The 576,716-nt window shown below is 44.5% G+C and overlaps 6 protein-coding genes, 1 long non-coding RNA gene and 1 pseudogene across 9 annotated transcripts; 6 read left to right on the top strand and 2 right to left on the bottom strand.

Annotated features, from left to right (window-relative positions):
- Positions 1–49,770: 49,770 nt before the first annotated feature.
- Positions 49,771–52,910, top strand: LOC146060163 (uncharacterized). Its single transcript, XM_083173108.1, has 2 exons — positions 49,771–50,326; positions 51,243–52,910. Exons 1-2 carry the CDS (start codon positions 49,865–49,867, stop codon positions 51,798–51,800), a joined length of 1,020 nt encoding a protein of 339 aa, XP_083029234.1. The 5' UTR covers positions 49,771–49,864; the 3' UTR covers positions 51,801–52,910.
- An 85,508-nt stretch (positions 52,911–138,418) lies between these two features.
- On the top strand, positions 138,419–153,247 carry MLN (motilin). Its single transcript, XM_083171108.1, has 3 exons — positions 138,419–138,541; positions 143,773–143,865; positions 153,108–153,247. Exons 1-3 carry the CDS (start codon positions 138,422–138,424, stop codon positions 153,213–153,215), a joined length of 321 nt encoding a protein of 106 aa, XP_083027234.1. The 5' UTR covers positions 138,419–138,421; the 3' UTR covers positions 153,216–153,247.
- A 42,892-nt stretch (positions 153,248–196,139) lies between these two features.
- LEMD2 (LEM domain nuclear envelope protein 2) lies at positions 196,140–221,305 on the top strand. The gene is made up of 9 exons (XM_083173107.1): positions 196,140–197,079; positions 205,817–205,857; positions 206,280–206,355; positions 208,530–208,606; positions 208,698–208,777; positions 209,085–209,230; positions 210,785–210,886; positions 211,022–211,124; positions 219,406–221,305. The coding sequence occupies exons 1-9, from the start codon at positions 196,209–196,211 to the stop codon at positions 219,593–219,595; spliced, it is 1,686 nt and encodes a 561-aa protein (XP_083029233.1). The 5' UTR covers positions 196,140–196,208; the 3' UTR covers positions 219,596–221,305.
- Positions 221,306–233,329: 12,024 nt separating this feature from the next.
- Positions 233,330–444,867, top strand: IP6K3 (inositol hexakisphosphate kinase 3). Of its 3 annotated transcripts, XM_083173104.1 has the most exons (6): positions 233,330–233,498; positions 264,933–265,155; positions 305,789–305,978; positions 315,139–315,311; positions 337,586–337,761; positions 443,846–444,867. In XM_083173104.1, exons 2-6 carry the CDS (start codon positions 264,969–264,971, stop codon positions 444,296–444,298), a joined length of 1,179 nt encoding a protein of 392 aa, XP_083029230.1. In that variant the 5' UTR covers positions 233,330–233,498; positions 264,933–264,968; the 3' UTR covers positions 444,299–444,867. The 3 variants fall into 3 exon arrangements, with proteins under 3 accessions (XP_083029230.1, XP_083029231.1, XP_083029232.1); XM_083173105.1 differs by lacking the exon at positions 264,933–265,155; XM_083173106.1 differs by lacking the exons at positions 233,330–233,498; positions 264,933–265,155 and adding an exon at positions 288,143–288,259.
- LOC146060161 (uncharacterized) lies at positions 444,253–486,919 on the bottom strand. The gene is made up of 3 exons (XR_014470383.1): positions 486,834–486,919; positions 445,990–446,093; positions 444,253–445,367 (listed from the first exon to the last, which is right to left on the bottom strand). It is a non-coding gene; the product is annotated as an uncharacterized LOC146060161 (long non-coding RNA).
- A 28,391-nt stretch (positions 486,920–515,310) lies between these two features.
- LOC146061440 (5S ribosomal RNA) lies at positions 515,311–515,428 on the bottom strand (annotated as a pseudogene).
- Positions 515,429–539,849: 24,421 nt separating this feature from the next.
- UQCC2 (ubiquinol-cytochrome c reductase complex assembly factor 2) lies at positions 539,850–570,348 on the top strand. Its single transcript, XM_083173103.1, has 4 exons — positions 539,850–540,112; positions 567,468–567,542; positions 569,147–569,216; positions 570,156–570,348. Exons 1-4 carry the CDS (start codon positions 539,975–539,977, stop codon positions 570,251–570,253), a joined length of 381 nt encoding a protein of 126 aa, XP_083029229.1. The 5' UTR covers positions 539,850–539,974; the 3' UTR covers positions 570,254–570,348.
- LOC146060158 (uncharacterized) lies at positions 560,686–562,678 on the top strand. The gene is made up of 2 exons (XM_083173101.1): positions 560,686–561,292; positions 561,379–562,678. The coding sequence occupies exons 1-2, from the start codon at positions 561,258–561,260 to the stop codon at positions 562,676–562,678; spliced, it is 1,335 nt and encodes a 444-aa protein (XP_083029227.1). The 5' UTR covers positions 560,686–561,257.
- Positions 570,349–576,716: the final 6,368 nt, after the last annotated feature.

Raw genomic sequence — 576,716 nt, 5'->3', positions numbered from 1 at the left:
ATTTAATGGTGGACCAAACTAATTTATATGCCCAGCAGTTTATTGCTCAAAACCCCACGTCATCATTTGCTAGGTGGACCCCTGTAGATGCAGTAGAGATGATGACGTTTTGGGGTCTGGTGTTTCATATGGGCATAGTAAAAAAGCCAGAAATTAGGCAATATTGGAGTACAGATGTTCTGTACAGCACCCCATTTTACCGTATGGCCATGCCCCGGGCTCGATTTGAGACGATCCTTAAATTTTTGCATTACAACGATAATGCACAGTGCCCACCCAGAGATGATCCCACCTTTGACCGGCTATTCAAAGTCAGGCCGGTCATTGATCATTTCAGTGCCAAATTTGCAGAGATGTACATCCCAGATAAATTCATTTGCATAGACGAGTCCCTTATACATTTTAAAGGAAGGGTTAAATTCCGCCAGTACCTTCCCAGTAAGAGGGCAAGTTATGGCATAAAAATGTATAAGCTGTGTGAAAGCACCTCAGGGTACACCCACATGTTTAGGGTATATGAAGGGAAGGATTCAAGAATTGAACCGCCAGAATGCCCCCCCTCCCTCGTAGGTGTTAGTGGAAAAATTGTCTGGGATTTAGTGCACCCCTTCCTGGATAAAGGTTATCACCTCTATGTGGATAACTTTTACACTAGCATCCCCCTGTTTAAGGCCCTTGGTTCAAGAGGTACAGCAGCTTGCGGTACTGTGCGCAAGAACCAAAGAGGCCTCCCAAAAACGCACATTGCCCAAGTAATGAGAAGGGGTGAAAGCAGGGGAATATGCACCGAAAATATGTTGTTGGTCAAATATAAGGACAAGAGGGATGTCCTTATACTGACAACAATTCACGGAGACAGTACCACCTCCGTCCCTGTACGAGGTACCAGTACCCACACCTCAAAACCTAATTGTATCCTGGATTACAATAGGTACATGGGCGGAGTGGATCTTTCAGATCAGGTACTAAAGCCGTACAGTGCCCTGCGGAAAACAAAAATCTGGTACAAGAAGCTGGCCGTGTATATCATCCAGATGGCACTGTATAACGCTTACGTGCTATTCCGTTCTACCGGCCAGAGGGGGACATTTATGCACTTTCAAGAGGAAGTCATAAAGGGCCTAGTATTTGGGAACCAGCAGGCAGAGGGCCCCAGTACTTCTAGTACTGGCCCCCGTATTGTACCAGGGCAGCATTTTCCGAACGAAATCCCCTCCACTGCAAGAAAGGGCAGGACACAAAAAAGGTGCAAAGTTTGCTATAAAAAGGGAATAAGAAAGGAAACTATTTTCCACTGTGAAACTTGCCCCGACAAACCCGGCCTATGTATAAAGGAGTGTTTTAAAATATACCACACATCTATGGATTATTAGGTTCATCATTTCACCGTGCTTCGGGGGTCTTGCTAATGCCACATAGCACCCACCAACATTCCACCAGAATCTGAGCTGCAAAATCCAAAAATCACTCCTTCCCTTCTGAGTCCTGCCATGCACCCAACTGGTATTTTTTGGTCACATATGAGGCATTGCCATACTCGGGAGAAATTGGGGCACAGATTTTGGGGTGCTTTTTCTCCTTCATACCTTCTGAAAATGAAAATTTTTGAGCCAGAACTGCATTTTTGTGTAAAAAATGTAATTTTTCATTTTCACTGCCCAGTTGTATCAAAATTGGTGAAACCCCTGGGGGTTTGAAATGTACACTATACCCCTAGATGAATTCCCTGAGGGGTGTAGTTTGCAAAATGGGGTCACTTGTGGGGTGGTTCCACTGTATTGGTGCTTTGGGGGTCTTGCTAATGCGACATAGCACCCACCAACATTCCACCAGAATTTGTGCTGCAAAATCCAAATATCACTCCTTCCCTTCTGAGTCCTGCCACTTTTTGGTCACACATGAGGCATTGCCGTACTCGGGAGAAATTGGGGCACAGATTTTGGGGTGCTTTTTCTCCTTCATACCTTCTGAAAATGAAAAATTTTGAGCCAGAACTGCATTTTTGTGTAAAAAAATGTAATTTTTCATTTTCACTGCCCAGTTGTATTAAAATTGGTGAAACCCCTGGGGGTTTGAAATGTACACTATACCCCTAGATGAATTCCCTGAGGGGTGTAGTTTGCAAAATGGGGTCACTTGTGGGGGGGTTCCACTGTATTGGTGCTTTGGGGGTCTTGCTAATGCGACATAGCACCCACCAACATTCCACCACCAAAAATCACTCCTTCCCTTCTGAGTCCTGCCATGCACCCAACTGGTATTTTTTGGTCACATATGAGGCATTGCCATACTCGGGAGAAATTGGGGCACAGATTTTGGGGTGCTTTTTCTCCTTCATACCTTATGAAAATGAAAAATTTTGAGCCAGAACTGCATTTTTGTGTAAAAAATGTAATTTTTCATTTTCACTGCCCAGTTGTATCAAAATTGGTGAAACCCCTGGGGGTTTGAAATGTATACTATACCCCTAGATCAGTGGTAGCCAACCCTAGCCCTCGAGAGCTACCAACAGTTCACATTTTCCAGACAACCTAGCTGCTGCACAGCTGCACTCATTAATCACTGACACATTTTAAAAGATCCACAGATGGAGCTAATTAGCTCACTTGTGATTTTATGAGGAGACCTGCAAAACATGCACTGTTGGTAGCTCTCGAGGACTAGGGTTGGCTACCCCAGCCCTAGATGAATTCCCTGAGGGGTGTAGTTTGCAAAATGGGGTCACTTGTGGGGGGGTTCCACTGTATTGGTGCTTGGGGGGTCTTGCTAATGCAACATAGCACCCACCAACATTCCACCAGAATCTGAGCTGCAAAATCCAAAAATCACTCCTTCCTTTCTGAGTCCTGCCATGCACCCAAATGGTATTTTTTGGTCACATGTGAGGCATTGCCGTACTCGGGAGAAATTGGGGCACAGATTTTGGGGTGCTTTGTCTCCTTCATTCCTTGTGAAAATGAAAAATTTTGAGCCAGAACTGCATTTTTGTGTAAAAAATGTAATTTTTCATTTGCACAGCCCAGTTGTATCAATATTGGTGAAACCCCTGGGGGTTTGAAATGTACACTATACCCCTAGATGAATTCCCTGAGGGGTGTAGTTTGCAAAATGGGGTCACTTGTGGGGGGGTTCCACTGTATTGGTGCTGGGGGGGTCTTGCTAATGCAACATAGCACCCACCAACATTCCACCAGAATCTGAGCTGCAAAATCCAAAAATCACTCCTTCCTTTCTGAGTCCTGCCATGCACCCAAATGGTATTTTTTGGTCACATGTGAGGCATTGCCGTACTCGGGAGAAATTGGGGCACAGATTTTGGGGTGCTTTGTCTCCTTCATTCCTTGTGAAAATGAAAAATTTTGAGCCAGAACTGCATTTGTGTGTAAAAAATGTAATTTTTCATTTGCACAGCCCAGTTGTATCAAAATTGGTGAAACCCCTGGGGGTTTGAAATGTACACTATACCCCTAGATGAATTCCCTGAGGGGTGTAGTTTGCAAAATGGGGTCACTTGTGGGGGGGTTCCACTGTATTGGTGCTTGGGGGGTCTTGCTAATGCAACATAGCACCCACCAACATTCCACCAGAATCTGAGCTGCAAAATCCAAAAATCACTCCTTCCTTTCTGAGTCCTGCCATGCACCCAAATGGTATTTTTTGGTCACATGTGAGGCATTGCCGTACTCGGGAGAAATTGGGGCACAGATTTTGGGGTGCTTTGTCTCCTTCATTCCTTGTGAAAATGAAAATTTTTGAGCCAGAACTGCATTTTTGTGTAAAAAAATGTAATTTTTCATTTGCACAGCCCAGTTGTATCAAAATTGGTGAAACCCCTGGGGGTTTGAAATGTACACTATACCCCTAGATGAATTCCCTGAGGGGTGTAGTTTGCAAAATGGGGTCACTTGTGGGGGGGTTCCACTGTATTGGTGCTTGGGGGGTCTTGCTAATGCAACATAGCACCCACCAACATTCCACCAGAATCTGAGCTGCAAAATCCAAAAATCACTCCTTCCTTTCTGAGTCCTGCCATGCACCCAAATGGTATTTTTTGGTCACATGTGAGGCATTGCCGTACTCGGGAGAAATTGGGGCACAGATTTTGGGGTGCTTTGTCTCCTTCATTCCTTGTGAAAATGAAAAATTTTGAGCCAGAACTGCATTTTTGGTGTAAAAAATGTAATTTTTCATTTGCACAGCCCAGTTGTATCAAAATTGGTGAAACCCCTGGGGGTTTGAAATGTACACTATACCCCTAGATGAATTCCCTGAGGGGTGTAGTTTGCAAAATGGGGTCACTTGTGGGGGGGTTCCACTGTATTGGTGCTTGGGGGGTCTTGCTAATGCGACATAGCACCCACCAAAATTCCACCAGAATCTGAGCTGCAAAATCCAAAAATCACTCCTTCCCTTCTGAGTCCTGCCATGCACCCAAATGGTATTTTTTGGTCACATGTGAGGCATTGCCGTACTCGGGTGAAATTGGGGCACAGATTTTGGGGTGCTTTTTCTCCTTCTTACCTTCTGAAAATGAAAAATTTTGAGCCAGAACTGCATTTTTGTGTAAAAAAATGTAATTTTTCATTTTCACTGCCCAGTTGTATCAAAATTGGTGAAACCCCTGGGGGTTTGAAATATACACTATACCCCTAGATGAATTCCCTGAGGGGTGTAGTTTGCAAAATGGGGTCACTTGTGGGGGGGTTCCACTGTATTGGTGCTTGGGGGGTCTTGCTAATGCAACATAGCACCCACCAACATTCCACCAGAATCTGAGCTGCAAAATCCAAAAATCACTCCTTCCCTTCTGAGTCCTGCCATGCACCCAAATGGTATTTTTTGGTCACATGTGAGGCATTGCCGTACTCGGAAGAAATTGGGGCACAGATTTTGGGGTGCTTTGTCTCCTTCATTCCTTGTGAAAATGAAAAATTTGGAGCCAGAACTGCATTTTTGTGTAAAAAAATTAATTTTTAATTTTCACTGCCCAGTTGTACCACAATTGGTGAAACCCCTGGGGGTTTGAAATGTACACTATACCCCTAGATGAATTCCCTGAGGGGTGTAGTTTGCAAAATGGGGTCACTTGTGGGGGGGTTCCTAAATTTTAGCATCTTATGGTGCCTAGAAACCTACATGGTGCCTAAAAAATAATCTCATAAAAAGGAGGCTCCAAAATCAAGTAGGTGCTCCTTCTATTATGAAGCCTGTGGTTTGGTCAACGTGCACACTAGGGCCACATATAGGATATTTATGAAAACAAAAGAATTGGGGGAATCAATTTTTAGTCACATTTCTCTAGTAAAATGTACTGTGTTCCTTAGAAAAATGTATTAAAATTGCAAATCTGCAAAAAAAATGAAATTTTGAAATTTCACCTACACTTTGTTTTAATTCCTGTGAAACACCTAAAGGGTTAACAAACTTCCAAAATGCTGTTTTGAATACTGTGAGGGGTGCAGTTTTTGAAATGGCATCATTTATGGGGGTGTCTCACATACAAGTCCCTCAAAGTCACATCAGAACTGAACTGGTCCCTAAAAAAATCAGTGTTTGAAATTTTCTTGAAAATTTGAGAATTTGCTATTCATATTGTAAGCCTTCTAGTGTCCAAAAAAATTAAAAGGAAGTTGAAATAATGATGGAAACATAAAGTAGACATATGGTCTATGTTAGTTATTAACTATTTTGAGTGGTATGATTATTTGTCTCACAAGCAGAAAATTTAACATTTTGCAAATTGCTAAATTTTCCATTTTTTTACGACATTTTGGTATTTTTCACAAAAAAACACAGACTGTATCGACCCAAATTTACCACTAATTTGAAGTACAATGTGTCATGAAAAAACAATCTCAAAATCACTGGGATAAGTAAAAGCAAAAAAAAGTTATCCCCACTTAAGTGATACATGTCAGATTTGAAAAAAAGGGCTCTGTCAGGAACGCAAAAACTGGCTCTGTCAGGAAGGGGTTAAGATGGCAGCTGGACATGAAATGCCTATGAGCCAATATTGCCAAGTATGTGGTGTACTGTACCGTGCAGCATACTTACCTACTTTTGAAGGGAGATTAGGAAGGTGAATCCTAGAAGAATATAGGTGTACTGCTATGGGGGGTATTCAATCCCAGGAGCTATTTAAAATAGAATTAAAATAGCGCTTCCCCCCCCCCCCCACGCTTATTCAATGCTGCCATTTTCTTACAGCATTCCAACAGTCGGAATCCAAGATTAAATACCCCCCTACATCTTATAGGTGTGTCATAAAATGACTTACAGATGTAGCTGTGCTCAGAGCCAGATTAACAGTGGACCTGACAGAGCTCCAGCTCCAGGCCCACTCTCAATAGGTATTTTATAGAAGAGGACCGGGGCTTTCCGAGCCCAGCCCTGAGTCGCTAGTAACCCCCCCCCCCCCGGGAACCAGAGATATCGCTGTGCAAAGCTGAAGTGTTTTCCCCATAGGATAACATGGTACCCGCTAATTCTGACCCATACCCAGTTCCAATGGCAGCCAGTTCCCTCCCTGGCATCACAGAAGCTCGTGGTTGATATCTTTCAAACTCAAATTGCTGGGCCTTCAATCTGATAGCAGGCTGGTTCATATGAGTTCATTGGTTCCAGAGATATTACTGGAGAACCGTTTTTTTATTTCTGAAATGTAATTTCATGACTGTTCATGTTCTTTGAGGGCAGATTTCCCGGGAATCAAATGGCCCAGTTTCATGGGACTAAAATTGTTTGGAAGCTCACTTAAAAGTTCTTCAACATTATACTGGTCATATGTAAATGGGTCAGTTGGTTCCGAAGATATAGTTGGTTAAACAATATAGCTGGTTGAAGGGAGGGGGGGGGGGGGGGCGGTGTGGTTCTCCCCCCTTCACACCAGAAAATGCTGGTGCAAAAGGGGCCAACCTGGGAATGTCCCTGCATGATCCTGGGACCATATTCCCAGGTAAAGCCCTGCATTTTCTGGTGTGAAATGGGTATTATTTCAAATAGCCGGGACCTGCAGTGCTCTGAATACAGCCCCCCGCTCTCTGCCCGGCTGTCAATGGCAGTCAATTCTGGCCGGAGGTTACCATGTATTCCCCCTTGGCAAGGAGCATGTAATCCCACATGGCAACAAGCATGGAACCCCTGGCAATGAGCATGTATTTAGGCAGCACTTACTGTATGTAGCATAATTTTTAATAGGCATTATGGTGTTTGGCATAATACATAATGGACATTATGGAGTGTGGCTTAACATGTAATGGCCATTATGGTGTAAATTTTTAATGAGCGCCTTTGGCGTGCAATGTCAGTATTTGTGAAGCATATTGTGAATTTTGGCTCAATCCGTTTGGTATAGTGTGTATTTTGGCTCAATCCATGTGGCAAAATGTGAATTTTTGCCATAATCTGTGTGGCATAATGTGAATTTTGACTCAATCCGTGTGCCATAGTGTGAATTTTGGCTCAGTCGGTGTGAATTTTGGCTCATTCCATGTGGCATAATGTGTAAGAGGCAAGTACTGTATAAGGGGGTTACTATTGTGTTACATGATTTGTATAAGGAGTATATGGTGTGGTAAACTTAGGTGACCACATAAAAGGTGCTGAAATGTTGTCTACCAAGTTTTGGCTTTCAGTATTTTTTTTTGTGACTGGAATGCCGCCACACCCCATAAGTATTTTAGGACATCAGCGTCCAGTGGGTGCACCTTTGGAGGGCACCCAGCAATATATCTCCCTGCATCCTGTGAGTGTCTGAATTTGTGATAGATATATATATATATATATATATATATATATATATATATATATATATATATAATTAGTTGAAAGTATTTACACAAATAGAGACACACCTATGAGCAGACCACCGAACCAGAACACTGGTCACGCCCCCCACATTATTAGGTGCAGGCCACAACCCCTATTATTGCGCATAATATGACCTTGTTAATTTTCAGCTCCAGGCCCATTTAGAACTTAATCTGGCTCTGGCTGTGCTCATCTATCCCTGATCACTCCTGTATGTCATGCCAAATTTGAACCCTCAGCTCAGAATCGCCACAATGCAATGTCGCTGCTCATTGCATTTATATGAGCCGCGGGAACAAATTAGATGTACGCCCATTGCAATGAGATTGTGCAAATCACCACAGGAGTCACAAGTGGTGATTGGCGCAGGATAGATGATTACAGTTTCATCTATACATCCAAATGTATGTATATGATCCCCAAAGCAGTTAGGGGGTGATTTAGGTTGGTTTGCAAAAGCAAACTCATTAGTTAATGGACAAAACTATGGGCACTGCAGGTGGGGCTGATGTAACATGTGCAGAGAGAGTTATACTTTGGTGAGTTATCTTGTTTCTGTGCAGAGTAAATACTGGCTGCTTTAGTCTAAAGGAGCCCACACACGCACCGTTGCCGGCGGTGCGATGCTGTACGATGGGCTGCGCGCTCCCGCGGCACCTCATCGTACAGTACAAAAAGTATGCGCTGCACATACTTTTTGTACTAGCTTTTTCTAGCATAGCATCGCATCGCATGCACATCGTATGCACAAGGCATACGATGCGATGCTATGTGTGCTAGTTAAGCCCACAACGCACGCCGGGATCGGTGCGTGTGTGGGCTCCATTACTCTGCAATTTAGATTTCAGTTTGAACACACCCCACCCAAATCTAAAGCCCCGTACACACGGGGGAGATATATTGCTCAGCAATACATTGCTAGCAATATATTACTGAGCAATATATTGCTCAGTGTCCCCTTTTTATCAGCGAGCAGAGATGGTCGCTGATGAAAAGGAACCTCAGCTGGCAGTGCCGCAGAGGTAATCAGCTGGTCGCAGGAGCAAGCTTCTGCGACCAGCGATTAGAATTAGGCTGAAAACGGGAGGGCGCACCCGGTGATTTATCGCCGGGGCACACACCCATCAATGGCAATATGGTCGCCTGCGACCATATTCCCAGCGATTTCAGCCCCTATTGCCTCCGTGTGTACACAGCATTACTCTCTCTGCACAAGTTATCATGGTTTTTTCCATTAAAGAAAGAGAGACGCATCGGCCAATCACGCTCTCAGCCTCTGTAGCGCTGGAACAGTGCTAAAGAGGCTGTTAGCTGCACCGGAGAAAGCCGGCTCACCCCGCTGTCAGTGCGGGTGAGCTGGCTCTGCAGCAGACAGACCAGCGCTAGATTTCAGTGAAATCTATTTGAGTAGCACAACTACTGCCACTATAAGGATACATATATTTTAGTACTGTGTCCAATAGGTAACATGTATTATATAAAGAGATTCTCACAGCTAATTGAAGTTGGCAATTCCACAATCAGAAGAGAAAGCAGGTTTATTTATTTTATCGTCTATTTTTTAAAGCATGCTTTCTACAGTGACCAGTTGTTTAGTGTTGCTTCCTTATGTTACCTTCCTTTATCTCTCCCACGGTGCACTACCAGTAGCTACAAAGAAATCCCATAAACTTTCTGTAGTGGTGCTTTATTATTAGTGGCTGATGATACTGCTCCCTTGTGACCACAACACTTTCCATAGCTAAAAGCTACAAAAGTTTTACTGGTACTTGTTTCCTAGCACGGCGCCCATCGCATCGTATACCATAAGCCTTACAATGGTATGCGATGCGATGGCACCCGATGTTATACAATTTAAAATTGTATACCATTGTATGCCCTGCAACCTTTTCATACCCCCACCATCCACATTGGCGTGGAGTTGATTTTAGATAGTGTGGCGATAGATCGCCACGCTTCGGGTTGGCGTTTATAGTGGTGGTGGCGTGGGGTGCATTTAACATTGTAAGCACCCATTAGGGTGCTTATTTAATTAAAAATTCTATAGGGGGGCCATTTAACATTGAAAAAACCCATTAGGCTGGTTATACAATTGAAAAACGCATCGCATCGCATGCGGGTATATGGCATGCAATGCGATACAATGCATAAGATGCCATATGACTGAATATCGTGGGCGCCCTGCTAGGAAACAAGTGCCGATTTTTTACTTCCTAACAGTCAGAAGCATCGCTTACCATCATACCTTCCAACTGTCACGCTTTTCGCGGGACCATCCCGTTTTTTGGGGACAGGCCCGCGTCCCACTGATGCCGGCAGTGTCCCACAGCGGGAGGTGGGTGCAGATGGAGGCAGAAGAAGTCCAGTTCCCGTGACGAAAAGCGTGGGGCATGGCTGCTTCTACTCCGACGCTGTGTGTCCACCTATTGGCAGAGATTTCGGTCTGATGAACCCCTCTCGGTCCCTGTGACTGGGAGTGTGGCGAGTCTACACCATCCCACACCTATGCCGTAACACTGATATTCTGCTAATGGCAAGCTGTGATTTTTAAACCCCAATGTACGAATGCAGATTATTTGAGTAAATATATTTTAAATGTGTATGCTCATTTGTGCACTTTCTTTTATTATTCTTTGTATATATATATATATATATATATATATATATATATATATATATATATATATACACAAAAATACAGGAACTTAGTATACAATTAATGAAATAAATAATGGGGTTTTATGAATTTTTCATGAATTGATCAATGCATTTAAGCTTGCAGCCCATCGCCAAGGGACCCCATTTCACTGCAAGTCCTACACTAACAATTGTCTCTCAAGAGCCTGGCAGCTGCTGACACATCATAGCTAAAGTGGACATGTGTTTTTTCCTGGTTTAAAGCTCACCTGCCAAGTACCTTATGGCTTTTAAAGATGAGGCAGTCACCTAACACAACACCTGACTTAGAATTAAAGGGGCAGCTGTCACAGGTTACAGATAAATTAGCTCATCTGGGGTGTAAAAGAAAGCTATGATCACAGTAACAAAGGTTAATTAGAAATTAACCCACATATATAGATACAGAGTACCACAACACTCGCCATCGCTGCGAATGGGGTACAAGCAGCACTCGCCATTCCCAGGTTGGGGTGAAGTGTCCTGTGACCACATGCTCTAATAACAGTGGTGTAGTTAGGTGCCACGGCGCCCGGAGCAAGGGCATGTTTTGCGCCCCCCTCCCCCCCAATATGTCATAGGTGAGGCTCCTGCGCAGTGAAAAGTTGGCACAGACCAACATTATACCACACACCGTAATGCCCATTGCACATTTTAGCGAACTTTGTAATTCCAATTACACATAAGCCCACACATGATGCCCATGACATACTATATAACACTCCGCAATGCCCATGACATACTATAAAACACTCCGCAATGCCCATGACATACTATATAACACTCCGCAATGCCCATTGCATACTATATAACACACCATAATGAACATTACACATTTGACACATAAGTGCCACTTACCTAGATGCTCAATGCCAGGGACTTCATGCTCGATGCCAAGGGGGACTGAATTTGCTCGTTGCCCAGGGGTGCAGAACTGTGCAGCGGCCCGCTCCCGGCCGCTGTGCAGCAAGGTGGGAGGATGGGTGCAGCAGGGTGGGGTGGTCGGTGGGTGGGTGCAGCAGGCTGGGAGGGTTGGTTGGTGCCGCAGGGTGAGTGGGTGCAGCAGGGTGGGATGGTTGGTGGGTGCAGCAAGGTGGGTGGGTGTGTGCTTGCAGCAGGGTGGGTGTGTTAGTGCAGCATGGTGGGTGGGTGCAACAGGGTGGGTTGGTGCAGCCGGGTGGGCGGATTGGTGGGTTGGTGCCGCAGGGTGGGTGGGTGCAGCAGGGTGGGACGGTTGGTGGGTGGCACAGCTCCGGCGCCAGGCTAGCTTCCTGCGCCCGGAGCGTGTGCTCCGCCGGCTCCGGGCTCGCTACGCCTCTGTCTAATAAATACAAATAGAGGGACTCAACACTCTCCATAACTAACTAACTCACCTCAGTTCATGAATTGATCAATGCATTTAAGCTTGCAGCCCATCGCCAAGGGACCCCATTTCACTGCAAGCCCTACACTAACAATTGTCTCTCAAGAGCTCTTGAGAGACAATTGTTAGTGTAGGACTTGCAGTGAAATGGGGTCCCATGGCGATGGGCTGCAAGCTTAAATGCATTAATTGTAAAACCCCATTATTTATTTGATTAATTGTATACATGTATTTGTATTTATTAGAGCATGTCGTCACAGGCCACTTCACCCCAACCTGGGAATGGCGAGTGCTGCTAATTAACTTTTGTTAAGGAGCCCATACACGGTCCCGCGTTCCCGCGCATCACATAGTACGGTACAAAAAGTATGTGCTGCACATACTTTTTGTACTAGGTACACATCGGATCGGATCGCAGTGCATGCACACTGCATTCACTAGGGATGCGATCCGATCCGATGTGTACTTTTAAAGTACAGAACGGACCGAAAAAACGGACCGTGTATAGGGGGCATTACTGTGATCATAGCTTTCTATTACACCCCAGATGAGCTAATTTATCTGTAACCTGTGACAGCTGCCCCTTTAATTCTAAGTCAGGTGTTGTGTAAGGTGACTGCCTCATCTTTAAAAGCCATAAGGTACTTGGCAGGTGAGCTTTAAACCAGGAAAAAACACATGTCCACTTTAGCTATGATGTGTCAGCAGCTGCCAGGCTCTTGAGAGACAATTGTTAGTGTAGGACTTGCAGTGAAATGGGGTCCCTTGGCGATGGACTGCAAGCTTAAATGCATTGATCAATTCATGAACTAAAACCCCATTGTCACATCCACCATGGCTGTCACCCAAGTCCCCTGTGCTGTGCCCAGCCCTAGGTCCTCTATCAGCATACCTCACACACTGGTGCTCACCGCTGCTCTTGTCCCTTGTCCTGGTGGGGTGCATGTCTCCGCACTGTCAACGCATGGTGACAGTGGTACTGTGTGCTCCGGTGCCATGCAGGGCATGAGTGGCGTAAGACATGAACCGCCATGTGTGTTTGTGCCTGGTTAGGCCTCTGACTGAATGCCGGCAACTGCGCAGCTGCGCACGCTCACTGCCGGCTGGATTCTGATGCCTGCCCTGGTGGCCGCCATCTTTCTGGATTCCTCAGCGTGTACTGTGCGGCTCCGCCTCTCCTGTCAATAGGCTATCCAATAGCCGCGCAGCTCACTCCTTAAGTACTGACTGGCCGGGCAAGACCGGCAGTCAGTACAATGATGTCGATGCCTAAACATCATTGATTCCTCCTGGCTCTGTAGTACTCACTACAATCCTGTGCCTCCGGTGAAGTGTCTACTCCTGCTGATCGTCTCACTGCTCTCCAGTGCACGGAAACCTGCTGTCGCCAATGTGGACTGGATAAGGTTAGCCCCCCAAAGGGGTATTATCTTTATTCTCATTCCCGACAGTTATTATCCACGGTCACTCCTGATTGCAGCCACGGTCTAATCCAGCAAGGACATCAGAATTCATCATTTATTCTTTATCCCAATTCTTCAACCGACCTTCCAATTCTTCAACCAGCTTTCCAATCGTTCAACCAATCTTCCAATCATTCAACCAATCTTCCAATCATTCAACCAATCTTTCAATCATTCAACCAATCTTCCAATCTTCCAATCATTCAACCAATCTTCCAATCATTCACCCAATCTTCCAATCATTCAACCAATCTTTCAATCCTTCCACCAACCATCCAATCCTTCAACCAATATTCCAATTCTTCAACCAATTCTTCAATCCTTTAACCAATCATCCAATCCTCCAACCAAACATCCAATCCTTCAACCAATCCTCCAATCCTTCAGTCAACTCTTCAATTCTTCAACCAATCCTCCAATATTCTTTCCAAGTACCAAGCATCATCCTATTCTACAATAAACTATTGTACTATTGACTTTTATCATTACATAATCTACAGTATACTATTTGTGCCACCATTACCGACTTGTATCGCAGTATCTTTATTAAATCAGTTTTATTTTATCTCATTGCTTCACTCCCTTCTGTCGTTGATGCAACAACCTTATATTAAAGCACCCAGCCTCCGTTACACTCCAGCTGGTGCTTCACGAAACGTGATAGTTTGTACTGACTCCATGGATCCAGCATCAGGTGAGGAGCGAGGCACTGCTCCCATACAACAACTTGCGGCTCGCCTGGATCAACAGGAGACTGCTCAGGAGCAAGTCATCCATGCCCTCCAGGGCCTGACAAAAAGACTGGACACTCTTCAAACCACGTTGCAGAAAGGACAGGGGTCAGTAGTTACATTGGCGCAATCGCCTAGACCCATGTCCACAACGACAGGAGTTACTGCTCATCTCCAACTTCCTACTCCAGCTAAATTTGATGGGAACCCCAAAAACTGTAGGGGTTTCATCAATCAATGTGAAATTCATTTTGAGCTTCAATCTTCATATTTCCCTACTGAAAGGACTATAGTAGCTTATGTGATATCCCTCCTTACAGACTCAGCCCTCAATTGGGCATCTCCTTTGTGGGAAAAATCAGATCCTCTGCTAACAGACTATGCCCGGTTTATTTCCACATTTAAAATCATCTTTGATGAACCAGGTCATCTCAGTTCCGCTGCTACGGAAATTCTACGCCTGCGCCAAGGATCCAGAACTGTAGGTCAATATCTAATTCAATTTAAAATCCTGGCAGCTGAATTGGTTTGGAATGAGGAGGCATTTCTGGCAGCATTCATGAATGGACTCTCAGATAAAATTAAAGATGAGCTTGCGGCTAGAGACCTGCCTTCCAGGCTAGAAGATCTGATCTCCCTATGCACCAAAATTGATCTGAGACTCAGAGAGAGGAATCAAGAGAAAAATCGAGCCAATCCTAACCCAATTTTTCTTGCTTCCAAACCCTCCTCATTACCAGCGGAAGAACCTATGCAGGTCAACCGTTTCAAAGTAACGCCAGCTGAGCGTAAACGTCGTCAAGATGAACGCCTTTGTCTTTATTGTGCTGATCCTCAGCATGCCGTCAATTCCTGTCCTAAGAAGCCGGGAAACACCAAAACCTAACCTGTAAGAGAGAGGGCAGGTTAGGGGTTGTTGTTACCTCTCTAAACAACAAAGATTGTATTCTTCAAGTTTCCTTGCAAGTTAAACATCAGCTCAGACAGTTGCCAGCTCTTCTTGACTCAGGAGCATAAGAAAGTTTTATTACCACTGATGTTGTTAAATGTTGGCATCTACCCACCATCCCCCTTCACTGCCCAGTGTACCTTACTGCGGTAGATGGGAGTCGTATACTAGGAGAGACTGTCACATTGAAAACTCAACCATTAACTCTGCAAATTGGTCTACATATAGAGAAAATACAATTTTCGTCATTCCCAAATCCTCCTACCCAATTGTCTTGAGTCTCCCCTGGTAATGTACCCATAATCCCAGTATCAATTGGGTAACATCCCAGGTTCAAACATGGGGTACTTCTTGTACCAAATCGTGTCTCAACTCTATGGCACCTACTTGTCAAGTCTCTCTTCAGATGCCAGAAGGGTTAACTGCTCAGTATCAAGACTTCTCTGATGTTTTTTCAAAACAAGCCACTGACAAATTGCCTCCCCATCGTCCATGAGACTGCTCTATTGAGTTGATACCAGGGAAAAAAAACCCTCGAGGTCGCACTTACCCTTTGTCATTGCCTGAAACGCAAGCCATGTCAGAATATATTGAAGAAAACTTGGCCAAAGGCTTTATACACCCTTCATCGTCACCTGCAGGTGCAGGCTTCTTTTTTGTAAAGAAAAAGGATGGAGGATTGCGGCCTTGTATCGACTATCGAGGGTTAAATTAAATTACTATAAAAAATCGTTATCCACTGCCACTCATCATGGAACTCTTTGACAGAATTAAAGGAGCTACTATCTTTACAAAATTGGATCTTCGCGGAGCCTACAATCTCATCCGCATTCGTGAGGGAGATGAGTGGAAAACCGCCTTTAACACAAGAGATGGACACTATGAATATCTTGTCATGCCTTTTGGTCTAAGTAATGTTTTCCAGTCTTATATGAATGAACTGTTTCGTGATATTCTGTACAAACATGTGGTGGTCTATCTCGACGATATCTTGATATTTGCCAAGAGTCTCCAAAAACTTTGGGAAATTGTCAGAGAAGTACTCTCCCGCCTCAGAAAGAACTTTCTCTTTTGTATACTGGAAAAAAAGGTACTTTTGAGGTTTCGTCCATGCCTTTCTTAGGTTACATTGTATCGGGGTCCGGCCTGGAGATGGATCCAGCGAAAGTGGAAGCCATCCAGTCGTGGCCTCGTCCTCATACTCTTCGAGGGGTCCAAAGATTCCTCAGATTTGCGAATTATTACAGAAAATTCATCAAAGATTTTTCTACCATTGTTGCTCCAATAACTGCTCTTACTCGCAAAGATGCCAAGCCTTCCAAATGGATACCGAAGCTACTGATGCCTTTGTGTTCCTCAAAAAGAAATTAATTTCTGCACCAGTGTTGATTCAACCAGATGTCAGTATACCTTTCACTCTAGAGGTAGATGCCTCTGCCATCGGCGTGGGAGCAGTGCTTTCACAGATTAAAACTGACGGACAGTTGCATCCATGTGGCTTCTTCTCTAAAAAATTCCCCCCTGACGGAACAGAACTACGCTATAGGGGATCAAGAATTATTAGCTATCAAAATGGCTTTGGAAGAGTGGCGGTATCTATTGGAGGGGGCAGTTCATGTTATTAACGTTATTACTGATCATAAGAATTTGCTTTATTTAAAAAATGCTCAATGCCTCAACCCCCGTCAAGCCAGATGGGCATTATTCTTTTCCAGATTTAATTTTAAATTGTCTTTTTTTCCTGGAGCAAAGAATCGGAAGGCAGATGCCTTGTCTAGGTCTTGGGAGACTGAGGAGGAGTCGAGATCCTACAAAGGAAGTCCAATTATCGACCCACATGCTTTTGCTGTAGCAACTGTTCAAGTTCCAGTTCCTCCAGGTAAAACTTTTGTCAAACCTAGCTCAAGGAAACAGATTCTGCGTTGGGCCCATAATTCTAAGTTCTCTGGTCACCCGGGGGTTCAGAAAACCTATGAATTCCTGTCACGACGATGCTGGTGGCCTGCTTTGAAAAAGGATGTTCAGGATTATATTGCTTCCTGTCCTCATTGTGCCCAACATAAATCCACCAATCTAGCTCCAGTAGGTCCATTAAGGCCTTTATCCATCCCCAAGGGGCCTTGGACTCATCTATCGATGGACTTTATTACTGACTTTCCATCATCCGATGGTTATACTACCATATGGGTCGTCATAGTCAGATTCTCTAAAATAGCTCATTTCATACCACTACGAGGTCTACCTTCAGCTCCAAAGCTAGCAGAACTGTTCATTAAAGAAATCTTCAGAACCCACGGGCTACCTGAAGAAATTGTGTCTGATCGAGGTGTACAATTTGTTGCAAAGTTTTGGCGAGCATTGTGTAAAGTGCTTAAAATTTAGCTTAATTTCAGTACAGCATACCATCCGCAATCTAAGGGCCAGACGGAGAGAGTCAACCAGGATGTAGAGACTTTTCTTCGTTTGCATGTTTCCTCCTCCCAGGATGACTGGGTTGAGGTATTGCCATGGGCATTTGGCATAACAATCAGTACCATTCATCTTCTACTCCTTTCTTTGTTAACTATGGCTTCCATCCTAGGGTTCCTGATTTCCAGCGGCTACCTTCAACATCTGTGCCAGCTTTGTCCCTCCAGCAACTTTGACAACACTGGAGGAAAGTCAGGAAATCCCTAACTCAAGCCTCACAAAGGTATAAAAAGTTTGCTGACCGAAGAAGAAGAAGAGCTGCTACTACTTGGAAAGTAGGTGACAAGGTATGCTGTCCACTCGGAATCTTCGTCTTCGTGTGCTCTCTATGAAATTTGCACCTCGTTTCATCGGGCCATTCCCGATAGCACAGATCATCAACCCGGTTGCCTACAAGTTAAAATTGCCAAATTATTTAAGGATTCCCAATTAATTTCATGTATCATTATTGAAACCCCTAATACTAAACAGATTTCACGCTGCATTGTCTTAATCTCTTAAAGTCTTTACTCATAGGGGCGTCGAGTATGAAGTGGCCCATATCCTGGACTCTCGCATCCGGTACAAGTGGTTACAGTATCTAATTGACTGGAAAGGCTACGGGCCGGAGGAGAGTTCTGGACCAATGCCTCTGAGGTACATGCCCCCAGAATGGTAAATAACTTTCATAAAAAAATCCCAAACAAGTCTAAAGAGTGTCCTGGGGCCACTCGTAAAAGGGGGGTACTGTCATATCCACCATGGCTGTCACCCAAGTCCCCTGTGCTGTGCCCAGCCCTAGGTCCTCTATCAGCATACCTCACACACTGGCGCTCACCGCTGCTCTTGTCCCTTGTCCTGGTGGGATGCATGTCTCCACACTGTCACCGCACGGTGACCTTGGTACTGTGTGCTCCGGTGCTATGCAGGGCATGAGTGATGTGAGACATGAACCGCCATGTGTGTTTGTGCCTGGTTAGGCCTCTGACTGAACGCCGGCAACTGTGCAGCTGCACACGCTCACTGCCGGCTGGATTCTGTCACCTGCCCTGGTGGCCGCCATCTTTCTGGATTCCTCAGCGTGTACTGTCTGGATTCCTCAGCGTGTACTGTACAGCTCCGCCTCTCCTGTCAATAGGCTATCCAATAGCCGCGCAGCTCACTCCTTAAGTACTGACTGGCCGGGCAAGACCGGCAGTCAGTACAATGATGTCGACGCCTAAACATCATTGATTCCTCCTGGCTCTGTAGTACTCACTACAATCCTGTGCCTCCGGTGAAGTGTCTACTCCTGCTGATCGTCTCACTGCTCTCCTGTGCACCACGGAAACCTGCTGCCGCCAATGCGGACTGGATAAGGATAGTCCCCCAAAGGGGTATTATCTTTATTCTCATTCCCGACAGTTATTATCCACGGTCACTCCTGATTGCAGCCACGTTTTAATCCAGCAAGGACATTAGACTTCATCATTTACAGTATTCTTTATCCCAATTCTTCAACCAATCTTCCAATCGTTCAACCAATCTTCCAATAATTCAACCAATCTTCCAATCGTTCAACCAATCTTCCAATCATTCATCCAATCTTCCAATCAATTATCCAATCTTCCAATCATTCAACTAATCTTTCAATCCTTCAACCAATCTTTCAATCCTTCAACCAATATTCCAATTCTTCAACCAATTCTTCAATCCTTCAACCATCATTACATAATCTACAGTATACTATTTGTGCCACCATTACCAACTTGTATCGCAGTATCTTTATTAAATCTGTTACACTCCAGCTGGTGCTTCACGAAACGTGACACACATTACTTATTTGATTAATTGTATACTAAGGTGAGTTAGTTCATTATGGAGAGTGTTGAGTCACTGTATTTGTATTTATTAGAGCATGTGGTCACAGGCCACTTCACCGCAACCTGGGAATGGCGAGTGCTGCTTGCACCCCTTTCGCAGGGATGGCGAGTGTTGTGGTACTCTGTATCTATATATGTGGGTTAATTTCTAATTAACCTTTGTTACTGTGATCATAGCTTTCTCTTACACCCCAGATGAGCTAATTTATCTGTAACCTGTGACAGCTGCCCCTTTAATTCTAAGTCAGGCGTTGTGTTAGGTGACTGCCTCATCTTTAAAAGCCATAAGGTGCTTGGCAGGTGAGCTTTAAACCAGGAAAAAAAACACGTCCACTTTAGCTATGATGTGTCAGCAGCTGCCAGGCTCTTGAGAGACAATTGTTAGTGTAGGACTTACAGTGAAATGGGGTCCCTTGGCGATGGGCTGCAAGCTTGAATGCATTGATCAATTCATGAACTAAAACCCCATCATTTATTTGATTAATTGTATACTAAGGTGAGTTAGTTCATTATGGAGAGTGTTGAGTCCCTGTATTTGTATTTATTAGAGCATGTGGTCACAGGCCACTTCACCCCAACCTGGGAATGGCGAGTGCTGCTTGCACCCCATTCGCAGGGATGGCGAGTGTTGTGGTACTCTGTTCCTGATGGGAATTTGGATGGATATATATAGATACAAACAGGCACTCAGGAGACATTTTTAGGATGCAAAAATAAATTGTATTAGGGAACTTTTTGGAGTGTCAGCCCCGTCCTCAGCCGTACCTACAGCAACAAGACACACAAACACATATCATTTATATATTTAACAGCTCACCGCTACCGCACATCCTGGTCCGCTTACCGGAAGTGATCACAGTATACTTCCGGCTGCAGACGCCAGAGACAACCCACAGCCTGCGTTCCACAACCAGGAAGCTGTACTTGGCGCACATCCACAGCGGCAGATACCAGGCATGAGGGAGTTGTCGGGGCCCGGGGCTGGCTGCAACATAAAAAACAAATATATATGAGACTGCATCCCAAACACCTGGCTCCACATGTCCCATTGTCAGCCAGAGCAATCATGGTCTGAGGCAACAGGGCAGCACCATATTGAGGTGTCATGCCCCACTCACTCCCATCCCACAATACACCGGGCTGTCCATTATGCACATGATGGGCAACTTGGTGAATGTTGTGCATATATCAATAAGTCAACTAATATAAGCAAAGGATAAGTAAAGATACACTCACTGTATACAGTCACAGAAAAAAAAACAAATATGCTCTATTACATCAAGCTATTCCAGTTGATTTTCTCATTAAGCCCATTGGGCGAGATAGTCCCTAGACAGAATATCCACTCAGACTCTTTTTTCAATAATTTTTTTGGTTTATTGCCCCATCTCATGGACCCAGCCACATGATCAATTATAAAGTATCGTAAGCCTGAAACAGAATGGCCAGCTTTTCTAAAATGGCGAGCCAACGGCTGATCCACATCCCTGCCTTTGAGGGACAGGTTTATGGCTGACCGGTGGTCTCCAAAAAACACATTTGCTGGCAGAGAGTGAAACTACATTTCTTTCACACACATGCACAAAGACTCCAAGCGAAGTCATCATCTCGTTGTCAGATCTTGCGAGATCCGGACCCTATATAAGTCCTGGTGGCTCAGCAGGGCCACCATTAGGAATCATGGAGCCGGGAATGACCTTCAGTCAGTCCCAGGTGGCTCATCAGCCCCCCCCCCCGAGTACCATTATACACCTTCCCCCCCAAAAGTATCAATATTACTTACCTAGCTGCGGCGGCGCGGCATCGCCCTTGTTCCTGCCTGCTGCACGCCTCCACTCTCTGCGTGTATCTCCTCGGGAGTGCACTCTGTAGAGCGCTGAACCCCTCTGTGTCCTATGCTTGGCGCTCTGCAGAATGCAATGTGTATTTTGCGTGCCTGGCCGGGGGGACGCCCAGTGGGGTAGGCGGTGTGCGGCCGTGGGGTGTGGCACCGTGCTGCTGTCACTGTGGGCAGCTGCCTGGGCCCCTCCAGAAGCTTGGGCCCAGGACAGCTGTACCAACAGCACCCCACTGTCAGCGGCCCTGTGGCTCAGCACCACAGCAGGACTGATGTGTCTCATCTGTCTGAGCAGAAGGTGTTGTGGGGTGTTGTCCTGTCCTGTGTGTGGTGTAGTCCTGTCCTCCTGTGTGGTGGTGTCCTGTCCTCCTGTGTGGTGGTGTCCTGTGCTGTCAGCCTGTCAAAGTTGTACACTTACTGCTGTGGCTGCCACATAAGTGCCGTGTCCTGTAACATGTGCTGTATCAACAGTAGTTACCACCCTGATATGTCTATCACTGTTGAGAACACCACAATCAATTCTTCACTACAAGGTTGTATCCTTGACACTAAAATGTCCTTTGTTCCCCACATTCAATCTGTCTCAAAAATCAAGTTACATACATCTAAAAAAACATATCCAAAGTATGCCCCTACTTTACACAAGACACTGCTAAAACTCTAATCCATGCTCTTATCATCGCATTGATTATTGCACTTACTGGTCTTACTGGTCTTATCCCAATACTCACCATTACAATCTATAATCTACAAAACTGTTCAGTACTTGTGTATTATCACAGGTCCCATCTGATCCCATCTCATTGCATATCATAATGCAGCCCACACACGCACCGATTCCAGTGTGCGTTGTGGGCTTAACTAGCACACACAGCATCGCATCGTATGCCTTGTGCATATGATGTGCATGCGATGCGATGCTGTGCTAGAAAAAGCTAGTACAAAAAGTATGTGCAGCACATACTTTTTGTACTGTACGATGAGGTGCCGCGGGAGCGCGCACCCCATCGTACAGCATCGCACCGCCGGCATCGGCACGTGTGTGGGCTGCATAAGACTTAAGATGGTATGCAATGAGATGAGATGTGCTGCGATGGGACCCGATCTTATACAATTTTAAATTGTATACCATTGTATATGGCATACAATAAGATGAGATGAGATGAGATTTTAAATTGAATAAGCACACTAATGGGTGCTTTCAAGGTCAATTGGCCCCCCTATAAGATTTTTAATTGTATAAGCACCCTAATGGGTGCTTACAATGTTAAATGCACCCCCACGCCACCCCCACTATGAACGCCAACCCGAAGCGTAATACATGTAAAGTATTATGCGTCCCCTCGCGGGGCGTGCTGCGCTCGCCACGCTTCGGGCTCGGTGGCTCGCTGCGCTCGCCACACTATATAAAATCAACTCCACGTCGGCATGGATAGTGGGGGTATGAAAAGGTCGGAGGACGCGTACCGCCGCCCCTCGAGGGCTCGCTGTGCTCACCACGCTTCGGGTTGGCGTTGATAGTGGGGGTGGCGTGGGGGTGCATTTAACATTGTAAGCACCCATTAGGGTGCTTATACAATTAAAAATCTTATAGGGGGGCCAATTGACCTTGAAAGTACCCATTAGTGTGCTTATACAATTTAAAATCTCATCTCATCTCATCGTATGCCATTGTATGCCATATACAATGGTATACAATTTTAAATTGTATAAGATCCCATAAGATGGAAATCGTGGGAGCCGTGATAATACACAAGTACCAACTGTTCTATCAGTAGCTCCATTGGCTACATGTATTCTTACATATTCAATATAAAATATTTTCACTTATACACAAGGGCCATGAACCAAACTACACCAACTTACATCTCTTCTGCCTAGGCGCTGTGCAGCTCGGCGGGTATGTGTTCCCCACATGTAATGTCTTAATGTAATGTATGTAATGCCTTCAACCCCCCACCTTCATCCCTGCTTGATGCTGCACTGTAAATCCACAAAAAATTCCTAGTGTGCGCAAGCATACATGGCCAATAAAGTTGATTCTGATTCTGATTCTGATTCTCTTATCCCAAAATATCTCCCAACTCATCCTCTTCCTTCTTCACAAGATCTATGTCTCATCCACATGAATTACCTGCTCCCATTCACAATTGCAGGACTTTGTTTGGGCTGCACCCACTCCAGTTTCCAAACCTTCAGTCTCATCTCTTCAGGCAAGCTTATCAGCTTCCACAACCGCCAACACTACCTTCATAAACTTTTCCCATCCAATTACATCCTTACTTTACAGCACAAACATGCTCACTTTTTTGTTCTCTTATTTTCCTCCTGACCCCTGACTTTCTTTGCTGGGTCAACATATTCAAAATACCAAGAACCTATGCAATCTGGTGGACCGTTATGCAATACAGAATACCTATCCTTGTGTATCAATGCCTATTTCCTTATAGATTGCAAACTGGCGAGCGGGGCCCTTCTACCATTTGACTGTCTCTAACAACTCAGTTGGGTACTTATGTAATATCTGGGCTCCTGTTTTTCTTATGAGACTGCGTCCCCTCGCCACGCTTCGGGCACGGTGGCTCGCTGCGCTCACCACACTATATAAAATCAACTCCATGCGTAGTTGGATAGTAGGGGTATGAAAAAATGGGGTGCATTTAACATGGGAGCCCAGATAATACATAAGTACCCTCAGTTGTATTTATTCATATTTCTAATTGTAAAGCACAATGGAATCTGCTGCACTGTATAAATAAATACCGGACTTTCTAGATGGTACTAAACTAAACAGAGTTGGAGAATGACATGATGGACTGGACTGCAGTAAGACACAGACAGCTAGATTGTGATAACCATTGCACTGGCGCTTTCTCCAATGGGGAAGTGTTCCTTTATTTCTATCAATGAGTTTTAAATGGCAGAACAGAACTTGACTGAAGCCAATAGGCTAACAATGGTCTCCTGATTGGCTCAGTTATGGCCCTGGGGATCCCCATCGGAAGCGAGCGGCGAATCATTCTGTAAGGTAACCGCCTGGGAGCAGTCATGCCCAGCAGACTCCTGTATCATCATCATTATGCATTGCATTTCCACTTTCTGCTTCTATAATTAAAGTATTATATTTCTATTATCTTCAGATACTTTAGCTTTTTTGGCTTGTATTTAAGCTTCTGCTGAAACCTAATTGCACTCAAAGTAGCAAGAAATGGATGCAGAAATAATAATTACACCTGGTTAAATACAGAGATGAAAGATGTTAACCAGAAAGACAAAGCAAATAATTTAGTAGACACTGAAGATCTCATGTACAAGCCGGTAAGATAAAATGTGGACCACTACTGTATATATGCTTTACAGTCCTTCTCTTCCAGAATACCAGATTTATTAATGCCAACAATGTTATGAACTGTAAACAAAGTCTGAAAAGATATTGTAACCCTCAGTAATGGGTAATTATATACTAGTAGCGAAGTGCCTCCACCTAAACTTGTTTATAGTGTAGCTTAGGAAATCACTGTTAACTTATTTTAGTAATCAGACTGACTACCCTACCTCTCTCTTCTTTTACAGCTTTATAGGACTTAGATTCCACGGATACGGATGCAGTGTGAAAGTAAGTATGCTAACAAGGTTTAATCATTTAAATTCATATACACATATTCTATAGTTCCTATACACAACATCATATATTCTACAAACACATTAATAGCATTTCAAGGATTCTGATAACATTAGTTTCATATACAATACAATCACCTTCTTACACTCTAATTATACCCTAACTATTCACCTTCCTATTGCAGACACCTAAAGTCCCCTTCCCTTCCTAGTCATTATAACTATAATACCCAATTCCCCATAACATAGCCTTATTCAAGTAAGCTAATATCTTATTCTCTATACCTTATATCTGGCCAGATATATAACACTCTGATACATATATCATTCTGATACACAGTCTTAAGTGTGAGCTCATATGTTGGCGCGCGTTGGGGCCCGTGTCCAGTATTTATAGTGAGCGATTACTCTGATCCAGTTAAATTGTCAATGTAGATAGCTTGGATAGTCCCAGAGTGATCGCCTCTACAGTAAATGGTGTATAGGAGTCTATCCGTGTGGGCGTATAAAATAGTAGGATGTAAAGTTATGCACTACATTAGCTCTCACCGGTTAGTTGTCCAGTCTCTATCCGGGCTGTCTCTATCCGGGCTGTGAGGGGTTAACGGTTAGCTATGCTATCCAGCAGGGTTTCTCAATGCTGCCTCGTGATTGGTACACTCATGTCCGCTAGTAGCAGTCACAGTGGCAGAGCAGCGTCTGAGTTACTTTCCTCGCGGCTTGGGCTCAGGGACCACACTCTGGCTTCTAGCTTACAGGTGCGCTGTCGGGTCTTTACAGTGGCAGAGCAGCGTCTGAGTTACTTTCGGCGGCTTGGGCTCTGGGACCACACTCTGGCTTCTAGCTTACAGGTGCGCTGTCGGGTCTTTATCTGGCTCTGGGGCACGTGAGGTGGCGGCGAAGCTGGACTCCGCTTCCCCCACGATGGGAGGGTAAGCTACCAGCCTCAGGTCTAAGCGGCTCCCAGTCCCTCGCCTATAGGGAAGTTCCGCTAGAGACCTGGCTGCTATCGCCGCTGCCGCTGCTGCAGGTCACTCTCTCCGTGCCACCGCTGCGTTGCCTCTCGTCACTCCTGCTATCACCGCTACCCCGCTGTCCGCTGTCGCTGCTCCAAAAACCCGGTGAGGTATGTCCAACAACCAACCCTTCTCCGCTGTGTCCAGTATCTTCCCGTGCGACCTTAACGGCATCCTCTCAGCCAGTATCAGCATCATCCCTGACTCGTGCATTAATACTGTGCAACTAGCTCCAATGTCTATCATCTCACCCATAAGCACGTTACATATTACATTACATGGCCAACAAAATCATACAACACTTTATCTCTATGTAACAATGAGCATATGGTTACATTCTTGGATATAAGGTTACATTCTCTTCCCCTGGTGATTAGGAGAGAGCTTGCTTCCAAATCACCATCTTCATTTATTTATTCTATGCAGATAGGAAATAAGGCCATGCATAAATGGCCAAAGGGTATATTACGGCGGGTATCACACTAGGTTCTCCCAATTTATCATATGTTAGAATTGAGGGCGGCATGCGCATCCTCTGTGGTCTCATATTTATGGTGGCACTAGCAGGACTACCTTGTTCACCCATATCATCTCTAAATCGTTGTTCTCTGACCACATCGCTACCACCCTCTTCCAAATCTGCATATCCCGAGGTATTCTCCCAGGACTTGTTGACGTTACTGTCAGTATCAGAACTAACCTCGTCTTTATAATAATGTCCAGGACAACATTCATCAAACATTTCTTCCTCTCTTTCCCCATCAACAGCATGAGTCGAATTATTATAATCAGTTAGATGTCTGTCTTGCTTTTCCTTGGTATTCCTCCCCAGGTGAAGCCCTTCCATTCTAACTTCTTTACCAATAGGTAACAGGTGCTGTCTATGGTAAGTTAACATTTTTTCTCCCCCCTCCTCAGGTTTTATCTTATATACTGGCAGATCATATAACTTTTCGACTATTATAAACGGATCTTCTCTCCATCTATTGGAGATTTTCACACCTCTGGGGGTCCCAAATTTCCTCAGCAACACCCTGTCTCCAGGGCTAAGCTCCTGTTCCCTTACTTTACTATCATACATCCTCTTATTTTTTAACCCCAATTTTCTTGCAGTTTCTGAGGCCAATTGGTACGCCTCCTGCAATTCTTCCCTTAACCTCTCTATATACTTGCTGTGTGGTAACGCTGAGCTATTCTTACTTTCTGGTTTTACATTCAGGCTAACATCTATAGGGAGCTTAGCTTCCCTTCCAAACATGAGAAAGTAGGGGGAATATCTAGTCGATTCATTCATAGTGCAATTGTAAGCATGTACTAATCGCTCTACATGTCTCTTCCAATGTTTCTTATCTAGCGGGTTGAGTGTCCCCAGCATATTCAACAAAGTCCTATTAAACCGTTCTGGTTGTGGGTCCCCTTGAGGGTGATATGGGGTAGTCTTGGATTTCACAATCCCACACAATAAACAGATTTCTCTAATCAGTCGGCTTTCGAATTCCCTACCTCGGTCTGAATGTAGTCTATTGGGTAGACCATAATGGACAAAAAACTTATTCCATAAAGTATTGGCTACGGTCATTGCTTTTTGATTAGGGGTCACGTATGCCTGAGCGTAACGAGTAAAGTGGTCAGTCACCACTAATATGTGACATTTCTTCCCATCTCCTACATCTAGTGTCAAGAAATCCATACACACAATATCCATGGGTCCACTACTTTTGAAAGACACCATGGGGGCATGTTGGGTAGCCACTGTTTTTCTTACTACACAACTTCCACAGTTGCGGCAGTAATCTTCTACATCCCTTCTCATTCCCGGCCAGTAAAATCTCTGGGACATCAGTCCTACAGTCTTTTCGACACCCAGATGCCCATGATCGTCATGTAGAGTCTGCAGTGCTATGGGTCTAAATCTTTCTGGTAAGACCAATTGGTAGCTAGTTTCTCCATTGGTCCTCTCTATCTTTTTATAAAGTACCCCGTCTCTTATCTCTAGCCACTTCTCTTGTCTCTTCAAGAGTTTGGCCTTTTCTGAGAGTGATAGCGAGGTTGTTCTTCCAGGTGAGCGTTTTTTTTTCTAGTATTAGATAATATACGTCTCTAATGTTACGGTCAGCCAGTTGCGCCCTCTTCATTTGCACTGGCCGAATCATGGGCAACCCCTCCATCTCTAACCGTCCCAACCAACAATAAGACAGGGGTAAAGCCTTTGGGGTGGCACCTAGGGAGCCTATAGCACCAGTACCACTCAAGTACTCATTCACGAGTAATGTATCCTTTTGATTTCTTATTTGCCGACACATTCCTTTTATATCTCCCATTGGAATCTCCACCCAGTCTTCATCCTCACTTGTCGGCTCTGGACGCCCTGGTATTCTAGACAGTGCATCGGCATCAATATTACTCACTCCCGGTCTGTATTTAATAGAAAAGTTGTACAGTGCTAAGGCTGCCAGCCACCTATGTCCGGTCGCGTCTAACTTTGCAGTGGTGAGGATATATGTTAGGGGGTTGTTGTCAGTGTGAATTTCAAATTGCACCCCATATAAATACTCATGGAACTTCTCTACCACACACCATTTTAAAGCTAGAAATTCCAATTTGTGGGTTGGGTAATTCTTTTCACTGCTGGTTAACCCCCTACTGGCGAAAGAAACAGGTCTATTCTTTTTACTGGTTGGGCAAGCCTGGTATAATACTCCCCCTATTCCTTCTTGAGAAGCATCAACATGAAGTATATATGGGTCATTAGGGTTCGCATAAGCGAGCACAGGGGTGTGGGTGAGTTCCTCTTTCAGCCGAATAAAGGATACCTCGCACGGCGGGGTCCACCTTTCCCCAAATAACTCCTCAGGCCTATACAACTTCTGTTCTTTATTGTTATTGTTCCGATTAGGGTTCTTTTTTTTGTTAGGAGGTGGATATCCCTTAGTTAATTCAGTAAGGGGCTTCGCTATTTGCGAATAATTTGGGACGAATCGCCGGTAGTATCCGCAAAACCCCAGAAAAGACCTCAGCTCTTTGAGCTTAGTGGGTCTTGGCCAGGCTCTAACAGCCTCCACCTTTTCCGGATCGGTGGCTATCCCTTCCCGACTCACCACATGACCTAGGTATTTTACCGATGCTTGACACAGAATACATTTATCTATTGATAATTTCAGGCCCCCCTCAATAAGCCGGTCAATCACTTTCAAAAGACGGTCATTGTGCTCTGTTAATGTTTTCCCAAAAACAATTATATCGTCAAGATACACTAGTACCTCCCGATAGTTCATGTCGCCTATAGCCTTCTCCATAGTCCTTTGGAACGTGGCTGGTGCCCCTTTAATCCCCTGAGGCATCTTCAAAAATTCGAAAAAACCCAAAGGACATATGAACGCCGTTTTTTCTTGATCCTCCTTCCTCATAGGGATCTGATAAAACCCATTCCTTAAATCTAGAACAGAAAACCAACCACTCCCTTGTAAACAGTCTAAGGCTTCATCAATCCGAGGCACGGTGTATTGGTCAGGTACGGTGCGAGAATTTAAGGTTCTATAATCTACGCACATCCTTATCTTTCCCGTCTTTTTTCTGGCTACCACTATGGGAGAGGCGTACGGACTTCTGGACTCAACAATCATTTGATTTTCTAATAACCCTTTAAGGTGTAACCTAACGTCTTCGAAATCGGCAGGGGCTATTCTGCGAGAGCGTTCCCTAAATGGACTATCGTTGGTGAGATTTATTTGATGCTCCACCCCTACGGCTACCCCCAGGTCCCACTCCCCTTTTGAGAAACCAGACTCCTTTTCTTTTAATGCTTCTATGAGTTCTTTCTTTTCTTCCCCAGTAATGTCACTTCCGGTGAAGCACGACTCGAATTGGCTTTGCCCTACAGTCACATTGAGTGACCTACCATATTCATAACTATCGTCTCTACAAGTCTGTGTCTGTGTCTCATTACCCTCCTCTGCTAAACACCACTTAGACAATTCCCTATACAATCTGGTATTGGTACCTATAATAATAGGCAGTTCGTTGGCATCTCTTCCCATCTCGGGACATATAAGGGCGACAACAGGGACTGTTAAACCACTCTCTCCGTCTCCTCCCAGCCTTATCTCCACCTCCACATATCCTAAGTATGGGTATTTGTCTACACTTAGTCCCCATATAACTAATCCATTTAAGGGTCTTATAGGAACCTCGGGTATGTACTTCTGATACCATGGCTCAAATATAATGGATACCTGCGATCCACTATCCAACAGTACCATACATCTCACTCCATTTATTTCTGCGGTTACCGATGGTATGGGTCCTAAAAGTCCTTCCGGGATCGAACCATTTCCATTCCACCAAATTTTCCCCATTACCTCTACTTCATTCCTGGGGGGAACTGAGAGGGGCTCACAGTTCTCCCCTACTCGTTTCCCTGATCAGATTCAGGGCTGGCCTGGCCGCCATTATCGTAGTCTGTGGGAGTTGGAAGATTATTCCTGTTCCTGTTAAACTGACCATTGATACACTCAAATGCCCGATGCCCTAGTCTGCCACATTCAAAACATCTCCTATTCACACCTCTATAACCTCTCCCCATGCCTCGGACGGTCAATTCAGAGTCCCGCTTAGCATGGTTATTTTGTACAGTCAATACTTGTTCTATCTTTTTGTTTTGTTCTTCTATTAACTTCAATATTTTATCCTCAAAAGCATCTTTCTCAATGATGGGCTTTACCACTTTCACCTTCTTAACCGTCCTGTCTCTCATTTCTATCAATACTTCTTCCTGTTTAATTTCTTTGAGCAATTCGTTGAACGTGGGTGGAGTATCTCTCAATACTGAACACCTTAATTTCTGTGCTACAAAGTCAGTTGTCTGAGCCCCTCGAAGCAGTTGTCTTATTCTGCTCTTATCTACGTCTCCTCTCTCTATCCCACTCTTTTCAACTATCTTATATAACAGCTTATCTAACCGTATTACATAAGTACTGAGTTTTTCCCCCACTTCTTGAAAAGTATGTTGGAACCTAGCCAGTAGTTCCCCCACGTCTTCTAGTGTCCCATATGCGTAATCTAGAGCCTCTAAATATGTCTCAAGTGTGGCTTGTGGGTTGCTTCTCCTAGCGGCTTGTACCACCCCCATCGCTGGTCCCCTTAGACTTTCGACTATTCTCTGCCGTTTAATCTTATCGGGGCACTGCCATTCTTCTGCCTGCTGTACTGCGGCCTCCTTCCAAGCCTCGTATGTTTCTTCCCCAATAGGAACAGGGCTTATACCAGAGAATAACCTCAGTCTCCTATAACTCCCCTCATAATGCCATCTCTCCAACTGGGAAACTACTCTATCTATGATGGTCTCGAACTGAGCTCCCTTTGTACTAGCTTCAGCGTCTTCAGCGGCATCACCGTCTCTATCTCCCTTATCATTACTGTCTTCTGTAAATACAGGGAAACTTGCCGTCTCTCCGTCATTTATCGGCCATATGACCTGCCATCGTCTCCCTGTCTCCTCATCAGCTACCACCATGGACGGGAGCAAACAGCTATCAAGGTCTTTTTCATTCTCAATGAGGAAAGCGACCACCTTCCCCATGTCTCCTCTCCATCTATCTATAATCTTAGGTCGCACTATCCCATACAACTTATCGATGCACGTGATGACATCTCGATCTGAGTATTCTGTGAAGTTTCCCCCTACAGCTAAACACCTCTTCACGCTCCTCCCCTTCCTGATGCACCATTCATATATATCCTTTTCCGACAAAATACCCCTATGCTCCATCTCGGCAGTGCCTCCACTTGTAACCCTCAGTAATGGGTAATTATATACTAGTAGCGAAGTGCCTCCACCTAAACTTGTTTATAGTGTAGCTTAGGAAATCACTGTTAACTTATTTTAGTAATCAGACTGACTACCCTACCTCTCTCTTCTTTTACAGCTTTATAGGACTTAGATTCCACGGATACGGATGCAGTGTGAAAGTAAGTATGCTAACAAGGTTTAATCATTTAAATTCATATACACATATTCTATAGTTCCTATACACAACATCATATATTCTACAAACACATTAATAGCATTTCAAGGATTCTGATAACATTAGTTTCATATACAATACAATCACCTTCTTACACTCTAATTATACCCTAACTATTCACCTTCCTATTGCAGACACCTAAAGTCCCCTTCCCTTCCTAGTCATTATAACTATAATACCCAATTCCCCATAACATAGCCTTATTCAAGTAAGCTAATATCTTATTCTCTATACCTTATATCTGGCCAGATATATAACACTCTGATACATATATCATTCTGATACACAGTCTTAAGTGTGAGCTCATATGTTGGCGCGCGTTGGGGCCCGTGTCCAGTATTTATAGTGAGCGATTACTCTGATCCAGTTAAATTGTCAATGTAGATAGCTTGGATAGTCCCAGAGTGATCGCCTCTACAGTAAATGGTGTATAGGAGTCTATCCGTGTGGGCGTATAAAATAGTAGGATGTAAAGTTATGCACTACATTAGCTCTCACCGGTTAGTTGTCCAGTCTCTATCCGGGCTGTCTCTATCCGGGCTGTGAGGGGTTAACGGTTAGCTATGCTATCCAGCAGGGTTTCTCAATGCTGCCTCGTGATTGGTACACTCATGTCCGCTAGTAGCAGTCACAGTGGCAGAGCAGCGTCTGAGTTACTTTCCTCGCGGCTTGGGCTCAGGGACCACACCCTGGCTTCTAGCTTACAGGTGCGCTGTCGGGTCTTTACAGTGGCAGAGCAGCGTCTGAGTTACTTTCGGCGGCTTGGGCTCTGGGACCACACTCTGGCTTCTAGCTTACAGGTGCGCTGTCGGGTCTTTATCTGGCTCTGGGGCACGTGAGGTGGCGGCGAAGCTGGACTCCGCTTCCCCCACGATGGGAGGGTAAGCTACCAGCCTCAGGTCTAAGCGGCTCCCAGTCCCTCGCCTATAGGGAAGTTCCGCTAGAGACCTGGCTGCTATCGCCGCTGCCGCTGCTGCAGGTCACTCTCTCCGTGCCACCGCTGCGTTGCCTCTCGTCACTCCTGCTATCACCGCTACCCCGCTGTCCGCTGTCGCTGCTCCAAAAACCCGGTGAGGTATGTCCAACAACCAACCCTTCTCCGCTGTGTCCAGTATCTTCCCGTGCGACCTTAACGGCATCCTCTCAGCCAGTATCAGCATCATCCCTGACTCGTGCATTAATACTGTGCAACTAGCTCCAATGTCTATCATCTCACCCATAAGCACGTTACATATTACATTACATGGCCAACAAAATCATACAACACTTTATCTCTATGTAACAATGAGCATATGGTTACATTCTTGGATATAAGGTTACAATATAAAAATATATAGTCTCCTCAAAATGAAAATGAGAAAGTACAGTATGTGAGCAAATGTGGAGGCACGTGAAAAGCAGCGAGCATAAACCCTGCAGGGATATGCAATCACTCCAATTCTGTTATCCCTATTTCATATTTTCTCTTCTGCGCTTTATATAATTAGTAAACTTTTCCCAGAACCTTTATTCCCAAGTCCACAATATGCAGGAAATGCAGGAAAATACTATTGCTTAGGTTCAATTTTTACACTGCAACTGAAAGAGTGAAGGCTTTTTTTGCACTGCTGCAAGTAATACGTTTATTTATGGAATCAGAGGCAGAACTCTGGGAGGCAATTGAGTCATCTGCCACTGGGCTCCTGTTCCCAAAGGGGCACCTCTCTTCCCCTACAAGTTTGAATCACTTAATTGAAAACCATTGATAACGGTTATGTGTCACACTCTATTTTAAACATGATACACATATTTATATAAGGTGGTGTGTTTGTGGGGGGGACCAATATTTGTCTTGCCTCCGGGCAACTGGGACGTTCTTACGCCACTGTATGGAATGTAGTGACAATCCTGGCAGACTGGATGCTGGCAGTTAGAATACCGACACTGGCATCCTGACTTGCTGCCAGAAGACCGACACTAGAATGCTGATATCAATGAGGATGCTGACCAGGAATCCTGACTGCCGGCATACTGAATGTACTGTATGTATGAAAGTTTAGGCTTTGAGGGGGGAAGTTTAAGATAAGGCACTTGGAAGAGGACAATAGTATACTTACCCCTTTCGGGAATCCCTCCTTCAGAATACCAGCGTTTGTATTCTGAACGCTGGCCTCCAGTCCTCCAGTAATCTGTATGCATTTCATATGTACAGCTCTGTTTGGATACTCTATGAAATGTCTCTATAGTATGTGAGATTGCCTCATTAAAACTCTGCTCCCGATTAACAGTAAATAGCTTTTGTGCAATCCACTGGTGTGTAATGCACATGAGATTATATAGCAATAGTAGTTTCTGCATATTTTATGTAACAAGGCCATTTAACATTGCTTTCATGATGTGGCCGTCATCTATTAAGGAGTTTGTATATTATGTACTTGCGTGAGATTTCTCCGGTTATGCCGGTTTCCTCCCACAATTCCAAATATATACTGGTAGGTTATTTGTAAAGATGAGCGGGTCCGGATCCCCGAGATCCGACAGATCCGAATATCGGGGATCCGGGCCAGATCCGAGCCGGCTCGGGTGTTCCCGCCTGAATTCCGGACCAATAACGAGGCCGAACGTCATCATCGCGCTGTCGGATTCTCGCGGGAGCGGGATCTTATAAAAGACGCACGCGCGCCCGCCATCTTCACTCCAATCTTGGAGAGGGAAGAGGGTGGTTGGGAAGCTCCGTGTGCTCCGTGCTGTGCTCTGTGCCATGTGCTCCGTGACCTGACCTGTGCCCTCACTGCCCTGTGCTGTGCTCCGTGCCATGTGCTCCGTGCTGTGCTGTGCTCCGTGACCTGCCCTCACTGCCCTGTGCTGTGCTCCGTGCCATGTGCTCCGTGCTGTGCTGTGCTCCGTGACCTGCCCTCACTGCCCTGTGTTGTAGACTTGTGGCCTGAGCCCTGTAGTGTGATTTAACTAACTAGGTGCTGCAGTGCTCACACGCAGGGGCTGCAGTGTCCACTGTCCAGGGGCTGTCCTGTGGCCCGTGCCCTGATGTGATTTATTTAGCCCTAAGCCCTGTGTTGTGATTTATTTTATTTAGCCCTGAACCCTGTGTTTTTTTTGTGATTTAACTAACTCAGTGCTGCAGTGCTCACACACAGGGGCTGCAGTGCTGCTGAGTAGTACACTGTGTACAGGGGCAGCATTAATACAAGGGGCTGTGTCCAGTGTGACGGCCTATATCTTATCCATTGTCCAGTGTCACAAGTCACTCACGACATATATCCTGTGTCCTGTCCTGTGTGACGACTGACGACATATCCTGTGTCCAGTGTGACGACATATATCCTGTGTCCAGTGTGACGACATATATCCTGTGTCGTGCTGCAGTGCTCACACGCAGGGGCTGCAGTGTCCACTGTCCAGGGGCTGTCCTGTGGCCCGTGCCCTGATGTGATTTATTTAGCCCTAAGCCCTGTGTTGTGATTTATTTTATTTAGCCCTGAACCCTGTGTTTTTTTTGTGATTTAACTAACTCAGTGCTGCAGTGCTCACACACAGGGGCTGCAGTGCTGCTGAGTAGTACACTGTGTACAGGGGCAGCATTAATACAAGGGGCTGTGTCCAGTGTGACGGCCTATATCTTATCCATTGTCCAGTGTCACAAGTCACTCACGACATATATCCTGTGTCCTGTCCTGTGTGACGACTGACGACATATCCTGTGTCCAGTGTGAAGACATATATCCTGTGTCCAGTGTGACGACATATATCCTGTGTCCAGCGTGACATATATCCATTGTCCAGTGTGACGACATATATCCTGTGTCCAGTGTGACGACATATATCCAGTGTGACGACATATATCCTGTGTCCAGTGTGACGACATATATCCTGTGTCCAGTGTGACGACATATATCCAGTGGCCAGTGTGACGACAATATATCCTGTGTCCAGTGTCACAAGTCACAACATATATCCTGTGTCCAGTGTGACATGTAATGTGTGCCAGCATATATCCTGTGTCCAGCGTGACCTATATCCATTGTCCAGTGTGACGACATATATCCTGTGTCCAGTGTGACGACATATATCCTGTGTCCAGTGTGACGACATATATCCAGTGGCCAGTGTGACGACAATAGTACTTGTGTGGAGGTTCTAACAGAGGAGCGTAGCTACAAGGGGGGGGGGGGGGGGTTATTAAACTGCCACCCTGTCTGCCCCTGTAGTGCTGCTCTGCTTCCAACATGTGCCAGGTTGGAAGTGTAAGGTCCACATGTATGTGATGCCCACTGCTGTCGCCTAGCTTAGTCATCCAGCTACCTCGGGATAACCTTATGGCCCTACTACAGTATATGAAAACGATTTTGTGAGCTGTGAAGTGATCAAAATTGTCTAGAAATGAGTGGAAACTAATGTTATTGAGCTTAATAACACTTTAGGGACAAAAACAGGCCCGAAAACTATTATTTTAGCAATTTTTAGCATTTTTCCAAATAAATCCAGATCCAAAACCAAAACCCGCAAGGGTGGTTTTGCCAAAACCAATCCAGATCCAAAACACGAAGGGAGATCCAGATCCAAAACCAAAACCCGAAAAAGTGGCCGCCGCACATCTCTAGTTATTTGTCTCCTAACAAAATTTACCCTAGAATTAATGTGGTGCATGTACATGTGGTGGGGAACAGTGGCATAGCGCAAAATGTTGGCGCCCTCTCCCCTCTTTCCCTCTCTCACCCCCCCCCCCCCTGTCTTACCTGTCCTGTTTGTGGCCGGTAGTCGGGACTGCAGATCTACTTTGCACACCGAGCGTCCTCCAGGATCCGAGTCCTTATGACAAAATGTCCCTCAAAAAATGGCCGCCCCCTTACAGCAGACCATTTTGAAGTATGCTAGAGGAGGCCGCTGCTGCCCCCTCTAGCATCCTAAATACTGTCTGCTGTAAGGGGCGGTCATTTTTTGAGGGACATTTTGTCATAAGGAGCTAGGAGGAGGCTAGGAGCACCGGGACGTAGACAAAGTAGGTCCCGGCTACGAACGCGGCATAGCTCCTGCAGACCCCGGCGCCCACATTACTCAGAGCCTCCCCGCCACCTTGATGTTTGCCGCACGGTGGCTATACCACTGGTGAGGAATAAAGATTGTAAGCTTCACTGGAGCAGAGATTGATGTGAATGTTCATATATTCTCTGTAAAGCGCTGCGGTATATGTGTGCGCTATATAAGAAACTGTTAATAAATTAATAAGCTCCAAAAATCTGAGAAATTCTAAGATTGCATTTGGAAACTGGAATTGATGTTATATTCAGATGACATTAGTTCCCAGAACCCTGTTCCTGTCTATTGGAAGGAGATATAGCTTATGTGAGTTCTGGCCTCACATGGGTACTAATACTACTAATTGGAACTTAAAGTATAAGTTGTAGGCCACAGTGGCGGCACAGAGTCGGTGGCTGCTGGTGCAGGTAATAGTCCATTTGCATGCCCAAAGGGGGAGGGAACTCACAGGAAGGTGCCATGCACTTGTGAAGCCCACGTTTAAATCACTCCAAGAGTGTGCCTAGCATTCCTGGGGTTGGATTCATCAAGCATTGCATGTTACTTGCAATGCATCCTGCCACTCTCCGCATGCATATTGGCATTTTCTAATGGCATATGCATGAAGATTTTAGCGGAAAATATTGCAATAAGAGCTGTCCTTCGTGATGATAGGACTTCCAGGTATAGGACCCAGAGTCCTATCAGCACATGCCTCCAGTGATGCATATGATGTAAGGGTGCTGGGAGAGATCCGGTTGGATCCCTCTCTGCAAGGAGTCGCAAAAGAAACCCACAGGATCCTATAGGGCAAAACTAATCTGAAGATGACGTTGCCCACTACATCCAAACCCTGGAATATATATAGCATTTCTGGGCTTGATGCATATGGTAAGCAACCAAACCTGGGTTTGGCTGCATTTGACACTTTGTAGCATCTGGTTCCTGGGAAACCCCTAGAGATGCACTGCCGCCTCTTCCCCAGCGACACAAGCCGTGTGCTGTACTATAATGTCACAGTGCAACACCCAGCTCACAGTCACTGCATTTTGATGGAAAGGTAATACCCAGGTGTTAAAGTAGGGGATGGGGACGGGATGGAGCTGAGTTACACCACCTGTAATGGTGAGGTGGAACTAGTTCAACGTCCATCTTGGCCCTTCATAGTAATTCTACCAGAAAAGCATTATAGTTTACAGGGGGTGTGGGGGGGTGACAAAAACTCTACCACTGGCTCCGTCTAATTGGGGGGAGGGGGGCATTAGGTGGCTGAGGACAATGAGTTCCACCACTTCTCCAGGACCACTTTAAGCCTTTATTATACCATGATACAATCTACAAACCCCATATGCCCCTATTGATGCCTCTGGTAGGCATTCATAGGGGATGCGGTCATTTGGTCGAATGCATTATGGTCGAATGTCATTACATCGAATCCATTAGGTCGAATTGCTAAAAGGTCGACATGATTCTAGGTCGACATGGGAAAAGGTCGAAATGATTCTAGGTCGAAAGGTCATTAGTTCGACAGGTCATTAGGTCGACAAGGTCATTAGTTCGACATTGTCTAGGTCGACATTCACAAAGTCGACATGGGGTTTTTCACTGTTTTTTGAGCCGACATGTGCTGACAGGCGGTATTTCATGCCCTACCATCCACTAGGGCGTGGTGGGAGAATAAAATAGTGTGCCGAGCGTAGCGAGGCACCGTGCCCGACGCATCGCGAGCGCAGCGAGCGATGCGAGGGGATGCAGTGCACTTTAAACTGTGTCCATGTCGACTGTGTTGACATTCAGGTAAAAAAACAGTGAAAAACCCCATGTCGACTTTGTGAATGTCGACCTAGACAATGTCGAACTAATGACCTTTTCGACCTAATGACCTGTCGAACTAATGACCTTTCGACCTAGAATCATTTCGACCTTTTCCCATGTCGACCTAGAGTCATGTCGACCTTTTAGCAATTCGACCTAATGGATTCGATGTAATGACATTCGACCATAATGCATTCGACCAAACGATCCCAACCCATTCATAGACAGCTACTTTTTGATGCAGCTATCCCAACACCGAGGCTCTGAATTGCTGAGGTGCACTAGTGTCTGCAAATTATACATTTAGTATGTATTCCCCCATTTATCAAAGTGTTTTTTATATTAAAACTCAGTTATATTTTTTTCTTTATGTATCATATCTGGATAGCTCTGGTTTAAGGCAGCGCTGTCCCTATATCGTGTTTAATATTAATATGCATGTTACTTGAATTTAACAATGAACGATTATTTTCACTTTCATTGCCCCTATTTCAGTTCACCATCTGTTACTGTCTGGTAATGCCTGTCCCTGAAACAGCGGGGAGCCGGGAGAGCTATAGAGAGATACAGGGATATCCTGTTATCCCCAAGAAACGACTGGTGGGAAAACTCAAGTTTTTGCACTTTTCCCCAATGTTTTACAAATGTTTTTTATCCAAATATCCAATACAAAGCACAAGCTCTACTGGGCTTCACCGGATACAAAGCACAAGCTCTACGGGGCTTCACCTGATACAAAGCACAAGCTCTCTCGGAAACCTGTGTGTTTAGGCCCTAGCCTAAATGACGCCCTAGGCAAGATTTTGGCTGGTGCCCCCTAGTACCTCCACTAGTTCCACCTCTGACCCTGCTACCCTTTCCCAGCACCATCAACCCTCATCATAGCAGTCATCATTTTGGTGCTCCTACCCACAATATTTTAAATAGAAACAGAGCACACATTCGGTGCGCGGCCCAAACAGGGGTGTGTTCTTGCTGGGAAGGGGCATGGCCACACAATAGTACCCCCAATTCAAATTATGCCACACAGTAGTGCAACTTTATTCACATTATATCATGCAATGGTGTCCCTTATTCACGTTACATCACACAGTAGTACCACTTTACCTTATGTACATTACTCCTCACATTATTCACCTTATACCCTTAGAAAAAAATCCTGAGAAAATATTGTATTTTAAGCACCTCCATGGCCACACTGCAACCCAGCACAAAGCAGTGTGTGCTGGGCAGAGAAGAGCTGCAGCTGCTGTTGTCACTTAAGGGGAGGGGGCCTGGGGCCCCTACTGGGCCCTTCCATCAGACTTTGGCCTGGGTAACACTGCAAGCAACCACCACAGGACTATAGACTATAGCTATAGTCCTGTGGTGGTTGCTTGCAGTGTGCATTTCTATGTCTGTGTCATTCATTCATTCCCATATTATTTTTACTGTTTGTATATTTTTTGTATTTTGTAAATTTTTGTAACATTGTGTACACATGTATTGCTTGTAATGTATGTATTTTATCTATTTTGTGAGCATTATACTTTTTTGCTCGTATATACTTGTATTATAAAATCTTTGTATTTCATTGTTGTTTTTGGAACTTATGTACTAACTGGGCTGCCGATTTTGAAATCGGGTCCATCGCATCGCATCCGACCATATCGCATGCGATGCGATGTGATGCGATGGACCCGATTTTTCCATAGGATTCAATGTTAAAATGGACTGAGTCCATTTTAACATGGAATTCAATGGAAAAAGGGGTCATTTTCATACCCCTACTATCCAAGTGGGCATGGAGTTGGATATAAACCTGTGGCGAGCGTAGCGAGCCACCGAGCCCGAAGCGTGGCGAGCGTAGCGAGCCCCGCGAGGGGACACAGAATACCGTTCGCTCGCCATGCTTCGGGCTCGGTGGCTCGCTACGCTCGCCACAGGTTTATATCCAACTCCATGCCCACTTGGATAGTAGGGGTATGAAAAGGACCCCTTTTCCCATTGAATTCCATGTTAAAACATTGAATCCTATGGAAAAATCGGGTCATCGCATCGCATGCGATATGGTCGTATGCGATGCGATGCGATATCGCATCGCATCGCATCTGATTGTATGCCTTAAGTTAAGGCATACAATCAAAAAATCGGCAGCCCAGATAATACATAAGTACCTTTTTTTTAAATGTGAATTTTACTGTGCATATGTCACTTTAAATGTTTAATTGTGCAATCATGAGTTTATGATAACTTTTGACCAGTGGGTATATAAGTAACGTCATGATGAGTATGAGACACGCCTCCTGACGAAGTCATACCCTGACGAAACGCGTTGGGACAGATCCTTGGCTGACGCTGACACCTCCTTGACGCTGCTGACGTCTCCCGATCTGCCTGGTCTCGGCCGCGAAGTCCTTACACCGGTCTGGTGTTTCTCCTCCTGCCGCCTGGGTTGATATTCGCAGTTTGACTGCATACACATTGTCTTAAACCTACATGTACGTGAGCTATATTATTATAGTAAAGTATTACTTTTACATTGCTCATTCGTGCGCTTCTCTGTTTTTTTCTACATGTCTTTCTTCGTGGGATATGGTGATTCCCACAACTGAGTAAAGCTGCACTGCATGTGAATTCACTGAATGGACGGATCCATATAAATGCTGGAACTCTTTTGCGCAAATATTGGAAACCATTGTATGTATATATATATATATATATATATATATATATATATTCCACAAAAGGTCCGGCACTTCACACCGCCACCAGCTCCATTATGGTTAACATGGCCTGGGTGCCCCGGTTATCCAGAGGGTCACTCTGGTAGATAGGTACTTGTAAATAAAAAGCGTCACTCCAAGTGCTTAAAAGGTATAGTTATTTACTGTTTGTCAACAGTGTTTCGGGCCGGGGCCCATCATCAGGACAATAACCGTTATTGTCCTGATGACTGAAACACTGCATGAAACACTGTTGACAAACAGTAAATAACTATACCTTTTAAGCACTTGGAGTGACGCTTTTTATTTACAAGTATATATATATATATATATATATATATATATATATATATACACACACACACACACACATACTGTATATAGTATAGTAGTGGCAAAAAGGTGGAGGCTGGCACTGCTAGTGTCCTACCGTCCCCTGCGGGTGTGATAAATGAGGTACTATTTTAGGATGGTATGTTTTTATATGGCAGATAGGGGACACAGGATTCGTGATTCTGTCACACCAGCGTCACTGTCCTTGCATCATCCATTAATCAAATTCAGCATACACTGTATGTAGGCCACACTCTCCTACTTATCCTAATTAACCCTCTATGTACTGCTCGCAATGTGATAGAAGTAGAATAAACTATCAGTTGCATACAAGATGAAAATTATGAAACAAGGAGGAAACATACATAATGAAAATACACATTTACAGCATACTGTATAATATCAGAGAAAGCAAAAGTAAGGATTCCGAAGGCTAACGGAATGAGAAAATATAGACATAGATACGCTAAACAGAAGAAAGGTGCTGTATGATGTGATGACACTGTACAGTAAAATGCATGAAAGAATAGAGGAAATTACTTAGAAAGATTACAGAAACAAGACTGATGCTTTTGATGCAAAGGTGAGGTCTAGGGTGAGATCAAAATCCTAAAATCCGCTTTTTACCGTGTAGACAAGGAACAAGTGTATGCAGTGCCAGTGTAAGCTTTCTCGGGACCCTAGTGAAAACATCAACCTACAGCACTGCCCCCTCAGGAACGTAACACCCAGAAGCAGTGGTAGAGACGGCCCTGAGTGGATGAGCAGACACAGATTAATATATACACTGATAAAGTGCAACATTATGCGTTTTTCCTTTTAGATTCTAGGCTATGTGCCTAGGAATGCTGGGACGCTGACCTGATCCTGCTTTTGGGGTACTGTGTCACTCACAGTACCCCAAAAGCAGGATCAGGTCAGCGTCCCAGCATTCCTAGGCACATAGCCTAGAATTGCTGAATAACATTTGCAGTGCAGCTTCTGCACATGTACAGATCCTTATACACATCGGAAACCAGAATCAGGTCAAAAATTCTGAGTGAAAGCTGAATCAGCTTTTATATGAAGGTATTCAGGGAATTAAGTAAATATGTAACATTTAATAGCTGTATATTGAAGGCATAGTTAGAATACATTTGAATACTTTACATAAATAACATTACAGCACCTTATTTCATCTAAACATATACTTTATTTGCATTTAACCTTGTGCATGGCATGAAGAAATTTTATTATACACATGGAATAATGGATACAAATCTGTATGTGGTACATACATGTATAGTAAAGTAACCTAATATCAGGAAGAAGGTTCAGAAAAATTGTCATATTGTAAATATGGAATTCATTAATTAAAATGTAAACCTAATAAAAATCTCAGCTGCATCAGAACTCTAGGGCAGATGCAGGGCCATGGGCAGGGGGGTGCTGTTGGTACAGCTGTCCCAGGCCCAGCCTCTGGAGGGGCCTGGGCAGCTGCCCACAGCGGCACAGTGCCATTGATTGGTCCTTCCTATTAGCGGCAGCCCAGCACGAAGGTCTGACAGTCGGAGATCCCGTGTCCACTGGGATCAGTTTGCCAACAGTGGAACTCGAGGTGCCGCTGTCATTCTCAAACTATTGGCACTGGAGACCCAGGTGTGAGTACATACCAACTTACTTACCCATTATATCTATTGGGAGGACATAAAACCCCTATAAATTGTTGGGACACTTACCCTTCGCTTTGGGACTGACAGAAATGTGTATAAATCTGTGCACTTGGACTTGTATTAGTCAGGATATAGTAAATACCGATAATTAATACAGATGTTTAACTGTATGTGTTTATTTTTGTGGCTATTTGAAATGTACCCCCCCCCCCCCCCTTTTTTTTTTGCATGCATGCAATTAATTAATTTTATTGTTATTTATTCAATTAAATTGTCTTTTGTGTACACACGGCGCCCACTGGTTCTTTCTTCTTTCTGTGATAAGGGAGGAGGAGGAGGAAGAGAAGTGAGCAAAAGGAGAAGTGGCCCATGGCATCCAATCAACACTGAAGTAACACCTATAATTTGAATAATATAACATTTATACAGAGCAGCTAATTGGTTGCCATGGGCCACTTCCCCTCTGGCTCACTTTTCCTCCCTTATCACTGCCTCATATATCTACCCCGTTACTTTAAGGAACATTGTGACAAAGAACCTAAAAGATCAGATCCATAATTAGGCTCTATTGAAGATCAACAATTGCAGAAATCTAGGGCAGCCTGTACCCACCTCTATATGAGTGCGCATACAGCTATATATAAATAGGTTTGCAAATATGCACAGTAATGAAGCCTGAGCACACAGATCTCACTGAATTGATTAGTAGTTTTTTTTTTTATTCTGACACTATTTAAATCAGAACATCTGTCTTCTATAAATTACAAAACAAGATCATGAATTAGAATGTTATAACAGCAGGGATCCCAGACCGGCCAAAAAAGGCATGATCTTTATTCAGGCAATCTGAGTCTGCTGTCTGGCTCCCAAAATGTCTTTCATCCAGGGTCTGTCTGTCTACACCGTGGCAAAAGCATGTTGCATTGCATGTTGGGCATATTTAAAATGTGAAAAAGTTTTACATTTTGAGATAGGCCAAACTTAAATTTAAAACTGCAGTGTAAAAATTAATTAATGTATTTCTCCCTTGCCAACAGCATATGGCCCTTATTCTGGTCCGTTTGCACAGGGACCAACGTTTTTGTTTCTGCACACTTACATATGCAGGTGCTTGCACCCACAGCAAACATACTGTACACTCAGGACAGTGGGCGGGGGGGGGGGGGGAAGGGGTGTGGGGCGGTAATGGGCGTTCTCATGCTAATGAGTGCACCTTCCCCATCTTTCGATGTTCGGCGACCATCAAAAGATGTGGGAGGTTCCCCCTGCCCTGCTAATGGTGTTACTGTGTAACATCCATTCGCAAGCCCCTGCGAATGAATCAACCTTGTGAATGGGTGGCGCCAGCCAACCATTCGCAAGGCGAGGTTTGGTGGACTTTCAAGGCTGCAAATTTGCAGCCTTGCGAATCAACGAGAATAGTCCCCTATATACTGTTCTAGAGAAACATTTAAAGGAGATGTAGTTGACCACTTTGGGGATGGCTCCAGGCTAATTCACTATTAGTTCCTTCCTCTGGCACAATCGGAGGATGGAGCTAAAATTACATGATTTGCATCATTGTAGCAACACACCCTCTATATGGAACTGCGATTCCCAGTATTATCACCCCATCTTTCCCAGTTCACTAGTGGGTGAGATGTGGAAGGTGCAAACTGTGTAGAACAGTATCCAAGTAAAATTTATAAGATAGCTATTATCCCTTGTGATATTGGGATAGAAAGTGAGTTTGTTGAACTTTTTTTTAAACTTTATTTATTAGCAGTTTCTTATATAGCGCACACGCTTAGCTTCCGTGTCACTCATCCCTCCCTGCACCCAACCGCCCGGCAATCAATTGCTGCAGGCGGCCGGCACTTGATTCCCCTTCCCCCTTCCAGCCCCCCAAACAAGAATTTTCGCGGCCGCCACTGGGACTCGGGAGGGGTGGGCTCTTACTGTGCTGCCTGGGGATGGACGCCGGTCGGCACATGCAGCTCCCGCTGGCACCGCTTACACACTCACACTGACATGAGCCTGCTGCGGAAGGCTCCCGGACGCCGCTTGCAGACACTGACATGAGCCCATACCTCCCAACTTTTGACCTGAAGAAATAGGGACGAGCGTCCGAAAAGAGGGTGGGGCGTATGCAAATGAGGGCGCGGCTTATGCTAATTAGCCACAACCTCATTTTCATACGAGAATAGACGCTGTGCGCATGCGCACAGCGTCTATTCTACTAGTTTGGGGGTCTCCCAACTGCCACCCCCCGCAGCGGGACAATGCCTGCCGCGGGTGGGACAGCGGGACAGGACACGAAAATCGGGACTGTCCCTCTAAAATCGTGACAGTTGGGAGGTATGTGAGCCGGTGCTGCTGCGGAAGGCATTTTACAACCTTCCGCAGCAGCACCGGCTCATGTCAGTGTCAGCAAGCGGCCTCCGGGAGGCTTCCGCAGCAGGCTCTCAGTGTGAGTGTGTAAGCGGTGCCGGCGGGAGCTGCATGTGCTGACCGGCGTCCATCCCCAGGCAGCACAGGGGACTTGACGCTGGTGAGTGCACACTCAGGATCCACTCACTCCATGGCAAGCATGGTACTGGACGCTGGTGAGTGCGCACTCAGGATCCACTCACTCCATGGCAAGCACGTCACCCTCACGCAGCGCCCATTATTGGGCCCAGTAAAGTAGCTGCCCCTGACTGCGCCAGCCGCTCCAGATCTAATGCTGCTTTCAATTCACACCTTCCGCAGCAGGCTCTCAGTGTGCGTGTGTAAGCGGTGCCGGAGGGAGCTGCATGTGCTGACCGGCGTCCATCCCCAGACAGCACAGTAAGAGCTCACCCCTCTCCCGAGTCCCAGTGGCGGCCGCGAAAATTATTGTTTGGGGGATGGAAGGGGGAAGGGGAATCAAGTACCCGCCGCCCGCATCAATTGACTGCATGTGCCGCTGTAAACAAAAATTTTACCTGTCTGGCAAACGTTATCCCCCAGTGCAACAGCATGTAATCCTCGCAGGCATTGAGCAGGTGATCCCCATTGGGCATGAACTCCCCCATGGGAACAAGTATGCACTCCACCGTGGCAAGGAGCATGTAACCCCCTGGTAAGGAGCATGTAACCCCATGACAAGAAGCATGTAAACCCCTGGCAAGGAGCATGTAACCCCTGGCAATGAGCATGCAACCCCTTGCAAAGAGCATGTAGGTAAGTGGCACTTATGTGGCATAATATGTAATGGGCATTATGGCATGTGGTATAATATAAAATGGGCATTATGGCATGTGGCCTAATGTGTAATGGGGATTATGGTGTGTGGCATAATGTGTAATGGGCATAACAGTGTGCGGTATAATATGTAATTGGCATTATGGCGTGTGGTATAATATGTAATGGGCATTATGGCATGCGGCCTAATGTGTAATGGGCATTATGGCATGTGACAAAATGTGTAATGGGCATTATGGAGTGTGGCATAATGTGTAATGGGCATTATGGAGTGTGGCCTAATGTGTAATAGGCATTACGGTGTGTGGCATAATATGTAATGGGCATTACAATGTGTGGTATACTATGTAATGGGCATTTTGGCATGTGTCCTAATGTGTAATGGGCATTATGGTGTGTGGCCTAATATGTAATGGGCATTACGGTGTGTGGCATAATGTCTAATGGGCATTACGGTGTGTAGCATAATGTGTAGTAGCTATCAGTTCAGAAGTGATACTGTCTGCGCTGGGGCAGCCATTAAATGGGACTTCTTGCCATCAATACGCCCACCATCCATCCCTGCTCCACACAACTACTAGTGATTGAGGGGGTGGGAGGGCCCCCAGAAATATCAGTGTATGGGGCCCCAAGATTTCTGTTGCCGGCCCTGTATGTAGGACACGATGAACAAGATGTTCAATAGGTCTAATTGAACATTCATGCTATGACAGCACTGTAACTGGATAATAAATGTGTTTAGGTTAGACCAAATGGACATCCTGTTCATCATGCCCCACATAGATGCCACATTCACAAATACATCCTTGGCACAAATCATATTCTCTTTCTTAAATCAAGGTATCTTTTATAAAGCATGGATCCTCCACTGCCGCTATAGACCATCCGATTCAGGGCCGGATTACAATGGGGGCACAAGGGGTTAGTACCCCTGGGCCCCCCTCTAGCTAGGGGCCCCTTATGGTTGGCATGTATTTAAAAAAATATATTTTTTTATTTTTTAGCTAAAGGTTTTGTGCATGGGAGTGGGGTAGTGCTGCAGTTTCACCTATCTGCCAATGTGACAATGATTAATGGTGCTGAGCATCAGGAGCCAAGGCACACTGATTGCACAAGTGTGCAGTGCATTACTGGGAGTTGACTAAGTCCCATGACACTTTGCACCAGAGGGCAGAGGCTGAGACGTTTGTGCTGAGCTCTGATTGGTGGAGCTCATTACATGCTTCTCAGGCCCATGGAGAACAGCAGCAGCAGCCTAGTCATGGGAGGGTTTTTAATCTGAAGCAGCACTGGGACAAACACAGGCTTTTCATGTGGTATTTATGTATGTGTGTGTGTGTGTGTGTGTGTGTGTGTGTGTGTGTGTATATATATATATATATATATATAGTACTCCCAGAAGCAGCGGCACTCAGAGGCTTGTAAACGGTGATTCAAATGTAAATTTATTGTCTACATGTTTCGGGGTACTTCCCCGTCTTCAGGTCCTGAAGACGGGGAAGTACCCCGAAACATGTAGACAATAAATTCACATTTGAATCACCGTTTACAAGCCTCTGAGTGCCGCTGCTTCTGGGAGTACTACGCATTGGGCTTTTTGCTGACACTGAAGGCACCAGAGCAAGACAACCCCTGGAGGGTCCGAGTGCCGGGTATACGGAGTTGCTATATATATATATATATATATATATATATATATATATATATATATATAGATTCGTGGTTACCGGCACTCCAAGATACACATGACAACTGCCCGGGTGCTGCACTCAAAGAAATGGTTCTATCCTTGAAAACTGAGTAAAATTTGAAATGTTGGAGCTGATTGCGTCTGCGTAGTCATTATTGTGAAGTCCAAAGGAGTGCCACTTACCACACTCTCTCTCTCTCTCTCTCTCTCTCTATATATATATATATATATATATATATATATATATTATATATATATAATATATATATATATATATATATCTACTTTATATATCCCCTGCAGTTACCCATTGACCAAGTTTATACTGCCTTTACTCTGTGTTTTGACAGTGTAATATTCTCCTATACAGTTTGCTGCCAGTAATGACAAGTGCAAGGGGGCCTCCCTGTCTAAAGTGCCACGGGCCCCCCGAAGGCTTAGGCCCCATACACACCAGAAAGATTAATGCAAGATTAGGGTACAATTCGTCGTTCGTAACGACGGTTGTGCATGAATCTTATCACTATCGTTTGTTTTTTACTCACGATTGTGGTCGTTAACGATTGAATGCGCGCTCCCGTCAGCTCGTATGTCGCATTGGCGGTTTTGCCTCCTGCAGCAGAATCAGCCGATCCGCCCGCAGATTGTGTGTTGATCATATGCACATCGTTAGCACATTGAGTGTGCTTCCGTCGTCGCGACCATCCATCCGATCCGTGTTTTCGCGCGAGTTCCTGGACACTCCTACCGCAGCCATATTGCCCCGTGGATGCAGCAGCGAGGGAGCACACTTCTACTGCGCGCACCTGACAGCAGGTAAGCAGGCCACCGCTGACCTCAACACCCCACCTGGGTCCCCGCTGCCCATACCAGGCCACCTCTGACCTCAACACCCCACCTGGGTCCCCGCTGCCCATCCCAGGCCACCGCTGACCTCAACACCCCACCTGGGTCCCCGCTGCCCATACCAGGCCACCGCTGACCTCAACACCCCACCTGGGTCCCCGCTGCCCATACCAGGCCACCGCTGACCTCAACACCCCATCTGGGTCCCCGCTGCCCATACCAGGCCACCGCTGACCTCAACACCCCACCTGGGTCCCCGCTGCCCATACCAGGCCACCGCTGACCTCAACACCCCACCTGGGTCCCCGCTGCCCATACCAGGCCACCGCTGAACTCAACACCCCACCTGGGTCCCCGCTGCCCATACCAGGCCACCGCTGACCTCAACACCCCATCTGGGTCCCCGCTGCCCATACCAGGCCACCGCTGACCTCAACACCCCACCTGGGTCCCCGCTGCCCATACCAGGCCACCGCTGACCTCAACACCCCACCTGGGTCCCCGCTGCCCATACCAGGCCACCTCTGACCTCAACACCCCACCTGGGTCCCCGCTGCCCACCAATAAAGGTGCCCAGATGTATTATGCCAGCCCAGCCGCCAATCTTCCCCTGCGGCCTACCTACCAAATATTATGCCACCACCACTAAATGTAATGTAAAGATGCTAAATGTATAGAAATATGATTTATTAAAATTTCTTAAATGTATAAAAACAAAACATTTATTTTTATTAATTATATACAGTTTAATGAAACATATAATTTTAACTACTATTTATATTAACCAAACTATTGACATTTGAAAAATATGTACATAGACTATTGTCAACTTTTTTTTTTTTTGGCAGGAATGTCCCAGGCACTGGTCAAAGAACAGGAGTTTGTGGAGGCATTCATAGAGAAATACCGCGAACTTGAATGCCTCTGGAAGACAAAGTCGAAAGACTATAGTAATAAAATCAAAAGAGCTCAAGCGCTGCAAGATCTCCTTGAATTTAGCAAGAGCTACAACCCAGAGGCTGATACGGAATGGGTCCGTAAAAAGATCCAGAATTTGCGGACTGTGTTTCTTAAAGAACATAAAAAAATACAGTCTTCCAAAAGGTCCGGTGCTGGTGCAGGAGAGGTTTATGAGACGTCGCTGTGGTACTACCACTTGCTGACCTTCACACTCAGCCAGGAGGTGCCAAGGCGAGGGCTCTGCATGATGGTGGAAGGCGAGGCGGATGACGTGACAGCGGCCATGGATGAAAGTTTCCAGCCGTTATCAGTAAGTACTGGTCCAATGTGTATATCACCCCTTTGCCCCATTTCTTTCTTTCAATCATTTTTTTGTTCCTTTATCCAAAAAGATTTTAAATGTGGTCTTCCTGCCAGGGGACAGCACCAACACCATTGAAATATGCCTTATATTGGTCCCTGACCTGTTTGGCTCGTGCTGTCCCCCGGTACTGCTGGGCCGGCATCTCCAGGGACACAATTGGGGCAACCTCCCTGGGATCATCTGGGTCCTCCGGCGGTGCTGGTCCTGCCGGGCGATGTGCCCTTTCTTTGCGGCGAAGTAAATTGTGCAGGACGCAGCACGCCATGACGGCCCAGTCAATTTTATCCAGCCGGAGGTTGATGGCTGTGTGGAAAATGCGGAATCTGCTGGCCATTATCCCGAATGCACTTTCCACAAGCCGGCGTGCCCTGGAGAGCCTGTAGTTGAACACCCGTTTGTCGTGGTCCAGTACACACTTGGCATAGGGCTTCATGATGTGTTCATGAAGCCCAAATGCCTCGTCCGCAACAAATACAAAGTTCAGCCCATGCTTGGTTTGTTGAGCTGTGGGCAAGTGCATGGTGTTGGAGGCGAGCCTGTGGTAGAACTTGGTGTCCTTCAAAGTTCCACCATCTGAGGCCCGACCATTCCTGCCGACATCCACAAAGAGGAACTCATAGTTCGCATTGACCACAGCCATCAGCACAATACTGAAGTACCCCTTGTAGTTGAAGTAGTACGAACCGCTGTGGGGTGGCTGATTGATCCGGACGTGTTTCCCATCGATGGCTCCTCCACAATTAGGAAGGTTCCACGCCTCATCAAATTCAGCAGCGATGTTTTGCCACTCCTGAACGGTGTTGGGGAACTGAAAAAAAGAGAAGGTGATGTTAACTAATTGTTGTTGTTTTCTTTTCCACAGACAACAAGTACAGAGATAGAGGTGGTCCACACCTCAACCCCTAATCCAACCCCAGAGCCACAAGACTCATCGGGAACAATCTATGGAGTTCCGGAAACCCCCACCCCGCCTCAACTAATTGGCAAAAAGAAAAAACGCAGAACCAAGGCAGTTCCTGAACAAGAAACCGATGATATTCTGGTTCGAGCCGAAGAGGTGCTGCGTAGGCCATCTGATCAGTTTGACACCTTTGGAAAGTACATGGCTGATGGCTTACGGAAGCTACATCCGGACCAACAGATGGCGTTCGAACGCGTCACAAGCGAACTCCTGTTTATGGGCCGACAGGGCCGCCTGTCAATCAAAACCACACTGATGGGGCTTCTTCCATTGCACCAGACGCTGCAACAGATGCCTGCCGTACCCTCACCAGCCATTGCATCATTGCCTTTAAATACCCCGCCCATTAGACAATCCTGTACCCAACCTCAGACCCCACCCCGGTACAGTCACATGTATACAACATTGTTGGGAGACAGCACGAACCTGGATGATACACCGGTTTTGCAAGATTTATGACCGCATCCCATACAATTATTTCGCAGTTGGCATGGAGTAGTATGTAACACGGTGCTTGTGGCGGAGATAATGGCCATGCTGACTTGTTGCATACTTGTAGAACAATGGGGCCGGGACCATTGTATATGCAGTATGCAACAGGTAATCATGAGTCCCTTTCTTTATCTGCGCTACAAGCGCCGTCTCTCTACTGCTCCATACTGCAAGGCAATGAGGCACTGGTTTGGTTTTAAGTTAAAATAATTTTAGTAGTTATGGCACTTTGCCTATGTTTTATATGCTATGTGTGTTCTTTCTATAGGTCCATGCTTGGAGCAGTATGGCACATGGTGCATGTTGTGCAGACAATGAAAGGACCTTCATGCTACAGTGGCGCAGAGTGCAGAGCAATGGGGCCGGGACCACTACTTCTGCACTATGCGCCATGGATGCATGAGGGTGCTTTTGTTGTCCGCGCTACATGCGTCGTCTGCCATACTGTCCCTTGCCGCACGGCAATGAAGCATTTGAAATGCCTTGTTATTTTTAGGGCAATTTGCCTATGTTTTATATGCTATGTGTGTTCTTTCTATAGGTCCATGCTTGGAGCAGTATGGCACATGGTGCATGTTGTGCAGACAATGAAAGGACCTTCATGCTACAGTGGCGCAGAGTGCAGAGCAATGGGGCCGGGACCACTACTTCTGCACTATGCGCCATGGATGCATGAGGGTGCTTTTGTTGTCCGCGCTACATGCGTCGTCTGCCATACTGCCCCCTTGCTGCATTCCAGTCAATTAATATAATGTTCTTGCAATATTTCAATAAACAACATTACTATATAAGCATTTAGGATAACAATATTTAAATCAACACAAAGCACTTTTAAAAATTGTGTGTACTCAATGTGCTGTATGACACATGGTACTTGTGGTACAGACAAAGGACATGGCCACGTGGCACATAGTGCATATCAATGGTGCCAGGACTATTGCATCTGCACTATGCATCACGTGAGGTGGAGGGGACATGCATTATCTGCACAAGCACCATGTGTCATACTGAGATCTACCTCATGTCCGAACAAAGACAATACATTTGCTTTATATTTTTGATATTTGCATAACTTTTTTGGCAAATTTTATATTTATACTGTAAAAAAAAAAAAAAAATTATCAGTATTTGTGAAACTCACAGTTACATTATTTAAATAAAAAAGGTTATCTTTTCACTACAAGTGTGTGGTATATTTTTCCTTACCTTGCAATACTGATGCTGCAGGACCTTCACGATGGCTTTACAGGTCTCCGGGATGATGAGTCCCAACGCTTGCGGGGAGATGATGGATCCAAACTTGAGGTCCGCCAGCGATCGTCCTGTAGCCAGGAAACGGAGGCTCACCACCAGCCGGTCCTCAGCAGGGATAGCCATCCGGTACTTGGTATCCTGCTTCTGGATGTGGGGGGTGACCAGACGCAGCAGCTCCTGGAAGGTCTCATCGTCCATGCGAAGGAAATTGCGATAATCCTGGGGATTATTCTCGCGAATCTCCATCAGCAGGGGCATATGAGACCGCGCTTGTCGTCCCAGGAGCCACTGCTTGGTCCAGCAGGATCGAGCCTTCCTACGCTGGGCCCTCATCCTCCTCACCCTGAGCACAACGTAGGAAAGCAGGAAATCTTGCTGGAACGAATCCATAATTCAAAAAAGCAAAATGGGGGAAAAAAACACACTTTGTTCAGCAATGCAAAAACAAAGCAGCCAAAAATAGCAATGTGCAGCGTTCTGCAGGAATGCAAAAACAAAGCAGGCAAAAATAGCAATGTGCAGCATTCAGCAGGTATACACCAAGCCTCACTAGTCACAAAGCAGAAATGAGGTCCTGCAAAATGGCTCCTAGTCTTGTTACCCTCCTCTGCTAGCCCAGCCCATAATTCTTTGTGTTCTTTTGTCCCCCCCTTGTCTCCCCTCTGGTAGCCCGGCCCTTTATTTACATTCCAAAAACGACCGTGACCAGTGCACTCACGATGCACTCACGAGCCGCACATCCGACTGTCGTACGACCATCATGTGCGATGTCGTATCGTGAGTACATCGTTAGTAAATCGCATGGAACATAGAACACGATCGTTAGCACATCGTTAAAAGGCCACGGGAGAGCGCCGCAGGAAAGTGCACACAAAATCGTTAGCCGATCGTTAGACGATCCTGATCTTTCTGGTGTGTATGGGGCCTTAATCTGGCACTGATCCGATGGTGTATATAAAAGCAAAATAGTAGCTAGCCGACCCCATCAACTGTTTATTTTTTTATTAACAGTTTCTAATATAGGGAAGGAAATTCCGTTGTGATTTACAACTGGAAACAGTGACACAACAAACTGGTTATTTACAGATGAAAAACTTGCGCTTAAGGCACCCCAATGTCAATGTAATAGTCTCCTGCAGCATTTCCAAAAAAGGATCGCTCAGTCCCTTAAAACAACAGTGAACAAACATATAAGAAAACAATGATATATATAAAATTTTGCTTCTATTTATTCAACAAAATTAATTGGTATCACTGGCCAGTGAAGATATAAAAAAATAATAATATATCACAAACAAACATTGAATAGACAATTAAAACACATATACAGACTGATGGACTTAGACCATTTTAACAGCTGATTAGCAATAGCCTTTGTTAAGGTGCCTTGAATTGAGTATTAAAGATTGAAGTTTGTGTTCAGCAGTAACACATTGGTGATGTTGCTGGGGGTATGTTTAAATTGCCTTTGGTGCAGGTTCCTGGCAGAGCCCCCTTATATTTCAGTCAGGTATAGATGATGATGACGCGTTTCCCCGCCTCCTAAACGGTGTCAGCGGCTTCTTCAGATCAGATCGTTTCTCCGCCTAGTAACTTGTTCAGCGGCTTCCTCAGGAAGTATAGTGGTAAAGTAGTGTGTGTGTGTGTGTGTGTGTGTGTGTGTGTGTGTATATATATATATATATATATATATATATATATATATATATATATATATACACTATGTGCTTCAGCAGTGTGCATATGTATACTATGTGTGTGTGTCGGCAGTGTGTATGTATATTATGTGTGTTTGTGTCAGCTGTCTAACTTTCTAAAAATTTCATCTCGGCTACATGATGTGATGTGATGTGATATGATATGTCTGTATGGTACAAAAAACCCTCATGATAATACGCAGACACCCACACTTGGTGGGTGTCTGCGTACAGCTGAGTGTGATGTATACACACATACGTACATGCTTGTGGTGTCTGCCAAGGGGTGTGGAGGGGGGTGCTGGGTGCGAATGAATTTGCCTGTGCATGCGCTCTTAATGTGAACAAAAAGAATAGAGGCGTGTGTGATTTAAGATCAATGACCGCTTGAAGTCTTTTGTGGTAGTTGTGGATGAGGCTCTTTATTTTCTCAGATGGTAAAGCTGCCCATTCTTCTTTGCAAAAAGCCTCCAGTTCCTATAAATTCTTGGGCTGTCTTGCATGAACTGCACGTTTGAGATCTCCCCAGGGTGGCTCAATGATATTGAGGTCAGGAGACTGAGATGGCCACTCCAGAACCTTCACTTTATTCTGCTGTAGCCAATGACAGGTCGACTTGGCCTTGTGTTTTGGATCATTGTCATGTTGGAACGTCCAAGTACGTCCCATGCGCAGCTTCCGGGCTGACGAGTGCAAATTTTCCTTCAGTATTTTCTGATAACATGCTGCATTCATATTGCGATCAATTTTGACCAAGTTTCCAGTGCATTTGTAGCTCACACATCCCCAAAACATCATCGATCCATCTCTGTGTTTCACAGTAGGAATGGTGTACCTTTCCTCATAGGCCTTGTTTACTCCTCTCCAAATGTAACGTTTTTGGTTGTGGCCAAAAAGTTCAATTTTGGTCTCATCACTCCAAATTACTTTGTTCCAGAAGTTTTGAGGCGTGTCTCTGTACTGTTTGGAGTATTGTAGGGATGCTTTGCGGCATTTGCGTAGTAATGGCTTTCTTCTGGGAACTCAACCATGCAGCCCATTTTTTTTTTTAAAATGCCTCCTTATTGTGCATCTTGAAACACCCACTCAACTTTTTTTTTCCAAGAGTCCTATATTTCAGATAAAGGGCCTTATTCTAGTTCACTCTTTCTGACAAAATCCTTCTTAGATGGACAAAACCATCTGCACTGCAGGTGGGGCAGATGTTATTTGTGCAGAGAGAATTAGATTTGGGTGGGTTTTACTTCAAAGTGAGATCTATATTGCAGTGTAAAAATAAAGCAGCCAGTATTTACCCTGCACAGAAACAAAATAACTCACCCAAATCTAATTCTCTCTGCACATGTTACATCTGCCCCCCTGCAGTGCACATGGTTTTGTCCATCTAAGAAGGATTTTGACAGAAAGAGTGAACTAGAATAAGGCCCAAAGTTATTTGTGGACTTTTCTTTGCATCCCGAACAATTTTCTTGGCAGTTGTGGCTGAAATTTTTGTTGGTCTACCTGACCGTGATTTGGTTAACCCCCAGCTGTCTGGCAAATCCATAAAGCATGTCACCATACAGTAGATAACTTTATATCACTACTTGCTCATCCCAGTGCCTTTCCAACAACATTGTTCTGATGTATGTCTAACTTTATTCAAATTTGTCTTTCATTCCCCCCCCCCCCCCCCAGACAGAGGCAGCCCACGCCCCCCCCCCCCCCCCCCCGGTACCCAGCGCTGGGGAGGCTGAGTGGTTCCTGCGGTGGATGGGCAGTCAGCGACACGGTCCCATCTGCTGCAGGGACCCCGCCGCTGACTTCCCATCTGCCACAGGGATCCCCTGCCTGCCCCGCGCTACCCAACCCCGCTGCCTGCCACCCACCCGCCACTGCCACCGCAGCAGTGGGGTGGCAGGGGTGGGGGCCCCAGATGTGTTGGGGCCCCGGGCGACCGCCCCTGACGCCCGTGGATAATCGATCACTGAGAGAAGGTGTCTCAGTACCCAAAGAGGACAGTGGCAAATTAGAATAAACATTGATTGTAACCTGTTACCTTTCGGGATCTGATGTAGACTTGATGGGCTGAAGTTGTAGGGGTTTATTTAATTAAATGGGAGTTCTATTAAAGATGGAGGGCCAAATGTAATATCAGAAAGTGAGAGATTTTAGGAGAGTGTTCCCATTTTTTTTTTTAAAGTGCCAATCATTTACACTGAAAAAACAGGTTGATATTGCCATGTGCTTGATTGCCGCTTTAAAAAAAATGGGAAATCTCGCCCAAAATCTCTTACTTTCTGATTCTCGCACCCAATACATTTGGCCCAGGATATTAGTATAGGCAATCAAATCAGAAGTAGCTTATGGATAAGGAAAAAGCAGAACTGTTTAATACATTTTTCTCATCTGTGTTTACTAGGGAGGAGCAGACTGTGGAATCCCAGGTACCATAAATTGGACAAACCAGCTAGAACTCAAAATTGAATTCATGACAGATGAGATTAAAAAGGAGACAGAAAAATCAAAACAAACAAATCCCTAGGTTCTGAAGGGATTCAGGCTAGGGTTCTAATGGAATTAAAGGAGGAATTAGCAAACCCTCTGTATTACATTTTTGAGAACTAATTTTCATCTGATCAGGTAAGGACTGGACAATAGCAGAGGTTGTACCAATATTTAAAAAAGGAAAAAGGGATGACCCAGCTAATTACAGACCTGCCAGTTTAAAATCAATAGTGGGTAAATTATTTGAGGGAATTTTAAGTAATGGTATCCAAAAACATTTAGAGCTCCATAGTATAATCAGTATTAACCAACAGGGGTTTGTGAAAAATCACTCATGCCAAACAAATTTATTAAGCTTTTATGAGGAAGTCAGCAACAACCTAGACAATGGAAATGCTGTAGACGTGGTCTTCCTTTATTTTGTTAAGGCTTTTGATACAGTGCCACATAAGCGATTGATAAATAAACTGGAGGATTTGGGATGAGGGGTATAGATCTATATAGATATATAGGGTGTATATATATATAGGGTATAGAGTAGGACACTGGCTGCAGGATAGAGAACAGAGAGTGGTTTTAATAGTGCAGTATCAAGTAAGATACCAGTACTAAGTGAAGTGCCACAGGAGTCAGTGCTAGGGCCCCTATTATTTAAGATATTTATTAACAATTTTGAGGTGGGTAAACCTTGGTGTAGTGCCCAGTGTCGTGTAGCAACAAATAAGGCCAATAGTACACTAGCATGTATACGAAGGGATATGGAGAATAGGGACTCAAATGTAATTATGCCACTCTACAAAGCATTGGTTAGACTGCATCTTTAATACGGATTACAATTCTGGGCCCTGCATCATAAATATCATAGAACTGGAAAAAGTCCAATGAAGAGCAACAAAACTAATAAAGGGGTTTGAGAATTTAAACTATGAAGACAGATTGAACAAATTGGGATTATTTACGCTACAAAAGGGACATTTAAGGGGACACAAGCTAAACATGTACAAATATATCAGGGGCCAATATAAGGAACTGTCAGGTAACCTTTTCCCTTTGAGGAAGGACTCTTGCACACATGGGCATGAGTTCAGACTAGATTTAGTACCCTTAGAAGGAAAAAAAATGTTTAAGGTCAAGGCAGCCAAACTATGGAACTCTCTTCCTGGTGAGGTGGTGTTGGCAGACACAATAAATATGTTTAAAATAAGGTTGGACTGTGGCATGGCCTGGCTGAGCAGGAAGCAGGACGCACAGTAGGAGAGCTCCTGCAAGAAAGCTAATATAAGAGCTAAATTAAAGAATTATAAGGCTATCCACTTCAACTGAAGCCGCCCAGCTGATCCTCAGACACCCTCCAGATCAGGGGTGAAGGTGCTGCGGAGTCGGGGAGGGGAGAAATACAGTCCTGCGGATTGCGGCCCTCACCTAGGGCCGCATCGCAACACGGGACGAGACCCGGAGTTAGTTTGAGGTGTGGATCCCTGATTTGGAGGTAAGCGGAGTGCGCCCCTGCCTCCCCCGGTGCTGCTGACCTGTCTGGGTGGCCAGGTGGACGGGAGCTGTGGGGGGAACCCCGTGCGTTCGGCTCTGGCTGCAGCAGCCATATTGGATCAGGCTGCCAGAGGGAGCATCTCTCCCAGCCTGCAATCAAGTTATATGGGGCGGCTGTTCCTGATCCTCACCCTTGCCCTTCACTTGTATTATATAAAGGGTGATTACTACAGCACCCCCCACAACCTACAAGGCAAGGCAAGGGTGCACTTGTCTGTGTGCTAGATGGTTGGGTTTTTGGAGGAGTACGGTCCTGCACTCCTATCCCACTATGAATAGTCACTAAGTTCACCCTCAGACCTTAACAGTTAATAGAATGTGGAAGGAGTAGGTGTGACAATAAATATGGGCGCCAAGGGATTTTAACAGAATTTATTTAACATAAAAGGTATTGAGAGATATAAAAAATATATAAAAACATTTAAAAAAAGAAACATATAATGAAAGTTCTTCTTACCCCTAAGGGTATTTGGATCCAGCAAGGATGGAATAAGACAGGATGCAGTCCGGAGTGTGCACCCTGCTTGTGGCTCCAAATACCTATGCACTGGGCTGAGTCCTGGATTAAGTTGTGGGATACCAGTCACTGTCGACGCATTTCGAGCATCTAAGTGCTCTTCTTCCTGGGCGCAGGAGATTGTAATATGGTCCCTGATCCATTGGTCGATAGATTTAGACCTTCAGGAGGATGCCCTACACAACTCCCTAGACAGTCCACAGGTTTTCGCTACTTACTAGGTGAATATGATTTAAATGATGCATGGCAAGTTAAAAATCCATCCAATAGAGACTACTCTTTCTTTTCTCACCCGCACCAATCATACTCCAGAATAGATTTAGTGTTGACTAACAAGTTGACCCTAGCTTCTATTAATAAAGTCCGCATATTGCCAATGACATGGTCGAATCACTCTCCCCTGTGTTAGGACGGGAGGCTGGGTACAGAACGTCAGGCGTGAGCCCGTAGCTGGGACCGCCGGTTAGGACGGCCACAGCAAATCCTACACTCACTCTGTTGAGTACCTCTGGCAGATGTCAAGCCCCTGCGAGTGCTTGTGTTCACCTGTGGCTGCCACGTTCGAAGGAGCGAGTTAGGCCCGCTCCAACCCCGATGCAGCTAGGTCTTATGTGGGAACAAAGAGCTAGTGATCGTCAGAGGTATGCTCAAGAGATAAAGCTGACTACTGGGCCTAACTGGAGATGACACCCTGTCTGCCGGCACCAGGCCAAAAACGGGAATGCGACCCAGTCGCAATCACAAGTGGAGGGGTACGAAGAATAACCACTAACAAAGACTGGAAACACCAACACTGTATTCCCCAAAACGCCAAGAGTAATAACTGGAACAATACCCTGCCTGACAAGGACCCCCTAGGAGGGAAATAATAACAGAAATCCTGAACAGCCACCACTGCTGACGGAGACCAGCAGGGCAGAGGGAGAAGGCTTAATACTCAGCCAAAATAAAAGAGATAGGCTATTAGCCACACAGATAATAACAGAAAATAAAGGCAATTTGCCTACAAAAAAGATGTTTAGGAAAGTAACCAGGCTCCACAGGAGCACTCACGTGAACCCAGGAAAGGGGAGCTGGATAAATGATGAAAAGGCACCAATACTTCTGCACCACAGACACAGAGAGACCAGGAATCGGGAGCTGAAAGCGTGACCAGGAACAGCTGAAAATAGCTATAACCGGCACCATATTGCCTGCGCCCATCCCTTAAGAAGGATGGTGCAGCCAATCAATGGCACCATTGCAGACCAGGCCTCCAGAAGAATAAATCATCAGGATGACCGAGCGCATGACTCTGCGTCCCCTGTTGCCAAGAAACCACTGAGCGGCTGCAGGGGAATGCCGAGAGCCCTGTGCAGTGCGCCCGTGTTGGATGTCCTGTCACTCCGCCGGGCAGAAGTGACAGACAGGCGGAAGCGCTATGTGCACCCAGCAGTCGGGTGTCCGAGACGCTGACACCCATTTGATTAAATGGGAGTTGGGTTCCCGTAGGGCAGGCATGCCCAAACTGTGGCCCTCCAGCTGTTGTGAAACTACACATCCCAGCATGCCTTGCCATAGTTTCAGCATTCCCTAAAACCAAAACGGTGGCAAGGCATGATGGGACTTGTAGTTTTACAACAGCTGGAGGGCCACAGTTTGGACATGCCTGCCGTAGGGTATCCCGGAGCCCCTGGTGGTTGGGGAGCTACACTCTATCTAACCCTGAGGCCTGTAAAGTCATTCACAACTCTCTATTAGCCTACAATTCCTCTAATGACCCTGATGACACCAATGTCTTTAATCATTGGTGCTCTCTCAAAGCGGTGATTCACGGCTCGGCTATCCAAGTGGCGGCTAGGTTGAAATGAGCACACCTATTAGAGGCTCGTCAATCCAAAGAGGAGGTTTCTAGGCGCACCCTCAGGACAGACAAATCCTTGGTCTTCTCCTTAAAGCCTGTGAGAAAGCTAACACCCTTTCCCTCAGAGAGGTCCAGAAAAATCTATTCCGCTTAAGTCAGAGACTTTTTGTACTTGGGAACAAGGCGGGTCGTTTATTGGCTTGGAAACTGAGGGGGCGTCAGGCAAGGGCTAGAGTCCATTGTGTTTATAATTCTGATGGCTCTAAAGTGTCTGACCCCTTTGACATTGCAAACACCTTTGCAGAGTATTATTGTAAGTTATGTTGTATAAATAATATTATTTTGCCAATATCCATTAACTTGGTGAACATACTATGCATTAGACCAGTGGTGGCCAACCCGTGGCTCTTGAGCCTCATGCGGCTCTCCCCCTTGTAAAGTGAGGCTCCTGCTCCCACTGCTGCCCACCGTCCGTCCCAGTCCCCCCTGCTGCCGGTTCCCTGAATCCCTTCTCCTTCTGAGGGGAGGAGAGCACGCATCGCGCATCTCTCCTACCCCTTACTGTGCATCCTTGTGACTGGGCCATCCGCCAATCAGAGCTCGCGGGCCAGCAGCCAATCATGAGCCGGCCAGCGAGCTTTGATTGGTGGACAGCCCAGTCACAGGGAAGTGAGGAGGAAGTAGACGCGCGGTGTGCTGTGCTCTCCTCCCCTCGGTGACATCACAGGACTGCAGGGGGACACCAGACTGTCCTCTCCCCGCCCGGCAGCAGCAGCAACAACGGTGAGTGCTGCTGCTGGGAAATTTGCACTGTGGGGGCATAGCAGTTTGTGGCACTGTGGGGGCATACCAGCTTTCTGGCACCATAGAGGCATACCCGGCACCGTGTGGTGCATACCTGGCACCATGGGGGGCATATGTGTATCTGGCACTATTGGGGGCATATGTATATATGGCACTGCACTATTGGAGGCATATTTGTATCACACACACCCAAGGGGTCAAAATAAACTACGCCCCTTTTATATGGCGCATGCGCCTTCGGCACGTACATGATGTCGGCTCTTTAGCTTGACTACCGATATTTTTCGGCTCTTTACCTCTGACCGGTTGGCCACCCCTGCATTAGACTATTGCCATATTTCTACTGTCACGCTGTGAAGTTTTAAAATCCAATGACCCTTATCGGACAATACTGGAGTGACAAGTCAGTTGCATGGTATTTTCCTCTTCAACATCACCTTTGATACTCATACAATGGTGTGAGAAGTGTCTGAAATAGGTAAATGTAATTTCACATATTGTAAGAACTTGCTACCAGAATCTGCAAAGAGATTTATTTAAATGTGCACAAGTAGCAAATGTTTACCACCCACTTAACATTTTCTATTCCAAATAAATAGGAAAGGTCAAAAGATGGATAAGTACTACTTGCCTTTTCCTTACTACCGCTACTTCTTATCTTTTTACTTACTACCACTGGTAATGCCATTGCTTCTTTTCTTTTTACTGTTCTTTTTACTGTTGTTGCGCATTCACACTGTTTGCCTGTGACCTAAAGGTACATTTTAACCAATGACCATAGAGCACTGAATGAGAGTAAAAGGTTTATATACAAAGCGTTTGGTTGTAGACCCCACAGCTTCTGATTCTTTGGTTTGTAGAAAACTACTTGGCTTAAAGAAAGATTTTCTTTGCAAAGTAACTCACAGGTGATACAATGGATGTGATGTTGGGGATTTGTAATACAATAAGGGCTACTACTAGAATTGATTTAATGACGAGTCAGTGATATAAAAAAATAGCTTTTTGTGCTACTCTCTGGAGATGCGAATGTATTGCCTGGATATTTGTAAAATGAACGATGATAAGAGAAAAAAAATCAGTGCATTATATCTAAAAGAAAATAGAACAGTTTAGATGCTAAGACATTACCAGGGTATTTGAATACCTACATTTCTGATAAGCAGTGTTGGACTGGGGCATGATGGGACCCACTAAGGGTATGCAAGGGTAACGGTCCATGCTTAGAAGATTATTGAGCACATGATTTGTGCCTCTATAGTAAATACTGCTAGTGCATGCATGATAATGTGTCAGATTATTAATAGCAATGCGCTGTATAAAATACACCATACTCCTGTGCAGTATGGTAACATGTAAAATTCAAGTGCACAGTCTGGAACCTGTTTCCCTTGAGGCAGGGCAGGATTATAATGGGGGCACAATGGGTAGGGCCCATGGGCCCCCCCTCTAGCTAGGGGCACCTTGTGGTTGGCATGTATTTTTCAAAAAAAAAAAATTTTATTTTTTTTAGCTAAAGGTTTTGTGCATGGAAGTGGGGTAGTGCTGCAGTTTCAACAATCTGCCAATGTGACAATGATTAATGGTGCTGAGTATCAGGCAGCGGTGTAGCTAGGTGCCATGGTGCCCAGAGCAAGGTCATATTTCGCGCGCCCCCCCCCGGGTAATGAATTGGGGGCGTGGCTAACATGTGTTGGCATGTTACATTTGAAATATATGACACTGTGGCAGAATCTGCTACGCTATATAAGAACCTGTAACGGAATCTGCTGCGCTATATAAGACACTAACGGAATCTGCTGCGCTATATAAGACGCTGTAACAGAATCTGCTGCGCTATATAAGACGCTGTAACGGAATCTGCTGCGCTATATAAGACGCTGTAACGGAATCTGCTGTGCTATATAAGACGCTGTAACGGAATCTGCTGCGCTATATAAGACGCTGTAACGGAATCTGCTGCGCTATATAAGACACTGTAACGGAATCTGCTGCGCTATATAAGGCGCTGTAACGGAATCTGCTGCGCTATATAAGACACTAACGGAAACTGCTGCGCTATATAAAACGCTGTAACGGAATCTGCTGCGCTATGTAAGACACTGTAACGGAATCTGCTGCGCTATATAAGACACTGTAACGGAATCTGCTGCACTATATAAGACGCTGTAACGGAATCTGCTGCGCTATATAAGACGCTGTAACGGAATCTGCTGCGCTATATAAGACACATATGAGAGATTCACCCCCCTCCCTCTCCCCCACAAATCCCCCAAACCCCATGATCATTCCCATAATTATTTATGTTTAGTAAAAAAACTAAAATCCACCTTGAGAAGAGCAGGCTGGCAGCAGAAACCAGAGTGATCCCCCCTCCCCCCCCCCCCCCCCCGACCCCACCAAACCCCCAGACCCCATGATTATTTCCTTAACTCTTTATCTTTATATAAAAAAAAAAAATCTACCTTGAGGAGCACAGCACCAGCCATTCTGTGTAGAGGCAGGGGACTGGGAGGAGTCTTCCTTATTTCTGCTGCTCAGCGCTGCCCGGGAGCCGGCCCGAGCAGCAGCAGCTTGGCTAGGGACTGGAGCAGGGAGTCACGTGACGTGACCCCATCGTTTTCGCGGCGGCAGGACCAGGTGAGCAGGGCAGACAGGGGCAGGCGCCGGGCATGGCAGCCGCCGGCGCACGCTGCCCTGCGTGTGTGTGAATTGAAATGAATTATTGCAGGGACTCCACTTCATTTGTGAAGGGGGGGGCGGCGCCCTGCGCCCAAACTGCGCCCGGAGCGGGTGCTCCGGTGGCTCCGCCCTCCCTACGCCTCTGGTATCAGGAGCCAAGGCACACTGATTGCACAAGTGTGCAGTGCATTACTGGGAGTTGACTAAGTCCAATGACACTTTGCACCAGAGGGCAGAGGTTGAGACATTTGTGCTGAGCTCTGATTGGTGGAGCTCATCACATGCTTCTCAGGCCCATGGAGAACAGCAGCAGCAGCCTAGTCATGGGAGGGTTTTTAGTCAGAGGCAGCACTGGGACAAACACAGGCTTTTCATGTGGTTTGTATGTATGTATGTATGTATGTATGTGCGTGTGTGCGTGTGTGTGTGTGTGTGTATGTGTATATATATATATATATATATATATATATATATATATATATATATATATATATAGGCCGGCGAGGGGGCGGCGGCACTCAAACAAATAAAAAGGCAGCAGGCAGTATTACTGACGTTTCGGGACACGGCAGTCCCTTTATCAAAGTGCTGGTGAGACAAACATATTTACAATAAGAACATACCTTTATACCAGAGGACCCGTCCACGTAGCCCGGCGTGGCGCCGGGAGGCGCAAACTGATGACGTCATACAACCCAGGCACATCGCTGGATCACGTGGAGGAGATCACGTGGTCTACAACACCAATGAAACAAGGTTAAAACCGTTGCTGAGGCAACTACATGAAAACAAAACAGTGCATGGAAAAAACAGCGCTGTATATACCGGATGAGCAATAAGCAATAGACAATATACATAATCAATTACCATGACAACCTACTCAGGATTAAAACACAGTGCAAAATACATAACACGAGGTTAAATAAGACATCATATATCATACCTGGAGGGATAGGAAAAAAACGAGTGTGTCAATATAGCCAATTAGGAGCGATGTCCCCCAAACATGGTACATATAACACATATATAAATGTATATTACAAATATCTCTCCAGGATAAGCAGCAAGCTGTTAAAAAGATGGACATGATGACATAAGCTGGCCCTGTTCATTATAAAAATTGTGACAAACCCAGGTTTTCATTTAAGTCTCGGGGGGCTAGTGTGTCCAGGCAAAAGATCCAAAATGCAGGTGGATCTTTTGCCTGGACACACTAGCCCCCCGAGGCTTAAATGAAAACCTGGGTTTGTCACAATTTTTATAATGAACAGGGCCAGCTTATGTCATCATGTCCATATCTATCTATATCTACTGTATATATCCCCTGCATACTTGTGTACCCATTGACCAAGTTTATACTGCCTTTACTCTGTGTTTTGACAGTGTAATATTCTCCTATGAAGTTTGCGGCCAGTAATGACTTGCCCCGGGCCCCCTGAAGGCTTAATCTGGCACTGCCTTGAGGAGGGGGTGGGCTCCCAGCTGGAGAGGAGAGGATCAGCGTGAAGCCTACACTGCGAGCCCCCTCCTCTCTGATGGTAAGTAGACTCTTCTGTGCATGTGCAGCTCTCTGGGGACATGGAGCCAGTGCCCTTGTCCCAGGGGCATCTCCAGTGTGCATATGCATATCCCTCAGAAACATCTCCGGCGGATATTTTCCAAGTGATTTGTGTCTGCAATGCAGAGACGCCTCCACGGTGCTCTGTAGGGGTAAGGACAATATATGAGTGCAGTGTGTGTGGTTTGCTTTCAGGCAGTGACATCTACCAAAACATTACCCTCTACCTCTGTTCGCCTGTGATGAACAATATAGATTAACATTATAAACAGTTATTTATATAGTGCACACATATTCCACAGTGCTTTACAGAGCATACTTGTCCATTCACATAAATCTTTGCCCCCCTGTGGAGCTTACAACCTATATCCCTATAATATGTAGGGAAGGGGTAAGAGCAACTGTAGCAAGGCCCACAAGCTCCAACCAGGAGAAAGCTTCATTAGGATAATTAATAAATGTGACCAACAATACATCACAACTCGCAATAAGGTATTAAGCAGCATAGAGAAGCAAGTCCCAATACATAAAGTCACCTTTTAATTTGGACAAACTGGAACATAAACATCTGGACAACCACAGAGAAAATGGACATATTACCACCTTATGCCCATTGTATTCCAGAGAGCTGAACAAATGAGCCAAATGGAGATTGTCATTTGAGTTGTTGACAACTTGCGCCCACTTCGCTACAAATTGAAATTGAAGTCCCATGGCCAAAGAAGTCTACTGGCAACATCTTATTATTTATTATTTATCTATTTATTTATTTACAGTTTCTTATATAGCGCAGCAGATTCCATTGCGCTTTACAATAGTAGACAGTGATAAAACAAACTGGGTAACAACAGACAGATTTGGGGGTTAGAGAGCCCTGCTGCAAGCTTACAATCTATAGGGACATAGGAGGGAAACACAAGGACAGGCTCCAGTAATAGCATAGCAGTCCCACTAAGTTACAAGTCCAGAAGGGAAGCTATATAATACATAAGTGCCTCAGAGGGTTATGCGTGTAGAACTTAAATATGATAGGCTTGCCTGAAGAGGTGAGTTTTCAGGGAACGCTTGAAAGTTTGGAGGCTAGCGGCGAGTCTTATTGTGCGTGAAAGGGCATTCATAGGATGGGAGCAGCCCAATGAAAATACTGTAATAGTGAATGGGAGCTAGTGATCCGTGCAGAAGAGAAACGCAAATCTTGTGCAGAGCTGAGTGGTCGAGATGGGAGATATTTTGTGATAAGTCGAGAGATATATGCTGGTGCAGTATGGTTAATTGCTTTATATGCTAGTAGCAGTGTTTTATATTGAATACGGTAAGATACAGGTAACCAATGGAGGGACTGGCAGAGTGGATCAGCAGACAATGAGTGTCTTGCAAGGAAGATCAGCCTAGCAGCAGCATTTAAAATGGATTGTAGTGTTGAGAGTCTGTTCTTTGGAAGACCAGTTAGAAGACTATTGCAATAATCAATGCGGGATATAATGAGTGCATGGATAAGAGATTTAGTAGTGTCTTGTGTGAGATACGGTCGTATTTTGAATATGTTTTTTAGATGCATGTAACATTATTTGGAGACAGATTGAATGTGGGGAAGAAAGGACAAGTCAGAGTCTAGGATGACCCCTAAGCAACAAGCTTGTGGGGTAGGGTAGATTGTCGAGTTATCAACGGTGATGGAGATATCAGGATGGTAACTGTTCTTAGTTGGTGGGAATATAAGTAATTCTGTTTTGGAAATATTGAGTTTGAGTTGGCGAGAAGACATCCAAAATGAGATGGCAGAGAGACATTCAGAGACTCGGCCCAAAACCACTGGTGACAACTCTGGGGTTGATAGATAGATTTGAGTATCATCTGCATATAAGTGATACTGAAATCCGAAAGAGCTGATTAGTTTGCCAAGTGAGGAGGTATAGATTGAGAAAAGCAGAGGACCTAAGACTGAGCATTGCGGAACTCCGACTGACAGAGGTAGTGAAGAGGAAGTAGAGTCAGAGAAGCGAACAGTGAAAGAGCGATCAGATAGGTAAGATGTGAACCATCTTCAGATGGAAGCTGTCAGATTTCTCAGTGAGACCTTTGAAACAAACATGTCTTCCAATGTTAGAGACTTTGGAGCAACATGCCTCCATTGGTGATTCTAAAGCAGAGAAACCTACAGGTACAGAAGTAGTAGCAACCTCCAATGAAGCAACACAAGGGATGACCCCACTACATGTCTCCCCATTTCCTGTGGGTCCTCTAAGAGCAGAGTGTCACATCTGCAAGTGTCTATGCCGGCACCCTGCTAAGTCCTGTCGCTAACGAGGTTGACGGGTACAAACATTGATAATGTGTACGCGGATTTACTGTCTGGAGTGAGAACTTTCACTGACATCCACACAGAGGCATCACATGTTTATTACAGGAGCCAGAACTGGAAGATTAGCAAGGTCAAACAGCTAAGACCAGATGCCATCACAACTCACAATTACAAATAGCAGAATTCACAGCTATTTTACTCTAAAATAACACAGAGTTCTAGATTGGCTGCACGTTCCTTCTATTAGGCTATAGACATATGTCCAACTTTGCCGATTGGCTTCTTTACATTCAAAAAAATATGATCAAGCAGACTTTACAGAGAGCAATATTTATGTTATAAATATTAGGGCTGACCTAGATCAATTTCTGAATTAATTTGTGAATCCTGAATCACTAAAATCCAGCTACAGTATCTAATAGATTGGATACAATTGGTCTATTTAGATCTAGTTATTGAAGACATTCCAGTGGAGATTAAAAGTGGACTTATTACTCAGTTCAGTGTTTCTATTAGAAGCTGTTTTATAGGGATAGATTTACGCACACATAAACTTACAGGACAGGAAAACTCAGAGCTAAATTAGAAAATAGATGAAGTTACTGTAGTGTCTCAGAAAATATGTGATGAAATAAATGAATTGCCTGGTACACTAATACATGTAATAAAATGTAAGTCACTTGCAAGCAAGAACTGTACTCTTCACTGGGAAGCTAAGGTACTGACATAGTGGACAAATTTGAAAAATGTAATTAAATTAATAACTTTTAATAACACACACACACCCCGGCAAACTTATTTCTCCAGGCAGTAAATAAATAAAGCAATTTCACTGGAATTATTTTGCCTAAATTGTGTGATAGCTTCTCTGAATATGCAGAAAAGAGCCTGAATCAGAGGTGGACGCAGTTACATTTTCAACTTTATATTCAGTGACAGCGGATTTATCAAAATATGCCCATGATGCAGCCATTGGGTGTCATGGCTAAGCTGCTTGTTTAAAGATGTCTCATTGGTTGCACCATTGTATACCCATAATGGTCACGATAAGCCTGCCTTTTTTGTAGCCACCCCATTACCGCCCACAAACAACAGAATATGCTATACAAGAAACTGAATAAATAAATCAGGTGAGTATGGCTGGTGTAATGGTTAGCATTACTGCCTCACAGCGCTGAGGTCACGGGTTCTATTCCCACCATTGCCCTAACTGTGTGGAGTTTGTATATTGCCTCTGTATTTGCGTGGGTTTCCTCCCACATCCAAAAATATACTGGTCGGCTAATTGGCTCGCAATACATTAACCCTAGAATGTCTGTGTGTGTATACACAGTATGGTAGGGAATATAGATTGTAAGCTCCACTGATGTGAATATTCAAATACAGAGAGTAAAGTGCTGCGGAATAGGTGTGCGCTATATAAGAAACTGTTAATAAATAAATCCTTGCAGTGACTGTCACTAACAAATCTCTGAGAAAGTATTATCCACTATTATATTATTTTCTGCCTGTTTCCAGGGACCAGGCCTCTAACTGTTAAGAAACGGATATTATAAGCTCCTGAAATCTCAGCTTCCACTGATCTTTTATCTCTGGTTGTCCCTATTTCTTTCTACCCAAGTGAAACGTTGGAAATAATGGACATCACTGTACACAAATCGAACATGCACCACTAATAAGCTCATATTTACTTTCAATGCGGATCTGAAGATTTGTGAAAAAAATTCTGACCAAAATTCCATTCATGTAGGTTGATGCTGGGCAATTTTGGAGGCTTATAGACATACTCAGATAAAACCTAAAGGTTCACATATCTGATTCTTATTATTTAAAGCTTATTGAAAAAGATTTCTGCCTCCGTCCATGAATGCTGAGAAGTATTTTGATAACTGACATTGGGGCTACTAAAAGTTAGTCTTACAAAAATTCAGATTTGACAGAAAACCTTCATCTGGCTTTTTGTCACTACACTATAGCAGATCAGATACAAGTGCAATTTTCAGCTTTTGCCAGGTCTATTTCTATAAAGAATGGTAAAAGGTTGGGTAAACCATTATCACCTTTTATTTTTGCTTATATGACAGATAATTATGAACCAGTTGACTTGTTTAGCCAGAAATAATTAAGGTTGGCCTCATCAGAGAGATTGCAATTATTAAAACATATATAACTTTAAATCTCCCCCCCCCCCCCCCCCAAAAAAAAATAAACCCAAAAAATTATTTTTTTAAAGAATTCTGAAGATGATTCAATATTTAGGATTACCAAAGTGTTACACAATACAAAAAGTCAGGCAATGGGGGCCGGAAATATCATTCAAATACTGTAAGAGAAATTTTCCATAGGTTGGCACAGCAGCAACATCAAATAAGTGGTATCCAATGAATAGATTTATAGTTAGTCCCTAAGTGGTCTATATGGTTAAAACATAAACAGGGCAAAAATGTAAACAGGTAAAATGTAGAACTTGCTTAGGGCTTAAAAGTTCAAAAGGTCATCAGTTTTAATAGTCTATACGTTTGACATGAGTTTATTTCATTTTTTTACATTGTTTTAAACTTTGACATAATTTTCCATTCATGTGGACATTGTTTTGGAATAGTAACCAGTCCAAAGAGTAGCGAGCACAGCAATCCTGCGAGGTTACATGTTTCGACTAATTTAACGGTACAAAACAATGCAAAACTTTTCCATGTCGACCTTATGACCCAGTCGATCTTTTTCATGTCGACCATTTTTACTGTACAGTAGATCAATTTTACTGTAGATCTATTGAATTACGCCCCAAACGGGTATAATTTCTTCCAGAAATAAAAAAACTTACATTTAAATTGTTCGTTTGATATATCTGCCACATTAAAAATATTATGAATTATTCCAAAAGGATTGGATTTTTTTTTTAGAACTTTTCAGTTCTAACTATTATTCACTGTAATCCTAATATTATGTGAGCCTTTTCTATCCATGACAGGAGCAGAAATTGTTCCTTTGCCGTTTCAGGCTAACTCAGCAATTAGTGCATCTACTGCATTTGCTCTACATTTCTAAGATGCCAGTGATGTCCATTGATTTGAACTAGATGATGCAGTTAATTGTGTCTGATTCTGAGTCGGATGCAATCACCATCACGGCACTTTATTTGGATGGTTATGCGTTACTGGTTGTGACATCTTGCACAATATTTTCACCTGGACTAGATTGTAGACTACTGTTCCAGAGGGGAGGGACAGACAGACAGGAGTGATGCAGATCCTGGAACCCATAGAATTCAGGAGAAGTTCCTGGAGCTATGTGTTAACAGTTTTTTGGCACCCATGATCAAGGCATTTAACATGGATTCCTGGTTGAGTTTCTTTAGGCTTGAACAGAAATAGAAATTAGCCTGCGGACCCAATATATATATATATATATATATATATATATATATATATATATATATATATATATATATATATATATATATATATATGGGAAAGAAAGGGGGGTTTCAGGGTGCGCTTAACCTTTCCTGATTGAACAGAATCTTTCAAGTAAGTAAAACAATTTAATATAAAACTGCCCTAAGGGCATAGCAGTGTACAATAAAGGTTTGGTACAATTACAGTGAATCACAATAAAAATGATATCTTTTTATACAAATGATGTACAATCACAACAAGTGTTTCAATACGCCCATAAGCCCAACGCGTTTCGTCATTTGCATGACTTCATCAGGGGCATGATGCGATAGTTGAACAAGATGATCACACAATTGTAAACGGAGACAAAATTCTCCCAGGCGGTAAAAAAGCGAAGGTGATTCTTAGGTAATGTTAATACAAACGACCAGAAATCCACTGGTTGCTGTATATAATATATGGAATGATAGCACCTCAGGCTCTTTTAAGCGAAAGAAACCTCCTTCAAATATTATACGTATAGTTTTTGCTTGACAAGTCCACCTGGCCTGTGTGACGCATTGAGTGTCGCTGGAGATCGTGCTGTGTGGCTGCTTTTGCTCAAAGACGCTGAGGCGCTGGGTTCCGGAATTGACATTGTGTTCCTGGAGCAGTGAGAGGTCCCGTGAGTGAGCTACAAGTGCCTGCAGCTGGTGCCAGTGGTTATTTGATCTATATCTTGTGGTAGCTAGCCCACACCGGAGGAACACCTCGGTACGGGTTCTACCTTCCTAATAGGAGATTTGCTGTTAGCATTGTCCACCTGTTTTAAATAAACGGTATTACACTATGAAGCGCCCCCTCTATTTGTTTTAGATATATATATATATATATATATATATATATATATATATATATATATGTAGAGAGAGAGAGAGAGCAGGTGTTACAGGAACAATGTGTAAAACAGGAAGAAAGAGGTCAGTCGCACAAGACCACACACTGTGTGTTTTTTATGACCCCCAAATAGTAAAATTTATAGTGGTAATAAATGCAAGAGGAGGTGTGCTACCCCAGGACAGTAAGATATCACAACAAAAAACAGAACAGCGGGAATGTCCTGTTTATATGGGTACACCTGTATTATTAAAATTCAAACTTTTATTAGGTATATATTTAAGAGAAAATACTGCGAAATGTTTAAAATTCACAAGAAGAAATGGACGAACAACGATTAAAGTAGGAAAATGACAATTATTAAAATGAAGGTGGCAGAAAGTAAGCTCTCCGTGATTTCACTTCAATGGTAAGGATGGATTAAGGTGTGTGGACGTGGTGGGTGTTTTTCACAGTAAATATTAAGAGTAATACTCTCCACTCAAGAGGTAATGGCACTGTCACTGCTGAGTATAGATGAACCAGACACCTGGCTGATTACCCTGTTACCCACATAGTAATTGGGACAAATAAATGGGTTGCACTATATGGAGTGTCTGGTGTATATACGAACTATAGATTCTGTGAGGCTGATAAATCCCCACTGCGAGCCCGCATGTGGAGAGTAATGTTAATAGCCTCTAAGTGGCCGACTAACGCTCGTATCCCATCTAAATCCTATTGGGATCTATCAGGCTATTGAGCTATGGTATTCAGCGCAATGCTCTGAGATCACTAGTGATAGACAGGAGCGTGTATATGCCGGCTAGCAGTTCCTATTGTTAGTGCTTAGCCAACCGTACGTCCTCCGTGCCTGATATCTGGGCTCCGTGGCTGGGCACTCTAGAGGTCGGATTTGGCTATCGCTAGTACCTCTTGTACTCCACTACCCTCACAAGGGCTGTGGAATAACGTCAAGGCTCACACACATAATCAAAATAACATCCTAATAATAAAAATAATAAATGGTGATAGGGAGAGCTAGCTCTGTCTGCGCACCGCTAGCCGGCACGCGCTTCGCAGAACAGCTTTTTCAAGGCCTTGAAAAACACCCACCACGTCCACACACCTTAATCCATCCTTACCATTGAAGTGAAATCACGGAGAGCTTACTGTCTGCCACCTTCATTTTAATAATTGTCATTTTCCTACTTTAATCGTTGTTCGTCCATTTCTTCTTGTGAATTTTAAACATTTCGCAGTATTTTCTCTTAAATATATACCTAATAAAAGTTTGAATTTTAATAATACAGGTGTACCCATATAAACAGGACATTCCTGCTGTTCTGTTTTTTGTTGTTACAGGAACAAGCAGAGACCCTCCAGCGGACTTGTGAAAATTTTTACTGTCATAGAACACACAACATTTCGGGGGATACAAACTCCCCTTCTTCAAGGTGTACAATACATGTATTGTACACCTTGAAGAAGGGGAGTTTGTATCCCCGAAACGTCATTTGTTCTATCACAGTAAAAGTTTTTCACAAGTCCGCTGGAGTGCCTCTGCTTATTCCTGTAACACCTACTATCCATTGTGCCCGGAAGGCACCCGCGGCCGTTGATTCCTGCATTCGAGGAGTGCCGGGCTGACACAGCTTCTATATATATAGATATATAGCAGGTAGAAATGAAGCGGCACTCTCGAGACTTTTCTTTAAGTGAATGAACACAACAGCTTTATTCCGACATGTTTCGAGATGTCCTCTCGTCGTCCCTGAACTACATGTTCTAAGAAGACACCTGAGCACAAGTTTTGGTGATTTCCTCGAGGAGTGCCGGTGTTATTGAACTGTGTATATAGATATATAGATATATATCTATATATATAATCGGACAGAGATGCAGGCACTGAAAGCAATCTGGGGCATTTGGGGCCAGAGTGCCTGTCCAGGATGAAACACAGGCACAGGGGTAGGTCAATATTTTGGAAGAATTTACTTCCTTTTCAAGACAAAAACTGCACTTTTTGTAATGAAAAAGGAAGTAAATTCTTCTGAAACATTGACCTACCCTAGTAAAAAAAAAAAAAATCCTTTTTTACTTAGTTTCTAAATTACAACTCACATCGGGGGGAATTTTCTAAGATGTGTATTTATCTACTTCACATGTGATGTTGCTATGGGCAACCAATCAGATCCTGTCTACTATCTTCTAGAGCAGCGGTGGCCAACCCGCGGCTCGCGAGCCGCATGCGGCTCGCCACGCTGAAATTTGTGGCTCCCATCGGGGTTTTGAATTTGGCGCCAATTCGGCTGCCAATTCAAAACGCTGCATCGGCAGCCAATAGGAAACGGCCGCGGCGAGGCAATCAGCGCTCGCCGCGCCGTTTCCACCCCGCCCCTGGCGTCTGACATCAGACACCAGCGGGAGGGCGAGATGTCTCCATGCCGGCGGAGCGCAGGAGGGCTCCTGAAGAGGCGAGAAGCCGCCGGAGGACGGCGCAGAAGACGGCGGCGGGGAGAACAGTTCCGGCGCCGCTGAAGAGGCCAGAAGACGCCGGGATCAAGACAGAAGATCTCCGGCGCCTTCTGGAAGAACAAAGAAGATGGCTCCCGGAGAGGCCAGCGGGGGTGGGAAGCAAAAGAGCTAACGAAGCTCCCCCCAGCGGCCTCTCCCAACACCAGGTAGGGGCCTTTGGTCTCCTACCCCCCATCCACCCTAGACCACCGGGTGTCAGGCACTAGGCCCGTGGGCACATTCAGGCCCTTCCGGCCTGTGGGCGCATTAGTCGGGCCTTCTTGGCCCGTGGCTCATTTGTTTGTTGGGCCCTCCTGGCCCTCTAGGTGGGGCTTTTAGTTAGGAAGCTGGGCCCTCCAGCATAGGTGTTGCACTGTGGGCAACACCTGTGCTGGAGGGCCCAGCTTCCTAACTGTGGGGGCATATGATGTTTGGCACTGTGGGGGGCATATAATGTTTGGCACTGTGGGGGGCATATGATGTTTGGCACTGTGGGGGGCATATAATGTTTGGCACTGTGGGGGCATATAATGTTTGGCACTGTGGGGGCATATAATGTTTGGCACTGTGGGGGGTATATAATGTTTGGCACTGTGGGGGCATATAATGTTTGGCACTGTGGGGGGCATATAATGTTTGGCACTGTGGGGGGCATATAATGTTTGGCACTGTGGGGGGCATATCATGTTTGGCACTGTGGGGGGCATATAATGTTTGGCACTGTGGGGGGCATATAATGTTTGGCACTGTGGGGGGCATATAATGTTTGGCACTGTGGGGGGCATATGATGTTTGGCACTGTGGGGGGCATATGATGTTTGGCACTGTGGGGGGCATATGATGTTTGGCACTGTGGGGGGCATATGATGTTTGGCACTGTGGGGGGCATATGATGTTTGGCACTGTGGGGGGCATATGATGTTTGGCATTGTGGGGGCATATGATGTTTGGCATTGTGGGGGGCATATGATGTTTGTTATTGTGGGGGCATATGATGTTTGGCACTGTGGGGGGCATATGACTGGCACTGTGGGGGGCATATGATGTTTGGCATTCTGGGGGGCATATGATTGGCACTGGGGGGAATATGATGTTTGGCATTGTGGGGGGGAATATGATGTTTGGCACTGTGGGGGGCATATGATGTTTGGCACTGTGGGGGGCATATGATATTTGGCACTGTGGGGGGCATATCTGGCACTAGGGGAATAAAGTTTTGTCATGTGGCCACTCCCCTTGTGTCATATGACCACGTCCCTGGCCACTCCCCCGATCACACCCCTTTTTGGCGCACGCGCCTTGGGCGCGCGCATGATGTTGGCTCTTTGGCTTGACCACCGATATTTTTCGGCTCTTTGCCTCTGACCGGTTGGCCACCCCTGTTCTAGAGGGTGCTAAATAAATAAGAAGTAGATTCTGATTGGTTGCCCATAGCAACATCACATGTGACGTAAAATACACATCTTAGTAAATTTCCCCCATAGAGGTGAGTCATACAACTTATATTTATGTGTACAATGTCACAGTGGTGTACAGCACCCAAAGGTTGTACAATAAAAAGAGAAATTTCTTTTAATTTTTTTGCAAAGGACAGAACTTACCGTGGGGAGTCACACCACTTATATGTGAACATTTCCACAGTGTGAAAAAGCACCCACAGGTTGTACAATAAAAATGACTAATTATGTTCTACAGTACCCATTGTCCCACATTTCAACGTAAGTCGACATGGACACCATGTCAGTATACCGCATCCCCTGTCGCTGCACTCAGCGCACTATTCTATTCTCCCTCCACGTTGCGGCGGAGGGTAGGGTATGAAAAACCACCTGTTGGCAAATGTTGGCTCAAAAAATTTGAAAAACTCATGTCAACCTTTTGACTGTCGACCTTCCCATTGTCAACCTACTGCTGGTGTGGACATTCTGACCCTGTTGACCTTAGCCATGTCCACCTATTTCCTAAATCACTGAACTATAAACCATACGATAGATCAGGTCAGCTCAGTGACTGCAGGGAGTGGACATAGTGTGAAGTGGATACATATATACGGCAGGTCAGCCACTGGAATGAAAGGACACAGATACTGTACATCAGCTCAGCACAGTCACTGGAATGGATGCACACAGTGGATAAAGATAGGTCAGCTCATCCACTGGAGTGAATGGACACAGTTGACTGGACATAGATAGGTTGGCTCACCTACTGCAGTGGATAACCATAATGAACACACAGATAGGTCAGCTCAGCAGCACGGAGTAAGCACAGACCCTAAGACAACACAACTCTCTCCTTGGTTTGCTATGAACTGGTGCCACTTACATAGAACCCAAAACCCATGAGAATCTGACCCCGGGATGATGATACAATATAAAGGGACAATTTAAACTGCGCCAAGAGCAGCTATAAAGGAGTATATAAAAAGAGGTTCCCAAACCTCTTACTGGACCCAGTAAAGAGTAAAGATACCCTTATGTGAGGAAAAGCATTTTAGAACAACATGAGTTTAGGTACGCAATTACATTTAAGCTCAAAAAATACCATTATAGAAGGAATGTTCATCACCTATGTGTGAGTACGGTGTGCCATTTATTTGAAAACATATAAAATTCCATTAGAGGTTTCAACCCACCCCTATGAAACATATTATATCATATTTGTTACTCATTAGTCTCAGTCAACCATCTCTGCAATATACTGCTGAGCAATATATCTCCCCCGTGTTTCAAGGGCTTTACATGTTCCACGAGCTTCTTCACCTGAGACCAAAATATAGAGATATGATAGTAATAGATCTCCCTGACATAACATTGGAATCTTGCTCTGGATTTCCCTGTAAGAAATGCCAGTTGATTGACCATCAGCTTTCCAGTATTTGGATTTAATGAAGACTGAATTGTCATGTTCTAATTAACCAAGCTGAGTTTTTTAAACTGCTACTGTTGCTTTAACTTGTGTTAATCTAATCCTTGCTTTATAAAGACAGTGTCAGAAATGGACGACTGCTCCCTTTATAACAGGTACCAAATGTAACGGTTATATACACAACAAAAGAAAAGAGCACTCTGTATATATACTGTATATGAGCAAGCAAGGGAAGAACACAAACATACCTGGGGTATTCTTTAATCCCCACATCAAACTGCCACATACACCACTGTAGTAATTAGCCATGTAAGGGCTTTACTTATGTAGATAAAGATCTCAAATTTGTCTAGACAACAACATAAATTACTTTGTGATTCTTATTTTAGATGCAAAAGAAAAAATGTTCCCTAAAATCTGATGTGTAATCTGGCAATTAAGGTTCAGTAAAAACTTGCAGCTGTTGCTCATGATGAATTGGTGGGTTTTTAAAAACCTGCCAACTCTGCACGGATCACTCATATGAATTTAATTTGCGACTCACATACCCTTTTCTGTAGTGCCAGCAACTTTCAGAATGTATTTAGTTACTTTATGATTATTAAATTATATTTGGCAACATTCTGGTGTAACTTGGATAAGATCAGATGTTTACTTAATTCCAGATTTATTCAGTTGATACAGTTCAGACTGTTTGAAAAATGTGGCATGTTATAATGGGCACTTAGTTTGTAATTTATTTTGAAAATATTTATGTTTGGAAGTGTTCAATGTGTTAAACTGAAATTAATATTAAGTTCATAGTTTGTGATTTTGATATTTTGTTTTTAATACTTTACAACTTTTCTTTAAAATCATTTTATTGCAGCACAATGCTAATAAAAGAAAGTAATGCCAATGAAACCTTTTACTTACGGTATGTGCTGAAAAAAAGAGTATATATACAGTACCTGGTAGACCCTTTAACATACAGTAAGTCCTCCCACTCTGCTCGGCTCCTGAAATTCTCATTTCATTTACTATTGGACGTATATGTGGTGAATGAATTGATTTTTTATTTAAAAAAAAAACAACTTGTTATCAAATAATTGAATATAGATAACTGAAATAGGTTGGAAGTTTAAGAGCAGAGAATTGTGTACCAGGGAAAAGGGGTCATATTGGAGTATTTCCCATTATAACATTTTATATTTCTGTAACAGAGGGGGGTACTTATGTAGTATCTGGGCGCCCGATTTTTTGATTGTATGCCTTAAGTTAAGGCATACAATCAGATGCGATGCGATGCGATATCGCATCGCATCGCATGCGACCATCGGATGCGATGACCCGATTTTTCCATAGGAATCAATGTTAAAATGGACTGAGTCCATTTTAACATGGAATTCAATGGGAAAAAGGGGTCCTTTTCATACCCCTACTATCCAAGTGGGCATGGAGTTGGATATAAATCTGTGGCGAGCGTAGCGAGCCACCGAACCCAAAGTGTGGCGAGCGAAGCGAGCCCCGCGAGGGGACGGTATTCTGTGTCCCCTCGCGGGGCTTGCTACGCTCGCCACGCTTCGGGCTCGGTGGCTCGCTACGCTCGCCACAGGTTTATATCCAACTCCATGCCCACTTGGATAGTAGGGGTATGAAAAGGACCCCTTTTCCCATTGAATTCCATGTTAAAATGAACTCAGTCCATTTTAACATTGAATCCTATGGAAAAATCGGGTCCATCGCATCGCATCCGATTTGGTCGCATGCGATGCGATGCGATGTGCCCGATCCGACCCGATTTCTAAATCGGGCGCCCAGATACTACATAAGTACCCAGAGGGGTATTGGGGCATTTTTATTCAAATAATATTTTGTATTATTAGAATTGAGCATCCCCTGAATGTGTGTGTGTGTGTGTGTGTGTGTGTGTGTGTGTGTGTGTGTGTGTGTGTGTGTGTGTTTCAAAGTAATTCCTGTATTTTATAAAGGTATATTATCATTATTCAAAATCCATATTTCTTTCTTAGCAATTAATCTCTATTAATCTCCTATTAAATGGGGGCTACAGAATCAATTAATTGATAACATAATTGACTAACACCATGGGTAAGAAGTAATAGGGTCTAAAATAATAAAAAATAATAAAATGGAAATGACTTCATCCAATTTTGGAGATGGATTCATGCAATCAGGGCTGAGCTCAACCCTGATTGGCTGTGGCAATACCTGTGACTTGAATTCCCACACACAGTCGGGGAAGCGCCGCTGGTTAGAATACACACAAGCGGCACTTCTAGTTCGACGTTTAGGCACATCGTTTTATTATTTTAACTCCATAAATTCTGGATTTTACTGGAGAAGCAGACAGAGTAGCGTGGGAGCTGGGGTCAAGGTGAGTATGTATGTATGGGTGTGTGAATGAATGAATGTATGTACAGTAGGTAACCTTGGTCATGCTGTGGAACTACTAGTACCAGGGGCTTTTTAATGTCCCAATTGCAGGGACTTGTGCTTCTCCAAGTCCTAGCATACAGGGGAGGCTTGCTGGGACTTGTAATTCACCAGAACAACCCAAGATTTTATTTTAATTCTGTTTTTCACAAACAAAAAACAGGGGTGGCGGCTTCAGCCCTGGATGAGTGAAGCTTAGGGAAGGCCCTTTATTGTGGGGTTCCCACTTCCCAAGGGAACCCGTCCAGGGCTGACCAGCCAGGGGGTGATGTGTCGGCCGGGGGACCTTGTATAAAAAGCGGTGCTGTTTAAAAATATGGGGAACTTTCTCCTCTTTTTGTCACTCGTGTTTTAGGAACCAGGACCACTCCAAGAGCTCAGTGCTGATTTCTTAAATTCGGTGGGACCCCATTACTTTTCCCCCTGTATTTTGAAAACCAGGACCAACTCAATGAGCCTGAGGCTGGTTTTGCTCGGGAGAGGGGGCCTGTGCCCTGTGCTCTGATCTGTGCATGGTTCTGTGAAACTTACCAGCCTGGACCTGGTCTATTTTATTTTATTTTTTTGCAATTTTTGGCAATAATTAGATTTGTGATTTTGCTGTTTTCTATGACAATTTTTTGGTCACAGCAAAACGTTGCACACTACTACATGTGTGATTTTTGGTAAATGTGCAATTTTGTACGCTTTTGACAAACAAATCATACATCTCTAAAAATCATACCATATTACATTACTTGCCCCATGTCTATGCTGCTAAAAATGGTTTGCCAAAAGTTATCAATATATTATTTTGTAAGATATTTTAAAAAAGTCTCTTATACAATGCTACTGCTTATGGGTTGCCAAGGTAAAACTTGTCACATTGACAACAACACGTAAATAGCAAATGCTGAGTATAATACAATATCAATGAACAGTGGCACCAGCGAGCCTAATTGGGAATAGCATATAACACAATACAGTTCTTTAAGTGATTTTCCTGTCCTGCTACAAAAGTGATATAACATGTACTGTAACCCTGAAATAGGATGAATAAATAGATCTATTTTTTATAAATTCAAAGAAAAATAAAACATAATAGGGTGCATTCTAAGAAGCAACAGACTCAAAGGATTACAACCAAAGCAGAATTGCAAACCTTGAAAGCTAGGAGAATATGACAATAGAACGCACTGCTACATATGCACAAGTAAATGTTTGGAGTCAAACTTCTTGGTACACAAATATTAGTAGTAAGTTACTAAATTGTAATATAGGGAAATATTTCACTGACTAATACATGTTATGTTTTTATTGCATTTATTGGTGGTTCTTAAAGGAAAAGTTTGATATACCGTATTCTCAATGCTCATTCTGTAAATTATTTATAGTTTGTACACCTTAAAAATGTGTCCACTAACCTTTAACTCATAAGCTTGGAATTTTGCACATAAGGGGTGAGATTTAATAGGATGAGAGATTCAGAAAGGGAGAGATTTGGTAAGAAAGACTTTGAAGTGTAAATGATTGCCGCTTTAAAAAAACCTGGAGATTTCTCACCTGAGGGTGGATATTTAGGGCTGAGGGCAATGCTGAGGGGATGAGGAAGGTGATGGAATGGGATGATGAAGCCTTCAGCATCTCATTACATTCCTCATTCCCTCAACACCATTCCCTCGGATGGTGATAAGGCTGGGGGCTGAGGATAGCGATGGAAAATGTATCTGAGAATGGTGATGAGGGCATCACCATTCTCAGATACAGTTTCCATCGCTATCCTTAGCCCCCAGCCTTATCACCATCCGAGGCCCCAGCCATATCACCATCCGAGGCCCCCGGTCATACCATCATCCTCAGCCCCCAGCCATATCACCATCCTAAGTCCCTAACCATATCACCATCATCACCCATAGTCCCCATCATGTCCATCAGCCCCTAGTTACCTCAAAATCCTCAGCCTCCAGTCATTCACCTTCTTCAGTCACAGCCTTATCACCTTCTTCAGCCCCCTGCCCCATCATCTTCCTCACTCCCCAGCCCCATCACTTTCCTCAGCCTCATCTCTTTCCACCCAGACCTGCCACAATGCAGATGGGGGCAATGTGTGACAACATGACCTGTGATATACTATACACCGTTGCATCGCTGACTGTATGTGCACATCCAGCCTGGGCTGCATCTAGGAAGCTTAGTGCTTGCCAGGCCAGCAGCCACATGTGCATTTCTGCTCCTCCTATGCCCCTGGAATCATCACTCTTGAGAAATCTCATGTATAATAATACTCTGAATTGTATGCAGTGCTGTTTCCTACCTTGAGATATAAATGCATTGTTTGGTTACTAATGGTTACCTGTTGAACAACAGATTGCATGTGCTTTAAAGCACATGCAATCTGCTCCCAATCCTAACTGATCTGATGTGCAGCACATCAGATCAGAAGACGATGTGCACGCAATCTGCATACAACCAGTCTAGATTGTACAATTGGGTAAAATATCTTTCTGGTGTATGGCGGCCTTATGAATGAGAGGGGAAGGACTATTTTGTTTATATAGGGAATTTATAAAAACCCAGAGTAAAACAATATAAAATTCACTTTGGTAAACATTTTTTACTGCTCGCTTATGAAAATGAAGTCTTGGTGAAATTATTGGTCTCCCATGTAGACTATATATTGTGGTACGAGTTTCATCTTTTAGAGAAATTGAGTGTTTTAATATGTGTCATTATACTGTTACACTATTGCATATTTTTCTTCTCTTTTTTGGGGTATTTTTTATCCTGCAAAAGCATATTGACTTAGAAGAATATTGTACAACATTAGCACCCAGGGAGCCCTCTGTAAATTTGCTGTGGTATTGTATGTCTTTTGAAGTGGTTCTTCATTCTTCAGAAGTGTCACCTCAGGCTTATAGCGCATGATACCACAGTGCTGCTGTTGCCTGCCGCACTTATCTTATTCAGCGGCGGGTGGCTATGTTATACAGCAGCACAGGCGGCCTTGTCACTGCTCCTCCCTGTCATCTGGCTGCTAGCTGGGGAGGAAGTCGGCTTGAGCAAGCCAGCCAACAGTGTCACTGTCAGTGACGAAGAGCCAGGATTCAGTCGGGATCCAGTCCACTCCACACAGCCAGTATGCGGGTGTGACTGTCACTGAAGCAGGCAGGCTGCAGCTGTCAACTAAGACTAAGAGCTGGGTGGGAAACGCTGCAGCGGCAGCCTGTGAGGGTGAGTCTATGAGTCTGAGTCTATGAAACTCATCTCTTTTTGCCTGACCCCCTTTCACCCCATCCCTCTCTCTGACTGACCCACCTCTCACCCTATCCCTCTCTCTGCCTGACCCCCCTCTCACCCCATCCCTATCTCTGCCTGACCCCCCTCTATCTCCATCCCTCTCTCTGCCTGACCCCACTCTCACCCATCTCTTTTTGCCTGACCCCCTCCCACCCAATCCCTCTCTTTGCCTGACCCCACTCTCACCCATCTCTCTTTGCTTGACCCCCCTCTCTCTCTCTCTGCCTAACCCCCCTCTCACCCCATCCCTCGCTCTTCCTGATCCCATCTCTCTTTGCCTGGCACCCCCCCCCCCCCCCACTCTCCCTCTCTGCCTAACCCCCCTCTCACCCCATCTCTCTCTGCCTGACCCCCCATCCCTCTCTCTGTCTGAACCCACTCTCAACCCATTCCTCTCTCTTTGCCTGACCCCACTCTCACCCATCTCTCTTTGCCTGAACCCCCTCCCACCCAATCTCTCGTTCTGCCTGACCCCACTCTCACCCATCTCTCTTTGCCTGACCTCCCCTCTCACCCCCTCTCTCTTTGTACCTGACCCCTCTCTATCTTACCCTTAAAGCTTCTTACCCCCTTCTCTCTATCCCTGACACCCTCTAACTCTCCCCTCTCATTTCCTCATTTTCCCTGATGCATCCCTCTCTCCGTGACATTCTTTCTTTCTCTCTGACACTCTTGTTTCTCTCTTTCTCCATGATTCCCTATCTCTATCTCTCTCCCTCATTGCCCCTATCTCTCATTCTCCCTCTCTCTAGCTATCTATCTATTGGGGGAGCACCAACTTTTATCTTGCCTGTGGGCGGCATGTACGAACTTACACCACAAATAAATGATATGGGGCCAGATGTATCAAGCTTCAAAAAGTGATAAAATGGAGAGTGATAAACAACCAACCAATCAGCTTCCACCTGTTAATTTCCAAACCTAGCCTGTGACATGTCAGACAGGAGCTGATTGGCTGGTTGTTTATCGCTCTCAATTTTATCACTTTTGAAGCTTGATACATCTGGCCCCTAGTCTGGCCAGAGCTTACTGAAGTTCTTACATTCATTCAATGTAGTATGTACGCGATTAGGAACAGGAGCCCGACAGTTGGCACCAAATGTCATTTTTATGGCGATAGCTGCCTGAGAATGGGACTGCAATTGCCATTTAAATCTATGGTCTTTGCAGTTAAACAAAGAAAAGCTATTTTCCTACACAAGAGCCTTATGTAAAATGGCCTCTAATTAATTGATTTACAAGGCCAGCACCGTTTCAAAATAACCTTTCCAAATATCTATTTAGTTTACCAGATAATTTAGTGCTAAATGACCTAGAAGCTTTTAGTTTAAAACTCTGATTACTGACAGCAGCAAGTTAACCAGGCAATGTGCACACATTAATAAAATGGCAGAAGTGGATCTATTCCGTGACAGTTGTGACAGTGAGTGAAATCCAGAGAGTATAAGAGAGACAGAGTAAAGACATGTGGCACTGACAAAGAGACAGACAGAAAATCAGTGACAGCGACAGAAAGAGGGAAAGCACAGCTGACACTGACAGAGTGATTCTGAGAGAGCGGAGCATGACATCAAGTAGATAAAGACATTATGGTGTACTCAGGCTAGGAGATGGAAAGAGAACACTGCAAATGTTTCTCTACTACTCAATATGTTTCCCTGGGCCAAGAAGTCCTCATTACTTTTTCATTAACAAGCTTTTTACAAAAATAGCAACTAATCAAAATATTGATCTGTGTTGTAGCTGACCTACATCTATGTAGTGGTGCAACAGTTTAAGATGCTGAAGTGAATGCTTAGCAGATAAAGGGTGATTATATAGAAATCTTATTTCCATAAATCTAAATTCATGTAAAAAGTAATAAAGCTAAATTACTAGAAGTTCCTTTAATAAGAGGAGGATATTATAGTACCGATGCAGAGATACATACAATTCAGTTTTGCAGACAGAGGGAGTGGGATGCTCTAAAGCAAAAATGTGGTAGAGCCCCCGTTACCGGAGTTTTTACCGCATTTTCATATGAACTAAAACCCGCATGCCGGGTTACCGCTACAGGGGATATCACCAACAAGTGCTGGCGATACCCCATTGAAGCCTATGGGCTTCTTTTCATAACCCCTGCCACCTCGCACCTCACCCCACTGGATGTACTGCTCCCTCTTCACTTGTGTCCGGGCAGCCTCCTACTAAGCCAGTGACCTCCTCCTCATTTGTATAGTACTTCCCCTTACAGGTGCAGGGAGGAGGAGAAGGTAAACCCTGCAAGCACACTGCCGGCTGCTTCGCAAAGGGCAACTCTTAACGCAAGAGCTGCCCTTTGTGATAATAATCATATATCTTAGTGAAAGTGTGATTATTATGAATGCCATAGCCATGGCTGTGCGGCAAAGTGGAGTGTGTGCTCTGGGGACAATACAAGCCCATGCAACAATAGTGATACAGAATCATATGCAACTACGGTCATGTGCAACTCCATTTGTGTAAACTGGATGTAATGCATACGTCCCAAATGTCCCAAGTGTTTTATGGGACTGTCACATTTTGTTAATTGTCCACCAAGTAGTACAGAGAGCATTAGTGAGCGCCATATATTAGATAGCATAGTGAGCGCCTTATAATACAAAAACCATTAGTGAGCACCATATAAAATACAGAGAACATCAATGAGCACCATATAATACAGAGAGCATCAATAACTGCCATATAAAACAGAGAGCATCAGTAACTGCCATATAATACAGAGAGTGCATCAGTGACACCATATAATACAGATAGCATCAGTAACTGCTATATAATACAGATAGCATCAGTGACACCATACAATACAGATAGCATCAGTAACTGCCATATAATACAGAGAGCATCAGTGACTGCCATATAATACAGAGTATAAGTAACTGCCTTTAATACAGAGAGCACCAGTGACTGCCATATAATACAGAGAACACCAGTGACTGCCATATAATACAGAGAGCATCAGTGACTGCCATATAATACAGAGTATAAGTAACTGCCTATAATACAGAGAGCATCAGTGACTGCCATATAATACAGAGTATAAGTAACTGCCTATAATACAGAGAGCACCAGTGACTGCCATATAATAAAGAGTATAAGTAACTGCCTATAATACAGAGAGCACCAGTGACTGCCATATAATACAGAGTATAAGTAACTGCCATATAATACAGAGAGCATCAGTGACTGCCATATAATACAGATAGAGCATCAGTGCCTGCTATATAATACAGAGCATAAGTAACTGCCTATAATACAGAGAGCATCAGTGACTGCCATATAATACAGAGCATAAGTAACTGCCTATAATACAGAGAGCATCAGTATATGCCCTATAATACAGAGAGCATCAGGGGCTACCATATAATACAGAGCATAAGTAACTGCCTATAATACAGAGAGCATAAGTAACTGCAATATAATACAGAGAGCATCAGCGGCTGCCATATAATACAGATAGAGCATCAGTGCCTGCTATAAATTATATAATACAGATAGCATCAGTATCTGCCCTATAATACAGAGAGCATCAGTGGCTGCCATATAATACAGAGCATAAGTAACTGCCATATAATACAGAGAGCATCAGTGACTGCCATATAATACAGAGCATAAGTAACTGCCTATAATACAGAGAGCATCAGTGACTGCCATATAATACAGAGCATAAGTAACTGCCATATAATACAGAGAGCATCAGTGACTGCCATATAATACAGAGCATAAGTAACTGCCTATAATACAGAGAGCATCAGTATATGCCCTATAATACAGAGAGCATCAGGGGCTACCATATAATACAGAGCATAAGTCACAGAGAGCATAAGTAACTGCAATATAATACAGAGAGCATCAGCGGCTGCCATATAATACAGATAGAGCATCAGGGCCTGCTATATAATACAGATAGCATCAGTATCTGCCCTATAATACAGAGAGCATCAGTGGCTGCCATATAATACAGAGCATAAGTAACTGCCATATAATACAGAGAGCATCAGTGACTGCCATATAATACAGAGCATAAGTAACTGCCTATAATACAGAGAGCATCAGTATATGCCCTATAATACAGAGAGCATCAGGGGCTACCATATAATACAGAGCATAAGTAACTGCCTATAATACAGAGAACTACAACAAGATGGAATTTCCAAATCCTTGGCGCAACACTTGAATACGATAAGTCTGGAGTTCTTTTTTCCAGAGATTTTTCTTATTTTTCAAGGATATTCTCAGTAGTACATGCAAGAAGAGGGGAATCACTGATTAGAAGAGTCTATACCCCAAAATTTATAGAAACGGCAATGAAGGGTGTATAAGTATAGGCGTACCCCTACTCACGGTAAGTAAGGTGATGTAAAGGCCCGTAACGGTTTCTTTGTGATTTTCCTCTGTTCTCTTGATCTTGGTTCTTTTTTGTGTTCTCCGTACCAGATGTCGAAGTAGAAAATAAAAAGGAGGGATTAGTGGATAGTTCTTATCGTGTGATAAACACACCGTGCAGATTCTAATGTGATGAGAATGTGACTATCGTACCTTACTCACCCCGAGATAGAGTAAGATACACACATAAAGGTATCTTTGTGACGCAATATAACAAATGGCTACAATAGAAGGTGGGTATGCGTACCGCACTCACGTCAGTAGGTGCGGGGTATATACCCGTAGCGTTTTCTTTGTTCAAAAACTCGTGTTGGTCCGTAAAGAACGGTGTTTTTCTCCCGAATTTGGTAGTTGGGAGTGAATATGAAAAAAGAGGTAATAAAATCAATCAGTACATGAATCTTATCATGTGATGAACACCCTGTGTAACTCCAGGTAAGGACCAAATGTGACTGTCGTACCTTACTCACCCCAAGACAGAGTAAGATACATGTGTAAAGGTATCTTTGTGACGGAAATATTAACAACGGCAGCAACAGAAGGTAAATATGCGTACCACACTCACGTGTGTAGGTGCTGGGTATATACCCGTAGCGTGTTCTTTGTGCAGATTTCTGTTGATCCGTGAAGCAAGATATTTTTCTCCCAATTTGGTGATTTAGGAAATAAATGTGAAAATAAAGATAAATAAAATTGCGTTTGATAAGTGCTATCTATACTCCTATATATAAATATAGGTAGGTGTAGAGGAGAATTTGGTGTCTTGATTTTATTTTGTATATAAACCAAGATGGAGGTAACACAAGCGTACCGTGACTCACAATGGAGTGTGTAGATAAACACCCATAAAGGTTTCTTTTCATAGAAGGGGATACAGTTTTTTACCACGTGATGTATATAGATATATAGTAGTAAGTACCCAAGGACAAGATGATCAGAGATTTGCGTACCCAAACTTACAGTAATGCAAGTTTTCACCACTTATAATGGTTTCTTTTGTCTTCTATGTGGGAAATAATCCGTGGGGATAATTCCTTCTCCCAAATATGGCCGAAAAGATGTTTTTTTAAAAATTTGTAAGTTCTTTATTCCATAAAAAAGTCAAAAATACAGAAATCCTCCATCCCAACGATGGTCAGATTATACAAGAGTCCAAGAGTAATCACAATATGTCCAGCATAACAATAGAAAAAAATACAAAAAAATAAAAAAGTGTAAAAAATGAAAAAAATACCAATAAAATACAAGGTTTAAAAATACATACGAAATGGAAAAAGATGATGGCTGCTCACTCTCCACAGACCAGTGTGACCAGTTCTGTGGAGAGTGAGCAGCCATCATCTTTTTCCATTTCGTATGTATTTTTAAACCTTGTATTTTATTGGTATTTTTTTCATTTTTTACACTTTTTTATTTTTTTGTATTTTTTTCTATTGTTATGCTGGACATATTGTGATTACTCTTGGACTCTTGTATAATCTGACCATCGTTGGGATGGAGGATTTCTGTATTTTTGACTTTTTTATGGAATAAAGAACTTACAAATTTTTGAAAAAACATCTTTTTGGCCATATTTGGGAGAAGGAATTATCCCCACGGATTATTTCCCACATAGAAGACAAAAGAAACCATTATAAGTGGTGAAAACTTGCATTACTGTAAGTTTGGGTACGCAAATCTCTGATCATCTTGTCCTTGGGTACTTACTACTATATATCTATATACATCACGTGGTGAAAAACTGTATCCCCTTCTATGAAAAGAAACCTTTATGGGTGTTTATCTACACACTCCATTGTGAGTCACGGTACGCTTGTGTTACCTCCATCTTGGTTTATATACAAAATAAAATCAAGACACCAAATTCTCCTCTACACCTACCTATATTTATATATAGGAGTATAGATAGCACTTATCAAACGCAATTTTATTTATCTTTATTTTCACATTTATTTCCTAAATCACCAAATTGGGAGAAAAATATCTTGCTTCACGGATCAACAGAAATCTGCACAAAGAACACGCTACGGGTATATACCCAGCACCTACACACGTGAGTGTGGTACGCATATTTACCTTCTGTTGCTGCCGTTGTTAATATTTCCGTCACAAAGATACCTTTACACATGTATCTTACTCTGTCTTGGGGTGAGTAAGGTACGACAGTCACATTTGGTCCTTACCTGGAGTTACACAGGGTGTTCATCACATGATAAGATTCATGTACTGATTGATTTTATTACCTCTTTTTTCATATTCACTCCCAACTACCAAATTCGGGAGAAAAACACCGTTCTTTACGGACCAACACGAGTTTTTGAACAAAGAAAACGCTACGGGTATATACCCCGCACCTACTGACGTGAGTGCGGTACGCATACCCACCTTCTATTGTAGCCATTTGTTATATTGCGTCACAAAGATACCTTTATGTGTGTATCTTACTCTATCTCGGGGTGAGTAAGGTACGATAGTCACATTCTCATCACATTAGAATCTGCACGGGGTGTTTATCACACGATAAGAACTATCCACTAATCCCTCCTTTTTATTTTCTACTTCGACATCTGGTACGGAGAACACAAAAAAGAACCAAGATCAAGAGAACAGAGGAAAATCACAAAGAAACCGTTACGGGCCTTTACATCACCTTACTTACCGTGAGTAGGGGTACGCCTATACTTATACACCCTTCATTGCCGTTTCTATAAATTTTGGGGTATAGACTCTTCTAATCAGTGATTCCCCTCTTCTTGCATGTACTACTGAGAATATCCTTGAAAAATAAGAAAAATCTCTGGAAAAAAGAACTCCAGACTTATCGTATTCAAGTGTTGCGCCAAGGATTTGGAAATTCCATCTTGTTGTAGTTGTGGTAATTTATGGTTATTGGGTGATAACCAGGAAAAGTACATCTCGCGGGCAGCAGCGCGCCATCACAGGTCATATCCTAGAACTCTTTTGTTGTATTCTATAATACAGAGAGCATAAGTAACTGCAATATAATACAGAGAGCATCAGCGGCTGCCATATAATACAGATAGAGCATCAGTGCCTGCTATATAATACAGATAGCATCAGTATCTGCCCTATAATACAGAGAGCATCAGTGGCTGCCATATAATACAGAGTATAAGTAACTGCCTATAATACAGAGAACACCAGTGACTGCCATATAATACAGAGCATAAGTAACTGCCATATAATACAGAGAGCATCAGTGACTGCCATATAATACAGAGCATAAGTAACTGCCAAATAATACAGAGAGCATCAGTGACTGCCATATAATACAGAGCATAAGTAACTGCCATATAATACAGAGAGCATCAGTGACTGCCATATAATACAGAGCATAAGTAACTGCCATATAATACAGAGAGCATCAGTGACTGCCATATAATACAGAGCATAAGTAACTGCCATATAATACAGAGAGCATCAGTATATGCCCTATAATACAGAGAGCATCAGGGGCTACCATATAATACAGAGCATAAGTAACTGCCTATAATACAGAGAGCATAAGTAACTGCAATATAATACAGAGAGCATCAGCGGCTGCCATATAATACAGATAGAGCATCAGTGCCTGCTATAAATTATATAATACAGATAGCATCAGTATCTGCCCTATAATACAGAGAGCATCAGTGGCTGCCATATAATACAGAGCATAAGTAACTGCCATATAATACAGAGAGCATCAGTGACTGCCATATAATACAGAGCATAAGTAACTGCCTATAATACAGAGAGCATCAGTGACTGCCATATAATACAGAGCATAAGTAACTGCCATATAATACAGAGAGCATCAGTGACTGCCATATAATACAGAGCATAAGTAACTGCCATATAATACAGAGAGCATCAGTGACTGCCATATAATACAGAGCATAAGTAACTGCCTATAATACAGAGAACATCAGTATATGCCCTATAATACAGAGAGCATCAGGGGCTACCATATAATACAGAGCATAAGTAACTGCCTATAATGCAGAGAGCATAAGTAACTGCAATATAATACAGAGAGCATCAGCGGCTGCCATATAATACAGATAGAGCACCAGTGCCTGCTATATAATACAGATAGCATCAGTATCTGCCCTATAATACAGAGAGCATCAGTGGCTGCCATATAATACAGAGCATAAGTGACTGGCATATAATACAGAGCATAAGTAACTGCCATACAATACAGAGAGCGTCAGTGCCTGCCATATAATACAGATCATAAGTAACTACAGTACCATATAATACAGAGTGCATCAGTAACTCTCATATTATAACATGTGTTATCTTATGGGGCCATATGTGTTATCTTATGGGGCCATATGTGTTATCTTATGGGGGCATATGTGTTATCTTATGGGGCCATATGTGTTATCTTATGGGGCCATATGTGTTATCTTATGGGGGCATATGTGTTATCTTATGGGGCCATATGTGTTATCTTATGGGGGCATTCATATGTGTTATCTTATGGGGACATACGTGTTATCTTATGGGGGCACATGTGCTATCTTATGGGGGCACATGTGTTATCTTATGGGGGTATATGTGTTATCTTATGGGGGTATATGTGTTATCTTATGGGGGTATATGTGTTATCTGGCACCGTGGCGGCATATGTGTTATCCGGCACAGTGTATCACAATGTGAATTTTGGCTTATTCTCTGTGTCACAATGTGAATTTTGGCTTATTTTCTGTGACAGAATTTCAATTTCGGCTTATTCTCTGTGTCAGAATGTGAATTTGAATGCTAAATAGACACTGATATATAATATAATAAAGAGGAGGCGACTGTACAGTGCTGACAATGGGTATATAGGACTCTTTTTTCTTGCAGCCCACACAAGACTTAAGGTGCCCATACACGTTACAATTATTGTATCCAATATTGGATACAATATCGCATCTCGATTTTGCGATAAGATGAGATGAGATCTAGTACAAAAAGTATGTGCAGCACATAAGGTGCGCACAGACGCATCAATTATCGAATGCGTTTTGTACTTTTTAAGCACAAATTGCATCTTATGTACAATTATCGGGTGGTGTTTATGGGCTTGTGCGACGCGATGCGCGTTCTCGGGAGCCGATATTGTATGTCTAAAAAAGTACGTGCTGCACGTACTTTTTAGACTACATCTGAAAATTAACATTACAAACATGGGTTCATCACATCACATCGCATGCATCCAAGTGCACATCGCATCGCAAGCTGGAAGAAAAATTGTATAGAACCATTATACAGTCAAAAACGCATAGCACAGTAAAATTGATGCGTCTGTGGGCACCTATACTTTTTGTACTAGATCTCATCTCATCTTTTTGCAAAACCGAGATGCGATGAGATGCGATGTTGTATCCAATATTGGATACAATAATAGTAACATGTATGGGCACCTTTAGACCTTGATTATTCGGCCCAGCTGGGATTTTGAGATTGACATGCCTGATGTATTTAATACCTCCCAACATGACCCTCTCCAGGAGGGACACATTGCTCTGCTCCTGCACTTTCCTCTTAATTTTTTAATTACCATCACCTGTGTTGAAGCACCTTTTTTAGCAATTTACCTGTTTCAACACGGATGAGGTTAATCATACATTAAGAGCAGAGGCGTAGGGAGGGCGGAGCCACCGGAGCTCATGCTCCGGGCGCAGATTGGCTGAATGGCGCCGCCGGCCCGCCCCCCCTCCGCAAATGATGCCTGCCCTGCACTACAAGTGTCACGCCGCCGGGCAGTGTGCGCAGCGCCGGCTGCTGCCCTGCCCGGCTCCTACTCTGCCCTGCTCGCCCGGTCCCTGCCGCCAAGCGTCACAGGCGGTAGGACCAGGGGCGGGCTGACAGTGACACTCCGACCTATGACCTCCTCTCTGTCTGAATTGCTGCTGCTGCTGCTCGGTCCGGCTTCCGAGCAGCGCAGCGTAGCTGCACACTACAGACTCCTCCCACTCCCCGAGTCACCTGTCTCTGACTGCCTCCCTCCTCCCAGGCTACAGCAGCGCCATCAGCCATCCCAAGCGCTGGCTGTAGCCTGGAGGATTAGAAGAAGGTGTGTTGCTGCCGCCCGCTCGTGCCTCTTTAACAAACATCCCATTATTCAAGGTAACTTTTTTTTGTGGTGGATTCGTGTGGGGGGGGGGGGGTTGGGTTGTTTGTAGGGGCTGGGGGGGGGGGTTTGGGTTGTTTGTAGGGACTGGGGGGGGGGTTGGGTTTTTTGTAGGGGCTTGGGGGGGAGGTTGGGTTGTTTGTAGGGGCTGGGGGGGGGGGTTGGGTTGTTTGTAGGGGCTGGGGGAGAGTGAATCTCTCTGGCTTCTGTTGCTGCCCTGGCCTACTGTGCTGTATATATCTTTATATATATATTTATTTACAGCTGTCAGCATGTTATATAGCGCAGCAGATTCCGTTACAGTGTCTTATATAGCGCAGCAGATTCCGTTACAGTGTCTTATATAGCGCAGCAGATTCCGTTACAGTGTCTTATATAGCGCAGCAGATTCCGTCACCGTGTCTTATATAGCGCAGCAGATTCCGTCACAGTGTCTCATATAGCGCAGCAGATTTCGTTACAGTGTCTTATATAGCGTAGCAGATTCCGTTACAGCGTCTTATATAGCGCAGCAGATTCCGTTACAGCGTCTTATATAGCGCAGCAGATTCCGTCACAGCGTCTTATATAGCGCAGCAGATTCCTTCACAGTGTCTTATATAGCGCAGCAGATTCCGTTACAGCGTATTTTATAGCGCAGCAGATTCCGTTACAGCGTATTATATAGCGCAGCAGATTCCGTTACAGCGTCTTATATAGCGCAGCAGATTCCGTCACAGCGTCTTATATAGCGCAGCAGATTCCTTCACAGTGTCTTATATAGCGCAGCAGATTCCGTTACAGCGTATTATATAGCGCAGCAGATTCCGTTACAGCGTATTATATAGCGCAGCAGATTCCGTTACAGTGTTTTTTAAGTTTTTTCTTTTCAAATGTGACATGCCAACACATGTTAGCCACGCCCCTAATTCATTACCGGGGGGGCGCGAAATATGCCATTGCTCCGGGCACCATGGCGCCTAGCTACACCGCTGATTAAGAGGAAAGTGCAGGAGCAGAGCATTGTGTCCCTCCTGGAGAGGGTCATGTTGGCAGGTATGATAGTCAGGGCCGTCTTAAGAGCAGTGTGGGCCCCTAGGCAAAGCAATGCACTGGGGCCCTTACCCATTCTCCCCTCCTAGGGGTGGGGGGTGCTATCAGCAGCAGCTTTGATGTCCCACGGGTGGCAGGGGGTGCTCTATCTTCCATTCAACATGTAGGACCTGGAACAGTAACTTCTGCTGATTACTCCTTTACTGCACAGGCGGTGGGAGGGAGAACATTAACGTGTGGAAGGGGGCACTAAGTTGAATGCAGGGTCCCTTGTAAATTACTTCCAGGGAGGTAGGGGCTGCTTTTTACGCAGGGGAGGGTTGGATAATGGAGTGGGCTTAATATTCGTCATTTTCCGGTGGAAGGGCAGCTTGTTTTACTGCAGATATCTCCATTATCTGGAAATAGATTTCTTATCCTTCAATAGCATAAAAATCTAGAGTCCCAACTATCAGGAGGTGCTGGGAACGTGGGGATCAGAGATCAGGAGCCAGAGCAATCCATTGGAGCTGAAGCAGGGACCGGCTGCTGGAAGGCTGATATCTTTGGTTTTGGGCATGATAAAGACAAGCCACTAGTGTCGACAGAAAGGGGAGAGTTCCAGCTTTTGGCATATACTCTCAGAAAAACTCACAGAACCTGAGAAATCTGACTGGGAAATGCAATTAACAGGTCAGATGTGGACTGCTGCTTTGAAGTTGGATAGCTCCAGTTCCCCAGGGCCGATTTTCAAAATTCTGGTATCCCTGGAAAAGGGGGATCCTCAGCTAGCAAGTGCCCATTAAGCCCATACGAAAAGGCGGCCCTGATGATAGTATAGAGACCATCAGTATATGTATAAAACAGATAATATTTTTGATTGTTGCATATATTGTAAACTCACCAGCTGCTACATAATAGATATAACAGCCACATTTGTTTTTTTTTTTAAACAAAGCTGCATATGGATACACAAAATTAAATAGCAACATATAAATAGAGAGTGTACATAAAAATGTAAAAACATCAACAGGGAAAGAGCAGGTGTGGATGAGAAGTTTTTTTTTTTAAGATCAGAGTCTCCATTTTGCCATTCTGTTAGTATAAACTAGTGTTTACATGACAGCAATGTTTGTTTATTTATTTTTTCTTAATTCCAGATGCAGAATCTCTCTATACCTGTACCGCCAACAGACATGCTTTAAAGATTTCTTTAATCATGCATAGGTGATTTAATCTATATTCATACTTGCCTACCCGACCCTCTCCATGCGGGAGAAAATGCTCTGCTCCTGGACTTCCCTGGTAATGTTTGATTGCCATCACCTGTGCGGAGATAGGTAAAGGTGTTTCACCACAGGTAATGGCAATCATACATTACCAGGGAAGTCCAGGAGCAGAGCATTTTCTCCCGCATGGAGAGGGTCAGGTAGACAAGTATGTCTATATTGCTGGTCACTAATTATCCCACCTGCTTACAAAGACATCCACAAAACATGACCTATTCAGAAAAGTGATTGAGAACTCCTGCTCTATACTTGTTTTATCCTCCCCTTACCAATCAGCGGAGAGGGGGGGGGGGAGACCACAGATCAGTCCTTGAGCTAGTCAAGTCTGGTATCTAGGTCGACACCTGCAAATGGTGTGCCGACAGCCACAATGAGAGTGGCCCCATCTGTACCTGCCTGTATATCAGCATTGAGGACAACATTAATCCTGACCAAATCCCTAACTCTATTTGCTGAAATGCAGCCCCAAACTTGAAAGAAACTGCCATAATGGTTTACTGTTGCCTGCAGACACTCATTATTGAACTACTCTCCAGCCCTTTAGTGAAAAAATTGCCTCTGTTACAGCCTAATATTTAACATATTGAGTAATCACCCCAGAGCACCTGTTGCCATTTTTATGTACCCCATTTCCTATGTTTTTATGCATAGTTGAATCATTTGGCCTTCCACTTTGAAGGTATGGCTTTTTGATGCCAATTCTTCCATGATCACCACTCCTGACCAGACTTACCCAAACAGCATATGGGTGTGCCTGTGGGCCACTAGTTTCTGCCAGTTCTAAGCTGATGAAACTGCTGTGCATCTTCTCATTTCAAAGTGAAATAAGCAAGATGTGTCTTTTATCTGATGCACTAAGTTCCATTGACCAAGCACTGCATCTACAGTCCTCAACATTGTCCATTTGTTGTTGCTTCTTTAAAATAGCTTAAATAGCACATCTTGAAACCCCAGTCTGCCTTGAACTTTTTGCCTTGGAGAGACCTTGCTGATGCAGTATAACCACCTTGTGTCTTGTTGCTTTGCTCAGTCTTGCCATGGTGTACAGTATTTAAAACTATCCAGTCTGGAAGGATTCAAGCTACTACAGAATTTCAGGGTGAAATCAAGCTGGTTTAATTATGTTAATTAGTAAGAACAACTTAGAAATGATTAGAAGAACAATAAAGTCCCCAAATGGCATCTTTGAAAGAAAATGAGAAAAACACAATTTAATCATCTTTGAAACTAGTTTGTGTTGCTGAAGAAAGCTTGTGATGAAGAATTGAAGAAACAAAGAAAACAAAGGATTGCGGCCTCTGAAGATATATTTGAATGAACTTCGGATTATTCCTTGACGGGAATGCTGCAAGAGCTTGAGGTGATCTGCAAAAAAACCCAGAGACAAAGAACTGGAAGAACTTAAACCAGGATGCAAGGAGTAGGAGCGAAGCCCAAAAAGAGGCACCTGTCCCATTCTATTTCAACTAGGTAGCACACGTGGTACTGACAGTGAAGGGTCAGTCACGGAATAGCATCGCCAGGAAGAGGTTGGGTCTGTTAAATTAGGTATGGCCACAAGCTGATAGGTGACTGCTGCTAGGATGGTGAAGAGACAAGCAGAACTGCCCAGGATACCAAGAGAATTTGTGCAGGAGTACCTACAAGAATTCATTCTTTTGTATTGTATTGTATATCTCTATCTACAGTATCTATTTTCTCCCATCTCCAACCCCTATTTCTGCAGGTCTGACCTCTATATGAACCTTCTGTAGAAAATATAACTGTGCTTGCTTGTGGGCTCTGGACTAATATAGACTTTATTGGGGATATTAGAGATTGATAATTCCCTGGCATTTTGTTTAATGTTTGAAGTGATTATTTAGACCAGCGGTTCTCAAACTGTGGGTCCTGACCCCAAAATGGGTCCTGACCTTCTCAGCATGGGGTTGTGACTCCATGTTGCTGACCATCAGGCTGATGACTTTCTAATCTCAGTCAGTGATTCAAGGAGTCGGAAAGAACTGTTGAATTGTCTGTTATTTTAGACTCCTCCCATCACTCTATGCCTCCACAATGTTGCCATGCATGTGCTGTCTGTTGACTACACATGTGATGTGATGACCTTCTGCATTCACTTGCTGGGGACCCATAATTATTTTATTGTCTAATGGGTCCCAGAGCAAAATAGTTTGAGGACCCCTGATTTAGACTAATGTATTATTATTGTGTATGCTTTTTGTGCAATTAAGTTGTTGTTATAGATTTCTTTCCTCCTTACATGTGTGTTTGCGACACCTATGGATCCAAGCAAATTACAGTTCCAATTTTCGGTATCCTCGCCTTTGGGCCAGAACAGTGGAATCGCACAGATCCTGGTAGAGCAGAGGGGCTCATATAGCAATATGGACAGGGACCAATACCAGTCTTGTTAAAGGAACCTTTGTGCCTCAGTCTAGAACACAGGAGGGCAATAAGTGGCCCTCCAGATGCTGTACAACTACACATCCCATCATGCCCTGCAAATGTTTTAGCATGGCTAAATAGCATAACTATGACTAGGCATGCTGGAAAGTATAGTTCTACAACAGCTGGAGGGCCACTGATTGCCCACCCCTAGTCTAGGAGTTGAAACTGGTGATATGAGGCAGCCAGTAGTGCAACGGGAAGCAGAAACTGTCTGCAGAGACAAATAAGTGCTTGTGGCATTAGGCGAGGTGAAAGTTCCGCCTAAGTGTTGGTTTTACAAGGATTGATGCATTCTACAATCAGAGACCAAAGGGTTTTACCTCAGGAAAGTGAAGCCAAAGTGAGGTGATCCCATCAAGTGAGTGGGTTATAGTCCTATAAGAAGAGGCATGCGTATCTGCCTTACGTAGTGTAAAGTGTTCCTAAGGAAGGAGAAGCAATGCCTCAGGCCTCCCAGATCAGTAACACTGGTGGATAGAGGGTTACCTTTGAGTCTGCAGGTTGGAAGTTAAATGTTTTGTATAAATCCACATAAATGCATCACAATTAGGATTACTAGATTGAAGCTCGGCAGATGTCCAGCAGGCATAAACAAGCCAATGTTAAAAATGTGAATAACTGCTGGATGCTTTCTGTGCTGCATAGAAAAAGCTGCTGCATGGAGATCTAGTGTAGCCGTAGTTCAGTGTAAGTAGGGCCAGCCCTGGGTGAAATTAAATGTTCCCTCATGAGAAGCCAGACAGAGAGCTGAAAAAATCTGATGTGGTGCTGATACAACATGGAGGGATGGCTGAGGCCAATGGACCCACTAGAGGAGATAGTTTCAGAATGTGAGCTGCAAGTTATCCCTTACCAACATTTAGCACAGGGTGAAATAATGATGTGCCTCATCCATTATTAAAAGCCACTAGGAACTCCAGTAGGAAACATGTAAACAGTTGGTGTCTGGAGGAATACTTTGTTCTAGTGGTGGAAGAAGCTATGGGCCAGAGATTGACCAGTGCTACTGGAAGAACGTGGAATAGCGATGCCTGAATCAACTTCTCCAACCTCTAAAGGTAGCAGCTATCCAGTGTGCTATACTGGGAGAATCTATTGGAAATGATAAAGAACGGGGGCCTGCTATTCAGACACCCCAGGAGGAGATGCACTACTCTTCTCCATTTGCAGAGATGGAAGATGGGGAGCTAGTAACCAGCTGCCAGGAAATCTACATGGACTGTATGGAAAAGGAGATATCTGTGAGCAGAGCAATAAGTTCTAATGTCACAAAAATAGTCAGCTGGTACAGGCTCTCAGCATATTTGGCTGGGCGAGGCCCAAAGTGAATAAGTGTCCACAGCTGCCCAAATAATTTTGGCTATCATTATTATAAGGACCAGTTAAGGATAAGCAGGAAGTGCTCAGTATTTACAGTGCTAATATTTCTCCCTTAGAAGGTTTTCGAGATCTGTTGCCATTCAGCATACTTTGTGATGGATAGAAAACTTAATGATAAGGAGCAGAAGTCTGAATCCCGGTCTCATAAAAACAACAGTAGCGCAGGAACTGGAAGGGTATGTTGCTCCACTGTAAGGTGCCCGGATGTATTTTGGACTGGCATTGTGTGCAAGATGAATTACCTGCCTCTCTCCAGGAGAATGATGTTCAGCCAGGAAATACAACAGTTATCTCTATAAAGGGAGTCAATAATGCCTCTGTCATTGTGAACCTGATTCCATGTTCCAGTACAGCCATGGTGAAGGTGGTGAGGTCAGAGAACAATGGAATCACACAGATCCTGGTAGAGCACAGGGGCTCATATAGCCATACGGCCAGGGATTGTAAGAATGAGAGGCAAAAGTCTGCCAATACCAGTCTTGTTAAAGGAACCTTTGTGCCTCAGTCTAGGACACAGTCTAGGACCTGTGCCAGCGACGTGGGAGGGGGGGTGAAGTGGGACACGGGGGAGTGGGCCGCTGCTGAACGGGTGGGTGCTCATCAATTTCCGTGGGTGCTCGGGCCCTCAAGCACACACAGAATCGGCACCTATGGATAGTACCCATTGTCCTGATGTGAAGGCGAAAGCAGTGGAGTTTGCAAATCAGCCACTTCTACAGTGCATTACAGGCTTACCCAATGCTGGAGCCAGTGGAAACCCTAAAGACCCACATTGTTACTCAGACTGCAAAGGGTGCATTAACAGAGTGTCTAATTTCATCCTGGGACACATTTATTTGCAATTGAGTAGCATTCTGTTATGTGTTTGGGGAAGGGAAGTGCACCTGTGTCTGTGGGTAAGCTCCTGTCATACTAGGGATCTACTGTGAAACCTTAATAGTGTATTATCTGGAGCCCTGTATTGTTGGACATGGTCTGATGGTCTGCTAGGGATTAATTGTGAGAACTGTTGTTTTGGATTGTATTATTATTTATTAACTGTTTCTTATATAGCGCACACATATTCCGCAGCGCTTTACAGAGTATAGTTGAACATTCACATCAGTCCCTGCCCCAGTGGAGCTTACAATCTATATTCCCTACCACATGTACATGCACACACAGACATTCTAGGGTTAATTTTATTGCCAGCCAATTAACCTACCTGTATATTTTTGGATTGTTGGAGGAAACCAGAGTACCCGGAGGAAACCCACGCAAGCACGGGGAGAATATACAAAATGTGCACAGTTAGAGCCATGGTGGGGATCAAACTATTTATCACCCATTTTGGTCAATAAACCAATGTTGGTTTTTCATCTACTGCTGTGCGTGAGTGATCTGTAACCCTATATCTTCACAGCAACTTTCTAACCTATAAAAGCCAGTGCTCATGTGAACTCTAAACCAGCAAGCCTCCACAATATGCACCAGTGCAACACCTCCCAAATGTCAACAGCAAAATAGCTGGGAATTATGGTATTTCTACCACTGATATTGTAGAGATTATAGGCACATTAGGGCATTGCAGAAAAGGAACACCTGACATTAATAATAATAAATCAACTATTGCTTCTGGGACCCCATCGCAGTGCCACATGTGATATTGAGGGAGGCACTCAGGAGCCACTCAGCACTGTATGCAGGGGGACGAGCCATGCAATCGCACGGGGTGCCAAACCTGCCACTGCATGGATCGTCCGCTTACTGCTGACTACGATTGCCACCAGACTGCTAGCTTCTCAACACCCACCAGCTCCGTCCTCTTTGGAGCAGCTGACTTTAAGCTGCCAGCAGCTCCGGGTGCTCCTACAAGTAGTTCCTCCCACCCAACCCCTAGTACTGCTCTTGGCCGGCAGAGTTTCTCCGAATAACACTGCTGCATGCATCTTAAAGCAGCATTCCTGTTTTAGTAATTTAGGGTAACTCCGAACTCCAGATGTTTTTGTAGGTACAAGATAGATGAGGGCATAATGCATGCAGGGGAGAGCAGAGCATAATAAAAGCAGGGGGGGGGGGGGGCATAACACAAGCTGGGTGGGGGTGCCATAATATAAGCATAACATTTATACCTGTTCCCACTAGGAGCCTAGTCTAGAAACGGCACTGACATATGCATTCAGATCACAAAGCCAGAGTCCCAGAAGCATTCAAGATACATACAGAAAATTGGAAAATGGACCTATAGAGGGGCATTGTGGGACGTATTGGAGGAAGGGGGCTATGTGTCATAAAAGGGGTTCCTGTGATGCATATTGGAGGAGAGAACTGTGTGGGGTGGCATTTAGGGGAGGACTCTGCACGGCTAGAGTCTCGAGTCTCCCTAGAAAGGATTGTAGGGTATGGATAAAAACCGGACCAGGACAAGACCCCCGGACCGACGGACTGGACATCAAACTCTGCATTTTGGAGCTTGTAGTGTCCGGTCCGGGGGGTTTCCCGTCCTGGGGGTGTCCTGTCCGGAGGGGCTGCCTGAGACACCTGTCACAGGGAGAGGAGGAGGGGGGAGAATAAAGCCTCCCTGTATAGCAAAAACCGGACGGTCCGGATCACACAGGAAGGCTGTAATCTTCCCTTCCCCATGTCCCTGGTGAAAGCTATCACAGGGACCCCCCCAGGGTCCAGTCCGGGACCGTTTTTTACATAGTCCCAGGGTTGTAATAGTGACCGGCAGCTATCTAGTTAATCAGGAGATGTTTACCGCTGCCTTTTTTTTTTTTTTTAAATGGGTGTGCAGTAAATAATATAAACACATCTGCTGACATTGGGCATTTGGATGGGTTTATCTATAATGAGGCAATGGAATAATATTCTGATCTGCTGAGTGATTTATTGAGTCAATAAATACTTTCCAGCAGGAATTAAACTGCGTGCCTTTCTCATATTTATTACTTATTACTTATGCTGTATGTCTATGATTCTGTAAGCATAACTTATCAGTGTGTAACCCTACATTTAAATAAATATTTGTTTTTGATTTTTACTACATCCATCCATCCACTGGCACGCTTTATTCATAACTACTGGACTGTAGAGTGATAGAAATTGTCAACATATAAAGCAGGATCCTGGATGGGGTGTATGACATCAGATTGATATTCCTGGCTAGTTGTAATTTACACCCCTATCTACTCATGTCCGCCTCCTCCCACGCTTTTTAATCTCTCAGGAAAGTAGAAACACTTTGTCAGTGAAGTAAGATAGGTTATAACTCCCATCGGCTATCCATCACTCTGTAATTCCTATGCTGAAACCTACATCTTATCATAGGCACAAAACTGCGCTGTCACTGCACCTCCAACATCCACTAGCAGTGATCATTGTATCTATGCACTTACATGACACACATGTATACAGACACAAATCTGGTGCAGCACAAGTGTCTTAACGCAAAGTCTACACAGTCAATGCATTCTATATTGAATACTTTAGGGTCAAGTGTACATAGCAATATAATTTCCATCTGTACATAATAATTAAGTACAATAATGTCATTTACCCCACTTGCACTGTGTATCCTGTAGAATCTGATTATATATTTGAATGTATTTGAAAGTATAAGTAACAGCATCTACTGTACATTGCTTTTTGCAGATTAGTAACATGAAATAAGAGTTTGGGGCCACTTCAGTTAGACCCTGGTTCTGCTAACATGATCTACCTCAACTTTTAGCTTTCAAGGTTGGAAAATCTGCAAAGTTTGCAACCCCTGAGTAGGAAAAAAATAAGGAAAAATCTTTATTTTAATGTAAAAAATGTCAGCACTGTAAATCCCTGGTACACCCCCTTTATATGATTCATTATGGACTTTATTGCGTTTAAAAAGCAGAATTTGACATAATTTGGTCATTTTTCAGATGGTTTTCTATAAGAGGCTCAAAAAAATGGGTTTTGGAGTATTCTATAGATGGGAAATTAGTTTTAGATTCCAGAAATCCTGGGATTGAGCATTTTTCAATCCCAAATTTTAGGATTCAAAAAATGCCCCAGGATTGGCATCCCTAACACAAATATATTTTATTTGTGCATGAAACAAGGTTTCAAAACATAAAACAAAGTGTGTACTTCAAATGGAGCGCCTCTCATTCATCGACAGGAATCGCCAGATTGCCCCCACTGGCGATTGCCGGCGGAGAGGCGCTCCATCTGACTGGGACGCACGTGCGTCTCACACGCACGTCCCAGTCACTCGGCGGCGGGGAGCAGAAACCCTGCCTGTATCCACTTCAGCGAGATGGGCAGGGTTAGGGGGTGTGGGGAGGTGGTGTGGACCAGCGGGGCCTGGCAGGGAGTGACAGGGAGGTGGCGGAGAGCCCTGTCAGAACGGGGTGCACAAGCACCTCGCGTGCGTGCTGCCCCTTCTGGCAGCTAGCGGAGGCTGGCGGCTGGTGATTCTATCGCCAGTCAACGGCTGAATGAGAGAGGCTCCATCTGTATCTCCGGATCAGACCTTGAATGCTAAACAATCATTTTCATGCACATATTTAGTGCCAGTTACAGATCATTTCCCCAGTAGTGCTGTTACAGATGTCCTCAGTAGTGCAAAGAAAAAAAGTACATACGTTTGGAAACAAAACATTTTAAATAAAAAACTGCTGTAGCTCTCCACAAACCTTATGACCATTCTCAAATGCACATTTATATTCTTGTATTAGTTCTTCTAAATCATGGCAAAGTACTTGATACTTCCTATCAAAAATTGTTTGGGTTAATAAGATCATATATCATGTACTTGCATTTCACTGCTAGTGTTATTAGATATCTAAAGGACTACCTTTGAACATTTCAAAGAGAGTTTAAAGAAGTAATGGATGGTACACCTACTCCCAAATCAGAGAGATAGATTGCAAAGACTCTTGAAACTGGAAGAGTAAGTCCATCAATAATGCTTCAGGTGAGCTCTTCAGAGCTGGTTTGATAGAGAAAATAATTGAAGTGTTACAGAGAATTTGTTATATTTAAATTTTCCCTCTAATGTCAAGCAATAGTTACAAACCCCTTGTTGCTATACAGGTTGGGTCTCGCATATCCCAAAATGTTATATATTTGGGGTGACTAAGATAGTTTCAACTTTGCGTTCTGAGGGTTCAATGTACATAAACTTTGTTTAATTCACAAAATGATTAAAAATATTGTATAAAACTACCTTCATTCATATATGAAGTGTATATGAACCATAAATGCATTTTGTGTTTAGACGTGGGTTCTATTTCCAAGATATCTCATTATGTTATGCAGGTATCCAAAAACATGAAACAATTCAAAATACTTTGGTCCTAAGCATTTTGAATACGTGAGACTCAACCTGTAAACATACTGGATTCATTATAAATAGGTTATTAAAGTGTAGTCACCCATTAAATTGATCCAGTGCCAAAACGCACATGTACTGTACTAACATTTAAAAATGAATATGAAAACATGTTAGTAAATGTATTTTTAGCCACTGAAGCACAACATTTAAATTGCCATTTAGTAAATATACCCCTAAGTTTCTTTCATGGTTTTATGTGAATAGAAAAGCTTTGTACCTATTTTAGGTATATTAAATTATTGTCTCTAGTAGGCAGGACTAGTTTCTAGAGAAGGAACTGGGTTAAATCAGTGTTCTGGCAGAGAGCTAATGCCACATATTGCTGCTAAGGTCCTTTCTCATGGACAGAGATTTGCAAATTAGCACCTTCACATTTAGAGTTTGGCACTTCCCAGATCCACATCTCCTTACCATGCACAATCCTGGGAATTTATGGACTTCGGAACCGTCTGCTGAGAGAGGAGAAAATTATTCTACATAAGTTAGCTGGGCAATGGTTAATTACCCTAAGTTTTAGGAATTGATTATATTGATTACTGTGTTTAAAGTTCCAGGTGAGACTGGAGAACACACATTTTTTTGGGAACATTCTGACACAAATATGTGTGGTGGATTAGACATCAGAATATAGAGGGTTTATTTGCAGGATCTCAAAGACATTGCTGCCTATTTGTTCAGTTGCCAAGTCATACATCCTTTTTGTTTACTATTATTTACATTTATCAGAATGGTAGGGACAAGAAATGATGGGTTCTATGTACTTAGCCTTGGAGAAACTGTAGCCCATTTCTCAACAAGTTTAAGCTATTTAAAACTCATTTTGTATGATAAATGATGCTCCTTCCAATCAGCTTCCAACTGAAAATTTTCAAACAAGCTATTTGACTACATTTACATAGCTCAAACTCCTTGATAAATGGGCCCCATGTACTCATACATTAGAACAGAATGGAGCTGGAAAGACATTTGAGTAGGACCAATCACAATCTGTTTTACTGATGACATACTGTAAGAAGGATCTGTAATTTAGGTGGTTCCAGTTACTGGGATCTCTTATACTTCCTATGGTGGTTTTCTCTTTGATCTTCTGTAAAAGCTAATGTTCTTTTAGTCCAGTACATTTTTCAGAGATCTGCATTTTTCATACTAATCCTGTGTATTCAGGTCTAACCAGACCGAGGATGTGTACCTAATAAACAGTCACATAAGGATAGAAAACAGAATTTACCTAGATAATCAGTGGTGTCTCTTAACTCTCCGATCAATATCTGATCTCAGCTTTCATTCTTCTCTGATTGGTTTACATCTCTGGACAAAATTCTAAGTGCAATTCTTTATAACAAATTATATTTTCAGTCATAGTTTAAAAAACTAAACAAAAAAAGATGACTTCCTTTGAAACATGGGGTTTTGTCTTATTAGGATAGCATAAGGACAAGATACAGGACAGACAAGATTCCTTCATCTGTTGTAGTTTCTACTAGCGGTCAGATTTGCTCACAATGGTACATGCAATACCGTGTAAAGAGCAATACCAAGAATTATCTTCATTTATAAAACTTATTTTTGTTTTCATTTTGTGATGCTTTCCTAACATAATGCACTTTTACAAAAGTATCTAAAAAAAAACTAGAACGTTTACTGTAAAATAATTACCTTAACTGGGGTAAACACAAAATATTAATTAAAAACTAAACTATGAGTCACAAACATACTTTAATTTAATGAAATTAAAAAAAAGAACAATGCAATATTCAGTACAGCTTGCCTGTGGCATTCCTACATAGCCATACAGTATAACGGCTTTGGAACATCATAAGACCTAATACATCATTTGCATTTATAGATATTTTATTGTAATTGTTTTCCAAAAGAATTTTCTTCCTGATATCCATATTTAAAAAGAAATTGACACATAATTGCAGTAGCGTTACAATGTAAGCTATGCATGTCAGGGATGTCTCCACAATTTAGCGGTTGCCGCGTGACTTACACATAGGGTAAGTATTGACAGAACGCTGCAGTGATTACTCCATTATAGGAGAGCATACACATATAACCATTAGTATGTCTTCATCCTGCACAATCTGCTATACCTGATTTGTACAGAAAATAAGCTGTGTTCTGGCCTTTCACACATAATGATGAATAATATTCCAGATGTCAGTATTAATGATGCAGGTAGAAGAGTAATGGCAATTGAAATGAGCAATTTAGAAGCCATATGACCCTCTTCCTGGCTTACAGACAGAATGGGAACTGATAAAAGTCAATAAATAAGTGAGAGCTGGACACCTTCCCAGTTACATGTGCATTTTTCATTTAGCTACAGAACCAGTTCATGAGACTTTCCCGCAATACAGATTCTTATTACACCCTAGAAACTGACATCAATCACTTTACATTTCTGAGTCAACTACATAATCTTCCGCCATCCTTTTGAACTAGTAGCCCATGAGTACATGTCCAGTTGTTAGACAATAACATCTCTCATATCAATCAATTAGTAACAAGGTTTTGTCTGTCAATAAGTCATTCTCTATGGTTGCATGACTTTGGGAAATACAAATGGTTCTTTGATTGTGGCTCCAGCCCCTGTAAGCACTGCTTACATTTCTATTGTCATTCTCTGTGGTTACTGGCAGTAGTCCTGAGTGGTGGTGATGCCTCCGTGAAAATTGACAGTTTATCACAGTATATGAAGCTGGATCCATAGACTACGTGCTGCAGCTTGGACTCGCAAGCACGCAACAGTCAGATTGAGTGTTGTGACGGGTTAGATTTATTATTATTAATAATAATAATAATAATAACCGTTTCTTATATATAGTGCTGTGCACACATATTCCGCAGCGCTTTACAGAGTATAGTTGAGCCTTCACATCAGTCCCTGCCCCAGTGGAGCTTACAATCTATAGTCCCTACCACATGTACATGCACACACAGACATTCTAGGGCTAATTTGTTGGGAGCCAATAAATTTACCAGTATATTTTTGGATTGTGGAAGGAAACCAGAGTACCCGAAGGAACCCACGCAAGTACGGGGATAATATACAAACTCTGCACAGTTAGGGTCATGATGGGTATCAAACCCATGACCTCAGCGCTGTGAGGCAGTAATGCTAACCATTACACCATCCATACTGCCCAAGATTCCAATGTTTACACCAAAAAATGGCCACTAATTCAGAGTTCTGGTCTACTGACTGAGTTATGAATGCACGCAGTATTCTCTCACTGTAGACTATTTGTACATAAAGGGCTAGTTTTTTTTATTTTACTGACGGATCTAGTGATTTTTTCACACTGTGCATGCCTCTGAACTTTGAGTGACTACTGGCCATTAAGAGGCATAAATCCACTGCCAGGTGTAGCTACTGTAGGTGGCATCTGTGAGATTGTAAGATTGGTGTGTTGTGAGCATGCAGAGTTGCCATACATATCTACTTCTGTTGGCTTCTCCCAGAGAGCAATCACAGCAACTCCTGTCAGGGAGTGGGGCTGGGCAGTCCGGGGAAATGCTTGTGATTAATGGGCAAGGGCAGGGCTAAGTTACTTAATCACATCTTTTAGCCCATCACTTTTCACAACATTGCTGCTATTGGAGTGCATTTATCTTCATCCTGCCTGCCTCACTAGGAAGTGATAGGATGCGGGAGAGCCACCTACTCTTCTGGGGTAGCAGGGCACTACCCTAAAAATCATGAGAATCTTCCAGCTTCCAGAATGGCAAAGAAGAAGATTAGAATTGCATATTTCTAATCTATCTTTGGTATAGAACTGGTGCTCAAAGATGCTGGAACAGGAAGGGGGGGCAATGGGGCAACTACCCACCCCCTATAGATTTGATATGCGCTAGTAAGAGAACTAAGTTGCAGGGTGTAGTGTGCCCACCAGCTGGTTAACACTGGCAGTGTCAAGATGGTTATAATCTCCTTCCTCCCTTTCCACAGCCCCTCTACCTGCCTCCATGATCCTACTCCATCCTGCACCCAACTGACCCCCTACAGTGTTTGGCTAGTTACTGTGGGCTGGCAACTCCTGTGGGAACAGCCCTGTGGGTACTTGTTTCCTAGCACGGCGCCCATCGCATACCATTACATAAGGTATGCGATGGTATGCGATGCGATAATCGGATAAATGAGCCGGATTCTACAATTAAATATCGCACAGCATCGCTTACCAGCAAATGGCATGCGATGCGATTTTTAATTGTACAACCCTGATGGGTGCTTACAATGTTAAATGCACCCCCATTGTTCACACCACCCCCACTATCAACGCCAACCCGAAGCGTGGCGAGTGTAGCGAGCCCGCGAGGGGTGGTGGTACGCGTCCTCCGAACTTTTCATACCCCCACTATCCACGTCGGCGTGGAGTTCATTTTAGATAGTGTGGCGAGCGCAGCAAGCCACCGAGCCCGAAGTGTGGTGAGCGGACGCGGAATACATGTTAAGTCATCCACGTCCCCTCGCGGGGATCGCTGCGCTCGCCACGCTTCGAGCACGGTGGATCAATGCGCTCGCCACACTATCTAAAATCAACTCTACGCCGACGTGGATAGTGGGGTTATGAATAGGTCAGAGGACGCGTATCGCTGCCCCTCGCGGGCACGCTGCATTCGCCACGCTTCGGGTTGGCGTTGATAGTGGGGGTGGCGTTCACAATGGGGGTGCATTTAACATTGTAAGCACCCATCGGGTGCTTGTACAATCAAAAATCGCATCGCATGTCACTATATTGTATGCGATGAGATGTATAAGATGCTGTAAGATCAAAATCGTGGGCGCCGTGCTAGGAAACAAGTACCGCCCTGTGCCCTTCTCACATCCTGCTCCCCTCAGCTCACCCTTGTCATGAAACCTCCTTTCCTTGCAGCAGTCCCTGATCTCCCTTATTTCCAGGCATGTTCCACTGAAAATGTACCCTGTAAAGTCAGTTATGCTTTAGTACCTTCCATTCACAGCCTTAGCCATGGTGTGAGCTATTATATATTTATTAACAGTTTCTTATATAGTGCAGCAAATTTGGTAGGAGTGGATACTGTTTTTTCATCATCTATATAAAGTCACTTACATGTTACACTGTAGTTATGTTTTTACGCATAATTATTATACAATTAGATACCTTTCTGTGGCAGACATCTTTGATATCTACAGTGCTATTCCTGATTCCCATCACAATAGTGATTATGTAAGCCATTGTAGTCTATGGGCTGCATATCTCATATTTACCCCATAGGGTGGTATTCATTGTGATCTGATATTTCAGAAGTCAGAAGTATTGGCACATACCTATTCTCAATGTCGTCCTCCCCCCCCCCCCCCCCCACCCCCCCAATATTCAGATTGAACTTTTTTGCTTCTGATGAACAGGGACTTTTCAGCATATACCCCAAATCCAAAACATAACTGGTACATCTAAAATGCTTAGCATCACTACCCCTATTAAAACTATAACACTCATGCCCTAATAACCCTAATACCAAACCTCACCCTAATACCAAACAACTAAGCCAACTATAATTTCTATGCATTTGATAAAAATGGTAATTGTGAATTGTACAGTAGTATAGGTTTTGGCAACAGGTGGTGCAGTAGAGGCACCCAAGAACACAATGCAGAGCAGTAGATTAACCAGGCTGGAACTGGATTGTTAATGTGGTAACTAGAAAAGCTTCAAAAAGTGATAAAATGGAGAGTGATAAACAGCCAGCCAATCAGCTCCTACCTGCCAATGTTACAGGCTGGGTTTGAAAAATGACATATAGGAGCTGATTGGCTGATTATTTATAACTCTCCACTTTATCACTTTGTGAAGATTGATACATCTGGCTCACTGTTTGGAAATAATCAGTAAGTACAGGTTATACCCCTTTTACACCGCACTAATAACTGGAGATGTGCGGGCTCAGATTTCTTAGATCAGAGCCCGCATGAACGGTAGCAATCCTAGCCCAGATCAGGGCAGCGCTCGGAGCTTCCCGTCTGACTTGGATCCGGGCAAAATGTCATCGACCAGCGTCGGATTCTTGGGAGATCACAGAATCCCTTAAATTGCGCTTCCCCACACCGCCATCTTCACTCCAGTCTAGTAGCAGGGTGGGAAAGGGTGTGCTGCTGCTGTGTAATGTCTCTACTGGGGCCTCTTCTCAGTCAGGACAGGAGACGGATGGGTGTGCTGCTATATATACTACTACTACTGTCTCTCCTCTCTGGTTCTGCTCAGGGTGAACCACCAAACCATAGCAAGGACGACTGTGTTCTCTGCTGTGTACTGTCTCTCCTCCTCTCTGCTGGCCTCTGCTGTATATTCCACTGGTGCTGCTAGTGCCTGCACTGCGTAGTGGCTGCCAGTACCTACCTACCTACCTACTCTGTATTATTCCAGTCCACTGGTGCCACTGCCAGTGCCTACCTATTATTACACCTACTTCTGTAATAAATTCCAGTCTGCTGGTGCCCTGCCAGTGCCTACCAGTACCACGACCTAGTATAGTACCTATATATTTAATTCTAGTCTGCTGGAGCCCTGCCTACCAGTACCTACCTACTGCAGTATATAATTCCAGTCTGCTGGTGCCCTATCAACCAGAACCTATCACAGTATATAGTTCCAGTCTGCTGTTGCCACTGCCTACCAGTACCTATCGCAGTATATGATTATAGTCTGCCGTTGCCACTGCCTACCAGTACCTATCGCATGATATGATTCCAGTCTGCTGTTGCCACTGCCTACCAGTACCTATCGCAGTATATGATGGGGCAGACTAGATGGGCCAAATGGTTCTTATCTGCCGTCAAATTCTATGTTTCAAATTCTATGTTTCTATGATTCCAGTGTGATGTTGCCACTGCCTACCAGTACTTATCGCAGTATATGATTCCAGTCTGCTGTTGCCACTGCCTACCAGTACCTATCACAGTATTTAAATCCAGTCTGCTGTTACCACTGCCAACCAGTACCTATCGCAGTATATAATTCCAGTCTGCTGTTGCCACTGCCTACCAGTACCTATCGCACTATGTAATTCCAGTGTGATGTTGCCACTGCCTACCAGTACCTATCGCAGTATATAAATCCAGTGTGCTGTTGCCACTGCCTACCAGTACCTATCGCAGTATATAATTCCAGTCTGCTGTTGCCACTGCCTACCTACTGCTGTACATAATTCCTGTATGCTGGGGCCACCCTACTGACATGTATAATTGCACTCCAGTGGTGCTGTCCTGTGGTATAACTCCACAAAAATAATGGAGAACCAAAATATGGAGAATAAAAAAAATAGGGAAAAAATAAGCAGGGGTAAGGACATCCTCCCTTATACATCACCTGAAGACCCTTCATAAATCAGTGTTTAGTTCAGGAACTGTGGCTAGGACCATCAGCAGTCCAGGGACACCTAAATCCCTTGGTCCTTTTGTTGTATCCAAGCACCTGAAAAGCACACCAGCAACTCCCCCCTCGTCAAGTTCCTCCTCGATTGGTGGGAGTCCTGCAGGCCATGTCACCATCATGACTGACTCCTCTTCTATCCGGGATTCCTCTGGAGGATCCTGCAGCGCTACGCCTACTATTGCCACTGCTGCTGTTGCTGCTAGGAGTCTGTCATCATCCCAGAGGGGAAGTCGTAAGACCGCTACATCTTTCACTAAGCAATTGACCGTCCAACAGTTTTTTGCCATGAGGACAAGTATGACAGCAGTCATCCTATGGCAAAGCGGATAACTGCGGCTTTGACAGCTATGTTGGTGTTAGACATGCATCCGGTGTCCGCCATCAGTGGCGTGGGATTTTGATGGTTGATGGAGGTATTGCGTCCCCAGGACCAAATCCAGTCTAGTTTTCACTTCACTAGGCAGACGATACCCGGGATGTACAGAGACGTACAAGAAAGTATCCTCAGTGCCCTGAAAAATGCTGCTGTACGGACCACGGACATGTGGACAAGTGGATCAGGGCAAACTAAGGACTATATGACTGTAACAGCCCACTGGGTAGATGCAACGCCTTCCGCAGCAACAGCAGCAGCATCTCCTGCACGCCAGCTCCTGCCAAGGCAGGCTACACTGTGTATCACCTGTTTCAGTAATGTAGCTTTCACATCACACTTTTAAAACGGTATATTGCCGTTTTTTTGCCTTTTAAAACGTTTAAGGCTGCAGTGTGAAAGTGTCATAGTTGAAATACCATTTAAAGTTAACTGGTATTTCAACACGTTTAAAAAGCAGAGTCCTACCCGTTTTAAAGCCAATTCAGAGCCGTTTTTTGTGCTGTCTGAATGGCACTGAAATGGTATTTAGTAAAAAATAAAGGTTAGAGCACTGTGATAGGCTGTCCCTTGTCTTGTGTCCCTTCCCTGAACCAGGAAATAAGCTGTGGGTAGAAACGTGTTCAGAGGTTAAACGGCTTGACTGGTGATGTGAATGGTACTTAAACAGTATTTTTAAATGGTAATCTGCTGCAATATGAACACTAGACCCGTTTAAAATACCATTTAAAATTACAGTTTTTCAAAACGTTTCAAAATGTTTTATGTGATGTGAAAGCTACATAAGAGGCACAACACCAACCACCTCGTAGCAAAACTGAGGGAAATCATCTCGCAGTGGCTTACCCCACTTAGACTCTCCTGGGGATGTGTGGTGTCAGACAACACCAGTAACATTTTGCAGTCTTTGCACATGGGCAATTTACCATGCCATGTTTTGCCCACACAATAAATTTGGTGGTGCAGCATTTCTTCAGAAGTGACAGGAACGTGCTGGAGATGCTTGCAGTGGCCCGCCAAATTTGCGGACACTTTTGGCATTCTGCCACTGCCTGCCGAAGGCTGGAGCGGCAGCAAAAACTCCTCAACCTGCCCTGCCATCAGCTTAAACAAGAGGAGGTGACGCACTGGAACTCCACCCTCTATATGCAGCAGAGGATGGAGGAGCAGCAAAAGGCCATTCAAGCCTACACGGTAACCTACGACATAGGAGGCTATTTTCCATTTTGTGCAAGGTTCTCCAGCCGTTTCAACTTGCCACATGTGAAGTCAGTTCCGACACTTCCAGCTTGAGTCAGGTCATTCTTCTGATCAGGCTGTTGCAGAAGCAGCTGGAGAAAGATAAGGAGGAGCTAAAGTGTTGCGATTCCGCAAAGCCTGTAACTCTTGTCGATTAAGCCCTCCATACGCTTTGCCAGGATACGAGGGTGGTCAGTCTGTTAAAGTCAGAGAAATACATTCTGGCCACCGTGCTCGATCCTCGGTTTAAAGTGTAGGTTGTGTCTCTGCTTCTAGTGGACACAAGTCTACAAAGGTTGCAAAAACCTGCTGGGCAGGAGATTGTCATCTGAAGTGGACCGTGACACGGCCACAGCTCCTCTTTCATTTTCTCCCACACCTGTGGCTGTGAGGAAAACAGCTGCGATTTCCCACACAACATACTGGCGGGGATGCAGGGCAGGCAGGAGGGAGTTTGAACATCTGGTCCGGACTAAAGGACCTGGCAACAATTGCTGACATACCAAACAATTAATCCAAACTGTCTTGAGCGCTTTTTCTTCCTGCTGCTGTTTAATCCTAATAGGAAAAATTCAATCTTTTTCCCAAAAAATCATCTAAAAAGTTCACGGGACGTGCAAGGTGGATTCTTCCAATCTGGATCACAAAAATATATAACTGTCATGGATTTCTTTATAAATAACACAGTCTCTTTATTTTAAAAAACAAACCAATACAAATAGAAAAAATTAATGAAAAAATTGATTCACATATATGTAAAAAAACGAATAAAACCGTTCCCTGTTTCACAGAAATAAAAAGAAATTTGTAAGCTCACCGGACCTCCTGGGGGTATTCAGTTAACCTTTTAATCCACTGTTGTTAAATATTTCTATTATGGCAGGACCACTGCCGCTTCTACACTGGTACTTTTCCTTAGGATGACACACTGCCACTGTGTCAATCCGTCAGGTTTTCCCTGTGTGTAGGGGTTTTGTAGTGGTAAAAAGGAGGGAAGGAGTCCTTCTGAGCAGGCGTGTGGGCTTTAAGATGATATTCCCCACACTGCCCTCCCATCCAGAAACTGCCTGCGCCCGCAGTCTGGTGGGGTTCACGGCAGAGAGTGTTCAAGGTAGTAGTGACTCTGTTCTCCGGCTCAAAGATCTGTCAGAGCCGCCCGGGCCGCTGATGTCACTCAGGAACAAATATCGGCTTCGGCACTATTCCCCGTGTGTCCGGTGGCTATCTTCTACAAACTCCGGCCTCCAGCTGCTCACCAACTAGTTTCTACCTGTAAAAGGTCTTTCTCAAGGTTCTGTTTTATTGTTTTTTTTTACATATATGTGAATCAATTTTTTTCATTATTTTTTTCTATTTTTATTGGGGTTTTTTTTTTTAAATAAAGAGACTGTGTTATTTATAAAGAAATCCGTGACAGTTATATATTTTTGTGATCCAGATTGGAAGAATCCACCCTGCACGTCCCATACAAAATTTCTTAACCTATTTTTCCAGTGCTGTGGTCAATCCTTACGTGTACTTTTTTAACAATTGCTGACATGTCTACTGTGGATTAGAAAAAAGAAGAAAAAAGAAACTCGGGTGGGGTGCACTCTTAATCCCCAAGATGAAGTTAATCTAATAAAATGCTTACATTCATTTATTTTTTTTATTTTATATTTTTGTTGATTTTTTGATGCTGTGTAAAATAACCTAAACCTAAACCTTTAATTGTGAGGCTTTGAAGTCCAAAGCAAATTCCACCTTGAAAAAGCTGCAGGGGCAGCGAAACGCGTTGGAAATTTGGTACACCCATCCAGCTGCCTTTCTACATTTACACCCTTCTCAGTCTGTGCCTACAAGCAGTGCTTCCCAAACCAGACTTCCCACTGGGACTACATACACCCTCTGGAGTGCGGGATCCTAGGACGGGCATTACCATCTTTGTGGAGGAACGTCACCTCTGTAATACTGCCGAACCAGGACCCCACATCCACAACCATCTCTGGAGTGACTCCGATATAATATTACCACAGAGGTAATACAGTGGTACATCCATCCTATACCACTGTTCACCCATCACCAGGGTGCAATTTCCTTTTGAGCCCAAAAGAGGACAGGACACAGCTGAACTGAGGTGACCTTTTTGGGACTATTATCCCCCACGTACAGAATGCCGCAGCACTAATTTCTTGTATACCTACATTTTATTCAATATTTTTATTATTGATATTCTTAAAGCCACAGGTTAAAAAAAAGTGTGCACTGATAATATTACCTTGTGAATATATATTTTTTAACCACAATAAATATTCATGTTTTAATCCATGTAAGATTGAGCAGTACTGTATAGCGCGACCACCCCATTTTTTCTTTTTTTCGTTGTAAGGGTGTGACACCCCTTTTTCCAGGTTGCAGCTTGGCAAGGCACACCCCTACTGGCGCCCTTCACAGATACCCAGGTATCCATCCCTGTCCCAGTGGAGCTTACAATCTATATTCCCTACCACATGTACACGCACGTACACACATTCTTTTTTTTTTAGGGTTAATTTTGTTGGGAGCCAATTATCCTACAAGTATATTTTTGGATTGTGGGAGGAAACCGGAGTGCCCGGAGGAAACCCACGCAGGTACGGGGAGAATATACAAACTCTGCACAGTTAGGGCCATGGTGGGGATCGAACACATGACCTCAGTGCTGTGAGGCAGTAATGCTAACCATTACACTGTCCGTACTACCCTGTAACATGTAAGCATTTTATTAGATTAACTTAATCTTGGGTATTAAGAGTGCACCCCACCCAAGTTTATTTTTTCTTCTTTTTTCTAATTAAAGGTATTATAACTCGGGGGTGCACCACTGACCATCACATATACAATGCAAGACCCAACGGGTTCATGTTGGGATGTGATGTTAATATCAATTTAATTCTGTAAATAACAGTCAGTTATGTCCCCAATTTATCTACTTAATACAAATTATTTCTAAACACATAGGGCCTTATTCTGGTTGGTGCGTTAATTTCCGTATACAGGGGCGTACTTTCAAAGTGGGCTAAACTGGGCGGAAACATGGGCGGACACGGGGGAGTGCACTTATTTTGGTAGGCGTGCATTCGGACAGCACACCGAATGCACGCGAACAAAAAGGCAAGAAATATGCAGTGTCCATAAGCAAGTATTGCTTTGCGGACACCACTCGGTCATGCGCTAGGCCATCGGAACGCCTAATCACTACAACCAATGTCAGGTGAACACAAAACAATCCACTCCTTTACTCATTCCTTGTTAATTACACGCTTGTCACTGCTTCAATTGGAACCATTGCAGCTTAAATGGAACATTACTAAAAACACACATATATGCTGCACTTTTCACACACTTTTACACTGCAAATAATGAACACAACTTCATAGTAATAATACAAATACGGAATGGGATTATATGGTCGACGGTGTTTTGGACGAAGCCGTTAGTCAGACTGTACGGTTTTATCCAAAGTGTATAGATAGACAGTAGCATATGGTCCATCATAGTTAGATCGAAATATGCAAGGTCTTACGGCAGAAAGGTAGACCGCTATTAGGTCGACCTGTATCTAGGTCGACCGCATTTTTATCGACAAGTACGAGGTCGTTAATCGCTAGGTCGTCCGCTATTAGGTTGACCGGTAAATATGTCGACCGTTTCAAGGTCGAAAATTACAAGGTCGATCAACAATAGGTGGACCGCTATAAGGTCAACAAGTGCAAAGTCAACTGTTTATGATTTGAGCACATTTAGGATGCCTTACACAAGGTTCACCGTTAATAGGTTGACACATAAACCACGTTCTACAGCAGTATTCTGACGTGGCACCACAAGTGCCACAATGACCTGGCACTGTGCAGCGCTGCAAACACCCATTACACCGTCACCCATGAAGCTCTCCACCCCTGGGATCCCTCCATCTCCCTAGCTTCACCCATTAAATACGGCACACCTATTGCCGGCTAAATGCAGACTCCCCAAGTCTCCCCATAGAGTCACACAGGCTCCCGTCTACATTTAGAAGCTCAACTCCACTCTAGCGCATTGCCGGGCCCTATCATGACTGCGGCGCCCAGTAGGCAGCTGCCCAGGGTGCCGGGATCTCGGGGGGCGCTAAAGTCTGCCTATCAAATATTCGCGGATTTCTGTGGAGGATCCCTGTTGTACTTAATGCAGCTGGCTGCTGTGGAACCTCTGAGACCTCCCCCACACTTTCCCTAGAGGCATACTTCCCTACTTTGGTGCCTAAGAAGACTTATACCGGCCCTTGTGGCACCACAAGTACCACAATGACCTGGCACTGCTCAGCGCTGCACACCCCCATTACACCGTCACCCATGAAGCTCTCCACCCCTGGGATCCCTCCATCTCCCTAGCTTCACCCATTAAATACGGCACACCTATTGCCGGCTAAATGCAGACTCCCCAAGTCTCCCCATACAGTCACACAGCCTCCCGTCTACATTTAGAAGCTCATTCCACGCTAGATGATAGCGCTTTGCCGGGCTCTGTTATTACTGTGGCACTACAAGTGCCAGAATGACCTGGCACTGTGCAGCGCTGCAAACACCCATTACACTGTCACCCATGAAGGGCTCCACCACTGGGATCCCTCCATCTCCCTAGCTGCACCCAATAAAGACGTCACCCCTAAGCACCCCTATACCTGACTAAATCCAGACTCCCCAAAGTCACACATCCTCCCGTCTACATGTAGACCTCAGCTCCACGCTAGTTGATAGCGCTTTGCCGGGCTCTGTTATTACTTATAGTGCCACGTCAGATGATTAGTGCAGAGTATTGAGAGTGGCAGGGTGTCATTACCGTCATGAATAGGTGCTACAAGATTGCCGATCATGTTAATGTCGAACTTATGTTACAATCGACCTATAAGGTTTCGATGTCATGTAAGTGTCGACCTTTACAGTGTCTGTGAAGTGGTGGCGACCTAAGTTCTTCGATCTTCCCGTGATCGACCAAATGACCGCATACCACATTAACATATACATTTCATGTCTGACCTCAGTTTTATTTGGTCATTGGTGTACAAATCTGCATTTACCTACTAAATCAGACTTACTAAGGGCCTTATTGTGGTTGGAGCGTCCGGGCCGTACGCGTACGTCCCGGGGTTTTTTACGATCTGCGCATGTGCAGATACGCTAATGCGCCGGCGCGAACACTCCACAGCGCTTACGGCCGGTGTCTCAACGTGCGAAAAAACCTGTACGCGAGTGTACGGGTAATGGGGCGGCATAGGGGCGTGTTGATGGGAGCAGCCGAAATAATGAGGGAAAATGGGCGTAAATATGGGCGTACACAGGGGTGTGCACCAAAAATGAGCGGTGCTACTACCGCACGATCGACTAAGGCACCGTTCATTTCGGACACCAAACAGGCGGCCGCCAGCCGCCAGCTCAAACCACCCCTACAGATACCGCATGCCAGCGTGCGCCTGAGTTGGCTAATTAACGCTGATTACTACTCAAACACATACACCTGAATGTAATAAGCAATGCTGCAGTCTATTAACTCCAAACCATGATTTCACTGCCTGCAAGCCACACATACAGCACGCAAACACATTGGAAGCTTATGTTTCTATACTTCTCCACATTTATTGGTTTGGTTAATTTAAGGTAAGAATCTTTTTATACGCTAAGGTAGGTATTTGCTAAACACACACATTCACTACGTGCTTTCATAGACTTTACGCAGTAGCACACTCAATCTACACAAGTCGACATGTGTCAACGTGTTCACTCTAATACTAACATAGATAGTGATTAAAATGCCACATTAGAACATAACAAATATACATGTAATGAGGGTTCAAATGTAGTTTTATTAGGTCTTTATTAAGGTAGACAATTGAGTTAATAGAAAACAATAAGTGAATAACAAATAGATTAATTAATCAATTGTCAGATTAGTAGTTGAGAGGCAAGATTTGCAGGTCCATATATGTGAAGGGTATGCCAGCGTGCACGGACGTACACTCACTCTCACGAGCGGTGACATAAGCTGAGTTTTCCATTGAAAACAATAGGGACCCATCCGTGCAAACTGGCGTACGCTCAGATCTCCGCAAGAAGTCGGTGGGGAGACGGAGGAAAGACGGCCGTACACGGCGCCGTACGCTCAGTTGTACGCCTGTTGTCGGAGTGCAAGGGCTGGCCCGTCCGCGTACGTTGCCGTACGCTCATTTGTACGCCACTCCCCTTCTACGGTATTTCTGCCCGTACGTAAGCGGCTGATTTGTGGGTGGACTTAGCCCTAACGGCCGCGTACGGCTAGCGTGCGGTAATGGCGAACGTACGCACGTTTGGCCGCTCCGAGCAGAATAAGGCCCTAAGTGTGGCTGTTTTTTTTTCTATAAATTTCCGCAGCTAGGGGCGTGGACTATGCGCCGCACGGTTGACGCTGCCGTACGGAACGCGGCCGTACGAAACGCAGGGTGTCGCTGATGTACGCCAATTACAGAAATAGGATATAAAGGTGTGTTAGACCAATGCAATGTTGTTGCACATATGTCTGCATCTCTATCTGAGGAAGAGCAGGAGTGGCAGGACCTATTTGCCCGCATGGACTCCAGCACCACCTATGTCCCCATCAACCCAGACCAGCCATTGGGGGAAGAGCAGCCAGATGGGCCATCTACATCAGGCCAATCGGCAGCTGGCCCATCTTCAGCCTCAGCAGAATCATTGGGAACACAGCAGGTGGCTTCCCAACAGAGTAGCCTGGCCAGCACTTCGAGTACAGCGACAGGTGGCCGTGGCCGTGGCAGTGGCGGTGCCAGTGGTCGTGGCCGTGGCCGAAATAGGGCAACAGAGGAACCAACCACCAGAAACATGGCATTCGAACCACAGGAGCTTGCCATCCTGGTGCCCCGCGCACGGGATTGGATCGAGTGTCCACAGGACCGGTTGACACACACAAGGAGATGGAAGATCTGGGAGGACATAACGGCGGAGATTAATGCGGTGGCTCCACAAGTTCGTGAGACGGAGCACGTTAAGAAGAGGCAAGTTCATGTGTGTTACATTTGAGCAGTACAAGACCAGTAATGTTTACATTAGATATTAGATGGAGTTGGTCAATGGGCGGTCACGTTGCTTGGAGGCACAGACATGTTTGCCATGTCATTCAATTGATAGTTATTGTAGGGTGAGTGTGAGTGTATCTTCTAAGGGTTGGTTTTCAAATTTAATATAATCTAAGTTTGGTGTCATGAGGCACATGTTGTATTATGTTGCAGATTGCACTGGGTGCTACAGCAAACATGAGGAGTGACATGTATTAGGGAAGCGGTCATCTATTGGAATGAACTTAGGTCTACAGTCATTAGGTCGACCCCACTAGGTCGACTGGCAGGAAGGTCGACATGAGGAAGGCCGACTGGTCATAAGTTCGACATGGGGTTTTTCAGTGTTTTTTGAGTCGACATGTGCCGACAGGCGGTATTTCATGCCCTACCATCCACTAGGCCATGGAGGAGGTTATTAAAGCTGTGTCGAGCGAAGCGAGCGATGCGAGGTTCCGATTCTCATTGCCAACTGTGTCCATGTCGACTGTGTCGACATTCGGATCAAAAAACATTGAAAACCCCATCTCGACCTTATGACCAGTCGACCTTCCTCATGTCGACCTTTATGTAAATTCGACCTTAAGTCATGTCGACCTTGGCCCATGTCGACCTGAAATCAGGTCGATCTTCCTGCCAGTCTACCTAATGGGGTCGACCTAATGACTGTAGACCTAAGTTCATTCTGACAGATGTACCGATTCCATGGATTAATATGTAAACTTTGATTGCAGGTGGCACGACTTCAAAACCAACCTCAAGAAGAAATTGACCCAGCGGTGGGAACACAGCCACACCTCTGGGGCTGGCCCCATGCCAACAAAGCTGCAGCTCACCCCCCTGGAAGAGATGGCTGAGTGCTGCATTGCAGTCGAGGAGGTCCGGGGGGTGAGCACCATGGACAGCGAGGCCCCAGCGGAAGTCATGGCTTCTTTGCTTGAAGGTAATTATTTGCCATGCCATAAGGGGATGCAGTTAAAATCCCGGCGGTCGGGATCCCGGCGTTCAGAATCCCGACGCCGGAATCCCGACTGCCGAAATGCCGACACATTCTCCCTCCTGGGGTGACCACGACACCCCTGGAGGGAGAATAAATTAGTGTGCCGAGCGTAGCGAGGCACCGGGCCCGCTGCGTGGCGAGCGCAGCGAGCCCGCAAGGGGGGGCGATCCACGTCCCCCCCTTGTCGGCATTTCGGCTGTCGGGATTCCGGCATCGGGATTCTGAACGCCGGGATCCCGACCGCCGGGATTCAATACTGAATCCGCCATAAGTAGCTGGTTCTAATTTTGCATGGAATGTGTTGTAATTGTAATGTTCTCTTTCACCAGCATCCCCACCGCTTGGTCAAGAAGCTCTTGAGGAGGTTGAGGAGTCTGTGCCACCTGCCACCAGTACCAGGCCCCTGCAGCAGCAGCAGCCACTGACCGCGGCTGAATTGGCCACGTGGGGGCAGGTGCTTGGCAATATTCACCAGCAGGGAGAGTCGGCATCAGAGCGGGTGCGTAGGACCGAGGAGGTGTTGCAGGGTTTGGTCAGCAGCCAGCAGACTATCGCTGGGAGCCTGCAGGCTATTGCTGAGGCCCAGCAGGCCATGGCTGGCACCCAGCAGTCAATTGCTGCTAGCCTGCAGGTGCTGTCTGATCAATCCCTGCGGCAAAATGACCTCCTCCTCCACCATAATGAGCTTATGGTGGAGCTAGTTGCCAGCAATAGGGTCCTAATGTCATCCGTTTCTGGTGCATTACCACCATCAGCACTCCCTGCTGCCAGAGGGGGAAGACGATCCACCCCCTCCCCAGCATCTGCTCCACCTGGCCCACCATCTGACCGTGGCCGTGGCAGAAGAGCTGCTGCATGTGGCAAGGAGCCTGGCAGGGGCAAACGTGCCCGCAGATAAACTTGTGTCCGCATTAATCTCCACCCTTATGTCTTCCCAAATCTTTCATTGAGCTGTGTTTGTCAGCTTCCTGTGTCCAATTCCGTGCAGAGGGTACCCACATTTGCCCTCGGTTCGAATGTCATGTTTGGTTCCCCTGTTGCCCTCTTTCGGCTACCATTACTGTCTGCTGTACTTGAAGTGTTGGTGCTATACTTTTGTTGTGAAGCCACCTGATGTGTTCCTAATGATTCTGCTGTGGCTATGTATGTCTAGAATACATGTATTTATTATATATTATTTTATTTTCTTCCTGCTATGCTACCTTTTATTTTGTGGCGATTTCTAATTTATTTTATAAGTTCATTTAATAAATGTTTTTTTGTTGCCCCCAAATGTGTGGTTTAATTGATACAAAACCCAGTCAGGGTTGAAGTGGCCTGCAGAGTATTAGGCTGTTCACTTGAATTATATATTATACATATATATATATATATATATATATATATATATATATATATATGTTACCTCATACTGCACAGGACTATGGTGTAGCTAAAAGGCAAATGGTATACGGTCATTTGGTCGATCACGGGAAGATCGAACGAACTTAGGTCGCCACCACTTCACAGACACTGTAAAGGTCGACACTTACATGACATCGAAACCTTATAGGTCGATTGTAACATAAGTTCGACATTAACATGATCGGCAATCTTGTAGCACCTATTCATGACGGTAATGACACCCTGCCACTCTCAATACTCTGCACTAATCATCTGACGTGGCACTACAAGTAATAACAGAGCCCGGCAAAGCACTATCAACTAGCGTGGAGCTGAGGTCTACATGTAGACGGGAGGCTGTGTGACTTTGGGGAGTCTGGATTTAGTCAGGTATAGGGGTGCTTAGGGGTGACGTCTTTATTGGGTGCAGCTAGGGAGATGGAGGGATCCCAGTGGTGGAGCCCTTCATGGGTGACAGTGTAATGGGTGTTTGCAGCGCTGCACAGTGCCAGGTCATTCTGGCACTTGTAGTGCCACAGTAATGATAGAGCCCGGCAAAGCGCTATCAACTAGCGTGGAATGAGCTTCTAAATGTAGACGGGAGGCTGTGTGACTTTGGGGAGTCTGGATTTAGTCAGGTATTGGGGTGCTTAGGGGTGACGTCTTTATTGGGTGCAGCTAGGGAGATGGAGGGATCCCAGGGGTGGAGAGCTTCATGGGTGACACTGTAATGGGTGTTTGCAGCGCTGCACAGTGCCAGGTCATTGTGGTACTTGTGGTGCCACAAGGGCCGGTATAAGTCTTCTTAGGCACCAAAGTAGGGAAGTATGCCTCTAGGGAAAGTGTGGGGGAGGTCTCAGAGGTTCCACAGCAGACAGCTGCATTAAGTACAACAGGGATCCTCCACAGAAATCCGCGAATATTTGATAGGCAGACTTTAGCGCCCCCCGAGATCCCGGCACCCTGGGCAGCTGCCTACTGGGCGCCGCAGTCATGATAGGGCCCGGCAATGCGCTAGAGTGGAGTGGAGCTTCTAAATGTAAACGGGAGCCTGTGTGACTCTATGGGGAGACTTGGGGAGTCTGCATTTAGCCGGCAATAGGTGTGCCGTATTTAATGGGTGAAGCTAGGGAGATGGAGGGATCCCAGGGGTGGAGAGCTTCATAGGTGACGGTGTAATGGGTGTTTGCAGCGCTGCACAGTGCCAGGTCATTGTGGCACTTGTGGTGCCACGTCAGAATACTGCTGTAGAACGTGGTTTATGTGTCAACCTATTAACGGTAAGGCGTCCTAAATGTGCTCAAATCATAAACAGTTGACTTTGCACTTGTTGACCTTATAGCGGTCCACCTATTGTTGATCGACCTTGTAATTTTCGACCTTGAAACGGTCGACATTTTTACCGGTCAACCTAATAGCGGACGACCTAGCGATTAACGACCTCGTACTTGTCGATAAAAATGTGGTCGACCTAGATACAGGTCGACCTAATAGCGGTCTACCTTTCTGCCGTAAGACCTTGCATATTTCGATCTAACTATGATGGACCATATGCTACTGTCTATCTATACACTTTGGATAAAACCGTACAGTCTGACTAACGGCTTCGTCCAAAACACCGTCGTTCTAATACTCGTCGACCATATAATCCCATTCCGATGGCGCAAATTAATTTATTTATTTTTTCCAAAAATTCTATGTTTTTTAACCTTAATAAATAGTTAATTACAATTCGAAGTTGTCTGTGTGTTTTTTTAAAATGGAAAAGTATATGTGTAACTTGTTTATAATCTTTTAAATAAGCAAACTGTACATACTGTATATAGATTATGTTATGTTCACATGCTGTAAGGGTTAATGTGTGTAATGAATATAGTAGGAATGTGTTTCAGTATATATTAGGATTTAATTGATTGAAATAGACAACAATCCCTTTTTAATGAGGTTGCCTAATTGCATAAGTGGGTCATGTGTTCGCTGTGTGTGCTCAGAAAAATAGTGTTGTATTTGAGCGTAAATACTCCGCATCGGTGCCTACGGCCAGGTTCCCGTACGTTCTAACGCGGTAATACCGTGCTTACGCTGTAAGACCGTGCAGAATCTGTACGTGTCCACCGCACACGCAAGGTTTTTAGGTCGTCCGTACACACGCCCAATTCTTAAAGAGTGAGTCCGTCCGAATGCGGAGGCTCAATGGGCGTTTCGACGGACGATGTCCGCATAGCGTTGTGTGCGGCCCGCTCCGTAAGAAATCGGGAATGTACGCACCGATCAGAATAAGGGCCATAGTGCAGTTTCCCCAAAAACTTTTCCTAGTTAATGTCTACCGTCGATGCACTGGATGCTATCACCATTGAAAAAATGGTGGAGTATTACTTTAGTGACAGTCCATACCTGACCTGGCAGGAAAAAAAGGTAGTTTGGAGGCCCCTATAAAAACTGGCTCTATTTTACTTTAGTTGTCCACCCGCCAGTGTGTACTCCGAAAGAGTTTTTAGTGCAGTGGGGAACCTGATCAGTGAGCGGTGTAGGAGGTTGCCTCCACAAAATGTGGAGATGATGTTCATAAAAATGAATGATCAATTCTTCAATGAAGACCAGCAATTGCCCCCAGAGATCATAGAGGGACCTGTGATTGTGGAGTCCAGTGTGGACGAATTGATAATCTGTGAGGATCAGGAAGTACACACTGAAGAGGGCGAGGAATCAGAGGAGGAAGATGATGAGTGACAATGACATCTTGTCATTGTAGATCCAGTTTATTCAGGGAGAGATTAATTGCTTTTTTTGTGTGGGGGCCCAAACAAACCAATCATTTTAGTCACAGTTTTGTAGGCCCTGTTGCTGAAATGACTAGTTTGTTAAAGTGTGCATGTCGTATTTTCAGAACATAAGGGTGGGTTTGAGGGCCCAAGGACAATTGCATCTTGCACCTCTTTTTTTGACCATTATGTGCTTTGTGGGGCCTAGTTTTTAAAACTGCCATCCTGTCTGCCGCTGCAGTGCCACTCCTAGATGATCCACTTTTTTTGCCGCCCACTTGTGTGGCTTAGCATAGTTATCCAGCTAACTCAGTGCACACTTTTGCCCTAAAAACAATATTGTGAGGTGTCAGGTGTTCAGAATAGACTGAAAATGAGTGAAAATGAATGTTATTGAGGTTTATAATAGCGTAGGAGCAAAAAAAAAAAAAAAATTCTGCAATTTTAGTGTCAGCTCCAAGTGTTGCTCCCCCCCCTGCCCCCATTGGTATACTGTATGCTATGCAGAGTGTAGTGCCAGAACTGAAAGTACCAAAAAAAAACATCAATGTCATGCGATTGCCGACTTTTACTGGTGTGTGGCTATATTGGCCCCAATTGATTGTTAGATGATAAAAATAGAGATTGTGTTTAATAAAAGCTAGAAAATGACAAGCATTCATTCAGCCCGTACGGTGGTACTGTATTTAGTTGAGCTATCCATTTTGCGTCTAGTTGTAAGAGGCAAGAAGAAGTCCAAATGTGCAGTCTCTTATTAGTAGTCCAAAAGCCCATGTAGTAGTCCAAGTCAGTCTTAATGCAGTCTCCTCTCTCTTGACCCACCACAGGTCAGCACTAAAAGTGTATAGAAGAGATAGACAAAGGTAAGTCAGAACATTTTACTAAAAGTAGTATACATAAACTTACATATTAGATTACATCAACATGCTCACGATGAACAGTGATCTCCCTGCTGGATGGTTTATATGGAGCCTGCAGTTCAACTGCTCACAAGTCGCAATGTCTCTGTTCATTCTCCTGTAATCTCCAGGATCGAATACGGGATCGAGTGTGACGTAACCAAACTACTGCGTCCTCTACTACTTTGCAGTGATTACAGGGAAAACACCCTTTCATTTTGTCTAGCCAGGTATAAAAATGATGACAAATGGCTAGACAAAATGAAAGGATGTTTTCCATGTAATCACTGCAAAGAAAAGATAAATTGTCAAACAACATCTGTCATATTTTGAAGGGTTTATGCAGGGCAATATATGTTGAAAAGGCAAAATGCCATCTTAAAGTCAGACGTTTAGAACACAGAAGTATCCTTAACAAATTGGATAATTATAGTGTGCCACATCATTTTTTAAATCGTAATGGCAGAGCATTAAATAACTTTAGCTTTAAAGCAATTGAGCATGTTACATTTGATAAAAGGGGAGGGAATTTATCGAAATTATTAGGAAAAATCCTTTAGATAAATAATTATATATAATTATTAGTTTTTTGGGCTGGGGAGACTCAGTAAATCTGTAGAAATGTATGGTATGACAGGTCAAAGATGGCAGCATGTGCTTGCTTGTGATATGCTTGTATCTATCTAATCATGTGCCTTCTTTATTTACCTAGTATTCTTCTGTTGTAGTTCTCTGAAGTGTTCCGAGGATGTTGCAAAAAAACACTTTAATCAGCTTGTATCTTTAACAGTTTGTAAAACCCCTCTATCATCAGCATCTCCTTTTGAATATAAAACACATAAGATATTTTGCCAGCAGGCTTTACCACAAGTATACCTAATAATTGGCCTATATCCTGGAGTTTTATTATTATTATTAGGAATTAGCTTCTGTGCAAAAACAGTTGTTTTGATCTGTTGTGATTTTAACATGCTTCAAAATATTCAGGGTAACCCTAGGGACTCATTAAGTGGAAATCACCTCATACTTTGCTCCAAGCTGCTTGAAAAGCTGTCTCTTTTTCTGTATCAAACTGCTGACAGCCAGAGAAATGTGTATCTGCTAAAAAGGGACTAATCATGTATTCTGTTTTACCTGGTCAACAGCTTTGATTTTGTTTTTACATATTAATCAATACTATTAAATACTATAATACTTTATATCACATATATAATGAATGGTTTAGTTAAAACCTTCATTGTTATTAATATTATCTTTTATTTATTAAATGCCACAAGGGTTCCACAGTACTGTATACAGTAGTTACTTATTTCTGCACACTTGTTACGTACGAGAGCACAATTTATAAATATATAAGGTCCTCATGCAAATCCCATTGCAACTGCATCTTTGAACGCAGCGGATCTATAAAATGCCGCATTATGGTTGCTTAGAATGTCTATCAAAATGATGCTGCTGAGGCCATTGCAACTGTATACACAGATGTATCCACTGACTGGGGAATGCCCACAAAATGCTTACAACATGCATGCATTTGTCAAAATGCATGCGCCTCAGTTCAGAAAAAACATCATTTTTTTTTACAGGCAAATCATAAACATTTACATACACTAATTTAAATGAAATGCTAAAATGTATCTAGAGGACAATGATGTTAAATGATTGAAATATTGCTTTTATGCCTCTACTCAGGCCCTATCCATTGATTTGGTGGATTGCAAATATAATTTAGATGTGTCAAACGATACTGAGATCTATTCAGAAAGAAAAATGAAACCAAATTGTTACCTTTACTCTATATTGCATCAGTTGAATGCAATATATTGCATAGTGAAGTTGCAGTTCATATATACTTACCTTCCTTAAAGAAGTGATCCAGTATGCAGGGCTCCGTCAATGTTGTCTTAAGTGGCAGTCAGCAGCCAGGTCTCTTTTTACGCATGCTGAGGTCATAGAAGTCTGCAGGCATGCCCAGCGATAGGGGGGGTGGGGGGGTCAAAGGGGACAGCTGTTCTGGGCTCCAACAATCTGAGAAAGCATGGCTGCGGCAGTGATGTACTCAGCAAGCTCGTTCCTCATCACAATCGATGTTCCATAAATTGCAAACAGATAAAAAAAAAAACAGATAAAAAAAGCCAGAGGATTTCACAGGTGGACCAAAACTAACAAATGGTTCATTTTCCTCTCATCCGAACTGAGCTGGAATAAAGAACCAAGTGTTCCTTATAGCATTATGGTATTATTCTCTCCTGTAGAAAAGCCCCCTCTCTCTCAACAACAAGTTTATGATGGTTGCCCTTCCTCAGGGTGTAATTGATAAGTCTTATTTTTATACCCTAACGATTAATTCAGAGGTGGAGTTCAGCCCTGACTTCCTTCTCAAGCAGGAATTAAAACACGGTATCAAAATAGGACTAAGTAAAACTGGAAATCGGACAAGACCCTGGAATGGGGGTGTCCTGTCTGAGTGGTGTGATGAGATGGACTTGATTAAGTCTATCTCACCTTTAAAAAAATGTGAAAAATGTGAAATGGGCCAATATGACCCATTTAACATCATAGATGTCCCCGTCGTCACCCCACGATAGACGCCAACCCGAAGCGTGGCGAGCGCAGCGAGCCCGCGAGGGGCGGCGGTGCGCGTCCTCCGACCTTTTCATTCCCCTACTATCCACGTCGGCGTGGAGTTGAGAATAGAATAGTGTGGCGAGCGCAGCGAGCCACCGAGCCCGAAGCGTGGCGAGCGCAGCGAGCCCCGCGAGGTATACAGGTATACGAGTCCCCTCGCGGGGCTCGCTGCGCTCGCCACGCTTCGGGCTCGGTGGCTCGCTGCGCTCGCCACACTATTCTATTCTCAACTCCACGCCGACGTAGATAGTAGGGGAAGGAAAAGGTCGGAGGACGCGCACCGCCGCCCCTCGCGGGCTCGCTGCGCTCGCCACGCTTCGGGTTGGCGTCTATCGTGGGGTGGGGTTTACGTCGTTAAATTTGGGGGTCTAGGGAATATTTTACATTGAATCCAATGTAAAATCGGGTCCCAGGGACCCGATTTACATTTCAAATCGCATGCGATGCGATCGACCCGATTTTTCCGACACGACCACCCCGATGTAAATCGGTGTGGCCGTGCTAGGAAACAAGTACCAAATACTATAATACTTTATATCACATATATAATGAATGGTTTAGTTAAAACCTTCATTGTTATTAATATTATCTTTTATTTATTAAATGCCACAAGGGTTCCACAGTACTGTATACAGTAGTTACTTATTTCTGCACACTTGTTACGTACGAGAGCACAATTTATAAATATATAAGGTCCTCATGCAAATCCCATTGCAACTGCATCTTTGAACGCAGCGGATCTATAAAATGCTGCATTATGGTTGCTTAGAATGTCTATCAAAATGATGCTGCTGAGGCCATTGCAACTGTATACACAGATGTATCCACTGACTGGGGAATGCCCACAAAATGCTTACAACATGCATGCATTTGTCAAAATGCATGCGCCTCAGTTCAGAAAAAACATCATTTTTTTTACAGGCAAATCATAAACATTTACATACACTAATTTAAATGAAATGCTAAAATGTATCTAGAGGACAATGATGTTAAATGATTGAAATATTGCTTTTATGCCTCTACTCAGGCCCTATCCATTGATTTGGTGGATTGCAAATATAATTTAGATGTGTCAAACGATACTGAGATCTATTCAGAAAGAAAAATGAAACCAAATTGTTACCTTTACTCTATATTGCATCAGTTGAATGCAATATATTGCATAGTGAAGTTGCAGTTCATATATACTTACCTTCCTTAAAGAAGTGATCCAGTATGCAGGGCTCCGTCAATGTTGTCTTAAGTGGCAGTCAGCAGCCAGGTCTCTTTTTACGCATGCTGAGGTCATAGAAGTCTGCAGGCATGCCCAGCGATAGGGGGGGTGGGGGGGTCAAAGGGGACAGCTGTTCTGGGCTCCAACAATCTGAGAAAGCATGGCTGCGGCAGTGATGTACTCAGCAAGCTCGTTCCTCATCACAATCGATGTTCCATAAATTGCAAACAGATAAAAAAAAAACAGATAAAAAAAGCCAGAGGATTTCACAGGTGGACCAAAACTAACAAATGGTTCATTTTCCTCTCATCCGAACTGAGCTGGAATAAAGAACCAAGTGTTCCTTATAGCATTATGGTATTATTCTCTCCTGTAGAAAAGCCCCCTCTCTCTCAACAACAAGTTTATGATGGTTGCCCTTCCTCAGGGTGTAATTGATAAGTCTTATTTTTATACCCTAATGATTAATTCAGAGGTGGAGTTCAGCCCTGACTTCCTTCTCAAGCAGGAATTAAAACACGGTATCAAAATAGGACTAAGTAAAACTGGAAATCGGACAAGACCCTGGAATGGGGGTGTCCTGTCTGAGTGGTGTGATGAGATGGACTTGATTAAGTCTATCTCACCTTTAAAAAAATGTGAAAAATGTGAAATGGGCCAATATGACCCATTTAACATCATAGATGTCCCCGTCGTCACCCCACGATAGACGCCAACCCGAAGCGTGGCGAGCGCAGCGAGCCCGCGAGGGGCGGCGGTGCGCGTCCTCCGACCTTTTCATTCCCCTACTATCCACGTCGGCGTGGAGTTGAGAATAGAATAGTGTGGCGAGCGCAGCGAGCCACCGAGCCCGAAGCGTGGCGAGCGCAGCGAGCCCCGCGAGGTATACAGGTATACGAGTCCCCTCGCGGGGCTCGCTGCGCTCGCCACGCTTCGGGCTCGGTGGCTCGCTGCGCTCGCCACACTATTCTATTCTCAACTCCACGCCGACGTAGATAGTAGGGGAAGGAAAAGGTCGGAGGACGCGCACCGCCGCCCCTCGCGGGCTCGCTGCGCTCGCCACGCTTCGGGTTGGCGTCTATCGTGGGGTGGGGTTTACGTCGTTAAATTTGGGGGTCTAGGGAATATTTTACATTGAATCCAATGTAAAATCGGGTCCCAGGGACCCGATTTACATTTCAAATCGCATGCGATGCGATCGACCCGATTTTTCCGACACGACCACCCCGATGTAAATCGGTGTGGCCGTGCTAGGAAACAAGTACCAAATACTATAATACTTTATATCACATATATAATGAATGGTTTAGTTAAAACCTTCATTGTTATTAATATTATCTTTTATTTATTAAATGCCACAAGGGTTCCACAGTACTGTATACAGTAGTTACTTATTTCTGCACACTTGTTACGTACGAGAGCACAATTTATAAATATATAAGGACCTCATGCAAATCCCAATGCAACTGCATCTGAACGTAGCGGATCTGTAAAATGCTGCATTATGGTTGCTTAGAACGTCTATCAAAATGATGCTGCTAAGGCCATTGCAACAGTGTACACAGATGTATCCACTGACTGGGGAATGCGCACAAAATGCTTACAACATGCTTGCAACATGCATGCATTTGCCAAAATGCATGCGCCTCAGTTTAGAAAAAAACATCATTTTTTTTACAGGCAAATCATAAACATTTACATACACTAATTTAAATGAAATGCTAAAATGTATCTAGAGGACAATGATGTTAAATGATTGAAATATTGCTTTTATGCCTCTACTCAGGCCCTATCCATTGATTTGGTGGATTGCAAATATAATTTAGATGTATCAAACGATACTGAGATCTATTCAGAAAGAAAAATTAAACCAAATTGTTACCTTTACTCTATATTGCATCAGTTGAATGCAATATATTGCATAGTGAAGTTGCAGTTCATATATACTTACCTTCCTTAAAGAAGTGATCCAGTATGCAGGGCTCCGTCAATGTTGTCTTAAGTGGCAGTCAGCAGCCAGGACTCTTTTTACGCATGCTGAGGTCATAGAAGTCTGCAGGCAGGCCCAGCGATAGGGGGGGTGGGGGTCAAAGGGGACAGCTGTTCTGGGCTCCAACAATCTGAGAAAGCATGGCTGTGGCAGTGATGTACTCAGCAAGCTCGTTCCTCATCACAATCGATGTTCCATAAATTCCAAACAGATAAAAAAAAAAAAAAATAACAGATAAGAAAAGCCAGAGGATTTCACAGGTGGACCAAAACTAACAAATGGTTCATTTTCCTCTCATCCAAACTGAGCTGGAATAAAGAACCAAGTGCTCTTTATGGCATTATGGAATTAGTCTCTCCTGTAGAAAAGCCCCCTCTCTCTCTCAACAACAAGTTTCTGATGGTTGCCCTTCCTCAGGGTGTAACTGATAAGTCTTCCTTTTTATACCCTAAGGATTAATTCAGAGGTGGAGTTTAGCCCTGACTTCCTTCTCAAGTGGGAATTAAAACACGGTATCAAAATGGGACTAAGTAAAACTGGAAACCGGACAAGACCCTGGAATGGGGGTGTCCTGTCTGAGTGGTGTGTTGTCTGGGGGTGCCTGTGATAGGTTTCACCAGGGACGTGGGGAAGGGGAGATTACAGCCTCCCCGTGTAGTCTGAACTGTTCCGTTTTTTTCTACATGCCCGGCCGGACCATACAGGCAGGCTTTATTCTCCCCCTCCTCCTCTCTCTGGTGACAGGTGTGATGCACAGGGACAGGGCTCTGAGCTGGACGCCAGGGGGGTCTGCACATGTGTGGTTATAGCTGACCACCTGCCGACCCCGCTGACCACACTGCCCCGGCAGCAGTGCAGTGTGTAGCCTAGGCTACAATGGGCTACTGACATCTCAGAATGGCGTTAGCCCAGGGACGCGATGTGCTGCTGCCCAATGTTGATACATTAGGCAGCTTCGCATCCCCCATAGAAACCTATAGGAAATGCGGCCGGCGGTGGTGGTGCAGGAGGAATCGCAGAAAGATCGGAGAATCCTGCTGCGGTCCCTCCTGATACATCCAGAGGATACTTTTTATTTACAGCTAACCCACGAAATCGGCTGTTTTCAGGGATTTAGCCTCAAATATTGAATGATAAATGGGCCCCTATATCTCTTTGTGTGGGTCTGGGATTCAGGGGTGGGTGGGTTATTGGGGCCCCATAGATGTAAGTGTACCAGATTTCTGTTGCTGGCCCTTGCTGCAGGGGATGCTGGGAAAGGAAGGGGGCAGAGGAAATGCCGGGTGCCAGGCATAGAGCAAGGAAGCATTGAGTTTCCCTACCATTTTTGCATTTAAGTTCATATTATGCTATCCTCAGGTGGCAACTCTGAACACATTGGCGAAGCAGAAAGCAGGGATTCTCATTCTTCATGAATCACACTAATCATACTAAAGTATGGTGACGTGATCCAGGCACAGAACAGGGGTCCCCACCAGTGTTCCCTCTAAGCTGTGCACGTGTGCGCGTGCACACAGCTCGACGAGCGTGCGCACAGACATTACAACAGAGCGCACAAAGCAGCAGTGGTCCCTTTTTGCAGTTGTGGACTCCATTAATGTGTGTTTCACCCATTAACTACATTGTGTGCTGTGTTTTGAATGTTTAAATGTTTAATATCATTTTGAAGTGAAGTTAACACAAATGCTGAACATCATTTTCCCGTTATATATAAGTGACGCACAAAAATTTAAATTTCCTTCCAAAGTTGCACAGCCAAAATCTTTTGCCGCACACAGCCTTCGTAAAATTAGAGGGAACATTGGTCCCCACTGTATGATTAGCATACCCATTTACCCCAAAACAGGTTTTTCCCTGCTCTATGGACCTCATTCCACAGTATGTTTACTTATCTTTAATTTGCCTTACTGGAGAGAAAACTATTTATTTGTTGTACAAACTGTCAATAAATCCATTGGCAGGTGACAACCATGTAAAGAAGAAAACCAAGATCTAATACTGGAAACAAGCATTAGTAGAATAGCAATCCTTTGATGGTAGTACCATATATTATATGATCAAGAAATGTGTATGTAGCTGTATTTATATAGCTCCAGGAGTGATAATGCAGCATTAATGTGGACATTTTTCTTAAAAATGTGTTCTCATGTGATGATGGAACATCATGACCCTGAGCTCTACCAGTATCAGGGCAGCGAGGAATCTCTTTGCTCTATACCAGTTGACAACATGAGAGCAATAAAAGTGATTGTTTCCAGGGGCCAAAGAAATCTGTATCTGTGTCAGTCCTATCCCTCCATCCCTGGTATATAAAAGATGGCACTGACTCTATATACTGAGATGTGCTGTGAGTCACAACCTGTGCTTTACATACAAAGGAAGACACAGAACAGTGAGTAATATATTGTATATATTCTTAAACTGTTTACATTTATCTTACACAGGGCTCAAATTGCTACATCTAGGGCATCGTTGCTCAATGGTAATATAGTTAATAGTTTTATGCTAATATTAAGGTTTTTCCCTATATTCTGTATTCTTTTGACTGAAAAGTAGAGAGAAAGTGATGTATACAATATATGTAGGTTGCATAATGAATTTTGCCTGTGTTCAATGTGTCTTAATGAAACATAATCTCTAAGATGTGCAGTCAGAATGTGTTGCTGTACAACTTCCTCTGCACGTCCATGAGGGGCAAACAATAATCTGCGCTGCTGGTGGTGGTGAGATGCTGGAAATATAATTGGAAAGTTGGCAGCCAATGGCCGTCAAGACTTCGTTAAAATTTAACACTGTTACGGAATATGCTACAGTACTGAATTTGGGGTTACTTTTACAATAAATATTGTTGTATTACATATTATATATATATATATTATATGCATGTTTTGTGGGATGCCAACAAACCATTAGCCCAAAAAAATCAAAGACATAAAATTAGAATGTGATGCCCTTTTTATTTATAAAATGTGTGTATATATATATATATATATATATATATATATTATCTTCACAGTACCTGCCTCTTCCCATATCTAGTAGAACCTTGGTTAACCCCAGTGGCATAACTATAAATTTTGATCCCCCCCCTGCCAAAAAAGTTCCTGGTGCCCCCAAAAAACCCCCAGGGAAGAATTCTCGTGCCTCATAGGCGTGCTGCCTTTCTGCCAGCCTGTGCAGACATACATTCAGGGCATGCTGTACGTGCAGAAACCTCCATCATCCGTTCAGCCTATGCTTTTGGTAGGGCAGAGGGATAGGATGCGGTTAAAATACCGCCGCCGGAATCCCAACCGCCGCAATGCTGGCACTTTATCCCTCTATGGGTGTACACAACACCAATAGAGGGATAATAAAATAGTGTGCCGAGCCAGGGGCGCCGATTAACGTTTTTTCTGGTGGGTGCTCAACTACCCCCACCGTCTGGGACAGAGGCATACGGGGGTCCAGGCAGAGCAGTGGGGTCCGTCCCTGCAGCGCTGGGGAGGCAGCGGGGTCCCAGAAGCTGATGGGCAATCAGCAGCTGGGGTCCCTGCAGCAGATGGGAACTAGCAGCTGTATTAATACTTCTACTAGTTCCCATCCGCCGCAGGGACCTCCGCTGCCGACTTGCCCTTTGCTGCAGGGGCCCTGCTGACTACGGCAAGCGGTGGGTGAGTTACTGCGTCAAGCTGAGGGTGAGTTCCGGGCTGCCGTGGCCGTGGGTGCTCATCATTCTCCATGGGTGCTCGGGCCCCGGAGCAGCCACGGTTTTGGCGCCTATGTGCCGAGCATAGAGAGGCACCAGCCCACTGCGTGGCAAGCACAACGAGCCTGCAAGGGGAGGAGATCCACGCCCCCCCCTGTCAGCATTGCGGCGGTCGGGATTCCGGCGTCTGTATTCCGACGTTGGGATTCCGACCGCTGGGATTTCATACTGATCCCAGAGGGACATTCAGGAGGAAATAAATCAATGAAAAATCAACAATTTTAATAGAACCCTCAGACACTGTTCTATTATCAATATGATTTAAAAAAAACATGGGGATGAAGCATGTGGGGCATTCTGGCTGCACACATTATGGCTTATAAAGGCACATATTACAAAAATTGTGGCTATGCAAATTAGCCCAGGAATGTAGACGTTTGTGGATAATACAGTGAGTGTTACTTTTTTAGGCCAATAACAAGCTTTTGTATCATTTAGTTGAGTTTGAGTCCCTTTTTTATTCTATTGATGGTTGATTTCACATTTAGAAATTCAAGTAGAAACCAATGCACCATCAAAACCAGAATGCAACTGATTAACTCTTAGTAAATTAGATATTTGGGATAGAAACACAGTAGTCCATTTTGTGGGAATGTTGGTTCTATTCTGGTCACTATTAAAAATAAATAGCATTCTGGCTAATTGGATCTTACAATAGCCTGTATTATATACATTTAAAATAATGGAACTGAAAATATATAACTGTTGATACAGATATGGAAGTTATTGTTTTTTTACCATATGCGGTAATTTCTTGCCACAGTTACTATATGTTATATTTAATTTGGCCTCTTCCTATTACAGCAATGGACTCACGAAAAGTGTTGCCAGTTTTGCTTCTTACATTTGGTATCTGCATGTTGGCTGAGAAGACACATGGAAGTTTCCTTCATTTTTTCTCTCACAGTGATGCTTGTAATATGCAGGTAATGGGATCCTTAAAATTCATAATTGACCAGGTCTTTTACTGAAAACCGATGCCCAGCATAGCTGAAATGCAGTCAAACTAAAGAGCTTTGCATATGTGCTTTTACAGGGTGATTACGGCTGTCTGTAATTGTCCTTAGATTAAATACAGCTACTGCAGTGCATCTTGTAGCAAATAGGTGGTGATACTTCCAAAGAATTTCAATATAGCCATATACTTGTAGTATGCTGTAATTTATTGTAGAACAAGACTGCCATAAACTGTGAAGTTATTATGGGTTTCACACACACACACACACACACACACACACACACACACACACACACACACACACATTGTGGCAGACAGCATACTTCCACATGAAGGTAATGTGGAAGATCCAGTCCAGTAGCAGCAGCAGTAGCAGGGCTAGGAAGATCCAGACTGGGTTTTCCTAGGATGTATTGTGAATCGCTGACTGATGAGCAGCACCTGGCGCTTCCTGTTATATGTGTGTTCAGGGCAAAAGGACATGGTTTCCAATGGCAGTTAGTGCCTGGATAATAGGCTGTCATGGGTCAGGGGATTACGTTAGGGATTCTATGGAAATACCCTTATTGTGAAAACTGCCATGCTGTAACTTAAGAACTGCCAATCTGTTATCCTGGAATGCTGTCTAGCTGCTGAAAATAAAGAAGAAGACTTCATCTTTTAACCGGTGTATGTGATTCCTTGTCACAATATATGTATATATGTGCTGTCTATCGAAGGGCTTAATAAAGTCCTGAAAGCTTGTATAATGGCTGGAGTCTGCTAATTTTAATTAACTAAAAATTTGGAATGGATTGGATATACTGTGTGTATATATATATATATATATATATATATATATATATATATATATACTGTGATGAGTTGAGCACATACACTGGATCTATGCATATGTGGGAAAGTCTGACCCTTAAGGTGCCCACGCATGGTGCTATTTGTGTTAAGTGCGACTTCAGCTATACAAGGTGTGCACAATTGAACTTCGATGCTATGCTATGCAATTTGAACTTTATACACTCTGCTATTTGAACTACATAAGATATGGACTAGACTACAATATGTAATTTAAATATGTAACAGTACATATTGCATGCGATTCCCTACACAGCATGTGATTTGACGACTCGATGCGATATAGTACAAAAATATGGGGAAGAGCCACCCGGGGACCCGCTGACACGTCGCTGGCTGCTTAGCAAAGGGAAGCTCTTAATGCATGAGTTGTCCTTTGTGATAATAATTGCATATCTTAGTGAATATGCGGCTATTATCGATGAGGTAACCAGTGTGAGAAGTGGGGCGGCGGATGTTAGTGCATTCCCCTCTTAGGGCGTGATGTACTAAAGGGAAAATGCGGTAAAATGGGGGTTTTACTGCATTTTCCTATGTACTAATACCCATCCGCCCCATCTTCGTCTGGCAGGGTAGCGCCACCCTCTGAGTGGCGATACCCTATAGAAGCCTCTGGGCTTCTATCGCCGCCCGCCGTCCGCGCGCCCCCCCTCCCGTCCTCCTTTGATCTCCTCCTCCCCCAGCAGGTGTCACAGCCGGGATGACATCCGGCTGCAGGGGGGAGGAGACGCAGGGGGACACTGGCATGTGACGGAGACCCCCGCAGACCACATCACAGGTATCGCAGGGGTCTCCGTCACCGCAACCCGATGCTAACCGCATATGTTAGTACATATGCGGCAGCATCGAGGCGGCTGTCAGGTGAAGGGCGGCAATGTATGTTAATACATCCCGCCCTTAGTGATGTTACAGAAAAAGAGGGCTTGTCTAAAACAAATATATAAGAGCCCCATCTTCTGCTGATAAACTGTCCATACCATCCAGATGGTAGACTACACAAACAAGTACTGTATGTGTGTGTGCTAAATGTTTCTCTGTTTTATTTATAAGAGAACAGTTTTACATTGACATTGCTGTATGTCAATTTAAAAAGTATTATGATATTTTGGTATAATAAACTCGATTTAATAATGTTCTGTTTTTGCAATCTTTAAGAATTCATGTAGTGATGTATACCAGAACATGTAATTAAAAATTATGAACAGTATAAATACAATCTAAAGAATAATGAACCCTGGTGTACTTCATCTTTAATGCATCTTGCCACACAATATATTTGCCAGACCTTCCTATCAAACTGTAATTTCTCCAATTTTGCAGTTACTATTAATATTTAATCACTATAGGAATAAAGGACACTGATCCTCGTACAAATGTATTTTGTACCATAGGGTGACCTAGATTAAAGTATGTTGCAGAACAAATAGGACACTGAATGTATGCTTATATTTGGACAACATTGCAGGATTTATTGCATACAGCATGGAAAAGTTGTACGCTGTTAATGTTATCTCACTTGGTAAAATCTCTCAGGAATTTAAGTGGCAAAGTTCACGGGATCGGTATGATAAGTTTACAATGATGCTGTTGACAGCATAATGTCAACCAGAGAGTTCCAATGCAGTAGTAATGTTATTTAAAGCATTTTACAGTGTGTGCATCATTTCTTTAAACATGATGCTTTACAATAATGTTTAAAGTTATAATGTCGACACAGTTAAAATCCTTCACTTAATATAACTACTGCATCAGCAGGCTCTGGTTGAAATTATGCTGTTAACATTTTGACAGTATCGACTAATTAATGACCTGCTTACAATGTGAGTGTACTCTTAGCATATGCAGTATCTATAGCAGTGGTTATCAACCTCGGTCCTCATTACCCCACACTGCATATTTTCCAGGTCTCCGCACAGAATCACAAGTGATATAATTAGCTCCACCTGTGATCTTTAAAAATGTGTGAGTGAATAATGAGTGCACCTGTGCACCTGCTGGGAGACCTGGAAAACGTGACCTGTTGGGGGTCCTGAGGACCGAGGTTTAGACCCACTGATCTATAGGGACAAAACTGTACTTGTAGACATGTGGGTGTGAACTGGATCGCTGGTCCCTATGACAAAGCTCGAACCAATTAGCCCTCCAATAATACCATATGTTAGGGGGGAGTAACCACTGTGATTACATGTAAAGAGCAGCAACCCCATCAGAATTCCCCATCCGTTGCAGGCAGCCCTATCTCACCCTACATTTGTGGTACACAGCCTTATAAGGCTGCAAAGAAATTCACAGATCCAGCTGTACTGTAAGTGCAGCTACTGTATATGCTAATTAGACAGTGATTTGTCTTGTGAAGTAAAGGCATTGCTGCCTACCCCACTTCATCCTCCAGGTGACTCCAGGTTCAGTGCACAGTCTCCTGCTGTCTAAAATTGTACATTAACCCTCCCCCCCCAGTTACCTTGACTGCTGTTGATGCTTAGCAGCCCCTGATGTCGTCTCAAAGCAGCCCCTTGTTGGTCCCCTGGCAAATTACTGCTTCTGCTGCTAGTGTGAGATATGGCAGAATTTTTATTAATGATCGTTAGTTAAAAGCTCAAAAAAGGATACAATGTAAACTTTTCAGATCTGTTTTCACCAAAAGATGATCATTAAAGTTAGTCTGTAATTTATTATCATATGAGTCCTACAAGTTGCAGGCAGTGATCACGATTAAATAATATCTAATACAACACAAAAAACATACTTAGCAACATATTCTCAATTGACCCAGCAATAGTTATATACTCAGGGTTGAATTTCCACAAGGTCAAATTGCATTTGGAATTTATTGCATACGCATCAGATTTATAGTGTATATTGGTCTCAGTGAGAAGAAATAAAATGATCACAGCAAATATATTGCAGTATTGTAGACAGCAATGTTACTATCAATATTTCCTGAAATAAATTGTTACTAATGTTATAAAAAATATCTCCTACCAAGCATTTAAGAATAGATATGCCCAAATGTGCACAGTAGCTTTGGCGAAGGGCAACAGTACATTCTACTAAGAACCATAATCTCCCTGAAACCAGTTTTAAAAGCAGGCAAGTATGGCTAAAAGACATGCCTGACTAAGAATGAATGCAGCATGAATACACAATTTAAATGCCCATGTGTTTCAATCAATATCTTTGATTACAGACTATTTTATTGTCTAAGGCAGTAGTTCCCAAACTTTTATGAATCATGGCACCCCTATGCCAATAGTTTCTTATTGGTAAAAATGTAAAAAAAAAAAAATATTGAAATTAAATAAATTGTGTGGTACTTATGTAGTATCTGGGCTGCCGATTTTTTGATTGTATGCCTTAACTTAAGGCATACAATCAGATGCGATTCGATATCGCATCGCATACGACCATATCGCATGCGATGCTATGCGATGACCCGATTTTTCCATAGAATTCAATGTTAAAATGGACTGAGTCCATTTTAACATGGAATTCAATGGGAAAAAGGGATCCTTTTCATACCCCTACTATCCAAGTGGGCATGGAGTTGGATATAAACCTGTGGCGAGCGTAGCGAGCCACCGAGCCCGAAGCGTGGCGAGCGAAGCGAGCCCCGCGAGGGGACGGTATTCTGTGTCCCCTCGCGGGGCTCGCTACGCTCGCCACGCTTCGGGCTCGGTGGCTCGCTACGTTTGCCACAGGTTTATATCCAACTCCATGCCCACTTGGATAGTAGGGGTATGAAAAGGACCCCTTTTCCCATTGAATTCCATGTTAAAATGGACTCAGTCCATTTTAACATTGAATCCTATGGAAAAATCGGGTCCATCGCATCGCATGCGATATGGTCGGATGTGATGCGATGCGATGGACCCGATTTCAAAATCGGCAGCCCAGTTAGTACATAAGTACCAATTGTGTTTATGTGTAATCAGTAGGGTCAGTTATGTGGTGAGGGACAGGAATTGCTGCTGTTTCTCCAAATTGCATTGCTGAAAGTCACAAGCACTGGTTTTGCCTATTACATAGCCACAGCGAAATTGAATTGTTCCTTATCCACCAATTCAAGGCACCCTTTCAAGTGTCCCAGGGCACCTCACACAGTTTGGGAACCACTTGTGTAAGGGATCGACCATTCGTAATTTAGTTAATTTCACTGAATAAATAATATAATTGTCTTAATTGTATTTTAGGCATTACTACTCCTACGCATAGACAATCTGAGTTTTTATTGGGCACACTGAATTCCTTTTTTTTTATTTCATTATGCTTTTAGTGAAATCAGGATTGAATTATTGGATTAATGTTGATAGTTGGTTTATTCTGTGCTTTTTATCATTCAAACTGAAGAAAGGAGGACCATGCAAGAAGTTCCTGCAACAAAGATCAGAAGGTGGGGACTTACGAGGTTCAGGAGGTTTGGAGGAAGAAAGCATTATAAAAGTAAGTTATGCTATTTTCCATTCACTTTAACAAATAGCATTAGCATAAGAATATTTTTTATTTTAAATGATGGGTTTCCCCTAGCTTACTTGCTTTTGCGAGCAGCACTCATGTTGCTAAGGTGCTTTTTCCAACATTTTACAAAACATAGAAATCAAATTAAAAATGTTTTTAATGTACCTCAAAATAGTGTAAAGACTTAACCATGTGACACTTAAGAGCATCCAATACTGTGCCACTAACAGACTTCTGTATTATCATTCTACCCTATTTGCCACTATTTGGAGGTGTAGGATGATTTCGCAACTTCATCTGTATTTCTCCAAAGTCACTTTTTGTACAACAATTGTGCAATATCACCATGATGCCAATGTATGTCCATTTCTATTTGAATTTCACATTTCTCAGGTGTGTGCATTGCCACAATGATGAAAACATTCTGTAACCAAGTAACATTCCAACTCTAGTTTTATCCAAAAGCATTCACACTCAGAGTACGTATGGCACCTTATTCAGTTTAATTCGTTAGCATGCATGTTTGCGCGCACACAAAGGGGAGTGTTGGCAATGGTATACAAAGGGGAGTGGACTGAAACTACCCACACACTTGCATGCTTCTACATACATTCGCAAGAGAACCGGAACATGCACTGTGCAAACGCACACAGATACACACAATGCTATTTTTTCCCACAACTTGTAGGCATAAACACACACGAACCCATTCAAACGCTGCAATCCAATTATATCTATTGACTAATTGTCTAATTATTACCTCATTGTCTAAATAGAAACTAATTAAATAATTAGTGTCTATTATCACTTTATAAATAACTGGTTATTACGTTTCCTAATTTAAGTTTCTATCCACATCCAGACAGCAAGAGTTTGTAAAGTGAATGTTATTAAGGTGTTACATATACGCACAGACACATATATATATATATATATATATATATATATATATGGACAAACAACAAGGGAGAGAAGGAGCGCTTGATAGTGCATTAAACGATTTATTAACAAGGTTAAGAACATCAATTCCAGGTGCAGATAAATTGAACCCGTACCTAAACAAAGAACACTGTGGGCTGGTTACCACACGGCATATAAACAAATACCACGGCAGATCAGCTGGGCACCCGGGATTCCAAAGTCTCTCACAGACTGCGTCCTTTCCACACGCTGGCCTGCGGTGCAGCAGAGGCGAGGATGTTTGAGAAGCAAGAGGATTCCCGGCATCAGCGAGTGAACAGCGTGAACGTCAGCAGGCCACGCCCTAACGCGTTTCGTCAGGATGACTTCGTCAGAGGGCGTGGCTAATGCTTGACGTTCACTAGACTTTATACTCATGTTGCTGTCAATCAGCTTACAGAGGCCGGACCGATTCGTCCAATGGCAATAGAGTGGGATGCATCTCGCACGCTCAGTCACATATTGCCTGTTAAAATACTACGGAGTCCCCGCTGTATTTTTCTCAAAGGGCATTGATTCTTCCCACAGCATATTTATGTAAGCCGCTCGTGGGTTACTTGCACCTGAGAGATACACGTATGTGTATAAAAAAGAGAGAAAAATTAATAAAGAAATCATAAAACAACATTTATATAGACTAAAACATCTCCTTCTAAGGAAATGTTTACATACAAAAAATGATTAAAATCACGGCATATATCTCATAAAAATCACAAGAGGGAGTGAAAGATGCATCACACTGTACAATCGATATTGTATAAGAAAGCACCAAAAAGACCTAAAAAACATTGTTTAAAAAAGGACCATATTAAAAGATAGTAAGTTTATACTAAAATCATTAAAACATCAATTAATTAATAAAAGGCGTAATCTCAAAGCCTTCGTTAAGACCTGCTGGGATAAGAGTACCCAGCTGTAGGATCCAATGTGTTTCCCTTCTAATAAGGAACTTATCCCAATCACCTCCTCTTTTGTTTTTCTTGACTAATTCTATACCTTTGAAGGTAAGACTGGATGGATCACAGTTATGATGTTCCTTGAAGTGTCGTGGTACGCTATGATTGGTGACTCCATGCTTTATATTTCTTAGGTGTTCAAAGATCCTGATTTTAAGTGATCTTTTAGTCTTCCCAATATAGCGTAATCCACATGCACACTTCAACATGTAAACTACATGTGTAGAATTACAGTTAATGAAGTCCCTCGCTTTTAGCTTGGAACCATCAATATCTGCACCTCTGATGACATATTGGCAGGCTTTGCAGCTATTGCAAGGAAAGCAGCCCTTAATGTCTAAGAAGGTATTAGACATAGGTCTGACTTCAAGATTTTGTAGCTGACTTTTGGAAACTAAAGATTTAACTGTATTGGCCCTTCTGTACACCTTCTGTACACCATCCTATATATATATATATATATATATTTAGATATGAAGCATGAAAGGTACAATAGTGTTTAAGGTGCAATAGTGTGCTTACCGTGGGCCTGCATTGAGTAGATTTGTTAATTGGTTAAAAAGAGAAACTTGTATGGTGCATGGGTGAATAATGTATGCAGTGCAGAATTTTAGCTATTGTGCATGCTGATTGGTGTTGTGAAGGTTGGTCCGCTAAGCTCCAGCCCTGCTAGACCCGAGAGTCACTTTTTTCTTGCGAATGATTTTGAGCACGAAGCACTGCGAGTGTTCGCACAGTGTTGCAAAGCACTTGTGGTCAACACTCTTGTATATGCCCCAGCAACCCCCCATTTCTGCCCTTTTTCGAGGCCGTGCCAACAGAAACATGGACATCACACCTACATTGGTAGGGCTTGTTCGCAAGCATATTTCTGTTCGCACGGGTGCAAGTGTGTATGGGTGATCAAACCTGCACATGTGCACTGCGGGCCATACGCATGCGTACTAAGCTAAAACCAGATGCGTGGGAATTCGCATGTGAAGGAATAAAACAGAATAAGGTCCATGGTTCCCATATTATTTTTGCTATAAATATGCAGACTTTGCTTTAAACAATAAAGCATCATCTTTAAAGGCATAATGCCTAGATCAGGGGTGTCCAAACTTTTCGCAATGAGGGTGAGATTTGGTGAAGTGTAAATGTGTGGGGGCCGACCATTCAGCCTGACATTCTTTGAATCAATATTAGATTTAATACTCACAAATGGTGACAGGATATCAGACATATATGTGGGTGAGAACCTGGGATCCAGTGATCATCAAGCAGTATGGTTTAGTATCAAGGCAGGGTTCAACTCCAGTCACACAAAAACTAAGGTGTTGGATTTTAGGAAGGCTGACTTTGCAAAAATGGGGAGATGTTTAAGCGACTCATTAGCGGATTGGATGAACTTGAAAGGAGTGCAGGAGAGGTGGAGAAAATTAAAAAGTGCAATACTAAAGGCAACGGACCTTTGTATCAAAAGGGTTAAGAAAAGTACCAGGAAAAGGAAGCCAGTGTGGTTTACTAAAGAGGTATCAACTAGTGTAAAAGCAAAAAAGATGGCCTTTAGGACATACAAGCAGACTCAAAATAATAATGACAAAGAAGTGCATCTTGCCAGACGCAAAGAGGCTAAGAAAGTGATCAGGCGTGCCAAGGCACAAGCTGAGGAGAAAATGGCTCAGTCAGTAGATAAAGGAAACAAAACTTTTTTTAAGTATATAAGTGAAAGGAGAAAATCAAATGGAGGAATAATAAGACTGCGGACAGACACTGAGAATTTGGTGGAGGGAGACAAGGCAATTGCAGATCATCTAAATAATTACTTTTGCTCTGTATTCACTATAGAAGGAAAAGGAAAGGGACCACAGTTAAGTTGCAAGGACATTCATAAAAATAAGGTAGATGGAGGTACATTTACTAGGGAGAAAGTCCTAACAGAACTTTCAAGACTGAAAGTGGATAAATCAATGGGGCCAGACGGAGTGTATCCAACGATACTAAAAGAACTAAAAGATGTGTTGGTAGCGCCATTAACAGATTTATTCAACCAGTCACTAGATACAGGTGCAGTTCCAGAGGACTGGAGAAAAGCAAATGTAGTTCCACTGCACAAAAGCGGAAGCAAAGAAGAAGCAAGTAACTACAGACCAGTGAGCCTTACATCAGTAGTAGGGAAAATAATGGAAACACTATTAAAAGAAAGAATAGTGGAATACCTTAAATTAAACAACTTACAGGATCCAAAACAGCATGGTTTTACTGCAGGGAGATCATGCCAAACAAGTCTCATTGACTTTTTTGACTCCGTGACCAAAATACTAGATGAAGGGGGGGCTGTAGATGTGGCATATCTAGACTTTAGTAAGGCATTTGACACTGTCCCACATCGCAGGCTGCTAAATAAACTTGAAAGTGTGGGATTGGATTATAAAACAATTAAATGGATAAGAACCTGGTCGCAGGATAGGAAACAGACAGTTGTAGTAAATGGAGTGCATTCTATGGAGGGACATTTTACCAGTGGAGTACCCCAGGGTGTGGGTGAGAACCTGGGATCCAGTGATCATCAAGCAGTATGGTTTAGTATCAAGGCAGGGTTCAACTCCAGTCACACAAAAACTAAGGTGTTGGATTTTAGGAAGGCTGACTTTGCAAAAATGGGGAGGTGTTTAAGCGACTCATTAGCGGATTGGATGAACTTGAAAGGAGTGCAGGAGAGGTGGAGAAAATTAAAAAGTGCAATACTAAAGGCAACGGACCTTTGTATCAAAAGGGTTAAGAAAAGTACCAGGAAAAGGAAGCCAGTGTGGTTTACTAAAGAGGTATCAACTAGTGTAAAAGCAAAAAAGATGGCCTTTAGGACATACAAGCAGACTCAAAATAATAATGACAAAGAAGTGTATCTTGCCAGACGCAAAGAGGCTAAGAAAGTGATCAGGCGTGCCAAGGCACAAGCTGAGGAGAAAATGGCTCAGTTAGTAGATAAAGGAAACAAAACTTTTTTTAAGTATATAAGTGAAAGGAGAAAATCAAATGGAGGAATAATAAGACTGCGGACAGACACTGAGAATTTGGTGGAGGGAGACAAGGCAATTGCAGATCATCTAAATAATTACTTTTGCTCTGTATTCACTATAGAAGGAGAAGGGAAGGGACCACAGTTAAGTTGCAAGGACATTCATAAAAATAAGGTAGATGGAGGTACATTTACTAGGGAGAAAGTCCTAACAGAACTTTCAAGACTGAAAGTGGATAAATCAATGGGGCCAGACGGAGTGTATCCAACGATACTAAAAGAACTAAAAGATGTGTTGGTAGCGCCATTAACAGATTTATTCAACCAGTCACTAGATACAGGTGCAGTTCCAGAGGACTGGAGAAAAGCAAATGTAGTTCCACTGCACAAAAGCGGAAGCAAAGAAGAAGCAAGTAACTACAGACCAGTGAGCCTTACATCAGTAGTAGGGAAAATAATGGAAACACTATTAAAAGAAAGAATAGTGGAATACCTTAAATTAAACAACTTACAGGATCCAAAACAGCATGGTTTTACTGCAGGGAGATCATGCCAAACAAGTCTCATTGACTTTTTTGACTCCGTGACCAAAATACTAGATGAAGGGGGGGCTGTAGATGTGGCATATCTAGACTTTAGTAAGGCATTTGACACTGTCCCACATCGCAGGCTGCTAAATAAACTTGAAAGTGTGGGATTGGATTATAAAACAATTAAATGGATAAGAACCTGGTCGCAGGATAGGAAACAGACAGTTGTAGTAAATGGAGTGCATTCTATGGAGGGACATTTTACCAGTGGAGTACCCCAGGGTGTGGGTGAGAACCTGGGATCTAGTGATCATCAAGCAGTATGGTTTAGTATCAAGGCAGGGTTCAACTCCAGTCACACAAAAACTAAGGTGTTGGATTTTAGGAAGGCTGACTTTGCAAAAATGGGGAGGTGTTTAAGCGACTCATTAGCGGATTGGATGAACTTGAAAGGAGTGCAGGAGAGGTGGAGAAAATTAAAAAGTGCAATACTAAAGGCAACGGACCTTTGTATCAAAAGGGTTAAGAAAAGTACCAGGAAAAGGAAGCCAGTGTGGTTTACTAAAGAGGTATCAACTAGTGTAAAAGCAAAAAAGATGGCCTTTAGGACATACAAGCAGACTCAAAATAATAATGACAAAGAAGTGTATCTTGCCAGACGCAAAGAGGCTAAGAAAGTGATCAGGCGTGCCAAGGCACAAGCTGAGGAGAAAATGGCTCAGTCAGTAGATAAAGGAAACAAAACTTTTTTTAAGTATATAAGTGAAAGGAGAAAATCAAATGGAGGAATAATAAGACTGCGGACAGACACTGAGAATTTGGTGGAGGGAGACAAGGCAATTGCAGATCATCTAAATAATTACTTTTGCTCTGTATTCACTATAGAAGGAGAAGGAAAGGGACCACAGTTAAGTTGCAAGGACATTCATAAAAATAAGGTAGATGGAGGTACATTTACTAGGGAGAAAGTCCTAACAGAACTTTCAAGACTGAAAGTGGATAAATCAATGGGGCCAGACGGAGTGTATCCAACGATACTAAAAGAACTAAAAGATGTGTTGGTAGCGCCATTAACAGATTTATTCAACCAGTCACTAGATACAGGTGCAGTTCCAGAGGACTGGAGAAAAGCAAATGTAGTTCCACTGCACAAAAGCGGAAGCAAAGAAGAAGCAAGTAACTACAGACCAGTGAGCCTTACATCAGTAGTAGGGAAAATAATGGAAACACTATTAAAATAAAGAATAGTGGAATACCTTAAATTAAACAACTTACAGGATCCAAAACAGCATGGTTTTACTGCAGGGAGATCATGCCAAACAAGTCTCATTTACTTTTTTGACTCCGTGACCAAAATACTAGATGAAGGGGGGGCTGTAGATGTGGCATATCTAGACTTTAGTAAGGCATTTGACACTGTCCCACATCGCAGGCTGCTAAATAAACTTGAAAGTGTGGGATTGGATTATAAAACAATTAAATGGATAAGAACCTGGTTGCAGGATAGGAAACAGACAGTTGTAGTAAATGGAGTGCATTCTATGGAGGGACATGTTACCAGTGGAGTACCCCAGGGATCTGTACTTGGACCAGTGCTCTTTAATATCTTTGTTAGTGACATTGCAAATGGTATTGAAGGGAAAGTATGCCTTTTTGCAGATGACCCAAAGATATGCAACAGAGTAGACACACCAGGAGGGGTAAATCAAATGACTGATGATCTAAGTAAACTTGAGAATTGGTCAAGAGAATGGCAACTACAGTTTAATGCTAAAAAATGCAAAATTATGCACTTGGGACTCAAAAACCCAAAGGCTCAATATAGTATCAAGGGTACTATAATGGAAACTACTGAGGAGGAAAGAGATCTAGGAGTCACTATTTTAAGTGACTTAAAGGCAGGGAGGCAATGTAACAAAGCAATGAGGAAGGCTAGTCAGATGCTTGGTTGCATAGGGAGAGGAATCAGTAGCAGAAAAAAAGATGTAACAATGCCACTTTATAGGTCATTGGTACGACCTCATCTGGAATACTGTGTCCAGTTCTGGAGACCATATCTTCAGAAGGATATAAATACATTGGAGATTGTACAAAGAAGGGCAACTAAAATGGTTCATGGCCTACATCACAAAACTTACCTGGATAGACTAAAAGATCTTAACATGTATAGTTTGGAGCAGAGAAGGGAAAGGGGGGACATGATAGAAATCTTCAAATATGTCAAGGGTTTTAACATAGTACAGGTGGGAAATTTTCTTCAAAGGAAAACAAGTAATAAAACACTAGGACAGGCATGTCCAAACTGTGGCCCTCAAGCTGTTGTGCAACTACACATCCCAGCATGCATTGCCAAATTTTTTGAATTCCCTAATAGCAGAACTGGGGCAAGGTGTGAACGGACTTGTAGTTTCACAACAGCTGGAGGGCCATAGTTTGGACATGCCTGCACTAGGACATGCACTGAAACTGGAGGGAGGTAGGTTCAGGGGAAATGTTAGAAAGAATTACTTCACAGAAAGGGTAGTGGATAAGTGGAATAGCCTCCCATCAGAGGTGGTAGAGGCTAAGACAGTAGAACAATTTAAACATTCTTGGGATAGGCATATGAATATCCTTACAAAGAAATAAGGATTAAAAAGGGTTGAGTTTACCTGAAGGGTAAAAAAAGGGGCAGACTAGATGGGCCAAATGGTTCTTATCTGCCGTCAAATTCTATGTTTCTATGTTTCTATGAATCATTATTGACATCAGAATGGTCCCCCACTCTGCCCCCATTCACTCTATGTCCCCCAGCCTGCCCCTTCACTGTATTTCCCCCAGCCTTTCCCCATTCACTGTATGTCCCCCAGCCTGCCCCTCCTTCACTGTATGTCCCCCATTCACTGTATGTTCCCCACTCTGCACCCATTCACTCTGTCCCACAGCCTGCCCCCCTTCTCTTAATGTCCATCAGTGCCCTCCATTCATTGTATGTCCCCAAGCCTGACCCTCCTTCACTGTATGACTCCCATTCACTGTATGACCCCCATTCACTATGTACCCCACTCTGCCCCCATTCACTGTATGTCCCCCAGCCTGCCCCTGCTCCCCCTTCTCTGAATGGCCATCACTGCCTCCATTCACTGTATGTCCCCCAGCCTGACCCTCCTTCACTGTGTGTCCCCCTGCCTGCCCCTCCCTTCTCTGTATGTTTCCCAGCCCCTTATGAGAGCCAGAGGAAGGAGAGGCAAAGCAGGCACTGCAAGGACAGGAGATGCTTGGGCTCCCGCTGCTGCCCTCGTCCGCTCTGCATGTTACGGGAGTAAGCTTCCCCCCTCCTCAAACACTGCTGTCACTGTGATTGTGCAGTAGGGTGATATACGATTGCAGCAGTAGGGGTAGGGCGCCAAACACATCTGACTGTGGCGGGCGACACCTCCGTACTGCAGCAGACAGCAAGGTAAAGGCGCGCTTGCCGGGGCCCCACCTTTAGTGTCTGGTGCTGTGCTTCCCACATCTGATGCTCTGCCCGCTTCCAGCTGGAGGCTGTGGGCAGCTTGAAATGACAGCACGGGCCGCAATTGACCCCCGGGCCTGACTTTGGACATGCCTGGCCTAGATGGTAAAACTCCTTCAGCTAGCTGGTATTCTGCTTTCCACATAATGACTTTCAACATGGTGATTGTCGGCTAAATGCTTGGATCTATTATGACTGATGTCCGACCATGCGAATGTCCTGGCATTGTTTAATAATTTTGAGCACCCTGAACAGTAAATGTTGCTTTCTCCTTTTTTCATCAGCTAAAGGCTCCTGTCGAGATTGAGCTCAGATTGGACTCACAGCAGATGGAGAACTTTCAAAACATTGTAGAAGACATGTTTGGTGATGGTGAAATTCAAAAGCCTTAGAATGCAGCTTTCCATTCCCCATTTTGCTTATTTGGTTACCTGCATTTGCTTTCATATAAATGTAATTGTCACTTTATCTGTGTCTAAATTAATAAACATGCTTCTATGAAATATATATGATGTATTATTTATATTACACTTTATATATTATATATATTTATATATTATACATACATATATAGATATGTCTAGTGTCTGTGTGACTCCGAAACACTGCCATCTGTTGGCAGCAAGTGAAACTACATCTACAAGCTTTGGAAGCATTTGCTTTGAGCAGGCTTACACTACCATCTGTTGGCAGAAAGTAAAACTACATCTACTACTGTAGCTTTCGAAGCATTAGCTTAGAGCGGGCTTACTAGTTTATTTATATCTTCTCAAGTAAATTGGAACTTGTATTTGAATCTCATCTTTAGTTTATCTGACCACCTCCTTACCAGTGTTTGAGCTCCAATCAACACATCAATACTTTTTTCTAGATTAATGGAGCTTAATTTTGAAATATGTTAGTTGTGGTGATTTCAATAAGGGTTGCGTTAAAATCAGAATTTAGTGATACGTCCTGCCGATAAGGGTGAACTTTTCGTATTGCAGAATTGGCGTGATTACAAAAAAGCAATCAAACAGCAATTTTTAGATTCTGAAACGTACTGTGTGAACCCTATATATATTCAATTAAAACTAAGGTTAATGTATGTATTAAGAGAGCTTTACAGAGTGGTTGGTGGATTTTTTTAACTGTTTGACATCCGTAATGTCCTTAACTATACAAACTTCCCAAGGTCCATAAAACACTGCCAGGCCATCCAATCATATCAGTCCGGGAGACTCTATAACAGCCTATTGCGCAGTTTGTGCTCAGTTTTCTGCAGCCAGTTGTGTGTACGAAACCTAGATAATTATGTGAACTGGTGATTTCTTGATGAAATTGAAAAACTACAATGCTGATCTTGAGCAGTATTTTTAGCAAATCTTGAAGTTAGTTAATTATATACAATCCAACTTCATAGGGCAGGCACATGGAATTGACGGGCATTGAATTGAAAGAGAATCACTTTTTGTAATACGTTTTATAAACAGCTGTCTGAGGCCCCTATTGGCTCGGTATATATGATTATATTCTGCCCATGTTTCGTCCTAGCATTTTACAGTACTATAGGATTATAAATTAAATTTTTGGGGTGACACAAGCAAATTTTTGCCAGATGGCTACTTATTTGAATGATATCAACAGCCCATGGAAATATTCAGCTTAAATTGAAGTTAGCATTTATCTTGGAATATCTCTGTGTACAAAAAGGGCTCCAAAGTACCATCGGGGTCCGTTAAAGCAGCTACTATATGCACCCATACTAGGTCATGTGATTCACTTGATTGTCTGTTCCTGTGCACTTGCCTATGTGGGATACATTGTAACTGGATGCACGCAGGGGGTTTCTGAGTACCAACACTGAATAACACTGTGCTGGGTGGAGATCGTGAACTGGCTTACAAAATCGAGAGTCCAAATGGATTATTAGATTAGATACATTTCACCGAAAGGCCTGAATCGGCACTCACCTTTCCTAGTTTTGCGGTGCCCTATGGCTTGTGACCACATTAATGCAGTGGCGTAAGTTCGTTCCAGATGCCCGGAGGCAAGATATATATTGGTGCCCCCCCCCCCCCCCCCCCCCCCACACACACACACACACACACACACACACACACACACACACATACACAACACAACAATAAAAACTTATATAAAATATACTGTACATATCTGTTAAGAAATATAGATAGATAACACATATATTTCTTAGAACTCAGCCACAAAAGCAATATTGTTGGCTTTTAAATAACTGATTTATACTTGCATGGGGAGGAGAGGTGCCCCCTTGGGAGCAGGAGCCTGGCGGCAGATGACTCCATTGCCTCCCAGAGTTCTGCCTCTGCATTGATGATTAGTGACAGGTGTGTTGTTAACTGCTCACCTTTAAAAGCATAGGGCCAGATTCTCTAAGCTTCGAAAGTGATAAAATGGAGAGTGATAAACAGCCAGCCAATCAGCTCCTAGCTGTTATTTTTCAAACCCAGCCTGTGACATGGCAGGTAGGAGCTGAGTGGCTGGCTGATTATCACTCTTCATTTTATCACTTTTGAAGCTTAAAGAATCTGGCCCATAGTCTGCTGTGAGCTTTAGACCAGATAGCATGCCTGGAATCAAACATTAATGTGATAGATATGTATATTGTAATTCTTTTGATCAATAGTGTTAGGACCTGCAGAAAAGTGGGGTCCCGTGAAGGGGGCTGCAGGCTTAAATGCATTGATCAACTCATGAACTAAATCTCCACTATTTATTAATATCAGTTAATTAAGTGAGTGCAGACCCCTACAATTTCTGTTTAAACAATGTGGTCACAAGCCATAGGGCACCCCAAAACTAGGAAAGGTGAGTGCCAATGTTTAGTGTATAATATATAGATATGCTTTCCCTGACATGACAACGTGGCCTCCGCGCTCCGAAACGTTGTCCTTCCTGCACATGGATTAAATATCCTATTCACTACACCGTTTCTGAAGTCTCAGAGTGCCGCTTATTTCTTCTTTATATATATTTAGGGGTCTTGAGGACCGGCACTTAGAACATCCAGTAAAAATAAATGATAAGGTGCCTTCCACAAAAAGGTATATAGCTGCGATTTCCAAGTAAATGAAAACAGGAGGCGGCACTCAAAATGACGGTGAATAACTGTATTAAATCATAACAGTGCAAAAAAGTCAGTATTCATTGTCTAAAGTTTCGGAGCTGACGCCCCTTCCTCAGGACAACTGACAACTCAACATAACCAAACAAAGGTGAAGTGCAGAAAAGTGCACTTCACCTTTGTTTGGTTATGTTGAGTTGTCAGTTGTCCTGAGGAAGGGGCGTCAGCTCCGAAACTTTAGACAATGAATACTGACGTTTTTTGCACTGTTATGATTTAATACAGTTATTCACCGTTTTTTTGAGTGCCGCCTCCTGTTTTCATTTACTTGGAAATCGCAGCTATATATATATATATATATATATATATATATATATATATATATATATATATATATATATATATATATATATATATATATATATATATGTGTGTATATATATATATATATATATATATACATATATATATATATACATATATATATGTCGGGGAGTATGCAGTGGCACTCAGGAGACTCTTCAAGTGATTTATTTAATACAGTGATGTCATCTCCATGAGCCAACGTTTCGGGGCAGAACAGGCCCCGTTTCTCTCAGCTTGAAAACGGGGCATGTTCGGCCCCGAAACGTTGGCTCATTGAAATGAAATCACTGTATTAAATAAATCACTTTGAATATTTGAGGAGACTCCTGAGTGCCACTGCATACTACCCGACCTATTGCTTACGTCATGGGGGGCACCGAAGCGGCTGCATAAAAAAGCAGAGTGCCGGACCAATACAAAGATATATATATTATATAGTGATAAGAAAGCACATACACTGGATCAGATGTAGTCTTGGTCTTTATTTTTGCAGCAGCTGAACAGCATACCAGGTAATCAACACAGCAAGAAAGTTTACAGCATTGCAGCATACAGGTCTTACAGCATAGTACACACAACAGAAAGCTCCAGTAGTCCCTACTGTAGCCCACACCCGGCCTATCACTTAGGCAGCTATTCCACCATCAACAGGGCTGGTGCAAGCTACTGCTCCGGTAGCTTGCACTGGCCCTGTTGATGGTGGAATAGCTCCGCCTTAGGTGGGGGGAGGCGCCCCAGCGCTCACCTGCCCCACGGGGGGGGGGGAACGACTTTGCAATGCTGTGGTTCCACAGAGGGGTGGGGGGGATTGCCCAGTGTGATGCGCCATGGCAGGGTTGATGCCGCTATGTCACTCCACAGGGGGGGGGATGCGGCAGCCCTCATCCAGTGATATGGCAGCTTACACTTCTTATCACTGATGTGTCGTGTTGCTGTGTGTATAACCTGTACAGCGGAAGCTTGGGCTGCATTCTGTACATGTCGGACTGATGCCAATGTCCTGGCACAAAGCAGGGGAATGAGACGCTCAGCTGGGGGAGGCGCTGGGGTCAGCCTGTGCCAGCTGTCTATCTGCAGGGGGGCAATGCGCAGGCCACCACTGAGTTACTCAGGGGGGGGAGGATTGATAGCCACTCACCTCCCTCGTGGGGGGTCCCTGCTCCCAACTACCGCCCCCCAGTGGCCGTAACCCTAGGCAAATGCCTAAAGCTGCCTAGTGGTGGCGCCGGCCCTGACCATCAAGAGCAATGACCCTTTGCCCTGGAAACCCTTATATCAGGAGAACACAGATGCTGCTTAATCAGCCCAAACCAGATCACACCAACTAACCTGGACTGGATCTAATTTTCCAGCCGCTGCTGATCTAAAACCTGGTCACAGTATCCTTATGTGGAAGTATGCTTTATATGCATATATATCCATTAAGCGTTCACACTCCAATCAAAGAAGAATTTACTGGGGTGTCACCCTTGATAACCCAATTCTTCCATGGAAGGGGAGATCCATATATATATAAATTTTTTGAAGAGGCTTTCACCAGGGCTTATATCAAAGCAGTTTTTATTCAGGCATCTAAAGTGATATTACGTTTTGGTCCTATCAGGTATAAGCATCACGCAACAGGACACAGGACCAGTGGGATCAGCAGCGTGCTGATCCCACTGGTCCTGTGTCCTGTTGCGTGATGCTTATACCTGAAGAAGGTCCTTGATAGGACCATAACATTGTAATATCACTTTAGATGCCTGAATAAAAATTGCTTTGCTATAAGTCCTGGTGAGTGCCTCTTCAAAAACTATATATATATATATATATATATATATATATATATATATATATATATATATATATATATATAATGCAACAATGACCCAGCACTCCAATATACAGCCAATATGTGCCCTGGTGCCCCTCTGCGAGGCCAAACGGCCACAATACAGGATACAGTCCCAGGAATCCGGGGGAGGGTGAGCGGCAAGATCAGCGCTGCATGACCCGGCTGCGCCGGGCAAGCTCTGCTAATGTGGTGTCTAACAGTATGGAAAAGTTAGGAATATTATTCAGCGCACACCAAAGGCGCGCACGCTCCATAAGAGGGGGCATGGCCATATAAAAAGGGGGCATAGTCACATAAAGCTAGAGCAGTGGCTTCATCACAATAGGGGTGTGGCCACGAATGCCATAATACCCGATGCACATGATGCCACACACTGTAATGCCCATTACACATGATGCCACACACCGTAATGCCCATTGCACATGACTCCACACACCGTAATGCCCATTACACATTATACCACACACCGTAATGCCCATTAACATGACACAACATACCGCAATGTCCATTACATATTATAGCACACACTGTAAAATAGCTGGTTTTGGATGCGTTATAGCCATAGTAGCTACAGGGCTTCATTACCACAAATTTGCCAGGGGAGCTATAGCCATTAACTGCCGTTTGGGAACTCATAAGTAAACTCCGATAGTGTAAAGTTAGGTACACACTATACGATACACTGCCAATATAATTAACATACACTGACCGATATAAGGTATACACACTAGACAATATGCACCATTTCATACACTTCCCCAATAATTAATGTATTATTGTTGCAATATGCATCATTAAATGCTAATAATTTGGATTTAAAAGCAATTCCCACAGGAGCCCGCAGTGGCTGCCCCACACTTACATGCTGCATGGTAAACAGCAGAGCAGGACTGTGACTATTCCGCGTAGGGAGGCAGATTAGCAGCTACTGGTTACCCCCTAAAGCCAGAGAGGAGCAGATATCATCCAAGGTTGGTAGCCGCACAGCATTCTGGGAGTTGTTGTCCCCACACCACCACCACCACCAGTCAGCTACAGGTGGCACATCTTCTGCCTGCACACACTGTCTGGCAGTGGCGACCCTCTGTGATCCCGATGACTTCTTTCACATGACTAATTGATTCTGGTGCTTTCGTTCCCCACTTCGGGACACTGCAGCCAAATAGCCGCGACCCACTTTGAAGATAGACGGGTAGTTCGCAGCTCTATGCCGAATGTCTCATCACTGCCATTCTGCCGGTGGGTTAGTGGCCGCGACGGAGTTAAAAAATAAATAAATAAAATGACAGCGTGGGGCACATTGCACCCTAAATACTTGCCAAGCCTAACATTCCCTATAGCCGGGTGTCAGCAGCTACACAGTCTCCTGTGTGCTGCAATGAATGTCCATGAATTCTCCTCCATCTCGGAGGGGGAGAAAAAAAAAGTTAATTGCTCAAAGTTCACCATACCCTGGTGTCCATCCAATTAAAAATCCACTATGCTGCAAGGAGGATTTTCAAAAGCGTGTATTAAGTCAAGGTCAACAAGTGAAGCGAGTTGTAAGATCGCCCCCTCCAATATAGCCTTAAATTTTTTTTTTTTAAAGCATATCTGAAGAAGTCCATAAATTACAAAAGTTTATTAAAAAGTCTCTTATTGCAAACAATGGTAGCAGTTATTCCAGATCCACTGAATAATTTCAGAAACTTGGAAATGTAGCAAAATGAGAAATCCAACGCGTTTCTTCCCTTCCTGGGACTTCATCAGGGGTCTGCGAATAACAAGAATTACTTCAGACACCTTTTCATAAGCAGGTATTCGCAACAAGCTGGTTATTGGGTCCTTGTATAGTTGAAGTGCCTGAGGCACGGAGTGGAGTTCTAATTGATTCTCCTCAGAGAAAGTGTGAGAAATATCTCTATTCTTCTTCTCCTATAGATTGGTTGAATAGACCAACTTGATGTGAAAATAATTTCCTTATGGGCAGTATCGCTTGTAATCTTTCATTGGGATGGTAAATGTCAGCACTGGGGTTTCTTGTGTTCCCGGCTGTGACCGTGGTGGACCAGTGGAGGGCACTGGAAAGCAGAAATCAGGAGGCTTGATGTATGACATGCACGGATAACCAGGGCACAGCAAACCAGAGGGCTGGCGGAGACCAGAAGCAGGGGCGCGGAGTCTAACTTGCCAGCGGTATACACCAGGAACTATGGACTTAGCTGCGTCTGACAAGCAGGTCACGGCCCCCTGCCCTGGTCCTCTGGACGCAGGCTGGGACTGAGGACACTGGAGACTTGAGGGTATGTCTTGAGAGGCCTGGGAGCCAGGGATGACAGTGAGCAGCCTGGGAGCTGCGAGATAGCCTGGGAGCCGGAGATGACAGTGAGCAGCCTGGGAGCTGCGGGACGGCCTGGGAGCTGGGGATGACAGTGGGCAGCCTGGGAAGCTGCGGGACGGCCTGGGAGCCGGGGATGACAGTGGGCAGCCTTGGAGCTGCGGGACAGCCTGAGGTGTAGATGTCGGTATCCAGAGGGAAGTTTAATAAAGTCTCTGGGAGCACGTCAGTGCAGAGTCGACCAGGGATGTCGGCATTATGGATGGGATGTGACAAATACTGTGGCACAGCAACTGATGGTAGTCAGAGATGACACAGGAGGTACAGTATTGGTCACTAGGAGATGGCAGTAGCTGAGAGTCGACCTGGAAGTTGACAGTGCCTGTCTGAGATGGAGAAAGTCACTGATGGTAAAAGCAATGTGGCCTGGGAGCCACTGGAGTTTAGCCTGGAAGCTAGCGAGGGATTGCTAGCCAGTGCCAGCGGTGTCCTCTGCTGGGGATAACTTGCTCACTCAACCGCAGAAGTGGAATTAGCAGGAGTCTCTGGAAGATGTACGGAACCAGGTAAGTAGCAGCAGCAGCAGGACACGTGGAGATGGTATCGCTGGTAAGACTGGATAGCCAGGAGCGTTGGGAACTTCTCTTGAAACAGGAGTACACGCAGGGAAAAGATAAGAGCAATTGTTTAAGGCAAGGAAGTTAGGCCCAAGGCCTGAACTATATCCCTCTTGCCTGTTCATGATTTGCTGCAAGCCGTGGCATCAATCAGAACCAGGAAGTGTCAGTGTACACCTTGATTCTGCTACAGGTGTACAGGTCACAGTTCAGGCCAGCGGGCAGTATGATTGGCCACAGGTGTCATGGTGGCGCCCATACTGCATGGGCCCAGCGTGAAACTGGCATCGCCAACTGCCCACGGGGGCACAAGGGACTTCACACCAAGATCCACCACCTGAGGCGACACAAGCATTGGACCTGCAGCGCAGGGCAGACCAGCGTGAAGGTAGGGGACGCGGTCGCAAACGGGGCTGCGCACCGCGGTTTGTGACAGTAAATTAGTAAATGAGACCTCTCAATCTTCATAAATTGCCATACCTTTGTTACCCAGGAAAACCCAGGGAAAGTTCCCGTTGAATTTTGCTGTCTTAGTTGAAATACAGAATCGTTCAATTCGATACAGAGTCTGAAGTTTGTTCAGGAGGCATTCACACCTTCTAGACAAGTGTTCAGGTCAACAGCTCTGCATGAATGAGGTCATTCAATACCAAGTGTATTAGATCGATAGATAGATTGATAGATAGATATAGTGGGGTAACTCCCGGAGGCAATGGAGACTTTTGCCGCCAGGCGTTAGCCATCAGGGGGGCGAGTGACAGGAGAACCCCCCGCTCTGTACGGGTCTCCTGTCACTGCGGCCCCAATGCTCTCCCTACTGCAATACACACTGCACTCACTCTGCATCACATCAGATGGCAGTGCCGCTGCTGCAGAGCTAGTGTGGACAGCTGAGCGACGGCTCAGCTGTCAATTGATAATTGATCCTGTAGCCAGCGGCACCCTGATTGGCTGCCCAGAGGAGGAATGACGATGGATCCCTGTGCACAGAGCAAACTCAGCGATGGCACACAGCGCTGACTTTGCTCTGTGCACACAGGAATCCACCGTCCACCTGACGTGATGCCGAGTGAGTGCAGTGTATATTGCAGTAGGGACTCTGAGAGCATTGGGGCCGCACTGACCGGAGACCCTTACAGAGAACGCGGCACGCGGGACCTGTGCTGCTGTAAGCTCCTGCTCTATGTAACCCAAGCCAGTCAGCAAAAATAAGACTGGCTGTATTGTACGCAATATATATATATATATATATATATATATATATATATAGGAGTGGATGGTCCGGCACTCGCTGTTGCAGTGGGTTAATGCTGTGGTGCCTTCCCCAGGATATCTGGTCCAATGTATAGCGTGGTGGTGAGGGCGGCACTCATCAGACTTGTTTAATGCAAGTAAAAGCCTTTATTTATCCGACGGCGTTTCGGGTAGAGACCCGTTTTCAAGGACATACAAAGTTACACTGAGCCACATTTACATTTATATACATTGCAGAACCCGCCCCACAATAATCAGCTCACAGCTGAACTTACCCGGTCCTCCGGCGTGCAGGCGCCATGTCCAGCAGACGGAAGTGTGCTCCCTTCCACTGCCGTCCCCCCGGCAACTGAGACCATTACTCACGGTCCTCGTCGCCCGGAAGTAGCATGTGTTCACAGTAGAACACCCCCGTCTGTCCGTCCTATGGACTACCTTCACCCAAGTCCCGGGGCTTACGCTGTGTTGCTAAGCAACCACCATACAAGTGAAGAAAAAGGAAAAGATATAACTGTAACGAAACAAATAAATAACAGACAAATATTAGACGTCACATTTAAAAATTGTTGCAATGAAAAATAAACATTGCCCAATATGAGAATAAGTTAAAACATTTTTTATATATATAACCTATATTGTGGTATAGAAGAGCGTTTAAATGCGGCAATTTGCATCTCTGACAGTTCAGATGACATAAACATTATACACAGCTTCAGGTCCACAGACCCTTTTATTATATGCTGTAATTCAATTATTCCTGCATTAATATACGCCTGGACTAAAAAAAAATTAAAAGGCCAAGAAAAAGCATTTTATATTATTATAATTATAATTAATAGCCCAAGGTCTAAATATTCCCATGGAAAAAAGTTTTTTTACACAAGTAGTTGACAGGAGAGATATAAGGTATCAAGGAATTAAAGAAAGCACTGAAGGCCCAGATTTTTGTTTAGGCCTTTGGGGGCGATGGTTTGTAGAAAGAAAATCCATCTACTCTCCTTCTGCAATAATTTTTTATTTCTATTACCTCCTCTCAAAGACAGGGGGACATGGTCAATGATCATTGATCTCATACTAGCCACACTATGCCCAAATTTGATACAGTGTCGGGCGACTGGTTGTTCACTGTGGCCACTGGTTAGACCCTGATGGATCCCTGACCTATGTAGGGCCATACGCTCCTTAAAGGAGCGTTGGGTTTTCCCCACATAGGTCAGTCCACAGGGACAGGTCAAAGTGTAAATGACATAGGTAGAGTGACAGGACAGTGGGAATTTTATTATTATTTTCTTCCCGGATGGGGGGTGGTTAAAGGACGCACCTACTGCCATGGAGCGGCACGTAGTACACCCCAGGCAGCGGTAACACCCATTTTTCCTCCCCAGGAAGGGTGTAGTTGTTTTCTTTTTATCCCATCCTGAAATGTCATATTTCACTACCTGATCCTTTATACTCTTCCCTCTTGTATAGCTAGGTAACAGCTGAGTATTGAGTAACAAGGGGAGATCCTTGTCAGTGGCCACTGCTGGCCAAAATTGTTTGGCCCTAATGACATTGTGTTTACTGGACGTGTTAAATCTATTGACACATGGAATTTTATGTTTTGTCTTGTCCTCTGTCGCTCTCTCACTATTCAAAAGACTTGCCCTAGGAATTTTTAATACCTTCTCTTTGAGGGTGGTCAGTTCTCTCTGGGGGTATCCTCTCTCAATGAATTTAGTCACCATGGCAGTTAATGCCGGTTCCACCTGTTCCTCTACGGATGTTATTCTCCTTACCCGCAACATTTGCGAGTATGGGAGCCCTTTACGTGTAGCTACAGGGTGAAAACTCTCGTTCCTCAAGACCGTATTCCGATCTGTATCCTTTACATATAAAGAGGTGTTAATCTTTTGTTGGTCAATTTCTATTTTTACATCCAAAAATTGGACAGTAAACACACACTGTTGGACTTGTTATGGTCTTGTAATAGACCATGCAGCTGACTGACTTCTCCTCTCCAAAAAATCAATAAATCGTCTATGTAGCGGCGATAAAATAAAACATCGGATTTTAAAGTTTTATCAATAAAAAATAAATTTTGTTCAATATGGTGCATGAAAATATTGGCATATGCCGGGGCCACCGGGGACCCCATAGCACAGCCCGCCTCCTGTAAAAAAAATTTGCTATCAAAAATGAAATAATTTCTAGTCAGGATCAAAGTCAGCAGCTGCATGATCAATGCCACAGGTGGGCCATTATAGTCATCATTGGACAAAATAAATTAATGTACTGCCTCCACACCTGCCCCATGTGGGATGCAGGTGTAGAGGCTAGTCACATCAGCAGTACAGACACAATTTAATTCAGAAAGAGCAGTATTAGTTTGTAATAATTCAAAATCTTGTAATAATGAAGTGGTATCCTTCAGATACCCATCCATTTTTTGTACCAGTGGATTGAGGATGCTATCCAGATAAATGGCTATTGGATGAAATAAGGATCCCCGGGCCGAGATTATGGGGCGACCCGGGGGGGGCTTGCTATCCTTATGCACCTTTGGTAGTGCGTAAAATAAAGGCACTGTTGGATAATCTACTTTTAGTGCACTCCCCAATTCACTGGTAATTAAGCCATCACTGATGGCCAGATCAAGTATCTGGTCTAGTTCCCTTTTATAGTCCCCTGTAGGATCCTTTGGGAGGCGGCTATAGGTGTCAATGCTATTAAGTTGACGATAACATTCATTTTTATAGTCACCTATATTTTGCACGACCACCGCTCCGCCTTTGTCCGCGTTGCGGATAATAATGTCCTGTCTTTGTGATAAGTCCTGGTATCGTGAGGTTCTGGTGATGTAAACCAGGTTTCTTGTCCTCCATTCCCATCTGTTGTAATAATCTTGTGAAGGTTTTGATCGAGGGGTTCATTGATACGGGATCAAACTTAGATGCTGGCATGATTTTCTTCAATTGTGAAGGCAGCTCGTCAACCTTGATAGATGTGTCTGGTTTCTTTGTAGTTATCTGTTTGCCAAAGTGTTCTTTTAGTCTGAGGGATCGATTAAACTTAAAGGTGTCCACTCTCCATTGGAATGGGTCCAAATTACATGTGGGGATAAAAGAGAGTCCCATGGAGAGAACTTCTCCCTCTGCCTCAGTTAGTGGTGAGTCTGATTAGTTAAATACTAATGTTTTGCTTTGCGAGGTGGACAATATCTTGTTTTGTCTCTTATTTTGTCCCGACCTCCTCGTCATCTTCCTGTTGGTAAATTCGGGGGGCCACGCTCGGTTACCCCTAAAGGGCCGCTTGTTTGCCCAGAAGACGATGGCAGTGATTCACTCTCACTCTGGGAGGTGCTGGAGTCTTGCATATAGGCTGGACCGCGGCGGTTGCGGCGATAGGAGTTTGGCTTTCCTTTGTACTGCTGGCCCGCAGTTAACCAGTTATAAACTTGTTTTTGATCGTAGTCAGCCTGGACCTTACGCATTTTTTCTCTTTTAAATGCGATTAGGTCCCTCCTATACTTATCCATCTGTGCCTGGATTTTTTCTATCCAGTTACCTCCTGTGTCCTTCATCAAAGTCTCTTTGTGAGTATGTTCAAATTCTGCAATTTTCTGTTCGTATTCTTTATGTTCTCTTGTTGCCTCCTCGATCACCAGGAGGAGCAAATCCATCGAACATTTGTTTAAAATTGCAATCCACCGGCGACAAAAGGTGACATTGTTTTCCCAATTGTGGGCGTGTTTTTTACCCGGAAGCCGCGGGGGATTTGTTTCATGGGAATATTTTTCCATGGGAATATTTAGACCTTGGGCTATTAATTATAATTATAATAATATAAAATGCTTTTTCTTGGCCTTTTAAAATTTTTTTTAGTCCAGGCGTATATTAATGCAGGAATAATTGAATTACAGCATATAATAAAAGGGTCTGTGGACCTGAAGCTGTGTATAATGTTTATGTCATCTGAACTGTCAGAGATGCAAATTGCCGCATTTAAACGCCCTTCTATACCACAATATAGGTTATATATATAAAAAATGTTTTAACTTATTCTCATATTGGGCAATGTTTATTTTTCATTGCAACAATTTTTAAATGTAACGTCTAATATTTGTCTGTTATTTATTTGTTTCGTTACAGTTATATCTTTTCCTTTTTCTTCACTTGTATGGTGGTTGCTTAGCAACACAGCGTAAGCCCCGGGACTTGGGTGAAGGTAGTCCATAGGACGGACAGACGGGGGTGTTCTACTGTGAACACATGCTACTTCCGGGCGACGAGGACCGTGAGTAATGGTCTCAGTTGCCGGGGGGACGGCAGTGGAAGGGAGCACACTTCCGTCTGCTGGACATGGCGCCTGCACGCCGGAGGACCGGGTAAGTTCAGCTGTGAGCTGATTATTGTGGGGCGGGTTCTGCAATGTATATAAATGTAAATGTGGCTCAGTGTAACTTTGTATGTCCTTGAAAACGGGTCTCTACCCGAAACGCCGTCGGATAAATAAAGGCTTTTACTTGCATTAAACAAGTCTGATGAGTGCCGCCCTCACCACCACGCTATATATATATATATATATATATATATATATATATATATATATATATATATATATATATATATATAGTGCAGATAGGTAGATAGCACTCTGGAGATTTTTCAAACTACTGCACAGCGGCAGTCAAATGATACAAATAATGACAGTAACACTGGGGTGTGTCAACGTTTCGGGCTTCAGCCCTTTAACAAGAGATAAGCTTATCTCTTGATAAATGGCTGAAGCCCGAAACGTTGACACACCCCAGTGTTACTGTCATTATTTGTATCATTTGACTGCCGCCGTGCAGTAGTTTGAAAAATCTCCAGAGTGCTATCTACCTATCAGCACTACATTTTTCCCATGGATTTGGGAATGATTGGCACCGGAGTTGCTGTACCCTGTTGGATGAGTGCCGGGACCTCTTCTTCTACATATATATATATATATATATATATATATATATATATATTTTACCCAATAGTGGTATGACGCCTAAGGTAAGAGTGTAAATGTCCAAATACAATCTGTAGGATCCACATCCAATGAAGCAAAAAGGAGATCTTCCAATATTTGTTTATTCGACTTCACAGGATTATCAAGAGAAAAAAACGCTTGTAGAGAAACCCAACGCGTTTCATCTCACAAAGACTTCATCCGGGGAACATAACAGTCTTTCGGTTAATGTTTAACGTATGAATAAAGTTGGAAACTTCCTTTATTGTGGTGATGTCTCTCAGTTTTTATACATGGGACGTAGTTATTCTTTAGCCCTATGTATTTAATATACCAATTTCCATTAATTAGTTTGTTATAAGAAGCAGTATACTGCATATAACATTGCTGATTCTGGTATTTTAGTTGGCCTCCTCTATTATGGAGTTAATGACTGAACCTAAAATACGGGTGACAGTCCTTCATCCGGCGGTAAAAGTACAAAATCTCCAATGGGACTTCTGGTTGCTCCAAAGAAGGCCAGCAAGGTACTAGGGGTACCTTGTGGATCCACCTGAGGCCCTGAGGTTAGGGTGTCACGGTCTGGAGGAGACTGAAGAGTAGCAGGTTTAATATAAGTCTTTCTCATAGAAGAAGCCCCGGAGGATAGAACCAGCTAGGGAAGCCGCAGAGAATGATAACCCAAAAGGATAACTGGGAAACCGGGATGGACTTCAAAGAAGAAGAAGAGGACTTGTCCGGGAAACTTTACCAGATGACTGGACCGGATTGTGAAGAAGAAGACTTGTCCGGGAACCTTTACCAGATGACTGGACTGGATTGTGAAGAAGAAGAAGACTTGGCCGGGAACCTTTACCAGATGACTGGACCAGATTGTGAAGAAGAAGACTTGTCTGGGAACCTTTACCAGATGAATGGACCGGATCGTGAAGAAGAAGACTTGTCTGGGAACCTTAACCAGATGACTGGACCGGATGCAGGTAGCTGGTACTAGATGAAAAAATAGGATTTTAATACCTACCGGTAAATCCTTTTCTCGGAGTTCTTATGGGATACAGGGAATTCGTTCATAACGATGGGGAAAAGAGTGTTTCCGTAGGAGACAGGCACATATAAACTTTCATACAGGGTGTACTGGCTCCTCCCCTCTGCTCCCCCCCATCTAGCCAGCTAATAGAAAACTGTGCCGAAGGAGAAGAACAATATGAGAGAAATATGTGTAATATTTAATGTGGTGAGATTCATCCAGCACACCCAAACATAACTTTCAACAAACAGATACCCTTGTAGCGACCACAAACACGTGGAAGTTTTAGGGCCTTATAGTATGTCAACTATTGACAACATTTGTAACACTTTGTGTCCCAACTGGGACAACTTTATAAACAATGTCACCTAAGTGACAACACACTCATGAACAGCTGAGTTACATGATGTAAACGATAAGGTTATACTAGTAACCTTCACCCTTGTTAACCGTCAAGGAACCAGGGTAATGAAAGGACCCAGTAGTGGTCCACAGCTCACCAGAGTGAGTAAGGCAGAACTCCGCACAGAGGCGGGCACCCTGTATCCCATAAGAACTCTGAGAAAAGGATTTACCGGTAGGTATTAAAATCCTATTTTCTCTTACATTCTTATGGGATACAGGGAATTTGTTCATAACGATGGGGATATACCAAAGACATCAGAACGGGCGGAATGTGCGGAGAATGCCGCAGCACCGCTTGTCCAAATTGAGTATCTTCAGTGGCCAAAGCATCAAATTTGTAAAACTTGACAGAAGTGTGTTGGCCTGACCATGTAGCGGCTCTACATAATTGTAAGGCCGACACTCCTCGGGCAGCCGCCCAGGAAGTCCCCACTGAACGAGTTGAGTGGAGTTTCACCCCAGCAGGCATAGGAAGCTTTGCTACCACATAGTGTAAGCCTGTTTGATGGTTGCACAGATCCAGCGTGCAATAGACTGCTTGGAAGCAGGGCGCCCGATCTTTTAGGCATCATATAAGACAAAAAGTCCTTCAGTCTTACGAATTCTTGCCGTTCTCCGGACATACACCCGGAGAACCCGAACCACATCCAAGGCTGTCGGCACCTCAGACTGAGGGCCACTAGCAGAAACCACAATTGGTTGGTTCACGTGGAATGCTGACACCACCTTGGGAAGAAAACGCGGATTAGTGCGTAATTCTGCCCTGTCTTCATAGAAGATCAAATAAGGGCTCTTGCAGGTTAACGCCACCAGCTCAGAGATCCGCCTAGCCGAGGCTAAGGCTAATAAGACCACCGTCTTCCATGTAAGATATTTTAAATCTATCTCCTCCAGAGGTTCAAACCAGGAGGATCGAAGGAACGTCAGAACGACATCCAAGTCCCATGGTGGAGTTTGGGCCACAAAAGGAGGCTGTATATGCAAGACGCCTTGAAGAAATGTCTGCACTTCAGGTATATTAGCCAGCTTCTTTTGGAAAAAGACACACAGTGCAGATACCTGCACTTTCAAGGAGCCTAAATGCCCAGATCCAAGCCAGATTGAAGGAATCTGAGGAATCTATCAAGTTTAAACTCCGCCGGAGCAAACTTCCCTTGTTCACACCATCCTACATATCTCTTCCAGATATGGTGGTAATGTGCAGCCGTTACCGGCTTCCTAGCACTCGTCATAGTCTTGATGACTGATGTGTGAAATCTGTCACAAACCGCAGCAGATCTCACCATCTGAGACATCGGTCGTTACCTTCCCGATGGTCTGTGCTGCGTGGGAGGTCCGTTGTATGCATGACACTTGTGGTCAGCTGACTGCACTGACCAATTCCACTGACCAGCAGCCTGACACCTGAACCACACACCTGTGTCTGAATCAAGGTGTGTGAGTAATCATTCCAGTGTTGATTGGTGCTGCGGCTTGCAGCCAATCATCAGCAGGCAAGGGGGATATAGTTCAGGCCTGAGGCCTGACTTCCTTGCCTTGAACAATTGCTTACCTGTTCCCAGTGTCTCCTGTGTCAGAGAAGCTCCCAAGGCTCTGAGATCTCCAGGCTCTCCTGTGTCTCTAGTTCCAGCGTACACCTGCACCTGCGATACCTACCTGGTTCTCTCCATCTCCAGAAGACTCCTGCAATTCCATCCCAGCAGTTGAGTAGCAGTGTTCCGCTGCAAAACATCATTTGGCTTTTCAGCCCATCAGTGACTTTTCCACCTTGTCCTGAAAACTGCCGACAGACTCTGTCGACTCTGGGGTTGACTACTCCCTGCTGTGCACGTAGTGACTACTCCATCTTCGTCCTATACTTCCAGCAAGTACCCCAGGGCCTTTCCTCATCTGTCGACACCACGGTCGACATCACCAGTCGACATCTCCTGCAGTTCCCTGACTGCACGGCCACCTGTGTTTCATCAAGGTCATTCCTCCAGTGCAGTATCCCTAGCGGGCCTGCGTCCAGAGGACCAGGGCAGGGGGCCGCGACCTGCCTGTCAGACGCAGCGAAGTCCAAAGTTCCTTGCGGGACTCCCTGGTGAATACCGCTGGCAGGTTAGACTCCGCGCCCCTGTTCCTGGTCTCCATCAACACTCTGGTTCGCTGTGTCCTGTACCCCTGTGCATGTCAATACTTAGAACTCCAGCGTTCTGCTATCCAGCGCCCTCCACTGGTCCACCACGGTCACAGCCGGGAACACAAAAAGCCCCTGCGCTGACAGTTTGTTCAAGGCCGATGGACTCGGCTCAAGACCCCAGTGTGGGACCAGCGGTCATCCAAAATGTTACCGCTCGGATAGAGACTCAAGAAGCCACTCAGCAGCGAGTGATAAAGTTCCTCCAAGAAGTATCCAATCGATTGGACACATTGCAGCAATCATTGCCGACTCCTGTGTCAACTGTTCAGGGGAACATTTCATCGCCAGCTTCTTCTTTTTCTCGTCTCCAGCTACCAGTCCCTAGCAAATATGATGGCGATCCAAAAAATTGCAGAGGGTTTATCAACCAGTGCCAGATCCAGTTCGAACTACTTCCGCACAACTTCCCCACCGCCAGAATCAAAATAGCTTACATCGTTTCTTTGCTAACTGGCGCCGCCCTCAACTGGGTATCACCTCTGTGGGAGAGATCTGACCCTCTATTGTCAGATTATGACAGGTTCATTCAGACTTTTCGCCATATATTTGATACGCCAGGACGTTCTGTCTCAGCATCCACGGATATACTACGGGTCAAACAAGGGTCCCGGTCCATGGGACAATATGTGATCCATTTCCAGACTCTGGCATCCGAATTAAAGTGGAATAATGAAGCCCTGACAGCTGCGTTCTGGTTGGGAGTGTCAGATCGCATTAAAGACGAATTGGCAACCCGCGATCTTCCTAAGTCTTTGGAAGACTTAATTTCATTATGTGTCAAGATTGATCTCCGCCTCAGAGAAAGGGGTCAGGAGAAACAAAAGAAGTTAATTCCCAAGTTTACTCCCCGAGTACGTTCGGAGTCCCCAGGGCGTGAAGAACCAATGCAAATAGGTAGATCACGCTTGACTCCTGAGGAACGTTCCCGTCGGCAGCGCAATAAACTGTGCCTCTACTGTGCTGCTCCCAGTCACTTCATCAATGAGTGTCCCGAGCGGTCGGGAAACTCCAAGGCCTAACCTGTAACGGAGGAGTTAGGTTAGGTCGTATTTCCAAGTCTCCTCTCTGTAACAACGTCATCCTTCCAGTGTCCCTGGAGACCCCTGCTGGACCCAGATCAAGTTCCGCCCTGGTCGACTCCGGGTCAGCAGGGAATTTCATATCTCAGCCCCTGGTCACCAAGTTGCAAATTCCAGTGGTGTCTTTACATCCTCACCTCTCTGTCACAGCAGTGGATGGCAGCAAGATTCCTGGCAGTGATGTTCGCTTCCGTACCAAGCCTGCTCACCTGAAAGTGGGTACCCTACATCAGGAGCTAATTGAATTTCTTGTCATTCCCAAGGCGTCCTATGACATAGTGCTGGGCCTTCCGTGGTTAAAACTCCATAACCCCAGCATCAATTGGTCACTCCTGCAATTAGAACAATGGAGTCCCCATTGTCATCAGTACTGTATCAGTCCTGTCCTACCCATGCGCTCTGCCAAAGCTACGTCCCTTCCCGGCCTACCGGATGTCTACCAAGACTTTAAGGATGTCTTCTGTGAACAGTCTGCCGACGCACTACCGCCCCACCGCAAGTGGGACTGTGCCATTGATCTTCTCCCAGGGAAGACCCCTCCTAAGGGGCGAACGTATCCGTTATCGTTTCCTGAGACTCAAGCTATGTCAGCTTATATTCAAGAGAATTTACAAAAAGGATTCATCCGTCCTTCGAAGTCTCCGGCTGGCGCAGGTTTCTTCTTTGTGAAGAAAAAAGATGGTGGTCTCCGACCATGTATTGACTACAGGGGCTTGAATACCATCACAGTCAAAAACAGCTATCCCCTCCCGCTAATCACTGAGTTATTCGATCGGGTGAAGGGCGCCACGGTCTTTACCAAATTAGACCTCCGTGGGGCGTACAATCTGATACCAATCCGAGAAGGGGATGAGTGGAAGACTGCGTTCAATACGAGAGATGGTCACTACGAGTATTTAGTGATGCCCTTTGGTCTCTGCAATGCCCCAGCGATCTTTCAACAATTCGTGAATGAGATCTTCAGAGATATGTTGTATGTGTGTCTCGTGGTCTACTTAGACGACATCTTAATCTTCTCCAAGGACCTGCATTCCCATCGTTCCCAAGTTAAAGAGGTACTCACCCGTCTCCGCCGGAACCGGCTCTATGGCAAAATTTCCAAGTGCACATTCGAGGTACCCTCAGTCCCTTTCTTGGGGTACATAATTTCTGGCTACGAATTGAGCATGGACCCAGAGAAGTTGGAAGCCATAACTGGGTGGTCGCAACCCACTACGCTAAAAGCTGTACAGCGTTTTATTGGCTTCGCCAACTACTATCGAAAATTCATTCGAGGCTTCTCCACCCTGATCGCTCCAATCACTGCGCTTACCCGAAAGGGAGCGAATCCATCCGTCTGGCCTGCTGAGGCTACATCTGCATTCCAGCTCTTGAAACAGTCTTTCATCACCGCACCCATCCTATCACAACCTGATATGGAACGACCATTCTTCCTAGAGGTGGATGCCTCCAACATCGGGGTAGGTGCGGTACTGTCCCAGATGTCTGAAGATGGGAAGCAGCACCCCTGTGGTTTCTTCTCCCGGAAGTTTCTGCCTGCAGAAAGAAATTACTCCATAGGCGATCAAGAATTACTAGCTATAAAACTAGCTCTTGAGGAATGGAGGTATCTTCTGGAAGGAGCTAAATTCCCAGTGACAATATTCACTGATCACAAGAACTTGTTGTACCTTCAATCCGCGCAGTGCATGAATCCTCGTCAAGCCCGGTGGTCCTTATTCTTTTCCAGGTTTACCTTCAAAATTCTGTACCGTCCCGGTACCCAGAACGTTAAGGCTGATGCCTTATCCCGCTCCATGGAGCAAGATCCACCAGAGCCGGAGGATCATCCCATTATTGACCCCATCACATTTGCTCCTACGCAAGTTTCCCCGGTGCCTCCGCCCGGCAAAACCTTTGTACCCCCCGAACTCCACCAAAGACTGCTGTCCTGGGCTCATAAGTCGTTATTCTCTGGACATCCTGGTGTACAGAGTACTCTCGAGATTCTGCAACGGTCTTACTGGTGGCCACAAATCAGGAAAGATGTTAAAGAATTTGTGGCATCCTGTCCCGCGTGTGCACAACATAAGACACCCCGTCAGAGTCCTGCTGGCAAGCTCCATCCCTTGTCCATCCCGACGCGTCTGTGGACGCACATTTCTATGGACTTCATTTCTGAGTTACCTAAGTCTCAAGATTACAACACAATCTGGGTGGTAGTTGACCGATTCTCGAAGATGGCCCGGTTCATACCTCTCTCTGGGTTACCCTCTGCTCCCAGTCTGGCACAACTCTTTGTGCAGCATATCTTCAAAAGTCATGGCCTGCCAACGGAGATTGTCTCTGACCGGGGGGTGCAGTTTGTGGCACGTTTCTGGAGAGCATTATCGTCTGCACTTCAAATTAAACTGAAGTTTTCATCAGCCTACCATCCGCAGTCCAATGGCCAGACAGAGAGAGTCAACCAAGATTTAGAAACCTTCCTACGCCTGTATGTCTCTTCTTCCCAGGATAATTGGGCCAAACTGCTCCCATGGGCAGAGTTCGCTCATAATTTCAGGTACCACTCCTCTACGGGCTACTCCCCCTTTTATGTCGTCTATGGTCAACATCCCAGAGCACCCAGCTTCGAGACGCTACCAGCAACTGAAGTCCCGGCGGCTACTGCAGCCCTAAATCATTTCTCGCAGATTTGGAAAGGAGTACATTCCAACCTGAATGTGGCTCTCCACACGGAACCTTTGTTTAAAGGTACCTTCCATGAAATTTGCGCCCAGATTCATCGGTCCATATGTTGTTAAGCAAATAATCAATTCTGTGGCGTACAAACTAAAGTTGCCCAAGTCCCTGCGTATTCCCAATTCTTTTCACGTTTCCTTGCTGCGTCCCCTTATTCTGAATCGGTTCCAAACATCTTCTCCAGTATTACCCAAAGTCCACACTAACGGAGGAGTAGAATTCGAAGTGGATAAGATCGTAGACTCCCGTCATAGATACGGACGCCTCCAGTATCTCATTGACTGGAAAGGATATGGTCCTGAGGAGAGGAGTTGGACCAATGCCGAAGATGTTCACGCCCCTCGATTGAGGGAAAAATTCCACAGTGAGAACCCTTCCAAGCCCAAAGGGTGTTCGGTGCCCACCCTAAAAGGAGGGGGTACTGTCACAAACCGCAGCAGATCTCACCATCTGAGACATCGGTCGTTACCTTCCTGATGGTCTGTGCTGCGTGGGAGGTCCGTTGTATGCATGACACTTGTGGTCAGCTGACTGCACTGACCAATTCCACTGACCAGCAGCCTGACACCTGAACCACACACCTGTGTCTGAATCAAGGTGTGTGAGTAATCATTCCAGTGTTGATTGGTGCTGCGGCTTGCAGCCAATCATCAGCAGGCAAGGGGGATATAGTTCAGGCCTGAGGCCTGACTTCCTTGCCTTGAACAATTGCTTACCTGTTCCCAGTGTCTCCTGTGTCAGAGAAGCTCCCAAGGGTCTGAGATCTCCAGGCTCTCCTGTGTCTCTAGTTCCAGCGTACACCTGCACCTGCGATACCTACCTGGTTCTCTCCATCTCCAGAAGACTCCTGCAATTCCATCCCAGCAGTTGAGTAGCAGTGTTCCGCTGCAAAACATCATTTGGCTTTTCAGCCCATCAGTGACTTTTCCACCTTGTCCTGAAAACTGCCGACAGACTCTGTCGACTCTGGGGTTGACTACTCCCTGCTGTGCACGTAGTGACTACTCCATCTTCGTCCTATACTTCCAGCAAGTACCCCGGGGCCTTTCCTCATCTGTCGACACCACGGTCGACATCACCAGTCGACATCTCCTGCAGTTCCCTGACTGCACGGCCACCTGTGTTTCATCAAGGTCATTCCTCCAGTGCAGTATCCCTAGCGGGCCTGCGTCCAGAGGACCAGGGCAGGGGGCCGCGACCTGCCTGTCAGACGCAGCGAAGTCCAAAGTTCCTTGCGGGACTCCCTGGTGAATACCGCTGGCAGATTAGACTCCGCGCCCCTGTTCCTGGTCTCCGTCAACACTCTGGTTCGCTGTGTCCTGTACCCCTGTGCATGTCAATACTTAGAACTCCAGCGTTCTGCTATCCAGCGCCCTCCACTGGTCCACCACGGTCACAGCCGGGAACACAAAAAGCCCCTGCGCTGACAAAATCCTTTCTCTGTTAGGATCAGCCGCTCAACCTCCAGGCCGTCAAACGAAGCTGCTCTAAGGCCTGGAAGACGCACGGACCTTGCATGAGCAGGTCTCTTTGCAGAGGTAGACGCCACGAGTCCCTTTGAAGACTTAGAAGATTTGGATACCACGTTCTTCGTGGCCAGTCTGGAGCCACTAGGATGACCTCGGCTCCGTCTCTCCTTATCTTCCTTAGCACCCGAGCCACTAGGGGAATCGGTGGGAAGACATAAATCAGGCTGTTGAACGCCCACGGTATTGAGAGGTTGTCCACTCCCTCAGCCTGAGGGTCTCTCGCCCTGGAGAAGTACCTGGACACCTTCCAATTGTGTCTTGATGCCATCATGTCTACTAGTGGGTTCCCCCACCGAGCCACCAGAGCACTGAACACCTGGTGGTGTAGGCTCCATTCCCCGGGGTGAAGCTCGTGGCGACTGAGGAAGTCGGCTTCCCAGTTGTCCACCCCGGGTATGAAGATGGCCGACAGAGCCTGAGAGTGACTCTCTGCCCACGACAGGATCTTTGTTGCTTCCCGCATGCAGGACCTGCTTTTGGTCCCGCCCTGCATGTTCAGAAACGCCACAGTAGTGGCATTGTCTGATTGGATGCGGACCGCACGTCCGCTGAGGAGAGGGGCCGCCTCCAGGAGTGCATAATACACTGCACGTAACTCCAAGTTGTTGATATGGAGACGTGTTTCCAAGAGGGTCCATTTGCCCTGAAAGGACTGACCCATGGTCACAGCACCCCATCCCAGGAGGCTCGCATCCGTGGTGACTAAGACCCAATCTTGGATGCCAATCCTTCGCCCCGCCAGCAGGTTGGGCGTGTGGAGCCACCACTGGAGTGACAGTCTCGTCCGAGACGACAACACAATCTTCCCATGCATCTGAAGATGTGAACCGGACCATTTGCTCATTAGATCGAGCTGGAAGATCCTGCTGTGGAACCTCCCGAATTGGAGGGCCTCGAAAGAGGCCACCATCTTTCCTAGAAGGACAATGCACTGATGCACTGACACCTGGGGTGTTTTCAACAAGTCTGTGACCAGCTGTTGAATGGCCACAATCTTCTCTTGTGGCAGGAACACTCTCATGAGAGCCGTGTCCAACACCATCCCCAGGAACAGGAGTCTCTGAGAAGGGATCAGAGAGGACTTTGCTAAATTTAGGAGCCAACCTTGACCCAACAGGGTCTGCATGGTAATCTTTAAGGCCACCTGCAATTCCTCCGACGACCGAGCCTTTACAAGCAGGTCGTCCATCATCTCCGCTATCACCTTGGTGAATATGCGCGGGGCTGAGGACAGGCCGAACGGCAGTGCGCGGAACTGATAGTTATCGTTCAACAACGCAAACCTCAGGTACTTTTGATGAGGTGGCCAAATTGGGATGTGGAGGTAGGCGTCCTTCACATTCAAGGATGCCAAGAACTCCCCCTCCACCAGTGCCGCTATCACGGCCCGCAAGGACTCCATCTTGAACTTGGTCACAGTCAAGAATGGGTTTAGGGATTTTAGGTTCAGTATTGGGCGAACCGACCCGTCCGGTTTTGGGACAACAAACAAGTTTGAATAATAACCCTGCCCCCTTTCTAGGGGAGGGACCGGGGTTATTACTCTGGCCTGCACCAGTTTTTGGATTGCGTGCTGCAATACCATTTGGTCCACTGGGGACACAGGAAGGCCTGATTTGAAAAACCTGTGAGGTGGTTGTTTTGCAAACTCCAGCTTGTAAACGTGCAAAATAAGACCCCATACCTAAGAATTGAGGCACGAGGCTTCCCAAACATGGCCGAAGAACGCCAGTCTGGCTCCCACCTCGACCGGAGTTATTAGTGGAGCCCCACCGTCATGCTGCAGGTTTACTTGCAGCTGCCCCGGATGGCCGCTCTGTGTTGGCCGAAGCAGCAGGCTTCTTGAATTTACCTCGGGAACCTCTGGCTGCATTTGAACCGCCCCTGGCTTTTGGGTGGAATTTGCCGGTCCAAAAGGACTGCTGGGTGTGAGAAGGGAAAGGACGCTTGGGCGCCTGTGGGGTCGGTGGCAGGAAGGTGGACTTCCCTGCTGTGGCTTTAGAGATTAACTCATCTAAATCGCTGCCAAACAAGCGCTCACCTGTGAAGGGAAGGTTTTCAACCCTCCATTTGGAGTCAGCGTCAGCCACCCACTGCTGGAGCCAGAGGGATCTGTGACCCGATACCGCCATGGCTGAGTTACGGCCGTTAATGGCTCCTAACTCTTTCTGCGCCTCACACAGAACTTTAGCTGTGTCCTGAATATGGTGTAATTTTTCAGACACCTGCGCCACTGTCATATCACCCAGAAGGCCTTCCTGAATCTGGGAGGCCCATGTATATATAGACTTATGCCATATAACAGCTTGCTAAAACTGGACGCTGGCACGCGCCACTAGCAGTGAAAATGGACTTAAGTGTATTTTCCACCTTTCTGTCCGTGGTGTCTTTCAGAGAGGAAGACCCTGGTACTGGAAGCACCATCTTTTTTGCTAAACGAGACACAGAGGAATCCACCTCAGGTGGCTCCTCCCACACTTTCCGTCCCGCAGGATCAAATGGAAATGTGGTTGTAAATTTCTTAGCAACTTAAAACCTCATTTCTGGGTTTTTTCACGCTGACTTAAAAGTAGTCTCCAAGTCAGTCTGCTCAGGGAAAACAACCTGCTGTTTTTTTCTGAGTGGCAAAGAAGGAATCCCCTTCAGAGGACTCAGTACAGTACAATATAACAGTACTTTCAGTGTATGCAGGCAAGTGCATAAGTACACAAGCGCTAAAAACCTGATACTGTCTCTGCTAGCAGATTCCCTCTGTTCCACACTGCTGAGGAGTGTCTGGAGCAGTACAATGGCGATTCCAGCAGCCAGGGAAGAAGCAGGAAGCAGGTTTTGGTGCCCTCACAGAGCTATGGTCACGCTCTGGGTAAGCTCCGCCCTGCATTTTTATACTGAGACTGACATTGAAAAATGTCCAACCCGTGGTAAACTGCCCTGGACAGTACAGGAGGCAGTACCCTGTCCCAGTGTAAGCGGGGGGTTGCGCGGTCCCTGTGAAGGGCACCGCCGATACCGCCGCCGCCATCTTGCCATACAGTAACCCGGGGGCCCCACGGCGGGGGACCCCGGGGTAGTACTCACCACACGACGTCTTCAGACTGGACTAGGGGTGTGCGGCATGCTAGGGGTGTGCGCGCTGCAGCGCAATGCCCGCGGTAACATCACCCACGCAGGACAGTGGTCCTGTGGCAGGGACAGCTCGGTACCATGAAGTGGCCTGCAGCTGAACCCTTCCCCCAGTCTCCCATGACGCAGGACTGCTGTTGAGTCCAAAACAGCAGTCCCAAAATAATAAAGAAAATAAACAGAAGACAAACTCTCTGGAGCTCTTCCTGATGCGTGCTTCTCCTGAGGCACATTTTCTTAAACTGGCTAGATGGGGGGGGGGGGGGGGGAGCAGAGGGGAGGAGCCAGTACACCCTGTATGAAAGTTTATATGTGCCTGTCTCCTACGGAAACCCTCTTTTCCCCATCGTTATGAACGAATTCCCTGTATCCCATAAGAATGTAAGAGAAAAATTATTTAGAACTGGCCCTGAGGGACAGAGCTGGGGGGCGCTCACCTAGAGTGCTGCTACACTTGTTTTCTTTGTATAAGCCGGTACTAGATGCAGATGACTGGCAGAAGGTGCAGGTATCTGCCACTGGAGACTGGTAACTGGCAGTAGGTGCAGGTAACTGGCAGTGGGTATGAGTAACTGACACAGGATGCCGGTAACTGGCAGCAGATGCAGATGACTGGCAGCAGGTGCAGTTAACTGGCAGTAGGAGCTGGTAACTGCCACAGGATGCAGGTAGCTGGCAGCAGATGCTGGTTACTGGCAGCAGATGCAGGTAACTGATACAGGATACAGGTAACAGGCAGCAGGTGCAGGTAACTGGCAGCAGGTGCTGATAACTGCCACAGGATGCAGGTAACTGGCAGCAGATTTAGTTTACTGGCAGCAGATGGAGGTAACTGATACAGGATGCAGGTGACTTGCAGCAGGTGCAGGTAACTGCCACAAGAGGCTGGTAACTGGCAGCAGATGCAGGTAACGACAGCAGGTGCTGGATTGCAGGTAACAGGTTCACTAAAGAGCATGAGCTGGAGCACAGGTTGAAGCAGGGGCGGATTGGGAATTAAAATCAGCCGGTGAAATATCTTGAAGCAACCCTAATGGGAGGGGTGGGAGTGTTGTTGCGCGCCCAAATTTTTTAGGGGGCGTGGCCTATCGATATGGGGGTGTGGCCTATTTCAACGAGCTGCTGGCTATGTCCCCAGCCCCTCAGGCTGCAGAATAGGCGTATGCGTACAGCGTTTATTCTGCAGCCTGTGGGGCTGGGGAGATAGAGACGGGGGGGGTGTGTGACAGGGGGTCTCGCAACACAGTAGAGTGGCAGGGTGGAAGAGGATGCAGGGAGGGACAGGGGGATGGAGGGTGGCGCAGAATGCTAGGAGGGGAGATGCAGAGAATGAAGGGAGTGAGGACTTACGCAGGGTGGCACAGGGCGCAGAGTGTGAGGGGGGCATGGTGGCACAGGATGCAGGGTAGGAGGGGGAATGCAGAGTAGCAGGGGATGCAGGGAGGAGAGTCACAAAGTGGTGGAGGATGCAAGGAGGGGAGACAGTGATGCCAATTATACATATGCCACACACCGTGATGCCCATTATACACATGCCACACACCGTGATGCCCATTATACATATGCCACACACCGTGATTTCCATTATACATATGCCACACACCGTGATTCCCATTATACATATGCCGCACACCGTGATGCCCATTATACATATGCCACACACCGTGATGCCCATTATACATATACCGCACACCATGATGCCATTATACATATGCAGCACACCATGATGCCATTATACATATACCGCACACCGTGATGCCATTATACAAATGCCACACACCGTGATGCCCCATTATACATATTCCGCACACCGTGATGCCCATTATACATATACCACACACCGTGATGCCCACTATACATATGCCAAACACCGTGATGCTCATTATACATATGCCTCACACCGTGATGCCCATTATACATATACCGCATACTGTGATGCCATTATACATATGCCACACACCGTGATGCTCATTATACATATGCCTCACACCATGATGCCCATTATACATATGCCTCACACTGTAATGCTCATTATACATATGCCTCACACCGTGATGCTCATTATACATATGCCTCACACCGTGATGCCCATTATACATATGCCACACACCGTGATGCTCATTATACATATGCCTCACACCTTGATGTCCATTACAATATATGCCGCACACCGTGATGCCCTCGGGGCGGTGCGGGGGTTGCTGCCGCTACGGCAGGGGGGGGGGTTGTTGCTGTCGCCACAGCCGGTGGGGGCGGGGCGGCACGGGGGTTGCTGCCGCTACGGCAGGGGGAGGGTTTGTTGCTGTCGCCACAGCCGGTGGGGGCGGGTCGGCGGGGTTGCGGACACTACTCACCACCGCCTCCGTCGACATCCAACGGCATTGCCCAAAACAAATATGGCCGCCACATATGAGCATTTAATATATGCATATATGCGACGGCCATATTTGTTTTGGGCAATGCTGCCGCTTGTGACCAGGCTGGGCTGCGGCCGCTTCTAACGAAGGTAAGCGGCCCAGCCAGAGTGAAATCTGGTCCGGCCAATCTGCCTCTGGGTGGGACACAATCAGGGAACAGGACTGCTAACAGACATGGTTATATACCAATGCGCTCGGCGGCACAACCATGAGAGCAGAAAAATAAATGGTACTGGCAGGGGCGCACGGCGATATCTATATAGATATATATATATATATACATACACACACATATATAAATATATATACACACACACATACATATAAATATATATATTTATATATATATATACACATATATATATATATATATATATATACACACATATATATAGGTGGGTGAAGAGACAACAGCGGCACTCTGGGAATTTTTTGAAAAAGTATATTTCAGCAAAAAATAGCACTGCACTGCACATTAACCTTGACAAAGGGGTGTCATATACCCCAAAACGTTGGAAGCTATTTTTTGCTGAAATATACTTTTTTTAAAAATTCCCAGAGTGCCGCTGTTGTCTCTTCACCCACCTGCATTTACCTGTTCCGGAAGGCACCTGGGTTACCTGCGTTGCTGGAGGAGTGCCAGGCCTACACCTCTATCTCCACATATATATATATATATATATATATATATATATATATATATATATATATATATATATATATATATATATACACACACATATATATATATTTATATATATATATACATATATACACACATACATACATATATATACACATATATATATATATATATATACATATACACACACACACACATACATATATATACATATATATATACATATATATATACATACATACATACATACATATATACATTTTTCTGTTGCTGGCCTGCTGCCCAATCCGGCTCCCCAGCCCAGCGCGCAAAACAGTCCGACTCCTGCACGCTGCTGCAGCTGGGGAGCATCACAGGCTAGGCAGCACTTCATCCAGACCGTGGGAGCAGCTGTGTGCGCTCGCGTATGCGCACCAGCCCTCCCGCGCCCATTTTAAGTTTGGGAGCATCCGAGGCCGCGGCCATCTTTAATAAGGGAATAGTGCTGCGGCCGCGGACAGCACGGAGACAGCTGTTCGGCGGGCCGCGGCCCTGATAAGGAGGGTGGGCGGCCACTTCGGCTTTAAAATGTGCCGGCCCACCGGGAAACGGCCCGGTTTCCCGGTGGGCCAATCCGCTCCTGGGTTGAAGCTTCCTCCCAAGGGATTGACAACATCTGAATACCCCAGAGAGATCAGCTTTATCTCCCTGGGCTGATTTCAATTGGTGGAGCTGAAATGAGGACCGGTGCTATTGGCCGGCTACAACAAAATGGTGGCACCCGGACAGGAGACAGAAACCTACTCCTGTTCCCCCACCGGGAGCGCACGCCTGAGGCCCCGGGAAGATGGTCGCGGCCAGGAGGACTGGACCGCTCCGCACCCGGACAGAAGGCCAGCAGGCCCCGCCGCCGGATATGGACAGGTAAGCGGCCGGGAGGGAGACCCGATTTGCGGGACCCTTCCGGCCATTCTGGGAGGGTAGGCAAGTATGAGATAGATAGATAGATAGATAGATAGATAGGAATAAAGTGGCTTATCCGTCTTAATGTCAAAAGCCTTTGTTAATATTTTATATAATATATTATCACCAGGGCTATTTTTGTGCAGGCTCTAGCAGGAACTGTGGCCCTTATTCTAATTCACTCTTTCTGACAAAATATTTCTTAGATGGACAAAACCATGTGCACTGCAGGTGAGGCAGGTGTAAAACCCCACCCAAATCTAATTATCTCTGCACAAGTAACACCTGCCTCACCTGCAGTGCTCATGGTTTTGTCCATCTAAGAAATATTTTGTCAGAAAGAGTGAACTAGAATAAGGGCCACAGTTCCTGCTGGAGCCTGCACAAAAATAGCCCTGATTATCACCAACACATTATGCAGTGTATTTGCCGAGAGTGACCAATCGTGAGAGTTGCCAATGCGCCTTCTTTTGTAGTATACAATAAAAATCAACTGATGATCTGTGGATATTTAAAGAGCTGTTGTAAAGTACACAGGATTATTCCAAAGACAATGATTTTGTTTCCATGACAATGGCAATGCACTGTTAGAATTTCAGAGATATGGGAGGTAAACAAAAAATTTCTTGATGAAAATGAAAAGTTGTTTTTACAATGAAGGGGAATGTAAAGGCACATACACACCGGACGATTTTGAGCTGAAAGCAGCTCACTTTTGCTGTTTAACCTGTTTTCAGCTCGTGAGGAGCAGTGAGTGCTGATGCGTACCCCTGAAACATCGCTGGGTGAAGCCCGTATTACCAGCAGATGAGCAATGGTGTGGGCGGCTTTATATGGCATCCTGCTATGGGAAGCCATCCATCCCCTCCGCCGCAGGTCAGACCAGCGCCGCTCCACCTGCCCCAGGCTTCTGCGGACGCCGGTCCGGGCGTAGATTAAGCAGCGAGCAGCGTTATACGCCTGCCGCTTCTCATTATTTGAGACATATGGGCCCCTGGGCCCCAGGCGCCGGTCCATTACTTGGACCAACGCCAGCAGCTCTTCATTAGAAAAGGGGTTAGCCCTTGATGAAGACATATTGGCAATGGCGCAGTTATTAATTGCAGGTACATATATAAGTTTTGGTGGTTGTTGATTGGTCTAAAACCTAGTTTTTTTATTGTTAACTTTATTAATCAATCCTACATTAACAATATGTATGCGAATAAAAACTTTCGCGGACCGTTCCGATATGCACACCATAACATACATTATGCTTTCAATGTAGAGAGAGACGTACTGTATATACAGTGTGCGAAAAATTATACACGCAACCATCTACTAATACATACGCTGATAACAAGGCACATACAACATGTTGGTGTATGACAAGTTATTCCACATAACAAAATTAAGGAAAGCATTGTAACGTTGGTATGTTAATACATTGGTTTAAGAAAGCATACACATACTCCCACAGAGACCACATGAAAACACTCATCATTGGAATGACATGTGCACACATTTCAACATGTAGCACACAATGGTCAACAACTTGTGTATGTGCATTGTACAGGTGAATGCTCAGGTGCGTTGAGACCTGCGTAATTTCCACGGTAATTAACGGCGGAAATTATCGTCGGGAAATATCGGCGGAAATTAGCTACTACATTGCGGTGAAAAATATATGCCCCCTTGTTCAAGGCGGGAGATTACCATATAAATATCCAGTCAGATGCTGGCCATAATTGCTGCAAACATGTCTAGCTCAGATGATTCCGCAGCTGAGGACGCCCTACAAAGAGCACGAGCAGAATCCCTGCTTGAAAGTTTGAGGCAGAGGGAGCAGGAGCGGAGAAGGAGGGCCCAAGAGCAAGGGGGCCCCTCACTAACAACGCCACCAGCTCCACAAGGGCCAAGCAACCAGGCAGAACAAGAGGTTGCATCTTTCCAAACATGTGAGACCCAGCAGCTGCATGGTGAGAGAACTGGGGCCACCAGAACACGACCTGCACCATCTAGGCCGAGTACTGAGCAGGATACCACCACCAAAAAGAGAAACCCTGCATTTCTAGAGGCAGAATTGAGAATTTTAGTTCCCAGGGCACGAGAATGGATAGAATTACCTACCAGGAAGCCGGGTGCCAGTGCAAGGAGAAAGCTTTGGGAGAAGATCACAGAGGAAGTGAACCAGGTGTCAACAGTGGTCAGAGATTTGGCATCAGTGAAGAAAAGGCAAGTGTGTTTGTCCCCCTGATAATGTCATATGTGTGTACATATGACATTATCAGGGGGACAAACACACTTGCCTTTTCTTCACTGATGCCAAATCTCTGACCACTGTTGACACCTGGTTCACTTCCTCTGTGATCTTCTCCCAAAGCTTTCTCCTTGCACTGGCACCCATGTATGTGCCATGTATGTATGCACTGGCAAACATGTATGTTTAGAGAATAATAGAAAGGTGTGTTTGTAGATAGTGCTACACTTCAATGACACATGTGAACACAACCATGTCTAATAACCCACATTTATATATGAAACATGCACCATTGGTGTGATGTGAGGTTATGGGCACAGTTCTGCTCATGTGAAGTATGTGATTGGACAACAGAAAGTGTGTTGTAGAAAAAGAGTTGTAGTAACAAGTTCCTGATGATGCTACTGAAACAAGGATTTCAAAACTGTGCATATGTAGCTGGTGAGAAACTACACATCCCAGCATGCCTTCCCATAGTGAAATAACTCCATATTATCAACACTGTCAAGCTATGGTGGGATGTGTAGTTTCACAACAGGTGGAGGTGCATAATTTGCCCATGGTTGCTGTCATTTCTGCATAGTGAGATATGTATGTGTATTTAGTGGCCTCATGAATGAGATGAGACACTGAAATGCCTCATAATGGAGACATTAATGTGTGTGTGGGAAACATATGCATTAAAAACATAATATCACCCACACTAGGAAATGTAACGTAGTCATGGTGTTCACTAGCACAGTGGTGCACATATCTCATGTTGATTTATTTTGATTTGTATTTGTAGGTGATCAGACTTCAAAACTGGTCTGAAGAGGAAGATGACTGACCGGTACAACCACAGCATGTCCACCGGGAGGGGGCCTATCCCTGAGAGTTTGGAATATACCCCCCTGGAGCAGGACTCATTGGATGTCATTGATGTGGTCGAGGTCAGGGGGGTATACAATATGGATAGTGAGCTCCCGGCGGAGGTCTTTGCTGGTGCTTTTGATGGTAGGTCACAGTAATGCATGCATTGTTTGTGGTAAGAGATATTGTTTGTGTATGTGATGGTGACATTGTTTTCAATTTTGATCCTAGAAGAAGCAGAAGCACATGATGAACCGGCAGCATCTTCCTCTTCAGAGCCACAAGTGGAGCAAGTGGTCCAGCCTCCACCAATACGCCAGACCCATCCAGTGGCCTCATATGATGGCAGGTTGTTGGAGATGCTGGAGAAGATAGAGCAGCATGGGATGGAGACTGGAGAACGTCAGCATCAGTTGGTTGAGTTCATTGGCATTTGGAAGGAGACCAACACCCAGCAGTTTTAGGCCTTCCAACGCCAGAATGACATTCTGGTGGCTGGCATGCAAAGCATTGCCCAACAACTCAGCCGCCAGAATGACATTCTGGCGGAGCTGCTGACCACCGCCAGGTCCCAAAGGGACAATCACCCATTTGCTGGCCCACCCCAAGCTGCTCCACAAGCTACCACCTCTGCTGACCCTCCTCTGTCCACTGGGTCAAGACGGCGCAAGCCTTCAGTGCCAAAGGCCCCTGTCCCCAAGGACCCATCCAAAAAGGGGAAAAAAGGGCCAAAATAATGACACCTGGGTCACTTCCTCTGTGTTTTGATCCCAAAGTTTTAAATTGCACTGTGTATCCACTTCCTGAGTTGGCCATCTATCCATTTTCGTGCAAAGGGCAGTAAAGTGCTTATTTTGACCTCTAGAAATGCAGGTTTTATTTTTGGTGGTGTGTATCATGCTTAGTATTCTCCCTGGTTGTTGCAGGTCGTATTCTGGTGTCCACATTTCTTTCACCATTGCATTTGCAGGGTAACACATGTTTGGAGATATGCAACCTCTTGTTCTTGCTGATTGTTATTTGTGTCAATATTTTATATTTTATTTTTATTTATGATATTAAATTGTCACATAAGCTGTGATGCTGAACAGCAAATAAATTTAATTTCAAAATTAACACACAATTGTTGTATGTGTAATTTCTTGTGTCAAACAAATAATACATTTATGTGTACTTACTGACCAGGGTATTTTTGTGCATTTATTGACGTGTTGTAGAAGTTTCCCATGTCTAACCCTCTCCATGGCCATTCACATGTTCATATTCAACTTTTCCCATCTAATTAGTTTGTGTCAGCACATGTGCAGAGCAACTTAATAGGTGAGAAAGCAGTTTCTGTGCAGGTGAGGTAACTCCTACATTAGTAGGTAAAAGCAGGTCCAGAACAATGAGTTCGTCATGGAGTGGGTGAGGTAGGCAAACAAGGGTCAAAAGGGACATTTGTGTAGGAATGCATATGTGTCCTCCCTAAAAAAACAGTCATGTCTTGGTACAGGTATGTTAAAGATGTGTGAGTCGACCAAACATGATAAAATTGATTGTGAACAAACATGTTTAAATATTGTAACATATATGAGTTTTCAGTGTCATAAGCAGATGTAGGAATCCTTTGTTAGAGAGATGTGATTGCAATAATGTGATTGGTGGCATTTTACATCCAGAGTGTAGTAACATCCAATTCATAGCAGATCAGAAAGTGGTACAGTTATGTATTTTGGGTACTATACAAAGATTGTGTGCAAAATAGTGGCCATGGCCTTAGAACATTGCTGGCACATCCTTGTAGGTCTTAGATGTGGTTTATGTATTTTTCGCAAAATGAACAAAAATATGTTTGTATTAGTGATAACGTTGACACATGTCGACTTGTGTAGATTGAGTGTGCTGCTGTTTAAAGTATATGAAAACACTTACTGAATGTGTATAAATGTTTTAAAAATACCTACCTTAGCATCTATAAGCAGGTCTTAAAATGATTGTTACCTTAAATTAAACCAACCTTTACATGTAGAGAAGTGTAGAAAGATATGCTTCCAATGTGTTTGAGTGCTGTGTGTGGCCTGCAGGTAGTGAAATAATGGTTTGGACTTAATAGGCTGCAGCATTGCTTATTACATTCAGGTGTATGTGTTTGAGTAGTAATCAGCGTTAATTAGCAGACCCAGGCGTCCGCTCTCATGAGGTATCTGTAGGGGTGGTGTGGAGGTGGCGGCCGCCTGTTTTGTGTCCGAAATGCACGTTGCTTTGGCCGATCGAGCGGTTGTAGCAGCGTACATTTTTTGTGCACACCCCCGTGTACGCCCATGTTTACGCCAAGTTTTCCTCATTATTTCGGCCGCTCCCCTCAACACGCCCCTATGCCGCCCACAATGACCGTACTCTTGCGGACAGGTTTTTTCACACGGAAACAACCGTCCATGAGCGTTACGGAAGGTACGCATGCGCAAATCAAAATAAAACCCGGAACGTACGCTTACGGCCCAGCCGCCTGAACCAGAATAAACCCCACAGTATCTACAGCCCCATGAGGAATGGGTTATACTTGCAGAACAAAGGATGATCACCACCGTTTAAGGGGGGTATTCAATTCTGGGTCCCGGCAGTCGTGACCCTGGCCTGCTCTTGGCCCACTCGCCTGTTTATGGGCAGGTGGCATTCAATATCTCGTCTGACGATCAGTGAAAAAGGGCAATCCACGTCTGTTCTCGGCAAAACAGGCCCAAGAGCGTGTGCAGAGATACCTCTTTAATGCTGTCGGGAAAGACAGCATTGAATAGGTGCCCGTCACTATGTCCCCTGTCGGAAATAGCATTGGGGATAAAATACCCAGCTAAATATTAAATAAATATAGGGAGGTGGTAAGGTGTTCTCGTAGAGTATTTCTTGTTTTTGCTATATACACACACACTGCTTTATACAGATGGAGCCCCTCTCTTCATTGCCCGGCTCTCGCCAGAACGTCCCAGCTGGCGAGAGCCGGTGGAGAGGGACTCCATCAAACTGGGACGTGCGTGCGTCTCACATGCACGCACGTCCCAGTCCCTCGGCGGCTGAGCAGTGGGACCCTGCCCATCTCCGCTTCAGGGAGATGGGCAGGGTTGGGGGGGGGGGGGGTCGGCGATGGGGACCATTGATGGGCACTAGGGAGGTGTCATTCGGCGGCGTGAGCTCCGTCACCATGTGGTGCGCACTTCTCGTACGTGCGCGCCCCCTTGTGGGAGCTGGCGGATGGTGGGGGCTGGCAATGGAAGCGCCAGTCCCTGCAAGAGCGAGAGCTGCTTCATCTGTACATAGACTCCCACAAGTACATATTTACACTATTCTTGTGTTGTTAGCTCCTCCAGCTTCCCCTGGGGTTTTGCAGTGTACTCGGGGTGCCGACAAGTCGGCAGGGCCTTGGTTAAATAAAAGGGGTGGTCGCGCCCCCCATGGGAGAAATAAACAAAACCTGTTATTTGTGCAGGGTGGCTTGTGGGTGCCTCCCTGCACACACACAGAGGGAGAGAGAGGACAGGCTGCCACTGCAGCAATCTCTCTACCCAGCTCAGCGCAGAATCGGACACAATTGAGAGACCGGATATTCCAAGCAATAATCGGCAAATTGCATACGTGCAGGTCAGAGGACATCCTTAGTGCTGGGTGCCGGACGGCTCACCGACAGTCGGGATTCCGACAGTCATTACTCCGACGTCCACGACCCCCATAGAGGGAAAATAAAATAGGTGGCGAGTACAGCTCGTCACCGTGCCCGCGGCGTGGCGAGCGCAGCGAGCCCGCAAGGGGCTTCATTGTGCTCCCCCCGCTGTGCAGTCGGGATTCCGACGTCAGAGTAATGACTGTCGGAATCCTGACTGTCGGTGTGTTATACCACACCCTTAGTGCTCACATGTGAATAACAGAGTGCAGTGCAATGGCATAATCATTTGCATATGACAGGGGTCCTCAAACTATTTTGCTCTGGGACCCCATTATACAATAAAAATAATGACAGGACCCCAGCAAGTGACTGCAGAAAGGTCATCGCATCACATGTGTAGTCAGCAGACAGGACATGCATGGCAGCATTGTGGAGGCACAAAATGATGTGAGCAGTCTACTACATAATAGACAATTCAACAGACTGTCCAGACTCCTTGAAACACTGACTGAGATTAGAAAAGTCATCAGCCTGATGTTCAGCAACATGGAGTCGCGACCCCATGCTGAGAAGGTCTGGACCCACTTTGGGGTTAGGACCCACAGTTTGAGAACCGCTGGCATATGACATTGCTATTAGTTGAGAAGGCTTTTTCAATCCATGGGAACTTCAGAGTGGAGACAGGAAGGTGACCTAAAGTCTCAGAAAAGAGAGGAGGTATCATGGGCGTGTTTCAGATTGTGCCAGCAATCTCATGTATAGCACTGCAGCTACAGTTGCCATATGTTAAAAGTAATGAGGGGGGAGACTCTGCACCCAGATGCAAAACACTAGTCTGACACTCAATTCCTGCAGATTACTTGTGTTTAGACACTACATTTTGCACTGGATCCTTCAGGGGACGTGTTACACTGTTCTGTTACTCCTAGACAGGGATTGGTTAATGCTAAGGTCCCTGACTCAAAGTAGCTCCCAGCAAATATAAATCAATTCAAGGCACTACTGTCACTGTTAGCTGAGGGACCCCTTTACACTGGAGCTATACAGCCTTAATTAGGGCCAGTCTGTTGTACTCGGCTGAGATGTCTGACAGGGATCCACTTCTCCCACCTGACTACTGTCCTCAGCCTGAGCTCACTGTGAATTCTTTACTCTGGTAATACAGGGGGCTGGGGGCTGATGGTGTAGACCTGGCTCTATTGGACAACACACTGTTATGCAGAGGGTATGGTAGCCAGACTCATGTTTGCTGTGTGTTACTGGTACAGTTAGTTGCAGTGTCTTCCTCTCTCCATCCTTTGCGGAGGGGCCCCTTCCAGGCGCGTGAGGCTCTGTGCTGCGACTGCTCCAGGTAGTGGCCTGGCACTACCCAGGACTCTCTCAGCTGAAGCTTCTCCCACCTCCTGGCGCATCCTTGTGGATGCCGAGCAGGACTGCTCTCTCTCCCTTTCTGACATTAGCAGTATTCCTGCCGGTCCTGCTCAGCAGTGCACACTTCCCCTGCAGGCAAGTATGTCTGGCAGGCTCTCTGGGACTGCCGTGTGGCCGGGCTCTCTGTGCCATTCACTCCTCACACACGCTCCTTCATGCTCACCCGCTGTCTCCCTCCTCAAACACCAACTTTGCGCGCTTCTTCTAGCGTGCCACCCCCATGACCCTGTGCTCCATTAGCCATTCCGGCCCCCTTCCTTCCAAGCTGTCAGTTATGCAGCTGGGATGATCCTGCCATAGCTGGGAATGTTATAGGGGCCTGAACCTAATTAACTCTCATGTGTCCATACAGTGGATGGATGCTCCCAGGGTCAGTTTGTAGTGGCTAGCAACCCTGTGGGGTGCTACATATACATAAATGCCAGCAACAAGCCCATCAGGGGTTCGGAATATTACCTCAAAATCCATCATGTTGACACAAGAACGTAGGCATGGTCATTATAGTTGTTATTTAATACGTATACCCCTCTCAGATCGCAAATGCTGGGTTGCACCCGGGTCGCCTGACTCGGGTTACCCGTTCAGACTGCCCAGCAAACCGGCTCCAACCTAGGTAAAGCCCTCCTTTTAACCCAGCTCAGAATGCCGGAGACCTGGGTCGACCCAGCAAAACCCCGGGTTGGACCAGGGTTATTTGTGTGGTGTGAAAGGGGTATTATATAGCGCACACATATTCTGCAGCACTTTACAGAGAATATTTGCCCATTAAAATGAGCAGTTGTCTTTAGAATTGAAACAAACCTGCTTACAGCCAGTAGTTTCAGCCTACCAATTTATACATGGTTGATTAAAATCCTCAATAATGAGGACTGGACATTGCTTTGTTGCATTTTGTAAATGTATTAGTAATTGAGTTTCATTACAAACTGTTATGCTTGGTAACTTACAACAAAATCTAATCAGCACTTTATAATGTCTGTGTTGCCATGTACATCTACACATACAGGGGGTTATGCTGATCCACTCGGAAAGTCACAATCACTCTCTAATGGACAAAACCATGTGCACTGCAGGTGGGGCTGATGTAACAAGTGCAGAGAGAGTTAGATTTGGGTGTTTTATTGTTTCTGTGCAGGGTAAATACTGGCTGCTTTATTTTTACACTGCAATATAGATATCAGTTTGAAGTACACCCCCACCCAAATCTAACTCTCTCTGCACATATTACATCAGCCCCACCTGCAGTGCATATGGTTTTGTCCATTAGAGAGTGATTGTGCCTTTCTGAGTGAATCAGAATAACCCCGGATTCCACATTGTAACTTTCCAGAGTGACACTGTGGCCCTTATTCTGATCGGTGCGGCCCGATCAGAATATGCGGCCGCAACCGTGCAGGCGAATCCCCGCCTTCCATACGGATCGCCACCTGCCGTCCGTATGCGGATATGTGGCGATCCGCATGAAATTGGACGGGGATACGCCTCCTCCATGGTGGGAGCAGCCCCTGCATTCGATGGTCGCCGAACATCGAATGCAGGGCCGCACGCTCCACCAGGTCCCGCAACACAAGACCACACGGACACTTGTCCGTGTGAAATCATGTATGGGGGCGGGCAGCTGACATCCGGCGATGTCAGATGCCCGCCCCGTACCCACGCGTCACGGCCTCATTACCATGCATACGCCCCGCGTTTGCATGGGAACGCCCATGAAACGGGGGGCGTATGCATAGGGTAATGAGGCTAAGTAGCCCCTCTACGCCCCCTGTGCGGCGTATAAAGAATCTGTGCGGCGAAATCGCCTGCACATGCGCAGAGTGACCTCTGCACATGCGCAGACGATCAACATCGGCGGTCCGTCCGCATGCGGGAATTTCCGCACCGATCAGAATAAGGGCCAATATCTACTCACAATAAGTAAACAATATTTTAAATATAGACAAGCCCATTATTACTATATATGCCACCACATTCCATCTTCATTGATCCAATAGTTACAACTACCATGTCATATCAGTAATTAACAGTGGTGTTTTTTACCCCCCCCCCCCCCAGGTAAAATCCACCACTGTTCTCTGCCTATGAAGCCAGCTGCAGTCTGTGAGACTGCTCTGGCTTCAATGTGACTGGCAGTGACTTCCTATTGACCTGACCAATCACTGAAGGTAGTCCCATTGGGAGGTGTTCCCTCCCTCCGGGATGCCTCTCTGTGTGCAAATGCGGTGCAGCCCCAAAAATGGGTTCCGATGTGGATGACACTGTGCATGCGCCAGACTCGGGAACCTGATTAAGTCTCCGGGGCTGCTGCAAAGGCAGCACATGGAGGCTTGGGCCAGCGCATGCAAAGTATGTATGAAGTTACTGCGGGGACCGGCGGCTGGGACCGGGGGGGGGGTGGTGGTTCTGAGCGCATCGTGTCAGACCCCTCCTCGGCAAGGGTAAGAGCCACCACTGGTAATTAATGTTCCTCTATTTTGTTATCAGATGTGGCATACTTTTTTCAACTTCTTCCTAAAGGCCCATACACACTTCACGATTTTCAGCTCAAAACAGCCATTGAGTGTGTATGGCCCAGAGATTGCCTACTATGGGGCATATGTATTAAGCTTTAACAAGAGATAAATGCCCCATAGTAGGCAATCTCTGGGCCATCAGCTCCTTACTGACTTTTTTCAAACAGCTAACTGCCATGCTACAGGCTATGTTTGAAAAAAGTCAGTAAGGAGCTGATTGGCTGGACGTTTATCTCTCCTTATCACCCTTGCATTTATCCCTTGTTAAGGCTTAATACATCTGCCCTAATGTGAGTGTATGTGGGGTTTATTATTATCACTTACCATGGGTGTGGTATATGGTCCCGACAGTCGGGATCCCGACAGTCATTAGCCCAACGTCGGGGTCCCGACTGGCCGGACTCAGACAGCATGGCGAGCGCAACAAAGACCACCAAGCAGTCCCACCAAATTACAACTCCAGAAGAGAAGCTATATAATACATAAATGCCTCAGAGGGTTATGCGTGTAGGAATTAAATATGATAGACTTGCCTGAAGAAGTGAGTTTTCAGGGAAAGCTTGAAAGTTACGCATCCTCCGACCTTTTTATATCCCCACTATCCACGTCGGCGTGGAGTTGACTTCATATAGTGTGGGGAGCGCAGCGAGCCACCAGCGTGGCGAGCGTAGCGAGCCCTGCGAGTGTACGCGCATTACTTCACATGTATTCCGCGTCCCCTCGCCACGCTTCAGGCTCGGTGCGCTCGCCACACTATATAAGAACAACTCCACTCCGACGTGGATAGTGGGGGTATGGAAATGTCTGAGGACGCGTACCGCCGTCCCTTGCGGGCTCGCTGCGCTTTGGGTTGGCGTTGATGGTACGCGTGGTGTGGGGGTGCTTTTAACATTGTAAGCACCTATTACGGTGCTTATACAATTATTTATCTTATAGGGGGCACATTTAACATTGAAAACACCTATTAGGGTGCTTATACAATTTAAAATCGTAGGTACTGGTTTCCTAGCACGGCGACCGTCGTATGCGATGGGACCCGACCGACCCGATTTTCGGGCTTTAAAGACGTTTTTAACGCACTTTGAAAATCAGTCGCATCGCATGCCATTATAATGGCATACAATGCGACCGACACGACTGACCCGATTTTTACATTGGACCAAATGTAAAATGCCCCCCAGACCCGATTTTTAATTGTAAACCTACCCTGATGGTTAATTATGTCAAATGCCCCCCCATTGTTAACACAACACCACGATTCACGTCAACCCGAAGTGTTGTGGAGCGCTGCGAGCAAGCGAGGGGCGGCGGTACACGTCCTCCGACCTTTTCATACCCCCACTATCCATGTCGGAGTGGAGTTGATTTGATATAGTGTGGCGAGCGCAGCGTGCCCGAAGTGTGGCGAGCCCCGCAAGGAGACGCGTAATACGTCTGAAGTAATGCGCGTCCGCTTGCCACGCATCGGGCTCGGTGGCTCGCCACACTATATAAAATCTACTCCACGCCGACGTGGATAGTGGGGGTATGAAAAGGTCGGTGGACGCGTACCGCTGCGCTCGCCACGCTTCCGGTTAACGTTGATCGTGGCGTGGCGTTAACAGTGGGGGGGGGGGCATACAATGAAAAATGGGGTCTGGGGGGCATTTAACATTGGTTCCAATGTAAGAATCGGGTCGGTCGGGTCGATCGCATCGCATGCGATTTGGTTGCATGCAATCGACCCGATTTTTGCGACCCAATTTTATACAATTAAAATCGGTGGCGCCGTGCTAGGAAACAAGTACCAAATCGTAAACCATTGTATATGCCATACAATTCGATGGTATACAATTTAAAATTGTATAACATCGGCTAACATCGCAACGCATACCATCGTATGCCTTATTGTATGCGATGCGATGGGCGCCGTGCTAGGAAACAAGTACCCTTTTTTGTATTGCTTCATGAGCTGATGTGCCTGATTCCTTAGAACGAATACTGTACTGGAGTGTTCTCTGCTGTATTTGTGCTCAGGCACCAAATTGTGCCACCAATGAAAACGTCGGTAATGTTTTCGAAAGGAAGAGCAGCTACCGTATTACTCTGCATAGATGACACTCCCAACTCCGTCCTACTCTCCTGCACAAATATGGCCGCTGGTTGCAGGATTCACCCGCGTGCATTCCTAGGCTCGCGCCTCTCCCAGCATGGCGATGCAGTGGCGGCGCAGAAGGAGTGACGTCACGCTAGTATACGGAACTATGTCGGACGACGACAGGCTGAGGCGTGAGCTGGTGTCTCTCGGCTTCAGGCCGGGACCGATCACCGACAGCACGCGCGGCGTCCTGCAGAAGAGACTCGAGAAGTTGCGCCGCGAGGCTGCGGGGCGCCGGGACTCCTCCGGGAGCAAGGAGAGGCGCAGTGGCGCAGGCGGGGGGCTCTCCTTCCAGGGGCGCGTCGGTGACCCCAGACTGGTGGAAGATGAAGAAGACGAGGAGCCGGAGGATGGTGAACAGGAGCAGCGCCGCTGGGAGACTCACAGATCTGACCTGTTGCCCGGTCTGCATAGGCAGCCGAAACCGGCTGAGGAGCGGCTATCCTGGAGCAGGGAGGCCCGGCCGCTGGAGCGCAGCTGGGACGCAGGGAGCAGAGCGGAGGATGCCCTGTATCCCCGGAGAAGTGTCACTACCCCGGCACCCCACACAGAGTACAGCGGTCTTTGGCGGAAGGATAGGGCCAGCTGGGCAGAGGACTATAACGGCAGCTCCCGACTGGGTTGGAGGACGGGAAGCACGGGAGGCGGCGGTGGCCTCTCACACACGTGGACAGTGGACAGCCCGGTACAGGGGAGAGCCCGGTACAGATGGGAGCAGCCCGACACTACGGACGGCCTCCTTCACACAGGGGCACAGACCCTGAGCCGGGAGAAGAGCGCTCATCACAGGCCGCACTGGGCCAGGAGCACCGAGTACTATCTGGCCGTCGTGCTGCGGCTGCTGTGCGCAGCGCTGCTTGCGGTCTTCCTCGGCATCTTGGTTGTGAAGAGCGGGGTGCTGAGCAGCCAGCAGGATAGTGCCTGTGAGTATAGCGCGCAGCACCAAGCACCACTGCCCCGCACACACACTGCCTGCTTGTTGTCACTGATGAGAAGACTGGTTCACCAACACCACACAGTGCACACACTGAGCTGAAGGACTCAACTCATTGGTTAGTTGGCCAGTGTCTGTTATGTAAGGTTAACTCGTGTGTTGAGTATTGGTCAACACATGAAAAAAAGGTTGTTATGGTCTAGGTCAGGCATTCCTAACCACAGTCCTCAAGGCACACCAACAGTGCAGGTTTTGTAGATATCCAGGCTTGAGCACAGGTGACTTAATTAGTATCTAAGGGATTCTGATTAAACCATCTGTGCTGAAGCCTGGATATCAATAAAACCTGCACTGTTGGTGTGCCTTGAGGACCGTGTTAGGGAATGCCTGGTCTAGGTTGACAAGCAAAAGTTAATGGTCGACACATGAAAAGCTGTAACATGGAATGGTCTGCGCTACCTAGACGAGCAGCTCTTAATATAAATAATGGGATTGGGTTATTGCATTATGAATCCTGTGTATTGAATAAATTGTGACACCTGAAAAATAAAATATGTTCAACACCATGGACACAGGGAGAACATGCGGCCTGGAAGCAGGATAAACCTGCAAAAGGCCGGACAGCAGGCTGCCACAATTAAATATATTCAATATACCGGTACATGATTCAGATTTTACACTTCTTCAAAGTGCTCCATCCCAATCCTGACACAAGTTTTTCATGTTTTTTTTTTTTTTTTTTATTCAAACTAACTTATTACTTCATGATCCAAGTGGGCCTAGAGTTAGATTATAAAAGTGTGCTGGGGACACAGTACACTTACATGGAGTCCATGTCGGCAGATTTCAACAGACACCAAAAAAATGAGAAACTCGTGTTGACCATTGACAAGTTGTAAATGTTGACCTATATCAAAATTATCCCACACAGGATAACTGAATGAAATGTCTATTAAATGTAATTTAACCACAATTTATAGGTTAGTATGATCAGGTCTATCAAATGTACTGCTATTCTTGTAAATGTATAATTGTAGTTTTATACACTAGACAGTGTTTTTTTTTTTTTTTTTTTAAGTCAAAATGCTCCTGCTCGTAATCCTCGTAATCCTCAATCGGCCCTTCATGTACAGATGATGGAGGACAATGTTGGCAAGAGCAATGCAGAAAGCAGCAGGACCCCTGCGTGGCTTCAGTGTTTGATTTTGTGTAGAATAGCAGCATCTGCATGCCAGTCAAGTTGACTGCAGATATAACTAGTATCCTAATTGTATATGTAAACTGGTCCTTAACCTTGTCTAATAACCTGAGGAGTATAATACCTAGTGCTCACCTTACATGAGAGATGTAGTGGTATGTGGGAGAAAAGAAGTGGAGTCAGTTGTGGTTTTAAAGTATTGGTGCAATTTATTAATGCTAATGATTACCGAAAAATAAAAAATGCTAAATAAGTGCAAATTAAGAAATGAAGATAAATGAAAAATATATGTGGAATGTACATCCTGGCAATATACTCTGGAATAGGCCAGCTAGGTATCACTCTGTGTCCACTCACAGGTGACCGCAGCGGCCTCTGTTTGGGCACGATAGGGGGAGCTGGAGTCAGCACTAGGTGCAATTGTAATTTGTGGGTTGCTACAGCAACCGGGGGTGTGCTGCTTCCCAAGGAAGTCAGTGGTGGGTGAGGTAATGCTGGTAGTCTGAGTCTGTTATGTGTTTGGTTATACACACTTACAGAGAGAGTTCCAAATGTTGCAGATGTCTGTAAAAGTTATGCAGCAAGCGGCGTCCCGCTTGCTGCACTTACCCAGCGGTGTGAAGATCTTGTCCGTGAGTCTGTCTGTGCGGATGCCTGCCTGGGTGCCCGCACTGGGTAGCGGTGTCACCCGGCTCCACAGATCGGGCTGGCGAGATTTTCGGGTTCGCCGGCTCTCGCGAGATTACGGCTAATCGGGTCTTAGCGCTCTGACTCCCGGCCGGGAGGCTTACTGTGGAGGGGGATCAGGATTGCTGGGTGCTTTCTGGTGTGGATGCTAGTGTAGTTCCAACGCGTTTCAGCCTTTTTCCAGGGCTTGCAATGATTCTTTCATATTTGAATAACTGCAGAGGAACACATTGTTTATAACTTATTGCCAGTTACTTTTGGTGCCATTTCTCACACACCAGTTTTGACTGGGTGTGCATAAAACTGGACAAAAGCTGTCAGTTTTTTTGCCGGCTGTCAGCACCTTTTCTCATGCATCGGCTTGCTGCCGATTTTAATCATACAGTTTTTAAAAGGTATACAGTAGGCATGTGCAGCAGGTGGGTGTGGGTGACAAAGCACCATTATCTGATTAATTATCAAACAAATGTTAAAGTAGTGCAAAAACTTCAAAAAAAAAAAATATATATATATATATATATATATATATATATATATATATATATATATATATATATATATATATATATATATATATATATATATATATATATATATATATATATATATATATATATATACATACATACATACATACATACATACATACATACATACATACATACATACATACATATATATATATATATATATATATATATATACATACACATATATATATATATATATATATATATATATATATATATATATATATATATATATATACATACATTTCTCCCAAAACTGTAAAATCTTAAATTCAAGGCAGACCCTTTTCCAAGCCTTTCGAGTGGCATTTCTACAGTATCTTTATATATACCGGTACATGATTCAGATTTACACTTATTCAAAGTGCTCCATCCCAATCCAGACACATGAAAAGGTCTTCTCGTTTGTCCCTTAAAACATTTCTCCATACAACTAATACCCCTTTCATGCCAGAAAATGCAGGAACCCACCCGGGAATATGGTCTCTTCATTTTCTGGTGTGAGGAGGAGGCGGGATCGTGGCGGAAGTGGAGAGTACACACCCCGGGTTGCTGGTCCTCAGTGCAGTTCGGGGATCCACACAGGCGGTGGGCGCGGATGACCGGTCAGACAGCAGGCGCAGATGATGCAGCTCTCCGGCTGCAGTGAGGGCACTGGAGAGATGCGTCGCCTACATAAGCCTCCTGTCCTGTCATCTGCACCTGTGTGGATCCCCGTCTGACATCATGCATCGAGTCCCGTCAACCTGGGTAAGTACCCCTACCCCTTTTACACCATCCAGGACCCCGGGTTGAACTCAGGAACAACCCTTCTCCGGGAACTTTACACACCAGTGCTAGCCGCGGCTTGTTCCCAGGCCTAACCTGGGAATTTAGACCGGTGTGAAAGGGGTATTATGAAATGAGTCTCTCAGTGTAAATCAGTCACTCCTGTTGACACTGCAGCACTTGTAAAAATGGACTGTGGGCAGCTACAACTGAGTGAAAAGTGTGTGTGTGAAAAAGCACTACTAAAAACTTGTGTTTCACTGAGTTGCGGGGAGGAAAGACCCTTTTTTTTTTTTTTTTTTTTTAAGCTGACCTGAAGGTAGGTAAGCAAGGGTGTGGTATGGCCTCCTGACAGTCAGGATTCCGGCGGTCATATTAGACTGATGTCGGAATCCCGACTACCAGGACTTTGATAGGGGGACAAGCGCTATGAAACCTCCGGCAGGCTCAGGTTCTATTCTTGGCTTCTATTCTCCCTCATGGGGGTTCATGGACCCCCATGAGGGAGAATAGCCCCTGTAAGTCAGGATCACATCTGGTAAGCAATGTAATAATGCAATGAGAAAGGGAAGTTGGTTGCTTGGATGCATAGGGAGAGGAGTACGTAGCAGAGGAAAAGTAGTAGTAATGCTACTGTATAGGCCATTGGTATGGCCTCATCTAGATTGGTATGTTCTTTTCTAGAGGCCATATCTTCAGAAGGTTATAAATGCATTAGAGATGGTACAAAGAGGTGCAACTAAAATTCAGCATGGTCTACATCATGGGTCTTCAAACTGCGGCCCTCCAGATGTTGTGATACTACAAATCCCAGCATGCCTTGCCACAGTTTTGCTATAAGGGAGTGTTAAAACTGTGGCAAGGCATGCTGGGATTTGTAGTTTCACAACATCTGGAGGGCCACAGTTTGAAGACCCATGGCCTACATCATTAAAACTTACCCAAAATAGACTAAAGGATCTTAATGTGTATAGTTTGGAGTGGGCAAAAGGGGGACCATGATAGAATCTTTCAAATATAGCAAGGGCAAGGTACAGGAGAGAAGTTTTTATAGGAAGATACATATTGTAACACGGAACATACACAGAGATTGAATTTGAAATTACTTCACAGAATGGTAGTGTATGGTGGAATAGCAACCCATTAGAGGTGATGGAGAATACACACTAGACCAGGCATGTCCAACCTATGGCCCTCCAGCTGTTGTAAAACTACAATTCCCAGCATGCCTTGCCACAGTTTCGTTATTAGAGAATGCTAAAACTATGGTAAGTCATGCTGGGATGTGTAGTTTCACAACAGCTGGAGTGCCATAGTTGGGACATGCCTGCACTAGACGATAAAAGAACATACACAGCCACTATATCTTTTTTAATTACCTGGATTTCTGCATAAATTAGTCATAAAATGTGTTCTGATCTACTCTAAGTCACACCAATACAAAACAGTCTACATAAACGAATACCACACATACAATTATATGTTTTCCTGTTTTTATTGAACACACCATGTAAACCTTCACAGTGCAGGGTGGCCAAAGTATGTGACCCCCTAGGCCAGGGCTGGGCAACACCGGCCTTCCAGATGTTAATGAACTACACATCCCAGGATGCTTTGCATTAGTTTTGCTATGTGGCCATGCTGAAACTGATGCAAGGCATGCTGGGATGTGTAGTTCATCAAAATCTGGAGGGCCGGTGTTGCCCAGTCCTGCTTTAGGCTAATGACTTCTCCAAGAGCTAATCGGAGTCAGCCAACCTGGAGTCCAATCAATGAGATGAGATTGGAGGTGTTGGTAAAAGCTGCTTTGCCCTATAAAAAAATCACACACACCAGTTTTGAGTTTGCTATTCTCAAGAAGCATTGCCTGTTGTGAACCATGCCTTGCACAAAATAGTTGACTTGCATAAAGCTGGAAAGTGTTACAAAAGTATCTCTAAGAGCCTTGATGTTCATCAGTCAACGACAAAACAAATTGTTTATAAATGGAGAAAGTTCAGCACTGTTGCTACTCTCCCTAGGAGTGGTTATCCTGTAAAGATGACTGCAAGAGCACAGCACAGAATGCTGAATGAGGTGAAGAATCCTAGAGTGTCGGCTAAAGACTTACAGAAATATCCGGAACATGCCAACATCTCTTGATGAATCTACGATGCGTAAAATACTAAACAAGAATGGACTTCATGGGAGGATACCATAAAGGAAGTCACTGCTGTCCACAAAACAAACATTGCTGTATGTTTGAAGGTTGCAAAAGAGAACTTGGATGTTACACAGCACTATTTGCTAAGTATTCTGTGGACAGATGAAACCAAAGTTGAGTTGTTTGGAAGGAACTTACAATACTATGTGTGGAGAAAAAAAAAGGCACAGCACACCCACGTCAAAACCTCATCCCAACTGTGAAATCTGGTGGAGGGGCCATCACGGTGTGGGGCTGCTTTGCTGCCTCAAGACCTGGACAGATTGCTATCATCGATGGAAAAATTAATTCCCAAATTTATCAAGATATTTTGCAGGAGAACTTAAGGCCATCTGTCCACCAATTTGAAGCTCAACAGTAAGTGGGTGATTCAACAGGAAAATGACCCAAAGCACAGAAGTAGATTACCAGAATGGCTTCAACAGAATAAAATATGGCTTCTGGAGTGGCCCAGTCACAATCCTGACCTCAACCTAATTGAGATGCTGTGTGCATGACCTCAAGAAAGCGATTCAAACCAGACAGCCCAAGAATATTGCTAAAATTAAACCTTTTTGTAAATGGTCCAAAATTCCTCCTGCCCGTTGTGCAGGTCTGATATGCAACTATAGGAAATGTTTGGTTGAGGCTAAAGAACCAGTTATTAAATCCAAGGGATTACATATTTTGTCCACCCTGCACTGTGAATGTTTACATGGTTTGTTAAATAAAAACATGAGAACATATCATTGTTTGTGTGGTATTAGTTTAAGCAGACTGTCTAATGTGACTTAAATAAAGATTTTATGACTAATTTATGCAGAAATCCAGGTAATTCCAAAGGGTTCGCATACTGTATTGTTTAGTGTATGCACAATGTAGTTAAGAACCCGTGGGGGTGTGTTATTAACTATGTACAGATGACGGAAGAAATTGTTAACTATGGCCATGATGCTCACCAGCATCCGCAAGTGTCTATGCACTTGTTCCAGCCGCCACAGATATCACTGGGCACACGTTGTTTACCCAGGGGTGCCCCAGGTTGCCAATTTATAAAATGTGTACAAACAGAAGCAAATCCTGCCCTTTTACCACATTACTGACCCGAAGAATCGCATATAAAACCACTTAATGTTATTTATTCTGCTTTTTGGGGTGCCATGAAAAAATGTGTTTACTTTAGGGTGCCGTAATTAAAAAAAGATTGGGAACCCCTGCAGTAGAGCATTTTTAACATGATTAAAATTACAGGCTCAAATAGGTTTTTAGATTAAAAAAGGAGTGGACTAGATGGGCCAAGTGGTTATTATCCATCATCAACTGGTTAGCATTACTGCTTCATAGGTCATGGGTTCTGTTCCTACCATAGCCCTGTGTAAAGTTTGTATTTCCTTCCTGTGCTTCCTCCCACAATCCCAAAAATAAACAGGTTAATTGGCTACCAACAAAATTAACCCTAGCGTGTACATGTGGTAGGAATACAGAATGTTAGCACCACTTGGGCAGGGGCTGACGTGAATGGCCAAATAGTCTCGATTAAGTGCTGCAGTATACGTGTGTTTATATAAATAGTAATAAATAATTCCAAATGTTTCTTTGCAAAAGAAAAACTGATTCTTCGGACAAGGCGCCCTTTTCATTGATATAAAGGTTCAGTTTGATCGCTCAACTGCCCACTGTTGATGCTTTCGATGGTACAACCCCATACACAGCATGGTTTGATGAACTATGGGTTTGTCAAGGGTATTTAGTAATGCATTGCTTTAGTCACCATCCTTAAAATTGTTCATTTTCTGCTACAATAGCCTTTCTATGGCATCAGTGTCTCCGCTGTGTACAGTGACTAATGATAGCACATGAACTCCTATATCCTTGGTCGCCATTAAAATATAGTGACCTTCATAATGGAATGGACATAATGCTTATGGTTGTAACTGTCTACAGTGCAGAATGCTAAGGTAATGGCAGATTATTTTCATGAATAATGGGTGAAAGGCTAAATAACCAAATAGATGGGCACTATAATTGGGATACGGTCGATGGGTTGACCATAAGTTGGTCGACACATATGTTAGGTTGACATGGGTTAGGTTGACAGTCAAAAGGTCGACATCTAGGGTGTGTTGGGAGAATAAAGTATTGCCCAAAGCATGGCGAGCGCAGCGGTGCACTTTAAACTGTGTTGGTATTCTGGTCAAAAAACCATTTCTACCTTTTGACTGTTGACCTTGTCCCATGTCGACCTAGACCCCTGTTGACCTAACGGTATGTCGACCTAATGACTGTCGACCCAATGATCCCGTTCCCTATAATTCACAGGTGATATGTCAGAATAATCTGGATCCATTGCAATCACATAAAGGAATGAAGGGACAATTAACCAGATAAAAACTTTACTATTAAAATCAATAGACATGCACAAAATGAAACCGCATACATAAGTGCAGGTACAATAAGAGAACAGGGGTGTAAGTTTACTTTATCTCACCATATGGTGCTTATGCAGGTGGTGAGTCCTGGGAGGCACTAGTTTGCACCACTGCACAGGCTTGATAAATCAAAAGGTTTAGCAATAGAATCGCCTCCAGTCAGCGTGATGGCATCCTCATAACATGTTTCTGAGTCTGTCCTTTTTTCAGATGTGGATGATGAATAATGGGTGCACAAACTGTCCCCATAAAATAATAACCCTTTGCAGTGGTCTGTTTTTTTAGTAACTCTGGGGTGATTAGACGAGCAGAGATGGCTGTAAAAAGTATTCATTTTTGTTTTATTGCTATGTTTTAACTAAATGGGCTTTTGTGGTGCATACCATATAGGGGGATTAGATCACAAATGGTATTGAAAAACATCTTTAAATAAGAGACCAATAAATTAAATGACCTACACAGACCTTCTATGCCCCAAAAAAGTGGGATGTTAGCAGAAATCAGACTCCATTTTTACCACAATTTTGTGTTTTGGCATCATCCAAGCAGAATGCCGGTTCTCGGGACTGAAAACTAGCTTAACTCACAAATTGGCGATCTCCCTCATAATGGTGCCCCTTTCCAGTGTTATTAATACTGCGCTGACCAGGGATGGGGAACCTTTGTCCCTCCAGCTGTTAAACTACACATCCCAGCATGCCCTGCAACAGTTTTAGCATGGCTAAATAGCAAAACTAGCAGAGCATGCTGAAATGTGTAGTTTAACAATAGCTGGAGGGTCAAAGGTTCCTGACCTAAATGATTACTAGTGTATTATTTTGGCTAAAGTGATAACACTGCCTTGCTTGGCTAATATAGAACCAGTCATTGCAACAATCCATGAGTAGTTTGTATAGCGGAAGTCATTATTCACTATATATTTTGTCTTTCAGTGAAATTACTTCCCTCTGACTGTGAAGGCAGAAAAGACTCGGTAAGATTATTATTATTTTGTTTTTATTGGCTTATTTTTTTATTTTTGTATGGCAGGTATGTAATCTTTATCTATCAGCACAGATGTGAAAATTATTGCCTGTCCAATGCTAAACACTCTAACAATGATGTATTCACATTCTTCTCTGTATTGAGCTTTAATATTTATACTGTTTGCGAGTGTTGTAGGTTTGTTATGTAAATAAAATTAGTGTTGCTACCAATTTCTACAAAGATGTTAGTATGAAAGCTTAATTTTCCTGGAGCCCTTTCTTACAAATGTTACATATTTGTTGTGCTATATGATTCTGAATGTGCCCGGTTTTGTAATGTAGAGGTTTCAGAGCTGTACCCTGGCTAGTTGAGTCATGCCGTTATGCTCCCTTGAAATTTTCCTGAGCACATTTATTTTGTTTACTGCAGTTTTGCAAAGCCAAGGAGAAGCAAAACATCCTCCAAATATTGTCAGAATTGTATGATTTTCTGTCCATAGAAGCTGGTGAGTTCTTTCATGTAATGCTTCTGTGTTATAAATCTATTGTAATCTGCCAAGTAAATTTGTTTCTAAACCTTTCCACTGCAGGTGCTGGTGATAGTGTATCTATCTGCATTGTTACACTGCACTTTTTAGGGATTGAAAAATCCTTGCACTTATGAGTTGATTTTATATAGTGTGGTGAGCGCAGTGAGCCCCCGAGCCCGAAGCGTGGCGAGCGGCCGTGCATAACTTCACAAGTATTACGCGTCCCCTCGCGGGGCTCGCCACGCTTCGGGCTCCGTGGCTCGCAGCTCTCGCCACATTATATAAAATCAACTCCTCCACGCCGACGTGGATAATGGGCGTTGATAGTGGGGTGGAGTTAACAATGGGGGGGTCATTTAACATAGTCATTACCCATCAGGGTGGGTGTACAATCTAAAATCTGGTCTGGGGGGCATTTAACATAGGAATTAGGCATCTGGGTGCATGTGCGACTTAAAATCGATTTAAAATCGACTTAAAAACCCAGTGTTGACCTTATGCGTGTGTCGACCTTGACCCGTGTCGACCTTACTGCCTGTCGACCTAGTTGTTGTAGACCTAACAACCCACACCATAGATTAACCACACAACCTTCCGGGGGTCCTTCGGCAGGTACTAGAATGTACATTACATACCTTTCATATCTCCATACCCACACTTCAAAATGTCCACTTTGACTACTGTGCATAATATAGTAATCGCTATTTTTATTGAAATAGCGAAGTGCCAGTTGCAGGGATACCATGAGTTTTTGGTCGAGAATGAATTCAAATTACCGTTTCCACCTCCTCATGACTCCACTTAATAAAGATCTATAAATACCATACAATTTGCATCCTTTTTTTTTTTTTCATCTAAATTTCTTTAATAAGAATCTATTTCGACACCTGAGCGTGTGGATGCTTTGTACTGCTACCGATACTCTGTAAACTACAGTACTCAATCAACAACAAAGAATCGCATGTTGAACTATTGACTGATCTGTTTGCCATGCTGATACCATAACTTGCTTATACTGTAGTCTGTTATGTTTTAGCACCAGATTTGATTAAGCCTAATTCAAATTTTCTGTTTTCCTACATTTAAGGGTACTCTTTACCTATATGGGCGCCAGCGATTGAAATCGCGGGTAAATCGCGGGTACATCAAAATCTGCTACCCGCGATGACCGCGATTTTCCCATAGGGAACAATGTTAAAAAGGCTGATTGAGCGCGATTTTCATGTAAAATGCCTCAATGCCCGCGATTTGGCCATAGGAATCAATGTTAAATGGGCCACAGAGCCCAAATAGGCACAATTAACCCTTAAAATGTCCCCCCAATTTTTTAACGCCACCCCACGATCCACGCCAACCCGAAGCGTGGCGAGCGCAGCGGTACGCGTCCTCCGACCTTTTCATGCCCTACTATCCACTAGGGCGTGGAGTGAGAATAGAATAGTGTGGCGAGCGCAGCGAGCCACCGAGCCCGAAGCGTGGCGAGCGCAGCGAGCCCCGCGGATACCTTCACAGGTAAACGCGTCCCCTCGCGGGCTTCACAGGTGTCCGCGTCGCCACGGACACCTGTGAAGCCCGCGAGGGGACGCGTATAACTGTGAAGGTATCCGCGTCCCCTCGCGGGGCTCGCTGCGCTCGCCACGCTTCGGGCTCGGTGGCTCGCTGCGCTCGCCACACTATTCTATTCTCACTCCACGCCCTAGTGGATAGTAGGGCATGAAAAGGTCGGAGGACGCGTACCGCCGCCCCTCGCGGGCTCGCTGCGCTCGCCACGCTTCGGGTTGGCGTGGATCGTGGTGTGGCGTTAAAAATTTGGGGGGACATTTTAAGGGTTAATTGTGCCTATTTGGGCTCTGTGGCCCATTTAACATTGATTCCTATGGCCAAATCGCGGGCATTGAGGCATTGAACAGTAAAATCGTGTCCATCGGGCCTTGTAACATTGATTCCTATGGCAAATCGGGAGCATCGCATCGCGGGTACATTTATGGCCGGCCGCGACGCGACCGACGCGATTTCCATGTTTAACATAAATGTACCCGCGATCACCACGACGGGCGCCCATCTAAGTAAAGAGTACCCATTTAAGGGTAAGATCACTTTTAAACTACTAATTTCTTTCCTAAACTTGTTAACTCTAATTTTTATGTTAGGCAGATTTGAGTGTGAAAATCCATCTGGTCTGAGTAGTAAATGTGTCCCAATTAACATTGCAAAAGAACACGTAATGGTAAGTACCAGCATAAATTGCTGTGGTATTTTTTAAATATCTGGGATTGTGACACTTGCCTTAACAGGTTTTTTTTTTCTTTTTTCTTTAGAACGTTAGTGGCCATGCATCTGAGAAATTTGATGCTGCTTTAGACTGGATGCTGACCAGTGATGGCCATCTTGGTATATGGTAAGTGATCCATTTAAAAAGGATACACAGTGACTTTTTGTCCCCTACATTACAGCATGACCACCATATATAGAGGGGGGAATTCAGTTGTTGGTTTTCCTGATCTCCCACTAAAAGTGACGGGAGATCAGCAGGCACTATTTCATTGGGTTTTGGTTGCGCTTATTGCACTCAATGACTTACTGCACCAGAATGAAATGCTGGATGGGGTGCAAAAAAGTACCCCCCATGGTGTTCATAATTGGAGGTAATCCTTTAGTCTTTAAGTAGTTGCATGATATTGATTTGTGTTTTTTGCTATGGTTAGGGCAAAAGGTGAAGATGCTGAAGACACTGTCAATAAAAGAGCTGATGTCTTCTGTGTTGAATCATCACGACCACGTCTAGGAATTACTTGTCGAATGAAGAATGCATTCTACACAGCAATTTCTAATCTCTTTCTGGCTATTCTTGGTAGGTGTTGTTTTTCATTATGTTACCAACTATAATGTATTATTAGTGCTTTAAGAATTAAAGACCACAATTTGTGAGTTAGCCTTATATGAGGGTCGTTTGATAGGTTTGGTAAATTTTCAATGAGATGGCTCAACAATCCCTTCACACCTGGAAAGTTCCACTCTTCTAAACCACCCTCACGGGCCAAATTGCAGCCAAAAGTGAGGTGTTGTTCAGTTGCAGGTTGAAGTGAGCAGTTTAGCCGTTGCCACAACCATGAAAAACTAAATCCATATTGTGCAATCTGCAGGATTTTTTTTGTCTATTTGTGAGTGTGGAAAAAACTTCGCTACACTTTGTCGAAGAGGCAGTTAAACCAATGCCTGGTGAAATTGCGTCGTGGAAGGCAAAGACTCTTTTGTCATGTGGAAAGGTGATCGCCGCTGTGGTTTGGGAGTAATTCTCCTAATTGACAATTTGCAAACTATTAAGACAATAATAGGAGAGTACTTCACAACATTATTGGATCCGTATTGAAAGAAGAGCTTGAAAATGTCCAGTATTGGCAAGCTAAAATGTGCTCTTCCACCAATATAATGTGAGGTCACATAAGTCGACCCTCGTATTGGCAAAATTACAGCAATTGGGCTTTGAATTATTAATGATCCATCCACCCTATTCTCCATATTTGGCCCCAAGTGACTTAATCCTCTTTCCAAACTTGAAAATCTGTCAGGTGGGAAGAAATTCTCATCGAATGAGGAAGTCCTTGCTGCCGTCAGTATTTTGCAGCCTATGAGGACAATTGAAACTGACTGCACCAAGAGTATTGCCCTTAAGGGCGGCTATGTTAAGAAATAATTTTTTTGTGTTGTACTTTCTTTTTTACTACACTTAGCAAATGACCCTTGTAATTGGTTAAAGGGTTAGGGCTAACCTGTCCAAATCCACAAGTCCCATTGCCCCTTACTCTTCATCGCTCTCAGGTAAATTGAACTGTGTTAATGATTATCTATACATATGAAGTGAGGTTTATTTCCAACGGAAAATGTATATTAAATAAAAAAAATTAAAACCCGTTTTTATGACTAGATGTCTGCAGAGTACAAACCGCTTTTCCCTTTGTCTTGGATTTTGGGAGAGCAAGGCTGGTGGGCAATAGGCAATTTCTGTCCAGAAATACACCTCCTACTAATGCCCTTGATTTTTTTTAAAGGGTATGTTCAGGCAGTGTTAGAATGTATTTCTGGAAAGTGCTGCACAGTATGTTTGTGCTATATAAATAATAGCTATCACATGTGGACATTGTTACATTTTGCCTGTATCCTCTGGTCCCTACAGAGACTCACTTAATCCCAATCTAATCCCCACCACCAACAACCCTGGTACCAGCTTTTTACCTCTAGCGAGCTCCAATTGAAGTGCAACAGTCTTTCCATTTAGCTAATGTGCAGGGTAATCATTGTCCTGGAAACTTTGCTACAGATTGAGAAATTGGGGCTGGTTTGGCATTTGGATTGTATGTTTGCAACCACATGGCTTAATGTATTAACAGCTACTTTTTCCTGACAGGTATTTTCTTTCTTTGGGTACTGTTAGTCCTTCTGAGATCTCATTGGCAAAGGTTGGAGGAAGAGGAGAAGCATATGTTTGATATGGTTGAGAAAATCATTGGTATGTAAGAGCATTAGTTACCCAATAATAGTATGACACTGAGGATGGAAGGAATGACTATAAACAAACTTGTTATATCTAAGAAAATGGAGTGAAAGGGTGTAAATATTGCTTTTATTCCCTCTCAACTTTTAGATGCTGTAAAATGTCATTACAAAGATTGGACTCTTGGAATCGAGCAGAACGCGTATGTTGGGATCTTGCATGTGAGAGACACATTGATAATACCAGCAGACAGGTAAGGAACAATCTGTAGTATCTGCCTCAGCACACCACGGTGTTTGTGTGTCAAGCAGTGAGAGGAGCAGAGAAGTTGCACATAGGAACCAATCTGCTTAAAGGTAGCATTTATCAAGTACATTCTATTAAATAGCTAGAATGTTTGCTTTGGGCAACTTCTCTTTTCACTGCTGAGTATCTAGCCCGTTTGTGATAAATACTTGGCTAAGGCAACACTAGTCTTCCTTGCACAGGCATTGTTCATACTGCAAATTACATGTATATTGCAAATACAGGAAGTTACTCCCTCTTCTGTGCGCCTGACTAATGCTGCTGGAATACATACTGTAGCTAATAGCATTTCTGTTGAACATATAATATTCTTCACATACGATAGCCAATGTTTAACTACACTATCCCAGCATGCCCTTCCAGTTTTCCCTGTTTGGCCATGCTAAAATCGTGGCAGAGCATGTTGGCATGTGTAGCTTCACAGCAGCTGGAGTTCTGCAAGATGCCTACATGTATACTAAGATGTGTATATATCCCATTGCTGAAAGTGGCCGTAGAATAAAAATCCTGTCTCATATGATATGGAAAGTTGCAAATCCAAATTATATATTTAAACCATTTTCCACATACAGTAGTATTTGTTTCTGTTAATTCATCTGTTCTCAAACTCTCGAACTGACAGCTTTGTTGGCAAAGCTAAAAAGCATGCAAATGGAAAAAACGGTGCTGCAGGTGGGGCAGATGTAACCTGTACGCAGAGGGAGTTATGGTGTGTACACACGGTGAGATTCCCTTGCTATTTGACTTAAGTGCTATACAATCTTTGCTATCTGTACTTTTTACATACAATTTATACAATCTGCATTAGATTTGCACTATATAGTCCTTGCTGCCCTGTCTATCTTGGTTTCGATTTGTGCTGTCACGGGAGCATGCATTGGGATCACAAGGTAAAATACCTGTGCGATCTGCAGTTAAAATCTAATGTCAAATCTCAGTGTGTACACAGCATTAGATTTGTGAGTTGAGTTCAATGTGAAATCTAAATTGTGGGCTACATGCAAAAGCAGACCGTATTTAGTCTGCAGAGAAACGAATATTAATGTATATTTGCTCCTCTTGCATAGCAACATTGTTTGTCCCAGACACGAAATTACTTGCTTTTTTTTTTTTTGCTTATACTGAATACATGTCCACAAGGCACTCGGAACAGTCCATGTTTTAAAAATGTTTATTCTTAGTTACTTGATGTATTATTACTTAGTACCTCAGTCAGTTTGATTTTTATGCCGTCTGTTGAGGGTGCCTTGAGGACCAACTTTTGTTAAACCCTGCCATAATCTCTTTATGGTCTTCCAGATACATGCTTTCAGTATAATAGGAAATTTAGGGGTAGATTTATTAAGCTCGGTGAAGTGATAAAATGTCTGTTTTTTATCTCCGGCCAATCAGCTCCTACCTGTCATTCGTCAAACCAAGCCTGTATATTCACAGTTAGTAGCTGATTGGCTGGTGATAAAAACCAGACACTTTATCACTTCACCAAGCTTAATAAAGCTACCCCTCAGTCTTATGTTAGGCGGTATTCATTTAAGATCCTGGCGGGCAGGATGCCGGCAGTCAGAATATAGACGCCGGAATTCTGATCCTGGAATCCTGACTGGCAGCATCCTGATTGTAAGTATGCAGGGAGGGTAAGGATCAGGTTATTGATGAAGGGGGGAATGGTTAGGCTAAAGCACTGGCGGGGGGGACAGGGTTAGTTTGTGGGGAGAGGTAGGCTACAGCGCGGCAGGGATTGTGTGCGGGATATTAAGGTTAAGGTTAAGCGGGGAGGACTAGGGTTATACTGTGGGAGGAAGGTTTAAATGGGGAGCAGGGGGAAGGTACATACCCTTATTCATCACCACTGCAATTAATATGTATGTATTCTATTGTGACCTTATAGCACTTTTGTAAAGATTACTTTGTAAAGAAGGATTATTTGGCCATGAGATGGAGAAGTAGTGGGGAAATAATTAAATATCCAGACCATGGGAGTGGTTTACCAGGCAGAAAGAACATTATGGAAAAGAAAAAAAGATGTAGTTCTCAAGAGCTAACTGAAAGGTTGCTTTTTAGGATAACTGAAAACTGAAGAATGAAGATCAATTTAGACATGTGTAGAACAGGGGTGACCAACCCATGGCGCTCAAATCGCATGTGTCTCTTTTGTTAGAGATGCAGCTCTCGCACCCTGTTGCACAGTCAGAGTAGGCAAGCACCAGTGCCATGGGTGTAAGCCGGCACACAGCAGAGAAGCACGCAATCACTGTGTTCTCTGTTAACAGTGGCTGTCACCTCTTCTAGCTGCCCCCCTCGCACTGTCATGCCGCTGAGGTTTCTGTTAACCATGGCTGTCTGCGCTTTCATCTGTCCCCTGCCATGCTGACATGCCGCTGAGTTCTCTGGTGAGACAAGAGGGCTGGGTTCAGATTTCCTGCCTCAGCAAACCCAGCCCTCTTGCTTGCATGACATTTTATAAAAGGGGGTGTCAGGGAACACCCCTTTAGGGGCCATCTTTATTTAAGCTCTTATGTGGTGTGTTTATGCTGCTCTCCACAGTGCTTCACCCTATGGGCCAGCTTCTCTCCTGGGCTTGTAAGTTATTTAGTCACTAGTTCTGGGGCCTGATTCAGGCTTAGCCTGCAAATGAGTGCTGCGATATAGTAATGTCTCATTTGGCGTTTTGTAGTTCTTAAATGGGTTGCCAAGATTAAAATAAATGTATCACAAGGTGTCATATACTATATACATTAAATGGGCTACTGGTTTATAATAAATATAAATGTGCTGCTAGTTTGAAGCTGAGGTGTCACAAGATGGTTTCATATAGCATAAATGTGCTGCTCGCAGACGGGCCACAATCCATTAAAAAAATGTTTTAAGCTTATTGGCTCTAATTAGTTGGCCACCCCTGGTGTAGAAGCTTAGATCTACAGGTGATCTTTTCAGATATAGAAGTGAAATGCGTTAACCAATAAGGAGTATCACTGCTTAATTATGTCATGAGTCAATATTAACAACTGTACCCAATGACTAGGAAAGAGAGTACACTATATGGACAAAAGTGTTTGGTCATCTGACCATTACAACAATAGGAACTGTAATGGCATTGTATTCAAATACATATACGTTAATATGGAGTTGGCTTTCCCTTTTTGCAAAAAAAGAGAAAAAGGACTAACCTAAGTTAGTGTAGAGCGCTTATCCAGAGTTTATTTTGTCAATAAGCTGCTGCTTGAGGGAGTAGTCAGCTCCCAAATAGGTAAAGGTAAAAAAGACAAAAAGAAGCAGCGCTGATTTTTATCCAATCCACATGTAGTTAATTTAATAACGATTAAACATATTAAAATACACAATAGTAAAACACAAATATATGAAACTGTATAAAATCAATTGAATGGACCCAATTTAAATAGTCACCAAGTTTGGAGAATGGTATGTCCTGCTCTGATCTCAATGGAGAAATATGATGGAGTCCGTATTAGCCAATTGATGGTATCCTGTAGATGTTTGTAATGGACTCAACCGATGGCACAGTTGGAATTAGCCGGATCGGGAGTCCTCACTGCTGCGAGGTGGCACCTTGACAAAGCAGTGAGTGCACTGCGAAACGCGTTGGTGCTTGCCCTGTGGACCCAATCTTTCCTTAAGGAGACACCTTTCTATACCGAAGGACTTGTCCCACCTGCTGATACATCTGATCGGAATACCTTACCCCTGGAAGTCTCTTGCCATTCACAATATGGACACCTGTCACTCGCAGCAGTGAGGACTCCCGATCCGGCTAATTCCAACTGTGCCATCGGTTGAGTCCATTACAAACATCTACAGGATACCATCAATTGGCTAATACGGACTCCATCATATTTCTCCATTGAGATCAGAGCAGGACATACCATTCTCCAAACTTGGTGACTATTTAAATTGGGTCCATTCAATTGATTTTATACAGTTTCATATATTTGTGTTTTACTATTGTGTATTTTAATATGTTTAATCGTTATTAAATTAACTACATGTGGATTGGATAAAAATCAGCGCTGCTTCTTTTTGTCTTTTTTTTTTTTTCCCCTTTTTGCAGCTATAACTGCTTTCACTCTTCTTGGAAAGCTTACCACAAGATTTTGGAGTATTTCTGAGAATTTGTGACCATTCTATATAGCATTTATGTGTTCAGGCACTGATGTTGGACAAGAAGGCTTGTTTGTCAATCGCTGTTCCAGTTCATCCAAAAGGTGCTCAGTGGGTGGGGGGTCAGGGCTCTAAGTGGGTTAGTAAAGTCCTTTGTGAGGGATCCGCACTGTGAGGGATGTACAAAATATTGTCTAAAAATGCTAGCATCACTCACATTTTTAATATAAATTCAAATAAAAAAATGTGTAAAAATATAGATTATATTTTCTATATAAGGTCAACATTACAGTTCATGATGAATACAAATGTTTGCTTAGTAATTTTCACACCTATTTTGACAAATTATTAAACCAAAATAATTGAGTTTTGGCACCATGGATACATACTCACACAGATCATTTTTAATAATACCCAATGGTATAACATAACATTTATTTTATGGAATAATAAAAAGTCTTCTAGACGGCCTCCTAAAAAGACAGAATATATAACAAAGTTTCACTGTTTAAAACCGTACTGTTTGCAAGCGTGTGGTCAGCGCATCTCTCACCTGCGCCTCTGTGCGCTCGTGCAGCTGCTGTTGGTATGAGCTAGATTGTCCCTCCGGTTTGGAGGCAGGTGGGGAGCAGACCTAGGATGATCTGGCTGGTCTTTGCTCACACCCTTCCTTGCCTGAGTCTGATGTCGGAAACAGAGCAGCTGGCGCCTCTCATACTGACACCTCCGCTTGCCTGCTCTCTCCCCGGAGTTCTCTAGCCGCAGCTGATTCCACTCCGGCTATGTGAGTTCAGGTTGATTTGAAAATGTTCACCTGTTTTACCTGGAGTATCGGTGAATATGCAGGTTTCTGTGCTGGATAATCGGGGTGCCACTTGCTGGTTGTACCTTTTATTTTTAATTTAATATTAGCTCAGCAACTTTATTCTCTATTTTATATTTCTATTCTAAATATATATATATATATCTCCCCACAGTAGTGTCTTCAGCGCCCTAGTTTCGTGATGTCCTTTAACATTAATTCAAATAAAATAACTTGAATAAAAACATAAATGAATTCAAAATACACTTGAAGCTTCTTTAGTTTTTGAAGAATATTTTCAAATTCTTTACATCAACACCCAACGTGTTTCGTCTCTCTTGGAGACTTCATCAGGGGTTTTATTCTAAAATCTAACATACATTTATAAGACATCACATACAAAACACAATTTTTACTAAAACAATGATTTACATGAGATAGAGATATATATATATATATATATATATGTGTGTATATATGTGTATGTATATATATATATATATAATTATAATTTTGTTTGGCGTTGGGCACACCACCTGGATACAATTCCTTGTCGGGTGCCTTCATCTACAGCAGGCATTCTCAACCACGGTCCTCAAGGCACACCAACAGTGCAGGTTTTAGTGATATCCAGGCTTCAGCACAGATGGTTGAATCAAACTAGCTCAGGTACTAATTAAGTCACCTGTGCTCAAGCCTGGATATCTCTAAAACCTGTACTGTTGGTGTGCCTTGAGGACCGTGGTTGGGAATGCCTGATCTACAGGGTATATAGACGACAGATTGACACGGCACTCCAGACCAGATTTCAAACTTCAGTAGATTTATTGTGCTCAGCAACGTTTCAATACATGTGTATTATCTTCAGGCTCAATTTTTACACTTTTTTAATATTCTTTATTAGTGCCAAATTTAACACTAGAATATAGGGGTCGTTCTCTTTTGAATAAATATTTTGACAAATTCACTTGGCACTCAAAGGGGGGTATTCAATGTCAGCCGTGCCCCTGTCCCGTTCTCGCTTTGCTCGACTTGAGCTCGGCAGTCAGGATTCAATGTCCCGGCCACCGAGCGGTGAGAAAGGGGCGTGGCCGCGAGTTGAGGACGGAAATAGACAAGCTCCGGCCGGGAGCTTGCCTATTTCCTGCCTTTCTCGGCAGAACGAGCCCGACAGCTTGTGATGTTGGGCTCGTTCTGCGGAGTACCCCTGTTCAATGCTGTCGGGGAAGACCGCATTGAATAGGGCCCCACAGCCATCTCCCCCGTCGGGAGATGGCTGCGGGAGCACGACACAGATTGCATACCCCCCATAGGGTTAAAACACCTGAATTCAATAATTAACGTGGCAAAATATTTTTGCCCATATAGTGTATGTACTTCCTTAAAATTGGAAATAGAGGATAGCCACTACGGATTACAGTAATCCTGATGTTATGACTTTTCGTCACCAGTAATTTCGTAATTAACAAGAATACAACCACAACTGATCACTGGGAGTTTTTGCAAACTATTAAGAAAAAAAGAATTTGCTTCAAATTTGGGGGCTTGTTTAGGTCTAGCGGGAATCTGTGAGTGTGGCTGCGCGGTCTCCAGGCAGGGGTGTTCAAAACTGAACGCCCCTGGGGGGTGAGAGGGGAGGTGTGTGTGTTGGCGATGGGGGGTGATGGTGTAATATATATATATATAATTTTATTTTATTTTATTTTTTTTTCTGGTTTGCAAACCCCTCCCTCCTCTTTGAAAATCCTGCATTTGCCACTGCGATGAGGGACAATATTCCATACATCCATATAGGGAATGCTTGGTGTACAAAAAAAGGCTGTGTTGTCCGTCGGGCTGCCACTAAGAGAGGAGATAAAACTACATCTCTTTCTCACACATACACAGAAGGTGGCAGACTAGCTTTTGAAATTTTGCTTTGAGTGGGCTTACTAGTGGATGATTATATAATGAATATCAATGAAAGCCGCTTAATAAAATGTAGATGAGAAAAAGTATTTGCATTGTTAATCAAGAGAAGCAATGTACAGATGGAGCGCCTCTTCTTTATCCCTAACCCTCACCAGATCCCCTTCACTGGTGGGGAGGCGCTTGCGCGTCGCTGGACGGTGGAATCTCTGCCCATCTCCACTTCAGGGAGACAGGCAGGGTTAGGGGGGAAAGCTCCATCTGAACGTGGCGCGTGAGCATCTCATGCAGACGCCCCCTTCCAGCGGATGGCAGGGGCTGGTGATTCTATCAGCTATATGAGAGGCGCTCTATCTGTATTTCTCTTTATTCCTTGGCTTGCACAGAATATGCTGCACTATATAAGAAACTATAAATAAATGTAATTGTGTGCTACCTCAGTCTTACAGCAACACCAATCCTGGAGTACCACATCCAAATCTGGGTCCTACGAGTATCTAATAGAGCCACACGATAATGGCTCTAACTAAACATACCTTAACTAAAAGCTACCTGCCCAGAGCAACCCATAATGTGGCATGTTGGACTAGCTTCTCCTCCTAATGCTAGCTTCCTTCTGCCTAACAAAAGACCTATTTTACCTGCAGATGCTCAATTAGTTAAGTGATGTATGTAACCCAGGATATCTGAATTATATTATCATCTAGTCATCTAGATTTAAATCTGATAACTGATATCACACAGTGTTGCTGGGGGAACCAAATGTGCTTTTCTTTATTCCACAGTACAGTCCAGACTTGGCCCCCTGCAACTTCTTTGTGTTCTCACAAATCAAGAGCTAGATTTGTGTGTGTGTGTGTGTGTGTGTGTGTGTGTGTGTGTGTGTGTGTGTGTGTGTGTGTGGTTAGTTTTGAGTAACCAGAAGTTGCGATGGAGACCTTTATCCTGTATGTAGAAGACCTATCTGATGTGGACTGGTTCAGCTGCGTCACTAAGTGGTTTTAGTGCATGCAACTCTGCAAACACTGCTTTTCATTTATTCAAAATAGAAAAATGTAATTTTTTTTAAATTACTAGTTAAATGTGTCATCTTACTATATATGTATATTGGTAGATTTATATATTGTTGACACTAATTTTTCTATTGTAGGCTTTTACACTGTACACGTGTTTTTCTCTAGTGCTAATCTAGTGCTTTTAGGAGCAAAAATAGTCATTTGGTTATTTGTTGGCTATGGATCTGAGAGGAAGGTAGAGAATAATCAGTCTGATATCCCAAATATGACCCTGAGCATATGTAATATGCATACAGTTTCCTTTCCTATACACAATTAAGGTGGCTTTGACAGTACAGATTTGTTAATACAAACGTCTTCAAAGGTGTGTAACATTCTGTTTACAGGAGACGCTTGAAGAAAGTCTGGGATCGTGCAGTGCAGTTTATTGAGGATAATGAGTCCCGTCTCCGCACAGAGTCACAGCGTGTAGCTGGAGCAGATTTGATGGTGTGGCGCTGGACCCATACACGAAGTGAATACCCCAGAGAGAGGACGACTTCTCCCTCACTTTTGTCCTCTACCATGAGGGAATGATGTTTTGGGCATTGGTAGTGGTATCCTGACACCAGTGAATTCCTTGCTTCGGAAATGTAAAACTGAAGTTGACATGATGTGAGACTAATGATGCATACAGTAGTTAAGCAGAATTAATCTTGCTTTTACAAAAGTGCATTACATGTATGGTGGGTGTACAGATCTGCTTGTCAAAATAATGCATACAATGTACAGCACCATTAAGTGATAATATGAACCTTTACAGGATTTGTATACATTTACACTGCAGGAAGTAAAACAGTGGCACATAGAGAATTATATTTTTTAAATATTTTGTTAAATATTTGTATCAATGTTCTGTTTGTTTATGGCTTAATAAAAACTCATTCCTGCATCGGAACCCATATTTGGTGAGCTGTTAGGTAGCTCTGCTCACTGTACTTGTGTTCATCGTTTCTTAAAATTCATTACACTGTCCAAGTTTCTCTGTATTTCATAATATAATAGACTGCATAAAAGCTTATTATCCTCCAACTCTCTTAACATGACCCTCTGCTGTTCTTTGAGTGTAATTGCTTTACATATGGGAGGGGGAAGTGAAGGGGGTGGTACATGAGATGTTGTAATTTGTTCTAGCAGGGGCTCATGGGAGATCTATACACTTGCTATCTCCTCGCATGACTGCTTCCATTCTAGACAGTGGTTATTCCTGCGCAGCAGAGATGTTGTTTATAAGCAGCAGCACAGAGGCAGAAAATTCAATTATTGGAGAATAACATAGCACCTGCACTACTAGAAGTAACCTTTGCAATGCCAACACTTTATTTTTATACTTGTAAAATAGCTGAATAGTTTTTATATGCAAAATAATGCTGAAATTCCATTATGTTTGACACCATACACAAGAGAACAATGAAATGCAATTTAGAAATATTGCATATATCTGTGCATTGACTAATTGCAACTCCAGTTTGTCTGGTGCAGTGGTTCTCAAACTCGGTCCTCAGGACCCCACACAGTTCACGGTTTCCAGGTCACCCGACAGATGCACTGATTACTGACTGACGCATTTTAAAAGATCCGCAGGTGGAGCTAATTATCCCACTTGATTCTGTGAGGAGACCTGCAAAACATGCACTGTGTGGGGTCCTGAGGACCGACTTTGAGAACCTGTGGTATAAGAATATTTTTTTTTCAAGCAATATTGGGGAGGAGATCAGATCTGTGTTTACAGTATGAGAAATGTAATGTTTTCATAGTTGGGTGCATATATATTTGGACCCTGGAACAATTTTTATAATTTTTCCACTGAACAACTTCAGCAGATTTGAAATTAAACAATGGAGAAGCAATTTAACTGCAGATTGTCAGCTTTTAATTAAAGAATATTGTATTAAACGTTTAGGAATTGCAACTATTTTTGTATACAGTCTGTTTTCAAGAGCCCACATGTAATTGGACAAATTTAAAAATCCAAAATACAGTGTTCATTTTTAATCCTTTGTTGAAAATCCTTTGCAGCCAATGACTGTCTGAACTTTCAACCCATGGACAACACCAAATGCTTTGTATCCTCGTTGCTATGCTTTGTCTGGATTTTTCTACAATGGTCTTCAGTTGTTTGTCTGTGGGTCTTCCTCTTTGTCCACCGCAAATTAAATACATGCTTGATTGGTTTGAAATCAGATGCTTGACCTAGCCATTGTTGAATGTTATAATTATTTGCCTAATAAAATAACAAAACACCTATGGTTGCTTCTTTGAAATATTTTGTGTCATTCTACTTCTATACAGTGAAGCAGTGTCCAATCAACTTTTCTGAATTGCCTGAATCTCAGCTGACCTTTTATCCCTATATACTTCAGAATTCATCTGGCTGCTTCAGTTTTCTATTCCATCAACAAACACAAGTGACCCAGTGAAATTGGAAGCCATGTGTGTCCATTCAATCATACTGCCTCCACCATGTTTTGCAGACTATTTAATATGCTTCAGATCTTGAGACCTTGAACCTTCTCAATACTTTTTTCTTACCATCCTTTTTTTACAGGTTGGTCTTAGTTTCATCTAGTATCTAAAGAATACTGTTGCAGAACTAGTCTGGCTTTTTTTTTTTTTTTAGAATGAAAGTGTAATCCATTAACTTGTTCTCAAGGCTTATGAATGGTTTCCTTCTCGTGGTGAACCTTCTGTATTTGCTCTTGTAAAGCCTTCTCTTTGTGGTAGAATAGATAATGAACTGCCTACCTCCCAGGAGAGTGTTCTTTTCTTACCATGGAAAGGATCACCCACATCCATGCTTTTGTGTGTTTCCAAGCTCCCCAATTATTCTTTTCTACTTAAATGTAGATTTGACCACTCTTAAGCTTCCCGTTATCTCTCTGATGAAATTTAGCTTTTTTTCACCAACAGATAGTCTGTTTCACTTGCACTGAATGCTCCATAGTACACATGTTGTTGTGGGTGATAGCAGTATATGCAAATCTCACAGTTGGAATAAAGTCCAGCCCTTTTTCCTTAAATGCTGAAAAAATATCAACCTAGAAATTGTTCAGACCTTGCAACAAAACTGCTTTTAAGTTCGTTGTCCAATTACTTTTGGTCTCTTTGAAAAGGAGGTGACTTAGGGAAATAGCGTTTTATGGATCCCAAGCATAACCAATCAATGTAGGTTATGTATGGAGAATATGATTTTCAATACCTCTGACAAATTTTAAATTCTCTAGATAACAGGCCAAGTGGTTGAACTTTGCCACAAGGCCTTTGGCCTGGTTGCAAAGACGGTGTGTTAGTATACACTGCAGGAGGTCATGTATCGAGGGCTCTTATCTTCCTGTCCATTCCCATTAATGTGTACAGAGGTATTGAATTCTTCTGAAGAAAGGTGATTGCCGTGTCTTTGGAAGGGCATTTACTAAGGTGTGGTCCATAAAACTGGCCAGAGTATTTACAAGTCACAAGACTTCTTCAAACCTAATGAAGCATTTAATTAAGTAGCCCTGCTTGTTGAATGAGTTAGAACCCCAAAATGGTGAGGCTTTGAAATAGTTTCCAGGGGGGCGGGAAAGGGATACGAATGAAATGTGTCCAGCACAAAGTGAACACTACCTGAAGAAAAGTCGGTACTCTTTACCTAGAACGGCGCCCGTCGCGGACATCGCGGGTACATTTATGTCTGGCCGCGACGCGATGCCCGCGATTTCCCATTGAAACCCATGTTAAACATGGAAATCGTGTCGGTCGCGTCGCGGCCGGCCATAAATGTACCCGCGATGCCCGCGACGCGATGCTCCCGATTTCCCATAGGAATCAATGTTAAAAGGCGCGATGGACCCGATTTTACTGTTAAATGGCTCAATGGACCCGATTTGGCCATAGAAATCAATGTTAAATGGGCCACAGAGCCCATTAACCCTTAAATGTCCCCCCCAATTTTTAACGCCACCCCACGATCCACGCGAACCCGAAGCGTGGCGAGCGCAGCGGTACGCGTCCTCCGACCTTTTCATGCCCTACTATCCACTAGGGCGTGGAGTGAGAATATAATAGTGTGGCGAGCGCACGCGGATACCTTCACAGGTAGACGCGTCCCCTCGCGGGCTTCACAGGTGTCGGCGTCGCCACGGACACCTGTGAAGCCCGCGAGGGGACGCGTCTACCTGTGAAGGTATCCGCGTCCCCTCGCGGGGCTCGCTGCGCTCGCCACGCTTCGGGCTCGGTGGCTCGCTGCGCTCGCCACACTATTATATTCTCACTCCACGCCCTAGTGGATAGTAGGGCATGAAAAGGTCGGCGGACGCGTACCGCCGCCCCTCGCAGGCTCGCTGCGCTCGCCACGCTTCGGGTTCGCGTGGATCGTGGGGTGGCGTTAAAAATTGGGGGGGACATTTAAGGGTTAATTGTGCTTATTTGGGCTCTGTGGCCCATTTAACATTGATTCCTAGGGCCAAATCGGGTCCATTGAGGCATTTAACAGTCAAATCGCGGTCAATCAGCCTTTTTAACATTGTTCCCTATGGGAAAATCGCGGTCATCGCGGCCATCCCGATTTACCCGCGACGACCGCGATTTTTACCCCCGACGACCGCGATTTCAATCGCTGGCGCCGTTCTAGGTAAAGAGTACCGAAAAGTCTGCTAAGATTGAGTGGCACATCAGTATATTAGTGTGATCTCTTCTTCAGCAGAAAACTAGGTATCTTACATAAGCGGCTTTCTCATTCTTTCTCTTTCTCCTTTTTATTTCTGAAACTATTGCAATATAAGATGTCTCCATACCATAATATTTCCCTATAAGCTTTGGAAATCTTTTAATTTAAACACATCTTATTCTCTGTGTTTCTTGATGAATTCAAGAGCCAGGGAAGTTACCGTTTGTGTGGTAGTTTGTGTCCTTCCTTGAATGTTTTATTTAAAAAGGATGTGAGTGATTTTAACCGTGCTGCCTTTAGTGTGGGATGTCTCTCGCTGATAGACCCCTAGTAGTAAATGAAATGTGTATTGTGCTAAATGGCAAAAGAGATCAGCATGTGGGACGAGAGAGTGAAAAAATTAAATTAATTTTATTAATTTATCAACCGTGTGTTGCCAATAACTTGGTCATAATTTTTTTGCAGTGGGTAACAGTTGAGCAAGTTAATGGCCTGTTTCAAGGACAGAATAAAAATGAAAGCTAAATAAAATCAGAAAACTATAATGAGAGGAAGAACAAGAAGAGTTTGGGTTTAGGCTGGTATGAGTTCAAATGTCCGTTTATAGTTCCTACATTACAAGGGAAACACAATGCCCAATGAAATTTAAATATAAATATCAGTCCCGCTATTTGAATTAACCCCTTCAGTGATAATCCTGAGAATTTTCCGGGCTATGCTCCAGCGCCCAGACTGGCAAGCCCGGAAAATTATCGGGTTTACCACTGTCTGCGTGGTTTAGTGCCGGGCAGCGCTGCTGAGCTCAGCTTCAGCCTCTTTCCCCGCCAGCTGTGTGTGGCATGGCTTGCTAACGTCACGCTGCACACAGCCGGGGGCAGGGCCAGGCATCAGCTAATATAGTACTCAGCTGTGCTGTCCAGCACCGGGAGACAGTGATGGTTTTTTTTTTTAGGGAGCGCAGGCATCATAAGGAGTCCATATATAATTTCCTTTGTGAAGGCAGTGAGATTTTAAATTTACAGGGGACTATATATTAAACATCTGTAATTCCTAAACGCTTCCTCCAATTTGGATGTGCATAACCTCAAATGAAAGCTGATTAGTCTGCAATTTAAAATCATAGTATACCTCTTTCCCACTACACAAATAACCCGGGTCCAACCCGGGTTATTGCCAGGTTGACCTGGGTCACTGTGCAGTGTGAAAGGGCCATTTGAAAAATACCCAGTCCAGCAATCTGACCCGGGTAAAAATAAGGGTTTTACCTAGGTTGCTGGGCAGTGTGAATGGGTAACCCAGACGACTGACCTGGGTTCCGTTCACTTCTAGGGTGGAGGAAGCAGCGTCACCTTAGTGTTGCCTCTGCCCCTGCATGACAAGCCACTCCACCCCTGGATGCCGTCAGGCAATGAGCCCAAGCTAGCGCAGCTGCTGGATTACTCCCGGGACGGACCCATGACCAAATCCCGGTTACAACCCGGCATTTGCAATGTGAATGCAGCATCCGTTATATAACTGCAACTTGAATGTTTGTGGTAAATCGCTAAAATAGCAATTTCTCAGTGTCCAAATGGTGGACAAAGGGCGTTAGACTTCTATTTCTGTGCCTGTGTAAAACGAATACATATAACATATGACAATGCAGTTTACCAATGCTCTAATTATAAATCTTTTCATTAGCTGTGAAAAACCCCAACTGCGAATGAACATGCTGTGCTGCATAAAAATAAAGCTAAGTATCTACGCAACAAAGTTAGTGTTGGATAAAAGCAGAGCCTCGCGTACGTTTCTGCTCGGTCCATTTCCCTCCATATGATGCATCCTCCAGGCAAATATCTTCTAAAGGCAGAAGCGCTGAACCATAGCAAATGTGCTTTTCTGAGTATTTATGAGGTTTAGAGAGGGGACAGAATCTCAGATTACACATAGCAGCTATTGTAGCTACAGATAAACCTCCTTGCAGTGCCCATTATGTTTATACTCTTAATCAATATTTAAAGTTATTTAGTGGGGAGTATGGTAATTTTTCATTATGAGCCTTCATTATTTCCAGTTGGAGTACATTATGCACATGTACATAATACTCACCACCACGGAAGGTTGTTTCTCACTGTCGATTTGGCAAGATTAGATTTAGCAGAGACATAGAGGTATATTCACAGTGTCAGATCCACTCCAACATTCTTTTGTACGTATTTAATGCAGCGGACAAATCCGAATGATGCGGGAGGCCAGTGGATGGGAGCTGTTGCTGCTCCCTGCCTCAATCCTGCATGCCTGCAGCCTGATGTAACCCTCTCGCAGTCAAGATGCAATGAGTTTGCCAAATTCTTTGCAGATAAAGTATCTATCATCCGGGCTGGAATCCCCACAGTGACACCAAAGGAGTTCCAACAGACCAAGCCTGCCAGTTTAAGACACTTGCCTTCATGGGACATCTTTGACCAAGTGGATGTACAATGCATTGCTGGAATTTCCAGACTGTTGCGTCCCTCCTCCTGTGATCTGGACCCTGCCCCATCCAAGCTTCTTTTAGGGTGTATGGAAATAATCGGCCCTGCATTTGCAAAAATAGTTCAATGCTCTTTGCAGACAGGCGTTTTTCCCGAACCACTAAAGGAAGCAATAGTCAGACCACTTCTTAAAAAATCTAATTTAGACCCTGACTGCATGACCAACTACAGGCCAGTATCAAATCTTCCTTTTCTAGGAAAGGTTATTGAGAAAGTGGTTGCAACTCAACTAGAGACCCACCTGTTAACCCATGACATTTATGATCCATTCCAGTCAGGATTCAGGAGAAGACATAGCACAGAAACAGCTCTGGTATGTGTGCTCAATGATCTTCTAAATGCAAGGGATAGAGGAGACTGTTCAATCCTAATCCTTCTGGACCTCTCTGCAGCATTTGACACCATTGACCATGGGATTCTAATTGAGCGCCTGAAGAATTTCTGTGGCCTGGGTGGCACAGTCCTTAGCTGGTTCAAATCATTTCTCGCTGGCAGGTCACAGAGAGTTGCATCGGGAGTATACTCTTCACCACCAGTGCCGTTGTCTTGTGGTGTCCCACAGGGCTCTATACTATCTCCCATGCTTTTTGCAGTATACATGCTTCCACTTGGTGACATAATCAGACGTCACGGCCTGGTCTACCACTGCTATGCAGATGATACCCAACTGTACCTGTCCTTTGCTCCAGGCACCGATAACACAATAACAACCTTAAATTGCTGCCTAGCTGAGCTCCAGGAGTGGATGAGTGCCAGTTGGCTGAGACTGAACCCAGATAAAACAGAAGTCCTGATGATAAATCACAGGACAAGACGGCAGCATAGCCAACTGACAGGTCTTAAGCTGGGGGGCACAGCACTAAAAAACTCTGATCATGTGCGGAATCTTGGTGTTGTCCTGGATAATGGCCTGACACTTAAACATCAGGTGTCAGCCACAATCAAATCCTCATTCTTTTATCTGAGAAACATAGCCAGAATCAAGCATTTAATTCCCTCAGAAGACCTTCCTAAAGTCATACATGCATTTATATCATCACGACTAGACTACTGCAATGCTCTCTACCTGGGTCTTCCAGCAAAAGAATTGCACTGCTTGCAGCTGGTACAAAATGCAGCCGCCAGACTATTAACTAACCCGCTCCTGCCACATAACTCCCATTCTCTACGCCCTTCACTGGCTACCTGTAAAATGGCGAATCGTTTTCAAGATTGGCTTACTCACTTTCAAGGCCCTACATGACCAGGGCCCAAGGTACCTGCAACAGCTGCTGATCCCTTACTGTCCTACTCGATTACTACGATCCACTGAAGAAGGACTACTAACAGTACCCAGAATCTCCCTGAATTCATCTGGGGGTCGAGCTTTCAACTTTGCTGCTCCAACTCTGTGGAACTCTCTTCCTCGCACAGTGCGAGAAGCGCCCACTATAGAATCCTTTAAAAATAGACTAAAGACATACTTATTTACTCAAGCATTTCACTGACATCTACTGTTAAGTTTGTTTTGTATTTCGAGCTGTAAAGACAATGGGGGACATTTACCAAAATGGATTCGTAGAAAAAAGGTGTATTCGTAGGGAGAAATACACCTTTTTTTTACGAATTTGTATTTTCGGGATTTACAATCCCAAAAATACAACAATTCGTAGTCCTAAAGATGGAACATTCGTATTTGTAGTTACAAATACGAATGCCCTACACCATCGATAGGATACGACAGAAATCACCATTCAAAAGAATGGTGGTTTCTGATTTACTAAGCAGCCGTACTGACAATACGGCTGCTTAGTGGTGTGAAACACCCACGCAAATACGACAGGAAAATAGAACACCATTTTCCTGTTCTATTTGCGTTTTAGCCTGCACGGATCAGTCAGATCCGTGCAGGCTACAGTGTAAAAAAATAGAAAAATAAATATAAAAAAAAAACGGCGTGGGGTCCCCCCCACAGCCATAACCAGCACCAGGCTGAAGGAGCCGGGGCCGGTAATTAAAAATCAGGGAGCCCGACAAATAGGGGTTCCCCGATTTTTAACAACCAGCCCCAGGCTCCAGGTCCGGGGCTGGTTCCCAAAATACGGGGGACAAAATGAGTAGGGGTCCCCCGTATTTTAAGAACCAGCCCCAGGCACAACCAGCCGGCAGGGTAATGTCACAGCCGGGGGACACTTATAATATAAGGTCCCGCGGCCAAAACATTCTCCCTACCGACCAGTCAGCCTGGCCAGGGGCCCTGGGGGAGTGGGGACCCCCCCAATGAAGGGGTCCCCCCCCTCCAGGACTTACCTGACCAGGCTGAAGCCTGGTGCTGTCCTCGATGCCCCTGGGCGGTGGGCATCGAGCTGATAAATGTTGTAAAAAAAAGATGAACCTATTGTTTTTTACTGTGGCACTACAAGTGCCAGCAAGCCTCCCCAGCAAGCTGGGACTTGGAGAACCACAAGTCCCAGCCTGCTGGGCATTAAAGGGCCCGCTGGCACTTGTAGTTCTACAGTTAAAAAAATAGTGCACAAAACACACTGACACACTTTTAAAATAAAACTTTATTACACACAAAGCCCACACATACTAATACTTACCTATCTTCTTCCCATAGGTCGCCCTGGTCCTGTGTCGGCGTCTTCTGGTCCTGTGTCGTCTTCTTCCTCCATGTCGACCGTCGCTGTCGCCGTCCGGATCCGACGAAATCCATTTGGGAAGCTGTGGAAGGAAACCATACTCACCTGTCCCAGCGCGACGTAGTCCAGGTAAGGGTCTTTGCAAAAAAACAAACCGACACCCCGAAACCAGACCGGACTGACGGAGACGCACGTGTGTTTGTTTACATCGTGCGGCTCCGCCTCCCGAATGCCGCTATTGGCCACCTTGCGGCCTAGCGGCTCCTGATTGGCCGCGAGGCGGCCAATAGCGGCATTCGGGAGGCGGAGCCGCACGATGTAAACACCGTGCGGCTCCCTGCTTGTCCGGCTGGATTCGGGTGTTCGTTTTGTTTTTTTGCAAAGACCCTTACCTGGACTACGTCGCGCTGGGACAGGTGAGTATGGTTTCCTTCCACAGCTTCCCAAATGGATTTCGTCGGATCCGGACGGCGACAGCGACGGTCGACATGGAGGAAGAAGACGACACAGGACCAGAAGACGCCGACACAGGACCAGGGCGACCTATGGGAAGAAGATAGGTAAGTATTAGTATGTGTGGGCTTTGTGTGTAATAAAGTTTTATTTTAAAAGTGTGTCAGTGTGTTTTGTGCACTATTTTTTTAACTGTAGAACTACAAGTGCCAGCGGGCCCTTTAATGCCCAGCAGGCTGGGACTTGTGGTTCTCCATGTCCCAGCTTGCTGGGGAGGCTTGCTGGCACTTGTAGTGCCACAGTAAAAAACAATAGGTTCATCTTTTTTTACAACATTTATCAGCTCGATGCCCACCGCCCAGGGGCATCGAGGACAGCACCAGGCTTCAGCCTGGTCAGGTAAGTCCTGGAGGGGGGGGACCCCTTCATTGGGGGGGTCCCCACTCCCCCAGGGCCCCTGGCCAGGCTGACTGGTCGGTAGGGAGAATGTTTTGGCCGCGGGACCTTATATTATAAGTGTCCCCCGGCTGTGACATTACCCTGCTGGCTGGTTGTGCCTGGGGCTGGTTCTTAAAATACGGGGGACCCCTACTCATTTTGTCCCCCGTATTTTGGGAACCAGCCCCGGACCTGGAGCCTGGGGCTGGTTGTTAAAAATCGGGGAACCCCTATTTGTCGGGTTCCCTGATTTTTAATTACCGGCCCCGGCTCCTTCAGCCTGGTGCTGGTTTCGGCTGTGGGGGGGACCCCACGCCGTTTTTTTTTTTTATTTATTTATTTTTTCTATTTTTTTTTACACCTTGCAGCCTGCACGGATCTGACTGATCCGTGCAGACTGCTAGAAATAATTCGTATTAGCGGCCGTATATACGGCCGCTAATACGAATCATTACACCATCGGAGGGTTACAAAGCAGTCGTATATGACTGCTTTGTAACTGATCCTCCGGAACACGACTTTGCATACGACTTAAACAGTCGTATGCAGTCGTAGGGAAACTACCAATACGAAAAACTAGGTTTTTCATATTGGTAAATTTCCCCCAATGTGTGAAGCACTTTGAGTCCTATTGGGAGAAAAGTGCTATATAAATATCATTATTATTATTTATTATAATCCAACATCAGTGCCGTCCTCCCTGCCTCAATCCGACGACATCTTTTCAAGTCAGATTGAGATTGTTGGAAACGGGACCTAGACCTGTCAGATTTGGCCCTGTTTCTGACAAAAGCAGGTGGATAGGCAGCTATTCCGCCACTCCACCTGGTTTTGGATAGGTCTGAACCCCTTCCAACCTATTCTAATCAGAAACTGCTATCTTTTCGACAATATGGCAATTCAGACTGGAATTGAATTGACCCCATAGATGTTACATGTACATTAAATGACCTTTGACTTAGCCCTAATATAGGGGATGTGGTCATTAGGTCTATAAGAATTAGGTTGACACATGAAATAGGTTGACATGGATTAGGTCGACATGTGTGGCTTTTAGTTTTTTTTTTTTTTTTTAAAGGTGGTTTTTCATACTTTACTATCTACGTTGCCATAGAGTGAGAATATTATACTCTACCGAGCCTAGGGGGGGCACAATGCCCGAAGCATGGTGAGTGAAGCGGTACACCTAATCACTGTCGACCCTATGACCCATACCCCAAATATATAGCAACTACCAATAACTGGCATTTCTATAAATATGAAGCAGTCACTACAAATGTCAAGCAGCTACTGGCAAACATGAACAACTGAACTTTCTATTTCTTGTTTAGCACACGCTCGGTAATGCACTTGGGGCCCAAAATGCACTTGGGGCCCAAATCAGACCTGCATGCTAGGCTGCATATATTCGCTGCCTAGCGAGGTTAACGCCACCCTGCCGAATGCAGGCCCCCTGCTCCATCTGGACAAAGGGTTAGGTGGACACCGTGTTTGTCCACCAGGGGGCGCTCAATAGGAGCAGTTAGCTCCCAGCAGCTGCGCTGTCGGTATTAGTCGTACCCGATAGGAAACTAAAAGGAAAAATTGAACACAAGGTTCTCTGGCAGCGCTTGATGAAGATTAAATAAATTGTGAATGAGTAGAATAAAAAAGGATGATTGGATGATCTAGTACAATAGATATTTTATTACACTATTAAAATTTAAGACTGAAATGAGTGTTCAAATTAAATTAAATTTATATTGAACATGGTAAATTACACACCAATGAATACATTCCACATGTTGGACCTGTTTTTGCAATCCTGGAAAGGAGCAATTGTTGGAATTGAAACAGTTAGTATTGCATGAGTATAGTTACCACTCCATGAAGGGTGCTGTTTATGGAATCAATAAAGGGGAGTCCTCCTGCCAGTTGGCTGGATGGAAATTTGTACCAATTGTATCTGCAAAGGAAAGTTTCTCCTGGATGTTTACGGAGACAGATACTTGAGCCCAGTCGGCAAGGAGGAAATGTAACTCCCAAGTGCTGGATCCTCTCTATTAAATGACCTGGGATGGAGTAGCTGTAGTTTTCCACAGTCACTGGAGGTTTTCCAATCAGTTTCCCACAAGGAGATGTATAATAGTGGAGTGGGATATCCAAATGGATTGTGTCCAAATGCTTGTACAATCAAACATCGCATCGCATTTGGTGCCATGCGATCCTATGCAATATTTCATTGTATAAGCACTCCTGTGTAGTTAACATGGACATCGCATCACACGCATCGCACAGCACTATAGACGGTGCGCGATGTGATTTTCCTATGCAGAATAGCACACTAAGCTATTTGCTTAGTAAGCGCCGTGCTAGGCAACAAGTACCGATCTTCCTTATCAGTACATGTTCAAACTAGTGAGGGGGTCATTTAACGATGTGTGGGAGCATGCATCATTAACGTCGCCGCCTGCCCAATGCGATGCCAGCGCATATGTACTAACATGCGGCTGGCATCACAGTGCAGTGAGTCATCTCCCTGCTGCCTGCCTCTCCCTTCACGCCAGGGACAGCAAAGCAGGCTGTCCCCGGTGCCTCCTCCACCCCCCCCCCCCCCGCAGCTGGAAGGACGTCCGGCTGCGTTACTAGGAGGAGGAAGGGCTTACCTTCCGGGTCCAGGAGGACCTAGACTAAGGTAAGCCAGAGGGAGAGAGGGTCGGCGGGTTTGCGGCTGAGCTGTCAGGTGGCGATAAGAAGCCCATATGCTTCTAAAGGGTATCGACACCCAAAGGTGGCGATACCCTACAATGCGGTAGCGTGGCGGCGGGGTTTTAATACATAAAAAAATATAGGAAAATGCGGTAAAACTGGGAAAAATGCAGTTTTACCGCATTTTCCCCTTAATACATCCCGTCCTGATGAACGAGATAGTAAAAGATATTGCGATATATTTTACTATCTCGTCTGGTGTGCATGGGGCTTTGAATGCACAATTAGGACACCAGTCACTGAACTCACACTTTAGCTGTCTCAAACACCTAATGTTCTTAACCATTACTTTCTGTCCTTCTCTATAGTACTATCTGCGATCCACTCTGTATGGAGGCTAATCCTGGGTCATTGTCCACAGATACCTGGCCTTGCAAAGCTTCACACGGACACTGATTGTTGACTTTCCCATTGTCAACCTAATGCTTGTGTTGACCTTCTGACCCTGTTGACTATTGTGTCAACCTTTAGGGATCGACCTAGCGACCATATCCCTTGTGTAGGTACTTCTACCACATTATAATTATTATTAATATTTTACTTTCTCAGTTCTGTAGATGGCATAAGATCTGGCATCTACTAAGAGGCACTACTCTTTGCTATGGTTTGTTCATCACTATGAACATCCCAGACACTGAAGACAAATGGTGTTAACATAATTTACAAAGTTTTCGACCCATTAGAACTACACATAGTCACACAGCTGTTGTTTAATAGATGTTTAATAGATACTCACTGTAGAACATACAAAGGTATTTAACGCTGTTTGTCAGCTTGCCATAAACTGTCCCACCCTTACAAAGTGAACTTCTGTCTGGCACAGGACATCCCTCGTCGCCACCATCTCCTCTCCAACGTTCCATATCCATGTCTGCAGCTGTCCCCGGTGCCAGTCACCCCGCTTGGAGCAACAAGTGACATTTCCCTGCTGCTGAGCGCCCAGAAATTGTGCACACATCACATCAGTGCGATTGCTATAGCAGGCATGGAGGAGGCGGACATCAGCGGGCGCTACAGAGGTAGGGATAGCCGTACATACACGGTGCACAGGATACACTACTACTATAGCCTGTATACTGTATATAACGCTGTGTGTCTGCACCGAGCCTCTCCCATCTACTGTATGGTCACTGGACATTCCGTCCCAAGCGCTATAAAAACGTCAGCCCTTGGCGAGAATGCGCTGTTCTGGGGGTTCGATATCATCTTAATAAGCGTGAGACAGTGCTGGCTGAGAGCCGTCATTTATCCCTCATTAGTAAGTAGTTGCGGACAAGTCCCATTGGCATATGCGAATATGGTACACGGGTGTGCAGCAGTGTGAATAACTTACTGCTCAACAGCGTACACGCTGCCAGTGCGGACGGTATTGTAGTGTACAGTACTGTATGTAGAGATAGTATAATAATACCATTATGTATTTATCTGATAGATAATGCTATCAGATAGATAGATAATGCTATCAAATAGATAGATAATGGTATTAGGCTATCGATAGATAGATCGATAGATAGATCGATTGAATGAAATAGAGCAAAATTGTCACAAAAGTGTGCCTGCATTTTATCTTTTATATGAACTTGTAAAGCTTTAGAGAACACATTAGCAAGGATACTGCCATTATTTCAAGTGTCACGTGCATTTTAGTTCTAGTAATATGTGTGTTGGTTTATCTGGGAATGTTAATGGGCATTGTGGCACTAAGGAAATTTCTTGAAAATAGTGGTGCTGATTACTGATAAATAGCTATCTGTGTGGGAAAAGTGACCACCAGGGTCCATTTGAATTGATTTATTAACAGTTTCTTATATAGCGCTTACATATTCCGCAGCACTTTACAGAGAATATTTGAACATTCCCATCCGTAACTGCCCCAGTGAAGCTTCTATCTATATTCCCTATCACAGGTACGCGCGCACACAGACAATCTAGGGCTAATTTTGCAGGGAGCAGACTAGCCTACCAGTATATTTTTGGAATGTGGGAGGAAAGCGTAGTACCCGGAATAAGCCCATGCAAGTACGGGGAGAATATACAAACTCTGCACAGTTAGAGCCATGGTGGGAATCAAACCGATGGCCTCAGTGCTGTGAGGCAGTAATGCTAACCATCACACATTTTTAATTAGAATGATCAGAATCAGTTTTCGCCATATGCAGCTAGCTCCAATCAGCCCAAAATAAGGTTAAAAATATCATAACAACTTTTTATTATGTAACAAAGTACTACACCTTTAAAACAGGTATATCACCATAAGGAGGATAGGAGCATGACTTCACAAAGCAGGGGAAACATATTATGATTCTGTTACTTCTTATTTTGCATTTGTAAATGACTCACTGGGTTCTAAAAATGTCTACAATGAGCAGGATAGATGGACGTGTTGCCTTGGCATAATTAAGGGGCCCATACACCTGTCATTTATTCAGGCAATTCTCTCACTATGCCGATGACTGTATCAAGTTATCGGCAACATCCTCACTGATTTCAACACTAAAATTATCAGAATCGGCAAGTCTGGAAATCAGCAGCGAGGTTGAGGGTCCAAGCCACCATGGCAGCAGCCATGAACTCGCATAAAGGTGCTCACTGCCCCATACCATTGATCGAGGCAGCTGCATGTGGCATATCACTTCAACTGAAGTAGCATTGATATGTACTGCCCTTGCAGATCCAGCCCACTTCTCATTCATTACCTGAGCTCATTCATGCTCACAGCCACTATTAAGAGCCACTTGAGCCTTGAGCTGAATGGTCCAAATGTGAGATGCACATGAGCTGTGGTCAGTGCTATGTGGACTGGGGGTAATATTACTGTCCTGACCAAATCCATATTATTTTGTGACTTACAGCTGCCATCTGTCCTGTATCTCAAGAGTTATCTGTTACCTGGCCTTACCTGTTCCCCAATTCCATGCTTTTCCTGCCTCCCACCTGTCCCGTATGTTGTGGGACAGTCACGATTTTTTAGGATTGTCCTGCGTTCCACCCCCAGCTGGCAGTGTTCCGTGGCGGAGAGGGTGCAGTTAGGAGTTCCTCGTCACATGCTGCTCTGCTGTCAATGGCACAAGCAGAGTAGGTTCTGGGGTAAGCACAGACTGTGCAATGGGGAAAATCATTTCATGGGGAGTGAGTTGTGAATGGATTTTGCTATACGCTGAATGGATTTTTCTATATATCGCTGATCAGCATTTATAGCAGAGCAATGGGGAATAAATGCTCTACGCATGCGCACAACATTTATTCACAGTGGGAGAGGGGACATGTCAGCAGCTCCCAGAGCACTGGCCATGCGACCACAGTGTCGAAATGAGGCATGGCTTTTTGATCTTGGACATTTCCTGTGAAATGGTCCTTTTTCTGAGACCACACCCCCTTTCAGGATCGGCCACCAGATGTGAAAATGTGGGGAGGAATGCTAACTGCAGCCTGTGGTGCTAGCTGCTGAGTAGCCACCTGGGGAACCTTCCTGTGTGACTTCTGAATTCAGCAAGTCTCTCAATGCTGTTCCTGCACAGTGTTCCAGCATATCGTGGATGATTCTAGGTGCAATTCTCTGCTTCTTATTAGCGTACAGATGCACAGATTACCCTGAAGAACCCAGAAATGGACGTTGCCATGACTCTCTTCAGTCACCTGACTCTATCCACCACTCAGAATGCTTTATCCGGATCACTTGACTGCAATACCAATTAGCCAATGCCCCCATACACCTTTCCAATTTGGGCTAAATTTCAGATGGATCGAGCCGAGAACAGGCCCAAGTCGTATGTGTCTGACATCCGATCCGATACACGGTCCAATGCGCATCGGATTGGACCTGGAAATCATACGTGTCGGACCCTCTCCCAGGGGCAGGGAGCGCTGATTGCATGCGATAAATCGCATGTTGAAGAGCCGCATAAAATATAAATGGCATGCGATTCTGGGGGATTGTATAGGACTTCTCCAAGGGGAGAAGTTGCATAGTGTATGGTCACCGTAACACTCAGCACTATAAATTCCACTTCCTGACTAGCTCAAATCGACCTTGCATCATCGCTCACAGTCTTAGCTGCATGTTATCTGAGCTCCTGGAATCTGTAATAGGAGGAAAAAGCTTCTGAGTCAATTGTCCAATAATTTTTGGTCCATGGAGAAAGAGGGGGCTACATATTCCTAAACCATTCCTTCAATTTGGACCTAAATACCCTCAAGTTAAAGCTGATATTCTCTGCTTAAAAACTACAGTATATATCTGTACCTTGGAAATGTTTTGGTAAACAGCTAAAATAACATAAAATTGTTTTAGTGTTCATATATACAATGAATGAACCTAACTATAGTCCTATGTATTGAAAAGTAGAAAAATTGCATCACTTTGTGAGGAAAATAGAATTACAGTTTTAAAACGTATGCTTGATAACTGATGTTGGCCGAGCTAGGCAGCTGGTCAACGTCATGCTGTTATGATATCAGGCCTGTTTTTATGTGGAAGCCTGGAGCTGTAGTTCCATCTACCCTATTGTTAATCTGGTCCAATTGGATCCTTCCTATCTAGCTAATCTAATCTAGCACTCTTTCCCATAGGCAGTAGTGGGATACCAATGCCATCCTAAGATGAAAGGTTCCCACAGGCAAACTTCATATACTTTCAGTTTTCTGAAGTTTGCTGAATATTAGCACATCTAATATTGAACAGGCAATTTTATAGGAAAAATGCAGAAACTATCATTTCCACATGTGTAGTGGCCCCATAAGGGATCACATATAGGCCCCATAGTACTTAAGGTAAAATTGTGGTAAATTGGGCCCTTACTGGGAGAATATAACTCAGGTTTAGGCCTTGAGTCAATGCTAGAGCTGAGCAAAGTTAAGAATTATGCAGTTATCTGTGTCTAGTATCTTAGGGTTTCATACCGCCCTACATTTCTGATGCCTATATAGCAACCGCTGAGTGGGGCTGAAAAAGGGCTTTGCCTCACAGCATCACCCTGAGGTATTGACAGCACTCCTGGAAATGCTGAATTCCCAGTTGATATGTGACGTGATTCTTGGATACATTTTGTTGCACTGCAAAGCAGGGGCAGAGTTATAATGACTAGATTTATGCCCGTTCCATCAGGAACACCTGCCCTTGGGATCACCCACAAGTCTCTATTTAATAGTGGGCAAGTAAGGTTAGAGAGTGAGGCACCACCCCACTTTGATTTCCCCATTGTGCCTTTAGTCAAGTTATGTTCTAGTTCAGTGGTTCCCAACCTTTTTTCTCTCCCGTACCCCTTGATTAGGCTTTTAATTGAAGCGTACCCCCTCCTCTCAATTTGAAATATAGACAGTACTTACGAGTGGAGAGGAAGTGAACGATATGCCTATCCTTATGCATGTCCTTATATTAAGGAGTAACGGATAGGAATTGTGCCCTTCCATGTCTGGCCGCTGGTTGTGTATCGTCTCCAGGGTTCCCATTAACACCTGTAAGATTAATGCCGCTGCTTCCTCCACCTGTGTCAGCACAGGGCAGATGATTGCTGATGTCTGAGGGCAGCATGGGAAGCTCACGTGGATTTATAGTCAGGCAAAAGCACCAGGAGACACTGATGATGCTGATGACGCTGAAGACAGAACCATAAGTGACAAAACATGGTTCTTCTCCATGGCAATGGGTCTTCTTCTGTCATCAAAATACTTTTTTTCATCTTCCGTCATTACCAATATTATTTTCAAGTACCCCCAGAGTACCCCCAGGGGTACTAGTACCCCAGGTTGGGAACCACTGTTCTAGTTAATGGCAAGGTCTCTGGTAATATCATGTTTTCCCTCACCCTGAAGGCCCTTATCTTTTAATCAAGCCTTTATGGGTCTGAAAACTCCTGCTCATAATAGAGGTTATGATCACAATTGTGCTTGAACACAAAAGCAGAAAATAGTTCACTGCTTGGCGCGACTTACATTTGCATTTTGTGGGCATTTGTTAATGTGTACATTTCCCCCAACATGGCAAATCTATGTTTGATTTCTGCTACCTCTTCTAGTAAGCAAAAAAAGGAGAGAAAATATGAAATAATATTTAAAAATAATTTCTAAATTTTATGTGACAGTTGTACAATATTAAGTAATTGTCCTACTACATTACATGAACACATTAGTGCTCCTGCCACTTGACTCTTATCACTATCTACAGTACAAAAATACACCTACATTAAGAATATTTCTATGGCGATATGGAAACAGCTATATAGGTGAACAGCTCTCTCTCTCTCTCTCTCTCTCTCTCTCTCTCTCTATATATATATATATATATATATATATATAGAAAGAAAAAAGGATGCGCACCATAGTGTAGTATTTAAAGTTTAAAAGTAGAAACTTTACTGAAGCGATTAAAAACTTACACAAGTACAGGTGTTATAAGATATATAACACATAAGCGCATATTACAGGTATATCACCACAAGACAGCTCTCAAACAATTTTGCGCTGCACTCTCAGCCTGGATCCCGGACCAGCCGCGTCACTGCGTTGCCGCATCACGACCTCCGTCCTCCAGCTCCGCCCAAACGCGTTTCGTCCTACGGGACTTCGTCAGTGGGTGTGTCTATCTCACGGACACCAAGGGTATATATAGCAAGTCAAACAAATTAATTAATTGCCGCTTTGCATTCTGGGATTGCCTGACTTCCAGTCATTCAATTGAGGACAGGCAGCATACTCTATTTTTCTAATGGTGTATCATTCTACAGCTGTATTACGGCGGCCATTTTTTTGAAGATTCTGACCCCAATTACTGAGGCAGCCATTTTACTATTACTTTTATTTGTCCCGGCATTTCCAGAAAGCAGCGCGTTTACAAAACTACAAAGGAATAAACAATATATACATAGGATACCTAAATCCATATAAATTAAGTATACATCCAATATTCAATACAAACGAGAAATTTCTATATTTCTTAAATCGCGTTCATCATCAAAAAGAAACGATTATGCAGTACAATGTTAATATTCAGACAAAGAGAAAAAAGTGCATATATATAGCAGCATATTAATAAAAATAAAAATAAAAAAATAAAAAATACATAAGTAATACATGTCTAGTACTGTATATAAAAACATATATGAGAACATGTATAAAAAACAAGTATAAAAATGTATAAAAATTTATAAAAATTCTTGGACGCTCATCCAAATAATTCATTATTCTATACTAGTTGATCCAATCTGGAAAAAGGGGAGAATACAAAAATAACAAAGCAAGAAGATAATAATATTACAGTTATTATTCTTAATCTTTTATAGAATTATGTAATTTATGTGGAAATATTTTATTGTATCCAAAAAAGTTATTATTGTTATTTGAGGTAACAGCCTGGTGCCCATTGGTGGTAATTCCCTAACTGAACTTTTTAAGGGCGGTAGGGATGTTGCCATCCAACTACTACCATCCCAGATCAGAAGGTGCAGCCCACCAGCAGTTTGGACCCAAACTGCCACCTCCACAATAGATATCACAAATGTCAATAATCGATGGTCAGAGAAATGGTGTAATATCGCAATTTTCATTAAGACCACCTGGTACCAGTTGATGAGATTTCATGGGACCCTTCTTTTAGCTGGTGTACAATAGATATTGAAGCTTTGTATACTAGTATCCCACATGAAAAAGGGATAGATGCGGTAAACCAATATCTTCTTAATGATCCCCTATTAAGTACCAATAAAAGAGAATTTATACTGGAATGCATGAGATATATCTTGAAAAATAATTTCTTTAAATTCCAGGACCAGTTCTTGGTGCAGAGGTGCGGGACCGCTATGGGAACGCCCTTTGCACCAAGTTTCGCGTGTCTATACCTTGGCATTTGGGAACAAAAATATATTTTTGATAATCAGATGAATCCCTACCTACACCATATAAAATTATTTAAACGGTACATTGATGACGTGATAATAATATGGGGGGGTACCCCAAGTGAATTTCATGATTTCGTTAAATTAATACATGAGAATGACTTAAACTTAAGGTTTACATCAAACTGTCAAAAAGAAAAAATTGAGTTTTTGGATTTAGTGTTAGACACGTCAAAATGTAATGTGGAAAACAAACAAATAAATACATATACATACATTAAAAGTGTTGATAGTAACAGTTACGTCCACTTCGAGAGTTGTCATCTAGACAAGTGGAAAAGTAATATTCCATTTTCACAATTTGTGAGATTAAGACGTAACTGTCAGGAAGATTCAAAATTTGTTGAACAAAGTGAAATATATGGTGGTAGGTTTAGGGAAAAGAAATATCCTGAGAAACTCATTAAAAAAAGCATCGATAGAGCTAAGAATTTACCAAGAAGAGAACTGTTGGACTATAAGAAAAAAGAATCGCTACCAGCTAAAAGTGAATTTTTTGTACCTTTTGTAACAAGATATAATGATAGAAGTGGGGAAATTAAACATATTCTAAAAAAGCATTGGGGTATCCTTTTACTTGACCCCATCTTGGGAAAGGTTTTACCACAACAACCTCAGGTTATTTTCAAAAAAGCGCAATCCCTAAAGGCGAGATTGGCGCCGAGTTTTCTCCCAGCAACTGTAGAAAATAGTACATGGCTTAAATCCTCTAAAGGTTTTTTCCCCTGTTCCAAATGTTCGGTGTGTCAATTTGCAAGTAAAGAAAGGTTGACTTTCAAAAACTACAACAATGAAAAGAGCTTTTTTATTAAGAGCCTTTTAAATTGTCAGACTTGTAGTGTAATTTACATGTTAGAATGTCAATGTGGGGCAAAATATGTTGGAAAAACTAAAAGAAATCTTAAATTGCGGATTCTTGAGCATAAAAGAAGTATAGTGAATAAGGACCCCCATTCAAGTGTTGCACGGCATTTTTTGAAATGTCAGAAATCAAGTCTCAAGAATTTTTCCTTTAAAGGGATAGAACATGTAAAACTAGATGAAAGAAAGGGCAACCTTCATATTAAACTGGCTAAACGGGAAACCTGGTGGATACACCAGTTGAACACACTGGTACCAGGTGGTCTTAATGAAAATTGCGATATTACACCATTTCTCTGACCGTCGATTATTGACATTTGTGATATCTATTGTGGAGGTGGCAGTTTGGGTCCAAACTGCTGGTGGGCTGCACCTTCTGATCTGGGATGGTAGTAGTTGGATGGCAACATCCCTACCGCCCTTAAAAAGTTCAGTTAGGGAATTACCACCAATGGGCACCAGGCTGTTACCTCAAATAACAATAATAACTTTTTTGGATACAATAAAATATTTCCACATAAATTACATAATTCTATAAAAGATTAAGAATAATAACTGTAATATTATTATCTTCTTGCTTTGTTATTTTTGTATTCTCCCCTTTTTCCAGATTGGATCAACTAGTATAGAATAATGAATTATTTGGATGAGCGTCCAAGAATTTTTATAAATTTTTATACATTTTTATACTTGTTTTTTATACATGTTCTCATATATGTTTTTATATACAGTACTAGACATGTATTACTTATGTATTTTTTATTTTTTTATTTTTATTTTTATTAATATGCTGCTATATATATATATATGCACTTTTTTCTCTTTGTCTGAATATTAACATTGTACTGCATAATCGTTTCTTTTTGATGATGAACGCGATTTAAGAAATATAGAAATTTCTCGTTTGTATTGAATATTGGATCTATACTTAATTTATATGGATTTAGGTATCCTATGTATATATTGTTTATTCCTTTGTAGTTTGTAAACGCGCTGCTTTCTGGAAATGCCGGGACAAATAAAAGTAATAGTAAAATGGCTGCCTCAGTAATTGGGGTCAGAATCTTCAAAAAAATGGCCGCCGTAATACAGCTGTAGAATGATACACCATTAGAAAAATAGAGTATGCAGCCTGTCCTCAATTGAATGACTGGAAGTCAGGCAATCCCAGAATGCAAAGCGGCAATTAATTAATTTGTTTGACTTGCTATATATACCCTTGGTGTCCGTGAGATAGACACACCCACTGACGAAGTCCCGTAGGACGAAACGCGTTTGGGCGGAGCTGGAGGACGGAGGTCGTGACGCGGCAACGCAGTGACGCGGCTGGTCCGGGATCCAGGCTGAGAGTGCAGCGCGAAATTGTTTGAGAGCTGTCTTGTGGTTATATACCTGTAATATGCGCTTATGTGTTATATATCTTATAACACCTGTACTTGTGTGAGTTTTAAATCGCTTCAGTAAAGTTTCTACTTTTAAACTTTAAATACTACACTATGGTGCGCCTCCTTTTTTCTTTCTATGCATTTTACAGATTGGGCTGAGTTGGAAGGGCCCTAATAGGAGTGCAGCACGGCCTGATTTTATATATATCCTGGACATTCTCCTGCAGACATCAGCGCTTAAAGGATAAATTGGTTTTTGGATATATATATATATATATATATATATATATATATATATATATACTGTATGTGTGTGTATATATATATATATATATATATATATATATATAGGGCCTTATTCTGATCGGAGCGGCCAAACGTGCGTACGTTCGCTATTAACGTACGCTAGCCGTACGCGGCCGTTAGGGTTAGGTCCACCCACAAATCAGCCGCTTACGTACGGGCAGAAATACCGTAGAAGGGGAGTGGCGTACAAATGAGCGTACGGCAACGTACGCGGACGGCCCAGCCCTTGCACTCCGACAACAGGTGTACAACTGAGCGTACGGCGCCGTTTACGGACGTCTTTCCTCCGTCTCCCCACCGACTTCTTGCGGAGATCTGAGCGTACGCCAGTTTGCATGGACGGGTCCCTATTGTTTTCAATGTAAAACACAGGTTATGTCACCGCTCGTGAGAGTGAGCGTACGTCCGTGTACGCTGCCATACCCTTCACATATATGGACCTGCAAATCTTGCCTCTCAACTAGTAATCTGACAATTGATTAATTAATCTATTTGTTATTCAATTATTGTTTTCTATTAACTCAATTGTCTACCTTAATAAAGACCTAATAAAACTACATTTGAACCCTCATTACATGTATATTTGTTATGTTCTAATGTGGCATTTTCATCACTATCTATGTGTCCCCATATTGCTGTTACTTTTACATCAAGTTATGTTGGTGTTTCTGTATATGTACTAAATTATGTCCATAATTACTTTGTCCACAATGTGTAACATGTATACCTACCCTGATGTTATGTGTGATGTTTTAATCTAACAACATTAAACATGCATGCATTTTCACTATGTGTTATTTTACTCAAAAACACACACATTCACACATCAATCATTACCCCTCACCTCAAATTACAAGTATAACGTACAGTACACATCTGTATGTACCTACCCTTACAAGCCCTCTAACATATTTATTAGTAAAAACACAGGCAATTTCGAACTGTACATAAACGTTTATTTTGGGCAAAAATAATAAGGGGGGGGGGGGATAAAAAAAAATTAAATCCGGGCCTCCAACAGTCCAAACAGTATCTGGAGGTACAGGAGGGTCAGTACTATCTCCCTCATTAGGGCTGCCACCTCCTCCTGCTGCTGTTCAGTGTCTGTAGTGAAGGGATAAAAAAAAAATAATAATATATAACATACACAAATGTTTGTTGTATTTGTACATAATAAAAAGTTCAGAGTTATGTGTGAAGGCCACATACATTTTGAAACTACATTGAAGATGGGTCTGCTGTAAACACAGTACTAAAAAATAATATGTTAACACACACATACTGTACATAGTAAATAACATTAATTAAATTACTCCTTCATGGATGAATGTATGCTGTATCCCAATTGGTACTTTGGTTTTGGGGGACTGTCCTCTAACCTCACAATTAGGCTGTGCTATTTAAGGGTTATGACATTGTTGTGGCTTAAGCACTCCTTACTATTTTAAATTTAGGACATTGCTGTACAAATTATAGGCCTACAGCTATGTTTGTAAAGCATGCATCCGCATGGCCTCACACACTATTAACAAAACAATCTCTACATTTATGTTGCACATCATGCTGGGAACTGGGGAAATTGTGTGGGACCAAGCTTGAGCCATTGTCTCGGCCTCCTCTTCCTCCTCCTCCTCCTCTTCCTCCTTCTCCTCTTCCTCTTCTTCCTCCTCCTCCTCTTCCTCCTTCTCCTCTTCCTCCTCCTCTTCTTCCTCCTCCTCTTCCTCCTTCTCCTCTTCCTCCTCCTCTTCTTCCTCCTCCTCCTCTTCCTCCTCCAGGGCTGCCTGCTCCTGGGCTGCCTGGTCCCGGGCTGCCTGCTCCCGGGCTTCCATGCGTGCCCTTGCCCGTGCTGAAATGTTCATGTTGATGACATCGAAATCGAAGATTGGGTTGCATAAAAAAGGGGGAAAGAATAATTCACATTAGTCATAACCTTCCAAATTATCATTGCTGTTATATTTCCGACATTTATCATGCAAACTAATTGATATGCTACACCCAAAAACTGAGCAACTACTTAAACCCCCCCCTATACACCCCCTATACACCCCCTATACACCCCATATACACCCCCTATACCCCCCATATACCCCCATATACACCCCATATCCCCCCCATATACCCCCCATATACCCCCATATACACCCCATATCCCCCCCATATACCCCCCATATACCCCCATATACACCCCATATCCCCCCCATATACCCCCCATATACCCCCCATATACACCCATATACACCCCCATATACACCCCCATACTCAGGAACATATTTATAAAAAGTACACAAAACATTGCTAAAATACGCTGACATACTAGTAATCAAAACTTACATCGGGCAATATGGCGGCGAAGGCTGCTGAGAAAAACCGGCTGCCGCCGGCGCAGGTCTGACCAGCGCCGCTCAACCTGCCCCAGGCTTCTGCGGACGCCGGTCGTCGAGAAGATCAGGCGGCGGGCAGCAGTATACGCCCGCCGCTTGTCCGCATTTCTAACATATGGGCCCCTGGGCCCCAGGTGACGGTCCATAACGTCGACCAGGGCCAACAGCTCAGGGGTGGAAAAGGGCCTAGCTCGATTACACGTCATAGTGGCAATGGCGCAGTTATTAATTGCAGGTACATATATCACTTTTGGTGCTTGCTGATTGGTCGAAAAAATTGTTTGTTTGGTATTAACTTTATTAATCCCTCTTACATTAACAAACTGGATGCGAATAGAAACTTACGCGGACCGTTCCGATATTCACACACCACAACCAACAGCATGCATTCAATGTAGAGATGAACTGTAGGTACTCTTTACTTAGAAGGGCGCCCACGATTTTGATCGTGGGCATCGTTAGTAAAAAATCTCGGGCATCTCGGGGATTGAATGCACTAAAAAATCGGGTGCAATCAACCGACGAGATGCCCGAGATTTCCCATAGGAACAATGTTAAATGTCTCAATTGACCCAATTTTCCTGTTCAATGCCTCAATTGACCCGATTTTTCCATAGGAAACAATGTTAAATGGGCCACAGAGGCCAAATAGGCACCCTGAAGTGTATAATGGCCACCCGAATTGTTAACGCCACCCCACGATCAACGTCAACCCGATGCGTGGCGAGCGCAGCGAGCCCGCGAGGGGCGGCGGTACGCGTCCTACGACCTTTTCATACCCCCACTATCCACGTCGGCGTGGAGTTGAGAATAGAAAGTGTGGTGAGCGCAGCGAGCCACCGAGCCCGAAGCGTGGCGAGCGCAGCGAGCCCCGCGAGGGTACGCGGACAGCTGTGAAGCCCGCGAGGGGACGCGGATACCTGTGAAGGTATCCGCGTCCCCTCGCGGGGCTCGCTGCGCTCGCCACGCTTCGGGCTCGGTGGCTCGCTGCGCTCGCCACACTTTCTATTCTCAACTCCACGCCGACGTGGATAGTGGGGGTATGAAAAGGTCGTAGGACGCGTACCGCCGCCCCTCGCGGGCTCGCTGCGCTCGCCACGCTTCGGGTTGACGTTGATCGTGGGGTGGCGTTAACAATTCGGGTGGCCATTATTCACTTCAGGGTGCCTATTTGGCCTCTGTGGCCCATTTAACATTGTTTCCTATGGAAAAATTGGGTCAATTGAGGCATTGAACAGGAAAATCGGGTCAATTGAGACATTTAACATTGTTCCCTATGGGAAATCTCGGGCATCTCGTCGGTTGATCGCACCCGATTTTTTAGTGCATTCAATCCCCGAGATGCCCGAGATGGGCGCCCTTCTAAGTAAAGAGTACCGAACTGTATATACAGTGTGCGGAAAATAATACACGCAACCATCAACTTATAACCACGCTGCTTAAAGGGGGCACGATACACCGATTTCCATGGAGAGGAGTACTGTATTTACAGTGTGCGGAAAATAATACACGCAACCCTCTACTTATAACCACGCTGCTTAAAGGGGGCACGATACACCGATTTCCATGGAGAGGAGTACTGTATTTACAGTGTGCGGAAAATAATACACGCAACCCTCTACTTATAACTACGCTGCTTAAAGGGCCACAATGCGACATGTTGCTGTATGACAATTTCATACACATTACATATGTAAGGAAAGCATTGTAACGTGATGTTTTGAAATGTGACTCACAAAGCATACACGAACTCCAACAGATACCAGCTGACAACACTCATCATTGGAATGACAGGTGCACACATTTCACGATGTAGCCCACAATGCTCCCCAACCTGTGTATGTGCATATACAGGTGATTGATCAGGTGCGTTGAGACCTGCGTAATGTAAGCGGGAATTATCGGCGGGAAATATCGGCGTAAATTTGCATCTACATTGCGTGGAAAAATATACGCCCCCTTGTTCATGGCGGGAGATTAACATATAAATATTCAGTCAGATGCAGCCCACAATTGCTGCAAACATGTCTGACTCAGACGATTCCGCAGCTGAGGACGCTCTGCAGAGAGCTACAGCACAATCCCTGCTTGATGCACTGAACAAGAGGGAACAGGAGCGGAGAAGGAGGGCCCAAGAGAGGAGTAGCCTGCAAGATCAAGCGGGCCCCTCAGTAACAGGCCCTGTTGAACCTCCACCAGCTCCACAAGGGCCAAGCAACCAGCCAGAACAAGAGGTTGCATCTCTCCAAACAGGTGTGACCCAGCAGGTGCATGGTGAGAGAACTGGGGCCACCAGAAAACGTGCTGCAACATCTAGGGTGATGACTGAGCAGGATACCACCACCAGAAAGAGAAACCCTGCATTTGTAGAGGCCGAAATGCGAATTCTAGTGCCCAGGGCACGCGAATGGATTGAATTGGCAACCAGGAAGCCTAGTGCCAGTGCAAGGAGAAACCTTTGGGAGAAGATCACAGAGGAAGTGAACCAGGTGGCACCAGTGGTCAGAAATTGGGACGCGGTGAAGAAAAGGTTAGTGTGTTTGTCAGGGCAATTTTTCAGCAGTCTCCAGCAGGAACTGAGGCCCTTATTCTAGTTCACTCTTTCTGCCCAAATATTTCTTAGATGAACAAAACCATGTGCACTGCAGGTGAGGCAGGTGTTACTTGTGCAGAGATAATCAGATTTGGGTGGGGTTTTACACCTGCCTCACCTGCAGTGCACATGGTTTTGTCCATCAAAGAAATATTTGGGCAGAAAGAGTGAACTAGAATAAGGGCCTCAGTTCCTGCTGGAGACTGCTGAAAAATTGCCCTGGTCTTTGTCCCCCTGATGTCATATGTGTGTACATATGTTACATGTATGTTTTGAGACTAATAGAAAGGTGTGTTTGTAGATAGTGCTACACTTCAATGTCACATGTGAACACAACCATGTCTAATAACCCACATTGATATATGAAACATGCACCATTGGTGTGATGTGAGGTTATGGGCACAGTTCTGCTCATGTCAAGTATGTGATGGGACAAGAGAAAGTGTGTTTTTGAAAGAGTTGTTGTAACATGTTCCATATGATGCTACTGAAACAAGAATGACCAAACTGTGCACATGTAGCTGGTGAGAAACTACACATCCCAGTATGCCATTCCATAGTTAAATTACTCCATAATAACCACATTGTCAAGCTATGGTGGAATGTGTAGTTTCACACCAGGTGGAGGTGCCTAATTTGGCCATGGATGATGTCATTTCTGCATAGTGATGTATGTATGTGCATTTAGTGGCCTAATGAATGAGATGAGACACTGAAATGCCTCCTAATTTAGACATGAATGTGTGTGTGGGACACATATGGCAAAAAAACATAAGAGCACCCACACTAGGAAATGTCACGTAGCTAGGGGTACCACATAGTCCCTTTAATTCCGGACACATATTAATTACACAGGTTCTGTGGCTGACTGACTTCAAGACTCCACTTCACCTAATTTTAAACTGCCACAGAACCTGTGTAATTAACATGTGTCCGGAATTTAAGGGACTAGGTGGTAACCCTACACGTAGCACAGTGGTGCACATATCTCATGGTGATATTTGTATTTTTAAACTTGTAGGTGGACTGACTTCAAAAGTACACTGAAGAGGAAGATGACTGACCGGTACAACCACAGCATGTCCACCGGGAGAGGTCCTATGCCTGACCATTTGGAGTATACCCCCCTGGAGCTGGACTCCATGGACGTGATTGATGTGGGGGAGATCAGGGGGATCTCCAATATGGACAGTGAGCTCCCGGCGGAGGTCTTTGATGCTGCTTTTGATGGTAAGTCACAGTAATGCATTGTATTTAGAAAGATATTTTTTATTGCGTATGTGATGGTGACATTGTTTTCAATTCTTATCCTAGCAGAAGCAGAAACCCCGGATGTACCGGCAGCATCTTCCTCTGCAGAGCCACAGGTGGAGCAAGTGGTCCAGCCTCCACCAAGACGTCGCCCCCAGCCCCAGCCACAGGAGACATGGGATGAGAGCGTGTTGGTGACGCTGGAGAGGATCGAGCAGCAAGGGGTGGATGCTGCGATCCGTCAGCAGCAGGTGGCGGATTTTCTGGCGGAGTGGAAGGCCACAAACAAGCTGCAGGTTGAGGCCTTGAACCGCATTAATGAAACTCTGGCGGCTGGCATAGTAAGCATTGGCCAACACCTCAGCCGCCAGAATGAACTTCTTGCGGAGCAGCTGTCCACCGCCAGGTCCCTAAGGGACAATCCCCCATCTGCTGCCCCACCCCAAGCTGCTCCCCAACCTTCCACCTCTGCTGACCCTCCTGTGTCGACTAGGGGAAGACGCCGAAAGCCAGCTGAGCCAAAGGCCCCTGTCCCCAAGGCCCCATCTAAAAGGGGCAAAAAAGGGCCCAAATGAGACCTGGTTCACTTCCTCTGTGGTTGGAGGCCAAAGGTTTAAATTGCACTGGACATCCGCTTCCTGAGTTGGCCATCGATCCATTTGCGTGCCATGGGCATGAAAGTTCGTATTTTGACCTCTACAAATGCAGGATATTTTTTTTGGTGGTGTGTATCTTGCTTAGTATTCACCCTGGTTGTTGCAGTACGTATTCTGGTGTCCCCATTTCTTTCACCATTGCATTTGCAGGGTAACACATGTTTGGAGATATGCAACCTCTTGTTCTGGCAGTTTTTTTATTTTTGTGTCTATTTTATTTGTTTATTTGATTTCTTACATTAAAGTGTGAAATAAGCTGTGATGCTGAACAGCAAATAAATTTCTTTTCCAAATTAAATCAAAATTGTGGTCTGTGTAATTTCTTGTGTGAAACAAATACTAGATTTATGTGTACTTACTGACCAGGGTATTTTTGAACATTTGATGAAGTGTGGTAGAAGTTTCCCATGTGTAACCCTCTCCATGGCCATTACCATGTTCCTATCCAACTTTTCCCAGCTAATTAGTTTGTGTCAGCACATGTGCAGAGCAACTTCATAGGTGAGAAAGCAGTTTGTGTGCAGGTGAGGTAGCTCCTACAGTAGTAGGTAAAAGCAGGTCCAGAACAATGCTTTCCTCATGGAGTGGGTGAGGCAGACAAACAAGGGTGAAAAGGTACATTTGTGTAGGAATGCATATGTGTCCTCCCTAAAAAAAGATGTGTGAATGGGCCAAACATGATAAAATAGCTTGTGAACAAACATGCATAACTTTTTAAATATATATGATTTGACAGTGTCATAAGCAGATGTAGGAATCCTTTGTTAGAGAGATGTGAGTGCAATAATGTGATTGGTGGCATCTTACATCCAGAGTGTAGTCAAATCCAATTCATAGCAGATAAGATAGTGGTACAGTTCAGTATTTTGGGTACTATACAAAGATTGTGTGCAAAATAGTGGTCATGGCCTTCAAACATTGCTGAAACATCCTTTGTAGGTGTTAGATGTGGTTTATGTTATTGTATCCTAAATAGAAAACCTATGTTTGTATTAGAGTGAACACGTTGACACATGTCGACTTGTGTAGATTGAGTGTGCTACTGTGTAAAGTCTATGAAAGCACGTAGTGAATGTGTCTAACTGTTTAGCAAATCCCTACCTTAGCGTATATAAGCAGGTCTTAAAAAGATTCTTACCTTAAATTAAACAAACGTTTAAATGTGGAGAAGTATAGAAAGAGAAGCTTCCAATGTGTTTGCGTGCTGTGTGTGTGGCTTGCAGGTAGTGAAATAATGGTTTGGACTTAATAGACTGCAGCATTGCTTATTACATTCAGGTGTATGTGTTTGAGTAGTAATCAGCGTTAATTAGCAATCCCAGGCGCACGCTGGCATGCGGTATCTGTAGGGGTGGTCTGAGCTGGCGGTTGCCGGGCGCCTGTCTGGTGTCCGAAATGAACGGTGCTTTAGGCGATCGTGCGGTAGTAGCACCGCTCATTTTTGGTGCACACCCCCGTGTACGCCCATATTTACGCCCATTTTCCCTCATTATTTCGGCCGCTCCCATCAACACGCCCCTATGCCGCCCCCATTACCCGTACACTCGCGTACAGGTTTTTTCGCACGTTGAGACCCGGCCGTAAGCGTTGTGGAGTGTTCGCGCCGGCGCATTAGCGTATCTGCACATGCGCAGATCATGAAAAACACCGGGACGTACGCGTACGGCCCGGCCGCTCCAACCAGAATAAGGCCCATAGAGAGAGAGAGAGAGAGAGAGTCATAAATAGTATAGAGAGGTAAAATGTAATAAATAATACATTATAGTAGGATTAGTGTGTTTAACAATCAGTCCCTCTGTATAATATCTATATAGAATGGACAGGTGAGTAACCTGCTTTTTATTTTAATTCATTACTAATACATGAATAGACAGAGGGGCCTAGGAAGTTGTAACAGGAAGGGAATCCCTATCTGTAAGAAACAGATGAGTTTACAGAGTGATGAGCAGTTTGGGGCGAAGTGACACAATGCTGTCTACCACTGTGGAATGTGTAATGAAAATAAAGTGTCTTCACGTACATGTAATCTTCAGCTTGTCACACTATCTGCGGGATTTATCCCCAGCAGGGGTATATTAAGTGGGAGGAATTATGGCTACACTGGGGACATCTGACAGCTGATACAAGGAAGTAGACGAAGCCGGCAAATTCTGAGAGGCATTTCTGTTAATGTGAATGCTGTTAATGCTGTTGAGGCTTTCAGAGCATAGTTTTAGTATAATAAAGAAGAAGAGGCAACAAGTAGAGACACAAAGTTTCAACATAATATAAAGACATTCAGCTCAGGCAGTCTGTGACTTGTCAGCTCTATGTTTAACTGACTCCACAATGGTAAAAGCATCAGTTTCAATGCTGCAGATAAAATACAATTGTTTTAACATTTTGTGCTCCATTTCTAAGGGGCCTGTCTGGAATTTTTGGTCAAATTTCCATGTAAATGATAATTGCTTGTCACTGCATATCACAATAACTATTTATCAAAATTATTTTGCAGGGACAGTGGCTCCAATACGACCACATTATTGCAAAGACTAAATAATAAAGTGATAGCAGTCTAGATAGCATGCTCAGGGCTTGATTAAAGGTTCCAGGTGCCCGAGGCTAATACCCTTGTAATACCCGGGTGATAGCTAACATGCATGGAATAAATTAGGACTTCTTTTTATTCCTAGGTGGTTACCTGCTAGGCGCCCCTCCCCCAGTCCTGGCACCCTAGGCTGTAGCCTATTGGTTAACCAAGCATCAGTAATGCATGTGCAAATAGAGGCTGCCCGAGATTCATCTTTCATCACAAAAAATAATAATGTGAAAATCGAGCCTGTACATTGTATTTTTTAACAAAATCTAAAGCTGGCATTAGCTATTTATGCCAAGCTCCGAATAGATAAGCTTTTTGTCTTCTATCAGGTACAAACTCTGGAAAGTTTTGATGCATATAAGCACAGTCCATACAAATCAAGTGGGACTGCGGTGCCGTAGGTCCACAGCGGATATCTCCTTTATCTGCTGAGGACCACTTCTATACATTTAAGGGACAACGGGCCTGATTCTGGTTCACTCACAAAAGCAAATTCTCACTCTAATGTAACTGATGTAACGTGCAGAGAGAGAGAGAGAGAGAGAGAAATTTGGGTGTTATTTTGTTTCTGTGCAGGGTGAGTACTGTTTGTTTTATTTTTAAACTGCAATATAGATATCAGTTTCAAGTACAAACCCCACTCAAATCTAAATTTCTCGGTATATGTTACATTTGCCCCCCCCCCCCCCCCCCTCCGACAATCCCTGCAGTGCACATGGTTTTGTCCATAATAGAGAGAATTTGCTTTTGCGAGTGAACCAGAATAAGGCCCAATATGTATTATGGCAAACCTCAGATAATAGCAATTTTACAATGCTTGACCATATTATCTTGCACATCCCACCCAGTATCATGCCTCTCAAGTTGGGCAGTTGTGAGGTATTTATTTATTTATTTATTTACAGTTTCTTATATAGCGCAGCAGATTCCGTTGCGCTTTACAATAGTAGACAGTGATAAGACAAACTGGGTAACAACAGACAGACTTGGAGGTAGGAGGGCCCTGCTGCAAGCTTACAATCTATAGGGATATAGGGGGGAAACATAAGGACAGGCACCAGTAATAGCATAGCAGTTACAAGTCCAGAAGGGAAGCTATATAATACATAAGTGCCTCGGAGGGTTATGCATGTAGAACTTAAATATGATAGGCTTGCCTGAAGAGGTGAGTTTTCAGGGAACACTTGAAAGTTTGGAGACTGGTGGAGAGTCTTAATGTGCGTGGAAGGGCATTCCATAGGATGGGAGCAGCCCGATAAAAGTCCTGTAATAATGAATGGGAGCTAGTGATCCGTGCAGAAGAGAGACGCAGATCTTGTGTAGAGCGTAGTGGTCGAGATGTGAGATATTTTGTGATAAGTGCAGAGATATATGCTGGTGCAGTATGGTTAATAGCTTTATAAGCAAGTAGAAGTGTTTTATATTGAATACGGTAATATACAGGCAACCAATGGAGGGACTGGCAGAGCGGATCAGCAGACGATGAGCGTCTTGCAAGGAAGATCAGCCTAGCAGCAGCATTTAAAATTGATTGCAGTGGTGAGAGTCTGTTCTTGGGAAGACCAGTTAGGAGACTATTGCATTAATCAATGCGGGATATAATGAGTGCATGGATAAGAGATTTGGTAGTGTCTTGTGTGAGATAGGGTCGTATTTTGGATATGTTTTTTAGATGCATGTAACATGATTTGGAGACAGATTGAATGTGGGGAAGAAAGGACAGTTCAGAGTCGAGGATGACCCCTAAGCAACGAGCTTGTGGGGTAGGGTAGATTATCGAGTTGTCAACAACGATGGAGATGTCAGGATGGTAACTGTTCTTAGTTGGCGGGAATATAAGTAATTCCGTTTTGGAAATATTGAGTTTGAGTTGGCGACAAGACATCCAAGATGAGATGGCAGAGAGACAATCAGAAACTCGACCCAAAACCACTGGTGACAACTCTGGGGTTGATAGATAGATTTGAGTATCATCAGCATACAAGTGATACTGAAATCCGAAAGAGCTGATTAGTTTGCCAAAAGAGGAGGTATAGATTGAGAAGAGCAGATGACCTAAGACTGAACCTTGCGTAACTCCGACTGACAGAGGTAATGAAGAGGAAGTAGAGTTAGAGAAGCGAACACTGAAAGAGCGATCAGATAGGTAAGATGTGAACCAGGAAAGGGCTGTATCATTAAGACCTAGGGAGTGTAGTGTTTGTAAGAGAAGAGAGTGATCAACAGTGTCAAATGCAGCAGAAAGATCAAGAAGAATAAGTAGTGAGTAATGGCCTTTAGACTTAGCCGTTACCAGATCATTCACCACTTTAGTCAGTGCTGTCTCAGTGGAGTGTTGAGAGCGAAAACCTGACTGAAGTGGGTCTAATAGGGTGTTAGAGTTAAGAAAGTTTGTGAGGCGAGAGTAGACAAGTCTCTCCAGTAGCTTGGAGAGGCATGGGAGCTGAGATATAGGACGATAGTTAGAGAGAGAGTTAGGGTCAGAATTCTGTTTTTTTAGAATAGGAGTTATCACTGCATGTTTGAGCAGAGAAGGAAAAGTACCAGTAGTAAGAGAGAGATTGCAGATTTTAGTTAAGGTTGGAATAATCACAGGAGATAGATTTTTAATGACTTGCGCAGGTATAGGATCGAGAGGAGAGGTAGTAGAGTAAGAGGATATGAAGAGTGCGGATACTTCCTTTTCATGTGTGGGCTCAAATGAAGAGAAAGTGCCAGAGGGTTCAGGTGGGAAAGAAAGCGGGTTAGAGGTTGTGGAGCATACCATTTCATCTCGGATGTTATCAATCTTGTCCTTAAAGTAGGAGGCAAGTTCTTGTGCACTGATAGTAGCCGGTGGGGGAGGAGGGGGAGGGTACAGAAGAGACTTAAAGGTGTTAAAAAGTCGCTTAGGGTTGGTGGCATGAGAAGAGATGAGAGATTGGTAGTATGTTTGTTTGGCAGTGTCCAAAGCATTGCTGTAGGAGTAGTAGCTAGTTTTATATGCGAGGAAATCAGTCGTACTACGAGATTTGCGCCATTGGCGTTCTACTTTACGTGAATGATTTCGTAGTTGTCTTGTAGTTTTGGTGTGCCACGGTTGGCATCTAAGCCTACGCGGGGTGTAATGGGTAGCTGGAGCCATGTCATCAAGGGCTGTTTCAAGAGTCTGGTAGAGGTGGGAAACAGCAGAGTCAGGAAAGGTAAATGTAGAAATTAGTGAGAGCTGTTGTTGCAGGGAGGTGGTAAGTTGTGGAAAATTAATTGCATTAGTATTTCTGCGGGTTAGAGTAGGCTTGCATGATTTCAGTGTCAGTGAGCTTGGGGTAATGGAAGAGAGTGAGAGGGTAATGAGATTGTGATCAGAGAGAGGGAAGGGAGTGTTAGTAAAATCAGAGACTGAGCACAGCCTGGTGAAAACAAGGTCAAGGCAGTGGCCTTCCTCGTGAGTAGAGGAGTCAGACCACTGGGAGAGGCCGAGAGAGGAGGTTAGAGAGAGGAGTTTGGAAGCATGCAAAGATGGTGGACTGTCAATAGCAATATTGAAGTCACCCAGGATGACAGTGGAGATGTCAGAGGATAAGAAATGGGGGAGCCAGGCAGAGAAATCTTCTAGAAATTGAGTTTTGGGAAGCCCAGGTGGGCGATAGATAGCAGCAACACGCAGAGAGAAAGGGAAAAAAAAACCCTAATAGAGTGAACTTCAAATGATGTAAATGTGAGTGAAGGAGCAGATGGTAGAACTGAGTATGTGAAGTCTTGTGACAGTAATATACCAACCCCACCTCCTTTACAGTTACCAGGCCTGGTGGTGTGAGTGAAGTGGAAACCACCATGTGACAGTGCTGCAGGCGAGGCCGTGTCTGATTGTGTGAGCCAGGTTTCTGTAACTGCCATCAGGTTGAATTTGTGAGAGATAAAGAGGTCATGGATGGATGTTAATTTATTGCAAACAGAGCATGCATTCAATAGGGCATATTTAAGTTGTTTGGAGTGTGGTGGGAGGCATGTGATATTAATGAGGTTAGCCGAATTTCTAGGCATACAACCAGTAAACTCTGAGTGGGACAGGTGGTTTGGGCCTGGGTTTGGTGATATGTCACCAGCTAATAAGATTAGAAAGGAGAGATAGATAAAGGTGGATGTTTGTGTTTTTTTGTATTGGTGGTGGGATGTGGATGTGAAAGTACAAGTAGAGAAGTAAGTAAAGAGCTCATGAGTGTTTAGAAGAGGGGAGTGAATAATAGAAGAGGCAATGTGCACAGAGTGGTGAGTGTCAGGGAGATGATAGGATGAGTGAAGTTTGGTGAAAATTCCATGTAATGAAATGAGAAGTAGCAGTTTGGTGAGCATGATGTAATAATGTGTATTGTATGATCCTGATGTGGATATACCTCGCATGACATGGCCATGCCCTCACCCGATACCAAAAATTGGTATGCAGTATTCTGTAGCTCTGCAGAATTCTCTTTAAGATTCCATGAGCAAAACAAATGCATTATAGTACTGTATGTCTTGAAAAGTTTATATGAACACATTTTTAAGATGTCTTATTAAAGCAGTTCAGAAATGAAATTGTGTCCGGTAAAAACCAGAACCACTCCCCCGTAATAAATACACATCTGGCATAAGAGTGCAAAGGAATCGTTTTTGGAAATGTTTTACTACATTCACCTTCAATTTGTCAGATGGACTTGAGGAAAGTAAAAAATATATAGCGACAGTCTCATGGTGCAGTAAAAAAAACAGACAGCTTTAGAACTACTGTACAATAAAAGCAGCTGCTGCAGTAGAAAGAAAGGCTTCATGTAAAGGCGGTTCTACAGAAGATTGTTATGGAGCAGCTATCACAAATAATTAAAATGTCCTAGTTTAAAATACACTAGCAGTACAGTATTCCTGGTTTGTCAAAAGTTGTAGATACAGGAGCTGTAATAAGTCATATGTAATGGAATAGCTCATTTTATACAGCTGCTTATGAAGCAAGGAGCATCTGATCCAGTGAGCAGCCCGACTTGGGGAATTAGCACTATTACTCAGGAGCATAACCATTTAAGTATTTTATTCAACTTCTCCAGTGGCTTCTGCAGCTGCTGCCCTCTGCTTCCCACAGGGCACGTCTTCATTTCTGTTGCTCCTCATCTCCTACATTTCTCTGTGAAATTCAGTAGGGCATAGCCGGGCCGATCTTGAATTATACATATGATGCATTAAGGTCCATACACACTGGGCAATTATGCCCAGCATGTATGGACAGCTATGATGCCAGGGAAAGCCGCTCAGTGCATACACAGTAAGCGGCTTTCCCCCTGCCTGGCGCCGTCCTCAATGCCACTCATCTGCTGGTATTACCAGCAGATGAGCGGCTTTCCCGGCGATGATGCGGGAGTGCGCAGCAGCGCTCATCGCTGGGGCATACACACTGGCCATCTTTGAGCTGAAAGCCGCTCAAACAGGCTGTTTTGCGCGGCTTTCAGCTCAAAGTTGCCCAGTGTGTATACTGCACAGAACTGTGGTGTAGTTTCTGCAGTTTATTGCTGTTCTGGTACATTATCGAAGCCATACTTACTGCAGTGTGTATATATATATATATATATCAAATAGATAAGGTGGAGAGATAAAGTAGTACCAACCAAACAGCTGCAGTCATGTTTCAAACACAACCTATAAAGTTAGAAGCTATTTGGATGCTACTAGCTCTGTCTTCACTTTATCTCTCTCTCCAATGTTCTCCCCATTAGTTCCAACAGCATCCTACCGCCAGTAGCTTTACAGTAATTAATTGGTGTGTACCCTGTAGGTGGCTTGGAATCAGTATACTAACTATTCATTGAAGACATTTTAAGACCATCAACTGATGAAAATAAAATTTTGCGTTTGATGGACCTCTTTGCACAGATAGCAGTTTTGTCATACAGCAGTTGCACAGATGTTAGTGTACACATGTTTGCCTACTCTCAGTCAGATGAATCTTTGCTCTGTCTGTGTGGAATGGACGTTTCAGGGCAGGAACTGTGCAGCAACAGTACAATTGCACAGAGTCATTCTACCTTGTAAAAGTGCTGCAGGAGTGTAACTAAAGCTCAGTGCAGGGGCATAACTAGACCTTCCTGGGCCTCATACAACAATGGACTGGGCCACCTTTTCAGCCCTGACATTTGTGCAGGGGGCGTGTGATTGGGGGGCGTGAACGAGTTGGGGGCCTGATCTTGCACCACACCCTCGACTCTCCTAGACGAGTGAGTCCAGTTTTGGGGGGGGTTTGCATTTGCTCAGATAGAAATCCTGGAAGTTGCACTGTGCGTGGCTATCTGGGCTTTCCCTGTGCCCGGATCGGCCCACCAGTCCACTTTTATGAGTGTTCACCATGAACATGTCAACCTTTAGTTTGTGTCGACTTTCTGTCATTGTCTGCCTAGGGTACTTCGACCATCCTTAGGCGTCGACCTGGTCACTATTGACCATTAGTGGTAGACCTAGACATTGTCGACATGTTGACCGGATATCAATCGTAATGTTTCTGGATCTTCCCCTGCATTCAGACTCTGCTTGTATGCATCGGCACCACTCCTACTCATCATCAGCATGTGAATGTTGCTATCATCATTATTATTGCACATCTGCACCGGCTTTATTCAGGATCCTTCTGCAACCCAATATACTTCTCAATAACCCACAATTCCTCAGACCTTTTTAGCCTATGTGCACCAGTTGCCTATGAGTTACACACACAAATCCTCACGTGAAGACATATGCCTGCCTATACAGTTATTCTACAGCAAGTAGGTATAATTATTTTCTACCTAATACTAGAGATGTGCAGGCTCGGATTCCTCAGATCCGAGCCAGCACGGACGTCATCAATCCGGGCCCGGATACGAGCAGCGCTCGGCGCTTCCCGCCTTACTCGAATCCGGGCGCACGGGCAAAACGTCATCGCCCGGCGTCGGATTCTCGCGAGATCACGGAACCCTTAAATTCCGCAACCTCGCGCCGCCATCTTCACTCCAATCTCGGAGAAGGGAAGGGTGTGCTGCTGCTGTGTGTGGTCTCTGCTGGGGCCCGTGCTGCTGTGTACTGTGTCTCTGCTCAGTGATCAAGACATCACCATTGCAAGGATGACTGGTGCTGTGTTCTGTCTCTCCTTTGTGCTGGGGCCTGCCTCTGCTGAGTCTGCTCCTGTATAGTCAGTCACAGTGTGATAGTCCACTGGTGCTGCTAGTGCAACTGCCTGCCCTGCACTGCCTAGTGTCTGCTGCAGTCTGCTCTCTGCTGTTGCCACTGGCTAGTGCCTACCAGTACCTATTGCAGTATATAATTCCAGTGTGCTGTTGCCCCTGGCTATCAGTACCTATCACAGTATATAATTCCAGCTTGCTGTTGCCACTGGCAGTGGCTACCAGTATTTTATTTATTGCAGTATATAATTCTAGTCTGCTGTTGCCACTGGCTACCAGTATTTATCGCAGTATATAATTCCAGTCTGCTGTTGCCGCTGGCTACCAGTATTATTTATCACAGTATATAAAAATCCAGTCTGCTGTTTCCACTGGCTACCAGTATTTATCGCAGTATATAATTCCAGTCTGCTGTTGCCGCTGGCTACCAGTATTATTTATCACAGTATATAAAAATCCAGTCTGCTGTTTCCACTGGCTACGAGTATTTATCGCAGTATATAATTCCAGTCTGTTGCCACTGGCTACCAGTATTTATTGCAGTATATAATTCCAATCTGCTGTTTCCACTGGCTACCAGTACTATCAGTCCAGGGGTGCCCACATGTGTGCTGTATCATCCAGGGGTGCCCACATGTGTGCTGTATTTGTCCAGGGGTGCCCCCATGTGTCCTGTATCAGTCCTGGGGTGCCCGCATGTGTGCCATATAATTCCAGGGGTGCCCCATGTGTCCCATATCAGACCAGGGGAGCTGCCCTTTTTTTAATGAAAATAAAATTAAGGTGTTTTTTTTTTTTTTACTGCAAGGGCTGTTAAATGCGCTGTAGTCCAGGGGTGAGCCAAGAGTGCTGTATAATTCATGGGGTGTTGCTAAGTAAGGTGTGCTGCTCTTTTTTATAATTAAAAGAATACACATTTTTATTTTTACTGCAGGAATTTGTCTGCTGTATAATTCCATGCCTGCCGCCATGTGTGCCATAACAGTCCAGGGGTGCCACCATCTGTGCTGTATAATTCCATGTGTGCTGTATCAGGTCAGGGGTGATGCTAGGTGTGCCGTATCAGACTAGAGGGGATGCTAAGTGTGCCATATCAGTCCAGGGGTGATGCTAAATGTGCCGTATCAGTCCAGGGGTGATGCTACCTGTGCCATATCAGTCCAGGGGTGATGCTAGGTGTGCCGTATCAGACTAGAGGGGATGCTAAGTGTGCCATATCAGTCCAGGGGTGATGCTAAATGTGCCGTATCAGTCCAGGGGTGATGCTACCTGTGCCATATCAGTCCAGGGGTGATGCTAGGTGTGCCGTATCAGACTAGGGGGGGTGCTAAGTGTGCCATATCAGTCCAGGGGTGATGCTAAATGTGCCGTATCAGTCCAGGGGTGATGCTACCTGTGCCATATCAGTCCAGGGGTGATGCTAGGTGTGCCGTATCAGACTAAAGGGGATGCTAAGTGTGCCATATCAGTCCAGGGGTGATGCTAAATGTGCCGTATCAGTCCAGGGGTGATGCTACCTGTGCCATATCAGTCCAGGGGTGATGCTAGGTGTGCCGTATCAGACTAGGGGGGGTGCTAAGTGTGCCATATCAGTCCAGGGGTGATGCTAAATGTGCCGTATCAGTCCAGGGGTGATGCTACCTGTGCCATATCAGTCCAGGGGTGATGCTAGGTGTGCCGTATCAGACTAGGGGGGGTGTTAAGTGTGCCATATCAGTCCAGGGGTGATGCTAAATTTGCCGTATCAGTCCAGGGGTGATGCTACCTGTGCCATATCAGTCCAGGGGTGATGCTAGGTGTGCCGTATCAGACTAGGGGGGGTGCTAAGTGTGCCATATCAGTCCAGGGGTGATGCTAAATTTGCCGTATCAGTCCAGGGGTGATGCTACCTGTGCCATATCAGTCCAGGGGTAATTCTAGGTGTGCAGTATCAGCCTAGAGGGGATGCTAAGTGTGCCATATCAGTCTAGTGTTTGTGCCGCACACTTGTGTGGCTTATCATAGTTATCCAGCTACCTCGGTGCAACCTTTTGCCCTAAAAACAATATTGTAAGGTGTGAGCTGTTCAGAATAGACTGTAAATGAGTGGAAATGAATGTTATTGAGGTTAATATAGCGTAGGAGCAAACAAAAAAAAAAAATTCTGCGATTTTAGCAGTTTTTATGCTTTTTTAACAAAAAAATCAGAACCCAAAACCCAAGAAATCCAAACACAAAACACTTAGGAGGTGTTTTGGCAAAACCCATTAGAACCCAAAACCTCAAGGTAATCAGAACCCAAAACCCAAAACCCGAAAAGTGGCCGGTGCACATCTCTACCTAATACCCCTTTCACACAGAAAATGAAATTCCCGGGTGAATCTGTTCCACCCGGGAATTTCATAAAATACAAGGGTCCTTTGTCTGTGTGATAGGGTCAATTTGGATGTCAAAAAACCCTGTGTAATTGAGCAAATTACCGGGTGTAAATTTAAGGCCCGGAGATTTGCTCTTCTGTGTGAAGGGGGTCTGACAGCACGCTGCTGAATAACCCAGAGCTTCAAATGCCTGGTACTAGTGGGTTGGGATCGTTTGGTCTACTGCAAGTTGGTCGACAAGCATTAGGTCGACACCATTAGGACGACATGGGGAAAGGTCGACGCGGTTCTAGGTCGACATGGGTCTAAGTCAACATGGGTTTAGGTCAACACAAGAAATAAGTCGACAGTGTCTAGGTCGACAGTCAAAAGGTCGACATGGGGTTTTTCACTGTTTTTTTGTGTGCTCGGCACACTATTTTATTCTCCCACCATGCCCTAGTGGATGGTAGGGCATGAAATACCGCCTGTCAGCACGTCGGCTCAAAAAACAGTGAAAAACCCCATGTCGACCTAAAACCATGTCGACCTAATGGTGTTGACCCAATGCTTGTCGACCAACTTGCTGTAGACCCAATGAAAGTATCCCATAATTGCCGGGTTATTCAGCCACGGCTGTCTGAAGCGGTATTAATCTTCAGTTGGCAAAGAAATATGAGCTAATTAATAGGCTATTATCTTCCTGACTGTCCCAGCCAACCTACACAATACTTAATGTACACCACAAGTTCATCACCGATAATAACTTAAATTTCACTCCTCTATTTTTCACTATCCCTCTAAATTAACTTCTTGACCTTAACTTTCATTCCCTTTCCATCAATGTGATCAGCCATTTATTGAACAAGATCTGTGCTTTTTGCTGCAGTTACATCTGTATCTTATGCTAATGCTACAACTGATTTTATATGAAGTTAAATGCCCCATTCCACCAGCTTTAGAGAATTTTCATCTCAGAGTTTCTGCACCATTGGACGCACCATCGACAATTGCACAGGTTTAGAATGTGCTTCTGTGTTGGGTGGTTCAGGGTCTTTGGACACAGCCACTTTGAGCAACATGTCTGCATTGTCTTAGCCACTCCCCTTGTGCGGCATTGGTGATATGGGCCACAGTAGGCCCTTAATTAATGTGAGCTACAGGCCCATATGGATGCAGCACGGCCGGTGTAATGGTCAGCATTACTGCCTCACAGCGCTGAGGCCATGGGTTTGATTCCCACCATGGCCCTAACTGTGCGCAGTTTGTATATTCTCCCTGTGGTTGTGTGGGTTAGATAGATTGTAAGCTCCACTGGGGCAGGGACTGATGTGAATGTTCAACTATTCTCTGAAAAGCCCTGCAGAATATGTGTGCGCTATAGAAATAACTTAATCAATTATTTGGCACTGCGTGCTCATAGCATCTGTTCCCAGGAGAAGTACAGGAGGCATGCCGGCAGCACCCAGAGCATTGTACATGCCCCCACAGTGAGGCATTGCTCACGATGAAGCCACTCCGCCCACACGACTCCCAAATTGGTCAGCCTCAATATTGGGAGATATGAGTTTGCAGCATTTGTTTGATCTTGATTATATAAATAAAGAGTATCTGTTTATACTTTCTGCTGCTCCTATATAGCGTATCTGCTAATAGATTACAAATCTAGGTCACGGCTTCTTCCCAGGGGCCATTGGTGGTTTGCCATGAATGTCGAGCTTGGTAACCTCCAGTTGGAAATGCAATTTTTAGTTTTTTTGTATGAAAAAATGTGGGCAATTTTACTGTTGTGAATATACTTTGCTTTTGAGGGTGTTAACCATGGTGGTTCATTTCTGGTTTATCCTACAAGTATGCATTAAGTTGAATATTTAGCCTGAATTTTCTGGACTATAACTATGATCTATTTTAAGTCCTTTAATGGTGTTGGACTGAACAAAGACTATCAGCAAATGCAGTTAATAACGCCAGTATGCACGTAGGTTTGCGAAAATTGCAAAATGCAGTTCTTCCAAAAAGATTTATGACCTGGGGTTCCTTCTGCCCATGAGCCAAATGATGCACATTCCGTGGGGACACATGCCATGGGGTCCAACTGAACCCCTCTCAGAGATGACTGTGAAAAGAAGCCAATAGGCTTCTATTAGGCAGCACAATCTAATTGTCTAGTGTGTCCAAATCCTAAAAAATGTTGCATTCTGGAGCTTGGTATATATGGGAAATGTGTCCAAAAAGTATTGCCTCATTTTAGCACAATTCGCCATATAGTGATATGTATCTTGTTATTATATAAATATATAAAGTAGATGCATCTTCAAACCTACTATGTCCTTGAAATAGAACAACATTTTTGACAGGTCAGGAGGATTTTGAGAGGTGTGCAGCATACTGTGGTAATCACGTATTATCGCTGGCACCAAACTTAAGGTGCCCATACACCACTGCGATGTATCACAGCAGTGTACAGGCCACCTGACCCCCCTGAGCTGTCCTTGTCCCCTGCTGCCAGGAGGGGGGGCCAAGTCGGATGTCGGAAGGGCAGCAGCTCCGGCTTTGGTCCAATGACCTTTGATTTGGGCAGATTTCTCAGCCAAATCTGCAGAGATCGGGTGAAAGTGGCCTATATTGGTCAAGAGTATGGGCACCTTTACAGGGGTAAATTTACTAAAACTCCTGAAAATAGCAGGAGCCGGGCACCTCTCGTGCAGGAGCCTGGCAGCAGATGACTCCATTGCCTCCCAGAGTTCTGCCAACGAGTCCATGCTAAAAGTCTGGAAAGGCATGCAATCATAGGAATGCCTTCACTTCCTCTGCCTGTGCATGTTTCTGGCCCTTTACAAATGAAGCTAATGTACCTTATTCCACTAACCTATGAAGCCTAGCACTTTAACATGTATGGTAATTGCAAAGCTACATTGGTGCTGCAGAAATGCTGTTTTGCACTTTATAAATGACCTCTTCTCTGTTTTATGGGCATAGTGCTTCTAAGAGGTGTTGTTGTATGACTTTGTCATTCTTAAATATCAACCTTAATTATTGTATGTTTGTATCTGATTACAGATTAACAGAGAAAACTGTGACATCTGTGGACCGAGGATGGGTATACAGGGCATGGAGATTGAAGCGTCTATACATTTACTACCACTAAACCATCAAGTGGGAGGCCACACAAGCATGCTGGTCTATGACAGTGATACAGTCTGCAAACCACTGGTATCCCAAGAACAAAGATTCTATGAATCACTACCAAGAGAGATGAGAAATTTTACCCCCAAATATAAAGGTCAGGAATGTCTCCACATCATAGTAGAATTGTCTTCTTACTTTTCCTCCTACTCTTTCTCTTCTTCTTCCTCCTCTTTTTATTTAGTAACAGATATATATATATATATATATATATATATATATATATATATATATATATATTGTGACAAGGATCACAAACACAGGATCTCAGATGACAACTTGGTAGTTTATTCATCAGCAGGTACAGCATAGCTGGTGACATTCATATACAGTTGGTATCACAGGCAGTAGCATACAGGCATAGCAGACTCCTAAAAGTCTCCAATGGTCCCTAGTCTAACCCACAACCCCCAGCCTATCACTCGGGCAGATAGTCCACCATCGAAAGCAAGCAGACAGTGCCATGGGAAGCCTTAAATCAGAACATCCCAGGTGCTGGGATTCTGCTACTGCTAATAAAACCTGGTCTGGCTCCTCCGCATTACTTTCATGTGGGGGGATGCTGACTCTGCCACACTCCTCCCCCCTTAGCTTCAACCACCCTGGGGAAGCTATACAATTTTCAGGTGAGTTATCAGACTCACCCACCCCTACTTGTGTCATCTGTCTGGGTACACCGCCCTCCACCACCTTCCAGAGGTCGCCCACCTCGCCATCTTCCTCCTCCCCTAGCTTCACCATAGGGTTGCTTGGAGGACCTACAAACCTCCTGGAAAGGGCATTGGCATTGAGGCACTGTTTCCCTGGACGATGCCTCACCTCAAACTTAAATGGCTGCAAGGTCAAAAACCAACGGGTCATCTGAGCATTCACCTCTTTGTTTGTATACATTCACAGCAAAGGTGCATGGTCATAACATAATAATAAATAATATCTTAGTGAATCAACTGCCCACTTAATGCCCAAGCACTCCTGCTCAACAATTGAGTACTTGCACTCTCTGGGCAGTAATTTACGGCTAAGATAGAGGATGGGCTTCTCATCTCCATCTACCTCTTGGGAGAGCACTGCTCCTAATCCTGTCCCAGAGGCATCCATGTGCAACACAAATTGTTTTCTAAAGTCAGGAGCTTGCAAGGCTTGATACACAAAGCTCATCTTAAATCCTGCCAAGCAGTTTCCACTGGTCTAGACCGCGTTATTTTGTCTGGGGACTGTTTCTTCAGACATTCGGTTAGTGGAGCCTTTCTTGCGGCGAAATCCCAAATGAACCGGCGATAATATCCCACCAGACCGAGATATGTCCTAAATTGTGACTTACATTTAGGTTTAGACCAGGTGAGAACTGCTTCTACCTTACTAGGCTGAGGATTAACCTTTCATCTGCCTACAATGTACCCCAAATACTTGGCCTCAATCATACCAATGGCACATTTCTCATGGGTTGGCAATGAACCCATGTGTCCATAGAGACTGTATGACAGCTTCTAACTTTGGTAGAATTGACTCCACTTCAGAGCTGAAAATAACAATGTCATCTAAATATGCAGGCGCATATGCCCTGTGGGCCCCAGCTCCTGCTTTCTTTTGAAAGAAAAACACTGTTTTTTCCAATGAAGATAACATAAAATTATTCAGAAATACACTCTATACATTGTTAATGTGGTAAATGACTATACTAGCTGCAAATGTCTGTTTTTTAGAGGAGGTAGAGGCCCATTTCCAGCAACCATCACTCCAGTGTTCTAATGGTACATTGTGTTTGCTATCACGTTAGAAGACTGATGGGTGATTAGAAAACCCTTGTGCAATTATGTTAGCATAGCTGAAAACGGGGTTGTTAATTAGATAAGTTATAAAACTGGCCTTTCTTTGAGCTAAATGAAAAGAGAACAAAATTTTGCAGGGCTAGAGTTTTATGGCCCCCATAAATCAGCAATCACAATTAATTGCTTCTCAGATCCAGTGATTTCTTTCCCAGATAAATGGTTTCTACAATCTATTTAACTTGCCCACACATTGCAGATTTGTTTCAGTGATCGTCAGATTTTTCCTGTTAGAATGCCCACACATACAAAATGAAACTCCAATAAAACCAGATTTTTAAACATGTTTAAAAATCTGATTCAGCAATCGATTGGCGATCCCTATTAATTTTTGATTGAGATTGCCAAAAGGGGGAGCCCACACATTAAAGATTAATTGTGCCACTCATCTCCAGAACAGAGGATTGTCACAATTAATTGCTGATGTATGGGGCCCATTACTTAATCATTGTTATTTAATACAAATAAAAATAAGAAACATAGAATAATAAAGTAGACCAGCGGTTCTTAAACTGTGGGTCCTGACCCCAAAGTGGGTCCCGACCTTCTCAGCATGGGGTCGCAACTCCATGTTGCTGACCATCAGGGTGATAACTTTTCTAATCTCAGTCAGTGATTCAAGGAGTCTGAAACATCTGTTGAATTGTGTTATTTTAGACTCCTCCCATCATTTTGTGCCTCTACAATGCTGCCATGTATGTGCTGTCTGCTGACCACACATGTGATGTGATGACCTTCTGCAGTAACTTGCTGGGGTCCTGTCATTATTTTTATTGTCTGATGGGGTCCCAGAGCAAAATAGTTTGAGGACCCCTGAAGTAGACTATACACCTGTCTTGAGACCACAATTATAAAAACTAATAAAAATATAGAAGTAAAGAAAACATAAAACATATATGAGACCTCAATACATAAAGAACCATAGAGGCATGTGTTAGTAGGATGTCAGTATGGCAATCAGTAGGATATCCAAACCAAGGCCCTTATTCTGATTGACGCGGACTTTACCGCGTACTTACGGATCGCGTCTTTACGGCGTCTGCGCATGCGTGGCGAACGCTACGCGCATGTGCCACGCCTTGACTCGGTACCAGTTCGGGCAAATCCCGTCCAAAACTGTTCACCGCTATCAGTCGGGAAATAGGGGCGTATTATGGGCGTCATGCGGAATGACACATGGGCGTAGTTTCAAAGTGGGCAAAACGGGGCGGAAACATGGGCGGACACGGGGGAGTACACTTATGTTGGGGGGCGTACATTCGGAAACCACTCCGAATGCACGCGATCAAAAAGGGCAGAAATGTGCGGTGTCCACAAGTGTACTATTGCTTTGCGGACACCACTCGTTCATGCGGTAGGCGAACGTACGCCTAATGACTACAACCATTAACACCTGAACCCAATAGAATCTACTCCTTTACTCATTACTCACTAATAGGCCGCTTGTCAGTGCTTTAATTGAAACCATTGCTGCTTCAAGGAAACCTTACTAGTCCCCCACATATGCTGTACTTGTCAGACACTTTCAAACTGCTAACAATGGACATGACAGAATATTAATACTAGCAATACACATGTGTTACTTCATAGTGGGTTGTTTGGCGTAAATACTCCGCTTACGTGCGGTAGCACCGCTTGGCTCCCGTTCGGATGCGGTATTCCCGAGCATACTCTGTAATACTCTGTAATACCGTGCCGAATCGGAGTGTTTCTCCCGCACACGCATGCTTTGTATGTCGTCCGTAAACACGCCCTGTTCTTAAAGAGTGAGTCCGTCCGAATGCGGAGGACACGTGGGCGTTTCTACGGACGATGGCCGCACGCGGCAAAACACCGTGGCGTGCGGACCGCTCCGTAAGAATGCGGGAATATCCGCACCGATCAGAATAAGGGCCCAAGTGCTTTACATAGAACAAGTGCTGGCTTATTTAGTTTGTCCTGATTCCGTTGTTAGTGGTATGCAATGCTGTACCATCATATGAACAGTTAATTAGTCTCTATTAGGCTTTGTTAGTAATAAAATGAGGCAGGATTAGTGCACATGTATTTCAATGGCATACCATATGGTTACCTTGATTCATGGTCATTTCCAGTTCATGTCTGGACAGTCCATAAGAAAGATACCTTACAAAGTCACGGGATGTTGGATTGTTTCTGTGCCTCCCAGTTGCTGATGCTGAATGTCCTGTATGCAACTTTATCCAGAGTGTGCACTGGTATGGATACCGTAACTTCGGCAATGAGTGAGATAGTTGGAGCTCTTACGCGTTTCCCCGCCTGCTGTAGGCCTCAGCGGCTTCCTCAGAGAGATACACTATCTGCTGTGACATCTGTATGCTGCAATGCTGTAACCATCCTTCACTATGCTGTTACCTGGTATGCTGTTTACCTGCTACAAAATAAAGATCCAGACTTCGTCTTATCCAGTGTATGTGATAACTTGTATATATTATATTATATATCATACATATATGTAGTATATATATATAAACTGAAATGCTCTGTGGAATTTCTAAATTGGCAATAATGAACACAAAACTGTTGTCACCATGTACTTTGTGAATCATAGATAGGCAAAAATAGATATTTTCATCTGTTGCCAGGAATAAAAGTGGACAAATTAAATGAGCAGAAATGAGGCAGAGGGAAATGTGACACAGATAAGAGAGGGGGAGGGGAGAGTGACTAAAGCACACAGAGCCTCCTCATTGGCCCCAGGAAATCTTTTCCAGATGCCAGCACTGTACGTCTTCTACACTAAATATCCACAGACACATTTTCCGTCTATGAATAGAGACTTATAATGAGGGATGATATAGAACAGCAGCAGTTGGAACTGTGCGAGTGTGAAATTTACAAAGAACTGATCTTTCAGAGCATTAATATAGGGACTATAAGTGCATAATACAGTTTTGTGAACACATTATACAAAATCATAACAAATTTGCAGTCATATTATTTATATGCCCATATCCGGTATTGTAGAAAATATTCTTGGATACATTTATTTATTTATTTATTCATACTATTAAAGTAGTGAGTGAGAATGAACTAGCAATCACAAGATTCATTCATTATGTGGAGCTACTTTAGGATTAATGTGGCAGAGGGAAGAAGGTGCAAAGTGAGTAAGAAGGTATAAAAAGTCTAATCACAGATGCTTAAACATCTGCGCTGCATTTAGCCTTCCTATAAGGCATAGGTTACAGTCTTAGTATAACCCTTTGCTTACTGTTATGGAAAAATAAATGGAGCTTATATGAAATTAGAGAAAGTCTCTATGTACATGAGATACCTGATTTCCAATGCCCTGTGGGAAGCATGCTGTCATATATACTGACAAAAATAAAACTTTATAGCCGAGACATAAATATGTTGAGGTTAACATAAAAAGATAATAAAACATGAATCTGCTTCGTAGTATTCAATATTAATTATTGTTGTTATATTTTTCTTTCTGTAGTTCCCTTATGTTTTGCTGTGCTGTACAGGCAAATCTGAGCATATCATAATAACAATAGTATAATAGGTGGACATACTGTACTGTAATCTGATTTCCCTATTACTTTAGTGCAGGGCTCTCTTTTATCATTTTATTCATTTGATTTGAGGCATTTTGTGATTATGACAAGGTCTCTAACCAGCTTTTAGCAAATTACATTTGTCTCCAGTGTCTAATTAGTGTGAATATATGCAAATCGTATGAGAGGATACGTTTATTTGGTACGTATATGTTAGTTGGGCGGCCACTATAGTTAGTACGCTCATACCCCCACTATCCATGTCGGCATGGAGTTGATTTAATAGAGTGTGGCCAGCGAGCCCCGCGAGGGTATGTGGAAAACTAAGCAAATAGCTTAGTGGGCGCCCAACTAACATATAAGTACAGGTTGAGTATCCCGTATCCGTATATCTCTTATCCGAATTATTCCAAAAACCGTGGTTTTTGGAATCATTCGAATTTATTTTTTTTTTTTTACCCCCCCTAACCCTCTTTTCATACTTACCAAGTCCCAGGACGTCCACAGCAGGCCTCCGGCATCGTCTCCAGGGTCTCCAGCGGTCCCAGGAATGCATTGCGCGAGTGTGCGCGCGCGCCGGTGACGTCACCGGTGCGCGCGCACACTTGCGCAATGCATTCCTGGGACCGCTGGAGACCCGGAGAAGATGCCGGAGGCCTGCTGTGGACGCCCGGGGACTGCGTGGATGCCGAGGGACCACCGGACACCATCAGGGGACAGGTAAGTATGGCTAAAACAATTTATTCCAAAAACCGGAATATTCCCCTATCCGGAATGCTCGTGGTCCCGAGCATTTCGGATAGGGGATACTCAACCTGTACAGTTTATTTTAACATACATTAAAAATGCACATAGATCGGAAACAAGCAAGTACAATATGGTACAAAATACATGCAGAAGAGACAATGGACCCACTATTGGTGATATAACAGACGTAGGAATAACAATAATCACTGAGAATACAGCCAAGGTAAGAGATAAATATAAGCAATCAAAGGAGGGTCAGGGGGGCGAACCATGCTTGCCTACTTTTGAAAACTACTTTCAGGGAGATTATAGTTGGTAGTAGAATTTTGCACAGTGCCCCTTTGAGGGGGCATATCATGCTCCACCCAAAGGGCGTGTCTAGTTCCATATATGGAGAGATTGTGAAAAGAGATTGTGAACGTGGCACCTAGAATTCTGGGTGTGTACTGCTACATCTGAAAGGAATCTTTTAAAATGACTTATATAAAAATGTAGATGAGCCCCAAAGCAGTTAGTAAGAGCTACTATACTTTCTAAAGTGCTGGTAAATTGTGCTGATGATTCAATGTAAATGTATCTATCTTTCATTCCCTTTTCCCCCAATAATGTAACAGTGTAATGTGGGCTAGGTGAAATGAGGAAGATTGGTAGACTAATGGGAGATTGCTGCTATTTCAGGGAGTCTCCTGCAGAATGGAACAGCTAAATAGCAGTTTGACATGCACGCTCGCTTCCAGCCAATTAGGGAAACATCGGTCCACCGTGCAAATGCGTGGTGAACTGAGAAATTTAGAATAAGGCCCTTAGCCCAAAAGTGAGGCCCAAAGAAAGTCACAGTTATCAACACTAGCTAAATTAATATTAATAATATTAATATTATTTATATAGCGCTCTTTCTCCAATAGGACTTAAGGCGCTTAACAGATAGAATGAATGTAATACAGTACAGAAAAGCTTTTCATAAACAATACTTAAAGGACTGAAGGAAACGCTTGAGTAAATAGGAAGGTCTTGAGTCTGTTTTTGAAGCATTCTAGAGTGGGGGTCTCTCGAACTGTGCGGGGAGGTGAGTTCCATAAAGTCGGAGCTGAATGGCTAAAAGCTCGACCCCCAGATGAATTACGGGAGTTCCTAGGTACTGCTAAAAGTCCTTCATCTACAGACCGCAGTAATCGGGTGGGGCAGTATGGAATCAGAAGCTGCTTCAGGTACCTTGGGCCTTGGTCATGTAGGGCTTTGAAACTCAGTAGATTGATCTTGAAAATGATTTGCCATTTTATTGGCAGCCAGTGAAGGGAGTAGAGAATGGGAGTAATGTGGCTAGAGCGGGGCTGTTTAGTTAACAGCCTGGCAGCTGTGTTTTGTACCAGCTGTAATCGGTGCAGTTCTTTTGCTGGTAAACCAAGGTAAAGGGCATTGCAGTAATCCAAACGAGATGATACAAATGCATGTAAGACTTTTGGCAGGTCTTCAGATGGGATTAAGTGTTTGATTCTGGCTATGTTCCTCAGATGAAAGAACCAGGATTTGATTGTGGCTGATATCTGATGTTTAAGTGTCAATCCACCATCATAAATTAGTATGAAAAAGAATAATGTTTAAAGTTCCATTGCAATATCAATGTGCCGTGTGAACTACATCCGCTACTAACAAATCTGTTAGGTACTTGTGTATTTTGGCGGCGCCCATCGCATCGCATACCATAACGCATACGATGGTATGCGATGCGACGTGATATCGTACGATAGTGCACGATGGCATACAATTTTGAAATTGTATGCCATTGTACATGGCATACAATGCCATACGATGCGATGCGATGCGATTAAACATTGTATAAGCACCCTAATGGGTGCTTATACAATGTTAAGCACCCAAATGGGTGCTTACAATGTTAAATGCACCCCCACGCCACCCCCCCACTATAAACGTGAACCCGAAGCGTGGCGAGCGCAGCGAGCCCGCGAGGGGCGGCGGTACGCGTCCTATGACCTTTTCATACCCCCACTATCCACGTCGGTGTGGAGTTGAGAATAGAATAGTGTGGCGAGCGCAGCGAGCCACCGAGCCCGAAGCGTGGCGAGCGCAGCGAGCCCCGCGAGGGGACGCGGATACCTGTGAAGCCCGCGAAGGGACGCGTTTACCTGTGAAGGTATCCGCGTCCCCTCGCGGGGCTCGCTGCGCTCGCCACACTATTCTATTCTCAACTCCACGCCGACGTGGATAGTGGTGGTATGAAAAGGTCGTAGGACGCGTACCGCCGCCCCTCGCGGGCTCGCTGCGCTCGCCACGCTTCGGGTTCACGTTTATAGTGGGGGGTTGCGTGGGGGTGCATTTAACATTGTAAGCACCCATTTGGGTGCTCAAAAGCACCCTTTAGGGTGCTTATACGATTTTTGGTCGTATAGGGGGTCAAAATCGCGTCGCATCGCATCGTATGCCATCGGGTGCATGGCATGCGATGCGATCTGTTCGTCGTACGACGGACATCGGGGGCGCCGCCAAAATACACAAGTACCATCTGTTATATAAACTGTGACAGCGCGGGAAAGTACTGATGACTTATGTCAGATGTGAATGAAGGATGCATCATTTTATATTTACCAGTGTTTTACCATAACCCTATCTGTGACAAGCAATTAATCCAGGAAGGAGTATCATCTACATAAGGTATCATCAGGAATTATGTTTGTTTGTTTGTTTGTGTGTATGGATGTTCTACAATAACTCTCAAAAGCTTTAACTAATCGTCTTCATACTTTGCACACTACCTTAGAACAGTCTAAGTTCGAAGATGGGTTTAATCGGATGACCGCTTAAGGATGCTGTCATAAGGGTCCATGCTATTTCTGTTGTTTTCATGCATTGTGATATGTCACTGGAAAGCTTATGACTTTCTGAATACAACCAGGGCTGCTGAAAGTGCTGCTGGGCCCCAGTAAAAATGGGGTATGGTCAATGGGATGGGCATGGCCACGCCCCTGCACACAAAAAAATTGCAGGGGGTGCTGCTGCAGCTGCCTTTTTCCCCCCACTCAGCACATGTCACTGAACAGCGTGTGCTGAGCGGGGCAGAGAGGCAGCCTCTGCTCTCTACTCCCACTGCCTTGTCTCTGCAGCAGGGGAGGGAGGCAGGGGACCTGTGCCCCTCCAACAGACCTGGGGCCCGGGTAAAAAGCACCCGCTTCCCCCCCCTCTCCACGGCACTGAATACAACACAATAAACAGACTCTCTTAAGTGGATGCTTAAACACTTGAGTGGTAGGTTTTCCTGGGGCAGGACAAACCTATCAGGACAAGTTTGTCCTGCCCCAGAATTAGTCACCACAGAAAGGGCAGTCACTGCCGGCTTAGGCTTTGCGGCCGCTTGGAGAAGTTTGGGCCACCTGAAGGGGGGAGGGCTCGGGAGCGCTTGGGTGTTTGGGCGCTCAACCATTCATCTTTTCAGGTATTCCTGTGTTTGGATGCATGAACACGAATGGCCAAACCTCCCTGAGCATGGGGTGGATTGGTGACAGGGAGGATCAGCAATGGGGGATGGTAGTGCGCCAGTGGTTCACAGCTGGAGGTACCACTGGCACTCCCTTACTTTAGTGAGTGCCCGCTCCTGCAGCGCAGCTCAGCCCAAACAATTTCCAGCCATACCATTGAAAGGGTTATAGGCAGGGCTTAAAGTGGTCCTGGAGAGGTGATGGAACTCCTTTCCCCTAACACCGACCCTCCCACCCCCACCCCTCCTCATTAGGTAGAGCCGAGACCAGTGCCAGTGAATTTGTGCCCTACCTCCCATAAAGGTATAATAATGGTCCCACAAGGAAGTAGTGTGGTCACACAATAGTAACGCCAATTAAAATGACAACACACAGTAGCACAATCATATACACATTACACTGCATGTACTGTAGTGCCCCTGATTCATATTAAATTACACAGTAGTGCTCCTTATACAAATAATGTCTTCAGTTGTGCTGCTTATACACATCTGTCTCTGTTACTCCAGCAGCTCAATGTCCATGTTCCCCAGCAGCTCCATTTTCTGTGTCCCTCCAGCAGATTCCCCTTCTCTCTGTGTTCCTCCAGCCCCCTCTCACCCTTCAGCAAGCAGAGAGCCTGCTCCTCTTAGTGGCCCTTCTTCATTTCAGCGGCACTGACTGTATGCCATAACATACACAGTGCCAGAAGAAGAAGCCGCTGGGAAAGGCTTTTCTGTTGGAATTACTGTCCAGGGCTGTAACAGAGGTGGAACTCAGTTCCCCCTACCATTAGAGGTGGTGGAACTCAGTTCCACCCCGTTCCGCCTCACTTTAACCCCTGGTTATAGCCCTATAAGGGTTCATTAAATGAAAAAACATCTTCACTTTACAAAACTTTTGAGATTTGCATGAGCAAAAACTTTCGCCTGTCCGTCGGTTGTGAGGGGAATCGGCAGTGGGGTGGAGGATAGTACTGGGCGGGGTGGCATCACAGGCGCTCGGTAAGCTGGGAGCTTTGCAGCGTACCAAGCAGATTAGAACCAGGGCCTATGTGACAAGCAGTAGCCCCGACAGCATGAATAACGTCTCCCTTCTCCTTTTAAATGAAACTAGAGAGAGGGAGACACCACTGAATGCTGAGCTTGGCGCACAACACCGGTCCTGCCTCCATGTATTTGCTGACCAACTACAGTAGCAGCGGCCAAGTCCAGAAGGAGAGCAGCAGCAGCCACTACCAGTGTTCTTTGCAGGTGTGGATTATTAGATAGACAGTGTTTACAGACACAGTCAATTGGTCAAATCCGAAAGGTCAACACAGGATGAAATGGTTGTCAATGTCGAAATGTTGACATGAAAAATGTAGACACATGCAAAGGTTTAATTTTTTATACTCACTGCACTCGCAATGCTTCGGGCTTGCTGCCTTGCTGCACTTGGCACACTATTATATAGACCCTCTATACTGACATGGATGGGGAAGTAGGAGCAATCAGGAAAAACTCATGTCAACCTTGTCATGTGTGTACAGCTTTCATGTCAACCTTTTGACCAGGTTGACCTATTGCATGTTGACCTTTTTCTTGTAAAAATGTTGACCCTGTCGACCTGTTGCATCTCAACCTTTTGGGATAGACCAATTGACTTCCTATGACACTGTAGATCTATCAGTGCTCTGCATCAGGAGCAAAGACTGTAAATCCAGATACAGATCAGACATGACATTTAATGCTACTTTGGTTGTATGCACATTTTTAAAAGGTTCTACTTAAGTAATACATTTCAGTCTCATCAATGTGCTATTTTTTAATTGACTAAAATGACATTTTTTTTCTTAAAGTATGGTAGTGTACAGATGGAGGGACCAAATAAACTGCAGGATAATAAAAGCTGAGCATTGATGCTATTGGTATGCATGATATCTATTGTACACAAATCACTTACATTATGAAACAGTGGCGTAAGTTTGTTCCAGTTGCCTGGAGGCAAGATAAAAATTGGTGCCCTCCCCCTACACTTTATATAAAAATATGTTATGTATATGATGTTGAAAATAACGAGAGTGTGACTTCTAGTCCTGTTAAGAGAAGTCAGCCACAGAATCCTTATAGACAGCTTTCACTTAAGTGATTCAAACATGCAGGGTAGAAGAGGTGCCCCCTTGGGAGCAGGAGCCCGGCGGCAGATGACTCCATTGCCTCCCAGAGTTCTGCCTCTGTTATGAAAGATACAAAAAGACGAGTGGGGGTGCTTGTGCACTATGCAATCATTACTGCTAACATAATATTAATTTCTATTTATTATATCTAATTATCATATAAGAGGTTGTTAGAATATATCTAAACATATAAACCCGCCCACCAACGTTGAGGTCACCTCTGTGGAGCAGGTCCCTAACACTCGGGTTCATGGCCGGGCACCCCCAAACCAGCCCAGCCAACACCTTCCACCCTCTCCTGAGCATCAAATTAATGAAATATAGCAGTGAAGTGTTAAAGAGAGGTGGTACCCAGTGTAAGGTATGTGGAAGCAACTATTCAGTATTAAAGGTATTATAAAAGTAAAAAAAGTGAAAAAATACATTGATAAAAGACATACTAAAAAGTGGTGTCAAATGTGAATCTGGGGGGGGGGGGGTGGAATTCACTAAGATGGGAGTTCTATTTCACATGGGTTGCTATGGGCATCTAGTCAGAATCGATTTCTTATTTATTTAGCATCTTCTAGAAGAATCTGATTGGTTGACATAGCAACATTTCATCCGAAATAGAACTCTGAAGTTGCCCAGCCCGACAAGCTCAGGAGGCTATGCACCCAAACATTCACCCCAAGAAAACTTTCACTATCGGATGTAATGCTACTCGAGTTTGGCGGCTGTGCAGTAACACGAGCATGGTCTTGTATGCGATTGCCCCTTTAAAAAAACGTCAGAGTTCACCGGCCTTGCAGGATGCGTGAGATCAGCTCTGAATCAGACCCTAAGTCCTATTATACCTATATGTGAAGGGATCACATATAGGTATAATAGGACTTAGGGCCTGATTCAGAGCTGATCTCAAATGGACAAAAACATATGCACCCTAGTTGGGGCAGATTAAACATATTCAGAGAGAGTTAGATTTGGTCAGGGCCATCTTAACACATTGGTTTATTGGGCAGCTGCCCTAGGGCTCCACAATTCTAGGGACCTTCCAGCAGGGGTTTGCTGGTGCCTCTGGAGTTTCTTGTGATGCCAGTGGAGATTGTTGACCGGCTGCTTTGGTTGTGAATTACACAAAATCAGAGCATTTTTACTTTGGTAGGGGCCCCAGCGCATTGTTTTGCCTAGGAACCACAATGCTTTTAAGACAGCACTGGGTTTGGTTTTTGGGGGTTTAAACTGAAATCTAAGGAAGCTGGAGGTCTATGTAGCTGCTAGGGGAGCGCTGGGCATGCCCCACAGAAATGAGAGGATGTTGGGGGTATATGTAGGGGAGATTCTGATTATAGTAGGGGACACCTGTGTAAAAATTAACTTTTTAAGTTGGTCTGTTTCAAAACTGCCCACCAGAACCTGGTCTGTTCATGTGGCGATTTTTAGTAAAAATTCAGAGGCAAATTCCGAATTTGCAATTAATTAAATCGGCGATTTGTATACTTTATTATGGGAAAACATCTGGATGCAAATTGAAGTGCGTATTATAAATTGGCTGCGTCACAACCATATCTTACAGGCAAAGCTACCCTTACCCTGCTGCCAGTAAGAAACATTATACTGTGAACTAAAGTGTCAATTATCACAGGCTTAACTAAACCAGTAGCTCTATCGCAGACTGTTCCATTGCTGGTTGTTCTCCATTCCATTTCCAAGAGAAGCACCAAAAAGGTACAACATTCAAGAAAGAAAGGTCAGTCAGCATTGATTCAAATTGAAAATAGTTTCAGAATGACATTTTGATGATAAAGTAGTCTGTCACGGCCTGGACTGTCTGTGTTCCCGGCACTGACCTGGGTGCGCCAGTGGAGGGCGCAGGGAACTGGAAGCGAGGAGGCTTGAGATAGCTGGAGCTCATGCACGGAGAGAGGAGAGAGCTGAACTGCCGGGGACACAGGAAATTGGCTGAGACCTAAGGTAGAGGCGCGGGGTCTAAGCCGACAGTGGTATTCACCAGGGACCCCCGCAAGGGGATATGGACTTAGCTGCAACTGCCGACCAGGTCGCGGCCCTCTGCCCAGGTTCCCCTGTGACTTTAGCAGAGTTTGGATAACAAGAGTCTTTAATGGGGTACGAAAACCATCGATGGTGATCGATGGCACTGAATGCTATGCAGCAACACGGAGGGTTCTTGAGAGTAGTGGGATGCGGCCTGGAAGCCGGGGATGACGTGAAGGTAACACAGGGGGACACTGGAGACAATGAGGAATACCGGAGCGGCTAGGGAGCCGATACTTGAGATCACTGGGGATCGCTGGAGCGGCTAGGGAGCCGGTACTTGAGATCACTGGGGATCGCTGGAGCGGCTAAGGAGCCGGTACTTGAGATCACTGGGGATCGCTGGAGCGGCTAAGGAGCCGGTACTTGAGATCACTGGGGATCGCTGGAGCGGCTAAGTAGCCGGTACTTGAGATCACTGGGGATCGCTGGAATCACTGGGGCGGCTAGGGAGCCGATACTGGGGATCACTGGAGCGGCCTGAGAGCCGAGAGGAGACGGGCACGGAACCCACGGATAACCGGACACTGAGCAATTAACCTGGGCTGCACGAGAAGACAGGATCACACGGCAGATGGAAACACGTGGAGACTTCTGGCAGGAGTAGAATGACCAGGACGCTGAGAGTAACACAGGTGACAGCGGACTCAGGAAAACCGGACCTCTGGAGCACGTGGGGAGTCTTGACAGGAGCTTAACGCTGGAGAACTCACAGGTAAACTGACGAGTTGTTCAAGACAAGGAGGAGACTGTGAGCTGGGTATTTATCCCTCCAGGTGATTAGGGAATCAGACGCAGGTGATGGAATTAGCCGCAGCAGCAGCACACAGACCAGGAAGTGAGATGGAGTTTACCTGGATCATGTGACCCGCAACTTGATCAGGGAATACACCTGGAGCTTACAGTGACGCAGGGGTGACTTGGAAGCAAAAGACATCACGCCAGGGATTGCCGAGTGTGCCGGCAGCTGACCTACGGAGGACACTACCCCAGCGTGCCGGTAAGGGGCGCATGCGAGCAGTGCGGGAACCGGGGTTCATGACAGTACCCCCCCCTTGGGCTTACTTGGATTGTCTTTATGAAAAGCTGCAATCAAACGGGGAGCATGCACATCTGCAGCATTGATCCAGCTTCTTTCTTCCGGGCCATAGCCCTTCCAATCGATGAGGTATTGGATATTTCCATATCTTTTGCGAGAATCCACCACCTTATCGACCTCGAATTCAACCCCTCGATGGGTATAAACTCTGGGGAGCTCAGGAGTAGTACTTTGGAACCGGTTGAGAACAAGAGGTCGCAATAAGGATATGTGGAAGGAATTTGGGATCTTCAGGTATGGTGGTAGCTTCAGCTTATAAGCTACGGGATTGATCCTTTGGATCACAGGGAATGGCCCAATGAATCGGGGGGCGAACTTCATGGACGGGACTCGAAGGCGGAGATTTCGAGTGGAAAGCCATACCTTGTCGCCAGGCTTTAACTGAGGAACTGCTCTTCTTTTACGGTCAGCAAAGAACTTGTATCTCTTTGAGGCTTTCTTGAGAGAAACATGTACATTTTTCCAAACTTGCGAAAAATGTTTGAGGGTGGAAGATGCGGCAGGCACTTCCAAAACTGGTAAGGGCTCAAAGATCGGTGGTCGAGGGTGATGACCGTAGACTACGTAGAAAGGAGAGTAGCCAGTAGCTGTGTGGTATCTGAAGTTGTGGGCAAATTCAGCCCAAGGCAGCCAGTTGACCCAGTTGTCTTGTGACGAGGACACATACAGGCGCAGAAATGCTTCTAGGTCTTGGTTAACCCTCTCTGTTTGCCCATTAGACTGCGGATGGTACGCTGTGGAAAAGTTCAATTTCACTTTCAGGGCAGAACAGAGAGCTCTCCAAAAGCGGGCTACAAATTGCACTCCACGATCGGAGACAATATCTGTGGGAAGTCCATGAGTTCGAAAGATGTGTTGGATGAAGATCTGGGCGAGCTTGGGAGCAGAGGGCAGGCCAGTCAATGGAATGAAATGTGCCATTTTGGAGAACCGGTCTACCACCACCCAGATGGTATTACATTCTTGAGACTTTGGGAGTTCAGAAATAAAGTCCATGGAAATGTGCGTCCAGGGACGCGTGGGAATGGGCAATGGAAGGAGAGTACCTGCAGGGGACTAACGATGGAATTTATGTTGGGTACAGATAGGACATGAGGCCACGAAATCCTGGACATCCTTTTTCATGTGAGGCCACCAATATGACCGGCGAAGAATTTCCAGGGTTTTGTGAACACCTGGGTGACCGGAGAAGGGCGAGGCGTGAGCCCAAGACAAGATTTTGGGCTGGAGTTCAGGTGAAACTAGCATCTTTCCTCAAGGTGGCACAGGTGACACATGGGTGGCCGCAAAAGCCGTAGGACTGATGATGGGACGTTGTTCTTGTAGCACTGTGTCATCTTCCATAGAGCGGGACAGTGCATCGGCTTTTACATTCTGGGACCCAGGACGATAGAAAATTTTAAAACTAAATCGTGAGAAGAATAAGGACCAGCGAGCTTGGCGGGAATTAAGACACTGGGCGGTCTGGACGTACAGTAAGTTCTTGTGATCTGTGAAGATGGACACGGGAAACTTGGCCCCTTCTAACAGATATCGCCATTCTTCCAGTGCAAGTTTAATTGCCAACAACTCCTGATCGCCAATGGAATAGTTTTTCTCGGCAGGGAGGAATTTCCGGGAGAAAAACCCACAGGGGTGCTGTTTGCCATCGTCTGTGACTTGAGAGAGCACAGCCCCAACACCCACATTAGAGGCGTCGACTTCCAAGAGGAAAGGTTTGTCTGTATCTGGCTGCCGGAGAATGGGTGCAGAAATGAAGGCTTGTTTTAGCAGGTGGAATGCGGACAAGGCTTCTTCGGACCAGACAGCTGGATTGGCACCTTTTTGGGTGAGGGCTGTGATGGGGGCGATGAGGGTGGAGAATCCTTTGACAAATTTTCTGTAGTAGTTGGCAAAGCCAATAAAACGCTGGACTGCTTTGAGAGTGGTTGGTTGGGACCAACTATCGATGGCTTCAAGTTTTGCGGGATCCATTCGCAACTCTGAGCCGGATACGATATACCCTAGGGGAACTTCGAATGTGCACTTGGAGAGTTTACCGTACAATTTATTAGCACGTAAACGGGACAGCACTTCTTTGACTTGAGACCGATGAGACTGGAGATCTGAAGAAAAAATCAAAATATCATCGAGGTATACAACAAGATATTTGTATAGGACATCTCTAAAAATTTCATTGACGAATTCTTGAAAGACGGCAGGTGCATTACTGAGACCGAAGGGCATCACTAGATACTCGTAATGCCCATCTCTAGTGTTGAAGGCAGTCTTCCATTCGTCGCCTTGGCGAATTCTGATTAGGTTATACGCCCCTCGGAGGTCAAGCTTGGTAAAAAATGTTGCCCCTTTGATACGATCAAATAGTTCAGTGATCAAGGGAAGAGGATAACTGTTCTTGATGGTTATCTCATTGAGGCCTCTATAATCTATGCATGGGCGTAACCCTCCATCTTTTTTTTTCACGAAAAAAAATCCTGCACCAGCAGGGGAGGTAGAGGGTCGGATGAACCCTTTCTGGAGATTTTCTTGAATGTATTCAGACATCGCTTTGGTCTCAGGGATTGACAGGGGGTAGGTACGCCCCTTAGGAGGGGACTTCCCAGGGAGGAGATCGATGGGACAATCCCATCGGCGGTGTGGAGGCAGAACATTAGCGGCTTGTTCACTGAAGACATCACTGAAAGAATGATATGCTGATGGAAGACCTGGAAGGCTTTTGACTGTGGAAGATCGGACTGGAGTTACTTCAGTCAAGCAATGTTTCTGGCAATAATCGCTCCATTCCACAATTTGGAGAGATCTCCAATCGATACGAGGGTTGTGGAGTTGTAGCCATGGTAATCCTAACACAAGATCGTAAGAAGATTTAGGAATGACCAGGAAGTCCATACATTCTTGATGAAGTACCCCTACGTGGAATGAGACAGGGACTGTCCGATACACAATATCACTCCCGTGGATCCTGCTTCCATCCACCGCTGTGAGGTAGTGAGGCTGGGGAAGAGGCAGGATTGGGATTTTGCACCTCTTTACCAGCTCGGCTGAGATAAAGTTCCCTGCAGCCCCGGAGTCTGCCAGGGCTGAAACTTTCAGGGTACCCACAGGGGACACAAGGGCAACAGGTAGAATTAAGTCATTGGTGGGAGGAGCTTTACTGAGACAACCTAACCTGACTCCCCCACTGCAGGTTAGGACTTGGCGTTTCCCGGACGCTCGGGACAGGACCCAATGAAGTGACCGGGGGCGGCACAGTAGATACATAATTTTTCTCTTTGTCTCCTGGACCGTTCATCTGTAGATAACCTAGATCTACCTATTTGCATAGGTTCTTCTGTGGAGGTTGTCGCAGGACGGTGCTGAGACGGAGGCGGGACTCGGGGAACTACTTTCTTTAATTTTTCTAAACCTCGCTCTCTTAGGCGCAGGTCTATTTTGACACACAAGGAGATTAAATCTTCCAGCTGCTCGGGGAGATCTCGGGTGGCAAGTTCGTCTTTGATGCGCTCTGAGACGCCCAACCAGAAGGCGGCTGTTAGCGCCTCATTGTTCCATTTGAGCTCGGAGGCAAGGGTCTGAAACTGAACCACGAATTGACCCATGGAACGAGAGCCCTGTTTGATACGGAGAATTTCTGTAGAGGCTGACACAGGCCTTCCTGGCTCATCGAATATCCGTCGGAAGGTAGAGACGAATCTCTCATAATCGGTGAGAATTGGATCAGATCTTTCCCAGAGGGGTGATATCCAATCTAGGGCAGAACCTGACAGCAAGGAGACAATATATGCTATCTTGGTTCTGGCAGTCGGAAAGTTCTGTGGTAAAAGTTCAAAGTGAATGTCACATTGGTTTAGAAAGCCTCTACAGGCCTTGGGATTGCCATCATATTTATTAGGAGTAGGCAGCTGAAGACGAGGGAAATATGAGGAAGCATGAGTGGCAGGCTGATTAGATACTGGTGGCGGAGGTGGCCGGAGGGACTGCTGGAGGGAATCCAGACGAGTGGACACATCCTGGAGGTATGTAATCACCTGCTGCTGCGTCGCTTCTTGCGTCTCTATACGCGAGGTGACATCTTGAAGACCGATGGTCGTGTGCCGAGTCCATCGGTCTTGAACAATCTGTCACGGCCTGGACTGTCTGTGTTCCCGGCACTGACCTGGGTGCGCCAGTGGAGGGCGCAGGGAACTGGAAGCGAGGAGGCTTGAGATAGCTGGAGCTCATGCACGGAGAGAGGAGAGAGCTGAACTGCCGGGGACACAGGGAATTGGCTGAGACCTAAGGTAGAGGCGCGGGGTCTAAGCCGACAGTGGTATTCACCAGGGACCCCCGCAAGGGGATATGGACTTAGCTGCAACTGCCGACCAGGTCGCGGCCCTCTGCCCAGGTTCCCCTGTGACTTTAGCAGAGTTTGGATAACAAGAGTCTTTAATGGGGTACGAAAACCATCGATGGTGATCGATGGCACTGAATGCTATGCAGCAACACGGAGGGTTCTTGAGAGTAGTGGGATGCGGCCTGGAAGCCGGGGATGACGTGAAGGTAACACAGGGGGACACTGGAGACAATGAGGAATACCGGAGCGGCTAGGGAGCCGATACTTGAGATCACTGGGGATCGCTGGAGCGGCTAGGGAGCCGGTACTTGAGATCACTGGGGATCGCTGGAGCGGCTAAGGAGCCGGTACTTGAGATCACTGGGGATCGCTGGAGCGGCTAAGGAGCCGGTACTTGAGATCACTGGGGATCGCTGGAGTGGCTAAGTAGCCGGTACTTGAGATCACTGGGGATCGCTGGAATCACTGGGGCGGCTAGGGAGCCGATACTGGGGATCACTGGAGCGGCCTGAGAGCCGAGAGGAGACGGGCACGGAACCCACGGATAACCGGACACTGAGCAAGTAACCTGGGCTGCACGAGAAGACAGGATCACACGGCAGATGGAAACACGTGGAGACTTCTGGCAGGAGTAGAATGACCAGGACGCTGAGAGTAACACAGGTGACAGCGGACTCAGGAAAACCGGACCTCTGGAGCACGTGGGGAGTCTTGACAGGAGCTTAACGCTGGAGAACTCACAGGTAAACTGACGAGTTGTTCAAGACAAGGAGGAGACTGTGAGCTGGGTATTTATCCCTCCAGGTGATTAGGGAATCAGACGCAGGTGATGGAATTAGCCGCAGCAGCAGCACACAGACCAGGAAGTGAGATGGAGTTTACCTGGATCATGTGACCCACAACTTGATCAGGGAATACACCTGGAGCTTACAGTGACGCAGGGGTGACTTGGAAGCAAAAGACATCACGCCAGGGATTGCCGACTGTGCCGGCAGCTGACCTACGGAGGACACTACCCCAGCGTGCCGGTAAGGGGCGCATGCGAGCAGTGCGGGAACCGGGGTTCATGACATAGTCAAAGTCACATTACTCTGATTGGTGAGTGGCCATCTCTACCGACATATACTAATATGGGTATGAAAATGGCAGTGCCTGGTGACTAAAGCTTGATACGCATTGGACGGAATTTTAAAACAGCCGTGTGATGTCAGCTCGGGGCCCCGAACAGCCATTTCTATTGCAACCACAAAGTAAGTCCTAGGCTACACACAGACTACACTGTTGTCCTATCCCCACTGTAGAGAACAACGCTAGCCCTGCTGCTGGCTCCGGGCTGCGCACAAGATCTTGCCATAAAAGCGAGATCTCGCACATGCCCAGAGAGCTGACTGGGGGAGAGAGGGAGAGTTTTTTTGAATGTGCAGGCCTGAGGGGGCGCTGATAAGGAGAGCCATGGAGACATGAAATAACGGCTCTCCTTATTGGCTGATCCCTGTATAATACATCACAGTTATAAGGGTGCCTGCTTCTCCACGTTATGCAGGAGAAGCAGGGCCCATTATTTTTAAAACATAAATGGCTGCTTAATACACCTGTCCCAATATATCCAGAACAGAATAGTGCAACGTGCGGTGCTTGTGAATTATCCGGGCGCCCGATGTTGAAATTATATGACAGTACATTAAGAATACGATGCGACGCGATGCAACGTGATTTCCCTTGAAATTTCCTTGAAGACAAAATCGCGTCGCATTGTATGCTATTGTATGGTATACAATGCCACGCGACGCAATGTGACGCGATTTTAACCCATCCCGCCCAATTGTAATCCCGCCCTCTGCCACATCTGGCAGAATTTCACTCTGAGGGAGTTTTGACAGGAGATAACAAGTGGTTTGCTGTGGTGCTGTGTATGAGACTTTTCGTGAGGTAATTTTTTAGGAATTTTCATTCAATTTCTTTGGATATTGGCATATTTTGTCCCTTTCATCCTATTTGACAGTATGGCTTTGCCGGGCAGTATCTTCAGCCTCCCCAAGACGGAAGAGGATACTGTGAAGTTCATGCAGGACAATGGGCTTCTTCCATCAACAGCTACCTGTCCAAATGGACACCCAATGCGCCTGTCCGTGAATGAGCGGAAATGGCGCTGCTATATAAAAAGCTGTGGCAAAAAGCAAAGTCTGCGGGCCTCACTATTTTACCCTGGATGCAGACTTCCAGTCATGACAATCCTCAGGTTTATTTTCTGCTGGAGTGAGGAACTTACATCCATAGAGTTCTGTGATAAACATCTGAATATCTGCAATAAGACGGCTATCTTCTACAACGCCTTGATGCGGGAGGCGTGTCAATGCAACCTCATGTCCCAGCCTCAACGCCGTATTGGTGGAGCAGGCAAAATTGTGGAGATAGATGAGTCGCTGTTTGCAAAGAGACAAGCGAATGTCGGCAGAGTTCTCCCACAGCAGTGGGTCTTTGGAGGAGTGTGTCGCGTAACAGGGGAATGTTTCATGTTGCCTGTGGAAAAGAGAGATGCGATGACCCTGATGACCGCAATTGCAGAGCATATCGAGGCTGGCACTACAATTGTAAGTGATTGCTGGCGTGCCTACAATACCGCAGAACTGGAGTGGGCTGGATACAATCATTTGAGGGTCAATCATAAATATAACTTTGTGGACCCGGACACTGGAGCACACACACAAAATATAGAAAGACTATGGGGATGTGCAAAGTGGCGGAACAAAAACGCCAGCGGGGCACAGCCCGCCATCACCTTGACTCTTAGGGGGACATTTACCAAAATGGATTCGTAGAAAAAAGTTATATTCGTAGGCAGAAATACACCTTTTTTTTACGAATTTGTATTTTTGGGATTTACAATCCCAAAAATACAACAATTCGTAGTCCTAAAGATGGAACATTCGTATTTGTATTTACAAATACGAATGTCTACACCATCGATAGGATACGACAGAAATCACCATTCAAAAGAATGGTGATTCCTGATTTACTAAGCAGCCGTACTGACAATACGGCTGCTTAGTGGTGTGAAACACCCACGCAAATACGACAGGAAAATAGAACACCATTTTCCTGTTCTATTTGCGTTTTAGCCTGCACGGATCAGTCAGATCCGTGCAGGCTACAGTGTAAAAAAATAGAAAAATAAACAAATTTAAAAAAAAAACGGCGTGGGGTCCCCCCCACAGCCATAACCAGCACCAGGCTGACGGAGCCGGGGCCGGTAATTAAAAATCAGGGAACCCGACAAATAGGGGTTCCCCGATTTTTAACAACCAGCCCCAGGCTCCAGGTCCGGGGCTGGTTCCCAAAATACGGGGGACAAAATGACTAGGGGTCCCCCGTATTTTAAGAACCAGCCCCAGGCAAAACCAGCCAGCAGGGTAATGTCACAGCCGGGGGACACTTATAATATAAGGTCCCGCGGCCAAAACATTCTCCCTACCGACCAGTCAGCCTGGCCAGGGGCCCTGGGGGAGTGGGGACCCCCCCAATGAAGGGGTCCCCCCCCTCCAGGACTTACCTGACCAGGCTGAAGCCTGGTGCTGTCCTCGATGCCCCTGGGCGGTGGGCATCGAGCTGATAAATGGTGTAAAAAAATAGATAAACTATTGTTTTTTACTGTGGCACTACAAGTGCCAGCAAGCCTCCCCAGCAAGCTGGGACTTGGAGAACCACAAGTCCCAGCCTGCTGGGCATTAAAGGGCCCGCTGGCACTTTTAGTTCTACAGTTAAAAAAATAGTGCACAAAACAAACTGATACACTTTAAAAATAAAACTTTATTACATACAAAGCCCACACATACTAATACTTACCTATCTTCTTTCCGTAGGTAGCCCTGATGTCCTGTGTCGGCGTCTTCTGGTCCTGTGTCGTCTTCTTCCTCCATGTCGACCGTCGCTGTCGCCGTCCGGATCCGACGAAATCCATGGAGGAAGCTGTGGAAGGAAACCATACTCACCTGTCCCAGCGCGACGTAGTCCAGGTAAGTGTCTTGGCAAAAAAACAAAACGAACACCCCGAATCCAGCCGGACAAGCAGGGAGCCGCACGGTGTTTACATTGTGCGGCTCCGCCTCCCGAATACCGCTATTAGCCGCCTTGCGGCCTAGCGGCTCCTGATTGGCCTGATAAGACACTTACCTGGACTACGTCGCGCTGGGACAGGTGAGTATGGTTTCCTTCCACAGCTTCCTCCATGGATTTCGTCGGATCCGGACGGCGACAGCGACGGTCGACATGGAGGAAGAAGACGACACAGGACCAGAAGACGCCGACACAGGACATCAGGGCTACCTACGGAAAGAAGATAGGTAAGTATTAGTATGTGTGGGCTTTGTATGTAATAAAGTTTTATTTTTAAAGTGTATCAGTGTGTTTTGTGCACTATTTTTTTAACTGTAGAACTAAAAGTGCCAGCGGGCCCTTTAATGCCCAGCAGGCTGGGACTTGTGGTTCTCCAAGTCCCAGCTTGCTGGGGAGGCTTGCTGGCACTTGTAGTGCCACAGTAAAAAACAATAGTTTATCTATTTTTTTACACCATTTATCAGCTCGATGCCCACCGCCCAGGGGCATCGAGGACAGCACCAGGCTTCAGCCTGGTCAGGTAAGTCCTGGAGGGGGGGGACCCCTTCATTGGGGGGGTCCCCACTCCCCCAGGGCCCCTGGCCAGGCTGACTGGTCGGTAGGGAGAATGTTTTGGCCGCGGGACCTTATATTATAAGTGTCCCCCGGCTGTGACATTACCCTGCTGGCTGGTTTTGCCTGGGGCTGGTTCTTAAAATACGGGGGACCCCTAGTCATTTTGTCCCCCGTATTTTGGGAACCAGCCCCGGACCTGGAGCCTGGGGCTGGTTGTTAAAAATCGGGGAACCCCTATTTGTCGGGTTCCCTGATTTTTAATTACCGGCCCCGGCTCCTTCAGCCTGGTGCTGGTTTCGGCTGTGGGGGGGACCCCACGCCGTTTTTTTTTTTATTTATTTATTTTTTCTATTTTTTTTTACACCTTGCAGCCTGCACGGATCTGACTGATCCGTGCAGACTGCTAGAAATAATTCGTATTAGCGGCCGTATATACGGCCGCTAATACGAATCATTACACCATCGGAGGGTTACAAAGCAGTCGTATCTGACTGCTTTGTAACTGATCCTCCGGAACACGAGTTTGCATACGACTTAAACAGTCGTATGCAACCGTAGGGAAAATACGAATACGAAAAACTAGGTTTTTCATATTGGTAAATTTCCCCCTTACATGCAAGAATTTGTGTGGCGAAAGTGCCTGGCGGGTGACAGCCCATTTACACGCATTCTACTGTACATGCACTAAGTTTGTTGGCTAAGTAATTACGCCTATTAATGATTGTATGATATGTGTTCTTGTTGTTCTAATTTATTGCTGATATATGATAATTACAGTTATTCCTTAAATTCTGTTGTCCTTAATGTGTCAGATATGAATGATATTTATGAATGATATTGGATGTTCACAACCAGGCCACTATCAACGTGAACCCGAAGCGTGGCGGGCGCAGCGAGCCCGCGAGGGGCGGCGGTACGCGTCCTCCGACCTTTTCATACCCCCACTATCCACGTCGGCGTGGAGTTGAGAATAGAATAGTGTGGCGAGCGCAGCGAGCCACCGAGCCCAAAGCGTGGCGAGCGGACGCGGACACCTGTGAAGCCCGCGAGGGGACGCGGATAGCTGTGAAGGTGTCGGCGTCCCCTCGCGGGGCTCGCTGCGCTCGCCACGCTTCGGCCTCGGTGGCTCGCTGCGCTCGCCACACTATTCTATTCTCAACTCCATGCCGACGTGGATAGTGGGGGTATGAAAAGGTCGGAGGACGCGAACCGCCGCCCCTCGCGGGCTCGCTGCGCTCGCCACGCTTCGGGTTGGCGTCATTAGTGGGGTGGCGTTAACAATGGGGGTGGGATTTCACTTTTGTCACTTTTTGGGGGTTTTGGGCATTTTTTCATTGAAAAAAAAAATATGCCGCCGCATATGTACTAACATGGAATGTGGTGTGCGGGGGGTCTCCGTCACCTCCCTGCCCCCTCCTGCATCCCTCACGCCGGGGACAGCTAAGAAAGCTGTCCCCGGCGCCTCCTCCTCCCCCTGCAGCCGGAAGGAAGTCCGGCTGCGTCACTAGGGGGAGGAAGGTGTTACCTTCCGGGTCCAGGAGGACCTGGACCAGGTAAGAGAGGGAGGGGGAGAGGGGGTTGGCGGGTTTTTCGGCGGAGGCGTCGGACGGCGAAAAGAAGCCCATAGGCTTCTATAGGGTATCGCCACCCAAAGGTGGCGATACCCTACACTGCGGTGATGTGGCGGCCGGGTAATAGTACATAGGAAAATGCAGTAAAACGGGGGTATATATATTTTTTTTTTAACATAATCATGTGTTCAGTAAGATGGGTGCAAATCTCAGTCCAGAAATGTAATGAGACTTGAAAGACACTGCCAGATCTTGATCTCTTGTGGGCATGGCTGACACATTCTTTGTTGGTGAAAGCGTGGAAACTTGAGACCAGGCTAAGATCATTTATTGACGTCACAAGTTCTACAGTTGTCAAATAAAACAAACTAATAAATTCCTGTTGATCATATGTCTGTTGACAGTGGATTAACATACTGCATAAACCCCTAGAATAGATTCACCTTATTCAGAAAGACAGATAACCAATGCAATATAACAAAATACATTTCAGAAGTAATATGTTTTGGTTATCCTATTGTTGCAATCTTTTTTACTATTGCTTAACCCAGTGGTTCCCAAACTGTGGGCCTTATTCTAGTTCACTCTTTTCCTTCTTAGCTGGACAAAACCATGTGCACTGCAGGGGGGCAGATGTAACTTGTGCAGAGAGAATTAGATTTGGGTGAGTTATTTTGTTTCTGTGCAGGGAAAATACTGTCTGCTTTATTTATACACTGCAATATAGATCTCACTTTTAAGAAAAACCCCACCCAAATCTAATTCACTCTGCACAGGTAACATCTGCCCCACCTGCAGTGCACATGGTACCATGCATGGTGACCGGGGGTAAGTTACTGTGTGTATTGCACTGCGTGGTAAAGGAGACAGCCGGGCAGAGCGGTGGGAAACCCTGCTGTCTCAGAGCAGGTTCATCTGTATGCGGCGTGGCTATTTCAAATGATATGCCGGCTCTCGACTTGTGAGCCAATCGGAGCTTGCGGCCTGGCAGCCAATCAGGCAGCAGTGATGAGCATCGGGAGCTGAGGCACACTGAGTGCACAAGTGTGCAGTGGATTACTGGGAGTTAACTAACTACTAAGTCCCATAAAACTTTGCACAAGAGGTCAGAGGCTGAGAGGCTTGTGCTGAGCTCTGTACTCGTTATGGGAGGGTTTATAATCAGAGGCAGTGCTGAGCCTGTGAGGTCTCCTACTGAGCAAGATTCAGAAGGACAAAAATAGGCTTTCCATGTGGTGTATACTCTATATATTTTTTCTCCCCCCTCTGCAGTTACCCATTGACTATTGATCATTTAACCTAAGCCCCTTATGGGCACTTCCCCATTAGAGCTTTCAGATGATCAGCCTGTTGTACATTCTAGATCCCACAAGACATCTAATACCAGCAAGTTTGTACATACCCTCCCATGTCATTTTTTCCCTATTCTTTCTGACCACCTCCAGTTGAAGACCACATATACAGTATTATAGGTACAACTCTCTGATAATCCAGCTGCCGTGCTAGCACGCTTACCCATGGGGTTTACATGTATTCAACCAACAACTTTGGAGTTTACATGTACTCTCTTATCGCAATGTTCCTACCTTTGCTTTAGAACGTGTCCTTAAATTTGAACGTACCTCCTAGTTTATTTGAACTAGTCAGTGACATTATACATGTATGATCTACATGCAAGGCTTTGCTGCTAATATGGGCACTTGCTTTTATCTGCTATTTTAGTGACTCTATGGACTTTTATACTGCTGTTACTCTGTGTTCTGACAGTGTAATATTTTCCCATGTAGTTTGTGGCCAGTAATGACAAGAGGGAGAGGGCCCCCACTGTCGAAAGTGACCCAGGCCCCACCAAAGGTTTAATCCAGCCCTGCCCGTACATATCTTTAACATTAGTCCTAAATCTGTTTATACTCCAAGCAAATATAGACCTAATTCCTTTCTACTAAAACAGAGCTCCATTCATGTATTGTAAAGTGTACTGTACATGTCAATATATATTAATTTCTCGTCATTTTCTATTGCTGTATGTATATTGAGAAAGTTTGAACCACTCAATGATAGGCTACAATCAGTCTTTTTATTTTACTAAGCAGTTGTGTAAACAATAACACTAACATATTTGTTATGGATCCCTAAATATGTGAAAACATTCTTGAAAAGCCATCATTTTTAGGAAACAATAAGGTTCTCATACCCTCCAACTGTACCGATTTAGCCGGTACAGTACCGTTTTTAAACGGTCTGTACCGGCTAAATCATAGTGTACCGAATGTACCGGTTTTTGGGATCCCGCGCTGGTGTCAGTGCGGGTCGGGTGGGCACTGATGCTGTATCGTCCATTGCGGGTCGGGTGGGCACTGGCACAACAAGCTGGGCCACAGAACGGTAACTCCTGCTGCTCCAGTGTTGCCGCCTTCTCCTCCCCCGCACGCCCGGGACGTGTGCTACGTCGCTTGCTCTGAATGACACCCAGGACAGTGCAGGAAGGGAAGCGCCGCTCAGTCAGTATAATAGGGCTTTCTGTGCAACTACATGTGTGGGTGTATCGGTTAGTTTCTCATCGTGGAAATGATCCAGCCACTCTTCTCCCTGTGCTGCCGTGCGCACGGGCAGCACAGGGAGAAGAGTGGCTGGCTGCAGTGAAGAAGACTGACTGAGCGGCGCTTCCCTTCCTGCACTGGCAGTGCATGCGACGTAGCACACGTGCGGCGGCTGAAGCTCGCACCGGTCCCGGGCGTGCGGGGGGAGGAGGAGAAGGCAGATGAACTGGTAAGACCAAGTGGGGTGTCTTGGGGGGTGGATGACTGCTCCCACTACAACACTACCGTCTCCTTTTCCTCAACTTAACTCAGTAGTCGCATCTGCTGGCAAAGTTTTGCAAACATGAATCTCCTGTTGCAAACTACAAGTTCCAGCATGCACTGCTGGCCACTTGGAGCTGGGGATCCACTATAGTGGTGCTGGTTTGGAACAGCAGATGGGTAACTGTAGAGAATGACATCCGATGCTGGCTGAAAGGGGAGGTCCACAAGCAACAGGACCAGGGACATCATCAGCATAGGTAACCTGGGTACATATACATGGGGTGTAGTAGTTGGTGCACAGTACACATTCAGAAAGGGGACGTGGCTGCACCTTATTTTTTTATACCATGGCCATGCCCCCTTGTTAATGGCCACGCCCTCTTTCTGAATGTGTACTGATTTCTTATCTTCAAATGTTGGAGGGTATGGGTTCATAATAGGGGCTTATTCCAAGTTGAGTGTATTGAAATAAATAGGGATGTTCATCCATATGCAGAGTTGTGGATTAAGGCCATGTTGTTTCTGAGAACAGGCCACATAGGAGTTGATTCAGATATGGGCTCCGTGCTGTAGCAGCCTTTACTGCTAAATTATGCAAAGATAGCAGGAAGTGTTTTGTGTAAATAGATGCCTCCTTCATACTTGTGTGATCATCTTCTATGAACATAGGATTACTTACATCTGAGTACCCCTCATATTATTAAGGATGGTCAGCCTGTTCATGCTGCTGGTCCAGGAACCGGGGTGTCAACAGTCTTACCACAGGTAATGGCCAATGGGGGGAGGTGTGGCTTCTAGGAAATGTATGTGAACCAGCCACTCTGCACAGGAGAGCACTAGTCCCCATTGTGGTGGATTGCTACAGTGGAGGAGGAGGAACTGAAGGAGAGGAATCTGCTTAGTGCGATCACTTGGCAGGAAATTGCGCCACAGCGCACCACACAGCAGAGTTTGCCATATTCTGTGCTGGGAAGAGAAGCTGCTGCAGCAGCTAGTCCACTCTCCCTTCATAATGTACCTCTGCAGCAGTGTTCGGTAAGTGTTTTTGCCCTGACCCCCCACAGGCCCCTCCATCTGACCTGGGCATGGATAAAGAGTACCTACTCCCACGCCTCTCAGCACACTCTCCAGAAAATCCGCATCAGAAAATGCAGACCTTGGTATCACCAAAACTACAAAAGGGAGGATATACATATACCTCATTTCGTAAAATGCTACCTGATGCAACTCACTACTCAAAATGCCTCAGGGGCACTTGTGCATGCACAGGGCCACAAACATTGGCAATGTATGTAAACCATGTGTGTAAACCATGTGTGTGTGTGTGTGTGTGTATAGGTCTGCTACTCAGCACACGTTACTGTTCTCAATCGGAGTGTATGTAGATGGTAAATTATGGAAAAGTAAAAAAAGGGAGAAGTCATTACCATGTCAAACTTTTGCTTATGTCAACATTTTGGCAATGTCTACCTTGTGCATTTCATTCTTTTGTCAATGTCATCCTTTGGATGTCGACATATTGACTGGCAACCTAGACATTGTCGACCTTTTATCTGGACACCCTGAGAACAAAGCTAGGCCCATCCAGTGCCAGACTGGTGCCAGAAAGACCCACCAGGGAAATGCATTGGTAGGGGCCCATGTTTAGGGGTGTGACCAGTCTCCAGAAGGGGTGTGGCAGCCACCATATTGGTTTGTCTAGCCATTAAATACAGGAACAAGAGATAAATATAGCGCAGAAACATGATCCAAGTAGCAGTCCAAGCAGCAGCTCCACACCGCAAAACTATGACTTATCCGCACAGCAGCGATAGCAGATTAGTCCTCCCAATTCCACAGGGATCCCCACTGCAACCCTATCACTTATTCCACAGAGCAGTGATAGTGCAGGAAATCTGTATAAGTCCACACAGCACTGGACACCACACACAGGAGAGTAGTTGGGCCCACACAGGGAGGATGATGCGTTGCACAAAATACCTATATAGAGTTTTCCCCCTTAGCCCAGGATAGTGACTAACATGAGGAGTTGACCTGCGCAAGCTCTCTTGAAACCTTGTAAATTCCCATAATGCTGTGCTCACCTGGGCATACAGCTACATGATTGGTGGGTTCAAGCATAAGGTCTATCCCTCCTTCCTCCCTCAGCTGTCACTCTCCTGCTGCCCACCTGCTGTGTCAGGTTCTGCAATGTCTGATAGAGTTTAGAGGCACAAATGGGAGCAAATAATAGGGATTATGACCTGTTAATTGGTTCATGTGCCGTTTGGTGAGATGCTATACTTTCCCCCTGGATACTTCCTGCGTGACCATATAAGGATAACAGCATATGATATATAGGGTAGAAGTCCCATGAATACACACAAACACTTGGGGAATAATGACATAAGCATGACGGACACGTGGGGAACAGAAGGGCTAAAAAGTACATTAATCACTACACAGAATAAAATACAGGTCGAGTATCCCATATCCGAATATCCGTTATCCGAATTATTCCGAAATACGGACATTCCAGAAAGTGAAAAAAAATTTTTTTTTTGCTAAAAACTCACTGGGGACATTTGTAACAGCATCACTGGGGACATGATATGTAACTGGCACTATATATGTGCAAGACAATGATTGCTTGGCATTCAAATTCAGTGCTGAGATAGTACACACATTTTGTTTCACGTTTTGAAACCTTGTTTTTTGAACAATTAAAATATATTTGTGTGTATTTTATGTGGTAATAAAATATATTTGTGTGTATATTATGTGTTTATACAGCATAAATGCAAGATACTTCAAAATACATCATTGAAATATTAAAATATTCCGAAATACGGAATAATCCGTTATCCAAAATTCTCCTGGTCCCGAGCATTTTGGATAAGGGATACTCAACCTGTATCATAATTACAGTTTTACCATCATACCTTCACAATATGTATAATGTATAATTAAAGTGCAGAGTCTGGAAACTGGTCTCATGAGGATCAGGTGGTCCTCCAGGCTGTAGGGCCAGTCCAACCCTGGGCCCACCTATCCAGCTGGGACTCTGTGACCCTACTCTCAAAGTATCACGACAATCACAATCCTAACCCTTTAGGATTTTCTATATTCCTGCATCGAAATATGTCCAGTAATAGTTAAATAGTCCTGGACATCAGTTTGGAGGAATTATACCCCATTTCTCCATACAAAACAGTTTAAATTATGTAATACATAGTTACATAGTAGGCGAGGCTGAATAAAGACTTTCGTCCATCGAGTTCAACCTAGTAGTACGTATATTATGTTTTTATATTATAGATTATGTCTCTTATTCATACCCCTGTATGATATTGGCCAACAAGTGCTTATCCAACCTTGTTTTGAACACATTTATTGTATAAGCCAACACCACCTCTCCTGGAAGAGAGTTCCAGAGTTTGACTGCTCTGACTGTAAAGAATTTTTTTCTTCTAACCATAGAAAATCTTTTTTTCTACTATTCTGTATTCATGCCCCCGCATCCTTGCTTTCTTTCTAGTAGAAAACAGGGTGTTTGACAGTTCCTTATATTGGCCCCTGATATATTTGTACATGTTGAGCATGTCTCGCCTTAGACGTCTCATTTCTAATGTAAATAGTCCCAAATTGGATGATTTCAGAATTCAGAATTTATTTTCCCATCAATGATGGCAGGGTGTCTTGGGCCATATGCAGCAAAACAGGCCCAAACCATGATACCACCAACACACGTGTTTCATAGATGTATCTGAGTTTTATGCTGGAATGCAGTGTTCTCCTTTTCTGCAAACATAGTACATTTACCCCATAGTTTTGACACTCACAGATATGTAAATTTGGATAATTTTTCTCAATAAAAAAAAAATAGACACGTCTACATTTTTTATGTTATAATGCTGTATGACAAAAATTATAAATGCAAAATACTGAATAGAGTCCTATTGAATATTACAGTACTTCACTAAGATCTAAACATACCCTTTTGTTGCGACTTCTCAATAACAACCTTTAAATTATTCCCCATTTCTTGTGCCACTAACAGGGGACAAATTGAGAAGAGCAGCATCACAAATTTGGAGGATGCTCAGTGTGCATTCTGCAGGATGAGTTGTATTGACTATACATGACTGATGTCCACAGAATATATCACATATCTATTAAACTGGTCAAACTTTGTTATTATTAGCTTCTCTATTGTATGTTTGCCATGCTGCTGTTTGGTGATATGATTTCAAACTACGGCAAATGTTTTCTCCTGCCACCACATCTCCCAGGCCTTCTTGAGCATACTACTTAACTCACACCATTTCCCATAAGCTTTTATAAAAGAATAGTTTGTGTCTCTCTTTACAAGATGACGACCAAATTGAATGTACCATTATTACATCACGTATTGCGGGGTATTGTACAGTGTACCTCATTACATTCCTCATTAGCTGCTGGTACAGATTGTCCTGGAGTCTCAGATCTGTGTTATACTATCATCAGCTGATTTTAGATGAGACAGAATGTTAGTGTCCAGGATCCTGTTACTGCTCTCAAATCCCACATGGGACCGACTTGTGGAAAGCATCTAGTATTTAGTTCATCTAGCACAAACATGTTCACTCAGCACAGATTGCAAAATATCTGCTTCACTGTCTCTCAATGGTACCATAGTAGTTAAAAGATACCCAGCTTTCTACCTGCAATCTTTCCTATATAACCGGTGCTTTCTCTCTGTTTTAAATATGCCCTGAGGACTCAATGCTTTTAGAAGAGAATTTGCTCTCATTAAATATGGACTCTTTGGGCTTGTTCGCACCTATATAATGTTAGTTCACTATTCAGGCAGTATCGCCTGAAAATAGGATGAATACTTTCTTATTGGTTCATATACACCAGTGCATTTAAAATGTTAGAATGCAGCATTACAGCACAATATTCTGTATTTGTAAAAGTGTTGTGCATGTAAAACGAATACAAATTGGTAATATATATATATTTTCCAAAAAATGGATTTTCTTATTTTGGAACATGTTTGGGAATTTCCATTTTTTTATACAATAATTTTCTATGGAGAGTGAGCTTTTATGTTAGGTAGAAATTTGTAAATACCGGTAATTAGCGCATATCACTGAAAAGCATAATATATATTTTGAACCTAATTTCCCTGCCCTCCTCCTTAGGTGCTCTAGTCCTATGGTTTTAATAATAATGTTAGAGCTTATAATGATCATTGGTTACATTTTAGGATCTCACAGAAAGTTACAAGTGTCTCGGTGGAACTGTAGTTGATATTAGGTCTTGCGGTACTGGTATCCATTTGTGTGGAGTTTGAGTTTCTCTGTGTGTTTCAGTTTCTACCCACACTTCAAAGATACATTGATGTGTCAATTGGCTTCTGACCAGGGGTGGATTGGGAAATAAAAGTGACCCTGGAAAAATTTCTAGAAGTGGGCTCATGTGGGCGCCACCAAATCAAATATAGCCAGAACCAACACCAAAATAGGCGGGATTAATACATCACTACACTTGTGTACAAGATGTTGATTTGTATATGCTTTAAATATATCTTTAAGCTGCTGGAACAAAAACACAAACCTTCTAATTTCAACAACTCACTATAATAAACTCCAGAATATCACAAATATCTCCATCACTCCTGCAGTGAAGCCCAGAAACCCCCACAGATAGCTCCTCTCCCTATAACAGATGTCATACTGGATATAGATGGGCGCCTGTCCAGTGTGTCACTAGCCAGGTAGGGGGCATGACACAACATTTCAATGCTCTACTTTAGTGACAGGAGCCAGCTGCTGCAGTGTGACATTCTCCTCCTGTGCAGCCTGGCGGGTATATGTTCTCTGTGTGCTAGTATACATACCCCTGCCTATATTGTCACCTACCTGGCTGCTGAAGCGACCAGTGGCGCCACAGATGGCTGCCTAGGCGCTGTGCTGCTCGCCGGGCGTGTGGTCCCCGCATGTAATGTCTCAATGTAATGTATGTAATTGCCCCCCCCCCCCTTCATCCCTGCTTGATGCTGCACTGTATATCCACAAAAAATTCATAGTGTGCGCAAGCACACATGGCCAATAAAGTTGATTCGATTCTATTCTAAAGTACTCACTCCTTCAACAGAAAAAGAGCTGACACTGCAGAAATCCCCATCTCCAGAGGCAACCAGCATCTCCAGAGATGGTGGACAGGCCCTTGAAGTGATTAATATGGGGTCCCTGCAAGGCAACACTCCTTCCCAATATGTGACACCCCTTTTTTGGCAGCTGCACCTCGGATTAGCAGAGGTGTTAATCCAGAGTGTGCACCAGTATCTCCACACCCAGTGATGCCTCTACTAAAAATTTAGATGAGTATTTGCAGTGTCAGGTATTCTGCTCTGCGATCCAGCAAAGATTGTGTGGAAAACAAGAGGGGGATGGGGCCACTACTCTGGCCAGGACCACATCTTGAAAAGTCATTGGCTGACAGTTGGCCACACATTTGCATCAGCCTACTAGGAATCTTCCCTGTGAGATCTATGGAAGATCCGCCCCTGCTTTTGCCTAAATTCAGCGTAAGGCCCCCATACACTTTGTGATTTTGGCCTAAGTCTGGCGGATCAGGCTTAGAAATTGGGTGAAATCAGCCCAGGGGCCAGATTCTCTAAACTTCAAAAGTGATAAAATGGAGAGTGATAAACAGCCAGCCAATCAGCTCATACCTGCCATGTCACAGACTGTGTTTGAAAAATGAGGAGCTGATTGGCTGGCTGTTTATCACTCTCCATTTTATCACTTTTGAAGCTTAGAGAATCTGGCCCCAAATCTGATCCAATGCGTGCCCCTGTGCACATCAGGTCGGGATCAGAGCATGCAGAACATAAGATATATCTGTATTGGATCCCATCAGCGGCACGTCATGGGTGATTTTTATGGAACTTAATGTACAATGTACGTTCTGTCCATAGGTGTGTGCCAGCGGTGCTGCACCTCTGGCACACACCTATCAGCAGGTCTGGCTAGCATCAGTATGGCAGCAGGACATTTGAAAAGAAAAACATTCAAAAGGTGCTAATCAGTTTCTGCCCATTCTTTTGAATATTTTTTATTATTATTCTCCTGCCCCAGCCGCTTGGGAGTTTTTACATACAATAAATTGCATGTGAGCCTCCTGGGAAGATGCCAGGTGGCTCACAGAGGTGCTGGATGCAACTTCTATCCTTTGAAAACTCACGTATGGGGCCTTTAGTGTGTGTATGTGTGAAGTAATGTATAATACAACCTCTAATCCCTTTCAGTAAAGGCCTATACTGCTTAATGCCAGTCTTGGTACTTTATAGTGGCAGGTTTTACATAGGACTGCAGCAGTCCCAGCTAAATTCACCACACATCCATTGAGCCTTCTTCATACCAATAAACTGTCTCCAGTATGTTGGCAGAGTAAACCACACTTGACTCTCTCTGCTAATCACACACCAGACTGGCAGTCTATTGGCCCCCATACAATAGGCCAACTTGTCCGAAGGACAAGTCGGACCTAATTATACTGACAAATCCCCGGGGAGGGTCACACACGATTTGGCACTTGATGTGCCAAGTTTTGCATGTGATAAATCGCATGCGATTTATCACATGCAGTCCCCGGGGAGATGCAGGTGGCGGGAGCCGGGAGACGTGCGGGACAGGGGGGATGCAAGCAGGGAGCCGGTCTGGAGAGGCAGTGGTCAAACTGGTCCGGGCGGTGAACGCCGCAAGGGGACCAGAGACAGGGTAGCTTAGGGAAGCCGGGCAGCAGAGGGCGAATATAGCAATAATTGAACAGTCAGTGATTGGCTGAGAGCTCTCTCAGTCAGAGAGCTCTTACCCAATCACTGGCTGTCCATTGATTTCTATGTGCCCGGCTTCCCCTACGTTACCCGGTCTCTGATCCCCTCTCAGCGTTCACCGCCCAGGACAGTGCGCCCACTGCCTCTCCAGCCCGGCTCCCTGCTTGCAGCCTTCCTGCCCCGCTCGGCTCCTGGCTCCCTCCACCGAAGGTACCTACACACTGTGTCCCCTGCCCGCCTCGGGCTGCACATAAAATTTAACAGATCTTATGTGCAGCCCGTCCGACCTCCCAACTCCGACAAGATGAGCACGGGACCACAGATCGGATGGGACGTCTGCACATGCAATTTGGGCCGATTTCACGGCCCGAATCGGGTGAAATCGGGCTCAAATCGCATAGTGTATGGGGGCCTTAAAGGGAATAAATCTCCAGGGAGCTTTTTATGTGAAGCCACTTCCATTGTGCCTCGGAACAAAGGAAGGTCTGCTGGCGCTGAACTTGTTTGTCCACGGGATAAATGCTCGTGATGTAAATGAAGATATGAAAAATAATAATAAAAAAGTAGTGAGATAATTTAGGAGTGAGAGTGCTTTCTAGTGGGAAAAGAACACTCTGGGTGAGGGATTCGTACCAGAACTCACTATTAACCTATTACCGGTATCTTTTTATGGGTCCACCCGTGTGTGAAATATGGAAGACAATACCAATGGTGAAGGAAAATCTCACAAAAGGCGTACCATACTCACTGAATGATCAGGAGTATTCACGCACATAAAGGTATCTTTATCAGTGTACAAGATATGCAGTATCCAGAACAGATGCCTACCGTACTCACTGAGAACGCAGGCAGCATACACACATAATGGTTTCTTTGGAAGACAAGTGGCCCACTCTCCAATAAAGCCCTCAGCCTCAATGGCAGGGGTATATGCAAAAAAGGAGGAGGACCGGTCTTAGTGAAAAATATTTAATAAGGGAACAACTGATATGTGGCCTTTTGGCCAATAACCACAAAGCAGAAGGTCCAATGAATGACAATAAAAACAGAATAAAACACTCACTTTTCTCACTTTATAACGCACCTATTAATAGTGAGTTCTGGTACGAATCCCTCACCCAGAGTGTTCTTTTCCCACTAAAAAGCACTCTCACTCCTAAATTATCTCACTACTTTTTTATTATTATTTTTCACATCTTCATTTACATCACTAGCATTTATCCCGTGGACAAACAAGTTCAGCGCCAGCAGACCTTCCTTTGTTCCGAAGCATCTACCAGAGAGGATTGATCAGTGGTCCTCCAGTTTTGGTTTGCGGCTGCAAAGACTTTTAGCGCCTTGGGACTTTTCAATCACTTTTTTTTTTTTTTACTTCCATTGTGCCATTGTCAACAGGCTTATCATACCTTTGGTATCCGGATGATAGTATTATGCTGTTACGCTTTAATCTCCCGCAAACTGTCTTCACCTACAGCAGCTGCCTTTCCCAGGTAGATTAGGTCCACCCAGTACCCAGATGTCCCCAGGTCTTTAAGTGGGCAAAAACATTATCGGAGGCTGGGCAAGGGCAAGGAAGGTACTGGTGTTAGTGATACAGAAGGAAGGACCAGACACACAGGACAGACAAGGAGTAAGGACTGGCTGGAGCACACCACCACCTGTGACTGGCAGGGGATCACTGTGGCAGATGTAACAAGCTAGCGACCATGTAGTGTAGATGTTAGCATATGGCTACTGGGTACTGCAGTGGCAAAGGTGATTGCGATCCAGTAGCTAATGGCACCTCCATGCCTGTGCGGGTAGACAGGCAGACAGACAACAGGACTGGTTTGCAAAGCTGTACTGGCTCAGGCAGACAAACAAGACAGACAAGGAATAAGGATTGGCTGGAGCATGCTACCACCTGTCACTAACAGGGTACCACTGTGGCAGATGGTACAAGCTAGAAAGTAGTGTAGTGGAGATGTTAGCGTATGGCTACTGGGTAGTGAATTGCAGTGGCAAAGGTGATTGTGATCTAGTAGCTGGTGGCACCTCCATGCCTGTGCAGGTAGACAGACAAGCAGGACTGGTTTGCAAAGCTGTACTGGCTCAGGCAGACAAGCAGGACCAAACTGCAGAGCAACTGTAGTTACAGATGGTCAAACAGGCAACAGGATCCTATAGCAGAATAGTCGATAACAACAACACAGTGACAATACAGGACTGACAAGAATACACAGGTGAATACACTAGGGCAGGGGTAGGCAAGTCATTTTTAAAGTAGTCCAGAAATTTGTAATTATTTTGATCGAGGGCCACAAAATCAAATATCTGTAAAGTAATCATAACAAGTTTTTATTAGTTTTTAATACTACATTCCTTAAAATGTAAGTATAAGTTTCAGCACCAAATTAAAAACTTGAGGCTTAAGGGGGCGATACCCTTCAGTGCGGTATCATTTTTGATACATTGGAAAATTCGGTAAAACCGGGGTTTTACTGCATTTTCCATTTGATACATCTCGCCCTAAAACTTTTCTAGACGTTACGAGACGGCTCCGCCGGGAAGCTTGATTTCCCCTTGAGGGAGGACAGAGCTCTCAGTCCATCTCCTGTGCCTTTATGTACAGCATGTTTGCCAGGTCCTTGGGGCTCCTCCACACTGCGGTGTACGGAGGACTGGGATGCACCTCAGCCTCCACATCAGCAGTATATAGGAGTATGCAGGAGTACTCAAATTACAAAGGAGTTCTAGGGGTAACACAGGTTCTACAATTACAAGTAGTTCACAAGTATTCAGGGCTTGTCCAGAGTATAACCAGCATTAGGACAAGGGTAGGCCCTATAGGCTCTTGATGAGCTGGTAACATAGGTTGACAGTCAATTGTTCAACACCAAAATAATGAAATCCACAAGGTTGACATTGTACACATTTTTGGGGACTTTTTAAACTTGAAAATTCAAATGGACCATGGTAATGGTAAAGTTTGCAGATAGCAGCGAGGCACCTGTCCCAAAGGGGAGAGGGTTATAGCAATAACGGCCGGGGTCGTTGATGCTAATTAAAGAGGCGCAGCTGTGTTTAGTTGAATCAATACACAAATGTTTGCATCTCAAATTAGATGAATTTATTAAAAAGCATCAATTCCTAATAACATATTTCCAGAAGTGCACTTCATAATAAAAGATAAAAGGACAGACTGGCAATAATTATAGATGTAGAGTAGAGATGTGCAGACTCGGATTCCAGAGATCCGAGCCCCCACGGACATCATCATTCCGAGCCCGGTTCCGAGCAGCGCTCTGAGTTTCCCGCCTGACTCGGGTCCGTCCGCGTGGTCAGAACGTCATCACCCAGCGCCGGATTTCACGAGGCTTTAAATAGCGACTGCTGCGCCTGCCATCTTCACTCCAGTCTAGTAGTGGGTTGGGAGAGGGTGTGTTGGTGCTGCTGCTGGGGCTTAAACTTGAGCTTGACCTTGAATGCAATATTTTTTATTCGCTGGGGCTGTCTCTCAGTGCTGCTGTGTAGTCTAACTGTGTACTTGTAGTACTACTGTCTCCTCTGTGTGGTCTACCTCTGGTGTGCTGTGCTGTAATTATTTTATTCGCTGGGGCTGTCTCCCTCGGTGCTGCTGTGTACTCGGTTCTCATCTCTGCTTAGGGTGGGCTCTCCCTAGCAAGGAGGACAGTCTAACTGTGTAACTGTAGTACTACTGTCTCCTCTGTGCTGGGGCCTACCTCTGGTGCTGTGCTGTAATATATATTATATGAATAATTAATTATATTATATATAGTCCACTGGTGCTGCCTGCACTGAATCTATTTAGTTACTCAGTCCACTGTTGCCACTGGCAGTGCTACTGCCTACCTAGTGTACCTACCTAGTAAATATAAAGGGGGTCCCCCCCAGGCTTCACCCGTCCAAGGCTGAAGCCCGGAGCTGTCACTGGCATTCCTGGCCATTGAACGCCGGCCTGATAGTGTTAAATCATTCATACATAACATTGCTTTATAATGGGCCCTCTGGGACTTGTAGTCCACCTGTTAAAATAATGTTAAAATAAAACACACACACAGAAAAGTACAACTTTATTACACACACAAATTCCTCAATTTTACACCAATATACTTACCGAACCAGGGTCCAGCGCTGCCCTCCCTCCTCCACAGCCAGCTCACCCCGCACTGACAGCAGGTTGAGCCAGCTTCCTCTGGCACTGCTAACAGCTTCTATAGCGCTGTCCCAGCAGCTGGTTCAGATTGGCTTGTGGGGCCTGAAATGTATCATTTATCCATGGAGCGCCAAGCATGCAGGAAAGTTCAGTGATGCCGCGCAGGAGGCTGGGACAACAGGCGGGCAGAAGGGAGATCACGGAGGTTGCTGCTCACTCCTCCATGTCGGAACAGGGAGTACATTTTAATGTGCTTAAATAGTGCAACCGTATTCTAATCATACTTTCATACTCTTCCGAGATTGCCAGAACACTTCCGAAAATCAGAAAATAAGTCAACTCTCCTGGAATGGCCAATCTGATAATAATGTGTGAAAATATTTTGAAGTTATACATAATTACAAAAAATAACTGTAATAGGTGGAATTAAATAGTGGTAAAAAAAAAATATTTTTGAATTGCATTTCATTTTCATTTAGGACTTCAAAGTAAATGTTCTTTGTGTTCCAAAAACCTCTTTATGCTTTTTTGTTTTACAGGGATAATATTTGTGTCACTGAGGAGGGACAGTCATGGGCATTTAAATTTAATTACCAATCCTAATGCCAGCTCCACATTTGATACTTCTTTGACATTGTGGCATAAGGTCAAACAGCAGATGAGTGTTGGCTCAGACTTGGAAAAGTGCACCAGAAAACAGAGTTATATGAAGACAGCTGTTATGGAGAGGTGAGACATATTTCCACTATTTTATTCTAAACACACGCACGCAGGCACACACACATACTCACATGCACGCACATACATGCAAACATACACAAACAAACGCACATATTTGTGTATAAGAATACTGTACATCATTTATAATTATAAATGACCAACATGGATTCAGGCGTATTTAACAAAATTGAGAGAAACCAATCTATAAATAATGGTAAATCCTTTATAATAAAAGGCTAACTGTGCTCCTCACCTTTATGGGGGGAATTCTAGTGCTTTGCTCCCACTTACACTACCGCTGCACACAGTCGCCGGTGCTGATATTACAGACAGGTTGGTAACTAGTATAATATATTAGACAAAAAAATGTAATAATGTATGCGGGAATGTTTTCATGATTCTTCAGGGATAGTGACTACCTATTTTGGCAAGGGCGTAACTACCATAGGTGCAAGGGGTGCAGCTGCTATGGGGCCCAGAGCTGAAGGGGGCCCATCTTTACTGTCTAAGTAATATGATTTACATACCTTTGTCACAATCAGTTGCTAAATAAGGTTCCCTTACAAACTTTTGCTATGGGGCCTACGGATATCTAGTTACGGAATCCAGGTTCCCAGAATCACTGTGTCTTCTTCTGCATGCTGTTTTTAGCAAGGAGATAATTTAGTGGGAGTGTTAAGAAAATACAAGATGTGCAAAAACAAAAAATCACCGGGAGAGTCAGGGGAAATGCTGGCATGCGCAAGCGTTTTAGGGGTGATGTCAGCTTCAGGCCGTAAATGCCTGGATTTATTGCAGCCTCTGGGAAGTCCAGGGCTACCCGGCACTTGTGATGAATGGTGACCAGTGGAAGAAATAATTTGACGGTAATCGGCTTGCGACAGGATTAGGACATTTTCACCCGGCTGGGAAGTCTTCGCACAGAGTACACATTCATAACAAGATGGGATTTCACTATAGCCGGGCAGCGTCTACCTGTTCGCTGGATGCTGAACATTTGCTTAGCAGGGATCAGGTCTGAATTAGGACCCAAGGGTGTACATAGGGATTAATATAAAAGACATTACTTTATATTTACCATTTATATATTTTTCTCTATTGCTACCATATATGTCTGGATCTGCGTGAAGCATTTATTTTTATTAGGGGGAAATTTACTAAGATAGGAGTTCTATTTTAGATGGGATGTTGCTATGGCCAACCAATCAAATACTATCTAATATACTCTAGAAGGTTCTAAATAAATAAGTAGATTCTCATTGAATGCCCATAGCAACATCCCATGTGAAATAGAACTCCCATCTTAGTAAATTCCCCCCTGAGGGTGAGATGTACCAAGCCTTAAAAAGTGATAAAATGGAGAGTGATAAAACATCAACCAATCAGCTCCTATCTGTCACTTTTTCAAACACAGCCTTTTCAAGCTTAGTAAGTCTGTACTACTATATTGTTGATAAGGTGATTTGAGTGCCTGAGCATAGGGAGCCATCTACATAGAGCAGGCATGTCCAAACTTTGGCCCTCCAGCTGTTGTGAAACTATACACCCCAGCATGCCTTGCCATAGATTTGGCATTCCCTAATAGCAAAACTGTGGCAATGCATGATGGGACTTGTAGTTTCACAAAAGCTGAAGGGCCATAGTTTGGACATGATTGGCATAGAGGCATCACTAGGTGCATGGAGTGTGGTTCGCAACTTGGTGTCACCCTTGAATGCTCCTCCTCAGTGACTGGAAGCTGGGTGCATCACCATTACATTCCCGTTCAGTGCACAGCTCCTGTCAATGGAGATAAGCCAGCAGCCCAGGGGGAGCCTATGGGGACAAACTGGCAGTTTCAGGAATGCTGTGCATGCACCTGATTAAAAAAATGGACGGGTGCTGCTAGGCAATGCTCCACTTTGGACACACACAGAAAGCTCTCTTGGTGCACCCGGTATCAACAGGCTCAGGGACGCTGCTGCAAATGTGGTTACTGTAGCTTATTGGAAAGAGATGTTGGGCAGTGCTGCTGTAAATAGACCTTTTGGTGCACTCTGCCAGAAAAGGAATTGGTGCTCTCCCCATAACCAAAACCAGTAATCATGGGATACATACGGAATATTGGCTATAGCGATGATGGCAGTCAGAATACAGATGTTGGCATCACAATGGAGGGAATTCTGACAGGGCTCAGATACATATACTAATCCTATCCCTCCCTCCTCTTGGCCTAATCCTAAACCTCCCCCCTGCCGCCTAACCCTGTCCTTCTCGGCTAGTGCCTAACCCTGATCTACCTAACCCAAAGCCTAACCCTCCCTCCCCGCAGCTTAACCTTAACCCCCTCAAGCCTAATCCTAAACCGCCTCCCTGCAGCCTAACCATATCCTTGTCCGCTAGTGCCTAACCCTGATCTACCTAACCCAAAGCCTAACCCTCCCTCCCCGCAGCTTAACCTTAACCCCCTCAAGCCTAATCCTAAACCACCTCCCTGCAGCCTAACCCTATCCTTGTCCACTAATGCCTAACCCTAATCTACCTAACCCGAAGCCTAACCCTCCCTCCCCGCAGCCTAACCTTAACCCCTCCCAAGCCTATTCCTAAATCCCACCCTAGTGCCCAAACCTAATCTTGTCCTCGGTGATTTTAAACACATGCCACAACCACGAAGTAACAGACAATTAAAAAAAAAAAAGCATAACACTATTTAATGCCTTAGTTCTAGGCCCAGTCACCATATGATAAAATCATCTATTTTCAAAATAACTAATAACTGCATTATTACAAAATGTAAATGCTATTTCAGTTTTTTTCATTAATCACACCCATTGACATCTGATCAAAAAAGCGTATATTTAAATGCATTCTTAATGATTTGATTCAGTGTGTCTTTCTGCCGTCATCTTTAGTATTTTTATAATCTCGTCTGAATTCTGGCTAAGAATTAACAGTTACAGCAATGTTATGTTGTATAAATAACAAGGTCCTCCACTGATACATATTTTGTGGAAATTCTTCCTGGAGCAGGCACGGATTAATCAATGCTTCAGACAATTTGATGCATTCATTTGTTCCTGTGAGCAGATACACTATTCACTGTATGCCCTACGGAGATTGTTGAGAACCGCTGGTGTAGTTTGTGCAATTAATTCTGACATTCTTAATCATCAAGTGCCAGTCTCAGAGAGACCTGAAGTGGGTGACTCTTGCTACAAAGAGTGTGACTCATGAAATACATAAACATTAAACTGATTCACTTGGAGTACTTAAATACATACTGTGAATTTCTAAGTTTATACTAAAAGCAGGTTTACTAACTGACATGGTGGGCGACCATCTCAAACAACCAGTTAGTGGGCAGAGCTTATTGCAAAGCAATGTCACTAACAAGAAAGCATGCTACACCTGTTCCCGCTGCTGCCGGGTCTCTAAACTAATCTCAGTCACTCTTATCTTACACCAATCATTGCATCATGATGTAACCCCGCCTGCTCATGATCCATGTTTATTCTGGGCATTCACTAGTGCAGAGAATACTTGCAAAGTAAGAATAACCCTAGTTTTCATAGACCGTTTCAGGGTTTTAAAAATGTCCCTGGGCGTTTCCCCGTTTTTTAAAATATTGATAACATGCTCATTATGGGGCCATTTCATAATTGCACCCAAGTTGGCAGTAATTACACTAACATAATAGCATACACAGAACTAAGCGCTTATAGGGAAATTATGCATATCTATGCAATGTCTTTGCCCCCATCCATTCGCATCATTTCATAGAGGTCATAATTAACAGTTTGCACATCCATGTAAAATTAGATGGATCTCTGAGCATAGCCTGCAATTTTATCTGCAGCCCCTTGACAAGCTCTCACTAACCTTAGCCACTGCTGTTACTAACGCAGTTACACCTTAGTGGAAATGCAACTGTATGGTTATGACACAATCGCTCATAGATGTGTGTGCTTATGCTTTGCTGTACTGTATGCAAAACAAGATAACATGCAAGAGCTGTCTGGATACCTCTCAACTGTCCTGATTACAGCTGGACAGTCCCACTAATTGGACATTGTCCCCCAGTATCCTGCTTATGGTTGGGGAGCAGGTGCTCACTGTGGTACCGTGTGGCATCTATCAGTGCAGGGACAGGAGCCAGGGCTGCCAAGCTGCTTGGGGATCACTGGGCACACCACAAAAATTATGGAAACTGGATTTGTGGTGCCTGGTCACACCCCCTCTACCTATGGCCATGCCCATCCATGTTTGTGCAAAATGTCATACATCTCTGCATCAGGCCCTATAATTCCTCTGGCATTGTATATAACAGAGCCGGCCCTAGCCTAAATGATGCCCTAGGCAAGATTTTGGCTGGTGCCCCCTAGCACCGCCACTAGTTCCGCCTCTGACCCTGCTCCCCTTTCCCAGCACCATCATTTTGGTGCTCCTACCCACAATATGTTAAATAGAAACATTGCACACATTCGGTGCGCAGCCCAAACAGGGCTGTGTTCTTGCTGGGAAGGGGCATGGCCACCCAATAGTACCCCCAATGCAAATTATGCCACCCAGTAGTGCAACTTTATTCACATTATATCATGCGATGGTGTCCCTTAATCACGTTACATCACACAGTAGTACCACTTTACATTATGTACATTACTCCTCACATTATTCACATTATACCCTTAGAAAAAAATCCTGAGAAAATATTGTATTTTAAGCACCTCCATGGCCACACTGAAACCCAGCACAAAGCAGTGTGTGCTGGGCAGAGGAGAAGAGCTGCAGCTGCTGCTGTCACTTAAGGGGAGGGGGCCTGGGGCCCCCACTGGGCCCTTCCATCAGACTTTGGCCTGGGTAATTTGTACCCCCTACCCCTTTCTCTTGGCACCCCTGATAATACCACACAGGAATGCCCCTTACACATGACACACATTATTAATGTCCTTATAACCATAATGCCCCTTACACATTATGCCAACCTTTATTAATGCCCTTCATACACATAATGACACACATAATGCCCCTTACACATATGTTGCACATTATTAATGCCCTTATACACATGACACACATAATGCCTGTTACACATATGTTGCACATTATTAATGCATTTATACATGACACACATAATGCCCCTTACACATATGCCGAACACTATTGCACAACCAACCCATCCGCAGACAGCACTCGCACAGCCGCTAACACTGTGACCTCTGCCTCGGCTTGGATACAGATGTTTCCTCATAAAACCTTACTGTGTGATAAAACTCAATAGGCCATGCCGCTCCTGGCCAGTTCTGCTAACGTTGGGTGCCTTTTTTTGCTGAAAATTTTTCTTATTTGCATTGTTATGTGCCCAGGACACACAAGGAGCTTCCGATTATTAAAATGATATTTGGCATGCCTATATTCTGCATGTGACTGTGGCTGTACCTGCATACGGAATGCTATGTTACAGTGATTTCCATGAATACACTATTTCATATGCAGATACAGCCTCACTCACACACAGAATATAGGCATGCCAAATATCATTTTAATCAGCAGCTTCAAATGCCCTAGGCAATTGCCTAGTTTGCCTATGCCTAAGGCCGGCTCTGGTAGATAACTGTAACTATTCAAAAGGTGCACACACACCTGGTGTGATCTGCTCCATGTGATACTTAACAACAGTGTGTGTGTTTTGAACTAGATGTGATGTGAACTAGTACAAAAAGTACGGGCTGCACTTACTTTGCTCGATGCTGGTAACAAAAAATATGGGGGGACCCCTTTTCTTTTTGTCCCCCATATTTTTGTTACCAGGACCATTCCAAGAGTCTAGAGAAATACCGGGAACCCCTAATCAGTTTCTCCACTGTATTTCTGCAACCAGCACCAGCTCAAAGAGCCTGGGACTGATTATACTTGTGGGGGGGGGACTTTTTCTCCTAACAGTAATACATATGGGGCCTAATTCAGCATGGATCACAAAAGCAAAAGCAGTTGCTGTGATCAAATAGTCTCCGCCCAGACAGAAAGAAAAAAATGCACATTGCAGAAATTGCTAATGAATTGGAAATGCTATGCATACGCAGTTCTATTTGTAAAAACCAGAACATCAAATAGTCCTTTTATCTGCACCAGTCCAGGGCTTTCACAATTCTTCTAAACCAACAGGCTGGAAGTGGTTACCGCTTGTGGGGTAGATTTATTATAGCGGCGCTAAGAGCGCCGCTATAACACTCCCTGCTTCGACTCATTAGCTAGGCGAAGCAGAAGGGGACACCGACAAGATCCGAAAAGATCTACTAAGATCTTGCTGCCGAAGCGGGGGAGCGATAACTCCCCCCTCCGGCGATGTCCCCTCCAGCTGACAGCGTGTCAGTTAACATTGAAGCGCTGTCTACTTCCCCCCGGCCGGCTGGACTGCGCATGCACGGGATCTCGCTACTCACGCGAGATCCCAGTGCAGCTCAGCGCCAGCAGCAGGGACAGCGCTGTCCCTGCTGTAGGTATAGGGCATCGCCGCCTGCAGCTGTCGAAGTCGACAGCTGCAGGCGGCGGAACAGTCAGCAATGCTGACCGTTCATAAATCAGGCAGGAGGCAGGCGCGCAGTACGAAATATCGTAGCTGCGCTATGCCTCCTGCCCCACAGCGCCGCACGTTAGACACCCGCTCGGCGGGTGTCATAGATCAGGGGAAGCGCTATCCCCTGCCATAACGCACGGGGATAGCGCATATTCCCCTGATCGCCAGAAAAATGCCTTTACTCGCTTACTATTTGACATACACGCCCACAAAATACCATGTTTCCTTCCCTTAAACTTTGGCTTCCTGACAAGCAAAATGCAATTGCACTGAAGTAGAATGTGTATGCAGAATAGGGTTACCACCTTTGTGTTAAGTGATTCCTGGACAGTGGCCTGCCCCTTGACATATCCACAGTCCACCTATTGACCCACCCCCAGCCCCGCCCCTTGACCCGCCTTATCATTTTTTTTTAACCTTTGCTTTAATTCTATTCATGATGCACACCGTAAAGCCAGTTACACGTTACGTCACACACTGTAATGCTCATTACACCTTATGCCACACACGCACCGTGATGCCCATCACATGTTACACCATACATCGTAATGGCCATTACACGTATACCACACATCATTATGCTCATTATTCGTTATGCCAGGACTCAACAATTTTTTTGTAAAGTAGGGAAAATGCACCTCAAAAAATGTCACCATAATGCCGATTACACGTCACACACCCATTACATAGTATACCACATGCCATAATGCCCATTACACATTATGCCACACACCATAATGCCCATTACTTGTTATCCCATACAATGCCCACTACATTATGCCACGCACTGTAATTCATATTACAAGCTAGACCAAACACTTTAATGGTCATTACATGTTATCCCAAACATCCTACTGCTCATTATACATTGTGCCACACACTATAATGGCCACTACATATACCACACACCGTAATGGCTATTACATATTATGCCATATAAGTGCTGTTTACCTACTTTTTCATTTCTAGGGGTTTTTAACTCAATGCCTGTGACTTCATCCATAATGCCAGGGCCTTCATGCTCGTTGCCACGCAGGAGTTGCAAATGCCTGTTGCCAAGGGGGAGAGCAAATGCCTGTTGCCAAGGGGGAGTGCAAATGTTCATTGCCAAGGGGGTGTGCAAATGCTCATCATTGCCAAGGGGTAGTGCAAATGCTTGTTCCAAGGGGGAGTGAAAATGTTAATTGCCAAGGGGAAATGCAAATGCTTGTTACCAAAGAGGAGTGCAAATGCTCATTGCCAAGGGGAGTTTAATGGCAGAATGCGGCAGGCAGCTGGAGCTGGGCAGAGTGCAATTCTGCACAGCCTGGTGGTGCCGGTATATCATACACCAGTGTCCAGAGTCCGATTCCCCGACATTGTATAGTCTGGAAACACCACCCAGACTCCGGACATCAGGCTTTATTACCGGACTATCTGAAGTAATCCCGGACGGGTGGTAACCCTAATGCAGAATAATTTGCAAATTGCGGTCACGTAGTGGCAATGAAAATGCTGCACACAAACAGTCATTTGATAATCGACTGAATTGCGTTTTCTCAACTTAGCGATCCATGCTGATTAGGCCCATTGTGTATAACTGAATATGTTGGAAGAGGTAGATGAAGAGCATCAGTGTACTTCAGGTACCTAAAACGGACAATAACTGGCAGCTGTGTGTAACTCCTCACCAAAAATCTATCCTGGTCATCTGAGCCACACTATCAGAGATTAGAATGTTACATAGGATAGTGACAGGAAGAGTTATTTTAAAGTAATTTAAAAACACATATTGTTACAATCTCCTGCAAAGCTATGCTAGAACTAAAACTTTCTAACAGGCAAATTTTACATAGGGAACAATGTTAAATGGGCCAATGGAGCCGATTTTTCATTGTATACCCACCCTTATGATTATTTTGCATGACAAATGCCCCTCCCCCCCCCATTGTTAAAGCCACCCCACGATGAACGGCAACCCGAAGTGTGGCGAGCGCAGCGAGCCCGCAAGGGGCGGCGGTACGCGTCCTCCGACCTTTTCATACCCCCACTATCCACGTCGGCGTGGAGTCGTTTTTATATATAGTGTGGCGAGCGCAGCGAACCACCGAGCCCGAAGCGTGGTGAGCGCAGCGACCACGGCGAGGGGGGACGCGCATTACTTCACAGGTATTACGTGTCCCCTTGTGGGGCTCGCTGCGCTCGCCATGCTTCGGGTTGCCGTTCATCGTGGGATGACGTTAACAATGGGGGGGGGGGGAGCATTTGTCATGTAAAATACCCATAAGGGTGGGTATACAATGAAAAATCGGCTCCATTGGCCCATTTAACATTGTTCCCTATGTAAAAGTCCATCGCATCGGTCGCATCGCATGCCTTAACGATGGACGCGATTTTTTTAATTGTCGGGGAAAAGGCTAAAAATAGCCCTAAAATCGCGTTGGTCGCGTCCATCGCATACCTTAACTTAAGGTATGCGATCACCTACGATGGGCGCCGTGCTAGGAAACAAGTACCGTTTTTTGTTATGCTCTGTCACCAGGAGTGTGTACTGAGGAAAGACAATGGAAACATACATAGATACATTTTTCATAAATGCATATAGAATTGTAAAAACAATCACCATCAATTTAACAGCTGTTCCAAGTCATCTTACAGAGCTGAGAAGTGGTTCCATTCTGAAGTCTCATGCCAGAGCAGCAGCCCTGGGCAATCTCCAGGTGAACAAGCTTACAACCCATGGGGGCTTCATTGTCATCAACAACATCTGTCTCGTATGTTCTCTGAGTGCCATCAAAACAAGTTATACAGTATCCTTTTAAAGATGTGTTATAAGGTTAAAGGTCCAGAATGGAGTTCTAGAAAACTTTCCGCATAAATTGATGTCTTCTGATTATGAAGGACATTGAAGCATAATATATCTCACATGCTATATATGATTTGTTTGTTCTTAAAATCAGTTAAAATGACTGCGAATCCAGAACCTCTAATATAAACCATTCCATGCTAAACAATGGCCTCTCCTAAATTTCCCATTAAGTTTACAATTCCAATTAACCAACTTATTGTTTTCCCTACTACCATTTACTTTTCAATTAATTCTATGTAGGTAACTGCATTAGTAAATGAAATGTAAAGTTTGGGATCAGAGGATTGTGTGCAATGTGGATGGGGCTGTATTGTCTGTTCTATGGAGAAGAAGATAAACAGAGCAGAGATACATTTTGTAATGTAAGATAATGCCAGTGCGTTAGATAAAAGCAAAGGGTCAAATAGAACGTCAGCATATAATGCAGTAAGCGGTTTAGCCGCTGTAGCCCCTGATAGTGTCCCTATTTTTTAACTGCGCAGTGACACTTTTCTTTATCTGCAAGATGAATGCACCTCTCAGTATGTTAGTATTTAGGATACAATAAAACTGAGTTATGGCCATACTCATGAGTTATTCTGCTGTTTGAGGTGTTAACTGACTTCTCATCCATTGCATGAACTACCTTAATCAAATATTTGTGTTTGAGTAATGTGCACTATAAAAGACAAATCATGTCACTCTCACATCAATTTATTCCATTCAATTTAGTATATTTATAATGTGCAGTAGGGGGTAAATTATCCCATTAATATACTGTACAGTACACAAATTAAGAAGGTCAACCGAAGTCATGTTTAATTTTTTGGGGAATGGTGGGATACGTATTACAGCATTTCACGATGATATACAATTTATAAAGTGATGTTTATGAAAATGCAAAAAAATGGTGTCCAAAACTCAGTTATATCCAGACATTGGGCCTTATTCTAGTTCACTCTTTCTGACAAAATCCTTCTTAGATGGACAAAACCATGTGCACTGCAGGGGGGCAGATGTTACATGTGCAGAGAGAATTAGATTTGGGTGAGTTATTTTGTTTCTGTGCAGGGTAAATAATGGCTGCTTTATTTTTACACTGCAATATAGATCTCACTTTGAAGTAAAACCCCACCCAAATCTAATTCTCTCTGCACAAGTTACATCTGCCCCACCTGCTGTGCACATGGTTTTGTCCATCTAAGAATGATTTTGTCAGAAAGAGTGAACTAGAATAACCCCCATTGTAACAAACAATGAATTTGTATTTTGTAATCATTTTATAAATGTATACTACAGTATGCTCATGCTCTTTTAGAATTGCAGCTTAAATGTATATGCTTTTCTCCAGGATAATCCAATGCATAAATGCAGGAAATTATATACATATGACTATATTATAGATAATGCAGAATAAGTGAAAATATAATGCATTGAGCATTGGCATTTAATGAACATAATTTCAATCAGTTTTGTAAATATTAGAAAATGGAAAATACTGTTGGTATGATGCAGTAAGCTGTTTGAATTATTATAATAGATAATTAGTAGGCCAAGCAGTACAAATGCAGACTGAGAGATGGATCTACAGGGATGGGGTCCTAGGGTGCACACCAATTGAGAAGTGCGACCATGCGGAGACCTTTCAGTAGAACTGCATACAAAGTCAAGGTTACAGGTGCACAAATCAAACTCCCAATGCTTTATTATCAGCGGGGGGGGGGGGGGGGGGGGGATAGTTATGCCACTGCATACATTGCCTCCCTCACATACTGTACAAACATGTACCTCATACATAAATCCATAATGTACATACATAGTACCTCCCCTATACATACTTACATACTGTATATACATACATACAGTACCTCCCACCCTTATACATACTTACATACTGTACATACATACAGTGTCACCCACATACATACATAAATACTGTACATACATAAAGCGCCTTCCTTATCCATAAATTCATCCATCCATCCATACAGTGCGAACAAAGAGGCAGAGGTTCCATGGGACACAATCCCCCCTCCCAGTGCACATACCGCTGGCCATCACACTGCAGCTGCTCTTCTCGCAGGGTCTGTAGCTTTGGGGGGCACAGCAGATAACCGCAGCTCTTGGTGGCGCTCGGTAAAACTGCAAGTAGAGGCCACTGATGTGGAGAAGCTGTCGCCGCTTTCCCCGCTGTAGTGGGGCTCAGACACCTTATGTCCCAAGGTGGTGCTGCGACTGGGGGGTGATTGCATGAGCCACAGATTATTAAAAGCCTTGAGAGCCACGGGTCGGCCTCCCCTGATCTAGAAGATACAAAAGGTGAACTGACTATATGGTTATGAAAGGGCTTAAGATAAGTTTGTCACAATCTATTTTTTTGTTTTTGATTAAGAGGAACAATATTAGTGATAGTCGCTGGCTAGGTTCTAGAGGTACTCTATTGCCCATGGTTAGAATTATTAAATAAATCATGTTTTGGGTTATTACACCATGGTTTGGTTTGTCACTAGGTAAGGAAGATTCAGGTAGCAGTTGATGGACACAAGGTGACCTAATGATTGTGGTCTCTTTACATGGTAAGTCAGAGATTAGAAATAAAAGTCTATCTACTCCATTACTGTATTTCCAGAGCCAAGAAACAGAACATAAAAAAACTAAAACGTTTTGAGTAGAGCTGGTTAGTGGCAGTGACTTCCTTGACTGTCCAGAGAGTTTACATATATATTTCAAACAGCTTTTTATACATTGTTTACTATACAAACACATACAGTAAAGCAGTTTTTTTTTATGGGTCGTGTTATATGGGGTTGTGTTACCATGAGATACTATGGTGGTACTAAAGGTTCAAGAAAAGCTAAGAAAACAGTTATTCAGCATTATAAATATACCTCAGGAATAAGAATTTCAGGGGTAAGCTAAGTAAGTGATACTGTATATATGGCTGTTGATCAGAGTATGCATACGTTTTCCAAACAACCCAGGCATGTCACACCTGTGGTCTGTCCCTGGTTAGAAATGACCACAGGCATAGGGGCTCACTTGAAGATGAACGTGGGTGCTTTACCAGGGGGCATCCTTGTAAGAAGATCGGAGGCGTTACAACAGCAAATAAGTATAATTCAACAAGTATTTATTAGGCATGCAGATGATGGAACAACAGTGGCAGTTGGTAATAAAGTTGGTACCGGTATCACAGTAATAGCAGCAGGGTATCACATGCAGATAGACATAGGTATACTGTAATGACCATAACGATGCAGTGTGGATACACTGATGAAGTCCAGATATACAGCATATACAAGAATGCAATCAGCACATTGGACAGTTGACGCAGTGTAGAAACTCTGATAAAGTCCATATATATATATATAGAGAGAGAGAGAGAGAGAACAGACCCTTGTGTCGCGCCACAGAAATTAGGATAACTGTGTGGGTGCCGCCTAGCTTACAAGATCTTCTGCTGGATAGGGGATGGGGGGAAATATGGAGTACAATCGTAAGTTGGCATCCCTTGTGTTGATCTTCACAATTAGATCGATCAAGCCTTAAGTTAGTTCACTCTAGCAAATAGAAGAAAGTCCATATAATTTTAAATGTTTATTAAAAAGTCTCTTATTCCACACAGTGGTAGCAGTTATTCCAGATCTTTACAAATTTTCATTGAGATATTTCAGATACATGGAAATAGTAGATGAGGATACCCAATGCGTTTCGCCCCTTAACGGGACTTCATCAGGGGTTTACGGATCATAAGAATAATTATGGACAGCTTTCACAAGAAAAAACAATTCATAGCAAGGTGGTTAAATGCGTCCTTGAACAATTGAAGTACCTTTCTCAGGCCAAAATGGTGATGAAGGCTTCAAAAGATCTGGGAAGACCCAATGTATGATTTTGATGGACCCAGGCTAATTCCTTGGTGGATTTTGCTTAATTGGATTAAAAAATGATAAATTCATTACAGAGTCTGGGATTGTTCTAGACTCTAGAGGCAATTCTCACCATCTATAGGTGTGCTCTGGTCACAGGTTCTGTCTGAATAAGCTCAGGATCTGATTTAGCATCTATTGAGGCTATTCCCCCTTTTGATAAAGGTGCAAGGGTGCACCGAAATGGCAGCCGTCAAGGGACGATGCTATGATGCAAGCTGGTAGATTTGCAGGTCCTTGGAAGGAGCAGAGTCCACTGGAGCAGGAAACCTGGAAGCAGCTTAGTGGGTGAACCATACAGATAACACAATCTGTAGCACTGGCTGAGATCCAACAGGTGACTGGAATAGACATGGCTGCTTCCATGTCTAGGAAAGGTGCGGAATGTTGTTTGTACAGCACATGGATGTGGCCTATGACAATTGCAGCTGCATGGAAGCCGCAGGAGCCAGGAGCTGAGAGGCAGACATGACAAGCAGGGAATGCTGCACAGCTGTTGGGACAGCAGCATCCAGGGAGCACAGGAGTGACTGATGGAATACAGTACTGCGGCCTGCAGGACTTGAAGTGCAGTGGGAGTCTTGTCAGACACTTGAGAGGTACATATGTCAGTTTTAATACCCAGATTGTGACAAGGCATTATCTGAGATGGTATTCATAGTACTGTACTAACTTTAATGTACTGTCTTTCTCATCTGTGGATCTAAATCTGTTTGATAATTTCATTAAGGCTATACATCCACACAAATGTTTCATTATTGTATACAGCAGTGGTCAAGGAACAGGGGTAATTTACTCCAAATGCGGTAAAAGTGAAATTCCTGGGGGTAACGGACAGTTGCTCTGCCGAGACACAGCCGGGCGTGCATATGAATCTATATGCATGCCCGGCTGTGTCTTGGCTGCACAACCGTCCATTACCCCCAAGAATTTCATTTCATTGCATATAGAATCTATATATATAGATTCTATATGCATGCCCAGCTGTGTGTGTTACAGTACTGTAGTGTACAAGGATCTTCAGTGCATCAGGCGCTTGTGTATAACACGCTTCCCTGTTTGATACCCGGGGCTCTGCCTCCAAGTCCACCCGCTTCTTCAGTAGAGTTGACTAATTGCTGCGCTATCTCAGCAGCGCGCAGTCTGTACTGCCACTGCGGCACAGAGTTTATGGTACTTCTTTACTTTCACGGCGCCACTAGAAATCGCGGTCATCGCGGGCATTGAATGCACTAAAAAATCGGGTGCGACGCGATGCCCGCGATTTCCCATAGGGACCAATGTTAAATTTCTCAATGGACACGATTTTCTGTTCAATGCCTCAATTGACACGATTTTTCCATAGGAAACAATGTTAAATGGCCCACAGAGGCCAAATAGGCACCCTCAAGTGTGAAATGGCCCCCACAATTGTTAACGCCACCCCACGATCAACGTCAACCCGAAGCGTGGCGAGCGCAGCGAGCCCGCGAGGGGCGGCGGTACGTGTCCTCCGACCTTTTCATGCCCTACTATCCACTAGGGCGTGGAGTGAGAATAGAATAGTGTGGCGAGCGCAGCGAGCCACCGAGCCCGAAGCGTGGCGAGCGCAGCGAGCCCCGCGAGGGGACGCGGATACCTTCACAGGTAAACGCATCCCTTCGCGGGCTTCACAGGTATCCGCGTCCCCTCGCGGGGCTCGCTGCGCTCGCCACGCTTCGGGCTCGGTGGCTCGCTGCGCTCGCCACACTATTCTATTCTCACTCCACGCCCTAGTGGATAGTAGGGCATGAAAAGGTCGGAGGACGCGTACCACCGCCCCTCGCGGGCTCGCTGCGCTCGCCACGCTTCGGGTTGACGTTGATCGTGGGGTGGCGTTAACAACTTGAGGGTGCCTATTTGGCCTCTGTGGGCCATTTAACATTGTTTCCTATGGAAAAATCGTGTCAATTGAGGCATTGAACAGAAAATCGTGTCCATTGAGAAATTTAACATTGGTCCCTATGGGAAATCGCGGGCATCGCGTCGCACCCGATTTTTTAGTGCATTCAATGCCCGCGATGACCGCGATTTTCTATCTGTCCTAATCTAGTGGCGCCGTGAAAGTAAAGAAGTACCGAGTTTATTTGCTTGGTTATAGGCTTCTGTCACGGCATACCCATCTATAGTCTAGGGGAAAACATTTGAACAGACTGTCATCTTGAAATACTGACACTAATAGTTGCCTAGACATCACATTATCAATGGCTATACCACACACAGCCTGGCAGCCATTGATGATGATGATAATGATGATGATTACCAAAATTTGTCATCGTAGTCATCATCAATGGCTGCCAGGCTGTGTACCGTACTAGAAGGATATATCATTTCTGTGGGTACAGTGTGTATTACAATTATATGATTTCCTTACTTTCAAATCAAGGTGGTACTATCGGCGTATCTAAATATATTGTGGGGTAAAAAGTAAAAAAAATACCCTGACCCCTGGTACATATCATAAGGAGAAAATTGGAGAAACTGCATTATTTCACACCTGCCTTACAGTACTCTTAGAACAAACCATGGTTGTGGATATACAGTAGCCTAAGGACAATATATTTTCTCTCCCAAAACCCCAGAATTGGCAGAGCTTACTGCAGGGAGCCAGTCAGGCCTGGTGTTCAGGAGTCCACCAGTTTTGGTGTTGTTTTAGGCAGTGGAGAGGATATGATGTTACAAATTAGGCAAGGATAGTAAATGAGCATATAGGACCCTACTCATTCACAATCTGAAGTGGAGAGACAGGGGTTTTACATATGGGAACAATTAGCATGAAACAGTGGATTAGGATGACAGCTGGTAAGTTTTGATAAATAAGTGGGTTTTGAGAATTAATTTATATTTTTTGTATAGAAGTTTGAGTTGGTTAAGAAGAGAGTTCCAGTGGTAGTGAGCAGCACATGACAAATCTTGGAGGCAGAAGTGGGAGGAAGTAATCAGCTGGGAGGAGAGCCAGTTCCCATATTACAATGGGAAAGGATTGGTTGAGAACTTTGTAAGTAAGTATGAGAAGCTGAATTGTGATCTGAAGAGGAAGGAGAGACAATATAGGGCTTGTAGCAGATGGTAGGCAGATGTATTACATAGGAGAGGAAGATAAGCATAGCAGCAGTATTAAGAACATATTGGAGTGAAGAGAGGTGGAAGACGGAGGCCAGATATTGTAAGATGAGGTTATAAAAGTTTAGCTAGAGATGACCATTAAGTGGATGGGATTCTTAGTTGCCTCCAACATGGGAAAGGGTCTGATTCTGGAAATATTTTTGAGATGGAAATGGTAGAAATGTGAAAGGTACTGAGCAGTTTGAAGGAGAGGGAGATGATGTCAAAAGATAATGAAGTTGAGAGAGATTAGGTTATTTGGAATATTTTCAGCTCAGTGCTAGACATGTAGTGCAGATTTATGGGGGGAAATTTACTAAAGGAAATTTGTAAAAAAAATAGGTGTATTTGTATCCAGAAATACACTTATTTTGACATTTACTATCCCGAAAATACGGCAATTAGTATTCGTATTGATGTGCTATCAATACGAATACGAATTGCCGTTTTTTCGGGATAGTAAATGTAAAAAATAAGTGTATTTCTGGATACAAATACACCTATTTTTTTTTACAAATTTCCTTTAGTAAATTTCCCCCATGGAGTGAAGGATTTGCAGGAAGAGAGGGTGGTCCACAGAATCTAGCTTCTCCTGATGTGATTCATTTTTTATGTAAGTTTGAAACTAAGAAACCACCATTGATTTTTTTCAAAGTGCTAATCTTTTTAGTAATGTGTGCAAGGAAGAAGATATTATGGGGGGAATTTACTAAGATGTGAGTTCTATTTCACATGGGATGTTGCTATAGGCAACCAATCAGATAATATATATATTATCTTCTAGAAGGTGCTAAATATATATGAAGTAATTTCTGATTGGTTGCCCATATCAGCATCCCATGTGAAATAGAACTCCCATCTTAGTAAATTTCCCCCTATGGATGTGATGTGTTTGGTTGTTAGACTGGGCCAAGACCATACTTTTTTGCTGTCCTTTCTGGGAGGGTGCAGTTGGGGCAGTACAGTGAGGGAGGCAGGGACAATGCATGGTTTTACTGGGTTATAAGGGGTTGGGATAGGGGGTGGTGACAGTGATTATTCTGGCTACAATGACCTGATGATTCAGTATGCACCATGCTGGACCAACCACTTTACTTGGGTGCAGCTCTGGCTGTTCCGGGAGAGTAGGCAAGTATGGACCAGACCTTGGATAGTCCTGCATTCCCTTCACAATGGAACAATAATTAAATGCTTTAATAAATTCACAGTTAATTATATTAGACTGTAACCTAGTATATCAGTCTGAATTAGATTATAAATGTAATTATCCACGTCTGACTTAATGCATAAATCACAGTTGGCTGACTAGGCACACGTAATATTTTAAAAAAAGGAGCATTTAACAATCATAATCTGTAATTCCATATGTCTTGCAGCCAATAATATATAGAGAGAGGATATTTATTTTTCCAGTGCAAATAAAACGCCTGCAAATATTCAAACCTTTGGCTCAATTGCCTGTGAACAGAGTATCTGAATTTCCATTAACAGGGGATTTGAAATGCTCTGGGTTTTTTTTTTTCATTCTGAACGATGGGGAAAAGCAGTGAAGCATCCTGTAATTAGACTGTGAATTATGTATTTCCGTACTGTCAGCATAAGGCAGCTGTACACGGCCAGAGAATTTCTAGTGGGCGGCTCTCGTTTTTATTCTCAGGACCTTATTGTCTGGCAGCTGAATGTGTTTGGGTAACGATGTATTCAGAATACATGTACATATTTCCATTTTACTGGGTGACTGGTGAAAAATTCTCAGCAACTGCTCAATGTTGACAACAAAGAACGGCAAAACAAAAAATGTTCATGCCTTACTAATACCATGTATAATGCGCTACATTACGAGGATGTCAGTGTTGAATGAATTAGAATTTGCAGTTTCAGATTTTAAGGAAAAACAGTTTTTCATTTATTAGAATTCTGTTGATGCATATGAGAATAACACAATACATAACACTGAGCATCATTTCATCCATGAAAATATATTAGTTTTAATTACATTTATCTAAGAACTTTCTTCACCATTCATTTTACTGTGTAATGCTCCAATCTTCTGATATATTAGCACAATCAATAGGAACGCAGCTGTGCACATCATTAAATAAACTACACATCTATAAAAAGTCAATTAGATCTAAGTTATATGGTATGTGTGCAATTTCGCTTTTCACAAACTAATACTGAAAAAAATATTTTTGGTGGGTTGTAGCATTCTATTTTTTTGTTTGATTTTATTTTTCCTGACTGAATTAGACACAACAGGGCTGTTTAATTAATGGGGCATACCCACGGGGCGATTATAGCCCCATTTCTAAGCCATCTGACGAAATCGCTCCTTGTATATGGCCCCCCGACAACGGCGATGTGTGGTCCCGCGCGTTGCTATCGCCTGACTAGATTTATACTGCATGCTGTATAAATCTAATCATTGTCCGTGTTCTCTCTATTGACTACACAGGCAGTGACAGATTGCTCAGCACACATTGCTGGTGCAGAGATCTGTGCTGAGTGATCTGTGCTTAACTAGATCGCTCAGCACAAAACTCCCATTGCCCCGTATGTAGGGGGCGTAAAGCTTCTATAAGTTGCTTCTTGGATGATGATGTATTTCCATGTGAGCGAATTAGATCAATAAATTAACTGATTTGTTAGCTGAAATATTTAAAAGATAAAACAGTCTGTATGTACAGATGGAGCCGTGGTCAATGGGCTTAGCGCCACATCGAGGCAATCCAACTCGATGTGCTGTATGCCAAGACAGGGATGCACGGGTGTGTGAGCTGCTCGCGAGCGTATCACAGGCATGCGCACCTCATTTGCACAGAGTCGCGCTGAATGGCATGCCAGGAGCCGTTCAGATGAGAGCAACTCCATCTGTAGTGCAAATAGCATTTTTATGTTGAACATTTAAATAATTGTAATAAAGAATGAGACTGATGCTATCACTTATATTAAGTACATTTTTAACTCCATTCCCCTAATTTGTACTCCCCTTCTGTATCCTCACACCACAGCTCACTATCATTGAAGCAGCTCCATTGTTTGCTTCTTTACTCCAATAGGGAATACACATAAGTCATATGGTACTAGGTCCAGCGTGTATGGAGGGAGTTCTAGCACTGCAATCTGCTTCTCAGCCAAAAACGTTTACAGATAGAGCATTGTTGGCTGGTACATTATTATTACATCCTGATAGAGGATGAAACTATTTTTCCACAACTTTGGCTTCTTTATTCTGATTCTTTTCAGTGCCTACAACATTTTTGTAGTACTTAGCTAATAGCCTGTCATGTCAGTTGCCCACCCCGGCGCCCACGTCACCGGGCGATTTCCATGGGAATGCCCAGTGTTTTCATGGGAACGCTCATGAAGCACTGGGTGTTCCCTGCCTGCATCTGCACATGCACAGAAATGTGTCTGCGTTTGCGTAGACACACCCTGTCGGTGCCCGTGCAAACAAATGGTCTGGCCGAATGGACCAGAATAAGGGCCTATGTTTCATCACAAGTAATAACTAAAAAAAATGGAAATCCACTTTGATTTGTTCCAAAATGTCTAATGTGCTTTTGATTTTTCTTTCTGCTTGGCAGTGAGAAGCATTGGAACCATCATAGCAAAATCTTTTGTCATGTTCTTGATGCAAAAGTTGCCTAACAGATTCTTTGGCTATGTTTACCATTTCTGCTATCTTTCAGATGCTGTTCCAATGGTCAAGTCGAATAATTCTCTTTTTTATTAATATTTTCTTATTTTTTGATGTGCACGTGATATACACGCTCAAACACATGTACAAGTGACAAACAATATGCCCCGTAAGTCGCCCCTACCATACGGAAAGATTCAATTAGCTTTTGGTTTAGTTTTTCAAAAAATGTGAAGTCATCAGTTGTTCTATTTTTGAATTAAGCATTTTTATGGTAAAAGCCAAGGAGTTTTTCTAACAGTAGGTGGGAGATGAAAAACAACTGGACAAAAACTGACAATACAAAATTCAATTGAAAGATGTACACAGACATAAAATTGAACAGTGCAAGTTTTATCCTTTTATGAGGGGGATAAAAGCCTGGAGAGGATTGAAAAGGGAGAAAGGTAAGGGCAGGGCAAAGATGTTTGCAGAGGTTTGTCCACAAGTCAGGAGAACAAAACTATGGAAACCTAGGGGATTTTATATGTTGAGAAGAGGTTGGGTAAACACCAAGTCCAAGAGGCATGTGAATTTATGCAAATATATTACTTAGGATACTTGTAATATACTCCTTTTAGTAAATAAGCTATACCCGATTACATACTGTAAAGAGGAAATAAGTCTTTTCCAGGAAGCCACAATTAGGAAAGTTGCAGCATACACATGATGGCAACATAATTTGAAGACTGGTACTTATGTAGTATCTGGACGCCCGATAAAAAAATCGGGTCCATCGCATCGATCGTATGCGATGCGATGCGATGGACCCGATTTTTTCATCAGATTCAATGTTAAAATGGAGTCCATTTTAAAATAGGATTCTATGGGAAAATGGGCCCATTTCATTTCCCCACTATCCAAGTGGGCATGGAGTTGGATATAAACCTGTGCCCGAAGCGTGGCGAGCGAACGCAGATTTCTTAAACAGTATTCTGTGTCCGCTCGCCGCGCTTCGGGCTCGGTGGCTCGCTACGCTCGCCACAGGTTTATATCCAACTCCATGCCCGCTTGGATAGTGGGGAAATTAAATGGGCCCATTTTCCCATAGAATCCTAGGTACTTGTGTATTTTGGCGGCGCCCATCGGATCGCATACCATAACGCATATGATGGTATGCGATGCGACGCGATATCGTACGATAGTGCACGATGGCATACAATTTTGAAATTGTATGCCATTGTACATGGCATACAATGCCATACGATGCGATGCGATTAAACATTGTATAAGCACCCTAATGGGTGCTTATACAATGTTAAGCACCCTAATGGGTGCTTACAATGTTAAATGCACCCCCACGCCACCCCCCCACTATAAACGTGAACCCGAAGCGTGGTGAGCGCAGCGAGCCCGCGAGGGGCGGCGGTACGCGTCCTACGACCTTTTCATACCCCCACTATCCACGTCGTCGTGGAGTTGAGAATAGAATAGTGTGGCGAGCGCAGCGAGCCACCGAGCCCGAAGCGTGGCGAGCGCAGCGAGCCCCGCGTGGGGACGCGGATACCTGTGAAGCCCACGAAGGGACGCGTTTACCTGTGAAGGTATCCGCGGCCCCTCGCCACGCTTCGGGCTCGGTGGCTCGCTGCGCTCGCCACACTATTCTATTCTCAACTCCACGCCGACGTGGATAGTGGGGGTATGAAAAGGTCGTAGGACGCGTACCGCCGCCCCTCGCGGGCTCGCTGCGATCGCCACGCTTCGGGTTCACGTTTATAGTGGGGGGGGTGGCGTGGGGGTGCATTTAACATTGTAAGCACCCATTAGGGTGCTCAAAAGCACCCTTTAGGGTGCTTATACGATTTTTTATCGTATAGGGGGTCAAAATCGCGTCGCATCGCATGCCATCGGGTACATGGCATGCGATGCAATACGTTCATCGTACGACGGACATCGGGGGCGCCGCCAAAATACACAAGTACTGAATCCTATGTTAAAATGGACTCCATTTTAACACTGAATCCGATTAAAAAATCGGGTCCATCGCATAGCATACGATCGATGCGATGGACCCGATTTTTTTATCGGGCGTCCAGATACTACATAAGTACCTGAAGACTTTTTTGGAAAATCTAGGATATGCAGCGAGAGCATGATGTATTTTAAGGCTTAAGGAATCCTTAAGTTAATGATTTAAGAAACCAAAGATAAGACCTCTTTCCAGAAGGGTTTAGGGCAGTTTCAGTAGACATGCAGAAAATACCTGAGCTGTGCACAGTTCCATCAACAGGAGTTTGAGTCATATGCATAGATGAAATTGCAATGGTGGGACCATAATACTGTCATGTGTGGCATTAATGGATGACATCGAAAATGTGAGTACATTGTGTTGAGTCAAATCATTCTACAAACTATAAATCCCATTGTGATTGAAAACGGTCCTTCTCACTACAAAGTGGCAGATAGAAGGGAGGGAAAGAATTTTGATGTATGACCTTTAGAAAATGTACATAGATGTGTGACCACTGAAGCTGGTCTACTGTACACTGAATATATGTAGTAAGCATGTTAAAAAAAAAGCCTGATCTGAAGATAGTGGTCAACTCTAACACATTGGAAAATGAAAGGAAAACCCATGATTTTGGAGGGTGGGTTAGAAGCAAAAAATTCACTCTTTACCACATAGAGGACATGTGAGTAGAGAGGCCTGGAAGAAATGGCCAAATTAGAGAGAGAGAGAGAGAGGGACTTTCAAATGTGTCCATAAGGCCAGGGAGGTTAAAGGGAGTGCAATGCAGAAGGCCTTCGTATAGTGGGGAGCCACAAAATGGAGCACAAAAGAAAACTGATAACTTCCAGTGTGTCAGTGTACACACTGGGCCTTATTCTAGTTCACTCTTAGAGGCAAATCCCTTCTTAGCTGGACAAAACCACGTGCACTGCTTTGGGTGAGTTATTTTGTTTCTGTGCAGGGTAAATACTGACTGCCTTATTTTTACACTGCAATATAGATCTCACTGAAGAAAAACCCCACCCAAATCTAATTCTCTCTGCACATGTTTCCTCTGCCCCACCTGCAGTGCACATGGTTTTGTCCATCTAAGAAGAAATTTGCCTCTAAGAGTGAACTAGAATAAGGCCCACTGTGTGAGCCTTGCAGATTAGTAGTATTTGGAAGTTACATATGCCCTGATGACCTGCCATAAAGATTTCTGCAGAATATGCACTTGGATCCTTGGCTTTTTAGCAGACCAAATAAACTGCATCACTCATTTAAAAAAAAAAAAAAAAGGCACAACACTCATTTTTTAAATAAAGTCACAACCAAAAGTAATGGGGACTGCGTGGAAAGGCTGCAACAGGTGAGGGAGGTTTTATCATTGTACAGTAATTGAGATGATCTGAGCCAAGTTCACTCTGACAAAATCCTTCTTAGATGGACAAAACCATGTGCACTGCAGGGGGGCAGATGTAAAATGTGCAAAGAGAATTAGATTTGGGTGAGTTATTTTGTTTCTGTGCAGGGTAAATACTGACTGCTTTATTTTTACACTGCAATATAGATCTCACTTTGAAGTAAACCCCACCCAAATCTAATTCTCTCTGCACAAGTAACATCTGCCCCCCTGCAGTGCACATGGTTTTGTCCATCTAAGAAGGATTTTGTCAGAAAGAGTGAACTAGAATAAGGCCCATAGTGACATAAGCTGTGTACACACGGGGGCGATAGGGGCTGAAATCGCTGGAAGTATGGTCGCAGGCGACCATATTGCCAGTGATGGGAGTGTGCCCCAGCGATAATTAGCCAGGTGCGCGCTCCCGTTTTCAGCCACATTCTAATCGCTCCTGCGACCAGCTGATTACCTCTGCGGCACCGGCAAAGGTTCCCTTTCATCAGCGACCATCTCTGGTCGCTGATGAAAAGGAGAAACTGAGCAATATATTGCTCAGCCATATATTTCTCAACAATATATGGCTGAGCAATATATCTCCCCCGTGTGTACGGGGCTATAGTGTTGTGTGACTGAAAACATCTAAGTCTTCTTACATGCATTTATTTTGAAGTTAGAATTGATCAAGAAGTGCTGGATCTCAATAAGAAGTTTTAAAAAAGAGGCTAGGGTGTTTATCAATGGAAGATCATCTACATAGAGTGCTAATTTGTGATTATTTCATGACATATAGAAACCCATTATATCTGGATTCAGACCAAATTATCTATGCAAGGTTCTTAATCGTAAGGGCAAAAACTAAAGCTGACAGAGGGCAGCATTACATTAAGCCATTCACCACAGGTAGAAGTACAGTACACCCATTAACTTGGGCCATAACAGAGAAATTTGTTCCGAAAGCTTTATACAGCAAGAGCCCTCATCCATATGGTCAAATGCTTCCTTTGCATTTCAAGAAAGGAAAATAACTTGGAAACCTGCAGTTTAAAAAAAAAAATGTTGATAAAAGCATAAATGGGTCAGTATTGTCTGCAGCTTGTACAAAACCCACCTGGGATGGGAAAACTAACTTTAACCTACTGTATTTCCAAGAGTTTTAGAGATGATCTTAAGGTCCATATTCAACAGCAATATTTGATGATGGCTACCACAAAGGGAAAGATATTTTCTTTCTTTGGGAATAACAGATATTGTTCCTCTCATTATTGCAAGATCAAAGGAGCCACATACCATCTAAAATTAAAGTAAGGAGGCAGGGTAACTTAGGGGGTTATTCTAGTTCATTCTTTCTGACAAAATCCTTCTTAGATGGACAAAACCATGTGCACTGCAGGTGGGGCAGATGTAACATGTGCAGAGAGAATTAGATTTGGGTGGGGTTTTTCTTCAAAGTGAGATCTATATTGCAGTGTAAAATAAAGCAGTCAGTATTTTCCCTGCACAGAAACAAAAAAACTCACCCAAATCTAATTCTATCTGCACATGTTACATCTGCCCCCCTGCAGTGCACATGGTTTTGCCCATCTAAGAAGGATTTTGTCAGAAAGAATGAACTAGAAGAAAACCCCTTAGTGATCAGTATGCTAGTAAACCTCATATACAGTAATAAGAGGAAGGGAGGCCATTCAGGCAAGGAGCAGAAGCCACTTTCATGGAGTTCTCCCTTCACTCCAATAAAGTTAGGTAAATGTAAGGGTTGTTCAGGCTCTGTACTTATAAGATAGCATTCAGGTATGTGCCACTGTTACTAATCTAATAGCAATATGAATCACAATAATTCAATAAATCAATGCTTTACATGCCTTCCTGTACTCCACCTCCATTTACCATGTACTACCCTGTGGCCTCTTCTTTTGAAAACTTTTTCTGTGGTTGTGTAGTATTTTTTTTAGAAACACTAATTTTTATTTTTATTAATGAAAAAATAAAGGAAAAAACAGCAAACGTATACAAAAAAGACACGCTTTGTATATAACAAATAATACATGCTGTAACATATTCAAGAAAAGTAAATGATGAAATAAAGAAAATAAATACAGGAGGGGGGAGAAGAGAAAAAAATTAAATGAAAAGATCAATAAACACAATATAATTCAAGTAAAATATAATGAAATATCAGTGTGGGGAGAGGGGAAGAGCGGAAATGATACCAGGGGACCCACATCTATTGGAATGTTGTACAGCACTATTTAATAAATTTGTAACATAGAAGCAAGAAAATGAATGCGGCTGAACAAAGCATTTTGTACACACTTCCAATTTTTAGCTATCAGAGATTTAGCAGCATTGCATATATGTAATGTGAATTTATCTTGAGGCAAACTTACCTCTGTAACCGGAGCACATAGTGGTCTATGGGTATTGAACCTGATATAGGCTTGCCAAAAACCTAAGAAACCAAGGACCAAATTTATGTCCAAAATCTTGAATAATCAGGCAAGACCACCACACATGAAGAAATGTACCCACTAGGCCACAATTCCTCAAGCACAGATTCAAAGAAGAAGGAAGGGTAGATGGAGTGGAGCTTAGATGGAACAAAATACCATCTGGTGTAAGCTTTGTAAACATTTCTCTCTGATAGCAACACTTATAGAGGCATTAGCTATTCTCAATCTTATATTTGCCCAATCCTCATCATCCAACAGGATGGAAGGTCTGAGTTACAGGTTAGTACATGTGGTTCCCGATCCGGTGGGTCGGGGATTAGAATGGATCTATGTATAATAGCATTGTTACCCTTACGACCTACTGAGGATTAGCAAAGACATTCCAATTGGGAAAACTCCCTTAATTTGCTAGTGGGAAATTGGGAATTAACAAAACTCACAATTTGTGTATATCAGTACTGATAGGATTAAAAGAGTACAAAGGTATTTTGTAGATCCGAGAAAGATTTTGGGGCAGAATGGCCTTTTATATGGGAGAAACTCTTGATCTATAGTTTTTCCGTAATTTGGCCATAGATCTATTAGTTCCCGGAGGAAACCTAGGATGATTCCAAACAGGGGACATAGGAGAGGGAAGCATGGCTAATGGTGTGTACACACGGTGAGATTCCCTTTGCTATTCGGCTCGAGTGCTATGCAATCTTTGCTATCTCTGTACTATTGGCATACAATTCATACAATCTACATTCGATTTGTACTATATAGTCATTGCAGCCCTGTCTATATGGGTTTTGATTTGTGCTGTCACAGGAGCGCGCATCGGTATCGCAAGGTAAAAAACCTGTGTGATCTGCATACGATCTGCATGCGATTTTGACTATATAGTCAAAATCTCATGCTGATTGTACCCATGTGTACACAGCAAAAGTCTAATGAGGTGCAAAGCTTGTTTCATAAGCTAATGGTACACACTTGTACAATGTGCATGAGATTTTAAATATATAGTCAAAATCTCATCTGGATCGCATGCAGATCACATGGGTTTTAACCCTTGCGATCCCGATGCGTGCTCCCGTATTGCAGCCAGAAAGTCTTGGCTGCATAGACTATATAGTGCAGATCTGGACTATATAGTCTAAATTGTATGCAGATAGTCTAACTTATATATACAGTATAGTCTAAATTGTATTATAGTCTAAGTTGTACAAGTGTGTACACACCTTTAGAGTGAAACAAACAGACGGAATCACTTTGACTGATGCTGGCCTAAGTGGTTTGGTCAGCCAGTCCAAACCATCTAGTTGACCCTTTTGAAGCAGAGCATTTTCTAAATTGACTCTGAAGGGAGCGCCCAGAATAAAGGAGGCCTGCGCGTCTGCAGATCTGTGATGTTGAGACTGAGGCGGCCACTGGCAGGCAGGGGGAGCAGCTCCTTTCAGGCTGATCCCGTGCGGTTAAGAGAAGAGAGGCACAATGCAGCCATAATGCGGCAGAGCTGCCTCCTATATTTATAGTGAGGCACTGGGCTGGCTGTAGGCAGAGCTGCAGAGTGCAGCTCCTCTCACGCAGTTTTCCGGAGACTATTTTGGCAGGGGGCAGCAAAATTTATAGTTACGCCACTGGCTGCAATGTTTCATAAATCTGCAATATTCTTAAAGAAACTGTGTGTTTGTGCCTCTGCTTTTATCACTTTGTTTAACGTATATTGGCAAACAATATTGAGAGCTTTGAGTTAGTCACAAATGGTTGGAAATGAGTGAAAATTAATGTTTTGAGGTTAATAATATTGTTACCACAAAAAACATGGCCAAATTACATGATTTTAGCTTTTTTTCAATCAAGCAAACCATAGTTAAGGAGAAAGCTAAATTTTTATTGCAAACATGAGGAGACATGAAGCAGTAGTTAGTCATGCTTGTTAGTGTTATACATCTGTAAAGTAGTTCTATATACAGACGTGTCCGCAAGGATTGTTGCTTCGCTATGCATCACGGCATGTCACGCTAAATTGTACCTTCTGGACCCCATGTAAAGTTAATGAATAGCAGGTGCACGCATCTATGAGGAAACGTCTATATTTCTTGAGATTTTATCCAATGCGAATCGCGGGCAAAAGGTAAGGCATATTGGTTGCAAATAAATCTAGTTTATAAGATATTCGCCTCAAAGTGGCACCCAGAAAATATGGATACATGAATGAATAATAGGCACTAATTTTTCTAGGGATAAAGCCTGTTGGTGCCATCTCGGGATGCAGTTAATATCCCGGCGGTCGGGATCCCGGCGTTCAGAATCCCGACGCCGGAATCCCGACCGCCGAAATACCGACACATTCTCCCTCCGTGGGTGTCCACGACACCCCTGGAGGGAGAATAAATTAGTGTGCCGAGCGTAGCGAGGCACCGGGCCCGCTGCGTGGCGAGCGCAGCGAGCCGGCAAGGGGGGGCGATCCACGTCCCCCCCTTGTCGGCATTTCGGCTGTCGGGATTCCGGCGTCGGGATTCTGAACGCCGGGATCCCGACCGCCGGGATTCAGTACTGAATCCGCCATCTCTGCATACAGCAAAAGCACCAATAATTGTCTACAGTTTTCTGTGCCAAGTGCTGCGTGCTTAGGTGTACTGCCACATCTTGTTTAAATTACATTTTTATTGATGAGATAGATTTGGTTATATATATACATTTGGATATATTTGGACAGAATTAACACTAAAAAAACTAAAATATTTGCAATACAAATATATGTGTGCATCCATCATTGCAGTATTGTAATGTTTAGCTATAATTAAGTAAGACCAATCCAATATACAGTATTAAGTTACATCCATGAAAAGGCCATGTTCTGGATATTAACAAACCCTATATCAGGCATGTCCAAACTATGGCCCTCCAGATGTTGTGAAACTACACATCCCATCATGCCTTGCAATAGTTTTAGCATTCCCTAATAGCAAAACTGTGCAAGGCATGATGGGACTCGTAGTTTCACAACAGCTGGAGGGCCATAGTTTGGACATGCCTGCCCTATATAATGAATATACGAATAGTGTCAATTGTATTCTTTAATTGCATGTGTTACAAAGAAACACCTTAGTAACACTAAGTAAGAGTTTTTAGGTTGTACCATAATATTAGGTGTGAACATTATAGAAAAGTTGTATTTAATGTAGGCGATAGGGTACTGATGTAGGGTAGCCAGACCTTCTAAAATTTTTTAGTTGACTTTTCTTTGTGTGTCATTTCTGCCCAGTCCATCATAAATAGATATGATACTCTCGGATGCATCAAAGTTAATGTAGGTGTGTCTTCGTTAATCCATTGCAAAAGTATTATTTTGTTGGCTGTTGCTGCCAATTTTGTAAGTAGTATGCGGGTACCTAGTGGAAAGAGGCCCATTGTAGTAGACTGATATTTATTCCAAAACGCCCATGATTTATTCACAGTAAATTTAATACATAATGGGGGTGATTCAGGTTGGTTTGGAAAAGCAAACTTCTTCTTTAATGAACAAAACCATGTGCACTACAGGTAGGGCTAATGTAACATGTGCAGAGATACATTTGTGCCAGGAAGTGAATATGGAAGTATCACTTGGGACATTTGTCTGTATATATTATAATAGGGCCCAACAAGTTATTACAGCATAAACAAAAGATTAGTAAGTAGATAGCAAGATTTTGCTGGTGAAAACATCCAGGTTAACTTTTACAGAGCATGGAGAGATTCGTCATGGGCACTCACATGTAAGTGCAACATAGTAAAGACATGGAAATACGGGTCAGCAAACCCTGAAGATGTGTCAGATACAGTATGGTAAATTGCATCTCTGTTGCATATCACATACTCTATGCTAAAGAATGGAAGGAGTTGAGTCCCATATGCTGGGAGCACATATCCACAATACCGGACCTACCCATACGCTACATATAACATCACATGTTAAAATACATGCAACGGAAATAAAGACACATAAATGTAATGTATATCTTAAATGTATATTGGTTTGTGTGCTGCAAAAGTTTACATTTAACTCCATATAAGCCCTAGTTGATGGTTTCTTTGCACATAGTATTTTGAAATAAAGACTTTCAGTATTTGTACATATAACCTTCCTGTTAGGCGTGCTGCTGCTAGTTTTGTTATGAAGCTGTTTCTAAGCAACCTGTACTGGGTTTTCAGTGCATCAATTACACCTGCACTGATCCACTGCTCCCTGCTGGTTATACAGTACTTCCTCTTTTGTTACCCAGTGAGTGTCAGCAGTGGCTTTGCACTGTGCAGTCTGTTGGTCAGTGTTCCAGCCTGAGTTCCCAACAATATGCCTGCTGTCCAGAATCCATGTGCAGCTGCCTTGCCTTAGTTTGCTGTTGCATTTGCTGTCTGCCGCTGGTCCCTGTTTTAAGTCCAGCACCAGTCCCGTGTCCTCTGCCCAGCCCTGCGGTAGACCAGGAGGTTGCGATAAGTGCCCCCTCTTTCCATCATTGTGCCCTACTACTATTCTGTGAGAGATTCTATTTAGAGTTATATTGTCTCTCTTCCAGGTCAAGTGTCTTTTAAGACACTTGGGGCCAAATGTAATAGGGTGAGAGTTTCAGAAAGTGAGAGATTTTGGGAGAGTTTTTCCCTTTTTTTTTAAAGCGGCAATCAATTACACTGCAAAACCAGGATGATTTTGCCATGCAATGGATTGCTGCTTTAAAAAACATGGGAAAACTCTCCCAAAATCTCTCACTTTCTGAAACTCTCACCCTATTACATTTGGCCCTATGTCTTTGTACTTGTTCATTTTTTTGTGTAACATTTTCATGCATTGTTGCATTTACAAGCATTATACTCGCGAGTTACTTTTGTTTAACATCTTCATGCATTGTTGCATTTACCAGCATTATTCTCGTGAGTTACTTTTGTTTAACATCTTCATGCATAGTAACATTCATTAACACTGCTTGTGTGTATGTTCTTACAGTATTTCCTATACCTGTATTGCAGGATGGTTTTCCATATTTTGTATGCAGAGCAGTGGGGTCATTATTTCTGTGGTTTTACCTCTTGACTAGGCCTCTAGGACCCATTTGGGGTTCGTTCCTCAAATTACTTATTAGGAACAATTCTGTTTGCTTGTTTGTTTACTCAGTTTTAGTTAGTTTTTCCTCTTGTCCACTTTAGAGGTATTAGGTACCTTGTTCCCTTTTTAGACCTGGTGGCACCATCCTAGGGCTGGACCTAATTCGGCCCCACAAACTTGGCTATTATAGGTGAAGCCTTAGTACTGCAGGTGCCTCTGGGGGGATTAATAGAGTCAGATGTGGTGCTGTGGTCAGTCTCCTTCCGTATTTGTACACGGGTACTCCCCAGAGTCATAAAACATACATTGAAATTAAATATGTAGTCAATAAATAAACAATACCAACTGATTCTATGGGAAATTTACTTAAATAGTAGTTCTACTGAAGATGTGATTTTTCCCATAGCAACCAATTAGCGTCTACTTATTTATTTAGCACCATCTAGAAGATAATACTGTGTTGAATAGAACGCTCATCTTAGTAAATTAACCCCAGTGAATTTAAGCTTAAATAACTATAACTCCATTGGCTGACAGTCATTTTCAAGATGTGAGTTACCAGATTAAAGAATTATGTAACATTTACAATATGCTTAGTATATAAATGCCTTAGTATATGAAACAACCCACTGCAATGATTCCTTAACAGTGTGTTCAGGGTATCTTCTATTGGAGAATGTTACATCGAAATATGTCTTCCCATGCATCCTTGATTTAAAGATGGGAACCCGGCAACATGGAGATGATGCATCAGAGGAAAAGAAAGCTCGACACATAAAGAAATGTGCTCAGAGCACATCTGCAAGTCTGGGTGTGAGAATTTGCGGCATGCAAGTAAGTGAATACCTTACAGTACATCCAAGACCATGCTGCATAAATTCATAAGCCCAAATCCTTCTATTGCTCTTTGCTTTTCTGTACATAACATTCTAACATCTCAATACAGGAGATACAGTATGAATAAACAGGGAAAAAAATGTAACTACAAAGTTAAGTAAATAATAGAAATGATATTCAATGGAAACTTGATGTTCTAATTAGGCGACGGAGAACATTGATTGCATTGACAGCTGTTAATCCCGATCTTATTTGTACTCTATGTATGGCTCAACTTTCCTTGGAACACGTAGGTGCGTGCCATCCGGGCCAGTAGTATCTATCTTACAGAGGTATAAATGTAACATGATTAGGACACATATATAAAATACTACATTAATTTAGGTTTAGTCATACATAGAGTACTCATGTTTAAACACTCACCGTTCTGGAATTCTGCATCGGCACTGCAGCTGTGGCAAAAATCACCAGGAATATGGCTGCGTCAGCACCATGTTTACAGATGCCTGTATAGTTGACTGGGAGAATGCCAGAATTACTGCGTTATAGAGAGCACAGGCCCTGTACAGACTGCACGTGGTCCACCTCCTCTGTTAATTCACCCCTGCATCAAGAATATGTGCCACTGATATTTATATAGTTCAGTTATAAAAATGATGTGTTAAAAGTATTACAAGCTCATATAACTATGCAAAAACGGAAAATATAGAAAAAAATGACAATGCACACATTGCAGGCGCACATTTACCTGATTTATGTCCAAATGAATATTAGCCATGCAAAACAAAATAGCCTCTTTGAACTATTAGAATACAACATTTATTGCAGTTATAACTGTAGCACCCCAAGGGTACTAATGTTTCCTGTATTTTAAATTGTATACAGTATATCTGTGAGATGGTATAATGGATCTAGATTGTTTAAAAATTTGCACCCTATTATATGTGTGATTTTTGGCCAAATATCGCACATGTGACGTGCTATATGGTGCAATTTTCTAACTGTCTATAAAATAAAACCCTATTATATATCACTCTCTACCCTGAGTTATGATATCCATATAACCCTTATAAGCAACAGAAGAAAAGTGTCAGTATTAACCAAACAGGAAGTGAGAGAAAAAAACAATTGCTTTCAATTGCTACATTTTTCTTTTTTACCCCCCTGAATTCTGGCACACAGCACCAAGTGGCAGTTATATGTGTCCCTGCCAAATTTCAGCTAAGTACATCCAAAGATATTTGAGGTGTGTCCCCTTAAACACCATGCCCCATTAGAATTCTATTTATTCAATTCAGCCTTAACCACTTCAGTGGTGGCATTTCCTGGGGCAGGACATACCTACCAGGGCAGGTTTGTCCTGCCCCAGGGAAACCCACCACAGAAGCTGCATATAGGGGTTTATTCTAGTTCATTCTTTCTGACAAAATCCTTCTTAGATGGACAAAACCATGTGCACTGCAGGGGGGCAGATGTAACATGTGCAGAGAGAATTAGATTTGGGTGAGTTTTTTTGTTTCTGTGCAGGGAAAATACTGACTGCATGATTTTACACTGCAATATAGATCTCACTTTGAAGAAAAACCCCACCCAAATCTAATTCTCTCTGCACAAGTTACATCTGCCTCACCCGCAGTGCACATGGTTTTGTCCATCTAAGAAGGATTTTGTCAGAAATAATGAACTAGAATAACCCCCATAGTGCTGCAGCCAGAAGCAGCAGCAGCGCCGAGCAGCCACTCGTAAAAGTTATATTATGAGTTCACTAAGGGGTAGAAGGGAGCTGGCATAATGGAAGCAGAGTTTAGAGGCATTAAAGAGTGGCATATAAGGGGGTCTTGAATTTAATTTGTTTTTGGCTAACTGAAAAAAACAGACTTTACTATTCAGTTGCGACCATTTTCGACTGGTTTTTAATCATGTTTCACTTTTTATAAGAGATAAAAAGTGCATCGGCGAAACATGACTAAAGAACAGTTGAAAATTCATGCAATATTAACAAAACATGTGAAACAGTGAGTAATTTGCAGATCCATGTGTTTTTTCGACTGCAGGATTTTTAGACAGTCAGAAAACTGTCAGTTTAATTGAATAGACTGAACTAAAAATGGCATGAACAGAGGGTTTTTCAACTGTCAAAAAATCCAGCACAGCATGGGACATTTTGCATTCCTATACCATCCCACGAACTGCTCCTCCGATTCAGGACACCAACCACAACACCCAGCCCACAGGTATTGCTCCTGACACCAGAAACCACAGATCTAGATTCAAGCAAACCCGACAGACATTCAGATATTGACCTACCCAACCCCTGAGCGCCAGCACTACCCTTTCCTTTTTTCATTGCTTTAGGAGGGATCAGGACTGCCCCTGCACCAGTGCAGACAGCTAAGGGTTGACACTCTCAGATCGCTGTGCAATCACCCCCCTTTCCAAATAGGAATCAGTAAATACGCCATATTATAAAATCTGCCGTATTTGTATTTTGGGAAACATATGACCATTGGAGGTCGTACTCCTTCCTATTAAGTAAATTTCCCCCAAAGGGTTAATGTGTCATGCAACCACCACTGCGGGCGGGGGGCGTGGGGAGGCGGTGGGTAGTCTTGCCCATGGTAACACCCAGCTTTTCATGGGTGTCCCCATAAAAACACTGGGCATTCACATGACGCGGGTGCCGGGGACAGGCAGCTGACATCACCCTCAGAGCATCTTAGTTTTGCACGAGCCTTCCACATCATTTGATGGTCAGTAGCCTATGGGTTGTTTCCTCATAGGCTGTGAATGGATGTTTATGCTAAACATCCATTCACAGCTGTGCAGGGGAATTCACCGAAGCAGCACTGCGTGTTAAGCGGAATAACCCCCTTTGGCACTCCAGAGCATGAGCAGTGCAAAAACAAATAAGATATATTGCACAACCAAGCGTACTTTTTCTGACAATATTGGCTTAACCCACAAAAAGCATCATGAGGCCCCGCTTTCACAGACTGTATTCATATTGAAAAAAAATCAAGATCAAACAAGCTTTTGATGACCATCTGCTCAACTGGAGATTTCTGTCCCTTAGCTCAATGTAGGACACCTGCATTGCAGGACCCTGCCTTGTAACAGCCTAAACCTAACCCTCCTCCCCCACAGCCTGACCGTAATTCTCCCAACTCCTCCACAGCCTAACCCCAGTTTTGCCTAAACCTTTCAATTTGCTAATTCATTTTGGAACTTTAGTCATGCGAGGTGCAATAAGTAATGGAATACTGTTTTGTAATGAAATAAAAAAACAAGGTATAAACTTTGGTGGATAAAATACGTGAAATCTGCTTTTATTGTTTTTTTTATATGTGGTTGCACAGATGCAAGCAAGTCATCATGGTCCAGATGTATCAAGCTTCAAAAAGTGATAAAATGGAGAGTGATAAAAAAACAGCCTATCAGCTACTACCTGTAATTTTTCAAACACAGCCTGTAACATGGCAGTTAGGGTTTTTTGGCTAGCTGTTTATCACCATTTTATCACATTTTGAAGCTTGATGCATCTGGCCCCATATGGGCAAAAATCCTAATTTTCCTTTATGCATGTGGTATGAAGACAATTAAAACTGACTTGCGCTAAACTCTGCGACAGCCCCAAGGATTTCAGATGAAAGACATCAAAATGAGTGGAATTTTAAAACAATTGCAACCATACACTTAAAATTTTAAGTGTAAATAGTAGAGATCTTCAGCTCCAGAACTGAGCTCCGACTTTCTGAGTTTGACAAAATCCGAGCTCAGTTAGGTTTACCAAATGTTAAATAAAATATGAAGCAGCATGTCAGTTTCCCATGGTTGTTGGATCTTGTGTCTGTATTTTATATAATGGTGGATAGAACAGAACATACAGTATATCATCTGTTTTATCTATAAAATTAGCAAAATATGATGTACTGTAAAGCAAGGAGAAAGGACTTCACAAGTGCAGTCAAACAGAAGGAAAAAATGAAAATATAAGGTGGGAAAGGGAAGAAAACTAAATATAAAATGTGTAGGTGTAATCCTTCACCGCTTTGAGTCTATGTCAATCAGTATTACAATCAATATAGTCTGAAACTCAGTATTATGCTAAAATATGGAAATAGTTTATTGTTGCATATAACTGATTTTAACACAACAGCATGCAATTCCAGAGTGATTAGCAATCAAGAATCAATACTCAAAATTCTTAAATATGTCTTCCATATTTTTTTGTTCTGAGGGAGACCCGTAATCAAGTTATATTCAGAATTGATGGCCAGTCTCACTGCAGATAGATGTCACATGGCTCTCTGTTTTAAATATGTGTAAAACTCCTTTTCAGGTAAAAGGTATTAAGGTATTAATGTACTGTATAATTAGGATGAGATTGGGGGATCCTGTATTTTAACCAGGTTGTAAAAATTTGGTGGGGTTAGATATTTCAGGTAAAAGGTATTAAGGTATTAATGTACTGTATAATTAGGATGAGATTGGGGGATCCTGTATTTTAACCAGGGTGTAAAAATTTGGTGGGGTTAGATATTGGGGGGGGGGGGGGGGGGGGGGGGTATTCTAGTTCACTCAGAAAGGCACAATCACTCTCTAATGGACAAAACCATATGTATTGCAGGTGGGGCTGATGTAACATGTGCACAGAAAGTTAGATTTGGGTGTTTTATTGTTTTAGTGCAGGGTAAACACTGGCTGCTTTATTTTTATGCTGCAATAGAGATATCAGTTTGAAGTACACCCCCACCCATATCTAGCTCTCTGCACATGTTACATCAGCCCCACCTGCAGTGCATATAGTTTTGTCCATTAGAGAGTGATTGTGCCTTTCCGAGTGAATCGGAATAACCCTAATTGTGTCAAATGTAGCTGTCCCAGATTCTAAAGAAAGTATTTACTGAATGTCCTTTTGTTGGGAAACCACCTATCAGTCCATATGGAAGATAAAGAACAACTTCTCCTCAAAAAGGACCAGAGAGTGAAGGTCCAATGTTGCAGAATACATTTTTTACCAGCAGGAGAAAGTGTCATCGCTAAGTCTAAAGACCATTAATCACTTCTTATTCACCTAGATCTCTCTGCTGCCTTTGACTCTGTTTACCACTCTCTTCTTTTACAAACACGACTATCCCTAGGTCTTCAGGACTTATCCCTTTCTTGGTTCTCATCCTACCTCTCAGCTACCTCTATCAGTTGGAGTACAGCAAAGCTCAGTCTAAAGCTGGGTACACATATATGCAATCATCGGGCCATTCTTCTGTTCTGGGACGAACGGCCGTTCAATTGCATAGGTGTGTACGCTGTCCCGATTCCTGCTGTGCGATCGATAAACGGTCTTGTCCATCCATACTCGGTCAGTTGAAGGTTCAGTATTGTTTATTATTCATCCGACCGGACGGGCCCATATCGGAAAAAAAGTACAGTGTGTACTCACGTTCTAACGATATGCTGGCCGTTCTTGCGATTGTACTCCGAAAGCTGGAACGTGTGGGCGTTGACTAGCTTCATGATCTCTCCTACAGCACAGCATGTAAACAAGAAGCGTTCACCTCTCCCTCATTACATTTTCCTGTCATAACATGTAAATTTAAAGAAATAATGGATGAAATACAGTATGTATGCCTTCATACCCATTATTCTTTATAGCATTTCAATAGGGAGTATATATTAAATATACAAATATATATATTTGGGGTGCGTGTCTACATGTAGTCAGATGGTGGGGTGATTAGGGACAGACGTATGGCAAACCGCTATAGAGATGGGGTGCGCGTCTACATGTATTCAGTGGCTGGGTGACTAGGGACAGATGTACGGCAAATCCCTATAAATATGGGGTGCGTGTCCACATGTAGTCAGCCGGTGGGGTGACTAGGGACAGGCAAATCCCTATAAAGATGGGGTGCGCGTATATTATTTTGCATATCTTTATTTACCTTCGTGTATTGCTCCTGTAGAACTTGGGTGATGGCATTACAGGTCTCAGGCATTATTAGTTCCAGAGCTTGAGAGGATATAGCGGTGCTGTACATCAAATCCGCAAAGGTTGCTCCCAGTAGCCAGGAAACGTAGCAATGCCACCAGTCTCTGCTCAGCTGAAATAGGCCTCCTGAAATAGGTGTCCTCTTTTTGAATTAAATGGGTAACTAATGTCATGAAGGTAGGGTCATCCATGCGAAGATAATTCCTGAAGTCATCAGGGTTGTTCTCCCGTATCTCCTGTACCAATGGCATATGGGAGAAGGTGTCTCACCTCAGAAGCCAGTCTCTGGTCCAGCAGCTGTGATTCTTGCTCCTCTTTTTTTTTTTTTTATAGACTGCAATGTTGTGGCCATAGCAGCAAGAATGCAAGTGCAAACCTTTCTTTTCCTCAAGCTCATGATGGAAGTGATAGAAAACAAACGGAACGAACGAACGAACGTACGTGCATGTTCTCTGCACAGCCAGCACTGATGTAAAAAAGAAATCGCTTTTGTTTAGGTTCTGTACTCATGCCTCTTTGTTTTGGTATGCCCTTAACCCAGCCCATTATGATAATGTTGTTTATATATGTGTCAATAGCCCGAATCGAGAGAACGTGTACGGTGGTACAATCTTTTTCTTGCGATTGTTTGGACGGGTGTAGATCGGACATCGCAAGTAAAATTGTATAGGTGTGTACGCGCGTATTGCCTGGTGTTTGTGGACGGTCGGTCGCGTGTATGGTTTATCGAACGCTCGCAAGAAAACAGGGATTGTATAGATGTGACCCAGTTTAAGGCTCTTTGCTTTTATCAATCTATACCACATCTCTTGATAATCTAATCTGCTCTTTTGGATTTCTGTATCATATGTACATAGATATTTAAATGTACCTATCCTCCCCAATATGTCAGCATCTGTATTGGTCTGTGTCACTGAATGCCTTTCAGCCATTTCAACTTGTATGTCATCTCACTACCTCAAATTTAATATTCCCAAAACAGAATTAATTATACTGCCCAATAGTATTTACCAGCCTGATATCTATATCACTGTTGAGAACAGGACAGTTAATACTAGGGTTGCCACCTCTCCTGGATTTCCTGGATTCTCCCTGAATTGGTGGCAACCCTCCAGGACATTCTTGCAGTCTCCCAGATTCCAGGATTCTCCTGGAATCCAGGTGACTTTGAAAGCCTCCACAGCCTCCCAATTGAGTGTGCACACTGTCAGGGGCATAGGGAGGGTGTTCCAATGGAGCGCGAGCTCCAGGCACCAGAAAGGCCACAGGGCATGTACAGTGTGTCTCCAGCACTTGCGAGTTGCTGCCCGCCCCACAGCTTCCTCTGCCTCCAGAAATATTTAAACAGGGCTGCAGGAAAGGAGAGGACGGAGGAGCACTGTGTAGCCAACAGTTTAGGATGCTGAATTAACACTTTCTCCCAAAAACTGAGCCACAGAGGAGAGATAAGCCGGCTGCTACTTTGTATCAGTCCTATAGAAAAGCTGTCTGTGCTGTCAGCTAAGGAAATGATGAGGCCAGTGTGGAGGGGAGGATTTAAGTGTGGACGGTCAGTGTTTGGGGCAGATATGCATGTTAGAGAAGTGAGGGGGTGGGGGAGGTTGCTGTGAAGTTGTTGTCACTGCTGTCAGGGTGAGGGGAGGATGTATGAGGTATCTCTGTGTAGGAGTTGTCAGTAGGGCAAATTTGTTATTAAATGTAACAATAGGCACTTCAATACATGTCTGTATTAGAGGCCATGCCCTCTTTCACAAAGAAGCCGCACCTGTTTTACAAAGCCATGCCCACTTTTCCAGGAGCGAAGGTGAGAGAGTTGGATCTCCAGGAATCGAAGATGCCTGAGGTGGCAATCCTAGTCAATCCATCCCCACAAGCTTGCTGCATAGGTGTCATCCTTGACTCTGAACTGTCCTTTGTTCCCCACATCAAATCTGTCTCAAAATCATGTTCCTTATATACAGTGGTAGCTCCAGAGGGGAGGCTGCAGCACAGTGCAAAATTCGAATAGGGATGGTAGTTGCTGTGCTCTCATATTTAAATTTTGAACTGTGCTGCAGTCCTTCCTCTGAAGCCTCCCCTGCACATATCAAAACAACATTATTATGACCATATCATACACAAGACACTTAAAAAACTCTATTCCATGCTGTCATCATCCCATGTGTTGGTTTAATGTAAATGGTTAGTAACCAAACTGCACCAAAATACATACAGTACATCTCTTTGATATCTAATAATATCTACATACCCACCCTCTTTGCTCTTTACATGATCTATATCTGTTTAGCTATAAAAGGGGCATGCTATTCATTTCTGTATGTACAGTGCATAGAGTAGAGCAGACACAAAACTGTATAGAAGCAGCAATACATACCGAAGAAATCAACATGTTAATTTTCTTCATAAGCTGATTTGGTGCTTAACATCACTGGAGAGCCATGATCTTCTACAGCTGGGAGAAAGTGCATTGCAGTATGTCAGTGCAGGAGGTGGTCCCTAGGAGACAGCAAGAGCTGCGACTGACCTTTGTTTACCATCACGGAGTACAACTATGTGCAGGTTAGAGAAGGAAATAGGCTTCTCATCAGGATTTATCAGCTTGATACTCCATGGAAAGTTTAGCCTGAACAAGATTTTTTCATGCTGGGTGCCCCATCAGCAGTCTCAATAGCAGAAGGAGGCTTGCGACTGGTGTCACAGCATACTGGACAGTTTTAATGGTGGTTGCTCCAACTGTGTCTGGAAGATCATCAGTGGTGATAATTCCTGGCTCTAGAGTTTTGACCCTGAAAACAGTTGTCCCAAGAGACGCCAGTTGGAGGTGTGCCAACACAGAATTCCAAAAGGAGCACAGTGTGGTGAAGCAGATTTTGGCTGTGTATTTGGGCAACATCAATCATGTAGCAGTGCACTATCACTGTGAACTGATTCACCAACCAATGCCTGCCACAATTTCTAAGCGCTATCCAATAACTTGTGCTTATTGTGCCCTTCTCCATCATAACAATGCACTTGCCCACAAGTCCAGGAAAGTGGTGGATTTTCTGTTCCATGAAGGCATCCAGGAGCTTGGTGATCTGCCATAAGGTCCAGACTGGCCCCCTGGGACTACTTTGTGTTCCCAAAAAACAAGTGCAAGATGCATAGGATCTGTTTTGAGTCACCGTGGTTTAAGTGGAAACCTTCATCCATGATGTAGAAGACATACCTGTACCAGACTGGTCCACAAAGTGGTTTGAGTGCATGCAACTTTGAGTAGACTCCTATGGTGAATACTTTTTTAAATATAATACCTTTCGTGCATCCAGAAACTTATTTCACAACCCTTGTATAAAAGCAGAATAAATGCAAATTTGGAGTAATCTGTCTAGAGGATTCTCTACATTGTGGATCACTCTAAGGTGGTATTAATGATACTTCATGAAAAGCTTGCCCAATAAGTACATTCTGAAACAAAACATGTGGAACAATGTGGCATTTGAAAATAAACCAATATTTTTTAATGTGCAACCGCCACAACTATTGACACTGCCTACTATAGGATGCAGGGTCTTAACCAGTAAAGGTATTCACCAATGCCTGCTGTGTGACAGGTTGGACTTGGCTGCCTTATTGACCAGGTCCTAGATCCTAAAGGGGCATCAGTCTTAAAATTTCTGGAAGTGCTGCAATTTTTTTTCAGTTCACATTGCAACAGAGATAATCATTTTTTACAACTGCTATGTACTAAATCAAACTCAAAGGGTCAATGTCCCTGAGAGGTATATAATGGGGGGTAATGGAGGACTCTTTCACATTTTTGAAAGCTTCCTCTTAGAAAATTAACACTGCACATGCGTACAGTATCAGTATCAGTTTCCATAAGCTGCTGTCCTAAACCAATGTAACATAGGGGTCAGACCGTAGTCCTAACTGATAATAATGGACACTCTTATCTGCAGTGGTAGAAGTAGCCTTTTCCAGGAGATTGTTACATAGCAATGACACATGAACTGCTATTTCTGCATCATTTTCTGAAAAATGTACAATAACGGAAAGGATTGGAACAGGTGAATTTGAGAGGATTTTTAGGTAGATTCGATTAGTTAACCAACATAGCTACTGCGTCCACTAAATTGCTGGCAGTGTCTGGTTGGTGGTGCTCCCAAAAAGATGTTCAGCACTATAACTGAAAAAAGGGGGGTCACAAGGATGACTACAAGAGAACATAAAGAAGGTTTTTTGGGGCACGCTTGCATTTTTTTTTTAATGTAAAAGTGAAGATTAATATAAAATATAAATTTTAATGTATTTGAAACTAAATATAAGAAGGCGCGTCAATTCACAAACATAGCACTATTAATAAGCAATACTAATTCTGCAGTCACCGTGTGGTGGTATTCCAAATAGGAATACCGAGAAATATGCAAAATGATGGATTAATGTATGAACAGTAGATGGTGGACAGCAGAAGGGAGGATCCACCATATCCACCAACCCACCTTAACTGTTCAAGGGCAAACGCAGGATTTTCAGAAGGGGGTTTCCAGAGGGGCGGAGCAAAGCACGGAGATGGACACTTAGGTGACCCAGTATATGCCGGGTCAGTTAAAGTATTATAGATAGACCAAATGTATATAAATAATAATAATAAAATATATATACATATATATATATATATAAATATATATATATATACACATACAGGGGCATCAACAGCAGTGTAGACCCCTGGGCATAACAATGTATTGAGGCCCCTACAGATCCTCCAGTGGTAGGGGTGGGGTAAGCATTGATGTCCCGTGGGTGGTAGGGGGTATTATATCAACCGCTCAGCATGTAGGGCCTGGATCAGTAATTTCCACTAATTACCCCTTTACTGCACAGATGGTGGGAGATGAGGTGGGAGAAGGGGGCATTGGGCTGAATGAAGGGGTCCTGATACATAACTTCCAGGGTGGTAGAGGATATTTAATATGCAGAGGAGGGGTGTATAGTGGAGTGGGCTCATTATTCATAATTTTCTGGTGGGAGGACAGCTTGCTTGACTGCAGATATCTCCAGTTCCCGGAACTCGATTTCTTAGATTTTAATGGAATTAAAAACTAGAGAATCTCACCTACCAAATGGTCATGGGGACTAGGGGATCAGAGTTCAGGAGGCAGCGCAATCTGCCAACGAGGATATAAAACTACATACCAGATGTGTGGAGCTGGAGCAGTAACCAGCTGCTGGAAGGCTGATATCTCTAGTTCTGGGCACAGTAGAGACAAAGTCATAGTGTCCCTTAAAGGGGAAGAGTCCCAGCTTTTGGAATATACCCTCAGAAAAACTCTGAGTCAGACAGAACCTGAAATATCTGACTGGGAAGAGCAATTAACATGTTTGGATGGGGACCACTGCTTTGAAGTCAGATTTCTCCGGTTCCCAAGGGCCGATTTTTAAAATTCTTGTACCTGTGGAAAGAAGGGACCCTAAGCTTTCAGCCTAGGACCCTTAGACTCCTGGAGGGGTTTCTGGGTACTCAGAAACCCCCCTGCGTGCGCTACTGCTGTTGGCTCTAATTTTCTGTGCCCTCTCATCAGTTGTGCCGTATTTTACCTCCCTGCAATGCTGTGAGGTAACAGGGTGAGCCACTGAAAGCACCTCAGAAAGCAGAGGTACAGTACCTCTGTTTCCTTTGGCATCGACACTGGTGCCCTCTCATCCTGTGCCTAATACTACCACACATCACTGGGCCGCCTGACCCCTTCTCGATCTCAGCAGCTAAGCAGTGATTGGCTGGATCAGTACCCGTGGGGGAGACGCACTGTGAATATCCAGTGTTATAATTTTTTAAGAAAAGTAGAAGCACCTTCTGTCCAGCCAAGGTTCTCAACCTTATTCTACTATTTTCACCATTTTTACTATTTACTAATCTTTACCATTCACTTTCTGATATCTAGAAAATGCCATTGAGGGTTTGTTTCATTAATATTACCCCACTTATTGTTTGGAATCTATACCATTGACTGTACGGACAGATGCTGTCTCTGCGTGTGTCATACGTCACAAATTGATAACTACCTGGATTAATATTATGCATTTGTGCTTATTGATTTTGATCTAAACCTTAACCAGATAGTTCTTGTTCATACATTAATCCATCATTTTGCATATTTCTCGGGTATTCCTATTTGGAATACCACCACACGGTGACTGCAGAATTAGTATTGCTTATTAATATTGCTATGTTTGTGAATTGACGCGCCTTCCTATTTTTAGCTTCAAATACATTAAAAGTTATATTTTATATTAATCTTCACTTTTACATTTTGTCACATTTTTTCAAGCGTGCCCCAAAAAACCTTGTGTATGTTCTCTTGTAGTCATCCTCGTGACCCCCCCTTTTTTCATTTTCTGAATAACCAGATTCATACATAGACCACAGTTGCCTACTTTTAGGCTGTCCTTTCATTCAGGGACTGGCAGCAGCGTGACATGATAGGTGTGGGGGTAAATGGAGGAAGTCCATGTTGGGATCCATGGCAACTGTGTTTTAGCCCCTGCTTTGCAATGCAGGTATTACAGGCATTGCACAGCAGGGGGGGTTGGGCCATGATCAAGCGATTCATCATTTGGTCCCCAAACTCCTCCTGCTGAGGGGGGTTGCAGAGACTCAGGGTCTGGGAGGTGGGCCAAACTTTTTGGGGTGTCTCCCAGTCATTGGTAAGGTTAGGCAAGTATGAAATGGACCCCATAGTACTGGTTGTTATTGTAAGATGAATTTAAATGCAATATGAAATACAAAGACTTATCTACTTGATATAAATTAGCTAACCAAAAGCTAAACTAAATTTCAGCAACTAACAAAACACCTAACAAGGCAAGAGGCAATGGATGTGCAAAGTTCCTGGGAAATAATTACAAGCAAAAACTGAACAATAGCCCAGACTACTGAATCACAGAACTTTACTGTAATTGACAAGAATACAATAATTACAATGAATGTGAAACGCAGACTATACGCTATAAACTCAAACATGCTGTTATGTCCAATAACCAAAGTCAGAAAGTAGACCAGAGAAGCCATAACTATATTACAGAAACACAGACACAAGCAGGACTCTGCACAGCCGTCCATAAACACTGGCACATTTTGGTTGAGATCACAGGTCGGGTGAGCAAACACCGGAGGCCAATTTGCAGAGATCTGCAATCAGATAGCCACTGCTCTGACAGAGTCAAATCCCAGTATGTGCCTGTCTGCAAATGGCTTGCTAATAGATGGCTGAGCTGCAAATCATTTTGCAACTCAAGCACCATCAAATGATTTACCCGGTGTATGTGTAAATCTGACCCTTCCACAAGTCTGTGACAGACACAGGCTGATTGAGGCAACAGCTGACATCACATACGGCAGGTAACCACCCACAAACTTTGACAGTCAATTAAATGTTTGACATGTGCATGTTTATGATAAAGCTTCTATAGATAGATAGATGGGACATAAGATTTGAGTGGTAGGGTTTTTTGTCAAGTTCCAGATGGAAAACAGATGTTTGTTAAGTAGCTTCTGTTTGTTAATGGAAATATTATTAGATCAGTTTTTTTAAGAATTGTGTTTGATGTGGCAAAAGGACATCAAAGATGAAGTGGCAGAAAAACGTTCAGTGATGCAGGCCAACACAGATGGTGAGAAATCCAGAGAGGATAGGTTAATTTCAGCATCTTCATCATAAATAAATATTATACTCAAAGCCAACGGAGTTGTATTGTTTTCAAAGAAAGGTGGTGTGTATAGAGAAGAGCAGAGAGCCTTATATTACTTCATCTGAGGAAGCATAAAAGGGGAGGACCGTGGACTGGAACACTGAAGAGTCATTTCATAAGTTTTGAGTGACATTGGTAAAGTACTAGTAATGGTGGGCAGTGTTGGGTTATTTAAGCGCAGGCTGAAATTGCTGTCCTTAGCATTTAGGCAGCCAGTGTAAATAACAGTATATTTGGGGTAGGTATGAGAAGTATGCAGGGAAGTTTTTGGAATCATGACTGATATTGTGCCAGAAAGAGAATTGCTGATCCCCCCATCATATTCAAAACACGGATAGCATAAAGGGCAATGACTTGAGTAAGGGGCATAGCCACAGAATAGTATCAACTCACATTGCACCACACAGTAATGTCCATTATTAACATTACACCACACACACATGAGTCACATTTCCCTTTATACTGTATTCAGCAAATTCCAAGCTTTAATTAGGTCACCAAAAAAGGTGAACACATTGCTGTGGTCTCCACCTGGAACAGAAGAGCTCATGCGGTCATAATAATAGTGTCCAGAGCACTTTATGGGTTTTCTGACCTCACTGAGTACATATAGGCAGCTATTAAGCATTATAAATAGCAAGTTATCATTTCAATATTTATTATGATCATTAATTGCTGTTAGGAACAAGACCTATTGTATAACATGTTGGATTCAGCAATCCCTGAGGGCAGAGGGCTTCTACCACAAAGCCCATCGCGTGGCACTCCCACTAGCCTGAACTTAGCAAGCTACAAGCAAGATTGTAGCTGCATGCTGCTCCCAGCCCGTGTTTTGAAATTAGCCAAATCCAGTAGGCAGGCAAGGTAGGGAGCAATTCATGTACTATGTGGGGCTAAGATGATGTTGGCAGAAGATGATGAATAGTAGAATAGAGAAGTTATAATGCTAAAGGGAGCATGTTGATAGGAGTATAATAAGACAAGGAATCGTGATGGGGCAAAAGGGGAATAGCAATATCCATTCCCCCTCAAGTAGGATAGTAGAGGGCCTGTAATGGATATCACAATGAGCTATTCATTTTACAAAAAATGGCCCTATTAAAATTGTACAATAGTCACCTCATGTAAAATTCTGCTTGACCACCTATAATTTAAAACTAGCACCATTTTATACTGCATATTTGTGCTGATGTGCTGTACTGTTACTATAGTAATTTACAAATGCCTTATGGATTGGTAACAAACCCATTTTAATAACCATTAAACAGAACATACATATGGAAAAGAATGATTTTTTTATATGCATAGTAAAATGATTTGCTCCATTCACAGATGAAAGGACTCTCCTGATTGGCTACCTAAGGAGTGTTGCCCGTACTTTGTTGGCCCAAAGCAAGGGGCCCCTATCCAAATGGCTTTAGAGGGACACCCATCTACAGCAGTTAATTTAAGCCACATAATAGTGCCCTGGTTCATTAGTGCCCTAGTTCATTTTCTGAACCCTAGTAGTGCCCTGGTTCATTTAATGAACCATAGTTGTGGCCTAGTTCATACTCTCGTACATTGTAGGCGTGCCAGTATACTTTTATGCAGCACAATAACCCAAATTCACATTTTGACATACAGTGCCCCAGTTCATGTTACGCCATATTACAATGCCATTAGTTCATATTATGCCAAACTATAGTGTATATACTTTATATTGTTCCACATCACAGTGTCCTAGTTCATATTATATAATATTATAATACCGCTCCAGTTCTTTTTATTTATTACAGTGAGCAGGGGTGTATAGCTAGATATATTTTAGAACCGCGGGCAAAAGTTTGTAAGGGCTCCTATGCACCAACCAATGGTGAAAATGTATATAGCACATGTAACTTTGACATGGAAGATGAGTTCCCCTCAACTTTGGGCTCCATAGGAGCTGTACTTCCTTTACCTATGTTACCTTTATGTTAGATATACTGTATCTACCGGTCTGTTAAGTAGGCAGGCCAACCAGACACTGTCTCAGGTCACTTGGAGATCAACTTAGTGAGGGCCTAAGTAACAATGAGGTGGATTAAGCTATTTTTATGTGGAGCTTTAGGCCTCACCATGACAGCATGATGATGACCAGCCACCAGCAGCCCACATGCACAGGCGTAAATCATAAGTATTTGTATTTCTATTTTCCACACAAAATAATGCAATTTTTATACTTTTATATATTTAGGGAGACATTGAGGCTGACAGTATCTACATGTCTACATTGCACTACACCAATACAGCACTTGAACATTTGCAGCCCCAGCCCAGGCCCATGAGACCCATAATCCAGCCCTGCAATTAGTGTATGTTTTTTTTATTTTTTTATCCATACATCAAAACAGAAGATTCCAGGCAAACATATATTATGCTCATGGCAGAGAGAAAAAAATCTGTAAATTATAATGTTATAAATACTAAAGGGGAACATATTATTTATACATATTTATTTATTTATTAATTCATTCATTATTTATAATACTAATGCTTTTAAGCTTTATTAAGTAAGGGTCACATATTTTAATGTTCTGTTTATAAGGGGACACATTTTTAATATTAAGATGCACTATCTCTCTTTATTCATAAGAAGACACAGTGCATTTTTCATATCTGTAGGCACAAATTAAAAAAATATATATATATTTTATTGGAGCTTAAACACAAATTGACAGAAAAGAGTATGTTTGTTGTACAACAATGGTGCCCGTGATTGTATCAAGACCAAGACAATAAAAATAAAATAGCAATATTGCCTAAATGCAATACAGTAAAGCAAATTTTAGACACAATTTAATTACATAAAAGTATATCAATATTTATTTTTTTAAGTAAATGGGCAATCCAGATTTACCTATCAGTTTGGGATAATTTACATGTGCCAGTTATTAAACCATTTACCCCCATATGTTTGTTTCATTTACTGGAAAGTGCTACCTTCCCTTAACCAATGATCTTCTCCACATAAGTAGGCTTACAAACTGGTACTATGATTGTCAAAATCTATTTGCAGAGTTTGTTAAAGAGGCTTGGTGAAAGAGTTAAAATTGTACAGTTTCCAACCCTTTACTGCTTTTCATTCGTCAACCTCAGTCATCCATCAACCCTTCAACTCTGGCTTACAGGAGTTGCCCAGAATAAACGGGTCTGCAGAGTGGATGTTGATCCTTTACAGCTGCCTTTAATTGAAAATGCTGTCCCTAAAGGCTGAGCCGATAAATTTGCTTCACTGGAAGGTTTTTTGGAAGGCGGCTGAGGTTTTTTTATCGATCGGCTGTGCCAAGGCCCTGTCTGTTTCTACTCGTTTACTTTGTAGGATATTGATCCCATTTTCACTGTGAGCCCTACTGTATGTCTGAGTTATAAACCGTATTTTATTTTCTTAGGAAGGATGTTGCATTTGGTTAGCATAGGAAAATTATATACATGCTATGTCATTATATTAAACATTTGCTTAATCTTAAAATATTTAAAAAATTATTACTGCTCTTATATGACCTGCTTTTTTGAAGCCACCCAAGAACTTCAGACATTCAGAAAATGTTACTGTAATATGTAAAATATATATATATATATATATATATATATTTATACAGTATATATATATATAGAGAGAGAGAGAGAGAGAGCGAGAGAGTACTCACTCCTCACTGACCTCCCACGGGGTATGGAATAACTTAGAAGAAAATTTAGTGTATTTATAAATCCATTGATTTTAAATTGTCATGTCAACGTTTCAAGGCTCTAAGCCTTTTCATCAGGACAAACAAGCAAATAAAACTGCATATACAGATGGAGTCAGCCTCATTCAATGCCGGCCCCCGCCAGATCCTCTCCTCTGGCGAGCGCCGGCGATAGGGATTGGCAGGGACGTGCAGTCAGGGGAGGCAGGGGAGGCAGAGCCTCCCCTGCCATAATGATGTAAATAATAAAAAGAAGATATTTATATATCTTCTTTTATTATTTTCATCATTTCTACCGTTAGACTGCTGCATGTGAGGAGGGTGGGAGGCAGCGGGAGAGGTGCCTCCCGCTGTTAACATTAAAACTACGGGCAGCGGGGGGCGGGTAGGGGAGGGCAGGGGGCAGGGTGCAGCAATGGGCTGTAAAAGCCCATTGAAAATGAATGGGGAAGCGGCATTCATACTTGTGCTGCAATGACAGGGGCACCAGTATGAACGCACGCCCCCAGATGTGATTGGGTCAGCGGATCCAGTGCTGGATCCGCTGTCCAATCACACATATGTAAGGCCCACCTGGTGACGAGGCAGCAGCGCGGGGAGTCCGGAGCCGCTGGGAGAAAGCCAAGGACAGGACAGGTGAGTCTGCTGGCAGAGGAGGAGGAGGGGTGGGGGGGATGTCCGGGAACGGCCAACAGGAGGGAGATGCGCCGCTGCGCGCCTCGAGCAGGACCCCACAGCGAGCACTTTCACTGCCCCTTAACAGCGGAGCCCCGGCACGTAACTCTAGGAAGGGGGACCAACGGGAAGCAGTCCCCCGCCCCCTCCCGCACCTCCCCGACAGCAGCTGGACCTAGGTGCCGCAGCAGGAGAGGAGACCGTGCCCACCTGTGACCCGGCAGAAGCAGCCGACACCAGGGACATGAGCCAGCAGCAGCACTAAGGAGCAGCAGCAGCATGGCTTTCGGTAAAATGCCCTAATTAGTTAGTGTCCCCAGTAGTAGCTGCCTACAGTCACTGGGGGAAGGTGGCCTAAGTGTGACAGGTGGGTGGAATGTATATATGAATGGGACCAGTGTATGTATGTATGAATGAGTGCGTCAGTGAGTGCATGTATGTATGTATGTATGTATGTATGTATGAATGAGAGCTGCAGTGCCTGCATGTGAAAGTCAAGTGCATATATGTACAGTAGGCACTGTATGTATATATGTGTGAGGCAGTTACAGATGTGTCCTCATACAAAGTTCTACTTACGCCCCTGTCGCCACTGCTATGTATGAATGAGCGCATTAGTGCATGTATGTATGAGTGTCAGTGCATGTATATATGAGTGTCAGTGTATGTATGTATGAATGAGTGCGTCAGTGCATGTATGTATGTATGAGTATCAGTGTATGTATGAATGAGAGCGTTAGTGCATGTATGTATGAGTGCGCAGCACTTGGTGGTAATGGCTGCCTGTGGTCCAGTGCGGGAAGGTCAGTGCCTCCCCAGGCACTGACCTCACCGCACGTCACTGGGGATTGGGACGCTTCAGGGAGATGGGCAGGGGTCGGGCAGTGAGGGAGACCGGCGGCGATGGCGGGGACCCGGGGCAAACTCTGTTGCCATGGGACACGTGAGTGTCTCAAGCGCGCGCACCCCTTTCGGGAGCCGGCCACTAGCGGGAGCTGGCGACACTCTCGCCAGCCCCTGCAAGAACTAGGTGGATAGATGGAGTATCTGTAGTGCTATGCACAGGACTTTGCACAGCACTATGGGACCAGTGTTGGTTCACTCGCTGTTCAGCCCCTGCCCTGATTGTCTACTGATTGTTTGCTGAACTTACTGTAGCATTCAGATAAGAGTTGGACATTAGAAGACACAGAGGTGCACTATTCTATTAAGGGGAAACAATAGGGATTTACCCTGGTTTTCTGCCCCAAGTTTTTTTTCTTGGTCACTTCAATTACAAAGCATTCTCTCCAAAAATAAATATATAACACTTTTGGGTGAAAACACACAATATTCACGATTGTGATCATGAAAATGGGTCTGTTATCAGGGATTTTTTTTCTCCTGCCAAAGTCAATAACTTTGCACTAGGACAAGCTCGTACTCTTTTTTACTATGCTAAAGTATATTAATGAACCACTTTAAGACATCCTGACATAATTTTAACTAGATCGAAGCATCTTCATACGTTTCGTTATTTTCATCTAAAAAGCGAAACTTCAGGTGTCTTGCTGGAACGGAAGATATTAACTTAGAGCAATATGCTTTTGCACGTCTAGTCGATTTTGAATATCTCAATTTCAACTTTTTCACTCCGCCCTAATATATATATATATATATATATATATATATATATATATATATATATATATATATATATATCACAGACGTTTGTGCGGACTGGCACTCACTCCTGCTAATGACCAAATTGCCCCGGTGCCTTCACAACATGACGCAATAAAGAATAGAAAAAGAGCGGCACTTGGAGACTTCCAGTAAGGTAAGATGTTATCCCATAATTGGGGTGAAAGCGAAAGCTCCAACATTTTGGGGGGTACACAGCCCCCTTTGTCAAGGTGCAGAACATTCTGCACCTTGACAAAAGGGGCTATGTACCCCCGAAACATTGGAGCTTTTGCTTGCACCCCAATTTTAGGATAAAGTTTGTTTTGCACCTTACTGGAAGTCTCAGAGTGCCGCTCTTTTTCTATTCTTTATTATAAGGGCACGGTAGTGCCCTTATATTAAGGCTGAATCCAACAAACTGATTTTTCCCATAGGGAACTTTTTGGATGGGGGCATGGTGTTTGAGGGACTACACCTCAAAAGTGACTGGACGTACTGAGCTGAAATTTGGCATGTACGCGTAGAATTGTCAACCGGTGCAGCGTGCCAAATATATATATATATATATATATATAACATATATATACAGATTCCATTGTGATCTGGCACTCCTGCTACAGTTCAACTATGGGCCAATAATAGATTCCCAGTGAATGTTACCACAGATCCGGGACTCGCCAACAGCAAATGACACGACCACACACATGATCTTTTAGGTCAAGATTTCAGGGGCAATTTATTCTCCTTTCATCAGAACAGGCTGTCCTGATGAAAGTGTTAAATAAAATGCCCTTCAAATGTTGACTTAAAAGATTGTGTGTATTCATTTAATTTGCTGTTGGTGAGTGCCGGTTCTGTGGTAACACCCACTGGGAATCTATCTATATATGGTTGTTTGGCAGTGCGCCCATCATGCACACTATGTGTTCTAGTTGCGTCTCTGCCTGCCCGGTGGTCACTATGGAGATGCATCCCGAAAGTGTCCACCGGGCAGGTGGAGCACATGGAACGCACGGGCGGCTGACGTAATTTCCGATGCTTGGCTGTGTGCGTGCACTCGACCATGGGCTGGCATGAATGGATGCAGCCATGTTTGCAGGCAGGCAGAAGACCCTATATGGCGTTCTGCTCAGGGTAAAATTGTGTAATTGCATTCATTAAACTGTGGCAATAAAAGTATGCATTGGTTGTATATAAGTGTTGTTAGCCTATGGCTCAAGTATGAGCCAAAGATTTCAAATATTGATTCAACAGTCCATGAGACCTTCTTCAAGTATTCAGTAGTCAACTAGTGAAGGTTCATAGTTTATTACGCACAGCTTCTCCTGGCACCAAATCTAATGTGCACATCTGGATACAAATATACAATTATATTACATGATTATTGCTTCTTCCCCCAGTCTCCCACCCACAGAAATCCGTTTGTTAATTGATACAGATGTTTCTGACCTGCACTGAAACCCAGGAGCTAGAAATTCAGTCCAAAACAGGAACCTCCTTTTGCAGCAATATAATTAACTATTAGAGCAAGTGAGAAGACAGTTAATAACATATTGATTATTAAGAGTAATTTAAAAATTAGGTACTTGTGGAGTATCACGGCTCCCACGACCTGCATCGTATGCAGATCGTATGCTAAAAATCGCATCGCATCGCATGTGGCATACGATGGCATACGATGCGATGCGATGTTTTACCGATTTTTGACCATTTTTGCTCAAAAATCATATGCCATCGCATCGGATGCCAGAAATGTGCATCAGAATGCATTGAAATGTGTATTAAACTTGTGAAATGCCCCCAAATGCCATTTTTCATAGTGCACCACCCCCACTATCAACGTCAACCCGAAGCGTGGCGAGCGCAGCGAGCCCGCGAGGGGCGGCGGTACGCGTCCTACGACCTTTTCATACCCTCACTATCCACGTCGGCGTGGAAAATGCTCAAAGATCGGTAAATTATCGTATCGCATCGTATGACATCGTATGCCACTACATATGGCATACTATTTTTGAGCAAAAATGCTCAAAAATCGGTAAAACATCGTATCGCATCGTATGACATCGTATGCCACTACATATGGCATACGATGCCATGCGATGGCATATGATTTTTGAGCAAAAATGCTCAAAAATCGGTAAAACATTGCATCGCATCGTATGCCATCGTATGCCACTACATATGGCATACGATGGGAGCCGTGATACTCCACAAGTACCAAAAATTAAATTTACTACCCTGATTTTTAGAGTAGAGAAACATCATGATCACTATAGAGACCAAAAGTGCAGAAAATATATAGTCAGGTCCAGTGCTTAAAGTGGTCCAAGGGAGGTGGTGGAACTCAACCCTCTACACCCACCCTTTCGGGCCACACCCATAGCACCTCCCACCTGGAATAAGCCACGCCCCTAATGCCACCCTTACATGGTAGCAAGGGTATTCAGTGGTGGGCGGGGGCAGGTATTCAGCAGGGGGCATCATAAAAACATAAAGGCCCACACAGTTACCTAGTACGCCTCACAAATCAAGCCCAAACAATGACAGGATACTGAAATCATTATATACTATCTATCTGTAATGCCAATTACAAATTATGCCGCACATTGTGATGCCAATTACACATTACACCCCACACCGTAATGCCCATTCCACATTACTACAAACACCATGATGCCCATTATGCCGCACAACATGATGCCCATTACACATATGACCCCACAGTGCCAGATACATATGTCCCCACAGTGGCAGGCATGCCCCCACAGTGCCAGTCATACCCCCACAGTGCCAGATATGCCTCCACAGTGCCAGATATGCCCCCATAGTGCCAGACACATACATGCCCCCAGAGTGCCAGACACATTTATGCCCCCACAGTGCCAGAAACAGATCTGCACCCACAGTGCCAGATATGCCTCCACAGTGTCAGATATGTAACAACAGGTGGCAGCAGTGCTTTTACAACTTGTGGAACTTCCTAACTGAGATCCTCTGAAGTAAAGGAATGATTGTCTACACTTGGTGCTCCTTAGTGAGGTGTTGGGGGTGGCATCAGCTGATACAGTAAACGGGCGGGTTAGAGGAGGATAGGGGCATTCCGGGGAAACGCACAGGGGGGTTTTTCCCACAAAGAGTAGTCTGCGTTGGTGGCAGGGAGTGAGTACTGGGAGGCAGGTCTGGGGGCATCGGTACAGAGGATACCTGGTGGCTGCAACAAGGTGCAGGCTCCTGCCCGTCACGATCAGGTCTCCGGCCGTCTGGAAGGCTGGCTCTGGTCACTCTTCTGCAGGAGAGCGGTCTAGTGGGGCAGTGTTGCCGCACTCAGCCGCGCTACTCCTGCCCCGCTGTACTCTGCGCTGGCTTCTCTCCCCGCTGGCTGCTGGGCTCAGTCTCCCCACGCTGCTTCTTCCGGGACTGCTCCACTTCCTCTTCTCGGGGAGCCCGCCGTCCCTCAACACTGGTGACCGGCTGCTCCTCTCCCTACGTGCTCAGCCTCCGTCATGCGGTGGGGGTTTTCACAGCGCTCGCTCCGCTCTGTCTGGCCGGGCGCCCGCTGTCAATCACCGCTCTCCGGCAACGAGATGTCGGGTCCCCCGTTTCCTCCTGCAGCAGTGCGCTCAGCGGCCCCTTCTTCCTCCTCCCCTTCCGTCACACCACGCTTCTTCTCCCTTCCTCCGCAGCCCTTTTTCCCGATCCCGCCCGCTCTTCAGGCTTCCCGGACCTCTGACCCCCCAGAGGCTGGTACCTCCCCTCCTGCTCCATTGGTTCCCCTTTGGCTGTCAATCAGTCTGGGGGTTCTCTTTCGCGCCCTCCACTGAACGGGGTATTAACCCCTTGAAGTCCAGGTTGGGGTGCCACAATAGGCGTGCTCCGGAGGCTGAGGTCTAATATGAGCCAGCCTCCTGGAGGAAATTTAAATATAATTGTGGCCATGCACGGTGGGTGGAAGGAGGCGGAACTGAGTTCCGGCTTCAATTACAACTGCCGGAACTCAGTTCCGCCCCGTTCCGGCCCACTTTAACCCCTGGTCAGGTCCATAAATATTGGGACATTGACAATATTCTCATATTTTGGGCTCTATACACCACCACAATGGATTTGAAAAGAACCAGACAAGATGTGCTTTAACTGCAGACTTTCAGCTTTAATTTCAGGGTATTTACAAATCAGGTGAAGGGTGTAGGAATTACAACGGTTTCTGTATGTGCCTCCCACTTTTTAAGGGACCAATACTAATGGGACAAACTAAACAATCCTATATCAAACTTTTTTAACCTTTTGCAGTCCAATTTTTTTTATTTTGCAATTCAGTCTGATTTATATGTTTAAATTAAGGGTACTTGTTTCCTATCTGGGCGCCCGCTACTTTAATTGCGCACCATGCTATTCTCCGTATGAAAATCGGATCGGATCGCATCGCATCGGATACCACAAATGCACATACACGATATTGAACGATGCGATGCGATGCGATTTCGTTCCCGCTTTTATGGTTGGCCCATAGGATGGCCCATCTGTAACACTACTGTATTTATTTAACCCTTCAAAGCCCTCCCCTTGTCACATCTGCACAGAAACACAGTATTGACGTCAACCCGAAGCGTGGCGAGCGCAGCGAGCCCCGCGAGGGGCGGCGTTACGCGTCCTCCGACTTTTTCATACCCCCACTATCCACGTCGGCGTGGAGTTGAGAATAGAATAGTGTGGCGAGCGGACGCGGATACTTCACAGGTATACGTGTCCCCTCGCGGGCTTCACAGGTATCCGCGTCCCCTTGCGGGGCGCGCTGCGCTCGCCACGCTTCGGGCTCGGTGGCTCGCTGCGCTCGCCACACTTTCTTTTTTTTTTTTTTTTTTTTGTATATTCTGTTTTTATTGAAAGACACAGATATAAATTGAAACACAAACAGTAGGACATCATCCAATGAATTAGACAAATTGAGATATAACGATATATATCCATACATATGCTATCAAAATGATGAGTCCCAAATCGCTTAACTCCGTATCAGTATATAACAAGATAAATGAATAGGGAAGGGAGAAAAGGAAGGGAAATGAAAGATAGGAGGGGGTGACCTAGAGCCGAGAGTATAGAAGACCAAAGTAATAGTATATATGTATCGTCTACGAATCATCCATCACAGCTTACAGATGAGGAGATATAATCTTTATAAACCTTAGATGATTTATACTCTATCCACGGGAGCCACACAGTTGTGAACTCAGATGCTCTGTCTTTTGAACCCAAAAGCATGTCTTCCATGTCCATATAATAATCTAGTCTAGAAAACCAGGAATTTCGGGTGGGAGGAGTACGTGATTTCCAGAAAGTGGGGATCACTGCACGTGCAGCATTACCAAGATGGCGTAATACTGATTTCTTATAGGCGGATATAGACATGGAAGAGTGGTTCAGCAACCAGAAAGCTGGGTCTATGGGGACAGGAGCATGGAGAATATCTGATGAGACTGTTAATACATCCTCCCAAAAAGTTTTAATAAGGGGACAGGACCACCATATATGTAGCATGGTTCCCAGGTCCTTATGGCATCTCCAACATGTGGGGGATATAGATGGGTAAATAGCGTGCAGGAGTGAGGGGTATCTATACCATCTCATCAATATTTTAAATTGTGTTTCTTTTACTTGTACACAGATGGAGCTTTTATGTGTTTTGAGAAAAACAGACTCCCATTCCTTCTCTGATAATGAGATTTTTAAATCTCTTTCCCATTTTTGAACAAAGAGAGTGTTTGTTTGGGGGTTGGTCCGTTGTAATATCTGGTATAGGGAGGATATTACATGACTAGGGTGTGTAGGTGAGACACAGAGTCTTTCAAATGTGGACATTTCTCTTTAAGCCTGTCTAAAAATACTACCCGTGAGCAGGAAGTGTCGTACCTGTAAATACTTCCAGAAGTCAGTTCTTGGTATGTCCCATTTTGTCTGTATGTCTGAGAATTGTTTTACTCCAGATGTCTGCGACATCTGGCCCACTCGGAAGAGGCCCTCTAAGGCCCATTTCTTGTAGTCGGAGAGAGTGCGGCCGGGAGGAAATGCAGTGTTGCCTAGAAATGAGGTAAGGGGGCCGAATTCTGTAGACACTTCAGGTCTCTTGCGGAGCAATTTCCAGCAGGCTAGTGTTGGGGATATGGTTGGGTGAGGGTGCGGGAGCTTGGGCAGGGTCGGGAGCCATGGGAAAATCTCAGGGTACTGCTGAACACATAGGCTTTCTAATACTACCCATTGCTTAACCTCCCGACTCCGCGTCCAATCCAACACCCTACTCAACAGGATGGCATGGTGATAATGTTTTATATCGGGAAGACGAAAGCCGCCCTGTTGGGGTGAGCGCGAGAGGATCAGTCTGCTGATCCTGGGTCGTTTCCGAGACCAGATAAATTGTTGGATCAGGGACTGTACTGATTGGAACCAGGAGTTCGGGATGTGGATTGGTAATGTCTGGAGAAGATAAAGTAGTCTAGGAAGGGTGTTCATCTTTACAACATTAATTCTGCCCAGCCAGGAAATCTTATTGTATTGCCACCTACAGTAGTCGTTTTTGATTGATTTCAGTAATGGATAAAAGTTTAATGGTAATAGGCGGGAAAGGTCGCTGGGAATTTGTACCCCAAGGTAAGTTATGTGGGAGCTTTTCCAAATGAATGGGAAAGAGGTTTTTAAGTTATCTACCACCGTAGGGGGAGTGGAAATATTAAGGGCATAGGATTTGGTTGTATTGACCTTGAAGTTAGAGAGTGCGCTAAAAACATCCAGTTCACTCATGAAATGAGGAAGTGAGCTGGTGGGTTGCGTAAGAATTGTTAACAGGTCATCGGCAAATAGGGCCAATTTATAGTTGGTGTCACCTACCTGTAGGCCTGTTATCTGGTCGTTTGCCCTAATGGCCCTAGCTAAAGCTTCTATGCAGAGTACGAATATCAGAGGGGATAGGGGGCAGCCCTGTCTCGTACCGTTGCTTATGAGAAATTGATCTGAAAGGATTCCGTTGACTCGCACTTGTGCTGAGGGTCGTGTGTAGAGGGATAATATTCTATGGAGTGTTTGTGGGCCTAGTCCAATGTGCTCCAGTACAGCCCTCATAAAGTCCCAGTTAACCCTATCAAAGGCTTTTTCAGCATCAGTTGATAGTAAGATGGTATGGATTTGATTTTGAGATGCTAAATGTATGAGGTTAAGAATTTTTGTGGTATTGTCCTTCGCCTCGCGGCCCGGGACAAATCCCACTTGATCGTTGTGAATGAGCGATGGAAGGAAATCATTTAGTCTAAGGGCTAGTAGTTTTGCAAAAAATTTAAGGTCCACGTTAAGCAGGGAAATGGGTCTGTAACTGGAGCACACCGAGGGATATTTCCCCTGTTTGGGGATAACTGTGATTTGGGCTTCCAAGGATTGATTGGAGAAGTGAGAATTAGCGGATATCGAGTTAAAGGCGTGTAACATTCTAGGAGCAAGTGTTTCTTTAAATACCTTGTAATAGGTCGCTGGAAAACCGTCTGGGCCAGGGCTTTTACCTGCCGGTGAAGAAGATATGACCTGTTCCAGTTCTGGTAAAGTAAAAGGTTTTTCTAGGGAGTCTCTAGCAGAGGGTGTCAGCTTAGGATATGCCACTTTTTCTAAATATAGCTTAGATTTCATCAAATTAGAGAGAGGGTCAAGCTCAGGGGAAGGGTCTCCAAGATTATATAGTGAGGAGTAGTAATTCCTGAAACAGGCTGCTATTTCTTGGGATTTGAAACAAAGGGAGTTAGTATTGTTTTTCATAGTGGGAATAAAGGAGGCCGCTCTTTGGGATCTAAGGGCTTGTGCCAGAAGACGGCCCGGCTTGTTGCCCCATTGATAATATTTATTACTGCATTTACGGAGGGACAGTTGGGTTTTGTTATGAAGAAGTGTCTTCAATTGTGTTCGGGCTTCTGTAAGTTCAATGAGATCAGTTGGTGATAAAGAAGATTTGTGAAGGGTCTCTAAACTATGGATTTTATTTAATAGTGTAGTGGTTAAGGCCAGCCTATTTTTTTTCATAAAAGAACCCAGCTGGATCAATTTGCCCCGTATGACACACTTATGTGCTTCCCACAAGGTTACTTTTGAGATCTCCTCCGTATCATTGGTGGCGAAATAGTCAGATAGCGTCTTATCAAGTTCACTTTTGCAATATTTGTCGTGGAGGAGGGTTTCGTTGAGACGCCATGTCCATTGCCTAGGGGAAGACGAGGGGATTGCGAGGGTCATGAACACCGGGGCATGATCTGACCAGGTGATGGTGCCAATGGAGGCGTCAACCAAGAGTGGGAGGTGTCTGTGGCTTAGAAACAAATAGTCCAAGCGTGAGTAGACCTGGTGCGGGTGGGAGTAGAATGTAAAATCTCGACCTTGGGGGTGCAGAACTCTCCAAGAGTCTGCCAGTTGGAGTTCATGTAGTGCCCTTTTTACTTGTCTATGTTTGCGTTCGGAAAAATAGGGAGTGACAGGGGCAGTGTCAATAGTTGGGTCTATGGACCAATTTAAGTCGCCTCCCATTACTTCGATGCCCGTACAGAGAGATTCTAACCTTGGGAGATGGGAGTTGAAAAACAATGGTTGAGCTTGATTGGGGGCATAGAGAGCTATGAAAGTGTATTGCTGAGAGAATATTGTGCACGTTATTACTAATATTCTACCAGGGACCAATTTATGGACCTGAATATCGTTTAATTGAAGGGATCTGGAAAAAAGTATAGCGACCCCCTTGGATTTTCCTTCAGGGTTGTTGGAATAAAAGGCTAAGGGGAATCTGTGATCAGTAAGAGAGGGGGGGCGAGCGGATATTTTGAAGTGTGTTTCTTGTACTAAGGCTATATCTACCCTATCCGACCACAGTGTCCTGAGCAGTTGGGACCTCTTTTCAGGAATGTTAAGTCCTTTGGCATTCAGAGAAACAATTTTAAGTCTACCCGGGACAGACATCATATCAAATAATTATACCACACAATTGTATCCTCGGCTAGGTCAGTGGGGGAAGGGATGGGTGAGAATAGGGAGGGTGAGAAAAGAATAGAGTGAATTACATAAAATGTGAACAATAGTAACAAAAATAAACCCGCCATGGGGTAACCTGTAGTGTTGTCTACCAGGAATCCCATAGGGCACTATGGCCGTGTGCGGGAACGGGGTAAAGGGGCCACTACAGACGGCACTTTAGAAACTATAAACTTGCAGAAATTTAGAAATAACATTGACTAAACAGTTGTCAATAATAAACGTATTATATAAAGTTTTAGGCATATATATCAGACCTGAGCGGGTGCATTGGATGAAGTAATATCGGGTAGCTCGCAGAGAAGTACCTTTTTACCCCTCTTTCAATATCTGGGGAGTCCGTACCTCAGTAAACCTAAAGAAGGAAGTCTATTTTCCATTCGACCAGAGGAATCGAGATCAGGTGGTGGGAGAGTCAAGGTTGGTAGCAGAGTTGGCGGGGTCTTTCCTTTTGGGAGTATGCACAACCTGCCATGGGGTTCCATTTCTAGGTGGTTGTGGAGGGTGTAGGTCTGGGGGGTTGAAGTCCCAATCAGGAATTTTTATGGGTGGAAGACCGAGATTGGAGCAAAACATAGGGAGATCAGAAGGGGAGTGTAGGGAGTGGATTTTTCCGGACAAAGAGACCTGAAGATTGAAGGGGAAGCCCCATCTATATTTCAGCTGTCGTTGACGGAGTTCATCTGTGATGGGTTTGAGGGCTTTCCTCTGTTGGAGGGTGTGCCAGGAGAGGTCCTGGAATATGGTGATCGTTTCACCATTGAAGTCTAGTCCATCGAGTCGACGTGCCTTGCTCATAATCTCTTCCTTTTGGGCATAGTAGTGTAGGCGGCATATGACATCTCGGGGACGGTCTGTAGAGAGCCCTTTGGGTTTGAGGGCACGATGGGCTCTGTCAAATGCTATAGTATTCGCTGGATCTTTTCCCAAAACCTCGTTGAAGATTTTTGTCAGAGCATCCACTAGACTAGTGGGAGGGACATCTTCAGGGATGCCTCTCACTCTGATATTATTTCGTCTCCCTCTGTTGTCCAAATCTAGTACACGTGAGCGTAGTGACCGGATCTCTTGTGATTGAGCTGTTATGACCTCGCAGAGGGATCTTGTGAAGACGTCTGTAGAATCGCGGTGGTCCTCCAGCACATTTACCCTGTCGGTAAGCTGAGAGACGTCATGTTTAACAGATGTCAGCTCTTTGCGAATAGTGTTCTGAATGTCCTGGTTGGTGGGTAGGGTTTTCATGTAGGCGAGAATGTCCTGGAGGGTTTTATCGCCCTGAGAGAGCAGTATGGGTTGCTCCATCGGTATAGAGGGGGCAGGTGATGCGGCTTGGCAAGAAGAGGGGCTTGCAGAGGAGAGGTCTTCGGTGACGATGGCAGGGGAGGGATTTAGGAATGATCTCATTCCTTTCTGGGATACGGTCTCGTTAGGTCGTGTCGTATTTCCTTTTTTCCTTCCAGTTTTGACCATACTGAGGTTAGGACAAGTAGGTTAGTCAGGTCATGGAGCAAGTAGTTTAATAGCCAGGAACTGCGGAGTTAGTCATCTGGTGAAGCCAGTGCGGTGGCCCCTAGTGGAATAGCGTCAGCAGGCCATCAAGTCGGACCTAAGTGGCGATGAAGGGAGCTCATGGTGGTGTTAGGTCGTCGCCACGATTGAGCTTGTGTGGGGCACCACCACCTCCTTGGTATATAACAGAGGTCAGGCGGCCTCTTGTATTAATTGCCAGGGAGTAGAAGTTAAGTATTATGCTGAAATAATTCCTGTGTCTCAGAGTTTTCAGTAGAGTCACTAGAGGGAGCTCTAACCCAGGAGGTGTCCTTTCTTTCCAGACTGTATTGTATATACTATGTAAGTAGGAGAGTAATTAGGGCAGGGAGGCTCACTAGTTTAAGGTATAAGCCCAGAGATTTTCCTCCTCAGTGGCATGGGCTGTGGGTCTTGTTATAAACAAAGTTCTCAGTTGTGGGATAGCAGGAGCAGGAGACCTATGCAGTTTTACAAGCTGGTCCCCACCATCCCAACTCCCATCCAGGGGACTGTGCAGCACTTCACCTCAGGGGGGGGGGGGAGGTAGGTCTGTAGTGGCAAGAGGGGTGCAATTGGTACCTGTGTTGCTGTGCAGGATTGTGGGGTGCCGGACCAGCCAGGCACCCTGTCTTCAGTAGCAGGCACAGAGGGCTGGAGCGATTTCCAAGATGGCCGCCGTCTGCTGTATAGCCCTCAGCCTGCAGCTCTCAGTGGGCTCCAGCAGGCTCTGGAGTAGTCTGCAATGCCGGCCTGCTCGAGCCCCGGCTCTAGGAGGACCCAGGGGGCACTTGAGAGAGGAGGTGGGGTCCCTCAGCGCCAGCGGAGGGCGCAGCAGCGCGTCCGCGGCGGTTCTGGATCTCCGGCCGGGAGCAGCCTGTAAATTTAGTCCCCGGCTTCTATCAGTTAGTAGGCCTCAGATCGGGGGTATGCGCCGGACGGCTCCCCCTGCGTCTCCGGGCTCTGCGGTCGGCTCCGATGGCGGCAGGTCAAGTAGTGGGTGAGTGGATCTGTGCAAGGGGGCTATTTAGTTGGGTGGGTGCCCAATTTTAATCTTTTTTCCGTGGGAGCTCCCTGGCTGTGCGTCCTGTCCCGTCCGCAGCTAGACCACGCCCCCTCGCCACACTTTCTATTCTCAACTCCACGCCGACGTGGATAGTGGGGGTATGAAAAAGTCGGAGGACGCGTACCGCCGCCGCTCGCCACGCTTCGGGTTGACGTCAATACTGGGGTGGCGTTAACAATGGAGGCGCATTTTAAACCATCAGGGGGGGTTTCCTATACAAATCGTGGCTTTGCGGGGTTATTACATTGAAATCAATGTAAAATCGGGTCTCAGGGACCATTTAACATTGATTCCAATGTAAAAATCAGGTTGATCGCGTCACCGCATGCGATGCGATCAGATTTAAAATGAAATCGGATCGGATAGCATCGTATGCCATCGAGTACCGAATCCGATGCGATGCGATCCGATTTCATTACGGTGCCGTACGTAGAAAACCTGGGCGCCCAGATAGGAAACAAGTACCAAATTAAGAGTACATTTTCTTTTATTATTCAAAAATGGTCTACATTAAATCTTGAATGATATTAATGTTGTTTTAGAGTGGCTCACCACTGGATCTGCTGCACTAGGGCCGTTGAGCCTGACTAGACTATGGACCTAAAAGGGTTAATACTTTGTTGCAAATTCTTTGCAGTCAATTACAGCCTGAAGTCTGTAATGCATAGACATCACCAGCTGCTGGGTTTCATCTCTGGTGATGCTTTGCCAGGCCTCTACTGCAAATGTCTTCAGTTCCTGCTTGTTCTTGGGGCATTTTCCCTTCAGTTTTGACTTCATCAAGTGAAATGCACGCTCTGAAGCATTGGACTGAATATGAGCAGATAATATTGCCCGAAACACTTCAGAATTCATCCTGCTGCTTTTGTCAGCAGTCACATTATCAATACATATGAGGGAACCAGTTCCATTGGCAGCAATACATGTCCACTACATGATACTACCACCACCATGCTTCACTGATAAGGTGGTATGCTTTTGATCATGAGCAGTTCCTTTCCTTCTCCATATTCTTCTCTTCCCATCACTCTGGTACATGTTTATCTTTGTCTCATCTGTCCATTGGATGTTGTTCCAGAACTGTAAAGGCTTTTTTAGATGTTGTTTGGCAAACTCTAATCTGGTCTTCCTGTTTTTGAGGCTCATCAATGGTTTACATGTTGTGGTGAACGCTCTATATTCACTCTTGTAAACTCTTCTCTTGATTGTTGCCTTTGACACATAAACACCTACCTCCTGGAGAGTGTTCTTGATCTGGCCAACTGTTGTGAAGGGGTTTTTCTTCAACAGGGAAGTAATTCTTCTGTCATCCATCCACAGTAATTTCCGTGCTTTTGCGGGTCTTTTGATGTTGCTGAGCTCTCCGGTGCATTCTTTCTTTTTAAGAATGTTCCAAACAGTTGATTTGACCTAATATTTTTGCTATCTCTCTGAGGGGTTGGATTTTTCAAAGCCTAATGATAGCTTGCTTTATGATAGTGACAGCTCTTTGGCTCTCATATTGAGAGTGGATAGCAACAGATTCCAAATGCAAATGTCACACCTGGAATCAACTCCAGACCTGCTTAATTGATGATGAAATAACGAGGGAATAGCTCACACCTGTCCATGAAATTGCTTTTGAGTCGATTGTCCCATTACTTTTGGTCCCTTAAAAAGTGGGAGGCACATATAGAAAACATTGTAATTCCTACACCGTTCACCTGATTTGGATGTAAATACCCTCAAATTAAAGCTAAACGTCTGCAGTTAAAGCACATCTTGTTTGATTCATTTCAAATCCATTGTCGTTGTGTATGCATCATGCACTAGGCAATTATAGATCCCAGTGAGTGTTTCTACCCCCAGCTGTGGGTGGCACCACCAGTGGCGCCCTTGGCAAGTGCCATCATGGCCAATGGGCAGATACACCCCTGTGTACTATTGATCATTACCTTTAAATTTGTTACAACACTCCATTGCCTGCTCCCAGTGCTGCAATACTTTACAACCTCTGAGGTGGAGCAGATACTTTATATTGAAATAGCTGCATTATATGGATTTTTTTTATTATGTTATTACATATTGTTCTTCCCTGTGCCACCTCGAAGGTGCCATTTACTGCCACAAAATTGAGTACAAAAATAGACATGCATTCTCACAGTGCCCAGCTCTTTGGCAGAAACTAGAGTTTCTTAGACAAAGCTATCTGCAGCAAAAATACTAGTACCTTTAAAGTTAACAGAAATGAAAACATACTTTTTGCCAACAGAAATTTAATGTGTGAACATGATGATTTCCAAGCAATGTTCCCTCTCAGGTCTCAGCAACGGAGAGACAAATGTTTCCTCTAAGTGTACTACTGTATGCGAAATGGAATTGGTGTTTATGTATGTGCTATGATATACTGCCTATTCTCAGCACTTCCCATCTAGTACATCATTCCTGGCAAATGGGCACAACAAAATATAAGGTCGTTTTCAAGACAGACAGACCAGTAAACTGAAGAAAAGCAAATCATAAATGTGTGGATGACCTCCTAAGATGCTGAAGCCCCTGGGCTGACCATGTATAGGAAGGGGGGACCGCTTAGCACACATACTGTATATGTGATCATGTATGTAATATATCCTGGATGGTTCCCCGGGGATCGGGTGAGTTGAATACAGTGGGCACCATGTGTTGTCCGGAACTCAGCATGCTTCGCACACCTTTAAATTCAGCAATTTTGATTTACATGCACTACAACATGTATTTGCTTTCTTTCTCAGCATACAATATTTACATTTTTTTTTTATTATATTTTATTAAATATTCTGTGCATTTCATACATTTAAGTGTATTTTTAGAATAAGAATATATAAGAAGAAAATTAAAAAATACATCAAATACATATAATACAAGTAAAATTATTTTCCATTATACATAATTTGGGCAAATCATTTCATTTTGTGAATAAATACAACGTTGTACCAAACCTACTCTTATCTGGTTGTATATATGTTTGTTTTTTGTGAATTTCATTGTGAATCGTATTTATGTGCCTTGATCTATAATTTTCTATCTTTCATATCCTAAAGGTGAGGGTGTATTTAAAAAGGGTGTTCTCCTAACCGTAGTGTCTCTGTATTGTACCAAGAGGTTTGTATTATGACTTGTCTAAAAGAGTATTTTATTGTAGGGGTTAGTGATTTAACTTATGGTAGACATATGGAGAAGAATTTCTTTGCCTTTACTTCTTTTTTAAATGACATTTCGGGCCAATCCATTTGAAATAAATGTATGATACAGGGTTCTAATAATTTTTATATTGTAGTATTGTGGGAGACCCATTGGGATAAAAAAATTTACGTGCTTTAGCAAATATCTAGAATTATTTTCTGTCCAGAAGATATGCTTATTGCATTTGTCTGGGGAGATATATCCCAGTGGGCCCATTTTGAAGTAAGAGTGATACTTACATATATTGTATCTAGTCAATATGAATCTATTAATTTCCTGCCAAAAGGCGTTGACTTCTGGGCATTGCCACATACAATGCAGTATATCTGCATCAGGTGTCTTACATTTGAAGCAGGTTGCATCAGATGCTACTGTATACCCATCTGCCATCTGCGTTTAGGTGTATAGTATGCTCAATGTAATAATTCTCCGTGTATGTGGCAGAGACCAGAATTTTATTTAAACGAACAAAAGCTGTTAGAATCATATTTATTGATGTATCAGGAAGATCAACTGACCACTTTGTAAACCCTGTATTTACTCCTTCTAGAGATATTTGTCTCTTGAGGTAAAAGTATATTACAGAGGTTTTATTTGGTCTGTTGCTTGAATGTCTTATCATAGTATCTAAGCTTCCCATATTTTCTGATATTGGTATTTTGGCTAGAACACTTGAAGCATAACTTCTTAATTGGAAATACACAATACACAAACATAGGTATCGAAATATCAGCATATTTTTCGCATAATGACTAATAGGGCAGTATAGCTGTGTATCCTGCATCCATAATATGATATACAAGACATAGTCCTGCCTTATTATAGTCTCTGGTCAGCCTGGCATCCTGAAGTATCCGTTTGTCCGTTGATATGTTGTAGAATAAAGATTGAAACAATGTGTTATACTTGGACATTCCCAATCTGCAACGAGCAAGTCGCCAGGCTGTACAGGTTGACACCAATAGCAAATTGCCAGACACCCCTGGCGGGTATTTTGATGGTCTCATATGTAACAAACTTGGTAAAGGTATTTCGGGACAAAATGCTTGTTCTAAGGCTATATTTACATAATTTTCAGTCAAATGTATCCAATCAATTGCATATCTGAAGTTTGCTACCAGCGTGTAGCTCTTAATGCATGGGAAGTTTATACCACCTAATGAAGTTTGTTGAGTCAATTTAAACATTGAAATTCCAGGTTTTTTCCCTTCCCATATAAATTTTCTGATAGCTTTGTTTAAGATTTGTATATCAGAGTCTCTAATCAACAAAGGTAGCATTTGTATAACATATAGCAGACGAGGGAAAGAGATCATTTTTACCAAATGACTCCTTCCAATATAGGATAGCGGTAAAGAGCACCATGATTGAAAATCTGGTAATATTTTTGCTATTATGGGAGGATAATTTGCGTGGTAGACATCGGCTGGATACACAGTTATGGTTAGACCAAGATATATAAGAGAGTGGTCTGCCCATAGAAATGGAAAGTCGTTAGGCCATCCTGTTTTTGCACCTTTATGTAGCGCTAATGCTTTGGTTTTTAATTTATTGACCAAAAATCCTGAGATATTCTCAAATTCGGACAACAGTCTTAGTAAACTAGAAAAAGCTCTTTGAGGATTGGCAAAGTATAGGAGTAGGTCATCAGCATATGCTGGTACTTTTAGTTCCGTAGATCCAAATTGTATACCCTGCCAATCAGATTGTAAATTAAATAATCTGATGAGTGGATCAATAGCCATATTAAATAATTGGGGAGATAGTGGGCATCCCTGCCAGGTGCCCCGAGCCAGGCTTAAACGAGAGGTATTTAGGCTGTTTATTCATAAAAAGGCAGTTTATAAAGCATATAGATTCCGAACAAGAGTAATAAAGCCAATCCCTAGCCTTTGCATGTGGAATACCCTCAGCAAGTGTGGCCAGGACACTCGATCAAAGGCCTTGTCAGCATCGCAACTCATCAACAGGTATTTACCCTTATCCTGAAGTTGCGATTGTGTCAGGGCCGCTATCACCTGGCGGATATTGTGTACTGAAGATCTACCACGGACAAAGCCTGTCTGTGAAGGGTGAAGTAGTTTTGATAGAACTAACTTGAATTTATGGGCTATAATAGTTGTTAACATTTTCTTGATTTAATAATGAAATGGGTCTATATGAAGTCATGTGGTTTTGGTCCTTCCCCGTTTTTGGTAATACAATAATCCTGGCATGGTTAAAACTGGCCCGCGGTACCAGAAAGGATATAATTTAAAAAAACAAACAAATGTGGTGTTAAATGTGGTAACAATAACTTATAATATTCCGCACTTAATCCATCTGCACCAGGAGATTTTCCTTTAGATAGATTTTTTATTATTAATTTAAGTTCTAATTCGGTAACAAGAGTTTAGCTCTTCTCAAAAAGTCCATGCCTAAAGTTGGGCAATCTGGAGGTGAAGAATATAAGTTTATATAGTATTCTAAGAAAAAGTTTATATAGTATTCTAAGAAAGCATCTGCTATTTCTTCTGTCTTTTTATTATGATGACCTTCTTCTGAAACTATATTTAGTATACGAGTGATTGGGCATCTTCCTCTGGCAACCGATGCTAGTAATTTCTCCGATTTATTTCCCCAACAGAAATATTCATGTTTTTGAAAGTCTAAATAATATTGAGCACTTTCCGTACATACTGTATCGTATAGTGCCTTTGTGTCAAGAAATATCTGTCAAGATTCCTGGGTATTGTTACTCAGCATCGCAGCATAGGAAGAGGATACAGCTGTGCTGAGTTCTATGTACCAATTATGTAACTTTTTTCGTTTAGCCGCTACATACTGTATGCTATTATGTGTCCACATATTATGGATTTAGATGTGGCCCAAAATAGATTTATATTGTCTAAATGCTGAGTATTATCCTCCACATAGTTTAAAAAATTAGAGCAATTGCTCGAACCATGTACAGATGTAACAGGTCTTATCCTTGCTGGCGATCCGCCAGCAACATGCTGCTGGTGGATCGCCAGCAACACAGCTCCTCTATCTGACTGAGACGCGCGTGCGTCCCCCACGCACGCGCGTCTCAGTATCCGGGCGGCGAGGCGGACGCAATACTCTCGCTCGACAGGGCTGGGGGGGACCTCTGGCCACTGTGGGGGGGTGCGGTCGCCCGGTGTGGGCACCGGGCGACCGAGGGCAGCACCGTCGGAAGGGGACATGCGCGCACCTCGTGTGCGCGCGTCCCCTTCCGGCATACAGATGGCGGCGGGGCAGGGGATCGCCATCCCCTGCAAAGATGAATCCCGCTACATCTGTAGGAGCGTTGTCAGAAATTGTTATTGGCTCTATTTTGGATCGATTTACTCTTGCTAATAGTAATGTGGGTATATGCCAATAATCATTTTGTGTAAATGTATATTGAGGGTGGGAGTAAAAAGTATACAACTATCTGTTGGATACTGATGTCTCCATGGGTCTGAAAACTCTAGGGAGCTCATCAGCATCAGTAAAGCTGGCGGTGTGTGATTTATCCAGAGATTTGCTGAAGCGTGGTATTAAAATCTCCCCCTAATATAATTTGGCCTTCTGCCCATTCCTGTAAGTGTACAAATAAGTCAGTGAAAAACACTGTATTGGGTCCTGTAGGGGCATATATTGTAGCAATTGTAAACAATTTGCCTTCTAGTTTTATTTTAAGAGGTAAATACCGACCTTCAGGATCATGTAGTTTGTCTATTACTTAATAACAGAGATTTATTTATAATTATCATAATCCCTCATTTCTTATAATAAAAGAAGTAATAAAATATTCTGTGAACCAGCTATCTCTAAAAGTGTTAGGGTCACCTTCCTTCCAGTGAATTTCCTGCAAAACTGCTATATCAGGTTTAAGGCATTTTAAATGTTGCAAAACTTTTCTCCTTTTTCAAAGGAGAGTTCAGTCCTTCTACATTCCACGATAAAACTTTTATACATGTGCGAGTGATAGGTGAATTATTAGAAAATGTAGTCATCTTAACCTATACCAATTTTTAGAAATATTATAATTAACTTCAAAAATATAACAATGACATGACCCATCTCAGTGAGTGGGGTCATTGTCTTAAATAATAGTGTCCATTTAGACAACCGTGTACGTGATTCGTGATAGAAAAAGTTCTGAATTTTTTGAGCCGGATAGGTAGGCCCACAGAGCCACCCATTTTGCTCAAAAACAGTGTCAAATAAATATATAAAAAATAACTTTTTGTTCAGATATATTCCTGTGACATTACATGCACTAACATGAGTAACAAAAAAGACAAATAGTGAGCATAATATTTCCTTTCTAAAAGATACTTTCATTGTATTTAAGTCCAGGGACCATATACTTGCGGTATCATATCTTTATCAGTTCCCATTCTTGGATGTAGATACTGAACTATTGAGGATCGTGTTCACCAACGTTTGAGCTGAGGAGACCGTTTCAAATAGATATGTTTTGCTATTATGAGTTATCCTAAGTTTTCTTGGTAGAGAAGCGCAAATTTTATGGGGAAATTGGCTCTAAATTGCACACCCTCAGTAATGAAAGGTGCCATCTGCTGAGAATAAATGGGTTACACAGAGAGAGAGGGTGCAAATGCACTATGCTATCATTACATTATAATATAATATATAATAAGAGGTTGTTGGTATATCATTGGCCAGTGAAAAATTTGGGGTTGGCATCTGGGCGTGGGGGGCCCCGGGCTGCTCTGGCTGGACTGTCTCAGGGCATCACAACTTAAATACACAGTCACTTTTTATATCCTGTATGTCTATTATTTATGTATGCACTTTTTATTTCACATACTCTCTACCTTCAAACATATAGTAGGGACCTCCATACTTATAATTTTACCACTTTACTATCCCTATTCTTTATTGTGATGCCCTGGGGGGTCCTTAGCTGGATCGTGTTTCAGGGTTCCCTGCGTCCCAGGTGGTGACCCCAGAGTGTTAGGGACCTGCTCGACAAGAGGTGACCTGGACGATTGGTGGGCAGGCCAATATCACTGGCCAATGATATACCAACAACCTCTTATTATATATTATATTATAATGTAATGATAGCATAGTGCATTTGCACCCTCTCTCTCTGTGTAACCCATTTATTCTCAGCAGATGGCACCTTTCATTACTGAGGGTGTGCAATTTAGAGCCAATTTCCCCTACCATGTATCTGTGTAGCAATACACACCTGAGGTTTGCGAATGCCTCAATCTAGATTAGCACCCCTCCCCCACCACCCTATATGTTTTTAAGCAGGGAACCAGCATGGACTGCACTGAGACAGAGGCATAATTCCAAGTAAGTCCTATTTATTTGTGCATAGTGTCAGAAAAATTTGGGGTTGGCATCTGGGCGTGGGGACCCCGGGCTGCTCTGGCTGGACTGTCTCAGGGCATCACAAATTAAATACACAGTCACTTTTTATATCCTGTATGTCTATTATTTATGTATGCACTTTTTATTTCACATACTCTCTACCTTCAAACATATAGTAGGGACCTCCATACTTATAATTTCACCACTTTACTATCCCTATTCTTTATTGTGATGCCCTGGGGGGGTCCTTAGCTGGATCGTGTTTCGGGGTTCCCTGCGTCCCAGGTGGTGACCCCAGAGTGTTAGGGACCTGTTCGACAAGAGGTGACCTCTTATTATATATTATATTATAATGTAATGATAGCATAGTGCATTTGCACCCTCTCTCTCTCTGTAACCCATTTATTCTCAGCAGATGGCACCTTTCATCTCTGTGAAGCGCAAATTTTATGCCAGCTTCAAAGAGGGTTTTATAGGATGGAGAGAATTCTTTCCACTTTGTTGCTACCTGAAGTGAAAAATCTTAAAATAGGAGCAGTTTTTCCACTTGATACTGCAAATCTCCCTTTTTCCTATGAGCATCTAAGACTTGGGCTTTATCCTGATAATTAAAAAAAATTAAGATCACAGGACGGGGTCTGCGACATTCGGTTTGGTTGTCTGGGCCAATACGATGGGCCCTTTCAATCAACACAGTACCAGATTCTAGTAGGCAATGTAGTTCTTGTGAGATTCATTTTGAAACCAAGTCCATCAGTTCTCTTTGCTTTACCGATTCCGGTAAGCCGATCAGGCGCAGATTATTCCTTCGGTTCTGGTTTTCTAGATCTTCTCATTTATCCTGTATAGTTAGTATTGCAGCTTCCTGAGATGCTATGGGGGGCTTAGCCATAGGCAGCTCATCTTGTATGTTAGATATTCTTTGTTTCGACCAATGAATCCATATTCCTGAAGCTTTGTAACTGCAGATTCAATTGCTTCTTTAAGGCCAGCTAATTTTTCATCCAGCAAAGGTGACAATATGGCTGAGATTTCTTTGACTGTAATGGCCGCAGTTGCACTGTAGGTACTGTAGGGGAATCTGCGCCTTTGGATGCGGCAGGGTTAGCAGAGAGGCAGGTGGAATAGCTATATAAGAAGATTGGTGTTTTTTATCTTTCCCTTTAGTGGATGTACCCGCTTTGCCGCTCCTGGATGACTTTCCCACAAATGTTTCCATTGCTGTCTGCTTATATATTAGCAGTCTCTTAATAGAGATTTGTTAGATGTCTACCAGCAGTTTAAGGTAATGAGGCTTGTTATCCTTGATATTGCTATATACGATTTAAGTCACTTTATCTCAGTAAGGGAGAAAAAAAAGGAAAAATTTTGTTCAAGTCTGCTTATATGTATTAGCAAAGGATTAACTACTGTATCTCTCATAAGCTGCACTTGCCGCAAGCCTTTAAGATATTTGATTATAACTACTGCACCTCTTCCTGGATCTTTTGCTCTTGAGCCATTTATTTATTTCAATCAATCTTTGGTATGCAGTTTTAAATCTGTTAAATGGCAATATAACGTGCTTCCAAGGTATTGCAGATATGTATCACTAACCCAGTCTAGATTCCACTTTACCATCTCTCAGGTTTGGAGACTGTTATGGTGAGAATTATAAGGTGTCAGTCTCTCCTTTCAGGCTGTTACTCAGCCACTATTTTAATTAGTCTCCTGAGTGACGCCTGCTGCTGTTCGGCCACTTCTCCTGCCCCTATAATTCAACTTAGGGCTCTCTCAGTATCGTGGGGAGCATGCAGGCACTCCACTGTATCCCCTACACAACAGTCAGCGTCCCCCTCTGCTGCCACTGCCGAGCACCACCGGCACTGCCACATGACCAATTTACCTCACCAGTGAGGCGCTTGCATACTGGGACCCTCCTCTCTGTTCTCCCAGGGTGAATAACTCTGTGCCGGCAGAAATCACTTCGATAGTGTCCTGGTCCCGCAGCTGCTGCCCTGTCTCGTGGCTTCTCTGCACTCTCTGCTGGTTCCAGAAGCTGCTGTCCAGCCGCGTCTTGCACCGCCAGTATCTGAGGTACATGGTGCTTGTCCTGGCAGCATGATGTATGCACTAGCTGCTGGCGTCTCCTCCATGTGCCTGATTCCAGGTAAGTCAGGATGTCTGTGGGGAGCTGGAATCTCTCTCTTCTTACCCACATATATCTCATGGGTTCCCTAGATAACTGGGGAGCCGTGTCTCCTGTTTTTTGGCCACTTTTAGCTGGTTAGCAGCCTCCGGAGCTGAGAGATCTCTGAGATGTGGCCATCCCCTAGGTCTGCCCACCGGAAGTCTACACACTGAGGCAATATTTACATTTTAATTAAACAGGTCCTAAAAGGAAAATGGTTGTTGCCACAACAGACACATTTAGTATGGGCTAGCTCCTTGTAAGCTGGCGGCTGAGCATGAGTTACAGATAGGGAGAGGGAGTAAGAGGAACACCATGTGTTCCTCTGGGCAAGGGGTCAAAGAAGCATATGGAAAGGGGATCAAAGGAACTCTTGGGGAGGAAAAAGCTAGAGTTACACATGGAGATATAGGTCAGAGGCATGGTTGGGGGACCAGAGGAAAATATATGTAGAGGGGGATCAGAGGCATAATTGGGGTGACAGTGATCAGGGGCACTCACAGGGATGAGGGCAGATGTACATATGGGAAGGGGAGATGATAGGAGCACATAGGGACCTGGGGGCATATTCACTCATGGGGAGGGGGATCAGAGACATACTTAGCAGGCAGAAGACAGACGTACATATGGGTAAGAGAGATGATACAGTATGTGCGCATGGAGAGATAGGAGGCAGAGGCACTCATGGGCAGGTTAAGTTGCAAGGGGCAGGGGCAGATGTACAAATGGGGATGAGAAATGATAGGTGCAATTGGGGAGGCAGCAGGTAGAGGCACACATGGGGAGGGCATTGGAGGAAGTACTGTTTATATTAATGGAGATGATATGAGGTAGGTGCACTATTTGGGGGTCAGGTAGGTATAGGGAGGGAAGATAATAGGTGCACATGGGGAGGTAGGAGGCAGAGGCACTTACAGTATGTGGAGGGGGTTCAGAGGCACTCTTGGGAGGTGCAAGAAGGTGCAACAGTACATATGAGTATGGCATATGATAGATGCATATGGGGAGGCAGGGGCAGTGAGGAAGACTTGCATATATTAGTGATAACTTATGGAAACAGGTGAAGGAGCATTAAGGAGAGATAGGGACAGGGACATACAATATATAAAGCATTAGCTGTAATAATTTCCTGAAGTATGAAACCTTTTATGAGAGCAAAGCTACTGTAGTACCTCTCTTGGCCTTTTTGCCAACAGAAATTGAATGTGTGAACATGATCATTTCCAAGCAATGTTCCCTCTTAAGTCTCAGCAACAGGGCACTATTTAGGGCATCACAGATGGTGTAATTGTTAGCATTACTGCCTCACAGTGCTGAGGTCATAGGTTCGATATCCACCATGGCCCTAACTGTGTGGAGTTTGTATATTCTCCCCGTGTTTGCGTGGGTTTACTCCGGGCACTCCGGTATCCTCCCACAATCCAAATATAGGTCAATTGGCGTCCAACAAAAATTAACCCTAGAATGTCTGTGCGTGTGTACATGTGGTAGGGAATATAGATTGTAAGCTCCACTGGGGCAGGGACTGATGTGACTGTTCAACTATACTCTGTAAAGCGCTGCGGAATATATAAGAAACTGGTAATAAATAAATAATAAATAAATACTATTCTCCTGACTGACATTGTCACTCACAGCAGAGCTCCCTTTTGTCATAGTTTAATGTTTTGTACATCTAAACTGTCCTCGACAAATGCTCTATAAAGTGATGAAACTCACTTCAAAATCCCCTACAACGATTCAGCCTGGTGCTGATGCGCCATGTTTCTCCTCCGGCTGTCTCTACTGTATATGCCAGAGATCTTGCTATTCTTGCTACTAATATATATAATTTGTTATACAACATTGTACATATAACCATTGGCCAGAGAGGTAGAAGTGGCAGGAGGCTACCACTTACAACTTGGTTCTCAGCGCCATCTTTTCACATAGGCTCAATGGGCAGTTACCATGGGCCCCACTATCCCATGTCAGCCAGAAACCCCCCCCCCCCCCCCCCTCCACAGCTTGAAACCGTGTTAGGTTATGCCTGAAACCTCCACAGCCAAAGACAGCAGTGATGTAACTATAATTCCAACGGTAGCCTGGGGGCATAGGGGTTGCTCACACCATGGCCAGTTCCAAGAACATTTGACACTTAATATATGTCTGATTGGCAGCTGAGGGTAGTGATTGGCGGCCAGGTTGCTCGCTCCGATTGACTCACGAGCTGGTGCCATATTTGAAATGGACTCTGGATTTACCAAAGAAAGTTATACTGGGTGCATTATATGTAATTGTCACTACAGGGGGCATTATATGTTTAGGTTGTACTACAGTGGGCATTATGTGTATAGGTGGCACTACTGAGGGTATTATATGTATAAGTGGCACTTCTGGGGGAATATTTGTATAAGTGGCACTAATTGGGGCATTATGTGTATAGATGGCACTACTGGAAGCATTATTTGTATAAGCGCCACTACTGGGCATTGGGGCAGATGCATTAAGCCTGGTGAAGAGATAAAGAGATAAAATGGAAAGTGACAACACACCAGCCAATCAACTCCTAACTGTCATTTTTCAAACAGCTGATTGTCTGGTGCATTATCACCTACTACTTTATCTATTTACCAGGCTTAATACCTCTGCCCCAATATATGTAAGTGGCACTAAAAGGCCATGGGGGTGCAAAATTTATGGTAACGCCGTTGACGGGCAAAAATGCCCAAAAGCCACCTCCACCTATCTTGAAGCCAGGGGCAGTAATGCTTGAAAATACCCCCCCCCACCCCCCCTCCCAGCCTGTGTCAGGTGGTGATGCCCGAACATCCTGTAACATGCAACCACTGGCTGGTACTGTATGCCCAACCCACCTTACCTTCATTGCAAGCAGCACCCGGAGCTGTGTATCTTTACCCCTGCAATTCCCATGGGGCTTTGAGAGCTAGCTGGCCTACTGGGTGGAGTGCTGCTGGTTTCCTCCTGAATTGAATCCTGATAGCTACATCGCCTTCAGGTAAGCATACGGTGTGTGTGTGTGTGTGTGGGGGGGGGGGGGGGTTGAGAGGTTGGCACACTCAGGGAAAGCTTGTGATGGGGGTGATCATCAGTAGCCAAGCATATAGTCGTGAGCTGGGCCCCAGTTCATTGCTTGCCCGGTAACACTTTCTTTGCTGCACTAATGTTAATTAGATCTTATAACACAGCTCTATGCATAGCAACTTAAACTTTTATGAATGACTTACTCCACATGCTGGACCCAAGGATTTAAAATTATTAAAAGAGTAAGAAGCTAGACCCCATTTGAGGGCACTATATATTAACAAACTAATTTTACTCTTCACCTGACAAGGAGCAACAAGAATGTCAAGAAGCATTGCAATTATCGATGTTTATTATCATTTACCTATCTGGCTGTCAAAGTCTGATTTATTGGCCTAGAGTAAACAGGTCCTCCTGTTGATAAAATACACTATGGTGGACATAGTGCCAATGTTTGTGCAGTTGAGCAATTTTTTGTGCAAAACAATGGGCCTTATTTTGGTTCATTCTTTCTGACAAAATCCTTCTTAAATGGGCAAAACCATGTGCACTGCAGGGGGGGCAGATGTAACATGTGCAGAGAGAATTAGATTTGGGTGAGTAATTTTGTTTCTGTGCAGGGAAAATACTGACTGCTTTATTTTTTCACTGCAATATAGATCTCACTTTGAAGTAAAACCCCACCCAAATCTAATTCTCTCTGCACATGTTACATCTGCCCCACCTGCAGTGCACATGGTTTTGCCCATTTAAGAAGGATTTTGTCAGAAAGAATGAACCAAAATAAGGCCCAATGTGTGATGGTTTACACATTTGCATATGACAGCTCTATGGCTTGAGATTACATCTGTGACAGATTGCAGCCACTCATGATTTGCCTATTTCCCCTTTCTGTTCTGTCCAATCTCTACTGAAATCCTTTTATTACGCAAAAAATCTCTGTTTTAAAATACATTTAGTAGGGTTTGAAGAACTGAACTTTTTTACCTTTTTCCCCAAAATGTATTTAGATACGCTGATGTTACCCCCTTGATTTGAAAGGAAGGGAATCATATAATACAAAATGATTTCTGATGGTCCCCGTTTCACAATAGGAACATATGTATGGGAAACAGAAAAAGTGCATATAGTGACGTACGGTTTTAAGCACATCAAATGCAATAAATGACATCCAGTAAAATACATACAAAATACATAAAAGCAAGTATGAATTGTTTGGATGGATAGGACAGGTAGCAATTACTAGTATAAGAAAACTGTCAGATGAGGTTAAAAATAATATCTTGTTGAACACCACATGCAAGGCAGGGAGGATGGTGCGTACAGAAATGGGAACGCTTAAAAACAGTACTATTTTTCTTCCATTTTGGGGCAACCCAAACTTTTCACCAAATCAATATACAAATATTTTCAGAACATGGTATTTAGGAGGGTTGAAAAATGTAGCAAGCGTATTAAAAAAAAGACTCCTTGATCCCTCTTATAGAACTGAAAGTTCCCACATTTGCAAATACCAAGTTTTGTTTATTCTCACATACAAAGCTATGCCCAGTCCATAGCAACAAAATACCGGACAGATATCACATTTGGTCCACTAGATAAAAATACATGATTAGGGAAATTCATGTCCACATCACAGATATATGATGGATGCCGATCACAGATAAAGTTAGACCAAAAGCCCAAAGGAATGTTGAGATGGCAATTAGATTTCCCAGATTTAAAGATGCAAAGTATGTTGAAAGCATATAGCCATTTAAATGATAATTTGGGATCGGCTTCATACGTTGAGATGCATCAGAAATTATTACACAGAGCGTATCTTACCCCAAAACTTAAAAGTCTAATTGGGGAATCTGCAGATGATAATTGTTACAAATGTAAAGACCCTGACGCGGATTTGATTCACTGTATGTGGTCATGTACGTTGATACAAACACTCTGGTTAGAATTACAAGAATACATTAGGCAGGTTCTACAAATAGATTTTACAATTTTTAGAACTTGGGTGTTCTGGGGGATATATTCGATAACTGATCAGAAAAGATTGTCGATGGGATGATGGGAGGCTGCTCATTAAACTGGCGGCAACCACAAAAAAACAATATTATCCCAATGGATCGCATCTATAACACCTTCTATATCTCTAGTGTTCCCTAGAATTATTCATCTGTTTCTCATGGATTGGACAGAGACAGCACTCCAAAAAGATAAGCTAACCAAGATTTTTTTTGAGGTATGGCTACCATATATACAAACCCTATCATTGCCTTTAAAAACAGTGCTTAAAAACTCCTTTTCAAAGACACCTTGGTATTCACAAGAAATGCTAAAAAATAATGAACCTTCTTTTAAGAAATATATGTTAGGATAAGAGATTAAATATAAAGTAGAAGAAGATTGGAAATAGGAAATAGGGAATAGGAATATATGCCAACTTTGATGAATGTCTAAAGCATGTAAAATCATATAGTGGTGAAGAAATGAAGTGCAATTGTGATTTATATTTCTAATGTAATGTATTTGATTGTCAATAAAATTTATCATTTAAAAAAGAAAACTGTCAAGCAGTTCTAAAAGCACTTGTTAATGGAACCCAGCGCAAATCTGCACAACACATCTCCCGCTCCAGCCTCCACTTCCTGCTGTTGACCAATGCGTTTCCATTCGAGTGGAATCTTTTTTAAGGTCTGTCTCCATACCTGATCTGATCCTATATATAGCGTCCACAGAGGTCCAGTGGTGTCGCTGTGACTTACGGACTACACATCCTAGCGACCCTTTCAACCTCGGGATATGTCCATCCCATCAATCAGTGTCACCCAGTGATCTGGCATGGATTCCCCGCTGTCATAACAACAGCGGATGCTCTGCCCGGCTGCACGGCAGCGCGACCATCCATTACCCTCAGGAAGTAAATTTTTACCCCATTTGGGGCAATTTACCCTGGTTTCCCAACCACTGGAATAGAGCATCAAATTACCATTATTATTATTATTATTTTTTTCATTAGAGTAGAAACTCAAGTTGTTCCTAAAGAATGAATGAGGCAGCACTAATTGGTTAGAGCATAAACACTGCCACACTCTGACCAACCATCGAGGTCTTCTGTTGATGTCAGGACCAGATCAAGGGCTTAATGGACCTGGAGCTGAACATGTTCAGAGGCCTGCTGTTATGAGAAGTGGAAGAGGTGTCTCCCTTCCCTAAATATATAAAAGTACAAAAATTGCATAAATGCGTATAATAGGAATGCAGTTTTAATACTTATGATTTATGGCTAACCATGTGGCCACCTGTTCTTTGTTTGGTGATCATTATGCTGCCTGGATGATCAGCCTATTTTTATGTGAAGACCTGGAGCTGCAGCTCCATCCACCCAATTGTTAATCTGGCACTGCTCTTGGTGACTATTTTTTATATCTTTTATTTACTGCTGTTACCACTTTCTTTATAGGCCTCCCTCTTATTCATATTATTTGTCTGACTGACTTTTCCAACAAAGTCAACTTATGTAGTTCTACACAGTTCGAATCACAGAGGGGTCAATTTAAAAGTGTTGATTTGGGGCAGAAGTGGTATCAGCACTGTTTTCTGCTCCTCTACCATGTATGAAGGAGATGTGCGCTCCGGTTGCCCCTGAAGTATGCTATGTGCCCTGTCATTATTGGTGATGCAATTTTTAAGATAGCATGCCAGTAGCATGGGGCAATGTATGAACGGTCAGCAGTTCTGCAGGAGCTGAGAATTGCTGAATCTCAGTAATTGAGAACTGTATATTAGTTTCAAAGTCAAAGCAGCTGTAGATTGCACTCTGATTAAAGAGATAAACTGGAGACAGATACAGGTTTGGACCATGGATGCAGAGAGACAGTAGAGCTCATGATTGGATCATGGTTGCAGAGAGACCGTAGAGCTCAGGATTGGACCATGGTTGCAGAGAGACCGTAGAGCTCAGGATGGAACCATAGTTGCAGAGAGACAGTATAGTTCAAGATTGGACCATGGTTGCAGAGAGACCGTAGAGCTCAGGATTGGACCATGGTTGCAGAGAGACAGTAGAGCTCAGGAGTGGACCATGGTTGTAGAGAGACAGTATAGCTCAGGACTGGACTATGGTAGTAGAGAGACAGTATAGCTCAGGATTGGGCCATGGTTGCAGAGAGACAGTAGAGCTCATGATTGGACCATGGTCGCAATGACACAGTAGAGCTCAGGATTGGATCATGTTTGCAGAGAGACAGTAGAACTCAGGATTGAATCATGTTTGCAGAGACACAGTAGAGTTTAGGATTGGATCATGGTTACAGAGAGACATTAGGGCTCAGGATTGGACCATGGTTGCAAAGAGTCATATACGTTAAAGATTAAACACTGGTAGCAAAAAGGATACATTCACACAGGATTAAAACAAGGTTTGCAGTTACAGATACAGATACACAGGATTGCCAGGACAGGAAGAGGGCTGAAAAATGCACAAGTAGTAGTATTAATGTTTTGGATTTGTTTACTGGAAAAGTCATTGTATTCAAAACAAAGCACAGGGGCAGTATGTTAATGGATGGAAAATGGAGGTTTGTAAATGCTGTATTGTTGGACATCCCAGTATAAGAACAATGCTGGTGAAAGATGTGTAGGATATGTAGTCTGTATTTGCACTTTTTTAAAGGGTTTCTAGACTCTCATACACATGATCACATGATATTTAGTAAGTAAGTAAGTTTTATTTATATAGCGCACTTTCTCCAACAGGACTCAAGGTGCTTTACAGACATTAAAAATAACAATGCACATACTGTAATACAAAGTGGTATCAGTACAAGGAACAGGCAACAATGGCAGTACATATATACATCACATGTACAGATATGCACAAGACGCATTCTAATAAGGGACACGGACATGGGGAAAATATTTACCGAGCTGTGCAGTACCCAGACAGCCATTCAGTGGCGCCACATGGTGATTGCACAGCCAGATAGGGAGCCAGTAACAGTACATATATATATATATATATATATATATATATACTAGATGTACTCTAATGAGGGACACAGACATGGGGGACATATAGGGGGAAATTTACTAAAGGAAATTTGTAAAAAATAGGTGTATTTGTATCCAGAAATACACTTATTTTTGACATTTACTATCCCGAAAATATGGAAATTCGTATTTGTATTGATAGCACATCAATACGAATACGAATTGCCGTATTTTCGGGATAGTAAATGTCAAAAATAAGTGTATTTCTGGATACAAATACACCTATTTTTTTACAAATTTCCTTTAGTAAATTTCCCCCATAATTACTGAGCTGTGCAGCACCCAGGCAGCCATTTAGCGGCGCCACATGGTGATTGCACCAGCCAGCACCGTACATATAGAACACATTAGAACAGTACAAGGTACACAGAACTAGACATAACACAATTAAAGCACAATTCTTAGTACACAATACAGCTGAGATATAAGGAAGTGAATGAGAATATATGCTGGTATAGATTGTAGGGGAGTTAAGGGCCCTACATACGCAGAGATGTGTGCCAGAGATACAGTACATAACGGGAGATTCAGCACAAGAGATTTCACTCTTGTGGCTCATTTCAGACAATGAGCCACATACAGAGAGATTTGTGTCAGAGATTCAAATTGGGAGATTCAGCACGGGAGATCTCAAATCTGTCACGACTGTCACGACATTTTGCAGCTGGCTACTCGATATATATATATATATATATATATATATATATACATATACATATATATACATACACAGTATATATATATATATATATATATATATACACATACATACATAGTATATATACATATATATATACACACATATATATATATATACATATATATATACATATATATATATATACATATACATATATACATATACATATATATATATATATATATATATATATACACACAGTATATATATATATATATACATACACAGTCCCCCATAATAAGTTTTAATCATAGTCCCCCATAAAAAATGTTAATCATAGTCCCCCATATAAAAAGTTTTAATCGTTGGTGGTATAGTGTGGCATCCCCCTCTCCCCTCAACCGTTGGTGGCACAGTGTAAAAAAAAAAAAAAGAATATACTTACCAACTCCGGTGTCTTCCAGCGTCGCGTCCTCTCACTGCAGCTTCCATCTGACTGCAGAGGGCGGGCGCGGCACCCGGCAGGTCCAGGAAGCTGGGCTCCTCTTCAGCTGGGCTCCGGCGGCGAGGCTTCCAGGCGGCGGCGGGGCTTCCAGGCGGCGGCGGCGGGGCTTCCAGGCGGCGGCAGCGGGGCTTCCAGGTCGGTGGCAGCGGGGCTTCATCTGGGCAGCGTGCTCCGGCATGACAGTCGCTCAGATGGCCCTGCTCATCCCCGCGCCACACATGCGGGAGATGAGCAGGAGCATCTCAGCGACTGTTATGAATTGACTGACCGGGCCATTCTGAATCTTGTGCAGATTCAGAACGGCGGGGGCGCGCATGTAAATCGCTGTGTGGGCTATATACACAGCGATTTACATGCATTTTCAGGCATTTTCTGAGCGATTTAGTAAAATCTCTCAGAAAGTGCCTGAAAATTGTGCTGTGTGTGGGGGCCTTAAGAGAGCTGTAGTTGAAATACAAGAAGAGTGATATTGTCCCACTGTCAATAGATCTTGATTGAATAAGTCATGCTTTGTTTCTCACTTCTGGAGTTAATTCTTAATTCGTTTATATCAATCATCACAGTTTTCTCAACTGAGTTATTCTTCTTGACATTACTTTAGTAAATTTTTTATCTCTACATTGAATTCATCTTCTTCCTTCTTTTCAGAAATACTATCTGCATTGGCATTCATTATTTTAGAATAGTACAGGATGAGAATCTCTTATCCAGAAATCCATTATCCAAATTATTCTGAAAACCGTAGTGTCCAGAATGCACTTTTTTTTCTTTTTTGCTAAAAGCACTACTGGGGACATCTGTAACTGGCACTACTGAGGACATGATATGTAACTGGCACTACTAAGGACATTATATGTAACTGGTAATAAATATGTGCAAAAAAATGACTGCTTAGCATTCAAATTCATTGCCTGAGATAGTACACAAACATTCATGTTTTTAAATTTTGTTTCATGCACAAATACAATATATTTGTGTGTATTTCATGTGTTTGACGTGTTTATACAACATAAATGCAAGATACCTCAAGATACCACATTGAAATATAAAAATATTCCAAAATACGGAATAATCCATTATCTAAAATGCTTCTGGTCCCAAGCATTTTGGATAAGGGATACTCAACCTGTAATCCCTCATAACCACAGAAGAGTGAGTACTCCTTGACAAGATATGCAGATAAATCGCTTGTGGAGTGGTCAGGGCTACAAGTATGTGGGTCATAGTCATTTTAGCCTAAAGACATGCCCTCTTGGCGCTGCCCCCTACAACCCCTGCTGTTTTAACTCTCACGCTCTCCTGAAGAGGTGTTTTAAAAGTCAGGCAAATATGCCTGATATCCTGCTTAGAAATAAAAGATAATAATAATAATAATTATTATTATTATTATTATTATTATTATTATTATTATTATTATTATTATAAAGGTTGGATCCTTTCGCTCAGGTACTAGACATTTTAAAGACCCTTATCTTTAGTGGATTTCTTGATGTCCACTCCTTCTAGCTTCCAGCTACACAAGTGAAGTACATAAGTAACATTTAACAATAAAGTTTCTCCGCAGGAATACATTACCCGTTCCTAATTACAGCCTCAGATAATAAGAACTGAGGCACACACATTACTGAGGCTAAACTATGAGGATATGAGATGAGGAAAAACTCAGCATTTTTAATTACCATTACTTTTCTCCTTTCAACAATTATTTCATAATCTTTTGTTTCTAAGATTTTGCTAAATGTACTAGCATTAATACTAATTATGGTAATAATAAGATATTCAAATTTGTATAGTAATAACAATTTTTTACATGGTATCAAATTAAAATGGAAATAATTGAATTGGTACAATTTTTAATGTAAAGTGTTGAAAAAAATATTTTGTTGACCAGAGAGCACAGTTCTATCCTGTCTCAGTTTATTTTATAGTCCTTTCCTATTTCAATAAAGAAAATAAGCTATTATGGTACATGAATCAAAGGTACTCCATAATGTGGGTGAGGTACTCCATAATGTGGGTGAGGTACTCCATAATGTGGGTGAATAATTTTTTGGTTGCTTGTTATGTCTGTATTTAATTTTTTGTTTCTTTGTTTCTGTGAAGAATTGCAAAGCTAATTGAATGTGTGTCCAGCTGTATCCTGTGAATCATTTCCTTCAAAGCCATGTCATATGACCATTCCACTTCAGTCTTGTGTTGTGGGTATAGTACGGTACATTTTATGCATTAGACCTCATGCTTAAAATGCATATATTCAAGTTCTGGATCCCATCTCTGGACCCATTAACTGTGAATCATAAAGGGCCTTATTTTGGTTCATTCTTTCTCACAAAATCCTTCTTAGATGGGCAAAACCATGTGCACTGCAGGTGGGGCAGATGTAACATGTGCAGAGAGAATTAGATTTGGGTGGGGTTTTACTTCAAAGTGAGATCTATATTGCAGTGTAAAAATAAAGCAGTCAGTATTTTCCCTGCACAGAAACAAAATTACTCACCCAAATCTACCGTATTTTTCGCTCTATAAGACGCACCTGACCATAAGACGCACCTAGTTTTAGAGGAGGAAAAAAGGAAAAAAAATATTCTGAACCAAATAGTGTAACCAAAGTGCTTCACAGCTAATATAGGATTAGCAATTCCCAAACTACACATATTATGCCCTATTGCTCTGTTACATGGACACTCATGTGGCTAATAGAAGTCAGCAGATTATCATACATGGGGTAGGGAACACTTACATAGGATCCCACCACGTGAGGTTCTTAAGGGGTCACACCAATTCAGCATGGTGAAGCCTGTTCACCCACAATTGAATTCCCCTCTGGGTCAAGAATTGAATCAGCGACCTCTAAGGCGTGGAGGTAGCAATACTAGCCACTATGCCAACAGAGTGAGAGATAAAGGGTGCCGGGACACAGAGAGTAGAAAAAGAGAAAGGGAGGAGTGTGAGCAGGAGAGAGGGAGAGAGGAAGAACGGATTAAGAGTGTGAGAGTGTCAGGGAGCAAGAAGGAGAGACAGGTTGTCAGGTAGAGAGAGAGAGTTTGAAAAAGTTTGACTGGATTCCCCCTGGCAGTGGCAGATCTGCGAATGCACTCACTCACCAGCTGCTCTTCTGTGCTGGGCTGTACGGCTGCCCAGCACCGCGGTCCCCTGCTCCCCTCCGTGACTCTGAGATGAGGCGTGCTTTGCTGCTTTCCAAGTTCCTGGGCGGCGGCGGTGCCAGGATTTACTGCTCCCTTGAAGGTGCGGCCTTTAATGCTCCCCGGGCGGCACCAGCTCCACGCACTGGTCCATGAGCAGTGCCATGCCGTCCGGACCTTACTTCTCCCGAGTCCCCTGCGCCGCCGTGCTCCGCTGCTACCCGGGTGCCGCCAGGCTCCACTACTTCTCTGGCGGCGCCGGGCTCCATTACTCCCTGGACGGAGCCAGGAGGTAATGCTACCTTGCTCTGTGCTCCACTGCTGCTGGGTGCCGCCGGGCTCCACTGCTTCTCTGGCAGCGCCGGGCTCCACTACTCCCTGAACGGAGCCAGGAGGTAATGCTGCCTCTGTGCTCCACTGATGCCTGGCCCTTCTGAATTGTGTGAAATAGGGCAGCGCGGCAACATTAAAAAGAAAACTGCTGCTGCTGCCGACCTGACCTTGCTGCTCCAGCACTCTGAGATGCCGGGCAGCAGAGAGCAGTCCCGGCGCGGTCAAACTGCACTGGCTCATCCACGTATTCGCTCCATAAGACGCACATGCTTTTCCACCCACTTTTTTGGGGAGAAAAAGTGCGTCTTATGGTCCGAAAAATACGGTAATTCTCTCTGCACATGTTACATCTGCCCCCCCCTGCAGTGCACATGGTTTTGTCCATCTAAGAAGGATTTTGTCAGAAAGAATGAACCAAAATAAGGCCCAAAGAGTCACTGACCTGGGAAGTTATATGGCATAACTCTGTACATTAGAACTGTTTTTGCTGGTACTAAGGGATCAAGTAATTAAGTACCAAAAAATTGTCTGTTATATGGTGCCACCACTAGTTATCACTACATTAAAAATATATATACTTTCCTCTTTGTTTATTCTTAGAGGGAAAAAACCCTTGTTAATATCTTCTCTAATATTAAATTTAATAAACGCATATCATATTTCAGTCATAAAGGTCCTTGCGCACTGAGAGACAATAATAACTGTACTAAGGGATCCAGTAGCTGTCTTGTCTCTGGTCATCATCGTGCTATCAGGGTACTAATTGTAATCTCCCTGACAGATTTACAGTCAGCACACTTGGTTAGATCCTTTAGTTTTGATAAAGATAGCGTTAGGGTACATTCTCCAATTGAAACATAACCTCAAGAACAGTATTATAGTTTGAAAGTAAGGGATGACTTTATGTAAAAAAGGTAGCCCCCTATGCTCCCTATCTCCTCTGACAGCTTGGAGGATCCCTGTGACGGGTGAGCCTGTGGTAGTCTTGCCGCCACCACAATCTTGTCTATCTCCTTGCAATTCCCCAGCTCTAACTGTGTGCATGTCAGAGGTCTCCCTTCACAAAGGGACTTAGCTCTCTAAGACTCAATTCTTTGCTGCAGTTGCAGCCCCAGGGGTTCTGCAACCCACATCACCAGCCAAAATACTACATGCCATATGCTACAACAGCTTAGTGGCTGCCCCTCTCTCAAAGTGACTGCTTGCTTCTAGAGTCCTTCAGCGATAGAGGCTGCCCAACATTTGGTATTGCCATTTGGACACTGGTTCTGGAATACCGTGATGACCTCTGATGACTTTGTTACACATTTCAGCTGCACTGGAGGTACACACATCTCTGCTGCCTGTATTTTACCATATACTGCAGTGCTGTTATTAGCATGACTAGTCTTCAGTCCTTTACCGATATCACTGTATCCTACTACTGAGCTGTTGCTATGTCTGTAATGGTGTTTATTAGCTTTTTCACTAACATGCCTACCCAGCACAGTGAGTTTTACTATCTATCTGTGGCTCAGCCACTTTCTCGTCTTGGCTGCAATACAGTAGTAGCACCACTGACACCTACTGGCGACACTTGGAATTGCTCTTTTCTACAAAAGGCTTGATCTCTCTGCACCCACATGGTGGCCAACCTACCAATATTCCTGCATATATCTCTCCTATCTTTTGATAACAGATTTTGAGTAGAGCACTGTCACCTAAGAGGGATAAGGTTAAAATAAAAGATTCAACCACGAGTTCAGACATGTTCATTTCTTAGATCAGCAGAGACCCCTACAATGTGTACCTGTTTTGCAGCCCCAGCTGAGGCTCTGGTCCTATTCTGGGTCAAAAAGTGAATATGGAGAAATAATAGATTTTTTTTAAATGGAAAAAAATGTCAGTATACATTCAGAGCTACATTTGTCTACTGGCAGACATCTCCCATATTGCGACCCATCTCACGGTGTTGTCAGAGATGATGAATGATGTGATTGGACAGCTCCAGGAGACAATTTCAAGCAGTTAACCTACTAGCAATTCTTTCCCACCTCGACTTAGATAACAGGGGACGCTTTTACAGGTATGTGAACTCTCTGAATATGTCCTTCATGTCAGCATTGTAGATGCCTTTAATGAAATCTTGGACGATAAGGCACTTCACCCTTGTAGCACTCAAACATATGATGACTCCACTATTACATAGTCAAGAAGCAATTTCTCAGTAGATCCAGTTCATTAGACTCCATTCCATTTTAGGGACATAATAAACAAATCTTTCTAAACCCATCGTGGCACATGCTTTAGCAGTGAAGACTCCTGATCTTGGACAAGGTCATGATCATCAAAAGATGAAATATTGATTCAGATTCCCTGTGTACCACCAGGTACTACAGGATGGAAGCAACTCATCCCAGGGCTGGGGCCTCATCTACACTTTAAGTCCCGAAGTGAAAAAAAAACATAGACATCCTCAGTTGATTCTCAGATCAACTGAGGATGTCTCCACGCTTCAGAGCGATCTTAATAAATTAGACGGGTGGGCAAAAAAATGGAAAATGAGGTTCATTGTGGATAAATTCAAGGTTATGCATCTTGGGAAACATAACCAATGTGCTAGCTATAACCTAAGCGAGGAGGCACTGGGTAATTCAGAACTTGATAAGGACCTAGGAGTCCAAATAGAAAACAAACTGGGGTGTAGTTATCAATGTCATATAGCAGTAAATAAGGCCAACAGGATACTAGCATGCATAAAAAGGGGCATGGAGACTAGGAACTCAAATGTAATTATGCCACTGTACAAAGCATTGGTTAGACCACATCTGGAATATGGAGTACAATTCTGGGCCCCACACTATAAAAAGGACATCATAGAACTGGAAAAAGTCCAAAGAAGAGCAACAAAGCTAATAAAGGGATTGGAGAATTTGAGCTATGAAGATAGATTGAACCATTTAAATTGTTTACGCTAGAAAAGAGACGTTTAAGGGGGGACATGATTAACATGTTCACATATATCAGGGGCCAATATAAGGAACTGGTAGACCTCCTTTTTACTGTAAGGAAGGACTCAAAAACACATGAGTTTAGATTAGAGGAAAGAAGAAAAAAAATTTTACAGTAAGGGCAGCCAAATTATGGAACTCTCTTCCTGGAGGTGTGTTGTCGGCAGACACAATAAATACATTTAAAATAATGTTGGATTAACATCTATTGGTTAAAAACATACAGTGGTACAATCAATAATCATGGTCTGTCCTTGAATATATCAGCACTACGTATAGCAAGCGAGGAAGCTAATACACCAAGGTTGAACTGGATGGACATGACTCTTTGTTCAGCCTTAAATATTTTTCAACTATGTATATTCCTTGTTGATCTGGAATCGTTCTTCTCCTGATTGGTGGTAAACTGCTTTTTATTATATTGAACAATCTTTACCACACCATTGAAACCAGAACTTGGTGAGGTGCCTACTTTTTTAGGATGTCCCAGATTTGCTCTTAAAGGATATCCCTGATTGATATTGGTCTCTAATGATGTTTGACTTCTTTTTACATGCTAGTCATGGCTCAACTTTTGTTCATATTGATTTCTTTTTGAAGGTTCCCTGGTTCTGTTTGTTCTACTAGCAAATTAGGTCATGTAATAGGACATCATAATGTTTGGTTCTCTTTTGTAACATACAAACTTATTTCATTTTCTTTCCTCCATAGGCTGTGTCATAGGAGATCATTCAGGTGTAGTGTGTGTCATAGGTCATTCATGCACAAAGTTGCGCATGGGCACGACCAATTCTGCACAAGTGTCAGTGATTGACAGTCTGCTGCAGTTTGGGGGCAAGAAGGGGTGGTGTAGGTTTCTATATTTGAAAATGGCGGCGTGCTACATACATTTTGCGGGTGGCGAGAGGTTGTGATCTCAGATGTAGGGCAATGATTTTCTGGCCTCCTCGATGGTGGGAGAGAGATCCGATTCTGCATCCTAGCTTCCACAGCTTGGCTCACTTAATGCTGCAGAAGGGGTGTGCTTGTAATAATAACCTCCTGCTACATTACAATAGGAAGCAGGCAGTGATATTATATGATTTATAGCATTACTCCTCTTAAAAGGTTGTGGCTGCCGCTGGCTACCCCCAGTTAACGTTTACCTATGCAAATGTTTTGCCTGGCTGTAAGAAGGTTTAACCATCTGGGGTGGCTTTTTTGTGTGATTATTTGCAATGCCTCTCTCATTTAAAAAGTATTATATTGTACATCTTTTTTTTTTTTGGTAAATATTGTATATTTTAGGCCTGAAGTTTATTTATGTCCACCCCCCCTTTTTTGCCTGTTACCAGGACACACCAGGACGACCCGCTCACGATGCACATCGTGAGCGGGTCATCAGTGTTTCTTCCGACCCGCTCACAATGACGCGGGGGGGCACGATGTCCACCGTGAGCGGGTCCGATCCGATGGTGACCCGCACCCGAGAGTATGGTCGTTTCCAGATCCTACCTGCTGCAGGTAGGATCTGAATAACCACCGACCAACTGCGGGACCGCGCATCGGATCGGATCGGTATCGGTCTACACCAGGACAGAAAAGGGCCCAATCACCACACAATCTACATCCAAACGGTCAGAATTGTGTACCCAGCATTATTGTTGTACTTGCCTATGGTTGGATTTGGGTCTATACTATTTGCCTACAAAATGATTTGTCAATGCAAAAGATCTTAAAATCCCTGAAAAATGGCACCAGGTATTACAATCTGTTTAGGCTGTGCGGGCCGATGTGGTGTTTGTCCAGGAAAATGCAAAAACAACAGACACTGCGCTAAAATAGAAGACAGACTTTATCTAAATAAATAATATATCTAATAAAATAAGATATATAAATTAATGGATCATAATGAAAGAAACCAGCACATGGGCTGTGAGTCCTTAGTAAAGAAGTTAGAACAGTTGGTAAATGTATCTGATTAGGCCCATTAAATAGCAGAGGTTAGTGATGTATTTGCTCTGCTATTTAATCTAATTCTGGATTCTTCAATTAATCCGGCTTAAATGCTTATAATTTGTGTCGAAGAATAAGCTGTTTTTCAGTTTCATGCTATTATGTTTTATTAACCCCAATTTTGATTCTTGTTTATTTGATCCAATATTTTATTATGTATATTAAAGTCTGTCTTCTATTTTAACGCAGTGCCTGTTGTTTTTGCATTTTTCTCTTCTGTGGTTGAGTATCCACACATCACACTGTAGCTTAAATAGAATAGCAATTTTATTTTCCTCCTTTGGGCAAAATACGCTGGGGCCCTTTTGAGTGCATAGCCGCTACTGTATCTGTTTGTTCCTACTGTTTGTCCAGGAGGTCTGCGCTAAATTAGGCTCAGCCACTAGCTTATCTAATTCATTGTACCCACACAGGTTTACTAGTGATAACCCAGTAGGAAAGATGGCTAGGAGAGTCCAGGTCTCCAAGCTTTCCTCACATATACTAGATGCAGGGTGGGATCTTCTAGGGAAAGGTAAACTGACCTTCCTATTATTTGAAATACCCCGCTGTGACGTCACTTCCGACTCGCCAAGATCTTACGAGTTCAGCCTTGCCTAGCTGCTGCCAGCAGCCGCTGACAGTCCGCCCGTAGCACTAATCAATGAAGTGGCCTGGGGGGCACATGGCACCTTGCCCCCCGGCCCAGCCCGCCCCTGCTCAAAGGGTTCGCAAATATGCGCTATAGCCCATATTTTACCCAGAAATACCTTCCAAGGACTCACTTTTATAAAGGGACCCATTCTGTTCGGATCAAACACGCAGCGTCGGCGAGTGTGACAGTGGCCGCAGAGGGGATGGCAGGTAGATGGTGGGCTCCTGGCAGCGAATGAGGTGCAGACAGGGAGGGGGAGCTCCCAGCTTGGAGGACGGCAGCCCTGTCACAGGGGTCCAGTAGAAGATGCTCTCAGCAGCTTCCTGCAGACCTCCGGCACCTGGTCTCGGCAGCCCCATCTACTAATAATCACCACACTGAAGCAGCAGCACAGGAACGCTGCTTGCTCCTGTATTGCTGCTTGAGTGCTATGATTATCAGTAGATGCCAGCGCTGGGGATACCCAGACAAGGAGCTGAAGGTCAGGTTAACCCCTGGCAGAGAGCATGTTAACTCCATGGCAGAGCAGGTTAACCCCAAGGCAATGAGCAGGTTAACCCCATGGCAATGAGCATGTTAACCCCATGGCAAAGAGAAGGTTAACGCCATGGCAATGAGCAGCTTAACCCCATGGCAATGAGAATTTACCCCCGGCAGAGCATGTAACCCCATGACAGAGCATGTAATGTTAATTGGGCTGTGGGGTGTACCTCGGGCGCTCCTGGGGAGGCTGCTTGTCTGGAGAACCGTAAAGTCTAACCTTAGAAAGACTTATAAAGTGAGATATGGTTTAAAAAAGGGGGTGGTAAACCAAACTTAGCGCTTCCCTTGTGCCGACACCAGGAGAATATAAATGAAAGGTACAGTGTTATACTTACTTTTTATAGTCTGCGACGTTATGATCCCTCCAAGACCAAATAGATAATTCTCATGTGATCGATGTTCCAATATACGAATATGAAAGATAAGCAAAAGACAGCAACGTGTATATCTGTGGGTGTACCCCTTCTTTTCTAAATAATGGTGCGTAGACAATGGCTGCGCACCTCACTTACACATATGAGATGCGGTCATGCATATAATGCAGGGGTTCCCAAACTGTGTGCCGTGGCACCCTGGGGTGCCTTGGAGGACTTGTAGGGGTGCCCTGGGTTGGTGGTCCAGGATCAATTCAAGTTATTTATGTCTAACATTATAGTCAAATTGTGCACAAGAAGAAGTGAATACTGTCTATTACCACATTACTGATCCTAAGGATGAGATATAAACACAATATATTTAACTTAATATTTGTTTTTAACTTTCTCAATGAGAAACCTGTAGCCTAGGGGTGCCGCAAAATAATTCTGATGCTTCGGGGTGCCATGATTTCAAAAAGTTTGGGAACCCCTGATATAATGGTTTCTTTACTTAAACATGGGTGGCATACCCGTACTCACGATGTGCTGTCGTTTTCTGCTCTCATCAAGGTATCTTTACAACTTCTCTTTGTAAATAAATCCAGTTTATTGGCTATTACAAGTGGTTTAAAAAATTTCAACAATTCCAGGAATTGTTGGAAAATTGTGTCGGAGAACATAATCAAGCCTAGAGCGATAACAAACGATTTAGAGACTATTCAAACTCTAGAAACCCATTGCCCCAAAGAGGAAGAGCCCCAGGGTATCGAGACCAGCATTTATCTTACCAATACCGGCGAAGGATACCTTCTTACCAGTCAAGAGGTCGTAATTACCGTACACCATCCCCTGACCGACACACTACCAGGCATTTTTTAGAACAGAAAGAGGGACCTATACGTCCCCGTTTTCAGAAAAACGAGGAGCTGTTCGAACGAATAGACTCCCCGCAGGCAACGAAAATAAGTTTCAGTGGAGAGGAAGAGGCACAAGGGGGGGCCGAAAAAAGCCCCCAAAAAAGGAAAAGTGCGTACAACCAACCCAGCCAGAGTCAGGGGTTATTGACATCTCTAAGAGGCAGCTACTTCCATCGCAGAACACACTTCTAAGCAAAGGCCTCAAATTTGCACCTGACAACAACGTGAATAAATTTGATTTATTTATTGACCTAAATAAATATATAAGAAGTATCACCCTACAACGTCACTTCCTTAAAAACCCTCCACTTGAAAATCCCCAAAAAAAAGACTCCACCAAGAGTCGCTCTTCCTTCCCGTTTCTACCCGGTAGAATCCAGGGGAAGTTATATTGATATCTTTTACGACACGGTCAAAGATGATTTCAGAAAACTTAAAACGATCAACACGAAATATAGTAGTAATGTCAATCCTCAAGAAAAACAAGCGATAAAAATCTTCAAAAAAGATAAAGGGATTATCGTGAAGAACGCTGACAAAGGAGGCTCAGTGGTAGTACAAACCACTGAGAACTACCTCAAAGAAGCTGCCAATATACTTGAAGATGAATTAACATACACTATACTTCTCGAAGATCCAACCACAGAATTTCAAGAAGAACTGAAATCACTATTGACTAAAGCCCTTAAGGATAATTTCATCTCAGAGGAAGAATATAAATACCTGTTCGTACAATATCCGATCATGCCTGTGTTTTACCACATCCCGAAAGTGCATAAGAGCAAAGAAAACCCCCCCGGAAGACCCATTGTGGCAGGGGTACAATCTTTAAGTGCCAATTTATCACACTTTATTGACATCTTACTACAGCCGTATGTACAGCTCAATAAGTCACATCTGAAGGATTCCACCAGTGTCTTACAAAAACTGGACACGGTGGTCTGGCAGGAAGATTATTTCTGGCTAACTGTGGACATCCAGGCCTTGTATTCCTCGATCCCTCACGACAAAGGGATTGAAGCAGTCAAATTGGTACTCACGAAAGACCCACTTGTGTCAGAAGAAGAAAGTAAATTCATCCTGGCTAGTATTGAGTATATTTTAAAACACAATTTCTTTGAATTTAACGGCAAGTTTTACCTGCAAAAAAATGGCACAGCAATGGGGACCAAATTTGCCCCTTCATATGCGAATTTGCTGATGGGGGTCTGGGAAGAAAGGCATATATACGGCTCCAGATATGAGCAGAATATTTGTTTTTTTCAAAGATACATAGATGACCTGATCTTCATCTGGCAGGGCACCGAGGAAAGTCTTTGTGAGTTTACCAACTACCTCCAGGTGAATAACTTTAACCTTAAATTTACCTCCAAGTATGACAACAGGAAAATTGACTTCTTGGACCTTTCCCTTTGTGGCACTCCTGGGGAGAAAATATCTACAAGCACATACTTCAAGGAAGTAGATGCCAACAGCTACATACCCTATAATAGCTGCCACCATCAGAAATGGAAGGATGGGATTCCATTCTCTCAATTCACACGCATCAAGAGAAATTGTACCAAAGAAGAAGACTATATGGTTCAATCAAGCGTGCTTGCAAAGAGGTTCCAAGATAGAGGCTACAACCCAATGAAGATTGAAGATGCAAGGAGAAGGGCTGGTGAACTAGACAGAGGGACCATGCTAACTGGAAATCCCCTCAACAGGAAAATATACAACCCCACCAGTCGTCCCTTCATCACACAGTACAATAAAGAAAATGCACTTATCAAGAAAGTACTGGAGAAAAACTGGAATATTTTACAAAAAGACCCCATTCTGGGACTCACCCTACCACCGAAACCTAACATCATATTTCGGAGAGCACCGAATCTTAAAAATCTCATTGCTCCGAGTCAATTTACTGCAGAACCTACGGGAGTAGTGAAGAAACAACATTTTCTAAGCGATCAAAACAAATGCACTCCCTGCAGCAAATGTATTTGTTGCAGGTTTATGGAAAAGAAACCGTTCAAATGGATAACAGATGACAACAAAAAGGGTTTCTCCCTCAAGCATCCATGCACATGCAACTCTACCTATGTAGTGTATAGGATTACATGTAGCTGTGGCCTATTTAACGTTGGAAAAACGAAGAGACAGATCAAAATCCGTGTCCAAGAGCATATGAGGAATATAAAACACAAAGTGATGACGCATAGCCTTCCTCGACACTATGCCGAAAAGCACAACGGGGAGATCAACGCCAAGAACTTCATGTTCACAGTACTGGAACACATCCCAGTTCATCCGAGAGGGGGCAATAGAGAACTCACGTTGTCAAAAAAAGAATCCTTCTGGATCTATACCATTAACTCCCTATGCCCGTTGGGCCTTAACGAGAATATTGACATAGCATCATTTCTATAAACATCCATTCTACTATTATTCTACTATTCGTTTCTTCTTTCCCTTCCTTTAAAATCTATTTCTTATCTAGTTCACACAGTATAGTGTTTTACGAGAAAATAAGATACGACCTTGGTTTACGGGATATATGTCCACTGGATTGTACATATGGAGTCTAGGGAGTTATAAACCTCTATCAAAAGTGGAACAAGATTAGGACTGCTCGAGATCTCCCACAGTTTCGAGTACGATTAATCACCCTCCACGGATAGTCTAGTCTATTATTTACTTTCATACCCTCTATGTTACCTCTAATATTTACGTACTCCTTGATACCTCGGATTTTGTTACCCCCACCTACGTGTCTGTTCACATTGAGCCTCATATATTATTCACCCTCCATGGATAGTTTATTATGTACTTTCACACCTTCTATGTTACTTCTAATACTTATGAACCCCTTGATACCCCATATTCTGCTATCCCCACCTACGTGTTGGTTCACATTGAGCCTCTAATATTGGATATGCTGAGCCCTCCATTATTGGCTATACTGAGTCCTTAGATTTATTCTAGGAGGGAGTTATTGATAGATACATTATTTACACATATATCTTATTTTTTATTTTTATATTTATTTTTATATTTATATTTATTTTTATTTATTTTTATTATTATTATTTTTTATTTTTTATTATTTTTATTTATTTTTATTTATTTATTTTTATTTTTATTTTTATTTTTATTTATTTTTATTTTCATGTTTATTTATTTTTATTATTATTTTTATATTTTTATTTTTATTAATATTTATTTATTACCCATTTATATATATTTTATATATTATATTTCTATCCGGGTGACACTATCCACCTACACCCAGCACTTATTATGTAGCTTTCAGGGCCCTTAATGTCCTTTACACCCGGGGACATAGTTAAATGTAACACTGTCTCTATTTGGGGACAATATTATTTCATTCATTTTTTCACAATTATGTTAGCTCACTTGTTTCTATATACTAATAATATTTCACATCCCCTGGCGGTACCTCATACCGTTAGTTGGACTCCGGGGACACAATAGAGGTTGCTCCAACACTTAGTACACTTGGAATCTAGGAACGTCCAAGCGGAAGTTTAGTTTCCAGGGACATTATTGATGTGAACATTAGGTTCACCTGCCTTCACGTTATACACTTGAACTCCCGGTATATCTCAAGTGGCTTATACCTATGCCTCCTACTGCTTAGAACAGTAGGGTACTTACATACTTGGTTAGTTATTAGACTTAATGTATACATATTAATACACGCTGGCCGGATGTTGTCACTGGCCGGATATTATTACTGGAACGCATAAGTGGAACGCAATCAGCGTTCCGGAAGCGCCACTTAGGTTTCATTTTAGCACCGTTCTGGCTCTATTCATAAATTCCTATACTTAGTAGCCGACACTGGCCGTAAGAGGTCATTCTAACGTGAAGAGGTTAGCGCTGATATGGCTACATTCATATACATTGACAACACGCTAGCCGGAAGTTGTCACGAACCGGAAGGTGTCACTGAAACGCAAAGTGAAACGCACTAGCGTTCCAGAGGCACGTTTTAGGTTTTAAACAGTGCTCACATGGTTTCTCATTTAATTATAAGGTGTCCAGATCCACCTCTGTTATATAGCATTTATACACTCGTTTATCCAGCTTTTTTGGCCAATTTTTAGACTCTATATGATTCCGGCCCCTTTTTTCCTGACAGGAAGTGAGGTCACGGTTAGAGAGGTATATTAAGGTGCCCTATCCAGCCATGAGCACACAGGCTCCTGGAGACTCCGTGATACTCGGTTGACACGCTTTCTAGGTAAGGTTACCCTCCCTGGGACTCCTTATATAGGGGATTGTATTGGTCATTGCTTTTTGGTCTCATTAAATTTAAATTTGGTTTATTAAGGTGCCCTATCCAGTCATTTGCATATTAACTCCTGGAGACCCTGTGATACTTGGTCTACACGCTTTTAGGTAAGGTTGCGCTCCCTCAGACTCCATATATATTGGTAATTTGATATGTCATTGTAATGTGTGATTTTGGTTACACCATAGAAATTGCACTTATTTGTGAACAGAGGGATACCCAATTTTCTTTTGTATTGGTGTCGAAGTTCTTCTGCCCACCCCAAAGGGTATGTTAATTTTGTGATTTACACATTTTGTTAGTTTATACCTATCCCACTATGTCATTGTAACGTTTGAATTTGGTTACATCTTAGAAATTGCATCCTATTGTGAACAGAGGGATATCCTAAAAAAAAAAAAAATTTTGTGTATATGTGATCCCATTGCTGGTGTTGAAATTCATCCATCCACCCTAAAGGGTATGTCAATTTAATTTTATATACACACTGTAGGCTTATATCTGTCCTCTTGTGAGGAACACTAGTAAGATGTCTATCTAATCTCACTTCAAAGGTTATAGACACACCCGCTAGAATTCTGAAGAAGCCCACACTGTCATTTGTGTATTGATCTATGCTAACCCTGCTTTTTGGTTAAAGAAGACCACATCCATTCCGGTATGTCTTTTATGTATTCTTATACTAAATTACATCGTTAACTAAGAGGAGTCCTTCAACATAAGGCCCTTTTATTATAAAAGTGGTACTTAATCTCCCATACTAGAACAGAGTGGCCCCAGCCGGTAGACCTTTATCCACTCTAATTGATATGTTAATTGTTTCCACTACTGATGTGGTATTAACATTTGAGTATAATATCAAATATTAAATATTTTTGTTTACCCCCATAGGTTATTTCAATCTAAGCCTTTTATAAAAAGAAATTTAAATCTTACCTATAAATTAAGTTGGTGATCTATCCTAATTAGGTATGTGACATTTATTACTATAAATGCTCAGCCCACCACTTTATCCATCTCCTCCTCCTCACACTCTTGAACAATCTCCATTTCCTCCTCCACACCTCCTTGAAAGAACTGCGCCTTTCTCTAGACATATTTTATATTTTATATATATATGTATGTTTTTTTATATATATGTATGTTTTTTTATATATTTTTGTTCATGGATTATCATCTGTATGAACTTTATGTTATCTATATGTAACGGCATGTTTTACCACTTACATAGATTGACTCTCTGCCCCTGATGAAGTCCTAAGGGACGAAACACGTTGGGCCGTGGATTCACAGTGTATGTGGCACACTTCTGAAAAATTCTGAACTAATGAAAGATTCTTTTATTGTTGGATGAACTTATAATAAATATTGTTCTGCTTTTATGAAAAATACGTTTTTACTTATTGTATGTTTAGCCACCAAGTGGTACATCAAGCGCACCCCTATTTCTTTTTCTCTCTATATATATATATATATATATATATATATATATATATATATATATATATATATATATATATATATATAGCACAACAAAAGGAGAATGTAATCTATATTTGGACAGAATCCCCTCTGGTGAAAATCAAAAGCTATTTGAAGTTGCGCTACCTCACATCCGGCAAGTGGAACGCATAGACACGGACGTGATCTTCACTTCCGCGATACACCAAAGCCGAACTTCCGGTCATGTGACTCAGACCGGCGCCCAGCAAATACGGATCAAACAGCATCACAGGAAGCGCACATACAGCCTCTTACATATATGAGGCATAGACAGAGGGGACCTTTATTATCTTAAGTTTGATTACGCGACTTTCAGCATTATTGGCGCTGTACTTATAAAACAGTGTAATTGTGAACAGTTTTAAGAGTGTTTTGCACAGTGCACCCCTATGTACCCCTATACCCAACTAAATTCAGACGCTTTAGCATCTAAATTTAGATGCCCCCTTCTTAGCGGTTTGCAGGGAGTCTGGATTTTAGCGTGTGCCGGGGTGTCTAGTTTAGAAGCCCCGTACGTTAGCGGTGTGCCGGGGTTTCCTATTTACATGCCCCCATTGTCAGCGGTTTGCAGGACTGTCTATTTCACGGTGGAACTACAAGTACCACAATGACCTGTCAGCGCTGGGCAGCGCGCACTGCTGCTGCCAGCTCTACACTGATAACGTAGATCACATATGTAAAGCAGCCACGCGCTGCGCTGAGAACAGCTAGAGCGGCACGTGCACAGTTAAACACAGAGTCTGGCAAGCTGCCAAGTTTCAAACCCAGACTGTGCGCGCGGTACAAGTACAAGTACCATATATATATATATATATATATATAGATATATATATATACAAGCAAAAAATCCGGCACTCCGCAGTTAATTGTTGATAATACTTGCTCCGGTGCCTTCCCAGGTCATGGACCAAATATATTGTAGATGGCAATAAGGCGTCACTCGGAGACTGGATACAATTTCAAAGATTTATTGTGTGGTGACCGACACCAGTGTTTCGAGACTACAGCTGAGGACGAGCTGTAGTCTCGAAACACTGGTGTCGGTCACCACACAATAAATCTTTGAAATTGTATCCAGTCTCCGAGTGACGCCTTATTGCCATCTACAATAGATATATATATATATACATTTATTAATGCTCTGTCTACAACATGCTGACTGTGCATCACCAATTGTGCAGTACATTTATTATTTCGGATAATGGCATTTATATGTTCATTACCCTCAGCCTCAGTAATGAGTAAAGTTTTACACACAATTCGCTTCTTACGCACAGAATTCCCAAGGCTGGTCCGGTCACAGGGTTTGGATTGTATCTGCAGGTTGGCTGTGGGTGTCCTGGGTCTCTTTCACCGACGCGTTTCGCTGTATAAGCTTTATCAAGGTGATGCTTCTGGCATCATGGGGTAGTGTTTTTATACCCTCTCCATTGGAGATAATAATTGCCACCTGTTGCATGTTAATTGGTGTGAGCTAATCTCATGAACATTTTCAACATACATACCTATTCCTGATGTTAACTATGTATGTTGAAAATGTTCACGAGATTAGCTCACACCAATTAACATGCAACAGGTGGTAATTATTATCTCCAATGGAGAGGGTATAAAAACACTACCCCATGATACCAGAAGCATCACCTTGATAAAGCTTATACAGCGAAACGCGTCGGTGAAAGAGACCCAGGACACCCACAGCCAACCTGCAGATACAATCCAAACCCTGTGACCGGACCAGCCTCGGGAATTCTATCCCACCAGCCTGCAATTTGGGACATTACCATCCATTACCAGGTAGAGCACCAACCAACATCCTGCGCTCCCTGGTCCCATACAACACAACCCCAGGTAGAGCACCTATCAACAACAAGGAGGTCCCTGGACTGGAGATTACCTTTCTCCTAACAAAGTCATTATTGGGACATCACTACAGAGGCATTCTAGGAACGGACTCAGGACTGTACAGCATATTGTGGGTGACTATACCATCTCACACATTACGCATTGTGGTATCAATGTTTTTATGGGATATGTAATCCTTTCAATTTTATATTTTATTGGTCACATATGGTCTGTAATTAGCAGTGTATGTATTATTATTTATTTATTAACAGTTTCTTATATAGCGCACACAAATTACGCAGCGCTTTACAGAGCATAGTTATAATCAAAAACACATAACAAATTACAGTACAAGACAGTTTAGGACAAGTACATGGTTAATACGGATAGTTGCATCAGGGGACAGGACACTGAAGCAATCATCAGGGTGGCAGTGGTTTATATATTCTAAGAAAGGCACATGAGGAGAGAGGGCCCTGCTCGTGAGAGCTTACATTCTACAGGGGAGGGTAGACAGACAGGGGTGACACAGAAGGGAAAGAAGTGAGCTTAGACAGGTTAGTATGAGAGATGGTCAGGTTTTATGCAGGAGGGTGGGAAGGGGTCAGCTTAGTCTTTGATATTTTAAGTCTAAAAAAGCGCTGGGTCATCCAAGAGTAGACAGCAGAGAGACAGTTGGAGATATGAGTGAGGATAGAGGGAGAGAGATCAGGAAAGGAGCGGTAGGATTTCAGTATTAACAGCATAGAGGTGATAGTGGAAGTCGAGTGAGCAAATAAGCTCACCCAGAGAGGACGTATAGAGATAGAGAAGAAGAGGGCCAAGAATAAAATGTTGGGGGACACCTACTATCAATGGAAGAGCAGTGCACTTACCAGATCATCAGTCAGTATCCAGGGGTTACTCTCACAGATGAGGAAGCTGCTTCTCAGGTCATGCTGAGTGTCACAGCACACATGGTTCAGCTCTGAATTATTCAATAGCAACCAAAACCTGGAAAAAGTTGGAAGCCACAAGCAAAAGCTCACCCATTATTGATCACTCCGTCCTGACAAACTTTAAGTAACTGCAATACACATTATGATTTGCTTTTTAGACCAAGGTTTAACAGAACTTTAAAAAGTTTTAGATACTTCTTCTTATTAATTATATAATTAAAGAATCCATAAAATAATAGATCTTGAGAATTGCAATGTAAACAATACAAGGAACTGAGTTTTTTTTTTCCATTTTTCATGTGAGATTTTGTGAGATTTGACCCAATTCAGGTGGATTGAGTCAATTTATCTGACAAAAGCTGCGTACCCACGTACAGATTTTCTGTCTGATCTATCTGGTGGGAACAAAAACCTGGAAATGTATGGGAGCAACTGACAATCAAAAAATTGTTCCCAAATGCTTGAAAACAGTCAGTGGGCCTTATTCTTGTTCACTCTTTCTGACAAAATCCTTCTTAGATGGACAAAACCATGTGTACTGCAGGTGGGGCAGATGTAACATGTGCAGAGAGAGTTAGATTTGGGTGGGGTTTTACTTCAAAGTGAGATCTATATTGCAGTGTGAAAATAAAGCAGCCAGTATTTACCCTGCACAGAAACAACATAACTCACCCAAATCTAATTCTCTCTGCACATTTTACATCTGCCCCCCTGCAGTGCACATGGTTTTGTTCATCTAAGAAGGATTTTGTCAGAAAGAGTGAACTAGAATAAGGCCCAGTGATCAGTCAGACAAATTGTTTCTATCATTCTGATATAACAAATTTATCAAAGCAGATATTTTTTTTCTGTTTTCCTGCTTTTGGGTGGAAATGTTTGATTATCATATGCTCCTATACATTTCCAGGTTTCTGTTCCCACCAGATAGATCAGACAGAAAATCTGTACGTGTGTACGCACCTTTAATCTGATGTGCCTGTCTGACAAAATCTTATGTGCCTGATGTGTAGGACCAGGGCCGGATTAACAATGGGCCTGATGGAGCTATAGCTCCAGGCCCATGCTCCAAATAGGCCCATAGCTGAGGGCCAGGGCTTTCCAATGAGCCTTGCCCCGCATCGCTAGACCCCCGGGAACTGGAGATACCGCCAGGAAAGCTGGAGCGTTTTCCCCATAGGATAACATGGGACCCGCTAATTCTGACCCCCACCCGGTTTCAACGGCATCACAGAAGCTCGAAGTTGATCTCAGATGGGCCTTCAATCTGATACCAGGCTGGTAAACAGTTTTTTTTTCATTTCTGAAATGTAATTTCATGGCTGTTCATGTTGTTTGAGGACAGATTTCTCAGGACCCAAACGGCCCAGTTTCACAGGACCAAAATCATAAAAAAATCATTGGAAGCCAACATGTAAATGGGTCAGTTGGTTCCGAAGATATAGCTGGTTGTTTAAAGGTGGGGGGGTAGTTTTCTCTCCTCCTCACACCAGAAAATGCAGGGACCAGGCTGGTGTAAAAGGGGCCAGCCCGGGAAAATCCCTGCATTTTCTGGTGTGAAAGGGGTATTATTTCAAATAGCCGGGACCTGCATTGCTCTGAGTACAGCCGGGCAGCCCCCTGCTCTCTGCCTGGCTGTCAATGGCTGTCATTTCTGCCCTGCGACGGCTGTCCCACAGTTTCCGCAAGCATGTATTCCCCCTTGGCAATGAGCATGCAATCCCACTGTCACGGTGCCTGGCGAAGCACCCCGTGACGCAGTGGACTGAGTGGGGTGTCACGTTGCCTGGCGAGACACCACGTGACCTCCCCGACTGCGGAAGACGGACAGATAGGCGTGAGCCCAGCAGCTGGGACCGCTGTTTAGGACGGCCACAGCGAAACCTACTCTGACTCTATTGAGTCCCCCGGGTAGGTGGTAAACCCCTGCAGAGAGCTAGGCTTCGCCTGTAGCCGCCGCGTTCGAATGAGCTGGTTAAGCCGGCTCAGACCCCGATGCAGCCAGGTGTTAGGAAATGACAAGGGGAAAACGACCACCAGGGGGTAACACAAGAGGAAACACTGACTTACGGGCCTAGCTGGAAAAAAACCCTAACTGACCGGCACCGGGCCAAGGACGGGACAGAGCGACCCAGTCGCAAACACCAAATACACGGGGAACACAGAATACGACAACTACTCCCCAAAACCAGGGAAAGGTGGAAAAGAGGGGAACCCCTGCCTGACGACACTGGGGAGACAGAGAACTGGAGGGAGGAACGCAGAGGAAACAATGGGATAACCTCCCGGGGGGTAAGGCCACGGCGGGCCAAAGATGTAAAGAGAAATATCACCGGGCTCCCAAAGAGCACTTACGTGACCCACTAAAGATGAGAACCGTGGAATCCCCGCAGGCTCCGACCCGGGATGAGATGGAAACAGGAAACCCAAACGGGACCAGAGGACTAGAGAATCCAGGCACACCAGGAACCAGGCAATCTTCAGGCACGGACAAGAGAACTGGAGACCAGGCAAAACAGGACTACCAGCGACCGGGTATATAAGCTGCAAAGCTATAACCGGCGCCATCTTGGTTGCACACATCCCTTAAAAGGGATGGTGCAGCCTATCAGCGCCCCTTGTGCTGCCGAGCCCCCTGCCTGTAGCGTGGCCGAGCGTAACCCTCCCGGGACGCGGGACTCCGTCGGGCGGAGGTGACGTCACCCCGCCGGGCGGAAGTCCCGTCCAGACGCTCGGTGGAGCAGGGCGGAAGCGCTGTGTGCGCTGCCCACACAGCCTCCCCCTGCCGTCGAGCGCGAGCGCTCCTGACAGTACCCCCCCCTTGAGGAGGGGTCAACAAATCCCTACCACCGGGTTTGCCAGGAAACTCCCTAAAGAAAATTCTCTTAAGATTGGGAGCATGCAGATCTTCATCCAAGACCCATGATCTCTCCTCCGGACCAAAACCCCTCCAGTGAACAAGAAACTGAAGAGAACCTCTGGAGATCTTGGAGTCCAGTATCTTTTCAACCCGAAACTCTTGCTGTCCCCGAGCGGTCACAGGAGAGGACCTAGCAAGAATCGGACGTGGGAACCTCCGTGAAAAGAATACTGGTTTAAGTAAGGATGCATGGAAGGTGCTGGCGATCTTGCGGGACTTAGGCAGCAGAAGACGAAATGCCACCGGATTCACCCTCTTGACAATCCGATAGGGGCCGATGTACTTCGGCCCTAACCTCGCCGATGGTTGGTGAAGCTTGATGTTACGGGTGGATAACCAAACCCAATCTCCCACCTTAAACCGGCAAGGCCGCCTGGATCTGTCTGCGCACACCTTTACCTTAAGGCCCGCCTCTTTAAGGGCCTCATGGGTTCTCTTCCAAATTCCCCTTAAACGAGCAGCCGCAGAGGCTGGAGGAACAGGGGTTTCCGGTCCAAGAGCATTAGCTCGAGGATGATATCCATACACCACGAAGAAAGGTGAGGCCTTCGAAGCTGAATGGCAAGCGTTATTATACGCAAATTCCGCAAAAGGAAGAAGCCCCACCCAATCATTCTGTAATTTGGACACAAAACACCGTAAATATTGTTTTAATGACTGGTTCAGGCGTTCCGTCTGTCCATTTGCCTGTGGGTGGAAAGCAGACGTGAGACTGGTCTTAATTCCAAGAGAGGCGCAAAAGAGTCTCCAGAACTGAGCCACAAACTGTGGACCACGGTCTGACACAATATCTGCGGGTAAGCCATGGAGTTTGAAAATATGTTGAAGGAACAACTCCACCAATTCTTTGGCCGAGGGTAGCTGTTTCAAAGCCACAAAGTGCGCCATTTTGGAAAATCTGTCCACGACCACCCAAATGAGTTGACAATGGGAAGAGACAGGCAAACCAACTATAAAATCCATGGCCAGATGTGACCAAGGCCTGGAAGGAATGGGCAAAGGTAGCAGTCTCCCCAGTGGCCGGGCTCTAGGGACTTTAAATCGGGCACACACCGGGCAAGACAGAACAAATTCTCTAGTGTCCCGTGACATCCCCGGCCACCAAACCGACCGGGAGAGAAGATCAAATGTCTTGGCCACCCCAGGATGCCCAGCGACTCTAGACTCGTGCAGCTCTGACAATACCTTGCGCCGCAAGGTCTCGGGGACGAATAATCGAGACGCAGGCGTCTGGACTGGCGCTTGGGACTGCGCCTGATGGATGAGATCCATCAAGGACTGATTCAACCCCACAAGGAAAAAAGAAGAGGGCAAAATGGGAATTTTGCTGGTCCTACTCTCGTGTTCGGGAAGAAAACAGCGTGAAAGGGCGTCCGCCTGTATGTTCTTAGAGCCCGGTCTATAGGAGATAACAAAGTTAAACCGCATAAAGAATAGCGCCCAACGAGCTTGGCGAGCATTGAGTCTCTTGGCAGTCTCGATGTACTGTAAATTCTTGTGGTCCGTAAGAACTAAGATCTGATGAACCGCACCCTCCAACCAGTGCCGCCATTCATCAAAGGCCCATTTCACTGCCAGCAACTCTCGATTGCCTACATCGTAATTGACCGCGGCGGAAGAAAATTTCCTTGACATATATGCACAAGGATGCAATTCGAGAGATTCAGAGTCCCGTTGAGATAGAACAGCTCCAGCCCCAACCTCGGAGGCATCCACCTCCACAATGAACGGGAGTTCCGGATCTGGGTGTCTCAAAACCGGGGCAGACATGAACGCTTTCTTCAAGGTCTCAAAAGCTTGCACCGCCTTAGGAGACCATGTAGCCGGGTCCGCTCCTTTCTTCGTCAATGCCACAAGAGGAGCCACAATAGAGGAAAATGACCGAATAAAGCGTCTATAATAATTGGCAAAGCCCAAAAAACGTTGGATGGCCTTCAGATTAGTGGGTCTAACCCAGTTCAAAATGGCTTGGAGTTTCTTCGGATCCATCTGAAATCCTCGGGAAGAGATGATATATCCCAAGAAGGAAACTTGTGGCATCTCGAACTCGCACTTCTCCAACTTGGCGAACAAACGATTCTCCCGCAGTTTCTGCAAGACTTGTCTGACCTGGTTTCTGTGCTCCTCCAAATCCTGAGAAAAAATCAAGATGTCGTCCAGGTAGACGACCACAAATCTACCCAGAAACTCACGGAGGACATCATTGATAAGATCTTGAAAAACGGCGGGGGCATTGGAGAGGCCAAAGGGCATTACTAAGTACTCGTAATGCCCCGTCTGAGTACTAAACGCCGTCTTCCACTCGTCTCCCTCTTTAATCCGTATAAGATTATAAGCCCCTCTGAGATCAATCTTGGTAAAGATGGTGGCAGCACGTAGCTGATCAAAAAGGACCGAAATCAAAGGAAGAGGGTACGTGTTCTTGACAGTAATCTTGTTGAGAGCACGAAAGTCAATACAGGGTCTAAGGGATCCGTCCTTCTGGCCACAAAGAAGAAACCCGCACTAAGGGGGGACTTAGAGGGTCGGATAAATCCCTTCTGAAGACTCTCCTGCACATAGTCCTCCATGGCCTTCGTCTCGGGAAGGGAAAGGGAATATAATCTCCCCTTGGGTAACGGAGCATTGGGAATCAAATTAATAGCACAGTCATAAGAACGATGTGGGGGAAGACTGTCAGCCTCCCCTTTAGAGAACACATCCGCAAAATCCCTATAAGGGGTAGGGACCGAAGAAATTGATACTGAGGCTTGCAACAGAGAAAACTGAATACAATGCTCCGAACAAAAAGGACTCCAGCGGGCAATCTGTCCCGCTTCCCAATCGATAACTGGATTGTGTCTCACCAACCAAGGATGACCTAAAACAATGGGGACCACTGGACACGAAATGAGAAAAAAAGAAATGACCTCAGTATGAGTGAGCCCGACAGTGAGACCCACCGGGGGGGTCTGATAGCAAACTGCCCCATTGGGAAGAATATTCCCGTCAATCCCTCTAAGGGTAATGTGCCCTTCGAGCTTAAGAAAGGGAATACCCAGCCCACGGGCTATCGAAACATCCAAAAAATTCCCGGCCGCCCCGCTATCAAGAAAGGCAGTACCAGAGAAGACCTTTTCAAGAAAGGAAACCTGACAGGGAGCTAAAATCGAGTTTTGGGAGGAGAAAAGCTGCAGGCCTAAGTGAACCTCCTCCTGATTCACTTGGCCTGAGCTTTTACTGGCTTCACTGGACAATTCCGCAGGAGGTGACCCTTCCCTCCGCAATATAGGCACAGGCCCGTACTAAACCGCCGAGCTCTCTCTTCGGCAGGAATACGGGTGGCTCCTACTTGCATAGGCTCTTCGTCCTCGTCAGAAACAGCCGAGACAAAGGGAAGAGGCCTAGCTTGTGCACCCCGCTCTGACCGTCGCTCCCGGAGACGGCGGTCAATTCGGATCGCCAACTCCATGAGTTTATCCAAGGAGTTGGGAACCGGATATTGAATTAGGCTGTCCTTGATGGCATCGGACAGACCGTAACGGAACTGACTCCTGAGAGCCGGGTCATTCCAGCCACAGTCGTTAGACCAACGCCGAAATTCGGTGCAGTACACCTCCGCTGGATTTCTACCCTGCTTGAGAGCCCGCAGGTGAGTCTCTGCAGAGGCCTCCCGATCAGGATCATCGTAAAGGAGTCCTAAGGAGCTAAAGAAATTATCCACTGAGGACAGAGCGGGACTATCAGCGGGTAAACCGAATGCCCAGGTTTGTGGATCGCCTTGTAACAAGGACATAACCAACCCCACCCGCTGGGACTCGGTACCAGAAGACCGGGGTCTAATCCGAAAATATAACTTACAACTCTCCTTGAAGTTAAAGAAGGCCTTACGATCACCAGAAAAACGATCAGGCAAATTCATCTTGGGCTCAGCGGGCCCAGAGTCCAGGGAGCGACCCAGCTGTTCCTGGGAATTCACCTTAAGGGACAACTCCCGCACCATCTGGGTTAACCCCTGGACCTGATCTGCAAACGCCTGCTGTGTTGGATTCATAACGGAAATCCAACCTAAAGTTGCTATATAAGAATACTTTTATATAACCTGTATGGCCGGTTATAATGTCACGGTGCCTGGCGAAGCACCCCGTGACGCAGTGGACTGAGTGGGGTGTCACGTTGCCTGGCGAGACACCACGTGACCTCCCCGACTGCGGAAGACGGACAGATAGGCGTGAGCCCAGCAGCTGGGACCGCTGTTTAGGACGGCCACAGCGAAACCTACTCTGACTCTATTGAGTCCCCCGGGTAGGTGGTAAACCCCTGCAGAGAGCTAGGCTTCGCCTGTAGCCGCCGCGTTCGAATGAGCTGGTTAAGCCGGCTCAGACCCCGATGCAGCCAGGTGTTAGGAAATGACAAGGGGAAAACGACCACCAGGGGGTAACACAAGAGGAAACACTGACTTACGGGCCTAGCTGGAAAAAAACCCTAACTGACCGGCACCGGGCCAAGGACGGGACAGAGCGACCCAGTCGCAAACACCAAATACACGGGGAACACAGAATACGACAACTACTCCCCAAAACCAGGGAAAGGTGGAAAAGAGGGGAACCCCTGCCTGACGACACTGGGGAGACAGAGAACTGGAGGGAGGAACGCAGAGGAAACAATGGGATAACCTCCCGGGGGGTAAGGCCACGGCGGGCCAAAGATGTAAAGAGAAATATCACCGGGCTCCCAAAGAGCACTTACGTGACCCACTAAAGATGAGAACCGTGGAATCCCCGCAGGCTCCGACCCGGGATGAGATGGAAACAGGAAACCCAAACGGGACCAGAGGACTAGAGAATCCAGGCACACCAGGAACCAGGCAATCTTCAGGCACGGACAAGAGAACTGGAGACCAGGCAAAACAGGACTACCAGCGACCGGGTATATAAGCTGCAAAGCTATAACCGGCGCCATCTTGGTTGCACACATCCCTTAAAAGGGATGGTGCAGCCTATCAGCGCCCCTTGTGCTGCCGAGCCCCCTGCCTGTAGCGTGGCCGAGCGTAACCCTCCCGGGACGCGGGACTCCGTCGGGCGGAGGTGACGTCACCCCGCCGGGCGGAAGTCCCGTCCAGACGCTCGGTGGAGCAGGGCGGAAGCGCTGTGTGCGCTGCCCACACAGCCTCCCCCTGCCGTCGAGCGTGAGCGCTCCTGACAGTACCCCCCCCTTGAGGAGGGGTCAACAAACCCCTACCACCGGGTTTGCCAGGAAACTCCCTAAAGAAAATTCTCTTAAGATTGGGAGCATGCAGATCTTCATCCAAGACCCATGATCTCTCCTCCGGACCAAAACCCCTCCAGTGAACAAGAAACTGAAGAGAACCTCTGGAGATCTTGGAGTCCAGTATCTTTTCAACCCAAAACTCTTGCTGTCCCCGAACGGTCACAGGAGAGGACCTAGCAAGAATCGGACGTGGGAACCTCCGTGAAAAGAATACTGGTTTAAGTAAGGATGCATGGAAGGTGCTGGCGATCTTGCGGGACTTAGGCAGCAGAAGACGAAATGCCACCGGATTCACCCTCTTGACAATCCGATAGGGGCCGATGTACTTCGGCCCTAACCTCGCCGATGGTTGGTGAAGCTTGATGTTACGGGTGGATAACCAAACCCAATCTCCCACCTTAAACCGGCAAGGCCGCCTGGATCTGTCTGCGCACACCTTTACCTTAAGGCCCGCCTCTTTAAGGGCCTCATGGGTTCTCTTCCAAATTCCCCTTAAACGAGCAGCCGCAGAGGCTGGAGGAACAGGGGTTTCCGGTCCAAGAGCATTAGCTCGAGGATGATATCCATACACCACGAAGAAAGGTGAGGCCTTCGAAGCTGAATGGCAAGCGTTATTATACGCAAATTCCGCAAAAGGAAGAAGACCCACCCAATCATTCTGTAATTTGGACACAAAACACCGTAAATATTGTTTTAATGACTGGTTCAGGCGTTCCGTCTGTCCATTTGCCTGTGGGTGGAAAGCAGACGTGAGACTGGTCTTAATTCCAAGAGAGGCACAAAAGAGTCTCCAGAACTGAGCCACAAACTGTGGACCACGGTCTGACACAATATCTGCGGGTAAGCCATGGAGTTTGAAAATATGTTGAAGGAACAACTCCACCAATTCTTTGGCCGAGGGTAGCTGTTTCAAAGCCACAAAGTGCGCCATTTTGGAAAATCTGTCCACGACCACCCAAATGAGTTGACAATGGGAAGAGACAGGCAAACCAACTATAAAATCCATGGCCAGATGTGACCAAGGCCTGGAAGGAATGGGCAAAGGTAGCAGTCTCCCCAGTGGCCGGGCTCTAGGGACTTTAAATCGGGCACACACCGGGCAAGACAGAACAAATTCTCTAGTGTCCCGTGACATCCCCGGCCACCAAACCGACCGGGAGAGAAGATCAAATGTCTTGGCCACCCCAGGATGCCCAGCGACTCTAGACTCGTGCAGCTCTGACAATACCTTGCGCCGCAAGGTCTCGGGGACGAATAATCGAGACGCAGGCGTCTGGACTGGCGCTTGGGACTGCGCCTGATGGATGAGATCCATCAAGGACTGATTCAACCCCACAAGGAAAAAAGAAGAGGGCAAAATGGGAATTTTGCTGGTCCTACTCTCGTGTTCGGGAAGAAAACAGCGTGAAAGGGCGTCCGCCTGTATGTTCTTAGAGCCCGGTCTATAGGAGATAACAAAGTTAAACCGCATAAAGAATAGCGCCCAACGAGCTTGGCGAGCATTGAGTCTCTTGGCAGTCTCGATGTACTGTAAATTCTTGTGGTCCGTAAGAACTAAGATCTGATGAACCGCACCCTCCAACCAGTGCCGCCATTCATCAAAGGCCCATTTCACTGCCAGCAACTCTCGATTGCCTACATCGTAATTGAGCTCGGCGGAAGAAAATTTCCTTGACATATATGCACAAGGATGCAATTCGAGAGATTCAGAGTCCCGTTGAGATAGAACCGCTCCAGCCCCAACCTCGGAGGCATCCACCTCCACAATGAACGGGAGTTCCGGATCTGGGTGTCTCAAAACCGGGGCAGACATGAACGCTTTCTTCAAGGTCTCAAAAGCTTGCACCGCCTTAGGAGACCATGTAGCCGGGTCCGCTCCTTTCTTCGTCAATGCCACAAGAGGAGCCACAATAGAGGAAAATGACCGAATAAAGCGTCTATAATAATTGGCAAAGCCCAAAAAACGTTGGATGGCCTTCAGATTAGTGGGTCTAACCCAGTTCAAAATGGCTTGGAGTTTCTTCGGATCCATCTGAAATCCTCGGGAAGAGATGATATATCCCAAGAAGGAAACTTGTGGCATCTCGAACTCGCACTTCTCCAACTTGGCGAACAAACGATTCTCCCGCAGTTTCTGCAAGACTTGTCTGACCTGGTTTCTGTGCTCCTCCAAATCCTGAGAAAAAATCAAGATGTCGTCCAGGTAGACGACCACAAATCTACCCAGAAACTCACGGAGGACATCATTGATAAGATCTTGAAAAACGGCGGGGGCATTGGAGAGGCCAAAGGGCATTACTAAGTACTCGTAATGCCCCGTCTGAGTACTAAACGCCGTCTTCCACTCGTCTCCCTCTTTAATCCGTATAAGATTATAAGCCCCTCTGAGATCAATCTTGGTAAAGATGGTGGCAGCACGTAGCTGATCAAAAAGGACCGAAATCAAAGGAAGAGGGTACGTGTTCTTGACAGTAATCTTGTTGAGAGCACGAAAGTCAATACAGGGTCTAAGGGATCCGTCCTTCTGGCCACAAAGAAGAAACCCGCACTAAGGGGGGACTTAGAGGGTCGGATAAATCCCTTCTGAAGACTCTCCTGCACATAGTCCTCCATGGCCTTCGTCTCGGGAAGGGAAAGGGAATATAATCTCCCCTTGGGTAACGGAGCATTGGGAATCAAATTAATAGCACAGTCATAAGAACGATGTGGGGGAAGACTGTCAGCCTCCCCTTTAGAGAACACATCCGCAAAATCCCTATAAGGGGTAGGGACCGAAGAAATTGATACTGAGGCTTGCAACAGAGAAAACTGAATACAATGCTCTGAACAAAAAGGACTCCAGCGGGCAATCTGTCCCGCTTCCCAATCGATAACTGGATTGTGTCTCACCAACCAAGGATGACCTAAAACAATGGGGACCACTGGACACGAAATGAGAAAAAAAGAAATGACCTCAGTATGAGTGAGCCCGACAGTGAGACCCACCGGGGGGGTCTGATAGCAAACTGCCCCATTGGGAAGAATATTCCCGTCAATCCCTCTAAGGGTAATGTGCCCTTCGAGCTTAAGAAAGGGAATACCCAGCCCACGGGCTATCGAAACATCCAAAAAATTCCCGGCCGCCCCGCTATCAAGAAAGGCAGTACCAGAGAAGACCTTTTCAAGAAAGGAAACCTGACAGGGAGCTAAAATCGAGTTTTGGGAGGAGAAAAGCTGCAGGCCTAAGTGAACCTCCTCCTGATTCACTTGGCCTGAGCTTTTACTGGCTTCACTGGACAATTCCGCAGGAGGTGACCCTTCCCTCCGCAATATAGGCACAGGCCCGTACTAAACCGCCGAGCTCTCTCTTCGGCAGGAATACGGGTGGCTCCTACTTGCATAGGCTCTTCGTCCTCGTCAGAAACAGCCGAGACAAAGGGAAGAGGCCTAGCTTGTGCACCCCGCTCTGACCGTCGCTCCCGGAGACGGCGGTCAATTCGGATCGCCAACTCCATGAGTTTATCCAAGGAGTTGGGAACCGGATATTGAATTAGGCTGTCCTTGATGGCATCGGACAGACCGTAACGGAACTGACTCCTGAGAGCCGGGTCATTCCAGCCACAGTCGTTAGACCAACGCCGAAATTCGGTGCAGTACACCTCCGCTGGATTTCTACCCTGCTTGAGAGCCCGCAGGTGAGTCTCTGCAGAGGCCTCCCGATCAGGATCATCGTAAAGGAGTCCTAAGGAGCTAAAGAAATTATCCACTGAGGACAGAGCGGGACTATCAGCGGGTAAACCGAATGCCCAGGTTTGTGGATCGCCTTGTAACAAGGACATAACCAACCCCACCCGCTGGGACTCGGTACCAGAAGACCGGGGTCTAATCCGAAAATATAACTTACAACTCTCCTTGAAGTTAAAGAAGGCCTTACGATCACCAGAAAAACGATCAGGCAAATTCATCTTGGGCTCAGCGGGCCCAGAGTCCAGGGAGCGACCCAGCTGTTCCTGGGAATTCACCTTAAGGGACAACTCCCGCACCATCTGGGTTAACCCCTGGACCTGATCTGCAAACGCCTGCTGTGTTGGATTCATAACGGAAATCCAACCTAAAGTTGCTATATAAGAATACTTTTATATAACCTGTATGGCCGGTTATAATGTCACGGTGCCTGGCGAAGCACCCCGTGACGCAGTGGACTGAGTGGGGTGTCACGTTGCCTGGCGAGACACCATGTGACCTCCCCGACTGCGGAAGACGGACAGATAGGCGTGAGCCCAGCAGCTGGGACCGCTGTTTAGGACGGCCACAGCGAAACCTACTCTGACTCTATTGAGTCCCCCGGGTAGGTGGTAAACCCCTGCAGAGAGCTAGGCTTCGCCTGTAGCCGCCGCGTTCGAATGAGCTGGTTAAGCCGGCTCAGACCCCGATGCAGCCAGGTGTTAGGAAATGACAAGGGGAAAACGACCACCAGGGGGTAACACAAGAGGAAACACTGACTTACGGGCCTAGCTGGAAAAAAACCCTAACTGACCGGCACCGGGCCAAGGACGGGACAGAGCGACCCAGTCGCAAACACCAAATACACGGGGAACACAGAATACGACAACTACTCCCCAAAACCAGGGAAAGGTGGAAAAGAGGGGAACCCCTGCCTGACGACACTGGGGAGACAGAGAACTGGAGGGAGGAACGCAGAGGAAACAATGGGATAACCTCCCGGGGGGTAAGGCCACGGCGGGCCAAAGATGTAAAGAGAAATATCACCGGGCTCCCAAAGAGCACTTACGTGACCCACTAAAGATGAGAACCGTGGAATCCCCGCAGGCTCCGACCCGGGATGAGATGGAAACAGGAAACCCAAACGGGACCAGAGGACTAGAGAATCCAGGCACACCAGGAACCAGGCAATCTTCAGGCACGGACAAGAGAACTGGAGACCAGGCAAAACAGGACTACCAGCGACCGGGTATATAAGCTGCAAAGCTATAACCGGCGCCATCTTGGTTGCACACATCCCTTAAAAGGGATGGTGCAGCCTATCAGCGCCCCTTGTGCTGCCGAGCCCCCTGCCTGTAGCGTGGCCGAGCGTAACCCTCCCGGGACGCGGGACTCCGTCGGGCGGAGGTGACGTCACCCCGCCGGGCGGAAGTCCCGTCCAGACGCTCGGTGGAGCAGGGCGGAAGCGCTGTGTGCGCTGCCCACACAGCCTCCCCCTGCCGTCGAGCGCGAGCGCTCCTGACAGTACCCCCCCCTTGAGGAGGGGTCAACAAACCCCTACCACCGGGTTTGCCAGGAAACTCCCTAAAGAAAATTCTCTTAAGATTGGGAGCATGCAGATCTTCATCCAAGACCCATGATCTCTCCTCCGGACCAAAACCCCTCCAGTGAACAAGAAACTGAAGAGAACCTCTGGAGATCTTGGAGTCCAGTATCTTTTCAACCCGAAACTCTTGCTGTCCCCGAGCGGTCACAGGAGAGGACCTAGCAAGAATCGGACGTGGGAACCTCCGTGAAAAGAATACTGGTTTAAGTAAGGATGCATGGAAGGTGCTGGCGATCTTGCGGGACTTAGGCAGCAGAAGACGAAATGCCACCGGATTCACCCTCTTGACAATCCGATAGGGGCCGATGTACTTCGGCCCTAACCTCGCCGATGGTTGGTGAAGCTTGATGTTACGGGTGGATAACCAAACCCAATCTCCCACCTTAAACCGGCAAGGCCGCCTGGATCTGTCTGCGCACACCTTTACCTTAAGGCCCGCCTCTTTAAGGGCCTCATGGGTTCTCTTCCAAATTCCCCTTAAACGAGCAGCCGCAGAGGCTGGAGGAACAGGGGTTTCCGGTCCAAGAGCATTAGCTCGAGGATGATATCCATACACCACGAAGAAAGGTGAGGCCTTCGAAGCTGAATGGCAAGCGTTATTATACGCAAATTCCGCAAAAGGAAGAAGACCCACCCAATCATTCTGTAATTTGGACACAAAACACCGTAAATATTGTTTTAATGACTGGTTCAGGCGTTCCGTCTGTCCATTTGCCTGTGGGTGGAAAGCAGACGTGAGACTGGTCTTAATTCCAAGAGAGGCGCAAAAGAGTCTCCAGAACTGAGCCACAAACTGTGGACCACGGTCTGACACAATATCTGCGGGTAAGCCGTGGAGTTTGAAAATATGTTGAAGGAACAACTCCACCAATTCTTTGGCCGAGGGTAGCTGTTTCAAAGCCACAAAGTGCGCCATTTTGGAAAATCTGTCCACGACCACCCAAATGAGTTGACAATGGGAAGAGACAGGCAAACCAACTATAAAATCCATGGCCAGATGTGACCAAGGCCTGGAAGGAATGGGCAAAGGTAGCAGTCTCCCCAGTGGCCGGGCTCTAGGGACTTTAAATCGGGCACACACCGGGCAAGACAGAACAAATTCTCTAGTGTCCCGTGACATCCCCGGCCACCAAACCGACCGGGAGAGAAGATCAAATGTCTTGGCCACCCCAGGATGCCCAGCGACTCTAGACTCGTGCAGCTCTGACAATACCTTGCGCCGCAAGGTCTCGGGGACGAATAATCGAGACGCAGGCGTCTGGACTGGCGCTTGGGACTGCGCCTGATGGATGAGATCCATCAAGGACTGATTCAACCCCACAAGGAAAAAAGAAGAGGGCAAAATGGGAATTTTGCTGGTCCTACTCTCGTGTTCGGGAAGAAAACAGCGTGAAAGGGCGTCCGCCTGTATGTTCTTAGAGCCCGGTCTATAGGAGATAACAAAGTTAAACCGCATAAAGAATAGCGCCCAACGAGCTTGGCGAGCATTGAGTCTCTTGGCAGTCTCGATGTACTGTAAATTCTTGTGGTCCGTAAGAACTAAGATCTGATGAACCGCACCCTCCAACCAGTGCCGCCATTCATCAAAGGCCCATTTCACTGCCAGCAACTCTCGATTGCCTACATCGTAATTGAGCTCGGCGGAAGAAAATTTCCTTGACATATATGCACAAGGATGCAATTCGAGAGATTCAGAGTCCCGTTGAGATAGAACAGCTCCAGCCCCAACCTCGGAGGCATCCACCTCCACAATGAACGGGAGTTCCGGATCTGGGTGTCTCAAAACCGGGGCAGACATGAACGCTTTCTTCAAGGTCTCAAAAGCTTGCACCGCCTTAGGAGACCATGTAGCCGGGTCCGCTCCTTTCTTCGTCAATGCCACAAGAGGAGCCACAATAGAGGAAAATGACCGAATAAAGCGTCTATAATAATTGGCAAAGCCCAAAAAACGTTGGATGGCCTTCAGATTAGTGGGTCTAACCCAGTTCAAAATGGCTTGGAGTTTCTTCGGATCCATCTGAAATCCTCGGGAAGAGATGATATATCCCAAGAAGGAAACTTGTGGCATCTCGAACTCGCACTTCTCCAACTTGGCGAACAAACGATTCTCCCGCAGTTTCTGCAAGACTTGTCTGACCTGGTTTCTGTGCTCCTCCAAATCCTGAGAAAAAATCAAGATGTCGTCCAGGTAGACGACCACAAATCTACCCAGAAACTCACGGAGGACATCATTGATAAGATCTTGAAAAACGGCGGGGGCATTGGAGAGGCCAAAGGGCATTACTAAGTACTCGTAATGCCCCGTCTGAGTACTAAACGCCGTCTTCCACTCGTCTCCCTCTTTAATCCGTATAAGATTATAAGCCCCTCTGAGATCAATCTTGGTAAAGATGGTGGCAGCACGTAGCTGATCAAAAAGGACCGAAATCAAAGGAAGAGGGTACGTGTTCTTGACAGTAATCTTGTTGAGAGCACGAAAGTCAATACAGGGTCTAAGGGATCCGTCCTTCTGGCCACAAAGAAGAAACCCGCACTAAGGGGGGACTTAGAGGGTCGGATAAATCCCTTCTGAAGACTCTCCTGCACATAGTCCTCCATGGCCTTCGTCTCGGGAAGGGAAAGGGAATATAATCTCCCCTTGGGTAACGGAGCATTGGGAATCAAATTAATAGCACAGTCATAAGAACGATGTGGGGGAAGACTGTCAGCCTCCCCTTTAGAGAACACATCCGCAAAATCCCTATAAGGGGTAGGGACCGAAGAAATTGATACTGAGGCTTGCAACAGAGAAAACTGAATACAATGCTCCGAACAAAAAGGACTCCAGCGGGCAATCTGTCCCGCTTCCCAATCGATAACTGGATTGTGTCTCACCAACCAAGGATGACCTAAAACAATGGGGACCACTGGACACGAAATGAGAAAAAAAGAAATGACCTCAGTATGAGTGAGCCCGACAGTGAGACCCACCGGGGGGGTCTGATAGCAAACTGCCCCATTGGGAAGAATATTCCCGTCAATCCCTCTAAGGGTAATGTGCCCTTCGAGCTTAAGAAAGGGAATACCCAGCCCACGGGCTATCGAAACATCCAAAAAATTCCCGGCCGCCCCGCTATCAAGAAAGGCAGTACCAGAGAAGACCTTTTCAAGAAAGGAAACCTGACAGGGAGCTAAAATCGAGTTTTGGGAGGAGAAAAGCTGCAGGCCTAAGTGAACCTCCTCCTGATTCACTTGGCCTGAGCTTTTACTGGCTTCACTGGACAATTCCGCAGGAGGTGACCCTTCCCTCCGCAATATAGGCACAGGCCCGTACTAAACCGCCGAGCTCTCTCTTCGGCAGGAATACGGGTGGCTCCTACTTGCATAGGCTCTTCGTCCTCGTCAGAAACAGCCGAGACAAAGGGAAGAGGCCTAGCTTGTGCACCCCGCTCTGACCGTCGCTCCCGGAGACGGCGGTCAATTCGGATCGCCAACTCCATGAGTTTATCCAAGGAGTTGGGAACCGGATATTGAATTAGGCTGTCCTTGATGGCATCGGACAGACCGTAACGGAACTGACTCCTGAGAGCCGGGTCATTCCAGCCACAGTCGTTAGACCAACGCCGAAATTCGGTGCAGTACACCTCCGCTGGATTTCTACCCTGCTTGAGAGCCCGCAGGTGAGTCTCTGCAGAGGCCTCCCGATCAGGATCATCGTAAAGGAGTCCTAAGGAGCTAAAGAAATTATCCACTGAGGACAGAGCGGGACTATCAGCGGGTAAACCGAATGCCCAGGTTTGTGGATCGCCTTGTAACAAGGACATAACCAACCCCACCCGCTGGGACTCGGTACCAGAAGACCGGGGTCTAATCCGAAAATATAACTTACAACTCTCCTTGAAGTTAAAGAAGGCCTTACGATCACCAGAAAAACGATCAGGCAAATTCATCTTGGGCTCAGCGGGCCCAGAGTCCAGGGAGCGACCCAGCTGTTCCTGGGAATTCACCTTAAGGGACAACTCCCGCACCATCTGGGTTAACCCCTGGACCTGATCTGCAAACGCCTGCTGTGTTGGATTCATAACGGAAATCCAACCTAAAGTTGCTATATAAGAATACTTTTATATAACCTGTATGGCCGGTTATAATGTCACGGTGCCTGGCGAAGCACCCCGTGACGCAGTGGACTGAGTGGGGTGTCACGTTGCCTGGCGAGACACCACGTGACCTCCCCGACTGCGGAAGACGGACAGATAGGCGTGAGCCCAGCAGCTGGGACCGCTGTTTAGGACGGCCACAGCGAAACCTACTCTGACTCTATTGAGTCCCCCGGGTAGGTGGTAAACCCCTGCAGAGAGCTAGGCTTCGCCTGTAGCCGCCGCGTTCGAATGAGCTGGTTAAGCCGGCTCAGACCCCGATGCAGCCAGGTGTTAGGAAATGACAAGGGGAAAACGACCACCAGGGGGTAACACAAGAGGAAACACTGACTTACGGGCCTAGCTGGAAAAAAACCCTAACTGACCGGCACCGGGCCAAGGACGGGACAGAGCGACCCAGTCGCAAACACCAAATACACGGGGAACACAGAATACGACAACTACTCCCCAAAACCAGGGAAAGGTGGAAAAGAGGGGAACCCCTGCCTGACGACACTGGGGAGACAGAGAACTGGAGGGAGGAACGCAGAGGAAACAATGGGATAACCTCCCGGGGGGTAAGGCCACGGCGGGCCAAAGATGTAAAGAGAAATATCACCGGGCTCCCAAAGAGCACTTACGTGACCCACTAAAGATGAGAACCGTGGAATCCCCGCAGGCTCCGACCCGGGATGAGATGGAAACAGGAAACCCAAACGGGACCAGAGGACTAGAGAATCCAGGCACACCAGGAACCAGGCAATCTTCAGGCACGGACAAGAGAACTGGAGACCAGGCAAAACAGGACTACCAGCGACCGGGTATATAAGCTGCAAAGCTATAACCGGCGCCATCTTGGTTGCACACATCCCTTAAAAGGGATGGTGCAGCCTATCAGCGCCCCTTGTGCTGCCGAGCCCCCTGCCTGTAGCGTGGCCGAGCGTAACCCTCCCGGGACGCGGGACTCCGTCGGGCGGAGGTGACGTCACCCCGCCGGGCGGAAGTCCCGTCCAGACGCTCGGTGGAGCAGGGCGGAAGCGCTGTGTGCGCTGCCCACACAGCCTCCCCCTGCCGTCGAGCGTGAGCGCTCCTGACAGTACCCCCCCCTTGAGGAGGGGTCAACAAACCCCTACCACCGGGTTTGCCAGGAAACTCCCTAAAGAAAATTCTCTTAAGATTGGGAGCATGCAGATCTTCATCCAAGACCCATGATCTCTCCTCCGGACCAAAACCCCTCCAGTGAACAAGAAACTGAAGAGAACCTCTGGAGATCTTGGAGTCCAGTATCTTTTCAACCCAAAACTCTTGCTGTCCCCGAACGGTCACAGGAGAGGACCTAGCAAGAATCGGACGTGGGAACCTCCGTGAAAAGAATACTGGTTTAAGTAAGGATGCATGGAAGGTGCTGGCGATCTTGCGGGACTTAGGCAGCAGAAGACGAAATGCCACCGGATTCACCCTCTTGACAATCCGATAGGGGCCGATGTACTTCGGCCCTAACCTCGCCGATGGTTGGTGAAGCTTGATGTTACGGGTGGATAACCAAACCCAATCTCCCACCTTAAACCGGCAAGGCCGCCTGGATCTGTCTGCGCACACCTTTACCTTAAGGCCCGCCTCTTTAAGGGCCTCATGGGTTCTCTTCCAAATTCCCCTTAAACGAGCAGCCGCAGAGGCTGGAGGAACAGGGGTTTCCGGTCCAAGAGCATTAGCTCGAGGATGATATCCATACACCACGAAGAAAGGTGAGGCCTTCGAAGCTGAATGGCAAGCGTTATTATACGCAAATTCCGCAAAAGGAAGAAGACCCACCCAATCATTCTGTAATTTGGACACAAAACACCGTAAATATTGTTTTAATGACTGGTTCAGGCGTTCCGTCTGTCCATTTGCCTGTGGGTGGAAAGCAGACGTGAGACTGGTCTTAATTCCAAGAGAGGCGCAAAAGAGTCTCCAGAACTGAGCCACAAACTGTGGACCACGGTCTGACACAATATCTGCGGGTAAGCCGTGGAGTTTGAAAATATGTTGAAGGAACAACTCCACCAATTCTTTGGCCGAGGGTAGCTGTTTCAAAGCCACAAAGTGCGCCATTTTGGAAAATCTGTCCACGACCACCCAAATGAGTTGACAATGGGAAGAGACAGGCAAACCAACTATAAAATCCATGGCCAGATGTGACCAAGGCCTGGAAGGAATGGGCAAAGGTAGCAGTCTCCCCAGTGGCCGGGCTCTAGGGACTTTAAATCGGGCACACACCGGGCAAGACAGAACAAATTCTCTAGTGTCCCGTGACATCCCCGGCCACCAAACCGACCGGGAGAGAAGATCAAATGTCTTGGCCACCCCAGGATGCCCAGCGACTCTAGACTCGTGCAGCTCTGACAATACCTTGCGCCGCAAGGTCTCGGGGACGAATAATCGAGACGCAGGCGTCTGGACTGGCGCTTGGGACTGCGCCTGATGGATGAGATCCATCAAGGACTGATTCAACCCCACAAGGAAAAAAGAAGAGGGCAAAATGGGAATTTTGCTGGTCCTACTCTCGTGTTCGGGAAGAAAACAGCGTGAAAGGGCGTCCGCCTGTATGTTCTTAGAGCCCGGTCTATAGGAGATAACAAAGTTAAACCGCATAAAGAATAGCGCCCAACGAGCTTGGCGAGCATTGAGTCTCTTGGCAGTCTCGATGTACTGTAAATTCTTGTGGTCCGTAAGAACTAAGATCTGATGAACCGCACCCTCCAACCAGTGCCGCCATTCATCAAAGGCCCATTTCACTGCCAGCAACTCTCGATTGCCTACATCGTAATTGAGCTCGGCGGAAGAAAATTTCCTTGACATATATGCACAAGGATGCAATTCGAGAGATTCAGAGTCCCGTTGAGATAGAACAGCTCCAGCCCCAACCTCGGAGGCATCCACCTCCACAATGAACGGGAGTTCCGGATCTGGGTGTCTCAAAACCGGGGCAGACATGAACGCTTTCTTCAAGGTCTCAAAAGCTTGCACCGCCTTAGGAGACCATGTAGCCGGGTCCGCTCCTTTCTTCGTCAATGCCACAAGAGGAGCCACAATAGAGGAAAATGACCGAATAAAGCGTCTATAATAATTGGCAAAGCCCAAAAAACGTTGGATGGCCTTCAGATTAGTGGGTCTAACCCAGTTCAAAATGGCTTGGAGTTTCTTCGGATCCATCTGAAATCCTCGGGAAGAGATGATATATCCCAAGAAGGAAACTTGTGGCATCTCGAACTCGCACTTCTCCAACTTGGCGAACAAACGATTCTCCCGCAGTTTCTGCAAGACTTGTCTGACCTGGTTTCTGTGCTCCTCCAAATCCTGAGAAAAAATCAAGATGTCGTCCAGGTAGACGACCACAAATCTACCCAGAAACTCACGGAGGACATCATTGATAAGATCTTGAAAAACGGCGGGGGCATTGGAGAGGCCAAAGGGCATTACTAAGTACTCGTAATGCCCCGTCTGAGTACTAAACGCCGTCTTCCACTCGTCTCCCTCTTTAATCCGTATAAGATTATAAGCCCCTCTGAGATCAATCTTGGTAAAGATGGTGGCAGCACGTAGCTGATCAAAAAGGACCGAAATCAAAGGAAGAGGGTACGTGTTCTTGACAGTAATCTTGTTGAGAGCACGAAAGTCAATACAGGGTCTAAGGGATCCGTCCTTCTGGCCACAAAGAAGAAACCCGCACTAAGGGGGGACTTAGAGGGTCGGATAAATCCCTTCTGAAGACTCTCCTGCACATAGTCCTCCATGGCCTTCGTCTCGGGAAGGGAAAGGGAATATAATCTCCCCTTGGGTAACGGAGCATTGGGAATCAAATTAATAGCACAGTCATAAGAACGATGTGGGGGAAGACTGTCAGCCTCCCCTTTAGAGAACACATCCGCAAAATCCCTATAAGGGGTAGGGACCGAAGAAATTGATACTGAGGCTTGCAACAGAGAAAACTGAATACAATGCTCCGAACAAAAAGGACTCCAGCGGGCAATCTGTCCCGCTTCCCAATCGATAACTGGATTGTGTCTCACCAACCAAGGATGACCTAAAACAATGGGGACCACTGGACACGAAATGAGAAAAAAAGAAATGACCTCAGTATGAGTGAGCCCGACAGTGAGACCCACCGGGGGGGTCTGATAGCAAACTGCCCCATTGGGAAGAATATTCCCGTCAATCCCTCTAAGGGTAATGTGCCCTTCGAGCTTAAGAAAGGGAATACCCAGCCCACGGGCTATCGAAACATCCAAAAAATTCCCGGCCGCCCCGCTATCAAGAAAGGCAGTACCAGAGAAGACCTTTTCAAGAAAGGAAACCTGACAGGGAGCTAAAATCGAGTTTTGGGAGGAGAAAAGCTGCAGGCCTAAGTGAACCTCCTCCTGATTCACTTGGCCTGAGCTTTTACTGGCTTCACTGGACAATTCCGCAGGAGGTGACCCTTCCCTCCGCAATATAGGCACAGGCCCGTACTAAACCGCCGAGCTCTCTCTTCGGCAGGAATACGGGTGGCTCCTACTTGCATAGGCTCTTCGTCCTCGTCAGAAACAGCCGAGACAAAGGGAAGAGGCCTAGCTTGTGCACCCCGCTCTGACCGTCGCTCCCGGAGACGGCGGTCAATTCGGATCGCCAACTCCATGAGTTTATCCAAGGAGTTGGGAACCGGATATTGAATTAGGCTGTCCTTGATGGCATCGGACAGACCGTAACGGAACTGACTCCTGAGAGCCGGGTCATTCCAGCCACAGTCGTTAGACCAACGCCGAAATTCGGTGCAGTACACCTCCGCTGGATTTCTACCCTGCTTGAGAGCCCGCAGGTGAGTCTCTGCAGAGGCCTCCCGATCAGGATCATCGTAAAGGAGTCCTAAGGAGCTAAAGAAATTATCCACTGAGGACAGAGCGGGACTATCAGCGGGTAAACCGAATGCCCAGGTTTGTGGATCGCCTTGTAACAAGGACATAACCAACCCCACCTGCTGGGACTCGGTACCAGAAGACTGGGGTCTAATCCGAAAATATAACTTACAACTCTCCTTGAAGTTAAAGAAGGCCTTACGATCACCAGAAAAACGATCAGGCAAATTCATCTTGGGCTTAGCGGGCCCAGAGTCCAGGGAGCGACCCAGCTGTTCCTGGGAATTCACCTTAAGGGACAACTCCCGCACCATCTGGGTTAACCCCTGGACCTGATCTGCAAACGCCTGCTGTGTTGGATTCATAACGGAAATCCAACCTAAAGTTGCTATATAAGAATACTTTTATATAACCTGTATGGCCGGTTATAATGTCACGGTGCCTGGCGAAGCACCCCGTGACGCAGTGGACTGAGTGGGGTGTCACGTTGCCTGGCGAGACACCACGTGACCTCCCCGACTGCGGAAGACGGACAGATAGGCGTGAGCCCAGCAGCTGGGACCGCTGTTTAGGACGGCCACAGCGAAACCTACTCTGACTCTATTGAGTCCCCCGGGTAGGTGGTAAACCCCTGCAGAGAGCTAGGCTTCGCCTGTAGCCGCCGCGTTCGAATGAGCTGGTTAAGCCGGCTCAGACCCCGATGCAGCCAGGTGTTAGGAAATGACAAGGGGAAAACGACCACCAGGGGGTAACACAAGAGGAAACACTGACTTACGGGCCTAGCTGGAAAAAAACCCTAACTGACCGGCACCGGGCCAAGGACGGGACAGAGCGACCCAGTCGCAAACACCAAATACACGGGGAACACAGAATACGACAACTACTCCCCAAAACCAGGGAAAGGTGGAAAAGAGGGGAACCCCTGCCTGACGACACTGGGGAGACAGAGAACTGGAGGGAGGAACGCAGAGGAAACAATGGGATAACCTCCCGGGGGGGTAAGGCCACGGCGGGCCAAAGATGTAAAGAGAAATATCACCGGGCTCCCAAAGAGCACTTACGTGACCCACTAAAGATGAGAACCGTGGAATCCCCGCAGGCTCCGACCCGGGATGAGATGGAAACAGGAAACCCAAACGGGACCAGAGGACTAGAGAATCCAGGCACACCAGGAACCAGGCAATCTTCAGGCACGGACAAGAGAACTGGAGACCAGGCAAAACAGGACTACCAGCGACCGGGTATATAAGCTGCAAAGCTATAACCGGCGCCATCTTGGTTGCACACATCCCTTAAAAGGGATGGTGCAGCCTATCAGCGCCCCTTGTGCTGCCGAGCCCCCTGCCTGTAGCGTGGCCGAGCGTAACCCTCCTGGCGTCCCCCGTTGCCTGGCAACCGCTGATCGGCTGCCGGAGGACGCCGGGGAACACGTGACGCGGGACTCCGTCGGGCGGAGGTGACGTCACCCCGCCGGGCGGAAGTCCCGTCCAGACGCTCGGTGGAGCAGGGCGGAAGCGCTGTGTGCGCTGCCCACACAGCCTCCCCCTGCCGTCGAGCGCGAGCGCTCCTGACACCCACATGGCAATGAGCATGGAATCCCTGCCAATAAGCATTGAACCCCTGGCAATGAACATATAGGTAAGCAGCACTTATGTAGCATAATTTTAAATAGGCATTATGTTGTTTGGCATAATATGTAATGGGCATTATGGTGTAAATTTTTAATGCACGCCATCGGCGCGCAATGCCCCTGTTTATGAGGCATATTGTGCATTATTGCTCAATTTGTTTGGTATAGTGTGTATTTTGGCTCAATCCATGTGGCAAAATGTGAATTTTGCCTTAATCTGTGTGGCATAGCGTGAATTTTGACTCAATCCGTGTGCCATAGTGTGAATTTTGGCTCATTCCATGTGGCATAATGTGTAAGAGGCAAGTACAGTATAAGGGGCTTACTATTGTGTTGCACGATTTGTATAAGGGGTATATGGTGTGGTAAACTTAGGTGACCACATAAAAGGTGCTGAAATGTTGTCTACCAAGTTTTGGCTTTCAGTATTTTTTTTATGACTGGAGTGCCACCACACTGCAAGTATTTTAGGACATTGGCATTCGGCATTCTGTGGTTGCACCTTTGGAGGGCACTTGCCAATATATCTCCCTGCATTTTTCCTATGCCAGCCCCCTGCCTTTTCCAGGCATATATTAGTTAAAAGTATTTACACAAATAGAGACACACCCATGAGCAGACTACCTAAACACTGGTCCTGCCCCCCACATTATTAGGTGCTGGCCACAAACCCTATTATTGCGCATAATAGGCCCTTGATAATTTTCAGCTCCAGGCCCATTTAGACCTTAATCTGGCACTGTGTAGGACACAATGCACAATCCCGTGCCATTGGGTATAACCAAGAGATTGCAATAGATTGATCCTCCTGCACATAGAATAGCTCTTGAGTCAATCAGGTCCAATTTGTTGAACAATAAGTTGGACAAGTGTAAGGGGATCTACGGCTCCATCCTAATCACACCCACCAAAAGAAGTGATGCCACTACCAGCAGGTGTCATGCTGTCCAGTAATCTAGAGCTCGGTGGTATGGGACCAGTTTTTATCCCTGCTCAGACATAAATAAAACTTGCATGCCCATGCAGCTAGAGTGAATATTGCTTCAAAGTATAATTAAACACTCTTAGCACTAGGGAATTTAATTATACAGAGATCGCTTGGGGCTTCAAGAAATTATATTGATATTTATGCTAGAAGTCATTAATGGTGCAGGAAGTTCTATTTAAGCTATGTGGCTGTTCTATATTTTTTAATAACATAGTTCAAATTACACTAATGACTGAATTAATGAGAGTATAATACCCAGAAAAAAAGAAGTGACTAAAATATTATTTTATCTCATTAATTGCTACAAATTCATGATGGTTATTTACTAAAATTGTTAAAAGTTCAAATTCTGCCCTAGCGTTGCAGCAATCCCCCATTTAATTTTAATACATCTGGCCCTAAAGGCCTAAAATTTGTTTTGAAAGTGATAAATACAAGGTCTGTAATGAGACACCATGCAGAACTGGTGCATGGCGGTGCTGTAGGGAAGCATGGGTGGAGAAGTGCCTCAGCTACACGTTTCCATCAGCTGCAGTGGCCTGTGAGCCTTTACAGTGTATGGATCGAGCTGTCCCTTTTTACCTCGGTCGAGGTTTGAGATGGAGCGTACATTCAAGCAACAATGGGCCAGATTCTCTAAGCTTCAAAAGTGATAACATGGAGAGTGATAAACAGCCAGCCAATCAGCTCCTACCTGCCATGTCACAGACTGTGTTTGAAAAATGTCAGGCAGGAACTGATTGGCTGGCTGTTTATCACTCTCCATTTTATCACTTTGGAAGTTTAGAGAATCTGGCCCAATATGCCATAAATTTTGTGTTAAAACTCAGGAAATCGGGTACCGAGGCCCTTGCCATGCTCCAAAAGGCCTTCAGATAGGAATCCTTGTCCAAGGCACAAATTTACCAGCAGAGAAGGCAGATAAGGTGTCATGGATAAACCACGTTGGTCGACCTTCAACAAGATGACATGAGCAAAGTATGGACAAAGGGCACAATGTTTTGAACATTTACCATCGTCTGAGTGCTAGAACTGTAACAGAAATGTAGGTACTTCATGTGCAAACAGAGATGTAGGGTGAATTTGGTTTTAGATCTAGAGCCAAACCAAACTCAAGTCTGTGGCGCTGTTTTGCAATCAATGTAGGAAATGGTAAGCAAATATGAACACTTAGGGCCTGACTCCGACCCATTTGTGACGCTGAATATACTGTCAGCCTAACAAACAGAACAGCGCTACCCCACCGAATGCCCTCCTCCCCCGCGCTGCCCGCATCCCCTCACTAGCATGGGAGGGGATGCGTATGAGATTACATCCCCTCGCATGTGGCCGAAGGGTAGAGAATTCTCTTCTCTGCCCTTGGGAAATAAAATTCTGTCTGAACTGACTTAATTTCCTCCGCAGATCTCCGCTTGCTAGAGCTGGAGATATAATAGGATGAACAAAAACAGACAGCATACTCTGCGCTGGTGTACTTACTTAGTTTATATATAATTCTCACGCTGCTCAGGAATACGCAAGACATTATTTTCAAAGGGCAGAATTCAATGAGAATTATCGCGATGTGCAGTGAATCCTGTTCAGGTGATTCTTAATCGCCACAGTGAGCTGGGGGACGGCGGCAAGCAGGGAGATGGAAGCTTCCCTGCCTGAACCGGACACTGTGGGGCAGAAGCAGGGCTCCCGGGGACACAGGCAGCAGAAGCTGCCCCCCGCGAGAGCTGGCAGGGGACAGGGGTAGGGAGCCACTGCACTGCTCTCGTTCATGTATATGTAATGAGCGGGAGCAGTGTGAAGTGAATATATGAATAGGTAATGAGCAGCTCTCGGCTCCCGGCCCCCTGCTTTGTGTAAAAAAAATAATAATTAAAAATTAAAAATATATTCATGTGCTGTAAGCAAAATAGTGTGCCCCTTCACATAATAAAATTTCTGATTTTTTTTTACACCAATTTAAAAAAAACTAAAACTTTATTTTAAAAGTTCACGTTCCAGTTCACCATAAAAAGATGGCGATTGCTACACGGTGACACACGTCGAAAATCAATTAGAAAGCAATTCGCCATCTGATCATTGAATACACTCACGGCGAATCACATTGAAAAACCCATTGAAAAATCACAGCGAATTACGGCGACTATCAGACAGCGAATTGTCCATCATTCACTGTTCGCCATCAGCGAATAGTGCATATTGAATAGGCGGAATCAGTTTTTCACCTTAGAGCACGAAAATAGCACACATTCGCCGTAGAACATGGCGAATCAGCCTCATTGAATACTGCCCTAAGAGTAAATATTTTTATAATCATTTATTATTTATTTCATTTATATAATATAATATGAAATACAGTGATACTAAATAGCAGATAGTGGGCCAGATTCTCTAAGCTTCAAAAGTGATAAATTGGAGAGTGATAAACAGCCAGCCAATCAGCTCCTACCTGCCATGTCACAGACTGTGTTTGAAAAATCTCAGGCAGGAGCTGATTGGCTGGTTTTTTATCACTCTCCTTTTTATCACTTTTGAAGCATAGAGAATCTGGCCCTATTTATGAAAAATCTAAAATATACACAGTAATAACACATAAAAATATAATAAAAGCAAGAAAATATTAATTATATACGGCAATACAAATGTACAATAATTCTGTTTCTTAAAAGATTGCTTATTATAGAATAAATAATTAATAGGTGCAGTCATTAATAAGCTGCCTTTGGTTAGTGAATTAGTATTTACAATATGTAACTTAGCCAATGCTGATGTAAGTAGCTGTAAGGCTTTCCAGTAGTGATTAAAGGGTTAGTCATTGGTGAAGACTTGAATGCAACGAGAACTTTCAATTAGCGTGTATGCAGACACACAGAACAGTACCTTTTAGTTGTGTATCTTATAATCCTTAGATATAGGCTCACCTGCATCTGCACCCACTTCCAAGGGTTGGAGAAAAAAGCATAGTGTATATGCTGGTGAGTTGTGCATTGATGAGTCTCACTTGAAAGGGCTCACAAGCTCCATGCTCACAGGTTCAGCAATAGTTGTGGGCGGCGTTCACCTTGTGCAGAAAGGCCGCCATACTCAGCAGCGATGTGCAGCAATAGTGTAGTGGAGGCCGGGATGGGTGAGCACAAAGTCTGCTGATGTACTGCTGGAGAAGCCTGGAAATCGCATTGGAGTATGGCATGAATGGCAAGAGGTCATCGCAGCAAAGCCGGAGGGATCTTTATATAGAAATAAAGGGGGGGGTCCAAGCTGTTATCTTCCATAATGCGTAGAGAAAACTCATTCAAAACCCCATAAGCGCTACCTCAGATTAAGATGTATATACCAGCACCATAGGATTTAACATGGAATAATATACATAACTTAAAATTGAACAAATAGCTGTTGTTCCATGAGGGTCGTCCTCAAATCATCTGTAAAATAATACCCAAAAAAAATCCACATTTGGAGTAATTTTTGGAGATAAGAAGACAACAATTGGTGCAATATTTCTCAGAAAGATGACAAAACAATTTATTCAACAAGATGCAGTCACAAACATATGATGTATAGAGCACACTTTATAATTTCCCAAGGCAATCACAGCTGGGCTCTTCATTCAATAATCTCATCTCCATATGAAGTGTGGTACTCTCTGAAACCAAAATGATCTCCAAGGCATCCAAACCTCGTTTTTATTAGGATGTGAAGGAGACCAAAAAGTGGAGAGACAATTGGTGCAATACGTTCGGATTGCAATAAAGATTTATTTAAAAAAATGCACTCACATAGAATCGAATATTAAAAGCATAAGAAATGTCCAAAAGGCAATCACTGCTGGGCAATTGCTCAAGACCTGGTTTCTCACTAACGCTGGAGTGGAGGGAGATGACTGGAGACCAAGTACCAGCTCGAGGGGCCAGATATCCAGGTAGAGGGATCGCCAAACAGAATCTCCAACTGGGACCTTCACACACTTAACGCGTTTCGGACAATAGAAAGGCTGTATTCCTCCACAAGGAAGGAAGGGGGGAAGGTGGCGCTGTGACCTGTGTTGGTTCACTAGCAGCTGCTGGTGGATGTTGGGTTTGTCAGACCCGAACTATGCAAAACAGAAAAAAAGGGGGGACGCAGTGCTGGCTAAACCATGGTGTGTGGTAAGGATTGCACTGATTGTACAATTTAAAAACAATACATTTTATTGAATGACATGACCAATAAGAAATATATTTAAACCGGTACAAATTGCAGCTGGCCTTTTTGGGGGATTTAAAATGAAATGTGAGGACTTTCCATTCCTATTGTGCCTGGGGTCAGGACCATAAAGTGCAAATGCATACAAAGGTTTTGGATTACCATTCACCTGTAGATAGAAGGCTGTGGTGTGTGATGTTACTCCCTAGGACTCAAGGCCCGAGTTGCAGTTTGGGCCGAGTCACCTTCCAGAGTCGGGGAGTCACCCAGAGCTTGCATATCCAGAAAATGTTGTTTGGAATCCTTCCAGGTGATGGGCAATGTACAAAGTGCGGCAAAGAGGTCCAAGAAGAAAAGGGTCCAAGGCTGGTCTGGAACAGTCCAATAAAACTGGGTATGGGCAAACATCTGACGCATTTCGCCGTCTCAGCGGCTTTATCAAAGGATAAAGGCAATTCGGACAATGGTGTCCTTCTTCAGAAGTGTGTGTATAGTCCACCAAAGCATATATTTATACCTCCTGACATAAAATTGCAATATTTAGTTTGAAGACTTGGCAGGTTTCCCACGGCAAACAGTTCCACCGCGACTATGGATGCCGTGTTCCGGAAGCGGAAGTACATAATTTCCCATATCCGGAATCCGCATCTGCGTGTCATTTGCGTGTCAACAGAGATATCCGGTCTGGGTTTTTTCTACATACTCACAGAAGAATTTGCGTTCCACCGCTTGGAACATACAAATGTGTCAACATAACGATACATGTCCATCTGTCTGGGGGAGTGTTTCTAAAAAATGTGCAAAATAGGCAAAGATGTAGAAATTTGGGTACTTATGTAGTAACTGGGCTGCCGATTTTGAAATCGGGTCCATCGCATCGCATCGCACCCGACCAAATCGCATGCGATGCGATGCGATGCGATGGACCCGATTTTTCCATAGGATTCAATGTTAAAATGGACTGAGTCCATTTTAACATGGAATTCAATGGGAAAAAGGGGTCCTTTTCATACCCCTACTATCCAAGTGGGCATGGAGTTGGATATAAACCTGTGGCGAGCGTAGCGAGCCACCGAGCCCGAAGCGTGGCGAGCGTAGCGAGCCCCGCGAGGGGACACAGAATACCGTCCCCTCGCGGGGCTCGCTTCGCTCGCCACGCTTCGGGCTCGGTGGCTCGCTACGCTCGCCACAGGTTTATATCCAACTCCATGCCCACTTGGATAGTAGGGGTATGAAAAGGACCCCTTTTTCCCATTGAATTCCATGTTAAAATGGACTCAGTCCATTTTAACATTGAATCCTATGGAAAAATCGGGTCATCGCATCGCATCGCATCGTATGCGATGCGATGCGATATCGCATCGCATCGCATCTGATTGTATGCCTTAACTTAAGGCATACAATCAAAAAATCGGCAGCCCAGATACTACATAAGTACCGAAATTTGTTTAAAGAATAAATATCATAACAAAAGTACATAGATAAAAACAGTAACGGAAAAGAGCTGTAGGAATGAATAATTTAGGTTAAAAAACATTTTAACTCAAAATCATTATTAAGGCCATTGGGGATAAGTGATTTAAGCTCATATATCCATTTCATCTCTGCTTGGGATAATCTCTTTTCTAAATTTCTACTTCTAGTCTTTGGCAGTATTTGTTGGATCCCAGAAAAGTTTATTATAGAGCACTCCTTTTTGTTGTGAATGGCCTTAAAATGTGCCGACACAGAATGTGTGTCGACACCTTTTCTGATATTGTAAATGTGTTCGGCCCATCGAGTTTTGGCATTTCTACTTGTTTTCCCTACATAAAACAAATGGCATGAACATTCAATGAAATAAACAATATTCCTGGAGTTACATGTAATAAAATCTTTGATAGGGTAAGTATGTCCATTAACCACAAAATTAGTAATTTTACTTCCAGAGCGCTTAACCGTTTTACACATTAAACACATTAAACACATACCACATTGATGAGATTATTGAACGAAGTGCCCAGCTGTGATTGCCTTGGGAAATTATAAAGTGTGCTCTATACATCATATGTTTGTGACTGCATCTTGTTGAATAAATTGTTTTGTCATCTTCCTGAGAAATATTGCACCAATTGTTGTCTTCTTATCTCCAAAAATTACTCCAAATGTGGATTTTTTTTGGTATTATTTTACAGATGATTTGAGGATGACCCTCATGGAACAACAGCTATTTGTTCAATTTTAAGTTATGTATATTATTCCATGTTAAATCCTTAATCTGAGGTAGCGCTTATGGGGTTTTGAATGAGTTTTCTCTATACAATATTTCCTATGGTGATTGACAAACACCATTTTCATTTATCACCCTAGCTGCACATCCTCTTAGCGCTGGTTTCTAGAAATACCTTTTTTTATATCTTCCGTAATGCCCCATGAGGTTTAAATCCGTCTCTGTAGGGGACACGTATTCCGCAATGGAGTGCCTTGTTAGGAGGGGGCATGGCCTTGTGACCAATAGGCCATGCCCCTTGTTGTGCACTGTTTTGTGAGCTTATCATGACAGAGCAGCTACATCTGAGGCTGGGCTAACCCCAGATTATTCCAGGCACTGAATACAGGCCTTTTGATATGCATGTAGTGTCCATCCACTGCTGCTCTGTACACGCTGCAGCTAGGACAGCATTGCACAAATTGTCTTCCAGCCTTCTGTGGGACACTGTGGACCATGGGTTGCATATTGGGACAGGCCATGAAAACAGGTTGTGCTGAAATTGTGGCAGTTGGATGGTATGAATATGGTCCATGTAATACAGTCTTTCCTTTTATTTCATAAGCTATTAAACAACATTCATGGCTTAAATTATTCATGAGAGTTTAAAATAAAAGCATTATGATTTGGACACTCCCAGAAAATACTAAATGCCCACAAAGACAAATTTCATGCATGTTGCTTAATATCAGAAATATTTTCATATAATTAACTGCATTTTCATTATGGAATTCAGATTTTTTTTTTTTGCTCTTAACCTAAATGGTTAATGATATAAATGCTGCAAATGTCAAATGACAAAACTATATGTAAATATATAAAATAACTATAAGGCTATAAGTATTCAACAAATGACATAAGGAATTGCATAGTGTTAAGGTCTGTCCTGCGACTGTCAGGAGCAGTAGGAGTACAGTATGTCAGTCTCAGGACAAACGGTAATACTGTACATTGATATATAGGTTCATGGGGCAGAGTCTGGGCTGAGGTCCTGTAGAAAGGCCCGGACAGTGATTTATATAAGACTCCACATGTCTGCTGCTACTGATACATGTCCTAGTTTCCCGCCAATGGCTCCCACACTGTGGGGGACAGAGTGAAGGAGTGCACTAAGGCAAAGCTGGAGACAGCTTCAATATAGTAGTAACCATATAAAACACTAGAGAATATAAGAAAGTTGCTAGCTGTCACACAGTTGTGTCTTTTGAGAGTATTCATTGACAGCTAGAGGCCTGATGCTGAGAGTGTTGTGAGAAGAATAGTAAATGGAACATAGCTGTAAGTGTTGTTCACATATACTGTAATTTTGTAACAATAGTAATGTAATCCGTAGCTTTCACTGAATACAGAGTATAGCGGAAAATGAGGATTCTCTCACAAATTGTATCTTGTGTATTATGAGGATGTAAATACTTCTGTATCATACAATTAATAATAGAAAGCACATCGCGGTTGTGTGAGTGAGTGAGTGGGTGAGTGAGTGACCCCATTATGGGGGGGGGCAGTTAAAACCATTGTTTCAAGTTTGCATTTTATGAATAATACAATATAATAGGTATGCATTTGTTAGGTCCAGTGTCTAGGTCAACAAGCATTAGGTGGTGAACAAGCCATGGTTCGACACCTGAATAAGGTCGACATGCATTTTTCATGGGTTTTTTTATTCAAAAACCAACTTATTCAGATATATATATATATATATATATATATATATATATGGGTTGGGATCGTTTGGTCGAATGCATTATGGTCGAATGTCATTACATCGAATCCATTAGGTCGAATTGCTAAAAGGTCGACATGATTCTAGGTCGACATGGGAAAAGGTCGAAATGATTCTAGGTCGAAAGGTCATTAGTTCGACAGGTCATTAGGTCGACAAGGTCATTAGTTCGACATTGTCTAGGTCGACATTCACAAAGTCGACATGGGGTTTTTCACTGTTTTTTTACCTGAATGTCAACACAGTCGACATGGACACAGTTTAAAGTGCACTGCATCCCCTCGCATCGCTCGCTGCGCTCGCAATGCGTCGGGCACGGTGCCTCGCTGCGCTCGGCACACTATTTTATTCTCCCACCACGCCCTAGTGGATGGTAGGGCATGAAATACCGCCTGTCAGCACATGTCGGCTCAAAAAACAGTGAAAAACCCCATGTCGACTTTGTGAATGTCGACCTAGACAATGTCGAACTAATGACCTTGTCGACTTAATGACCTGTCGAACTAATGACATTTCGACCTAGAATCATTTCGACCTTTTCCCATGTCGACCTAGAATCATGTCGACCTTTTAGCAATTCGACCTAATGGATTCGATGTAATGACATTCGACCATAATGCATTCGACCAAATGACCGCATCCCATATATATATATATATATATATATATATATATATATATATATATATATATATATATATGAAAGAACATACAATATAAAGTCAATTATAAAATGAAATAGGATTATTCAAGAACATTCCAAATATAGTGCATTGGGTTCTTCAGATATGCATTTCCATTAATAACTCCAACATACAACTGTTTAGTTCAAGATGTGCCACATATAGAAAACTCCTTATCCCTATACGTTTCATCCTTTAGAACTTCATCAGGGGAAAGTTTGTACAAAGCAAATCTTCAATATTAGCAGTGGTGAACTGAAATGGGGTGGATATTTGTAACCACCAAGTTCACAGGGTATACAGAAAACAGAGTTCTTAACAGTTTTCTGATTATAAATGGATATCGCTCCAAAATGCACAGAAATGTGGAAATTCTCTATTCAGAATCTGCTGTATGTCACAGGTCTCAAAGCCAGTCTTGAGCTCTATATTAACTTGTGTAGTTCAGGAAATCCAACCGCCAAAACCATTTACCATGTAAAAGATTATTTACTCTAGGACTGTAACATTGCCATCTCTTTATGCTACTTCAGTCTGTGTCAAGCATAAGTCAACTTCAGTGTATGCATATATATATATATAATTGAGTCTCTTTAAAACTATATTAACTATATATCTCAGTACCGTATATATACAGTGGGTGCAGGGTGTGGGGTACCATTGGTTTATCCGTAATGGGTTCATGGTGTGATAAGCTCTCCATAGGCCCAGCACTGGTTGCACAGCTGCAAATATGACTGGATACGCATATACGCATTAGCACTGGCGCTATGGATTGCAGCACGGGCACTAAGGGCCTTATTCTAGTTCACTCTTTCTGACAAAATCCTTCTTAGATGGACAAAACCATGTGCACTGCAGGTGGGGCAGATGTTACTTGTGCAGAGAGAATTAGATTTGGGTGGGGGTTTTACTTCAAAGTGAGATCTATATTGCAGTTTAAAAATAAAGCAGCCAGTATTTACCCTGCACAGAAACAAAATAACTCACCCAAATCTAACTCGCTCTGGACATTTTACATCTTCCCCCCTGCAGTGCACATGGTTTTGTCCATCTAAGAAGGATTTTGTCAGACAGAGTGAACTAGAATAAGGCCCTAAGTTCCGGAGACCTGTGCATGTGCAGCACATGGGAGGGGCCAAATATATGTCACAATATGTTCTATGATTATAATGTGAATAGTTCTGTTTATTAATGTTATCTGAAGATTAGATCTAAAAATATATAACAAAATCACGACTGAAACATTAGTAGTAATTCACATTTACTTAATGGTTTTAAGTTGTAATGGGAAACTATCAATAATTGAATAAAGTGCTCCACTTACATTTTCATCTTTAGGTCTACCAAGCAGACAGTGGGCAGTTCCTCTGCAGAGATAAATACAATGGAAGGAGGTTGTCCATTGAAGGTTTCCGTCAAGCTCTGTATACATACCTGCACAATGGATATCGTTTCAGGTCTGAGCTTTTGGATCCCATTATTTTTCAGCTAAAATCCCTTAAGTCAGTGCTGGAAACTAAAGGATCATACCGATTCTACTCAAGTTCACTTCTTATAGTCTATGAAGGAGAAGACACAGATTTCTGTTTACAGAATATGGGAATATCATCAGCCTGTCAAGGTACCAGCCATGATAAGGTAGATGTGAGAATGATTGACTTTGCTCACACCACTTTTACAGACTCTAGAAACAGTTTGACAGTCCACAAGGGGCCGGACCATGGATACATTTTTGGCCTTGAAAGTCTTGTGAAGATACTTCGTGGTATACGAGACAGTGAAAAGCAATAGCATGATTGATGGGATCATCAGCTTTCAATGGAACAAGACAGTGATGACGACATTGAAGCATAATCTCTTACAGTAAATATTCAAACACTTGCATAATAAAAACAATGTTGTCTGGGTCATTTCGATAAACATTACTTTCTTCTGTGTTAGCAATTTTGCAGCTTGTTTACAAATGTTTAAAAAATTGTTAACAAAAAATTGAGAAGCAATAAAAAAGGCATCATCTACAGAACAGAATATTCATTGATAGGAAGGTGTAAAATGATTTGTATTTTAGTTTATCATTATAATATACCTATTTCCTAGTGAGGTGTGAAAAGTCTACGTCAAATATTTTTCTATCGTTTGAACTGTTCCATACTGACCAATAAGTAAATGAAAGAGTTTTTTTTTTAATCTGCTGCATGTTTTTATTTTCTTCAAGATAGATAACAAGCTTCAGTTATTTGGACACTACCATGAGATAGCATAGAGCACACTGTATACTACAAATGATCATATTAAACATTTCCTACCTGTATTTATATTCTATTATATCCGTATAATGATTGTTCTTGCAGATCAATAAAACTGAGTACATATAACCTATGATTTTGTTTTAAATTTAAACTAGTAGAGATTCATATAACTAAAATTCAACCCATTTGATATGTATTGAATACTATGGGTGACATTTAATGGGATGAAATATCTCGACCTTTGCAATTTTAAGTACAAAAAACATCTAAATTCACACTGGAATCGCCAACGTGATAAGATGCAAATTGTGGTAAAAATCACATTTGTACAGTATCACAGAGCATGCACCAAAGTAAGACTTTACTGGGATTTCAAGCTGTGCTGTTCAAGCTATTTTGAAGATGCAAAAAGAAATAGACAATGTTGAGGACTGTAGGTGCAGTGGTCAGCCACCATACATCAGATGAAAGACACATCATGCTTACTTCCCTTCATAATAAGAATAAGCACATCAGTGCTATCAGCTCAGAACCAGTGGCAGACACCAGTGGGACCCCAGGTACACCCATCTACTGATGTATATCCAGAAGTGGTCTTCATGGAAGAATTGCTGCCAAAAAAAACAATACCTTCAATGTAGAAACAGGGTCAAGCAACTCAACTATGCACAAAAACATAGGAACTTGGGAGCAATAAAAATGGCAGCATGCTCTCTGGACTGGTGAGTCAAAGTTTCTAATATTTGTCTGTAACAGAGGGCAGTTTGAGTTTCTGCTAGGAGTGTGCACCGGCCACTTTTCGCGTTTTGGGATTTGGGTTCTGATTACCTTCAGGTTTTAGGTTCTAATAGATTTTGCCAAAACACCCACTCAAGGTTTTGGATTTTGGGTTCTGATTTTATTTTAAAAAAGCATTTTGCTCCTACAATATTATTAACCTTAATAACATTCATTTCCACTCATTTCCAGTCTATTCTGAACACCTCACACCTCACAATATTGTTTTTAGGCCAAAAGGTTGCACCAAGGTAGTTGGATGACTATGATAAGCGACACAAGTGGGCGGCACAAACACTGGACTGTTATGGCACACTTAGCATCACCCCTGGAATGATACAGCACACTTAGCATCACCCCTGGACTAATACAGCACACTTGGCAGCACCCCATGAAGTATACAGCAGGCTTGGCGCACCCCAGGAACTATGCGTCACACATGCGGGCACCCCTTACCTGATACAGCAGACATGGAATTATACGACACAGATGGCAGTACCATTGGACTGATACAGCACACATGGCAGACATGGAATTATACGGCAGACACGGCAACACTCCTGCAGTAAAAAAAAAAGAGAAACTTTTTTATTCTTTTAATTAAAAAAAAGAGCAACACCCCATGAAATATACAGCACACTTGGCTCACCCCTGGACTGATACAGCACACTTAACAGCCCTTGCAGTAAAAATAAAAGAAACAGTAAAACACCATTTTTTCTTTTCATTAAAAAAAGGGCATCTCCACTGGTCTGATACGGGAAACATAGGGGGCACCCCTGGAATTATAGGGCACACATGCGGGCACCCCTGGACTGATACGGGACACATGGAGGCACCCATGGAATTATACGGTACACATGCGGGCACCCCTGTATTTATACAGGACACATGGGGGCACCCATGGAATTATATGGCACACATACGGGCACCCCTGGACTGATACGGGACACAAGGAGACACCCATGGAATTATACGGCACATATGCAGGCACCCCTGGACTTATATGGGACACATGCGGGCACCCCTGGACTGATATGAGACACATGCAGGCACCCCTGGACTGATACGGGACACATGGGGCACCCCTGGACCGATATGGGACACATGCAGGCACCCCTGGACTGATATGTGACACATGGGGGCACCCATGGAATTATACGGCACACATGCGGGCACCTCTAGACTGATACGGGACACATGCGGGCATCCCTGGACTGATATGGGACACATGCGGGCACCCCTGGATTGATACAGCACATTTAACAGCCCTTGCCATAAAATATAAAAAATAAGAAAACACCTTATTTTCTTTAAAAAAAAAGGGGGGGGGGGGCAGCTCCCCTGGACTGATACAGGACACTGGCCAGCACAGCTGGACTGATATGGGACACTGGGCAGCACAGCTGGACTGAAATGGGACACTGGGCAGCACAGCTGGACTTGTAGCAGGCAGCCCTTCAGTAAAAATGTAAAATGTTTTTTCTTCTTTCTTCCACAGCAGTTCCATATAGCAGCCCCCTTAGTAGTGCCCAGGGCCATCTTAACAGCAGTGTGGGGCCCTGGGCAAAGCAATGCGCTGGGGCCCTTACCCATTCTCCCCTCCTAGGGGTGGGGGCTGCTCAGGGGCAGATTGGGCCACCGGGAAGCCGGGAAAACTCCCGGTGGCCCGCGTCCCGCACCACTCCCAGTGGCCGATTTCCAACCAAACCGGGCTGGTACAAGCCGTCCCCTGCATTACATATACTGTGTGTGGCTGTCAGCGCGGCTGCTGTGGCCGCTCTCACAGTCAGAGGCGGGCAGCTCCACCTCCTCGAGCTACTCAGCTGCTGAAGGAAGCAGAGCTGCAGGCTATGACAGTGAGAGCGGCCGCAGCTGCCGCACTGATCCTCCTGCAGCCAGCGGTAAGCACAGCGGGGGGAGCGCAAAAGTCAGAGAAGTGCTCCCCTCCGCCGGTTACTGTGCGTTCATTTGTGCAGGGCGGATTTAGGGGAGGGAGTGAGGCGCGCGCACCCGGGCACGTGTCTCCCGTCATTTCTGACGGCCGGCGCACACTGAAGCATCCCGCAGAACTGTCCAGCTGTGCCAGACTGTTCCCTCACAGTCTCCCGCCTCCCCGGCTTTCACTTCCTATTGCCGGGCCTTGATGTCACAAATTAGTAACTGCCCCGGCGATGCTTCCAGGAGCAGCTTCACAGAGCCAGACTAGCTACTCACATGGACGGATGACGGCCGGGTCCGCAGGTAACAAGAGGACAGATCCCTGGCTGCCTTATGTAACTGTACTATTGCGACAGGGCAGGAGGATAGCGGGGGTGGGGAGGTTCAAAGTAACAGTTACACATGTACTCTGGGGATGGCATAGGGTAGAGAGATGTATGCACAGTGATACCTGCCTCTCTCCCCCTGTATCTGTTTCTCTCTCCATCTCTCTCTTCCTCTATCTGTTTCTCTCTCCATCTCTCTGTTCCTCTATCTGTTTCTCTCTCCATCTCTCTGTTCCTCTATCTGTTTCTCTCTCCGTCTCTCTCTCCCTCCATCTCTTTCTCCATTTCCAGTTCTTCTCTGCTCTCCATCTCTCTTTGCTTTTTATCTCTTTCTCTGCTCTACATCACTCTATCTCTCACTGTTCTCCATCTCTCTCCCCATCTGACTCTCTCCAACTCTCACTGCTGTCCATCTCTCTGCTCAGCATCTCTCTCCATTTCTCCCTGCACTCCATCTTTCTCTCTCATCTTTCTCTCTCGGCTCTCCATCTCTCTCGGCTCTCCATCTCTCTCGGCTATCCATCTCTCTCGGCTATCCATCTCTCTCGGCTATCCATCTCTCCCTGCTCTCCATCTCTCCCTGCTCTCTCTGCTCTCCATCTCTCTCTGCTCTCCATCTCTCTCCATCTCTCTCTCTCCGCTCTCCATCTCTCTCTCCGCTCTCCATCTCTCTCGCTTTCGATCTCTCTCTCTGCTCTCCATCTCTCCGCTCTCCATCTATCCATCTTTCCCTGCTCTACATCTCTCCCTCCATCTCTTTTTCCATCTCTCTCTGATCTCCATTTCTCTCTCTCTGCTCTCCATCTCTCTCTTTGGCTATGGTATTCAATGCTGTGGGTAAGCGGTGACAGCGAGCAGAGCTTCCTGCTCGCTGTCACCACTCACCCTGTCAGTATTCAACGCAGCCCCCTCATCCTGTGACGGCAAGGATTTCCCCAGAATGTTAAATAGAGCGAGCGGCCGGCGCGGTTAAACAGCGAGGATCGCTGGTTTTCTGCAATCCTCACTGTTTAACCCCCTCGCCGGCCGCATTGAATACCTGCCTATGTCCCGACTCTCTCTTTTCGCTCTTTATATCTCTCCAGTCTCCATCTCCACTTCCCTTTACGCTTTCTGCTCTCCTTTTCTTTCTTCTCTCCTTTTCTATCTCCGCTCTCATTCTTCTCTCTCCCTTCCCTTTCTCTTCCTTCCCATTCTCCTTCCCCATTTCTTTTTCAATCACTCCCCTCTCTCAGATTTTTTGTTAAACCCCCATGTTTTTTTTCTGCCTGTCTCTCCCATTTACTGTATACTTTCCCTTTATTTCTTACCAAACCCAATAAGCCCAATTAAACCCCTCTACTCCTTTACATAGAGACCAGATATCTTCTGCATCTCACACAATGCCACTTAATACATCTCTCTTTAAACCATTTTCCACCCTCTCCACATCATCCTCTACTTATCATTCTCTCTTCATCACCCTCTACCTCTCCCTTCAACCCACTCTTGGTCATCCTCTGCCTCTCCGTATTACCCACTGCTTGATTGCTGTCACATCTCTCACTCCCTGTTATCCTCTTTGTCCTCCACAGCTTATCAGTCACCCTCTCTTTCCCCATCACCACTGGCTCTCACTGTCATTCTATATACTTCCACCATCCATGATCCTGTGAGGCCATGCCCTTTTTCTGAAAGAGTGTGCACCCTGGCACCGCTATCCACCCTTTCCCCTATCATAGTGCCCCCCCTGTAATTTTTTCTGGATCCGCCCCTGCATGTGTGCAAGTGCCCGAATTCCCCAATCCTTGTGCAGCAGCTGCTAGTAGCGGAGGTGCCACATCCTCATGCGGTGGCGCCTACCCCGCCCGATCCTGGCATTTAAAAAGAATACATACACAGTATAATATCTAATGTAGCGGCGCCTGGGAGGACCCAGCATCCTCCGCAGTCCACTCCTACCTGCTCCTTTCTCATTGAATATAGGGCGTGACGTCATCAAGTTTGCCCGTCATTCAGTGAGGAGCATGCAGAGAGGATCCTTAGAAGAAAGAAGACAGAAGGAGAAGAAAAGAGAGGAAAGACAGAAGCAGGAGTAGAAAGAAGAACAAGCAAATGGTAAGTGAAAGAAAGATAATGTTGGCAGGCAGACAGTGGCTGATTTAGAGGGAGGACAGTGCACCAGTGTAAAAACATAAGGTACTCTTTACCTAGCACGGCGCCCATGATTTTGATCGTGGGCATCACAGGTAAAAAAATTGCGGGCATTAAATGCACTAAAAATCGGGTGCGACGCGACCGACGCGATGCCCGCGATTTCCCATAGGGAACAATGTTAAATGTCTCAATTGACCCGATTTTACTGTTCAATGCCTCAATTGACCCGATTTTTCCATAGGAAACAATGTTAAATGGCCCACAGAGGCCAAATAGCCACCCTGAAGTGTGAAATGGCCCCCACAATTGTTAACGCCACCCCACGATCAACGTCAACCCGAAGCGTGGCGAGCGCAGCGAGCCCGCGAGGGGCGGCGGTACGCGTCCTACGACCTTTTCATACCCCCACTATCCACGTCGGCGTGGAGTTGAGAATAGAATAGTGTGGCGAGCGCAGCGAACCACCGAGCCCGAAGCGTGGCGAGCGCAGCATGCCCCGCGAGGGGATGCGGATACCTTCACAGGTATCCGCGTCCCCTCGCAGGGCTCGCTGCGCTCGCCACGCTTCGGGCTCGGTGGCTCGCTGCGCTCGCCACACTATTCTATTCTCAACTCCACGCCGACGTGGATAGTGGGGGTATGAAAAGGTCGTAGGACGCGTACCGACGCCGCTCGCCACGCTTCGGGTTCACGTTGATCGTGGGGTGGCGTTAACAATTGTGGGGGCCATTTCACACTTCAGGGTGCCTATTTGTCCTCTGTGGGCCATTTAACATTGTTTCCTATGGAAAAATCGGGTCAATTGAGGCATTGAACAGGAAAATCGGGTCAATTGAGACATTTAACAATGTTCCCTAGGGGAAATCGCGGGCATCGCGTCGGTCGCGTCGCACCCGATTTTTTAGTGCATTCAATGCCCGCGATGACCGCGATCGGCGCCGTGCTAAGTAAAGAGTACCAAATATAATAATGTCTATGGGTGGGGGCAGAAGCAGCCTGGTTTGTGTGTAACACACAGGGCCGAAACTACTGGTGTGCCAGTGGTGCCTTTCCCTTTGGGCACACCATCTAGCAGCACTGTTTGTCCACCACTGGTGATGAAAACGGCAGATGGGGAGAGGAGTAGAGCGCAGCACAGAGAGCGCTCCTGCTCCCTGGCCCTCTTGGCTGACATTTCAAATATCGTCCTGGCCGCCAGCCAATCGGAGCTAGCGGCCGGTACCAAATTTGAAATGTCTGTTTAGAGGTGAGTAGGAGCATGCTCTGCAATCTCCCCAGCTGTCGGACTCATCAGCAGCATCAACTCCCCACAGCAACAGTGGCGCTGAGCTGAATATAAATTACTTCCAGGGAGGTAGGGAGTGTTTTATACGCAGAGGAGGGTTGGATAATGGAGTGGGTTTAATATTCGTCATTTTCCGGTGGAAGGGCAGCTTGTTTGACTGCAGATATCGCCATTATCTGGAAATAGATTTCTCGGCCTTCAATAGTATAAAAACCTAGAGTCCCAACTTTCAGGAGGTGCTGGGAACTTGGGGATCAGAGATCAGGAGCCAGAGCAATCCATTGACACAAATATAAAACTGTACACCAGAAGTTTGGAGCTGGAGCAGGGACTGGCTGCTGGAAGGCTGATATCTCTGGTTCTTGGTATGATAGAGACAAGCTGCTAGTGTCGACAGAAAGGGGAGAGTCACAGCTTTTGGAATATACTCTCATTAAAACTCTAAGTCAGAGAGAACCTGAAAAATATGACTGGGAATTGCAAATAACAGGTCGGATGTGGATTGCTGCTTTGAAGTTGGATATCTCCAGTTCCCCAGGGCCGATTTTCAAAATTCTGGTATCCCTGGAAAAAGGGGATCCTCAGTTATCAGCATAGGGCCCTTATACACCTGGGGCCCCTGGGAAAGTGCCCATTAAGCCCATATGAAAAGACGGCCCTGGAGTGCCCACATAATAGCACCCTTAGTAATGTCCCCTTAATAGTGGTACCTTCAGTAGTTCCCCCTTAGTATAGTTTCCATCACAGTAGTTCCCCCTTAATAGGTGTATCATGGCCGCTCAGTGTATGTAACCTTTAGTGTATGTACCCTTTAGTTTTCCCGGTCCAGCAGCCCCCATTAAGTTATGCATCCTGTTAGTTCCCCCTTGTTTGTCCCCCCTGTAGCCCCATAGCTTCCCCTCTGCTGTTTGTACCCCCCTGCAGCCCCCATAGTGTCCCCCTCCTGCTGCAGACAGCACGCATTCCCCTCTGTAATTTTTCCCCCTTTCAGCCCCCATAGTGTCCCTCTCCTGCTGCAGATAGCATGGACACATCCGTGTTGTCTGACTTTCACACACAGACTGAAGATGGCGCCGGAAGCCGGGACTGGTACTCTTTACCTAGAAGGGCGCCCACGATTTTGATCGTGGGCATCGTTAGTAAAAAATTGCGGCCATCGCGGGTATCGCATGCACTAAAAAATCGCATGCGATGCGACCGACGCGATGCCCGCGATTTCCCATAGGGAACAATGTTAAATGTCCCAATTGACCCGATTTTCCTGTTCAATGTCTCAATTGACCCGATTTTTCCATAGGAAACAATGTTAAATGGCCCAGAGAGGCCAAATAGGCACCCTTAAGTGTGAAATGGCCCCCACAATTGTTAACGCCACCCCACGATCAACGTGAACCCGAAGCGTGGCGTGCGCAGCGAGCCCGCGAGGGGCGGCGGTACGCGTCCTACGACCTTTTCATACCCCCACTATCCACGTCGGCGTGGAGTTGAGAATAGAAAGTGTGGCGAGCGCAGCGAGCCACCGAGCCCGAAGCGTGGCGAGGGGACGCGGACAGTTGTGAAGCCCGCGAGGGGACGCGTATACCTGTGAAGGTGTCCGCGTCCTCTCGCGGGGATCGCTGCGCTCGCCACGCTTCGGGCTCGGTGGCTCGCTGTGCTCACCACACTTTCTATTCTCAACTCCACGCCGACGTGGATAGTGGGGGTATGAAAAGGTCGTAGGACGCGTACCGCCGCCCCTCGAGGGCTCGCTGCGCTCGCCACGCTTTGGGTTGACGTTAATCGTGGGGTGGCGTTAACAATTGTGGGGGCCATTTCACACTTCAGGGTGCCTATTTGGCCTCTGTGGGCCATTTAACATTGTTTCCTATGGAAAAATCGGGTCAATTGAGACATTGAACAGGAAAATCGGGTCAATTGGGACATTTAACATTGTTCCCTATGGGAAATCGTGGGCATCGCGTCGGTCGCATCGCATGCGATTTTTTAGTGCATGCGATGCCCGCGATGGGCGCCCTTCTAGGTAAAGAGTACCCCGGGACTTATATAGAGATCCGGTCTCGCGAGAATCCAACGCGGGATGATGAAGTTTTGGCCTCTTTTTTCAACCCAGATTATCGGCGGGATGGATGTGAGCGGCTCGAGAACGCCTCAGATAAGGTAAGTTCCCGGGGTTCGGATCTCTAGGATACGAACCCGCTCATCAATAGTTTCTGCAGGTAAATATGAAGAATTATTCTGAAGAGAATGTCAATCATCATGGCAAGTACAGACCTCAGATATGCCAACTTTTTCCAGGTGGGACATGGATGGATGTGATATGATGCCGTCACATCCAGTAACAAGGACTATGCCCCTTTATGTGACAACCAGATGCTGCAAATCAAATATTTATTGTCTCTGATGCCATACCAGACCGAAAAACTAGTGGAGCCAGCAGAGGTCAGGCATGAGAATCAAGATGAGAACCTTCCAGCACTGCTGGTCATTCTAGATCCGCAATATTTTTTAGTTACTTTCCAGTTTTCTGATTGGGTGTTCAAGTCTATTTGAATAGAGAGCTGGGTAAGTAGAGTGAATGTTTATCTGCCCTTTATCAGTTTTCAGTTGTGTATATGGGAATGTGAAGAGCCATGGGATCTCACACTGTATCAATGCTTCTTGTTTGAACTGGCATTTCTGAGCAGCTTAAGGGCCAGATGTATCAAGCTTCAAAAAGTGATAAAGTGGAAAGTGATAAACAACCAGCCAATCAGTTCCTATCTGTCACTATGGAGTATACAACAGAACAAGGACCAGCACTATGGGACACAGATGTACAATATTAAGCCTGATAAAGTGATGATAAAGCAGTAATAAAGTGGAAGGTAATAACACCTCCAGCCAATCAGCTGTGTTTTAAAAATTACAGTTAGTATTTGATTGGCTGGTGCATTATCAGACTCTAATTTATCACCACTTTATCACTTTACCAGGCATAATACATCTAGCACACTGTCACTAGACCTGCTAACTGGCTCAGATCCCCATGTCACTTGCTGTAATCCCAGTCCTGGGAGTTTTCTCACTTTCATGGACCACTGGTATGCTTTACAGAAGGGGTGGGGAACCTCAGGCCCTGGGGCCGTATGCGTCCCCCGTAGCCGGTTTCAGTGGCCCTCCCACCCTTTGCCAGGAGTCAAGTACAGGGGAATTCTCGCAAGAAGTTGGTAGTTCTTGCGAGATTCCTCTTAATTACCAGCAGCCGGAGACTGTCAGTCCTATTCAGTGGCAGCCGCCAGAACGTGAAACGGCTGCAGCAGGACAATTTGTGAGAGAAATTTTTACATATGGCCCCCGAAGGATTTTTTTCCCCATACAAACGGCCCTTGGCACAAAAAAGGTTCCTCACCCCTGCTTTACAGAAACAACCCGCCACACACAGATAAAAGAAAAAAGAAAATGCAGATGCACATTCTATAGTACTACTACTAAGCATTGCTAATCAGAATAACTAATAAACTCTGCAATCTAAAAATAGCAACATTGAGGTGGTGTGTCTGATGAAAGCAAAGTCACAGGTAAACAAGGACTAAAAAAGTGATGGAGGAATGTGAGGAATTAATGGTTAACTTGCCACTGCCATTGATGTGCCTCATTTGTCACTATGATCAGGATACCTTTATGTCCCTTTGATATTTAGTCCGCCCAGAGCCCTAGTTATGTAAACATGTGCATTTATTATATTTACACAGGGTTGCCTACCCTCCCGGAATGGCCGGAAGTCTCCCCCACTGCGCCCCCTGATCACGGCTGTCTCCCCCTGACGTCGGCATTTAAATGCCGCAATCCGCGAGTCTCAGAGGAGGGGGTGGAGCTAAAATGTCACATGAAATGGTGATAAAAATTCTGTGTTTTTTTCAAACAAAATAAAATCTCATTACTAGACAGCAGTAGTCCTTAACAAAATGAAAGCAGATTACCGCTTTCTCCTTGTTAAAATACCAACAGGTGGTGAGAGAGATGAATGATGGTGCAGTACTTTGTTACCGCAGATGAAAAGATTGTGCTCCGTCACTATGAGGCACCAAGTCACTTTCTCAAAGCCAATACAATCCTGTTTCTAGACAAAGGCTGTCCTTGAAATCTCACTGCATACAAATCCCAGTAGATGGATTCGTCATAAGAAAGAATGGTAGTATACAATAGTATTTTCCTACTACACATTAAAAGAACCATGGGCCTTATTCTGATTGATTCGCTCCCCTGCGTGTTCCCGCAGGGGAGCGATGTTTTGCGACTGCGCATGCGCATAGTCAGTGATGCGCATGTGCAGACGTTGTGTGCGAGCGGCCACAGCAAATTGATTATTCGCCGGCGCTCGCACACAACAGTGCGGACGGGGGGCGTCGGTTGCAGGCCGAGGGATTCACACATGGGAACGTCCAGTGTTTCATGGGTGTTCCCATGAAACACTGGGCGTTCTCATAGTAATTCTCATAGTAATTCCCCAATGACGTGGGTGCGGGGAGCAGGCAGCCGACGTCTGGATTATTATGCGCCGAGCGAGTCAAGCAAGCCCCAGTAGAACTTACAATCTATATTCCCTACCACATGTACACACACACATTTATTATATTTTTGTTAGGAGCCAATCACCCTACCAGTATACTTTTGGATTGTGGGAGGAAACTGGTGTACCCAAAGGAAACCCAACATTGACCAGGGGGGATTACATGCTTGTTAGTAGGAATGGAACCCATGACCTCAGTGCTGTGAGGCAGTAATGCTAGCCATTACACCATCCGTGCTGCCCCTCCTGTGATTATACAGAAAAAATGATGGTTCCCGCCCCGGACTGATCTGTATGGGATTTTTCTTTTCATAAAGTTGTTTTACTGCACAGCAAGGATTAGAGTTAGTATACAAAAGAATAAAGGCTGTATAAGAAAACATAATGGGGGAAATTTACCAAGGCAAATTCATAAAAAATAGGTGTATTCGTATACTGATATACACCTATTTTTTACACATTCGTATTTTCGGGATTTACTATACCAAAAATACACAAATTCGTATTCGTATTCATGGCACATTCGTATTTGTATTTACAAATACGAATGGATACGCCATCAGAAGAATATGAATAGGAATCACCATTCAAAAGAATGTATTGAAATACGACGGCTAATTAGCGTCAAACGGCCGCTACTTGCCAGCAAAATACGCCAGGAAAATAGACTTTCATTTTCTGGCATGTTTGGCAGAAGCTTGCACGGATCAGTCAGATCCATGCAGGCTTCAGTGTAAAAAATAAAAATAAATAAATAAATAAAAAAAAACGGCGTGGGATCCTCCCTCACGGCCGTAACCAGCTCCAGGCTCAAAGAGCCGGGGCTGGTTTTAAAAAAATCAGGAAACAATTGACATAGGGCTCCGCTGATTTTTTTTAAAACCAGCCCCAGGCTCCAGGGCCGGGTCTGGTTCCCAAAATACGGGGGACAAAATGAATAGGGGTCCCCCGTATTTTAAGAACCAGCCCCAGGCCCAACCAGCCAGCAGGGTAATGTCACAGCCGGGAGACACTTATTATATAAGGTCCTGCGGCCAAAAGATTAACCCTACCGACCAGTCAGCCTGGGCAGGGGTCCTGGGGGAGTGGAAACCCCCCCATTGAATGGGTACCCACTCCAGAACTTACCTGCCCAGGCTGAAGCCTGGTGCTGTCCCCGGTACTCCTGGGCTGATAAATGGTGTAAAAATTAGAAAATTTATTGCTTTTTGTTGTGGAACTATGAGTCGCAGCAAGCCTGGAATACATACTGGGACTTGGAGAACCACAAGTCCCAGCAGGCGGCCCATTAATGGGCTTCCTGGGACTCTTAGTTCCACAAATATGGTATACAATGGGATGCGATGCGATATTGTACAATAAAATATTGTATCGCATCGTATGCCATACAATGGCTTACAATGTGATGGTAAAGTATACGATTTTTTTTTATTGTACAACCACCCTGATGGGTCCTTACAATGTTAAATGCCCCCCCATTGTCAACGCCACCCCCAGGATCAACGCCAACCCGAAGCGTGGCGAGCGCAGAGAGCCCGCGAGGGGCAGCGGTATGCGTCCTCCAACCTTTTCATACCCCCACTATCCACGTCGGCGTGGAGTTGACTATAGATAGTGTGGCGAGCGCAGCGAGCCACCGAGCCCGAAGCGTGGCGAGCGGCCGCTCAATACATGTAAAGTAATACGCATCCCCTCGCGGGGCTCGGGGACTCGCTGTGCTCGTCACACTATCTAAAATCAACTCCACGCCGATGTGGATAGTGGGGGTATGAAAAGGTCGGAGGATGCATACCGCCGCCACTCGCCACGCTTCGGGTTCGCGTTGATCCTGGGGGTGGCGTTGACAATGGGGGGGGCATTTAACATTGTAAGGACCCATCAGGGTGGTTGTACAATAAAAAATTTTATACCATCGCATGCATCGTATGCGGCTATATGGTATGCGATGCGATTGGGCACCATGCTAGGAAACAAGTACCGGAAATATTGTAACTTGTTTCCACTTTTGTTACACTGTGTTGTATATGTCAGCAAAGTAGTTGCCGTTTCTCCAGGGATCTGGTCACAAGCTGCAGTGATGTTATGAGCTGAAATTTGGTTGTAGTTTGTGGGGAGGTGGGAGGGCTGTAGCCGTATGTGAAGCTGATGGTGATGCTAGTCTGCTCCCCTCCGTCCTACAACCCGCTGTGGGCACCAGATGGTGAAGATGACCCGCTCTCTCGGTATGGTATCTGTCCGGAGCAGCCATGTCTCTCACCCGTGACTGTGGTCACTGTGTTTCTGGCACTTAATCGTGGCATGTACACGGCAGTGCTGCGTCTCTCACCTGCGGCTGAAGTCTGCTGGTGCCCGTGCTCCTGTAGCGATCTCCTGTAGGTGCTGGGTGGCGAATTGTCCTGCCTTTGTCAGGCTTGGCCAAGTGGGGTATTTTAAGCAGTACAAGGGTACATAAAATGCTAGCAGCGGGCTATGCCACACACACTGATGCCCATTACATATTATGCAACACACTGTGATGCCCATTACACATTATGCCACACACCTTGATGCCCATCACAGGTTATGCCACACACTGTGATGCCAAATACATTTTATTCCACACACCGTGATGCCCAATACATGTTATGCCACACACCGCAATGTCCATAACATGTTATGCCTCACACCGTGATGCCCATTACACATTATACCACACACCATGATATCAATTACACGTGATGCTATGACTGGACTATTTTTTTTTTGTTAAATGAACAGTGCGCGCCATGCTCATTACAAGTCACATACCAATTGCTTATTATACCATATGCCATTATGGGCAATACACATTATGCCAGGGCTCACAATGTTTTGCACGTGCTGAAAGCACGTGCCAAAAATTTACAGTGTAATGCCTATTATACGTCACACACCCATTACATAGTATACTACATGCCATAATGCCCCTTACACGTTATGCCACACACTGTAATGCCCATTACACATTATACCAAACACTGTAATGCCCATTACATATACCACACACCATGATGGCTATTACATATTTTGCCACATAAGTGCCACTTACCTACATGTTAATTGCTGGGGTTTAATGCTAGATTCCATGACTGACACACATTATATAGGGCATGGGGGGCCAGGGGAGGCAGTGGCACACTCTGACTGGATGGCTGGAGATGGGAGAGAGGCAGGGTATGCCATCAGCTGCAGCCGGCAGCAAACCTTTTGGTGAGTGGTGTGACTCTGTGACTGGTGACTGTCAGCAGCGTGCCATGCTTGTATGCGCCATGCTTGTAAAATGGCGCTAGGTGCAGCCTCAGCGTCTGTGAAGCCTTTTGCGCATGCGCTGGCCCATGGCCTGCCAGACCGTGAGTGCCTCCTGTTTTCAAGGACATTGTATAGTACGGGAATGCCACTCATCTGGATTTCAGACACCAGGCTTAATTACTGGACTATGCAAAGTAATCCTGGATGGGTAGTAACCATAGGGGAGATTCTGGTTGGTTTGCAAAAGCAAACTCCTTCTTTAATGGATGAATCCATGTGCCCTGCAGGTGGGGCTGATGTAACATGTGCAGAGAGAGTTACATGTGGGGGAGTTATTTTGTTACTGTGCAGAGTAAACACTGGCTGCTTTATTTTTGCACTGCAATTTAGATTTTAGATTGAACACATACCACCCAAATCTAACTCTCTCTGCACGTTACATCTGGCCTCTGTAGTGCATGTGGTTTTGTCCATTAAAGAAGGAGTTTGCTTTTGCAAACCAAACGTAATGTCTCACACGCACGCGCATCCTAGTTTCCAGACGGCGCTGCTGCGGGTCCCTGCCCGTCTCCACTTCATGGAGACGGGTAGGTATAGGGGGGCGGCGAGAGGCACCGGGGAAGGCGGCGGGGGAGGTGGCGATAGAATCGCCAGCCCCTGCAAGAAAGAGCCCGGCTCCATCTGTATGCTGCATTGTATCTCTGTGTGACGTACACTCACATTGTTAACTATATACTTCATACATACTAGACCAGCTAGTCTGAGGGGGGGGTTTCACCTTACGGTGTACACTCTGCGCTAAGGGTATACCTTTTAGAAATGTTTGTCGAGGTTATATATCTCCTATATTGATACTCCCTCCTATGCAAACCTGTTCCTAGCCCAGTGGGAATCAGAAACTATATGGAGCCCTGGAGAGCATAATGAGAACCTGCGATTCTGGGGAAGATACATCGATGATGTCATCATAATATGGGACGTAGATGAAGAAAGCTTGGAAGACTTCATTAGGAACATCAATAAGAACAAGATAAACTTAGAGTTCACTAGTACCATCAGTAGGAGTAACATCAACTACCTAGATCTAAATATATTCATAGAAGAAGGTAAGATGGAAACAAGGACGTATATAAAACAGACCGACTGTAACAGCTACCTGGATGCCAAAAGTAACCACCACACACAATGGCTGAAAAATATTCCAGGAGGTCAGCTTAGAAGAATTCGTAGAAATTGTTCCAAGACTGCAGACTATGAAGCCCAATCAGAACAACTGATTAAGAACTTTAAAGAGAAGAGGTACAGCCCAAAACTCCTACAAAGAGAAAAAGAGAGAATTGGAGAATTGGAGAGAAAGAACTTACTGCAAACCAAAGTGTGTGAAGAAGACGCAAGGAAACAGGAAGGACTTACCTTTATTTCGGAGTACTCCTCGCAGAGTAGGATGCTGGAAAAGAGCCTAAAAAAGCACTGGCATGTGCTACAGGCGGACGAAGAATTAAAAGAATTCCTCCCAGAACGTCCTCGCATTATCTATAGGAGAGCAGGGACTATTAGAAATAACCTGGTCCATAGCTACTTAAAACCACCTACCCCGATATTTAATATAAGATCCATCACCCACACCAAAGGGTTCTCTAGGGGGGCGTGGCCAAGACCGGCATGGAGTGAGAAGCAACTCGCCTGAGCTCTCCCTCCACGATCCTGAGAACCCATCCTGAAGGGACCCTGCCCGGGGTATAACAAGATACATTTGCAGCGGAGCATCCCCCCGAATTGCGGCACCCACTCCGGTGCTCCTGCGTGACCTGAAGCCCGAGTATCGCAAAATACTTTCCCTGAGCGCGTGAGCTGGGATCTGACGGCGCCGCCATCTTGCGACTGGCAGCGGGACCGTGCATGAGAGCCGCCCTGCTCGCCGGCGCACCAGAGACGCCCGCTGCAGCCGGAGACCAGGAGACCAGGTACTGCCGCTCCCGGATCAAGCCCTGACCCCGTCGCCGCCTATACACGGCGCAGTGAGCGGACGCTGTTTGCCGCGAGGCGGAGCAGCGGCCGCCATCTTGCCTCTGCCTGGCCTCCTGTGCCCGGTCTCCTGCACAAACACAGTGCCTCCCCACATAACACCCGCAGCAGGCGGGGAGAGGGCCAACACATCTGGCATAAAACAAATGAGCCCTCCGTGCTAGACTCCCCGCACACTAACCTCTGTGACTCTCCGCACAGCACTCGGGGTGGCTGGGGGGAGGACTGTCCCCTCGCTGCCTACTGAATCCTACAGTGAGACAACAACAGCAGCACAGCATATAACATCCAGGGCAGTCAGAAAGAAAGCTGATCCCCCTGCGCCCGGAACTGCAGCATCAGAGGGAGGCCATACCCTGAGCACAAGCCCCACACAGAGGAAAATTTGGGAACGCCGCCCTGCAACCCCATACAACAGTGCCAGGTACAGTGTGAGACTTCCATAACTGTGATGACAAACAAACAGGTCATACTCCCCTGGCAGACCTAATGGCCCCAGAAATATTGTACTAAATCTGCGCACTAGATTGAGGTTACCACACTCCTCTCAGTGCCCTGTGGAAATCGCCCAGCTGTCCCCCTAAGCTCCTTGGGATCCCCTACTTGGACATTGTGCCTACTCCTTTCTACTTTTTTTCTATTCTTAACACATAAACCCCTCAATTCCTGGAGGTTACCTTAACACTGGGACAGTAACTGTTTCAACAACTATCTAATTAATACCAGCTCGCCCTCTGGTGTTCCTTACTGGTACCGCAATGGTGAAAGGCAATCAAAACTCAGCAGCTGCCAGGCTGGAAAAATTCTCCAGGCAGCCACCTCAACCTAAACAATCTGAGGATACGCAACTTGCGTCCCCACCTACCTCCTCGGCCCCTGCTGATGAAACCCCCGACGACCCCTTTCAAAGGGTTCTTGATGCAGTTACGGCCACCGAAACAAGACTGGCAGATAAGATAGGCCAACTGCAATCCGACCTATCCATCATTCATCATGACCTCCAGCGGGTCCGGGAGAGGGTGGACGAGGTGGAGGCGCGCACATCCACGTTGGAGGACACAGTGGCCCCCCTAGACAGACGTACAGCTACCCTTGAGTCCCAAATGCAGGCAGTTCACAAGAAAATGACCGATATGGAGGGTCGCCTTAGGCGTAACAACATCCGATTTGTGGGCCTGCCTGAAAAGGAAGAGGGAAATTCACCAGAACAATTCCTGGAAAAATGGCTCACTGACTTTTTTGGGGCAAAGGAGTTCACTCATCAGTTCGCGGTTGAGCGGGCGCACAGAGTCCCAACCCGCCCGCTTCCACCTGGAGCTCCGCCACGCACGTTTCTGGCCAAAATTCTACACTATCGAGACCGGGACACTATCCTCCGCCTGGCCCGTACGGCGGGCCCCCTCAAGTGGAATGGGTCGCCCATCTCAGTATTTCCTGACTTTGCGGTGGACGTCCAGAAGGAGCGGGCGCAGTTTGTACCGATAAAGCGGAGGCTTAAGGAACTTAACATACAATACAGCATGCTCTTCCCGTCACGACTGAGAGTTATCGCTGACGGAGAAACGAAATTCTTTGCAACACCACGGGAGGCGGCGGCGTGGCTTGACAGGCACAGACCACAGAGACGTGCGCTTAACAATGACTGATAACAGGCAACCATCACCCCTTTGAATACAGTGGGATAAGTAACTATCTTGTTAAGTTGCCTTTGATATGCTTACGTTATGTTCCCAGGGACCGCAGGGTGGACGTCTCTTGATGCGAAACTATATGTCAGTTCATACTGTTTAGGAAGCTCCCCTTCTATTATAATTTTATACAGGTGCCCCGGGCGGACATACCCAGTCATTATAGAGGGTTAGGGAGGGAGATCAATGACCGGTAGTCATTATATTCTTTGCCCCCACATCACCTATGATGACCAGGGTTTAGTTGGGTAATGTTACTTTTTTTCATGTTCTTAAGGTGAAATTCTCACCTACCTTTAGCTTGATAGTGTTTTGTTCTTTGGGATCCAAGTATGCCGCAGTTGGGTATTGGTATGCGGGGAGGGGGTAGGGTTTTTGTTTTCCTATTGAATAATAGGACTGTGTATGCTATTGTTTTTATGTTTTTGTTTTGTCAGCAAGATTGGTGCATAATGTTTTTATTTAGTTCTGCAGTGGTGAAAAAACTCCAGGTACTATGGCGCAGGTGCAGGTGGTTGGTTTATCTGCTTACTCCCCTTCACACTAATAATATGACATGGCCTCATTAAACTTCCTCTCCTGGAATGTGAGGGGTCTCAATGACAAGGTGAAGAGGTCCCTGGTAATTAGGCAATTAAAAAACTACAACTCAGACGTGGTGTGTCTCTTGGAAACACACCTAGCAGGGAGTAAAGTGTTGTCCCTCAAAAAGCCCTGGGTTGGATGGGCATACCACTCTACCCATACCTCCTCCTCCAGGGGAGTATCTGTACTCATTAAGAAAACTGCTCCTTTTTCCCCGTTAAATCTCCAAATCGACCCCTGGGGTAGATATGTGTTCATAAACTGTTTAATAAACTCTCTCCCTATACTATTGATGGCGGTATACATTCCTCCTCCGTATTCTCCCTCTGTCCTTAAAAAGGTGGCCGAATTCATGGCATCTTACCCCAGCACGGCCTCTATATGTATGGGAGACTTTAATAATCTGCTGGACCCCACAATGGATAAGGTCTCTATGAGACAACATCCCACACAGATTAGGCCATCACACTTCCCGGGAGTAGTAGCAGAGATGGGCCTCACGGATGCTTGGAGAGTGAAACATCCTACCTCTAAACAGTACTCGTGTTTCTCCCATTCCCACACCTCCTTCTCCAGGATTGACCTAGCACTGATTACACCAGACCTGGTGCCTAGGATCCGCCACACTGCGTATGAGAGTAGAGGCATCTCGGACCACTCCCCAATTACGCTCCACCTAGATTTCAACTGCCAAAAAGGTCAGTCACTGTGGAAACTTAACCCCTTTTGGCTGACCCGTATGGGTACAGGTTTGGACCTCGAGGCGACATGGAAGGAGTTTTTTGAAAAAAACTCTGGTACTGTGGCTGCGGACGTCCTGTGGGATGCCTTTAAGGCCTTTCTTAGGGGGACCCTGATTCAAAGGGTCTTCAACCTAAAAACGTTCTATAAGAAACAAGAGACAGAACTAGAAACACAGTGTGTTGAAACTGAACTAAAATACCTCACGGATAAATTAGAATCCTCCAAACTAGAATGGTTGAGCGCCCAAAAAAATTGGAAATCCTATCTTCTAGACAAAACCCGATACAAATTAATGTTCACCTCCCATTCGACCTATGCTTTTGGGGATAGGCCGGGCAGCTTTATGGCACGACTTATGCGAGGGGAAAGGGGCCCCAGTACAGTTATGGAACTTCACACAATGAACGGCCAAGCAGTCACTCAAACCCCTGACATTGCCAACGAATTTGTATATTACTATAGAAACCTTTATACCTCCAAATCCACATCTGAAGTGGAGGATCTTAAAACATACCTATGCAACATCCCACTCCCTTCTCTATCCATTGAAGATCGCAACTTCTTGGACTCTCCCTTTACACTTGAAGAAATAATATCCGCTATACAGGCCTCCCCCAGTGGCAAGGCACCGGGCTCTGATGGAATCCCATCTGAGCTATACAAGAAACACATTAACTTCTTTGCTGCTCACTTATTGGGCATTTCCCAACAAATATTCGGTGATGGTAGGCTCCCGACATCAATGTCGGAGGCTATAATTATCGTCCTCCCCAAACCAGGCAAAGACCCTTCATATCCCGATTCCTACCGCCCTATTTCCCTGCTCCCAACAGATATCAAGATACTTGCCAAAGTTTTGGCTGCTAGACTCAATAGAATCATAATGCATATAATTCACCCAGACCAAACGGGTTTTATGCCCAATAAAACCACCTCCATTAACCTCCGACGACTGTTCACACACCTACAGGCTCCTAGAGAGGAACAGTCCATCTCGGCCATTGCCTCCCTGGATGCAGCAAAGGCATTTGACTCTGTCGAGTGGAATTATCTTTGGGAGGTAATGGACCGTTTTGGTTTTGGACCAAAATTTATTGGGTTTACTCAGTCACTATACGCTTCACCGACAGCTAGGATATCGGTGAATGGATACTTATCCCAAACATTTCCCTTGTTTAGAGGCACTAGGCAGGGTTGCCCCCTCTCCCCCGCCTTATTCGCCATAGCCATCGAACCCTTGGCCTGTATGATCAGGGTAAACAATAATATTGCTGGCCTAAAAATAGGGACCAGGGAAGACAAAATAGCATTATATGCTGATGATATCCTCCTATTTATTCATGACTACGCCAAATCGCTCCCCCTAATATTCAGTACCATTACGGAGTTCGGGCACCACTCAGGATTATTAATCAATTGGTCCAAATCCTCTATTACACCACTTAAAGGGAATGTACCGAACCCTCCTCCCATGCAACTCCCACTCCCATGGTCTGACACCTTTAAATATCTAGGAATATGGGTTTCAAACAAACCCAGCTCTTATATCACACTGAACCTTCTCCCACAAATAACCTATCTCCGCACAAAAACGCCACTTTGGAGCAAACTACCACTAACGGTCACTGGAAGAATCAATCTGGTAAAAATGGTCTTCCAACCGAAACTTCTCTACATTCTCCAGCAAGCTCCAATATATATCCCCCAGAAGCACTTTAAAAAAATCGAAAGTCTGCTCTCCTCTTTAATATGGGCAGGAAAACGCCCTAGGGTTAGCATTCAAACCCTCACTAGACCCAAAAATCTAGGTGGCCTGGCCTTACCTGATTTCAGGTACTATTACTATGCAGCTCAGCTGTGCTTTACATGGGAATGGTTAAATATAAAAGATACTAATACCCTACACATACAAATGTTTGCCCAGCACTCCTCAGTAGGCTCCCCACTACAAACTCTGTTAGGCGGTTCCACAAAAAATATTAGAATCCCCTTGATCAGACAAGCAATTATTATATGGCGGCTGGTTCATGGAATTATGGGGGGCCAAGGATGGGACCCAGAGATATCCCTACTTAATACCCGTGCCCTGCCCGAATTGGCTTCTCTAGAAGTAGACAGCACATGGAATAGGTGGAGTGTATCCAGTTTAGGCGACCTGTACCAAAACAACACCTTTAAAACCTTCCAGGAACTACAGGTGGATTTCCCCATCCCCAACTCGCAATTCTATAGATACCTCCAAATGCGACATGCCCTCAACAAACAAGTGGGACCCTCACCAGGTTCGCTTATCAATAACTCCCCTCTTAAAACATTGATCCAAGGGATCTCGGGAGGGCACCTGGTATCTACCCTATATTCGGCTATACAACAAAAATTACACTTAGATCTTCTCCCCACCATCAGGTCAAAATGGGAAGCTGACCTGGGAATCATGACAGATGAAATATGGTCAAGCGCCTTGGAGGCTCACAGGTTGTCCACAACTAGTATCAGATTCCAACAGATACAGTACTATATTTTACACCGGGTGTACATGACCCCGACATTACTGCATCGTATAGGGGGATCCACTTCCTCGGTGTGCCCCAGGTGTGATGCAGCAGAGGGTACCTTTTTCCACTTACTATGGTCATGTCCTAGCATAACTACATACTGGAAAGCTGTCACTGACTTTCTTAGGGATGCGGGTATCCCCGGCAATGCGATCACCCCTGGTTCTTGCCTACTCTCGGCTTTCGATGAAGAGGCCCTCACTGCTACGGATAGGAGGTTTATGATCAACATATGTGCTCTAGCCAAGGTGATCATAGCTAGACTGTGGATGAGGGGTGAGGTCCCGAGTATAACAGCATGGACCTCCCTGGTCAACGAAACAGCGAGTCATGAAAAATTTGTTTACCTGTCCAGAAATAGTGAGAAAAAGTTTCATTCCATATGGTATAAATGGTTGGAGTCTACCTATGCAACAGGAAATACTTCCTAATACCAGCGCCTTTGGGTTAATACTCTATTATACGGCAAATCTTCTAAAGTGAAGTGGGACCAACAATATTGCTCTGTGCTAGTTGATATGTGAACATACCCTCTAATGGTTGTTGATGCCTTGTACCTCTACAATTACAAATGCTCCATATGGCAAGGTGGCACTATGGCATCCCACGGGAAGAGCCCAACACACCCCTTGTACCTTTCTCTTGAAATACTCCCTATAGATTACCTGCACGAGATGCGCCTAACTCACACCTGAAGCTAATATACTCTCTAGAGATGTTTGTTGTTCTTTAATACCACGAACCGTATATTCAAGGAATACCAATATAAATGTTGTACCACTGTATGAATATATAGCCATTATCCATTATATAGTACTTCTGCACAATGTAACCCTCTAATGGATGAGGGAGTTTGTAATTAAGTACTAAGTCTTGCTTGTATGTGTACGTTTGTTCTTGTTTTGTTTTTTATGTTTTTCTTTTGTTATTAATGCATAAAAAATCAATAAAAAATTTATTGAATTAAAAAAAAAAACAAAGGGTTCTCTAGGTGTGGAATTTGCACAGCCTGCAAAAAAACGTACAATAAGGATACAAAAATGACCAAGAAAGTCACGTCTTCATCCAATGGAAGGGAATTGATCATAAGAGACCGAATCACGTGTAATACCACAGGAATAGTGTATATGTTGGAATGTCCTTGTGGGATCCAATATATAGGGCAAACAAAGCGTAAGCTCCACACAAGAGTACAGGAACATCTATGCAATATAAGGAATGGAAAGGACAACCATAGCGTGTCGGCACATTACAAAGAAAAACACGGAAGTGACCCCAGTACCCTAAAATTCACAGGTCTCAAGAAAGTGAACATACCTTGGAGAGGAGGAAACCAAGAGACACTACTTGTTAAAGAGGAAACTAGGTTAATATACCATATGGGGACCCTCGCCCCCAAGGGCCTCAATATTGACTTTGAAATCTCAGCCTTTCTAAAATAAAATAGAGATACTATGTGAAGGAAAATAAAAATAAGACGATCCAATAGTATAATTACCATCAACATCTCACCATTTTTATAGGTAGGATGCTATAGCTTAGCAATTAAAAATTATAATTGAAACCTTTTAATATAAAAAGCTCAGACCACTATTACAGGTGGCAATCAAGAATTAATATCCAGGTCCATAGCTTTAATAAGAGCCACCCCAGAAAGCTAGGATCCTTGTCCACCTAAAATGTATATAGATTAACCCTGTAATGCGCATAGCTCTATATCATCCATCAAATAAGGGATGATTTTGACCATTAGGATGTGCAATTCTATAATTGTACACACAGCGCCACCTTAATATACACATGATTCATGATATCAGCATTAATATAAATATTATAGGTTGTTATACCCCTTGTGTCCAAAGTCCCACCCCCTTCCTTATGTATTCAATAACATCCAATAATCACCTTTGAGAAAAACGGGACTGAGAAGCTGAAGGAACTTCATAACAATGAATTCCGCTGAATAGAAGCATCCTACAGTTACAGCTATATGTGAACAAGATTAGGACAATCAGCATAACAAGAGAGATAAGATGCGATGAGAAGACAGCCCGGTAACCAGGGCAACCGTCCATAAACAAAAGAAGAAGAGACGCAAGCCGCGCTACTAAGGGCGGAAGTAGATCAAAGACGCTGCAGTATGAAAAGGGCGGAAGTGACGCGACGCCCAGTGAGTGACCAAGCGCTGGAAAGATGACAGCTGCCCAGTAAGGAACAGTTAGGTCACGCCGACTCCGCCCACCGCCCAGCGTGAAACGGAGCGAGCACACAACAGAATAGTGACAGCTGGCAAATTAGGAACTGACAAGTCACGCTGACCCCGCCTACCACCAGGGGATAAAGGGAGAAACGGGGAAGGAAACCAGTCACCGCGATCATCCTGAAGAAGCCAGTTACCTGGTGAAACTAGTTGACACATCGCTGCACCTGGACCTGCTGAGTATTCCTCTGGTCAAGAGGATACTGACAGGAGTCTGCCGGCAGACACTTCCACGTTACCTTTACCCCACCGGAGAATCAGGTATCAAGCTTTAGTGGATAATCCACTCTAAATGGAGACTTGCTTTATCATAATACTGCCCATATATGAATTGGACCAATTGCTGAGGACAATTACCCCCAGTGTGTCTCCCTGTTTGTATACCCCTCTGTTTGTGTATATCGGTACTAGAGCCCATGTATGCATAGATAATTTATATGTGCATGTTTTTACATGAATTTTTATACTATTTTTATTGAGGCAATTTATGCCTTTTAAAACTACCCATTATATTCCGTGTTTTGTGTTTTAATTAAAATACGCATGTACCTTTAAATAAAAATCATTATTCTTTCAAAGAAAAACTAATAGTGGTGATTGTATCAATATAGGAGATATATAACCTCGACAAACATTTCTAAAAGGTATACCCTTAGCGCAGAGTGTACACCGTAAGGTGAAACCCCCCCCTCAGACTAGCTTCAACAAGAGGTACTGGTAGTATACCTCTACACTCATTGCAGCAGGGTTACCATATATAGTCCACGGCGCAACTCCTCCCGAAAACCCACCCTTCTATACTAGACCAGCTGTAGGCAACCTGTGGTCCTCCACCTGTTATGAAACTATGGGTGAGATTTAATGCCACCCGAGTTCAGCGGCAGTGCGAGATGTCTGCAGAACTCAGATGTGTTTTTAAATGGGAATTAAGTTACAATGCGAAACCATGCCTTGTAAGTTAATTCCCCTTTTAAAAAATGTCCAAGTTCAGAGTCCATCTTGGGCGGCATTAAATCTCACCCAAAAAGTACCAGCGTGCCTTGACACAGATTTTCTATTAGGGAGTGCTGAATCTGTGGCACAGCATGCGTGGACTTGTACAGCTAGAGAGCCACAGGTTGCCTACGCCTGCACTAGACGATATGCAGAAACATATTGTTAATGACAGTATTATCATACACATTGTCCGCAAAAATCATCTCATGTGTACCCAGCTTTAGCCTTCTTATGTAAACCAAGCTGTTTGTTTTTATTTCATATCAAGCAATACATTTACAAAAAAAATTATAGGTAGTTATACATGTAGGTATTCTTATTTCACCATTGGTTGTAACCAAATTACATGATATTTTTCTATTTCATATCATTGAAACCACTGGATCGTGAACCCCAAAGTAGCAGTATTTTAATTTGTGTATTTTTTTTGTTATTTATGTAGTCTCCAAAGATAAACCTTGGAGTTCTAATAGGCTGCTTACAACTAATGAAGCACTACTTTCAATCACCTACACCTTTTTTCACAGTGATTAGCTTTTATCACAAAAATGTTTGTAGCTTATGGTATTAACGTACAACAGTGTATATTTAGTACAGTATTGAAAACATCCAATTTAGTCTCCAAGCTTTTATTTAAGGTTACATTTTATCATGCTGAAAGCGCCAATGTTGTTCTGATGAACGTTATCTTTCTGCCACAGTTTCTATAGCACACTAAAATGTTTATGGTTATTATGGTAAGAAGACCTCATCTTTTTGGGACAGAATGTAACAGTTTTAATACAGAAACAAAGAACATATGAAGTTCGCCTGCATAAATATACTGCATAGTATTAGAGTGCAATGTTCTAGGTAACTCCGTGGCTAATTACATCTGCCCCTAATGTGCCCAAATCTTCGCATCTTCCCGTACTATGGGCCTTATTCAGATCTGAGCTCAGTACAAATTTGTTTGGAAAATGGGCAAAACCCTGGAGGTTATTCTGGTTGGTGCGTAAATTTCCGAATTCTTTCGGAGCGGTCCGCACGCCACGCTGTGTGGACATCGTACGAAGAAACGCCCACCGGTCCTCCGCATACGGACGGACTCACACTTTAAGAACAGGGCGTGTTTACGGACGACATCCAAACCTTGCATGTGCGGTGGACACACACATATTCTGCACGGTCTTACAGCGTTTGCACGGTCTTACCGCGTCAGAACGGACGGAAACCTGCCTTTCAGCATATATTTGTGTGTTTTGTAATGGTCCATTTAAGCTGCAATGGTTCCAATTGAAGCAATGAAAAGAGTGTAATGAGTAGAGGAGTGGATTGTATTGTGTTCAGCTGACATTGGTTCAGGTGCGGCCGTACTGATTGGGCATTCCGAATGCCTAGCGCATGACCGAGTGGTGTCCGCAAAGAAATACTTGCTTATGGACACCGCATATTTCTTGCCTTTTGGTTCGTTTGCAGTCGGTGATGTTTTGTCCGAATGCATGCCTACCATAATTCGTGCACTCCCTCGTGTACGCCCATGTTTATGCCCAGTTTGGCTCACTTTGAAACTACGCCCCTGTGTACTTCCGAATGACGCCCATAATACGCCCATATCTCTCGGGTGAATGCGGTGCACATTTCTGTACGGTATTAGTAAGAACGAGTACGGAGACCTTGCGTGGCACATGCGCATAGCATTGCCCACGCATGCGCAGACGGCTAAAAAACGCCATCCGAAAGAATTCGGAAAATTACGCATTGACCAGAATATATGAGTTATTTTGTTTCTGTGCAGGGTAAATATATGCTGCATTATTTTTACAATGCAATTTAGATTTCAGTATCAGCACACCCCACCCAAATTTAGCTCTCTTTGCACAGGTTACATCTGGCCCACCTGCAGTGCACATGGTTTTGCCCATTTTCCAAACAAATTTGTACTGCGATCAGATCTGAATAAGGCCCTATATACAGTATGTCCAGGTAAGATCGTATACATTTCATTTTATTCTTAAATATTCTGAGAATATGGGCCTGATTCAGACCCTCTTGCAGTGCTGCGAATTCGCAGTCCTGCTGACTACGGAATGACCGTGCATGTGCACGGTACGCTGTACGCATGCGCAGGTTTCCCTTGCCGATGAAGCCAGTGATGGATGTTCGCATGGTGACTGACAGCTATTGGGGAGATTTGTAGGTGGCACCCTGTCCTTTTCTGGGAGTGACACCTAAAAACACAGACGGGCCTGACCGTGACGTGGTAGGGCCACTGACGTCTTCAGTGGCCTCGACCTCCCCATGGCCATCGCAGCACTGAGTACATCTACACTCACTCGGCGATGTGAACAGGGGGAAAACCAAAGGTGAGTGATTGCAAATGATTTCCCCCCTGTGCGCACAGCTACGAACATATTTACAGCTGGCCCGTTTGCGGTCAGATAGACCGCATAATGACAGAGGGGATTCAATGTCCCGCCTTGCCGCCTGCAAAGGGGGCGTGGCCATGAAAACGGCCGTGGATTGTCGATCTGCGGCCCGGATAATGACAACCCACGGCCGTTATCAGCAGAATGGGCCCGACAGCTTCTGAAGTTGGGCCCGTTCTGCCGTAATTCCACATCAATGCTGTCCATAATGACAGCATTGAATAGGGAGCCGCCTCTATTTCCCACATCGGAAATAGCGGCACTTTGCATACCCCCCTATGTCTCTTTGACCGTAAATAATTGTTTATGTAACTTTGTACCTTGTTTACCCAATAATAAGACACTGTCTTATTTTCTTTCTTGGAACAAAAACCACCATAGGGCTGTTTTTCAGGGTAGGGCTTATTTTAATTAACATTGACAGCAATTTCAATAAACAGGTAAGTGTGAACAAAAAAAATCTGCCTTTATTAAAAAATGGTCATGTCATCTTCTTAAATAACATCATCATAAGTGTCCAAAACCTGAATTCCACCCTGGATTTCTTGCGCCTTCATTTCCTTCAGGAGAAGTGGACCCAATCTGTCACTTCCAGCAATATAGCTCTCCTTAAATGAGCAGGTCTTGTCCAGGTAGCCTGCTCGTAGTGCATTGGCGACACAGCTGTCAGTAATTTTATCCCATGACTTCTTCACCCAAGTCACGACCTCTTGCAGAGGGGGCTTCACAAAGTTTCCACGCTGATTTCTTTCCATTCTATTTTCAATGCAGTCATTGACTTCCATGCTCAAATAGTCATTGTCCTTGGCTTGTTTTTTGCAATATCAAGAGTCTGGCGATAGGCAGTCATTCCTGCGGGAATCAATACTTGATCTACAGTATTCTTCTCTCTGCAAGTAAGTTCTTCATGTCTTAGCGTGTAGTGTGGTGAGTGCTGGCTGAATCCCAGACTAGCAGACCTCTTTGGTCACCTCTCAAAACAAGTGGAAGTATTAAATCCAACCACTTCCTTATAACTGCTTGTGGGCACCAGGCTTTTTTGGTTTCAAGAAAGTAAATGCCTGAAACACGTTCAGTCTTATCTTTCTTGCCCTTACTGATGATTAGCAGTGTGGCTTTCTTTCCATCCAGACGAATTGCCAAAACACAGGTAACCCATGCACTTTCATAGCCAGTGGTGGGAATGTAGATTGACGTGGCACCCCTGTGATGTCGTTTGAGATCCTTGACCCATACACACACTGCAGTTTCATTCGAAGCGATCATATTGCAGGTTTGGTATTTAGAAAAGTCGATCCCATCAACAAAGGACTTGAATGCAAGTGCACATTTAATAACTTCAACATCATCTAGCTTAAACAGTGTTGTTGATCTTCCTAGAGACAGTTTATATAGCTGAAGGAAACTGTCTAACCAGTGTTGTGATGCTTTGAATCCTTCTGGGACCATTTCAAACTGTGGTGCCATTGCAAGGGCAAATGCTTGAATATCAGCCCTGCGCACAACCAACAACTTTGATATCCTGTCAGCAATCCATTCACCAATGATGTCTTCCAGCTCAGGATATAAGAATTTGCAGACCTGATCCAGACCTGCGCTTCTTAGCTTTTCCCTCATCCAACTGCTGAGTGAGGTTTTTGTACTCCGCTCTCCATTTTCGGACCATTCAGATATCCAACATCTTTTTCTTTACAGAAAGCTGAAAGATTCTTGCCCTCTGAGTCCTCCACAATTGCTTTCTTGTATCCCCATCATGCCCCCATTCCTGATTTTGCCCCCCAGTGTTAGGAACCATTAATAATGGTTCAGTTCTGTCTTGTGTTCTGTTCAGTTTGTGTTTGGCATTTGACTCTCTGGTGGCCTCCGGTGGTCAGTCTGTGCCAATGCAGCTTAAATCGTCTGGAGACTTGATTTATTCACAAGGCTGATTGATAATGAGCTCATTATTCCTAATGGCAGGTTGGCTGGATATGTCACATGTGTGCTAATCACCTGAGTCCTTCTTAAGGCATTCTCCCCAGCAATGCAGAGCCGATGATAGCTTCTGGTTTCCTGTTTGCAGTTTCCTTTTCCTGTTGCTGAGAGCTGCAGTCTTGGGCTCCCTGTTGGGCATCTGTCAGCTCATTGCTCCCTGCAGCTTGTCCTGGCTGTACTCCTGTCCTGGTCTGGATTGGCCTAGTCCTGTCCTGGTCCTGTCAGAGTTTAGTCCTGCTTCAGTCTGGATCCGATTCCGTCCTGATCCGGTCCCGTCTTGGTCCGGTCCTGGTCCAGTCTTGATCCGGTACTGTCTTGGTCAGTGTATCACCATCCAGTCGTGCCAAGTCACTCCTGGCATGCATGTTACCATCCTGTGCTGCCGGAGGGTTCAGTCTGGCCACGTAAGTGCTCTAGTGGAGCCTGGTTCCTTATCTCTTTATTTCGGTGGGCGGGCTGCCCGTTATCCTCAGTTATCCTTATTATTGTCCAGGTCCAGCTCTCTGTAATTCGGAGAGGCCCACGGTTGTGGGCTAATGCCTGTTTTGGGGTACCATTTCTGTATGCGTACTGTTTTATGTTTGCGTGTGTTTTGTTTGGTGGCACCCCGTTATTACTCGGTCCGTTGCTTGTGACTCAGTCACACTCCCTGTCCTTGGCCTGGTGCCGCTAGCCAGGTTGTTTAGTCCTGATAGGCCCCGTTAGTTAGATCATCCTCTTGGTCCTGTCCCTGATGGTCGCTGAAGGTTTGTACCATCCTAAAACCTGGTTGCATCGGGGTTGGAGTGGGCTTAACTCGCTCCTTCGAACACGGCGACTAAAGGAGAAGCCTAGCACCTCGCAACCTACGGTCACCTGCCCGGGATGGCCAATAGAGTCAGAGTAGGGTTAGAGGTCTCGGCTGAGGGCTCAGCCCACCACCATCATCCACATGTGCCTGTCACGGTACTCCCTAACACCCAGACCTGCATTTACCGAAAACACATTATGCTCTCAGTCCTGCCCCTCACCTTAAACTTTCAGCACAACTCCCCCTATCCTTCTGCATTTTTCAGCCTTTTGGGCTGCTGCTGTCACTCCGCTCCCGCCTGTGTACCATACAGATGCCGCTTGGTTGGTGCGTGGTGACGTCATGTGCAATGCATCCCTGCGACCGGGAGTCTTCAACGGTACCGTGGCTGCCGCCTATCACAGCAGCATACATTTCTCCATTTCATGCAGGGCGGGGTGAGGGGGATAGCGGCGGCGGAGCTGGGGGCATTGTACCGATAGTTTAGCACAGAGACTCAAGAAAATGGGGATTTCGGTAGGGCTTATTTTTGGGGCAGGGCTTATTTTGGACCGTTGTCCAGAAATAAGGGTAGACCTTATTTTCGGGGTAGATCCTATTATTGGGGAAACACGGTATTTGTAATATATATTATATTAATTATTAATCATATAATATTAAAACTAGTCTTAAGGCCCGTCCGACGGACAGGCAAAAGTTTATGCTTATGCAATCCTTGTTCCACCTACCCTTGCCAACCCCAGCAGGGCAAACGCTGCTGCAGCAGACACAGCAAGTCTACAACTATTAACCAACCCTTCACAACCACAGCAGGGCAGAATCTGCTGCAGTAGTCAGAGCAAATCTCCAACTATCCACTTTCTGTGCGGTTTGCCACCATCAGCTCCCGACTCAGAGTCCCGAGTACTATCTGTGTGTTCCAGGTCTCTGCTAGCAGACATCACCATCGGCTCCTAAGCCATATCATCATCGGCTCTCAAGCTGTATTACCATTGGCTCCAAAGCCGCATCAACATCGGCTCCTAATCTGCTCATCGTTGGCTCCTAAGCCACTTCATCCTCGGCTCCTAAGCCGCATCATCATCAGCTCCTAAGCTGCATCATTCTCTGCTCCTAAGCCGTATCACCATTGACTCCCAAGCTGCATCACCCTCAGCTCCTAAGCCACATCACCCTCAGCTCCTAAGCCGCATCATCATCGGTTCCGAAGCCGCATTACCATCAGCTCCCAGGCTGTGTCCCCATATGCTCCCAGGCTGCATCACTATCGTCTCCAAGGCTGTATCACTATCGGCTCCCAGGCCGCATCACTATTGGCTCCCAGGCCACATCTCCAATTCCCACAGGCTTCCAGACCTAATACCCTCCTGGACACCAGTACACTGATACACCATCATCATATATTCATTTTCAAGTCATCTAGTATACTTCTCCCTGAGTATCCTGTATCACCAGCATCCCAGCTCATTGGTAGCAGTACACAGAGGACCAGGGCAGGGGCCACGACTTTCTTGTGCTACAGACATCTCAAGTTGCTCCATGTCATTCCGCTTCCTAAAGCCACCTAGTTTCAAGTATCCAGCGCCGTGCACTGGCCCACTAAGATCACAGCTGGGAACACAGAACTGGGAACATTTTTGTTGTCTTTAGCTTTAGGCATTTGCTGAAAGCCATGGCCACTGGAGGGCGCCCCTTGTTCAGCCCAACATTTAAATTAAGCATTGATGGCAGCAGTTGGTCCTGTGAGTAGTTGTTACCCCAGCAACATTTTTTTTAAACAATGCTTTTCTGCAGGTTTACGGGAGTAGCAGGGGAAGCACTTCATTCATAAGTTGCAGCGGTGCTAGGGAGCCTCCTGGCCAGCGGTAACGACACCAGGAATCAGCGGTAGCAGCAGAGTCAAGTGCCTCACCACTCATCAGCAGAAGTGGGAGCAGGAACACCCCCCCCCCCACCACCGACAACACAGCCAGCGGTAATATGTTGTTTCTGGGGCTGGTGCAGCACCCGAAGTAGTGGGACGTAGTAGTGGATAAAATGTGCTGGGGAGGATGGGGGAGGATGGATATATGGATGCATGTATGGGACCTCTTAACCTGAGAGCAGTTTTTTTTTTTGGGGGGGGGGGGTGGATGGGGTTGCGAAAGATTTGCCTAAGGTACTGAGAAGCCTTGCACGGGTCCTGGTTATTCCACATGTAAAGGTATCTTTAACATTTACAAGATCCTACAGTATATGTGTGTATATATATATATATATATATATATATATATATATATATATATCTTGTATATGTACTTGGCTAGGACTTCCTAAGGGTGTGAGGAGAGAGTTATTAGGTACCTATATATATATACAGTATATATATATATATATATAAAAAAACAGAATATCCAAGGGATATGAGAGGCAGCACTCCTGATGAAACTTTAAAAGTTTTTATTTCATATGTCACCTGACATTAGTTGGTATATAGTACTGGGGTACAACTGCAAATGATGGAATACGCAGGTACAACAAGACATGGGTTTCAGATTAATGACTGCTGCGGTAAAGAAATGCTTGGACCTTGACAGAGAGACCTTACGACATCCCGACTCCAGTTCAAGATTGAAGAATATCAATAGGGTGGTTTTTCCAACAACTTACTCTACTAAGTCCAAGATGATCAAGGCGGCAGTTACCAAACACTGGCATATTATTAGTACAGACCCAGTCATTGGACCTGACTGTACCCAATTACCGCTATTCAGCTTTAAACGCAGCCTTAATCTCAAACAACGGATTACATATTCTGACATTAGTCCCTCTGTGAGCACAAATAACACATAGCTAAGAAGACCAGCTGGATCATACAAATGCACAGGATGTGCGAATTGTCCCTTTGTCATCACAGGAGAACACCTTGTACATCCTGAAACGGGTGTAAAATATAAAATATTCCACCGATTGAATTGTGAATCTAAGTTTGCAATTTATGCCATTTTGTGCCCGTGTAAAAAAATCTACATCGGTAAGACCATCAGAATGGTCAAGGAGAGGATCTCCATGCACAGGTCCTCAATTAAAAAGGCACTAATTGGCATCGATTAAGCCACTCCACCAGTGGCTCGCCACTACCATGAAGCAGGACACTCTCTACGAGACTTTTCTTATATTCCGGTAGACCACATACCGCCGTTGCGGAGGGGGGGTGATAGACATAAAATTCTTCTCCAAAGAGAATGCCAATGGATAAAGAAACTAACAACTTTATCACCCTTTGGCCTAAATGAAGAGTTCCCGTTGTCATCCTTCCTATAGATCTCCAACCGTTCTCTTACAAGAGACCACCCTCAGTCCATGATTCTGAAACATCGTCTTGAAGTTAGCACATCCCCCAGTGGATGAATGATAGTTAAATATGCTACATATGGTGATCGTCATCCATATCCCCTGATATGGGTGCTTTTCCTTGGGTGATATGGATATCTAATGTAATGCTTCCTTGTATATTTTTTTATATATTTTTGTTACGTTTACAGCAATTTTTGCTGATTTTTCTCTCATATTTTTTCTCTTATATTCGTGGTATTTGGCTATATATAATTTTTTTACAAATTATCACTGATTGGTGGTCAGAGATTGCGCAGCTCTTTGGCTATTGTGATGCATATGCCATCCAAATTACCCCCACCCTTTTCCCAATGTACACTTTCTACCTTTTTATGTCTGAGGTCATGGTAATTTCAAGAAGGAAAGGAGTTGCGCTGAGGATGCACACCAGAAAAAGGAGGATCTTTTGCAAGGGAGAAAAAGGAATCCTTATGTTTTAAAACTTATACTTTTATTAGTTTTTGTTAAAAAGAAGAAAGATATATACTAAACAAATCCACACAGGCTTGTTCTTTCTTCTTTTTAACAAAAACTAATAAAAGTATAAGTTTTAAAACATAAGGATTCCTTTTTCTCCCTTGCAAAAGATCCTCCTTTTTCTGGTGTGCATCCTCAGCGCAACTCCTTTCCTTCTTGAAATTACCATTACGATTTTGTTGCCCGGATAGCACCCATCGCCGATATAAACAAAATAACGGCACCAGAATAATATTTCCTTAAACAAAACTCAAAGGATATTATAGAAAAACGTGTGTGCGGACCCTCAACCCCCCTCCCTTGCCCCCATTATCTACTGTATGTCTGAGGTCATCCAGATGGTCCCTTATGGTTACAGACCGCAATCCCTGAATCCTGATGAGGCTCGGCACGGTGGGCGACACTGAATGGTGTCAACTGACCGGTGCTACGAGATACCAGGAGATGCCTTGGAATAAAACCTGTACCAGACAGCTGCCTTACAATGATACGTCTAAACCTGATGAGACCCGGCCCTGATGGCTCTGCTTACTGCAGCGTACATTAGTGGCAGCGGGTTACCAGGGCAACGTAAACAACTAGCTGTCCTAGTAATGCGTCATCATGACGCCGAGTTAAGGGAGGAGTAATCTTCCTGACACGGAGGATCCCCGGCGTATAGACTAGTGGGTGGATGCGCGATGACGTCATGACGCATCGGACGCACGCCCACGTCACACAGGCCGAGCTCCGTGACACACACGGAGGTGTGTATTGTTCCATAGTCCCTGATTGGAACACAGACCGGACACTCCATATTTGGAGATCCGGGAGGCGGTAATATGCATGCACATTAACACGGAGTAGCGCAATTGGACCTAATAATCTACACAGTGTGGTGTGAATTAACCTGATTACTGGCTGCTATATATACGTGTCTGGGGCACTGATTTAGTGTGGGTCAGTCCAGGATGAAGGCTGGATAAGCCGAAACGGGCTCCGTTGACTGCCATATTGGTGACTATGTTCCATTCATTAATCTGAAACCCATGTCTTGTTGTACCTGCGTATTCCATCAGTTGCAGTTGTACCCCAGTACTATATACCAACTAATGTCAGGTGACATATGAAATAAAAACTTTTAAAGTTTCATCAGGAGTGCTGCCTCTCATATCCCTTGGATATTCTGTTTTTCTACAAATTCTTCAGGCTAAATCTGCTCCCGCTATACCAGTAAATTGTAATGAGTGCTCACCCCCCCAAGGTTTCTCTATATATATATATATATATATATATATATATATATATATATATATATATATATATATATATATATATATATATATATATATATATATATATATTATATCCACCTATTAGCCCACCTTTAAGGAAGGGGTAGGCCTATGTCAAAATGTAAATGTAATATTAACCATTAAAACCTTGTTCCAAATATATACCTCCTAAATATATATTCTGTTTAATACAAAGTCATATTTTTATGTTAAATGAGCAGGTTATAGATGTGGCCGGCATTTCTGTGCCTTCCACCAGGGTGGAACGCATACGGCCTTATAGGACGGAAGCATGTACTTCTGGGAATCAGAGAGGGTTACCATCTAGCATTAGTATTGGAATGCACAACCATATTCCCGTAAGTATAAACCGCACCTTGGAAGTGCAGTCAAACCGTAATGCAGGTGCCCTAAGGCGAGCTCAGAAACCTCCCATGGAGCAGAAGGGCATTGTCTGTTTGCATCGTCGTGTAGTATAATTAACATAGATGAACATAAAAAAGCTAATATTTTACTTAGATAAAATCAGTCACGGCTGGGCCCACGTTCGACAATGTAGTTTGGGCCCCCAGCCTAAAAAACTTGCATCTCTTTGGCGCCTTCACGGTCATGGAAGAAGGTGCCTGAGGGAACAGAAATGTCTGTCAGGCTGCCAAACTGATTCCACAGATTCTGCAGTTATACTATGACTGTCTGTTAAGTAAGTCTCGTATTTTTTCTTTCACATTTTGGAACTATTGCACTCTGATATGAACTGATGGTTGCAATTGGACATGATTTAAGACATTTTGGGGGAAATTTACTAAGATGGGCATTCTATTTCACATGGGATGTTGCAATGGTAAGCCAATCTTGTAGAAGGTACTAAATAAATAAGAAGTAGATACTATAGCTATGAATATATATGGGAAGCGGTCATCTATTAGAATGAACTTAGGTCTACAGTCATTAGGTCGACCCCACTAGGTCGACTGGCAAGAAGGTAGACCTGACTTAAGGTCGACATGGGCCAAGGTCGACATGACTTAAGGTCGAATTTGCATAAAGGTCGACATGAGGAAGGTCGACTGGTCATAAGGTCGACATGGGTTTTTCACTGTTTTTTGAGCCGACATGTGCCGACAGGCGGTATTTCATGCCCTACCATCCACTAGGGCGTGGTGGGAGAATAAAATAGTGTGCCGAGCATAGCGAGGCACCGTGCCCGAAGCATTGCGAGCGAAGCGAGCGATGCGAGCGTCCGATTCTCATTGCCAACTGTGTCCATGTCGACTGTGTCGACATTCGGATCAAAAAACAGTGCAAAACCCATGTCGACCTTATGGCCAGTCGACCTTCCTCATGTCGACCTTTATGCAAATTCTACCTTAAGTCATGTCGACCTTGGTCCATGTCGACCTTAAGTCAGGTCGACCTCCCTGCCAGTCGACCTAGTGGGGTCGACCTAATGACTGTAGACCTAAGTTCATTCTGACAGATGTACCGATTCCATATATATATATGGTACTTATGTAATATCTGGGCCTCGTGGGGCTCGCTGCGCTCGCCACACTATATAAAATCAACTCCATGCGTAGTTGGATAGTAGGGGTAAGAAAAAATGGGGTGCATTTAACATGGGAGCCCAGATAATACATAAGTACCCAATTGTATATATATATCTATATAGATATACATAGATATATATGGGGGGCAGCATTTACATCACTATCAATGTGTGTGTGTATGTGTGTGCGCGCGAGCGCGAGCTTGTCCAGGATTTAAATTTGATGTTTACAAGACTCCTTGCTCAGTATTTTGAAATTGTCTGGCTGGCTCTGCTGGTAATCAGTCCTCACAGCAGCTGCTCTAGTGCTTCCATCAGGCAGCTGAGCACCAAATCCTTCACCCAGCATTAAGGGCCTTATACTGATTCACTCTCAGAGGCAAATTCCTTTTTAAATGGATAAAACCATGTGCACTGCAGGTGGGGCAGATGTTACATGTGCAGATAGAATTAGATTTGGGTGAATTATTTTGTTTCTGAGCAGGGAAAATACTGACTGCTTTATTTCTACACTGCAATATAGATCTCACTTTGAACAAAAACCACACTCACACTACAGTGCACATGGTTTTGTCCATTTGAGAAGGAATTTGCCTCTGAGAGTGAACCAGAATAAGGCCCTAAGTGCTTGACCAGTAGCTGCAGCAGACCAACTAGAAGGGTGATATTCTACCTTATCCACCTTTATTTTTTAAATGATAATGGCAATGGCACTGTTGCTGCTGCCTTGCTGGTACCTGCCAAGTTACTTCACCCCTGCTCTTCTCCTCCCATATCCTGATTTTTCTTTTCTGTTACCTGTGGCCAGGGTTGGACTAGTTCACAGGGGTACAGGAGAAACTGCTAGTGGGCCCCACTGCCTGGAGACCAAACCCCTCCTACAGATGGAGTACACTCATCTAGCCTGCCTATGGCGTTTGGCCTGCCAACTCACCACATCACATCTAGTCACAAGGCAAGCGCAATTAGTAGCACAGCTTAGCGTTTGGCGCTACCGGATGAGTGCAATACCAGCAATCATCCACCAGATGTCACTTTTTAAAATCTCCACTGCACATGCGTTATATGGGTAATGCAATCTGGATTGCGTGTGCATGAAGTGACTATTGAAATGCACTGTAGCGCAAGGGAGCACTGTTTACATATACTCAAGTGCACTGGTCGCTATCACCAAGTGTTGTAGGCTAGTGGCTAAGCGCGCTGCTCTGTATGTTGTAGGCCCAAGTTCAATTCATAAAGGGATATTTTTTATTTTATTAACACATTTAGGTAAGTAATATTTAATATAACTAGGCACACACAAAAAGTCCTGCTTTCCTATAAAGCTTTCCATGCATCTCCATGTGCTGAGCAGCGCTCATGCTTTCTCTACTATAATGTACTGTATACCGTAGCGCCTTCTCCCAGCCACACTGACTGAATGTTATAACGGCCCTACCTTTGCATTCACACCAACCTCTTTCTTTGTGAAAAGAGCAGTCTACTGTACCGCAAATAGAGAATGGAAAGCTTGTGTGCCAGAAATGTGCTCATGAGTGTATGTAAAGAGTGCTCCCATTCAGATGCAGCAAAAAAGACACAAGAGCATCCCATAGTGGATTAGTGTTCAAAGTATTTAGCCCACCTCACCATCGCCTCTCTTTACCATTTCCTGAAAGACTTTTCACAGAGAAGGAGGTTGACGTGAATGCAATGGAAGAGGCTGATGCAAAATTCAGTCGATCTGGCTGGGGAAGGCGCTATACAGATGTCATGGATAATGCGTACTACTAACCATTACACAGCATGCTCTGTGGTTCATGTGCATGTAAAGAGTGACCCCATGCACACGGAGCCGTAATACCATTCACTGAGAATGAGACCACAGTTTCAGCTACATGAACTGCAGGCCGCAGTTATTGTTTGCCTTGGAGACCGGGACACTACACGGCCCATTTGCCTGAGCTTGTATTATACAGCACAATTGGAGCCGCAGCAATATTCAAGGGAATGAGGCGCACAAGCGTCTCGCGCGTAAGCGTGTCTTACACATAAGTGCATCTCTTGGCGAATGGCACGGTTCCATCTGTATATCAATCTGCCACTAGTTTGGTGGAGCATTAGTCATATTTATTAGGCAATATGGATTGCATTGATATTGTATGGCATGAATCCAAGCACTACGAAAGTGGTGCACCAAAGCCCTCGCAATGGCGCGCTGGTGGTATATTTATCAAGGTGCCCAGACCATGCTAACTCTAATGGTTAGCCAAACTCTGTAGCATCTGGCCACACCCCTTCTGGAGACTGACCACACCATACAAATGGACCCCTGCCACTGCATTTCCCCAGTGGGCTCTTCATGTCCCAGTCCAACATTGCCTGCGGCACAGCAGTATACAGTATAATGAATCAAACTGATAAATTACAATGTGCCGGTTATGGGCCCTTTAATTTCAACTGGTCCCGGTACAATGTACAGTTTGCGCTGTCACTAGTTCCGTTCTCAGCCTGTTTTCCAAAATCACACGGATAAAAATGTCTGGTTGCAATACTATAGTCTTCACATCAATTTGGAAATTTTGCAATACCTTGAATTCATTAATAGAATTAAGTTCAACTTCATATCCTATATTCATTATAAATAATGACAGAGGGGTACTGCAATTTCAAGGAAAGATGGGGAAGGGGGCAATATTTATCTTGGCTGACGAACTTATGCCTCTGTAATGCACAAACCATGGCAAAGTTGGGGGGGGGGTAGTACTATACATCCTCCCACAGACGGACCCTCGCTGTGCCTATTTGTTGGTTTGTAATGTATACCTCAAGATGTACGGTAGCTCTGTTATTTCAGAAACTTGAGCACAACCACAGGCACATTAAGAACACAGGGGGTTATTTTGGTTCACTCTTTCTGACAAAATCCTTCTTAGGTTGGCAAAACCATGTGCACTGCAGGGGGGGGGGGGGGGGGGGCAGATGTAAAATGTGCAGAGAGCATTAGATTTGGGCGAGTTATTTTGTTTCTGTGCAGGGTAAATACTGACTGCTTAATTTTTACACTGCAATATAGATCTCACTTTGACGTAAACCCCCACCCAAATCTAATTATATCTGCACAAGTTACATCTGCCCCACCTGCAGTGCACATGGTTTTGTCCATCTAAGAAGGATTTTGTCAGAAAGAGTGAACTAAAATAACGCCCACAGTACCAATTTTCACAGACTTCAAAGTCATGTTTGCCTCCTGCACTGAGAAGGAATAAAACACTCTTACAACAGCTTCATGCTGAAAATGCTTAGTATGTGCAGATACAAGAATTGCATATGATGTGACTGTTGTGTGAGTCAGATAAAATTAACCAAATACGTGCATTCTCCTGCATACAGTCCTCTATGACTCATCATATGATGCCTTCATTTTAATTCCAAGCATGATAGTGTGGCTGTTCATGTTGCTTTTGTATTCCTGCATCTATCCCTGTTTTATTCCCCCAGCAAACGTGCTTAGAATCACTGACCTGTGGCACATATCATATTTTCTTGTTTGTTATTCTTCTGTTCACATACATGACCAAAGCCGAGTACATACTAGAGCAATATCGGCCCGATATGTTGACCTGTCGTCTAGCTGGGGCCTAAGGATGCCCTGTGTGCAAAGATGCAGGGCACATTCTGCCATGCCATTCTGACTGCCATGCAGTGTCCCCACCAACAAAAACCTGTATGCTAACCACTGAATCAGGTCGTAAGTACTATAATGTATTTGATAGGGCATCGTCTGGCCTTTTCTAGGGCTAGATTTGCCTCTTTTGAGCTATGCTCAGTTATGAACTGTTCTTATGCTATATGACGCCTATTTATTAAGGTAAACATTCCAATCCAGTCTTTCTGGGAATTTACATATATTATTGTTTCAGGGCTATTTAACAAGGGGGAGTCTGTAGCAAATGTCACAGATAATTTTCTATGGGCATTGCAAAAATGACAGATTTACTGTGAGCACCAAAAAAATGGAGCTTTTCATGATCTGATGACTAACTCTGTCTTTAACTGGCATTAAATATTGCAGCCTACAGGCTACATATCCACTCATGTACATTAGGCAAGTCCTGGCAGTAAATTCATAGCAGCTATGACGTTACAATTTACTCTTCGCCGGAACACATTTTTTTTCAACAAATCTTACGAAATGGCACATATATTTAAGTTACTTATGCTGCAATATGCAGCAATGCGAAATAATACTTAATGGGGGGAAAATGTAAGATGGTTCAAATGGCCAATTTAACATCTAAGGCAACACTATAATATGGAGATCATAACATTTGATGAATATATTGTATAAAACTAGAAATTAGCTTTATGGTCTCTATTTAAGTGCATATAATAGGATCTTTTGGGGATCTCAAACAATTGCCCACAAATTAGTGCCATTGCCTTATTATTATTATTATTATTATTATCATTATTATTATTATTATTATTATTATTATTATTATTATTATGCATTTAGTAGTCATAGTAGATGTATTTTAAAAAAAACAGGTAACTTGCTTATTGTACTTTATCTGGAAAAAAAGGTAGAACAAAGGATCACAAAAATATTTACGCACTGAACAGGTTAAATGGTTTTGTAATTTTCAAAATTCCCATTACATGAATAAAAACAGAAAATGCAGTCAGCATGGTGTTACTGTACATAGCCAATGGGAGATCACACCGCTAAGTGTTTTTCTGCTAATAGAAAACGGGACTGCCAGAAGGGTGAAATGGGGTGAAAGGTGACTTGGATGCAATCATGTTCTGCCTACTGATCCGATAAAGGTAACAGTAAGGCAATATTAAGCACAGAGCAGTAAAAAGCTTATACAAAATACTTGTGATATATGGGATTAAACAGTGGATTGTGCAGTATGATAATAGCTGTATGACTGTGTATACTTCTATGCTTGTGTCAGAACGCTAAAAGGAAATTTTTCGCCTTTCATAATCAGAAAGTGTAAAGGATTAATGCCTCTGGGAGGGGAAAAGAGCCATGCAGAGTTCCAAAAGATGAACCAGGGAGATGATGCATAAAAAGATTCAGTGAGTATATTCTTATCTGAGCTACAAACCTTTTCCCCCACAGCAGAAAACTGACAGCCGAAAGCACCCCCTCCTTTCCTGCAGTGTCTCACTACAGTATAGAGACAGATACGCTGTGCTGGAGTGTGTGTGTGGATTGCAGAGTATGTGAGTATTTTTCAGAGGTTAAGGACTGTGAGGAAAACAACATGTTTGTTAGTAATGAAAAAAAACATTTAATAGTTCCAAAAATATAGCAATTATTTAATTTAATATTACAAAACAATCCACTACCGTCTCTTAAATCAACATTATATAGATTGTAAGCTTGAGAGCAGGACCTTCCTTCCGTTTTTTTATTTTGATTTGATTTTTCCAATTGTAAAGTGCAACAGAGTTTGCTAAATTATATACGCAACTGTTAATTAAAATTAGATTATATTAGAGGATTAGATGTTTGCATTTATGGTATATTAAGGTTGCACTTATCTGAAGAGGTTTTCAAGATTGGGGTCGAAAGGGCATTGGAGGGGTGAGCTCCGTGGATGCATTATACGGTGTATATGGTATGATGACCACATCACAACAGTACTCAGTGGGGGTGGAGGGGGGGCGGGGGGTCAAATGTTGATTTTTTTCTTTGTTCCCTTTTTCACTCCTATTCTGCCCTTTTTTCACAACTTTTATATGTCATGATATTAGTATGATATTCAATTCTTTCCCATCTTTTGAAAGCTGCCATTTTTTTCAACATCTTTTATTGCACAGTGATTATCAATGGTATTCCTATTCAAATGTTTGGTGATAAATTTCACACTTTTTAATAGTCGTCTAAACTTTGGCATTTTCTCTTTATTTACAACTGCAGTGCCGGGCCGTATTTGTGGATCCATGCCGCAGTTTTGGGTCGTATTTGGGGATCCACTCGGCACCCTCTGTACCCTGTCTCTATGCCTCTTTGAACCAGGGCATGCAGGTACATCGCCTTGATAGAATTAAGTGCCAATCTGCCCGACAGACAGTGAGCGAGGGTATCAGGGAGACAATAAAAGAGAGACAGGGAGTGAGTGAGGGTATCAGGGAGCAAATGGGACAGAGACAGGGAGTAAGAGAGAGACTGTCAGAGAGAGGGAGGAAAGAAAGAGAGAGTGGAAGTGTGGGGAAAGACGAGGGGAGCAGAGAAAGGAGAAAGAGAGACTAGAAGGCTGATGAGAGAGATATATATATATATATATGAGAGGTGAGATGAAGGGGGATGAGAGATTGTTGAGAGATAGAGAGGGGTACGTGATGAAAGAGAGGGGAGAGAAAAAAGCTGCTGTTGTGTTGTGTTCAAGCATAAGTGAGCATAAGCTGACCAAGGGCAGGGAGGCTTGTATAGCAGCTGATGGCCTACTGCTACTACTGTGTCCCGATGGGTTGAGTGGGTAGGTGGATGGGATGCCAGTGGCTGCTAGTGCTGTGTAGAAAAGGTAGCTTCTGGACACTTTAACTCCTGGGGGAGTGGTGTGGCAACGGCTGTCTGCTGTGGTGTGGGGAGACATGGGTGCTCTCATCACAGGTATACACTGAGTGGCAAATTATTATGACCACTTGACACTTATATGCAGATCGTGAAGTGTTCGAGAGCAGCAGTTATTAATGTTTACAGAGAGTGGATTACCAAGCAGAAAACCGGGTCTAAACGTCAGGCTTGTGGTCGTCACAGGCTACTGAATGCTCGATCTGAAAGGAGACTTGCCAGAGTTGTCCAGCCCAACAGAAGAACAACAGTAAGTCAAATTTCAGGGAATTTTATTAAGGAGCAACTGCAAAGGTCTTTGAATGAACTGTTCGCTGCACATTACACCGTATAGGCTATGGAAACCGACGACCTGTCCGAAAGCCTCTACTGTCTGCCTTGAACAAGAGCAGACGTCTCCAGTTCGCAAAGGAGCACAAGGATTGGACAGTAGAAGACTGGAAAAGGGTCATGTGGTCCGATAAATCACATTTTCAATTACGCCATGCAGATGGCAGGGTGCGAATATGGAGAAAACAGCATGAAAGCATGGACCCCAACTGCATTGCCACAACACTTCAAGCTGGTGGAGGAAATATTATGGTGCAGGGGATATTTTCTTGGCATTGTATGGGTCCTTTGATTCCTGTGGAACAATGTCTGAATGGCCAAGGGTATTTGAGTGTTATCGCAGATCAAGTACATCCTGTTATGTCAATGGTGTAGCCTGCCAGGGACAGATACTTCCAGCAGGACTGGACAGATACTTCCAGCAGGACAATGCTTCATGTCATAAAGCTGGCATTGTCCTGCAGATGGTTCAAAGAGCATGACAGAGACTTTACCTTGCTTAGTTGGCCTACACAATCACCAGATCTCAATCCAATTGAGATTCTGTGGGATGAGATGGAACCGGCCTTCAGGCAGCTGGATCCATTACCATCAAATCTTAAGGAATTGAAAGTCCAGTTCATCGGATATGGTCTCAAATTCCTCATACCACCTACCAACATCTCATAGAGTCCATGCCAAGAGGAATCCATGCAGTATTAAGGGTCCAACATTGTATTGAGAGGGTGGTCATAATAATTTGGCAACTCAGTGTATATTGCACTATGCCCTCCTGGTGTGTGTGTGTGTGTGTGTGTGTGTGTGTGTGTGTGTGTGTGTGTATATGTGTGTGTGTTTGTGTAAATAGTGGTGGTGTGACAAGAGGGAGGGCCCCCTTAAGTATTCTGGGCCCCCTACATAAAGCTTAATCTGGCCCTGGTAACAACAGCAACCTTCTAAGTATTCCTAAGGTTATTTCAAATAAGACATGGTCGACTATACTAATGAAAACAAATTTGCCGTCACTGGCTGGGATCAGGGCCGGCTCACCAATTGGGAGTTATTTATCAGATGGACAAAGCCATATGCACTGCAGGTAGGCCTGATAACATTTACAGAGAGAGTTAGATTTGGGTATTTTGTTTCTGTGCAGGGTAAATACTGGTTGCTATATTTTTACACTGCAATATAGATATCAGTTTGAAGTACAGCCCCCACCAAATCTAACTCTCTCAGCACATGTTGCATCAACCCCACCTGCAGTGCAATTTTGTCCAATAGATAGTGAATTTGCCTTTGCAAGTGAACCAGAATAACTCCAATTATGCGAGTAAGGTGCCATAGTAATTAGGGCACTGACAGTGTCTTCTTCATTGCTGTCAGCATCCTTATTACTATGGCACCTTACTGTGCAGCTCAGTTCATAATTCGAATAGGGGAGCATTAAGGTGCCCATACACGGTGCGAGGGTGCTGTGTGATACCCTGCGCGTTCCTGTGGGCATCCCATCGCACAGCACATAAAGTCTGTGCAGCCAGTGTTTTTTGAACTGCAGGTCCTGATCACATCCCATCGCATGCAAATTGCGGTCTAGTTCAAACCGCACAGGAATCTTGTACCATGTATGAGCACCCTGACCCACTGCCATTACAAACAGATTCAGTGGCAGTTGGTGTGGCTCTCCTATTTGAATTTTAAACTGTGCTCTGGAACTGCAACTACTCCCCACACAGGTGCAGTAGGACTCTGATGTGTGCACAGTACAAAAAAAAAATTCTCAGCTGCACAAACATCAGCACTGTACCAACTGCTAAATCAGGCGCTATGTACTTGTTATTGGCAGTGTACGATGTTTAATGGTTAAACCCCATGGTTTAGTCGTTGATGGCTGGGTGCTACACAGACCTTAGCCAGCGGGCTGTCATCACTCCATAGGTGCCCATACACTGCCTGTGACGTCTCGCAGCAGTGTACGGACACCTGGCAGAGTGTGAGCCGCCGGGACCTTCCCGGAGGCAGGGACACATGCGATCCGTTGTGATGGACCGCATGCGTCCCTGCTTACCGCCCGCCTCACCGCCTGGAGGAACGGGTGGTCAGACGGCCTGCCGGTCTGACCACCTGGTCGGGTCCGATGCACATGGGAATGCGCATCGGACCCGACGGCATGTCAGGAGGAGGTGATTTGGTCTGATTTAACAGGCCGATTGGTCGCAATCGGCCGAAATCGGACCAAATCGCCTCGATGTATGGGGGACTTTATTCTCATATTGGTGTAGGGTATATGGCAGGTTATGCAGCATTTACAAACAGAGTATATGGCATATAGGCCTGATTCTGATTACCGAAGGTCCCCCTTCGTACGGGGGTTTGATGTTGAAGCTGTGCACATGCATATGCAGGGTTTCTGTGTGGGTCTCTGCGGCACTCGCAAAGTGGGGTGCGAAGGAGGCGGATAGTGGGCATTTGCATGCGAACACCCTGTGTTTCCTGTACATACCCACCAAAATGCTGGGTGCGCCCAGGAAAATGCTGGGAATCCCCATGCAAACACAGGTGGCAACTAGAGAAATCATTTGATGGTTGGTCACCATCAAATGATTTTGGGCCCACGTGCAAGCCTTAGAATGGATGTACTGTATATACAAATCATCCATTCGCAGTGCGGTGGGTATATTTACTGGGTGGCAGATGGCGGACATTCGCATGGTCAGCAGGCAGCGTTTAAAGGCTTGCTAAGCAGCGAGCTACCGCTGCTTAGCGAGCCAACCAGAATCAGGCCCATAGTAGATAAGAGGTAACCATTGTTTAGTAACCGCAGTTTAACTATAGCATTTTCATCTATTTCAAAATGGGTGTGTGGTTATACAGTATATACAGTATACGTATATACAGTATCTCCCATTCACAGTGTTGACATGCGAATACCAACAAGTTCATAATGTCAACAGGGATCTTGTTGACACTGCTGTCATGGCAACATTATGCTATTGACATACTGATTTTTTTGTCATTCTGTCCATAATGCTAACCTAAACTCTACCCCTAACCCTTATAACAACTTTAATCTTAAAGCTTCTCGTAACACTCATGAAAATGTTGACATCCTGCCAATGGACATTTTGAGGTGTCAGTATTAATGATGTTAACATTTTGGACTTAATAATGTCGACCTCAGAATTTTTGTAGCATAAATAATAAGTTAAAATGGAAACATTGCAGTCAGATCTTTTTTTAGTTGATGCAAAGAAAACACCTTTAAGACAAATTCCAAAATATGCGCTGATCCAGAAGTTATTTGTTAATGCGATTTAAGAGGTTTAAACAGAGATTTTATCTTTGATATATACAGAAGAACAAGTAGGGGGAATTAAGATTCACGAAGTCCAACAAACTCACACTATGCTCACAGTTTCTTTGTTATCCCTGAATCTGGGATCTAATCCCCAAACGTTATTACTAAATTCTGGAATTAGTAGTTTTATTGTTCTGCATTAAGAAGCACTACAATACTACAAAATCTTTTGATGAATTTGGATAATGAGACTGTGCAACATTGAAGACCGTGTTTTTCATTTGTTAATCCTTTTTGTTTCTTTTGGTCTTTTGCAATAACTTTACAGGATTCCCTCCTTATTCTGACCTGCGAATTAATGTGCACACCATGCAAATGGATTTGTACGCTGTGCGAAGACATGCGAATATGTTCAAAACCCTTTGTTACAGGCTCACCATGAAATCATTTTTTCACTGGACAGCAGTCATCGCAGGCTCACCGTAGCCCTGGACTGAGGGTCAGATGAATCAAGCTTCAAAAAAATGATAAAGTGGAGAGGGATAAACAACCAGCCAATCAGCTACTACCTGTCATTTTTCAAACCCAGTCTGTAGAATGCCAGTTACGAGCTGATTGGCTGGTTATTTATCACTCTTCATTTTATCACTTTTGAAGCTTAGTACATCTGACCCATTCTCTGCAGCTGCAAAGAATACAGACATATCTAGCCTGTTTCTGATGTCACACACCCTTCGCTAAAATACTTAGGCAAGTCTGCCTTTTGCCTGACACTCCAAGCATTTTTTTCTGGCACGTTTGGCATTTTTCTTGGCACTCCCATGAAAAGGCCTGTGGACATTTGACATTTACCTGCTGCATCTACTTCTGCAGTGAATCCATCTCCTCGCATGACAGCAAAATTGGTTTCAGTGAACACTTCTTAGCAAGCCAACCTGAATTAGGCCCTTTGTGTGTTTGATTCATTTATGAAGACATCTTGGAGTGCACTCATCCTGGCAGCCTGCGTTATACAGCTCCCCCACCCCCAGCTGTAGTCATCTGTCTACTGTGTGCACTACTAGACTACTAGTCCCAGCACATCTTTCAAACCCAATGTGTTGGGACTTGAAGCTAGAGAAGCATAGCAAGTTATTTTTTGGCACACATGTTCAGTCAATGGGCGGGATGCATTAACTTCCGACTGGTGCATCACACCACACATCACTGGGTTCTGCATTGTTAATAATAGCATATGCAGTAACATATGCAATTATTAATGAAAAGGACAGCTCTTCCAATAAGAGCTGTCCTCTGCGAAGCGCCGATGTAGTTGGACTTCTGGGTCTGTGACCTGGGAGTCCCTCTGTGCATACCTAGAGAGACAGTGGCCACGGAGCATGCTGGGAGGGATCTGTGATTGATCCATCAGACAGCAATGCGGAACTAAGCCCATAGGCTTCTATAGGGTAACAGAGAAAGAAAATAAGACTCTTTCTCTGTTTGCATTTCATAACTGACTCTGGGGACCACCGCCCAATAATAGATTGGGTAATAATTATCTGTTTTCTTCTTATTACTGTCGATCCTCTCTTGGATGCACTTAATAGTAAGGGAAGGACCCAGTGTGGGTTCAAGCCCCCCCCCCCCCATATCTACTATAGGGTAACACCAGTTTTTGTTGGCTATACTCTCTGCAGTGAAACCACATCAGGAGTGGTTTAGTGCATTGCAGAAAAAAAAACAGGGGTTTTGCCAATTTTTTTCATTAACCGCTTTGGTGGTATGCCTGCAAATTTTCTGGGTTCAGCTGTGCTGCCACAGTGGACTGCCCCAGAAAATTTGTGGGCATAAAACAATACAGCATGTAGATATGCACAGTGGCAAACGCAGGATTTTCAGAAGGGGGTTTCCAGAGGGGCGAAGCAAAGCACGGAGATGGACAATTAGGTGACCCAGTATATGCCGGGTCAGTTAAAGTATTATAGATAGACCAAATGTATATAAATAATAATAATAATACACACACACACATATATATATATATATATATATATATATACATACATACATACATACATACATACATACATAACAGCAGTGTAGACCCCTGGGCATAGCAATGTATTGGGGCCCCTACCGATCCTCCAGCAGTAGGGGTGGGGGAAGTTTTGATGTCCCGTGACTGGTAGGGGGTATTATATCAACTGCTCAGCATGTAGGGCCTGGGTCAGTAATTTCCACTAATTGCCCCTTTACTGCACAGATGGTGGGAGATGGGGTGGGAGAAGGGGGCATTGGGCTGAATGAAGGGGCCCTAATACATTACTTCCAGGGTGGTAGAGGATGTTTAATATGCAGAGGAGGGGTGTATAGTGGAGTGGGCTTATTATTCATAATTTTCTGGTGGAGGACAGCTTGCTTGACTGCAGATATCTCCAGTTCCCAGAAATAGATTTCTTAGATTTTAATGGAATTAAAAACTAGAGAATCCCACCTACCAAATGGTGTTGGGGACTAGGGAATCAGAGTTCAGGAGGTAAAACAATCTTCCAACAAGTATATAAAACTACATACCAGGTGTGTGGAGCTGGAGCAGTAACCAGCTGCTGGAAGGCTGATATATCTGGTTATGGGAACAGTAGAGACAAGCTACTAGTGTCCATCAAAGGGGAAGAGTCTCAGCTTTTGGAATATATCCTCAGAAAAACTTTAAGTTAGACAGAACCTGAAATATCTGACTGGGAAGAGCAATTAACAGGCTTGGATGGGGACCACTGCTTTGAAGTCAGATATCTCCGGTTCCCAAGGTCCGATTTTTAAAATTCTTGCACCCATGGAAAGAGGAGACCCTCAGCTTTCAGGCTAGGGCCCTTAGACTCCTAAGGGGGGTTTCTGGGTACTCAGAAACCCCCCCTGCGTGCGCTACTGATGCACTATGCACCTACATACTGTACTTCCCCCCCTAACTTGTCCATCCAGGCACTCCCCGCGCCGCAGATCACTCCCCTCCACTGCCACTACTGTAGTGCAGTCCGTGCCACCACAGATCACTCCCTTCCATTGCCATCCGCTGTTGATGAGCATTTCAGCATTACTCTGTTCTAAACACCTGAGCACACTCCCTGCCGATGATGGGCACTCCTCCCCCTCCATGAGCGGTCCCAAACTTTTCTGAGTGGCCTCTCGGGGCTGCTGCTACTGCTGCTGCTTCTGGCTGCAGCGCACTACCTGCAGAAGGTAGTGGCTGCAGCTTGAGCGGTGGGTTTTCTTGGTGCAGGACAAACCTGCCCTGGTAGGTTTGTCCTGCCCCAGGAAAACCCACCCAGGAAAACCCAGCCTATGTGTGAACATTGGAATGTCTGTGTTTATAGAGGTAGTATGTCAGCCTTTTTAGCCCAGATGATTTAGAGGGATGGGGGGAAAAGTAGAACGATGATTTGCACACAATTTGTTATTATCAATCTTATTTTCTGGATTTTCTGGACCACCTTTTGATATTTTGTGTGTGTGTGTGTGGGGGGGGGGGGGGGGGGGGGGGGGGAGAGCTATCCGGGCAAAGAGAGTACAATTTGGTCAAAGAAGAAGAAGAAAAAAATATTTGCACTATGGATGTGCACCATAAAGATACATTAAAACTTAAATTGTTATTCATTCCTAAAGTATTAATTCCTAAAGTAAAGGGGAAAGTTCTCTGTGTTCTTTTAGCAAATAGGATCACAGATGATGTCCCTTTTTGCCACTGTGAAATTAAGGGGTTAAAATTGAAAACATACATCTGCACATACATATATTGGTGAAGTGCCAAAACTGCACTTTTGAAAAAAGAAATGTGTATATAGATTTAAAAAAGCGGGAATATGCTGACTTTTTACTTAATTTCTGCTGGCAGAGGATTTCTGTTTCTCTATTTTAGTGTGTTACTATTCTGAGGATTAATGCTAGATAGTGTGTAATTTACTATCTCTTCTTAAGTCACCCATATGTTTTAATACTCAGAATTTTGATGCAACTAGAAATAATTGACTCGGACACAAATAACTGGACTCGTACTCGAATTTATTCAATAGCATGGCTGGAATGAATTAAATTAATCAAAAGTGGCCAAGAAGCATGGCCCCTCGGTAATAGCTAATGCGTAACTAAACAAATGGGCGTGGCCATAACCACGCCCTGCGTGACCTTACCGAGTAGCTCCATTTTCCCTAAATTGGCAGAGCACTGGTCTCTCCCTAAGATGGTGACCTGGTCCTCCCCTAAGGTAGGGGAAATGCTAGTCAATTTCTGTCACGCTAATCTCTTTCCAACCGAGGAGCCATGCTCTCCGCCAAAACAAGGCCGCCAAAGCAGGTCGAAGTCCGCCACTTATAACCTCACCCCTCTTTTCCCAGCACCTCCAACAAGGCTGTGACAAACAGCTTCATACCCTCCTTGTTTAAATGAACTCCATCCGCTCTATAGAGTTCCACTGCCTCATACTTAATCTCTGGGTGCTTGATTACAACACCTCCAATGCTCCACACAAACTTGGACACTGCTGCATTAAGCTTCTTCCTGACCCTATCCAAAGCAGCACCTCCTTGTGTCCCTCTCCATACCCTCCTCGGAATCACCTCCGACCAACATAACTTTACCTCAGACCATCTTTCTTTTATGCATTGGAGATCATTCTTCACCGCCATAATTAACTCAACGCCCTTGCATGACCCTAAGTCATTGCCACTGGCATGAATAATTAACACATCTGGAGCACCCCACTTTACTTCTGAGGCCATCAACAAATCCCATAGCCTAAACCAGGAAAGACCCCTAATCCCGATCCATCTAACCCTACGAGCCTCTGCTGACCTAATCTCGTGCTTTCCTGCCCAGTAGACATAAGAGTGCCCCACAATCCACACCCTACCCACCACATCAGCCAAACCTATAACAGAATGATATAAAACACATTAGAAACTTATTTATAAAATTCTATGCAATAGCAACAAGCCAGGGTAAGGTGAACTCAGATGATTAGGCTACCCAGATGGATGTGAACAACACAAAACCTCAGATTTTAAGAGGAAAAAAGTGAACCGCCATCCAATCCCCCTTGATAAAAGGCAGGCGGCTTATGGCCCTGGGTTACCTAAAGAACAAACTCGCCAGGAGCGCGCTCCCTATAATCTATTCCCCCTTATGCATGACTTATAAGCAGATGATTTCCAACGCCCTAAGCGCTTTATTGACTCTTCTGACCCTCATGATGCTGCTGCGCAAGTAGCCGCTCCTATCCTGAAGGAATGCGTGCCGTACTCCTCCTCCGGAAGACCTAAAGCCACTAGGCATTTATTGAAAACGCTGGAGAACTAAAATTTAGTTAGGGGGGATTTGTCCCTATGTATTAACCACTGAGCCCCCCCTTGCGGCCTAATTGCAGCAAATTTATTCGCTATTTCAACAGGGCAAATCTCCTTATTCCCCACCGCCTTTATGGATATCCAACGCCCCCTCCCCAACTGATCCGTCTTTGACCTCTGTATCTTTATTAAAATAATGTCCTTCTTTATCAAAACATTTTCCCTCAATACCCCGGACGTCAAGCACGTCTTATTCTTTGCTACCAACTCCCCCACCCTGAATGCCCCAAAAAACGCTAAGACAAATGCCAAACTGAAAAGTATCGCCTCAAACTCGTCTATTGCCACGCCCAATACCGCTGTAACTAGCTCCTGAAGCAAACCCAAGTCAATGGGCCTTCTCAGATCCCCCTCCCCCTTTTGCTCTTTGGCCCATCCTTTCAACGCTTTTGATAGCAGAAATGACTTGGTTGGGTCCCTAAGACCCTTCAATTTTGAAAAGTAAGCAATCCCGGCCAAAACCCCTGACATCGCAGCCCTAGACCTACCCTCCTGGTGGCATGTCCAAACAAACTCCAAAATGCCCTCTTCTTGACACTTACCCTCACCCAACCTTGCTGAAAAAACCGACCACTCATTCCAAGCCGCTGAATAAGTCCTAAGCAAACTTGGAGCCAACGCCTTCAGAGCTAAGCCTTCAATGCCGGCTCGATGATCTGCCACAAATTAATAGGACATATCAACCCAACATGATCTACCTCTGGGGCTAACCTCCTAAACCTATCCCACTGAAACCTGGACAAAGCATCTGCTATCTCATTATCCACCCCTGGAACATGCCTTGCCGAAAAATAAATATTTCCCTGCAGACAACGAAGAACTAGATGCCTAAGCAGCCGCATGGACCTAGGGAAATCTGACCTCTGATTGTTTATTGAATGGACCACCCCCAAGTTATCACTCCAAAAAACTATATTGCTATCTGCAATCTGGGGCCCCCAAAGCTCTACCGCAACTATTATCAGGAACAATTCCAACAGTAACATGCTACTCGTGAACCCCCTCAATCTCCACGACTCTGGCCAAGCCTCCGCACACCATTGCCCCTTAAAATAAGCCCCGAAACCAATAGCCCCCGATGCATCAGTAAATAACTGCAATTCCGCATTCTTTACTGACTTCTGCCAGATTCTAACCCCATTGAAATCCCGTACGAAACAAAGCCAGACTTTTAAATCCTCCTTTAATTCTCGTGAAACTCTCACCAAATGATGAGGCTTCTTAACCCCTGCTGTTGCTCTTTCTAATCTGCGGCAAAAAACCCTACCCATTGGAATAACCCTAGAAGCAAAATTGAATAAACCTAGCAAGGACTGCAACTGCTTCAAGGTAACTTTCTTAGCAGCTAAAAATGCTTCCAACTGCTCCTCCAAACGTTTTACTTTCTCCTCCGGAAGCCTGCAAATACCCTCTGTATCCACTTCAATCCCCAAATATGATAATCTATTAACAGGGCCTTCCGTTTTCTCCTCCGCAATAGGAACGCCCAATACCCTAAATAACGCCCTGACCAAGAAAAGCAAATCACCACACACCACACTATCTGCCGGACCTATTAACAAAAAATCATCGAGATAGTGTGTTACCCCTTGCTGCCTACAACCCGCCTTAATGCACCATTGTAAAAAACTACTAAAACATTCAAAAAAGGAACAGGAAACCGAACAACCCATCGGCAAACATTTGTCAACATAGATTCCATCCCCCAACTTAAAACTCATATATTTGAATGATTCGGATGCAACGGTAAAATTCTGAACGCTGACTCGATATCTACTTTGGCCATCAGCGCCTCTTTACCATAACCCTGCACTAAAACCAACGCCTGTTCAAACAATTCGTAGCTAACACTACAAAATTTCTGATCTAGTGCATCATTCACCGATCTCCCTTCTGGATATGACAAATGCTGTATCAGCCTATATTTCCCAGGTTCCCTCTTAGGCACTACCCCCAGCTGAGAAATGCACAGGTCCACAGTTGGGGGGGCTCCTTAAAAGGCCCTATCATCCTACCCAAACTCACCTCACTCTCAACCTTTTTCTTTACCACCTCTGGGAAATCTCTAGCTGACCTCAAGTTCCTACCCGCCGATGCAATCACCCTATCAACTATTGGTAGACGAAAGCCTACTGAAAACCCTTCCAACAAAAAGGCAGCCTCCTCCCTAAGAGGATAGAGCCTCAACCATCTTTTTAACTCATCAATCTTAACTGGGGACTTTGCCTTGCCTAACGCTGGGCCTAGCCTCCCCTCTCCCAGCTGTTTGGCTCCCTGACCTTGCACACTCCTTTGCGGTGTGGCTTCCACTGCAGAGCATGCACACATGCCTATACTTGCACCCCGCCCCTCTTGCGCACTGACCATTGTTAAAGGCATAGCACTTTCCTCTCCCAGACCCACTGTACCCTGACCTACCAAGAAATGGCTGCTTATGAACTAAGCCCCCCTCACTCACACCCCTTGCCTGCTGGGTAACTTCTAACCAGACTTCCACGTCTTTGAACCCAAAACTAAAAACCTTTTGACCGTCCTGCTTTTTTCTAAAAAGTTCATCGTACTGTCTCCATGCGTTCAACCTCCCTGACGTGTACATACTATGTATTAAATGAAAGTACTTGAACATGTTCATATGCTCTGATGGCCTTGTTTCTGTATAACAGGCCTGTATAACACATAAGCCCCCGCCAGCCAATTAGAATATGACCACCTAGCCTCCTCAGCTGCAGGGCCCTTTGCCTTTGCAGCGTCCAATGCAGTTTTTGCTTCATGTGTTATGGCAAAGATATCCACAAAATGGCCCTTTTTTATCTTATCCCTGATCTTAGATCTTAAACCCCTCAATATAGCCATATTAGAGCAATGCACAGCATCACCTGGCACATCCGGACCAACCTTAGCTGCACTGCTGGCTACACTCTTTGAACTTCCTGCTCCCTTCTTTTTTCCCCTAATCTTCTGCGCAAAGTATTTCATGAGCTTACGTGGCCTACCATCCGAGCTGGATGAATCTGTGGAACTGTCTGAATTAGTCCCTGCTGCTTCCCGCTGCGCCGCTTGCGGTATCTCACCTGCTCCAGCCGATGATGGCCCCGCCTGCTCCTCTGTTCGCACGACATGTCCTTCACTGCGCAGTGCGCCCACCGCGACTTGACTCGATGATTCTAAGACATCAGACACGCTCCCTGGCCCAGCGTTTGTTGAGACTGCCTGCAAAGGAATGCTTACAGAAGCTGGGTTTATAACATTTTCTGTCACCACATTCGTCACTATGGCCTCCTCCACAGTGCCTGTACCCCTTGAAAGGTCGCTGCCCTGTGCCACTTGCTGCCCTACCTCATGGGTGCTAGGGGTCCTGGCCACAGGAGGTGGTGGGGGGGGGGGGGGGACTGCAAAATGTTTTGCTGCCCGAGGTTAGATACCCCCTGGGGTATCCCCATTCTATAAAACCCCGTGGCTGGTTGCACGTAACCCGGATTGAAAGCACACAATTGACCCTGGCTACCCTGGCCTGCTCTGCCCCATGACCCGCGGTCTGGTACATGGGCTGCTGCGGGTTAACCTACTGCGGCCATGCAGCCAAATTTCCTTGTACACTCTGCTGACTGACTCCCGTATTAAAATACGGCGACCAGCTGTTAAAATGGGCTGACTGAACCGCAGCAGAACTATCAGTAACCCCTCTTAACTGTTGCAGCGCTGTGGGCAATGCCACAGGCACAGGCCTAGACATCAACACTGGAGTGGATGGCGGGGGGTGCAAAGATGGCCAATTGTGATGCCCTTACCCTGACTACTGGAGTAAAAGCCCCCCTAACTGACTGGGGGGATTGCCAATCATCCACCCTGACCTCTGCCTGATCTCTCACAGGAGACAGGCTTCCTAAATGTGCATGCTGATGCGAATCCCCAGCCCCTGAGGCTGTAGGATTGCTCCCTGAAATTTGATCCCCTGCATCCAAAATGGCCCCCGGAGATAATGAGGGGGGGGCTAGCAGCCAATTCAGATCCCCCAGTCCCCGATATTAAATCCCCCGGGGCAGGGCTACCTCTCAAACTGTGTGCCCCACTGCCCTGCGTCCCCCGAGCCAACCAGGCCTGCAGGCCTGATGGTGAGGGGGCAGGGCGTGGCGTTCCTTTTATCGCAGCCGCCATAACACCTTCATTTTGCACAGCATGACGGGCAGCCGCCCGTCCTGCTGAACTATTGCACCCACGCGCCCTCCCTCTGGCTCCTGCCGCGTTAGCTGCGGGAGCAGGGACATTGCGCGAACCCCCCATGGCTGCTGCAGCCGCGAGCCGCGCTCCCCGCGTCACACGGGAAGCGGCGGCTGACTGAAGAGGCCTGGCTGCCTCAGCCAGCCTCTGGGACGGGGGAGCGCTGCGGAGCGGACAGGACATATTCCACTACCTACAGAAAATTTCTACCTACTAAAGCTGCGGCTAAAACACCTGACAGATGCAACTTTTATTTAGCCCACTAAAATTTAAAGAATGCGGATAGAAAAGATATAGATAATAGAGGGGTAGAATAAGAAGGGAAAGGATAGGAAGAAACTACACAGAATGGTATAAGAATAATAAGGAAAAGCACTTAGCCTAGTCAGACACCGAAGGACAGCAGTCTTCAGGGAATCCAAAAAATGGCAAGAGGAATAATTTACCTCAGCCAGCCCTTATATTAACTCCTAACTCCTCCCCCTCACTCTACTCTCACTGGCTAGCTGAGCTAACTGCACCCAATTAACAACCCTGACTAAAACACCAATCCAAAAGAAGCTAACAATTCATACATAACAGGGTGCTTATCTCCTCTCAAGCTTAGGTAAGCTTTCGCTCCTATTTATTTGATCACACTGGATATCTCACTGGATACTTTTAGTATTGTGTTAGCAGCTTGTTGGCATACAGCCCAGGATCTGTACTTTTGTTTAATTTGATACAGTTTGTGTCAAGTACAGTTGTTACTTTGTATATGTTTTCTTTGATCATGTATCACTTTAGTTCTCAAATACAGTTTATTTTTCTCTTTCTAGTCAGTGGTCAGATGTTTGGCAAAATATGGGAGAGGAGTGGATTAGTTTTCATCACTCTTCTGAGGTTTATTCTTCGGGAAAACTATTCCTTCACATCATTCACAGGCATATGAATTTTACATTTCTATTTTAATAGGTTCAATAAGATAGAAATTTACATGTTTCTGCTTTGGTGATGTTTAAGTGGGATTTTTACACCATTTTTGCACACTGATTTTATTAGGTGTGTAGTGGTCACCTCATATATGTCATATTTTCACTGTTTGTCATATGATCTGATATCTGGATCAACAAGTTTTATTGTTTTGATCTTTAGTGATATTTTTGATGGTCTCCAGAATATCTATCAATTATAACAGTGACAAGGGTACTTTGTTGGTAATATATCTGTTAGAGTGTATATTTAGAATATCAGCATTCTATATATCTGTTGCTGTAATTGTATCACTTGTGTCACATTTACTCTCATTCACTCAAATGAATTTTGCTGCCATCTATTGGATGTTCTCCAGTTTAGCAGGGTGCCATTTATATTGAGTACCCCTTATAGTAAATCACTCTTAGCTGTACCTCTGTCAGTCTCTAATTTAAAGGAGAGAGTATGCCTGTTATTCAGGTCTGCACACATTTAATACCCTTCAGAGGGTTCTGTCCCTGGTCATAGAGACCACTGTTTTCCTAGCTCTGCTTAATCTTAAGGCTGCAGTAGTAACATTTTAATCTATATGTATTACATTTCTCACAAACTTAACAGTAGCCTATTGTGTACACGTGTTTCACCAATGCTTCATCAGGACACAAATTCTACACGTGTTTCACCAATGCTTCATCAGGACACAAGCCTTTTTAGTCCCTCTCTACCATACATCCTGTATCTAGTTTCTATGTAATAACAAGATGCTTGCAGCATGCCGGCAGTTTAAATCTACGTTTTAGGCACTCGGGGCCAGACACAATGGGGCAGATGTATCAATCTGTCCATAACGTTTGTATTATAATGTTTTCTACTTCTCCTGGCATAACATTTACTAGCTGGGACTGTTATCACCCTAATGTATCATTCTGACATTAGTGAGTAATGTTAATCATTAACTCACCTCTTCTCCTTATTTGTCTTTATTTTCATTTCTATTTTATCATCCTCTTCTCTCTACACTGCACTTGTCTGCTTCTAATAACCCATAATTCCATTGCTGCTATGGGGCTTGGGGGTGCCTGAGGCAATCCCCAGCACCCTCTTCATTTTTTTCCATTTTTTTTATATTGTCGCTTCTCCCACAAGAGAGTTCTTAAAAGTAAGTAAATATGTGGTTATCTCATGTACAACAAGAATTGGGGACACACTGTGGCATATAAAATATATTGGCTAGGAAGCCTAAATATCTGATTTTAGTCCTTTGCTATTTGTAGTGAGTGATGACTAGTGAAATATAATAACTATTGTCCCTTTTGTGGTTTCATTTGTAAATATAAGCAGTACGGTGAGAAGATCCAGGTGCTGCAGTGCAATTTTATCCTGCAGCACTCAGCTCCTTTTACAGAAGAAGAGCAAGCACTGCAGACAGCCCCATCTCCGGGGCAGACAGCAACTTCACACAGGGATTTCCACTGGACCTCAACCTTTTTATATTAGGCCATACGACTTTTCGGGCAGTGTATTAGGAGAAATGCAGTGTCATCAAGAGAAAAAGGTGAATGAGGAAGGGGGACTACTATTGGGTATAATCGGAGGGTGGAGAGGATGTGGCATTTAGGGGGCTTCCAAAAGCCTTAATCCTGCCCTGTCAATGCATCATAAGGCTTTTCTACAGTGTAGGGATGTGCAGTGTACCTGACTACCTAGAAACATCTCATGCACTGGCACTATTGCATGCACCAGGGTACAGTACTTTTAAAAGGAAAAATGCAGATTACTCCTAGGTATGGTCTTGTCTAGGTCTCACACTGCTGACTCTTCCTCTGCCTTTACTTGCTCCTCACTTTAGTTAATGGAGAGTGGTAATCTGTTTAACAGAGATAACAGCATGTGATTGCATTTAATGCCCAGATTAAGGTTAGGATGTATCAAGCATTGGAGAGATATAAAGGGGGTTATTCTGGTTGACTCGCTCGGATGCAAATTCGCACCCTTGCGAGTCAACCAGAATCCGCCCTGCGAATGGTGGTATGCCCCCCCCCTCGCACACCGGGATCATTCACCCGGCATGCGAATGGATGTTTTACATAAACATCCATTCACAGGCTAGGGGGAACATCCCACATCTTTCAATGGTACGTGCACACATATATAAAGTGAATCTAAGGTCACTTGTATATGCGTGCACATTCAGAAGGAAGTGGACGGGCAGCTGACCTCCGGTGATGTCAGCTGGCCATCCCCAGCGCCATCATCACTGAGAGATTAACATGGGAATGTGTGACAATGCCCCTGTGACGGTGTGGTGTGATGGTGTACCTGGACCTGGACTTTCCGGCTTCAGATCTTCACAGCCTCTTCTTGGAAGAACCTGCGGCAGGGGATGGCACCACCCAAGGAGGACCCACAAAAGCAACACTACTACAGTTAGCAGCGACAGTAATTTATTTACCACCACACGGACTGACCGCTGCAATATTTCAATAAGTTGCAAGTGATGTAACAAATACTCAACAAACAGACATTTCCTGAAAGCATAAAATAAAGCAATAATTACTCCGGTATTCTAATTCTGTATGGACCATGGTGGTTCTAACTGTCATCCGCCAGGTCGCACTATTTAACTTGTCTATATCTAGTTTCACTCTCTCTGGCCCTACAACCAAATCTAAACGCTTTAACAGACTTAATGCAAATTATTATCAAATCAATCAACATACACTGTCATGGAATACCAGTCACTGGCTCAAAACAATGGTCCCTCGTTGACAGGTCCTCGCACGTATACAGTCCCTATAATAGTGTGCACACTTATACCACTTTCACATCGCAGACCCGTTTTAAAAACCGGTATTTTAAAACGGTAATTAAAACGGGTCAGAGCCTTAATAGTGGCCAGATTACCGTTTTAAATGCAGGTTAAGTGTCATTCACATTGCAGTTGAAACGTTTCATTCTGAACACGTTTCAAGGCAGAGTGTGACCATTGCCTGTCATTAAAAATGGCCCTTTTGTTCAGTGCATACTGGCCCACACCTATGACGTTTTAACAGCATAAAAAGGAGGGGGTGGGGGCTGCTCTGATCAGTGCAGCAATCATGGAGGACAGAGCACATGTCTCTGCTGTATTTGTGATAACATCAGCTGTACTGCTGCTGGATTCAGCCTGTGAGAGGCTGTTGCAGCTCCTGACATTGTGCTGCTTGCTTAACCGCAGATTGAGGAGGAGGAGGAGACTGCATTATTACTCAGAGAGTCAGAGGAACTTGCAGAATTATTTGCATGATACAAACCGATCCCAGCGAGAACACCACCGCAGGAGGCGGTCTTATTTAACTGCGATGATGCAGACCATCATACGGGTCAGTGTGTCGACCAACCGAAGTTTATGGTCGCATCAACGTCCAAGCGGTGAAGTCTTTATGCGAAGTGTGATGAACTTTGAAGATGTGCAGTGGAAGGCGCACTTCAGAATGTCGCGTGACACATTCTTATATCTTTTGGACCTGCTGACACCATCCCTAAGTCGATCTGCAACCAATTTTCGGCGAGCGATAGAGCCAAGCAGGAGGCTTGCAATAGCACTGTGGTGGTACGCCACTCCTGGCGAATATCGATCAATATCGTGTTTATTTGGAGTAGGCCTCTCTACAGTGTGCAATATTGTCCATGAAGTCACCCGTGCATTGCTGGACATCCTGTATGCTAGGTTTATTCACCTACCTCAAGGTGAACGCTTGGATGAGACCATTAATGGCTTTGTCTCTCGTGGATATCCCCAATGTGCCGGAGCTATAGATGGGACCCACATACCGATAATTGCGCCTCATGATAGTGCGGCGGATTACCATAATCGCAAGGGCTGGCATTCCATAATATTACAGGCAGTCGTGGATCATAAGTATTGGTAAGCATGTTTTTGGGTGTTTCGGTGGTTGTGGAAGGGGTGAAATGTTTTTGGCCTCTGCTGACTGTCTGACTTGCCTATGGTTCCTCTCCTTCTGGATGAATTTTCTCTGTTGGTGGAGGTCACTGGTAATGCTTGATTGCACTCACCTGTGTGGAGCAAGGTATTTCATAATGTTTCCACACAGGTGATGGCAATTATCCATTACCCGGGAAGTGACGCAAATGAGAATATTCATCTGGAAGGAGAGTGTAGTTCGCCAAGCATTCCAAACATGTTTAAATTTACAATAAATCGTTGTTTCTTTATAGCTTCACTGATGTATTCATTGGGTGGCCCGGACGATCACATGATGCCCGTGTTCTTGCCAACTCGGACCTATATCGTGTTGCTGAGGAGAAACAAGGCGGATGGCTTTTTCCTAGAGAGGTAAGTAAACTTGTACACTGCAAAGAAGAAAGGCAAAGGCTTTTCCGGAATATATATATATATATATATATATATCGGAACAAAGAACAGGCGGCACTCGGAGGTCTTTAGCAAAAAAGTGTATTAGGGGGAACAAAGCTTTTGAAGAAGGAGCGCTGCTCCGAAACGTCAGCTTTGTTCACCCTAATACACTTTTTGGCTAAAGCCCTCTGAGTGCCGCCTGTTCTTTGTTCCGATACTTATATTGTGTGAAGGCACCGGGGCAGCTGTCATTGTGCGGAGAGTGCCAGGCCGCAACCCCACCAACTATATATATATATATAAGTTTCAGGTTCAAAGTGCGCCGCAGTATTGTCCTCAGCCGTGTGTTTGTACTTCTTTGTTCGTAGTTTTATACACAGCTAATGACAATAATGTAGGGCATGAGGGGGCGGGGCTTAGTCACCAGCTACTTGGTTGCCAGTAATTAGGTTGCCATACATTTTGGACGACCTGCGCATTGAATAGAAATGAGTTTCAAGACAGGTGATGGCAATCATTAATGTTCCTTATCACATAAGTTATCTTAACGTGTCCAAGCACTTGCCTATGTTAAGGCTCGCTGTCTGCTGTATTGGATCTAGCACAGTCTTGTCTGTATATGAGCAATGAAATGCAACTGTGACCTGTGCTAGAAACTCCACATCACACACCAACCCGGAAGGCAACAGCAATAGGCGTAAGGGACAGTGTATATACATACCATGCCACTGTCCCTTACGGAACAGTGTGATGCTGTTCATTTCCCAAATTACCTATAATGACCCTCTTTTTCTTTTCTTTAGAAGTCTAAATTTGTGGATGGGATCGAAATTCCAGTGCATATAATTGGAGATGCAGCCTACCCCTTAAGACGCTGGCTCATGAAGGGCTACACCCAACATGCTACATTGACCCAAACCCAAATTGAGTATTCTCACACACTGAGCTCAGCGCAAATGGTAGTGGAGAATGCATTTGGACGGCTGAAAGGACGATGGCGCTGTCTCATGAAGCGTAATGATGTTACCCTTGAAAATATCCCACAAATCGTTGCGGCCTGCTGTATCCTACACAATTTGTGTGAGTTCAAGAGGGAGGAATTCCTTCCTGAGTGGGCAAATGTGGACATCTCGTCCTATCCCGTACCTGACTGTGACTCTTACAACGGTGAACGTTCAGCCACAGCTGAGCAGATGAGGACAGCCATAGTTGCAAATATTGACGCTTTGCTGCATTGATTATTTTTTACCATTCCTGTTTTCTGTATTTTGTATTTCAATAAAACTTTTCAAATGTTTACGTGCATTCAGTATTTGCAATGATGTGGAGACAATAAATTTTATAGTAGTGAATTAAATTTTTTATCTAGTAACAATGTAGAAATCTGTGATTAACAGCAAAATCACATCTGAATAACAACTGGGTGAATATTAAATTTAACACTGGCTTCAAACTGCCGTAATATGCACACCGATAAACATCAAACAACTAACCCAAATGGGTCAAAATAGAATCCTGCGGGGGAGTTGTGTCATCATCCCGTGGAGGATGAATAGTTTCAGGGGGGGGGAGGGGGTGGGTTGGGGTAGGGTGGGAATGGGTATGATGCACAGATTCAGGTAGGGGTTGGTGATGCGGTGGGTATGATGGTGGAGCGTGACTATATGGCACAAACTGACTTGGGAAGTTAGGTGCATGACTAGGTTCATGCAAAGAGGGTTGGCCGTAATGGGAGAAGTGTGGAGGGGGCATGGTGTGTGAGCGGTCTGGTGCAGGCATAAAACGCTCTAAGGCTGAGACTATAAAGGATTGTAATTCTCTCCTTTCGGAGACTGCAAATGCCTGCATTTCACGTTGCTGATTGACAGAGAAATCCTGCATCTGCCTTAATAAATGCAGCTGGAATTGCTGATTTTGCCTTTCACTGTTCTCAGTATCATCATGCAACTGTGCGAGAAAGGCTTGGTTCAACTCCTGCTGAGCCGCCATACACCTATCAAGGCGCGCCTCCTCGCGCTCTGCCATGGCAGCATCCATGGCGTCAAGTCGCTCTGCCAGCATGGTCGTCATCACCCTGGTCGCTTGCTCTGTCCGATTTGGCCGGATTCTTCGTGGAGGAACGTTGTATACTGAGGGCACAAAATGATGACACAGTTGACATGACAAATTTGTACAGCAATCAGATCAGAATAAAGGGTACAATATCAATGCTCGGCCAGCCCTGTCCAAACTGTGGCCTTATGTATCCCTACATCTACATCTGCATCTACACAATACACAAGTCCCCCCTACACAATGGCTATTTGCTCACACTAAAAGCTTATCCAACAAAACCCAGGTTTTTTTTTTTTTTTGGTATGGTTTGGATATGTGCCGACATGGTACGTGTCGACCTATACACCTGTTGACCTTCTGGTATGGCAGACATGATGGTGTAACAAACAATACCAGTCCCCAAGGGCCTTGGTCGACACATGTAAAGTGGAGGATTTGAATATATTAAAAAACCTGATGACCCATTCACTTTGGGCATAACCCATGTCCACCGACTTAATGCATGTGTCGACTACTACCCATGTGAGCATCAACACTTGGTGAACTACAACACTATCAAACTTCCACTATGTCGACCAAATGATGTCGACCGAATGACTGACAATCATCTTTCTTGAACCAAGCAGTAATGAACAGTTGTACTTACAATTACCCCGTAGCGGAGTAGACTCCACGGGCACAACCGGAGGCTGCGATTCTTCCACATTTTCTGGAGTCTCAGGCACAATCGCTGGTGGAGGCGGGACTTGCTCATCATACATTGAGCTTGATGCCGGCGGTGACGGGATTGGCAGGACAGGTGCGGGTATGGGTGTTTGCGAAGAACACGGCTGAGAAAATTCTGACGCTGTCAGTGTCGACTCAGACTGTGAGCATTGTGCGCCTGCTGCTTGGCTGTGTTGTACCGCAGCCATACTGGAACACAATGCCACCGGGCTGGCAAGTGCCGAATGACCAAAGGCTGCCATGCATTGCTCCATGTAGCGCCAAGACATGCGAGCTGCACCACTGCGGTTACGGTTGTGGTCCATAACCTTGTGGTATTTTCTTTTAAGGGCCTTGACCTTATTAATAATTTGTGCGGTGGTCCGGACATAGCCTGCAGCTGCCAACAATTGTGCAATGTTTTTATAAATTTGGGTGTCCTTCACTGTACCCGTTATTTGCTGGGCTATCTCCTCCTCACCTCTAATTCTCAGCAGCTCCCGCACCTCTGCATCGGTCCAATTAGACATTGCTTCCCAACACACAGGTGTAATCACTTCAATTCAGTTCACAGCACTTAAAAGCAGGTGTGCACGCTTCCAATTATCTCCCTACAGTTTACTTCCTGGTTCTGGGCAGTGACACCACGCAGGGGACAGCCTATCAGTGCTCTGTAGCTCTGTTCTAAGCCTAAAATACCGTTTCATTGAAACTGTACACATTCACTTAGCAGAAAAAACGGCAAGGAACCGTGTAGGACTCTGCTTTTTACACGGTTCGAAATGCCAGTTAAATTGAAACGGTAAATCGGCTGTGGTGCATTCACAGTGCAGCCTTAAACGTTTTAAAAAGGGAAAAAAACGGCAATATACCGTTTTAAAAGTGCGATGTGAAAGGGGTATTATTTATACTCCACAGGAAAAACGTAACAATAAACGGTCCTCACGTTTGAGGGACAGGCAGGTTCCCTGTCTTGGGGTAACCTCCTGTTTGTACAGTAGCTGCACAACAGGCTGCAGAAGTAGCCTCAATACATGGCAGGCTTTGACAGTGAGAGTCTCACAGGTGCTGTCCCCACTCTCGCTCTAGGGGTCCCCTATTCTTGATAAGCAGCTAATGCTGTGGCTGAAGCAAAAACCCCTCTCTGTATGTGGGTTGTAGACAGGTGGTATGGGATGTCCCTGCTGGGTATTACAAGGGTGCAGATGCTGTCACAAGGGGACTGAATCATTACCTTGGGTGTTGCTGGCTCCTGCCACATAGATCACTGGCTATACTGCTGCATGCTGTCTGGCCCCTCTGCTGGGTGCTTCAGTGTGCTCCCTCTCTCTCTCTCTCTTTCTGTTTATACTCACACTTGGGACAGCAGCCTTCTTCACCTTTCTCTCACACTCCTTTTCTCTCTGACACTGGGCTCTGGCACTCCATGCTGCAGCCCTTCTTCACAGGGCTTTCTCCTCTCTTCCTGTCACGCTGCGTGGCTGACCTCTCACCTCTCCTTCCTGCATCCCGGGCAGGCTTCTCCTCACAGGATGGTGTCTGCTGGCCAGGTTGGTTTAACCCCTCACAGCCCTGGTCACAGGGAAAGGGTTGTGCAGGCAGCATTTGCTGCAATCAAGAGACAGATAAGACGGGAAAAGGGGCACCATTGCAGTGGGGTGCCACAAATGCCCAGTGTTTTCATGGGAACACCCATAATATGCTGGGCTATCCTATGGGCGGGTACCCTCTGGCCTGACTAATTTCCTCACTTTCCCTGATGCACCCTTGACATTCTTTCTTTTTCTCTAACACTCTTGTTTCTATCTTTCTCCATGATTCCCTATCTCTCTCTCTCTCCCTCCCTCCCTCGGTCCCCCTATTTATCATTCTCCCTCTATCTATTAATCTATGGGGGGCACCAACTTTTATCTTGCCTCCGGGCGACATAGACAAACTTACACCACTGGCGCAAACGGTGAAGGAGGATAGGATTGTTGCAGTAGTTCCAATAAAAAGAGGGTAGTGGAAAGGGTACTTGTGTATTAACAGGGCACCCACTAAGCTATTTGTTTAGTGGGCTATTCTGCGTAGTGAAATCGCATTGCATCACATGGCACGATTTCGTGCCGTGCGATGCAATGTGATGCGATCTCTCTAGTTACTTTATTCACTGCACCCTGGCCGCGGATCGCATCGCATCACATGTAAAATCGCATTCGATCGCATGCGATTTTGTGTGCGATGTGATTTAGCACAACACCCCCAGTATACACGGCTATGCGATGCAATGGGATTTAGCACACCCCCACTATCCACGTCACCCCGAAGCATGGCGAGGGGACGCAGAACGCGTCCTCCCAACCTTTTCATACCCCCACTATCCACGTCGGCGTGGAGTTGATTTTATACAGTCTGGCGAGCGTAGCGAGCTACCGAGCCCGAAGTGTGGCGAGCACACGCGGATTACTTTACATGTAATCCGCGTCCCCTCGTGGGGCTCGCTGCGCTCGCCACACTTCGGGCACGGTGGCTCGCTGCGCTCTCCACACTTTAAAAAATCAACTCCACGCTGATGTTGATAGTGGGGGTATGAAAAGTTCGGGAGGATGCGTAACCGTGTCCGCTCGCCACGCTTTGTGGTTACATGGATAGTGATAAAATCGCATGGGTGCTTATACAATGAAAAATCGCATCGCACCGCAAATTGCATGCGATGCGATCCGCAGGCAGGGGTGCACTAAAATTAACTAAGGAAAATCATATCGCATCGCACCGCAAAATTGCATGCGTTGCGATTTTCCAACGGTGCCATACGTATGTAAATTGGGCGGCCTGCAAATACACAAGTACCATGGAAAGTAATTACCATTTCAGGGTACATTTGTTGTAATAGCCACATCATTGGTGCGATTATCTCTATTTGTATAGCTAGAAATATGAATATCTATTTTACTGTGAGGTGGGCATTTGTATTAAAACTGATAACAACTTTAAACAAACAAAAAAGGGCAATTCATCATTTTAGGAGCTGTTTTGGGTAAGTTGATTTTCTTTTTCTACTTAGAAATGATTCCGCTGATCTTCTATTTGTTGAACAAGTGATAACAATGAGCTCTTAAATGGGTTTCTTGCAGTGAGTTTTTAGGTTGTAGATGTTTCTTTCCTTTTTGCTTCTGTCAGCAGAATTCTGACTGTATTCAGCATTTCCCTGCAACAAGACACTTGCATCAATGCTCACAGCCACAGATATGGGTGACTTCTGTGTTTTCCTTGAATTCTCCTTCATTTAAATTTTCGACATCATTTAATCGGATGAACAAATAATGAAACTAAAGAAATATGTTTTATTATTAATTTCACATTTTTTTAATAAGACATAATTTAAAAATGTGTGATTTTTTTAAACTGAAAAAATTAATACAGTACTACCAAATAACCAAAGATTTTGACTCACTGGGGCATATTCAATGCCGATCAGGTGAGCTATGACAGCGAGCAGTGCCTATTGCTCGCCGTCATATGTCATAGCCCACCCTCAGTATTCTAATAACCTCCTGCACTCGCCGTTTCCACCTCGCTATTTCTAAAAAGTGAGGTGGAAACGGCGAGTACGGCTATAAGCGTGAACCTCCCCATTCAGGGGAATCCTTGCAGGATTCCCCTGGAACATAGAGTAGGGCGAGCGGCTGGCGAAGGGGTTAAAAGGCGAGGATGGCTTGTTTTCGGCGATCCTTGCCGAAAACAAGCCATCCTCGCCATAAAAAAACCCTTGCCGGCCACATTGAATAAACCTGACTGACCCTACTGTCCAGTTTTATAGCAACATGCTAGTTTATTTTCAGTGTGGCTACTTGACTCAGTCATGACTGTTAAGTCAGATACCCACTAAAGCTGTGCTTGCATTTTTTTAATGCTCATTTAAAATATATTTGTTTGTTTGTAATATCCCAGATAATGATCCCAAGTAAAACTAGTCTCCATCTGTACCTTATTTGGATGCTTAAATGGACTTCAGCAACTCCAACCTCTGTTTCTCTGATGTCCATCTCTTCTTCGGCTGTTCAACTACCCTCTCTTGACTACTTCTGTTAAACAGCTTCTTCTCTATATTTAATTCCCTTATCTCCCCTTCTGCTGCACTGACCAGGATATCTACCTAAACTCTGTTACTCCAAATATATTGCCCCTCATCTATTACCTCCTTCTTGTCCTATTTCATGACTCAATTCCCTCTCAACTCTTCTAGTCCCTCGCTTCTGGCAAGTGCTACCACACTGCGTACCTGCCCAAGCTGTCACACTTCATTGGTACTATCGCCCTCCTTATGCCTCAAAATAAACTCCCTTGGCACTTCCTTTGTCATACTGTATTCCCTATATCTTCGTTTCTACTTCACCAAACCTCTTATATACAAGTAATTTATCTGCTTCCTTCACCTCTTACTAGTCCAGATGCTCAACTATCTCCATACCTGCCTTCACCATCTCTTTTGTCTACCTATTATGGAAGTCTCCCAAGGCTCTGCTTCATGCAACTCATCCATCAATGAGCTTGTAAGCTGCTTTGACCTCAAATGTAACCTGTCCACGGATGAGACCTAAATTTAGCTCTAGACCCCTGATCACTTCACTTCTGTTCTTGGCAATCTCTCCTTGCATATCCCACTACTTCCTTAAAATCACTATCAAATAAAACAAAGTTATTGGGTACTTATGTAATATCTGGGCTCCCATTTTTTTTCTTATGAGACCGCGTCCGCTCGCCACGCTTCGGGCACGGTGGCTCGCTGCACTCGCCACACTATATAAAATCAACTCCATGCGTAGTTGGATAATAGGGGTATGAAAAAATGGGGTGCATTTAACATGGGAGCCCAGATAATACATAAGTACCAGTTATTGTCTTTCATTCTGTTTAGGTCTAAATTCCGCCTTCCTCACTTACCAAGCTCCCACCTTGCCCCTTTTAATCTTTCCTCAACATTAACATACAAACATAGAATTTGACTGCAGATAAGAACCACTTGGCCCATCTAGTCTGCCCCTTTGTTAGACATGTTACCTCAAACCATATTTGATCCTTATTTCTTTGTAAGGATTTCTTTTGAAACGGGACGGATTGGCACTGGTAAGTAATTAATGAAACAAGATACTTAGTAGAATTTAGGTATGAACCAACATAATGACAGCTGATGGTGGATATACTGTCAGCGGTATGTGGTTGGTGGTGCTCCCAAAAGAGTTCAAAAACCGAACTAAATTAATTGTAGTCAAAAAGTGACTACAGGGAACGCTATAAGGTTTTAAATGTACATTACATACATGTGAATAACATTGTACTATATTGGTCAGGTTTCACACGTGCTCTAGGTAAAAGATACAATGACACACATTTTCTAAGTTCAAATCTTTACAGCTAAATGTTTTGACTGATTCCCTTATGCTAATTGCTTGCACAATTACTACATCAGTCACAAGTATTTAGACAGTTTACATTAGATCTGTCTTTCTGTGGGAGAAAACAGTTATATTGGCGCAGGACACACCCCGTTAGTACAATTACCCCTCTTAACGATTGGGCTCAAGATGGTAGGCAGTGTTATACAGTAAATGGAGCAATGGAGCGGATAAGTGCGGGGATATAATGACCCGGTTAGACAGGGAAAATGAAAAGAAAAATTAGTTAAACAGAAAAGAAGAAAACACAATGACATGCATCGTCCTCTCAGTTGTATTGCTTCTGCGTTCCTGATTGGTTACAGCACCAGATATTCCCTATGGGTCTCCCATTCAGGTACTGATCCGGCCTTTCACTGCTTAGCTTCTGAGTTCAGATGGCTTCAGGCGATCCAGTGTGGTATGGCTGTATTTCTCATTGATGAGAGAGCAAAACCTTGTAAGGATATCAATATTCCTATCCCAAGCATGTTTAAATTGCTCTACTGTATTGGACTCTATCACCTCTGATGAGAGGCTATTCCACTTATCCTCTACTCTTTTTGTGAAGTAGTTTTTCCTCAAATTTCCCCTGAATCTTCCTCCCTCTAGTTTCAGTGCATGTCCTCGTGTTCACCTGCACCTTTTTAAAACCCTTGATATATTTGATAAGTTTCTATCATGTCTCCCCTTTCCCTTCTCTGCTCTATACATATTAAAATATTTGGTACTTGTTTCCTAACACGGCCACACCGATGTTGATCGGGTCAGTCGCATCGCATCGAATGCGACCAAATCACATGCGATGCGACCAACGCGATGGTCCCGATTTTTACATTAATTGAAATGTCAATAGGGTCCCTGGGACCCTATTTTACATTGGATTCAATGTAAAAGTCTCCCCAGACCCCAATTTTAACCCCCTCAATGGCACCCCACGATTGACGCCAACCCGAAGCGTGGCGAGCGTAGCGAGCCCGCGAGGGGCGGCGGTATGCGTCCTCCGACCTTTTCATACCCCTACTATCCACGTTGGCGTGGAGTTGAGAATATAAAGTGTGGCGAGCATAGCGAGCCGCCGAGCCCGAAGCGTGGCGAGCGCAGCGAGCCCCGCGAGGGGACGCCTATAACTTCACAGGTATACGCGTCCCCTCGTATACCTCGCTGCGCTCGCCACACTTTATATTGTCAACTCCACGCCAACGTGGATAGTAGGGGTATGAAAAGGTCGGAGGATGCGTACCACCGCCGCTCGCCACGCTTCGGGTTGGCGTCAATCGTGGGGTGACGTTCACAATAGGGGGGGGCATATACAATGAGAAATGGGCCATATTGGCCCATTTCCCATTGTTAGCTATGTAAAGTGTGCTTAATCGCGTCCATCGCATATTGTGCCATTATAATGGCACAAGACCGACGTGATGAACACGATTACAATGTTAAAAATATTTTAACATTGAACCCTATGGGAAAATCGGGTGCATCGCGTCGGTCGCGTCGCGTGCCATGTTAATGCACCCGACCGACGCAATGGACCCCATTTTGCCTTTGCCGGCGAAATGGACCTGATTTCAAAGGAAATCTGGTCCATCGGGGGTAATCGTGTACCTTAAGTTAAGGTACACGATTACCCCCGATGGTGGCCGTGCTAGGAAACAAGTACTGTACCAAATATTTTAGTCTTTCCTGGTAAGTTTTGTGATGTAGGCCATGCACCATTTTAATTGCCCTTCTTTGTACAGTCTCTAATGTAGTTATATCCTTCTGGAGACATGGTCTTACCAAAGACCTATACAGTGGAATAAATACTTATTTCTTTCTACTGCTGATTCCTCTCCCTATGCAACCAAGCAACTGACCTGCCTTCTTCATTGCTTTGTTACAGTGCCTGCCTGCATTTAAGTTACCTGAATTAGTGACACCTACAGTAGATCCCTCTCCTCCTCAGTAGTTTCCATTATAGTGCCATTTATACTATATTTAGTCTTTGGATTTTTTTGACCTGAGTGCATGATTTTGCATTTTTGGCATTAAACTGTAGTTGCCATGCTCTTGACCATTCCTCTAATCTAGAGGGAGGATTGGTGTTTTTGCGCTGCTGGATATACACAATTTAAAAGATCATACTCCGAACAAGTAACCAGTGTGCAGAAAATGAATGACACGGACACACTGCTTAAACAGTATAAATTTTATGTTATATTAAAAGGCATCGGATGCTACATAAATATACAATATATAAGAAAAACAAAAAATTATATAAAAAATAGAAAAAGCAAAAAAAGCAAAAAATATATACAATAAAGGTAATAATAAAAAACCATACAATGTATCTGTATTCATTAGAAGAATACGTATACTGTGAATACAGAACTTAAGTTCTAGATAGAACTGTAATTGGACGAGTAGTTTGGGACACTCCGCTGTTTGATAAATCACACTGATAATTAGAAGCCAGTTGGTTAATAAGCACCTAGTGAGGGTTTCTGTTTGTCCATGAATTGAACAATAAATTATAAATCAGAAAATCAATTGATGTTAGTGCATTAGTATAATATGATGTCCACAGTCTTTTAGCATGTAAAGAAACACGCCTTGGGATGGAATTAAGACCGGACTCCAATCATATGCTGGTTAGTATTTAGTAAGCTTGCATAGGGTATTAAAGGTTTTATCTCACCCTGCTTGTAATATAGCACTTGCTCAATTGCTCCGTTTGTGGGGGAAGGGATGCGGCCGGTAGTTTTTCCTCTGTGGGTCACCTCCTTGGTGCCGGCAAATGGCAGATCCTTCTCCGAAGTATTGGAGACTTCCTGAGTGTACAAACGGTGTAGTCAGCTGCTGGGCGCAAGACCTAGTAAGGCGCCGGGACGCTGTGGATTCAGCGTGTCAGTGTACACCAGCGGTCAACAATCAGCGGTCAGCTGTTAGCGGTCAGCAGTGAGGGGTCAGCGGTCGGTCCCAACGTCCTATTATGACGTCAACGCATTTCATCTCCTATAATAGCGTGGAGACTTTCTCAAGACGGATACTGACACTTGGTCAGTGCCCTTATTTATACGTTGGAGTGTGTTCAATTAAGCTCATTTAGCCTTTTATCTTATTCATTAAGCAACATCTATAAATACAGATACTCTGTTAAAAAATATAAACAATTCTATGTATCTATGATCATGTTTATTAGTTAAAAAAATAAACATGATCATAGATACATAGAATTGTATATATTTTTTAACAGAGTATCTGTATTTATAGATGTTGCTTAATGAATAAGATAAAAGGCTAAATGAGCTTAATTGAACACACTCCAACGTATAAATAAGGGCACTGACCAAGTGTCAGTATCCGTTTTGAGAAAGTCTCCACGCTATTATAGGAGACGAAACGCGTTGACGTCATAATAGGACGTTGGGACCGACCGCTGACCCCTCACTGCTGACCGCTAACAGCTGACCGCTGACCGCTGATTGTTGACCGCTGGTGTACACTGACACGCTGAATCCACAGCGTCCCGGCGCCTTACTAGGTCTTGCGCCCAGCAGCTGACTACACCGTTTGTACACTCAGGAAGTCTCCAATACTTCGGAGAAGGATCTGCCATTTGCCGGCACCAAGGAGGTGACCCACAGAGGAAAAACTACCGGCCGCATCCCTTCCCCCACAAACGGAGCAATTGAGCAAGTGCTATATTACAAGCGGGGTGAGATAAAACCTTTAATACCCTATGCAAGCTTACTAAATACTAACCAGCATATGATTGGAGTCCGGTCTTAATTCCATCCCAAGGCGTGTTTCTTTACATGCTAAAAGACTGTGGACCTCATATTATACTAATGCACTAACATCAATTGATTTTCTGATTTATAATTTATTGTTCAATTCATGGACAAACAGAAACCCACACTAGGTGCTTATTAACCAACTGGCTTCTAATTATCAGTGTGATTTATCAAACAGCGGAGTGTCCCAAACTACTCGTCCAATTACAGTTCTATCTAGAACTTAAGTTCTGTATTCACAGTATACGTATTCTTCTAATGAATACAGATACATTGTATGGTTTTTTATTATTACCTTTATTGTATATATATTTTGCTTTTTTTGCTTTTTCTATTTTTTATATAATTTTTTGTTTTTCTTATATATTGTATATTTATGTAGCATCTGATGCCTTTTAATATAACATAAAATTTGTACTGTTTAAGCAGTGTGTCCGTGTCATTCATTTTCTGCACACTGGTTACTTGTTCGGAGTATGATCTTTTAATTGTGTATATCCAGCAGCACAAAAACACCAATCCTCCCTCTTGCTTTTTTTTCTCGTGCTGAATATTTGTGGGTAAAGGCAAACCCACAGGTGTTATTTGCAGCAGCTGATATATATTAGATTGAACTACTCACAGGTTTAATAACTACTAATTGTACAAGCGCGGGGGCTCTTGCTGGCAGCAGGTTGACTCACCACCAACCGTGCAGCCTACAAGAAAAACCTTTTTTGTAAGAATACATTCCTCTAATCTACCTAGATCATCAATCATTTGTTTACCTCTCCTGGTGTGTCTACCCTGTTACATACCTTTGTGTCATCTGCAAAAAGGCACATTTTACCCTCAATTCCATTAGCAATATCACCAATAAAGATATTAAAAAGCACTGGTCCAAGTACAGATCCCTGGGGCACCCCACTTGTAATTTTTCCCTCCTTTGACTGTACTCAGTTTACTACAACTCTCTGTTTTCTGTCCTGCAACCACGCTCTTATCCATTCAACTATATTAAAATCCAATCCCAATCTTTCAAGTTTATTTAAGTCTGCGATGTGGGACAGTGTCAAAAGCCTTACTAAAGTCTAGATAAGCTACATCTACAGCCCCACCATGGTCTATTAATTTAGTCACCCAGTCAAAAAAGTCAATAAGATTTGTTTGATATGATCTTCCCTCAGTAAAACCCATGCTGTTTCGGATCCTGTACATTGCTGGTTTTTAGATATTCTACAACTCTTTGTTTTAAGAGTGTTTCCATCAATTTCCCTACTATTGATGTAAGTCCTCTGGGATTTCTCCAGTAGCTAGTGACTGGGTGGATATTCTGTTAATGGTTTTACCAGCTCCCCTTTAAGCTTTTTTAGTATCCTTGGATGTATCCCATATGACCCCATTGAATTATCCACTTTCAGTTTTGAGAGTTTTATTAGGCCTCCGCCTCTGTAAATGTACTTGTTTCCCCCTCATATTCTGAGAATACAGTACTTGCAACTTAGCTATAGCCCCTTCCCCTCTTTTTCAGCAGTGAATACTGAGCAGAAAGAATTGTTAATATGATCTGCTATTACATTGTCTCTGTCAAGGAGACTTCCACTCTCTGTCTTTAGTCTTATTACTCCACTTTTAGTTTTTTCCTTTCACTTATGTACCTAAAAATGTTTTCCCCCCCTTGACAAACTGACTGGTCCATTTTCTCCTCAGCCTGTGCTTTTGCACGTTTGATTACCTTCTTAGCCTCCTTCTGTCTAACAAGATACACCTCTTTGTCTTTATTATTCTGCGTCTGCTTAAATTTCTTAAAGTAAGAAATGGGTTTGTAATCAGCGCACTATAAAAACCCAATTATTTAAATTTCTTAAAGGCCAACTTTTTTGCTTTCACAATACTTGCTACTTCTTTAGCAAACCACACTGGCTTCCTTTTCCTTGTGTTTTTCTTAACTCTTTTGACACAAAGTTCTGTTGCTTCTAGTATTGCACTTTTAAATTGTTCCCACTTCTCCTGCACTCCTTCCAAGTTCCTCCACTATACCAAAGAATCCCTTACAGAGTTTCCCATCGTATGTAAGTATTAAATCTAAAACTGCATCCAGGATCTTCAACAAATCACTGGAGCTGCGCAAGGTTTCCTCCTACTTCAAAAGCTCCACTATTGTTCCGGTCCCTTAGAAATCACAAATCTGAATGACTACGGGTCGATAGCTCTGACATCTGTGATCATGAAAACATTTGAGCGCCTGGTACTGAACCACCTGAAAGCTGTGACTGGCCACCAGCTAGTCCCCCTCTAGTTCACCTACTGATTGAATCCATGTGTTGAGAATGCACTCAACCTGGGTCTGGACTACATTCTCCAGCACCTGGATATACCTGGTACCTATGCAAGTGTCCTGTTTGTTGACTTCAGCTCAGCCTTCAATACAATCATCCCCAACATCCTCCAACAATGAGTCCCTGAAGCTACCTGTTCCAGGATTGTAGACTTCATGACTGATAGAAAACAGGTTTAGAAAGTGGGGAAATTCACCTCCCAAGTGTGGTCCATCAGCACAGGAGCCCTCCAGGGCTGTGTATTCTCAACCCTGCTCTTCTCCCTGTACACCAATGACTGCACCTCAGAGGTGCAATCAATAAAGATAATAAATTTTGCAGATGACACTACCAACATTGGCCTCATCAAGAATGGGGACGAATCGGCCTACAGATGAGAAGTGGTCCAATTCGCCAGGTGGTGCAGCAGCAACCATCTAGAGCTCAACCCACTCACCGTCGAGATGGTAGTGGACTTTAGGAAGAAGTCTGTTGGTGTTCCTCCGCTAACAATTGCTGATAGTGTGTTGTTGCTAGTGGACTCCTTCATGTTGCTGGGGACCATAATCTCCCGGGACCTTAAATGGGGGCCCAACGCCAGTGGTGCATGCAGGGGGGGGGGGGGGGCGCGGTTCTGGTTGCTCAGAAACCCTCCTGACAGGCCAAGTTTATTTTTCATTGGCTGCAACCTCCTGCCACTGCTGTGTCCGAGTGCCTGGCAGCTCCTTTGCAAAGCACAGCAGACAGCAAAGGGGAGCGCCAGGGACTGACCAGTAGCCGCCATTTAATAGCAGCAGTGGTGGGATGCCTGCATGCATTGGCAGGCACTCTCCAGCGGGCAGCAGCGAGAAAGGTGAGCTCTATCAATTTACGGAACCTCTAGGAGCAGCACTGACGAGACCTCGGCACTGCAGAAGCAGCCGATGCAGAGTCCAGGTACAGACACAGAGGGTGGCGATAAAAAGATCCATCCCTGCACTCGTCTGCCTGTGCTAGCCGCTCTCCACTATGTGTGACCCTATGTGAGATCAACAGGGTGAACCATATGAGTGTATGAGGTGCATAGGGTGTTTACTATACATCCCACCCCAGAGACATCATACTGGGGAGGTTGTTAGTGGAGGTTAATGGAGGATCAACCAATCACTCCAAAGAAGAACCATGGTCCTTGGAGTGAGCGGGATAACAAAAGGCTATGAATAAAAGGACATAGTCCATTGATACTTTATGGCAGTTTCTGGAAGTCTCGCGCTGACCGCTTTCAAGATCTCAGAGGGCTGCTGGGGGCCCAGTTGGTGTTAACCTCTGAAAGTTTGAGTTTGTGGAACAGTTCTTTCCCTTCCTTAGGGTCCCTCACCGAGACTTGACGGCCGTTCACTTAAACTATTAGTCGGAATGGACCCCCATTGGTACTATGGTGGAGGGGGCCAAATCCTGGAAGATCTGTATCTGGGAGTCCTTGAATGGAATTTGAGGCATTGACCTACAAGAGAAGGAGATCTGGTCCTTGATTTTAAAAGACGGGAATTTCAGCACGACATCTCGGGGGTTCCCCATCGTTTGATTTTGCGTGAATAGCTCTGCGTGCCTGTTCAATGTGTAGGGGCTGATCCTGCAATGCGGGGACCAATTTGTAAAATAGCCAATTTAAATAGGATACGAGATCTTTAGGGATGACGGACTCCGGGATGTTGCAAATGCAGAGATTGAAGCGTATTTCCCGTATTTTTTGAGATCCTCATTCTTGTCACATAATATTTTCACTTCTCGGTACAGATAGTTGATATCCTGAGAGAAGACTTGAAAATCTTTTGTGTGGGATTGCACTCTGGATTCCAATCCAGTCATGCGGGTTGAGAGGGAAGATATATCACTTCTTAGGTCGGCAAACAATTGTTGGAAGTTATTAGTGAGAGTTTTACTTACTTCCGTCATCATCGCCTGAATGCCATCTTTGGTAGCAAAGGAGGCGTTGGAGGGGACGAAGCTTCCATTGGGGTTTGCCGTTGAGTTCGCGGGGGAGTCGGATGGTGGGTCTGAGGCCGTACGGGAAAGATGTTGCATGATGCCCTGTTGAGCATTTTCTTTTGCTTTATTTTGTTGTTTAGAAATGGTTGTCGGATTAGTATACAGGCAGTAGGTTCAAATTAAAGAGTAGAGGCTCCGGGTGAACAAGCATAGAGAGGAATTAAAACATCACTGGGGTGTTGCAGCTTTCATAGGAACTGTAGTAGTTGTGGAGAGACACCTTGTTGTTTAGTAGAATAACATGAACCCCTATGTTCATGTTATTTCAGTGCCCCAAGGCCAAATATCCCCTCTGTGGCCCAGAACAGCTCCAGTCAGCAGTTGTGTGGGGCAGGAGTGTAATAATCAAATCAGTGACACAGATACCTGGCAGTCTGTTGTGGTGTATGGGGCTACAGGCTGGGCAAATTCTGTGGGCCCAGCACTCTTCTAGGAGACTGGAGCTAGTCTCAAGATGGCCGCCATCCTCCCCTGGGCTTCCAGTGTGTCCCCGGTTGCAGGCAGCTTATCCGGTCCCCAGGCTGGTTCCTGTGGGTCTCCGCACCTGGGAGGCACCAGAGGCGCTCAAGGGGAAAAGCAGGAGCTGGTAGTGCTCCGGTAGTGGCAGGCAGGTAAGGGGGGGTGCTAGTATGGGGGCTAAGAAAGGGGGGAATCGGCTCTCTTTGATGGTTCCTGTGGAGGAGCTCTAAGGCTGCGCATCTCTCCACTTCAGCCGCCAGGCTATGTCTCCCCAAAATATATTGTTTTAATGTGTTCTTAATAAATATATTTTTATCATTTCAAACTAGCAGCTGACTGCAAGGGCACACATTTTTTATTATTATTATTATTATTATTATTATAGATTATGAAAATGGCTATGACACTCTAGTGTTTTTTTCAACCACTCCCACTTACCTCTCCTAAGCAGTCCCTTCCTGTCAATCACACTGCCTTAAAAATCTCAGTTTTAGCTTGATTGCAAAGGCACCTTGTCATGTGCACAGTGCGATGGGGGCACATGCACAGTATGTCGATAATCACTCCATTGCGTGAACTTGGGCACTGCATACAAAAATGAATTGCTAGCATGCCTAGAAAGTTTTTAGGAGTTTGTGATCATTAAAACATTACACCATATGTTGGTAATAAAGTATAATTTTCAGTGCATTAACTGCTACTAAACTACACTATAAATAAATGTTTTTAAAGTGACCTTTTCTGTTTATTATGCCTCATATACATTAGATTGTCTTGCAGAGCAATAACAGTAGCCCAAAAAATTATTTCAAGACTCAATATACCTTAAAATGCTGTTATAATATTACTATTTGCCATCAGTACATTTCACAAGATCAATAAATAGCTAGGATTGTTTTCCAAGACCTTACTTCACTCAGCAGCAGAGAATAAAGGATGACAGACTATGTCTAGTGTATGCACTTGGAGTACAAGCCTTGCTATCGGTTCTTTACTCTCCAGCTGTTATGTCTTTTTCACTTCATAATTCACATTTTTCTTTCACAGCTGCTTGACGTGATATTATGCATTACCCTACAAATTATGCCCTAAGAGGAGTTTTTGGCTACCTACCATCTGTTATCCCCATCCCAGTAAATTGTTTCTGTGTGTGTATATATATATATATATATATATATATATATTTATTTATTTATTTATTTATAAAATTCCATACAGTGCTTAGGGAGTCTGCTCAGCCTCTTGGGATATTGATTCCCTGCAGGTGATTGATTGATGGAGAGAGTGTTAACAAGGTTTGTTTGGCAGTCTGTCTGGAATGAGAAGTACCAGCTTACAGACTCCTTAGTAAGTGTGATGGCAGCTAATAGGATTTGTGGAAGACTCATCTGGTTCATTTTCCAAACTTGTCCATAGCCCTACTGTGAATTCTGAGTCCTATTAAATGCAAAGCTTTATATTCAATTTAGAAAATAACATGACCTAAACAATGCATATTTCTTTGATTAATACTAGAATAACAGGATGGGTATGCACCTGCCGAGGTTGACTCCCCCTTCGAGTCCCATCATTGCTGCTGTTCGACTGGGTACATATCACATAGTGTGTACGCAGCTTAAGGGTTTAGGAGTGTAGTCACAAAATCAACTACTGTACAGTAAAATGGCATCAGAAAAGCATCTAGGAAAGCTTAAGTCGGACATGTCCAAACTATGGCCCTCCAGCTGTTGTGAAACTACACATCCCAGCATGCCTTGCAATAGTTTTAGCATTCCCTAAAAGCAAAACTGTGGAAAGGCATGATGGGACTTGTAGTTTCACAACAGCTGGTGGGCCATAGTTTGGACATGCCTGGCTTAAGTAATGTATGCTCTGACCCTAGTGTAACAGCAATGACATAATAATAATAATAATAATAATAATAATAATAATAATAATAATAATAATATTGATAATATTCTATACCTGCCGCACCCAGGTGTCACTCGCCAAGGGGTAACACCAAAATGCCATCTTCTTCTCAGTGACAGGTGCTGTATGCAGCAATGTAAAATTACATACTGCATTTGACTCCTGTTACTGTGTAGGGGCTGGCACTGCACACAGACTGGTCCCCAGGGCAGCCTGCATCTCCAGGATCTACAGAATAACAAAAATCAGTGTGATGGTGATTACCCACACCCCTCCCTCTTCACACCTCTTTTCACTCAGTAAGTCACACCAGGTGTCACTCAGGTAAGCTACACCATTGGTCATAGGCAATCTATTTATAATAATTAATATCAGCGTGCTGTAGTTTCATATATTGACTACAAATATATTTCAGTTTCGTACAACACTTATGTGATCGGACACATAAAAGTACAGGTCACAAGCATCAGAGACATTATAGCATACATTCATACTGGGCTACACTAATGCTATCAGAAGCCCCCACTTCATTTTGTTTCTAATGATTGGCTTCACACATAGTATTCATACTTTGTTTTAGGGAATGTGACTCAGCAGAAAACTAAATATCCTCTGGCCTCTGCCCTGGTGTTCAATTCTACTTGCCTACAATAGAAAACTAGTTCCAGGGATTCACCATGCGAAAACTTTAGGAGGCGTGTCATGCCCCATCCATAGGGCGTGTCTAGCTCCCCCTATTGGATGACTTATACTTAAAAGATTTATTTGCATCATGTTTCTACTCTATAAACTACATTTACATTAGTAACTCTGAGGAAGATTTATTAAGCCTGGTAAGAGATGAAGTGGCCTGTGATAACACACACACTAAAAGCTCCTGACTGATAAGTTACAAGCTAGGTTTGGAAAATGACAGCCAGGAGCTGACTGATTGGTTTGTTATCACCGCACACTTTATCACTTCACCAGGCTTAATAGATCTCAGGAGCGGATTGGGTCTTCATTCCGGCCTGGGAGCAGGGGGGGGGGGGGGGGGGCGGGGGGGCCATATGTAATGCGCGTGGGGGGGTGGCGGCGGCGTTATGTAACGCGCATGGGGGGTGGTGGCGGCGTTATGTAACGCGCGTGGGGGGTTGCGGCGGTATGTAAGGGGGGGCGGCTCACCTGCTGCTTCTTTCTGGGAGCGTGGTGCTGTGCCGATTGAAGGCCCTGGGAGGTGCTGTGCCTCCCGCAGCCATTTTGGAGTTGGGCAGCCAGCCCTGGGGGGATCGCGGCCAGACCCTTTTTAAAGAGTTTTGGGCCGGCCCACCGGGAAATGGCCCAGTTTAACGGTGGGCCAATCCGCCTCTGATAGATCTACCCCTATATTTTGAGAAATTTAGCAGGTATTTATACTAACAATGCTGCCTACAATTTACATCTATTCGAACTGATCATTTATTTTCTTCTAACTCAGGACAGTGGGTCTAATTCAGCCCCGTTCACTGGGCTTCGATTTTCACACAGTCCCCAGTGTGCATGCGCAAGCCGTTCACAGACAGAAACGGCCTGTGATCGCAGGCTGTACGCTGGCTGATTGACGGTCAGCGTCTGTTTGTGGGTTGCACACCAGCATTTCTGGGAGTGCGCCATAAATTGCAGACGGCTCCCGGCCCGAGGGAGGGACGCTTATGTCAATCTCTTGTCTTGTTAAGGATATAGTTCCATGGACCCGCAGATATATAGATCTTAGTAGAGAGTCAGGTTGGAGGTATGAAGATAATAGCGTTTTCCTTTTAACTTGTATCTTATGTTGAGATAGATGTCTTTGAAATCCATTTACTCATCTCCTCCCAGCAGAACTCATCTGGAGGTGGTCCTAAGTCTCTCACTTTGGCTCATGGCGGCCCTAAAAAGTTATAGGTAGTATCAATCAACATATTATAGATAGAAGAAATATGTCCTTACTAAAAGGTTAATGTAGCCAAGCCATTTAAAAGGGATGAGGGCACAAATCTGCCAAGAGGAGGGACATGAGAAAATGACAAGCTGGAAGAATTAAAAAAAGAGAGGTGTAGGTGGAGAATTTTTGCTAAATAGACATTATAAAGGTCCAAGTATTATTAACATTGAGGTCATGACTCAATCTATTCCTTGCATATTGTCATGTAAAATGGGGAGCGGTAACTCTAGGTGGAAGATCCAGGTTGTTCCATAGTGCGAATGATGAGAGATGGTGGAGGATAATTGAATCTGAACCAGCAATAATCCTATTTAGTCATGCAGAATAAAGGGACCAGAGATAATTAATTGAGCCAGGCAGGGCCGGATAAACGGGGAGCTCAGGGGGGTCAGTACCCTTGGGCCCCCTCTATCTAGGGCCCACTGTGACTGGCATGTATTAAAAAAAATTTTTTTAGCTAAAGGTTTTGTGAATGGGAGTGGGGTAGTGCAGCAGCTTCACCTCCCTGCTGATGTGACAATGATTAATGGTGCTGACCATCAGGAGCTGAAACACACTGGGTACACAAGTGTGCAGTGCATTACTGGGAGTTGGCTATTTCCCACTTTGCACAATAGGTCAGAGGCTGAGAGGCTTGTGCTGAGCTCTGATTTGTGGAGCTCAACAAATGCTTCTCATGCCCATGGAGGACAGCAGCAGCAACCTCATCATGGGAGGGTTTTGATCAGAGGCAGTGCTGTGAGGTCTCCTCCTACAGAGCAAGGTACAGAGGGACAAAAACAGGCTTTCCATATATTAATTATATTCTATATATTCCCACTCCCCCCTTCCGTTACCCGTTGACTATTGATGCTTTGACTTGAGCCCCTTATGGGCACTTCCCCATTAAAGCTTTCAGATTATCAGCCTTTTGTGCATTCTAGATCCCACAAGACATCTAATACCAGCAAGTTTGTACATACTCAAGTAATTTTTCCCTATTCTTTCTGGCCACCTCCAGTTGTAGATCACATATATTATGGGTACAACTCTCTGATATTCCAATTCTCTGACTAACATGCTTACCCATGGGGTTTACATGTACTGCCCCAACAATGGTGGAGTTTACATGTACTCTCTTATCGCCCAAGGGACGGTTCCAAAAATATGGGGGACAAAATGACTAGGGATCCCCCGTATTTCAAGAACCAGCACCAGGCCCAACCAGCCAGCAGTGTAATACCACAGCCGGGGGGAGACTTTTTATACAAGTCCCAAATTATACAAATTTTTATAAATTTCCCCCAGAACTTATTATACACATGCACAGAATGGTTCTGTGTATGAGCAGGTGTGCCACCATTGGAGATGTTCAGAGGCAGATGCTGTGCAGCTCCAGAAGACTTGACTGCTCTTCCATGTGGTGGGGACTGCCATCTGAGATTTGGAGCTGTTCCAGTCTGTATAGAATTATTGTATCGTTAAATCCAATTTTATACATTTATAATTATCTATGATATAAGGCCCTCTACACTGGTATATAATTATTGTAGTGGTGGAAAATAATTGTAAACATTTATATATAGTATATAAATGTGTCTGTGTGTTTTTGTTTGAAACTTTATAAAGTATGCAATAAAACTTGTGCCTAAATAAAATCAGGTACTGCACTAAGCTGTGACTGTAATTCCAAGCATTAATTAGCAATGGCTATCAACCATCAATAATTAAAAATCTTTGAAGCACTGTGCCCAATATTAAATACTTTTGGATGGGGGGAAACCAAAATGGTATTTATGGGATAGAACCAGCTGATGGGGTTTTCTTTTTATTACTAGTGTAGGAACATAGAGGATAGCTCTACCATCTGACACCCACCATGCCCCCCCCCACACACACACACACACACTCAGGCTGTAACTCCGCAAGCCGATCTGTGAAAGAACAGCGATGGCCACCAGTGGTTGGAAACATGAATGGTTCTCTCTAGAATAGTTTGTTGCCTTTGATGGCCACCCATTTTTTGCCATCATTGGAGAGAAAACCAATGGTCATCCCTACTAACTATTTGCTGCTACGATTGCTTGTTTACCTACAAAAGCTTTACCACCAATAACATGACCAAGACTTTGTGGTACTAACATTTCAAGCTAATATTGAAACCTTTCTTAAAGTAAGATATAAGCTACACCTACTATTGATGTGTTTGAATTAATACAGTAGGTACACATTGTGAATATTGTAATAATTGATTTTTTTTTTTTTTTATTAAAAAGCATTTGTTTTCATGTTCCATTATTAATTCACTTCAATTATCATAATCAAACCAATGCAATGGAACCTTTATATGTGTCATCTTGACTTATATTTTATTTGGGTTTTAGAAAGTAGAAATAATTATGTAAAATAGCTGCATAGAAATTTATTTACACCAGATTTTTTCAACATGTGGCACATGTACTCAATGGGATACTTCAAGCAGATTCAAGGGAGACTTCCACCTGTTCATTTACTGTAAATGAACAGTGTATTAATAGAAGGAAAATCAGTTATGCACGGAACAAGTAAAGAAGACTGGTATTTTTATACATTTAAAGAGTTATGGAGTTGGTTGCTCACAATTTACCTATAGTAGGATGAATTTGGTGTGTGTGTGTGTGTGTGTGTGTGTGTGTGTGTGTGTGTGTGTGTGTGTGTGTGTATATATATATATATATATATATATATATATATATATATATATATTATTATATTTATAAAATGGGGTAATTGGTAGAAAACAACAGTAAAATATCGCTTGAATTATATAGCTTTCATTTGCTTTTCCAGGCTAAGAAATAAAAATGATTCATCAGGAATGCTGCATGAAGACTGATAATTGGTCAGGTTATTAAAGTGTAAACCATGTCTGGTTTAGGTCATACTTGCCTACTCTCCTGGATCCTGCGGGACAGAAATTTTTTTAGGCCGTTCCCTGCACCCCGGAAGTCCCCTGCACCCCGGAAGTTCATGTATTTGGCGGGGCCTAGTGATGCAATGCTATGTTTGCATTATGTAGGCTCCACCCCTATTCAAACATGCTTAATTTGCTGTATTTTGTCATGGATGAGGATTACTGACTGATGTTAATGCTCTGCCAATACCCCCCCCATAATTACCCGCCTACTTGTCCTCTCCAGTGTTATCCCATCAAGGACAATTTAAAAATAAGTATGGTTTAGTTATCTATGCACATAGATACACAATGAATGGTGGGGGTTGGAAGCTCAAAGAGAACAATGATCTGCAATACAGTAGGCAGGGACCGTGTACAAGTGGAATATTTTCACTTACAGACCCGCCTTTATACTCTATTTACCACAAGACAGGTACAATATGGGCATTATTCTGATCATTTCTCTTGTTCTGATGTTGTGCTTGTACGCATGTGCTGAAGAATTTCTGCGCATGTCTGTACCCAGGGAGTGCGCAAACTCTGCAAGAAGTCCGGTCACTGAGTCCTCGATCCTGGGCTTCCAAGCAGGGGGTGGCGATGGGCATTGCGGCCTGATCAGGGTCATAACCATATGCGCACACCCTGCGTTTCCCATGAAAACACAGGGCGTGCGTATGGAAATGCGGTCGTGACATGCATGCGGGGGGCGGACAGCTGACTTAACCGGATGTCAGCTGCCCGACCATATCCTTGCTTTTCTTTGCTCATGAATGAGTGGTCTAGACCACTAGTGCATAGGCGAGCGCTTTTCGAATCATTCGATGGTCAGCGACCATCGAATGATGGGAAAGGTTCCCACAAGCATGCAAATGGATGTCCACATAAAACATCCATTCGCATGCCGAGTGAATTCGACATTTGCGCAGAGGGGATATAGTGCCTGCGCTCAGAGAGCCCAAGGTATACATCCTTTTTTATGTCCGAATTCGGCATGTCAATGGGCGGGGCAGTCGATCCATTTGCTAGGCAGGGTTTGGTACATTCGCTTCGGCCCGTGCACGCATCCAAGAGAAGCAATCAGAATAAGGCCCTATGTGCACAACATACCCTTAGCTGGCGCAGGCTGGCGGAGAGGCACTCCATCTGATGGGGACGCATGAGCGTCTCACACGCATGGACATCCACATCAACATGGCGGTGGGGAGACGGGCAGGGATCGGGGGCAGCTGGAGGGGGCTGCAGGGGAGTTGCAGAGGGCAGTAAAAGAAGAAGAAGCGGTTGTACATTTTAGATGCACACCTTATTTGTACTGTTTTATATTTATTGTTTATTGTGGTGGTACCAGCGCTGTTTTTTTCAATCTGGATATATAAAGCTATTTAAACACTATACTGTGTTGTTTTTTTTAGAGAAACACTCCCCCTTTTTTTTCCTTTTGGGGGTGGCAGCTCCTTCTCCTATGGGTTCCTGTTCCTTGGAACCCTATATAATAAATCTGAAAAAGAAGGGTGAGATGGGCGCCTCCTAGTGTAGTATTAAAAAATGTCAATTGGTGTCCCTTCACCACATAGACACACAAACGGCACCCCTATGTCAAAAGAAGTACCGTCAGTAGTGGTCTTAAACCACTTTTTATGAGCGTGTTTCAAATCACAATCCCAGGTTATCTCCCGGACTCTCTTTCCGACCTCTTTTTCTCTTTCTATTATCTTCTCCTCAGTAATCCACACCGCAATGTTAGTACATGTACAGGGGGAGGAGAAAAAAGAGGGGAGCAGACTAGTGTAATATGGTCTAACAATTTTAATAGACACTGCACATAACACAATAAAAACTCGTACAATATTAAAAAAGATATGAGGCTTATCTGATTAGATTAGATTAGATTCATTTATTGTTATTGCCCCTATTAGGACAACAAAATTCAGTTTTTACATCCAACCGTAATCCAGCACATAGACAATACATAATACATACACAATTATACAATTCATACATAAAAAAAAAAAAAAAAATATAAGATAGCATACCCTACATTAAGACAATACTCCCTAAAATCCATCCTCCTAAAAACCCAGCAAGTCAAGCCCATCTAACCAACCTAGCCGCTATTCAGTGCTAAAATAGCTGAAGGGAAGAAACTATTCCTTAATCTAGCGGTCCTATTCCTAAAACATCTAAAGCGTTTGCCAGACGGCAACATCGTAAATAAGCCCTGCGCAGGGTGTGTAGGATCCCTAACGATTTTATTTGCTCGACGCAAACATCGCTTCCTCTGGATTGCTTCCACCGATGGTAGCGTGGTCCCCACAATCCATTCTGCCATTTTAACAACCCGCTGCAACTTCTTGCGCTCCTGCACTGTGCAATTACCATACCAAACTGTAACACAGTTGGTAATGATACTTCCTATAGCACAGCGATAAAAATTCGTCAATATTCCTCCCGCCAATTTTTGTCTCTTTAACATTCTCAGGAAAAAGAGTCGTTGATGGGCCTTCCTCACCAGGCTCTCAGTATTAGTTGACCAAGAAAGATCCTCTGAGATGCTATCTGGTGGTCTTTAGGTAATCCTTTCAACCTTCCACTGCAGACTTAGATTAGGCACCCTCAACGCGTTTCATCCCACTGGACTTCTTCAGGAGTGGTATTTTTAGAAGGCTCCCTGTCCTCCTTTTATAGTATGCAAGCTAACCAGCTGATTAGCTAAGGTTTCCCGCCTTTCCAGGATGATTTCCTGTTTCTTGGCATTGGAACGCACTGTCTAGCGTCATGTGGAACGCAAGCAGTGATTACAGAGGAAGTCATGTCTCACATGACTTCCTGTATACTATAGGCAACAAATATTCATTTTATGGAGCTGTCGTGTTAACTAAGCTCTATGCGATTGCATCAATACCCTCCCTATGGAGGTTCATCTTGATGCGCCCCCGCTGACTATCTGGTTAAAGAGCATAAGGAGCAAGGAAATGTTAGCATTCGTTATGAGCGGGTAAGGCAGTGTTGCCAGGTTATTAAGGCACATTGGGCCTTATTCTGGTTGGTGCGGCCGGGCCGTACGCGTACGTTCCGGGGTTTTTCATGATCTGCGCATGCGTACAATCGCCAATGCGCAGGCGCAAACACTCCACAATGCTTACGGACGGGTCTCTCCGTGCGAAAAAACCTGTACGCGAGAGTACGGGCATTGGGGGCGGCATAGGGGCGTGTTGAGGGGAGCGGCCGAAATATGGGAAAATGGGCGTAAATATGGGCGTACACGGGGGTGTGCACCAAAAATGAACGGTGCTACTACCGCACGATCGGCTAAAGCACCGTTAATTTCGGACACAAAACAGGCGGCCGCCAACCGCCAGCTCAGACCACCCCTACAGATACCGCATGCCAGCGTGCGCCTGGGTTTGCTAATTAACGCTGATTACTACTCAAACACATACACCTGAATGTAATAAGCAATGCTGCAGTCTATTAAGTCCAAACCATGATTTCACTACCTGCAAGCCACACACAGCACTCAAACACATTGGAAGCTTATCTTTCTATACTTCTCGACATTTAAAGGTTTGTTTAATTTAAGGTAAGAATCTTTTTAAGACCTGCTTATATATGCTAAGGTAGGTATTTGTTAAACAGTTATACACAGGGCCAGTGCTAGGGTGTCCGGCGCCCTCCTGCAAACCATACATTTTGCGCCCTTTCAAATTGCCATTGCAACAAGCTGCAGCTCGATTGTGGGAGCGTATGCAACATGCGATCATATGGAGGATCTCCGGTGCATGTACATGTATGCATACAACATCTCAGTGCTGTATCCGCAAAATGTTGCAGGCACTAAAGGTGCCCATACATGCTGCGAGAATCGCATACCTTATGGGCTAGATCGCATCGCACGGCATGCATGCAATGTGTGTGTGATGCGATCCGAAAGCAGTACAAACAGTATGTGCAGCACTCGTGACTGAGTGGAAAGGAGGGGAGAGAAGGAGGAGATGGAAGAAGAGGGGAGGAGATAGAGGGGGCAGAGTGTTGAGGACTGGCAGCGGCACTGGCACATCACACTGAGAAGAAGGAAGGAAGGGGAGGCGGCGCTGCTGCCTGTTCGTCATTTCATTGACAGCTGACATGCGCAGGGAGCAATGGGTAGGGGGCGGATCCAGATATGACATCCAGGCATTCACAGACAGCGCTACATGCCTCAGCGCAAGTGTCCATGAGGAAGAGGGGGCAGGTCGCAGGAGGAGGACAGTGTGTGTGCGGTGCAGGGAGCTGCTCAGCTTCTCCATACTGCCGCCCGCTGTCCGACAGGCGCTGCGGGCGTCATGCAGGAGGCATGACAGTGAGGGCTGAGGCAGCTTTAGCAGAGCAGGGAGGGAGACAGCGCCTTTTCAGCATGGCGCCTCCCTGCTTTGCAGGAGCTGCTGAGTGGGTAGCGCCGGCCCTGGTTATACACATTCACTACGTGCTTTCATAGACTTTACACAGTAGCACACTCAATCTACACAAGTCGACATGTGTCAACGTGTTCACTCTAATACAAACATAGGTTTTGTATTTAGGATACAATAACATAAACCACATCTAACACCTACAAAGGATGTTTCAGCAATGTTTTAAGCCCATGCCCACTATTTTGCACACAATCTTCAATTGAGTTAATAGAAAACAATAATTGAATAACAATTAGAATAATTAATTAATTGTCAGAATTCTAGTTGAAAGGCAAGATTTGCAGGTCCATATATGTGAAGGGTATGCCAGCGTGCACGGACGTACGCTCACTCTCACGAGCGGTGACATAAGCTGAGTTTTCTATTGAAAACAATAGGGACCCGTCCGTACAAGCTGGCGTACGCTCAGATAGCCGCAAGAAGTCGGCGGGAAGACGGACGAGAGACGTCCGTAAACGGTGGCGTACGCTCTGTTGTACGCCAGTTGTCGGAGTCTAAGGGCTGGTCCGTCCGTGTACGTTGGCGTACGCTCAATTGTACGCCACTCCCCTTAGGCGTTGTTTCTGCCCGTACGTATGCGGCTGATTTGTGGGTGGACTTAACCCCAACGGCCGCGTACGGAGAGCGTACGTTAATAGGGAACATACGCACGTTTGGCCGCTCCGATCAGAATAACCTCCATTGTCTCCAAACAGCTCATAGGTGACAACCTTGGGGGCAGTGTTAGAGACAACAAAAAGAATTGCATTAGCAGAGAAGTCACCTCGACAGCTCAAAAAACAAAGAAGTCTATAAAATATAAACCTTCAAAATAATATTTTCGTATTTCATGATATGAGTGAGGGACAAGAATGTACAAAATGTATAAAGTATCAGAACTATAAATAACTTAAATATACTGTATAGACTCAGTAATATCATGCCTTCCTGAAAAAGGCTTACTGATGTCATGATAGTATAACATTTTATATTCAAATATGCCGCCGCTTATGTCCAGTTTTTTTGTGAAGATTAAATGGACGGGATGAACTAAGACAAAATGTACCAAAACCCGGCCGCATCGTTTTTGCAGGGCAGGGTATCGCCACAGCAGATGGAGTTCCAGCACGTCACAACCTCTTGTTTTATGTGATTGTAGTGCAGGTTCAGGAGGCCTTTGGCAGGCAGTGGCAGAATGGCAAAAGTGTCCCACAATTTTGCAGGCCACGACAAGCATCTCCTGCACGCTCCTGTCACTTTTAATGAAATGCTGCACCACCAAATTTAGTGTGTGTGCAAAACATTGCCCATGTTGTAATTTGTCTATATGTAATGCCCACACAATGGGCTTGATCTTAGATAGTGTGGCGAGCGCAGCGAGCCACCGAGCCCGAAGCGTGGCGAGCCCCGCGAGGGGACGCGGATTACATGTGAAGTAATCCGCATGCACTCGCCACGCTTCGGGCTCAGTGGCTCGTTGCGCTCGCCACACTATCTAAAATCAACTCCACGTGGATAGTGGGGGTATGAAAAGGTCAGAGGACGCGTACCGCCGCCCCTCGCGGGCTCGCTGCGCTCGCCATTCTTCGGGTGGGCGTTGATAGTGGGGGCGGCGTTAACAATGGGGGTGCATTTAACATAGTAATCACCCATCAGGGTGCCTGTACATTTTAATATCGCATCGCATGCCATTTGTAATGGCATGCGATGCAATATTTTATCGCACAGTGCGGGTCTGTGCGCCCGGAAATCTGGTCCCATCGAATCCCATCGCATACCTAATTAGTGGTATGCGATGCGCGCCCAGATAATACACAAGTACCGTTTTTTTCCCTCTTCAGACCTGTTTCTACCTCTTCATACCTGTGCATCTGCTTCTTTTATCATCCGCATCTCTACCTCCTTTTTCACTTTTGCTTCTTCCCCAACTCCACCTGTATCTCCACCCCCACCTGTGTATGTGCTCCCCTCACCACTTTTACTTCTGCCAGCCTCTCCACCTGTATCTCAGCCTTACTCTGCTCCTCTTCACTTGTGTCTCTATCCCCTTCGCACCAGTGCTTGCCCCCTTTCAACGTTTATCTCTATCCTCTCCCCCCCACCTATATCTATGTTTACCTCTCTTGTCACCTGTGCCCTCCTACTTGTGCTCTGCCTCATTCCCCACTTGTGATATTGCACACTTCACACATGTGTCTCTGCCCCCACTCTCCAACCGTGGCCCTGCTCTCTTCACCACTGATGCACTGTAGTAAGTAGGCAGACATCCAGAGTAGTCTCTCCCATCCCCAGGACCAAATCTGCACCCCTTCCTGCTCCAATCCCTGGAACCAGTAAAAAAGACCTCACAATCACTGGCAGGTAAATATAAGCGATGGTGTGTTACTTGTTATTTTATTTAAATTTATCATATGCCATAACTATTGTGAATGTGAATTGTGATAAATATGCCCCAAAGTGAGATGTAGTAATATGGTGCAGATATGTAGTATGAGGGTGAATTTGAAATGCAGCGATGTAGCATGCCACCACAATGGAGGAAATTATATGTGGTAATAATTACACCCACTGTACTACATACAAAAGGCCCTTAATATATTTAAGCTCCAGGCCATGTGGACCTTAATCTGGCACTGCTTATATGGCAGTGCCACTGGACTAATATGGCTGTACCACTGGACTTATATGGCTGTACCACTGGACTTAACAGCAGTAAGGGTAACGTAGATGTAGGGTGCAGTATCCCTGGATTGGTCTATTTATGCTAGGAGATACTAGAATGCATGGTACTTGTGTACTAGCATGGCGCCCACGATAATTAGTCGCCCGATTTTTTATCGCATCGCAATGCATGGCATGCGATTTTGACCCATATACAATATTAAATTGTATAAGCACCCTAATGGGTGCTTACAATGCTCAAATGCACCCCCACGCCACCCCCCAAGTATAAACGTGAACCCGAAGCATGGCGAGCACAGTGAGCCCCCGAGGGGCGGCGGTACGCGTCCTACGACCTTTTCATACCCCCACTTTCCACGTCGGCGTGGAGTTGACTTTATAAAGTGTGGCGAGCCCAAAGCGTGGCGAGCGGACGTGTATACCTGTGAAGCCTGCGAGGGGACGCGGATACCTGTGAAGGTATCCGAGTCCGCTCGCCAGGCTCCGGGCTCGGTGGCTCGCTGCGCTCGCCACACTTTATTAAATCAACTCCATGCCGACGTGGATAGTGGGGGTATGAAAAGGTCGTAGGACGTGTACCGCCACCCCTCGCGGCCTCGCTGCGCTCGCCACGCTTCGGGTTCACGTTTTTACTTGGGGGGTGGCATGGGGGTGCATTTAAGCATTGTAAGCACCCATTAGGGTGCTTATACAATTTATAATCGCATCGCATTATATGGCATTGTAGAACATCGGCCGATATCGTGGGCGCCGTGCTAGTACACAAGTACCGAATGCACTCCTAACAATGTCCAATAGGGCAACAATGGTCTGTTTGCAGTAATGGAGAACTGGCATCATCTATTTATAAGTGTGAAGTTTCAGAGGCAAGATACAATTATCAATGCAAGCCGTTCTATGCATAGAACTTTTTCAAGACAATGGTCCTGATTCAGAGTTGATCGCTATTACTGTATGTAAATTTGATTAACTTCAATTATTGCGTAACCGCATATGCCTCGCTCCTGCCACATAACTCCCATTCTCTACGCCCTTCACTGGCTACCTGTAAAATGGCGAATCGTTTTCAAGATTGGCTTACTCACTTTCAAGGCCCTACATGACCAGGGCCCAAGGTACCTGCAACAGCTGCTGATCCCTTACTGTCCTACTCGATTACTACGATCCACTGAAGAAGGACTACTAACAGTACCCAGAATCTCCCTGAATTCATCTGGGGGTCGAGCTTTCAACTTTGCTGCTCCAACTCTGTGGAACTCTCTTCCTCGCACAGTGCGAGAAGCCCCCACTGCAGAATCCTTTAAAAATAGGCTAAAGACGTACCTATTTACTCAAGCATTTCACTGACGTCTACTGTTAAGCTTGTTGTGTATTTCGAGCTGTAAAGACAATGGTGAAGCACTTTGAGTCCTATTGGGAGAAAAGTGCTATATAAATATCATTATTATTATTATTATTATTATGTGTGAGCCAAAATAGCCACAGAAATAGTAAAAATATATAATCACAATCCACTCGCAATTTGTCCAACAGGAAGTTGGGGCTTGTGGGTGGTAACCGGCTGTTTTCTGGGAGTGTCCAAAACCCAGAAAACATGAGACTTTTTCGCAGCCCCACGCGCCAACACCAAAGCTGTCATTGCCACCCCACACTAGACAATAGGCCCACGTTATAACTGAGCATTACGAGCGCCCCCCTCTTAAAATATTCTGGTGTTTAACCCCTTCAGTGGCACTCCCGAGAATTTTCCGGGTTTTGCTCCAGTGAGCAGACTGGCAAACCTGGAAAATTCTCGGGAGTGCCACTGATTGCGCTCCCTCTTGCCGGGAAGCGCCTCTTAGCTGAGCGCTAAGATCAGCGCTGCACTCAGATGCAGCAGCTGCCCGGCCCTGCCTCCCTCCCCAAGCTGTGTGCGGCGTGACATTGTAACATCACGCCGCACACAGCCGGGTTGCCGGGGAGCGAATGACGGTCAGTTCAGCGGCACTACTCGGTTGTAGTGGTGGTTTTTTTTAGGGCGCGCTCCCCAGAAGAATAAAAACACCACTGAAGGGGTTAATATATTCTAATGACAACTGTATCAAATGAGACTAGATATTTGAAAAACAAAACTTTATTTCACTGATTTACAATTTTTGGATAAAAGCAGGCGAGTAGAGTACTTGCAGGCTGCTGCACATGCAGTTGGCACTGGCAGCCATGTCATCAGACAACACACAGACAGCAGTGATGGGAGAAAGCTGCGCATTGCATTTAGTGCACGATATACAACGTACAAAGATAGGCGTCATCTAGGCTAGTATAGTATCCGATGCAGCGGCCGGTGCGTCACATCGCTGAGGGGCTGCGGCTGGCGTTATGTAAGCATGAAATATCTTCCCAACCGCCACTGCAGAGCCACAGATACGTAACATTACCATCGTCACTACCAACGGCGCTAAGCAACAAGATCCGCCCACTGTTCCTATACTACGATTGGTGGACAGTAACCTTCCGTCTTTGCGCTGATTCGCTGGTCTGTCACTGTGACACCTGGGAGCAAATGGCGGCCCTGAGATACCGACGTTTTCTAAAACTATGCGAAGAGTGGCCGGTAGACGAGAGCAGGCGGGGCAGGGACTTGGGTGCAATCCTGAGAGAACGGGTGGCTCACGCTTTTAGAGAAGGAGAGGTCACCCAGGTGAGTAGTAGCTGATGATGCGCAGCGTGTCAGGGTCACCGGTAACCTATATCTGTCACATACCGCTAGGGGGCAGCAGCAGGCTCTTGATGCCAGGACTGAACAGGGGACACGTGATAGTGTGTGTGTTCTGACTGAGTTAAATCATACACCTGCTGCAGAAGTCAGAGTCAATAATGTATTCAGCTGCCAGAGCCTTTCTGGGGGAGGTGGGTTCAAGTTCTGTATCGAATATATATCAATGTGGATAAATGTAATGTATGCAAAGCACAATAAAAAGAGAAACCTGGTCGTGGACTGTGAGGAAAAAGCTGCCACTTAAACAGAAAAAAAAATGGGTATGGGTAAAAACAGGACCAGGACAAGGCCACCGGACAGCAAACTCTGCATTTTGGAGCTTGTAGCGTCTGCAAACTCTGCATTTTGGAGCTTGTAGCGTCTGGTCTGGGGGGTGTCCTGTCAGGGGTGCTGCCTGTGACACCTGTCACCTGGGAGAGGAGGATTTATTTTATTTTATTATTATTTATTTTATTTACAGGTTCTTATATAGCGCAGCAGATTCCGTTGCGCTTTACAATAGTATACAGTGATAAGGATGGGGGAGAATAAAGCCTCCCTGTATGGTCCGGGCATGTAGCAAAAACTGGACGGTCCGGACCACATCGGGAGGCTGTAATCTCCCCCTTCCCCATGTCCCTGGTGATAGGAACACCCAACCCCCCCCCCCCCGTAGGGATCTGGGGGGGTATTCAGGTTATTCGCAGCCATGCGAGTCCACCAAACCCTGCCCGGCGAACGACCGCACCCCCCCCCCACCCCACCCCCCGCCGCCCCGTCAAAGTGCGGCTTTGCCCGAAAAGCTGCGAATGGATGATTTGCATAAACATCCATTCGCATAGCTCGGGTACCCGCCCACATCTTTCCATGGTCACCGACCATCAAATGATGCTTAGCGCGCACGCCTATAAAAGTGACTTTTCAGTCACTTACATTTGCGTGCACACTGGCGTGGATATGGGCAGGCACACACCCGCCCCCCCACACCCGTGTCACTGCCTCATTACCATGGGAACGCCCATGGAATGCTGGGCGTTCCCATATGGTAATGGGGTGCCCCTCGCCTATCTCCGCCCCCCCCCCATGCCGCCATGGGAACCGAAAGGTCGCCGTGGGTGCACGCACCATACGCCTGCACATGCGCAGATACCCGCCTGCACATGCGCAGACGCGCAACATCGGTACTGTGTGCGAATGCAAGCAGTACCTATGAGATCTGAATAAGGCCCCTAGTGTATTGGAGGTGAACTGCAGGCAATCATCCCCCCCCCCCCCCCCCCCCCGCACCGGACGATACAAGCTCCGGACTGCAGATTTTAGCAATTCATTTGATTAATTACAAATGCATTGCTAACCACTGTGTATTCTCAAATCCATATGCACTTCCCGAACCATCAAATAGTTTTTGCCATCTGTGCATTTGTTATGTCTGAAGCTTCCACTAATCTGCGTGTGAGACAGCCTCGAAGTGGTCACTGCTGATTTCACAGGCCCTCCTCAAAAATGCCTGGGCATGTTTTTTCCAGCACACCCAGAAAATGCTTCAACCCTCAAATGCTGGTTGTTGTCAGTCAAACTGGAGCTCTATTGTGTTTACAATCCATACATATTTTCAGTTACCTTCATGCAATTTCTCTGCTTAGCAATTAACGCTGAAGTTTTAATTATAAATTAATTACCTGCTGCTTCCTGAAATCAGGGAATTGTTTACCCCTGATGAAAAGTACCAACACAAATAAAAGATGCAAGCAGTTAACCCCTTGAGTGGTATGCCCGGAAATTTCTCGGGCTCAGCTGCGCTGCCGCAGCGGGCTGTCCCGGAAAATTTCCGGGCATACCACTTTATATTAAGTGCACACTACCTTTTAGGGGTCCCCCCTCCTGTTGCCTCCACCCCCACCTCTCTGGCGATCGTACCTGGAGCTCCCCTGCCGCCAGCTGCCATTCACTGTGACGTAGGCGGCAGGATCGGGGATGGTCGGCGTTGCTCGGGGGGGACTCGGGAGAGTTCAGGCACCCGAGTCCTCCCGAGCCGCCGTGAAACATCCCAGAGCCTGCCGCCTGTGTGGTGACTGACAGGCGGCAGGGGAGCTCCGGCGTACTAACACTGAAGCAGAGGTGAGGAGGGGGGGAGCGGCGGCTTCCTGATTCTGTGGTGGGTTTTGCTGGGGCAGGACAAACCTGCCCTAGTAGGTTTGTCCTGCCCCAGCAAAACCCACCACTCAAGGGGTTAATATGTTTATTTTTATTTTTGATCCATGTGTGTGTGTGTGTGTGTGTGTGTGTGTGTATATATGTATGTGTGTGTGTGTGTATATATATATATATATATATATATATATATATATATATATATATATATATATATATATATATATATATATATATATATAACCAGAATCCGGGGACCTTGATGGGGTACCCCTGGAAAGGAGGCGGCACTCAGACGACTTTATAAAGGTTTTGAAAGATTTTTATGAAGTGTAAATCAAAACATAACTGTGGTCGCCAACGTTTCGAGACTACTCGAGTCTCGTCCTCTGGACGTGCGCTGAAAGTGCAAGGTGCTGTGCATATAGAAAGGGAGAATACAGAGCCGTTATGCTCTCTTACCTTATATGTGCTGCATGTGCGTAGAGCTGCTGTTCCCCACCGTCGGGACCGGGCGCCTAGCTTCCCGGGTACGTGGCTCCGCCTCTTACTGACGTGGCCGTTGCCTGGATACCATAGAAGCTGTGCTACGTTCTCCGTCGTCTTGGGGAAGCAGCTTGCGTAAGACCAGCTTTTAAACTGCTGGTCTTTGTTTATGCACTTTTTTCCAGCAGTTTCCAAGCTGGTCTTACGCGAGCTGCTTCCCCAAGACGACGGAGAACGTAGACACACAGCTTCTATGGTATCTAGGCAACGGCCACGTCAGTAAAAGGCGGATACGCAACAGCCTTGTGACTGTGTATATAAATATATAATCAATGTATATTTGTTTATATATGGAATAGAGAGTAAAGAATTCAAATAGACATATTAACTGCTTGCCAGCTCTCGCTCCTTTTATTTGTGTTGAGATGTATATAATGTGAGTACCTACAGTAATTTTTACTTTTAACCATTCCATGGCAGACTAATACTTTTCATTCTAGCGGGTGTGGTATATGGTCCCTACAGACGGGATCCCAACAGTCATTAGCCTGACGTCGGGATCCCGACTGGCCGGACTCAGACAGCATGGTGAGCGCAACAAAGCCCCTTGTGGGCTCGCTGCGGGTGCCACACTGCGGGCATGGTGGCTTGCTACACTCGCCACCTATTCTATTCTCCCTCTATGGACCCCACGAGGGAAAACAGCCGGTGGCCGTTGGGACCCTGAGTGTCGGGGTTTTGACTGTTGGGATCCCGACGTCAGGGTAATGACTGTCGGGATCCCGTCCGGCACCCATTCTAGCACCCTGCATCTTTCAAAAAAACATGCAGTTTCTCTTCCCTGCCAGGGGTGTTGCTCTCAGCTGTGGCGCTTCTAGCACAGTGTGGTCTGTATGGTCTGACATGCAAAACAGATCTGTGCCTGCAGCTCCACAGCAGAGAGCGACACCCCAGGCAGGAAAAAAGAACTGCACAAGTTTTTTTAAATACAGGGCAGACCTCACACATTGTTTTCCTCTTTATTTCTAGAACTGGGACTGTCTCAAAGAGCTGAGGACTGGTTATGATTATGGTATAGACACCAGGGGACCCCACCAAGTTTTTTATTATATACCCTTTTCAACAACTTTTCACTGCACGGATCTCCCTGATCTGTGCAGTACTTCATCAAACATGCAGAGTGTATGAAAAGTGAGTTATCTCCTGAGTGTAATGGGCCATACACATGGGAGGTTCCTGCCTAATTTGTAAGCAATATGGCTAAATGCTCCATAGTGATGGGGATGCATATTGTTATCGCCGGTCTATATCATTCAAGCATGCAGTATATATCTAGCCAGATTGCTTAGCAAGAGACTGCAAGTCGCCCATATTTTAAGAAGCGATCTACGTCACCCTCACTCCTGGAACACCCACACATATTTTTTTTTTTTTTTGCTTAACATACATCTCCAATACTAAATCGCTCAGCACAAATGCATTGTGCAAATCTCAGTATGTATGGGTAATCTAGGCTGTTAAAAATCTCCCACACTAAATTGCTACATCTCTTGCTCAAATCTCCCTGTGTGTATGCCCCATTACCCACTTGATTAAAATCACAATTCTTGGTTAATTCCTGAGTTTGTAGATACAAGTACTTGCTAATTTGGCCAATGGTGTAATGGATCTTGATTTGATTTTTTTCAGTTTGATTTGGGATTTCACTCCTGAGTTTGCCCTTGGTAAATCTCCATGTTTGAAATATTGTGAAACTCACCCGAGATTTCACTCTCAACCAAATATTAAATTTGGTACATTTACCACCTAGTATGTAAAATGATCAGCAACAACCATAAAATGCACACTTACAAAGCTTTGATGCTTGGAACCTGGCGTTGGATTGCTGGAACACAGCCCTCTCCCAGCTCCTGCAGTAACCATATTCCAGCCATTGCTACTGTAGTAGTCTCATAGCTTGCTCGATGCTTGCCAGAGGATGCAGAATGGAGAGCTATCCCTGCAGGAGCAATAGGCTTGACAGAAGCTTTGTGGGGGAATTAAATTCCTGCCATGAATGGGATATGCCAGTTCTGATCTGCAATGATCACAATCATAGTTTGTTTTATATTCTGCTCCAAATATAGATCATCAGAATAGGCTCATTGTAAATAAGTTGTAATAATAGGGCCCTCTAGATAGTGTATAATAATTCACAGAATGGACACCAGAGTATGCAGTTAGGAATATCTGCTACCATAATGAGTAATCACATGCTCAATAAAATAACCAAAAATTGAGGGACCGTGAAGCTGATTCAGTGGTAGACTCTTTTGTTCAATGTTTTGGGGACTTTGCATGTGTCAGAGGTGCAGTGTGCATGTGCCCTGATACATCTGCATTGTTGTGGTTGCAGTACCCTGTTAGTTGCAGCCTTCATTGACAGTTTGGAGGTGTATCAAGGGGGCGGTGGGGAGCATTGCAGAAAATGGGGAATCCTGGCAAGTCAGCATCTGCATTTCTGGTGCAGGTTCATTGACCTTGTCAGTTTACACACAGTAGATTCAGTGTTTAGTGCTGCAAATGACGGTCATAATATGTCAGATAGAAACATAGAATTTGAAGGCAGATAAACCACTGACAGGAGGATATTCCACGTGTCCACTACTTTTTTTGTAAAGTAATTTTACATTTCCCCCTCAACCTACCTCCCTTTAGTTTTAGCTTCTGTCCACGAGTTCTAATACTTATTTTTCTTTGAATCTTTACTTTTTGTACATTATTAACCCTTGATATATTTAAAAGTCTGGTACTTGTGAGTTATCTGGGCGTCCGATTTTGGGTACTTACGATTTGCATGCGATATCGCATGCGATATCGCATGCGATTTGCATAAGATTTGCTATTCATTTCATTACCCCACTATCCCCAAAGTGTGTCTATCAACGTGAACCCGAAGCGTGGCGAGCGCAGCGAGCCCGCGAGGGGCGGCGGTACGCGTCCTCCGACCTTTTCATGCCCTACTATCCACTAGGGCGTGGAGTGAGAATAGAATAGTGTGGCGAGCGCAGCGAGCCACCGAGCCCGAAGCGTGGCGAGCGCACGCGGACACCTGTGAAGCCCGCAAGGGCACGCGGATACCTGTGTAGGTGTCCGCGTCCCCTCGCGGGGCTCGCTGCGCTCGCCACGCTTCGGGCTCGGTGGCTCGCTGCGCTCGCCACACTATTCTATTCTCACTCCACGCCCTAGTGGATAGTAGGGCATGAAAAGGTCGGAGGACGCGTACCGCTGCCCCTCGCGGGCTCGCTGCGCTCGCCACGCTTCGGGTTCACATTGATAGACACATTTTGGGGATAGTGGGGTAATGAAATGAATAGCAAATCTTATGCAAATCGCATGCTAAATCGCATGCAAATCGCAAATCGCATGCGATATCGCATGCGATATCGCATGCGATATCGCATGCGATCTAGTACCAAAATCGGACGCCCAGATAACTCACAAGTACCAAAAGTCTTTATCATGTTCCCCCCTTCCCTTCTCTGCTCCAAACTATACATTATAAGATCTTTTAATCTTTCTGGGTTATGTGATTTAAACCATGCTCTATTTTTAGTTGCCCTACTATGTATGCTCTCTAATGTACTTATATCCTTCTGGAGATATGGCCTCCAGGGCTGGGCACAGTATTTTAAATGAGGCTGTACCAGTGGCCTATACAGTGGCAATATTACTTCTTTTTTTCTGCTACTAATTCCTTTCCCCTACGCAACCAAACTGACATCTGACTTTTACACCTCCCAATGAGTCTACTTTGTTGCACTGCTTCTACCTTGCTTCCACTTTTGTGCAGTAGGATGACATTGGCTGTTTTCCATTCCTCTGGAACTACAGCTGGTGATCTAAGCTGTGTCTTCAGTTGCAGACAGCAGGTCAGAGAAGCTGGCAGTGGGCGTATTTGTACAGAAGACACCTCCTGCAGCATTTGCATAGTTTTATACAGCTTCTGCATACAAAAATGGAGTGGCAATGACATTTGCTTTCACATTTGAATTATGCCCACTGTTGCTGCTACTTTAAGAGGTACATTTATTAATGCTTCTAAAAATGAAAATAGGTGATGTTGCCCACCGCTTTCAATCAGATTCTCTCTATCATTTTCTAGGATGCAATAGAGAAATGATAGACATTATCCAATTGGTTGCTATGGGCAAAATCACCTCTCTTAATTTTTAGCTGCTTTAGTAAATTTAGCCCTAAGTTACATAGTAGTTTATGTAAAAAAAATACTTCCATCCATCAACCTTTGATTACCAGTTATATCCCTGAATGTTTTTATCCAATCAATAATTGTCTAACCTTAATTTAAATGTAGAAAATGTATCTACTGACAGCACCTCATCTGGAAGAGAGTTCCATAATTTTACTACCTGTACTGTAATAAAACCTTTCCAAGTGTACAAAACCTGCTATCCTTCTGTCTAAGTGCATGTCCTTGTGTCCTAGTAACTGATTTTGGCGTAAATAAGCTGCCTGGCAGATTATATCAGATGCAATCCTACTGAAGGAATAACAAATCCCCCAAAAATATCCATATATAGAGGTTTTGTCTTGGCTATTGCGGTAAGTCAATTTTATGAATGTATAAAAGTAAATTTCTTAAGCCACTAATTTTTCCACTTAGCTCCCCCCAAAACATGTTTTTACATTGAGGAAAAAGGAAAGTCTAAGAGAATATAATGTAGGGTATTGGAAATGCATGAATGTTGAGGGCTTTGTAGTAGAGGGTAAGTAATGTGTATTAGATTGTGAAGAACATGTTTAGCCAGTGTAAGGATTTGCACTGTTCTGTCCTGGATGAGGAGCAGCAAGAGTGGAAGATTGGCCTTGTTGCGGCTTTTTGTTTAGGACTGCATGCATAAAATATAAACCTGGTGCGAGTTCAGGTTGTGGGGGGAGCAAGGTGCTGTGCTGGCAAGTACAATTTATGCCATTTGCAAGTAATTGTATCAACCCCTGACAGTTGTGGTGGCATCATGTGTAAGACATAGGAATGTTCTAGTGATATTTCTGATTAAGGAAACAGGAATGCAAGAAAGATTTAGTGTGAGGGGGTAATTTTTTTTTAAGAATGCTGTTTGATTTGTCAACGAAATGGCTGCACATAATCAGGTTTGGAGTGTCTACAGCATGGATTTTCTAAGCATTTAGAATATCTATTGACTTCTGATGGCTTTACCTGTTAAATTGCTCCTTTTACAATAGCCTCTGCTGTCTAATAGAATTTTGAATCCAATGTCAATATGCGGCAGATGCAAAGCTCTGCAGGGATTGGTCTGATCAGTGCAGGCTTTGTAGGGCTGAGGTATAGCTCACAGACAATGTCTAGGTTGACATTCATTAGGTCAGCAATGCCAACACCCGAGCACGTGGACCCCGTATTAGAGTACTGTCTACAATCTACAGGATTTGAGCAACTCCAACTGGAGTCCACTTGGATGGTAAATTATGTAGAAGTTGAAAAATCCTCCAAAAACTCATGTTGACCTTTTGCTTGTGTCCACTTGTTTAACTAAAAACTACAAATCCCAGCATGCCTCACCACAGTGTTAAAACTCCCTTATAGCAAAACTGTGGCAAGGCATGCTGGGATTTGTAGTTTCACAACATCTGGAGGACCGCAGTTTGAGGACCCATGCGTGTAGCACATAATGGAGCTCATTCCTATTGACACTTGTATGAATTAATGGCTCCAAAAAAAGTGGGATTTCCTACCGTTGCAATTCCTACAACATTTACCTGATTTGGATGTAAATTCCCTCAAATTAAAGCTGAAATTCTGCAGTTAAAGCACATCTTGGTTTATTTAAAATCCATTGTGGTGGTGTATAGAGTCCAAAATATGAGAATTGTGTCAATGTCCCAGTATTTATGGACTGTAATTCTCTAGGCACTACAGAATTAAGGGAAACAAAATATTATTTCAATTAAAGGGGTATATGCGACTGTAGGTATGCTTGTTAAGTTACAGAGTTAGAATTGCTTACTAAACTTTATAGAACCATACTAATTAAATACAGTGATTGTTTTTCTTCTTGTATCTATTGTATTTTTGTTGTTGTGGTTTGAATTATTTTTCTAAATGGACACTAGCTATTTCTCCTTATATATTAATATGAGCTGTTATGGTCTAGCATTTTTTTTGTCTGCGCCTTCCATTAATGTTCTGTAAATGACTTCTGTAAGTGTTGAGATACTCAGCAGTGGACTAAAGGTCAGTGTAACTTTAAGCTAAAACATGTTTTTGATGAACCAACACATCTGCAGAGATGAAGTAAATAGCACATGCATTTGGTAAGTGTATATTTTATGAAATATTTATTCATTCTGGGACTTTTTTGTTTTTTGTGCGTGTTAGGCAATATTTTACTTGTAAACACTAATCACTTGAAGCTTGCATTGAGGTACTGTATGCAATCTTACCAACAGTTGCTTAGTCACTAGGGTGTTGTTTCTTAATCTATATCTTCATGCTATAAATCTCTTTACATTAGAATAAATGATAGCATTAAAAAACCAACCATCGCATGTCAAATATGTGTGGGGTTTTCCATATGTATTTGTTTATAACATAAATCACTCTGGCAAGCTATATATATATATATATATATATATATATATATATATATATATATATATATCAGGGTTGCCGACCCTCCCGGAATTCCCGGCCCCCCAGAAGGGGGGGCAACCCACCCGGAATCTGGGGGACCCCCCTCAGCCCCCCGAATCGCGGCATGTAAATGCTGCAATCCGCGGGTCTCAGAGGAGGGGGCGGAGCTAAAATGGCACAATCGTGTCATTTTTAGCCCCGCCCCCTCCATGGAGATCAGTAATTTCTCCTATTTCCCCGTAATGGTGGCGGGGCTTAATGACATCACACTCAAGCCCCGCCCCCGATCGGGTAAGGAAAGTCTCCTCTCCGGGCTTCTCCCGGAGAGGAGCATTTAAAAGTCGGCAACCCTGATATATATATATCTATAGATATGCAGGATGAGGGGTTGGCGGCACTCGCAGGTTTTAGAAAAAGAAGACACAACACCAGTTGTATGCGGTCTTAACGTTTTAATTCACTATTGGAATTTTCATGATGAAAATTCCAATAGTGAATTGAAACGTTAAGACCGCATACAACTGGTGTTGTGTCTTCTTTTTCTAAAACCTGCGAGTGCCGCCAACCCCTCATCCTGTATATCTACACGTACCCAGGAAGGCACCCGGGACCGATATTTATTGCCAAAGGAGTGGAGTGCCGATCAAGCCCCAATCATCCTATATCTATAGATAGATTATCTATCTATCTATCTCTCTCTATATATATATATATATATATATATATATATATATATATATATATATATATATATATATATATATATATATATATATATATATATTTGATGTTGTATGCTTAAAAAAAAAATCTGCCCGTCTTTGTTTTTTCATGCTGCTATTACAAATCTTTACCTCTGCTAAGTTTCCATAGTGGGACTTGACTACTATGACTCCTCAGGCATATGGATTATGATTCATAATTATGTTGCTGCAGATGTGATTTTTTTGGGAAGGAGGCTAGATGTACACATCTGTAATATACTATACAGATGGAGCCACAGTCATTTAGCCTGCCTATGGCGTTATCCTGCCAACTCACCACAACGCGCATAGTCGCACGGCAGCGCAATAAGTCACACAGTATGGCATATTGCAAATAACCTTTATGCTCCAACTGTTGTTGATCTTCACATCCCAGCATGCCCTGCATCAGTTTTCGCATGGCTAAATAGTAAAACTGTAGCAGGGCATGCTGGGATGTGTAGTTCAACAACAGCTGGAGTGTCAAGGTTAGCCATCTCTGACATATGGCATTACCGGATGAGTGCGATACTAGCGATCATCCACCAGATGTCGCTTTTTAAAATCATCACTGTGCATGTGTCAGATGTCTAATGCAATGTCATAGCGAAAAAATCTGCAGTGTGTGTGTGTGTGTGTGTGTGTGTGTGTGTGTGAAGTGTCCATTAGGAATGCACTATAGAGGAAGAACTATTTTACTGTACTGTACAGTATGCTAAATAAATATTCTCAGAAAATACTATTGCATAGACGTGTATCTCATTACACAATTTATAATGGGCTATGGGAATAAGTGAGCGAGTATACAGAATAGTCAAAGTATTTCTATTGTAAAGCGCAACAGAATCTTCTGCGCTATATAAGAGACTGTAAATAAATAAATGTACTGTAGCAGGCCAGATTCAGGTTAACAATATGTACAATACCAGGACTTCATGGGAGCCCACATCTATAGCGCTAACGACCGCATAGTTTACACTTATGTACAGTCACTACTGTATGTTCGGCTGATTACGATATACTAGTTAGTTAAACACAGATATTAACTACAGTGTGAATGACATACAGTACGAGCAGGCCAGACTCAAGCACTAAATGGGTTAATAAAATGGCTACTGAACGTGAACCAGGGCTTCGTAGAAGCCCACATCTATGGAGCAAGTAACTGCATAGGCTTTTCATGTCTAAGTGGAATGTTGAAGATGCATCTCATTACGCTAGTTAAAACAAATGGGCTGCTGACAAAGGTACAGATACCATAAAGATCAACCTGCAGCTCCGGTCCCCTACCCATATTGCTGTACAGGTTTGGGCACACCTACTGTGCTACATGGAGCTGAACACCTGGCAGGAGATGACCCATTTGAGCGCAGGATTGCTCAGTCACCTACCCACAGTCTGGCGATGATGCCCTGGCTGTAAAGGAAGTCAGAAGCCCCTGCAAGCTGGGCGGACAATTGTAGGGGACCCCACCGGCGGTTGCTTGCCACTTTCCTTGCCACTTTCACATAAACTAGTCTATCTGCCCCGAAAGCCAAGAGCCTTCCATATGGTACTGGTTTTGAAACCCTAGGACACCTAAAACCGGAGATATCGGGATGCAAATTGGACACTTTTTCCCCATAGACTATAAATGGGCCTGTTAATTCAGACCCACTATGTATGCTGACGCTTACCATTAGCCTTCTGGGGATCTCAGAAACTTAGGGTTCATATCCTCTGGTAGCTAAATGTCTCACCTTCCATAATAACCTGGTTATGAGCCAATTGGACCACCAAAACCAATTAAATTTTTTGCCCATTTTAATTTATCCATAGGTTTAAGCTATAGCAGTTCTTTAGCAGCATGCTTTTTTGCCAGCACTGCTGACACTGCAAAACATGCTGCACTATATAATTAGAGAAGGACAGACTATCATTCCAACCAGCATCTCATTGGCCATATTGGCTTTGGGACTTAGACACTTGCACAACTTCCCCATTGTCAGTTTTTTAGCTAGCGTAATGAGATGCTGGTTAATGCTGGCTGGTCACTCGCACTTCTCCCCTTTCCCTTTCCTCTCCCCTGGGAGACTGCTCTTTTCACAGTCAATGAAGCCAGTGTAAATACTGCGTCCAAGTCCCCTAGCCAAAAACCCTGCAAGTTGAACAGACAATTTGAGAGGACCCCACACGTGGCTGCTTGTTGCTTCCCTTGCTGGTATCACATAAACTAGTAGTGGAGATGTGTATTGCATGCATATAGTATGGCGTGCCTCAACGTGCCTCAATGCGTTTAAACACGCTACAAAAGTGGCGCGCCAGAACTCTCACCGAGGTGTGCTGTTGAGATGAATTTGTAAGCACACTTAGATGGAAAACCTAAGGAAAAAGGGCCTAAATCACATGAGTTGTAGTTTTTTTCAAAAATCCCCAAAACTGCTTCCACTAGCAAGCGCGCGCGTGTGTGTGTGTGTGTGTGTGTGTGTGTGTGTGTGTGTGTGTGTGTGTAATCTCATTTAAGAAATGGAGTTTTAAAAAACTAAAAAATTACCCTGATGCTATACTGCGCATATGCTGTCAACATCTCCTCTGCTGGCAACCCCTCCGCCTCATTCCTCTCCCACCCATGGATCAGCTCTTGCAACGCTGATGGTCTTTGGGGCTTCATTCTAATGTAACCTCCAGTGCTATAAAGTGAGCTGCTACTTTGCAACGTTACTTTACTTACATCTGGGGTCACAGAGCAGCAGGAAGCTCTGAAGACTGGCAACGCTCAAAAAGCCCTTTAATACATTCCAGTGATACTAAAATAATGCGAAAACACTTTTTTCGAATTAGCTTAGTAAAAATATGTTACTAAATGCCCCTAGGAGTGGTGCAAATAGGGGGAACTAAGGCTACATGAGTAAAAAGAAAATGAACACTAGTGATGGGACAGAATGCTACATGGATAATCAACACTAGAGCAGTGGTTCTCAAACTGTGGCTCCTGACCTTCTCAGCATGGGGTCGCGACTCCATGTTGCTGACCATCAGGCTGATGACTTCTCTAATCTCAGTCAGTGATTCAAGGAGTATGAGAAATCTGTCAAATTGTCTGTTATTTTAGACTCGTCATATCATTTTATGCCTCCATAATGATGTCATGTACGTCCTGTCTGCTGACTACACATGTGATGTGATGACCTTCTGCAGTCACTTGCTGGGGTCCCGTAATTATTTTTATTTTCTAATGGGGTCCCAGAGCAAAATTGTTTGAGGACCCCTGCACTAGAGTGTAGGGGAATGCTGCATGTGTATATATATATATATATATATATATATATATATATATATATATATCTATCGGTACTTGTTTCCTAGCACGGCGCCCAGATTTTCTACGTACAGCACCGAAGGGAAATCGCATCGCATGGGCCATTATAGCGGCATGCGATGCGATTTTTTTCATGTAATTTTTTTTTTTCATTTACACCACAATATCGCATCACATTGCATCGCATGTCCCGCAAAATCACATGCGATTTTATAGGGTGTGCGATGCCATGACATTAGGTATACAATAATATGATTGTCCCCTGATGACGAAACGTGTTGGGCATGGCCTAACTCACAACGTATTGCTTTGAAGATCCTGTCCACAGAGGTCAACGACGATGATAAAAACTGGTCCCGGTCCTTCCCGATAGCGGTACATGGTGGTTGATAAAGTGATTGGCAAGCTGTTTGCTGTTTACCTCCATGTATGTGAGCTTATACTTTTTAGTAAATATGTTTTAATACTTTGCTCATGTGTGCGCTTCCTCTCCATTTTCTCGTATAAATATATATATATTTGCTGTTTAACCTGCGGACGGACGCTGTGGTCGCAGGTTGGACATCCCCCATTAATGTAAATGGGAGCCTGGTCGGATGACCCGGCGTACCTGTTTACACTGCCCTCTACCCAGGTCCTAGGCGTGTTCTACCCAGGTCAGGACCTGGGTAGAAGTCCTGTGTAAAGGGACACGGCGTAGCCCATTTACACCGTATTAGCAGTGTCATTCTGCACTCTAAAGTTAGCACTAACTTGAATGGTCTCTTAAGAATTATGAAGGAAAACTGTCCCAATGAAGGACAGAGTAAGCCAAGACACTGTTTAAGTTTTTTGTTTTTAGTTGGCATTGTTTTTAGTTGGCATTGTCTATTTGGTAGTGGTAATTCATTGTAAATGTGAGCTAAGTATAAGACTTCATCTGACAGCTTAAAATCATATTAATAAGTTAAAAACCTTGAAATATTGTGTTTGTGACCAGAAGCTGCCTGAAGGTTTTTCAGGGAAAGAGCTGCACTAATTGCAGTTGCTCACATGGCTGAACTTATTAAATGGATGAAGATCGCAAGAAGATTTGCATCAGTTAAAATGTAAAAGGTCATAGACATTAGTCTGTAGTGATTCTCCAGAATATGAATCAGGTGTGGAACAGGTTGAGTCTGATGCAGCTTAGTTCCAGCCTCAGAGGAGTATAATTTCAATAAAGAATTAATAGGCAGTCTGTTAAAAGTTATTTATAGAGTAATGGGAATTAATGAGTCTAGAGAAACACTGTTTCAGAGGTAAAGTAAAAGATCCAGCAATTCCGCTTATGGACATTTTAAAGGAACAACTCAGAAAGTGGAAGTTCCTCTTGAGCAGGACTTTAATGTCAAAGTTGGAGGCAGTTCAACTAGACCAGCTGTTCCCAACCTGGGGTACTCGTACTCCTGGGGGTATTTTGCAGACCTGTTGGGGGTACCTTAAAATAATATTGGTAATGTCGGGAGAGGAAGTCTCAAGATGTCATCAGCATCTCCTCTTGCTTTTGTAAATTCACTGGGAGCTACCCGCACTGCCCTTAGATGTCAGCGATCATCTGTCCCATGCTGACAAAGGTGGAGGAAACAGCAGCATTAATCGTCCAGGCGTTAGCTGGAACACCAGAGACAATACACAGCCAGCGGTCACACACAGAGGGACCCGATTCCTGACCACACTACTCCTCTGATACTGCTTAATATAAAGACATGCATATTGCTCACTTCCACTCTACTCGTAAGTACTGTGGATATTTCAATTTGAGAGGAGGGGGTACTCCTAAATGAAAAGCCATTTCAAGGGGTACGGGAGAGATAAAAGGGTCTAAACTAGACAATCCAGGAGAAAAATGAAAAATAATCACAACTAAATATATGAAAGAATTGATGAAGGAATAATAGGCCGGAGCACTTCCGAAGCCTCCAGTTGTGACTGCAATAAACGGTAAAGCCATTGGCACAGACAGACTAACATCCCCATTTTAGACCTATCCAGGTTTTAGCACAGGTAACTTTAGTTAGTATCTCAGTTATTTTTATTTAAACATCTGTTTTGGAGCCTGGATATATTAAACCTGCATTGTTAGTGTGCCTTGAGGACAGAGGTTGAGAATGTCTGCCTTCAGTATGTGGTGAAGTGGGGGCGTGGCCTGGACTAGCTCGTGTAGGACGTGTGTGCCAACTCTCCCGTTCCCATCCTGATATATCATGCTTTAGCCCTACAGTACTGGTCTGGGCTGCATAGGGGGGTAGCCAGTGCTCTCTGGTATCCTCTGCAGCGACCTGGAGGAGCCTCTCTGGAGGAGTCCGATGCTGTAGTTTGACTCTGCCAGCTTTCTTTTCCGCCGGCGCCATCTTGTGAGTTGTGCTGTGCCACCGATCCCTGGCCACAGCTACTATCCTGCCTTGGACTTGTTACAGGGGCGCCGCCGAGAGTCTGGGGAGTGGGGTGATCGCCCTGGTTGTCTGGGTTGCCCTATGGACGGCTTGATTCCGCTGCCGAGTGAACGTCGCCGCCGCCATTTTGAGTGTAGCGGCCGTGTGGGTGCATCCGTCCGGGTTTCCCTGCCATTCTATTGCTGCCCCGGCGCTACATCCTGGTCCTGCATAACTACAGGGGACAGACTTTGGCTGGGCATACACTCTGCATTAGTTTCAAACTAGCTGTATGGTTAGTAGAAAAGAAGGTGTGCCAGCGCTGGCTGTAATCAAATATACTAATACACGGTTCTGAAAAAGTATACAATTTATTAATAACAATAAGCAAAATTATAATAAAAACAATTAATAATAGTTAAAAACACTGCAATGAGTCGCTCTAGAACTATAAAAAGTCCATAGTGCACATTTAGGAGAGGTATCCCAGGGGATATTTTGAGGATAAATTTCAGATAGCTGTTAGGCTCATAGGGTTTTAAAAGGAGTGTAGCTGTATATTACCATTCCAATTGAGTCTGGTCCAATGATTGCCAGAAACCGTGACTTTATGTCCTTAGGTTGTCCTATAATTTCAAGGACTCAGGATGTCCCAATAAACGAATGTCCTCTGTAGTGGTTGCTGGATAATTAGGGAATAGGCTATATCCCATATATTCTTAGGTCCAGAACGATTTTTGGAGGTTCATCGATGGGAGAGTGGACTTGTCACTTGATGGATGGAAGGTGTAGATAGTAACAGCATAGACTCAAGGCTCAACGCGTTTCCCCGGAATCTCCGGCTTCATCAGGAGCAGATATGTGCATATCTGCTCCTGATGAAGCCGGAGATTCCGGGGAAACGCGTTGAGCCTTGAGTCTATGCTGTTACTATCTACACCTTCCATCCATCAAGTGACAAGTCCACTCTCCCATCGATGAACCTCCAAAAATCGTTCTGGACCTAAGAATATATGGGATACAGCCTATTCCCTAATTATCCAGCAACCACTACAGAGGACATTCGTTTATTGGGACATCCTGAGTCCTTGAAATTATAGGACAACCTAAGGACATAAAGTCACGGTTTCTGGCAATCATTGGACCAGACTCAATTGGAATGGTAATATACAGCTACACTCCTTTTAAAATCCTATGAGCCTAACAGCTATCTGAAATTTATCCTCAAAATATCCCCTGGGATACCTCTCCTAAATGTGCACTATGGACTTTTTATAGTTCTAGAGCGACTCATTGCAGTGTTTTTAACTATTATTAATTGTTTTTATTATAATTTTGCTTATTGTTATTAATAAATTGTATACTTTTTCAGAACCGTGTATTAGTATATTTGATTACAGCCAGCGCTGGCACACCTTCTTTTCTATTTTACATATATATTTGGGTCTGACAAACCCAGTGCCAGCTGCTGCTGATAGCGCACCACACAAATCCCTCTTTTTTCCTAAGCTGTATGGTGAGTGTTTGGCGGTGTGCTAGCCACCACCATTTTTTCTCCTGTGCCTCATTACAGAGACTGACTTGCCCTTTTATACTACTCTGCATACCATGGAAGTCAATAATCAGTCACTTCAGGCTATATATGCCTCTACACAGAAGCTGCTTGATATATTTGTAGCTATGCCTGTGGATACTGTGCATCATAATGATCATTCGGCTGATGTCTCTCCAGATGGGCTGTCTACCACTATCATCGACCCCCATTGTAATATTATTCCCTTCACAATTGTGCAGCATGACAAAGTGATTGAAGAGACTGTATCTATACCTGATGCTTCTCTACTGCCTGCGGCTTTTATATCTGCGCTCATCTCGGCTGATTACTTTACTGGGACCTCGTCCAGATCTGTGGCTCCTTGCTCCTACATCCCTGAATACCCCACCTCTGCTATGGGTTATCCATATATCCTTCATTGGCTACTTGCGCTGACTATGCGCTACTTGCACTGTTGGATAATATACCCTGGACGCTCTCCTGGTTACCTCCCAAATGAAAACTTTTTGTTCAGTTGTGGCATTTCAGGAAATTGAGTTCTGGCCGGACTGATGATCCGAATTATAATATGGCCTTAGTTACCTCTTTTACCCTGTTTTGTAGGTTACTATGAATATCATCTCGTGCTTATACTGTACTCTTTTCATTTAACTAAACGATCGTAGTTTAACAGCTATGTCCGCTATATACCATGTGATCCTTTTATTTGGGGAGAAATGTAGAATAGGATATTCGTTAGCATGCTTATTTCTGTAAAACAACGTCTGCTTTGTTCCCATTCTAAAATAACCTGTTAACTTACTATGTTGCACTGTGGGCTCTATATATTTTTCTGGTGCGGGAGAGTTGGAGTCCACCCAGCTAAGGCCATTAGTCTTTTTTCCCCCTTTACTTTTGGGTATGGATGGGGGGAGGGGGGGTTGTCGTGTTAGTCTTAATTAGTGTAGTTAGTGGGATAGGGGTAAGATAATTAAAGGGATCCAAGTATGCCTAAATTGGGGACAGGTTATACAGGGTGGGGGGTTTTATGGTAGGTTTGCTTTTGGGGTTTATTTTATTTTTTATTCCTGGTAGCTAATTTATTTTCCGCTTTAGGGTTGTTTAGATACTGTGTTTGGTCTTGAAATATAAATTAGTGTTACCTATTATAAGTGAGGGTGATGTTCATTCTAATATATAAGCACTGTGTTATAACATATTCTGTATTGCCTATACTTGTCTATACCCGAATGGAGCCTTCAGGTATGGGTGTGCTTTAAATGACATGTGATGCTACTCTATGGTACATGAGAATATTACATTACCCCTTCTTATTCATATAAGACTGTGAGCTTCTGATATAATTGTATCTGGCAGATATGTAATGTTACCAATGCTATAGCTACCTTTGTATGTGCATGGGGTGTTGTTATTGTTTGTGAAAAATCTCAATAAAAATGTGGTGAAGTGATTTACAAAGATTTAGGCATCTAACGGGTATGAAAAGAGTATGCAGTCCGCTCCACTGCTCAGTATGCCGATCAGAATCCTGTCATTGAAATCCGGATGCTCAAAATCTGTAAGTTTTGGGGTTAGGCACTAGGAGGGTAGTTAGAGTTAAGGTGTCCATACATCAGAAAGACATTGCACCCAATCATACAATTTCAATGGATTGTATGCAGATTGTGTGTGTACACAGTCACACAATCTCCTGGCCCCGGGAGATTGGAGGATTGGTCCTCTGATCTGACGTGCTGCATGTCAGATCAGTTGGGATTGGGAGCAGATTGCATGTGTTTTAAAGTATATGCAATTTGTCTTTAGATGGCTCATACAACCAGAGTCATGTGACACTCCCTCCCTGACTAGCAGAGAAGAGAGGTGCAGCTTCCGGCAGCCCGTGGAAGTGAAGATGATGGGAGCCGGAGAAGTTTCCAAGCGGCAGACGGGCGGGCGACTGAAGAGATCGGTGGACGTCCTTTTGCACAATTCTGTCACTACTCTGAAAACAGTTTTTAGAGGATTGCTGCTTTCGGGCTATTTAATAATGGCATAACACAGCAGATGTGAGCAGATTGGTTCGCAACCTGTAAATAAAAAAAATGGATTCTACATTGTGTGTCCAAAAACCACCAAGGACTGCCAGGGAGTTTAAGGGAAATTGGACACAATCCTGATTGTAAGACCGGTCTTTCTGATGTATGGCCACCTTTAGGCTGCAGGAGGGGATGGTTACGGGACAGTAGTTAAGCTGGGAGAGGGATGTATTCGGGATACAATGCTTACCAAAATCCATAAGAGCTTTGAACATCAATATTCCACTGCCGGGATTCTGACGTGGACATGCGGAGCACCGAAATTTTGTACCCAGTCCATTAAAATGAGGGATTTTCACAAAATTGTGCAGGATATGCAGATTGCAACAGAATACACTTGTGAAGCTTTTTGGATGTAATCAGATTTATGCATCCTCTATGTCAGTCAGAATGGAATTTTGGATTGCGGAAGCTCACTCTAATGCCCTGTACACACAGGGCGACTGAGCATCTGTGCTTAGCGATGCAGTTAAGCACAGATCACGCAGTACATGGTGATGCACCAGTGATGTGTTCTGAGTGATCTGTCATGGCCAGTGTTCTCTGGAAAGGGAACATTGGTGATCACTAGATCGATACAGCATGCAGTATATATCTAGTCTAGCGATGTCATGGGCCATACACACCGAGCGATTGATGCTTCATTTGCATGGTTGGTATCTCAAAGAAAAATAGACTGGAGGCAAGAACATTTTGGCTATGTTGAATATAATGTATTTGGCCATAGGCAAAATACCACATAGTCAAAGTCTCAAGAGATGGTAGTCAAGTTTGTATGGTTTTGGGCTCTGGGGAGTTGAAGGAAAATTGCATTGCCAAAATCCCACCATGCGTGCACAGCTTAAGGCATAAACTTGTAACTCTTCTCTTTAAGGTAGAATATATTTTCAGGCAGAATATAGATGCTTTTAATATCTTAAGTTCCCAGAACACAGATAAAATTGGCTACCACAGGATAGGCCTGACATAAAGCTTTCCTCTACCTCCCCCATGGCAGCCCTCACTTCTGGGTTTCTCCCTTCTGGGTAGTGCACTCGGAAAGTAAGAAAGACACCAGCCCCCATAAAAGGGCCCCTCCTCCTTCCTCTTGTGTCTTTTTTTCTTTCCGGGTAAGTGCAGACAAGAGAGAAAAATGGACACAGGCTTACCCATCCCAGGCTTGTTTTCTGCGGCAGCTCCGGCTCCCTGCAGAGGACGATTGGACCCAGCTAGAGTTTCTACTGGGGTATGGAAGTGGCCGCATGCGGACCCCCCCGGGGGCAGCTACAAGCGGTGGCGTCCGCAGGAGGGACGCTGATGGCGGCGCGGGATAGCGTATGCCGCGTCTCTGCCTGGCCCGCGTGCGTCTGCACGGAGCGGGCGGACGTCAGCGGCAGTGCGCGGCGCCGGCTGATGACGCGCTCCCGCCGTGAGCGGTAGCGTACTTAGCCGGCGCCAGCGTTGAAGGCAGACGGCAGCAGCAAGGAGGCAGTCAGCTTGTCGCACTGTATCTGAGGTCTCAGGAAGATTTCGGCAGGGTAAGGTGCCGGTAGGCACAGCCTTTTCATCATAGTATGCGGCTGGTTAAATTGGGACAGTCAGAGGCAGTCTCCTATGCTGAGTAATCACATTATGTTGTTCATGGGCAACAAGTAAATGAATCTGTGGCAATCCTTGGCCTTTTATTACAGGTATTAGGTTAGTGATTGTTTTCCTTTCTTTTTTGTGCTTTAGTATTTAAGGGCGCACTGCTGCTATGGAGGATGATGGGCGTCCTGGGAGGAAATCGGGGTAAGCCATGTTTCTTAGAGGTGTCCACCTGTATTCTATACGCCTACTTAGTTATTAGTAATAGGTATTGTATGGTTCTATCTTAGGTCAGAGACCAGCAAGGACAAGGAAGCCAAGTCCAAACATAAAAGGCCTCACTTAGATAAGTGTGCAGCATGTGCAAAAGGGCTACCTGAAAAACATGTGGGCATCCTGTGTGAAGGCTGTAAGGCCCCCCAGCAGTTGCAGCCGGCACAAATGGCTAGCCTGGTGGAAATGCTAACAGCCGCTTTGGCGGAGAAGTTTGTGGCTAAGGAGGAGGTGGTGAAACGGTCATCTAAAAGAAAGCATGTCATCCCTAGTGAGGACTCGGATGACTCGGTCCAGCAGTCAACCAGTGCAGTCATGCCAGAGTTTGAAGTGGACCAGGCAGATGAGATGCCTAGTCAGGATAAACTAGAAACTGAAGTAAATCCGGACATGATTGATAACTTACTAAATTTGATTTATAAATCTTTAAACATTGATGACCCACAGGAGGATCTGAGCCTCCAAGAAATGTTGTTTAAGGACAAGAAGCGTAAGGGTAAAGTGTTCCCGTTGTCTAATACTCTGAAAGAGGTGATTTCGGAGGAATGGAAGCACCCGGACAAACGGGTGGTAATATCAAACAGGGTAACTAAAATGTACCCGTTTGATAAGCAGCAGGTGGCCTCGTGGGAGGTAGCGCCGAAGGTTGACGCTGCAATAGCAAGACTGTCCAGAAAGACCACCCTGCCCCTTGAGGAGGCCAATATTTTTAAAGACCCGATGGAGAGGAAAGTCGAGCTGGGTCTCAGAAAGCAGCAGCTAGTCGCAGGTACTGCTTTGAAGCCAGCGGCGGCTATGGCGGTGACTTCCAGGGTTTTGCGAGGGTGGTGCCAGCAGCTGGAAAGTGACATGCTGGATGGTCTCAAAAGATCCGAGTTGCTAAGGATGGTACAGGACGTACAGCTTGCTGTGGAATTTCTGTGCGAGGCATCGTTAGATTCGGTGCGCTTAGCAGCAAGAGCAGGAGCTACAGCAGCGGCTACTAGAAGAGCCCTCTGGCTGAAGCCATGGGCGGCGGATGTACAGTCGAAGAATAGACTGCTTTCAATGCCCTTTCAGGGTGATTATCTTTTTGGGAAACAGTTGGACGATTTAGTTTCCAAAATTTCTGGGGGTAAATCTGTATGGTTGCCCCAGGATAAAGTAGCCAAGAAGACTCCCCCACCTAGATTTAACAGGTATCAGCAGGAGTTTAGGGAATCCCGGGCATATAGACCAGGGAGACCGTACAGAAGAGGATCCTGGATCTCCAGGGCCAATTTTCGAGGCCAGGGGAACAAGGAAAGCAGGTTCTCTTCCAAAAAAGACCCCCAATGACGCCAGCCCACAATGTGTGGGGGCCAGGTTGCTGAAGTTCCAAAGCACCTGGCAAGAATCCACCTCGGACGAGTGGGTTCTGGAAGTAGTCCGTTCGGGCTACAAAATAGACTTCATGAGAAAACCAGGGGAGTTCCTGGTACAGTCTCCTATTCCAGAGGACATGGAAGAAAGGAGAGCATTGTTGTCCAGCCTAAAGGAGATGCTGGATCAAAATGTAGTCAGCATAGTGACAAAGGCACAAGAATTCCGGGGATGGTTTTCCCGTTTTTTTGTGGTAAGGAAAGCCACGGGGGGATTCCGGACTATTCTGGATCTGCGCAGATTGAACAAATTCATAAGAATAAAATCGTTCAGGATGGAGTCGATAAAATCAGTCATTCTAGATCTCAATCAAAACGACTTCATGTCCTCAATAGACCTCAAGGACGCCTACCTACATGTCCCAATTTTCGAGGGACATCGCAAATTTTTAAGGTTCAGGATACAAGGGGTGACTTATCAGTTCAACGCACTCCCGTTTGGCCTGGCAACCTCTCCCAGGACTTTTACAAAGGTTCTGGTGGTCGTGATCGCATGGCTAAGGCAGAGGGGGATAAGGCTATACCCCTACTTGGACGACATTCTGATTGTGGCAGAATCAGAGGCGCTCCTAGTACAACATACGGCAGAGGTGGTAGAATGCCTAAAGGCTCATGGATGGCTGATAAACGAGAAAAAAAGTCATCTCGCACCAACACAAGAAATACAATATCTAGGGGTGATTATAAATACGCAAGATCTGAAGGTGTCTCTGACAGAAGTCAGAAGAGAAAAGCTGGTAAAAAAAGTAAATTGGATGAGAACAAGAAGGGTGGTCTCGTCCCGAGACTGCATGGAGACTCTAGGCCTCATGTCAGCAGTCCTGGAAACAATCCCGTGGTCTCGGTTCCACATGAGGAAAATCCAGTCATGCTTCTTAATGCAGTGGGACAAGGACAGCAAGGGGTTAAACCAGCGCATAACCCTGTCAAACACAGCGAAGAAAGATTTGGACTGGTGGTCAGATACGGAGCGTCTGGCAGCAGGAAAAAGTTTTGCGATACAAAAGCAAGTATTGCTTACGACAGACGCCAGCCAGTACGGTTGGGGAGCAACGTGTGCCAGCCAGGTGGCTCAAGGTCGCTGGTCAATAGAATGGCAGTCAGCCCACTCCAATCTAAGAGAGATGGAAGCAGTGTATCGAGCGTGTATCCACTTCCAAAATCAAGTGTGGGGCAAGGAGTTAATAGTGAGATCCGACAATCAGGCGGTTGTGTCCTACATAAACCATCAGGGAGGCACGAAAAGCAGGGCCTTGTTGGAACAAACGTCCAAAATATTCGAGTGGGCGGAAGCCCATGTAACAAATATTTCAGCAGTTTTCCTCGCAGGGAAGGACAATGTGGTCGCAGACCAGCTAAGCAGGGAAGAATGTCGGCCAGGCGAGTGGGCACTCAACAGTACCGTGTTCAATATGCTAATAAAGAAGTGGGGCATTCCGCAAGTAGACTTGATGGCAACAGAGAAAAACAGAAAAGTGCCAGTCTACTTTTCAAGGTTCCGAGAGCCCCAAGCAGCTCAAGTGGACGCCCTGACAGCGGTATGGAACATGGACACAGCTTATGTGTTTCCACCAATCCCCATAATACCAAGACTACTGAGAAAAATCCAGAGGGAGAATGTGGAAGTCATAGCCATATTGCCTCATTGGCCCAGAAGGGCATGGTTCAGTACTGTGCGCAGGTTGGCGGTGGACGACCCATGGAGACTACCATCAATCCCGGATCTGCTGTCGCAGGGACAAGTAACGAGGGCACAACCTCCGTCTTGGAACCTGACGGCCTGGTTACTGAGACCAAGACACTAGCAGCAAAGGGATTCGATAAACAGGTCATTGGCACACTACTTCAGGCCAGAAAAAGTACGACAATGAAGACATACTACAGAATATGGAAAAGATACATATACTGGTCAAGGAGCGAGCAGAAAGATCCAAAATTGGTAGCCACAATATTGAGTTTCCTACAACAAGGCCTCCAAATGGGCCTCTCAAGTAGTACATTGAAAGTACAGATATCGGCACTAGCCTCCATGCTAGACTGGGACGTAGCGAACGACAGAGACATACGTAGATTTATGCAGGCAGTAAAAAGATTGAAATTAAGAATTAGGAGTCCTCTACCACCCTGGGATTTAAATTTAGTATTAGGAGTACTTATGGAAGATCCATTTGAACCGCTACACGAAATATCGCTGAAATGGTTATCCTGGAAAGTCCTATTTCTGGTGGCAATAACTTCAGCACGTAGAGTCTCGGAGTTACAGGCGCTATGGGTAGAGCAACCCTATCTGAACTTTTATGAGGATAAGGTAACGTTGAGGACTAATCCTCTCTTCGTCCCGAAAATAGCATCGGAATTCCATGTGAATCAGGAGATCGTGCTCCCATCCTTCTGTAGTAATCCATCCAACAGCAAAGAGGAGCGTCTACATACGTTAGATGTCGTTAGAGCCCTAACTGTATACAAACAAAGGACGGAAGGATTCCGGCAGGCAAAGAATTTGTTTGTACTAACAGGGGGAAATAAAAGAGGGCAGATGGCATCTAAACAGACTTTGTCGAGGTGGATCAGAGAATGCATCTTGAAAGCATATCAAATAAGACACAAGGAGCCACCTGAAGGGCTTAAAGCGCATTCCACAAGGTCGGTGGCTGCATCCTGGGCGGAGAAGGAATCCGTGTCAGTTTTAGAGTTGTGTAAGGCGGCAGGATGGTCGTCGATTCATACCTTCACGAAGCATTACAGGGTTGATGTAATGTCATCGTCAGATGCCAAGTTTGGGAGAAGAATCTTAGCGCGGCAGTCTTGTGAAAAAAAAAAAAAAGAGAAATTTCTTTTGTTAGTATAGCCAAGCGGGCTCATATTTCTGTTTACGTGAGTATTACCCCCCCTGAATTTATGTACTGCTTGGGTACGACCCAGAAGTGAGGGCTGCCATGGGGGAGGTAGAGGAAACACCTGATTATTACCTGGTAATGGGTTTTCCTCTACTCCACCATGGCAGCATATATTCCCGACCCTCACTGGTTGTTTTAATATGTTATGTACTAATCTGTTATATTTTTAAGCTGGAGAATTCAAAGACACAAGAGGAAGGAGGAGGGGCCCTTTTATGGGGGCTGGTGTCTTTCTTACTTTCCGAGTGCACTACCCAGAAGGGAGAAACCCAGAAGTGAGGGCTGCCATGGTGGAGTAGAGGAAAACCCATTACCAGGTAATAATCAGGTGTTTTTCAGAACAGAAGAGGTGGTAGAAGCCCAGGTACAGATGTGTCCACACTTGCTACTCCACCATTCCAAAACACTGTTCAATCAAAATTGAGAAAAATGTATCCGAAAGGAGCAGTAAGGGAAGTTATGCGAAAACTACACATGATCCTATAGTTGTGACCTGCGTTATGCCATATTTCACTTATTCTCTTTGTATGTAATTGATTCAAAAATAAATTTCCCACTATGGGCCTCATTAAGACCTGTTCGTTAGGCTGCGTTCACTCGCAGCCTAGCGAACAGGTGAACGCCCGCCCTCCCTCTTCACTGAGCAAATGCCTGCATTTCCATGAGAACGTATGTGTATGCTTACACATCCATTTGCATGAGGCCAAACGGGCGAAAAATCATTCAATGGTCGCCGAACATCAAAGGATTCTTTACCTGTTCACAAATGAAATTCAGTCTGGACTGTTGTAACATCAGCTGCTCAAGCCTGCGTTCATATGGGAACGCCCACCGTTTTTGAGGGGACGCCCACAAAATGCTTAGCATTCCTATGCCCTCTATTCACCCCCTTTTCACTCCCGTCTGTGCGAACACCTCAGCGAGTGTAATACTCACCAAAGGCGTTCGCACAGTGGGTCTGCACATGCATATTTTAGCCCGTACACATGCGCAGAACCGCAACATCGGCCTCTGGACTGAATTCACTCAAGACCGAGAGAACCTGAATGGGGCCCTATGTACAGTAATTTGTTGTTTTAACATACCTCCCAACTGTCCCATTTCCAGCTGGCCCATGTCCTGCCCAGGGCCGGCAGTGTCCCGCGGCGGGGGGGGGGAGGGGCAGTTGAGAGTCCCCACTGCCACCCGTTGGGCAGCGGTGAATAGATGCTGTGCGCATGTGCACAGCGTCTATTCACCCGCAGGCAGAAGGGCGGCAGTGTCAAAATGGGGGCACCACACTCCCAAAATTTTGGGTGAAGGTCCATCTGAGCCACCACTGAAAGTTGGGAGGTATGGTTTTAGGACCTCTTTGTTGGGCTATCACTGTATTATGATTTTACTGTATACTGAGCTGCATGCCAACAGCTACATAGCCAAAACTCTTCAGTTTCTATTCAGATGTAAGCACAATACCATACGTATGATCACCCATCAGTTGTCAATTAACATGTACGTGCAGTCATCTCCTATGAATGTGCCACCGTGCAAACAATATATCATGTATTCAAATATCCAGATTCCTAATAATGCTCCATCAATATGTTGTTATTACAGAGGTGTTTAGCACTCTTCTCAGTACTAATATTATGGCATGTGTGGGCAATCACATCCCCACTGCTACTATGTGCTGTTTCTTTTCTCCTCTTGTAATGAATGTGTTATGCTGGAATTGCCTGTCACTGTGTATAATAGAAGCAGTGTGTCTACAGCCTTGTTTTGAACAGTATTTATGGTTTTGCAATTATTCTGCTTTATTAACTTCTGTAGGTTCAGGATCCAGAGGCATGTGACCGAATGTATGAAAGCCTGAGCAGGATGAATAGCAACTACTACAGAGAAAAGGTATGATAGACTGCTGTGCCCTGTGCTCCCCTTTATATGTCAGAAGAATGCAGTCATTTGAATTTAAGGGAATATAGCAATAAGAGGGGGGGGGGGGGGGATTCAGGACCGCTCGCTAAGCAGCACTTAATGTGTGGCTTAACGCTGCCCAGGCCAAACGCCTCGGTAACATGCAAGGGGATAACACAAACACATCCCCTCATGTGCGGCCGAAGGGGTAAGAAATCATTTGATGGTCGCCGACCATTAAATGATTCCTCTCCCCTTCGACAATAAAAGAACGTTTAAACTGACTTTTATTTCTGTCGAAGTCCGTCGAAAAGGGGGCGGGCGCTGATGTCTTCGCACGGGTAGGGGGCGACTGGACGATAAGGCCTTTTATCGCCATCCTCCTGGGAATGCAGGTGGGCCGATGCCCATAAAAAGGTGGGCATTCCCGTCCAGCTGCCCCCTCCCTATCCGTGCAAACGCCTCAGCGAGTTCGATACTCGGCAAAGGCGTTCACACAGGAGGTCAGCACGTGTGCAAATATAAGCATGCGCAGACCCCCCCCCCCCCCGACCATTGGAATGGGCTGAAATCTTACCCATCCGAATCAATATGAATCACCCCCTAAGTTTCGGTTTTAAAACCCTTCTAAATAGCTACTGTGCCTAAACATGCAGAACATGACCGCAGTAATGCCAAGTATTGGCGGTATGTACCCTGAGCTACTGTGATATGATCGTCACCTGGACGAGTCTTTGGCACCGTATGTTGTCACTTTTGATATATGTGCAAACTGATATTAAGTCTGCACTATACTGTAACACACCCACACTAGAAGGGTTATTCAAAGTTGATTGATAATGTGCAGATTTGCAGATCGAACGATTATTGATTGATTATTGTGCATGATTACAGATCATAGCGACAGGATATTAGTATGCCTTAGGTTTAACAGGATTTTGGCATCACTAAGAAGCTGTGATATTCTGTGGGGGCTGTGACATGGGGCAATTTAACAAGATTTGAAATTTACCTTTACACAAAGTCCTCCCTTCCCTCCTCTCAGTAATTGTTTGTTGTGTACATGCAGCCTGATGGCCACACACCTACAGTGACGTAGCATGGCCAGAACTCTGAAGTACAGTGATGGAGAAAGCTATCACCATAAATTGAACTGTGATCACATTATGTAAATCCATAAATTGCCTATTATTGTTCCTTATCACCGTGAATATCAGCAATAAGAAATTATATTTAACGGGGCAAAAGTGTGACACGTGGAACTATGCACATTAAAACCATGTGATCTGTTGCAAAGGCATGTGGATGCTTTTTGCCAACTTAAGTCGCACCTTCCAATAACTAAAGCAGTTCTTTACCTTCAATAACATACATCCATGAGGATTTATCTATTTAACAATTGTTTTATTGCCTCTGCATCTTAATTGAAGTAGTTTTAGTGTTTTCACGGCACTGTCCACAAGGGGGCACCTATACATAGTACAATAAAGAGATTTAACTTTTTTTTTTTTTTTGGTATAAAGATCTTTTCAGCACTTGGAATAATGTTCAGCTTAAAAACAAAAAAAGGTAACACTTGTTATCCTCTCTTTAAGTATCCACGACTTCGAGATACAAGCTTTACTGAGATCACTGCGGATGAGTATCGCATGGTGCTTGCAACTGGTAAGGCGATTATGTATTTCCGAGTTCTGGTAAATCTGCTAGTGTGGTTGTTCAGGTTTATATCTATAAGATACCTATTGTATGGTATTGTCACCTATTAAAAATGCAAAACGGCATCATTGTGATGGGCTACAAACAGATTAAAAAGGAAACTCAAGTACTATGTATTGTATGCCAGTGTTTCAATGTATGCTCAACCCAGGATCCCCCCCCCCCCCCCCAAACTCAAATGAAATATAACTGGCAATGATACTTTCTATTTCTTTATAGATCACCTATATCCTATAATGGTAATATATTTATTTATTGCATTTTAATATACAATATTTCTATTCATGTAATCATTCGCCCAGCGTTTTTGCACCATATAGCAAGAGACACTTGACACATCTGAGACACTCCACCAAGGCTAGAGATTCAAATGTTTTCCTACTGGTTGCACATACAAAGTTGCTCACAGTGTACCAGGAACACTAATATAGCATAATGGTACGTGACAGCAGGCATGAAATGGCTGTGTGTTAACCTCGATTTGCAGCTTTGTGGCACACAGACCTTCAGATAATTCTGAATAATTCTGTAGTAATGTGATTCATATTCAAAGAAATAGACACTCAGCGAAGAATTCACACAAGGGTCTGAATCAGTGTTGCAATGGCATTTAAACAGCGGCAAAGGCACCAGCTGATTTGCACAAAACTGCTTGCTAACCTATTTGGTAGCAAACACTTATGTGCAAGATCCTGGCTGATTCCACACATGCGACCAGGCGAGATAATGGCCTCCCATAGTGCGGCTAAGTCGCACAGTCTGTGGCGACCCATATTGCCCTGTTGGAGCAGAGCTGTCTGTAGACCTTTATACTGCTGGTGTTTTGCACTTGTAAACAATATTTGTATGCCGTTGAAAAAGTGAATAAAGTCTCGTTTATCCTGACAGACAATCTGAAACAGATGGATGAGATGAAAAGAGGAATGTGGGAGCGACTGAAAGACAAGTTTAATGCTAAATCCCCACAGGACGAAGCAAAGGACTAACCCTTATTGTTAAAAGAAAACTCGTTTACTCCCTTCCTGTACAAAGCCATCTGCTCTATATATGGAGTCTCTGAATAAACAGATCTTTTCCTTTCCGTTGCTTTTCACTTTTTAACCTGCAAATGAATGTACAGTATGTGACTTGTTGCGGGCAATACTAGTGTGTGCTGGCATTGTAATATTTTTTTTTTTTAAATGCATATTGGAAAACCTGCAGGAAAGTAACAAAAAGTTGTGAACATATGCATGCAATCAATGAAGAACACCCTTCTGCTCTGGGGGGGTAATCCATCAGTTACAAGAAGCTATTACTAGTGACCACCCTCATCAATGTGTATATGCACAATACAGTATATTATATGGATAGCGACTATGGGCCTTATTCTAGTTCACTCTTTCTGACAAAATCCTTCTTAGATGGACAAAACCATGTGCACTGCAGGGGGGCAGATGTAACATGTGCAGAGAGAATTAGATTTGGTTGAGTTATTTTGTTTCTGTGCAGGGAAAATACTGGCTGCTTTATTTGTACACTGCAATATAGATCTCACTTTGAAGTAAAACCCCACCCAAATCTAATTCTCTCTGCACAAGTAACATCTGCCCCCCTGCAGTGCACATGGTTTTGTCCATCTAAGAAGGATTTTGTCAGAAAGAGTGAACTAGAATAAGGCCCTATGTCACCAGTGAATTCCGGGAGCAATAGTATCTCAACACAGTTGTAATGCTACTTGAAACATTTTTAACCGTATGGGTATTATAACTTTTAACAAATTGTATTGCATCAAGGGCCTGATTCTGGTTGGCTCAGTAAGCTGCAAAGGTCGCAGAGTGCCAGAGAGACCATGCGAGGGGGGGATGTGTAACGCAGATACATTCCTTCGCATGCCGCCGCTGCAGGATAAATCATTCAATGGTCACCAACCATCAAATGATTTCTCCTGTCTTCGCAAATAAGTCAGTCTGAACTGACTTTTACCGCGTGTGTCTTCCTGAAGACCATCAGCCCGCCCGCGCGCCCCCGAAAGGTTTATAACTTTACATAGCATTACAACCGTGTTGGTATACTGAACCCAGCTTGCTCATGTCCATATAGTCGTAGCTACATAATGACTGCCTGATTTTGCACCAGCTTTTGTGCAGCCACAATTGAAATGAACACTTCGGCCCAATATATGTTAGAAGGCATGTGCGCTGAGAATATAAATCATGTAGGGATGAATACACTGCATTTACCATCCAGTGACTATTGTTCCGGGGCTTCTAAGTATTGTGATTAGGTGCTGCAGAAACCAGCCGCATATTCCTTTTTCTCTTTCGTCCAGTCCGGTGACACAGCATCACAATGGGATGTAGTAGGGTCCGCCAGGAGCCAGGCACCTATGCTTCAATTCTTTGGGAGCAGGCTCCTCCCTCTGCATCCCATCATGCTTCAGTTTCGTTTAGGTGCCCACAGGAGTGGGTGCAGTGCTGAGTGGCTGCGTTGCAGCCACATTTTTTTCTTTGGCTTTTTAGTAGTTAGACTAGGTTTTTATTGTTTTCTTAACATTAGACTTAGTAGCAGGTTTTGCCAGCGTGTGACTTCTGTCTGAAGTCAGTACACGCTGAGAGCGCAGCAGAACACTGACAGAAGCGCGTCCTGTCAGTGTTCTGTATGCAGAGGAGGGCATTCATCGGTGGAATGCACACTCTGCACAGCGCTTAACTCCGTTCAGATGGAGGCTTGTCCTGGGCTCCGGGGGACCCCATCCAGCGCCTTGCCTAGAAGGGGATCTTGGGGACAGGTCTCTCAGCGATGGCGACCGCCATCTTTAAGAGTTTGGAAACCGAAATCCCCCAGGGGAGTTGAGGTTTCTTACAGGACGCCCAGCGTTTCTGGGCAACTCCAAGTGGTCCCTAGAGGGGGAGTTACTGGAGGGGAGAGCATAGTGGGAGCGCCTGTGTGTGTGCGGTTTGGCGCCAAAAGACGTCAGCTACCCGCACTGGAGGTGGGACTTGGTCTCTTCCACGGTTTACTGGCGCCATTTCTGTGCTTGCTGCGGAGCTGAAAGACAGAGATCCTGCTCAGAAGTCTCTCCTGACAAACGCTTCCCCCGCTGATCGCTGAACACACAGATAAGTACACATTACTCTGTTACTTTGCCTGAACGCTTAGCTGTGTTGTTTTATTCTGATATTAACATGGCGGACGAGTGCAGTTCTGTTGCTGGGGAGGGAGCAAATGAGATGTTTTACCATTGCAAGAGATGTAATGTAAATTTATCATGTGAACAGTTGGACCAGGGGGAATTGTGCCCTTCCTGCGAAGCTGTGCCCTGTGGGTCACGGACTCAGAGTCCTGAAGGAGCTGAGCCAGCATGGGCTGTGGCTTTGGGACGGTCTGTTAAAGCTTTAATAGAGGCTTTGAATAGGCAAAAGGGATCTTTGGTGGGATCTCCGGGACCTATTCCCTCATCTCAGGGATCTCTTACCCCTGCACAGTGAGATCCTATCTTGCTGCAGGCTATGCAGGACACTGCACAGGGTGTGCATAAGATGTCTTCTCTTTTGGAGCAATTTACAAAAGTTTCTGATGAGGTGATGTTTAGACAGGGGTCTTCTATGGTACCTCCATTAGCTACTGACACAGATGATGGTGGAGTAGATGAGGATGATTTGTGTTGGTCACAGGGAGAGGAAACAGATTATTCAGCCTCTGGTATTGAAAATTTGATTTTGGCTGTAAAACAGGCTCTGGATTTGCCTGCTGAGGAAAAGGCTGCTGCGCAGTGTGTGTTTAAAAGGAGCCGTAAGGATCCTGTGTCCTTTCCTTCGGATAAAGGCATGGTTGCTTTATTAGGGGAGGCTGGCAAGTCTCCAGAGAAGAGACTATTAATGTCAAAAAAATATGCAAACATGTACCCCATGCCTGAGGATCATGTTAAGGTATGGGAGAAAGTTCCTTTGGTGGATTCTTCTGTGGCCAGATTATCCAAGGCCACTGCACTGCCAGTGCAGGGTGGCGCGGCCTTTAAAGATCAAGTTGATAAGAAGGTTGAAGGCTGTCTGAAGGCAGTTTTTGAAGGTGTTGGTTTCACTATGCGCCCCATTATTGCTTCGGCCTGGGTGGCAAAAGCCATGATCAAGTGGGCGGAGACCTTGGGGAGTCATCTCCAGCATGATGCAGAGGCTTTTTCTGTGGCAGAAAAGTTGAGGTGAGCTGCAGAATATATATGTGAAGCTAGCGAGGAGGGTGCCAAGATGGCGTCCAAAGTGTCCGTCACCTCTGTTACTGCCAGGAGAGCTCTCTGGTTAAAGGCCTGGGAGGCAGACAGTGAGTCTAAAAAGTCACTGGAAACTATCCCTTTTATGGGTGAGCTTTTATTTGGGTCAGAATTGGATGAGATCATCAAGCAGGCTACGTAAGAGTAAGAGTACTTTTCTTCCCACCCCCTCTTAATCCTCTGGCTCTAAATTCGGAGTCTTTAAACCATCCTTTCGTCCTTCCTTTCGAGGGGGAGCAGCTGGCAGAGGTCAGTCAGGGTGTGGAAGATTCCAAGCCGGCAGAGGTAGACCGACCAAGTCTAAGTTTGGCACCTTTACTAAGAAACATGCCGCCAAGGGGGAGGACAAACCCTCTGCATGACGGGGCGGAGACTCCCTGTTCTGGAATCAGAGTAGGGGGTCGCCTCCTGCAATTTCAGGACAGTTGGAGGGTGGCCACGGAAGATCCGTGGGTACTTTCCATTGTTTCAGAGGGATATCAAATAAATCTCAGGGGTCCACCCCCTCGCAGATTTCTCCCCACTCCTTTACCAAGGACCGCGTCTCTCAGATCTTCACTTCTGGGAGCTGCCTTATCTCTCGAGAAGAAGGGGGTAGTTATACCAGTCCCTCGAGAGGAGAGAAGAAAAGGTTTTTATTCGATCCTTTTCTTAGTCCCCAAACCAGACGGGTCATTCAGACCCATTCTAAATTTAAAATCTTTGAATGTTCATCTTTGGGTGGATCACTTTCGCATGAAATCCCTGAGGTCGGTGCTGTTGAGCATAGAGCCAGGGGAGTTCTTAGCATCAGTGGACTTTCAGGATGCATATCTCCATGTCCCGATCCACAAAGATTTCCAGTCTTTACTCCGGTTTGCAATCGGGGGAAGACATTGGCAGTTCCAGGCACTCCCGTTTGGGCTTGCCACGGCCCCGAGAGTGTTCACTAAAGTGATGTCCACCATGGCTGCAGCTCTCAGACTGCAGGGAATAATTGTTATCCCTTACCTGGATGATCTGCTCTTCAAAGCAGAGTCGGCAGAGACGTTACAGGTTCACCTGGAGGTGGCAACACAGTTTTTGAAAAGTCAGGGCTGGATTTTAAATCTGCCCAAGTCCCATTTGACACCAACGCAGACCCTGAAATTTTTGGGGGTGATCATAGACACGCACCTTCACAGGGTTTTTCTCCCAGAATCCAAAGCGGTGGAGATTCGGCTGATGGTGTTGGAGATCCTGCAAGCACCGGCACCATCGGTGTGGCAGGGGGTAAGGTTGCTAGGAAAGATGGTGGCAGCTTTCGAAACTCTGCAGTTCGCCAGATTCCGTTCCAGGATTTTCCAATGGAACATCCTATCCTGTTGGTCCGGAGATGGCAAGAGGATGAAGCAGAAAGTTTTATCCCTGTCACCGGAGTCCAGGGAGTCCCTCCTATGGTGGACGGATGTGGAAAATTTGCAGCTGGGGAGATCTCTCAGACCCTGGGATTGGCTGGTCATAACGACCGACGCCAGTCTGAGGGGCTGGCGGGGCAGTAGTTCTTCACCTGAGACTTCAGGGCCTTTGGTCGAAGGAAGAGTCCAAACTGCCTATAAACATTGTGGAGCTGAGGGCAGTATTGAACGCATTGATCCAGGCGGAGGTTTTTCTGAGAGGTTCCCCGCTAAGAATACAATCGGACAATGCAACAACAGTGGCTTATTTGAACCATCAAGGCGGGACACGCTGCAAGATGGCGATGGCGGAAGTTTCCAAGATCTTCAGTTGGGCAGGGACCAACTTTCCGGCATTGACTGCGATATTTATTCCAGGTGTCAGGAATGTGGAAGCGGACTTTCTCAGCAGGGAGTCCCTTCGGGAAGGAGAATGGTCTCCATCAAGAGGTTTTTCAGGAGATTGTGTATCGATGGGGTCTGCCAGACATAGGACCTGATGGCGACAAGAATGAACCGTCAGGTTCAGAGATTCTGCTCGCGGGTGAGGGATCCCGCTGCTAGGGCAGTGGACGCCATGACCGTTCAGTGGGACTTCCAGATGGTGTACATTTTCCCTCCATTTCCCATGTTACCGAGGGTGTTGAAGAAAATAAAGAATCAGGGAGTGCGGGCAATTCTAATTGCACCGGACTGGCCCAGGAGGTCATGGTACTCCGATGTACTGAGGTTGTCGAAGGATTCCTGGAGGCTTCCTCATCATCAGGACCTGTTAGGCCAGGGACCGTTTCTTCACGACGACCCAGGTCGTCTCAATTTGACAGCGTGGTTTATGAAACCTTATTAAAGAAAAAGGGGTTTTCTGATGAGGTCATCCAGACATGCTGAGGGCCCGTAAGCCGGTGTCTGCGGCAAATTACCATCGGGTCTGGAAGATATACATTAGATGGTGTGAGAGACAGAAACTTCACACTTCCAGATTCAAATTGTCAAGACTTTTAAATTTTTTACAGGATGGTTTTTCATCAGGCCTTAGTCTGCAATCCTTAGAGGTTCAGCTTTCGGCCTTATCCATATTCTTTCAAAAGAGAGTAGCTTTGCTACCTGAGATTCAAACTTTTTTACAAGGGGTTGCTAGACTTAAACCACCTTATAGGCAGCCGGTGGCACCTTGGGACTTGTCTTTGGTCTTATCTATGTTACAGAATCCTTCTTTTGAACCGCTAAGATCTGCGGAGTTAAAGTATGTGACCTGGAAGCTCACTTTTTTGTTGGCAATTGCATCAGCCAGACGAGTGTCTGAGTTGGGTGCCTTGTCTTGCAAGTCACCGTTTTTGATTTTTCATGATGACAGGGCTGTGATGTGAACAGTGCCAAAATTCCTACCTAAGGTAGTGTCATCTTTTCATTTAAACCAAGACATTGTACTTCCAGTGTTTTCTCCCCCAGACGGGGTTAAAAATAGGGACAAACTGAAGAGATTGGATGTAGTTCGCGCATTGCGAATATACATTGAGAGGGTAAAGGACATTCGAAAATTGGATTTACTCTTGGTACTATATGATGTGCATAAGGTTGGGTGGCCTGCTTCTAAGCAGACCATCGCTCGCTGGTTGAGATCTACCATTGCCTTTGCCTACTGTAAAGCAGGTCGACCAGTTCCGTCTCGGATAAATGCACATACCACCAGGTCGGTTGCTTCCTCCTGGGCGGTGCGCCATGGGGCTACGGCGGAGCAGTTGTGTAAGGCTGCCACCTGGTCCTCTGTTCATACCTTTACCAAAT

This window comes from Crinia signifera, chromosome 2 (assembly GCF_055691185.1).
Source record: "Crinia signifera chromosome 2, ASM5569118v1, whole genome shotgun sequence".
NCBI classification, from domain to species: Eukaryota; Metazoa; Chordata; class Amphibia; order Anura; family Myobatrachidae; genus Crinia; species Crinia signifera.
Note: the sequence above shows the minus strand (reverse complement) of the source record. Positions and strands in the feature narration are given on the sequence as shown.

Coding starts and splice junctions, on each gene's coding strand:
- LOC146060163 (XM_083173108.1), top strand. CDS start 49,865: ATGTACATAGACTATTGTCAACTTTTTTTTTTTTTGGCAGGAATGTCC. Junction 50,327..51,242: donor AAAGTTTCCAGCCGTTATCA/GTAAGTACTGGT, acceptor TCTTTTCCACAG/ACAACAAGTACAGAGATAGA.
- MLN (XM_083171108.1), top strand. CDS start 138,422: ATGGACTCACGAAAAGTGTTGCCAGTTTTGCTTCTTACATTTGGTATC. Junction 138,542..143,772: donor GTGATGCTTGTAATATGCAG/GTAATGGGATCC, acceptor TTCAAACTGAAG/AAAGGAGGACCATGCAAGAA. Junction 143,866..153,107: donor AGGAAGAAAGCATTATAAAA/GTAAGTTATGCT, acceptor TTTTTTCATCAG/CTAAAGGCTCCTGTCGAGAT.
- LEMD2 (XM_083173107.1), top strand. CDS start 196,209: ATGGCGATGCAGTGGCGGCGCAGAAGGAGTGACGTCACGCTAGTATAC. Junction 197,080..205,816: donor CAGCCAGCAGGATAGTGCCT/GTGAGTATAGCG, acceptor TTTGTCTTTCAG/TGAAATTACTTCCCTCTGAC. Junction 205,858..206,279: donor GTGAAGGCAGAAAAGACTCG/GTAAGATTATTA, acceptor TGTTTACTGCAG/TTTTGCAAAGCCAAGGAGAA.
- IP6K3 (XM_083173104.1), top strand. CDS start 264,969: ATGGGTATACAGGGCATGGAGATTGAAGCGTCTATACATTTACTACCA. Junction 315,312..337,585: donor CCATCAAAACAAGTTATACA/GTATCCTTTTAA, acceptor CAGTGTGTTCAG/GGTATCTTCTATTGGAGAAT. Junction 337,762..443,845: donor TGAGAATTTGCGGCATGCAA/GTAAGTGAATAC, acceptor TTTCATCTTTAG/GTCTACCAAGCAGACAGTGG.
- UQCC2 (XM_083173103.1), top strand. CDS start 539,975: ATGGCGGCCCTGAGATACCGACGTTTTCTAAAACTATGCGAAGAGTGG. Junction 567,543..569,146: donor GCAACTACTACAGAGAAAAG/GTATGATAGACT, acceptor CCTCTCTTTAAG/TATCCACGACTTCGAGATAC. Junction 569,217..570,155: donor TCGCATGGTGCTTGCAACTG/GTAAGGCGATTA, acceptor TTATCCTGACAG/ACAATCTGAAACAGATGGAT.
- LOC146060158 (XM_083173101.1), top strand. CDS start 561,258: ATGGAGGATGATGGGCGTCCTGGGAGGAAATCGGG. Junction 561,293..561,378: donor CGTCCTGGGAGGAAATCGGG/GTAAGCCATGTT, acceptor GTTCTATCTTAG/GTCAGAGACCAGCAAGGACA.